Below are 576,716 nucleotides of genomic sequence, written 5' to 3' on the forward strand. Positions count from 1 at the left end.
TGTGGTTTAACCCACAGCGCCACCCACGTCTTTTTCCTGTAAGACCAATTGCAGTCGTTAACAGTCGTCAACAGGTTTACCATACCTATCAGCCAATCACCCATTCCCACCACCCTTCTGAGTAATACCCCTCCCCACCCTCTCACTATATATAAGGGTCTGGTGACTTCTGTTTCAGTGTTTCTGAAGAAGTGTGCGTGCACACGGAAGTTCATACCGATAACAAACTTAGTTGGTCTCTAAGGTGCCACTGGAAGGATTTTTTTTTATTTTGTTTCGACTTCTTTTGAGTGACTGTTTGCTGTTGGAATACTGGATAAATCTGATTGCATAGCTATTAAGGTATTATGGACACACAGCAAGCAAAAAATGGTCCTGCTCCTGTTTCTACGGTCATTTTAAACTAGGCAGTTTCTTGCACCAACTTCACTAGCCTATGGTAGGGAATACATTTATGAAATGGGATGTCTTTGTCACACTTAGTATTGCAGTATTTGCCACGGTGGGTGGTGTTCAAGTGAAGAGTCATTTTCAGAAAAAGGGACATTATTCTTTCACTTGTTGCTAAACAGTCAGTGGTGGAACTGTGTACTCTAATTCAGGAAATGATACGCTCCTTTGAAATCTAGGCACAGAATCTTGCTTTGTCACAAAACCCGTGATTTTCTCATCAACAAGAAGAACGGATTGGTGAGTATTCATATTTCTATTATTATGTGTTATCGATACACAGCTCATAAATAAACTTTATTTGGAGTCAAAAACTTACTTGGACTAGGAGGAGACTTGACTATTTTATTTTATTTTTAAATCACAATTCCATGCCCTGCTCTGGAAAGTACCGATATTATCTATGTCTCAAAGAGAGCATGTATAGAATCAGTAAGAAGCGACCTCAGCATAGTTCGCAGAAAATGAGCTTATTGATTAGGTCCTTATATAATGCAACTTATATTTTAAACCAATACAGTTCTGGTGGAGTAAGTTGGGCTTCATTTGCTTTGTATATATAAAACAGTATTATGCCACTTTAAAGAGTCACGGCTACCCCCAAAGTACGCTGGAAACTGTAGTTTGTTAAAGGTGCCGACGGTTGTCAGGAGGCTCCTGTTCTCCTGACAGTGCTATAGTTTCCAGAGATCCCGCTCTTCCCAGGGTTTTCTGGAACCTATAGCACTGTCAGGGAAACAGGGGGTCTGTCAGCATCCTTAAAAAACTACCATTCCCAGGATTCCTATTGTTGTTGTTGCTGCTGCTGCTATAGTACCCTACATCTGAAGATCACAGGGTGGTTTATGCCATAAAGTATTTAAAGTAGTACGATACTTCTTTAAATGTATAGTGCAGAAGCGGCCTTGCTTTAAATTTATCACATTTTATAGCCATTCGGTGACTTTGAAGGCAGTATTATAAGATCAAGTGCATATTAAAACCCCAGTTCTAAACACAGTTACTTGTTGGAAGCTGTTAATTTCATGCTGTTAAAGTGTCACAGAAATTCATCTTCATTCTCAACTTCTCCACATCCCCTAATTTTGTTGCGCTGTGAGCTCTCCCACTCAGCACAAAGAGAGAGATCTGGTGATCTGGAGAAGGAAGGCACCTACAGTGAAGGTTTTTGACAATGGTCCTTCCTTTGCTTGCCAAGATTAGGATGCTGTGGAGATGGCTCCAGGGCAGAAGTTGGTGGCGGTGAAAAAAGAAATTGGAGGTTGCTGAACTGGGAGACACAAGCAAGGGTGTTCAAGGGTTAGGCAAGGTTAGGTCCCAAGTGCTCTATGAAAAAGGGTGTTCAAGGGTTAGGCAAGGGTTAGGTCCCAAGTGCCGTATGAAATAGAGAAGCAGTGAGGAACTTCCCATCTTCAGCGGCAGCTACTTGCACCAACTGGCTGGGCCCCTTCCCCCTGTGAGGAAGACTAGGAGGAACATCAGTCCTAGGGGTGATGGTATCAACTGTGAGAAAAAGTTTGCCAGTTCCAGCTAGCTCCCAGAAGACCACACCCTGTAAGACTAATAGCTTCTGGCTTTGTTACTGCCACTTCCTGGAAGGTTGGGTTGCCACACAATTTCTCAGGGACCAAGAAGCCCTGTCCTGTTTTTCTGAAAACCCATTTATATCCAAGCTGATCATTCCAAGAATCTTGTAACATCAAGAATTCGGTTTCTGAATCTGCCTGTTTTCTTATTCCTTTCCCATCCCCTTTTCCTTTCATGTTGTGCCTTCTTAGATTTTAAGCTTGAAGGCAGAACAGTGTATTTTTATTCACCCATAAGCTACACTGGGATCCTATCTGGCTCAAAACAGGGGTATAAGTCTTCTCAATCAATCAGTATACCCTCTGTGTCCCGCCTACAACACTTCACCACCCTTGACTAGTTCATCATAATGAGTTATTAAGACAACAGATTGCATTGAACCAGCATGTTGAGTCTTTGTTGGTGAGACTGCAACCTCCAGAGCAGTTTCTCTTACCCATTTTTGGAACTGTAGGTACAATTCACTACATTTCTGCAACAGTTTGAATTGGTTTTTTTAAAGTTCTCACTAAAATTATCAAACACCTTAGTCCTTCTTTCTTTCATTACACACGTTCTGCATGCAGTTTGACCTAATATACACATATCTGCAAGGAATTTTGCTTAATATGATGCATTTTGTGTATTGTTGTCAATAATATCTGGATTTCTATGCCCACTGTCTCCTAACATGTGCATTTTGTTCTTGACTGAAGAACTGCATTGCAAAATGTGGAACAGTGTTCATTTTGAAGGAGACCTGTGTTTCAGTTCATGCATTATTTTGAGAAGTCTGAATCAAGGCGGTTTGCAAACCAATTCCCATACCCACCCCCACTGTGTCTGGTGGGTGGCAAACCTCAGGGTCTTGTGTTTTCCATCAATTTTGGAACCTGGAATACAAACTATTACAGCTTGGAATCTAGCATGCTACAAGCATAGCCAAAATATCTCGGACAAACACAAGCAGGTTTAAATCTCATCAAGTTTGCAGAAGTTGCAGATTGAAGAAATCTTTGATAATATTATCGGCTGGTTAGAGTCAACTGCTTGTGGCTCTTATTGCTGGGAGGAAAGCCCCAGACCTTCATCCTGAAATGCAAATATTTGTTAACTTAAGATAAAAACAGAAAGGAAGGCCTATTTTTAAGTTCTTTTTGCATGAACATTTGAATGGAAAGGGTGTCGTCTGTTATGTACCCTTTTGCCTCACTGGAAAGGGGGTATTGTTGTTGTTTGCTATAGCTAGCCAAGGACTAATAGGGTGAGTGCTTCACTCGTATGTGTAGGGGATCTGAATTCAAAGTCCTGTTGAACCAGAAATACTATTGTAATGGTTATATGGGGTTGCTCGTGCGTAAGTTGTCGCCACTCTTGGCGAGGTTGCCTGGTTGAACCTTTTCCTGGCTGGACAGCCCTTCACTTCGTGGCTGTTTCAGTCGCTAGCAGAATCCGTCAGTGGGCGTTTCTTGAACTTCTTCCAGCAAAGAAGTTCTTTGACGCCAAGTCTCCGCCTACTTTCCCTGCGCGGAAGTCTTCTGCGCAGGGTGGGTGTGGGTAGCGGAGGACCTGTGCTCTCCCCGCTGGTCTCCGGCGAAGAGTCCTGGAGCCCCCTCTCTGATTCCCCCATCCGCCCCCCTTTATCCCTGGTGTTATGCTGATTTCCTTCCCCAGCCGATCTCTCCCTGCTGGGCCCTTCTCTGGCATCGCTTGGGAGCCTTGCCTCCACTTCTGGCTCCGATGTCAGTTCCCTGACAACTATTTTCTGGGCTAAGAGTGGATTTTAAGACTGGAACCGTAGATTGCGCTGCAAGCATGGAACTCCCAGATGTGTGTTTGCTGCCAGGTGTTGATTTGAAAATGTGGGAGAAGTACAGAGGAAAAGGAAGGAATTGACCGATGGATGTGCGCCATCAACACATTCAGATCACACATACACTCACCACATGTGCATATTCACCACACACGGAGCACACACAAACAAGCAGAGAACTCACATATTGTCACACAGGCATAGACAGACACGAACACACACAAAAACAAAACAAAACAGGAAGAAACCCTTTCCATTCCAGTGATGGGGTGATGCTGATATTGCTTTTTTTTCTTTGCACAAATCTTTCACTTTGGGAGATAAAGAATCTTGTGCATTAAAGATAATCTGTGCTCATTACAGTATCGCTATACGCGATCTTGCTTTAAATCCTGTTTGCTCTTGCGAAACCTTTGGGGCGTTCATACAGCTTCATTTCCTATCAGTGCAGATCCTATACCTTTAGGCTGAGAACCTGCAACTTGTCGTCCCGCAGATGTTCAGGGTGGAGGGAGCTGCCCCACGTTGGTGGTGCTATAGAACAAGTGCCCTTTCAGACAGCAGTAATAGGGTAACATTGGGGAAGCATCAGGGAGAAAAATGAATGAAGTACACTGATGTGTTGACAGCCCACCATGAATGCACTATTATTGTGCCAATGACACGTTGCAGAATTCATCCACAAAACCACCAGTCTGGACCTGCCCAACGCTGTGAGGGTTAGCAGGCCACTTTGTCTGGCTCAGCGGGCTGGATCTGGCTTGCCGAACACAGTCTACGCGTTCATGTCCTATACCCAGACTTGGACCAAAGTCTCCCCTTCCCTGCCATTCCACAGAAACTGCTGGATGTACATGAAGGACTTGCAGCCAGCCTGTTTTTAGAACTCCTGCTCCTCCTATAGACACCCAACTTTTTATCATTTCTTACAGCTGGCGGCCCAGAAAACAGAATCAGCAGCATTGAGCATTTCCCAAACAGCTGCTCTAAGATTTGCACAGCTCACGACAGTGATTTGGAATTGCAAGGGAAATAAACTGACTGTTTCAATAGTCAGGAGAGGTTTGGGTAATCAAAGTCCTTGAATTCTCACCTCCTGTGCTGGATTTTACCAATTGCAGGGTAAGTGACACTAACATTTTACTTAGAAGCTACATGCCTTGTCTACCACAAAAGCCAGATACCACAATACAGAACTCTGAATGAATGAAGGAAACGGGTCCCAATTCTATAGACACTTTTCCAGGAGAAAGCCCAGCATTGAATTCAATGGGACTTATGGACACATATTGGTTTACCCAGTCCTATAGACACCCAACTTTTTATCATTTCTTACAGTTGGTGGCCGAGAAAACAGAACGATACTAACATTTTACCTATATCGTGTTTTTAATATTCTGTTGGGAGCCGCCCAGAGTGGGGTATAAATAAATAAATTAGTAGTAGTAGTAGTTACATGCCTTGGCTACCACAAAAGCCAGATACCACTATACAGAACTCCGAGTGAATGAAGGAAACAGGTCCCAACCCTATAGATATTTATCCAGGAGAAAGCCCAGAACTGAATTCAAATTTCCAGTGTTATATCTCCCATGCCATATGGCAGAAATGAAGCTCCGTAGTAGGCCATTTGCTTTAGAGGCAGAAGTTCCCTGTTTCCATCCCTGAATACTTCAGATAGAAAAGACTCCTGCCTGAATCCTTTGAGAGCTCTTACGGTTGGATAGACCAATGATCTAATTCAGTATAGGGCAGTTTCCTGGCTAACAGTGAAGACATTCAGGGGGAGAAGCTGGTCAGACAGACATTTAGAGGATTTTATGCCAATATCTTAACATGAGTTTATTCTCCATATTTTGCCACTGCTTTGCTCTTTATTGTTTGCATTTAGCCTGCCGGACAATACAGTGGTACCTCGGGTTACATACACTTCAGGTTACAGACTCCGCTAACCCAGAAATAGTACCTCAGGTTAAGAACTTTGCTTCAGAATGAGAACAGAAATCGCACGGCGGCAGTGCAGCAGCAGGAGGCCCCATTAGCTAAAGTGGTGCTTCAGGTTAAGAGCAGTTTCAGGTTAAGAACAGACCTCTGGAACGAATTAAGTAAGTAACCAGAGGTACCACTGTATACTGATCCTCATCAACAGACTATATATTTTGCATTATAACTGATTAAAATACTTGGTTTAATTGTCATTGTTGTTTCTTATTTCATGTATATAGATTCTTCATATTCAGTGACAGAGAAGATGGATGATTATTCCACGATGCCAGATTATGGGATAACAACAACTTTTGACTATGCAATTATAGAACAGCCAGTCACTGACAAAAATGTGAAAGGATTCACCTCTTACTTTGTGCCACCGCTTTACTCTTTGGTGTTCATATTTGGCCTGCTGGGCAACTCACTGGTGGTGCTGATCCTCATCAGATATAAGAAGCTCAAGAGCATGACCGATATCTACCTGCTCAATTTAGCCATCTCGGACTTGCTTTTCATCATCTCACTCCCATTTTGGGCTCATTATGCAACCCATGAGTGGTTTGTATTTGGAGATACAATGTGCAAAATTCTCTCTGGGGTCTATTGTGTAGGCTTTTACAGCGGAAGTTTTTTTATCATCCTTTTGACTATCGATAGATACCTGGCCATCGTCCACGCAGTGTTTGCATTAAAAGCCAGGACGATCACCTATGGCACCGTCACAAGCGTCATTACTTGGGTGGTGGTCTTATTAGCCTCTGTGCCAGAATTTGTATTTCACCATGTTCAAAAGGCGAATGAGACATACGAATGTATCATTCATTATCCCTCAGAAAATGAAAAAGTATGGAAGCAATTCCTAACTTTAATGAAGTTCATTTTGGGCCTAGCCATTCCTACAGTCATTATTATCTTCTGTTACCTGCGGATTATCATGATTTTGATTAAGGGTAGAAATCAGAGAAAGCAGAAGGCTTTCAAGCTTATTGCTGTGATCATGGTTGTTTTTTTCCTCTTCTGGATGCCATACAACATTGCCCTCTTGCTGCGGACCTTTCAAGATTCATTTTTTTCATTTAACTCAGAGAATAATATTGAGGGCAAGGTAGCTTTCGGTGTTGAAGTCACAAGAGTAATTGCTCTGATTCACTGTTGCATCAACCCTGTGATTTATGCCTTTCTGGGTGAAAAATTTCGGAAATATACCTCTATATTTTTCCAAAAGTGCTTGTTAGCTCCTCTCTGTAGGCTCTGCCCAGGTCGCAATTATCCTATTTTGGAACGGTCTACTTCCTCCTATATAAGTTCAACAGAACATGAAATTTCTATTGGTTTGTGAAGTGGTTTCCTGTTGTCTTTGGCCATCTTTTCTTTCTAAACACTTGGTTAGGGTTGCCATATGTCCAGGATTTCCAGGACATTGCCAGAAGATAATAATAATAATAAATTTTATTTTTATCCCGCCCTCCCCAGCCGAAGCCGGGCTCAGGGCTGCTAACAACAATAAAATAATACAACATTCTAAAATCATTTCATTATAAAATTAATTCAAATCAAATTGATGGCAACCATTGGGCTAGAGTTCTGTGAAGACTGCCAAAGGAGGGAGTCAGGCTGTGCCCTGGCCAAAGGCCTGGTGGAACAGCTCTGTCTTGCAGCCCCTGCGGAAAGATGTCAAGTCCCACAAGGCCCTAGTCTCTTGTGACAGAGCGTTCCACCAGATTGGAGCCACAGCCAAAAAAGCCCTGGCTCTAGTTGAGGCCAGCCTAACCTCTCTGTGGCCTGGGACCTTCAAGATGTTTTTGTTTGAAGACCGTAAGTTCCTCTGTGGGACATACCAGGAGAGGCGGTCCAGTAGGTACGAGGGTCCTAGGCCGTATAGATAGCAGTGTCCAGGAAGAAATCGCTTAAATGTCCAGGCAAATCCATACGTATGGCAATTCATGTCGGAAGTCTAGTTTGGGGCAAGTTTTCTTAAAGCTGCTTCTTCGTTTTTGAGATTTTGCAAAAGCTCAACAACTCTTGCGTCCGGATTTTCACTTTTTGAAATATGCCAATCCTATGTTGGTATATCTGACCCAAGTATGTCAGACTGCTAAGGGGAAGATGAAAACGATGTGTTAGGATACCCTATGACCTTTGGAGGGAAACCGTTCTCGCGCCCTTCCCCCTTGGGGCTCCCGTGGGAGCAGGCAGATCTGGTGAGACATATTTTGATGTACTACAATTCCTGTTATGATAGGTGGTGAAAAACTGCTCACGCAAATTGTTGAAAAATACTGAGCTTGTAGAAATAAATGCTGAACGCTCGCTTTGGAAGTCAGTTGTATCAGGAAAGTGAAGACAATTCTCTCAATAGGAGATGCATAAATGGATCACGAAGCCCAGGATGTTAATGAGTTATGTCTGCCATTATCTGGTCTTCCAATATAAGTAAAGGTAAAGGGACCCCTGACCATTAGGTCCAGTCGTGGCCGACTCTGGGGTTGCAGCGCTCATCTCGCTTTATTGGCCAAGGGAGCCGGCGTACAGCTTCCGGGTCATGTGGCTAGCATGAGTTAGCCGCTTCTGGCGAACCAAAGCAGTGCACGGAAACACCGTTTACCTTCCCGCCGGAGTGGTACCTATTTATCTACTTGAACTTTGACGTGCTTTTGAACTGCTAGGTTAGCAGGAGCAGGGACCAAGCAACGGGAGCTCACCCTATCGCGGGGATTCGAACCGCCGACCTTCTGATTGGCAAGTCCTATGCTCTGTGGTTTAACCCACAGCGCCACCTGTGTCCCTCTTCCAATATAGGGAGACATTAAGTCCTGGACAGGTTCATATGGACATCTGAAGCAGCCTTAAGTGGACCAGAACATTGGTCCATTATTAACCCAATATCTGGATAGGCTGCAGCTGATCCAGGGCTTCAGACTGAGTTTTTCTCAAGTCCTGCTACCAGAAGGCCCTATAAGGGAAGATGTCAAGGACTGAAGTTAGAACATTTAAGCACCACCAAATTCAATGGAACCTACTCTCAGTTCACTCTGTATATAACTGCAGTCATGCTGATTGTAATAAATTCTGTATTATGCCACCTTTGGGAGAGTGTATATTATTTTATAATAAATCAGCACAGGAGCTGTTTGTCATCCTGGGGTTTTGGGAAAGGTCATAATGGGCTCCTGTACTACCTACACCTCTGTCAGGTGCTGCTCATATTCCTAAACTTTTGGCTTCTTTGGAGAAGAGATCTTAAGCCATTAAGGTATATCAAACCATGATTAGTGTTTTCTTGTTTGACAAAGGGAACGGCAAGGTCAAAACTCTGAGCAAGGCTTATTCTCATGAACCTGCCCTGCAATCCAACCAGGAGAGAATGTAGTTGAGGATAGATGGAGCAGAAAAAGTAGTTGGAAGGGGAAAGGCAAAGAATCCTGCTGCCTCTCTCTCCACCCATCAGAAGCTCCTCCATTCACAACTGCATCTTCCCAAAACTTTAGTTGGGTTTTTTTTTAATGTGACTGCTGTAACTCACTTACACATGTGGTTTCCCTGTGAGATAATGACACGGTAAGATAAATACAGGATTCTATTATTATTATTATCTTTAAGTCCTATCCATATTAAAACTGTATTTTACTGGGGGAATGGCAAATCAGAGTTATATCCAGTTTAATAGGTGCTATAGTTGGAAATATCCACATCCCTGCAGATTTCCAGGACGTCACCCATCATTTGTAAAGGACATATAGATGCAATTTTGGTCACTGAGGTCAAGGCAGAAAACAACCCTGTCAACATGCTGTACTTGACATTATTCAATTTCTGTTGAAAGATGACTAAGGGCACCACCCAGGAAAGACTTTTGCGGAAGCCTATTGGACTCAGATAGTCCTTCTCTCAGAACTTGCTCCAAGTACTGTGATGCCCAGGATGATCAATAGTTCCTCTGTTACCTGATCTTCTACCAGAGGGAGACATTAAGCCCTGGATAGGTGCATATGAACATTTGAAGCTACCATTGGCAGTGTTAGATTCTGGGTACATTAACCCAGTATTGTCTACTTGGATAAGTAGCAATTGATCCTGGACTTCAGGCTGAGTTTTTCTCAAGTCCTGCTACCAGAAGGCCCTATAAGGGAAGATGTCAAGGACTGAAGTTGGAACCTTCTGCATGTAAAACACCATTGAGTTCAATGGAACTTACTCCTCCTTTACTCTGTATACAACTGCAGCCATGCTGACCCTAATAAATTGTGTACTGTGCTATCTTTGGGAGAGTCTGCATTATTTCACAATGTATTAATACAGCTGTTTGCCTTTTTACACCTTTAGAAGACACCTAGAGAAGTTTTTTTAAAAATAATAATGTGTTATTTTTTTTTATATAGTTTGGAAGATGCCTAGAGTGGCTTGGGCAACCCAGTCAGATGGGTGGGGTATAAACAGTAAAATTATTATTATTATTATTATTATTATTATTATTATTATTATGGAATTGGACATCCCTATTTTCATCAGATAGATGTTGGAGAGTATGATGGCCTATGAAGAAATGTTGCAGCATTTGGGGATTTTTAGTTTAGAGCAGTGATTCCCAACCTTTTTTTGGCCATGGCCCACCTAAGCATCTGTCAGGAGTCCAGGTTCCCAGCTTGATAACACAGTAAGCGTAGCTAATAAAAAGGAGGATTTATTGCAAAAACAAACAGATAGCTCTGGACAGCTCTGACAAAGCCGCCGGCATCATTATTCAAGATGACCCCTCTGAAGACCCCTTCTGAGTTTTGCAAAAGATATTGAACTTGCGTATCTTACATCTTTTGTTTTGCTTCTTGTCTAACAGCCCTCCCCTTAGCCGACTCTTAGGAGGGACTGGATCCAATCTCTTCCTGTTCTGACAGACTACTTCCTTCTCTGTTCCCGCCTGTTGGAACTTCCCGAGAACTTTGGCTGGGTTCCCTCCCCCTCTCAGTCATTCCCTTATCATCCAGCATTCCAAGGGGTGGGGGAGTTGGCACTAGCCAATGCTCAGCCTGCATAAGAGTTAACTCTCTCTGTACCTGGCTGCTTTCTTCAGTTGGCTGCAAACCTTCACTGGGAGCTGTCTCATTCATGACGGCATCTCTAAAATCCTGGTGTGCCCCTCCCCGGTGACATATAATTCTTATTATTCAAAAAGTGAACTCCTATTCATGTGGAGGAAGCCTAAAAGACCATTAGTTGTTAATAACTCATTCTTGAATTGCTCCCCTTAAAAATCAAATTGCCCCCCTGTGCATCGTGTGCCCCATGTTGGGAACCAAAGGTTTAGAGGAAGGCAAGTAAGATAGAAGAGGAGACATGACTGTCAGAGACATGGCCGGCAGAGAGGACTCAGCAGAGGGGGAGGAAGAGGCAGAGGAAAACAGGAACTTGGTTCATTCACACCACGAAAGTGAGATAAGCCCTTCTCACTCTGGATTGCTGCCTGTAAGTTTTCGCAGCAGCACAGAGATGAAGGAGCAGGATGCAGGTGGTCGTAGGGGGTTGGATTCAACTCCAGAGGAGGAGGAATTGGCTGCACCTGAGTCTCCAAGAAGTAGGAGGGAGGTGTGACCAATTTGGGTGGTCCATCCCTGCCACTTAATGGATCCTCCCTGCAAGCGATTAGAACAAAGTAAGACCAGCAGGAAGTGGGGGCGGGCTTGGTGTATATCTGGCCTTGGGAAGGGCCAGAAGCCAATCGAGTCAACTGACTCTGGCGGTGAGGTATGAGTTGTGGGAAGCTCGGATTGCTGAAAGCCCGTTGTTGATAAATAAACCTCAACTAGTCAAACTGCCGGTGTGTCGTGTCTTGTGTGGGAGAAGTGCTAAACCTGACATGAAGACAAGTAGAAAGAGAAAGGTTTCTCTCCGTTTCTCATAGTAATAGAACTCGTGGATGTCAAATGGAGCAGAATGTTTGAAGATTCGGGACAGATGAAATAAAGCACTTCTTCGTGAGGTGTGTAGTTAAATCATGGAACTCATTCCTGCAGGAGGCAGTGATGGCCACCAAATTCATGGAGAGGGCTATTGAAGGCTACTAGCCATGTGGCTATGCTCTGTCTCCACAGTTAGAGGAAGCAATGTTTCTCAATACGAGTTTCAGGGAACGGCAAGGGGTGAGGAGAGTGCTTTGGTGCTCATGTCCTGCTTGCTGCTTTTCCACAGGCACCTGATTGGCCACTGTGAGAACGGGATGCTTGACAGCATGTACCAATAGCTTGATCCACATAGCTGTCAACTTTCCCCCTTTCTTGCGAGGAATCCTATTTGGAATAAGGGGATTTCCCCTAAAAAAAGGAAAACATTGACAGCTAAGCTGATCCAGCAGGATCCTCTTATGAGTTTCATTTAATAGTCTTATTTAAAACAGTTCCTTAACATCAGCCAATTCATCAGTTTGTATTTACTGAATATCTGGACCCTGTTCGCACATACAACTTGTGGGTAGCACGTGGACCTCATCTCCACAGTTATGTCCTCCGTTGCAGCATTATGCACATAAATACAAGAACCACGCGAGTGGGGTGAAAACCAGCTGTGTTGATCCTTCTCACTATTTGGAAAGGAGAGAGGGCACAATTTATGAATGGAAAGGAATTGGCCATATTCCTCAGGTTTTGTCAAAGCTTCGGGAAAACTATTCCTCCCCCGGTTGTAGCCAGAGCAGAGAAAACAAGGTAGAGTCCTTTTTAATGGGTTTATTCAGATATAATAGTGAGAGACAACACAACGCCATAATGCTGCATTCCTTTTCTCCTTCAATGTCAGAAGAATGGGGGGGGGGGCAGTGCCAGATTTACGGATAAGCTAAAGAAGATATAGCTTAAGGCCCCACTCTCTTGTGGGGCCGCAAAAAAATTTAAAGAAAAAAAAACTGGATGTACATTTCCAAAATATAAGATAAAAAGCAAATAAAATAAAACCTACATCTAGCAACAGTGTTTTGTTTTGTGTAGGCTCCTATGATGTAAATAATTGGCCCCCCTGCTAGCCTGCTCCCTAAAATATGACAGGTTTGCTCATTTCTATATCAATAGCTTTGATAAAATACATATTATGTGCAAAAGGCTTTAGATACTTATTAGGTCCATAAATTACCATATAGCATATATTCAACACAAAAAACAATGACAATTTGTTGCTGACAAAGGACAGCTGGACATATAAAGGGCCCCATTCCCTTCAGTAGCTTAGGGCCTCATCAAACCTAAATCTGGCCCGGGGGGGGGGGCGTGATCTCCACCATTCCTCTTCCCTCTTGTCCCCTTGAGTCTGATCCCTGACAGGTTTTGATATCCGGGAGCTTTCGGCAATGTCATTGAATCTTGCCAAAGCCCAACAGTTTCCTTGCTGCAAAAGGCATGTATGAATGGGGGCCAAGTTTCCACCTCATATGTAGTAACTGGGCTTGCATTCTGAGAATTTTTGCAGCACAGCTGTGATGCACTTATACATGAGGACCTATTGAAAGAATCACCCCAAATTTGCTACTCACAGATAGTTATATAGCTGAAGCTTGGGCAACCAGGAAGTACAGCACTTGTCGGACAACCTTGAAGCAGTATTGAGACTCTTGTGTGAAGGCGTTGGGGCAGGAAGTTATGAAGACTGCCTGAGAAATAATAATAATAATAATAATAATAATAATAATAATAATAATAATAATATTTGTACCCCGCCCATCTGGCTGGGTCTTCCCAGCCACTCTGGGTGGCTTCCAACAAAGATTAAAAATACATTAAAATGTCACACATTAAAAACTTCCCTAAACAGGGCTGCCTTCAGATGTCTTCTAAATGTCAGGTAGTTGTTTATCTCTTTGACATCTGATGGGAGGGCGTTCCACAGGGCGGGCACCACTACCAAGAAGGCCCTCTGCCTGGTTCCCTGTAAGCTTTGCTTCTCACAGTGAGGGGACCGTCAGAAGGCCCTTGGAGCTGGACCTCAGTTTCACTTTTACTTAGTGTCAGATCACCCACGTCACTAAAGGTGAACACCAGGTCTAAGGCATGTCCATGACTATGAGTTGGGCCAAACTTATTCAGGGACTGCCCCATGGAGGCCATGCTTTCCACAAAGTCCCAAGCAGCCTCTTGTAGGGTTGTGTCAGCATGGATGTTAAAATCCCCTAGGACAGCCAAACTAGGTGTCTCCAGGAGAACATCCGCCATGACCTGAAGCAGCTCGGGCAGGGAATCCTGGTGCAGCGGGGAGATGGGTACATCAAAAGGAATCCTGTACTGCCCCTATTGCCCAACTTCCAGAACATGCACTCAGAGAACTGGGTCTTCCCAGTCGGACGCCTGATGCAAGCTAGTGACTTCCTAAAAATCACTGCAATCCTCCTCTCTGCCCACATGACCTGGGTTGCTGTGAGTAAGAGAAACCTGGTGGACAAGCAGCAGTTAGGACAGGACCATCTGCTTCATCCAACCAAGTCTCTGTTACACATGCCAGGTCAAGTCCTCCATCCACGATCAAGTCATGGATGGCAGTGGTCTTATTGACCTAGCATTGCACAGCAACACATTCAGGTCACGTGGGTTTCCCTTGTTGATTCCAGTATCCATCCGGTCAAGACTAGACCCGGAGGCAGGGATAGTCTTCAAACAACGACTAAGCCTGCCTCCTCAGTAATGACATGGTCTGGTCTTAGCGTAACTCCTCCTCCTGCCCATGATCACTGAGATCGGATGTCCCAGTGCATTCCCCCCTGTGGAACTTGCGCCAGCCATTCTATTGGCTGGAGCCCACTCCCAGGCAGCCCTGATCCCGCCTCTTAAAAACAAAATGCAAACTATACAACAACTAATAAAACAATAAAAAAACAGCAGTTATGCTAAAACTAATCCCCAACCAGATATCCATCCCACCCACCCCAAAAGAGCAAAAAGAGGGGAAAATAAGAAAAAACTTAAAGTGCCACCGACTGCTTAAGGACATTTTAAAACACATAAAATCCCATATAAATAGTCCTGTGATACTTCATTTGATTGCTTTTGGTATTTTTGCGATTCAGCCTAAACAGCAACTCAAAATTGTGCAACGAAAGTCTAGTAAGATACTTTGCAGTTTTCAAAATCCTCTGCAGGGGTACGGAAACAGATGTTGCTGACCAGACAAATCATTACTGTTAGAATAAGGGAACTATTTCTGGATTTTAAGGAGTCACGTTTGTCCACTAGAAATTTGCAGAACCAACTTTTCTACCCACAGGAAAGGGCTGTTTGTTTCTGGTTTCCACAACGTGCCTGTTCCAAATAATCCAGCTTTCACCATCATATCTTAAAGGCAAGCACCTTTGTAAATTGGTGAGTTAATCTGAGTAATGCAGGGAGGGGGGGTTGCATTGGTGTGAATTTTGTGCCTGACTTTGTACGTTTCCTCCTTCCTTCCCCACCCTTTCTTCGCTTTGTGTTTTGTCGTTTTCAATTGTAAGCTTGAGGATTGTGATGGTGTTATTTTTACTCACCTGTAAGCCATCTTCGGAGCCTCTGTAGTTGAAGGGGTGGGGGTAGAAATCTTCTGAATCAATCAGTACATCCTCTGTGTCCCCACCCAAGCATTTCATGACTCTTGGCTAGTTCATAATAATGAGTGACTAAGATAACAAATTGCATTGAACCAGCATGTTGAATCTTTGCAGCTAAGACTGCAACCTCCAGAGCAGTTTCTCCTACTCATTTTTGGTACTGTAAGTACAATTCACTACATTTCTGCATCAGCTTGTGATTTTTTTCAAACACATTCTCATTAAAATTCTCAAACACCTCCGTCCTTCTTTCTTTTACGCGTTCTGCATGCATGACCTAACTTCCTGACATTAGCAAGCAATTTTAGCTTAATATTATGCATTTTGTATATTATTGTCACAAATATATTAATTTCCACACACATAGTCTCCGAACATGGGACGCGGGCGGCGCTGTGGGTTAAACCACAGAACCTAGGACTTGCCGATCAGAAGGTTGGTGGTTCGAATCCCCGCGATGGGGTGAGCTCCCATTGCTCGGTCCCTGCTCCTGCCAACCTAGCAGTTTGAAAGCACGTCAAAGTGCAAGTAGATAAATAGGTACTGCTTCAGCGGGAAGGTAAACGGCATTTTCGTGCGCTGCTCTGATTCGCCAGAAGCGGCTTAGTCATGCTGGCCACATGACTCGGAAGCTGTACACCAGCTCCCTAGGCCAGTAAAGCGAGATAAAGCATCACAACCCCAGAGTCGGTCACGACTGGACCTAATGGTCAGGGGTCCCTTTACCTTTACCTTTACCTTTAGTCTCCTAACATATGCCTTTTGCCCACGTTTTTTGATTAGAGAACTGCATTGCAAACTTTGGAAAAGTGTGAATTTTGAAGGAGACCTGCATTTCAGCTCATGCATTATTTTGGGAAGTCTGAATCACAATGGTTTGCAAACTCAACCAATTTTCTCCCCCATCTCTTTTGCGAGTGGTGGGTGGCAAACCTCAGCACCTTGTGCTTTTCATCAGTTTGGGAATCTGGAATATATAATATTACAGTTTGGAACATCAAAATATCAAAAATATTGAAAATAGCCAAAATATCACTGACAAACAGGTTTAAATCTCATCAGTTTTGCAGAAGATCTAGATGGGGGAAATGTATTGATATGAATGTCTGCTAGCTAGAGTCAACTGGAATTGTTTGTGGCTCTTATTGTTGGAAGGAAAACCCTAGACCTTCGTCCTGAAATGCAGATATTTGTTAACTGAACAGAGAAGGACAGAAAGGAAGACCTATTTTTAAGTTACTTTTGCATGATCTTTTGAAAGGAGGGGCAGGAAAAGGAAATTAACACTGTGGTACAGTCTCCTGAGCAGCCATCTGCCACACTGGAAAAGGGGCACATTTTAGCCTGCCCTGCAATCAAGACTCCAATTGATCAGTCAAGCAAGCAATCAGTTTGGCAGATGTTCTGTTGGTATTGTTTTCTATAACTAATAGGGTGAGTGCTTCAAAGTACCATGGTTTTATTTGAATTGACTTCCTTCATCTCATTCAGTCCTTTATCGCGCGTAGGGGGTGAAAGAATCTGTCGGTTTTGGTTTCTCAGTTATTCAGTCCTAGTTGCAGTTCTTCTTTGTGATTAAAAACAAAAGCAATCCTCGTGAAAATTCTTCAGAATTTTAGTGCGAATTCCTCCTAACAAACCATTATTTTTTTTTACAATCAGTTTTGAATAACGTACACATTTTTGCAAGCATGTAACTAGTTCAACAAATGTGTTTGTTTTTATAGGCACTTTCCCCTAATTTATGCATTTTTATTAGCGTTGTTTGGCCGGAGAACAGCATCACAAAAATTCAAATGTGTGGATTTTGAAGGCTGCAAGATTTTCAGTTCTCGTAATGTTTTGGAAAGTGTGAATTTGATCATTTCTGCTTTAAATGGAAACCAAATAAAATTTATCCTTCATCCCTAATTGCGATGAAGCCCAATTTGGGATGCCTAGTGGTATTACATATGGCTGCATGTGGATGTAACTTGACCTATCTATCTCATGGGATAGTTGCACAAATAAAAGAAACAAGAATGGTGGATCATACTACTTAACCAAGAGGATGGGAACTCTGTCAACCTCCTAAATTAGCTTTGAGTGTGGGAATCAATATCCTTGAGAGGTAAATCTGGTTAGTGTTAGAATGATGCCTTTCTCAGTTGTGGTTCCAATGAAATAAGCTAAATAAGCTCAGGAAAGCAATGAAATCTTAACAGGCAGCCCTGTTTGGGAAAGTTTTTAATGCTTGATGTTTTACTATGTTTTTACATATGCTGTAAGCTGCTCAGAGCAGTGGCGTAGCGTGGGTTGTCAGCACCCGGGGCAAGGCAAGTAATTTGCGCCCCCTAACCCGTGGATTTGCGCCCCCTAACCCATGGATTTGCCCTAACCCCAGATGTTGCGCCCGGTGCGGCCAGCCCCCCCTGCACCCCCCACGCTACGCCACTGGCTCAGAGTGGCTGGGGAAACCCAGCCAGATGGGCGGGGTATAAATAATAAAATTATTATTAAAAATTATTAGTAGTGATTTTGCCAAGTCCTTGAGCCCTAGTCTGCTGGGGCTGCAATGACTTTTGGCCAGGGATGGGGAAACTGGCCTCCCATTTCCCCTGGCATTTGGCCAAGTTGGCTGGGGCAGGTGGAAGTTGGCATTCAATAACATCTGGAGAGCTAACCAGCCGCTCCAGTTTTGGAGATTTCCTCCCACTTTTGTTATGATGATGCTTTGTCGATGCCATTCCCAGCATTGTATTTTTGCTGTGCATCCCTCCTTCATGACTTCCTTAGTGAAATGCAGAATGAACATCGCAACGTAAATCAATACCGTATGATAAAGCTGTGGCTGCAAACCTCAGTGTGACAGCAGAAAACCCCTGGGAATTTCTTCTTCTTTGCTAGAACTCCGCATCTCTAATTCTAGACTGAGCGAAGCTTTTTTAGTTCAGCTGCAATGGCAGGCAGCGATAATATAGTAGCATTGGGGAAGCATCAGGGAACAGCTGATAAAAGACACTGATATGTTGACAGTCCACCACGAATGCACTATTATTGTGCCAATGACATGTTGCAGAATTCATCCACAAAACCACCAGTCTGCAGCTGGCCAAAGCTGCGAGGGCGACTTTGTCTGGTTTGGTGGGCTGGATCTGGCTTGCCGAACACAGTCTATACATTCCTGTCCTACACCCAGACTTGGACCAAAGTCTCCCCTTCCCTGCCATTCCACGGAAACTGCTGGATGTACATGAAGGACTTGCGGCCAGCCTGTTTTTAGAACTCCTGCTCCTCCTATAGACACCCAACTTTTTATCATTTCTTACAGCTGGCGGCTGAGAAAACAGAATCAGCAGCATTGAGCATTTCCCGAACAGCTGCTCTAAGATTTGCACAGCTCACTACAGTGATTTGAAATTGCAAGGGAAATAAACTGCTTCAATAGTCAGGAGAGGTTTGGGGAATCAAAGTCCTTGAATTCTCACCTCCTGTGCTGGATTTTACCAATTGCAGGGTAAGTGATACTAACATTTTACTTAGAAGCTACATGCCTTGGCTACCACAAAAGCCAGATACCACTATACAGAACTCTGAATGAATGAAGGAAACAGGTCCCAATTCTATAGACACTTTTCCAGGAGAAAGCCCAGCATTGAATTCAATGGGACTTATGGACACATATTGGTTTACCCAGTTATATGGTAAAGCGTGTTCTCCCTCATGGAGTGCGCGTGTTGTGGTGGGGTCCACCAGGCCACCCCTCTGATGCCAGGCAGGATTACTAAGGAAGCCTGCGGCAACGATTGGATGGTTGGGTTGCTGGGGTAAATCCTATATTGCAATTTGGTGTGAGGGATCGGATGTTTTAAATCCTGTGAACGCAGCTTGGAGCTTTCTCTTTTGCTACGTGCAACGGAGCACCCGCCCTAATATTATGGGTTTTGTGTTGACCTTGCTATGCCTGTCATGGGGTCATCTGCGATTGGGGCAGGGGCCTGGTAGGAATTTTGTCCATCCGGCTGATTGGCTGGGCCATTTGGTTTTTGCCTACTGCATAGCAAATCGTCACAACTTGTAAGGTTGCAGTTAGGCATTGGTTATCAATTGGTTGGAGGAGGGGTTAGGACTGGCTGGGCCTGCCCCTCCAAGGTTGCTGCGGAAAGGGAATTCCATTAAAGGAATCCAGGGGCTTGCCATGATTTTGTCCGAATCCCTGGAATGGGGCTAGGGCCGGCAAGCCCTGGTGAGCATGCGGGGAGAGGTGAGGATCTGTGCCTCAGCTCCATTTCTCCCCAATATTGTTTTCGCTTACTGGCTTTTGGTGGTGCCCGGAAGTCAGTTCTGTCCCCAGGTGGGCGGACAGATAGTCTTAACCAATGCCTAAACAACCATTCACATTTCTGTATTTCAATAAAGTTGTGGCCAAATTTATGTGTGTGTTGTGAGTTATTTGAGGGGTGGCTTGGGGACCTCGACACGCAACCAGTTACAGTGGTACCTCGGGTTACATACGCTTCAGGTTACAGATTCTGCTAACCCAGAAATAGTGCTTCAGGTTAAGAACTTTGCTTCAGGAGGAGAACAGAAATTGTGCAGCGGGAGGCCCCATTAGCTGAAGTGGTGCTTCAGGTTTAGAACAGTTTCAGGTTAAGAACGGACCTCCGGAACGAATTAAGTACTTAACCTGAGGTACCACTGTATATGGTAACATTTAAAGTTATCACAAAGTTCTGCTTTTCATTACCCAAATGCCACTTTTCAGTGCTGTTAATGTGCACAGGAAACTTAGGTTCTTATAGATACAGTGGTACCTCGGGTTACATACGCTTCAGGTTACAGATGCTTCAGGTTACAGACTCTGCTAACCCAAAAATAGTACCTCGGGTTAAGAACTTTGCTTCAGGATGAGAACAGAAATCGTGCTCCGACGGCGAGGCGGCAGCAGGAGACCCCATTAGCTAAAGTGGTGCTTCAGATTAAGAACAGTTTCGGGTTAAGAACGGACCTCCAGAACAAATTAAGTACTTAACCCGAGGTACCACTGTACTGACCAAGGGCTAAGCACCCCCCTCCAATTTCCAATGGTATATCTCCCATGTATTATTCCATATGGCAGAAATGAACCTCAGTCATTTGCTTTGGAGGCAAAAGGTCCCTGTTTCAATCCCTGAGGACCTCAAATAGACTCCTGTCTGAACCCTTTGTGAGTTCTTGCAGCCCCCCTTAGGAGCTTTGTGGACTCTCCTTCCTTGGAGGTTTTTATCCTGTCCTGGATTCTTTAGCTGAGTTTCCTGCATTGCAGGGGGTTCGACTAGATGACCGTTGAGGTCCCTTCCAACTCTGCAATTCTATGATTCCTGCTGCTGGTTATTGTAGATAATACCAGTGTTCTAATTCAGTATAAGAAATTTTCCTGGATACCATTGAATTGATTCTAGGGGATTTGCTGCTCAGACAGCCATTTAGAAAGTTTTATGCCAGTATCTTCACATGAGTTTATTCCCCATCTTTTGTCACTGATTTAATATTTATCATTTATATTTAGTCCGCTGGACGATACACTAATCCACAGCAATAGACCACATATTTAGCATTATCACAGATTAAAGTACATGGTTTAATTCTTAACATCATTGCATTCCCCATTTTCTGTCGCTGCTTTAATCTTTGTTGTTTATATTTGGCTATATACTGATCCTCATCAGCAGACTAAATATTCAGTATTATCATTGATTAAAAATACATTATTTTGCTGTTTTATTTAATTGTTGTTTCTTATATCATCTACATAGATTCTTCATATTCTGTGACAAGCAAGATGGACAATTTTTCCATGATGCCAGATGATGAAACAACTTTTGACTATGGTCCGGATACGGCCCCAGTTCACAGCGAGAAGGGGAAAACATTTGCGTCTAATTTTGTGCCACCGCTTTACTCTCTGGTGTTCATATTTGGCCTGCTGGGCAACGCACTGGTGGTACTGATCCTCATCAGATATAAGAAGCTCAAGAACATGACTGATATCTACCTGCTCAATTTAGCCATCTCGGACTTGCTTTTTATCTTCTCGCTCCCATTTTGGGCTCATTATGCAGCCCGCGAGTGGGTATTTGGAGATGCAATGTGCAAAATTCTCTCTGGGGTCTATTGTGTAGGCTTCTACAGCGGAAGTTTTTTTATCATCCTTTTGACAATTGATAGATACCTAGCCATCGTCCACGCAGTGTTCGCATTAAAAGCCAGGACGATCACCTATGGCACTGTCACAAGTGTCGTCACTTGGGTGGTGGCCTTATTCGCCTCTGTGCCAGAATTTGTATTTCACCATGTTCAAAAGGAATCTGAGACCCACAAATGTACCATTCATTATCCTTCAAAACATGAAAACGATTGGAAGCAATTTTTAACTTTAATGAGGGTTGTCTTGGGCCTAGCTCTTCCCGCAGTCATCATTGTCTTCTGTTACATGCAGATTATAAAGATTTTGATTAAGGGTAGAAATGAGAGAAAGCAGAAGGCTGTCAAGCTTATTTCTGTCATCATGATTGTTTACTTCCTTTTATGGATGCCATACAACATCACACTTTTGTTACAGACCTATCAAGATTCAATTTTCTCATGTGGCTTAAAAAATGATTGTGAGAGCAAGTTATCTGTAGCCATTGCTGTGACAGAAGCAATTGCTATGATCCACTGTTGCATCAACCCTGTGATCTATGCCTTTGTGGGGGAGAAATTTAGGAAATATCTCTCTATTTTTTCCCAGAGGTGTATGTTAGCTCTTCTCTGCACAGGTCGTGGTCACCCTCATTTAGACCGGTCTACTTCGTCCTATACCATTTCAACAGAACATGACCTTTCTGTTGGTTTGTGAAGTGATTTCCAGTTTTATTTGCAAATAGTTTAGTTGGTATGTCTGGGAGAAGTATGCCAGACTGCTAAGGGGGAGAGAGAAATGATAGCCTTTGATCTTTAGAAGGACACCATTTCATCACCCCTTCCCACTTAGAAATCTCATGGGGGAAGGAAGCAGGCAGATTTGGTGAGACACATTCTGGTGAACTAACCCGCTATTATAGGTGTTGCATAACCACTCACACAAATGACTGAAAAGATTGTGCATGTATAAACAGAAACCAGTTGTGTTTGGAAGGTGAAGACACTTCATATAGGACTTCTTTCAATATGAGATACAGAATCTGATCCAAGGACCATGAAGCACAGGATGTTAATGAAATACCTCCATCAACATTTGGTCTTCCTTGGTAGGTTCATATGAGCATTTGAAGCTGTCTTAGGTGATCCATTAACCCATTACTTTCTACTTAGATAGGCAGCAGTTGATCCAGGGCTTCAGGTTGTGTTTTTCTGCTACCATAGGATCATTTAACTGAAGTGAAGCTGGTACTTCCTCCATGTTAAGCACCACCAAATTCAATGGAACCTACTCCCAGTGAACTCTGTATACAACTGCAGTCATGCTGATCCTAATAAATTTTGTATTATGCCACCTTTGGGAGAGTGTATATTATTTTATAATAGATCAACACTGTTGCTTGCCTGTTTGGAATCCTCCTTGGGAGTGGGATTACAGGGAACGTCATGATGAGATCCTGTACTTCCTACACCACTGTCTGTCACTACTCGTACACCTAAACTTTTGGCTCCTTTGGAGAACAGATCTTAAGCCATTAAGGTACATCAAACCATTATTTACTTCTTCTTGTCTGACAAAGGGTATGAGAAGGTCAGTATCCTGCACAAAATGTAAACAGAGAATCCTTTGCATTGGTCCAGGAACAAGCTCCAATCCTACTTGCTAGATGTATGCCTTCTGCATGCTGTTCAAGTAGTGGATGGAGGGGAATATTCTTCCACCAGTTCTACTGAAGGAATGGGTTTCTGTGCAGTCAGTCTGAAACGGGACCCAAAATCCACATTTTTCCTTCTCCAAGGGAGCATTTCTAAAATGCATTAACTTAAGCTCTTGAGTCAATGTATAAACAGAAAGCCAGCTGTATAAGCAAGTACTCAAAGCCCTCTCCTTTATCAGTCCATGATGGCAATGGATGGCCTTGCCAGTTCCGAGTAGAGCAGGGATGGCACGTCTGGGTCTTATCTTACATCCTGACCACAAAGACGCACAGACTTTGTCAGGTCTGATAAGAGACCCGGGAACGGTGCCAGGTATGCTCTTAGAGTTGGTGACCTCCTGCCCCAAGATAAGAGTATAGGAACAGGAACAACCTTTTATGGTCAAGAGTGCCGGAACAGGAACACCTGTTTATGGTCATGGATGTCAACTTACGTGTATAAGCTGACGTGGTTGGATTCCTGGGGAAGGGGGGAGAGGGTGCCTGGAAGATTGAGACCTGTTCCACTTTTCTCTGCTTTCACATATGCAGATACAGTACCTACTCGTAGACCATGTAGTTCAGCATCCTGTTCTCATAGAATCATGGAATTGGAAGGGAACCTGAGGATCATCTAGACCAACCCGCTGCAATGCAGCAATATCCCCCTTATAGGGATTGAACCTGAGACTTTGGCCTTATCAGCACCATGCCTTACCCAACTGAGCTATCCAGCAAATTATGCAGTTGAGTTTCCTGCATTTGGAAAAATCACAGGGGTCAGCATACCCGGAGTGCGATGGATGAGCCTTACCCTGGAAGAACCACCATCATGTGCAAACTGTCTGCATGAAATGTTTAGTTTCCTTGTTTAAAACATTTCCGTAGCATCCTTCAATTAAATAGTTTTTAAATATTTAATTTAGATCCTGCCCCTAGTCATGAAGGAACGCATAAATCCAAGAACCATGCGGGTGGGATGAAAGCCAGTTGTTGTGTGGATCCTGTGTGGTATTATTACTCAGGTTTTGATATTTGGGAGCTTTCACCCGTGACATGGGATCCCCTGCTGGTTAGAGAGGCATAGATGAATTGGGCCCAAGTCATCACCTCATACGTGGTAACTACAGAGCCGGCCCAAGACATTTTGCCACCTGAGGCGAACCACAAAATGGTACACACACCCTGCCAGGGAAGAAGGAACAAGGGGAATTAAAGATCTACCTTGGGTTCAAGAGTGGAAGGAGACCACCAGTGCCCCCTGCTATAGAGGCAGCAGAGGTGGTCTCTAAGGTGCATTCTGCAGCCGTTGCTACCCCTGTGGCGGCAGCAGTGGGGTGTGCATTTCTTGGGAGGTCAGATCTGCAGCCCCTGTGGATCCCGCCACCTGAGGCAGCCACCCCACCTTGCTTCATAGGTGGGCTGGCCCTGGGTAACTGAGCTTCTCTTCTGAAGATCTCTGCTGCCTAACGGTGATGCTTTTATACAGGGTGAGTCTTTTAAAAGAGACCCCATGGAACATGTGTACTCTGTATCTACGGGGCCTCTTTTAAAGGACCCACCCTGTACATGAGGATCTCCTAGTGAAGGGCCATTAGAATATTGTTCTCTATATGATCCCAAAAACTGTTTGAGGCATTTTCTCCTCTCTCAGTGTGAGCTGTAGTGGTTAAGAGCGGTAGGTTAAGAGTGGCTAAGAGCCAGTGTGCTGTAGTGGTTAAGAGCTGTAGTCTCGTAATCTGGTGAACCGGGTTTGCGTCTCCGCTCCTCCACATGCAGCTGCTGGGTGACCTTGGGCTAGTCACACTTCTCTGAAGTCTCTCAGCCCCACTCACCTCACAGAGTGTTTGTTGTGGGGGAGGAAGGGAAAGGAGATTGTTAGCCGCTTTGAGACTCCTGAAGGGGAGTGAAAGGCGGGATATCAAATCCAAACTCTTCTTCTTCTTCTTCTTCTTCATATGTTATGCCCAAACCCCTTCCTTAAAGGGATGAAATAGAGTCGCAAAGTGATTTCATGCTCTTTATTCAGCTCATAGTGGTGAGGAGGAATGAATGAATGAAAGTCCCCTCAAAGTATCTGCTTTATATACATTATTTACACAATGGGCTGCACATGATTGGCTAATTCCGGAATTCTACTGTAAGCCAATCAAGTTGTGGATTCACTTCTATCTGGAGCATGATTGGGTGGTTCCTGCCAACCAATCATACTGCTGCATTGTTCTAGGACCAATCAGACTGCTGCATTCTGAATCCTATTGTTCTAGGACCAATCAGACTGCTGCCTTTTGGATCCTATTCGACTCAGTACATAACAAGGGAGGAGGGAGGTTTTTACACCAGCCAGAAGAACAAGGCTTTTTTCTTCTTGCTTAGATATTACAGTAAAAATGGGCCTCTCTCTCTGGAATGTCTGGCTTAGGCAGGTAGAAGATAAGAGCAAAGTTGAATGGGTGTTATTGTAACCCCAGACAGGGGGAGGCTGAAAAGGAGGAGGCAAACTGAAAAGGAGGAGGGTAACACAAGAAACAAAGCCCCATCTTATTGCTATTAGTGTAAATCACATGTTTTACATGTGAACACATGTCTATGCATTCTAAGGGGTATAAAAAGTGGGCGCACCCTTACTGGGCTGTGCAGCTTGCGAGCTTATCGCTCTGTACCTTTGTTCTGCATATTCAGCGGCGTAGCGTGGATTGTCAGCACCCGGGGCAAGGCAAGTAATTTGCGCCCCCCTAACCCGGGGCAAGGCAAGTAATTTGCGCCCCCTAACCCCTAACCTGCCACCGCTGCCAGCTTCTTCTTGCTGCTGCCTGGTCTGGTCTGGTGTGGTTCTCTCCCGCGCTCAGCGCTGCGCTGGGCAGCCGCTGCACTGTCCCTCCCCCAGATAGTCCCTCGCCCTCTCTCCGCACCGCACGCCTGGCACCCACCCCCTCCACAGTGGGCGGCGACCCGGCAGCTTGGATCGGATTCGCACAGCCAGCACTGCAGTGAGTGAGAGAGAGTGAGTGAGCCAGGTAGGGGCAGAGAGCTGCGAGTGCGAGTGCGCCCCCCCAGATGTTGCGCCCGGTGCGGCCGGCCCCCCCTGCACCCCCCACGCTACGCCACTGTGCATATATGCATTTCAAATAAAACCCTGTTAATAACCTGCAAGGACGTTTTGCCGCTTTGTGTGAATCTGTGCTCCGGGGACCCAATAGCAGATATGGAACAGGTCCAACACTAGATTTAGGCTTATTAATTTTTTTAAGACAAGCAACTCACTGAAAGACTATGTCGAAAGAATCATACTCAATCTGGGCGACCCAGAGATGTTGCTCTACTGCTGAAGTTTGGGGCCTCTGGTTTAGTGAGCACTTCTTGCATATTAAGCTTATACTTCATGGATTACTGAGACTCATATGAAGACACTGGGCCAGACGACACTGGGGGTGGTTGTTTTTTTAAGTGGGTTAAATGAACAACCACATGTTCATGTTCACTTCTGGTTCAGAAGTGATATCCTTATCAGAATCAGCTGAGTGAGAAACCTTTTAACAGAACCCCTTACAGTGAGCACTTGTCAGACAACCTTTCAAGGCAGGCAGTTTTGAAGACCGCCTCAGAAATACTTTGTGAACAGTCCTGTGAGTTGATGGGAATGGATTTTTGGTAATTATTTGATTTGGCAACATAAACTGTAACTCAAAATTGTGCAATGAAAGTCTAGCAAGATACTGTACTTCAGTTTTCAAAACCATCTGTAGTAGTACAGAAATAGCTTTTGCTGACCAAATGATTTCTGTTAGAAGGGAACTAGTCTTGATTTTGAGCAGCAATGTTTGGTGGCTAGAAATTTGCAGAACAATTCCTTCTTCACAGAGAAAAGGGCTATTTCTTACTTTCTGCTTTTTACAATGTTCCTGTTCCAAAGAATCTAGCTGTCGCCACCATCTTTTAAAAGCAAGCAACTTTGTAGATTGGTAAGTTAATTTAAGGGGGGAGCACTTGCCTTTATGTGAATAAACATTGAAAAAGTCAACTTAGATAGGAATGCTGCACGAATTTCTAAGCCTGTAAATTGAACAAGATGTAAAATATGTGACTATTGATATTAATGAACCAGTTAACACTTTCCTGTTATGTTCATATTGTTCAGAACATTGGAATTCCATAGTCAGTTTTTGTAATCAAAGTCCTTTAATTTTCACTTCCATTGCTGGATTTTACCAATGGTGCTAACATTTAAACTAATATGCATGCCTTAGCTGCTTTTAATTGACCCCCAAAATTGGGTCAATTAAAAACCTGGTTTTAATTGACCCAAATATCACTTTCCAGTACTCTTGAATGTGCAGATGAAACTAAAGCTCCAATCCTATAGCCAGTTACCCATGAGTAAGCCCCACTGAATTCAATGTATATGTACAGGATTGCCCAGTGAATGTACAACTTGCCCCAGTTGGAGCTGATCCATTTACACAATTTCAGTGATGTGAAAGCAGAGTTTTGAAATTAGTATCAGCCTAGATCTTAAAACACTATCCGGAGGAAATGAATATGCAGGCGGAGCATTTTGAAAGTCGATCAGAGTTTTGTTTGTTTTGTTTTTAAAGTAAAGTAATATTCTGGATAGGTTAGCCAAAGTCTAATGAAAGCAGGACTTCTGCACTTTAATAGTTGTGTAGATGACCCTGAATATTAATTTATTACTTAATAAAATGTATACATCACTTGGTTGCAAAAAAACCCACACCAAAACCCTCAAAGTGGTGTTGTATTATTAATATGAGGTTTTATAATACAAAAAGAGTAAAGGACCCTGGACGGTTAAGTCCAGTCAAAGGCAACTTTAAAAGTTTCTGAAATGTGGTGTCCAATATTTGTGGTTTAGCAGCTGTGCCAGCATTGTTTTTTACAGAAAAGCCCTTGATAAAGACAATCATGTTGAAACGTGCCGGGCATACAGTATCTATAATAAAACATGCCCTTGTTTTTAAATCTTTGAGACGTATTTCTCCTTTTTGTTCTGCACTTCTAGATACTTCCTTTTTCATGTTGTTTTCTCATTTCTGTAGTATCGTTTGTTGCCAAAGGCAACTGACATGCTGTAAAATGGCTGTTTTAACCATGTCTACTCAGAAGTAAATCCCACTGAATTCAGTGAGGCTTTCTTCCTGGTAAGTAGGGTTAGGATTTCAACCTTAACCTACTTCCTATTGTGAATTTTTAACTCATTATTGTTCCTTTCACTTGGTTAGAAGTGATCACTTTGCTATCTGCGTGTTTTGTTACTATTCCTTAAAGTTGTCTATTTTCCCCCAAAGTGGGAAGAACCAGCTGGATTCGACTGCCTATTTTTGACCACCCAAAGTCTTCATGTTAAATTAAATTTTAAATCCCTCCCCTCCTCTCCACATTAAACCATTCCTTTCCGCTGCCTAGCTCAGTTTTTGCAGCATCTCTGATGTATTTCAGGCAGGATTCTCTCTCAACCCTGCCTGGAGACACCAGCGACTGAACCTGGGACCTTCTCCATGCAAAACCGATGCTGTAACACTGAGTTTTGGCCCTTCCACAACTTTATACTGAACTGCAATCCTAACCCCATTTATCTGGGAGTAAAGACGGGTGGCGCTGTGGGTTAAACCACAGAGCCTAGGACTTGCCGATCAGAAGGTCAGCGGTTCGAATCCCCGTGACGGGGTGAGCTCCCGTTGCTCGGTCCCTGCTCCTGCCAACCTAGCAGTTCGAAAGCACGTCAAAGTGCAAGTAGATAAATAGGTACTGCTCCAGCGGGAAGGTAAACGGCGTTTCCATGCGCTGCTCTGGTTCGTCAGAAGCAGCTTAGTCATGCTGGCCACATGACCTGGAAGCTGTACGCTGGCTACCTCGGCCAATTTTGTTTTTAAGGTGTTGTAAGACTCTTCTGTTTGTGTAGAAGACTAACTGAGTGATCTGTTTCTTTATGCTGGAAGGGAACCCAAAGGAATGCAGTTAATTTGCAAATATCTGTTGGTGACTGAGATTTTGGTGTCTATTGTGTGCTACGCAAAAGAGAACATATATTTCTGCATTAACAAAAGACAAAATGGCACACAGACTTGTGCAATTGGAGTTTAACAGAAAATACCAGTTGAAAGTGGGAATGAATGGCAGAATGGATTGAGGTGTGTTTGAACATCGCTAACCAATAAAGACATTCAGTGGGAGAAGGTGGTCAGAAATACAATCAGAGCATTATAGGCAAATATGTTAACATCTGCAGAGTTCTGTCTCGGGTTTGCTGTTGTTCAACATCATTATAAATGTTATGTACTGAGTTGAATAGGATCCAAACTGCAGCAGTCTGATTGGTCCTAGAACAATAGGATTCAGAATGCAGCAGTCTGATTGGTCCTAGAACAATGCAGCAGTATGATTGGTTGGCAGGAACCACCCAATCATGCTCCAGATAGAAGTGAATCCACAACCTGATAGGCTTACAGTAGAATTCCGGAATTAGCCAATCATGTGCAGCCCATTGTGTAAATAATGTATATAAAGCAGATACCTTGAGGGGACTTTCATTCATTCCTCCGCACCACTATGAGCTGAATAAAGAGCATGAAATCACTTTGCGCCTCTGAGTATATTTCAATAAACAACTTGGATGATGGTGTTCAGGGGATTCTTATCAAATTTGCAGATGACACCAAACTGGAAGGGGTAGGCAATGCCGCAGAAGATAGAAGTATATTTCAAGCTGGCCTAAGCAGATTGGAGAACTGGGCTAAAACTAACAAAACAAATATCAAGAGGATCAAATGTATGGTTCTACTCTTAGGCAGAAAGAACCAGCTGCACAAATATAAGATGGGAGACACCTGGCTTGCCAGAAGTACATATGAAAAGGATCTAGGGGTCTTAGTAGATCACAAGCTTAACACGAGTGAACAGTGTGATGCAGCAGCAAAAAAAAGCTAATGCTATTCTAGGCTGCATCAAAAGAAGTCTAAAGTCCCAATCAAGGAATATAATAGGGATAGCCACCTTCAAATATCTAAAGCGTTGTCACATGGAAGATAGAACTTGTCTTCTCCTGCTCCAGAGGCTAGGAACCAAACCAATGCATTCAAGTTAAAAGGACAGGACGTTTCAACTAAACACCAGAGAGTTTACTGACAGCATGAGCTGTTTACAGTGGAACAGACTCTGAGAGATAGTGGTCTCTCCTTCTGTGGAGGTTTTCAAGTTGAGATTCCTGCATTGCAGAGGGTCTGACTATATTACTCTATGATTCTATGACCCATTTTCCCCTCCATCTTTTTTGTGTGTTTCTTTACTCTTATTCTTTATCCTTTGTTCTTAATATTTAGACTGTCCACCAATATCTTGATCCTCGTAAGCAGACTGAATATTCAACATTAGCAATAGTTTTTTTAAATAAATTAATAAATTAATTATATGTTACAATAAAGTTTCATGCTGATATCTTATATGATGCATGTGAATTCTTTATTCTCAGGGAAGAAGATGGATGATTATACTGATTGGCCAGAAGATTATAGTCTAACCACATCTTATTACTATGATACAGGCGTAGCCCCAGTCCGCATCGTGGCGGGGGAATCATTTGCGTCTTATGTTGTGCCACCGCTTTACTCTCTGGTGTTCATATTTGGCCTGTTGGGCAACTCACTGGTGGTGCTGATTCTCATCAGATACAAGAAGCTCAAGAACATGACCGATATCTACCTGCTCAATTTAGCCATCTCGGACTTGCTTTTTATCTTCTCGCTCCCATTTTGGGCTTATTACGCAGCCCACCAGTGGGTATTTGGAGACGCAATGTGCAAAATTCTCTCTGGGATCTATTACGTAGGCTTCTACAGCGGAAGTTTTTTTATCATCCTTTTGACAATTGATAGATACCTGGCCATCGTCCACGCAGTGTTCGCATTAAAAGCCAGGACGATCACCTATGGCACTGTCACAAGCGTCGTCACTTGGGTTGTGGCCTTATTAGCCTCTGTGCCAGAATTTGTATTTCACCATGTTCAAACGGAATCTGAGACCCACAAATGTACCATTCATTATCCTTCAAAACATGAAAACGATTGGAAGCAATTTTTAACTTTAATGAGGGTTGTCTTGGGCCTAGCTCTTCCCGCAGTCATCATTGTCTTCTGTTACATGCAGATTATAAAGATTTTGATTAAGGGTAGAAATGAGAGAAAGCAGAAGGCTGTCAAGCTTATTTCTGTCATTATGATTGTTTACTTCCTTTTATGGATGCCATACAACATCACTCTTTTGTTGCAGACCTATCAAGATTCAATTTTCTCATGTGGCTTAAAAAATGATTGTGAGGGAAAGTTATCTGTAGCCATTGGGGTGACAGAGATAATTGCCATGATCCACTGTTGCATCAACCCTGTGATCTATGCCTTTGTGGGGGAAAAATTTAGGAAATATATCTCTATCTTTTTCCAGAAGTGTACATTAGTTCCTCTCTGTCCAGGTCGCGATCACCCTAGTTTAGACCGGTCTACTTCCTCCTACATGAGTACAACAGAACATGACATTTCTATTGGTTTGTAAAGTGATTTCCAGTTGTGTGCTCTTTTTGTTTGTGTGCCTCTGTTTAGTTGTTATGCCTAAGGAGCAGGGGACTATCATGATGAACTCCTGCACATTAAAATTTCTAAGTATACTACTGCCAGGCTAGGCATGGTCAAATCTGTCAGTTTTCAATTTCAGCAAGTTTCTGATTTTTCCATTATTATGTTTTGTTCTCTACATTTCCACAGCAGTTTGTGATTTTTTTAAAAAAGTGTCATCATATAAATTCACCAGCATTTCCACTAATATATTTTCTATGCAATTTCTCCTAACATACACATTTTTGCAAATTGATTTGCTGTAATATAATGCACTTTCATATGCCATTTTCACTAACGTGTGCATCCTAATGGACATTTTATATCCTAGCATATGCATTTTTGTACACATTGGCCGAAGAACTGAACTGCAAAATTTGGAGAAATGCACCTTTTCAAGGGTCTTGGTTCTTGCATTGCATTTGAAAGAACAAATTAAGTAGCCTTGTCCGTAAATGCGAACTGAATCTAATTTCTCCCCAATCCTTACAGATAGCACAGATCTGGGGAAATGTTTTGTTAGATTAGAAGAAATTAAAATTAAAATGCTGGTGGATTTTCTGGAGAACTTAAAATATATGCTGCGGGGAAGACTGTCTCACAAACCTGCAGATCGTCCGTGATCTGTCAGCTTGCATCAAGGTGCGAGTGGCAGGGATGCTGGGTCTAAGGGCGCAGCGCAACTGGCACTCTCCAGAGCCACTCCTACATGCAAGAGACACCTGTTTTTCATAATTATAAGATTGGGGGTGGGGGGAACCAGGCATGTTCCAGGTGGAGGAGAAAAAAGAAGAAAAAACCCTGCTAAATTATACAGTCGTTGGATGTTGAATTTTGGACTTTAAACGGACTCTCATCTTAAAACGTGGATTAAGGAGGTAAGCAACCACTATCTTTCCATACCTGCTATATTACATCATGATTTGGCGAAGCTCAGCCAGAAAGAATTTAATTACTTAAACAAAACACAAGAGGCGAAAATTATAACTGAATGCATGATATACAGCCCTCAAAAACTCTAAGAGAAGTTGGCAAAACCAGATTAGCTCAGGCTGAAGATGGAAACAAAATGGTGATCATTATTGCGCAGTTACAAAAAAAGGGGATTATTATGGAAAAGAGCTCCTTTGGACAGGGTGTACTGTATTTCGTTCTAAAATATATCTGCTTGTGTGGATTATTTTTATACATTCTTGTGGACAGAAAGACAGAGAGTGCTGGATCCCTGCCAGCTCTTCTAGGGCCCGGAGGAGCTTGGGGGGGGGTGTCTTGTTGGAGGAATTCAAGTAATTTTCATATAATATACAGCTGGGAAGCACGTCCCACAATACAGCAATATATACAGACATATACGGACATCAGCTCATTAAAAGACATTGGGGAGAAATTGTTGATTGGCCATTTATAAACTTTACTTTTGGAATCAAGCCCTGTGTCTTTAATGAGAACTTGACGAACAAGAGAGATAAGAGGACTGAATACCAAATAACTGAACAGAGAATAAGATGATTTAAAAAATGCCTCTTGTGGGTTAACAACACGGATAATATTAGTTTTGGATAATATTAGTTTTGAATTTGAAAAATACTGAAAATGCACAGACATGATGATTATCTCTAGACATCTGGAACATGGGAAGTCCCAATAAAGTTTTGATAATTGGAATATATATTTGGTGTATTGTTATTATTGTAATTTGGATTGATTTGCTTTAATTTGTCATTAACTGGAAGATTATTATTGAAAATGAATAATAAAAAAAATAAAAAATATGCTGCGAACTGATGTAGAAATGTGGACAGATGAGAAATGAGAAAATGGGGAAAATTTTGCACTTACCTTTTAAAGTGGTATCCTGCAAAGCAGCAGAAGTTTAGGATCAGAGCTTTTTGCCTAACCTCTTCTACTCTCCTATACTTCCAAATAGTTGGAATTCTGGAATACTAGGCTTCCTGTATTGCCCTCACTCCCACAAAAGGGCTATCTCAGCATACATCCTCGTGACTAACATCTACTGGCTAGAGGAACATGAGGGTACATAAGGGATGTGACCATAGCAGCAAAACTTTTCTCAAATTGGGCACCACCCACCATTAATGTGGAAGTGGGGAAAAACACTGCTCTCTAGGAAGAGCAACAAATGACCATCAGTGCAGAGAATCGGCTCCAAAATCACTCTTTAAAAGGTGGGATCAAACAGCAACTGTGCCAGTATGCATGGTAAGGGTGGAAAGCCCTGAGAGAACCTAAACCGCCAGATTCACCCTTCTCTAGCTACTTGGAGATGCAGTCATACTTATGAAGCTTGGGGCATCTGGTCAAGTGAGTACTTGCTGTGCATTAAGGCAAGGGCGGAGGAAGGGGGTGCAGTGGGTGCTGTCCGCCCCGGGTGTCACCACTGAGGGGGGTGACAAAATGCCGGGTGACACTCACCACGGGGCCTGCAGCTCGCCACACGTCCAAGCGGTCCGCCCTCTGCCTCCGCCCCAGCTGTAGGGCGGCTGAGTGGAAGGAGGCAGGCAGACTTCAGAGGCCCCGCGGTGCGCCCTGCCCCTCTGGGCGGCTCGCCCCGCCCCTGGGTGCACCACTCCAGGTGCCCGAGCAACCTTCCTCCGCCGCTGCATTAAGGCCAGCCTTCAAGGATTTCTGAGACTCTTGCATGAACATTGGGCAAGGCAGCTCTGAAGACCGCCTCGGAAATCTTATATAAGCAGCTCTGCAAGTTCTTTGGAGTGTGTTCAATGAACAACCAGATGCTGATACCATTATCAGTAATCCACAGAGTGAAAAACCCTTAAATGGAACCCATTTCCTATGTGAAAAAAATATGTGGTTTCATGAAGACATTGAACAGCAAAATTGGTAGATGAAGATTTTTCTTCGTTGTATTTTTGTGTTTTACAGCATGGGCTGTAATCCAAGTTTGTGCAATTGAAGTCCACGGAGGAGTAAGATGCACTGCAGTTTTTAAAATCCTCTGCTGAGTTTTGCTAGCCTGCTAAACAATTATTTTTAGAAGGAGGGAACTGTTTCTTTTTCTTTTTTTTTTTTAAGAAAGGAGAAACTTTTGTTCACTATAAATTTGCAGAACAAGTATTTCTTCACACAGGAAGGTGTTTTTTTTTTTTACAACGTGCCTGATCACCAGCATCACTGAAAAGCAAGCAATTGTAAATTGGTAAGTAAATTTAAGTTGGGGGGGTTTGCATTTATATATATATTAATTAACAGCAAAAAAAGAGTTAACAATGATTAGGAATGATGCATGAAAGTAACCTACCTGGATGTAAAAAAGGCAGTTATTACAAACCCTGAAAACTGATGATTAATATTGATGACCCTTTCTTTACGTTCATATTGTTCAGAAAAAAAGCCATAAAGACCGAATTGGGTTTTTCTGCCATTTTTAAAAATTATCTTTGGCTAGATGCAGTTAATAGTTTTTCAGTAGCTTGAATGCGATATGAAAGAGCTATTGTTTCTTGTTTCTTCTCTGCAGTGAGATATCCAATCAGATAGTTGTCCCAAATTTTGACAAGAGAATACGCAAGGCCATGGGCGGTTGTTCCCCAGGCAAAAATAGCAAAATTCTTTCCTCTTTAAATCTTGGGTGTCATTTATTCACGTGCATATGCGGACTGAGGGCCATTTCACAAGGAAAACAAAATTTAAAAATTCCTTCCAGTAGCACCTTAGAGACCAACTAAGTTTGTTATGCACTGAAACAGAAGTGTATCTGAAGAGGTGTGCATGCACACGAAAGCTCATACCAATAACAAACTTAGTTGGGTCTCAAAGGTGCTACTGGAAGGAACTTTTTTATTTTGTTTTGACTACGGCAGACCAACACAGCTACCTACCTGTAACTACTCCTATGTGAGTAATACTGCAAAAAATGTGCATCTAATAGTGTAAAACATGCTTGGTTATCATGACATGCTGCCGCAGGTACATGCCTTTCACATGACTGTGTAAATATGGACCACGTGCTATTTTCTGATATTTTGTTAATAGTTTGCTGTTTAACCGTGTGTCATTTTAAATGCGTGGTATGATAACGATTTTGAATGACAAAGAGGAGGCTTACTATTGGATCAGCAAAATGCCCATCCCTTTGGGCACTGGAGGAGAGACCTGAATATTGCAGGGAACCCTGTGGACATCTGTGCGCTCTGCTTGTGGGCACATCTCCCCATGGAATTCCTGCTGGGGAGGGCAGGCTATTCGGCGAGCAGATTCTGCCCTCGCTCCAACAACGTCCCCTAAAACGTTGCCGAGTTTTCCCATAGGAATGAATGGCTACTATCTGTTTAAGTGGAATAAATTAAAGAGAAGCCATAGCTATCTGCTCCCTGCACCTGGGCATCCTAGCATTCAGGGGAAATGACTGTAGCTCAGAGAGAGAGTGTCTGTTTTCCGTGTAAAAGGTCCCAGGTCTGATCTCTGGCATCTCTGGTTGGTGATGGAAATACCCCTTTATGAAAACCCTGTCAGTGTAGTACTGAACTAGATAGTATTTGTTTGTGTAGTACTGAACTAGATAGTATTAATGGTCTGATTTGGCATTAGGAAGCTTCCTTTTTTAATTCAAAATTATAACAAGACATATTATCCAAAAACATATCATCCTTGTTCCCCCCCCCCCGCATTTTTCCTCCCTCCCCCCCACAAACCCCCCACCCCCCGACTTCCCTCAGTTCCAGTCTTTGGTTTCTCTGAGACTGCTGTTTTCTGCATGTTACAAAGTTGTATAGATCCTCAAACTATTTAGCTGATATTATCAATAAAAGGTTTGTGAATGTTTATTCAAAACCTGCCAAGCAGTCCAGTTCGCTTTGTTGCGTCTTCAGATACTTTGTAAAGGGTTCCCATTCATCCTTAAAGTCACAGTTATCCTTGTCCCGTAGCTTATATGTCAGTTTTGCCAGTTCTGCATAGTCCATCAATTTTTCTTGCCATGATTCTTTAGTTGGGGTTTCTTCAGTCTTCCATCCTTGTGCTACCAGAACTCTCGCAGCAGTTGTCGCATACATTAAGATGTTTTTCAACTTTTTTGGCAGGTCTTTCCCTACAATCCCCAACAAAAATGCCTCAGGTTTTTTAACAAATGTTAAATGGAACATTTTCTTCAATTCATTGTATATCCTTTCCCAAAATTTTTTAATTACCTTACAATCCCACAACATATGATAAAATGTCCCCTCCTTTTCCTTACACTTCCAACATATATTTGAACTAGTTTTGTACATTTTCCCTAACTGCACTGGAACATTAAGAAGCTTCCTATACTCTCATCAAAGCCTTCATTTACCCAGGCTTCATGGCTCCATCCTGGGTTTTCCAATCATGCTTTGGTTCCGGCCAGTGCTGTTTTCCTAGAAAAGGAGGTGCCAGAACTCACCACGAACTTCTCCCGTGTTCTCTTAGAATGGCAATGGCACCCATCTGAGAGGTGCCGGAGCTGAGATCCGATGACCTGGCTGAAAAAAGAAAAGCCCCGGTTCTAGCATTGGTTATTTAGAATGAGCGTGAGCTAGGAGCCACTGTCTTCCCAGTCACGCCCCAACTTTAAAGTTGCTACATGTCTATCAAGCATAACGCTAACTCAGTGTTCAAAGACAGAGGCGAGAAAGTGGGATGATTTAGTTGCAAACCAGGCATAGCTGTCAACGTTTCCCTTTTCTTGCGAGGAATCCTATTCAGAATAAGGGAATTTCCCTTAAAAAAGGGAAAAGTTGACAGCTATGAATCCAGTTCACCTTTGGCTCCATTCACCTCAGTGCTTGAGGTGGGAAGAAAAAGAGGGTGTGCTAGTATTTTGGTCTGCTTTTCATTTCGTTCTGTTTTTGATCTGTTTGGAAAGAAGCAGGATGGCATCCCACTCGGGGCCAACCAACTGTGAGCACTGCATTTAAGGAAACGGGTCAGGAGTGCCTCACCGATTATATTTCAAATGCAATGCACTTGTTGCTATTCTCTTTCTAGCCAACTCTATGGTTATGAACTCTATGGTCCATAACACGATGATGACAATCACTGGGCCAAGCGTACTAGAGTGTAAGCCCCAGAAGGAAGCCCCACTGAGTTCAAACATGTATTAGAACTGGTCTGCTTCTGACTGTTCTTAGAAACAGTTTACTAGGTCTGTGTACTAAGTAAAGTAAAGGTAAAGGGACCCCTGACCATTAGGTCCAGTCGCGGATAACTCTGGGGTTACGGCGCTCATCTCGCTTTACTGGCCGAGGGAGCCGGCGTACAGCTTCTGGGTCATGTGGTCAGCATGACTAAGCCGCTTCTGGCGAACCAGAGCAGCGCACGGAAACACCATTTACCTTTCCGCCGGAGCAGCACCTATTTATCTACTTGCACTTTGACATGCTTTCGAACTGCCAGGTTGGCAGGAGCAGGACCGAGCAACGGGAGCTCACCCCGTCGCGGGGATTTGAACCGCCGACCTTCTGATCGGCAAGTCCTAGGCTCTGTGGTTTAACCCACAGCGCCACCCGCGTCCCACTATGTACTAAGTATGCATGGTCAAATCAGCAGCCTCTTTGCTAAAAAAGAAAGGGGTGGGTGACATATTTTATATCATTGCTGTAACCATTATAAAGTGAAAACAAACACAACATGGTTAGACCGTGGTGCTGATAATGCCAAGGTTGCAGGTTCAATCCTCATATTGGACAGCTGCATATTGCTGCACTGCAGGGGGTTAGACTAGATGATCCTCAGGATCCCTTCCAACTCTACAATTCTATGCTTCTAACAAATGCTTGTTTTGCAATTGCAATTGGAAATATTCGAAAACAAGCCTCTCAGCCTTACTGAAAATGTTGCCTTCCTCCCTACGGAAATCTGAAATATCATCCTTGCAAAAGCACCATTATCTTTGAGTCACAGCTTCTCTAGCCAACCCCACCCTGTACACTGTGATATGGAGATAACAACTTATCTTACACAGTTGTGAGGAGGATTACTTTTGTGTGTGTGTGTGTGTGTGTAACACTTTTCATACCCTCACTTGCTATAACTGCAATATCTATTGAATATTTAATTGCTATATACTTTGCCCTGGTTACTTCGGGTTGAAAAGTCCACATTGTGTACCCTCTAGTTACACTGTTGAGATTCTCCTAGATGAAAGGTGGCCAGCATATACCTTCAGTTTTGAAGGTGTACAAAGCCAAACTAGTTACCAAGATTATGTACAGACTTCTACTTTGGATACTGGGGATTAAGGAATCCCTGGTGAGAAAGATCTTTTGCATCCCATATGTGCATTTGTTCTTTGGAAACAATGGTACAGTCTCTTTCAATGGGTTACTGGAACCACCAATATCTATCCCCCTTAGATTTCGGCTATGAATCCCTGGCTTTGCTTTATAATTATGACTCCTCCTGGCTCAAGCTGGTTAACAGCCATGTTAACACTACTGGCTGTTGATCACCCCATCTTCTGCCTCTTTGGTTAGAAAAACCAGCTGCCTGCATTAAACAGAGACTTTTGGATCTTAGCTTGCAAAATTCATTTGCTCTGGCAAATGAGGTTTCCCCACCTCTATACATCAAACCTAGGCAGCATCTTAAAAAGCAGAGACATCACCTTGCCAACAAAGGCCCGTATAGTTAAAGCTATGGTTTTCCCAGTAGTGATGTATGGAAGTGAGAGCTGGACCCTAAAGAAGGCTGATCGCCGAAGAATTGATGCTTTTGAATTATGGTGCTGGAGGAGACCTCTTGAGAGTCCCATGGACTGCAAGAAGATCAAACCTATCCATTCTTAAGGAAATCAGCCCTGAGTGCTCACTGGAAGGACAGCTCCTGAAGCTGAGGCTCCAATACTTTGGCCACCTCATGAGAAGAGAAGACTCCCTGGAAAAGACCCTGATGTTGGGAAAGATTGAGGGCACAAGGAGAAGGGGATGACAGAGGACGAGATGGTTGGACAGTGTTCTCGAAGCTACCAGCATGAGTTTGACCAAACTGCGGAAGGCAGTGGAAGACAGGAGTGCCTGGCGTGCTCTGGTCCATGGGGTCACGAAGAGTCGGACACGACTAAACGACTAAACAACAACAACATACATCGAATGCAAGCTAGCATTAATTATTTGCATGACTGGTGTTTAGCAACATTAAATATTCCTAGAGAGAGTCTAGTCAGTGGCTATGCTCAATGTTTTGTCTTCAGCATTTATAGAAGGTTGATGCGGTTGTCTATCTTGGCACATGAGTTTGCAAAAGCGGATCAGTCAAAATTTAAGCATGTGTTATTAATTAATTAACAGGAAACTCTGGTAACTGCAGTTCTGGAAGTAGGGATGGAATGGTGTGTGTGAGTGTACCTAACTTATAATTCTTTGCATACTCATTAAACTACTGTTCCCATGAATTTTTGCAGAACACCATCACAATTAAACTGGTATAGAGGCCATTATCAGGAGGCATTTTGCTGATCATTTCCTTGGGAAAATGTATGTGCACAGACACGAAGGCAATTTAAACTATTATGTTCAATCCATTCCTGACACAGAAAGACATATTCCCCATAGAAAGCATATGCATTTTAAGAGTGGAAATGTAGCCATTGGAACAGTTGCTCCATGGCTGTTTATGTGGCTAGGATTGCACCATAAATCTTCAGTTAAATTATTGCAACAGGGCCTTCTTTCTGATTTTGTTTGTTCATTTCTGTAGCCCCACTATGTCTTCTTTTCACAAGAATTCATTATTCATGCTCATGTAGGATGCCCTGCACAAACATCTCTTCTTGAAAGCTATAAAGGTACAGTCTACCAACCAAGAACGAAACTTCCAATAATAATAATAATAATAATAATAATAATAATAATAATAATAATAATTATTATTATTATTATTATTATTATTATTATTATTATTTATACCCCGCCCATCTGGCTGGGTTTCCCCAGCCACTCTGGGCGGCTTCCAACAGAATATTAAAATACAATAGTATATTAAACATTAAAAGCTTCCCTAAACAGGGCTGCCTTCAGATGTCTTCTAAAAGCCTGGTAGTTGTTTTTCTCTTTGACATCTGGTGGGGGGGGGGCGTTCCACAGGGCAGGTGCCACTACCGAGAAGGCCCTCTGCCTGGTTCCCTGTAACTTGGCTTCTCGCAGTGAGGGAACCGCCAGAAGGCCCTCGGTGCTGGACCTCAGTGCCCGGGCAGAATGATGGGGGTAGAGACGTTCCTTCTGGTATACTGGACCAAGGCCATTTGGGGCTTTAAAGGTCAGCACCAACACTTTGAATTGTGCTCGGAAACATACTGGGAGCCAATGCAGATCTCTCAGAACCGGTGTTATGTGGTCTCGGCGGCCACTCCCAGTCACCAGTCTAGCTGCCGCATTCTAGATTAGTTGTAGTTTCTGGGTCAACTTCAAAGGTAGCCCCATGTAGAGCGCATTGCAGTAGTCCAAGCGGGAGATAACTAGAGCATGCACCACTCTGGCAAGACAGTCTGCGGGCAGGTAGGCTCTCAGTCTGCGTACCACATGGAGCTGATAAACAGCTGCCCTGGACACAGAATTGACCTAAGCCTGCATGGACAGCTGTGAGTCCAGAATGACTCCCAGGCTGCGCACCTGGTCCTTCAGGGGCACAGTTACCCCATTCAGGACCAGGGAGTCCTCTACACTTGCCCGCCTCCTGTCCCCCCAAAACAGTACTTCTGTCTTGTCAGGATTCAACCTCAATCTGTTAGCTGTCATCCATCCTCCGACTGCCTCCACTCACACAGGACCTTCACCGCCTTCACTGGTTCTGATTTGAAAGAGAGGTAGAGCTGGGTATTATCTGCATACTGATGAACACCCAGCTTCCAAGAGTTTTAGGGCTGATTCAGAAATCATCTAGGTAACAAATGAGCATGTCCTGATGAGTATGTTCTACTGCAGGGATGATAAACCTATGGTCCACATTTGCACCTAGCAAATGCGCCTGTCCTGATATGAGGACACTCTGTAACAGAGATGGTGAATCTCTGACCCTCCAGATGTTGTTGTACTGCAGCACCCAACCCTTCATCATGCCAGCTGAAGATGATGAGTCAACAACCTCTGGAGGCACAGAGGTTTCCTGTTATGTACTGAAGTTCTCACCCTGGGCCAGCAGGGGGATACTGTAGATAGTTATGCAAATGAAGGATCAAAAGTGACATTCAGTGATTGGCTAGTTACAGAAAATGGTTACTGTTGCATTCTAGTGGAGCTCTATATAAGCAGGCTGACTGAGCTCCTCAGTTCAGTTCTGTTCCACCTTACAAATAAAGAGCTGCTTTGGAAGAATCGCTGTGTCGTCTGATATGTTCGCCCACAACTTAACATTTCCCATCTGCGTGGTATAGGAAGCCATGACCAATTGTTTATTTCTGTGCCATGGAGTTGCAGGAAACACTTATTTCCAAACACAAATAGCAGGGCAAAGAACTGCAAAAAGTATTTCGGGAGTCCTAAGGAGGTTGAGATTTGGCTTCCATCAGCAGCCCTTTGTGCAACGTGGCAAACTGCTCTTGAAACCAAGTCAGTTCTTTCTCTTGCTGCTGATTTTTATCTAAAGCAGCCTCGGGAAACTTGTTAAGTTTGAATTAAGGGGCACCTTGATTTGTTTAACTCAAAATTCACACACACCAGCTCCCCCCCCCCCCCCGGTGAGCAAAAAACAACCACCCAACATTCTTGTGTGTAGGGCAGGAAAGTAAAAACTAAAAAGTAAGTGGAAATGTGTGTGCATCTTATGGAGTGAATGCAGGTTGCACAGCTATCCCAGAAGCCAGAACAGCAGCACTCCCTCTCGCTGTTCTAGCTTCTGGTTTAGCCGTGCGAAGCCTCCTCAGGGCAGCGGGAGCCTTCATCCTGCTGCCCTGAGGCTTCACGCGGCTATCCCAAGAACCCAGAACAGCCTTCATCCCGGGCTGCCCTTCTTCCTCCTCAGGGAAAAGCCTGCAAGCGCCGCACACACACTCCACGCGGCTCGTGAAAGGGAGCACTGAGCAGAGGCTGGGATGCATACAGGCTCTGCTCAGCACTCCCTTTAAAGAATATTTTTTTCTTGCATTCCCCCTCTAAAAACTAGGTGCGTCTTATGATCAGGAGCGAAAAATATGGTAGTTGGGTGGGGAACAACTTATTTATTCATTTAATAACATTGATTTACTGGCTTGGTTGTAGAAGGGTTAAGCAGCCCCTATCTCTACCATTCTCTACTCAAACCAGCTGTAAGGCAGCATGGAGTTCAGGCTCTGCTCTAGGAACGAACACAAGAGTTCTAAAGCTGCTTTAGCAAGGAACTAGCAGAAACTGAGCCCTTGTATAGTGGCTGATGGCCCCTATGCTGCAAGATGCTGCTTGACTTCTAGGGGTCCAGCCTTCTCCAGTAATCTCCTACTGTGATGGACTTCTTCTGCAGTGGATTCCTCCCAGGTGGGTAGGGAAGCAATGGCTCTGCACATTCATCTGGTGCAGTGGTTCTCGGGCTGCTCCTGTGTGCTGCCACCCTGCTTTCAGGGTTGGAGTGCTCACTTTCATCACGCAATGAACAGGTACCTGACTCTTGCTTCCTGACACACACTAGCTGTGCCAAGGCATTTTGGTCAGACCAATGCCGGCAGCAGCAACTGCTTGCATGCTAAGGAGGCATGGAGACAGAGAAATGGGTGGAGGGACAGAGGGGAAAGGCCTGAGGTGTTGTTGGGAGGAAATCTGAAAGTGTGACAAACTGTTAATCTGTGACCAACATAACATTTGTAAGCTTTTTCAAAAAATATTTTGCGTTTTAGCTAATATTATCTGAACTCCAATTAACGTTAAACTATTTGTGTGTTCCCTATAGAAACAGTATTTTTTTTAAATGCCACAGGTAGTTTAAATGCTTTATTTTTCTTGTGTGACCAATGTAACAGTTTTGCAAAATGGATAATTTATCTGTAACTTGGCTCATTGTTTTCTCTAAACCTATGAATGAAACAATTCACCTGCAGCAATAAGAGCGTATGCTTCATTACTTACGGTAATGTTTATTGGAAATCGTAGGAAAAAGGGTTTCCTGGCAAATGACCTGCAGCCATCAGAACAGGACAATTCACTGCTAGGCACCCACAAATAAATGCCTCCAAATAAATTGCACAGGACATTTAGCTATGTATTCACAAGTTGAAGCTGGAATCAAGTCCAAATTGGAAGCTGTAGCGCTAATGGGAATTTACACTTAACCATAGACATCACCCTTATGAGTTTTGTTTCAAGCCAGCATCATTTGCAGGGCAGGCAAAAGTCCCTTTTTAAGCAGAGGATTTTATACTAATCAACATCATAGCATATCACCTGGCGAACAATTTTTATTTTCCATTTCCCAGTCTCAAACTCTGCACAGTTCCCAGGTGACACCAGAACTTCAGTGTCCATTTCTGCTTCTTTCAGGGTGATCACATTGCCCATTGGGACATTATTCCCTGTGTTTGTACTGTTTTGCTTTAAATGATGTTAAGAAGTAATTTACACCTTGTGTTCAAGACTGCCTTCAACTTTTTGCAGGGTTGTAACTGTTCCCAGAGGCAAGGCGAGAAACCTTCAGCTCGAGGTGAGTTCTTGTATTTCTAGGTCAATAGTGTCGAACTTCTGCCCTTTGGGCCAAACTGGGCCTACCAGGCTTCCCCATTTGATCTGTCAGGCCATCTGGGGCAAGCCAGAGCCACCTGCACTACACCTGATGTCATAAAAGGTAAAGGGACCCCTGACCATTAGGCCCAGTCGTGGCCAACTCTGGGGTTGTGGTGCTCATCTCGCTTTATTGGCCGAGGGAGCCGGCGTACAGCTTCCGGGTCATGTGGCCAGCATGACTAAGCCGCTTCTGGCGAACCAGAGCAGCGCATGGAAACGCCGTTTAGCTTCCCGCCAGAGCAGTAGCTATTTATCTACTTGCACTTTGACGTGCTTTCGAACTGCTACGTTGGCAGGAGCAGGAACCGAGCAACGGGAGCTCACCCCGTCGCGGGGATTTGAACTGCTGACCTTCGGATCGACAAGTCCTAGGCTCTGTGGTTTAACCCACAGTGCCACCCCTTACCTGATGTCATACAGGTAAGGAAAAAGCTTGACCAGAAGGGCACAGCTTGCCCAAAGCCACTATGGGCCGCTCCCAACAACCAGCTGAGCCTTTGGGGACCCTGCGCTAAGCACATTTGCTCTCCCTGGAGGACTTAGGACTTTCAAATTTCAGTGGTGCCCTGTGCAATGCCAAAATTCGGTGCCCCCTGCCTCTCACCTTCCATTCTAAGTCATTGTTGTGCCCCCCTTCCAGCTCGGTGCTCATTGTGGGCAAACTGGTTGTACTCCCTTATATTCACCTCTGGGAGATGGATGCTAACGAGGTCATGGGCAGCAGCACAGAGGAGGAGTTAAGAAACGGGGAAATGGAGTAAGCAAAAAAGGGTGATGCGGCAAACACATGTTACAAGTCATGTAAGCGATTAAAAAAACACTTTTTGCATCACCATCGATTACTTGATTTTAGTTCCAGAAAAACAACATATCACCTAGTCACAGTAGAAATGCTGTGTGATTCCTACCCAAAAAATGAAGGAAGGAGCAAACCACAAGGCAAAGCTTGAGATAGTATGTGGTTAAGCCCTCTGTCCTTCAACCACATTCAAGCTTGAAAAATGTAACTATAGCTCCTCCAAATGGCAGAAAAGTAGTTGCAATGTAGACTCTTCCGTTTCTACACGGCTGACTACTAAAGAAATCCTCAGCGAAATTTTGCCCAGTGACATACTGTACACATTTACTAGCACTCTTTTGTCAGGGAGTGGGGTTGGAGGAGACAACACTTTTCACAAGATAACCATTTCATGTTGATTTTTCTGAGCTGCATTACAGCTACTGGGCACCCAACAGTTTCTTCAGGTTTTGTTAAGATACATTTCTGGGCTGTACAAAATTTTGGTCAACATCCAAGGGTGATTTCATATGGCCATCTTTTTGGGGTGACTTTAATGAAAATGAAACTACTGTATACTAACAATGGTGAAGAGGCTTTCATTCACCTTTTTCATTTTGGATACCGTACGACACTTTTTTCAACAGAGGATGCTCATTTGTTAAACTGTAAGTGATCGATGTAGAGTGATGCGATGGGTTTCCAAGGTTTACATTAGACTACCTGTAATTTCTCTCTCACTTCACGATTGTAATTATGTACAAAATATATGTATCGTACAATGTGGGATTCAGAACGTGCTGAAACAGTGCTGGGGCACCAAGCAAACTATAATGGAAAGAATGGCATTTTGGCAATAGGCTCACTGATTATAATCACTCCTATGCAACTGCTTCTGCACAGATACACAATGTTGTTATTATTGAGTTGCATAAGTGCATATGAGTAGATTGGTGAAGTCCCAGCAGTTGTTGATCTTTAATAAGCGCATGCTTAGCCTAAACATGAAAACATCTGCATGAACAAAATCTATTGTTTTCTGTATTTTGATTTCTCCCCTCCTGTGGTGAAAGTTCAGTATATTCTCCTATGTACGGAAACCAGCATTTTATGATTACTGTGCATGCAGTGTGGATGCGTAAATATAAATGAGCATATCTTCTACAATTGCAGGGAACAAGATGCCTACTGCTAAGAGCACAGCAGAGTACTATGAAGATGTAACAACCACAGAATACGTTTATGATGAAACAGCAGAACCATGTCAAAGTGCCAGTGTTAATGAATTTGCTTCCCAGTTCCTGCCACCGCTTTACTCTTTGGTGCTCATATTTGGCTTGCTGGGCAACTCACTGGTGGTGCTGATCCTCATCAGATACAAGAAGCTCAAGAGCATGACTGATATCTACCTGCTCAATTTAGCCATCTCGGACCTGCTTTTCATCTTCACACTCCCATTTTGGGCTTATTACGCAGCGCACGAGTGGGTATTTGGAGATGCAATGTGCAAACTTCTTTCTGGAATCTATTACGTAGGCTTCTACAGCGGAAGTTTTTTCATCATCCTTTTGACCATCGATCGATACCTAGCCATCGTCCATGCCGTGTTTGCATTAAAAGCCCGGACAGTTACCTATGGCATCCTCACAAGCGTTGTCATGTGGGGCGTGGCACTCCTAGCCTCTGTGCCGGTAATGGTCTTTAACAGGTTACAAAAGGAAGACAATCGCTCAGTGTGCACTCCTCATTTTTCTTATGAAAATCAGATTATCTGGAACCAGTTCTTTACACTGAAAATGAACCTTATAGGCCTGATCTTCCCAATGATCGTCATGACCTTCTGCTATGCACAGATCATAAACACTCTAATGAAATGCAGGAATGACAAGAAGAGCAAAGCGGTCCGGCTGATTTTTATCATCATGATAGTTTACTTCATTTTTTGGGCCCCATACAACATTGTTCTTCTGCTACAGACATTCCAAGATGCATTTGATCTCAGCAATTGTGCCTCCATTAGTAATTTGGCTATAGCAGCACAAGCGACAGAAACAATAGCAATGGCTCACTGCTGCATCAATCCTGTGATCTACGCTTTTGCTGGCGAGAAGTTCAGAAAATATGTTTGCAGCCTTTTCCGAAAGCATGTGGCTCTCCACCTTCCAAAAACATGCCTCTCTCTGTATACGGAGCCCCTGGAACGTGTCAGTTCCACATACTCCCAGTCTACTGGGGAGCATGACATGTCGGCGGTGTTGTAGTGGCTTTCCAGAGAGAAAAAGTAAAACTTACTTCTGCCGGTGCAACTTAACAGATCCATTTGAGCTTTGCAGTCTAAACTCAGTTTAAAAGGGCTGAGTTGCTTCTGACAAAAGCTGCTTTTATGGCAAGAGAGAAGATCTGGGTCGGCTATATACTGTAATTGCTTGGCTTACGTCACCTCACAAGCTGAGTGATAAAACAAATGTTACATGCAAGGACACCGGAGATGTTATGAACATCACCAGGGGTTTAATATCAAGCACATCTTATACGCTGCTCCCTGTTGCCTTTGAAATGCATGTGTGTCTTTTTTAATGCAAATGTATGCCAAATCTAATCTTATATGAATGTCTGCACAAATTAGCATGCTATAGTTCCTTGCACAAGTGAGCCTATTGCTCTGTCCTTAAGGACACTAAACACCCTGCTCCCACACCCAGTTTGTTTTCTGCAAGGTCATGCATTAACAGACAAAAACCATGTCTTCATTTCACCACCTGCAGCTAGAATGTTGGAAGGGAGCAATGGCTATCTAGCGCCTTCCTGCTTAACATGACCATCCACTTTCCTGTCCCCGACAGACCAAACTATGCATCCAAACTATGTTGCATCTGAAGCAAAGGGAAGGTAGGTGCACTGGGAAAGCTGATTGCAGAGTAAATAGCAGTGCAATTTTCTTCCCAGTTCCAACCATGGCAAACTGAGCCATTGGCACGCAGACAACCTACCCGCCAACTCTTCCCAAGGAAATTATACTGGGTGCAAGATCATTGCACTTAACGTCTGGTCTAATGTTGGTTCGAGGGCTTGTACTGTTATGATGCCACAAGCCTGAATGGAAGTAGTTTTCCTCGACAGCTTCTGCAGAGAGAGAGAGAGAGACACACACACACACACACACACACAGAGAGAGAGAGAGAGAGAGAGAGAGATGGATTATCATTTGGGGAATGTACAGTTGTACCTTGGTTTTTATATAGCTGAGTTCTCGAACGTTTTGGCTCCCAAATGCTGCAAACTTGGAAGTGAGTGTTCTGGTTTACGAACTGTTTTTGGAAGCCAAACTTCCGATGGGGCTTCCGTGTCTTCCAAATGGCTGCAGGAGCTTCCTGAAGCCGATCAGAAGCCACACTTTGGTTTTGGAAGTCGAACGGACTTCCGGAACGGATTCCGTTCGACTTCCAAGGTACGACTGTATTAGGCTGGGCCTGGAACAGGTATACAGTGGTACCTCAGGTTACATATGCTTCAGGTTACAGACTCCGCTAACCCAAAAATAGTACTTCAGGTTAAGAACTTTGCTTCAGGATGAGAACAGAAATCGTGCTCCAGCGGCGGAGTGGCAGCAGGAGGCCCCATTAGCTAAAGTGGTGCTTCAGGTTAAGCACAGTTTCAGGTTAAGAGCAGACCTCCGGAACGAATTAAGTACTTAACCCGAGGTACCACTGTATTCATTCTGATTGATCTGGGTTATAGCACATTGACAGGCTGGAGTTCCTAGTCAGCTGAGAGTCAACTGTCAGGGAAAGGAAGTTAGATTTTTGCGGAGAAGTGAGTGGATGAGAGAGGTTTGAGGGGAAAGGTCAGAGAAAAAGGCTAATGAGAATAGCTAAAGTCTGGATAACAATGTCAGCTTGTTAATACCTGTCTGATGAAGATCAGGAGAAAAGAGTCAGCGGCGGAGGTGATCTGAAAACCTGCCCTGTGCAAAGGTCTCGCCAGAGGAAGGTTACACAAATGGGTTTTTTAAGTTGGCCTAATTGTCCAAGCAGCCAGAACTACAACCAGAGGAGCTTTGGGGTACAGAGGCTGGATTGAGTTGTCACGAGTATTTTGACTGGGGTGGAGATTCAGGGAATTCAGCCTGAGATAAAAGCTACTTAGAGGCTGGTGTCAGCAACAGGACCTTTAAAGTCTTCAGAAACCATAATCGAGCACCTTTAAGACCCCAATGCAAATATAAGTATTCCCTTATGTACATAGTACCTTTTAATAAACCAACAAGCTTAAAGTTCAACCTATCTCTCGTGTTGGCATCCACCTCCTGCCTAAACTTTTTATATCAGCTACCAGGCTTTGAAACTGGTGGCCGCGGAATATTAAAGAACAGCTATACAAATGCGGGTTTTAGTAAGTGAGAAAGAGGGAACTGGTATCCCTGACACAAGCCAATAAGGTGAGCGTAATAAATGGAGAACATAGTGCTGTTTATTAAGCTGAACTGCTTATTCAGCTGCGAAAAGTGGGATAAATGTTCAAGTAAATGTGCTCAGGATTGACTTGTTATAAATCCAACAATAAAAGCTTGTTTTGTACTACAATATACAAGTGTAGTCATTAAATTTTGCTTCCTCGTGTTTTGGAGTTCTGAAAATTATAGGTTTTGCCTGTAGTTTAATGGGATGATGGCAACTAAACTGGATAATAGGAGAGTTTACTCCTTTATGCGACGGAAGCTCGTATCAATATACGGTACAGTGGTACCTCGGGTTACAGACACTTCGGGTTACAGATGCTTCAGGTTACAGACTCCACTAACCCAGAAATAGTACCTCGGGTTAAGAACTTCGCTTCAGGATGAGAACAGATATCGCGCGGTGGCAGCGGGAGGCCCCATTAGCTAAAGTGGTGCTTCAGGTTAAGAACAGTTTCAGGTTAAGAACGGACCTCTGGAACGAATTAAGTTCTTAACCTGAGGTACCACTGTATACATAAAATCCGCCTCAAACTCCTATGGGGAAAATAATGAAGTGCGGTTGCTGTGACCCCCCCCCCATATTTCCCATTCACTACTTCAGCATCAAATTGCTGTATATTAAAGTCCTATATGATGTAGATTAAATCCTTCGTCTCCCGATAATGGTGTTTGCCATCTTTTTATTTCCCCAACATGTTTTTCTGGAGTCACCTCTGTCACAGAGCTAGAAACTTAACCAAGACTGCATGGGGGGTGGGGTGGAAGTAAAAATGCAGGTTGCCAAACATACCCTGCTCATCATAATGTTCTTTTCCCAGAATATATAATATAGTCAGTACCTAATAGCTCTTTTCTTTTGTTTTCCTCAGGGACCAACACTCATTGTGTGGGAAATGATTATTATTTATTAAATGTATATCCCACCCTTCTTCCCCAAAGGAGCCCGGGGAGGCAAACACCCAAACCAATTAAATATCTGCAAACAATTGCAATGCGGATGCAGACTGGGAAAGATCTGTACAGTGGTACCTTAGTTCTCGAACTTAGTATGTTCTGGGTGTCAGTTCGACTCCTGAAACCGTTTGAAAACCAAGGTGCGGTTTCCGATTGGCTGCAGGAGCTTCCTGCACTCAAGCAGAAGCCGCGTCGGATGTTCGGCTTCTGAAAAACGTTCACAAACCAGAGCACTTCCGGGTTTTTGGTTTCAGGAGTCAATTTGTTTGGGAGCCAAGCCGTTCGAGTACCAAGGTGGCGCTCTACTTAAAAATCCTTTTGGAAAATGAAGGTCTTCAGTAGGTGCCACAGAACAACAGAGACAGCGCCTGTCTAATATTTAAGGGGAGGGAATTCTGAAGTGCAGGTGAAACAACCTTAAGGCCTGGATCATATAATGTGGAGAACAGTCCTCCTGATAAGATGGTATCTTCAGGAGGCCCTCACCTGCAGTGATTAGTCGGGTGAGACGATCTTTCAGGTATCCTTGTCCCAAGCTGTATAGCAGGCATAGGCAAACTCGGCCCTCCAAATGTTTTGGGACAACTCCCATGATCCCTAGCTAACAGGACCAGTGAGGGATGATGGGAAATGTAGTCCTAAAACATCTGGAGGGCCGAGTTTGCCTATGTCTATAGGGCTTTCTACAGATCAGTATAGAGCTTTCTACACTTTCCAGATGGGTAACTGGATAACCCAACATGTTTGTTTTCACTTCAGAACAGCAGAGCTGTTTTACTAAACCAAGACAGCTTTGAGAACATCCTGTCAGGCCAGTGGCCCATCCAGTCCAGCATGCCGGTCTTACCATGGCCAACCAGATGTTTATGGGAAGACCATAAGCAGGAGATGAGCTTGATAGCACTTACTCCTGCAATTGGCATTCAAAAGTATTACTGCCTCCAGCTGCGGAGACAGATCAGTAAAGAAGCAGCTAGTTGCCCTTTTCAAATACTTCTGCCAATTATCCCGATTATGCCTCACCAACACTATAACTGAAGACTTTTGTTAAAGACTCTCTGGTTCAACTCTGACTGACCTAAGAACCACAGGCCTGTTCTTTGCTGCCCTTTTGCCATCTTCCTCTGGCTCTCCCACCAGATAGCAGAGCCTACCGTTCTCCTAGCTTCCTTGGTCTACCATAGGGTTACCAGATGTCCCCAGTTCCCGGGGACAGCCCTTGGATTTGCAAATCTGTCCCTGGACAAATTCCGTCCCTGGAATGTCCCCAGATTTGCAAATCTGTCCCCGGGAAATGTGGCAGCAGCAGCCTGGAGCCAGCCTGGTAGTGCAGTTGGCTCTGGCTGGCTTCAGGAGATGCTCACTGCCATGGCGGCCGACATTTTTCCTCGCCCGGAGTTCCCATATGATGTGTTGCACACAAGACACATCATATGGGGACTTCCAGTGAGCAGCTCCTGAAGCCAGCCAAAGCCAACTGCACTACCAGGCTGACTCCGGGCTGCTGAGGCTGCCACTGCGGCCGCCACTGCCGAAGGGGAACCGGGGATGTCTGGCGGTACAGATCTCCTGCCCCCTTCCGTCTTTGTTTTGACTGATCGTGAGCAGCCGTTGCCCAGTTTTTTAAAAACTGTGCATTACGTTTCACAATGTGGGAAAGAAGCGCTTTGCACCTTGCCTGACAGAGAAACCGCACGCCTTGAGCCCCTCCTGGGCAACGGCCACCCACCTGCCACTCCCGAGCCTCTCCCGATCTGTCAAAACAAAGGGGGAAGGGGGCAGGAGATTGGGGAAGGCTCAGGAGTCACAGGCGGGTGGCGTGCCATTGCACAGTTTTTTAAAAACTCTGCGCATTTATGTTTCACAAGGTGAAAAAGAAGGGCTTTGCACCTTCATACAATATGCATGTGTGCTTGGGCTCAGGGTCTTATTGTCTCACAATCCCTACTACTGACTCCGTTGTTACTCAGCTTCCCCCCCCCCAAAAAAAAATTTTCCCCGGATTCATTGAAAAAAAATCTGGTAACCATAGTCTAGCACCAGCCAATCACACTGTCCAATCAAACACTCTAAACCTGCAACCACCAATTGGAATATGGATGCTTCTTTTGCATACGGAGAGTCCTAGACAGAAGACACCCCCTCCCACATCAAATTCATCACAATACAAATGGCAGAATGTTAAAACCAGTGGTTCTCAAAGGGTTTGGCAGGAGATATTCCTGCATTGCAGGGGGTTGGAATACATGATCCTTGCGTTCCCTTCCAACTCTACAATTCTATGATTCCATGATTTAACATTTCAGCATGGTATGGTATAGTATCAAAATATTTTTTTATTTGCAGAATATGGATAGGTATCTTTTCAAAATGAGATGCAAGTGCATCGAGTGATACCGAGGACAATCCTAGTTGTGTTTTCCAATGTTATTTCTTATCAATAAAAAAAAAATGGTGTGCTGCGGCCTAAGCAAATTTTTATTGTGAAAGTGTGGCTCAGAGAAAAAAAGTTTGAGAACCACTGTGTTGGACAATACCCATTAAACCACTGTTTGAACAAACAAGGCTTCTTCACACAACCTCACAAAGAGCTTCTTGAGCTGATTTCTCAACCATTGATGCTTAGCAATCTTACCTGTTCAAAACCCTTAAAACCGGCAAATGCGCAGCTCCCGATCCTCCCATCCGTCCTCTTAGCTGGGAGCTGGGCTGCCCACAATGCCCCCCACCCCACGCTCCCAATATTTGTTATTTTCACAATAATTCCTTTTGGTACAGTTGCTTTTTTATAGATCTTCTCAGTAGCTACTCATATACGTATAGGCTTTATTAATTATTATTATTAGCTCCCTTCGCTCGGCGCCCTTCACTGGGAAACCACCAACACCGCCCTAAAATAAAACCAGGATCCTATGATTCTAAGAAAATATGCCCAGCAAAACGGCATGGTCAAGTGACAACTAAAGGACCACGGGCTTGTGCTCCACGCTTCCTTCCACGAATAAAACAAAATATTATTATTATTATTATTATTATTATTATTATTATTTATACCACGCCCATCTGGATGGGTTTTCCCAGCTATTCTGGGCAGCTGCCAACAGAACACGAACACGGCGTGGAGCTCGGCCGCGCATTCACACGTGAACAAAACACGTGAACACCACTCCTCCCTTAGCGACGTACTTCACAAGCCTCCTAGGCAAGAGGGGATTGCCCGGCGGCTGCCGCTCCCACGCTGAGCTTTTGAACCCGGCGCTTCCCTTTCCGCGACGTCGAAAACCAGCGGCGTATTTTTAAAAGGGGCCGCACTCTCTCTTTCTTTCTCTCGCGCGGCTTTCCGGCTCTCGTCCCTAAAGGGAGGCGCCGCGAGAAGCAGCGAAGGAGTTAACAACAACAATAAAAAGGCGGGACGGGGAGAGGGCGCGCGCTCGCTCGCTCGCGAGAGAAGCGCGGAGGCGTCATTCACGCATGCGCACTTTAGGCTCCTCGTCTTTTCCCACCAGCCTTCGGGAGGTTATGATTCTGGGTCCCTCTGAGGGGAGGAAGGAAGCAGCGGCGGAGAGCTGAGGCGACGGGGTAAGCGGAAGGGGAGCGTCGCCTCGGCCTTTTTTCGCCCCTGCAGTAGGCGGGCACCCCCACCCCGTCACACTTCTTCGCCCTCCCAGCCCAGTTTGCCTCAGTCGCGGTCGGGGCTTTCGGTTATGAGCCGTTCGAGGCAAGGAGAGGCTGAGGGGGGAGCGGAGGCCTCCCAGGGCTCCCAACCCCCATCGCAAGGAAGAGCTTTCTGAGGTGTTCGGTGGGGGCTCCTTTCCCCGGATGGCCGCGCCTGTCGTGGATGCTTTGGCTGAGATTCCCGGGTTGGGCTAGATGACCCTTGGGGGTCCCCCTCCCGCTCTCCAGTTCTATGATTCACGCACCCAAACCAAGCAGGATGGAACTTCGCTGTGCGGCACAATGCCTGCCTTGTCCCTTTACCTGCCATGTGATGTGTGGGGCAGGTGGCCGTGGGTTCGTCCCCCTGTATCCCCACAACCTGGCTGCCTGGTGCACTTGAGGGCAATGCACCTTTCCTTGCAAAAGGCGGTGCAGGATGCTAGACTAAGATGGGCCTTTGACCCCGACCCAGCAGGGCTCTTCCTTGGTTCTTAAACAAGGGGTCAACAAACTTTTTCAGTAGGGGGCCGGTCCACTGTCCCTCAGACCTTGGGGGGGGGGCGGACTACAGTCATATCTTGGGTTGACGTCGCTTCAGGTTAAGCCTTTTTGGGTTGCGCTCCATGGCGACCCAGAAGTAACGGAGCGCGTTACTTCCGGGTTTCGCCGCATGCGCAGACGCTCAAAATGACGCCATGCACATGCGTGGAAGTGGCGGATCGCGACCCACGCACGCATGGATGCGGGTTGCGTTCGCTTCAGGATGCGAATGGGGCTCCCGAACGGATCCCGTTCGCATCCAGAGGTACCACTGTATATTTTGAAAAAATTATAATGAACAAATTTCTGTGCCCCATAAATAACCCAGAGATGCATTTTAAATAAAAGCACACATTCTACTCATGTAAAAACACGATGATTCCTGGACCGTCCGCAGCCCGGATTTAGAAAGCGATTGGGCTGGATCTGGCACCCAGGCCTTAGTTTGCCTACCCATGTTCTTATCTGTGCTTAGCTTGGAACCAGCCGGTGCCTAGACCAGTGGTTCCCCACCGTTTTTTGGCCATGCCCCACCTAAGCATCTCTAAAATCCTGATGCCCCTGCTCCTGTGACATATAATACTTACTACAGTATTCAAGGGGGATGCGGGTGGCGCTTTGGGTTAAACCACAGAGCCTAGGACTTGCCGATCAGAAGGTCAGCGGTTCGAATCCCCGCGACGGGGTGAGCTCCCGTTGCTCGGTCCCTGCTCCTGCCAACCTAGCAGTTCGAAAGCAAGTAGATAAAGAGGTACCGCTCCGGCGGGAAGGTAAACGGCGTTTCCATGCGCTGCTCTGGTTTGCCAGAAGTGGCTTAGTCATGCTGGCCACATGACCCGGAAGCTGTACGCCGGCTCCCTCGGCCTATAGAGCAAGATGAGCGCCGCAACCCCAGAGTCGGTCACGATGACCTAATGGTCAGGTGTCCCTTTACTTTTTTTTTTACAGTATTCAAAAAGTGAGCTCCTATTCACGTGGAGGGAAGCCTAAAAGGCCATTAACTTGGTCTAAACAACCTACCAAATTGCCCCCTGCCCCCATGGGAACCATGGGCCTCGACATAAGATTATGCCTAAGATACACCTGGCCATTGTTTGTTCTTGCCTATGGGGTTTGGAGCCAACAGCAGCCTCCCATTTTCCTTAATGTATGGCAGAGGAAGTGGACAGGTGTCGTCAGGCACCTGGCCTTCAGCAGCAGTCCTACCTGAAGGGGGATTGTTGGGAAGTTGCAACATCCTTGCCTTGCCTGCCACATCAGTCTACATTGGGGCGCAAGCCTGGGCAATGTGTGCGCCTCCATCCTGAACTGCCCAGACAACAAACATAAATGCAGGCTGTATATTCTCATAAAGTCTTTAAGAATAACTGATAGGAATATAAATGAAGAGAACTAATCAGGAGTAATCATCGTTAGTAAAGAGGACATTGGGATTTTCGTCAAATGGGTTGTTATTGTATTTTAAAGTAAGCAGAAAACAGGTGCTTCCTAACAGCCAACATAGTTTGGTAAAAATTGGTCTGTGCCATAGTATCCGCATGCATAGGTTTCCACTAGCAACTGATTTTTCCACTAATCTGTTCACAATAGTTTTCCTTTCTAAATAAAGCTAAATCTGCTTTCCTATTTCTTCATTAGTTGAACAATGAAAAATAGCAAGGAACCATATTTTGTGAAGTTTATAAAGTCTGCAGAAAACTCCGAATTTTTCCTTCAGGCCCTTGAGGTAAGCTTATTTAGTATGTGGAGTTGATCTGTGAATGTAATGTGATCAATGAATACCTTTTTATATGTATTTTAAATATTAGGTTTTGTGTATTGAAAAAATAAACAGCAAATTTATGGTTCATCTCACTGTAAACAAAGCACAAATTGTAGCCAGGTTTTGCTTTATGACTTGTCTCTTGTAGTTTGTCTGGAGAACGTAAACAACAAGCCCTGGTTCAGATGTAATTCTAAGCTAAACTATGGTTTAGTGCAGCAGCTGCAATCTTCTCTCTGAGAACCTAGATGTTTGTAGTAGGCTATGGTTTGCCTTACAGTTATTTGTGAACTGGCCCAATATTTTGAATTGAATGTGAAGATGTTTTTAGTAAGTATCACCAAGTACAGGCATATGTCAGTGCAACCACCGTTTATATTCAAAGAAACTGTTTGCAAATCTACAGAATACTTGCCTACTGCTTTTGTTATATTTTGCAGTCCATCAAAGAATTTCAGTCAGAAGAATCTCTCCAGATTCTTGAAAATACAGCTGCACTGAGGATACAAGAGAATGACAAATCCCTTTATATTTGTGATCAGTTCAATGGCATTGTTTTTAATCACCTTCAGAAGGTTTGTGTTTTATTTACATGGTGACTTTGTTAATGCAGTATCTTGATAAATTCTAAAAGAATTAAAATCTGTTCATGTAATTAACACACATTCACTAATGTTATCGGGTGGGGAGGGAAGTGGATGTAGATGTATCTCACCTCTGTTTTTAATTATTTCACAGAGAGCAGATTTATGTGAATATTTCTGTATGTTCCTGTGGGAATCAAGTGTAGGCTAGCACGGTGTTCTGCAAGATGCTGTTTGATTCCAGCTCCCATCATCCTCCGCCAGCTTAGCCAATGGTCAGGGATGATGGGAGTTGGAGTCCAACAACATCTGAGGACCCAACATTGAAGAAGACTGGACTAGCAGAACCTAATCTGGATACTGGGACTATAAATGGGATGAAGAAATAGATGGTTTATATGTCATTATTTGCCTTCTGAAATAATCCAGTGTCATCTGATTGAGCAGTTGTCCACGTGTGTATTGTTAGTATTGCAACAATAGTATTGTTAGTATCATAGATTTGTAGAGTTGGAAGTGACCCTAAGGATCATCTAGTCCAAACCCCTACAATGCAGGAATATGCAGCTGTCTCATTTGGGGATCAAACCTGCAACCTTGGCAGCAAACTTGTCTATTTGCTTTTTTTTTTTAAGGCGTGCCATGTGTATTGGAAGTGTGGGAGAACAGTTTTTCTAAGGAAAAAGTTCCTATTTACCATCTTGTTTTGTCTTATCTCTTGTTTCAGCTTGGTTGCAGAATTGTTGGACCACAAGTAGTTGTCTACTGTATGCAGAACCAGCGATGTGTGCCAAGGGCCGACCATCCAGTATTTAATATGACAATGGCTGATGTAACTGTATCCTGTACAAGCCTTCAAAAAGAAACTAGGGTAATTCTTTTTTATTGGTGTGTTTTGAAGAGTTGGGTGTTCATCTTATTGTAAGCATCTAGTCATAACTAGGAGTCAAATTGTCTTTTGATATCTCACCATTTCAGCTAAATAGATAGATTTGCCATAGATGCTTTGAAATTAAGATCAGAAGGGCCAAAACTCTTCAGTGCAGCAAGAACATTACCTTGCTTAAAACATAATTGACAAATGTCTAATTTTGTAAACCACTAACCAAATCAATTTTATACCTTAAGAAAATATATTCCATTGCCCTTCTCTTTGATTTAGGAACGCTTTAGTAATATGTAACACAGATCTGTTCTTTGCTAATTTATATATATTAATAGTACTTGTCCTTTTCTTTTAACAAGGGGGAAAGGTTGTCAGACATTTCAAGATTATCATGCATCTTCCCAGTCTTTTTTCCGCAGTCTGAAAATACCTACTTTGAATCTGCTATTTTATGTATTTATTGAAACATTTATGTACCACCTTTCATCCAATCTGGATTTAAGGATGTTTTACAACAAAAATGGTGCATCACAGGCATGTTTTTTATTTTTATTTTTGCTTTTCCTTGAATCTTAAGTCTGCCAGTATTGTCTACTAAATGTGCTGTGCACACCTGGACACTATTTCAGCTGTACGTCTGTTAGCTTTATGATACCATATTATTGTTTTTGTTTACAGTGTTTTGCTAATCCTCATTTGATCTGCTTTGTCTTGGTTTATTTTCATTTGCTGCTGTTTTTTCTCTTTCATAGGAAGAGGTCCACAAGTATGTGCAGATGATGGGCGGTCGTGTATATAGAGATCTTAATGTGTCAGTAACACATCTTATAGCTGGAGAAGTTGGAAGCAAGAAATATTTAGTTGCCGCTAACTTAAAAAAACCGATTTTGCTTCCCTCTTGGGTAAAAGCATTGTGGGATAAATCCCAACATAGGTAAGACTACATTCATGCAATTAGAAAAGTACCTGTAATACTACTTGCAGTGTTTGAAACTCCCATTGTTCTAGGTGCATTTTGCGACAGGGGATTTCATTAGCGCAAGCCGTTTCTGAGCTCTGGGCGCATAAGATTTCATATGAAAACTGCAGAGTGGAAGGAAAGGAGGACCTTTTTATGCCTCCCCACTTCCAGCTATTCTCTGAAGACTGGAGTAGAAACCCTCTTAAGAATATTAGAGGGGTGGGCAGGAGAAGGACTAGACCATGTGAAAAATGAACATAATATTTTAGCTGCATTTATTCATTTTCAGCTTTGTATTCTTGTTATAAAAAAAAGTGCACCTAGACATTCTGTTGTTGCACCCATAACCTAGGTTTCAGGTTCTATTTAGCCCCTAGCTTTCATATTTTGGTTTCTAACACTGACTACTTGAAAAATTCTGAGCTACAGTACGGTATTCTCCAAATAGTAATTTATATCTTAGTAATCATGTTGCAAAGTGCAAGTTTCACACCACTGACATAAAAAAGACATACTGTTCTTTACTTGGATTTATAGGAGAAGGTATAAACACCTAAGAATGATGATATATCCTTGACTCTGTTTCATAGCCATTAAATTCTGTACTGGCTTTACTTACTCATGCACAACTCTATTTTTCCGCTAATGAAGAGAAATGGCAAGACATACTTTTATTGCTCTTGTTCCCAACAGGATGCTTAGATATACAGACATCAATATGGGAGACTACCTATGCCCTTTGTTTCTTGGTTGTACAATCTGTGTGACTGGTTTAAGCAGTGCAGACCGAAAAGCAGTCCAGCGTATCACTATCGAGAATGGTGGTCAGTATACAGGGCAACTTAAGATGAATGAATGTACCCATCTTATTGTTCAAGAACCAAAAGGTAATTTTTTTAAAAAAATTAAAAGGTATTTGTTGAGTTCAGGAGGATCCTTGTATTTGTGTAAAATAATTTGGTTTCACAACTTGAATGCAGACAGGACTTCTACTGTAGTTTTAATTTGACATGCTGCAAAACATGTCAAGTAGCAAGATATTTATGCTGCCATCTATGGTGTGCTGTCTGACAAATCAATGAACAGAGTCCTCATGGCAACAAAAATGCCACGCAATCTATTGTTCACAAGCACTTCCAGCATTCCTTTCCCTCCCTTCTCCTTCCTCTGCATGGAGACTGGGAGTGAGCCTCTTCTGTTTTTACTCCGTATAGAGAAGAATTTTCAGTATCAAGGGTTAGGGAATATCTCACATAAATGGAAGGAAATTGCTTCTCTTTTCCCAAAGGAAGGACACTAAAAAACCCCCACTGAACTACTTCATTACTTTGGAAAAATGGAAAATACTTTTTCAAGTACTCTCACAAGCAACCATTTTCTTCCCTCTGCACTCTGTGTTAGGGGTAGATACCTCTTTTGAAGTTGAGGACCACATTATCTTGGAGGGAAAACAGTTGTGGGCACATACTGCTGGTGCATGAGCCTAGAGCTGGCAGTGAGTAGGACCAAACCTGGAAAGGAGACGGAGCACAACTTCACTCTCTTTACCATATCTCTCATCTCCTTCATGTGTTCATTTTCTCTCTCCCCACTCTATACACAAGCATGCAACCTCATTCATCGTCCATTCATTTCACCACCATTATTGGCAAGTACGTAGAGGGATGCCAGAGGGCAAACAGGTAAGAAGGGCCTTATTGCCCATGGACTGAAGGCTGCCCACCTATCTTATCACTAACAGGACTGCATTTGGCCAAATTTAGAACAGCTTTTTCCAGAAAAATATGTAAAATCTGCATATGGTTTGGCCAGAGAGTGTACAGTGGTACCTCAGGTTACAGACGCTTCAGGTTACAGACTCCGCTAACCCAGAAATAGTACCTTGGGTTAAGAAATTTGCTTCAGGATGAGAACAGAAATCATGCGGCGGCAGTGGGAGGCCCCGTTAGCTAAAGTAGTGCTTCAGGTTAAGAACAGTTTCAGGTTAAGAACGGACCTCCAGAACGAATTAAGTTCTTAACCCGAGGTACCACTGTAATGGAATCAGGCATATGTATATCTTTGGGTAACAGCAGCGTGCTAGATTGAAAACAATAAACTAAGGCTGCCATGTATTTGCACGTTTGGACATAGGTTCTATTGAAACTGAGAAATATCATCTGGATGCAAATTGACTGTGTTAAAATCACAGTTGCTCATTAAAAAAAAAGAGTTGTTTTCTGCTAGCTGTGTTTTATTTCCTGCATAGCCCAAATGGTTAACCAACATTTAAATAGTTGTGGTTTGACTGCAATGTTTTGTTTCTTCAGGTTTTCTCTTGAGGATGTATTTAAATCTTGGGTGCTGTATCACCCCAAACAGAAATTAAGAAACAAAAGTTTGCTATTTTTAAAAAAATGCTAGAATATCTGTCCCTATATATTTATCTGAGGAATTTATTTTAATATTAACTTGAGCTGTATTTGTTTTTGTACTTGGGAAAGGGCAGAAATATGAATGCGCAAGAAGGTGGAATGTCCACTGCATTTCAGTCCAGTGGTTTTTTGACAGCATTGAGAAGGGATTTTGCCAGGATGAATCCATGTATACAGTTGACCTTAAAGCAAAGCAAGAAAGTGCACCAAGCACATCAACCCCTACTAGCCTAACTTGCAAGCCCGATAGTAAGTATTAAGTTCTGTAATGTGTTAACTTCTCTATGAACAGAAAAATTAGAGATCTTTATATTATTATGATTTGATTTATCACTCTTAATGTCTATTTTTGCAGACTTTTTGGCTCATAAACTTTGACAACCTTTTACTAGTCTAGGGTGTTTTTTTTGGGGGGGGGGATGTTTGGAGCCCAAGGCAAGAGCATCCTTGTTGAGTTTTTCAAGTAGACAAGTAGGGCTTGCAAAAAAATGTTGTTTAAGGTTCCAGCCATGGCTTCCCTGAACCTGCTCTCTGCTGTGTATGGATGGTGTTGTTTGGGCTTTATAATAATCCACACTTTGAGAATGAGCTTGCTGTTAGTATGCAGGATGACTACAGTATCCTGCGATAGTCTTGCCATAGTTCCATGGGGAAAACAAGGCCTGTGGTTGTTAGTAAACTGAGAATTAAATGCATGCAGAGTACTGATTCAGTAGTTAAAATCCCTTGTATTGTGTTCATTGGGCTATACTTGCTAGAAAGTGTGCTAGGATTGCAACCTTAAGTATTCTCTATAGTTAAAATAATTCTTCCATATATTTTTTTGTTCCATATTTAAATCTCTGTATGAAATACTGTATGAAATCCTTAAATCCTTAAAATATATTTAGAATAATAGAATCGTGGAGTTGTAGAGTTGGAAGGGACCACAAGGGTCATCTAGTCCAACCCCCTGCAATGCTGGAATCTTTTGCCCCACGTGGGACTTGAACCCACAGCCCTGAGTTTGAGAGTCTCATGCTCTTCCAACTGAGCTATCCTAGCTTGAAAAACAAGAATTCCCTTAAATTTCTTGTCACTTCTTTCTTTGGTCCACATTCCCTCCTTAAGGACAGAAGAAAATTCATAACTTGGGGAATAATTATTTTGAGTAATGGGCACTCTGTCTTCTTGGAGGGACCCTGAATAAGCATTAGGAAGCAGAAAGTGAGTTCTGTCTGTATATGATAGCAGACCACTATATTCAGTGTGATAGAACTGAGCTAGTAGTTAATAAATTCTAAAATAAATAATAACCTTGGCATTTTACCCTTTTTTCTTATACCAAAATAAAAAGGTAGTAGATATAACATTTTCCCGAAATAACTCTTTAACTTTTGTCTCTATCTGTATTTTATTCAAAGGTCGAACACTCTCAGATGTCAGCCACATTTCAAATATTAATTTAAGCGGTGTTAATGAAACCTCTTGTAATTCTACTATGAACAGCAGGCTGGATCCCTCTTCAGATGACCTGAACAGCTTGGATACAAGTTCTTTGCAAGCACCTGAAGATTTACTAGATGGATGCAGAGTATGTCTAAATGTGCATGTGCATATTACCCAAGTAATAAATGTTGTTGATGATGAGAATACAGATATTTTGGACACCTCAAACTATATAGTTTGTGAGTTTTGCTGAGCAGAAGTAGGTATTAAATTCATGAGTGACTTGCTTGGGAGCATTGCTGTCCTAAAGTCAGGACAGGCAGCTAAAGGTATTAAGTTGATCTCCTAGGACACCACTCACATAGTTTAGCTGCTTCCTTTGTGGTTTTCCTTGTAATGGAATTAAACACAGTCAAGATTAGTTGTCTTCATGCACTTGGTTACTGATAATTGTAAAAGTTGACAATCAAGAGGAGACATAGGTGCAGGAAGTGATGTGTACTGAACAGTGACTTACAGATTTAGTAGTGGAAGCTGCTGGAGAGAATTTAAAATAAAGCTGTGACTGAATTTGGAGTCTCTCAGTGTGCCAGTAAACCACGATTTTTCTTTACCCTTTCTTGTAGATTTACCTTTGTGGCTTTAGTGGCAGAAAATTAGATAAGATGAGAAAGCTTATTAACTCCGGAGGTGGTGTTCGTTTTAATCAACTCAATGAAGATGTGACACATGTCATTGTGGGTGACTATGATGATGAAGAACTTAAACTGTTTTTGAAGAAGACCACACAGAGGTACTGATAATAACATGTCTTGTAGTGCAATCCTAAAGGGACGCGGGTAGTGCTGTGGTCTAAACCACTGAGCCTCTTGGGTTTTATAATCCAAAGGTTGGCGGTTTTAAACCATGCAAAAGGGTGAGCTCCCATTGCTCTTTCCCAGCTTCTGTCAACCTAACAGTTCGAAAGCACGCCAGTGAGAGTAGATAAATAGGTACTGCTGTGGCAGAAAGGTAAATTGCTTTTCTGTGCGCTCTGGCAGTCGTCAGTGTTCCATTGTGCCAGAAGCAGTTTAGTCATGCTGGCCACATGACCCAGAAAGCTGTCTGTGGACAAACGCTGCCTCCATCAGCCTGAAGCGAGATGAACATCCATAGTCACCATTGACTGGACCAGGGATCCTTTACCTTTACCTTTTTTTAGTGTAATCCTATACATATCTATAGGGACGCGGGTGGCGCTGTGGTCTAAACCACTGAGCCTCTTGGGCTTGCCGATCAGAAGGTCAGCAGTTCGAAACCCCGTGATGGGGTGAGCTCCCGTTGCTCGGTGCCAGCTCCTGTCAACCTAGCAGTTCGAAAGCACACCAAAATGTGCAAGTAGATAAATAGGTACCGCTCTGGAGGAAAGGTAAATGGCGTTTCCATGCGCTGCTCTGGTTTCGGTGTTCCGTTGTGCCAGAAGCGGCTTAGTCACGCTGGCAACATGACCCGGAAAAAACTGTCTGCGGACAAACGCTGGCTCCTTTGGCTTGTAAAGCAAGATGAGTGCCGCAACCCCAGAATCGTCTGCAACTGGACTTAACTGTCAGGGGTCCTTTACCTTTACCTTTTATACATATCTACTCAGAAGTAAGTCCTGTTGTATTCACTGGAATATACTCCTGGGTAATGGGTATAGGATGGGAGCCTTAACTTCTGCCAGCATATGGCCCTTATATTAAAGTATTTATAGCAATAAATTGTCTCCCCATTGCATATCCTTTTGTGTGCAGCGATACACATTTTGAAGTGTATATTTCAGTGTAAGTTACTGAAAAGTTTTTAGAGAGTTAAATGAAAGCGATTGTATTACAGGCTTTATTCTCTGTAACAGTGCTCCTGTCCAAGAAGTAAATGTAAGCCCTCTGATTTCACTTAAACATACAGGGACAGAAACATGGATTGTGACTGCAGATCATGTATTACACATCTTTTCCCAAGATAACAATTCTTTATTCTTACAGTATCAAAGGGTGTGTTTGTCTGTGTGTCATTTCTTTATATTTTAAAAATTCTCCTTGCCTGTGCTTCATTGCAGCAATATAATATATGGTTGCTCCTTTATGGAAGCCTATAGCCTCCTGCCCATAGTAACTTAATTTTTTGTTTTATAGGCCATATATTGTGACAGCAAAATGGTTGTTGGAATGCTTTAGAAAAGGTTATTTACTACCTGAGGATCAGTACACTTCGGCAAACTACCAGCCACTTGACGGTCCAGTTTTAGAGCAGTCTATCTTTCCAAAAAGAAGCAGTCTTTCAAAGAAAGAAGTTGTGAGAACAGTGCAGGCTCCAGAAGCAGACGAAGCTCTACTGTCTCAGTATTCAGCTAATGAGTCCACAGTAGGTAAGATTGCTACGCAATGTAGCCTCTTCTCTTTGTTCCACTGTTGCCTCTTCTCCTTGTTCCAGTATCCCCACCTATCTACAGCTCCATTATGTTGTGCTCTCTCACTATTCCACCAGAACCTCACAATTTATCTTATCCTTAGAATCTGTGTAAAATTTCCCAGATTTTCCATGTCTAGTTGGCCTGTTTCTTTTCCTTTGCCACTGCATTCCTTTGGCCTTCTGCCACCTCTGTTAATTGTTCTCTGAGGACTTTCTTTTCAATCATCTCCCTATTTTGCCTCCCTTCCCCCAGTCACCCTGATTCTTAGGGAAACTAAGGGGCAAATATAGCCTATCTTGTGGAACCTCTTCATATTTTTCATTTAAAAATGTGCATTTTGCTTCTAAAATGTGGGGCATTATTTACTTGGTGCTACTTTGGCTGCTACATAATCACGTGTTTGTTTTTTTTAAAAAACTGGGACTTACTAAAGAGTTCAGCATTTCCTCTTTTAAAAAATTAGTTTTTATTAAAGATTTTCTTGTGTTACAAAACAGACAAATAAGCAGAGGAAAGTACAGTTGGGGGGAAAGAGGAGGGAGGGAGAGAGATGGGGGGCTGCTGTTCTTTGATTCTACACAAGTGTTAGTATAGGGGCTATATCAGCATCACGTGGCTAGGTCCTTTGTTTATATATATTGGCATTGCAAGAGGTTAGGGGGGGTCCAGAACTTGGTTGGTTGTGTTCAGTGTGGCTTGCTTGTATGTTGGAGAGGTGTAAGTCTTGAGTTCAATATTTGCTGAAATGAAAGACAGTTGTGTGGAAGAAGTGCTTGGTGGATTGCAATAATTAAAGAGGGTAACCTCTTTAATGTGTAAAGAAGTGATAGGACTCCAACTCAACATCTCTTCAGCCTAGTAACTTTAACTTGGAGAACGTTTTCTCATTTTCACGGTCAACATATCTTCACTTTAATATTTGTTTTGAAGCAACATTTTCCCCTCTTCCAGTTGATGTCAATAACTACAGTGATATTGATCACACTGCCTTTCGAGAAGAAAAAGCGTTCAGTGCCAGCCATAGTTCCTTGGCAGACACTTCTACAGTCACTGAAGGAGCCTTGTTCAACAGAAAGAGGTTCATCCTTCTGGGTTTTGGTAAAGAGGATGAATCCTGCATGAGGCCTCTGATTGAAGAGAATGGTGGGAAGGTTCTGTCTCAACAAAGTAAAGCTATTGCTGACTATGCTGTGGTTCCTCTACTTGGCTACAACGTGGAATCAACTGTAGGAGATGTGGTTACAAATACATGGTTGGTAAGTGTAAGTCATAGGAGAATACATGGAATGTGCGAAAAGAAAAGTTGTCAGTAAAGAAAAATGTTGCTGTTAACTTTAAATTTTCATTGAGGGATGGCATATGCCAAAATAATGTGTGTGTGTGCTCTCTCTCTCTCTCTCTCTCTCACACACACACACACAGAACCTCGCTAAATTAGGAATCTTAAATATGTATTTTATGTGTTTGTTCTATTTATCCCTGTTCCAATCACAAAAATCCTGTGCTGCAGATATTCGATCTGTCCACATTCATAAACTGAACCCAGAGACTCACTGGAAGACGGTTAACAAATGTCATCCAGCAATTGCTACCGTTTAATTGCTTGATACATCTGAATAAAGCAGATGAATTGTGGTGCCAAATATTATGACAATTACAAAACAATAAATGGTAGCTTTATGTACTGAACCATAGTTTAATTTCCCAGTTGCATTAAACAACTAGACAGTTAACAAATGAATACGTGTAACAGCATTACTACAGTCCCAGAAAGTTGGATATAGAGTGTATTGCACTGTCTCCCAAGACAGATGGATGCCAGCAACATTGTATATAGAGTACAGTGGTTTGTTGTCTCAGAACGTCTGTATTGTAGTTGAAAGAATGTCTAGGTTATTGGTTAATCTTTATTTTCTCATCTTTAGGTGACGTGTGTGGAGCAGCAGTCCCTATTAGATCCCCAATCGAGTCCACTTTTCACACCCGTGCCAGTGAAGGAAGGAAACACTCCGTTACAACAATGTGTATTGTCTTTCAGTCAGTTTAATGGGGCAGAAAGAGATTCTTTAATATATTTGGCACATTTGCTTGGGGCAAGGTATGTAGTATGTCTTTATTTTTTGTTAATTTTGTACAATCAAGTTGTAATGTTTCACCTCCAAAATATCAAAAGGGTAAGAATCTGTTGCTCAGAGCCATGGCCCACCACAATTTTATACATCTATAAATACAGAATACGTACAAAAATACAGAACAGTTTAACATATTTCATCAAACAACACACCTAAAAAGGAACAAAAAAGCAAGACTTTCCCTCTGATACAAAAGGGACACAACCCTCCCCATAAATTAATTCATAGATTTTGGAGAGAGGAGAAAACGTGTAAGCTTTTTTAAAAAATAAATCAATTCAGCGATGGAAATTGCTGTTGAAATGTACTTACTGTGATTTATCACTTTAAATCACTGTGTTTGTCTTAAGGAGGCAAGCATATTGCGAGCATATATGAAGTAGCGTTCAGATCTTATTGTAAGGTTAATGTTGTAGTGTGGCTTGGTATGGAAATGTCACCTGGCTTTGATTGCAGAGTGCAAGAATTCTTTGTGAGAAAAGCCAACCCAAGGAAAGGCATGCTAGTCAGCACCCACCTGGTGGTGAAAGAGCCGGAAGGTTCAAAGTATGAAGCTGCCAAGAAGTGGAACCTTCCTGCTGTTACCATGGCTTGGCTGCTGGAGTCTGCAAGGACAGGAAAGAAGCCTGACGACAGCAAGTTCCTGATTGACAATGTAGACACTGAAGGTTGGTTCATTTGAAGCTTTGTAGGTGTGTTCAGTAGCATGATTGCGTAAGGCAGACGTATTCTGTGCTTACTAATCCTGAGCATCTACTGGCAGCATATTGATATGTTAAATGCTATGAGTGATCCAACATTAGCCATTCTTGGGAGCAGAGCCATTGAAATCAATGGACCTAAGTTATTTATGTTGCCCTAGACTCCATTCTTGGAGCTGTTCAGTATTGAGACCGTAAGATTTTAAGAGAGATTTTTTAGGAGCTTAGAACTTTTACATGGTGCTTCCTAATCTATGCAATATGGATTCCTTGTTTCAATAAATAAAATATTTAAAATGATGAATATGAGTTGCAATTTGACTCTGCTCACCTGGATAAATTATCTCTGCGCCTCCCCCTCATCCCCCCTCAAACCCCTGGCTAACCGGGGCAAACATATAAGTGGCCACTCATCACCCTAATTTCCACACAACCCTCACTATAAGCGGAATTCCTTTCCCCTCCCTCCACCCCCCCCCCAAGTCTTGGTAGCATAGTCGTTCACAGTTATAAGTCACAACCAGAAAAGGCCTAGAATGTTCACTTCCATCTGTGAAAGGAGAAAAGCAGTCTTAGCATTGGTCGTCTGCTGGTAGGTCAGGACCCTCTATTGGTTCAGATCTTTACCAAAGGTGGGTTGTAGCATCATCCCTAGCACCATACAAAAGCTGAAAAATTTGTTAGCTAAAATAACCTAATTAGATGCTCTGTTACAAAAACTGTATTCAAAAGAAATAAGTAAAAAAATAATGATGGTGCTTTAATTTTAATATTTCTTTTTTTACTCAACAAAAATAAGAGTGCTTCACAAATCATCCAGTTGAGGCAGAGACGGATTCTGCATCTCCAAGTACACGTGACCATCCCAGCAGTCTCCTTGAAATTGGGAGAAGAACAGCTGTGACACCTCTGGACATGAATCGGTTCCAGAGTAAAGCTTTCCAGAGGGTTGTCTCACATCATATTGGGAACAAGCCAAGCCCTTCACAAGCGGAGAAACCAGTACAGAAGGAACCATCCCTGCATCTTGACACACCATCTAAATTTTTATCTAAAGACAAGCTGTTCAAACCTTCTTTTGATGTAAAGGTAAATACCTTGCAAATCTTCTTTGGCCTATAACAGCCTCCCTCTTTTATCCCCTTCCTTTCTATTCCCAGTTTATTTATTAGATGATGACTATGATTATCATTGAATTAGAATACATGTGTAAACTACCTTTAATAACTTGTAAAACATTTTTATCACTTGAAAATCTCTTTGAGCAGAGAACCTATTCACAGTTAAATGAGTGCATTTGAATTGCTTTTCAGGATGCACTAGCAGCTTTGGAAACTCCAGGGAGCTCTAATCCACAAAAAAGAAAACTGAGTACTCCTCTTTCAGAAGTCATTGGCAGGAACTTAAAAGTGGCTTTGGCAAACAGCACTCGGCAAGCAGCTGCTCTCACTGCAAGCCCTCAGTTGAAAGTTGCAACTCAACAAGTGGTAGGCTTGGGTTTTAGATTGATTGGGCATATATAGCATAAATTGGGTGCTGCTTGTTTGTACAGAAAGATTGGTTAAATGCAGCAGAATTCAAATTGCATTTGGAAGTAAGCATGGCTCAGCGGGGAGAGGAGGGATGTGACCATGGTTGTGTGTCAACTGGAAGAAGTGAAATTACACACTTTGGTTGTAATCCGCAAACCAGCCATGGGCTCCGCCTGTACTTCCTGAACATGTAGATGACCAGTGTTGTCTCATTTGACATTGCCAATCACTTGTTATCAATAGGCAGTGGAAGGGGTCACCTCAATTCACTCCCACCCACCCCACCCCACCCCACCCCAATCCTTTAACCCCCTCACATGTCCTTTTAAGATCAGTGGAAACAGTTGGTCTTGGCAAGTATCAACCACCCTCCATTCCAGCCTGATAATTGCCCCCTGCCCAGGTTTTAACTTGTCTGAATTAATTTTAAGATGTATTTTAATTGATGTCTGTTTTTATGCATATTGTGTTGTTTTTATGATGTTAGCTGCTCTGAGCTTGGCCTTGGCTGGAGAGGGCGGGATACAAAAAAAGTATATTATTATTATAATTATTAACAAATAATCAGTGCTGTCATAACTGGCACTACATTTCTAGAGATACCTTCATGTACTGCTGAACTATGGCATTGAAGGAGAAAGGAAGGAGAATAACTTTTCTTTCATTACATTACAAACAAAGTGAATTCACCCTTGAAAATGTGACCCTGAACTACATTTCTGCTAATTCTACTTTGAACAGGAAGAGGAGCCAAAGCCTCTAGCTGATGTTGTCATATGTGTGAGTAAGAAGCTCAGTAAAAAGCAGAGCGAGCTGAATGCCATTGCTGCTTCCCTTGGAGCAGATTACAGGTACGTGCAGTTAACAGAATTCTTCACTGATAAGACTTTGACATCTAGCTCTTGAAATTATTATAGTGATTCAAGTGCCTAAAATTTTCTAGTTGCTATACAAAGATAAAAAGCAGTAATGGTCCTGCCCTCAGGTTTACAGTCTAGTACACATAATTCAAAAAGGAAAATGGAGGGAGGAATTCGAGGGTAAGGTAATTTATTTCACTGGTCTGGTTCACAAGTCACACTGAACCATAGGTAAAATAAATTGTGGTTTTATGTGAATGAACAGTATGCTGGTGCATATTCCTCACCCCTGCTGCACTGGTGGAAAAACAGCCATTATCTGGCTTGTGTCATCTGAACCTTGGACTCATGGTTTGTTTCTAAACAAACCATGAGCAGAAGCTAAGGAAGAATGAAACCTATAACTAGATCTAGGTTGAATAGAGATCTCAGATTTACTGTATCTGAATGAAAGTGGAGTATGATTTGGAACTCCGTAAAGAACTCTTCACTGAGCCTATCAATACAGAAAGCTCAGTATATACTATTATGGTGATATCTGATACTTGCTAGACTTAATAAAATTCACGTAGATGCATGTTTCTGGTGTTGGAAGCCTTCAGCTATAAATGCCAATTTCTTACATATGTAGTGGGAATGCCAGATGACGTGATTTTTAGAGACAAATAATTGGTGTTATATGGCTATGATTGGGATTAAGCTCTATGCTGATTTAATGGATAGGGCCTGATGTGTCAAAGAATATGAAATCTCTAATAACAAATTTATTATTCTCAAAAAAAAGTGGGTGTATAAGTGGAAAAACCCACAAGCTCCAACTAGATGGGAATGATAGTGCAGAGATGGACAAATTAATAGATATGATGCATATGAGAAGCATTCAGCATTCAGAATACTATATTTGTTGATAAGTGGCTGTGTCTTGTAAGTTATTGGAATAAATGCAATGGAAATCCATGCCAAACTTCTGAGCATCGGAATTTCCCTAGCGGACTCCTTAAAGATGAACTTACGCTCAGCCAAAAGCCTTATTGAGCAAAGATTAGCGGACATTGAAAATCAACACAACCTCGCCAGGGGTGGGGGTGTCTGCTCCCCCAGGTATCACGGAATAACCCCACCACTTGGCCTTCCATCATACATGTCATCTCTTTCATCAGTACCACACCGACTTGCATTCATTCGTGCAAGGTTCAATGTCCTTCCATCGAACCTGCTGAACCATAGATTTTCCAAGGGTTTGGTGTCTCCGCTATGTGTGTGTGACGGGGAAACTGTTGAATCTCTTTCACATATAATGTTCAACTGTCCCCTATATAGCATAGCCAGGGCTAAATTCCTGGGTCCTGCTTTATTGCGCTTGGTTGGCAGGCCTGTTGAGTCACACGCCGCACTGCTTTTGCAGGATACAGATCCTTCTGTAACTCTGCAGGTGGCGAGATTTCTGAATGTGGTTATCTCACACTCAAAAACCACAAAAAAACAACAACAACATCAAAACTAATTGGACTGTTATGATGAGTGTGCATGTCGGAGTTCGTCTTCAGTAATCCTTTTCTGTGATCCGTCCCTTGGAGCTCTCCTGGCCCCAAGCTGTCACTTGGCTCTGCTCAATGACCCACCCTTGCATCGTGGTGTTCACCTTCTGCTGTCGGATATATCCGTTTTTATGTCTCTGTGTTTTTATGTTTGTACATATTTTATGGGCTAATAGCCGTAAATAAATAAATAAATGACTTTCATAAGGCAATGGAAGCTTGAGACTTTCTGTGATTGTTTTGTGTAACTTGCAGACCATAAATCTATCCTGTAACTCATTTGAGAACCTATTTTCTAAAAGATTGAATAAATTAATTAATTAAATTTGTTCCAGTTTTTGAATGTAACACAGTGAATAACCATGGGAAGGGCCATTGTTCACTGGCACAGCATCTACTTTGCATACAGAAGGTCCCAGGTTCAGGCTCTGGCATTGGCTGGAAATATCTTCTGCCTGAACCCTGGAGTGCCGTAAAATGTGACTTTTCAGGTTGAATTACCAGATGGACATTTATTTTATGTTCCTAAAAAATATATCATGGTCTCGAAGGACGGTTTTAAATCACCATATTTGTTGACTGATTGATTCTTTAAAAAAAATTATTGGCATATTTGCCATAGAAAATGATCAGCACCCCTGGTCTTCTCAGGGTGAGGCATGTGGACCCTCCTGCATGCAATGATGGTGGATGTTGTTTCTAAGAGCTGTTCCAGTTTGGGGTGTGTGCAGGAGTTAGGAATGTTGAGTTGGCATCATGATAACCACAAGTCACCCCCCCCCAATTCCCAGAACTGGAAATCACTTAACGTGGAGTTTTACATGTCTTTCATATCTTTTAGGTGGTGCTTTGATGAAACTGTAACTCATTTCATCTACCAGGGAAGGCAAAATGATAGTAACCGGGAATACAAATCTGCTAAAGAAAGGGGCATACATGTAGTGTCGGAACACTGGCTTTTGGAGGTATGGAGAAACAGGTTTTTCCTAACACAAGGATGGGGAAAGGGGAAGGTTGCACAACATGTCATTACTGACTTCTTTTTTTAATGTGAATTGAATCTGTTTTAAAAATCGGGCATATATGGGGCGACAGCCTACATTAATCACATTAAGGCTAAAGTCAATTGATTTCAGTGAGCCTACTCTGAGTTTAATTGGATATCATTCATAAGCAGTGTTCTGGGCATGCCAGTCCACATGCAATATAAGGGTTCAGCAAATGAAGTGCCATGTGTGCTACTTCTGTTTCATATATCTATAAATGTAGCTTGGCAATATTTGTGCACTTACACTGCAGTTCTTCTAAGGTCCACCTGTATTTCAAAAGCTTGATTGTGTTTCAGCAAGACTTGTCACTTGCTGCTTGTCTGCTACCAAGTATGTCGCTGAAGCACTGCGCTAAAAGAGAATGAGGTGAAAGTGCTATTAAGTGAGAAACGCAGCCTCTGAGTCAGCGGTTGCCAATATGGCGGCCACCATATTTTGTTGGATTCAAAGTATCATTGTCCCTTACTATTGGATACGCTAGCTAGGGGCTGAGGACAGTTGGGAGCCCAGCATCTAGAGAGCACCACATTGGCAACTTGTACTCTTGAGTAATATACAGTGGAACCTCGTGTTACGTACTGTCCTCCTTACGAATGCTTCGGGTAACGAACTCCACTAACCTGGAAGTAGATGCTCCTAGTTGCAAACTTTGCCCCAGGATGCGAGCGGTAGTCGTGCACTGGCGGCGTGGCAGCAGCAGGAGGGCCCATTAGCGAAAGCACGCCTCATGTTAAGAACGGTTTCTGCTCTGGAACGAATTAAGTTCGTAACCGGAGGTCCCACTGTATTTGTGATTCTAAGGGCAGTGCTGTTTCCGTTGGTGTGGCAGTACTAAGAAGCCCGTGATTGGCGTGGGACCAAAAAGGAAATAATAGAAGACCCTGCAAAGTAGCAGCCAGAAATACATACACTGTAAACAGCACATTTTCCTGGATATCTATTCCTCTACTATTCAGCCCTTCAGTTCATTTCCCGTCTTTCTTTCAGCTCTCCAAAGTGTATTTGTCTTCCAACTCAGGTGTCTCTCATCTCTCTTGTCTTCTGTCCTTAGTTACTTGTGTGGTTCCCAGTTCGTGTTTCCCCACTCATCTAGCCTCTTGCTCCATTGCCCTGGATAGGCTTTTCCTTTTATTGTAAAGCCTCTGTTTATCACTTAATTACTATCATTTTTAAGTGGTGTGCAGGCAACTCACAATTTACACTAGGGTTACATTTCACACTTCTGTGCATGTAACTGAAATTGCTTATATTGGGAGCACACTGGTGAGTCCTCCTGGCTCGCGAGGAGACCTTCCCCAGAGCCCAAAGAGGACATCCTCTTTGGGCTTTGGAGAGGGTTTTCTTGCAACCCAGAGGCATAGTGGGCCTTTGCTGAGGCCTCCCGCCGGACAGCTGATGTGCAAGGTAGGGCAGCCGCCGCCGCTGCTTCCCCATATGTCAACTGTGCAAGCCGCGCTGTCCCTGCAACTCGTGTGACTTGCGCAGCTGAGGTGTGGGGAAGCAGTGGCTGTTGATGCTTTTCTACCCCACATGTCAGCTGTTAGGTGGGAGGCCTTCGCAAAGCCTCACTGTGTCTTTGCCTTGCGAAGAGACCCTCCCCAGAGGGTCCCACCTCCCCCCCCCCAAAAAAAAATCTCTGGTAACAGAGAATAAACATTTCTAAACAGTTTCTAGTTCATGAAAGCTTATGCCGCAGCAAAATTGTTAATTTTAAAGGTGCCACAGGATTGTTTGTTTTACCAACAAAGTAACATTTTTGAGGAACATATTTATTGTTGGCTGGGCAGAAAAAGAAATGTTTCCGTAATAAAACTAAAATAAAATTGCTCATTTCCTTGCTCTAAGTTTGTAGCATTAATTCCTCTTCCTACTAACTCTTTCCAGAGTGCACAAGAATATAAACGGCTGCCTGAATCTCTCTATCCTTACACATATAACCCTAAAATGAGTTTGAATATTAGTGGTATTCAAGATGACAGATTCTCAGATCGGCTAGATTCGTCTGAAAAAACAGGGAAGGATGATGAGGTATGGTAGATGCAATTTGTGTGTGTATGTGTGTTTTAAAATCATTATGGTAACCTTAACCTGGATGAATAAATAACAGAACAGTGAATGGCTTCCTGCAATTATTTTCACTTAGATTATGCTAATTCTGTAATCTAATAAATGCCAAAAGTTTCAATTTATTGTAGATATGGCAGTTAGTGTTCACAACATTATGAAAGTAAAAGGACTAAACTAATTGACTGCTATATGACCACATTCAGCTACTTGGAGGAAAGGCCAGAGCTTAATGGTAGAATATCTGTGGTGCATGTAGGTCAGCCCCAGAAACTCCAGGTAGGCTTGGGAAAGATCCCTGGAGATCTCTCTGTCAGTGTAGACCACAAGTGGGGACCCTCCATATGTTGTTTGCCTTCACCTTCACCTTTCCCCAGAATGGCCAGTGTTCAGGGGACATAGAAATTGCAGCCCAGACACATTTGGGGGGCCATCGGTTCCCCATTCCTAGTGTAGACAATACAGTGGTACCTCGGGTTACAGACGCTTCAGGTTACAAATCCCGCTAACCCAGAAATAGTATCTCAGGTTAAGAACTTTACTTCAAGATGAGAACAGAAATCACACGGCGGCAGCAGGAGGCCCCATTAGCTAAAGTGGAACCTCAGGTTAAGAACAGTTTCAGGTTAAGAACGGCCCTCCAGAACGAATTACGTTCATAACCCGAGGTACCACTGTACTGAACGAGATGAGCCATTGGTCTGACTTGGTATAAGGCAACTTCCTGTGTTAATGTCATAGTGACAACCTGGAAGTAGATTTACTTTTGTTGGACTGTTGATTATTTTTGTTGGGTTTATTAGTAAAGTTTGTATACAGTTCTCCTTGCATCAATAATGAACATGGGACAAATTGCCATACTTTTTCTGTTCTGAGATATGACTTGTGTAAGACCTGAACATCAACTGTTTCAGAAAATGTCGTTGGATACTAATGATATAGAAGATGTTGCTATGGATCAAGCGACTGAGGCAGTTTCTGTCGAAAAAGAGAATGCATCAAAAGGAGGTAACACTTTGTGTGCATTATTTTATGGTTTGGCATCTACCATCCATTTTTGCCATATGCTGAAAATCCACTTCTTTACGCAGACCTTTTGGAACCCACCCTGTTCTTGTGATTGTAATCTGTTTTTAATGTTGTATTTTTAATTTGTGTGACCCACCCCTGGGACCTTAGGATGAGGGGCAGAATTTTCAGTGAGTTCTTGAAATGTACGGAATATGGAAGGGCCAAGTATGCGTAACTAATCAGCAGTGAAGAAGGGGCCCACATGTCTTTTATTACATGGCATTTGACATATTTTAAGTAGAAAGAGCTGTTATTTATTTACATTTCTTTTGAACTCCAGTTTTAACACAGACACTGGAAATGAGAGAGAACTTTCAAAGGCAGCTACAGGAAATCATGACTGCAACATCACTAGCAAAGTTTCAAGGACAAAGAAAATCTTTGTCTAGGAACGGCTTTGACAATTCTCCGGCAACTCCAGATGGCCCTCGTTCTGTTCGTAACGGCCGTAGCCGAGTCTTGGAAGCCCTAAGGTATTATGTGACATCTTGAATTTCTGGGCTACCATCCTACGAAGCTACGCATAGGCAGCCAGAGGTGTCGTCTTAGGTTTTTACTACAGCTGCTTGTGTGACTGAATGACAAATTTCTAAACAGAAAAGTTACTTGTCTGATCAGCTGCGCAAGTGTCTGCAACAGAAACTTTAAATGCCAAGCTGTGAATGCAGTTCTCCCATGCTAGTGCACAGGAGGCTAAATTATCCCATTGACTGCATTATAACCTAAGTCCAGCTAACCTAAGCTTGTTCTAACCCAATATGTTTCATTACTGTTGCACAAGGTTAGGGACCTTACAGATATTGCTGGACTTCAAACTGCCAACAACTCCAGAAAAGCATAGCTGAAAACCAGGGCCAGAGGTTTTCCAACTCTGCTGTACAGAGAACTCTGTATACTTATTAAAGCAGTGCACATCCTCATTGTTCATTTTGGTCCTTAGGCAGTCACACCAGGTAGCAATGGATGTCAACACAGAGCCATCACAGAGTGAACAGATTATTTGGGATGACCCCACTGCAAGAGAAGAGAGGGCAAGGCTTGCTAGTAACCTTCAGTGGCCCAGCAGCCCCTCACAGTGTTCTGAACAAATTCAACCTGTTGCAGTAAATGCTGGAGACCTCTCGCTTACAAAATCCTTTACCGATACGGAAATTGCTGAAATGGGTAAGAAGAGAAAACAGTGTGATTGAGTTGAAATAGCTGGTTTTCATGTTAAAAAAAATTCCCTGGATTTTGCTCACTTAAGACTGTAGATGTGTAGTTGTATTATTGAAAGTTTCCCTGTTTTTGTTTTGTTTTTAAATGCTGCATGTCTGGGGGGAGTCTAAGTTAGAATTAAGCTCAGGCATATTTTCTATATATAATGAAGATTTCCTTTGTATAGTGGAGTCCTCAGTCGTGTGAGTCCCCACCACTGGTACAATGATAAGAATTCATAAACAGTTTTACCATCTGATGTACAATTATTATTATTTTTTGCTAGGCCCAATCTAATCGTTATGCAGTTTTGTTGCTACCAAGAATTGTGTATTCCAGTGTAGTTTGTTGTCAATTAACTATATACTTGCTTTGTGTCAGAGGATACCAATGATGATCCGTTTAAAAAACAACTCCTTGCCTTTTTATTCATGTATATTTGAAACACCTTCCTCACTCCAAATATTTAGGGGTAGGAAGGAGTTGATAAATTGGCCTTAAGGATGTGTCTGGAACAGAATATGGAGGCAAAGGAAAGGTTGAAGCTGTCTTAAGTATCCAGGGATAGAAGGAGGACTTGATCAACCAAATGTTCACTTGATAGAATTATGAATAAGAGATTTTTTATACTTTGTATGGTTTATGTGGCACTTCAAAAGCATTAAGGATACATGATAATTTTGTTCTACAGTTAGTTTCTTCTCACGTGTAGGCAAACACAGGCGACTCCCGATTTAGGCTCATCCAAATGATGTGTGATCACGCACACTTGCATTGCACTGAACCAGAAAGTAGCCCCAAAACATCACAAAAAGGGGTGGAGCGGGCTTACATGTGCTCTACCGACACGCATGGGGGTCTGGAACCGAACCCCTGTGTAAAACAAGGATTTCCTGTAAGTTTAGGCTGCAGTCTTGATCATTTATAGGCTATTTAAACCAACAGGGTTACATGTTTTGGAGGTTCTGATTTAAATAATACATTATTTTTTCTCTCCTTTTCATTTTCTGCTTGGCTTCCTTTGAGAACTGTTCAGTTTTATATTTGCCTGCTTTAGTGATTTGATGGTTTTTTTTTTGCTTTGTAGAAATTGATGAACCTGCAAAAACAGATTGGGTTGAGGTCCCAAAGCTTCCAGGCTGCAGAAATCCAGAAATCCCTGTGAAAGAAGATAATCTGATCCCAACTCCGCTGGCTCCTGCCATTGCCTTTCCTTTGGCAAATCCTCCTGTGGCTCCTCAGCCAAAAACAAATGTATGCCTTATGACAGTATGCTGATTCATATATTAATATTTGCATTGAGAAGTTGTACTCCAGTGTTCGTTTGAACTTTCATTTGAAGTTGTTAGTAGTTTAATATTAACATACAGATAATAGATTGCAGCGGACAGTAAATATTTTATCCCCGTGGCTTCTTGGCAATTAATTTAAATCCCATATGCAACCTGCTTTTTCCTGCCAGTTCAAGAATAATGGAGAGGTTGAAGGAAATAGGAAGTACCTGTGATTTGTTCTGTTAAAATAATTTCATTATGGGGACTAGGAGTTCAGGAATGATTTTTGCAAAGATTTCAAGGGTCTGACATATTGGCTGAAATATCTGGAGGTATTTAATTTCATGTAGTGCTCATTGACTTTGTGCTACCTGCTAAATTACTGTATAATGCATATTTCATATAGATAGACTTCAGCTCTGATACATTCAGCTATACTTGATCAGAATAAATAGCTTCTACTGTATACCTTGCCATTTAGTAGAGACTTGGGCAAAGATATCAAAGTGATTTTTTAAAATAACAAATGTGTAACTTAAGTCTCTCTAGGGGCTTATCATATATCTTTTATGAAAATGCGACTGAATTAATTGTATATGTGGACATGGATAATGGGACAGCTTCTGGGAATCAGTGACATCTTTTGTGCTTTCCTCTTTTCCCCAAACTTACCTTTTCAGGTCATTAGAGTAGACCAAATGACTACTGAAGAACCAAAAAAAGAGTACAGATTCCAGCTGTCTTCTGTTCGCCCTCAGGCACGGATTGATTATTACCATATGATTGAAGAGCTGGGTAAGAAATCGGTGACCAGAGCATACTGGAGCTCCATCTGGTGGTGGTGTGTGGCTTAGAAAACACCTCATCACTTTCTATGTCTGACCTTCCTCTAGTAGGAATTGCTTGTAAAAATAACTATATTTAAAATCCATTCTTTAGGTGGAGTGGTGCTTGAGAAGCAGTGCTTTGACCCTAGGTGTACCCACACAATAGTGGGGCACCCTATTGGCAATGAGAAATTCTTGGCATCGATGGCAGCTGGAAAGTGGGTACTCCATTGCTCCTACCTGGATGCATGCAAAACAGTACAATGCTTTCTACCGGTACGGCATACTTTTAAGTAAATTTTAGTCTGTTTTAAAAACTCTTTTACTGTTGTATTTGTTTTTAAATGTGTGCCCTGCTTTTCCCCACATCTGTGTCACAAAGCAGCTTACAAAATGAAAACATACAATATACAAAATTCAAAACTTAAATATCAGATTAAAACATCAGAACACCATTGATGGTGCAAAGGCATAAATGAAGGTGATATAATTTACAAAAGCAGCATGTGGTCGGAAAGCAAATGATGTGGTCTGGGTCTGGGCAGTGTCTAGATGGGAAATTGTACATATTCTGCCTTGAGTTCCATGGAATAAAGGCAGGGATATACATGAAGGGAAAACAATGAACCAAAATCTTGCCTCACTGCAATGTCTTAAATGACTGAATCCCACTTTAATTAGCTACTCCATGGATTTAAGCTGAGAATTCATTATTTAGGTTGAGTGGTGCTTGAACTTGGGTAATTTAAAAGCATACTTTCCCTTTAAAAAAATATCTCAAAGGCCACCCAGTATAAATGTTACATGTATTTTATTTGTTTATAAACTATAGGTTGCTTGTTTTTGGGATTTTTCTTGTTTCATGTTGTTGACTGAATTGCAATGAATAAGAGACTTTCCACCCATTAGGAGGAAGATTTTGAATGGGGAAGTAATTCCATACTCAGTGCTGCATCTGAAATAACTGAATCCCAGAAGAATTTAGCAGTTGCAGCAATGAGGTGGAGGAAAATAATACAAAGACGGCGAGAGGAAGCTGGCATTACTGAGGTATTTTTCCTGAGGAGTAGTGGGGTTTTTGAAAGTAGCTCTCAGCTTTTGATTGATTGATTGATTGATTGATTGATTGACACTTTGTGGCTGTAAAGAGAGATGCAATTCATTTTTATCTAATTTTTTAAAATTGAAAATATTCCTTTCCTGAACAAAATAAAGTGAATAAAGAAATAAAAAGGTATGTTCTATCACTATATAGTCAAGAGATGTACTTCAGTATAGTAAAACAGCATTCTGACTTACTAACGTTAAGCATTCTAACTTGTTAGACTACTTTTAGAAAATGTGTTGCTAAACTTACTTTGTAGCATTTTATACGTATGTGTTCATGTGTATTAATATTAATAGCTCTATCTTTGTAGGGGGCATTTCGGGGTTGGAAAGTTATTTTGAATGTTGACCCAGCCAAGGAAGCAGGCTTCAAACGTCTTCTAGAGTCAGGTGGAGCAAAGGTATGTATTCTGTTCATTTGCCAGTATTGATGCCAGTGGGTGTTGAATTGCTGCTTTCTGCATAAGAACATAGTATCTTAAGATTTCGTATTCGATCAGAATGATGAATTGTTACAAAGCAAGGAACTGGTTGTGTCACCAGAAACTTTTTGTCCTGTGATGCAACACACATCCATTAAGTGTACTCCAATGTTATTTTTCCATTAATTTCAGTTAAAAGTATTGTAGTGTCTATTGTTCCAGATCCACTTGGGGGCGGGAGGAGAAATCAATCAGTATTTTTGTTTTACAAATAAGTATTATGTAAAAATTGAGCAAATAATTTAGGCAGGTGCGGGGAACCTTCGGCCTTCCTTATTGTTCAGTAACATCTGGAGGGTTAAAGGGTTATTCACACCTCTCTCCAGCTACTTAAACACAAACGTGTGTGTGTGGAGTTATCTATAACGACAATGGTTATTTTACCAACCTTTTTTCTATTTCAATCTCTCCAAGTTCATGTAACTAACAAAATGGCAAGAGATCTTTAAAAAAGTATTTGAAATAATAATAAACCAAGACTTAAAGCTAATATACTCATGATGGGGGGAAATGGAGGTTTGTTTGTGCCAAATTTGCAATTGTATTATATGTACAAACTCATATATGTATATGAGGGAGGAAATGGAAGAAACCATTGCAGAAAATGAGGTGGGGGAATAGAGCTAATAAAAATAATAATAATTTTCTGGTACTCAGTTGGCTAAATGTGTGGGATTGATATGTCTGGTAAGCCCAAATATATTTCCTCCATAATTGCTATTAGATGAGTTGCATCCTGATTACTGCTTTAAATTGGAGAAATTGGATTTAATAAGAAGGTACGATTGAATTCTCAATTGTTGGAAATACCTGGTATTCTGGAAAGCTGAATATTTTCAAGTAATGGTTGAACACCCTCTTAACAGAACAGGTAGATTTTTCTCTGTATAATTCAGACTAGGGTAGCCACTTGCTAGGTTCTCTGTGGCAAGTAATTTACTCACAGACCCCTCAATTCCCCATTCTCTCCTTAGCCATTGGCTCTTTGAGACTGGATACAAGACAGTGTGTGCACAGGCTCAAAAATAGTTTCGGAAGCTGCATGTGACATGGAGGACTACCACCCTTTGCACTGTGCTGTAATATTGTGCAGTATCAATGGCACTTGTCCAGCCAATTTCCTTCCTAGTATTCTGGGAGAGTGGAAAATATGTTTAGAGATAGGATAAGGTGTCAGAGGAACAGTCTCGTGGGGCCTTAGCCACGTGGAGATGTTGCACAACCACTGCACCCTATTTTGACAACGTAACAGTTAATATGTTCTCGATTTTGCATGCCACTTCCAGGACCATTCTGGAAGCTGCAAGCAGGGCTGGCGGTTCACCTTCTGAAATTCTGCTGGCAAGGCTAGTTTAAATGTTAATAGTACGCATGTACCATATATATAAGTAATTCAGTGTCTCTGTGTGTTTGAAATTACAGGTGCTGCCTGCTCATTCTGTCTCTGTGTTTAGAGAAGCCACCCATCTTTTTGCTGATTTTAACAAACTGAAGCCAGAGGATTTAAGAGTTAATTTAGGAGAGGCTTCTGCTCATGGAGTGAACTGCCTGAAGCCAGAATACATTGCTGACTATCTTATACAGGTCTGCATGCCAGTAGCACAATGTGACTTTTGTTACTTTTAAGAAAACTTGCCGCATCTCAAAAATCAAAGCTGTTGCAGCAACTATGTGCAGAATTTTGTGTGCCTAGGGCAAGGATTAGGAAACCTGGGCAGTAGTCAGCATGGCCAATGGTCGGAGATGATGTGAGTTATAAATCAGGAACACTGGGAGGACCACAGGTTTCCCATAAGGCCTTTCCCTTTGTATGACCAATGGGAAAGCTGTGTGTGTGGTGGTAGAAAAAGATAGAAAACCTGTTGCCTACCCAAGGCTATGGATTGCGCCTCAGGTGCAGAGATTGTGATGATTACATTGCTCTTGACCCATTTTCTTCAGCTTAAAACATGGTATTTCAAGACAGGTGGATGTTGTCTTTTTCTTTGCCAGAGCTGGTTAGAACAAAAAACAAAAAGGGCTAGGTCTGTAGACAGGGCAGACTTTAGCCAGTATTCCTGCTGAAATGCTAGGGTAATAAGTAAGGAAAGAGAATGTCTGATAATGAATTCAAGGGTGTGAAAATTGAGAGGAAAACTTAAAAGCCAGAAGCATGTGTTCCTATTGTGGGTTGGAATGCATGTGTTGGTAACGGGCCTTGAGAATGTCCTAGGTAAGAGAAATGTGGGACTAGTGATGGTTTGGATCTTTAAAAAACTAAAATCTTGTTTTGAAGGAGCAACCACCTCAAATGGACGGTTATCGTTTGCTGGTATGAAGATAGACAGCAGCTTCTGGCAGAGAACATGAAACCGGCTTATCTTAGAAGCAGATATCTCCTGAAGAAACTCGCCTGATAAAGCAAGTCTGAGTATGTTGATACCTTAAAAATATTTTTTTCAAATTTCTATTTATACTTGTTTTCTTTCCACATAAAAAGGTCATTAAATGTTTTTGTAATATTTTGTGTATATTGCTTTTAAAATGAAATTTGGTTGCTCAGAAACTAGACTCCACTGATTTTTGCTGCCAGGGTAAACTGGGTTGTTTGAATATTTTAAATTTATTCTTTTATTTTCTTAGTAGATTTATGTCCTTTTGTGTGGAGCCCAGTCAAGCTTCCCCATAGCATATTTTCATCCCTTTTCGGCTGCTTTTACATTTACTTCTAGAATAAAGGATGCTGGACTTAGTGTGAAGGTTGCTTCTGCTCAGCTGGAGGTCAGTGATGGAGGATTCCTCCATTTCTGGAGGCTGGACTTTCAGAACCTTCTACGTGTAGGAGCTCCCTCAGTTCTGGAATTTACAGCATTCCTAATAAATTCTAGAAGCCAGGCACTTCAGTATATTGAATGAAATACAGTATGTTTAATAAGAAGCATAGGAGGGCATTTACTCTCAGTGCAGAACTTTTCTTAGCCCCTGCCCTATTCAGTTATTATTTGCATTCTGAGGCAACAAGAGACTGCTGGCCTTTAGCCCCTGCCCTCATACTTAATAATAATTTTATTTATACCCCACTCATCTGGCTGGGTTTCCCCAGCCACTCTGGGCAGCTTACAGCATATATATATATTTTAAAAAAACATCAGACATTAAACGTTTCCTGATTCTTGTGTTCTTCTGGCTTCCCATGGGCTAAGGGCAATAATCGACAGCAGCAAAACTGCTGTACTTTAGGCTGCCCATGTAGGTATCTCATTGCTGATTGCAGTAAACAGACGGAAAGCCAGGAGCCATTTGACAATGAGAGCAGAGCTAAAGGTGTGCCCTGGAAACTGCTTGCTACTCGCAGAGTAATGATTGAAAAAGGCTCAGCTAGTGCAACATGACACAGGTTTTGAGGGGAGGAAATAGCGTATTGTATCCCACTTTCCAAATGTTGCTGGGTAGAATGCTTCTGTTCAGGATTTCAGCTGTTCCATTCTACCACCACCCCTTCCTTAATTGTGCTCAGTCATCTTGGGTTTATTGGTAGTGAAATCAGCTTTCCCCCCTTAATATATTGATTTTCCATTGATTTCTTTTGGCAGCACTCTCTTCTGTCACCAGGGACATTTCCCCCCCTAACCCCCCCTTTTTTGCTATTCTGCGGGAGAGGAATTGACCTGTTCATACTTTTAAGGTTCTTTCTACAAAATTTAAGATCTGTAAGCCACTCTCCCTCCTTCCTATGCAACCATCCAGATTCATTCTGCCAAGCAGCTCCTCTCAACATTCCATACCATTTATCCTAACTGGACTGTGTTGGAGGGACTCCCCCCACCCCATAGACTACCTAACCACTGTGAGAACAAGATACTGCATTAGATGGATCTTTGGCCTGATCAACAGGGCTCTTACGTTCTTAAAGGAAAGTAGTGTCTCATGGTTCACAAGTCGCTATGTAGTTAGTATGACCAAGGGGTGTTAAGACACATGTTAACAATGGACAGTTCCTTATTTTAAACCAGAGATGGGGGACCTGTGACCTTACCCCCAATGTTGTTGGGATTCTAATTCTCATAAACACTAGAATGATCAACCAGCAAGGGATAGTAGGTGTGTGCCCCAGGAATATCTTGAGGACCACATGTTCCCCCATTCTGGATTTAAACACACACTTAAAAACAGTAGATCATACAAGAGGGATAACAAACAGTGTGAACATAAGTTTATTTCATTCAGGGAGTTTACAAAAAAAATATGATAATTGATCTTAAGTAATTTCCATGCAAAACCCAAAAACCTTGTTAATACAATTAGAGCTGCACAGTTAATCACATGAAACCAGAAAGGGGATGCATAAAGATTGAAAACTCAACCATGCCTTCTTGCAAACTCCATTGTTACATGATCCATACATTTAAATAATGTTTTGTAAAGAAGCCTTCTATAGTAGTAGCAAAATACTGTAATGAAAAAGTTGAATAAGGTGACAGAATCAGCCATCAGATGTTGGCCGATTAGTTATATGTTGTGCACTTCTATAGCACCTTCCATCAGGAAAACTCAAAAGCATTTTACAATGAAGTCAGCCTCACAACACCCCTGTGAGGTAGGGAAGCATTATCTTTACAGCCTAGAAAACAGAGGCACAACAAGACTTCCATCCACTCCTATGCCATACTTGCAGCAGACTTTGCTTTCATCCTTGCAATGGTTTGGGATCAGATTCTTTTCATTGATGTTCATGGACTTGCCTTTGGCAAGTATGTTAACATTTTAAATCGAAGCGAGTGGTCTATATACCAGCAACTTTTATGGTAATTCATATTCTAATAGAAATGTCAAACTTTTTTTTAGTTCTTTAAGTTACTTTATATATATTTAGAAGTAACTAATCTTCCATTTTAGTAACCCCCATTTACCTAATCACAGCTTGAAGGCTCTGGAGGTTCATATTTGCAGAGATAATACACCATCCTAAAGTATTTCTTCCTATTGTTACTTTCCTCTGAGAACTATTCTACAGATTTGGCAGAATAGAAATGACAGAATTCTAAAGGTCTTATTACAGGTAGGGTGCACTTTTCAAATACTCTCTATATGAAGCTTCATATAGGGCCTGACAACAGCCTATATATTTTTGTTTTCTACTTACGGGGAGTTTGTGGAGGATCATTAAAAATACAAGCCACCCACCCCTGCACATAGAGCTGGTATGATTTATTCTTCAGAATTTTCTGAATCCTCTATGAGCAATTCAAGTATTTTTATGCAGTTCCTTTTTAGTATCTGTGTTGTTTCAGACACATTAAATAAAAATGCAGTTTTGTAGCTGCATCAGTGCTTTGGGACAAGATTACCTCAAGGATGAAGTGAATCAATTCCTGGGCACTTTTATGTAGGTATTATGTAAAATAAGGATATTGCTTTCCAGGATAGAATTCTTTTAAATTTTGCACCTTTTAGTCTTACTCCCCAGGAAAGTTTCATTTAATGCTTACTATCACCTTTTCTTTACGTGGGCTCTTTTGAGCTAGTAAAACTATACAAAGAAGCCTACTCAATATGGCATATATTTTTGCACTTGGATTTTTGCCTACCTTGCTTTAAAAACAGCTTCATGAAAACTATCAGTTCTGACTCTATAGTTATCTAGGCCTAGGCACAGTTCATCCAAAATAATGCAGATTTTGTTTCACTCTTCTAACATTACTTGCAGCAGTCCACACTTTCAGCTATAACATGGATTATCAGGGATACAGCAGTCTAAGGCCTCATCACTAAACTTTTCCACATACAGGTCCCACTGAAGTCAAGTATTAAGAGTATATAGAAGACACTGTCTATGCAGACATGGCTTTAACAGTACAGCCTGACAGGTGGTGGTGGGAAGCTGAGGAATGACCCTGCTCACCTGATGCTAACATACTGGATCTCATATCTGAATGGGAGCCTATGCATGTAGAACCCAATACCTCCAAGTCCTTGGAGTAAAAATTGTGCTGTTTCGGCCTATGCAGGTTGGGCAATATGCACATAGTCTCCTATTCAAATGAGACTCCAAATATACAGGTATCAAGCAGATGCACCAGCAGTGCAAGGGCACTCATGACCCCCTAAAGTTTGTGAGCGCTGCTGTTAGAGCCACATCTGCATAAAGCTTGCATTGCAACCACACCATTATAGCATTTGTACAGAAGCCTCTGAAAGTGACGCAAAGGCTCTCAGGCACTCCTAACGCTTCATAGGATCTCTTCACCATGCATCACAGATGCATTAAAAATGATCCAACCATGTTTGGAATAAAAAGCTCTACCATCAACACACATTTATTGTTATGCTATCAAAAGTCCAGATTAAAACCCTATTTTATTTAAGCCTGGCTTATTTGACCCTCACATTCCTTTCTTTGCATGAAGTTGGCTTTCAAGTGCTTTACTGAATAGGTTACAACTATTACGCCTGCTTTGAACAAGATGATGTCATGAACATTATAAAGTGTCAATAATGCAGTAATACAACTAAATATTTTTATGACCAATTACAAATATGGTGCATGTTCTGCCAAAAGTCAGTCTTACGTCCATTCACAGAATAGCTACCGGAACACAAATAGAAAATGGATTGCACGAGACCAGGTTTGATTTCAGGGATAGAAATGTTCCTATTGTGCTTGCTTCGGCAGCACATATACTAGAAATGTTCCTGTTGGGGCGTTTCTGAAATTTAGTGTGTGGCTGCTAGAAATAAAAAGCAGAGCCAGATTCTTCATGCTAATAACTAAAACTTCACCGTGAAAGTTTACCAATAACGAACTGGCAACAGATGTCAAGAAAGAACCATTACTCACTTCCAATCTCGATATGCCTTAATCTTCCTTTCCATTTAGCCTATGGATCATAAACTGTAAAGCAGTTCTATGACAGGATGTATCCCATCATATAGGTAAAATAGGCATACATAAGGATCCAGCAACTTCATACAGCATTAAAGGTTAGTCACAGACTGCCTCTATGCATATCGGCCTACCAAGGAAGTAGGACTATACTTTGTCCTAAAAGCAATTCAGCAGTATGAAAAGAACTATATGCCATGTTTCTTTGAGCTGTATCTTGGGTTTTGGAAAATATTTGTGACTTAAAGAGACAATTCAGGGGCCTAGTGCTTCAATGGCCTGATTTACACGTCATGTTAAACCTTAGTTAAAACTGGTTTATTGTGAATATGCTTTCTTTCCCCTTACATCTGCTGCTGCCAGGAAACAAACCAGGCCCTTGACTTTTCAAGATGCTTGAACCAATGACTGGGGTTCGTTTCCCCAGAAATGCACTCTAAGCAGTAAGTTAAGAATCTTGGTTACTGCTCATTGTTTGCAGAGAAACAGGTAAGAACCCTAGGTGGTGACATCACAACAAACCAGACTGTGGCTTTCCCAGCAGCAGGAGTGGAGCTTTTCATAATTTTTCAGCATTGTGCACCAGTGTGCTGTACACTCACATTAAACCAGGGCTTGTTTTTAACAGTAGTTGAATGTGAGATGTGTACTGGGCCAATGGAATCAAGTTCTTCTATGTGAAATATTTCTCTTTGAGGCTTCAGACTCTTAAGGAATGGGCAGCCAACATGGTACCTCAAGATGCTGCCCCAGCTCCCATCAGTCCCAGCCAGCATGTCCAATGGCTACCCCAGATCTAGGACTTCAGAAGGCTGTCCAACTGGGATTAGTGATTGTAATCAGCGGCCCTGATTACAAACCTCAGCACTTCTAGTTCCTCACCATAGCAAGCAATCAGCTTACTTGCTACTTCCCATTAGTTTGTGGTTTTTGTTAATAGTAGTATATGGGTGAGGTAGATAGTAACCAGACAAAGCTAAATGAAGATCACTCTTCATTAGCAACAGCTGCTTTGAAGTCCCAATTCTGTGCACATCTACTCAGAAGTAAGCCACGCTGAGTTCAATGGAACTTACTCCCATGTCATGTATAAAAAATTGCAGCCTCAGGTTTCAACTTCATGATCATTTATCAGCTTTGCCATGCTCAGTTTAAATGACATAGCATCATAACTAAATGTACAGATTCATTAGACTCCAGAAGCCATGTACATTGCCATGTATTATATTTATTAATGTTACAATGTTATCTTGCTTTGTCGACCATGCCCAAGAACTCAAGTGAAGGTACAAAGGACAGCTTCATCCTACTCTAACATACAGTATATTAAAACTTGATTCATGTGTAGTAACAACCTTCATAAAATGCCAAAGTTGCGATTTTAAGTTTTTGCTATGTCATTAAGTGACATACATATACACATAATCTTTAGCTTTAATACCCTGCCAATGTTTTGTTGGCGAAGAAATACACTTTGAGGAAGATACACAACTCAATGGTGTCAACTGTAGATTTACTTCAGTGATATGGACATCTAGTGGCCTAGCTTTACATCTATACAAAAGGCAACTATTTAGTAGCGTTTTCTTTCAATTATGCCAAGCAATTCTTTGATCACAAAGCCAATGCAATTCTAGGCAGAGGGGGAAAGTTCGTTACCCAGAATATTAATCATTTCACATCATAGCCAGTCGTCAATTGCAAAGTCACCCCATGTTTATAACTAAAGCTGTTTCCTATGAATGTATTTTACCTACCCATCTCACAAAGCTGTATGCTCTGAGGATGTCTGAATTCCTGCTCAAGAGTCAAGAAAGCAACATGACTCTTGAAAAGACACAGTAGCAGCAGCAGCAGCCACATCAAGATTTAGTTGAGAAGAAAATTTAGGGAGTATTACCTTCTGTACCTCAGGTATCTCTTTGGGAGTTGGTTTGAATTCTATTCACGATCAGTGTCATACTGTACAGTAAAGCACAAATCTTAGCATATGAGTGTTATTGTACTAGTATCTCTCCAAATGTCACACAGCTGGTCAGAAGACTGATCTTTGACTGAAGTTTTCACTAAATCTTTGGGCAACAGACAAAAAACTCATAAGTGCAACACATTTCCAGAATATTTCCATGTTTCAACCAGTAAGAAACCACAACAAATGACATTTTTCACTAGACATATAATTACTTCCATCCTGCAAATACAATAGTGTGTGCGACCAACAGCTGATACTTGCCATAATACATTGTTAAGGTTAAGTATACGGCTTGAATTTTTCAAAAATGAGCTCCACAGACTAGGGGCGCATGGACATTTGTTGGCCATTGAATGCAAATCTACAGAAATCCTAGTCACTTGAAAATAAAGAAAAAATAATGTATGGATAGTCTGCATAATCCATACTGCTACTTGACTATGCTGCAATTTCTCAAGCCAAAAAAGGCATTTTTTAAAAAAATAAAAGAGTTTACATAGATGAAACCAGTTAATATACGCAGACTAGTGTCCCTACCTAAGTTTTCTATCTGGATGAATATTTTCTGGAAACCTAAATTGAAACAAAACCCAAACAAACAGCTCAACACTACACTGCATATTTTTCAAAGTGGTATATGCTAGAGGTTCCTAGTAAGTTATGGCTACATATGAAAGGATGGAATAATAAATGGGGGCACAGGACAAATTGCTCATTTAAGGTCACTTAAATTTGTCATTTAGAATAAATCAGAACCCAGATGGCTGACTTCTGCAGGATTTCTGAGAGGAATCCAGTAGAGCTGGTTTCGAGTTTCAGATGGCCACTAAAGAGTTGTAACCTTTTCCAGAAGTTGTGATCCACATGGTGTCCACAATGAGTGCAGCAAGTCTGAGGTAGTCAACCCTTACGAAGGCTCAGTATCTGAACATAAAAAAATTTGAAATAACCACTGGCTGCCGATAGCTTTTGCAGAGTAATCAAAACACTGGGGACTCTTGTTCGACCAGTTACATTAATTTCCCTCATATCCAAAAGCAGTGTCAGATGTACCAATTAAGCATACTTCCATAGAGCAAATCACTTACGTCAAAGAGGTCTGCACTTGTTGCAGTAGATCCAGCAGATATAAGACGGCATGTTCATAACAGGTGGTTTAGTTACCTTAGACTGGAAAGGTATCAAATAACCATTCCTTAATTGTAATGTGTGTACAGCTTTACTGATCCCCAAGCACAGCATATTGGTTGTCTAGCTGAAGTTTAGTTGCCTGGGATTTTGAAACCTCATCCCTACCTCTAGTTTTGTGTTTTACTACTTCAAAGCTCTTCTCCATTTCTTTATCCCTAAGGGAAAATAAATGTAATCAGTAACTGTCTTACACACACTTGCCCCTTAGTAATATTATTTCAATAACACTAGTTTTGGTTGCAAAGTTCCATGGCTAGGGCCACTGACAGAATGGATATATGGCCCAGAACCCAGGGGGCTATTGCAGGCAGAGTCAAGAGCTTCTGCATGTTAAGTGGGATATTTCTTTGAACACAAAACCTCAATGGCATTAACACAAACTGCTTTCAAAACACCACCAGCAGATTATCTTCTGTTCAAAGCTATGCTGGAGTGTGTGTTAGTGGTAGAGTTTGCTGAACTGTGGCCATAAACAAACATGCTACTTCACACTCCCAGAGGTTTGAACACTGCAATACCATAACAATTGTAAATATTTTAATGTCCCAGTGAATGTGGCACCCAGTAACTGTTCCAAAGCATTGGCCTAGATTTTAAAAAAACCGCATAACTAGTTCTGCATGCCCAAGAGAGGTTTGAAGGAAAGCCTCTTTTGAAATGGGGTGCTCAGGTTTCATAAACAGTTTGTGATATGGCATTGGGTGTATGTGTGTGTCTGACAGTCAAAGAAAAGCCTTCCACAAAGCACGCCCAAGGCCTTGGGAGCCCTTAAAGTAGCTCTCAGGATCACAGTCACAATCACAATCTCAGGGTTAGTGAGAGATTGTGATGAATGTCCTGCAAATGCCATCTTTGTTAACATACTTTGTTCCACAGGCAGACAAAATTGCAACAGGGCTTAACCTGTAGTTTAGCCGAGCAAGTCAACTCTGAGGCATAACATTATTTCTTCTGCTGAGATAAGAAAAGCACTGAAGTCCTGCAAATGGCACACTGAATTTAAGATCTACACAGGACTGTGATTTGTTATGTGGAATTGGCACACATCATGCCTTTCAACATTCTACCATCCAACCCCTCGGAACACTTTCCTGTAAAACAAATAAAAGCCTCTTGACCAAACTTATGCAGGCAGTGCTCCTAGAATAACATATCTGCAATTAAAATCCACTTGCTTCTTCTGGTGCAAATAACACCACAAACTTGTTTATGGTCTCAGTGGACAGGTTTATGAAGCTTTGAACCAATGATTAGGGGGGAAAGAGATTTTAAAGCAGATGTGCAGAGTCCTATTACTATACTTACTTTCTAGTATCTACATGCTTGGCAGTGGCCTGCAACGATGGGAATTGTGTATCACTATAAATCTCTGGGGGTCCTTGTGGCACTTTCCTTGTTCTAGTTTCTCTTGCTCCGGGTGGCCTATATACTCCACTGGACTGGACTGGCTCTGGGGTTTCTGCAAATAAGACAGAAAGAGCATTAGAAATAGTCATGTGTAATTAGATTAATATGAATGACTCTGCTGTTTTTTAACCATCTTGGTATACTTCGATTATTAGATGAACCTGTTATAATATTCCAGTTTAATATATTCAGTCTGGATTTAAACAATCATCTGGTGTAGAGGAGTGCTGCTAGCAGGCAACATATAATCAAAGCTAATTTTAAAAAATATCCCAACTGCTTTTTTCAGGAGTAATGATAAATCATGGTTTGTTGTTACATCAATGTTCTCTCTCCTTCAAGAGATGGGTGGAACCTGAAACTTCTATTTTCAGTTCAGAGCAAACTATTGTCTCCCTGCTTTTGCCAAATATGGAAACTGATACCTTACAGAAATTAGCTCACAAACTGGGATATCAGACACAGTGAGAAATGTGGTTTATTCCAAACTACAAATGGAAACTTCAAATTTCCTCTTTTTTGAGTGAAAAAAGGAAGGCAAGGGGGAAGTACGCGAATCCACCTTAAATGTTGTGTGGTGCTGTGTGTGGCAAGCCGCTTCCTGTTCTTTTTCTTTTTTTTTAATTAGCCACATCAAGAAAATATTTATTAGTATACATCAGCATTCAAAAACAGCTCAGCGCCAGTCACTTTTTGTGACTGGCAACCGGCCTTTTTCGACTGGAGAAGCCACACTGCCAAGCAAATCACCTGGTGTGCAGGGTAGCGTGGCAGCAAAAAAGAAAGTGCTCAAACCCCAGGTCCCAGGAGCTACATGGCACCTAGCTTTCCTATCCCAGTTTCTAACACTGGACATAAGGGCACCTTGTCTATGCATGAGAAAAACAAATTTTTGCACATCCTTTTTAAGCAGAGGCAAATACAACTATGTATACTACCAAGGTAAGCAACAGTAATCTTATGGACTGCTTTCACTATCTCCCTGTAATACTATGATTTTCCTCTCAAATGAAGAAATGTTTAACAAATAGTAACTGTTAGGAATTCTGGCACCTAGGGAGCTTGAATTTTTCTTTTAGCTCTTGGTATTAATACTGTACAGCAGGAACAACACCCTACCCCTATTGAGCGATGGCTATACTGCATCACACACACTTACTACTTACCCTTGCATTGGTAAACAATGCTTTAATTTTAACAAACCAGATTACTTTCCCTCTCCTTAGTTCTGTCAACTTGTTTCACTTTTTCCATAGAAGACCAACCTTATTAATTTGTATGAATCATGCTACATAACACTGAGATGTTTGTATCCTGCAATTAAATTTTGAGAAGCAGTGGGAAGCTCAAATAACAGAAAGCCCAATACAAGCCATTTCAATCAATATACCTTTAAAATAAACAGCGAAAAAACCAACAACTCACCAATAATTTCAGCAACAGGTGTCTGTGTAGGAGCAGATCTATTCCAAGGACCTGACAACTTATCCATACCGCCACCTGGTTCTTCACTGTTATCCCTTGGCTCTTCCCTCTTTTCACCATCTTCATCATCTTTTTCACTGAAATAAAAACGAAGGTGAAATACATGTTCATCATTTTCGTAAAGCAAGAATGTATGACACCATGCACATTTTGCATATTATGACATTAAGTACAGTTCTCCACCCTGTGTGAATATACAAAAGTATCAACAGTCTGGCAATTTAAAAAATGGGCCTGTAGTTAGGAAAGGAGGGACAAAGATTTAGAATTACACAACTCAAGGGATAGCAAAGGCAAATAATTCCAATATAATTCTGCCCATATCTGTTTTAAGAGACATGCTTAAACAGCATATTACCCAGCAAAAGGAAGTGCAGTAGACAACCACAGTTTAGTTCTTTAGGTTTGACAATTACTGAGAAGTGACAGAACACCCATAAACATGTTTAAAGTATTCAAGTGCTTTCTAAGCCATACAAAGCAGCAGAACTTCAAGGAAACATTTTATAAAAGTGGCTAAGATGCACAGATAGATTGTGCTGATCGCTTCAAGCCATTCTGTGGCAAGTCTAGGGATATGACTTTTGTTAGTGCCTTTTCTTCAGCTATTAAGCTGTTGTATGTTAGGCTGAAATAACTCATGAGGCTGCAAGTAATATCTCTATCAGTGAGGCACATTCAGAAAGTTGATGAGTACAATTATATTTTAACAAGTGTGTCTTTTTAAGACAGTAATACCTAATTTGCATGGACTGAACTCTGAGACCACTGTAGTCAATTACTTCTTCTTGCTCAAATTCCTTCCACTCATCCTCCTCCTGTAAGAGAGACAAACATTATGTAGACTCATTATCTGCTCTTAACAGAAGGCAACCAGCACAATAAGCTCTAAAATTATTGTGTAATATAAAAAACAAAAAAATATTAAATTGTACAATAGTAAAAAAAAACCCTCACAGAATGCAAATATTTCTATTTCTTTGCAATGAAGTAAACACTGCCTACTTTAGGAGCACATAATACATTTCAAGTTTCCAGAGAATTTCACATACATTTCTTATTTCTAATTAATATACATGATTACCTCAATTCTAACATATTAGCTTAAGCTAGTAAAGAAGAGTGCATATAACTTGTGTTTCTGCCTAAGCATTTTGTTTTTATTATCCAACCTGGCCCTATTGGAATAGACTTTAATAACACTTTGCACTTATTTCCTAATATATTCAAGCCTCTTCATGGCAGGCATGATTACAGTGTACGATGTGTGCAAGTGTGGGTTCATACACTAGTGAAGTTTCCCCATGATGCAGTGGAATCCTTGAGTCTACAGGAAATAGTTTGGATCCAAAGACCCCACAGTTTAGCTTGAGCAAGAGGTGGTGGGAAAATAGGCTCTTCTTGGCTCTCTAGAGTTAGCTTTTTGAGGACTAGAGATCGTGGAGAGAAAATTGGCAACAACACCCTCTCATGCAAGTGGAAGGGCTTTCCACTTTGGATCCATGCCACTGTCTTCCTTTAAATTTCTGCCATCTATTAAGCAGAGGATTAAATTTCAGCTGGAAAGTTATTATCTACGGCCAGCAGATCTTACCCAAGAAGAAAATACTGCTCTGAAAAGTATTTGCTAACAGGAAATCTACACTCCTATCTTCCAAAAAAATGAGACACAGATGGACAGCATTCTAGACTGGTAACTTGTAGTCCATCAAAGCAACACTCTTTCAGTAGATGGGTCCATCTTTTATTACCTATACAATGGTACCTCGTGTTAAGTAATTAATTCGTTCTGGAGGTCCGTTCTTAACCTGAAACTGTTCTTAACCTGAAGCACCACTTTAGCTAATGGGGCCTCCTGCGGCCACCGGAGCACGATTTCTGTTCTCATACTGAAGCAAAGTTCTTAACCCAAGGTAATATTTCTGGGTTAGCGGAGTCTGTAACCTGAAGCGTATGTAACCCGAGTCACCACCGTATACTCATACCAATTATTCTTACAGTGCTCGTGCTTATGTAGCCAAAGCACCACCACCAAAGCACATTGGCAGATCAGAGTAACTTTGATGTATGGGTATGTACCAAAAAATCTATAGGGAAAAACAGGTGGACCCCTAAGAAGCACCCTGAGTTGCACAGAACATTGTGAGAGAAGGGAAAGAACCTAACAGCACCTCCCCATTAGAAAATTTTGCAACTTTTTTTTGGGGGGGGGTTAGCCTAGACAAAAGGCACATGAGGTGACATGGTGTAAATCTGAAAAACTGCATGGCATAGACAATTTCTCACTCTCTGAAAACTCGTGGACATCCAATGAAGCTGAATTAGGGACAGATAAAGTATTCCTTCATGCAGTGTATAGTATAAACTAACTTGTTCCCACAGGAGGCAAGTGATGGCCACCAACTTAGATAGCTTAAATAAGGATTGGACCAATTAAAAGAGAATAAGGCTAGCAATGGCTACTAGCTGTGATTGCTCTGCCTCCATTCTTGGAGGCAAGAATGCTTCTGAACACCAGTTGCTGGAAGCCACGGGAGGAGAGAAAGTGCTCTTGTGCTTGGATCCTGCTTGCTGGTTTCCTATGGGAACCTGGTTGGCCAGTTTGAGAACAGTATGCTGGACGAGGTGGGTCTTTGTCCTGATTTAGCAGGCTCTTCTAAAGAGGTGGATATAGGATAGAGTGGCTTGAACAGGAGACAAGACACACACACATATATATTAAAGGACAGAAAGAAGCATCTGATTGCTTGGACAGGCCTCCTGGTTCACACGGAAAATCTGTTTTTCAGTGTCCCCAGGGACAGAAGACAGCTGCTCAGTGTTGGGGGAGAAGGGATTGAAAGAGACCAAAAAAACATTCCATACCACAGCATTTTGTTGCAGCCCCACCTATGGCTCCCTAATGTGGATTTCTCACCAAACTTATTCCCTCATCTTCAAAAATCATTGCAATGTTGTCCAAACATTTGATCTAGAATCACTGCATTAGGTTAAGAACAGCCTGCTGAGTCAGGCGAATGGGCTGTCTAGTCCAGCATCCTATTCTCATAGTGGCCACCCAACCACAAGAAGGTGAGCCTCAATGTGACAATGGCCAAACGTAGAATATTAGAGATATATTAAAAAAAACACCACCTCTGCCCTGTCCTTGAGGAGCTTTATGAAAACTGCAGCGTCTCAAATATTGAAAGCTACTGACCAGATAAAACAAGGATGCAGCATTGTGTGTAAAAACCTCATGTGCCAGTGAGAGCTGTTTAATCCATGTTACACAGCTCCAATGCAACTGAATGAAGTACTTCGGGAACCATTTTTGGAAGGCAATGAAAAGCCCCGGAAGAAGTTGCATTACCATGTTACTTCTTCTACGGCTGAAGGTAAGCACTCAGTGGCACGACTGGACGATTACACAGGGAAAAAAATTATCCCTTGCCTGCCAGCATGAAGGCACAGCTCAAGGGAGAGAGCCACGGCCTCAGTTACCACGGACATGCCTCAAATGAACAGAGGCTGCTGGGAACAAAGCAGTTTATGCAAACTCCGGCGCCGTTACAAAAGAGCTAGAACATGCCGGGGGTTGCGTGGGTGGGGGCGCAAGACGACTATTTCAAGCCCATTGATTTGGGTTCCACATCGGGCATCTACTTATCGCTAAATACGAGAGTCCTAAACTCTGCCCTCGATCCCACCCGCCACCCCATCCGCCGGGAGGGTTAAGGAGTGACCGATGGGTGCGACTTCCACGCGCCCCACGCCAAGGCCACGGCGGCCGGGCTGACCCCGCAGAGGCGCCCTCTGCTGACAGGAAGTCACCAACGCCCACAGGAAGCAGATAATTCCCTACTTCTCTCTCTCTCTCACCGCCATCCCCCCCCCGCCGCCCCATGACTGGTCATGCTGGAACCCACCCGGCTCAGACCCGCACCCGCCTGCTCACCTTAATCCCCCCCTTCGTCGCGGCGGCGTTGGCATTGGAGGCCGTCCCGGAGCCGCCCTCGCCCTGCCGGCTCCCCCCGCCCCCACCCCCGCCAGAAGCGTTGGCAGGGGCGTTGTGCGAGGCAGCCGAGGAGGCGGCCGTTGCCGCGGCGGCCCCCCGGCTGCTCTTCTCTTTCCGCTTCTTCTTGTCCCGCTTCGCGAAAAAGTCGTCCAAGCTCCTTTCCTCAGTCTCGGCCATGGCGGCGGCGGCGGCTCCTCGCGCTCCGGTTCAAACCGGTTGCGGCTGACGGGACGTGTCTTCCTCGCGCCTGACGGCGGTTGGGCGCCTACCAAGCCGACGCGCTGCGCCGGGGGAGTGAGGGAGGGAAGGCGAGCGAGCGACCCCCTCACAGGTGCCCACCAACAGCAGCCCTCACGTGCGCCTCAACGGGGGTGGCAGTCGCTCGCCCCTTCCGCGGGAGGCGAATGGTACAGTCCTCAAACCGCCAGCTGCCCGCGCGCCGGACGCCTCTCTCTCCCTCCTCAGCTCACGCGGCGGCGGCGGCGGCGGCGGCTTCCGCTCTCCACGTTGGTGGCCGCCGCTTGACACAGCCAAAGGAAAAGTGGGGGCGAGGGAAGATCGGAGGGGGAGGCGGAGCCAAGCGGCAAGAGCTTTTTCTAACGTGGCACCTTATTGGGCATGGCGGCGCAGAGGCGGGAGGCCGCGCGCGCCTCCTTCCGCCGGGGCCAACCCGCCCAAAGGGAACAAACGGCCCGGGAGCCAATGAGAGGCAAAGGAGGCCTGGGTGACGAGCTTTGGGTGCGGCAGAAGCGTCAACAGCCCCGTTTGTGATTGGCCCGGCGGCCCGGAATGTGGGAGGAGAGAGAAGGCGGAGGGAGTGCGCTTGCGCGAAGTCGACGCCTTTGGGCGCTCCGGGAGTGACGAGGCAGTACAGCGCGAGCAGATGTTCGTTAGGGGCCAGCCTTTGATCTCTGTTGTTTCTGCTCTCCCTCAGCGCAGAGATAGCGGGCCTTGGTTCTGCGCGCGCTTTTTTTACTCGCCGTCCTTCTGAGGGGGGCGCGTTGAGTCCTCGAGATGCTGCCGCCCTTCTGACGGGATTCGGCAGCTGCGCCCGACAGGCAGAAACGCAACCGGTGTAGCTGCGCCCCTTGCCTCTTGTGAGGGAGAAAAACCTCACCTGCGGAGTTGGCTTATTTAGGGTATTTATATCCTGCTCCTCAGCCAAAAAGACTCCCGCAGCGACTTATGAGGAATTAAAGCAATACGCTCCCTTACAATCTTAAAATGAAAAAGGAATACAACGCCCAAGAGGACAGGGGAAAATAAATCTCAAAAGTTTAAGCACCAATTTCTAGAGACAGCTGTTCCTGTGCTGACCAGCTGGCATAGTTAAGAGGCAGAAGGTGCCAGCAGAGCTGGGCCTCCTGCAAAGTGGATGCAATGAACCAACTTCCTCTCTTGCCCTGAGACAGGATGATGGAATGCCTCTACCCAGATGACAGTTGAGGGTGAGGAGGCCTGATGGAATGAGTTGCCATAAGATTGGAGAATTGTAGAGTTGGAAGGGGTCCCAAGGGTCATCTGGTTCAACTCCACTGAAGTTTTTTTAATAGAGGTTGAATGGCCATTGGTCATGGATGCATTGCAAGCAGTTGTACCAGATTATATTAGATATTTGAAGATGGCCATCATATCTCCTCTCAGTCTCCGCTTTGCCAGGCTGAACGTATCCAACTTCCTCAACCATTCCTCATAAGGCTTGATTTCCAGACCCTTGATCATCTTGGCCACCCTCTGCACACACTCTAGATCCTTAAATTATGGCGCCAAGAATAGGACACAGTACTCCAGGTGTTGTCTGACCAAGGTACTATGACTTCACACCATACATTGTTGATGTAGCCTACAATAGCATTAGCTATTTTTACTACTGCATCACACTGTTGACTCACATTAAACTTGTGGTCTACTTAGACTCCTAGATCCTTTTCATAGGTACTTCTGGCAAGCCAGACACTATTGTGTGAAGGACTCAATAGCCGCAAAAAACCTGTTGGTTAATTAAATGTAGACTTGTTTAGTCTCAGTTCCAATTTAAGTGTGTCCTTGAAGTGTTTCCTGAAGTATAGATTTTTATCTAGGTAAAGGAAAAGCCCTGGACAAACAGTGAACCCATTACCAGTCCCAGCACCTAAGTTGAGTAAAGCTCCTGTGAGCAGGTGTGTAATATGCTATCTAAAGTGGCAGGTGAGGGCCAACTATGAATAAATTTACTTGCAATTAACACAGTGATCTTCTGACATTTGCAAGTAAATTTACTGTTAATCCTTGTACTTTTTGTTCTGTTATGTAAGCAACACAAGGACAAAGCAGGACCCCAAAAGCAGGTCATAATGAAGCAAAAAGCAACAAGCTTAGCTGCAAAAAGTAGATTTTCACAAAATGGATTCACCTGTGTTTGGTGTGGCTTCTGCTAGTTAATGTGCATACAACTGTAGTCTAAATAGGCAAATTTAGTAAGCTGCTGTCCTGATACCAGGGCTCCCCCCCCCCCAGCCGAGCTCAACAACTCAGTTCCAGCACCTCTCAAGTGGGCACCATTGCCATTATAAGAGAACAAAGGAGGAGTTCATGGTGAGTTATGGCATCTCTTTTTCTAGAAAAATAGCACTGCCTGATACTGTTGGTCAATTAGCAAAATTCTACACCGCTGTTCCCTTAGGATTCAGAGAATGCCTCTGCCCAACTTGTTCAGTAACGAATGTGGCTTTAGCAATTAAAACTAATCCATAAGATAAGGTTGTAAGATACAGTAAGTAGCACTAGCAGTGACTTTGATAGGCTGCAATTTCTTTAAGCATTTTTCTAACTGATGTTTTTTCTAAAATCAACTTTTTGAAATCTCTTAAGTCGTGTTTGGGTTGTTGTTTTTTAGCCTTTTCTGCACCAACTTTATGTGCAACAGATTGTGATTTCTTTTATAGTATGGACATGGCTCCTATTTGCTAGTTTGTTTAGAAATGCATTTGAAGACAGTGCTTTTTGTGGAGACCTTACTGCTTAAAAGCAACAGGGAAAGCTAATAAGGTTCATGAGAAAGACATTCTTTAATTGGGCCCATAAGCTCATGCCTTTTGTGAAATTACTTTGGGGCTTTATAGTCAAAGCAGGTCTGCAGAATAGTTTGGAGGAATGTATATACCTGTGTTAAGGCCACAACATTGAACTCAGCAGGTCTTACTGCTGACTAGACATGTAGAATTGTGCTGTGTAGGGTGTAGGGTAAGTCTGCATTCTCCATCTTCCAAGCCTTAAAACTGACTAAATACTGTACAGCCTTGTGGTGTCAATATCAAGAAAACTCTTCTCCCACTTTTTGGGTGTGCTGCTTAGCATCCAGCCCAAAGTAGAGTTCTGAAGAACTAGAAAGCTTGCTTATAATTTTGTGACATTTTGGTTGGTCCTAGTTAAGGTATTTTCCAACTGTGGATTTCGAAGTCTTTAGAATGGATCACAACTTTCCATGCTTTTTAGTGTCTAGTTTTGCTAGTGACCCTGGGTGTTAGGCTAAAGCAAGGGCTAAGGGCTCTTCAGAGAATTCCAGGAAAATTATAGTATGGTTTAAACGATTTTCATCCAGTATCCTGCCCTCCCTCCTTTGGCCATATTAATATATCTTCACAATTATATAGCTTGCCCCTACTATTTATGCTCTCCTTTTTGTGAAAACACTTGCATACTTTCAGTAAAGTGAAAGACCTACTGCCAGGGTATTGGCGTCAAAGCATTAATTGTTTGGGTATAGAACTGTTGCTTTTTCTACACCTGGCCTGAATTTAGATAAACTAAAGGAATAAATCCCACACATCCGCAGAGTGAACCTATTGTGTGCATGTTCCTCAGAGATCCAAATTAAGCCTTTTTCTTGTATGGGAAAAATAATTTAAATATTAAGGCATTGTTGTAAACTGTGATGTGGTTGTGAATGTCTGCACAGGAGCTTTGTGCACCATGATGAGAGATGGACAGATGGGAAGCAGCTGAGAAGTATTACTGGTACTGGGTGACTCAGTGTGAGTTGTGTGACAAGCACCAAAATTGAGAGGATTAGTGTTGTGGCTTAGAATGTATTGTGGGATCAAGGTGACTGAGCTTCCATCTAGTGCTGTTGACGATACTCTTGTCTGTTACAAAACTGCTTATGTTATTTAATTCTATCAGTTTTCTCTTTTAGATTGACATGTTCAAATCAAACTTGGTTAGACTCAAAATGTTTCCAGTGATCAGACAAAAAGTATTCCCGTTGTCATTTAGTAGTATAGTGCAGCCCTCCCCAACCTGGTGCCCTGCAGTTGTTTTGGACTACAACTCTCACCAGGAATGATGGGAGTTGTAGTTCAAAACAGCTGGAGGGCACCAAGCTGGGGGAAACTAGTGTAGTGAGACAGTACTAGGGCAGTGTGTGTCTGTTTACAGTGTTCTAAAAGAATATCTGGGATCCAAGCCACTGTATCTGTTATTTCCTATTATTTTGTAGTAGTTGTGCTGTACTTACTGTTTGAATGTTGTGAGCCACTTTAAGCACAATTTTGTGGGAAAGTAGCATAGAAATAAACACATGTTGTTGATGATGGTGATGATGGCCCTCTCTGAATCTAGACATTATTTTGAGATTTCATAGCTCCAATAAACCCTTTCTAAAGGTCAAAATAGGTGAGATGTGGGAAACCTGGGATCAGATCTTCAGGTATCTTTTTCAAACTTCCAAAGTAACCATCACATCAGGGGAGTTGAAGTGGATCAGAGGCATGTCACTGGGGGGGGGGCGGGAAGAATTAAGGTATACTGCTGCTTCCCATCCCCCGCAAACATACAAAGCTTTTCTCTACTGTTTTCTCAATAGAAATCTCTTTTTCTTTTCCATGCCCTGCCCCCCCCCCCGGTTGCTATTTGCTTCAGTAGTGAAAGCAGATGGGTCTATACTGTAACTGTGTGTTTCCTCAGTGGGGTAACAGCAACTTGAAGAAGGGAGAATTTAGATCAGGAAATGGGAACATGGGCAGGTAAGGGGATAAACTACTCCAAGTCCTGTGCCATACTGGCTGGGACTGGTGCAAATTGGAGTCCATCTTATGGATGGCCACAGGTTCTTCAGCTTTGTTCTATAATTTAACAAATATATCAGAGATCCAGTCGTGTCTCATGTAGTTTGGCTAGGTTCATGTTCTAGAACACACCCTCAGTTAAATCAGGGGACTGGCTAGACTTAAAGGCCCCCTCCCTCACCATTGCTCCATATGAACTGAGAGTGTAGCCTAGTAAACACTCAATGCTCTTTTGCAGCCATGCATTGCAGAATGCGATCAGGTATGGTGGACAAATGGAACTCCAGATAACCTTCTAAGGAACTTCAGGAGTGTCCAGAATACAATTTGCAAGTCTCCTCCGGTAAAACAGGGGACTTTAGAAAGTATTACTCTTGTGGCCTGATCTTTTGTGCCTTTGCTTTTTTAAAAAAAGTCAAACTGAGATCAGTGAGATATATTCTCAAGTGAGTGTTGACAAGAATGCAGGATCAGTCTAGTTTTTCCCCAGCAGTTTTTTATATTAAAAAAGAGCCATCAAGTTGAACTGATATTTTATTCTATAATCATATAGGAAGTTTTGAAACCTGTAAGCGAAGCAATCATACGTGGGGATGCCTAGTGCAGTCGGTCAAGCTGTGGCCTACTGTAGTTGACGAATCAAGTTGGAGTAGGCTGCATTGGCTTTCATCATTTCCATGGACACTTTTGCCAGTGAGATCATCCTGTGCTTTGAGCAACAATAATTGTCTTCTGAAGACAACAAATTTGAAAATCAGCTGAAAAGTTAAACAAAAACAACACTATCATTATTTGACCATTATTTCACCAAACTGGGAGGCAATGGAAGACAGTAGTGCCTGGCGTGCTCTGGTTCATGGGGTCACGAAGAGTCGGACACGACTAAACAACAAAATCATTATTTCTCCAAAGATAAGCAGACCCTTAACAGTACTAATTGATTTGATGCAGTTTTGGCAAGATGAGCAACAAAATGACGCACACAAACACACACACACTTTGTATAAGTCAGCTTTGTGGTTGCAAGTAGAAAGGTTATCACATGCATGATTAAATAGATGCACATATGCAGTGAATATGTGGGCTTCAAGGTCTGGGATGACTATTCTAATCCAAGTTGTCCTTTGTGTTTTTATCAAAGTAGTGGATTCAGAGTTTTTTTGTGGGGGCGAAAATATGTTCTTCCTAATGAAGAGAGTGGATGTTAAATCCAGCCAAGACTTCCAAGACTGATAGGAAAAATTCAGACCAGGTCTTCATGAGTCAGTTGTCAGAAAAGAAATACACTTGTTTGGAAATCAAATTTTCCAGTGAAAAGGGCAGCTTTTTCTGGCGTATTACAGATGAGAATTCCATTTATGGTAAACCAAAAGCTAACTGTTCTGCGTAATGTTTCCCATGGAAGACATAATTATTATTTTTAACAGGGAAAACTTTGTTGTTCTTGGTTTGTGTTTGAAACAGTATCCTGAACTATATGTTAAAAGTCGTTTTTGCTCTGCAGCCAAATCCTCATACATTGCTGTTTAGTGTGCTTTATTTAACCACTTTTTGTTGGTAGTTTGGGCTCCACTACAGACACTGAGCTAGTATGAATCAATGCTTTCAATTAAGGCTTCAGTTGTTATGAATTCCCACTAAAGATGAAAATCTAAGTCCTGTATTTTGTGTTGAATTAGAATGGGCTAGCTTTTAAAAATGGAATGTGTTAGTAAATCAAGAGACTAAGAATTAACACAAATAGATGTTTGATTTGATAAATAATATATATCTCATTTACTTTGCTGAACTGGGACTGATGCTTCCTTTCTGCAAAGAAGAGAATACTTGGTTCCATGTATTGTTAATTTTTAAAGCTAGAAAATCTGAAGCAATGCCAGTTCTTCAGAAGAGTTAAAGGTTTTTCTGATGCTGCATTGTCAGTCTTAACTAGTGTCAGCATCCCAAGGTTGCAGTATATGTAAATCTTGCTCTTTGACTTACCGTGGCTTTCATTGAGGTGGTAAAACTGCACTCATGCATAATACATGCAAACAAAGTGCGTTATATCTCCACCCACTATTTTGTATCTATGATCTTCTGAAGATTGGGACCAGGGCAGGACCTATACCACTGAGCTCTGCTGCTTGTTTAGTCTTGCAGTGTTCCTATAAACTAATAGCAAACATCTGAGTGTGCACCCTTATGTAGCTAAAAGGGTACAGTCTCATACCCTCAAACATTTCTCTGATGAAAATAGGGACATTCCTTTCCATAATTATAATTTTACTATTTATGCCCCACATATCTTACTGGGTTGCCCCAGCCACTTCGGGCATCTTCCAACTTACCGTATTTTTTGCACCATAGGACGCACCGGACAATAGGACGCACCTTGTTTTAGAGGGGGGGGGAACAAGAAAAAAAAATTCTCCCCCTCTCTGCCCAGCGCCCTTTCAGTGAAGCGGCAGGAGGCGCTGCGCAGAGAGGGGGAGAATTTCCCCCCTCTTGTTTTCCCGCTCTAAAACAAGGTGCCGTTTAAGGTGCGTTCAGGCGACTACCTTGGAAGCCTGGAGAGCGAGAGGGGTCGGTGCGCACCGACCCCTCTCGCTCTCCAGGCTTCAGGTTCCTTTCGACCTGCTCTTTGGGGCTGGCGGGGGGAAGCCCACCACCAGCCCCAAAGAGCAGGTCAGGGAGCAGCGGAAAGGCACAGCGGAGAGGCTGCTGCCATAGTCGCGCGTCACCTCTCCAGCCGGGAGAGAGTAAGCGGGGCTATGGCTTCTTTAGCCCCACACGCGCTCTCCCGGCTGGAGAGGCGGTGCGCAGCTAAAGAGGCTCCTGCCATAGCCACGCGTCACCTCTCCAGCTGGGAGAGGGTCGCGGGGCCATGGCTTCTTTAGCCCCGCGCACGCTCTCCCGGCTGGAGAGGTGACGCGCGGCTATAGAGGCTCCTGCCACAGCCGTGCGTCACCTCTCCAGCAGGGAGAGAGTCGCGGGGGGCTGCTTTAGCCCCGCGCGCGCTCTCCCGGCTGGAGAGGTGACGCGCGGCTATAGAGGCTCCTGCCATAGCCGCACGTCACCTCTCCAGCGGGGAGAGGGTCGCACGGGGCTTCTTTCCCCCCGCGCTCGCTCTCCCGGCTGGAGAGGTGACGCGCGGCTATAGAGGCTCCTGCCATGGCCACGCGTCACCTCTCCTGCCGGGAGAGGGTCGCGGGGGGCTGCTTTAGCCCCGCACGTGCTCTCCCGGCTGGAGAGGTGACGCGCGGCTATAGAGGCTCCTGCCATAGCCGCGCGTTACCTCTCCAGCCGGGAGAGGGTCGCGGGGCTATGGCGTCTTCACTCCATAGGATGCACACACATTTCCCCTTCATTTTTGAAAGGGAAAAAGTGTGTCCTATAGAGCGAAAAATATGGTATATACAAACATAAGGAAACATTAAACATTAAAAAACCCCCAAACTTCCTTCATTAAAAAAAACATGTAAAAAACTATTGCCTTCAGGTGTCTCGGGGCGGATATTTCTCCAATGAAAATAGGAACGCCCTAAGGAAAAGCGGGACATTCCAGGGTCAAATCAGAAATTGGGAAAGCTTCTCTAAATCTGGAAAATAGGGACACTTGGAGGGTCTGCAGTCTATACTCAAGAGGGAAATAATTAAATCATCACAAATATAAGGATGGGAAGTTGCCAAGATAGATAGATTCTGATGTAAATTGTGTGTCATATGATCTTAATGTAAATAAATGTAAAATAGTAAACTTTTTTTTTTAAAAAAGAAAGCTTTGGGGAACCCCATTGCTTGCAAAAATGCACAAAAAGTTTAAGAAAAAATCCGGAGGAACCCACTTCTCAAAATAGCACAGTGAGGACTACTGTAATCATATTTACCGTAACGGTCATGGAATGCTGACTGTTTGGGGGCAGGGGTGTGGAAAACTGGGGTGGGGGAGAGGGGAATGGCATGTTAATTTTATTTATATTTTGGTATATTAATGAACATTTAATACATTAATGTGAGCTGAGATACTTTTGATTAAGTAGTAAATGGAGTATATCCTGGAAAAGTGCATGGCTGACTGGCTGGAACTCTGGACAGGAGCATTTTAAGCTGCAGCTTTTGTTTCAGGTCCACTTGCAGCACTCTTTGCAGAGACCACAAGGAGCAGCCAAAATCAAAGAGGCCCATTCTTTTTGGCAAGTGTGTCGCCTGTTGTGAAAATGGTGCAGCTCTAGGAAACTTTAAGCCATGATGTGGTTTTGACTGGCCTTCTGAGCCAAGCAACAGGCAATGGTACTGTTTGAGCTTCACTGCTGCCAGTTGGGGAGAACTTTGCCATCAAGACTTGAGCCTCTTCCACCCACCCCTTCCTTCAGAGGCCTAAAATTTAAATCTGAAGAGAGGCAGTACTGGAATGACTGGATTGTGCCTGCTGTTTCTGGGGAAGGTGGCGAGTGAGTGGAGAATCTGGTCTGGCCTTACCTCGTAAGTCACATGTGACTTACGAATGGAGTATATCTATGAGTTCAGTCAACTAGTAGCCGTATTTCCAAATCTGTAACTGAGGCATCAGTTGCACAACAGAATGAAGTTGTTGGCAATGTAATATTATAATGTTAATATTTGCTAGATCCTGCTTGATTTATCCTTTTGTGTCCACTCTGATTAATTCTCCTCTGGGCACAGAGAAGCGATTATGCAGGCAAGACACAATTCACCATACAAAGAAATACCTGCTCTCTTCTTTGTCTAGAAGGCAGTGATACGCAGTGATATCTTTCTCCAGCTGTGTTTTAATGGACAGCAGAGTTTCGCGATCCCTCTGCTGCTGCTCAGTCTCTGCTCGGATTTCTCCTACTTCTGCTTCCAGCTTGGTGATGACAGAACCTAAATTCTGAAGCTCTATGTCATGCCAGTGCTTGGCATCATAGAGGGAGTTCTCCAAACCTCTCTTCTGCAAGGACAATAAAATCCTGTTGTAATGTAATTATATATAGGTAATAAAAATACTAATACATATTTTTGGCCTGCCCAACTTGTGCTCTACCAAGGTAAACACAGCAGCCATGTAGTGTGGCCTCATATGATAAGACAGTGGAGAGTTGCATTTGGTAGTTATGAGCTGGGGAGGTCCGCTGTAGGTTTTCATAGGTGAGAATGCTGAAGTTTGTAACCTTGGCATGTGGAGTGGGACACCTGAACCTTGTCATCTTTCTTGACAATAGCTCCACACACTAGTTGGCCAGTAATTTTGGAAACTTGAGAGAGGTTAACAAGTGGTGTCTAGAACATTGAGAGGAGCTGTTGGCAATGAGGAGCATGTGTACAAATACTTGAATCCATGTTATAGAGGCTCTGCAGAATGCAACCATTCTGACAGAGGCCTTGTTTGCATGCAAAACTAAGCCAAATCGTAGCTTAGGGAGAACAAGTAAGCATGCAGGTATCCAGATAGGTATTCTCCTGGTCCTACTATTGCTATGCTACCCAAAGGTAAGCCATGGTTTGGCTTAGCATTTTGTGTGAACCCCGCCTTGTGGGTTTTCCCCAAACAAACCACAAGCAGTAAACTGAGCACAAATTGGTTCAGCTCATGGTTCATTGAGAGCAAGACAATCACATGTAATTAATAATAATAATAATGTGATAAAACATCAAACATTAAAAACTTTCCTAAACAGGGCTGCCTTCAGATGACTTCTAAAAGTCAGATAGTTGTTTATTTCCTTGACATCTGATGGCAGGGCTTTCCACTACCGAGAAGGCCCTCTACTTGGTTCCCTGTAGTTTCACTTCTTGCAGTGAGGGAACCGCCAGAAGACCCTCAGAGCTGGACCTCGGTGTCCGGGCTGAACGACGGGGATGGAGATGCTCCTTCAGGTATACTGGGCCGAGGCAGTTTAGGTCAGCACCAACACTTTGAATTGTGCTCGGAAATGTACTGAGATGTCTAAATGCAGTTGTTTTTTCTGGGGGTACACAGGTACGCATACCCCTAAACATTTTGTGAATCTAAGTTTGGCCTCATTGAGGGGTAGTATTTCAATATTAGTAAGAAAATGAGAGTACCCTAAACATTTTTTAAGAAAAAAAGCATTGTCTCTAAACGTAACACTAAGCCACACTGTGGCTTTGCTTCAAGTGGTGTGGCAGAAGCAGGACTGGTGGAGGAGTGAAGCAGCCACAGTTTTTGCTTTGAGTACCCGCACACTCGCTCTGTCTCTTTGGCCATTGTGTTTGTCCTTGCATGCAAACTAGGCCACAATCCTGAAAAGAACCAAAGGGGCATTACTGATTTCAGTGGAAGAAATTTAAACACTTGCTTAATGCTCCTACTGGAATCACTGGTAAACAGTTATAAGTCACCTTTCCAGCTTGTACCCTAAGTTTTATAGCTATAAAAACTGTTTTGAAAAGTGGAGTTTTCAAGCCTTGGTGCCCACAAGAAGCGTGTGGTTGCAATTATAATGGATGAACAATGGTTTGTTGAACACATTTAAAAATATCTGCTGCAATCCTATGCACATTTAGGTAAAGGTAAAGGGACCCCTGACCATTAGGTCCAGTCGTGATCGACTCTGGGGTTGTGGCGCTCATCTCGCTTTATTGGCCGAGGGAGCCGGCGTACAGCTTCCGGGTCATGTGGCCAGCAGGACTAAGCTGCTTCTGGCGAACCAGAGCAGCGCACGGAAACGCCGTTTACCTTCCCGCTGGAGCGGTACCTATTTATCTTCTTGCACTCTGGTGTGCTTTCAAACTGCAAGGTTGGCAGGAGCAGGGACCGAGCAATGGGAGCTCACCCCGTCACGGGGATTCGAACAGCCAACCTTCTGATCGGCAAGTCCTAGGCTCTGTGATTTAACCCACAGCGCCACCCGCACATTTACTGGGGAATAATTTCCATTGAAATCAGTGGCTTACTTCTGAGAAATCATACAGAAGGATTGCACTGATTCTCTTATAGCATAAGGTGTCAAACCCATATACAAATAGGAATCTGTTCATCCTGGAAACAATAGCCTTGCACCTATAAACAGATCTCATTTCTGACTCACCAGAGTTCTCAGTGATTCAGTCTCTGCTTGCAGGCTTTGGATTTTGCAAGCTGTTTCATGAAACTCTACCCTCAGGGATTCAACCAGTTCCTCCTCTTGTGTCCGTACAGATGGTGCTGTTTCTGTGGCTTGCTGACAACATTTAACAAACGGGGAAAAAATGCAGATTCTTGTTTGCTGTTCTGTTATACCAGGCATCCCTAAACTCTGCCCTCCAAGTGTTTTGGGACTACAATTTCCATCATCCCTCATTATAACAGGACCAGTGGTCAGGGATGATGGGAATTGTAGTCCCAAAACATCTGGAGGGGCCGAGTTTGGGGATGCCTGTGTTACACAAATATATCATATACAATTCAGAAGAAAAACTGCTGGGATTTTAAATCCATCACTTTCTCCGTTTACAGTATATACTGGTATATAAATATTACTCTTGGTTGACAGTGCTGATTGGAAAAAATGGAGGGGAGCGTTATTTCATGGAGTAATTTGGGCAGTATTATTTTTAAGCTTTCCACACACATAATGCTTGGTAAGCTTGGCTTTATTGGAGAGGTGCTCCATCTCCCTAATCATTTTACTTTGAAAGCCTATGCATGTCTACTAAAACACAAAGCCCATTGAGATAAATGGGACTTACTCCCAGACAAATGTATATAAGATTGCAGTCTTCTTAGTTACTCTTACCTTGTTTTGTTCTTACCTTGGTGTGGAGCAAGGCGCCAGTCTCAGTTCGGTTCCTTTCAATATCTTTCTCCCAATGAATCCGGATTTTTTCCAGTATGTCATCCAGGCCTGTTCCAATGGGAGTATCTAGTTCTTCCAGTGGTGAGACAGCAAGCTGCTTGTAAAGCATCTTGACATCCTGAAAACCACCCACATAAATAAATGGGCAGCACCCATTGAGATTCTAGCAAAAGGAACAATTTCCATTGATGCAACTGGGTAGACGTCATTCGTGGCCACTGCAGCCTTACTTGATTTCTTGTTGTTTGTTTTCTACAAATAGTAACTCAAATGTAAATGCAGTACAGTCAAACCTTGGTTCCCGAACACCTCCGTTATTGTACATTTCGGTTCCCGAACGCTGAAAACCTGAAAGTAAATGCTCTGGTTTTTCAAACATTTTTCAGAACCCGAACGTCTGACGCGGCTTCCGCTTGAGTGCAAGAAGCTCTTGCAACCAATCAGAAGCTGCGCCTCAGTTGTCGAATGTTTCAGAAGTTGAACAGTCTTCCGGAATGGATTACCCTCGACAACCGAGGTTTGACTGTACATGGGAAATTGCAGTCAAACATAACTAGTAACCATAGGACTAGTTAATGCATGAAGGGGTTAAGATCATAGAACTCAATTAGGAACTCAGAGGTGACGGGGGAAGTCTCTTCCTTTCCTCACTCTTTTCGTGCCATGTAACTGACCAGGAAGGATGTGTCTGAGCTTGCTCCAAGCTCAGACTGCATGCTTGAAACTGTATTTTGTACCCAAGAGTATTCCATTTGTGTTCTCCTTGCTGCTGAAACAGTGCATGAATCAGACCTTTGGATTTTGTAAGTAAAGCTTTTAAAGTGTGTGGTCTGTTCATTGCCATACGGTAGTGAGATAGGATCAAGTGCTGTTTGCAAACTAAATGGGATATATAAAAGGCTCTAGCAGCCTATATTCCCCACGCTGTACTATTGCTTAACTCTGTGATTGTTTTAAACTTTGCTGGGGCGCTCTCCCCCTAGATCAGATCTGTTTCCCCCCACAAAATGCTCGTATTCTGATTGGAATTACTGATGGTGTTACTGTTCACAAATAGCTATTTCTATAGCAAAAGCTGTTTGGTGACAGAGAGAGCTCACTTTTCAGGAGGAACTTTGTTTAGAATTGCTGGAAATGAAATTATTTTCCTCCTATCCTGTGATAGACATGGCTAGTTGATGTAGAAAGTGTTTCTCATGGGAAGTCTGGGGTTTTTTTTTTTTTTTGTTTTTTTTTAGTGTATCTGGGTCATTTCACGGGACCATTTTAATTCCATCAACCTTGATGACTGTGTTGATGATGAAATAGTTACCTAGGTGCTCTGCCATAGACCCAGATTCTAAAGTGCAGTGCAGTACTGTTCATATATTATCAAAAGTAACATTCAGTTCATTGCGGCAGCCTTAGCATGCCATTGCCACTGGCTTTTTTTGTATCCTTTGTCATGGCCTACTAAATTGAGGGAGTCTGCCATGGCTGCTGCGTTGTGTTGGGGTGTGTTTTATATATTGTATTCATGATGTTTTTACCAAATTTTGTGATTTGCCTTGGGAGGGTTTTGCTGTGAAAGATGACATATAAGTAGGGTTGTTGGAGAATATCAGGAATAGAAGCAGGAATGGAAATTGCCACGCCACAGTTTGCATGTTTTTGGAGGTAAGGAATGGAAATCACACAAATAAACACCAGCGGTATTCATTGCCATATTTTTTCAGTCCACAGTTTTTATATAAAAATTACGTTATTTTTTGCATTCTTGACATTTTTCTTCCATAGAAATTATGTAATTTCGATGAATGCAGGACAGGCTGGAAATCACAGCCTCCTTGCATTATGTAGAGTTCTTTAGATATTTCAGCTGGCATGAATAGGAGATAAAGAATTCTTTTTTTTAAAAAAATAATTTTTATTAAATTTTCCATTATACAAATTCGCCATATCAAACAATTTTCACAAATTTCAACTTTTTGGACTTCCATCAGCTTCTCTGCCAATCATCCATTTTTTCCCATTTTTACACATTTTCTGAATTTAATATTGCATTTTAATATTACTCTTACTATCCTATTTCTGTTTAACAGTACTCCTCTAACTTTCACAAAGCCTTTTTAAATCCCACTAGCGTTGTTTGTTCGTCACATATACTTTGCAGGATCCATTTCTTCTGTTTCCAGTCTGCTTGGTAGAAGGCCTTTAAATTTATTTGTTTAAACTAGAAGCTAGTAGTCTGGGTTTCTATGCTGGCCATGGAGAAGTGTACCCATACAGAAACACAGGGTACTAGCCCCCGGAATAGTAGTAAAAAAATAGTAGTAAAAAAATAGTAGTAAAAAAAATAGTAGTAAAAAAATAAAGTTCAGGCTAATGACTTTTGTGGGGAAATTTACAGGGCTGTTTTTAGCCCCTATGGTTTTATGAACAAGAGGCAACCTTGCCTACATAAAAACCTACATTTCTGTAGAGATAGCACCCCACGATCAAGGTGTTTCCAAGGCAGCAGGTAAAAGTTAAGCTTATCAGTGCACAAAAAGCTTAACCCCTTGGGGAGAGCAGAGGCTTCCTAACCTGAATGTAGCCAAAGTGTTTTTTTCCAAATATTTGGCTATAAGGTTATATGAATGTGGACTTTCATGTATGTTTAAATGGCACTGTGTCACACAGAAGTGAAAATAGCAAAGTATGTCAGAGCCTGCTTATTGTTTTGAGATATAGGCATTAAGTTAAGCTTATGCAAAAAACAAATACAAAAAACCACCAATTAAGAGCCCTGCACTGTGACATTAATCGCAAAGTTCAACAATAAACACTATTTTTGGCAGAAGTTAGCCTTTGTTTGGATAGATGCCAGTGAGTCGCCTAAAAAGATAAGCTCTAGCCATATGCTGTTCTCAGCTCCAACTTACCTCTTCATGATTCTTTGACAGTAAAGTTAATTCTTCTTTCATGTTTTCGATCTGGCTCTCCAGATCCACCTTGGTCAAATTAGCATCATCAATCACTTTATAGAGAGAATTAATTTCATCTTCCACTGCCTTTCGGAACGGTTGCTCATTTTCATACCTGCAGAAGAAATGGACAGCATGTTGGGACACTGCAGCCCAGAGCTCAGTCTTCTGGCAGATGCATTTGTTACAGGAATAGGAAACCTGTCACCTTTCAGATGTTATTAGACTCCAACTCCCACCCTCCCCACCTGGCATATCCAGTGGCGATGGGTGTCTGGGGGGTGTTAGCCTGGGAAGAGGGCAAATCCTCTGAAGCAGCCACCAAGTTGTGAAACTCCCTCCTCACAGAGGCATATCTGGTTCATTTGCTATACAGTCAAACCTCGGTTGTCGAACGTAATCCGTTCCGGAAGACCGTTCAACTTCTGAAATGTTCGACAACCGAGGCATGGCTTCTGATTGGTTGCAAGAGCTGCTTGCACTCAAGCGGAAGCTGCATCAGACGTTCAAGTTCCAAAAAAAAGTTTGAAAAGCATTTACTTCCGGGTTTTTGGCGTTCGTGAGCTAAAATGTACGATAACGGAGGTATTTGGGAACCGAGGTTTGAGTATAGCTTTCGGCAAATGCCGAGGACGTATCTCTCTACCCTGGCCTTTGTCATCTGAGATGTGTGTTTTAAGGGACTATCCTGTTCCTGTGACTGTAATCAGTTTTCACTGTTCTTAGTACTTAATCTTAAATTGTTGTAACGGCTGGTGGAGAGCAAGTAATGATGATTATGATAATATTACTAATGTATCACAGTCAAAAGCTCTGTCCCACTGATAGATGGCCTATGAATTGATCCCTTTCATTAGGATTAACCCCTCTACTATTATTCCCAGTCCGAATCTTTCCCTCTCTTCTCTCTCATATCAATAGAGGAAGAGAAAATTGACCTACGAGAGATTACCTGTCCTTAACATCTTCGGCACAGGCTTGAATATTTTCTGTCTGTAACATAAGCCGGGCATTTTCCATGACTGCATCGCCGACCTAGAACAGTTGAAGCATTCATATATAAATAACAAATACAATCTGTATCCAGAACCGGGTCCTTCATTGGACCAGACTGAATTTAATCAGCTCTGGACACCTTGGTGTTAATACTCAGTAGATTTCTTGTTGATTGATATGTGTTAACCAATGGCTTCATGGGAGTCTGTGAAAGCGCTGTGGCAGTGTAGAAAAAAATCATTGGATTGTCATGGTGAGCTATTGGGGAAAGTGGCTTGCTGCATGACACAGTTGCCAGAAGGAGTAGCTTAAAACAACCTGGAGCTGGATAAAATTGCTATAAATTGTTGTGGTGATTTGGAGGTTTAATCTGAAATCAAGCTGGATTTGAGTTTGTTGGTGTCTTTGGTAACTTCTCTCTCTTATATCCTGGTTGTTGGCAAATTGGATTCTAGATTCACAAGGGAAACTAGTTTAACGCTTAGAAACTTGGCAAAGTTTTTTTATTTTATGGATTATTATATTATGGATGTATGTTCTGTACAATTTTATTAATATTATTGCTTAATACAAGTTTGTCATGGCCTTTGGCTAGAATGATAAGCTTGTGGACTGAAATATGTTGATGATTATTTGCTGGCATTGTTTCTACTTGTACGTGGCTATGGGAGCAAATGCTTAAAGGGAGGGTATCATATATTTATTACAATATACTGTGAATAAATTTGCATATAGGAATGCAGTGGGTACCATCTTGAGAGTGATATAAAGGGCAGTTGGGCTGTATGTTGCAGTTTTTCTTCCTCTAACATAGTACTAGTTGGAGTGATAACATTTGGGGAGGGCAGTGGAATGGCATGGTGTAGGAATTATTACTTTTTACTGTTGATAGTTATGGGTAAGAATTTTGACTATTTGCATTTAAAGGCGAACCTACCTAGTTCTCAGTTTCAGAAACAATACGCAAACTGAAACAACCACCCTGCAAATTTTTCTCTGAATTTCGCAGTGCAGTTCTCCAGCCAAGTAATGCGTACAAAAAGACATATACCAGTGTGAAGTGTGCCTAAAAATGCACATAATAGTGAAGAAATAATAGTGAAAATAACATGGAATTATACATTATATTAGCAGGGATTGTTTTGTAAAATGGAGTCTATTAGGCAAAATTGCATTAAAAAAGTTTGTTCTGCTCTGCTGTTAGTGCTCCAACAGCAGTAATACAAAAAAGAGGAATTCCAGATAGATGCTTCTCAGGGTCCCTCCTAACTCTACAATTCTATTCTTCTATGGTTCTGCAACATCCAAAGCCCCACCCCCAGCATGTCCCCATAATAGTGGGGGAAATTGCACCAGCCTGGAGCTAGTGTAATTATTTCTCCAGCCACCACTGGTCTTTCAGCCTGACCAGATCTAGAGCAGGCAGGATTTTGAATTTGGTTCCTCCGCCTCGTATTCTCCTTTCCCCTTCCTTTTAGCATTGCCCTGACAATGTGGTGCTTGCCATCTGCAATTTTTATAAGTACTTGATTTGGAAACGGTAGTTAAAAAAATAATAATTCTGCTGCCCAAACAATTTGTGTCCTTTAAAACATTTTCATCTATCAAATCCTGCAGCCTTATTTTAAATCCAGTCTTCCCACCTGGGATCCCCAGGGTTTGGAAATATGACTGTGTCAGGATTTTTTAAAGGGGAATTAAAAATATGCATTTTCACACTTTACGGCTAACAAAAATAACACTTACATTTCCCTTGTGTAATACTAACTGCTTCAGCAGTAAACCTCTCTTGGGAGGGGGGACTGGAATTAGATGGAGATTTTCGTTAATTATTTTTCTCAGCTCACTTTCTTCTAAACTAGAAGGAAGGCTGCAATTTGTAACACCTTGTTTTCAGGTTCAGAGAGAAGTGCCATCTTTTAATTTGGTGCATTGACTACACAGCTGTCCTGCTGACTCTTGGGAATATTTTTTATCAAAAAGCTCTCTTTGGACTATTTAATAATGCAACCAGAATTCAAATCTCATGGGCCAATTCTCTCTCTCTCTCTCCCTCTCTCTCCCTCTCTCTCTCTCTTTTGCATGCGTGCATATACACACACACACACACACACACACACACGAGATTTGTAGCAGCTTCCCACAGCATCTAACTATGGTGGAATAGCCCTACAAGTTTTCAGCAGCTGCAAACCACTCGCTCACAAGATTCATGCTGTTTCCTGCATGCAGATTTGGCCTTCTGCACAGCTAAGATTGCCAATTTCCTTTGTCTGCATGGACTTAGGAGGTTGCTTGGGGACACATCCACACCATACATTTAAAGCACTATGATGCCGCCTTAGTCATGGCTTCCCCCAAAGAATTCTGGGAGGTGTCATTAAGAGTTTGTTGAAGGTGCTGGAAGTTGTTAGGCAGCCCATATTCCCCTCCCCGAGCTACAATTCCTAGAGTGGTTTAACCATCCCTCTTCACAGGGAACTCTGGAGATTTGAGAAGGTGAATAGGGGTCTCTGCTCCCTTAACAAACTGCAGCTCCCAGGATTCTTTGGGGCAACCCATGTCTGCTTAAAGTGGTACCACGCTTTAAATTTATGGTGTGAATGTGGCCTGGGTCAGGGGACAAAACTGAGTGGTTTCTGCCTGTTTTGCCTGTAAAACCTGGTGCAAATTCTGCCTGTTAACCTAAGGGAGTGATGGGGAACCTGTGACCCTGCAGATGATGTTCCAGCAGCCCCAGCCAGGATGGCCAATGGTCATTAATAATGATGATGAATATGTTATTCTTTGTACCCCACCCATATGACTGGGCTGCCCCAGCCACTCTAGGCAGCTTCCAACATATATAAAAACATAAAGGTAAAGGTACCCCTGACCGTTAGGTCTAGTCACGGACGACTCTGGGGTTGCGGCGCTCATCTCGCTTTACTGGCCAAGGGAGCCGGCGTACAGCTTCTGGGTGATGTGGCCAGCATGTCTAAGCCGCTTCTGGCGAACCAGAGCAGCGCACGGAAACGCCGGAGCGGTACCTATTTATCTACTTGCACTTTGACGTGCTTTTGAACTGCTAGGTTGGCAGGAGCAGGGACCGAGCAACGGGAGCTAACCCCGTTGCGGGGATTCGAACCGCCAACCTTCTGATCGGCAAGCCCTAGGCTCTGTGGTTTAACCAACAGCGCCACCCGCGTCCCTTATATAAAACCATAATAAACCATTAAACCTTAAAAAGCTTCTCTATTTGCTGATGGGAGTTGCAACATCTGGAGGGCTACAGGTTCATTTTACAGAATACCCTTTAAAGAAGAAAGCCCCCTCCTTGCCCCTGCAGGAAGAAAGCCACCAAACTAAACTGGTTTGTTGAATTGCTTTATTAGAAAATAAAATATATATACACAGCCTGACTGTTATGCCTCCCTCTTTTCATGTGCCTGTTCCATTGGCACTTTAATCTATTTGTGATAGCTACTATTTACACTGAGTTCTGCTGGTGATTTTGACTAGCTTAAAATCAACAAATTGTGGCTTGCTATTTAATACTTCATTATAGTGCTGTTTGTACTAATAAAATGAATTGTCAGGAATTTAGTATGGTTGTACTGATTGTTGAAACAGTTTGTTCTGTGATTTTGTTAGCTTTGTTTGAATAGCTGCTCTTTTTAGTTGAACTTGACTGCTGTGCAATGTTGTTAGGAGTGTTCATGCACTTATTTATACCTCGAGTCCCTTTCAGTGCAGCATATGCTGCAATAAGGCTTGTAAATCAGCCTTACTTGACTGGTAATGTGTGCCTCTAGAACAGTTTCTCCCTCACTCCATCCCACAACTTCTGGAAGCAGAGAGGCTTCACTCAGAATGTTTTCAGAATATGTAAAGACAGCAGTCCCAGCCTCTGAAGATTTTACAGAACTTCATTTCTGTCTGGGCATATTGGAAGGCGGTGGACCCAGAGCAGTGACTCAGGCAGAGACGCAACAGGCACCCACCTCTCAGGGCCAGTAATGTTGCTATAACTCTGCATTGGGGCACAGTGGTGCACAGCAGAGACTGGTCCATTAGGGTGCATCGGGCACTCCCTCACCAATCTCAGTCTGTCTGAGGTTCAGGGGGATGCAGTAACAGCCACCTTCCTCTTCATCAGCCATCCTCCTTTTGTGGCATGGGTATTCCTTTTGCATTCAGGGTGCACAACATCGTTGGCAACAAAACGCCAGCCTTAGCTCCACCCCCACCCCGTCTTCCAATTGAATCTAAATTTACCCCTTTCTATGGAAAATCAAGTAAGTTTTAAAAAGCATTGCCAGTAATAACCCATTTGTGATATCTATGCAGCCCATTTACAGTACAAAGCACTCTTACCTCCCTCCCCGTATTATTATTATTAATTTATATACTACCCTATAACCGCACGTCTCAGGGCAGTTTACAGGACTGCTTATAGGACTGAAGCCTTTTAAAATAATAGCAATAATATTGAACATTAACATTTTATATGTGAACAGGACTGTGTTGAGAAGATGAGTGTACAATGATTTAACATAATTTACAGATAATTGACATCAAATCATCTAGGAAATGCACCTGACAGTGAGATACTATGGAAGTCTATTCAGAAGCAAGTTCAATTGGATTTATTCTTGGGTTAGTTTAGCGTGTATAGGTTTGCAGGCTAAATGCAGAGTTATGACTCAAGTATTTTACTGCTTGTGTGGAAAGTGGTGCTCTTAGTCCCAGCTGAATTAATCCAGAACAATTGAGGACTTTCCTATTTCTGTCTCGTGGGGGTGGAGTGGAGTGGAAAGAAGTGACCGGAGGGTGTGGTGCCCACATCACACTTTGAGCATTCCAAATGTGTCCATGGGCCCTAAAAGGTCTGTTTCTCTGACCCCTTAGCCTGTTCACCAAAACATTCCCAAGAAATTGTATTAGAGTAGAGCAGAAGTTTTCAACCTTTTTGAGTCCATGGCTCCCTTGACCAACTGCATTCTTTCCACGGCACCCCCGTGGGGGTCAGGAGCCCAGTTGTGTCACCCCTAGCCTGCACAGCTGGCAGCCCCTCACCCCTTTATGAACACCCTCCCTTGTGGAGTGTTCCATCAGCCTCATCTCCTCTCCCCTCTCCTGGGGAGTCCTCTGGGCAACTGCAGTGGCCACCCCTGGTCTCTGAGCTGCCCCCCCACCCCAAAGAGACGGGCCTCCTCACACTGCCCCACAGGGGCCTGGGAAGCACCCCAGACCCAGAGGCACCATTCGCCTGGGGAGCTTGTAGCCAGGGCTGCTGCAACTAACAGCTGTGCAAGCCTTTGGGAGGCAGAGATGTAAGAGGGCATCAGAGGAAGGGAGGGAAGGAAAGAGGGGCAGAGGCCAGTGTTGCCCATGGCACCCCTATCATCCAGGGCACCTCAGGATGCCATGGCACACTGGTTGAAAATCACTGGAGTAGAGGCATCCAGGACTTCAGTCGCTCCGCAAGATCTACAAGGTGACCGTAGTGCTACAGCAATGCTGAGTCAATATAGGCACACAAGTGTGCCTTCCTAGTGCTTGTAGGGTCATAATTTTTTATTTATTTTGCCCTTTTGCCTCTTGCACTATGTAGGATCATGCTTTAATTTCATAAGATATTTGGGTTGTGTTGGGAGTTTGTTTTTTTTTAAGGCAGTTTTATAAAATGGGTAAAAATGTCCACAAATTTTAGATGAAAAAACGTCTTTCTTTGTTTGCAAAGACCTTGACTGAAACGTTCCCCTCCATGCTAAACGTTGCGTAAGGGGTGGAAGAAACGCCTTGCCATAAAAAAAAAATAGACCTTGCTTTTGGAGAATAAGATGAATGAAAGAAGCAAATACCGCTCAGATGGTATTTCCTCATTACAAACAGCATCAAGCTGGCAATGAGATAACACCAAGAGGATAAACTCGCTGTTTTGGCAGCGTTTCTTTCGTAGTTTTGCTCCTAAATGTAACGACTGCTCTGAGGAGAATTGGCTGACTATGCCAAAGAGGGGAGAGAGAGCTTTCCATTCTTCCCCTCTTGTGCATGAACCTCCTCAGGGCAATTCCCATACATAATGCATTCCCTACACACACACACACACACACACACACACACACACAGTGAAATGATGTTAATTACCATGAAGATAAAAATTAAAGTGTGCCAGGCAGGGTAGCTCTACCCTAGCACGAGGCTGCGTTCTTATCACTGGCATCAGAAACCCTTTGTTCTGGTTAACAATTCGTTGGTCTTTGTCTTTCTTGCCAGTTTTCATACTCACTTGGTGGTAGATGCTCTCCCAGCTCTCTCTCAGGGCTCCCCAGTTGTTGGCGCTGGAAGATTTCTTGTTCAGGTAAACACGGATGCGGTCTTCGAGCTCCTGGTTGACCTGCTCTAAAGCTCTCACCTTTTCAATGTAGTCCACCAGGCACCCATTCAGGCTCTCGTAAGATAGGCCCCGTCCTCTTTCCAGCCCCTGGGGCAATGGGACAGTAGAGCAAGAGCTACGGAGGCCTTGTAAGAAGACGCTGCTTATACCCAGAGCTCTGCGGGACACCCGGGTGCCCAGGCTGCTGACACCTCCTGTTGGCACAATTCCCACATAAACCCCCGACGGCCTGGACAGGCTGCCTGCCCCACCGATGCTAACCCTACGGCTGGCGGTGCCTGCGCTCTCCGCTGCAGACGTAGAGGGCTGCTGCCCCAGAAAGGAAGCCCTGCGTCTTGTGAAGGGCATGCTGCACCTCGGACTGCCTGCACTAAATGAGCAGCCTCTTCCCTACGTGCTCCTCTGCTGCTGCTGCTGCAGCCAGCGGGTCGAGATCTGCAGAGCGAAGCAGGATTTGGAGGGGGGCTCATTATCTGTGCTCTGTCCCGAGAGCTTCTGGGACATTTCTCATTGTCTTTGGCTGCGTACCACAGGCGTGTTTGTTGGAAACAATTGTTCGGGCCTTTCCCCTCAGTCAGCAATCTATTTCATGAGAATGATCTGTCTGTTGCAAGAGCAGCACATGGAAAGGACAATGTGGTCCAGAGCCTCAATTTGGGCTGGGTAGGGGGCGAGGAGAGATAATTTCTTCCATGTTTAAATGCTGCCTTTCTCTGGGCTTCCAAATGCAGGGTTTACATGTACTGGCATGAGTCCAGCTCACAGAGATGCCTCTTATATGCCAGGAGCAGCTCTAGCTGAATTTAAGCAAGCAGCACTGCTTGTACCGTCCCATCTGATCCTGAGCATCAAAAGGCCTCCTGGCTGTTGACACATGAATGATCATTTTTGAAAAGTAGTGTAGAAGCTTGAAGCAAACTGGCCTGCTGCCACGTTGTGTGTGTGTGTGTTGCTATTGTTTCTATGATTGACAGGGGCGACCCACCAGCCTAACACTTTCACAGTGATAAGAAAGCAATAAGTAAGTGAAAACTGGCCAATTCTTCATTAAGTCTCTTGTCACTTATTTTGGGGTTCCTTCATATTTTTGCTGGTGACAGAGGTACAAAATACATTCCCACCCACAGAGATACATTGATCATGTGTGATGAAGGGAACAGGCAGGAGTTGGACTAGGCTCCAAATTCAGCCCTGGTCATATTTTATGGATGCCTCACTATCTCTAGGCCTTAGCTCCACATCTCTAAAATGGGAATAACAATCTCCCTCATTTGGTTGTTGTAAGATCAGATACAATGAAAACTGAAAGTGTAGCCTTTGTAAATAAAAATTATAAATAGTACAGGAACAACCTCGCTTGACGAGTCCTGAACCCTCTTAGTTTTGCAGACCAGAGTGCTCAAAAGAAAGCAAGTTGCTTAGCAGTGTTTGGGACTGGCAGGAAGGGTATATGTCCCCTAATCCACTCTAAAGAACATGATAAAATTAGCTTAAAATCTGTAACGACACAAAACGTCAAGCAAGATGTAACTAAAAGCTGATTTAGAATCAGAGCCAAATAAAAATTGGATTTTGGAAGCTGTTGGGAAGGCTGGCATAACAATTCCATCGAGCCACGCTGTTAGAGGCTCACCAAGTGGAATGCCACAAATATTCTCTGAGCCTGGCTGCCTATTTGCCTATATGGCAGAGCGTAGAGTCTTGCCTGGCTTGTCAGCCCAATCCCTTAATGCTCAGAGAATGCTCTGTCAGCACGCAGTTTAGTCACAGCACAATGTTTTTGTGGAAGAGGGATAGCTGTCTTTTTTGTTCCATGGCTCAACCCAAAAGAATGCCAGGCTATAGCCTAGTATATCAGCAAAGGCTCCTGCGCTTGCTCAATCTTGTGAAAGGGAGGAGAGAAGGGAACAGAGAATGATGTGCTAAAAAAAACCCCCCTCGCTTGGTTACATGCAAGTGGAGTACAAATTAAAAGCATCTAGCAAGGGCGACAAAAGGAACTGGTTCAGCAGGCGTTTTTGCTTAGAAATCACTTTTATTTTATAAAGCTGGAGTTTGGTCTGTAAAGTTTTTAATCACACTTATAAAAAAGAGGTCGATAATTCTTGTGGGGTGGGGGGAAGCTCAAAAGGTTGCTCATAATTCAAGGTTACACAAAGGTTATATTTATAATATATATATTTATATATATATATATATAGATTTATATATAGATTTTGGAGACAGTGGAGATTGGACTGCAGGTACAAGTCATATTTCGGACACTTGCTCATGTCCTGCAAATAGCGTTTCTTGACAGAAAGGGTTAACAAGGACCATGCCGGTGTCCCTGTAATCACCATTAGCTGGGGAGCGCGGCTCAGACAGGTGGTCCTACAGGGAAAAAGGGGTCAGGGGAGAGAAAGGGAAGAAAATATTAAGCTTCAGAAATACAATAAGGGACAGTCAACATGGTAGAATTTGCACTGGCAGGACAAAGTCTTGAAAAATATCCAGTATCCAGTCAACCAATGGTTCAGTATGGCCAAAGCAAAGCTTTAAAAAATGTAATACTTAGGATTCACTGGTCTGAGCTAAAAGCAGTAGGGTGAGACAGAAATGTCAGTATCCCCTTAGAGAAAGGTGGTTCCTTTATACTAAGAATTGGAGGTCTGTGACTTTCCAGATGTTGCAGTTCTCCAGCTTACATTAGCCCATGGAACTTGGCCAAAGGTCAGGGATGATGGGAGTTGTAGTACAGAAAAGATCTGGTGTGCTACAGGTTCCCCATTCCAGCTTTGTTCATTTGAAAAATGTGGAATTGTACAGTTGGTTAGGTGGATCGTCCATGCTAGGTGATGGAATCAACTGTGACTGCTGACTTTCATGTCATGTCCTTTTCGTGAACATTCTAGCAGCTGAAAAATCTCTCAACAGCACATTGTTCATAAATAGCCCAGCTTCTAGGAAGAAAGTGTGGAAACCCTCACACAGAGATTGGGATAGCAGGGGCTGGGTAGGGAAGCCTGGTGGGAAGGAGGCAGGAAAGCTTAATGGCAGGATAGTGGCTGAAACAAACAAAAAAAGACCGAGCAGGTTATCAACTGAGAAACAACCTGAGGGAAGTGTGGAGAAACTGGAAACCAAAAGAAAAGAGGAGGGAGGGGACAGATATATAGACCAAGGATTGGGAACCTGTGGTGCTCTAACAACAACTTGAGGACCACGGGTTCTCCATCCCTGTATAAAGAGAGATGGGGCTGTGGGGAAAATCTGACAGAGAAGGTGGTTTGGACAGTGTGGAGAAGATAAGAATGAAACTGGGTAAACTGAGATGGCTAACGGAATTGGGACAGAGAACTCCCTTGTTTTTGCTATTGGATGCTGAGTGTTGTTTAAGTAATACTATTATATGGGTAGCATTGAAATGTGTTTTTCTGGTATGCTATTATATTTGCCATTGTTTTACTCTGCCATTATTTAATTTTTTGTGGCATTTGCTTGGGATGCACACCTGTTTCTTTGTAGCATGCCGCTCTGAGCATATATATTTTTCTTGTGGAAAAGTGGCGTACAAATTGAATGAATGAATGACTGAGTGAGATGCAAATTTAGAAGCAATTACTATCATTTGAATAGAAATACAATTCTTCTCAATATAGTGAGAAAGATGTGACTAGGTGTACCAGCTCAGACTGTTGTCCAGTGCTACAGATGGGTCACTTCAAGGCCCCTGGTCTCCATTTGTTCTTTACTCTTAAAAGGATCTGGACTGGACAGCTCTTTGAGTCGAGTACTCTCCTCTGTAAAGTAGGACACAAGGCCACCCTGTCTTGGTCCAGAAGGAGTCTATATGCTGGTAACAGGAGGGGCATCAACAGAAATAGGAAGCCAAGAAGGCATGTTTGCAAAGAGGGGGTCCATGTGCGTCTCAGGACTGCTTAAAAGGGAAAGTTCTCCCAGTTACCTCTCCTATCATTAGGGCCCTGTGAGTTCACAGCGCTATGTGAGAGCCAAGCAGAGTGGCTAAAATCCGCTTGTTGATATGAACTACCTGGGAGGTTCACTGCCAGCAGAGTTCAGATCTTACCTCTGAGGTTTCAAGGGACTGTATCTCTCTGGGTAATTCTACAGCATGCCTGTTGAAGTAGTCCATAGTGATAGCATTGTTCCAATAGCTCAGGTTGGTTTCTGGGTTTGATGTCTTCTTCTTTCTCCGCATGCAGCAGATGGTGAGCAGGACAGCTGTGAACACAAACATGTTTGAGAGTGTGCTTGTGCAACAATGGGAAATTAGTTGGGGGTGGCTTGCGTAATAGACTGTATATTGTAATAGATTACCCCCCCACTGTCTGTGGGTTGCATGCACAGATCTATGAAAAGTTCACATTGTGGTTCATGTACCACTGGAAGATGTGACATTTGATGAATTAAGAACACCATGCAAGACCACCTAATGTTTTCACGTTCTGAATCAAAGAGATGTAAGAATATAAGAAGTCAGAGCAATCTAGGCCACCACACCCTGCTTCTCACAGTGACCCAACTAGATGCCTTTGGGAAGCTCACAGGAAGGACAAAAGCACAGTTCTCTGATTCAGGACAGAAAAAAATGAAGTGCTTCTTCATGCAGCACTTAGTGGAATTCCATCCCAGAACAGGTAGTTAGACACCAACTTGGATGGCTTTAGAAGAGGCAGATTCATGGAAGACAATGCTATGTCCTACTTCCCCTGTTGGAGGCAGTATGCTTCTGAATGCCAGTTACGGAGTACACAGGTGAGAAGACTGCTGTTGTGCTCAGGTCCTCCTTTTGGGCTTCCCATAGGCAGCTGGTTGGCCACTGGGAGAAGAGGATGCTGGACTGGTTGGGCCAGACCAAAACACACAATTGCTTGTTCCCTTCCTGCCTTTTGAATCCTGCCAGTGGCTTTGGAAACATACAGTGGAGTATTTATCCAAGGCACTGAAGTCTGTAGGTGTGTTGTTTGTAATGAAGCAAACTGCTGACAATGCTCGACACTGTTCCTGTAGTTCAAAGTGACCAGTGTGTACTGCTCTTGTTCCAGCTTATTTCCAGGAAATACACACAAAAACAGAGTAATAGTGTTTTTCAAACTTGGGTCCCCAGCTGTTGTTGGACTACAGCTCCCATCATCCCTGATCACTGGTCATGTTAGCTAGGGATGATGGGTGTTTTAGTCCAACAATAGCTGGGGACCCAAGTTTGAGAAACACCAGTATAATATGTAGAATTTATATTACAACTTTAATGGTGGAAGGAGGGAAAAGATTACTTAAAGCCTTTCTCCTCCAGCCATTTTTCTGTTTGAAATTCAGTGCAGCTGTTTTTCCAGCTGTGGGAAGAAAATACGTAACTCTCCCCACCCACTGGTGGAAAAGCAGCTGGGAAGGGGGGATGCAAGTGGGGAATGGGCAGAAGGAAAGGGGTTAAGCTGCCTCTCTTCCCTCCTCACCATTCCTTTCCATAGCTGCTTTTCATTCGAAATCTGTTGGGCTGCTTCATGTACCTGCTGTGTAATGCTTGGCCCAAATACCGCTCTCAGTCTTAGTAGTATCAGAGGTCACGTGTTCCATTCTAATTTCATAAGCATCTACGATTCTCTGGATAACACAGCACACAGCCAAGGCTAAGCCTTGAGTGAATATTACCAGCAGGGCCACTATAATCAGGTCTCACAGCAGGCTCCATCCTTAACACAAAATACTGAGAGAGAGTGCAGGCATAATCGTATCTGTTTTGATTTGGATCAAGGGATGCCTTATCTTCTTATTACCACTGAAAAAGCTTCAAAATCTGGGCAATTTCATCTAAGCCAGTCATAATCACTTCGCTAGGCTAGTCATCCTCTTTTGCATTGCGTAGCTGTGGAAAATCATATGGGTAGGAACTGCATGTTAGCTGCACAATATTAAATCTCTGCCCTGCCTACTGTCTTCCTGTGATGTTCATCAGGTGTCATGCCTTTAGTGTGGCAGCACCTGTGCTTTGGAACTCCCTAGGCAAGTGCCATCATTGGATTCTTTGAAACGCCTGGTGATAATGTTGCTGTTTCGGCAGGCCAAGTCAGACACACAATCGGTTGCATGTTTGATTGTGCTTCACTGTTTTTAGATGTTGTGTTGACAGCTTTTAAATGTTTCAAATAGGTTTTTATTTTATTTTTCATTGTATTGTTTATTATAGATATGTTTGCTGCCCAGGGCTCCTTTGGGCAGAAATTTGATAAATAAATCAACGCTAGCATACTAGCACGGGCACAGGAAGCAGCTATTGCTGCTAAAAGTCTCGAGGCTTGTTTCCTGTTGGGCGATACTGGCAAGACATTTCTGCATCTAGTGAAGTTTAAACACCACTGTGAGCTTCTCCTTTGTTACTGGTTATAACAATCAGTGGGCCTCTAGGCACACATGCAAATAGGAGAAGCTGTCGTGGGCACCACGTCACACCCACACCATACATTTAAAGTCAAATTAATGCCCATGTAAAGCACAGGGTTGGGACGCGGGTGGCACTGTGGGTTAAACCACAGAGTCTAGGACTTGCCAATCAGAAGGTTGGCAGTTCAATTCCCCGTGATGGGGTGAGCTCCCGTTGCTCGGTCCCTGTTCCTGCCAACCTAGCAGTTCGAAAGCACGTCAAAGTGCAAGTAGATAAATAGGTACCGTTGTGGCGGGAAGGTAAATGGCGTTTCCGTGCGCTGCTCTGGTTCGCCAGAAGCAGCTTAGTCCTGCTGGCCACATGACCCAGAAGCTGTACGCCGGCTCCCTCTGTCAATAAAGTGAGATGAGCGCTGCAATCCCAGAGTCGTCCACGACTGGACCTAATGGTCAGGGGTCTCTTTACCTTTAAAGCACAGGGTTTCCCTGCAAAGAATCCTGGGAGCTACAGTTTATCCCTCGAAGAGCTACAATTCCTTTCGCCCTTAAACTACAGCCCCCAGGGTTCTTTGCGGGGAAAGCCATGCGCTTTAAATGTATGGTGTGAATGTGACCCTATGTCTAATGGCTGCAAGAGAATGCTTTTTACAAGCCTGATTTCAGTTGGACCCTGTGGGTGCCAGTGATGGCCTCTGGGCGCATGAGCACCCACAGGTGCCAAGTTGGTGACCCCTACGTTACTCTAGTTTCCCACTTATGCAGCCAAATTGCAGGGTCTCTATTAGCCTGGGAAATAATGGGTTGAATTCTGGGAGGAGAGCCTTCAAACAGAAGTGCTTACTCCAGGGAAACTTCTGAACCATAACTCTGCATTGTTCTGTACACCAATTATCTAAAATAGTGATTATGAAAGCTTTTTATTTACATTTATATTCTGTCTTTCCTTCAAGAAGCTCAAAGTAGCATTCATGATTTTCCCACCTCCTTTTACCTTCCCAACAGCCCAGTGAAGTAGGTTAGGCTCAGAGACAGTGACTGGCCCAAAATTTCTCAGTGAGCTTCAAGGCTGAAGGTAAAGTTGAACCCAAGTACCGCCCCCCCCGCCCCCCGCTCGGCTTAGCCCAATGCTCTCACCATTATACCACAGACTTGCTCTTTCAAAGAAAAGATGTGGTAAAAAAACCAGCTTTAGGGACGGGTCCACAGAATATAAAACACATCTATTCTTGATGCAATATCCAACAGCTAAGCTGTTAGTTACATGGGCAGACTAAACAGACCCTGTGAAAAAGGCACATTCCTTTCTCTCTAGGAGCTTCTTAGTCCAAGGAAAACAATTCAAGAACTACCCAAGAGCCATACTTTTTATCTTAGATTTGTAAATTTTATAATGAAATGATTTTATAATGAAATGATTTTATAATGAAATGATTTTATAATGTTGTATCATTTTACTGTTGTTAGCCTCTCTGAGCCCGGGTTCGGCGGGATATAAATAAAATTATTATTTTTTAATTATTATTATTATATGAAAAATATTGGCTGGTGAGGTGGGGGGAAGCAAATGCTGGTAGGCCAAAGACCCTTTGAATAGTTTGACAACTAAAGCCACTGTAAATAAGTCTTGTTGCACACTAGGTTCCGCTTGTGACCTTCCCATAGGCATTTAGTTGGCCACTGTGAAAACAGGATGCTGGACTACATGTGCTAGGAGGTTTCTTTGTATCTATGCATAGCATTTTTAGCCCACCTTTCTCACAAGGAGCTACCCATTTTATCCTCGCAAACAACCCTCTGAGGTAGGCTAGGCTGAGAAGTGACAATTGGCCAAAGGCCACCTCATGAACTTTGTAGCTGAGTTGGGATTTGAATTCCGGGCTCCCAGGTCTTAGTCTGGGACTAATAACCACTATACCCCACTGCTCATCAGGGATTCAAATGAACGTTTCCCACCTCACAATATAAATTATATGGACGTTTTACCAGTGCATAGGGGGTCAGAGTTCTGTTTAAAGTAACAGGGAGCACTGGGGGGGGGGGGAGGCTGTTAATCAGAACAGTTGATTTAGTTCCTGCTTTATTCAAAGGAAAAGGTGTGTGTCTGCTACAAATCTCTTTGTTGAATTAATAGAAATATAGTTATTACTCCTGTCACATTCAAAATTGCAGGCTATTATACGCCTACCACAAAGCTTAAGACGGGCTCTTTGCTTCCATTTATCCGGTGCCATTCATTTAATTCCTACTGTACAAATCTTAGTCCCCAAGCAAACAAACAGATGTGTAGGCAAGAAGTCCCACGGTGGCAATGAAAAGCACTTGGTACGTAAGTGCCCACTTAGAGAAGAATTCATCCCCTAGAATTGATCTTCTTTCAGGGCTTATTTATGCGGTTGCTGTTGAGTCAGGATCAACAATATTTGGAATGACAGCCCAGGGTTCTTAGGAAATGCCCTTTTAACTACATCTTGCCTTTGCTCCAAGGAGATCAAGGCAGCTTACATGGGTCTCCCCTTCCCCATGTTATTCTAGCAGTCATCATGTGGGGCAGGTTATACCGAGAGAGAGAATGACTGGCCGGAGGTCAGGCCCCATCTTCATAAACCACTGTGCTAAGTCACACCCATCTGCTCAAGTCACATACCGTGCATTGCACGGGGTTGGACTAAATGACCCTCATGTCCCTTCAAACTCTTATGTGTGCCAATAGTGCACAGCCATAGCTTGTCTTTTGTAGATGGTGCAGTTTTCGGTTCTTAAGCAACAGCACTCAGAGAATTCAGACCACTATTAGTATAGATTATTTGTGTGCCTTCTGCCCTCAAAGAATCCTTATATTAGGCAGATGTGGAGGGTTTGAAGGGGGGAAGGGCATCTGAAAGTACTTTCACCTAGACAGACCATTCTGAATGGCTTAGATACTTAATTACAGGGCTTGTGTTACGGTGGATGAAGATTTTGCAGCTAAATCTCTGCGTAAACCTTTGGAAAATGTTAGGTTTGATGTTCGTCAAATTATGTTGCCAGTTTGCCTCCAGTGGTGGGCTGGAAAGACAGATTTGTTGCATCTAAACCACAATGATTGCTTTGTTTTTTATTCTCAAGTGGAATGGCAGTAAGCATGAACCCCAAACTTAAAAGTATGAAAGTTGCATGTGTGGGGTGCATATTGGTTAGTTGGGGTTAGATGACCAGTAATTTACCACACAGGGTTTCCAAATGGAAAGTGATTTTAATGTAAATGGTACAGAGCTGCATAATATTACAGGCTTGGATGTTTCAAACTAATGGAAATTCCCAATATAGGCTCCAGTCTTTCACAGGAGAGACCACAGCTCAGTGGCAGACCACATACTTTGAACCATGGCTAAGAATGTAATTCTGGACTTCTCCAATTACAGATTTAAAGTGGCAGGGCTGAGAAAGACTTCGGCTTGGTGGTCCCCAAGAAATCACTGGAGAGACACCAGGAATTGGTTCACTCCTGAAGAGCTGAATCCACTTAGCTCGATGGCTCTGGGTCTTCCTACATCAGCGTTTCTAGGACAGCCAGGTAAGTTGCACAGCAATCTGCAGAATGTCAAGGTAGCTGACTTACACTTCCTCCGTTGATATGGATCATGCTGGCTGATATGAAAGCAGCTGCTGCAGACCTCTCCTATAGGAAGTGCTAATGTGGTGTGGAGAATTAAAAAGGTAAAGGTACCCTTGCCCGTACGGGCCAGTCGTGTCCGACTCTAGGGTTGTGCGCCCATCTCACTTAAGAGGCCGGGGGCCAGCGCTGTCCGGAGACACTTCCGGGTCACGTGGCCAGCGTGACGAAGCTGCTCTGGCGAGCCAGCACCAGCGCAGCGCACGGAAACGCCGTTTACCTTCCCGCTATAAAGCGGTACCTATTTATCTACTTGCACTTAGGCGTGCTTTCGAACTGCTAGGTGGGCAGGAGCTGGGACCGAACGACGGGAGCTCAGCCCGCCGCGGGGATTCGAACCGCCGACCATACGATCAGCAAGTCCTAGGCACTGAGGTTTTACCCACAGCGCCACCCGCGTCCAGAGAATCAGATAAGTGTAAAAGCTGCTTCCAGGTTCTGCGGCAATACACTTCAATTTGAGGCAGCCTGACTTCCACTGCAGTGTCAAAGCACATCTAAACTGCATACGCCACTTAAAAGGAGCACTGCTGACCTGTGAGCCAAAGTGCAAATGCGCGCTAAGTGAGTGTGAGCGTCAAATAAGGTTAAACATGTCTTGCTGGGGGGGGGGGAGAGAGATAAACAGGGCCATGTGTCTAAGTTATAATCCTAAGCAAACTTACTAGGGAGTAAGCCCCACTGAGCAAAATGGATCTATCTCTGAATAAATAGGCTTGCAAAGTGAGTTGGATAGAGAAAGTGCAGGGTTGTGTAGAGGGCAATCCATGCAAAGACACCATACTAAAGCTGTACTGTAATGGTGATCTTCACCTGCAGCCTATCTCTGTGGCAAGGCTCATCCTTCAGATGTTAAGAAGGGCCAGACGCTTCTCCTGAATTTCAGTGGTGGTGGTGAGGAATCCGAAACCCAATCATAATGTAACCAATTGCTGATATACTGAGTTAATAAAAGCAGAAGGAGCGCTCAAGTGTTCAGAGGATGTGAAATACAGTGGAACCTTGTGTTACGTACCATCCCCCTTGTGAACGCTGCGGGTTACGAGCTCCGCTAACCTGGAAGTAGATGCTCCCAGTTGTGACCTTTGCCCTGGGATGCAAACGGAAGTTGTGTGCCGGCAGCAGTGGGAGGCTCCATTACCGAAACCGCGCCTCATGTTACGAGCGGTTTCGGGTTACAAATGGACCTCTGGAACGGATTAAGTTCATAACCAGAGGTACCACTGTATGAGCTAGAACAGGATCCAAAGGAACACGCCACATGCATCTTTGGTATTCTACTGATACTTCCACACCCCAAGCTGGCCTCCATTTCACATGAACAGTAATGGCTAAATTAATTCACAGTCATGAATTGAAGCTTTCCCATCCTCCTCTTTTTCATCACATCAGCCTTTAATTGCAGCAATAGGTTTCTTTTCTTTTTTCCTTAAAAGGTCTGGATTCCAAGAGCTTGGAGAAGTTTTTCAAAGTGATTTTGCTACTTCATGTTACAAATTCTCCCTCTTCCCCAAATGATTCAAGGCAGCAAGAAGGACATAAGACCCCCTGGAATTGTGACAAGATGAAAATGCATTTTTATGGTTAAGAACTGAATGCCACTTAGCACTTCTCTGCTGAGCATGTACAGTAAGTACTAGTTAAATAGAGGACATATTTTCCAGGGTTTCTCTGTACTTCCTAATGCATTGGTCAAAACCACACAGATTTTGGGAACTACTGCTTCATTCCCTGGCTGGCCAAACCAACTGGCCTGAGCAGACAATAATGGGCTGAACATGTGCTTTGCGTGATGTGGTCTCTCACAATTTGGCTGCTCTCATGATTTGGCTGGGACTCTGTAGATTTTGCTCTGAAAAGAGAGAATTCCTGTGGATGCTTGTACCTCCCCCTGTGCTGTTTTAACCCTGGAAAATGCTTCTTCTGAAACTCCATTATTTGGTTACATTTATGGATATGGGGACTTATGCTGAACACTGTGCAAAAAACTCCACCTTCCTGATTTCTATATACTTTATTCCCCTTTGCCTAGAATTGCGCAGGCAAAAGGACACTGATACAGAATTTCACTGTTCAGTTAATCCCACACTCCCCACCACTTCCTTGTGATGGGAAGATTAGCCACATTTCTTTTCAAGTGGAAATATGGCTGCCACGACCCTTTAATTTGATTAGAGAATGGCCATGTGGTATTATTCTCAATTGTGTGAGCTTTTAAAAAGGCACCAGGACAAGAAGCAGAACATGAACAGAGGCACCTGGATAAACTATTGTAGGAGCGAGATCCAGTTGGATAGCTAGCAAAATGCTAAACCCAACCAAGCTATGGAAATTCTAAGGCTACCAGTCAGTAAAATGTTGACTTTCCATATCTGGGCAGGCATGTTTCCTAGGAAATTTTATCTTGCAGTCTTAAAATATCAACACAATGAGGGACTCCATTTGAATCGCAACCACTGGCATCACCAGGGCAGGAATTTGAGACAAGTCAGTGTGGTGTAGTGCTGAGAGTGTTGGACCTGAGAGACCTGAGTTCAAACCTTTGCTTAGCTGTGAATCAGGCACACCAACTAGTGGGGGCCGGGAGGGGAAACCAAAATTTTCAAGGGGGTGGTTGGGCCCTTTCATAATTCCCTGGTGGCCATGTGCACATGTTGTGGGGCATGCTAGCCGTGAGGCGTGTACGAGTGATGTCAGCCCACCCTGGGCGTGCCCACATGCCACAGGGTGTGATGTTGTGCAAGGTGGAACGCTTGCACTGGATTGTCTTAGGCACACTGTTACCCCATAGGGTTATAGTCAAGGAAAAATGGAAAGAGGAAGAAGCTCCCTGGAAGAGAGGTGGGATATAAACATGAGGATGTAACACTGAATCAGTCGAGGGCCCTGCACAGCAGAATGAGCAAGAAAGTCCCCAGATACAGCAGGGCTGTCTTATCAGTTTGAAGTACACAAAGTACTAACACATTGATATCTAAATGCCCTTCTTCCGATAATTAAGTTCAGGGTCTAAGAATCCCTTAACTGCACAGTCGCACAGCTGTGTACCACTTGTGCACCTATATGTCTATTTTTCATTGTGGTTGTCACAATAATCCTGTACTGTACTGTATTTGATGTACTGCCTGCCAGTCAAATAAACTGAAGTTTACTGTGTCATGTTTTGCTTCCTGTGCCATTAACGTGCTGACTGGTAGCTACCACGTAGACTTTAAAAATAAAAAATGTGCGCAACAATAAACCTGCAAATTGGTCAGACAAAAGGTTGACTCTATTTGCCTTGTGTCCTGAAGGTGGCAGCAACCTCCCTACTTACATGACCCATTTGTCAGGTGATCTGCCTTGGAGCCTAGTTGCAGCTGTGCTGCGATGCTGAATATGAAATTGCACTCTTTTGGCAAGAACATATTTTCAGGAAAACCAAAGCATTCTGCCTTGGGATCATGTACAAGGGAGCTGCAACTGGTCTGTCCATCAGGGGGAGCAAGTAATTTATTTCACATTACCATGACAAGAAAAGTGACTTGTCGGGGTGGGCATTTGTACCACATCTGGTATGTAATGCATGCCTTTCAACTTCGGAGATGATGGGGAAGCAGCCTGCAGAGTTAGCAGAGCCAAGGAAAGATTATACTATGATTATTGTCATTATCTTATTATCCTGATGCGGCACCATGCATGGCACCTGCCTTGCGAAGCGTTCCATCCCCTGAATTACAATTGGACAGGAAGGGTGTAGCTCGGGAGAGAACGAACTGTTCAGGGAAACAAAGTCAAATAGAACAGTCCAGCTGCTGACTTGAGAAATATGTTAATACAGCAACATCTGGCCCAAAAAGCCATTTACAGGCTGGAGACAGAAAAGAGCTTTTAAAAAAGTTGAACTGACACAAAAAACATTGCTGTCCGTGACGTATTCTTTTGTCCCATTGTTATCTGGACAAGAGAGGTTGGGAAGCATTTGAAGCGCTACCCAAACCCTTCAAGGACTATGAATGGGCCAGAAGCCAAAGAGCAGCTTAGGCTCGTGCAAAGAGAATTGTTGACTTTTAAATTTTTGAGTTAATACTTCTGGACCATTCAGCTGTTGGCATTATATTAAGACTGTTTTGTGATCTGACATGGTTGCCTCTTGATCCAAAAGTGAACTAAGCATGGCACATATTTGTCTAGACTACTACCACCTCTTAAGAATTTTCTGCCACTAGGATTTCCTCTCACATAAAGTGAGCAGGATGTGGCTGCCTCATCAGCTACACAGAATGAGACAAACAGGTAGAGCTTACTGTGCTCTGCCACTTATCTATGTTTCCATCCCTGTTATGAAGCTATGCCGCAGAAGAGGTAGATCACTGTTTCAGTCCATCCTGGCAACCTCTCAGTCTTGCAGAAGATACAAACTAATTGTATCTGCAAGGCCAGACATCACTACATGTTCCATCTCCAGCCCGGATCACACTCCATGATGTTATGATTTGGGAGGTAATGACAATTGATACTAAAATCCCAGCAGCCATTTATAGGGAATTCCACAGCCTGCTATTCAGCTTGGTGTGGGAGAACTGAAATTGCAGTGCTTCAAGTATCTCCACAACCAAATCCCTTAATCTCCCCTGATGGACTAGTACTAGCTATAATTAACTCCCATGAAGTAATATTCATCAAGTAGAAGAGAAAAATTAATTAGACCCAACAGTGTTTGCATGACCAACTGGGAAAAGTAATCCAGCCAGTGCTCTTTCCCTTCTTAATGCTATATGTGATATAGGTCATTGGGAGCGCTAGACTTGTAAGTCCCAGATCACCAGTTTTCATTCTAAAAGAGTACCTTTCTAGCATTTGTAGAACCTGAGATAGGAGGCAAAACACACAGGCACTATTCTTCTCATAAGAGTACCAGTCAGCTGTATAAGGTACGGTTTACCAACAAGCCCAATTATGTAGAAATGCCTTGCTTTTGGAAAAAAAGCTACTATCCAATTCCTAGCATCCAGCTTTCAAGCACCTGAAGATTCAAGGCTCTTCCGTTACTCCATCCTTGTGTTATGTATAGCTAATGTATCACAAACATCTACCACAGAAAGTATGACAAAAAAAGAAGTCAACTTACAGCATGAGGATATGGGCACACTGATGGCCAAAATGATCCATGCTATATCCACTTTGCTGAGACAAATGGTTGCCCTGTGCTGGGGCTTGTTTCCCTCTGAGGCGTGAGAAATGTTCCCTGGCATACCAGGCTTCCGGGTCCCAGCGGGTACCAATCTGTTTAGGAAGTTTCCTGTTGCTGTTGAAGTGGAACTCGGCATCCACGTGGAGGGCTCTGCACTTGGCAAGTTGGCACGCCCAGAGGGATTCAGTGCAGTAGATGTTTCATTTGGGTTCCTTGTTGTATGCGAGGAAGAAACATCAGCATCAATGCCCGTTTGACCAGAGGGACCAAATGCTGCTACTGTTGCAGTCCCAGGGCTGGCAAAAAAAGGTCCCTGGTTTGTAGTTTGGCTCGAGGGTACCCAAGAGTCATTTTTGCCCAGAATATCCCATATGCCATACCGCTGGGGTTTAGAAGGCACTGTCACCATTTCAGGAGCAGCTGATGGGGCATTTGCTGGGGTGGTGAGACCTGTTTCCTGCGTAACCAGTTCGGATGAGCTCCCCTTCCCTGTCGTGTTAAGGCCTCCCAAGGTATCACTGTGGAAAGATGCAAGTGAGTCTGTTGTGGTTACCAGCATGGTGCCATTACTACGACTGTGGGCTGTGGACTGAGACTGAAAGGGATGATCTGGAGACCAGTTCCTCACGGTCGGGGGAGAGTGCTGTCCCGTCTTTCGATAAGGCTCTGTAAATTCTGTGGAATTGCCGTTGACAACCTGAGAGACATTCACTTGGGGGAGAGTCTTTCCGGAAAACAAAGCACTCTGGTTGTTTAAGTGATATGGTTCTTTGTTGCCAATGGGATGGCTGCTGGTTGATTCCTTCTGGCCAATAGAAGGAGTGTAAGTCTCCACTGAGCTAGCGGGATGAAAGTTTGCAAGGGATGCTGTGGGCAAGAGTTTGGTGGTGTGACGGCCTTTGTGTCCAGGAGTCATCCCCATAGCTGAGATATTGCTATTGTCTGTCAGGAGGCCCCAAGATGATGCCAAGCTGGGAAACGGTGCCTGAACTGCAAACACGAGTTCTTCTGTCAGTGCCAAAATCAGTAGAACGCCTGCAAGGAGAGAGATTGCAGTGAAGAAAACCCAAAGCATAGCAAGCTGGCATAAAATCAGAATGGCAGGTTTGGGACTGAGGTGACGGCAACAGAAGCTCACTCCCTGCATTGCAGCTGGGTCATTTGTACACAAGGTTGTATGCTTGCCAAACATATATTCCAGTACAGAATATGAAACCCAGAGAATTTCAGCTTTGATTAAAAAAATTCTACATGTATAAAGTATTAATGGCAGTGCAGAAATGCCATTTCTTACCCTTATTCTCTCTCTCTCTCTCTCTCTCTCTCTCTCTCTGTGTGTGTGTGTGTGTGTGTGTGTGTGTGTAAGTGTGTAAAGTTTCATTTATTTTAAACAATTATGGCCCAGTCTTCAACTACACAGGTTAGGACAGAGCATGTGAGGGTATCCTGCTTCATCCTCACAAAAGGTAGGTTTTGCGGAGAGAGAGACACAGACAGACACAGAGTGGGGAGGCAAGGCCACCTGGTGAGTTTCATGTGAGCAGGTATTTGAACCCAGATCTTATTAGGCCAAGTCTAACACTCAAAGTACTTTACAACAGTTACTCACCACACTGTGCAGAAAACACACAACCTTGCAAATCTCAAAAGGCTAATTTCTGTTGACCAGAGCCAGGATGGCCAGCAGGTTGGATCTGGGCCTATAGCAATTATACTGGGCACCTGACAATTCAAACCCACCCTTTCACTCATAAGGCAATACAGCACAACACTAGCAGGTTGTAAGGAACGGAGATAGTCTACACTTTATCATGATACCTCTCTTTTTTTTATTTATTTTGAAGCAGGGCTATGTTTGAGCACACACAATTTATAACTGTGAAACGGTTAGAAGGCACCACTGTTATATTGGCATTGCTCTACCTAGAAAGAGGTCAGCTTGTTGTATATCAAAATACATTTATGGTGCCCAGAACACTGTCTGTAGAACGAAGTAGAACGAATGTAGAAATCGGCCAGGACTGCCCCTGTTTACAAGTCCAGTTTAAAGATACAGAACCATACAAAGAGAGGAGCCTGGGATTCACTTGCCAACACCTAGATAGCAGATTGAGTAAGCTACACACGCCACCTGGTTTGAGTCTTCCTGCCTGCTCAACCAGAATGAGATGTATTGCAATTCTATTTAAATTACAGTAATTGTTTTAAATTTCCATCTATGCCTAGCATTTAGCATGTGCACTTTTTATGCAAATGTGTTCCAGTTTCTCCTCTTTTTTAAAAGGGATGCATTTCCCTCTTGTGTATGTGTGTGTGATATGCAAGTAGCCACCCTACTCCTGGTTCCAGATAATGCCATATAACATATGGAGAAGAGAAGCCAGAGGTAAATGTAGGACAAGGAATACCTTTAGTTAAAGCGCATCCAGATGGCTCAAGTAAATGAGATGTGTCATGCATGACAGTAGAAAGCAAAAGGAGAATGAACCATACGGTCAAGCTAGAGGGAAAATTCCGTCACAGTGTGGCAATCAGTTATCATCTGAGCATGAAAGCAAAACATAGCTGCTGAACTTTCTCCAGCAGAAATCTTTCTGAGCTCTGTAGCACAGGTCCACACCTACCAAAATTGTGTCTCCATTTAATGCTAACTCTGAGACTTCAGAGGAAGAACAGGTACCCTCAAAATCTTAGGCAAACATTTACTTTGTGACCCCCAATAATGCAGTAAGTATCTGACCGCCACTGAGGACACTGGATGCTTCTAGACAGCATCTGTGGAGCAATTTGGCATTCTGTCTCAAGGTCATTTTAGGACACATTTCTCTTCAGATCACTGGTTTAATACAACACAGCAGCTCCTCCACAGTTATGAGGGCTTAAGGGGGGCAGCTGTCCAACCTGATCTCACAGAAGCTTCAAACTTGTGCTTCAGAGAATATTCATCCCTTGTATATTATGAATAAGCACAGGGAAATTAAGAACAGAATCTGAGAAGCATTGTTTGATTACTTATCTCAATGGGTTGTTTACTCTTATATTCAAGATATCACACCTTCCAGACAATGGAAGGACCAGGAGGACATCTGTATTTCCCACATCAATGCATTGATGTTTATTTACTTAGAAGTACAACGAACCATTTCCCTAAAACTGTGTACATGCTATGCCTTTAAAGTACATTCAAAACACACGGTTTCCCTCAAAGAGTTCTGAGCACTGTAATTTGTTGAGGGTTGCTGGAAATTGTAACTCTGGGAGAGGTAAACTATAGGGCCCAGAATTCTTTGAGGGGAAAATGTGCTTCACATGCACTTTAAAGGTATAGTGTGTGTGCAGCCTTCATTTGTTCTAATACTGTGGCATTAACAAAACCCCCAAATTTCTGCCAACAATGTTGGGAACTGCACTCTGCCATGAACCTTTTCCAACTCAGGGGGACAAAGCGGGGGGTGGGGGTGGATTTTCCAGCTTTGTCTTCCATGGTTCTGCCCATACTTCCAGAATCCAAAGCTTCATCTGCCAAACCCCATTACTGGGCCTACATGAAAGCTCCTCACCATTTGCTTGGTACTGGAGCAAATTTTGCTACTGCTCCTTAGCAATGCTATTCCCGATCTCCTGTGTCACCAACCATAATCAAAGAAGAGTTCACTGTCACAGAAGGGGAGTCAATGCAAGCTCATTTCCTTAGAACAGGTGTGGGCAATCTGACTTCAATGTTGTTGGAGTAAAACACCCAGCGTTCCTGATTCTTGGCCATGCAGGCAGAGGTTGATGGGATTTGAGAGTCTCTAGTTTAAAATATTTCTTCTTATAAACTAAAAAGTGTATTTTGGCAGCAGCATAGCGTGGTTTGCCGACGACCAGGGCACGGAGGGTGAATGGAACCCCTGCGCCAGCTCAGTCCTTGATGCTGACGCTGCCAGAGCGCCCCCTATAAAGCCAAGTGGGGCCACATTATGCCACTTGCGGGGGGTTAGCTAGCCAATGTGGCCCTTGGCAGGTGAAACCTGTGGAGAGGAGGGCAGGGCTGGGAGTCGCCCCTTCCCCACCTTCATCCTAGTCCGCTCACTGTCTGGGGAGCATGTCAAGTGAGCAAGCGCTGGCCAGGCAGCCATTCAGCAAGGGGGCCAGGGATGCGGTGGGAAGGCCAGGCTGGGCTCCAGGGCCCAGAGACACCACTCAGCAGCAGGCAGGGAAGGATGGGGAACTTGGGGTGAGCCCTGCCAGGACATTCCTGGGTGGGATGGGGATCCCCGCAAAAGCCAAACCTTTGTGGGGGCACCTTGTTTGTGCCCCCTCAAAATTGCATGCCCGTGGCCACAGCCCCCTTGCCCCACCCACGCCCTGATTTTAGGGCCTTGCTAGACTGAATATTGCAGCCAAGGTTCTTCTCAGTTTTATGGATGAAGCACCCAGGGCTGTGCTTTTAACACCCAAAGGCATGTGTGAGGGAAAGAAAACCTTCCCCACCCCCTCCAACTGAATAATGGACCATTGCAAAGTCAAGTAGGGAAGGGGGACAATTACCTGCATCCCCCTTTTATGTTTAATTTTTAACACACACACACACCCCGATTTATGCAGGAATGGGGCAAATAAACATTTCTACCATGGCTGGCCCAAAATATTTTTGGTGCCTAAGACAGCAGTAGATAACATCCTCCTCCCAATTAAGGTACATAGTACCTAAGGCTGGCTATATTTTGGTACTTGAAGCAGGAAAAAACTACCTCCTTTGCAGTAAAGATACTACCACAACACATTAAATTTCTTGACAGTAAAAACTGTCTGTCTGAGAGCCGGCACTCTCTTGCCAAATGATAGGACCAGTCCAATGATCATTTTATAGTGCTCCTTAAGGCTGGTTGATTTAGACTGATGCTGGCTGTGTGCAGCCACTAACAAAAAGTCCTCACAAGTTTATTAACACTCCCCAGCCAGGCAGCAGCATGAGTTTATATGGGAGGTTATGAAAGTTCATAGCATCAGGTTGACTTGTCAAGTAGAGGGCTTTTTTCTGCTTTTGTTTCAGTTGTATATCAAAGTACTTGGGCACTTCCCAACAAGTCCTATGACTTTGGACCAAGTCCGAATTGTCAAAAACCCATTGGAAACATTTACTGCTTGTGCAGGCATTTTTCCACAGTGAACAATTACGCACAAAGAGTTCAGCCTTGCATTCCAAAGCCAAGAGTCTCTTCAACCCCCACCCACCTCAGTCTCATCCTCTGATCTCAGACATGACGATGACAGGATAAACACAGCCTCCTTGATCAGTGGGGCTTCAAAAGCATCGTTGCTCTGGGAAGTCAAGAGCAGATCTTTTTTGTGCTCACATACCTCACCCGTGGCATTCAATTAGGGAAGAAAAGCTACCTGCCTGGAGCAAATAAAATTTTTGTCTTTGTACTGTAGACTGGCTTTGCATGCGCTCAGATCCTGCTCTCCACCATCCATCCAGGCAGGCAAGAGGCATCATCTAAATTCAAGGACACATTCCAGCGAGGCCAAAAACACTCATGGAGGGTGTGAAGTAGCTCTGTTGAGTGTGGCCTGCGAAGAGGGGGTGTAACTCAGGAGAAGAGTCCCATTTATCCTCTGGGCCTGAGGTTCCCCAACGTTGCCTAAATGCTGTCTCACCTTGAAGTAAGCCCCATTGAACCTAACAGGATTTACTTCTGGGTAGACATAGACAGGATTGTGCCAGGAGTGCACTGAGTGGAATTTTAGACATTTTCCTTCAGTGCCATTTGCAAGAGATCAGAATGAGGTGGCCTTCTAGCCCTCGTGAACAAACAATCCCATTGTTTGGTTTTGGGACCAATCTACATGTTTGCTTCTGAGGTGATACAGTGCATGGAATGCAGCTTTGCCGCCTGACGTTGATATGGGGCATCGTTTGTCTGAAATGAACCATACGTGAAAATTACCTAAGCAGACAAAACCTTTCAAAATCAGTGGGTTCCCCTAAATACCCCTGATGTAATTCTGGAGATTTTCACTTGGGACTATTTCAACAACCTAATGGACAACCTGGGGCCCTTCAGAGCTTGTTGGACAACAGTCCCCATCATTCCTGATCTCTGGACACACTGGATGGGTCTGATGGGAGTTGCAGCCCAACAAGAAGATCTGGAGGGCCCCAGGTTGGCCAACCTTCAGATAGGAGTTCCCTGACATAAAGCACCAATGTGTATTTCTCAGCTAATGACATACTAAGAAGAAAAGTTATTTGTCCTCCCAGTGCCCTGCCTAGACCCGGGTTAGGGCACTTTTTTGTTATTTGTCCATGGGACCAAGAATGGGCGTATCCCAGTTAATATTTCATAGGTGTCAATCTAGGAATGCGATAGCCATGATCTTCATTTATATCTTATGCTCCTCAGGGCAGTTCACAACATAAGCAATGCCAATTCCATAAAACAATTACAAACACACACAGGGTTAGTACTTAAAATAATCACCGTTGATTCAAATGGCTGCAACCTGGGAATAAACTACTTTGTTTCTGAGTAAACATACATAGGATTGGGCTGATCAAATCTGATAAAGCCCATCTCATAGTAACAGGTAAACTGAGAGGGGGCTAGCTGGGGGGGGAGGACAAAAGAAAGCCATTCACCCTACAGCATGAACAAAATCTTGCTTTCTCAAAAGTATGGGAAATCAAAATATTTCCAAAATATATACAGCTCATCATAGGAAACAAGCACTATTCAGCTCAAGCACAGCACTCTCTTGACAAAGCAACCGAGTGTCCAGCTCTTTCAACAATTAAACCCATTAGAGGAGTCATCAGCCCTGTTGCTAAGAAGGTGAATTTTTAGCCAAGCTTTAAGGCGAGTCAGTTCATAAACCAAGAAATTCAGTTCCCTCTCAGACTGTCAAGCAATAGGAACAATAGAGATTACAAACAGAACATTAACATGAAGAGGCAGGCAGGCAGTCTCCCCATTCATTCTCACGGTAAGCTGAAAGAAAGCAAGATTCTGTGGAAATAACAGAGGGTTCAGAAACGCCTATTGAGAAAAACATTCAGACAACTGGATAGCTGACCCTTCAGAAAATGATCACGGGGAATTAAATCGCCTTGTAATTACTGAACGGAGGAGGTCAAATAGGGGAAAAGTGAGATGAGACTGATCAGATTGCGCTAGGTAATAAAATTACTCACCTGAAAATATCATTTGGACTTGTCAGCAGACATTCTCACCTACTCACATCATGTAGGCTAGGAAGCTTCATATTTTAGTAATTAAAAAATAAATAAAGGACGTGGCTTGTGCCTGCTCAGCCACTACTTCGCCGGAGGAGAGTTTTGCTGCTAATGCTGGGATGGCTTGGGAGCAAAGACGACAGGCACACAGTATGCAGGCGTGTCTTGCAGGAATGCGAGGCTTAGTGCCTGCTCCTTTGTGCAATACTTTTGCAAAAGGCAAGGAAGGCTTATTAGTTACTGAGCCTTATTTGCTCCCCTGCTGAGCTGCTTTGTATTCCAGCTTGGGTTTTTTCCACTCCGACATACACACTTGCAGTGCCAGACTCAGATGCTGCTACACAAAAGATCCCCCGACTGCTCTGGTTTGCTGGGAAGGAAGCATTAGCCTCTCAGTGGCACATCCTGATGGCTTGGACTAATTTCCTATTTTAAGGTGGAATACTGCTCATACTCTGACATGTAATTTGGCTACACACGAAGCTGGATTTTACACACTGAGAGATTGTTTTCTATATCTGTTCTCTTTAGATATTTGAAATCTGGGTGGTTGTTTTTTTAAAAAAAGTGAAATGAAACTCTGAATTGCCTTCTGACATGATCTTTCTCTCTCTGGTTCCAATCCTGAACAGTATTTCCTTCATAGTGAAGAATGTTCCAACATTCTGCTTTGAGGATTGTGTGGAATCAACCTATATCCTAGAGATTATTGTTCTCACTGATGGTGTAGTCAGTCCAGTTATCTCCAACCTTGGGTTCTCAATGCTGTTAGACTACAATTCCTGTCATCCTTGACCATTAGATAAGCTACTAGGATGACAGGAATTGCAGTCCAACAACATCTGGAGACTCAAGGTTTGAAGAACACTGGTGGAGGTCAGGGATGGGGAACCAGTGGTTGTCTAGATGTTGTTAGCCTTTAGGTCCCATCCTTGATCACTGGCCATGTATGTTCCTGGAGCTCCTTGGTATTTTTAAATATATAACTTGGTATTTTAAATTATATAACCATCTGATCAACATAAGTTACCCCTCTCATTCTCCTTCTGTGTTATTTCTTCAGTAAAAATAAACCAGATCTTTAGTGTATGAAGAGATGATGAAGATGAATTCAATTTTTAACCACCCTTCACCATGTGGTCTGAGGATAGGTTCCAGTAAATTAAACATACAATATTAAAACGGTAGAAAGCAAATTACAGTCACAAGAATAGGGCAAGTTCTAAAAAACTATTTCTCAAGTGTCGAAGGCCAGGTAAAGAAGTGCACCTTCAGCATACAATGGAAACTCAATAGTGAAGGCACCAAACATACCTCTGGGGAGGGAATTCCGTAACATGGGGGTTGACACAAAGAACGCCTTCTCCTGGGGCAACCCCTCAAACTTCTGTGGGCAGTGGAACTACTAAGTGGGCACCCACTCTTCTGAACTGATCATGTGCACTGGGCAAGAAAGAATATTTCAATATGCAATTTTGATTCTCTGAAGGTATCTCATGTTTTGTATAGCTTTGAAATTTTCATGCTGTTAGATCGATACTTGAGGAATTAGAAGTTGAATCTGTTAATTACCCAGTTGCGTACAGACTAATTAGAGACCAAGGAGTGTGGGGAAACCGAAAAAAGTAGCTTCAGGTTGCATTCCTTTAGCTACTAACCTCCCAAGGAGACATATATAGGATTGGCCGAGTCAGGCGCATATACAGTATAATCCAGGGGTCAGCAAGGCTTATCAGGCATGGGCCAGATCACTCCCACGGACATCCTCCGTGGGTCGGACCAAAATCCTGGAAATTGCGCCTGCGCATGCCCAGATGCTGAAAATCATGCCTGCACAGAAGCAATTTCCGGCACCACAGACATGAGCAGACGCGATTACCGGCATCTGGACATGCGCAGAAGCAATTTCCAGAGCCGTGGAAGAGTCCCCGTGTCACGCTGTGCCAGTTTAGTGCAGCACGCGGGGACTCACCAAGTGGGCGGTTCGGTTTGGGGGCAGCTCGGGGGCCGGTTATACAGCCTCAGTGGGCTGCTTCCGGCCCATGGGCCTTAGGTTGCTGACACCTGCAGTAATCCTTCGTATGTCTACTCAGAAGTAAACTGCATTGCATTCAACAGGTCTTATTCACAGGTAAATGCACAGTGGATTACAGCCTTAATCCCATTGATTTCTGTGGTTTTAAATCTGTAATCATCACAGGTTTAATCCTATAGAGATCAATGGGATTAAGGTAGAAATGTAATGGATGTAATGCAATGGTCTTAACACTGTGATGTATTTGTAATGGATCAGGGCCAAGGTAGGCTGCCTATATCAGTGGAAGCTGAGTATTCTGCCCCCCCCCCCGCACGTTTTGTTAAAATAAGAGCAGCATACACCCTCCTTCTTCCAAACTGGGGAAGGAGGTGTAGGCAAGAGAAGCCCGGAAACCTAAGAAAACACTGTCAAATGAGAGAAGTTGTGAAACTTCCTACTGAGAAAGCTCTGGCCAATTATTTGGCTGGAACAAGTGCCCCAGTCATTTCTCATTCGCCTTAATGACTCAAGAACCATTTCCCCCCTCCTACATCATTAGAAAATTAAGTCATCTGGTTGCAATGGGGCTAAGGGAAAAGGACAGTGAAGTAAACGGAGAAAAGCAATGTCTTGACGACCTTGTCTATGGTGTAATTTTCTATATACATGTATGATGGACACCTGAGACACAACCTATAAAGGTACAAGCCTGGTGTAGAAAGAGTTGGTGTGGATTTTAATTCTCCAATTCAACTCTCACTTCCACTAGGACAGATAGTGGCCTCTGGCCATCTAAATATTGTTGGACTCCAACTCCCACCAGCCCCAACTAGCACAGCTAATGACCTGGGATGATGGGAGATGTAGTTCTTGTATAGTCCCAGGGATATGGGAGCTGTAGTTCTCCACCCCTGTACTAGGAATCCACTGGCTGGCCACAGACAAGCCACTGCCTTTTAGCCTCAGGCCTCTCCTGTGTTTGGCGGATAATGAATCTTGCCTACCTTATAGCACTGCTAGGAGGATTACATAGATCATTCTCCTCCAACCTGGTGTCTTCCAGATGCTTTGAACTATAATCCCTGGCCACTGGTCAAGCTGGCTGCTGATGGGAACTGCAGTCCAAAACATCTGGAGGGCACCAAGTTAGGAAAACAGACACACGTGTGAAGTGCTCTGAATACACAAGTACTTTATTAATGCCAAGTTTTATGACGATTCTGTAAGAATATTCCAAACTGAGCAAGGCTAGTCATAGCTGCAATGCGGCTATTCAGAGGCAAAAATATCCACATTTGATGGAAATATGCACATGCACAGGGTGAAAGGGCATCTGAGTGATGCATGTTTGTGTGTGAATAGGGGGGAAATGGGTATGTCATTTCCAGTTTCTCTGAGGTTCTCATTTTCCAGTCTAAAGTTCAGTTCTCCACATTTCCGCATCAGTTTGCATTTTTAAAAAATCTTCATGATAATTCAACAGTATTTTAACGTGAATTTCTCCCAATATACACATTTTTGATGTTATTTTCACTAATATATCCAGTTTTGCACACGTATCTCAAGAGCTGCATTGCAAAATTCAGTGGTGTAAATCTTGTGCTTTGGTTCACATACTCTTTTGGAATGTGCACACTAGGTAGATTCACCTTTAAATATGAACCGCATTGGACTTCTCCCCCATTCCTCTCTGAGTGAATCATCCCTACCTCTTCTTTGTTCAAATAACACCTGCCCTTTCTAGTTTTCTACTCTGTAAAACCCATTCTCCTTTTTAGCCATTACATGGCAGCATTTCGGTTGTCAGGATGCTGTTGCCAAGGGAGATAGAATAGATGTGCAGCTGTTTTTTCTTCTACCACCACTTAGATTTGCTATTTACCTGACAGTGTGGCCTTTGGCTGTTGAGCGCATCACAGTTAACGCTCTAAGGCATTTCGGAGGAATCGTGGCAATGGCATAATGGCTCCCCAGCATGAAGTACAGCTTGCACAGGACCCTATTGGGTGAAGGGTTTTGTTTTATGTCACAAAGGCTGACTCAGAATGTCGAAAGTAGTGGCAGTATGAGGGTAGGAAAGAATCAAAGAGAAAGTAAAAGTGGGTTCGGTTGCCTTATCTTTAACCCATTTCGGACATCTAAATATGACTGTTTACATGCATCTGAAATGTGTGAATCTGGGGTGGGAAACGTCAGTTCCAGGGCCTGGTGACAAGGTGTAGAGACAAGACACTTGCAAAAATCTCCAGTCTAGAAGGGTCCCATGTGTGCGTGTACGTACACACACACACACACAGTCTTCCAATGTCTCCCCAAGGAAATTTGACCTTTTAGGGGAAAGTTTCCCCCCTCCAGATTAGGATGTTTGCTTGCTGGTTGGTTTTCCTTCTAGCCTGCCCAGCCTCTTGTGAGACCACAAAAAACCTGTGTGCACCCACTCAGTCTGTTGTCTAGGTGCTAACCACAGATGGGCAAATTCTGGGCCCCATCGTATGAGTCTTTCTCTTTAAACCAGATTTGGATTGGAGAGCCCCTCAAAAAGAGGACTGTCCTTTGTCACAAGGGACACATGAACACCAAGGTAAAATTGCAGAACTTCTACAGGAGCCTACTCATTGTCTGGGCCTCAGTGATTTTATATCTCCTGAAGACTTTCAACTAAAGGAAGAAATTCACTGGAGCAGCATTCACAGAGGGGAGAAATCACAAAGGCAACATGCTACAGCAGCATTTGAAAAGGGACTTGAGAATTTGGCCTCCTAATAGTATGTGTCACTGCAGGTGTTACTAATACAGGGGCGATCACACCTCATTCTTCTGAAGGTCAGATGACCACTACAGGTATCATAAGTTATTCCTCTCCCACTTGATAAAGAGGACAACACAAGTGGTAAAGGAACAGATAGATTTTTGCCTTCCTCTGAAGACAGATACTGAACTAGAATAACGGATTGCCTAAGCTGATGCAGTAAATTGTGTGCTTTTACATAGAGCAGCCTCAGAGAGAACACTGGAACTGCTTCTGCTAATGAGGGCTAAAGCGCTTGGCATTTTAATAGAGAACCTTTATGATCCATTACTTGATTAATTAGATTTGGTAGTTGAGGGCTGAGAATACTGAAATAGCATCTGAAGTACCTCCACAATATCTGCTCTGCTGATTCCATGTGGCTGATAAACTAAAAATTCTTGATTCAATATGCAACCAAGCTGTGATTTATTTGGCAATATATTCGGTTTGACTGGTGGTTTATGTTTCCAGTGAGAAATGAATTCTCTTTTTGTAATTCGTTTAACTGTCCTTCACTACCACGGCACATTTCCTTTAGATACCAGAGTGCCTTGTGTGAATATTCATTAGCTAGGAGATGCTAAGGGCACGATCCAGTCAAACTTAAGCACTTTTAATTCTAACAGATTTCAGTAGGTGATATATACATTTGCTTAACTTGAGCTGAAATCTGTGGAGATTTTTATTTTCTAGATGCTCTTTTTTTTATTAAACTTTAAAAAAAAAATGGATGGATTCCAGTTGGCGCCTCTGCACTAACGGAAGGGCTATTGATTCATTTATAGCATCTGCTAATGGAAGAGGAGAGGAAATGCTTTTTTGCCCATTCCTTCTTCCACCTAACCTGTCCTGCACATCCCCTCCCACCCTATTCTGGAGGATCCAACCATTCTCTGGAGCTGATTTTCAGGGGAAGGGGGTAGATGCTACAAGGGGAGAGAACACAGGAAGATGTCTTCTATTGAATTAGACTATTGCTCCATCTAACCCAGTATTGTCTACACTGACTAGCAGTGATTTCAGGCAGGGGACATCTTCCTACCTGAAGTTGAACCTGGGACAAGTAAGCAAGACAAGTGCTCTGACACTTGAGCTATGACACTTACCCCCAAATTGCCTCCCCTTTTCTTTCATTGCTGGGTCCTTCTGAGAAATCAGAAGCTCTTCCCTGAGTGCAAAGGTGCTCACTGGATTCCACCCAACTATTTTACTGCCATCTCAGGGACCATTGTATTATGGAGAAATGCTGCAGAGCAGTAACAAATCAATCTGGCTTACAAAATGAATATGTAGGATACACAAACAATCTTCTTAACTATAAGTCATAAAACAAAAAATAGACTAACAATTAAACTTAAATTTTCAGTGTTGAAGAATGCATTTGTTTCTATAATGTTTTATGTTGTGAACTGCCCTGTGATCTTCAGACAGAGAGTGGTATACAAATTTAATAAATACTATTAAGGTAAAGGTAATGACCTCTGGATGGTTAAGTCCAGTTAAAGGTGACTATGGGGTTGCGGCACTCATCTCACTTTCAGGCCGAGGGAATTGGTGTTTGCCCACAGACAGCTTTCCGGGTCATGTGGCCAGCATGACTAAACCGCTTCTGGTGCAATGCGACACCGTGACGGAAGCCAGAGCATACGGAAACACCATTTACCTTCCTGCCACAGCAATACCTATTTATCAACTTGCACTGGTGTACTTCTGAACTGCTAGGTTGGCAGAAGCTGGGACAGAGCAACGGGAGCTCATCCCATCGCATGGAATCAAACCACTGACCTTCCAATTAGCAAGCCCAAGATGTTCAGTGGTTTAGACCACAGCGTCACATGCAGGGAAATAGTAGGGAAATACTACTACTACAACTAATACTACTGATATTAACAATAATACCACATAATCTAGCTCGAAAGAATCCCTCTATGCAAACTTAAGAGATCATGACCATGTCAGGCAGCCAGATAAATTATGTTTTATTGGTAAGAAGTCTTATACTGGACTCTGATTCTTCCTCCTTCAGTTTGGAAGGTTTTGCTTCTCTTTTAGATGAACCACAGCTTGCTGTGCCATTTGAACTTGATAAATTGGCTACTCCATGGATGGGAAACTTCAGGCTTGGAAGCCCAATGCGGCCCTCCATACCTCTCAATCTGGCCCTTGGGACTCTCACTGGGCCCCTCCAAAGGCAACAACACACACTGGCTGTGATCTGCACTCTCCTCAAGGGTTTCTGTCTAATGTGTCCTTGAACTGTGACAGTGCCCCTTGCTTGCTTGCCTGGATGGAGGATGGAAAGATGTGAGTGTGAAGAAACCTTGTATTTTTGCGTAGGTGGAACACAGCCTATTAAACAAAGGTTTATTTAATTATTCTACCCCTTTTTGCTTCTGGTCCTGCTATTGGCATGTGGCCCTTGGAAGGCTTTCCAGGTGGGAATGCAACCATCAGGCTGAAAAAAGTTCCCACTCCAGCTCTACTCCATATCATGACCCTTTACAACCAGTGTGGGGAACCTTTGCCCCTCCAGATGCTTCTGAACCACAACTCCATCATCCCTGGCCATTGGCCATGCTTGCTACAGCTGAAGGGAGCTATAGTTCAGCAACATCTGGAAGGTCAAAGGTTCCCTACCCCTGCTTTACAATAAGGAATATTGGATTTAGACTTTTTCTTTTTTACTAATAGCATGGTAAACATAGTATCATCTGAAATCTTGTTTGGTTAATTTGTTTAGTACTGTTTCGCAGGGGACGGCATCAAAAACTCCACAAAATATTAAAACACCAGCCTTCAGTTAACCACAACTTTCCATGATGGAATGCTCTCCAAACAAAACATTAAGGTGTCTTTGCACAACCCGTTTTTGCCGCTTTGATCCCCGCTCTTGGTTTTTTTACTGCCCTCATGCTGCACACTATTGATTTTTCATTGAAATCCTGGAAACATTAGCCATGTACTTGGAACATTCTGCTTCTCTTAGTTCTGAAAGGCTGCCTGTGGACTAGAAATAAAAACAGCTAAAGCCAAATGGGTATCAGAGGAGGGATTCATAAATATGAGGAACTCAGGACTCAGCTACATGTACAAGAGAAATGTGTAGCACAGCCTTCTGGGACTGGAGCACTTCAGGATGCAGGTGACCAACTGCATGACTGAGTGGTGCCTCCAAGTCAACCATGGGTTCTTGGGCAGACTGTTCTGTGATAATGGATGAGGGAGAAATGCAATTCAGTTTGCATTTAAAGGCGAACCTACCTAATTTGCACGAAACAATATATGAACCAAAACACAGCCATCTTTCAAAATCCACATTTCTCCAGCAAAGCAGTGTGCACAGAAATGGGTAAAGTGTGCATAAAAATGTATAGATTCATGGAAATAACATAACAATACACCAGGGAAAATTGCTTTGCAAAAATGTGCATTATTACACAAGATTAAATGCAATGTATGCATTAGGAGAAATTCAAAATAAAATGCTGATGAATTTCCTTGACGGTTATTTCTGCAGTTAACAACCTATTATAAAACACTGAATAGGACATGACCAAATACCAAAATTAAAACATTACAAATGAAAATCAAATACAAACTACAATAAAGATAACTGCATACTGATAAAACATTAGCAATAAAAATCAAACAGAAAACTGTAATAAAGGTTCCACATATCATTAGCAACAATTTATTTATTTTTGAATGCATATCCTGCCCTTCCTCCCTAATGAGTCTTCTGAGATAGAAGCTGCATTCTCTCCCTGCAGTACCATTTCCCAATCGTCCGCTTTACTCTCAAGCATGCCCACTAACCGTAACACAGCAAATCCCCAGCCAACTATTGGTCACAAAGCAAACATCTGGGGTTAGATCCCGACTAAGTTAGTTGTGCTTAATTCCTGTTGAAAGAGATGGGGTTCAAGTTACATCATGGTTAACCTGCCCTATTGATTTCAATGGGGCCTGAGATCAGTCGGCAGGCTGCTTATTCAATGTTTGCTCACACGTTGAGCACAATGATATTTACTTTGGGGTAAATGTGCATGAGATTTCACTGAGCCTCTGGAGCCAACTCAGAGGGCCCCAGGAGACTGCAATGTGTGATCCTTCTGAATGTCTGGCTCTGCTTTCAAATGAGACCACCCCCCCTCTTATTCTCTGTTAGCACCAAGGAATCTTCAAAAGCTGTATTGATTTTAGGGAATAGATACTAATGTCTCCATTTGCAAAGGACTGTTTCATCCATTAATCAATTAATCAAAAATGACTTTATTTCTGTATTGATCTACTGCTACCACCCTTGTTACAGGCCTCCCTGAATTATTACTATGCAATAATAAGAGCTGTGCAATTAAGAGTGGAGCAAACCTAATGACAAATTATAAACTGGGGATTTCAGTGGTTTGAACCAATTGCAATTAACACTGCTGCTGCAGAGTGGATATGCAGGCATTTCCTGCCCCCCCCATTAACTACACAAAATGTACCAAGCATAAAGTGGTTTGTGTGAAGAACTGAAACAAACAGGGGAGTCATGTCAGGCAGATGCTCCATTCATCCCCTTGCCTGAACTGAAGTGTCCAGATCCGATCATTATATTGGGGCTGTGTGCCACAAGCAAAACAGTGAAGCGTGCTCATGCCCCAGGGACATCAATGCAGCACAGCTGCATCCCACTGATGTCAACAGCAGTTGACACATGTGCGATCATCACATTCAAGAGATCAAGCCCAACAGGTGGAGGTTTCATATAATCTGAATTGCCTCAGCCACTTTCCCTTTCTTGTCTTTAAAGATTTTAACTGAGGTAATTTACGCTACACCCACAAATCTAAAAGTGAAGTTGATAGCTATTTTCCCACTGTAGCTTTCCTAAAACAGGCAAATAAACAACAAGCACATTTCCCTCTCTCTTTTTAAAATTTATTCACCTCTCTGACAAAGGCTGCGTAACAGCATTTGCAGTTTCAGTATGAAAAACGGAAAACATTCTGCAGCATGTGAGTGAATGATTTCCCCCAGAGGCTCCCAGATTTGGTTCGCTTGAAAAATTAAAACTCAGAAACAGCAGAAGACCCATATTCAGGTCTGAGATGCAGTTATACTTTTCAGTAGAGACCTAGTCCTTCCCCTTGGTTGCAAGCCATTGAGTGGTGGGAGCGATGTGAAAGGGTTTAAATGCTCATGTGGAACCAGTCCTAAATGTGCTTAGCTTTCTCTGAACTGTGCTCAAATGCAGTGGTCCAATGGAGGGCACTAGCATTGTTGAATCCCTGGGCTTCCCGACAGCATGCATCGCTGCCAATCGCTGAGAGGGGAAGGGGCAAGACGGTGGGGAATTCAGCACATCATGGGAACAGCAGTAGGGGCATCAGGTTGGCTCCGCTGCTGCATCTTCACTGTGCCAAGCTCCCCGCTGCCTTGCCCCTTGCTCTCCCCTGCCCTTGGTAACACTGGGAAGCCAGGTGAGCTGCCCTGACCTTGCTGCTCCTCTGGCAACTACTGGTGGAGGGGCAACTGGGGAGGAAGGCAGCTCCAGGCCCCTTTTTGGAGGAAGGGCAATAGCATTACCTGCTGGAGCACCAGGATAACCAATGGTCTCTCCTTGCTCTGGCAGCTGTATGAAGTTATAATGAGGCTTTTACGTTTTACTATTGTTTATGGCAGTTCAGCATACGAGAAGTCAGAGAATGAGGCCTGTGTCTTAGTATATTGGCTGATCCTAATTAACAGGGTGTTATGCTATGTATTAGGGATGTGGGTGGCGCTGTGGGTTAAACCACAGAGCCTAGGACTTGCTGATCAGAAGGTCAGCGGTTTTAATCCCTGCGACGGGGTGAGCTCCCATTGCTCGGTCCCTGCTCCTGCCCACCTAGCAGTTCAAAAGCACGTCAAAGTGCAAGTAGATAAATAGGTACCGCTCCAGCGGGAAGGTAAACGGCGTTTCCATGCGCTGCTCTGGTTCGCCAGAAGCGGCTTAGTCATGCTGGCCACATGACCCAGAAGCTGTATGCTGGCTCCCTTGGCCAATAAAGCGAGATGAGCACCGCAACCCCAGAGTTGGTAACGACTGGACCTAATGGTCAGGGGTCTCCCTTTACCTTTATGCTATGTATTGTTGCGCGCGCTCGCTCTCTCTCTCTCTCTCTCTCTCTCTCTCTCTCTCTGTGTGTGTGTGTGTGTAATGAAACAACACTTGCCTGCATTTTGGACCCTCCTGCACATCAGACTCCACCCCTGAACCAAGCCCAAATGTATTCTTAATTATGTGCTAGTTGTGGGTGGAAGGAAGGGAGTGAGGAAGTTAGGGATCAGGGGTGTCTTTTGCAATTGCTTCCTTGCTTGGCTACGGAGAACATTTAACAGTACAAAAATGCAGTGCTATCTTTTCCCAGCTAACATGCGCCTGGTGTTACAGGCTATTTATTGTACCTTTATTCAAAAAGTATCCCTGCTGGGAGCTGTCTATGAACATTTGCTCGCTGCCAATTTCTCTGCCAGAAGCACGTAGATGGACCTTACGACTATTTCCTCAAGGTAACCTTGGCCACAATATATTTATCAGCAAGGGTAATAAATGTAAAACAGAAAAGGGGAGGGAGAACAAACAGCCAGTTGTCTAACCCTCACAGTTTATGTGTGTAAATTATCAGTTAATAAGCAGGCTTGCCAAGCTGATCTAATCCAGTCTTCACCAACCTGGTGCCCTCCAGTATTGGACAACAACTTCCACCAGTGAGGCTGTATAGTCCAAAATTTCTGGAGGGCACGAAGTGCATAATGAAAGTAGCACGGCATAAGACACATTTTAAAGTTAGGTCTGTTATATATATATATATATACATATATATACATATATATATATATATATATATATATATATATATACACACATACACACACACACACACACACACACACACACACACACACACAATGGACCAATAGCTATTATGCTAACAAAGAAAAGAGCAAGGATCATTTGAAAGCAAAATATCTAGGCTTGAATGTACATGTGGCAAGCCTAGGCAGTGGCAGCATTCTGAGGCCACAGCTTCACCAAACATTCAAAGATCCTGGGAACTGTAGTTTGTTAAGGGTGTTGAGAGTTAGGAGACCCCTATTCCTCTCACAGAGCTTTAATTTCCAGAGTTCCTTGGGAAGAAGGCTCAATTGTTAAACTACTTCAGGAATTGTGGCTTTGAGGGGGTCTCCTAACACCTCTCAGCATTCTTAATAAACTAATGATAATAATAATAAATTTTATTTATACCCCACCCTCCCCAGCCAAGACCAGGCTCAGGGCGGCTAACACCAAATATAAAAAGAATTGATTGAAATACAGCTTAAAAAACAATATTAAAATACAACATTAAAACATTAAAATGCAGCCTCAATCAAAACCTTTTTGGGGGGATGAAAACGTCAAGTCTTCACCAAGGCCAACTATCCAGACTGGTCCTACATGGGCCAGAAAAAAGCCAGGGAAGTCCCCAAATAGGAGTTCCAACACAGAAGGAGAAAGGAAAAAAGAAAGAGGGGGAGGGAATCAAATTGGCTCCAAGCCAAAGGCCAGGCGGAACAACTCTGTCTTACAGGCCCTGCGGAAAGAAATCAGATCCTGCAGGGCCCTGGTCTCATGAGACAGAGCGTTCCACCAGGCCGGAGCCAGTGTTGAAAAGGCCCTGGCACTGGTTGAAGCTAATCTAACTTCCTTAGGGCCTGGGACCACTAGGGTGTTGATTTATGGACCTTGAGGTCCTCCGTGGGGCATATCGGGAGAGACGGTCCCATAGGTATGAGGGTCCTAGGCTGTGAAGGACTACAGTTCCCATAATTCTTTGGGGCAAGCATGAAGTGGTATCATAGTGCTTTAAATGCATGGTGTGGATGCAGCCTGAGGTGAGCCAGGGCATTCCTGCATCTGCACAGTCCAGACCTCACTGCCACCCAGCCTCACCCCTGCCCCATCCAGGTAAGCTACGACGATGGTGGGAGGGCAGCTCTGCGGTTCTGCCCCACCATACTGACCACTGCTGCTTTAAAACAAAATGCACTGATTTGAGGGTATCTTGATTACAATCTCTCTCTCCCCCTGCCCCCAGGATGGAAGCTTACCAGGAAGATCTATCCCTCACATTTGTATTCCAGCCTGAGGCTGCATACCCACATGGAGATATTTTGCTTGATCTTCACAACAACCTTCTGTGGTAGGTTAGACTGAGAGGTAGTAAGTGATTCGCCAAAGGCCACCCAGTGATCAGGATTTGAATCCAAGTCTGCCTACCCCAAGTCAAACACTCTTTCCTATGAGCTTGTTGATTCTTTCTAATTTGATTGCTTTTAGATCATAATGGGTGCAAGACGTATTTATTTTCTCATTAATTGCAAAACCACATGGATCAGGTTCCATCTGACCCTGAGTGGAATCTCCCCTCTCCCCACCCGCTCCAATATACATACAGTATACATATACATATACATATACATATACATATACATACACACACACACTTATTTTCTCTGCTTTCAGAAACTCTTAGTGCATTAGCTTTTCCTTTGTCAGGGTTGTATCTCTGACAGCAAATTGTCAAGCAAACAAAACCTTCTCGCCAGCGCTGCAGCTCTTATCTCTTACAGTCAGTCTCACAGTCCAGACTGCAGCTGAAACTGACAGAAAAACTCTTGGCCCAAGCAAGCCAAATACTCTCAATTGTTATTATAATAATTATGTCACATGAATTTTGCAGCAGACCACAGATGTCTTAGCCATGCAGATCAGCCAGGCAACTGGGGAAAAGATGTTGCGCAGACAAGTGCTCTTTCATTGCTGTTGCTGAAAGCCAAACTGGACCATGTGTATATTATTCTGTTTTGGACATGTGAGCGTGGGTAGCTTTTTAATTTGTTCTATCCATAGAGTTTTGGTAGGTGAGCAGCAATCTATTAATAACACATTTTTAATTACCAATTACCAATCAAAATGAAGCAAGCAGATAAGCCTCAGCTATATACTGTAGTGTAGATGAAACGGATGTGGGCTGTAGCAAATGTTGCAATGTGTAGGGCTCCTGATTCTAGCCACCCAGGGACACTGCCTTTCCATATATTGTACTTTATTCTATTCTACACACCCTTCAATTCTCATTGAAAGGCAAGCCTACCCAATTTGCATATTCTGAAACAAGATGTGGTCTGAAACACGCCTATCCTTTGCAATTTGCATTTCTCCACGTTTTCCAATGAGGTTCCTCCTGCCAAGCAATTTGTACAATATGCAGATACTAGGGGAAGTGTGCATTAAAAAATGCATATACAAGTGCAAATAACAGTCTCAAATCTTCCATTCTTGGGCAAGGTGATTGAGTGAGTGGTTGCTGAACAACTCCAGGCACGCCTGGAAGAAGCAGACCATTTGGATCCCTTCCAGTCGGGATTCAGGCCTCATCATGGGACTGAAACTGCCTTGGTTGCACTGGTCGATGATCTTCGGTGGGCTAGGGATAAAGGTGAGAGCTGTTTCCTAGTTCTGCTGGATCTCTCAGTAGCTTTTGACACCATCGACCATAACATCCTTCTGGACCTTCTAGAGGGGCTGGGAGCTGGGGGCACAGTCATACAGTGGTTCCGCTCCTTCCTCCTGAGCTCTAGTTATCTCTCGCTTGGACTATTGCAATGCGCTCTATGTGGGGCTACCTTTGAAGATGACCTGGAAACTACAACTAATCCAGAATGTGGCAGCTAGACTGGTGACTGGGAGCGGCCACCGAGACCATATAACACCGGTCTTGAAAGACCTACACTGGCTCCTAGTACGTTTCTGAGCACAATTCAAAGTGTTGGTGCTAACCTTTAAAGCCCTAAACGGCCTCGGTCCAGTATACCTGAAGGAGCGTCTCCACCCTCATCGTTCTGCCCGGACACTGAGGTCCAGCGCCGAGGGCCTTTTGGCGGTTCCCTCGCTGCAAGAAGCCAAGTTACAGGGAACCAGGCAGAGGGCCTTCTCGGTAATGGCACCCGCCCTGTGGAACGCCCTCCCACCAGATGTCAAAGAGAAAAATAACTACCAAACATTTAGAAGACATCTGAAGGCAGCCCTGTTTAGGGAAGCTTTTAATGTTTAATAGGTTATTGTATTTTAGTGTTTTGTTGGAAGCTGCCCAGAGTGGCTGGGAACACCCAGCCAGATGGGCGGGGTATAAATAAATTTATTATTATTATTATTATTTAGTATTATTATTATTTCAAAAATGCATTACATTAGTTTGCAGAAATGTGTGTGTTAGGAAAAACTGCATATATTAGGAGAAATTTGCATTAAAATGCTGATGAGGATTTAAAAAATAAATAAATCTCAAACTAATGTAGAGAAATGAATTGAAGACTGGAAAAATGAGACACAGAGAGAAATGAAATTGACAGATTCACCCATCTGCACCCATCTGCACCTGCACCTCAATAGTCAGTCAGTATTCCACACCCACTGAGCATGCTCAGTCCTCTCTGGTCTACTTTGGGTGGTGCAATCACCTCCTCCAGCAAACGTGTGGAATGCAGCCATTAATATTTCTCACCCTGTACACCCTCCTTTTTTAATGTAAGTCACATTAGGTTACTGTGTGTCACAAGCTGAAATAATAATAATAATAATAATAATAATAATAATAATAATAATAAATTAAAAATGTGATTTTATCCTTTCTGCCTGCAACTGTTTTATTGATTGCTTGTGTTTTGAGATAGCTTATATATTATATTTTGAGCACTGCTTTAGGGAAAAGACAGGGTATACATTCCCTAAATAAACAGAAATGTTGGGCTCAAGCTATCGGAAGCTTTCTTGGTAATAAACAAACACCTTACATTTTGTTACGAAAGCAGGAGGCTAATGCCGATATCGCTGGCACTTATGCTCCCACCCCTGTCAAAAACTGTGCGTCCATTTAAGCTTCCAAGTAGTCATCAAGGGCAGTCCCAGGTAGAGGAGCAACACTGACAGGCTGACTGCATGCATATTTATGGCCCGCTGCTCCCTCAGGTGCAGCACAGCAGCTCCCATTTAAGCTAATAGGGCCAGCACAAGAATAATGGCAGGCAGGTAGACAAATTAAAAAAGGAGATTTAGCACTGCAGGCTCTTAGTGGGTGGGCAGTGCTTTCATTTAAAAATAAATATAATATTATTTATAAAGCACACAGCCCCACAGCCTGCAGGGTGAGGCAGAATAATTCCATTATAAAAACATTAGAAACATTCGAAGTGTAGAATACCAAAGAAACGAGGAACAAAAGGAATCCAAGTCCAGGAGAAGGCCGAAGTGGATGCCAGTAAGAGAGGAAACCTATTACAAAGTACATTCAGGTTATTTTATTAAAAATCAGCATGAATGGTTTTCTCTTTTAAGAGAGAGAGAATAGACTTTGTGTGCATTCATGACAGGCTATTTTGTTGGAAATTCAAGTTTTCATCATGCTGAAAAGAAAGAAATAACCCACGTAGGTGAACTGTGGTCCTGGAATGATGGGATGCTGAAGTCTTGATTAGGACTGGGCCTCTGAAGCACATTAAGCCTCTCAAGAGGTCAGCCTTCGAGGTTAATTGCAAAATGCTACATATTCCACAAGGATGCAGTTGTTTGGCACTGGTAAACATGTGCCAAATGTTCAGTCCCTTCTCAAAAATGCACTAAAGGGATGAAGTACACTGTTCCTGCTCACGTTAATTTTAGGAATCACAGGGACCTCATTTAGGCTTTATACTTGTCAAGTAGCTTATGGACCTAGGTGAACCAGGGTTGTGTTTCTGCATGAAACACAATTGGCTGCAATTGGTACTTTGGATTACAGTAAGCAATATTCTCAAATACCAGATGCTATAATAAGAACCAGCTATCGATTTAAATTAGCTGAACTTTAAAAGAAGTGTTATAACGCATACTGAATCAGGGATCATTTTTGATCATGTTCTCATGTGGAAGGCAAGTTGGCCTAACATTATGTCTTCTTACACAATGAGCCGGAAACCAGTTATACGCTCAGCTGACTATGGGCGATTATAAGGGCTGTTTACCAAGTGGTGACTAACCAGAGTGTCAAGGCCAGCCCAATACATTTTGCTGCCCGTGTTGAAAGGCAACGCCCTCCCCATTGCACAAAAGAAGTCAGAACTATTTTCAACACGGGTGATCTGCAGTTTCCTTAAGGCAGCGAGCTGTCCTCGCAACACCTCACTGCCACCCACTCCACCAACCATCTGCCACCTGCTTAATGGTAGGGCCGGCCCTGCATAATTTTATGTTAATTGTGCACCATATCCGAAATAAGAACAGCCTACTGGATCAGGCAAATGACCCATACAGTCCAGCATCCTGTTCTCACAGTGGCCAACCAAGCAGCCCGCAGAAGATGAACACCAGAGCACCTTCTCCTCCCATGGTTTCCAGCAATTGGTATTCGGAAGCATTGCTGCCTCCAACTGTGGAGGCAAAGCATGGCATCATGGCTAGTAAAAAAGGTAAAGGTAAAGGACCCTGGATGGTTAAGTGCAGTCAAAGTTGACTATGGGGTTGCGGCACTCATCTCGCTTTCAGGCCATAATGTAATATGTTACCAACTACCCTTACAGCTCTGAATAGCTTAAGTACCTTACAGACCACTTCTTCTTGTACCATCCTCCCTGCTCCCTAACATCTGGTGCAGATACTCTTCTTTGTGTCCCAGCTAAGATGGGGGCTTGGCTGATAGGGACAAGGGCCTTTTCCAATGGTTGTGTTCTTTGCCCTGAAATGCTTGATTGACAGCCCTCTTCTCCTGCTGCATCTCACTGGATGGTAAAAACATTTTTTTATTCCGGCAGGCCTCTGTTTTAATGAGTAGATAATTTCCTGTCTTATGCTTTTGCTTTATCTGTTGAACATCTCTTCACCTTATCCTATTGTTATCTTAGCGTGATTGTCATTGTATTTTATAGTTGGTTTTAACTGTTGTAAACCCTGCTGGGTGGCATGTAAGCATTGGAAGGGCAGGACAGAAATCCGTATATCAATCAATCAATCAATCAATCAATCAAACAAACAAACAAACACATAAGTAAGTAAGTAAGTAAGTAAGTAAGTGAGTAAGTAAGTAAATAAATAAATAAATAAAGTAAGTTGGCTGGCAAGAAACTGATGTAAATGGGAACGCATGAGAATGTGTGTCTGGATGTGGGCATCTGACTCTCCAGCAATTTGCAGAACAGTAGTACATTTTAGCATCACACACAGTCATCATGATTGCACATTCAGTGTATTTTTCTATATATCTAATCTATAAAGTCAACATCTGATCTGGATGTATGATTTAGCATCTAGGCAAATAATGGCTAACGTAGTATCCTGAGGATAAGCGAGTTGGCCCATGCTTATCTTTAAGGCAGAAAATGATAGCAGTTTCATAAACAGACACCCACCCACCCCGCTTCCTTAACTGCTTCACTCCCTGCTAAAAGCCAGGTCAAAAGTGGCCCTTTAATATGTAAAATCCAAGCCTGAGTGTAAAATGTAGAGCCATCCACTGACTGTAATATAATGTGTCATAAGAAGTAAGTAGCCTTCTGGCTTGAAGGAAGGCTGATAGGCAGTACAAGGCTATTTTACACATGTCAGAGGTAATAAATCTATAGGTTGCCTGCAGGCCTTGGATCCTGATAGAAACACATTACGTGATGTTAAATGTCTCTGTGTTTTAATGCTATTGACTCTTTTCAAGAAGGTCTTTGCTATCAAGCTGGAAGAATTCCTGTTTATGCTGGTTTGTGTTCCAGCTTTATTATGCACAGAATGATTGCATTAATCAGTTTTCAATTAGGAACAGCTAAGGGGAATAGATCGCCATACCAGCTTTGCTTATGACTCTTCAATTTAAAAAGATCATCCTCAGGAGGAGGAGGAGAGGGTAGAGAGAGACTTTAATTGACTCCCCCAGCTCCTGAATAGAATGCATAAGTCATTTTTTAGGATATGTGCAAGTCTGCATTCATCAGGCTGCAGCTCAGTGGTGGAATATCTGGCTTGAATGCCAAATTGCCCAGAATTCAATCCCTGGCATCTCCAGGTAGGGCTGGCATGGATTCCTGCCTGAAACCTTGGGAGAGCTCCCACCAGTCAGTGTAGACAATCCTGAGCTACATGGACCAATGGTCTGACTGGGTATACGGCTGCTTCCTATGGTTCCTAATGATATTGTTATGGCCTGATCCTGTAAGCCACCATGCTCTGTTAAGACTGGGCACTATGTCTGTTGTGCCTGGGAAGTGCCATGAACTCTGTGATATTGTCCTGAATAGGCAAGCCAACTCAATGCATCACAGGGGCACAACAGGATACTTTGTGCGGTTAATCCCCATCAGTGGGCTGGTTTAGGCTAGTACGGTATAGTGGGGAGCTAGGAGGAGGGAGCTCTTTTTGGAAGCTTAACATTCCTGGAATCTTAGGACCTTGTGTAAGGTAAACTGAACTTACGTGTATGTCTGGTTAACCAGGAAGTGGGTAGGAACTGAGTTCATGTACATATTGCATTATTTGCTATATTTGTATTCTGACTGCAGGGCTTTGTCCTTTGAGTTTTGGATAATAAATTCACCAGTTGTCTTCTTGCCTTGGGACTGAAGCACCCAGCACTTGGAACTTTTGGACTGGCTGACTACAAAATTGCAAGCCATATTGTCTATTTTTCCTCTCTATAGACTCAGAAGGATTATTGTATTGTTTGTGTTTTAAACAAATGACCTATGTGCTTAGCTCTTTGTGGGCAATTGCCGCATTGGCTTGAATAATTATGGTTCCAATGAAAGAATTCTTTTCACCTTAAATACTGGCAAGTTTTATTCCACCCAAGCCTCCAAGGACCCACAGAGGAAAGGATCACACTGTTGCATGGCAACACTGGCCTACCATCTCCCATATCGAGCCCTTTGTTTACTGCAATTGTCATCTGAGACTATTATTCTCCTTATCTTAACGGGAAGATGCCATGGGTTATTACTGTGGCGTTGAAAGTGCAGGGTATAAATGCAAGAAATTAACTTAAGCACAAAAACCCTTGTAGTAAGGTGCAGCAAATTGGGAGTTGCAGTGACTCCATTATGCAAGACTCCATTAAGCCAGCACAGAACTAGGCTGGTGTGTGGCAGAGGACAGCTTTGCTATGCAGCACAGCTAGGGATGGGGAAGACACTTGATGCATTTAGCATTTAAAGGAGAATCTACCTACTCTGTATTTTCCAAAACAATATGCAATGCAGAACACAGGCAACCTTCAAAATTAGTGCTTCTCCAGATTTTGCAATGACATTTTCCAGTGTGGCGTAGTGGTTAGAGTGACAGACTAGGACCTGAGAGACCACAGTTCAAATTCCCACCCAGCCATGAAGCTGACCTTGGGCCAGTCACTGATTCTCAGCCTAACCCAACCCCACAGGGTTGTTGTAGGATTAAATGAGGAGGGGGAGAACCATGTCTGCCACCTTGAGCTCCTTGGAGAAAAAGGTGGGCTATAAATGCAATAAATCAATAATAAGTGGTCTGAAGAAAAAACAGCAACAACCCAAAAAGCCACACACTAAGGTAATGTGGGTATAGAAATGCATACTTAGTGAAAATTGCATTAAAATGTGTTATACTGGGGAACACACGCTTTGCAAAAATGTGGATATTAGGCAAATTGTAAACAGTAACATATTAGGAGAATTCCACACTAAAACTCTTATGAATTTTCATGAGGACTTAAAACAGACACACACATACACTGCAAACTGATATGGAAATGTGGAGAACTTAAGGATAGGAAACAGAAATTGACAGATTTTCCCATCCTTGAAAAAGTTATTCCAGTACCACAGAACTACCATTGCTGATGCAATGACATCAAACCAATAAATGATGGCAAGAGATGTCTCAGCACCTTCTGAACTGAATTTCTCCCACATCCCTAACTTGTGGCAGTAAAATTTATTTGATACCTGCACATCCTTGACTCACCAGTTACCTGCTGCATTTGTCACAACAAAATCCTCCTCCTACCAAGAATGGGAGCTGAGGGCTCCACTATAGCTCAGTATGTGAGATTAACCACCACACCCTGAAACAGTTGTCTTTATGGCCCAAGACTATGTTAAGCTGGTGCAGCAATGAATTGTTCCCTCTGCAGGTCAGTCCCAAGATGCTAGCCTGCCACACAACCATTTCCTCTTGTTTTGGTTTCTGCTGATGTGTTTCCTTTCTGTCCCATTGCTGAATCAAGTCTGTGCAGTGAATAACAAATACAGCTTCCTTTTCTATTAAAGCCTTCCCAGGCATTAACCCTCACACTCGCAGTGTTATCTTTATCAGATCTTTAGCATATGGTCTGGTGGGCTTTGTGGGTGGCTGGCTATTTTGTATGTGTACTTTTGCATTAGTTTCCAAGAAACGAATGCTATACAGTGGTACCCCGGGTTAAGTACTTAATTTGTTCTGGAGGTCCGTTCTTAACCTGAAACTGTTCTTAACCTGAAGCACCACTTTAGCTAATGGGGCCTCCTGCTGCCGCCGGAGCATGATTTCTGTTCTCATCCTGAAGCAAAGCTCTTAACCCGAGGTACTATTTCTGGGTTAGTGGTGTCTGTAACCTGAAGCGTATGTAATCTGAAGTGTATGTAACCCGAGGTACCACTGTATTTCGCCTTCCCACTTGGCCATTTTGAAAATCTGCACCTTCTCCCAAAGCCCACAAATTATGCATTGCCAAAAAATAAGGTTTGCATAGAAATCACATATGTTAATTTTTGTGTGCAGAGGCACGTTTTTAAATAATTACTTTCATTTACACAAGACTTCAAACACAATACATCTTATAACTGTGGAAAAAAACTTACTTGTCTTCTTTCTGCATGGTGGGCAACTTCAAGGCCCTTGCTGTTTCTGAATTTACATTGATATTTTCAGTATTAATTTCTAATATTGCTGGTTGTTTTCCTAATTGTACAGCATAAATGTGCGTATGCTATGATTTAAAATGCAGCAACAATAATAAATGTTTGATTAGAAATCATTTCTATTTCTATTCCAATTAAAAAAATTCGCATCACGAGCTCTCTTAACATCTAAACCGGGATGACCTTTAGGGGGAAATTACTTGCTATGTTTAACTCAGAACCCACCCACCCACCTCCCTCCCAGTCTCCCATTAAATACAAATTCCTCTGTGGCCATGTTGGAGCCTTTTCTATGAGACCAGCGCACATTGCAGATTGGTCATGCCTTTCGAGAGCGTTTTAGGCTCGCTTTTATTTTATTTTTTTTGGCACCACTTTTTCACTCAGCGGAAAAAAAGACAAGAGGAATGTGTGCTGTGATGCTGAACTTTGAAAAACAACCTGACCTTTACAGCTGAGTTGGTGCTCTTTCCCTTGCTTGGTTCCCCCCTGCACACCTGAGTGGAGCTAAGAAGCAAAACAATTCCGGAATTCAGAAGGCCAAGGAGTGGGTCTTCTAAAGATAATGGGAGTGGAATGAAACACAGATGCTAAGAGAACCACATCTCATTTCATCTCTAATAAATAAGAGTTAATGGGAAGGTTTACACTACTGGGACAGAGCAACCCTATGCCCAAATTACACTAGGGCAGGAGACACGCCACTGCAATGCTGGTAGCAGGACTGCTGTATCCAGTACATGCTCACCCTGGAGAGGGAGGGAAGGAGAAAATATAAGAAGGGGTGGAAAAATGCAGACCCCTCCCTCAGTGTCCTTGGAAACTAGGCCACATACCCAGTAGGATCTAGCCTCGTGGCACTGGCATCACCATCACTTACTGCAATGATGCAGGGTTGGTGCAGGGCAGCAGCAATAAAATAAAATAAAATAATAATAATAATAATAATAATAATAATAATAATAATAATAATAATAATTTATACCCCGCCCATCTGGCTGGGTTTCCCCAGCCAATCTGGGCAGCTTCCAACAAAAGATTAAATTTACATTAAAACATCAGTCATTAAAAACTTCCCTAAACAGGGCTGCCTTCAGATGTCTTCTAAACGTCAGATAGTTGTTTATTTCTTACTATTCAAAAAGAAAAAAGATACAAAACTATGCAAAACATACAACCATGCAATTAAAAGATACAAAACTATACAACAACTATACAGCAAGGTTGGGGTAGTGCAGGAGCACTGGTGAAAACACCAGATTGGCTCCATCCATGTGCCTACCTTGCTTTCTCCTCACACCATTCAAGAATGGAGCAGGGTCATGTCTATGGTGCCAGCCTTTTCCACACTGCCTCCTCCTGCACATACCACCACTCAAAGCCTATGCTGGTACTGTTGCCTATACGACATTCATATCCAGATGCAGCCAATGAAATGATGATGATGGTCCATGGCCTCAGGACACAAACAGACCACACAATTCATACAAACCCCCTTCCCTGTCTCTCACATACAGATCACACAAACATCTCTTCTTCTCTCGCGCATTCCAGGGTAAAACACCGGAAGAATGGAGCAGGCCAATTTCCCCCAAAGAATGAGAAAAATTGTGTCTGTACATTTTGCCTCATATGTCCAGTTCCCAAAATTGCTAGAAATAGTTTTTGAATGGAAGCTGGGGATCTGGGGACTGTGGTTCACCCCAGGGGCACCAAAGAAAGCCTTGGCACTGCCATGGTGCCCAAGATGATGGCACCTTTAAGGCAAGGAAAATGGCTGCATGAGGCTCTCAGGCACATATGTGGGCTGTGATTTAATGCCTAATGAAGAAGGCATATTTGCCTCCTTCAGATATTTTTTTAAAATAAGAATTTTTTGTTTTGGTTTTTTAATACCAACGTTGTTTTGAATTTGCAAATTCCTCTGCTACTCAACTCCAGTGGGGGACTTAGGGAGTGTGCATCTAGTAGGATGTCTAAAGAGCAGCAAATTGATCTTCCCCATGCCCACCTCTGGTGCTGAAAGTCTCTTAGGGATCAATGTGATGCAACACATTGCTGGAGTGACAACAGATAAAATGCATTTGGGACACACTTTGGATAATTTTTATGGGAAAGTCTAAGATTTTACTTTCTTGGGCTCCATGATCACTGCAGATGGTGACAGCAGCCACAAAATTAAGAGACGCCTGCTTCTTGGGAGGAAAGCAATGACCAACCTAGACAGCATCTTAAAAAGTAGAGACATCACCTTGCCAACAAAGGTCCGTATAGTAAAAGCTATGGTTTTCCCAGTAGTGATGTATGGAAGTGAGAGCTGGACCATAAAGAAGGCTGATCGTCGAAGAATTGATGCTTTTGAATTATGGTGCTGGAGGAGACTCTTGAGAGTCTCATGGACTGCAAGAAGATCAAACCTATCCATTCTTAAGGAAATCAGCCCTGAGTGCTCACTGGAAGGACAGATCGTGAAGCTGAGGCTCCAATACTTTGGCCACCTCATGAGAAGAGAAGACTCCCTGGAAAAGACCCTGATGTTGGGAAAGATGGAGGGCACAAGGAGAAGGGGACGACAGAGGACGAGGTGGTTGGATAGTGTCTTCGAAGCTACAAACATGAGTCTGACCAAACTGCGGGAGGCAGTGGAAGACAGAAGTGCCTGGTGTGCTCTGGTCCATGGGGTCACGAAGAGTCGGACACGACTAAACGACTAAACAACAACAATCTTTCCCCAGGCACTCAAGGGGAAAGCAGACACAGTGCAGTGGGTTAGTTAACAGCATTACTCCAAACTCATCTAATTAAAGGTCTGTCTAGAACTCTATGCACGGAAGAGAAAATACATATAAATGACAATGATATATTGGAGAGCTGTGGAACACGACAATGTTTTCAGAGAGCAGACTATAGTTCGGGGAGAGTAGTTGCCAATCCCAATCGGCTATTTGTTCAGACTTTCGCCTGATCTATCCCAGGTGTTCAGAGCAGGTTACAATATATCTCATTTTATCCTCATAGCAACTGTGCGAGGAAGATTGGACAAACAAGCAAAGAGATGTTGGCTCCCCAGAGCCACCCATTTACCTGGATGGGTAAACAAGGATTTGTACTTCAGTCTATGTTCATCCCAAGAGCTCTGAGAGATAGAAGTGGGGCGGGGGAGAGACCCCTTGGCAGTTCTTTGCATAGATGTGCAAAGAAAGGTATCTTGCAGAAGGGATGCAACTGTGTGAAAATAAGGTTTCTTTTGAATATTGAAGGGACTGAACAGCTAAGGAGTCAAGAAGGTACACAGAGCAAAAAATAACACACACCAGTTGCCAGGGGAGGGTGTTGGGGGCTAAGAGAGCACATTGCCAGTACAAGACCTGGTTACTAAGTAAGGTAAAGGGGACCCCTGACCATTAGGTCCAGTTGTGACCGACTCTGGGGTTGCGGCGCTCATCTCGCTTTATTCGCTGAGGGAGCCGGCGTACAGCTTCTGGATCATGTGGCCAGCATGACTAAGCTGCTTCTAGCGAACCAGAGCAGCGCATGGAAACGCTGCTTACCTTCCCACCAGAGCGGTACCTATTTATCAACTTGCACTTTGACATGCTTTCGAACTGCTAGGTTGGCAGGAGCAGGGACCGAACAACGGGAGCTCACCCCGCTATGAGGATTCGAACCGCCGACCTTCTGATCGGCAAGTCCTAGGCTCTGTGGTTTAACCCACAGCGCCACCCACTAAGTATCTCCCCATAAATTACCCTATCCAAACTTGGGGGATATATGGCTGAAACTGGAGGGCAGTTTTTGCATAGTGCTAAATAGCTCAGCTTCTCCCTGATCTTTCTTTTACTACAACATATAGAACCGAGATATCTGAGCCAGCCCTGTCTGGCAACTTCCGTGCTCTTTCCCTTTTTTTCATGTTTTATGTTTCCACACACATTTGTGCATGCAGAGTAACTGAATGATTCATAACATAACAAGAGTCATAACATATCCGTAGCTTGGCTAACACTTGGAAGAGTTAGCAAGTTATGACTAAGCAATTTGGCTGGTCAACAAAGAACAAAAATAAAAGTGCTGCGTTTTTGTTTTGTTTTTGATAGTATGTTTCTCTGTCTCACTTCCAGTTCAGAAGCAAAGCTTATAGGTGTATCATGTCTAAGATGGGTTTAATTTAATTTCCTCCCACCCCCCAACACTCCTTTTTTAAATACAGATTTATAGTACATTAAACACTTGGAAGCCAAACTTGATTTTGCTTTTAACTTAACTTGGCATTTTTCATCTTTTCTGAAGCCAATGTTCTTTCTGCTAGCTGAGGTTTAAAATTAGCATACTGCCACTGAAGGCATTTAAAATGTTGATTCCTTATTCTTGGAGAAATTTAACTTCTGTTTATACAACTTGCTCCCCATGTACATTCTGTTTCAAATCTGCCATTTGCTAAACCATCTGGACTGGCATTTGGGCCCATTTTGGTAGCATCCCCTTCTTTAGGAAATGTATGAAGTGCATGTACAGTGATGAAATTGACTGTCACGGCTTGGTGTAGCAATTGCACAGAATTTAAAGCTGATGTTCTTGAGCCACCATGACTATCACACTCTTGGGTGCCTTTGATCAGCAGTGAGAATCACTGGTAACCAGGGTTCATGCCAGTGCCTAGCAAAGAGTTCCTGCACCACTTGATCACATATTTATAGCCAGACACATGGAAATACCCGGCGAAGGCAAGAACCTCTAACAGGTGTGAAAATGGTACACCATTTAACATAAGGCCAATCAGGACTGGCTCAAGAAACTTTGCTGACTGAGGTGGACAAGCAAAGGGTGCTCCTGCTCCACAAATCAAGGTACATAATACCCAAGGCTAGCTAAGTCATTTTGGCCCCTGAGCCAGAACATCTCACAAGCACCCCTTCCATGGAGTAAAAATGCAATAATGAATAGAAATCAATTTGTTGCCCTTTCTTATCACCCTAAATAAGCTGTCTGGGGCTGCTTTCTCATTCTGCCCAATAGCAGGGCCTGCCCGGTTTCTGACCACAGCACAACCTTCTCTCCTCATACCCTAACAAGCAAAACAATAATCGAATTGTAGGAAGGTATATGGAAATTTGGCTGTATGTCAACACCCAAATTATAGACCTTGGACATTTTCTGGGGCCTTCCACTTCCTGCCTTTAAATAATGCAGTTTCTAAATGGAAAGATGAAAGGTGATGGACCTTTTAATTTGTCTACATCTTTAATTAGGGTATGTACTATTGAAGCAGCTAGTACAATTATTTCCATTAAATGAAAGTCAGGACACTGGTGGGAAGTGCTGGATTTCATGGATGTTTTCATTCCCAGTTGTTCTGATCTCCTTTAATATTCTCTTGAAGTAATTCTCACTCCTATGCATATTCACGCCATTACTTTTAATCTTGGGCCATTCATTTGCCTTGACATAAAAAGTAATTTGAAAACCCCCTTAACAAAGAGTGTGTTCTTTCCATTTATCTCATAATTCGCTGAGGATAAAGGCAACTTTCTAACAGATCAAATTGTGAAGAACCTTCTGCTGGATATATTATAAATAGATCATAGCAAAGAGGTTTATCTTTTATCAGCTCAAAAACTGACAGACTAGTGCTTTGCTGTTTTCCTTCAAGCTGGCTTAGCAAATTTCCTTAATTCAAACCTAGAGGAGCTGTTAAAAATGGTTCAAACAGATCCCTTATGCTACCTACAAATGAGTATTTCCTTGGAGTAATTCTTTCTAAATCTTTCTGTAAATAAAGAAAACTGACTGACCCCACCAGAAAGCCAATTTACATATTATGCAGAACAGAGCAGACTGAGGACCAAACTATATACGGTACATCAGAGACCTATGAATGTTTCTATGATGTGTTTGTTGTTAAAAGCATCTATTGGGGTGGGGGGAAGAGAATTGGGTCATGAGCACAAGGTATGTGTGGGGAGGAGCTCCTGCAGCTCCTTTTCACACTGCCCCCTGGGCATCTGTTAGGGCTGGGCAAATCAATTGTCAATTTTGGTTTCTCTGCTTCTCATTTTTCCAGTCTTAAATTTGGTTCTCCACATTTACAAGTCAGTTTGTGCTAATTCATCCATATTTTAGTGTGACGATTTCCAAACATACATTTTCCTATGCAATTTCACCAATATAATGCATTTTTGTATGTAATTTTCACCAATATATTCATTTTACGCACACTTTATCCTAGCATATGCAGCTTTATACCCATTACTTGGTTGGAGAACTGCATTGGAAAGTGTGAATTAGTGATTAATATTTAAATGTGAACTGAAACAAACTTCTCCCTTCTTATCTGTTACATTAGCTAAGGAGGTGAAAACATGTATGCACAAGGTTAAGCCTCCTCTGCTCTATGCCATGGTCCCAATCCAAATCCCCTCACAGCATTTTTTAACAGGGGGCCGGGCCTTGAAAGATAAGAGAGATAAAGTCATGCATCTGCAATGTCACACCTACTTGGCCCTGAGGTGGCAGAATTCTTGGCCAGTTCCACTTCAGACTATAAAAGTGTGTGTGTGCTTGTATTTTTGAAAGTTTCTCCACATTATATAAAAATTATGCTTGCATGCAGTAGCAAATCAAAGAGAAAAGTTCCAGATTCATGAGTCTACTACAGATTTTTGGTTTGCCGTTTTCACACGGAGGAGCGTTCAAACATATGACACATACTTCACGTCCCACCCGTTCCAAACCGTTGCTACCTCATCCTGAGAAAAATACGTAAATTGGCTCTAAGAATATGTAAAACCGTTGAGCATAATTGAGAAAGAGAACCCAGCTTCCTGAAATATATATAAAAAAGGGGGGGGGAATACACTGATGACTCTGATGCTGCCTCTTCCTTACACTGATTAGCAAATCAGTTTCTGACTGGAGATAATTTATAAGATCCTTCAACATTTCATATGATGTGCTGGGAGGGGAAGAGGTCACATCTTTCCTGGAGTAAATCTCAGTTGGCAGTTACAGAATGTTCAAGCTTGTGAAAAGGCCAATTAAGGCATTATTGGCTGATGGGCCTCAGCACTTTGGATGGCTTTTAAGGGGCCTTGGAAAATTAGCTCTGCCGTCGTTCAATGCACATGGGATTTCTTCAGGGAGGTCCACAAATGGATCCTCTTTCTGAAAAACTCTGCTTCCATGATTGAAACTGCAAAGCCTGGGATATTTTCCTAATTATGAGTTCAGGGAACTGATCTGTCTGCAATAACTGCAACCCATGCTTCACTCAATGCTTCACTCTTGTTAACATGGTGTGTAAAACAATTGAAGTGGGCAAGAATTCACATGATTAAGGAACATAGGAAACTGTCTTATAGCAAGTCAGAACATTGGCCCATCCAGCTCTACACAGTTTGGCACTAGTTATCCAGGATTTCAGACAAGGTTCTCTTTCAGCACTTCTTGGAAATGATGAGGATTGAACCCAAAACCTTCTGTGTGCAAAGCAGATGCTCTACCATGAAGCTACAGCCCTCCCCCAAAGCACACTTAGATTTGTGTTGGGATGTGGCCAAATTGTTTGATCATCTGGGTTATTTCAGGAACAGTCTCAGTCTCTCTCTCTCTTCTCACATGCTTGCACACACAGACAAACAAAGCAGATGCTGTCAGTGGACTCTTTGGGCCAGTGTATACACATGCCTACACATCACTCGGTCCTCAATCCTTGATTTCTCATCAAGGTGAACTGCCTCTGTTGAGTACAGTTAGGTGTTTTTTGTTTGTGCTCACCTCATACAAATCACTATCAGGAAAGCTTGGTTGTGCTGAGTCAGACATTGTTTCCATGAGTTTTTTAGCCAGATGTGAAAAGTACTGTGTCTGAGAGGTGGCCGAAGCACACACCTGTGATGTCTGACCTGCAGCGACCCTTTCATATGTGGAAGTCATCCCTTGATGCAGCAGTGCTCATTATGTCTCTCTTGGACTAGTATTTGTGCATGTATGTTACATCCAACCCTGAAATTAAAGGCAATGTGAGTGTGCCTAGGTGAATCACAAAGGCCATAATCCAACAAGGAAATGGAATCCTGTGCATGTTTGCATGGAGGTACGTATCACTGGCTTCAGTGGGGCATACATGGAAGCACAGGAATGCAGCCGGAGTTAAGAAAGCTTAAGCCCTCTGATTCTGATGGATTTAAACATAGGAAAAAAGGGAGCTACTTTATACTGAGTCAGACCAATGGCTCATCTAACTCAAAACTGTGTACACTGACAGGCAGCAGATCTCCAGGGTTTTAGGCAGGGGTCCCTCCCAGCCCTACCTGAAGCTGCTGGAGAGTGAATCTGGGACCTTCTGCATGCAATGCAGATGCTCTTCCACTGAGCTAAGCACACCTAACTTTGCGTTGTAATGTGGCCTATTTGCTCATTTGGATTATTTCATGAGCAATCTCTCATGTCTGCATGCACAGACAGAACACCTATATTTGTGTGTAGATATACTGAGAGAGGAATACTTACTGGTAACATGCACATATACACAGATATGTGTACATATAATATACATTTGTGTGCATAAATATAGCCCCGGACCCACAGGTATAGGGCGGTTTGGAATTCAATAAATAATAATAAATTCTGATAATTTTAATTATGAAATCATTTTGTCCACAATTTCCATTAAGAAATATATATATATATATATATATATATATATATATATATATAACCCCAATTCATCAGAGTGTTACAAGAAATCAAAATGGCGAGAGTGCAATTGGTGAAGACTAAACAATGCAAGCAAACAAACCAAGCAAAAGCCCAACCACACTCTGCATTTTAATACATGCAGGATGCAAAAGGAGAAACAAAAGCAGATTCTGAAAGGTATTCAGCATTGTTTTCTTCCAAGCCTCTACAGGCTGGACTTCCTAACGCAGAAATTACTCCTATGCTTGTTAGGTCATAATAAGAGAAAATGCTTTTTCTTTGTCTAGTTGGGCTCTCTGCCTAGTTAGAGAATTGGAGCCAGTCACTTTCATTTCTCTCCATTGTTCAGCCAGTGAATGAAAAGAATTCAGTACCTGAATATAAAAATACTGTAAACCCTTTGGAACAGGGAAAGCCAAGCTGGTGCCCAATGGATGTGGCTTGTCTGCAACTCCCATTAGCCCTTTCTAGCATGACCATGGATCAGAGATGGACACTGCAATCCAGCAACATCTAGAGGGCTCCACAATGGCTTCCCCTGCTTCACAGTGATATGGATGTTGCCCTGTTTTTAAAAGCATAACCCATTCAAATATATCTATATCCCAACTCCAGTCATTTCATGGGTTTTGAATGGGGGGTGGGGGTGGGAGGGAAGCTGACCAGTTTCTACTGAAAGTTAAGCCCTAAGGCCACCTGCTGAATTAATGACTGAAGTGAGATCTGAATAGGGGATGTTCATAACTGATGTTCACTATACAACACTAGTTCTTAAAGGACTATAATTGAATGATTCAGGGGCTGAGACCAGCAGTCCTTCAGATTTGAAATGGACACAATTAAAATGTGATAGCAGATGAGACCAGGTGTGTTCGCCCTCCTGACAGCGTGCGGAACAAATGGCATTGTTATTATATGGTGAAGGATGAGGTTGTGGTTGAACAGAGCAAGTCCATCCTTCATTTTGCAAGGTGTGGGCTACAGGGAATACGACAGATTGCGTCAGCCTGCAGTGTACAGCTGGCAGCCCCCGTCTTCTCATTCAGCTATCAATATAAATAATGAGAGATTAAAAGTAGGGTGATACTCTATTATTGAACAATCTGCAGTTGCTGAAAGTGTATGGAAACTCTGAAGTGGCAGAAATGTAGGCAGAATGGGAGGCGAGATCATCCCTAACATTTGACAGGGCAAAAATGTTTCACGCAGATCACTAAAATAGCCTCGTCACATTTTCAAGTCCCATTGTTTTCAGTGCACCATTCTCTCCCATTTAAATCAGCAGCTAACTTTGGCCGGGTTGCTGTCAAAGTCTTTAGTACTAGCCCAAGAAGGGAGAATATGGTTGCACTCAAGACCCACTTGTGGGCTTCCAATCAACACCTGTGTGGCCACTGTGAGAACGGAATGCAAGATTAGGTATGTCTTTGGCCTGATTCAGAATTGGTATTCATATGTTCTTATATTGGTACATTAAACAGTGGTTTGCAACAACATCCCTCAATCTGATGCCCTACATATATGGTTAGACTCCCATCAGCTCCAGCCAGCATGGCGATTGGTCAGGGAGATGAGCTGTAGTCCAATGACATCCCGAGGGTCACAGGTTCTCCATCCTTGCAATGTAGGGACCCCAAAGAACTACAAATGCTTGTAATGGTTCAAGAAGCAAGAAATCTTTGTTTTTCACAATTAGCAAGGTTATGTACTTTCACACTTGAGCACATCATTTAAAGGAGTTGTAAAATGGGGATTCAACAGGAAAGGTTCACTGGTCATTGGCACACAATATATCTTGTTTTCTAGTGTTTCCTCCCCCTCTCAAACAGAAATGTGCAAGAAATGGCATATGGTTCCTGTAATCCTCATAAATTCAAAATTACCCCAATTATGAAACATGGACATCATTAAAAAGAAATGACCGTGCAATTATCTTCCGAATGCCACTGTCACTGTGCTGACAATTTAATTAAAGCTACTGTGCCTTAAGTTATAATTAGCTTCTACCAATACAGGAGAAGCAGACTTTAAAATTCTCAAGTGGCACTAATCAAAACATATCTGTGTATTGTTAAATAGGGGTAGAACTGATTATCACGTTTTATCAATCCTAAAGATATGCCAATTATCATCTTTAACTTTATTTGTAAAGTAACAAAAAACCAAACTTCCACGATAAAAACAGAGCATGGCCCCAATAAATTACAGGGAATATTAAAACTTGTTTAATCATCCCAACTGTTTAGCTGTGATTATTTGTGTTTGCTGGTGTTTTAAGAATTCTTATTTTTAGTTTAAATAATTTATTTTATTAAATTATTTATCTTGTACTAGAGATGTTGGAGAATTCCACCAAAATGGGAGCAGAAATTGCCAAAGCTCATTAATTCCATGTCTGGAATGGAAAACAATCTAGTGAATACGACTGAGTAGTTGCTGCTGCTGTTAGCTTCCAAGTGCTATTTCCCCCTGCCCCACTTTGCAATGAAATGAATGGGGCAAAATAATGTAATTTGGGCAATATATATGTACTGTAATTAATTACAGAAGTTATGTGATTTTGACAAAGTGGATAATGAAACAAACAACGTAGCTTTTGGCAGAAGATGAACAACAGTGGAATGGAAACAGCGCTGCTTGTGATGAATACAGGGCAGAACAGAAAACGTTGCCTTCTTACATCCCTGTGTTATATATCCCACAGTGGTATTGATAGCAATGAAGGACAGGCTATAAAACAAACAAACAAGGTTCTAGAGGAACATACCTAGGACAAATGGGTATCCTTTGGAGCAGGGCTAGGGAAACCCTGGCCCTCTAGATGTAGCTGCACACCAATTGCCATTAATCCATGAGCAGCATGGCAAATGGTTCACAACTCCCACCCTGCCTGACCAAGAAGGTCTGAAGAACCATAGATCCCCCAATCCTGCTTTAGAGAATTCTTGCCACCACTACCTTTGCTACCACTGTTTTCTCCTACCTCCTGCCCCAAGGGAGTTTGGGAAGCCTGGTGGTGGTAGCGGGAAGGGGAGAAAGCTGCAAGGGCTATGGTGGGGCTGATGGCTTGGGCTGAGTATGGCTCTCCTCCTCAGGCTAAAACCTCTCTCAAACCATTACTTTGAGGGCGAGAGGCAAAAGAGAGCGAAATAGAGTAGAGCCAGTACAGTGAGCAGCACTGGAGAGAAATCAGGGAGGGAGTGGAGAAGGAGACAAAGGGGGAGAGCAGACAAATCAGGGTGATCTTCTGTAGAATGGGACTTCCTGCATTGTTTAATATCTAGAAATGAACTCTTGTCTAAACTTTTCATGGTAATAATTGGAGCTGCCTGTGTATATGGACAACTGCAGAAAAATGCAGGCTGTGGTAGTGGGTGTATAATCCTAAGAATCCCCACACTCATGCTTTTTTAAAAAACAAAACAAAACCAAGTTTCTAGACCCTGTGATTGTGAGGATATGCTTGAACGTGTGTGGTAATTCCTCATGACTCTAGGGTTGCAAAGTACTTTTTGCTGTAGTTTGAGGGCAAGGATTCATGGCCCTGCATAGATTTTTGTCCCTCTGTTAATCTGTAGAAGCACAGAACTAATGCAACAGAGTAATTAAATTTTGTTTGCATGTTGCAATGTACGTGAGTCACAAATTTAATATTTTATGGGTGCAGAATGTAGGTTACCATGGCATAGATTCCCCCTCCCACCCCCTGTCCTTTCCTGTCCCACTGCAGTAAAGAGCAGCAAGTCTTCCAATTCTCCTTAGCCAAACTCTTGGCCATGATGACTGAATTGAAATACAAACGACTAACAATGTCAAACCTTTATAAAGTGCCACTTTATAAATTTACAGATTACAACCAGTCCCACCGTTCTTTGATGGAAGTGGCTGCTGCTTCAGCAAAACCAAGGCCAATTTGGCAGCGGCCGAAGAGCCACTTCACAAGCAAGAGAAAGTGAAGAGGCAGAGCAAAGTGAACACAGGCAGCTTTTGACCTTCTGCTCCGCTCTTTTACTGCCTTCCTCTGAGGAAGCGAGTGATTCCAACATAACCTTGGCCTGCCTTTCATAGGCACACCTGAACTGCACTGCTTAGCAGACAACAGAGAAACCACGAAAGTGAGACGGGCTCACAATTCAAGCAAAGAGTCTGGCAGCCTTTTAGGAGCTTTTCCAAGTCACTGTCTTTGCTAACCCGCCCTTCTCAGAAGCATGATTAGGGCAATGTCTAAGGTGTTCCTAATCTTAATGAGCCACTTTCATGGCAGATGTGCAAGAGGTAACACCTTTAGTTTTCCATCTCGGAACAAACTTTGTTTTTCAACAGAGTGCTTTGAAAGTGGCACACTGAAGAAGCAGGTACATCGATAGTCTTAACCTGGGGGCAACCAACAATGTTCCTGGTCTACAATTGCCATAAGTCCTAGCCATCACTGCCAATGGTTGGGGACGATTAGAACTGAGCAACAATGTGCAGAGTGGGAGGCCAGCCAACCAGAATTGACTCTGAGGTGTACTTGCCTGGAGGCAGAGTCAGCATTTGAAGTCAGGTCCAGTCCTAGGGCTGGGCAAACAGCAATCCGTGTGTTCAGGGAATCCAATGATCATGCGGTCAAGGGTCAAGAGGAACAGGAAGCAGCAAGATTGAGACAGGAACTGCAAGCATTGTTATCAGTATCTGACTGCTGCTGGAAGCTCAGCTTAAGAAGGCTGAAGCCAGCTGGTTCTCATCAGCGCCTTCACCTCTGAGTCCTTGAAGGCTGAGCAGCTGCAGGTGAAATCATTCCCCCTTCTCACCCTTCAGGCTGCTGTCCAGCAGGCAAAGCTGACTCCTAGCCCATGACACTTACACCTTAAGTTCTCTTGGTAAGTACAGAAAATCCCAAGTGTGGAACATTTGGAGCAGGAACATGGGGATTACTGAGGATTTAAACACTCCACATCTGCTGATAACATCAAATGAACTTCCAGGTGCACTGAATTTTCACCTGTCTCGTGTTTTTAACATATCATGTCCTTGGATGTATGTGACCATTTGGTTGTATTTTCTATATTCCTTGTCATGCTTAAAGATGCTGCATAGTATTGCTTAAGGATTCTGGACATTGACAAGAATTTAGAGCGTTCAGACCACACCTGGAGTAATTGTGGGCACCACATTTTCAGACCAAGATGATCAAGGGTCTGGAAACCAAGCCTTAAGATGAAAGGTTGAGGGAACTGGGGATGTTTAGCCTGGTGAAGAGGTGATTGAAAGGAGATATAATAACCATCTTCAAATATCTAAAGGACTGTCACATGGAGGATAGAGCAAGCTTGTTTTCTCCTGCTCTGGAGGCTGGGACCAAAACAAATGAATTCAAGTTACAAGAAAGGAGATTCCCAACTAAACATCAGGAAGGACTTTCTGATGGTAAAAGCTTTTTGACAGTGGAACAGATTACTTGGAAGGTGTTGGCCTCTCTTTCTTTGGAGGTTTTAAAGCAGGGGTTGGACGGCCACCTGCCATGGATGCATTACTTGAGATTACAGCAATGCAGGGGGTACCTTCAAAGTCCACAATTCTATGAAAATGTAGTAGCAATTCACGAACTGACACAATTGTACTTCTGCCCAAAGACCGCATGGCTACATAAGCGATTGTTGTTTGCAATTGCCATGTATTGACAATCAAATCAAACTAATTCATACACATACAAAATGGACATTGGTTAATATCTGTTGATCTGAATTCATAACAGTGGGGGTCAAAAGTCTGCTATGCTGGGGAAAGTTTAAGGACCGCCCACTCCCAGATTCTGCTAGCGACTGAGCAGATGTAGACTTGAGACGCTCTGCACTGTAAATGTTTTGTACAGATATTAAAGCCTTGAAAAGACCAGTGGGAGTCTTGCCTGTTCGCTCTCGAGCAACCACGCCGGCACACACACATAACAGGTATCATTATGTCAACGGCATATTTACGGGTGTCAATTTCACAAAGAGCGTACACCAACCAACTGCCAAAACAGCCACTATCTTTTCTGATCACCTAGTTGGAAGAATGTAGACAGGTACAAAACAAGCAGATAAGCTCCCAATAGCCACAATTTAAATGGCAAGCAGATAAGTTTGGGGGCCAAAGGAACTCATCTTCAAATATATTTGCATACTGCATGCAAGATATATTAGTGCAGCAGGTCAGATATTCTGGAACTTTAATGACACCAATATCCAGCCACAGAAAGTCCTGTGATGACATGGACTAGAAAAAAATGCTGCTGCAGTTGTGGAAATCCCTGCTGGATGCAGCTGCAGTTCTGTCTAGGGGAGCTGCTTGTGTGATGGGAACCTGCCATAAATTCACATATCCAGCTCCAAGTGATTATGATTTAAATCTCCACATAGTAGTCAGTGTGAAAGGCAACCTCATCTTGCACCCTGTTACTAAGAGAAGGTGCTTAAGCAACCGAGATTCCTGCAGGGCATCAGCTTTGGCAGATGTCTCCATAAAAGTCCCTAAGCCAGAGATTCTCACTGGCAGACAGCAACATTAGTCAAGACTAAATTCTGCAAGGAGCCCCATTCAAAGAGTTCTTGGTAGGAGATCTGCAGTCACTGTCACATTTATTGCCTTAAAGGGGGGCGGGGCAGCCAGCTACCTCTTCCGACTACACTGATTATCTTTTTCTGCTCTTATACTGGCTGCATGCCAATGAATACAAAAGAAGGATGTAAGGACAGGAAGGAGTAAGCTGTGGTGCTGTCCTTTGGCTGACATGCTGTTTTAAAGATTACATGCAGCTTTCTGCAATCACAAGGATTCGGTAAGCACAGATATTTCATACAATGCAAGCACCAGATCACCTGTTGTTTGAGTAACCTTAAGGTCACTGAGCATTCACAGCAGGAGAACAGCATGGCTTGGGATCATTTGTTTTATCAGCTTCCCTCCCATGCTGTCCCACAACTCCCGGGTATCTGTTGAAATCATCAGGATTTCTTTCTTTTGATTTGTTTGTCTGCAACCTCATTTGTTCAGTTGCTGTGTCATCTGTGGGTTCCTTTGCATCTTCATCCATCCATCTAGTTATTTGACACTTGCACTGGGATCTGGGAAGAACGCCCCACAAAGGGGGCTCCCAATTCTTCTTTTCCAGTGCATCTTCAACTCTTCCATTTCAGCCAATCATAGCATTTGGTACTTCTTGTATCTGGTACTTTCTTGGTGACAGAAAAAGGTACCAAGTACAAAAAGCACTGAATTATAGCTAGAAAGGAAGAATCAGGATTGCTATTTCAATTCAAGCCATGGCTGCAATGGAACAATTCTTCCCGATTCCTCCTTTGAAGTTGAGTCACAAGATGCCGTATGATATGAGGTGATTGACAGGTGACTTACCACTCACATGTCAAAGTGACCTGTGGAGCGTGGGGCAGTTCAGGATCTGGCAGCCAGTTTGGTCAGTGGCCAGGAATTATTAGAGCTGTGGTTGAAAACATTGGCTACCTCATCACTAACATATCAATTATATAGCTCCTTTCACAAGAACTACCTCCAATCATTTGCACTGAATAAGAGGAAAAAGCAGTGATGAGAACAGAGGGAATCATCTCAACAAAATGTAATAGTGTAGTCAGATATTATAGATGTTCTGGGGGCTTGGGATTGACCACATCTAACCTTACGAAGTGAGCACCCTATAATTTATGGTGCTATTTTAATTTGTAGCAGCCAATATTCCCAAACCGAAAGTTCTTTAATCATCCCACTTATCTCATAGCTACGAATTTTCACTCCTTGGGGATAGCAAAGGCCACAAGTCAATTGAAGAGCAAGAATGTGTAACTAAATGAAACCACAAATTGTAATAAGTGTAAATGATTTCAAGCCTGCTTCTATACATTTGCTGCCACAAGATTCTTTGTTAACATTTACTAGAGCTGGAGGGTAATTTTGTTCAGTCTGCATTGTAAAGAAAACCAATCTAATTCACTGCTCCTAGATCAGGATCTCAGAACAGAGTTATCAGTTGGATTACACTTTTTTTTTCTTTTTTCCTATTTTTGGTGCAATTTTGGTTGTTTTTTTAAAATGCACAAAATATATACAACAGTGTATTTTAGAGGAAGGGTAAGTACAAAATCCATGCAATTTAAATTTGATTCCCCCCCGTGTGTTTTTTAAAGTTCATAAATAACAAGACAAAACAAACCCATGATTGGGTACCTGTAAAACTGATACAGAAGAAAAATAGGCTGACATCTGCTCTATATTTTGGAAAGTTGTTCGTTATGCATTTGGACACCTCTTTAAAATATGATCACCAAACTTTGTATAATCATTCTTGAGATAAAGGAGCAGTTTGTTGTCTATGTTTGGACACAATCAGACACCATTTTGAATAAAAATGGAGGACTTAATATTCCAAAACTGCACTGATTTTTTGGTTTCTTATAACTCCTGAGCAATGCTGGGAATGAGGCTTGTTTGTTTTTAAAATCTCTGTTTTGCAATTTCCCCAATATTTACCATCTCCATAAATGTTCATTTACATAAACAATGTGGTTAACTGTGCAACTGTAGGCAGAAAATAAGCTTGACTTTAACCCACTTTAGAAAAATTGGGGATATGGCTTTTCTTACACCTTTTCTTAATGCATTGATGCTGCAGGGTTGGCAAGGTGAAGCATTCAACATGCTTGATTAATTGTTATTAATGTGATTTTATTCTTTATTGGCTAAACATGAGGGAAATGTTGATTGGCTGGGGGAAAGGAAAGTTAAATACAATTTGTCTTCCTCTATATTCCCATTGATCTAGTCACACCATGTTATCCATTTCCCATTAACATTCTATCTGGACTGCACCTCATTTTAGAGGTAGACTTGGCAAATCAATTTGTGGTTCTTAAACAGGGCCTTCTATTTGCACACTGAGAAGATGAATTAATAATGCAAGTTTGTTGTTTTGTCTTCAGCTGTGACATGACATGCCTAAGGTATGTTACGTCACAGACAAAGTGCCACGTACACTGGATTGGATCCCAATAAAGTCAGTCACGTGAAATCATTGGGCAGTTAGTCATGACTAATTTACATCCCACTCATTTCAATGGCCCCAAAGCATAGATCCATCCTACTGCAATTTAGAGTCTTGATGTAAGGGGTTAGTGAAATCACTTTTGTGACTAGCAACTTCAGTACTTCTGTAAAGGTAAAGGGACCCCTGACCATTATGTCCAGTCGTGACCGACTCTGGGGTTGTGGCACACATCTCACTTTATTGGTCGAGGGAGCCGGCGTACAGCTTCCGGGTCATGTGGCCAGCATGACTAAGCTGTTTCTGGCGAACCAGAGCAATGCACGGAAACGCCATTTACGTTCCCGCCGGAGTGGTACCTATTTATCTACTTGCACTTTGACGTGCTTTCTAACTGCTAGGTTGGCAGGAACTACCGTATTTACTCAAATCTAATGCTCACCTTTTTTGGCCAAATTACGTTGCAAAAATTAAGGTGCACGTTAGATTTGATGGCATGGAATATTTACGTTTGCCAGAAAATACTTTTTTTGGTCTCAAGGTTCTGAAAACTGAGGTGTGCATTAGATTCGATGGCACATTAGACTTGAGTAAATGCAGTATTTCAAATATATCTACACATTAGAACTCATTCACACAATGTTAACTTGAATGGAACAAATCCAAAACCACTTTTAAAGTTTGTACTATTGTACACTTGCTTTTTATTACATGCACAATGTTAATATGGATTTGGTTATTCAGAAATCCTAATAAACATGAAGGATGTAGGGACGATGGCTATTCTTTATCAGAAGCATGTGGGATTCAGCATCTTGCAGAATGGTGTCTTCAGCCAATAAAAAGAGTGCAATCATCACTTCTCCCTTGTCAAAATCTCCCTTGTCAAGACATGAATGAGTATTTGCCTCAAATGTGCAGGTTTTTCTCAACTGCAAATTCTATCAGGTGGGGGAGCCGATAACTAATGGAATCAATTGAGAAGGAATTTAACCCTTTCCTTCCTCTGAGGAAGGAAAATCTCTTCCCCTGAAGCAGGTATTTGCTGGAGTAGTGGTGAAATAGCTCACTGGCACCAAGAGGTGACTCCCCCCCCCCCAAAGCAAACACCAACTGCATAGTAGGAATTTTCCTCAGGATCACAGCAGGGAACAAGAGAATTTATTTCCCTCTCTATGCCAGATCTGATTCTGCTCAACTGATGTCATTTGCAATTTATTTACTGGGGAAACCGCCCTGCACATTAGATTTAAAGTCACAATTAACATCATGTATACATTGGCCTTCAATCCACCCCCACCCCCGCCTTTAACATTCCTCACTCAAAGCAAGTTTCATTTCACAGATACTTTATTTTAAATCTGGTCAAATTAAGCTAAGATTATCTCACATCACAGGTAAGGATTTTCTAGAAAAACATTTCAAGGGAGCCTAAGAAGATGGAGCATTGGTGGTTTGGCTTTTTCAACCAGTTCTGCTGAAATAATTACACCTGACAATGGGCTTTTTGTAATCCAATAGCACTCAAAAATGGAGAAGTAAGCAGCTTGAGGCAAAGCTATATAGGGAGAATTTCTCATCTGTTCTTTGTACTTATGAATGTCAAATGTGCAGCATGCCGGCCTCAGCATTAGTCATCTATAAAGATGTTGTGTCCAGTCAGCCCTCACAAAGGCAAAATTACATACAACTCCAGGATGTATCTACAAGTACACACATTTAGATAACATGTTTGTAGGGAAAAATTCAAAGCGTTACACACAATTTCAGTCATGTGCTCCCACTAAGTTCCATGACAATCATCTGGCTAAAGTCCTATTGTGTTTTTTTAAGTGCTTGATTATTTTTCTCTCTTTAAGAAAGAATTTATATCTCTTAAGATGCTCAAGGGGGGAAAGACAGCAGCAATCTAAAAGTTTCAAAGATGGTATTTAGTCGAATTTTTGCAATTAAAAAAATGCATCCCCCTTGCTTTTTGCATGTGCCTGAGCCCATATATCATATTCCATGGTATTTAAAGCAATATGTACATGCATTTGGCTGGAGAAAGATAATACCAATGGAAAAAGGGAAATTGCTACATAACCACCTCATAAATAAGTGAAATTTCTCAACTGGACTTATTCCTGGGGGCAAAATCCATATCATATATGCCTATTTCTAATTCAGGCAGGAGCCAATCATTGCCATCTATGGCCAGAAGGGAGTTGTCAATGAATTTAATCTAATGAAATATGTTAAGCTTATATGGAAAGTCCTGCTCAAGTGAAATGCCAGTAAGCATCTTCAGGGAAATCAAAAGCAATAAGATGAGTGATATTTCAGAGAGGAGATTTCTGTACATTCCAGCTTGTAACTGGCACCTAAGCCGAGATGCTGTATATGGAAAGGATCAACACAAATCCTGCAGTTTAGGGAAGGCATACTTTTATCCAGCTCAGATCAGTGTAAATAAAAGTTGGGGAAGCTTTTTTTCAACCTGAGGGACACGTTCCTTCATAGACAATGTTATTGGTCACATAGTTGTTGGCAGGGGCAGAGTCAACAGAAGGTGTTGCCAGTGGCAAAAGTGGCCGAGCAATGGTTGTGGATCTTCCATTTGTACTGTACGCTTTCAGCGTACTTTCCAGCATACTTCCATTTGTACTTTGCAGCCACACAAAAGCCAGCATTTTCTCCACACACCTCCACTCACATATCTCTGGGTCTGGGCTAGCCAGAGTCATTGTTGTTGCTGTTTAGTCGTTTAGTCGTGTCCGACTCTTCATGACTCCATGGACCAGAGCACGCCAGGCACTTCTGTCTTCCACTGCCTCCCGCAATTTAGTCAAACTCATGCTGGTAGCTTCAAGAACACTATCCAACCATCTCGTCCTCTGTCGTCTCCTTCTCCTTGTGCCCTCCATCTTTCCCAACATCAGGGTGTTTTCCAGGGAGTCTTCTCCTCTCATGAGGTGGCCAAAGTATTGGAGTCTCAGCTTCAGGATCTGTCCTTCCAGTGAGCACTCAGGGCTGATTTCCTTAAGAATGGATACGTTTGGTCTTCTTGCAGTCCATGGGACTCTCAAGAGTCTCCTCCAGCACCATAATTCAAAAGCATCAATTCTTCGGCGATCAGCCTTCTTTGTGTCAAAAACATGTTCCAGCTAAGCAAAGACACCTGAGGAGAGCATGGAGCAGGGTTTGGCTTGGGGAGAATTCTGACCTGCACAAAGAGGCCTGGAGGGCTGCATATGACCCTGGGCCTCAGGTTCCGCATCCCCACTACAAAATGATTGGAAATCACTCTGAGTCACTTAGCCCAATTGTGTATCCCAAAGTGAGAAGTATCCACCCACCAGCTCTCAACGGATTAACATGTGCAATCCAAGCCACAGTACGTTATGGACAGGAAGGAGGAACAGCATAGAGTGCCACTGGAAAACAGATTCCTCATGATGATTCGTGTAAGAGAGCCAATGGATAGAGCCATATAGTTGCATGTTACTTGAAGGCCTATTTATTGCATGTCATAAAATGTAGCGGTTGCAGCAAATCATCGTAAGGACAATGCAATGTATATAAGAATACAAATCAGGAAATATGGTGTAGCTACCCCCAAGGCTGATTTACATGAGATTAATTAAAATGTAGAATAATGCATGAACAGCAGAAGAAGTTTAAAGGTTCATACAATATCCTAATGCGCTCAGCAGTCCGACAGCTAATTTAGGATTTCTGCCATGGATTAGTCCCCAGCCAATCCAAGTTCACCTTTCCAGTAAACCACACTCTTAATCAGATCACTAATGTCATAGTTTGAGATGAATTCCTTCCCTATATGGAGGAACTTATTTGGGTTCCAGACCTTAAATGGCCAGATTACAGTGATCCTTTGTTACACAGGCTTGGATTTGAAAGGTTTGATTAATCTGATGCACTGGCTAGCCGGAAAAGAAAACCTCCAGACACTTCGGCTTAGGAACTAACCAGCGTGGTGAGCTTTAATTAGTTCTGACGTGTCTGGTTGTCAGACAGACATCAGAAGGTAAGCGTGCTGGGTATTTTCTTTAAAAATGATTAAATTAACAGGGTTTGATGATCTACCCAGTGCTACACTGATTTTTAAAATCAATAATGTATATATCAAGTCTAATCCTTAATCGCAGTTGGAGAGGGAAGACCCTACTTCAAATCTCACTTTGGTCTGAATGTTATGGTAGATGACCCTAGACACACAGTTTCAGATTCAGCCCTTCACCCACCGTATAGTAATAACGCCACTCAGTCCTACTGAGCTATTATGAGCATGATATGATGCGAAGTGCTTTGAACACCTCCCCCAAAGCAGTATACAAGTGCATCGCCATCTTTATTCATTTGGAGAACCAGGATTAGTCCAAGGTATTTTGCTACCTGTAACAAAGGTGTTCTTCACCTACCCACCCCATATTCTCATGTAGAGAAGATGACCAGACTGGCAATGTAGTATTACTAAAACTCTGGCAGCAGGACTGTGTTCCCCACCACACCTGACGGCTGCAGACTACTTTAGGGGGTTCAGGGCAGGTTGTGTGGCATGTACAACTCCACGTTCCAACAGAGCTGGAATGACCAGGGAGCCCAAAAGGAACAGCTGGGGTGCTGCTGCTGCCATCCCAACCATACACAACATCTGCTGCTTGAGGCAACTGCTTCACTGCGCCTAATGAGACAGTCTTCTGAATCAGGCCAAATCTCCAATTATCTTAGATTCAAGTTTTGCATCATATTTAATCCCACCCGGCTGTCAGATTAATCCTTGTTACATGTGAACAGTAGCACGCATATACAATTTGCAATGCATTCCATGTACGGAGATGCTGCTGTGTGCACTCAGGAGCCAAAACAAAAAGATGAGTTACAGTTAATAAGCAATGCTATCAGGGACTGGCAGGAGGGTGAAGGGAACTGGAGTCTGACTCGGGAGAGGGGGGCAGTGGATACCTGTACAGTGGTACCTCGGGTTAAGTATTTAATTCGTTCCAGAGGTCCGTTCTTAACCTGAAACTGTTCTTAACCTGAAGCACCAGTTTAGCTAATGGGGCCTCCTGCTACTGCCGCGCCACCGGAGCACGATTTCTGTTCTCATCCTGAAGCAAAGTTCTTAACACAAGGTACTATTTCTGGGTTAGCGGAGTCTGTAACCTGAAGCGTATGTAACCTGAAGCATATGTAACCCGAGGTACCACTGTACCAGCCTGGAGGCAACAACGAGAGGCAGGGGAAGCTTCAGAGCTGGAGGAAGAGGAAGAAGACGCAGGCAAGGCCAGGCAAGTGAAGGGCCGGGTGTTTCCCCACTCTCCCCTATGACACTGTCTCCCAGAACCAGGCGAGATTTGTAGTGAGAAGAGCAAAATCAGCTTCCATGCAGGTGTAGTCTCCAGCTGTGTGCGTGCAGCCCATTGAGGGATGCTACATAAACAGATGGAGGGGGAGCAGTCCCCAGTTGATGCAGCTGCTCCACACAGGGCGGACCTGGGAATAGCTGCCTAGTCACGTAGGCCTCCAGAGCTGCAGGAGTGAGTGTGCTGCCTTTGACAATGAGGAGTTAACTCTCTGCCATGTGCATTCCTTTGGGTTGAAAAGCGCTACTGACACTTACCACCACAACCCCGTTTTCCTGCCATATAGAGATAATGGTGCATTGGCGAATATGTGCACCATGTGTGAAGTGGCTCTGAGGGAGAGGCTTATACTTTTCCAAAACGCAAAATACACACGCCTGCCCCTGACGCAATGGCCCTTCAGTTAATCAGCTTCTTTGAGCCTGAGGGAACATGAAGCTTTTTCTCCACAGTTATGCAGTAATTGGTTTAGCAATAATTACAGATCCCAAACAGGATGCAGAAGGTATGCTTGTCAATGAAGCGTGTGCTGCTGCTGTTAGTAGCAAGAAACCTATTGTAGTGTATTCATTAGATCTCCAAATGGTGATTGTGGGTGTTTTTGTGATGATAGCCACCAACTTAGATGGCTTTAAAAGGGAATTGGGCAAATTCAGGCAGGAAAAGGATGTTGTGAGGTAAGGGCCAGGTAAAGCAGAGTTTGGTGGTGCGGTGCAGGCGGAATTCAACCAGAGTGATGCTGAGCTGGAGCTTCACTCTGATTGGCTGTGGGTACAGCTAGCCAAAAGGGGTGTGGAGACAGCACTTTTGAGAGGGAAAAAGAAAAGGAGTTTTGGTTCTTGGCATTCAGCTGGATAACCGTATAATCTCTGAGCTGTGTAAAACTCGCCCTGAGGGAATATTTACAGCCAGAGAAGGCAGTCTCTGAGCTGGAGGGTTTGACTGAAAGACAGTGGTTATTGTGTTTTAAGGGTATACAGACAGACACACGAGAACTGGGAAGCTGAATTTTGGGAGTTGTAGGGGGATGCTGTACTTAAACCCCAATTCAATAGGAATGGGATATGTATTCTAGTGAGAGAAGAATAACCCCAAACCAGTTAGAAGGTGTGATATAATGAGTCTACTAGAGGAGCCTTGGGTGTGAGATTTCTAAAGATGGGGAATCTGAAAGGCAATAGCACAGAAAGTACCAGCCTGTTTCAGAACTCACAAGTTACTGAAACCTAAGCTGGAACACCTCTGTGTTAAGTGTAAGTGACCGAAGTAAATCTAAGCTGTATATTTACCATCTTACCATCCAATTGAGCAGCTGCGACAACTACTGGATTATATATAGAGAGTTTTTAATGATTCTTTGAAGGTTTCCAACTCCCAAAATATTTCTGTTTACCATTCTTGAAATAAATCCTTTTTTCTGTTCAACTTCAATAAGTTTCATTTTAAAAATTATATAGCCAGAAGTACAGTGGGCATGCTACAGATGCCAATGGCTACTACATCATGATGGCTATATGCTGCCTCCAGGATCTGAATAGGAGTCGCTGGTGAACAGCACTGAAAGGAGGTTATTACCTTTGTGTCCTGTTTCCTAGGGGCATTTGTTGTGTAAAAAATGATACTGGATTAGAATGGCCTTTGGTCTGGTCTGGCAGGGCTCTCCTGATGTTCTTATATTCATGTTGAGATCCAGTTGTAAAAAACATCCAAATGAGTGAACTTCCAAATGAGTGAAGAATGTGCTTTTGGCACCTTTGCTTTGATGCCTCAAGTATAGCCTGCCATCTTGACAAACGGGTGATGTAGCAGCAGGAGAAGCTACATCTACTCCTGTTCTCCCTTTCACATCCTTGTTAAACACACAGGATCTCTGCCCTGTAGGCAATCTAACAATCCTGTGCTATCTTCAGGTGCCCTCCAGGTATCATCTTGATTTGTTCATGATGATTTGTGCTCAACATGTTACCAGGGTGATCACATACAATTTCATTTCCAATAGCTTTTGCACCTGCAAAAGTTTTGGGATGGTCACACTTCTTCACTTCCAGTCAGTGCATATCTGGTAACTCCTTGCTGAAATCCAGTAACTCTTCATAACACAAATTCTGCTTTTTTCTGCTCACCTGCACTGTGGCCCCTGTGAAGTGCATTAATGTGCTAGCACTGGGGAAGCACTGCAGAACAACTAATAAAGCAGAATAAATCCACCACTATTGTTGTGTCAAGAAGATGCTGCAGAATACACATGCAATAAAACACTAGTCTGGAGGGGACTGCATTCTCTATAGTTGTCTTCTTCTACCCCTTTATAGCATCAGCAGCACAGGGGCTGATCTAAATCACCCATATTCTCATTAGACAATGACTGCTGACTGATTAAGGGCTCTTTTGTGCATGCATATACATCACCTGATGCCTCACATACTCAGCAATACTGTATATTATCACTTGATGTCTAAATGTGCACACAGCACCATCAGAATGTATTGTGTATGAAATAATGAAAGCCTTTCCCCATGGACCTCTGAGCAGCACACAAGGTTCTGTTCTTCCTCCATCTTGTTCTCACAATAATTCTACACGGTTGGTTAGGCTGAGAGAGAAAAAGAGAGGGATCGGCTCCAGTTCATCCAGTGTGTTTCATGGTTGAGTGGGGATTTGAACCTGAGTCCTCCTGATCCAAGCCTGACAATCTAACCATGACCTCACATGAATGAAGAGCATGCAAGTAAATCATCCTTAACACAGTGTCTGAGACCGTTTCTGTACGAGGAAGGAGTCTGGAAAAACATTTCATGGAAAGGAGATCTTGCAGAAGGAAATAACTGAGGCAAGAATGAGCTCTCATGGGTGGGGAAATAAACTGCATGTGAGTAAGAAAAGTTATTTTATTTCATTGTATCAGCAACAGATAACACACCTTATTGCTCCTGAAGTCCTATTAAACATTTCATAGATCCAAATTGGCCCATGCCAATTTTCCAGCAGTACCACTCCCTATGTTAAGCATTTAAACCTTTTATTGGCTTGGAAAGCAGCTTGCCTTTAAAGTCACAGAAGTGTTATGTATTTGAACAATACTGTTATAAGAGTGTGCCTAAAGAGAAGATTTTGACCCTGTCAACCACCATGACAGTACAGTTGGGCTTCTACAACAACAGAAAATCAATGTAGGGGTATTTCTTTCCACCAAAGATAATTCAATTTGTCTACTGCAGGGTCATACAATGAACTGAGTCTCCATTTACAGTGGTACCTCTGGTTGCGAACGGGATCCATTCCGGAGGCCTGTTCGCAACCTGAAAAGCTCGCAACCTGAAGCGCCGTATCTGCGCAGGTGAGCGGCGCGATTTGGCGCCTGTGCATATGTGCGAAGTGCGATTTAGTGCTTCTGTGCATGCGTGAGCGGCGAAACCCGGAAGTAACCCTTTCCGGTGCTTCTGGGTCACCGCGGGACGCAACTTGAAAAAACGTAACATGAAGCAAACATAACATGAGGTATGACTGTATATACATTGTCAGAGGGCTGGCGTCCCAGTGTTTCGAAACTGGACTCCAGTATTCGTCAGAAAATAACCTGTAACTTCCTTGTGTGGATGTCATTACTATGAGAACCATTTGCCTTTTTAATTCTCTTTCTAAACTAGTCTTCAGCAGAAAAGCTAAACAACAGCGAGACTCTTAGGGTGGGGCTTGAATCTCTTAGTAAATATCTGTTCTGGGTGGCACAATTCAGCTTGCTTAGGAGTAGTAGAAATGATTTGCATTAAGTAAAAATGCCTTCTCAATGTTTATATAGTGCTGTGAGTTGTTCTGCAGGCTCACTTGAGCCAACTGACCAAGATTTCCACTATTTTTTCAATTACTAGGGGGAAAAGCAAGTACAAAGAACCATATATTTCTTATACTCCATATTAAGATCACCCTCACTCTTCACAGAGCACATGGAATGTTTGTGTGAACCCATGTCACACATTTCTTAGTAGTTGTGTAGAACTCAACTTAGTCATTTGTATTATCAAATTAAAGCACAAGTTCTGTGATCTGGGTTTCCTTTTTGTTTGAATTTCAGAAGATGTGTGAAAAAGCAGCCATTGTAATATAGAAGTTACAGTAGCTGCAAAGGCTGCAGATATCTGTGGGGTGACAAATAAAAAATGATTCCAGGTCCTTCTTGTATAGTCAAATTACCTTGCTTCAAACCCTTTCCTCACAGCATTGTGGCAGCCTAAGGAAAACTGGGGGTAAGGGATATTGTATGGTACCCGGAACTCACTGGAGAAAGAACAGAATTAATGTGACACATGATGCTGATGATGTGCAACAGTACATCTGAAATGAGTAAGAGTTTATTTGATTTGATATTTACGCAGCACAGCCCTCTACATTATTTTATAGCGGCCCAGAATGCCCAGGGGCAACCATTTAGTTGAAAGTGCTCCCCTATTAAAATCTTACCCATGAACAGTTAATACATAAGGGGAAAGGCAAGCTTCCAGAGACAAGCAGCCCATTTCTTCCTTTTTCCATTTGATTTTTTTTCATGTTTATGTAAACAAGCACAAAGCAAAGCAAAAATGCAAGCAGAGCAAAGACAAACAACCAAATATTTTAGGCATTTAAATGAGAACACTTGTCAAAAGAGTACATTAACTCCAAGAGCATTCATCCCCTACTGTTTCCCATCTCTGCAGAGATACCAAAGAAAAGCATGCCTCTCTCTCAGGTAAACATGTTGAAGGAAAATGGGGTCCGTGAGAAGACTGCACTCAATGCCTGCCTAAATTCAACCTCCAAGGATCTGTTCAGACAACTGCACTGTACCGTCAGCCTCTGCTGATTTGCAGCAGCATTGGAACCCTGCGCTCTGTTTAATAAGTACAAAGAACGATGTAAAAAATGAAGGGGTGGGGAAGAGAAACAATGAAGCAGAATTCTCAAAATGCCACCACTTATAGAGTCAGGATATTTTAATTTAAATCTATGTATCTGTCTTCTTGCTAGCATTCATGCAATCACAAAACTGACAATCCAGAATCAGCCTAGCCTTGTGTCGCACTGGAAAATTGATTAAGATAGGATATTTAATGAAAGCTTTTAATTAGGATGAACTCTAAAGTGCCTTCATCGTGCCTAGCCAGTTGCTTTGTGGCACGCTCAACAAGGGGATGGAGGAACAAATACGATTGCGTGTGTGTGTGATCTCAGATGATATAGATATACACAGAGAGTAGATAAGTGGTGGGTGTGTACGTGCAAAGCTAGGTAACTCATTGGTTACATGCATCTATTTTTAGATTCTGTCACAGTAAAAGATCATTAAACGTGACTTTAGCTATTCTACATCCATCTAGCTTAGCAAGAAGTCCCCAACCCTGTCCAAAGCATTCATTCTTTTTCTGTTTTGCTGGATTCTGGTGATTATACAGAGTGCCTTCATAGCAATGAAACCCCTTCAGTCATACTCAGGTCTCTTTAGGGTTCAGTTTTTCTTTTTCCTGCTATGCTAGGTGCAGCCCACTGCCCTGGTGCCTGCTTATCTTGCCACCCTCCACCAGGACCACTGACCAGGACCTCCAGCACTTGTGCAAGTTGACTGGTGGCCACCCCACCATACTGTTTCCCCCACACAATGCCCTTGCACATAAGTTGCTCACATGGAGCCCTCCAAGTGTTGTTGGACTTACAATGCCTATCATTCCTGACAGCTGGCTATATTGGGTAAGGCTGATGGGAGTTGTAGTCCAACAATATCTGGAGAGCACCACACTGGCTATTCCTGCCATCTAGTTCAATGTGGGAACTGCTGCAGTATGAGGTAATCTCCCCCTGGCAAAATTTAGGGGGGCAGCCATATGAAAGGAGCGCTACTGATTTTGGCAGGCTCTACTTCACTGGAGGTTTTTAAGCAGAGGTTGGATGGCTACCTGTTACGGATGCTTTAGTTGAGATTCCTGCATTGCAGGGGGTTGGACTAGATGATCCTTGGAACCCCTTCCCATGCTACAGTTCTATGAGTCTATGATTACAGTTTAATGGGGGGGGGGTTAAGCTTGGGGCTGGCCTTGCCTTGCTCAACATAGGTGGTTCCAGACCTCTCTGAAATAGATTATTTTGCCATGCAATCAAACGTAATTCAAAATTAAAGGAGCACAAACCACCAGGAACTCCTCTGTTACCAATCGTAGTGCCTTTTCTTTCTTTCTAAGGTGTCACAATTTGAACACAAATTACAAATAGCCTCAGGGCAGTGTACTGAAGCTGATCAGAATAAAACTCAGCAAAAATAAACCCTTTGCCTGTTAGGAGCCATTGGGAGCATCATCCATATTAAACTGAACTGCTGATTTTCCACCCGTGCTTTACCAATATCCTCTCTGCCAGAGTGACCTTTTCAAGGTTTCTGTTATGCTATGTGATATTCTCCCAATATTACCAATGTATACAGAAGAGCTGCCCATCAAAATCAGTCAACTGGGGCTTTATCAAAGCATTATCTAGAGAGGGACAGAAACAGGCTGAGCAACATTTATCAAATAGAGTAATACAACCTTTAAAGTAAGCCTCCAATGGGTGGTTGCTACATGAGTAGAATACAAATGCAGTTTCCTTTGCATGTCATTTGAGTTAGGAGAATTTGCCAGGAAATTCCCTCTATTCAAATTTATTTCAGGTCCAATAAATAGATGCCAGTGCAACACACACCAGCTATTCACAACATCATTATGAAGGTATGAGGTACTTTATACTGAGTTGAAGAAATAATCTATTGAGCTCACAGAATCACAGAACTGTAGAGTTGGAAGGGACCATAAGGGTCATCTAGTCCAACCCCCTGCAATGTAGGAATCTTTCACCCAAAGTGGGGCTCAAACCCACAACCCTGAGATTAAGAATCTCATGCTCAGCTCAGTTTTGTCAGTTCTGACTGGCAGAAAATTTCAAACCCACTTCCCAGGGTCTCAGGGAAGTGAGGTACTAGGGACTGAATCTGAAGCCTCAAGTCCATCACAAAGGTGTGTCCTATGGGTTACAGTCTGGGCTTTGTCTGAGAGAGCTAAATCGTAAGTCCAGATTTGGGAGACATGTTAAGCCAAACCACTAAGCCAGCGTGGTTTAGTGGTTAAGAGCGGTAGACTTGTAATCTGGTGAACCGGGTTCACGTCTCTGCTCCTCCACATGCAGCTGCTGGGTGACCTTGGGCTAATCAAACTTCTGTGAAGTCTCTCAGCCCCACTCACCTCACAGAGTGTTTGTTGTGGGGGAGGAAGAGAAAGGAGAATGTTAGCCACTTTGAGACTCCTTCAGGTAGTGATAAAGTGGGATATCAAATCGCTTCTTCTTCTTCTTGGCTTTGCTTAGTGCAAAGCAGCCACTATCTCCTCTTTAGAAGCCTACACTTTTGCTCATTTGTGTTTCGGTTAGAACTATGTGCAAATGAGGACAATGTGTTCTACTACAAATGTACACAGAGGGCCAGACCAGGACATTGTGCTGCCTGAGGCAGAATAACAAATGGTGCCCCTCTTCCAAAGTCAAAAATATATAGCACCCAAAAATGGCCAAGTTATTTGGCACCTAAGACAGAAAACTCCACAAGTGCCTTGCCCCGAGAAACACGGTTTTGACTGAAACTAGAACTTTATGTCCTCCTCTCGGAGACACTTAGCTCTTGGTATGGACAAATTTATCTTGGACTTCCAATTTGACATGGAACTTGTGTCTTCTTTCAACAATTAAACTGATGGCATTTACTAAGTTAGGTGTGTGTGTGTGTGTGTGTGTGTGTGTGTGTGTGTGTGTGTAAAATGAGGGAGACAGCTTCACCTTACCACTAAGGGCGCTCCATAATGAGGGATCCACCACTGAGAACGTCCTGTTGTGTGTTAGCATGAACATAGCAGCAATATTTGTTCGTGTAAGTATTATTACTATTACTTTGTGATGTTCTGTGTGAGTTTGCGGTTGAGGATGAGAGACAAAGACTTGGAAATTATTTACCCATGTATGCCAGGCATAAGATTAATGGTATTGTTTGAAATGTGGTGTGTGTGTGCGCGTGCGTGCAATTAACCAAATACTCACAGGCACGCGCGCGCGCACACATGATCTACTTAAATGTTCTTCAATAATTGCTGGCACAGTTCAATAATAATTATGGCTAATTTCAGTGAATATACTTTGCTACTGGGGGTGGGAGCAGATACATTTTGGCTAAAGCAACCTCAATCAGTTTATGGTTAATTCTTCATATTTTCATTTCCCGCCCCTCCCATCATTTGAACTATCCTGCCATGTTACTATGGTAACAACTATTGCCAAGATTTCCCGTAAATGAAAGGGAGGGAAGTGAGAGGGAGGAGAGGCAAAGTAGCCATAAAACTGACGCAGTTCATATGAATACTTGCCCTCGAGGAAGTATTATCTATAAGGCCTGACACACAAACTGCTTCATAAGAGAAAGGCGGATTCATGGCAGGCATGCTAAAATATCTGTATGCTAGACTCTGAACAATTGGATTAAATATTTGATTACAAAAATATTTGAGGGCATTTCACAATGAATAAGTTGTGACAGATGTAATCATTTTTTCCTGCTTTATTTGTATCACATGATTTAATTCCTCCATTAAAAACAAAACAAAACAAAACCTCCATATAAAAATCTAGATGAAAGCCATCTAGTCTGCTCTGTGGAGGGAATGGTTTTGCATGATTAGGTATGCAACCATGTGAGCTTCCACCTGCCATTTGAAATGGTACAGCCCACACATAGACTGGCCACCTTAGTGAGGACTGAGCCATAGAGCCAAGGGGGAAGCAGCAATCATATGAGAACTGTAACTTAGACAGAACAGCTTGTAAGGCTAGGTTTTCCAATCTTACAGTTATGGAAAGACGCCCCAAGCTGTCTGATAGAAATAAGAAATTGATTATTGAGAAACTGATTGCAATCAAGTTTAACAGAAGTACCGAGGTAATTGCTTGAAAAACATTCTCATTATATGATTGGCTGGCCAACTATTTTAGCAAAAAAACAACAACCAACAACTTGTTTGTGATGGAAGCCATAATGGAAATGGATCTTTGAAAACATGGGCTTGACCTTTATGAACAAAAGGTAAAAAAAAAATCTCCTTGTTTTCCCAGATGGAAGGAAAAAGCTAACATCTGTAGCTTCTAGCACAAAGAGCTGAGCTGTTTTCTACCCACTAATTGCTGCAATTGGTTTGAAGTGCAAGAGGGGACAAGGAAGGAGGAAGGAGATTATATGTAGCCCATCTGCAGCCAACATCTGCCAAGGGGGAATAAGACTGTAGTAAAAAGAATTTTGGATTGATACAGCTAAATACAGAGAGGTGGGGCTGCTTGATTCAAGGCGGCTAATTAAATGTGACTATTTTAAGCAGCAGCTCTCAGTACATTTACCTGAAGTCTGTTCCCGTGGAATCATTGAGGTCCAATCAAGAATCTTTCCTTCTTGTACACAGGTAATAAAACTGAAATAAACAACTCCATTCTCTGCCAGTTGCACCCATGACACACTCTCTGCGTGCATGGACTGCATCACCAAGCTGAGGCTGACGGCTGAGCAGGAGGGGCATGGATATAGACTTGCCATGCCGCAGCCACCAGTGGCCTCCACCTCATGCATGGTCTTTGGGGCTGCAGGGCTGGGGACGTAGACCTAATTTTTGCTCCTGGTATGAATAGGCTGCACAGAAGGCCTAGAGGAGGATCGGGGTCACTGGAGATGAGTAGACAGGAGTTGGACTGATGTGTGATGGCTTGCCATACTAGGATATGCCTTAGGAGGTGTCTGTGGTTTTACACACAGAATCACAGAACTGTAAAGTTGGAAGGGAACATGAGGGTCATCAAGTCCAACCTCCTTCAATGCAGGAATCTTTTGCTCAACGTGAGGCTCAAACCCATGACCCTGAGGTTATAAGTGTTTCAATGCTCTGCCGACTGAGCTATCCCAGATGAAGACATGCACACACCCTCCTGGGAAGTGTATCCCATTCATTACTATTGATAAGTGGGTCAGATAATTGCCACAGCCGAGCCCTGCTGTCTGTGCATACCCAGGACCCTTACTGTGTCCATATGCAAGGAGCCACTGTGTTAGTGAGTTCATGCTATTATTTCCATGAAATTGCACCCAGGATTCTCAATTAATGCATTTAGACTAGGAATGGGTGAATCTGGCAATTCTGGGTTTTCTCTGTTTCTAATTTTTCCAATCTTAAATTCAGTTCTCCACATTTCCAGGTCAGTTCTTTGGGTGCAGTTGGTTTTTTTTAATCCCATAAAAATTCATCAGCATGTTAGTGTGCATTTCTCCTAATGTACTCACATTTTTCTATGTAACTTTGCCTAATATAAAGGTAAAGGGACCCCTGACCATTAGGTCCAGTCGTGGTTGCAGCGCTCATTTCGCTTTATTGGCTGAGGGAGCCGGCGTACAGCTTCCGGGTCATGTGGCCAGCATGACTAAGCCACTTCTGGCGAACCAGAGCAGCGCACGGAAACACCGTTTACCTCCCCGCCGGAGCAGTACCTACTTGCACTTTGATGTGCTTTTGAACTGCTAGGTGAGCAGGAGCAGGGACCAAGCAACGGGAGCTCACCCCGTTGCTGGGATTCGAACCGCTGACCTTCTGATCGGCAAGTCCTAGGCTTTGTGGTTTAACCCACAGCGCCACCCGCATCCCACATATTTTTTTTGCAAAGGCACATTCCCTAATGCATTTTTTATGACCATTATACCTCAGTATATGCATTTCTGTACACATCACTTGGCTGGAATTTCTGCCCCGTCCCCAATGTAGACAAAGCTCTTCCAAGGAATAGCCCAATTTACTGGAAGCTGGTGGGCTCCAGAAACCAAAAAAGGAAGAAGAGACTCTCACCCATTTTTCTTTCCTTCGAAATAGGCTTTTGATGAAACATTTGCATCAAGCAGCATGGACACCTCTTTACATCATTCCTTTCAAGGGAAGGATAATTCTGAGAGTTTCCTGTCCCATGTTGCTGAGTACGCTCATTGGTGGAAAGCTGATTGACTGCTGTTATGAAACTTCACCAGCTTTAAAGTCTTTTTTTAAGACTCTTCTCTGTCACCTCTGATTTATTAAAGTTTCATTACAGGAGGAAAAGAATCCTATTGATTTACAGCAGTTTTTAGAGTTATGATTGGAGTGTTCAAATTCACGAACAAGAGAAATGTTCAAGCTGTGCAAAATTATATTGCTTTCCAGAGAAATATTAATAATACATCTGTTGCTGCTGAGATCTTTTATACTTTCGAGAGTGGGGATATAGTTGTAATATGTTTACAAGGATAGCTGATAAAAATCACCTGAGGTGTTTTGTTTTGTTTTAATCATGCTGTAACTTTTAATGTCTGAAGTTCTTTGAGAAGTCCAAAAGGTCTGATAATCATTCAGTTATTTCAGCATATTATCTATGCACCACTCCTCCCCACAGTCGCACAAGAGGTCTACAGCCATGTTTTTCAAAATGTGTTCAGGAAAAGCTATTTATTGGATCATATTGTATTTAGAGAGCTGATATTCCGCTTTCCAAGAGATTTACAAATGGAGATTAAAATGAAATTATTGCAACACAAAACCATTTTGCCAAAAAAAAAAAAAAGACAAATGAAAGAAAACAGCATAAAACAAAGCATAAAGCAGGATGAATCCACGAGAAAAATTAAAAGCACCAAGGGGGAAAAATTAACATCAGAATATTATAAGATGAAAAAGGCAGCAGGGTGAAGTGGGTGTCAATCTATTCCAAACATAAAATTATACTATACTGCTACTTGTATCAAATGGCTTTCTTCAGAATAGATAACTGACATTCAAAGGTATCTAAACGTGGGATGAATTTGGTGAAGGTCGTACTACATAAAATACTACGGGAAGAGAGGAATTTTCAAGGAAGCAAACAAAACAAAATTCCTTGATTCTGAACGGCTGAGAAATTGGAAACAACATAAAAGTCCAACCAGCCCAAATGGCTCACCATCAATATGAAATGATACAGAGAAAAGTTGGAAGGTTTGAGATTTGGAGGTAATACGTTGTTTAGATATATGGACTTAACCAACCATGGACTGCTGATGGAGGATTAAAACATTAAAGGATGTTTACATCAGGAAAATTCCCAATGGTGTGAATATTTTAAAGTAAAATCTTCAGCAAATAATTATCTGAGAATCCATCAGCAGCTAAGAGACCAATGGATTTTGACAAAATACTGATGAATGATAAAGATTACTTGTTGTCAAGGCTATACACCCTGTAAATATGGTACTGAACCTACTGACAATTCAGAATCACTCTGAATTCTCATCTGCAAAAAATAATTTCTCTCTGGAACATGAGTTTCTTGGTTTCAAATAGCTCAAATAACCTTTGCTCAACCAGTTTGCAGATTTGAGGGTCCCTGTCCTCTCTTTCTTTGACTTTTTATGAATTCTTTTGCAAACCATGTTCTAAGGAGCGAAAGGGTCTCATCTCCATTCTTACTAAGATCCTCTTGGATCTTAAATTTGAAACTGGTTACTCTGCACTTAAAGCTTGGGAGACGGATTGCAATATTACAATCATTGATACTTAGTGGTAACATCGATGGTCTTGTTCCAATTCGAAAGTGACATAAAGGTATGCTGAAACTGATTTATCACTGGCACTTAACACCAGTAAAGCTCAGCTATATTCATAACTCACTATCCCTATTTTGCTGGAGAGGCTGAGGACCTCAGGGGTCATATTTGCCTGTGGTGGGCATGTGAAAGAGTAGAGAGCTTTAGGGCTTAATTTTTTTATATCATTGGATAGGTTATCAGCCAAACACTTATTCCTGACTTAGCTCTCCTCTCCATTGAAAAAACAACTGCATTCAGTAAAGAATTGTATGAGGAACAGATCTCATGTATGTTAATGGCAGCAAGATTATTATATGGTAGGAAGTGGAGGACACAAATGGTGCCAACAACAAATGGATGGATTGACTAATGCTGGGCTTTTACTTTAGTGGCCAAAATGACCCATTTCATAAAGACAAAAGAGACAAGGTAGTTCTGAGGGGGGGAATAAAAGGTAAAGGTACCCCTGCCCGTACGGGCCAGTCGTGTCCGACTCTAGGGTTGTGCGCCCATCTCACTTAAGAGGCCGGGGGCCAGCGCTGTACGCAGACACTTCCGGGTCACGTGGCCAGCGTGACGAAGCTGCTCTGGCGAACCGGCACCAGAGCAGCAAACGGAAACGCCGTTTACCTTCCCGCTATAAAGCGGTACCTATTTATCTACTTGTACTTAAGAGTGCTTTCGAACTGCTAGGTGGGCAGGAGCTGGGACCGAACAACAGGAGCTCACCCCGCCGCAAGGATTCGAACTGCCGACCATGCGATCAGCAAGTCCTAGGCGCTGGGGTTTTACCCACAGCGCCACCCGTGTCCCAAGGGGGGGAATAGAAGTCATTTATTGATCATTGCAAGCTAAAAATTGTTACTTCCACAACTAAGGGGAATTTTAGGTTACGCTAAATGGACTATTTTGCTATTCTTCAACTTCCTCTTATTATTCAATATCTTAATAATGGTTCATGAATTCTTGATGCCTTCAGCAATGGGGAACTCTTGAGTTTTATCACTGTGCAACTGCACTCACTACATAATATTGCCCTCTGCCCCTGCCCAGACAGAAAACGAATCAAAACTTGGAAGAGTGAGGAGAGCCTCACAAATTGGCTAATAGAGGGATGAAAAGCCCCAGGATTTAAAAGGGAGACATAACTTTTCTATAAATCATCTGAGTTGCATGCAATTTATTGGAGACCGGCAGCTTCTAATATTCTATGAACTCTTTCTGAAAGTACAAATAAGATGTGACATGAAGACTTTTGGGAGTGTGCGAATTTCCAACTTCTCTCAAGCACTTCTGCAATGATTCATAGCTCCAAAGGACTCCCGGTATCATGCTGTTTAGTCCTATATTCTTCCAGGCTGAGAAATGCAGTTGAACACTTGTTAGCAGCATGGGAGACCTCCAGGCTGAAAGTGGCAGTGAGATTCAAGTCTATTGAGCTATCTATTAAGAACTGTCACAGCAGATTGCTACAAAGTTTTGCCTGTAATTGCAGTGCATGCTTAAGGCCAGATGTGTTCAGAACTGTATGGAGAAACTTCCAGCTAGGTACCATGGAAAAGTTAGAACTCTAGAGGAATACCAAATTGTGCACATCAATGCAACCTGTGCAGATAAACTTATTCCGTGTGGATTGACTGAATCACCATACTAATTGAGGTTTTTGGTGGGAAGGAGTGGTGAATATGAGCTGAAGGGGGTGAAGAAATGCAGGATGGCTACATTTTGCAGTGACAACATATATGGGTACCGTAGGACGACAGAAGCTTGCCACAATCTCTGATTAGTTATGCATTGAAATCTGCCTCCTATTATGCTTCCTGATAATGGAGAGGCTTATAAGAGCACTTTCACTGCCATCAAGCCATTTCATAGAAAGTAGCTCTCATTCCTCTGCGTACATCACATTTTGTCTACAGAAAAGAGGCACTTCCTATGAACCGTTTCTTATACCCAATAAAAGCTTGGTGCTGGCTACCTGTGTGCTACTGGGCTTGATTAAAGGGGTTGGTAATAGTTTATAGGGGGACGCGGGTGGCGCTGTGGGTTAAACCACAGAGCCTAGGACTTGCCGATCAGAAGGTCAGCGGTTCGAATCTCCACAACGGGATGAGCTTCCGTTGCTCGGTCCCTGCTCCTGCCAACCTAGCAGTTTGAAACCACGTCAAAGTGCAAGTAGATAAATAGGTACAGCTCTGACGGGAAGGTAAACGGCGTTTCCGTGCGCTGCTCTGGTTTGCCAGAAGTGGCTTAGTCATGCTGGCCACATGACCCGGAAGCTGTGCACCGGCTCCCTTGGCCAATAAAGCGAGATGAGCGCTGCAACCCCAGAGTCGGTCCCGACTGGACCTAATGGTCAGGGGTCTCTTTACCTTTACCTTTAATAGTTTATAAACCCCAAATGAGTCAGGGTCCAAATATCTGAAGGAGCACATACTCCAGTGCCAGCCAATTCAATTCTTAAGATTGGAGGGTAAGTGGCTGGGCTTTGCTTGTGGTCACTGCCAGGATTCATGGAGCTGGGAAGTTCAGAAAGGTCCATGTGGTGGGGCCTCAGCTTTGGAATTATCTCCCCCCCCCCCAGGTGTGTCTGTCTTTCACACTGCTGCTTTTCAGACGTCAACTGAATATATTTTTATTTACCCAGGGTTTTACAGTTTGATACTGTGATAAGGAGGGGTTCAAGCTACAGCAGCAATGCATGACTTGATGCTGTAGTGATTTATTATTTAATTTTTTAGCTTGGATGTGCATTTATAGATATTTGATATATTTGGCTTTCGTGCTTGTTGTATATCATCCATTGCTCCTTTAGAGAAAGGGCAGTTCACAAGCACCCTAAATAAATACTCTAAATAAAAGCCAGGTGCCACAGATGTCAGTGGCTAATGGCATATTTACAATGATGCTTAAATCCATTTCCCCCCATTTCCTACATACATTATTCAGTAATCACATAGGCTGGAATATACATTCATTTTAAAAATAGCTCTCCTTCACTTCTGATTCTGAGCTGACAGCATTCACACATGCAGTGGGAGAGAGGTTGAAAGACACTTTTAGTATCATGTACGAAAATAGGCTACTGCATATGTAAATCTTCTATTAGATGATGAACTTGTACTAATATGTCTGGCATAAGATGAACTCATTGTACTGCTTTGGTTCCCAGCATAAGGAATCTGCATTGGCAAATTGCAAGTGTATGGAGGATATGCATTAAAGAAAGCTACCCTTTCTCATTAATCTTGAAAGAGCTTTCCTTTGGCTCTTTTTATAAACATGTCAGAATGAGCATAAAAGTGAATATGCCTTCTGTCAAGATACTATCCTGCTGAGAACTGTGGGCAAATGCAGGGATTTGCCTGTCTGCTCACAAGATCAGCCAATGCCATCATGTAGGAGTCAATCAGCTTTTAATGCTAAATTTAATGACATGGTTTTAAAACATGGTATACAAATCTATACTCTCAGCCCCTTTTTAATAGCCTACGCCTGTGCATATTTTGGCTAGGTTGAAAAACTTCCCAAATGTATCTGTGGTTTTAGAGTGACATTGAATACAATTCACCCCCATTAATTCTTTTTGCCACTGCTTGCTGCACCGTAAGTCAGGTTTGATGGTTTGGGGTACAATACAGAGTCAGGGAAGTCTCTGCTGTGCAGAGCAAAACAAATATAAATTGTAAAGGCCTGCCTATATGTATTTATGCAACCTCTCGCCTGCTCATTTTGCACACACATGGATATGATACCCTTAATGTTACATCCCATTCTGGATGAATATGATAGAATAACGCCAGTTCAAAGTTGGAATCAGCACAACATCTTTGCTCTGTCTGCATCTGCTTTGGAATTGTTTTTAAAATGTTTTTGATGTATTGTCACTTCTTTTTTTTGCCACCCTGGGCAGCTTTGAGATACAAATTTAATAACCAAACCAACCAACGGCACATGTGATACAGAGAAAGGCATCAGCCAGACTGAAGTTGTGTCAATATCGTGGTATTAGGGTGCATGTGGGTCACACAGATCCATTCCTTTCTGTGTCTGCATTTGTATACTTTTGTCTATACAAAAGCACTTTACATTTATTTTGTCTCTGATACCTATACACTGACATTTCCCACTGGGTAGTGTTTGCTGGGAAGTTACCACATGGTTGTGTGTTGCCCCTCTCTTCTCAATCACTAGTTTCACACTCTCAGTTACCCTCCATTAACTTTTCCCTTATGGGGCATGCACACAAGTATTTCCTTGTTGACAATCTGGGGGTGTGATGCAGGGTTGGGGAAATAGCTGCTGAGCAAAACAAAAAAACAAACACATGAGGAGACATGTGGAAGCTACAATATGACCAGCATAGATCCCTTATGTTCCTCTTTTTTTTTTTTTTTTAAATAATCTTTTTATTGTTATTTTGGAAACGACATCAAACAATACAAAAAAGAAAAAAGACTGAAAAGAAAAAAAAGCAAGCAAACAAACAAACAAACAACAACAACAAACAACGCCTATAAACATAAAACAGACAAACCAACATAACATCACTCAATTGGCTTCCTTCCATCTCGGTTTAGGCAAAATAAACTCATCGCTTATCTGCAGATTGTATTATATCAGCTCTTTACATCGCAGGTTTTAGATTCCGCCCACTGTGATTTTGGTAATACCTAGATTGATTTCAATGTAACTTAGAAATTTATTCCAGTCGTTCGTAAACTTAACGATTTTTTGATGCCTAATTTTTTGTGACATTCTAGCTAATTCTATATACTCATATAATTTCATTTGCCATTCTCTAATGGTGGGGATATTGGAAGTTTTCCAGTTTTGCGCTAACAAAATCCTGGCGGCCACCATTGCATATTGAAAGAATGTTTGGTCTTCATTTTTGATCTCCTCTCCGATCATACCTAAAAGGAACGCTTCAGGTTTTTTGGGGAAGGTGTATTTCAGTATTCTTTTTAATTCATCGTAAATTTGTCCCCAAAATCTTTTCACTTCGTCACAGGTCCACCACATGTGAAAGAAATTACCCTCTTTAGTTTTACATTTCCAGCATGTGCTGTCTCCGGTCTTATACATCTTCCCCAGTTTTGCCGGGGTGATGTACCAACGATACATCATTTTCTCCATGTTTTCTCGGAGAGCAGCACATGCTGTGAACTTCATACCTTTCTTCCAAAGTTTTACCCATCTGTCAAACTCCAGATTATATCCAAGGTCTCTGGCCCATTTGACCATGACTCCTTTCACCTCTTCATCTTTAGTATCCCAGTCTAACAGTTGGTTATACATTTTGGATAAAAGTTTAGTATTACTTTATAAGATTTCCACCTGGTACCTGGACTTTTTTTCACTCATTCCTATTTTTTTATGATCGTACCATAACGCATTAATTTGGTGAAATTGTATCCATCCAGTTAATTTATCCTTTAGCTCTTCGTACGGTCTAATTTTCCACCCTCTTTCTGATTTAACTAGGAGATCTTCGTATGTCCATCGTTCACATTCCAGATTTAACTTTTTTATTGTTAAGATATCAATTGGTGAAAGCCACCAAGGGGTGTCTCTTTCAATCAGCTTTTTGTTCCTGTTCCAAACTTCTAATAACGAGCCTCTAATGATATGATTAGAGAAGCCTCTATGGATCTTTCCTTTATCATGCCACAAATAAGCATGCCAGCCGAATCTAATGTCAAATCCCTCTAGATCCAACAAATCCGTGTTTTTTAAAATGGCCCATTCTTTTATCCAACAAAGACAAGCGGCCTCATAATAAAGTTTTAAGTTCGGAACTGCAAAACCCCCTCTTTCTCTTAGATCCGTGAGGAGTTTGAATTTAATTCTTGCCCTTTTCCCTTGCCATATAAATTTAGCTAAAGTTCTTTGCCAATTCTTAAAACATGCCGTACCTCTAATTACCGGGATATTCTGGAATAAAAACAGTAGTCTCGGAAGAATGCTCATCTTAATCGCGGCCATCCTTCCTGTCCAGGACAATTTTAACCTATTCCAAGTATCTAAGTCTTTCTTAATTTCTCTCCAGACCTTAGTGTAGTTATCCTCCACTAAATTTATATTTTTCGGGGAGATCCATATTCCCAGGTATTTTACCTTTTTCACCACTTTAATACCTGTTTTTAGTTCTAGCTGGTTTTTTACATCTTCGGCCAAATTTTTTGTTAAGATCTTAGTTTTTATTTTATTTAACTTAAACCCAGACAATTTACCGAATTCCTCTAATAACTCCAGGGCATTACTGGCACTTTCTATTGGGTCCTCTAAAGACAATACCAAATCATCGGCGTAAGCCTTTAATTTATATTCTTTTTCTCCAATTCTTATACCTCTTATTTTTGGTGTTTTCCTTATTTTATTTGCGATTATTTCCAAAACCATAATAAATAGAAGGGGAGACAACGGGCACCCCTGTCTCGTGCCCTTCGCAATTGTAAAAGAATTAGTGAGATTATTGTTAATTATCAGTTTGGCCCTTTGGCTTGAGTATATTGCTTTAATACCTTCCAAAAATGGTCCTTCTATTCCTACTGTTTTCATACATTGTATTAAAAACCTCCAAGAAACATTATCGAAAGCCTTTTCGGCATCGATAAAAATCATCGCCGCAGGAATGTCGGTCCTAAGATCCAAATACTCAATAATGTCCAGTATATGCCGAACATTATCTTTTAATTGCCTGTTAGGGAGGAATCCCGCTTGATCTTTATGAATAGATTTTGTTAAGTATTTCCTGAGTCTGTTCGCCAAAATATCTGCGAAGATTTTGTAATCGCAGTTAAGTAACGATATCGGCCTGTAGTTACTTACGTCCATTTTTTCAGCATCCGCTTTTGGTATTAATGTGATGTGTGCCTCCCTCCATGAATCTGGAATCTTCCCTCCTTGTAGAACATCATTAATCACTTCACTAAGCACCGGAGCAAGATATTCCCTTAAAACCTTATAATACTTTGCTGACAGTCCATCCGGTCCGGGTGCTTTTCCGGGTTTCATCTTCTTAATAGCCTCGTTAATCTCTTCCATTGTAATCTTCTTGTTTAATTGAGCTCTTTCTTCATCAGTTAAATATTCCCCTCTATACTCTTCCAAGTATTTTCCTATTTCTACATTATCTTCCTCTCCTTTTTCATACAACTTTTCATAGAATTGGAGAAACTTTTTTTTTATTTCATCTGGATCTTCTATTATCATATCTCCCGATTTTATTCTATTAATCACATTTTGCTTTTTCCTTTTTCTTAATTGCCACGCCAGTAATCTCCCCGTTTTATTTGCTGATTCAAAGTATTTTTGCTTCATGGATTTAATTCTCCATTCTACTTCTTGGTTTAGTAATGCTGAATATTGTGATTGTAGCACTTTAACTATTTGTTTAGTCCTTTCATCTCCCGAGTTTATTGTTAATTTTTTCTCACAGTCTCTCAGTTGGGTAATAATTTCTTCTTTCTTTTGTTCTCTAAGTTTCCTTCTGTAATTGTTTTGTTGTATTAAAAACCCCCTTAACACTGCCTTACTCGCATCCCAAACTATATTAATTGGGGTTTCTTTATTCAGATTTAAGTCAAAATAATTTTTCAGAGTACTTTTAGCCTTTTCGTTCACCTCGTCAATTTCGAATAGATATTCATTCATTCTCCACCTGTACACTCCCGATATTTCACGTTTTATTTCCAAGACTATTGGACAATGATCAGAAAGGGTTCTAGGCTGGATCTCACATTTTGTTATTCTTGTCGATAATGCACGTGACACCCAAATCTGATCAATTCTACCCCAACTCTGGTGGGGTTCTGAAAAATGTGTGAACTGCTTCGTTATTGGGTTTTTATGCCTCCATATATCTATTAAATCTAAATTTTCCTCAAGGTTACTAAATGATCTTGGGAGCTTCCCTTGATTCGATTTCCCCTTTTTTCCACTTCTGTCAAGTTCTGGTATTGGTACACCGTTCATGTCTCCAAGTAAAATTAATTTGTAATTTTCCAAATCTAGTAATATTTGTTCCAATTTTTCAAAAAACTCTGCTTTGTTTGTATTTGGGGCATAAACTGTTACCACATTGATTTTTTCCCCTTGATGATTAAGTTGTATTCCCAGTATACTGGGAATACTGGGGATCCCTTATGTTCCTCAATTTGGAAACAACAACCAGATAATATCCACACATTTGAACAAACAGAGTTCAACCATGTATTTATGGCAGTAAAATTAATGGCGGGGGTGGGACGGGACCTTTTGCCAAGAAAGGGAAGAAATGGTACTCAAAATGGAAACATTTATGGGAAATGAAACATGCTTGATTCATATATGAATTATCTCCTTCTCCAGAGGCAAAGAACTTTGAGACAATGTCCTTCAGATGAACAACTGCTGTCTTCTTTGTCCCTGAAGAAGGTGATACACCAAAATGCACTGGGCATTTTGCATTTCCTGTAAATGTTTCCACTTTGAACATTCTTTCAAGGCTTTGTCTCCTTCTAGGGTCTTTCAGCCCTCTTGGTGCTGCCACCTCCTTTTTCTTCTCAGAAAATCTGTTTAACACTGCAGTGCGTTAAATGGGGATGAATATTCCAATTACAGTTTCCTTCAGTTTCTCCTTTCTCCCAAACTAAATTCAGTTCTCCACACTTTTTTTCAGCTATTTGCATTATTTAAAAGTCCTCATGAAAAGTCATCAGCATTTTATTAATAATTTCTCCAAATATACACATTTTTGTACGCAGTTTTATGCATTTCTGCAAGAAATTTATGCAAATATAATGCATTTTGGCATGCTGTTTTAAAAATGTATGGCGAGGGTTGCACTCTATCCCCTAATATATGCTAACACATTGTTTGGTTGAAGAACTGCATCACAAATTTGGGGAAAGTATAAATTTAGAAAGATAACTGTGACTGGTTCACATGTGCGTTCAAAATGTGTGGATAAAGCAGCTTCTCATTAAAATTCAAACAAAATAAAATTTATCCCCATCCTAGTTACAAAGAGCAAGCTTTGAAGTCAGTCATATGTGCAATTATCCAAACTCCAAATATTATGCTCATTGGTTTTGAGGAATAGAAAACTGTTATGCATTACACATGCCTGCTTGAAATTCAAAGAATTGGTGTCTTAAGAAATGTATACTTTTGACAAGAGGAGGCATGCCCAGTTTCACTGAAGTCTAACGGTTACATTCTGCTATCAATTATGTATGCGCAAATCGCACTGACTTTAGCAAGGCTTATGCATGTGTCACTAAGCGCAGGAATGCAGCCTTCTGCATTACTTAAAAACACTATTTGACATGATCAAAGAAATCTGAAAACGCAACTGGATTTCTGCTATGGAACTGGTTCATGCATAGGAAGAATATGAAAGCAATGCTGATTGGGAGAAAAACATCAACAAACAACTTTTCCAGATAGGAAGAGGAACATCCTGCTGTTTTCTATGAGCGGACTGTCACCAAGTCATATAACTCATTCCTTATTGTTTCCTTCTAAGCTAGCTAGATCCAAAGGAGCTTTGGATGTGGAATGCAGCACTCCCAGAGGCAGATTCAAATTTAAAGTAAAGCAGACAGAATAAATAGTGAAGATGTCACCACTCATGATGTTTTTTGCCTAGCGTTATATTTTCCTCTCAAACAGAAAGCGACATCCTTTGCTTTTTGAATATCAAAAACTCCAAAAATATATCAAACAGCAGCCTAAATGTGTTGCCGAATGGTCTACATTTATTACTGCTCTGATTGTGTATTCTAAATATAGAAAAACTAAGGAGCTTTCAGCTTGGCCTACAAGAAAAACTAAATTCAGTGAACAGCTCATATTATGGAAATACATTATCCATGTAACAGCTAATAATAATTGCTCCCTCCCTAGTGGCTTTTCTCTACAGAAGAAAATATACTGTTGCGCACCATCCCAATCTTTGAGTGATGCAAGATTTCAGGGGGTCCAGGTACTTACCCACGGTTTGGGTTTCCTTTGAGAATGAGGCACAGCGGAGACTGTGGTGTCTTCATGATATATGGTTTATTTACACATACAGTGGTACCTCAGTTTAAGAACAGCCCTGTTTACGAACGATTCAGTTTAGGAACTCCACAAAACTGGAAGTAGTGTCCTGGTTTGCGAACTTTACCTCGGTCTAAGAACGGAAGCCGAACGGTGGAAGGGCACTGGCAGTGGGAGACCACATTAGGGAAAGCGTGCCTCGGTTTAAGAACGATTTCGGTTTAAGAACAGACTTCCAGAACGGATTAAGTTCGTAAACCAAGGTACCACTGTATATACAACCTGAGCCTATGGTGGAGTCGTTAACAGCATTAACACCCCAAAGGGTATTGTTTCTCCCATAGCCACAGCCTTGGATTCAAACAGATATCAAATATTGTTCTGTCTCTCTGTTTTCTCCCAGATTACTGCTTTACATCTAGGTGCCATGGCTGCAAAACTCTACTCCAAACGCTGGCTTTGTCTGTTGAGGCTCTTGCACTGAGCCCCTTAATCCCCCACCATATCACCAGGAACCTAGTTGGACTATTTTCAGGAATAAGAAGACTTGATTAGCTTTTAGCACTTGCTCCAGGGATTAGAAGGGTCTGGCATATAGCTTAACACCCCAAACTCATAACAATAAAGACCCACAGGGCGGTGGGGGGGGGGGAGCAATTTCACAGAGGTAATGCTTAATTGTTAAACTTCAAGAGGAGAAAGGTTTAAGCAGCCCCTTCCCCTGTGTGCAATCATGGCCTCCTTGGCTATATGTTGTTTTGTTTTTTAAAGCAAGTGAAACACTGGATTGGAGTGAGACACTGAACTGGATTGGTTATTAGTATGAAGGGGGAATCACATGATTACTGGTGCCATTGCTGGTGTTGGACATGCTGTGTGGGACTGCCTTCAGTCATTCACATATTACTACAGTGGTGCCCCGCAAGACGAACGCCTCGCAAGACGAAAAACCCGCTAGACGAAAGGGTTTTCCGTTTTGGAGGCGCTTCGCAAAACGAATTTCCCTATGGGCTTCCTTCGCAAGACGAAAGCCCATAGGGAAATCTCCAGGACAGCGGGGAAGCGCAGCGCGTCTTCCCCACTGTCCTCGGACCTCCTCCGAAGGCTGGCGGTGGGGCGGAGAGACCTCCTCCCGCCGCCAGCCTTCGGAAGGCTCCTCCAAAGGCTGGCGGTGGGGCGGAGAGACCTCCTCCCGCCGCCAGCCTTCGGAAGGCTCCTCCAAAGGCTGGCGGCGGGAGGAGGTCTCTCCGCCCCACCGGCAGCCTTCGGAAGGCTGCTCCGAAGGCTGGCGGTGGGAGGAGGTCTCTCCGCCCCACCGGCAGCCTTCGGAAGGCTGCTCCGAAGGCTGGCGGTGGGGCGGAGAGACCTTCTCCCCGCGCCAGCCTTCGGATGGCTGTCCTGAAGACTTGCGGTGGGAGGAGGGTTTTCCTTCCCACCGCCAACATTCAGAATGCTGTTCTGAATGTTGGCGGTGGGGAGGAAAAACCCTCCTCCCACCGCAAGCCCCGGGAACAGAGGAGAAGCGCTGCGCGCCTTCCCCTCTGTTCCTGTACCTGTCCTGAAGGCTTGCGGTGGGGAGAAAAGCCCTTCTCCGCACCGCCAGCCTGGCAAGCGGTCTCCATAGGAACGCATTAATTGATTTTCAATGCATTCCTATGGGAAACCGTGCTTCGCAAGACGAAAAACTCGCAAGAAGAAAAAACTTGCGGAACGAATTAATTTCGTCTTGCGAGGCACCACTGTATAGTCATCCGCAGTGAAGAAGCTTGCATGCAATCAATGTGGACATCTAAGCGAGGCCACTCTTCCCTTCAGTAATCGTGTGATGCCTCCTTCATGCAACTAACATATGGATTCAGAGATGAGAGAATGTTTTCACTGTTTTAAGAATATTTTAACTATAACTGTTTTAGATGCTTTCAACTATGTTTTCACTGTTTTTAGATTTTTAAAATTGTTTTTATGAGGGTATATTTGCCATCCTGGGGTCCTTCGGTAGGAAAAGCAGGATGTAAGTTCAATAAATAATAATAATGAAGAACTTTGTTGAACTTAATTCTCATTTAAATTAATGGAATGTAAGTCATGACTAGCTTTTCCCATTGATTTCAATAGGAGCTAAGTCAGCTATCCTAGGCTGCAATCCTATATACTTTTTCTGAAAATAAGTCTAACAGAAACCTAGTGGGGCTTACTTCTGAGTAGACATGTATAGGCTTGTGCTGTTAAGTCTGGATGCAACCCACTATGCGAAGCTTTGCCCACAAACACCTCACACTGCACAACTGTTTAGTCCTGCTTAACTCCAAAGAACCTGGATGGGAGCTGAATTTCACAGTCACTTAAAGTCCCCCCCCCCCAAAAAAAATATATTCACTATTATACATTCAGTTTCAGCCACCCATGGAGAAAGAAAGCACAACAAACATCTATACTGAATTACTATGGTTCAAGCTGCAGGGCTTAATCACCATATTAGGGGTGTGTTGTTTTTTAAACTCTCCTTACAAAGCCAGCCGCTTAATGAAAGTAGCAAATGTAGCATAATATGTGTCTGGTGGCAAATGAAGGAAAGCTGTAGACACATGTTCACTTTAATTGACGCTTATCAACAAAAGCCCTTGTAGTGGTTTCAAGATGTTAATCAACGTACCTATTTTGAAATTTTGGTTTCCCTCTCCCCATTCTTCTTATTTATGCATAGAAGGTATATCCACCAGAGAAATGTTGAAAATACAATGTACAGCTTCTATTCTGTGCATGCTTACTTGAGGATTAAGAATAATTACCTAACTCCCCATAAGAGTTCATAGATGCATTCTTTTTAAATGATCATAATAATTTAAAATTAAGTTACCATTAGATAGCTACAACAGATCCCTGCCACCCTAGCTACTGGTAGGCTTCAAACTAGAAATGTGCATGGCTGGGAGGGCACTGGACGCAGGGCAACCCCAACCATTAGGCAAAGTGAGGAATCCACCTCATGTGGCCGGTGCTGGGGGGCAACAGCTGCAACGCCTAACTGTTCCTCCTGAATGCCCCACCATTCCTCTCTCTTGTGACATCGTCTTTTATGTGGTGAAAGATGCTCTCCTTTCACTAATGTTGAATTAAGATTTGGTTGCCAGTTCAGCTGGCTACTGTATATGGAATGGTAGAGGGACATGTGTCTCCTTCCCTTCTCCTGATCGAGAGCAGAGGGGTCAATTGTAGGGTGTCCCTTTGCAAGCAGGTTCTCCGCAGGGAAGCCACTTGCAAAGGAGCAACCTGAAGGTGTGATGGCTCCACAGCTGGTGCACACAGGCATCAATCCTGTGTGAGGTACCTGTTCAGGGATGGAATGCCAGGAAGGAGGGAGTACAGGTGGTTGTGGGCTTCTACCTTCTCCCAGGAAGACACAGTCTGAGCCTCTACATGCAGTTTTTCCAAACACTGCCTGCTTTTCCTTCCTGCCTGATGCCCCACCCCCAGAGCCTTGGGTCCTTATGGGCCATGCATCCTGACCAACAGAGATCCATGAGTGTCTCTACCCAACTTGGCCAATGCCCAAATCCCTGTGAATAGGTCCAATTTTAAGCTAGGGGCATGGACCTGGAGTGAATCTGGTGCAAAGCGATATTGGATGGGGTTATAGGAAGACTGTATAGATGTCCTGTTGTGGCCCATTGTAATGCTTGCATGAACCCATGTGTATTCCTGCAGATGAGTGGGAGGGGAGGGAGGGAGGTGGTAAATTTATGAGAATCTTTCATGGAAGAATGCTGTGACACCATCCTGAAACTTGCTCTCACTCAGCAAAAAAATCAAGCCTACATTTCTCACTGAAATTTCTCCTCCACTCTGATAGCATTTTCGCTGGGACTCTGGCATCGTTTAACATTACATGTTGATCCAATGGGCCTCGGTTTCCCTATAAATGTGGCCAAGATCATGGACTAGGGTGATATCTTTATAGCTGCTATTTTATGTGAACTAATAACCAGTTTCAGAAAACCCAGTAAACATTTTTACTACGAGAGAGAGAGAGAGAGAGAGAGAGAGAGAGACTGTGTTTCACAGAGCAACATTAAGCCAGCTTCCATGAGGATTAAAGTTCCAGAATAAAAACCTTCTAACCCTATTCATGTCTAATATGTTCTTACTCTTTATGAATGGTAACTGGAGTGTGTGAAAAGCAATTGGAACAAGCCCATTAAAGTTAGAAAGTCTGCCTAGCAGGCATAAACAAACTAGTTTATTGGAAATTAAACAGACATATAGATCATCTCTTTGCTGTAAGGGACAAAGAGCACTTTTACAATCGCTCCAAACAAATATACTGCACAGATTCTTCTCCCCGCCCCCGACTAGCTTTAGTGATAGAATGAAACAATTCTGCTCCATTGTACAGATAGTACAAAAAAATTAGCTTGTTCATTCACTCAACCTGTGCTGAAATTCACATTTTTGAAAAAGTTGTATTTTAATAACAAGTTGCGCCACTTTCACTGTTTATATGACAACACATCAGTACTTTTTTTTGTCACTGAAATCCCTGAGAGGATCTCTGTATTTTTTATCTCTTTTCTGTTCTTGAAAAGCTTATACAATAAAAGCCCAAAGCAAATCTTGCAATCAGGGACATTGACAGAAAGGGCTGACACATCTTTTATATTCTGCTTCCAATACTTTTTAGAAACCTAGAAGCTTGTTCTCAAAAGCCATGCAAAAATCAATGAATGTTTCAGTCTGTGACTTACATCTGCATAATACACATCATGTGCAATATGCACCACCACATGATAACAACCTGCTTCTATCTGGTTGACAGTTTTGCAGGCTCACCCACCAAAAAGCAAAGAAAGCTGAAAGGGACTGCCAGAATTGAGGAGCTGCTGGGTGATCCATTGTTTATCTCTGCTTTTTGATCTCCTACCAGTGCAACCCCTACCATGTCTACTCAGAGTGAGTCCTACTGAATTCATTGGGGCTTTCTCCCAGGTAAATGGCACTACAATTGCAGCACTATATTGCTATCCCTGCCCTAACCTGCCAACTGCATGCATGCATGCATCAGCTGAAGTAGATTCTGGCTTATGAATGCAAAGACTAAGATTTATTAATGTTTGTTTTTTGTAGCCTATGTATCTGAATTACACTTGGGAAAAGGCTGAACCTCAGTGGTAGAGCTTTGGAAGTAGACTGTCCCAGTTTCAATTCCTGGCATCTCCAGGAATGTCTCCTATTTGAAGTCAAGGAAGAAGCCTCTGCTAGTCAGGTAATACTGAGCAAGGTGAACCAATAAAGCAGCTTGCTATGCTCAGATGAAGTGAATTACATCAGTAATGATAATATACTAATCACTTATGTGCAGATGAAGTAAATTTTAGGTGCATTATAGAAAGTACTGCATTCACCAGTGCTTGCATTAGCATTAGCTGGGGATGTAATATTTTAATTAGCTCAAACTCTATTAAATTATCTTGTGGTGATGAATATAACAGTAAATAGAAAAACATCTTAATCTGTGCTGCTTTCATAAATGGGTTGGGAATGACCCTCGTAAACTAACTTGAAATCCTCTTTTCGGAAATTATTTTCAACCTCTCTTGCAAACAGATGAGTACATCCTATGTATCTATTCAGACTGTGTGAATTATGAACATGTGAAAATAACTTTCAGCCATACCATAGCTCCATAAATACATAATCCCTAAATAGATTACTGCTGACTAGAAACATTCCATCACTATGTAAAAAATGAACACAAAAGAATTCCTAATAACCATAGCAGTTAAAACACCTAATAACTTTTAATGGAATTAGATAGCATGGCATGTAGCTTGCGGAAAGTAATTTGATGACATGAATCAAGGTTTGGATATAAAACATTTATCAACAGATAAAACCTACTAAACTAAACTAAAGGAACTGAGTACATATTTATCCCCTTTAATTTTACTTTATTTAGCAGCTCTAAAGCTAAACAAACTCTTGATTTGCAAACATGCAAAGTACAGCTACTATGACAACAATAAAACTAGTAGATTATATCTGAGAGTTCAGGGTCAAAAACAAGTCCTGCATGGAACAAAGAGACACCTTAAAATTAGAAATGTCAAAGAAGTTAATATTATTATAAATATGAATTTGGAGAACTGCTAAATAGGTGATATAATGAAATTCAGTTAGAGGGGATTCGAGGAAGTCAGTTATCAATGTAATGAAATTAGGATTTGGAAGTAATAATTCTGTTTTTCTTTGTTTTTGTGTATTGTAATGTTTTTTTTTTCTCCTGTATCATTTTTATGTGATAAGTGTGAAAACCAATAAAAAAATTTTTGAAAAATAAAAATAAAATTAGAAATGTGACCTGATGTACAGCTGCTACAAAAAGTAAGAAATACACATCTGGCTCTGTTCTCCCCCACCATAACATCTGGTAGAATTTACCTGCATCCTATTGTGTTTTCAGGCCCCATTCCCATCTTCCTCGGAGGAAAACTCATGGGAGGTGGTGACAACTTTTGGGGAAGTTGCTGTTCTCAGCTCTCAGACCCAAGCTGGAGCATGTAGTACGTACTGCCATCTTCCTCAGACTCAAGACAATGCTCTCAATAAAGCCCCCATCACTTCCGTGCTGCAGGAACCAATGACTGCGCCACCATTCTGCTGAATCAACAGTTCTATACAGCACAGAAGGAAATGCTCAAGCCAGAATCTTAGACACTCCTCTGTCCAGGATCTGGATGTGACTCCGCCTTTCCTGATGACACCTTGTTTGTAAGTGCCTGTGCCAAAGACCACTCACCGCCTCAACCTCAACCCCTGCTGGGACCGGACACCTATGCCTGGCATTATACTGCTTCTCCTCTTTATCACTGAGAACAGGGGGGGGGGGGGGAGAGAACATCAGCGCACAGTTATGTTCTAAACACTATGGAGGAGCTGGGAATTATGATTTGCAGCCACAGTTTTATTTATTTTATATATACCCCTTAATCATCAAAACCTCTAAGCGGTTATCAGAGGCAATCATGCATTTGGCAGCATCCAGGCATTTAGCAACATGGCTAGGTTGTCCCTAGTAGTTCAGACAACTGCTGTAAGAGAAATTGGCAGAGATCCAACTCTGAGACACATGGGCCCATCCATTTGCTATCACCACTAGCTTGCCCTTAAAAGAAAACAATTTAACAACTTAACCCCTAGCACAAGAAAGGGGAAGAAATGGATAAGGTGGGTTGTGTGAGATGAACAATGGAAGGAAAATTACAATAAATTTTGATGAACATTAAGAGGGGGGAGAAGGGGGGTGGCAAGAGTAGTATTACTCATATCCAAAGTAAGTACACCTAAAATAGAGAGAAAATGTCAAAGTATTCAGATGATTGTCTACTTACTAAGCAGTTGGCAATGGAGGACTTGTAAACTTCTCTTCATGGTATCATCTGCTCCAGGTTGTCCTGCAGTTTATTCATGATTCTGTCTAGGAGATGATGAAGAAGAACAGTATATGAATAAGTTTGTTTGTTGTTTGTTTGTTTGTTTGTTTGTTTGTTTGTTAAGGAGCTATCCTGGTCTATGTGGCCTCTTTGGCCTTACAAGCAGCTAAAAAGAAACATAATCAGAAATTGTCGAAATAGGTTGCAGAGTCCCTGTGTCGTACTTGGTTGACCAAGTTGCCAACCGTGAGTTTTTTAAAAATAAGGTATGTGAATGAAAATGAAGCAGACAACTGAGTATTTCTGCTGCTGGGTCTCTTTATAATACAGATTGGGAGCCATTCATCAAGGGTGTTTATTGTGAGATGGGTGCTCCTCATGCATGCTCATTTTTTTGGCAATGCTGGTATAAAAATGCCAGCCCACATCTGCAAGACCACATATCCCCCACCCCTGCACAGTTGTCATAACCATCTGTCTGATGTTTCTTACAGAGAATTAGTATCACCACTCCTCCCACCCACCTGGTAATTTTGGTAGTTGGCATGCACCCAACCAATTCATAATGATCTCTGAGCAGTTCCAGAAGGCACCCAATAAATATATAACAAAGCTTATAGGTGACTGTTGTGTTTGGATCCTTAGCACCAAAACACATGGATCCAAAGAAGCATTACATTAGTTTCATGAAGCCACGGGGGTTTTAAGACTTATTTTTATTGGGGGGAAACCTGCTTCTGAAACCTAAGGAAATTTGAAAAACAGTTTGGAGGCAGCTAAATAAAGAAGGGGGGCGGTGTTTTTGTGTGTCAAACATTTCACTGGAATCTGTGTAAGCCTATGCAGGTCTTTGAATCCTAGCCATTATCTTTTGTCATTGCAACCAGATCCAGAAAGCCTCCACCAGCATCTATCAAAGAGCTTTACTGCAGAGCCTGCCACTTCAGGCTGAAGAGCCAACTCTTGAAAAAAAAAGTTAACAATCTTTAGGCACTTGATGCCTTTTATTTCTCATAAGAACTTCTCTCCCTGTCTTCCAACTCAAGGCGTTTGCAAGCTATTCCAATGCACTCCACTACAATTCTTTCGGAGCTTATTTAAGAGATGATCTTGAAGGCATCTGCACTACAAGCCAAACCAATAAACAGCACTCTGCCACTGATTAAATGCCAGGAGTTTATGAAAGCAGGAGGACCAAATTTGATTTGTAGATGGAAGTCTCCTAGGATTGCCACTTTTATTAGCTCCATTTGCCTGTGGAAGAGGCGAGACATTCACTTATGCTATCACTTTACAGCTATTTATACACATGGTGACAAAGAATACTCGCATTTGGATATCTCCCTTCTCTCTTCCTGCTCTCAATTTCATTTTAAAACTGGTTGTGAATGTGAAAATGGTTCAATATTTCCTTAAGGGAAGACATAATTTTCACTTAAATAAAATAATATTTACTTATGTTCCATTGATCTTGTGCATAAAGCGAGTTATCCTGAAGGTAAATAGTTTCAAAGAAGGGCTTTTAAATATTAAGAGAGCAACCCAAAGTTCCTGAGGAGGTCTGCTGAGGAGCAGTTAGACATTGTAGACCTTCCCCTCCATTAGCAGAAAGGGAAGTCCACAGATGTAAGTGGTCCATCTGAGTCCTTTTCGCAGAGGAGGAAACCTCTGCCATCGTTCCCACCACCTCATAGATGTATTTCAATATGAATTTCAATATGAATTTTCATTCAGATTTTTTTAAAAAAATGCAAATGAATGCAAAACCAGGACGTAACAGGCTTATGAACATGTGAAGCTGACACAGACTGGAAGTAGACTGATCAATGCATCAGATCCATCCTCACTCAGATTTTATGTGTACTGGGGTGCATATGCATAGTCCCTGTGCAGGAATTCCTATTAATGTACAGAAAGAAGGGGCAGGGCTCACCCCCCCCATATATATTTCTTCACAAGCAGCCCCGTTTAAGGAAGTTTTTAATGTTTGATGTTTTATTCTGTTTTTAATCTGTTGGGAGCCATCCAGAGTGGATGGGAGGCCCAGCTGGATGGGTGGGGTATAAACAATAAATAAATTATTATTATTATGTCATCTAAGAGATTTATTCCACCACTGATGTGGTCTGTCCACATCAAGCTGGCTTTAAAAGCAGGAGTGGGAGGCATTTTTCAGCCTGAGGGCCACCATTTCCTTCTAGGGTACCTTCTGGGGGTGGCCTGTGGGGCAGACCAATGAATATAAAATTTACCTTTGTACAGCAGACTAGATGGTTCACACACACACACATGCCTCTCTGCCCTCCATCGAGGCAGTTTAAACGCATGAGCAAGGTCCAAGTTTTACCCAGGTAAAACACTCAACAAGGATACGAAGACGACCCAGTGGAGTAGGCTTACCATATTTCAAAAAGTAAAAATCCAGACATCCCCAAAATTGTTGATTTTTTTAAAGGGGAAAGTTAACCCTTATGTGTAATAACGCAGGTAGCTACCATAACTAGTGCACCTCTGGCCACTGATGCCCTGCTTTCTGTGGCTCCCCTTCAAACCTGCTCTCCCTTCCCACCGCTGCCTACAAGGAGCCTGCCTAGCCTCCTGCAACCATAGCGTCACCTCCATTAACCTCTGCAGAGGTTAATGGATTTAAGGTAGGAACTAAGGAACACAAAATTAAAGCTTTTGCAAATGACATTGTATTAACATTAGAAAATCCAAAGCATAGTGTAAAAGAAGCCCTACAAAAATTTGAAGAGTTTGGTGCTGTGTCAGGCCTTAAGGTTAATAAGAATAAGACTAAAATGCTGACTAAAAACTTAACTAAAGAAGATATCGCATATCTAGAACAAAAGACGGGAATTATGACAGCAAAGAAGGTGAAGTACCTCGGAGTGTGGATTACGGCTAAAAATATTAACTTATATAAGGATAACTATGAGGTCACTTGGAAGAACATTAAGAAAGATCTAGAAATTTGGGAGAGAATGAGATTATCTTTTTTGGGGAGGATAGCAGTTATCAAATTGAACGTTCTGCCTAGGATGCTATTTTTATTTCAAACCATCCCGGTACTTAAAGGTCTAAAGCAGTGTAAAGAATGGCAAAGAGCCTTGGCGAGATTCATCTGGCAGGGAAAAAGACCACGAATAAAAATGAAAATATTGGTAGATAGAAAAGAAAGAGGGGGCTTCTCCCTACCGGATCTAAGTTTATACTATGAGGCAGCGTGTCTATTGTGGTTGAAAGATTGGATAAGGTTAGAAAATAGAGACATTTTGGATTTGGAAGGCTTCGACAACAGGTACGGGTGGCACTCGTACCTGTGGTATGAAAAGGTGAAAATACATAGAGGCTTTCTAAATCATATTTTTAGAGGACCAATATTCCAAGTATGGGAAAGAAATAAAAATTTACTGGAAAGGAAGACACCCTGGTGGATTTCACCAATAGAGGTGTTAACGGTCAAAAAAACTAATATGGAAGGGAAGAATGCCACTTATGAAGAACTTACAAGGAAAACGGATCAAGGCATAAAACTTAGACCATATGAAGAGATTAAAAGCTTATTTACTGGGTGGTTGCAATACCACCAGGTAAATGATTTGTTGAAAGAAGATAAAAAGAAATCAGGATTTGCAGATAAAAAATCTAAATTCAATGTGGAAGTTGTGGAAGGTAAGAACAAAATATTGTCTAGAATTTATGATATTTTATTGGAGTGGTACACAAAAGATGAGGAGGTGAAGGAGGTCATGACTAAATAGACATTAGTTATAACATCGAATTTGAGAGGTGGCTGGAATTATGGAATACTAACATGAAGTTCACAGCGTGTATGGCATTAAGGGAAAACATGTGGAAAATGATATATAGGTGGTACCACACTCCAGTGAAACTGGCTAAGATCTACAGGTTAAAGAATAAAAGATGTTAGAAATGTGGAGAGGTAGATGGTGATTTCTACCATATGTGGTGGTTATGCAGTAAAGTGAAAGGATTCTGGGAATCGATTTACAACGAACTTAAAAAAAATTTTTAATACACTTTTCCCAAAAAACCTGAAGCTTTTCTGCTAGGAATGATGGGTAAAGAAATTTAAAAAGAAGATAAGGTACTATTCCTATACGCCACAACAGCCGCAAGAATCATGTTAGCACAAAACTGGAAAACGGAGGCTATACCTAATATAAGTGACTGGCAGGTTAAATTGACAAATTATGCCGAGCTCGCTAGAATAACAGGAAGATTAAGAGATCAAGATGAACAGAAATTTCAAGACAATTGGGTTAAATACTGGATGTATATTGGAACCAAATTATAAAAGACACTGGCGGGACTGGAATAACTCTAACAGTTATGGGTTACCATTCAAAAGAGATAAAATACGTGCCTATAGAGTTTATTTGATACTTACCAAAGCAGTGGAGGGAAGTCCAAGGCTCGGCAGAGCCTAAAATAAATGTACTTATGATTTATGGAATGGATATATTATGTGTAACTTATGTATTGGATTTTGTATACGTCTATATGTATATATGTATAATATCAATAAAAATTTATTGGCAAAAAAAAACACCATAGCGTCACCTCCAGCCAAGAGTGGGGGGTAGGGGGAGCCTATTCCGCTAGGGCTAGAGGCCACCCAACCTCCCTTGATCACAGAGTTCATGGAGAGTGAAAGCGTTCCTTTCGCTTCCGATTTCCGGAATAACACACACACGCTTCCACACAAGCCCATGTTGCCTCCCTTTTACCCGCAGGAGATGGTGGGAGTTGTTGCGCAGGAATGCTCACACCTTGTAGCCAGGAGGGCAGGCTCGAAGATGTAAACAGTGAGTCTAGGCTCCTCGGAAAGGCGTGCCAGGTGCTGGCACTGCGGCTGTGGCAAGAGCCCACCACGCTCAGGACACTGTGCTGGGACAACTGCGCCTTGGAGAAGCGGTTTCTAGATGGGGTGGCTGTGCACAGCCAAGCAAGGGAGGCAGCAGCCAATGCCAACAGCAGCAGCGCCATGGGTGGCTGGAGCTCTCGCCATGCGCCCCACCAAAAAAAAAAACCTGGAGAAAAACCCTGGGGGGGACGGACAACCCTGGACACTATTTTAGGCATCCGATTTCCATACATGTCTGGAATTTTCCAGACGTATGGCAAGCCTACAGTGGAGGGCTGTGGCCAGGGAAGAAATGGTGTGGCTTGAAGACAGTCCTGGGGGCCAGAAAGTTGAGGTTCCCCATCCTTGCTTTAAATGTGCAAAAAGGAGGATTGTACTAATATACTGTGAATAAACATTCTAAAGCCTTAGACATGAATTTACTATCTAGGTAGCTTCACTCTGAGGAGAGACAGGGTACTGTATAGTTACAGCAGGCTTATTTCCCCGTTTATTCTTGCCACAGATGCCTTGTGGTGACCATCAAAATACAGCCAGCTATTAACATGCACTATTCTTATTGCATAATATACATCCGGGATCACTGTCCTACGTTGTTCTTCACTTACTACTTTGGCACCATGAATGCCTAAAAAAAGTTTTACCGCTTAGCCCACAGGATAGCATCTATTACAGTGGTACCTCGCAAGACGAAATTAATTCATTCTGCGAGTTTTTTCGTCTTGCGAAGCACGGAACTGCACCTCTTCAAGCAATGCACCCGGTTTTAAGAAAAAGGAAACAAACTCGCAAGACGTTTTCGTCTTGCGAAGCAAGCCCATAGGGAAATTCGTCTTGCGAAGCAACTCAAAAAACGTAAAACTCTTTCGTCTTGCGAGGCATTCGTCTTACGAGGCATTCGTCTTGCGAGGTACCACTGTACTTTGTTTCAACCATAGACTTACTGTATTATACTTCTATGGACTTTCAAAGATTGACAGACATGTGTTCATTCGCTTTCAAATATATTAGAGAATTTACAAGTGTACACATTTTGTTTTTGTTGTACTAAATCATGTATAGTATGCAATAAGAATTGCAGTGCTATCTAGTAAACTGGTCTTCGTGTTGCTTGTACAGTCATACCTCGGGTTAAATGTGCTTCAGGTTGAGCACTTTCGGGTTGTGCTCCGTGGTGACCCGGAAGTAATGGAACGCATTACTTCCGGGTTTCGTCGCTCGCGCAAGCACAGACAGTCAAAATGACGTCAAGCGCATGCGCAGAAGTGGTGAATTGCAACCCGCGCATGCGCACACGCGCAGTCACAGGTTGTGTTCGCTTCTGGACGCAAATGGAGCTCCCGAATGGATCTCGTTCGTATCCAGAGGTACCACTGTATTGTTTGTTGTGCTAAGTTTGCAACACGGGTTTGTTGTTTTGTATTAACATGCACTAACCTGTAGTGCTGCTTAGCTTTTGCCTCCAAAAGATAGACTAATTTTTTAATACATGTGAACAACCCAGCATACCATTCTATATTAATCACTATTATGAATACAGTATTTATATCTAAGAGCCCACTGCCATTTATTTGCGTATATTTACTATTCCCAATGCATGACTGCCTCTTGCATTTAAGCAACTACTGTCGATTGCACTATGTAATAATGTATAAGTTGTTGTGCTAGTTTTTGCTGTATTTAAATAGGAGTTGGATAATTTATTGATTTCTGAGAGGGAAGAACAGGCTTGTGCACAAATAAAAACCATGAGACATTTGGGTTGGAAATGGCAGTTTTTCTTCTGCCAACAGCTGAAAAAAACAGACCACTTAATGGTCATGAACCTTACTTAAAACTCCATGAAATAAATTTAGTAAGATCCTTTGGGTCAAATCCTACTCTGGCTTTATAGCTTATAAATATAAGTGAAGTCATTCAGTTGAGCAGACATGGATCCTTTTGGGTAAAATATTAAAAGTGAAGTTACTTTTGAAAGCAATACAGAACGGGATGAAGAAAGAAAACAAAGCAGATTGGAAGGGAAGAAAAGGCTTGCAAGGCTACACCAAAATTGATCAAATGCTAGTACAGCAACATAAGCATGGCTTTTCTAAGGCTGCAAACCTATAACTGGGATTAAGAATGGGCAAATCTGTCAATCTGGGTTTCTCTCAGTTTCTCATTTGTCCAGTCTTAAATTTAGTTCTCCCCAGTTCTGATTCAGTTTGCATTTTTATTTTTACTAAATTAGCAGTTTAGTGTTAATTTCTCCTAATATGCATATATTTGTATGCAGTTTTGCCTTACACATAGTTTTGAAAATATTATTTTTCCACAATATACTGCATTTTTGTATGTTATTTTTCACCAACACATGCTTTTATGAACACTTGATCCTAGTATATGCATATTTGTGCAAATCACTTGGCTGGAGAATTGCATTGTGAAATTTGGAGAATTGCAAATGCTGAAGGCTGGCTGCATTCCAATTTGCATTCTGTTTCAGAAAGAGAAAATTAGGGGGATTCACCTTTAAATTTTAATCAAATTTCTTCCCCATCCCTTCCTGTGAGTAAATTGCACTGAACTAAATAGGGCTTACTTATGAGCAGCCATCTTTAGGGTCCTGAATATCTGTGAAAGCAGAAATGATGGTTATTTCCCACATATACCCCCCCCCAGCTTTCAGCTTTCTCATACTGTGACATTTTTCTCATGCAAATGGCACAATTTTGCTGAAAACAGAAAGCCAGAAATGGAAATACAGGAAATAAAGAATGACATTAATTAGTTTTAATGCTTTGCACACAAAAAGGAAGGAAAAGCCAGGTGCAACAATTTTGAAATCATAAATATTTCAGCATTTGGAATCTGTCCTCTTGGGTGGGTAAACTTGAAAAAAATTAAGCTACCAGTTTTTTGGAACAGCAAACACAATACAAAAATACAGTTCTCAAGAAGAAGGGGGGGGGGACTATCTCCATTAACGGCAAACAAAAGAAAAAAAGAGTATCATTATGCATTTCAGCTCGTAACTGCATTTCCAACAGATAAAATCCGAGATTACAGAAATCTTCATGTGAACAAGATTAAGAGAGGGAATAGTTTCTATGAGCTACAGAAGCAAATACACTGCAATTCGCCTCAACTAATGCAAGGGTGACTGTGGACAAATGAGGGCTTCAGTCAACTGGTTTTGACTTCCCAGATCAAATGGATTGTGTACATATTTGGAAGAAGGAGTAAAAATGTGGAAATCAATTTGCATTTTAATCTCTGTTTTTGTGTAAATGGGATCTGTTCATCTGGTTGTACGACCCAGCTTTCTGAACGTGGGGTGAAGGGTACTTTCTCTGACTAAGCAGCTCAAAGGTTGGACTATCCACATGTACAACAGGGAAGTGCTTTGTTCCTCAAAGCTAATGTCAGAGACAATTAGAGACCTCTTTTTGATGTTATGTGTGGGACCGAAGGAGACAGAGGTATTAAAATAATAATAATAGCTGCTTAATGTAAAGGTAAGCAACTTGTGGCCCTGCAGATTTGTTACACTCCAACTCCCACAAGTCCCAGCCAGCACAGCCAACAGTCAGGAATTCTGGGAGCAGTTGTTCAGCAACATCAGAAGGGCATTGCCTATGCTGGCCTTAAAATACCGTATTTTTTGCTCCATAAGACACACTTTTTTCTTCCTAAAAAGTAAGGGGAAATGTCCTTGTGTCTTATGGAGCGAATGTGTGGAGCTGAATTGCCCAGGGGAGAAAAGCAGATCATGCTTCTTCTTCTTCTTCTTTTTCTTTTTTAAAGAGGGAAGTGGGTGTTGAAACAAAGCCGCTGATCAGCAAGCGATCGGGAGCAAGATAAGGGACGCTGGCAATAAAGGAGGCTGCCTCGGAGCGGAGAGGTAAAGACAGCAAACTTGCAAGGAGAGGAGACAGGAAGACTAAAGTAATGAGGAGAGAAACTAGAAGAAAAGGAGGGGCAAAAAACTGCTCCAGCTAAGGAAAAGACACTAAGGCAAACAAGAGGGAAGGGGGTTGAAAGGAAGCAGCTGATCAGTCAGCGATTGGGAGGGAGATAAGGGACGCTAGCGATAAAGGAGACTGCCTGGAAGGGGGGAGGTAAAAGCCCATGGATCCTCAGGGATTTTTGCATTGGGTCACCCCAAATTCACCATCAGATCACATAGCATGTCCATGGCTACAGCCTGCACCAAAAAAATCACACACCCACTGTTTCGTTCAAAATATTTCTTTCCTTGTTTTTCTCCTCTAAAAACTAGGTGCGTATTATGGAGCGAAACGGTCTATACCATAGATAAGCTATTAATCGCTGAATGAGCTATAGGAATCATTACCTTAAATGTTCTTTCTAATCCTAACAGCTGCATCTACTGTGTATAAATATGCACATGATAATAAATGGATGTGTGAAATCTCCATGCAGAGCCAAGGTATTGTCTTCTGCAACGAGTGATTTCCATCCTGTGCCCCACACTGAACTCTGGCTAAATTAAAGAGGACAGCTAAGACATAATGATGAATAGAAAACAAAAGAGTCCAGTGGAGCTGACAGGTCCCCAACACTGCATCGTTCATTATGTCTGAAGGAGGAAGATGCCAACAGTGTCCTAGATCAAAGGAAAACAGATGAAAACAAAAAGTCACTGGGCATTACAAACTAGGTATTATGGCTGAGCTAGAACATTCTCCTTCAAATCTAGCTCTACAGATTATTTTTTGAAAATCTTTAAATAAAAACTATTAAAAAATATATGCAAGAGCATTCAGTTGTGTGAGCCTTGCAACCAGCATCTCAAGCCTACATCATTCAGGGCCCTGACAAACAGAAATCAGCAGAATTGTGGAAAAGATTACTGAGACCTGCAACAAAATGTTGCAGTGTGGAGAATGTCTGCTTAAGACCCTCAATGTCCCTCCCATTTTTCCATTCCTTGCAACAGTCCATTAGCATTATTCACATACTAAGCATACACAGTCCTCATTGGACTGTTTATGGGGTTTTTTTGGTGGGGTGTCTCCCCTTTATTTCTGGTGGCGGTCCTGAATTTTTTTGATCTAATAAATTGCTGCACAATCTTGAATAAAATTCTAGAATAAAAATTCTTCCCAAGGTGGTTCACATTATAGTACAAGAAAACAATAAACAACATTTAAGCATCTTAACAAAACAAACCCATATTATTAAAACTAGCAATACAGCCACCAAGACCAGACCACACAATCAGAGCCACAGCAACTATTAGTTTATGTAAGCCAAGGTAACATGGTTTTTAAGGCTTGTATAAAAATATCCAGGGATGAGGACTCCCTAATATAACATGAGACAGTATTCCAAGATTGTGGGGCCACCACCCAAAAAGCCCTGGCTCATGTGCTTGCCAGCCTAACTTCCTTTGTAACGTGCATGTTTATAATTACTTGGTTCAGTATACAAGTATGTCCTGCTTGAAATGCTTAGCTGCATTACAAATTGATCAACACCCCCCATCTCCAAATTTCTTCCCCATATTGGAATGTTAAATCAGATCCTGCACATGAGTAGTCATTGTTCAGCAGACCATGTGTACATAAACATCTGCTTCATAAACACCTATGAAAAAGCTATTCTGTGCTTGTTAACTGCTTATTCTTGATGAAGTTTTCACTGGTTGCTCAGCTCACCCTATCCAGTAGTCTTTTCTTGGGTGAGTATTTTCTCTATTCCCTGGTTGGTTTCTTGCCAACCTTTTAGTTGGCTGCCAAAATACGATATCCCGCTTAATATTTACAGTGCCCCAAATTGTAAATCCCGCAGGGGGTTGCGAAGCCCTGTGGGCCAGCCTGCCACACCCCACTGTCCAGGTGTTTAGCAGGTGTGAGGGGCTCTACAAATGTACCAGTGTATACCTACCATGGTGAATTGTATGTCTGGAGCAGGGCATGCCTGGCACGCACATTGTGACCTAAACACACACCCCCTTGTTTTTCCTGGGAATTGGCAGCTACCCCTTTTAAGTCCGTAGTGTAGGCAAGCCCCAATAATGTCAAGTTTTAATTTGTTCTGATTTCAGGGGTGGGGGCCCCTAAAACAAATTTGCAGCCATCAAGATTTTTTCTGCACTACTTGCTACCTATCACACCAAATGCTCTGATCTCTGATTTAAGATCAAACCTCCCTTCAGCTCTACGTTCACATTCGGGCTCATAAACAAAGCATCAGAGCTGGCCTTGCAAATAAGGGGCCCATGACCCGACACAAGATTCAAAGTCTCTGTGAGATTAAATCTAATATATTCAATGTGCGATAAAACGCTCTGACTTCAGATGTGACAAACGTGCTCAGGAGCCTTTCATCACGTTCACTTTAAAGGAGTACCGTATCACCCAGCAGATGTAAAATGTCTCCTTTATGTAAATAATTCCCTTTTATGCTTCAAAACCCATCTTTATGATTTTGTTTCTTTCTTTATGACAAAAAAACTAAAGCTGCAAATGCACCATTGTAAAAAGGAGGTGATGGGAGGAGGCAACTTGCAGTTGAGGTTAAAAACCGACAGGTTGCAACCTGAAGGTGTTTCCGCCCCCTCCTGCACATTTCCCCTTTAAATTCACTACTAGATCTGGAGGCGAGGAAGGAATTGTTTCTCTCCCACCTTTTCTACTCTCAATCTGGGGGCCTTTGAAAACTGCTCAAGTAGAAAAGGAACAAAAAGAGAATGGCAGGGAAGTGTGGATGAAAAGGTTCTGCCTGCAGCCTTCTCTGGCCTTCAAAATGAGGACGGGTGACCTACTCACAGCTCTTTCTGGTAGGTCTGAGACTCCTAACCTTTCCCCCCAACCCCTGAAAAGCTGCCAGTCAATCAAAATCACCAAAGTGACCAGTCAGTTAAAAAAGAAACCCTTGATGTGATACTGCTACCCCCCTTCCCATCCTTTCCAATATGCTTCACAGTATTGAATTCCATCCCCCACCTCAATTGACTCAACAAGTACTGGGCATTATTGATTATTTATTTTGCTCTTAATTATTCACCATTAGCAAATCTGTTTGAACCAGTTCCCAGTGGGAGTTGCATCTGAACATCAATTGCAGTTAAGGGCTGCAGTTCTACTGCAGCAACCCCCACCCCTGTCTATGGGGGCTTCTGTTTGTCTGGCAGTTTGCAGAATGAAAGATGAAGGATGATTCCCCATCTGTATCTGAAGGTTTCTCCCTTTCATCAGGGCCCCTGATGGGACTATCAGAAGAAGCTGAGAAGCTCATAAGCAGATCTGCCTATATTATGCAGATTGTCTACAGATGAAATAAGCCATTAACTTGTATTAGAGGAAGGGGAGGAACTACTATGTTATGGCTGTGTAAATCCTATTTTATGGGTTGGATCACCCAACAAATTCAGGGTACACATACAAACTAAGAGAGACTTTTGTTATGTTTTCACAGGCCAGGATAGATAGACTATAGGTTGCTGAAGACAATAGACATATTTGTACCTCTGAATACGCTCTGTCACGACTGCTTCTATGTTTAAGATGCAGGTTTATTTTGTGGGTAGTTAGCACTGTGGTTTAAACCATTGTGCTGCTTGGGCTTGCCGATCGGAAGGTTGGCGGTTCGAGGCCTCGCGACGGGGTGAGCTCCCGTTGCTCGGTCCCAGCTCCTGCCAACCTAGCAGTTCGAAAGCATGCAGTGCAAGTAGATAAATAGGTACCGCTCCAGCGGGAAGGTAAACGGTGTTTCCATGCGCTGCTCTGGCTTCGCCAGAAGCGGCTTAGTCATGCTGGCCACATGACCCGGAAATACTGTCTGCAGAAGCGGACAAACGCCGTCTCCCACGGCCAGTAAAGCGAGATGAGCGCGCAATCCCAGAGTCATTTGTGACTGGACTTAACTGTCAGGGGTCCCTTTACCTTTTACTAGCATGCTGTGCTGACAAGGCATTGTTGTGAAATGTTGCGTTGGTATTGTCTTGTTTTGTTTTTAAATAATATTTATTAAAAGTTTAAAGATTACAGAAAAAAAGAATGAAAAAATGAAAAATTAAATACATAAGAAAGAAAGAAAGTAAAAAACAATACAGTAAAACAAAAAAAGAAAAAGAAATACATTTAAAAACACATCCAATATTTCCATATCTTTATCTTTCATTTACTTGTTTCATCGACCTCCTCACACCTCCCTTTTTTTGTATTCTAGTTCAATTAGCTGTTTCAGCAAATCCTTTCCATCTTACTCAATTTTTGTTCCATAATTTATCTTAACCCAAACTAACCTTAAATTTTCCACTTTGACCCATTAACAATCTATTTTTACTTAATTCTTTATAACCTTTCTGCTAAAGCCATGTAACTTCATTCCAGCATCCTTCTAACATTCCTTAATTTTACAGTATTTCTGTAAATAAACTTTAATTTTTTTCCAATCTTCTTCCACCAACTCTTCTCCCTGGTCTCGGATTCTGCCAGTCATTTCCGCCAGTTCCATGTAGTCCATCAACTTCATCTCCCATTCTTCCCGGGTGGGTAAATCTTGTGTCTTCCAATGCTTTGCGATAAGTATTCTTGCTGCTGTTGTAGCATACATAAAGAAAGTTCTATCCTTCTTTGACACCAATTGGCCGACTATGCCCAGGAGAAAGGCCTCTGGTTTCTTCAAGAAGGTATATTTAAATACCTTTTTCATCTCATTATAAATCATCTCCCAGAAAGTCTTAATCCTTGAGCATGTCCACCAAAGGTGAAAGAATGTACCTTCAGTCTCATTACATTTCCAGCATTTATTATCGGGCAAATGATAGATTTTTGCAAGCTTGACTGGTGTTATGTACCACCTGTAGATCATTTTCATTAGATTCTCTTTTAAAGCATTACATGCTGTAAACTTCATACCTGTGGTCCATAACTGTTCCCAGTCAGCCATCATAATGTTGTGTCCAACATCTTGTGCCCATTTAATCATAGCAGATTTCACTGTTTCATCCTGCGTATTCCATTTCAACAGCAAGTTATACATTCTTGACAAATTCTTAACTTTGGGATCTAACAATTCTGTTTTTAATTTTGATTTTTCCACCTGGAAGCCTAGTTTTTTGTCCAAATTATATGCCTCTGTATGCGTTGGTATTGTCTTGTTGTGGATGAAAGCTTGGATGAAGAGATGGGGCAGAAATCCAGTTCAATTCAGTTCACATTTAAAGGCCGCTTTACTGAATTCACACCAAAATAATACACAAGGCAAAACACAACCATCCCTTGAAATTTGCCCTTCCTTGAATTTTTGCAGTTCAAAAGCCAAGTCATTTTTGCAATTCAAAAGCCAAGTCATGTATACGCTAGGCAAAATTGCATACAATACTGTTTATATTCAAAGAAATTTGCATAACAATACAAAATAAAAACACAAAATACGTAACAAAAACACAAACAAAACAAAACAAAACACTAATACACAGCTCCCAACAAAGACATTTAAAAGGACACAGAATGTTCATTAGGCAAAAGCTGGATTGAAGAAGAAGGTTTTCACCTGGCAAGGTACCAGGCAAGCCTCCCTGGGGAGAGGGTTCCACAAACGGGGAGCTACTGCAGAAAAGGCCCGTTCTCATGTTGTCACCCGCCAGACGTCTCGTGGAGGAGGCCCACAAAGAAGGGCCTCTGATGATGTTCACAGGATCCAGGCCGGTTCATTAGACACACTATTTTGTGATTTTGAAACACATTGGGACCTTACAGACATTCCATTTGGGATTAATGAACCCTTGGTTCCTTACTGTACAGGATGGATGCGTGCACACGCAGGCTTGTTTGTGATATTCAGATAAACTTACATAGCTCAGACTGGAGCCTTCTGACATGACACTGCTCCCCCCCCCCACTTGTTTACATAAAGGGAGACTTTAACGTGAAAGCCATCTAATAATGCAATCAATAAGTATGAAGTGGTGTAGAATCATGAAATCTGCAATAAATCTTTCATCCTCACTAGGATTTCAGTTGAACAGCCAGATTTGCTTCTTCAAGGTAACCGAAATGGATATTAAAAAAAAAAGTTTTCCTTTGAATTATTCTTTCCATAACAGCTATTTACTCTTGGAAAGAACATCAGTCACGTTGAAGACTGAGAGCATTTCTAGGCAATTGTTTTATTGCGTGATGGATGTGTAGTTATTACTCACCTGTTGTGGGGGGATACAAATGTTTCTCCCTGCAGTTGCTCTCCTGAGATGGCAAAATTGTATCTTCTTTGCATTCAAGCAGCATTTTTTATTTCTGGGGAAATGTGATTCTCTTCCACCCAGTCAGCTCTTGCCTCATTTTCGGTTTCATTGCAATGCTGTGTGGACTGCTGATGTTTGAGTATCAACATAAGTATCTATTGACCAGTGCCTATGACATCATGCACCACAAGCAGCCAGTACAGTGGTACCTTGGTTCTCAAACTTAATCCGTTCTGGAAGTCTGTTCCAAAACCAAAGCACTCCAAAACCAAGACGCGCTTTCCCATAGAAAGTAATGCAAAATGGATTAATCCGTTCCAGACTTTTAAAAACAACCCCTAAAACAGCAATTTAACACAAATTTTTACTATCTAACCAGACCATTGGGCCATAAAATGAAAGCAATAAACTGCAGTCACACAATCAATCAATCAATAGCTGAACTGGGTTCCACACAGTCACAAAAACAAAAAAGAGAGTTGCAAAAACGGAAAATAAATAGCAAAAACAGACAGACCTCAGCGTAATACTCAAAACGGAAGCGTAACACACAAAATGGAGCATGTTCGGCATCTGAAAAAAGTTCGCAAACCGGAACACTTACTTCCGCGTTTGCAGTGTTTGGGTTCAAGTAGTTTGAATACCAAGGCGTTTGAGAACCAAGGTACCACTGTATAGCATACTAACCCTGCCTGACTGCACAATTTTATAAATGCTTTACAATATTTATTTTTAAAAATATTTATCTTTATACATGCCTTATGCTTCAGACATTTGAATGCTAAGCAGCTCTTATTGTGTCATTCCAGTGCATGAATTACTAATGAAGCCTTAGAAAACAAAATCACTCCCAAATTGCCACCTAACTAGGAACCACAGAAAAAAATCACACCAATATTCTGCTGTTTTATAATCTCCTTTACAAAGACAAATAACTTTTGTTGTATGATCCTATCTCCAATCCTAGTTGGGGGGGGGGGAATGGCAGAGACTACAGGGCTATTTTCTGGAGCAGGAACAGTGGACTTTTTCTTTTTAATCTTTTTGTGTCATCTGGAATGGAAAATCTCTGATTCCAACCTCCCACACCACTATCCTGTGAAATGATTACAACCTGTGCTCCGACTGCAAGCAAGATGGATGGATAGATGAATTCACATATACAACAGTTGTGTCATGGAGATTAAGGTTGTGCCTTGACCTCTGTCTCGCAGGTTAAGCCTCTTTTTAATGGAAGCACTTTACTGCCTTTCTTATAATCATGCACTCAATATAGCCAGAAGAGGCGGGGAAATAAAGTGAACTCAAAATATGACTTATTCTGCCTTGGAGGGCTGTGTGACCAACATATAGAGAAAAGGAGGGTATTGTACTGGTGTGTCTTTCTGACATTTCATAAAAAAGGTTTATTATGGCCTCCCCTACATTGGGAATGCCCTTTATTTATCTCAACCTTGAGCTCCAGGGTTAATGTCAAAGGAAGCTATTCCCTTCTAAAAAACAACGGATCATAAGTGAATGGCCTGGTCATAAATAATTCCTATTTTATACAGCACAATAGTTTGTACACCATTAGAAATACAACGAGAGGAAATGAGATGCTGCAGCTAAAAATGGGAAGGTATAATTTCCATGAATTGATTCATTCTCAAATTATAAATGTATGCTCTATTTTAGTTATTGTACCTCAAATGCTGTAGTTCATTTTGAAAATATATGTGGGTTTCCCCCCAGATCAATCCGGCGAATCCCAAATAAATGTAAATATCAGACCAACTTATCTCCTTGGCTTTTACTGAGTATTATTCACTTGCTGTGCAATGTTGAATAATCCTGGTTCTCTCTATGTCAACATGACAAATTAGCTTTAGATACTTGGACAAGGGATGAATAAGTAAAGAGAAGTGTTTGTGTGCAAGACCATTTTAATAAAACTTAGCAAGTTTAGGTTTAGTTCTAAATAATAAGATTTGTGGAACTGCAATGTGGATTTAGTCCCATGACTGTTGTGTGATTCCCTACCTCCCTTTCCACCCTGTTGCTTTGTCCATTTAGCAAGGCCTGCTTTTTACTGGGAAAGTGGCTCTGTTTTCTTTCTGTAGGCACTGACACATGTCAAAAGTACAGCTAAGCCTGACAAAATTGCATCTGGAAAGGAATAAAAACTTTTCAAACAGCAATCTTTGCTGCATACTTTACTTTTGTGACTTTAAATCTCTGCTGGGGTTCTCACCAAAGAGTATTTGCCCCAAAAGTGGATCTTGGCATCCAGTAATTCTCCCTTCTATATTTTCTTCTTGCACCAACATGTTTGCCTTTGAAAATTAAAGCTGTGGCTCCAAGCAGTGACTTTAGTGAGAGATTGGAAGTAATCTGGGCAACCAGCTAAGGGAGCAGGAACATGTCACCCCCCCACTCCCTGCAAATATGGGCTACAGATGTCCAAACCTTTGCCTCCGAGCGCAACCCTAATGGCACCATTGTGTTCTGTCTCTAAAACAGAAGACACAACTTGTTCAGGAACAGATATTGGAACTTTGTTTGCAATCATTTTTCTCAGTTCAGCTGACGTTGCATAATGTGATTATGTCAAAGCACATGGAAGATGCTGCCCAAACTGGGTGGAACTCCCCTCTGCTAGAACTGTCCACAAGCTGCACAAATTGCAAGCATGGAAGCACGCATGAGGGATACTGGAAAAGGGTTGAACCGGGGGGGGGGGGAGGTTACATGTCATCTTTCATGAATGTATTCAGACCTTGCACTAATGCATTCAACTGTATTAGTGTCTAATGCAGGAGCATGTTCTTTTATTATTTATCTTTTGCTTATGCCTGCAGAAAAGCCCATCCTTGGAAAGTCTTTGATGAAGCAACACGCCTTCATACACCGTTAACAAATTTTACTATAGTCATTATCAGGCATACCAAAAAAAAAAAAAAAAATGCACAGAACCACCAAATGAATGACATACAAAAGAGGAAGAAAGAAAATCCTTTTAAGAGGAAGATTACTTAAAAAGAAATTAGTTAAAACATATGTTTAATGATTTATGCTAAGACTTTTGGAACAAATGCAATAATTACATGTAAACCCGCACTAAGCCTTTATTACTGCTCCTTTGGGGAGCAATTATTAATCCATTCCTTTAATTGCAAAAAGTGATTTGCCAAAAAGAAGTGAAAAGGAACCTGTACAATTTGTGGTCCTAATATTAAGATGGCATTGTGTGATGATGAAAGAAGATAATGAAGTAAAAAAAATAAATAAACCCTTCATTTGTTTCTAAGTACAGCTGTTATGGTTTTTTTCTATTGTTGTGTAACTAAACTAATCACAATCCTTTGTTAGGGGCAATTGTGTTTTTACTCATCTGGGCTAATCAAAGAGGCCATCTGTTATTTCACAGGTAATTGGCACTCTTAAGCCCCAAAGGCCCGTGAAGTATCTTGAGGAAACGAAAAGTTGACACATCTGCTCCTACCAGGTACAGCAAGGACCTGGCCATGATCTAAAGAGTAGTGCTTTTGAGCTTGGCATTCATTTCATTTATTTATTTAACAAAATGCACAGGCTGCTTAATAATAATACTGAAGTTTTAGTACTACATGTCCAGAAGACTGCATGAAATGCGGAACAGAAGCACTGTAACTAGACTTATACAGCAGGATGCTGAGAGGTAAATTGACAAAACCTGCCCTGCTTTGGGGAAAACCCAAGTTCAGCCTTGTGGGCTGTGAGCGTTTCTAGGAAATCCGCTTGTGAGGCAGTCTTGGGCTGTTTGATGTCTTCATTTCTAAACCAAAATGAGTGCATAGCACTCATGGGGAACCTATGGTCCTGCAGATGTTGCTGAACTCCAACTTCCATCAGCCCCAGACAGCACAGCCAATGGTTTATGGGATTATGGGATCTGTAGTCCAGCAAAATCTGGAGGTCCATAGGTTGCCCACCCCTGACAGAGCAGGTTAGAGCCACCTACAACAAACTCTGTGGCCCATTAATAGATTATTCTCATTTCTGAAGTTGAAAGCTCAGCTGGTGCCTACCGACTGAGGTCAATTCTGTGTTATCTGAGCTAAGGGACACAGTTAATGCTACATGTGAATGATTTTTTTCTGTTTAGAAAGTCAATTGGTGGATTGCACTTGTGTTTGCAGAACAGAATGGATTATGGAGAATAACTAGCTACAGAATGAGAGGTATAAAGAGGAACTGTGGGGGTAGTGTACTATAGAAAGGCACGTGATTGAAGGGGTAAAGCTGGTGGGAAGAAACCTCATGGTAAGGGCATCTCTTAGGGTTGCCAACATTGTTTCTGGATACCTCTGATGCCTATAACACCAGAATAACAGACATAAAAACCACAAGGTAAAGCCTTCCTAAATTCTGCATTTCCATGACAAGATGATGTTCAATTTTCATCTGCCCTAAAGATATAGGACAGTGACCAGGAACCATAGGTCCTCCAGTTGTTGTTGAACTACAACTACCCTCAGTCCCTTACAATCATAGTCAATTGTAAGAGATGGTGGGAGTTGTTGTCTATCAATAAGCGGAGGTCTGCAGGCTCCCCATCCTTGATGTAGGGGACTGCAGATATTAAAAAACTATGGGACTGCTTTGTTCCTACTTCACCTACAAAACTACAACTCCTTGACTAAGATCTGTTTAAATTAGATTGAGTAAGATACAGATGCCAACTACTCTAAGTATGACTAACGTTGGATAATACCCGGAACATTTATCAAGGGGGAAATGTCACCAGATACCACAAAAATCTCATGTAAAAACAAAGAAACAAACAACACACACAAAGGACACAATCCACTAATATGTTCTCTCCATTAGCCCCATTAACATGAATGGGAGCTGGTCAAGAGCATGGAAGATTGACTGGTGGGTTGCGTCCATTCAGCAATAACCATTCAGGGCTGAATTTCCTTTATCTGTAGAGAACCAAAAGTACTGTACCATAAAGGCACCCTAAAAAGCTAGTTAAATCTTGAGGCTTGACCTTATAGCCTTAAAATAAGTTATATTATTTGAGTTCCTGATTAACTAGAGATGTGTACGTCAAATGATTTTAAAGTTTTCTAGGTGGGAAGGAAAAACAATACAAAGGAAGAAGATTGGCAAAAAAGATAACACAATTTCTTCGGGGAGATGAACTGAGATGCTGCCAATCAGATTTTGACAATATATCATTTTGAAGAGTCTAGATATTAATCCCCTCAAGAGATTCTGAATTAGAGTATTAGTAGACACAACCATATTATGTATGTATCAGCCAGCTGCTCCCATTGCATTAGCAGTATAGTGTAAGGATTTGAAGTGTGTAAGTGTGTGAGAGAGAGGGGGAGGAGGAGATACACTTTGGTTTTTAACTGAGTTTATTTTAAAAGAATTAAAAACCAATCTACCAAGCTCCAAATTCACCACGACATTTTCTTGGCTTGTTTGTTGTGCTTAAGATTGATGTACAGCTCTGTCCATTTGTGTTATCTGGGGACGACTGAGCTGAGAGAAACCATGTAGAAATGCCCGACTGCTTAACATAACAACATATCTGGCTGGTGGTAGAGGAGGAGGGGAATTGAACAGCTACAGACAAAGCAAAATTTCCCCTTCAGGGAGAAATAAGGACAACAGTCCATGATTTTGAGAGACCTGATATAATAGATGACAAAGAAATTAAACATTGCAATTGTGATGAGAGAATGGTTACAAATGAGCTTATGTAATAGGCTCTTGCACTATTTGAAAACAGTGATGTTTTTCTGGTAGGGATGGAATTTTCTGAAAATCTCAAAGTTGATCTTATCTGCATGCATTCTTTCCAATTCCCATCTTGCCCTCTGATCTCACAAATAATTTTTTAAATTTTTTATCAGTTCCACTAAAACCACTAACAATTATGCATCTTATGCACACTATAAATATCCTATTATATGCATACTTTACACATATGCATTCCAGGTTTCCTAAAGTAACTAGCATACAACATTTACAGTTACATACAACAATGCATATAAATAAATGGGGCAGTTATAAGACCCCTACTGAAAAGCCCTCTCTGAATCCCACCTTACTGGATAATTATCGTCCAGCCTCCAACATTTAATTTCTGGGCAAGGTACTAGAATGTGTAGTGGCATCTCAGCTCCCAGGGTTTCTGAATTTTTATATTGTGAACCACCCTGTGATCTTCAGATGAAGGGTGGTATACAAGATAGATAGATAGATAGATAGATTAGATAGATAGATGATAGATAGATAGATAGATGATAGATAGATAGATAGATAGATAGATAGATAGATAGATAGATGATAGATAGGTAGATAGATAGACAGATGGATTATCTAGATCCAGTTCAATCCTGTTTCAGCCTGGTTGTGGGGCAGGGATGGCTTTGACCACCTTGGTGGATGACTTACATTGCGAAATGGACAGGGAGACTGTGTCCCTGCTAGTTATGCTGGACCTTTCTAGAGAACCCAGACTGGCTTCCTTCTTCTCATGCTTCTGTCAGCAGCTGAAGACTGTTTCATTCCAATGGGCTTTTGAGAAATGACTTTTGTTTTAAGAAAAGGACTTTTAATAGTGCTGTGCTGTTTTTACAACCTGCATATTAACAGATTTGTTTTTACATTGGTTTAATACTCTTACTGTAATTAAACTATCACCTTTTATTTGTTTTTAGCTTTATGCCTTTCATCTGTTGTTTTACTTTGTGTAGGCCACCTTGGGTCCCAGTTGGGGGAAAAGGTGGGATATTAACAAGAACAACAACAACAACGTATTAATTGGGGCTGTGCACCAGATTTGGCTGAGTCCCAAGCCAAACTGGGTGTATTTGAAGGGATTAAAGGGTTGAGGTGGGTTGAGGGACAGCCACTGATTGCTGTAGGACAGACTGTATGGCCCAGGATGATTTGGGGGTGTCAGGGGGCAGGGAATAGGCAGGAAGAAAAGGCAGGCATTAAGCAGGAAAACCCATGCCAAGACGCAACCTGACTGCCACTTTTGTCTTCCCAGGAGACTTTACCAACTCTTCTTCTTGCCTGACACGCCATTCCTGAAGCAGCACATCACAGGATTGATGCCTCCTTGCACCGTATAGGATTGATGCCTCCATGCAACAGCTGTTGTGAAACTGTCAATTCCAGCACACCCCTGCAGACACCCCTAGCAGCCCTCTGGATTCCGTCCCGTGATTTGGAGGGTTTGGAGTAAAGCTAAAGCGTCTATGAAATACTGCATTTGTTTTATTCCATTATGAAAAGCTGTTGACAAACGACGGGAAGCTCAAAGGCAAATAGGATCAAGAGGATGGAAGACTGGGTTTAGGAAGGAAGATAAGGAGAGGCAAGCTGCCAAGGTTGCCAAATTGAGGGCTAAGTTGTGAAGAAAGAAGGGCAAATATTGGATGGAGAGGTAGTGGGATTTAGAGACAAAATTAAGTCAAAGAGAGCACACAGTGAAATTCCAAAGAAAGAAAACTTTTTATTGGGCATTGATTGCTGTGGAACCAATGCTAAGAAAGGGTAAGGTGAGGTGGCTTAGTGATGCTTAAACTAAGTAGGATAAAATGACGGTAAATGTGAGTACAAAATGTTGTAAATTAAGAATGAACTTTAGCTTCAACAAGATGCATTGAGGATGAAGGACTACTTCCCATGTTGCAGTCTAAAGGTCCTCTGCAAGTCACTGCTGTGTCTGAAAATATCTTGTTGGTATAATGAATACTTGAAACTAGCTCTACAGTAGTGTGTACTACATTTACTCAAGCATCTCAGAACTAATAATATGTGCTAGGCTGCAATCCTACAGTGCGCTCACTAGCTGCCTCTGTGTGGAGACAACACATGAGTCATCACTGGGGATTGAAGGATCTGTCAATTTCAATACTTTTGGTTTCTCCTTTTTCCAGTCTTAAATTCAGTTCTCCATATTTCTGCACATTTTAAAAAAATCCTCATGAAAATTCTTCAGTACTTTAATGTGAATTTCTATTAATAAACACATTCTTGAATGCACTTAGACTAACATACCCATGTCTGCAAGCAACTTCTTCACCACCAGCATAGTCCCTAATTGGTGGGCTGTAGAAATTAAATCACTAACTTTCATAGTTTGAACATTCACGGTAATTTAGCTCCATGATCCAGAGTCAGACACATCTAGCAGTAAAAATAAAACAAAAAGAGCCCAATTAGCATTTGTTCAATGTCTTATTTATTACCTTTCCTTTCTGTGGTCTTTGCGATACCCTTTAGTGTCAGGTTGACTTATAGCAGAATTAGCTATGGAAATGCTATTTCAGGTAACCATTCCGTTGTACTAGAATCGCTGTGCTTAAAAGATTGATCCTGCTAACCATCCCCAAATGGTAACAAGCAAGACAAAAATGGAAACATGCAGAATTGCCAACCTTTGATTGCAGATGAAAGACGTCTTCATTCAAGTCATTAATGCTTGAACAATATCGTACCATAAAAGCCAGTAATGAACGAGATAACTTAAAAGCACTATAGATGTGGGGAAGGCTACAAAAAGAACTGTTATCCCACATAAGTTAAAATGTCGTTTTCTTCCCCACACTTCTAGCTTCATTGCACAAAGAGTTTACTTTGCATTATGCAAGTAAACAAAAACCAACCCAATTATAAAGCACAGTTAATTCTGCCTCCATATTTAGTTATCCATGGCTATAATATACCTATGAGATGCCAAGTGAGGAAATGCTGCTAATTGGTTGTTGTTATGTAGTTGACCTTTTACCATGAAAAATATATAATAGGGATGAGAATCCTATTTCACCAGGGAAATGCGTGCTCAGCCATCCAACATCACAATTAACTGTCGAAGGAATCTAAGCTGTTTTGGTGGTTGCTACCAGGCCCAGACGGGGGGTGGGGGCCATATGGGCCACTTGGCCCGGGCCTCAGATTCCAAAGGGGGCCTTGGTCAGCATATTCACAATCGCAGGGGATTCACTGGGGTGAACATGGAGGCGCAAAGGCAGCGGTGGCAGATTCCCTGGGGCCATGGATGGCAGCGCAAGAGAAAAGCTTCCCTGGTGTCCGGGGCAGGGCCTGCGATTGGCTCCGCAGAGGAACGCGGAACGGGCGCTGGGTGGGTGGAGGCGACCAAGGCTCCAGCAGCCAGCGCGCCACGAACGTGATGGTGGACCATGTTTCTCATGCTGCTAAAAGTTGGTTAGTTTTTGTTTGAAATCTTGTTTGCCAAAAATTAAAACCACACGTACCTTAAAGATAAATGTGTTGGCTTTCTTATCGCTATTTTTTTTTTTTTAAAAATGATGAAAAATTGATGAAGATGTGGCCATTTGTTTAAAATTTTGTTGACTAGGCCAGGAATATTACTTACACCCGAGGAGTACATATAGCTCAATGAGGATAATATTTGGTGTAAACCATGTTTTTTAAAGAAATAGTGGCTTATGAGCAATAGTGGCTTTCTCACAAGCATACATCTTTTTTAAGAGTAGAATAAGAAGACAGAGAAGTTATAATTTAATTATAATAGTCAAATTTGTCTACTTAAAAATAGATTTTTAAATACATTATTGAACTATTAAAAATAGTATAATACATTTTAAAATGAATAAAGTATTTATTGTAAAATGTATTTAAAATTATAATACATTATAAAAAAAATCACGTTATATATTTTTACAGATCAGTTCCGTAGTCTTGAAATAAAATTATTTGTCAGCATAACTTTAGTGAAAATTATTTATATACTTACTTATTTATAAGACTTCAGTTATCCCCAGGGTAAAAAAAGGGGGGGCACATTATCTACCTGGCCCAGGCCTCTGCCTGGTTCTGCAAGGCCCTGGTTGCTACTAAATAAATGAAGTTAGTGTAGCCCATACAGAGCTAGATGGACCAGTGGTATAAGCCAGCTTCCTTGTATCTAACATGGCGCTCTGTGTTTGTGAGTGAAAGGTTGAATCAGATGTACTTGGTGTGCTATAGCCCTTGTGTGGTCATTGCCAAGAAAGAAAGCCCTAGAAGCCAAGGAGGAGGAGGAGGAGGAGATGGGGAGGCATCTGCACTGTGCTGACCTCCCTACTGCCTCCACCACCCTCTCTCCCTCCCAGTAAGCAGCAGCAACCCATCTGCCAGGAAGCTGGTATAGTGCCCCACCCAGTGAGCTGCTGCTGGGCTTTGGATGGAGCACAGCCCCTGGCAGCAGTTGGTGCTGCCAGGTAAGTGGGGAAAGAAGGGGAAGGGAACGGGGTGACAAAGAAGGGCTCACAGTATGGTTGGTATCAGAGAGATCTCTGGACCCCTCATACTCCTGATGACATCAATCAACTTCTATGGCAACAAAAATAATTTATTTGAGATGGGCCAATTCTAAACAGAGCAGTGAAGCAGAGTTTGCTCATCACTAGCTCCCCCATCTTAAAGACAGCATCTTAAAAATTGAAGAATTGATGCTTTTGAATTATGGTGCTGGAGGAGACTCTTGAGAGTACCATGGACTGCAAGAAGATCAAACCTGTCCATTCTTAAGGAAATCAGCCCTGAGTGCTCGCTGGAAGGACAGATCCTGAAGCTGAGACTCCAATACTTTGGCCACCTCATGAGAAGAGAAGACTCCCTGGAAAAGACCCTGATGTTGGGAAAGATGGAGGGCACAAGGAGAAGGGGACGACAGAGGACGAGGTGGTTGGACAGTGTTCTTGAAGCTACCAGCATGAGTTTGACTAAATTGCGGGAGGCAGTGGAAGACAGAAGTGCCTGGTGTGCTCTGGTCCATGGGGTCACGAAGAGTCGGACACGACTAAACGACTAAACAACAAGCTCCCCCATAGCTCAGGAACCAATTTACCCATCTGGCTTCTTATGTGGAAAGGAACCTAGAGAGTTTGCTTTCTTGGCAGAAGCACATCACCTTTATCAGATGTGAATTGCTGGAGCTGGGGTGGGGCAGGGAGAAGAAATATATGTAAAGGAAAGAGTATTGATTTTTCTGCATATCGAGCTATTATTCCTTTCTCACATCAAAGGGAAAGTAAAAAGTGGTGCAACTGTAAAGGAAGGTTAATTACTGAGAAGATTTAATTCCAGTCTCTTAATTAAAATGGCTGACATACATATCATGGACTCAAGCCCCTGGCAGAGAATATGTCCATTAGAGAAATTATTCCTTGCAGTAGCTGTCCTGCAAAAACAAAGGCAACAGCAATGGTGCCAGACAGGATGTCAGGATGCATCTCAGTTCTTCCCACTGCTTCATGCCAGTTGGCTGGATTTTACTACAAAACCTTGCTTAGTAGCCAATGTCGGTGTTACAAACCGATATATGAAAGCTAGGAGCTAAATGGCACCTTTAACCTAGGTTATGGGCACAACAGAATGTCTAGGCGTGATTTTTTTTAATAACAAGAATACAAAGCTGAAAATGAATGAACTGCAGCTAAAATATTGTGTTCATTTTTCATATGGCCTAGTCCTTCCCCTGCCCACTCCCCCTAATATTCTTAAGAGGGTCTCTTCTCCAGTCTTCAGAGAGTAACTGGAAGTGGGGAGGCAGAAAAAAGTCCTCCTTTCCTTCCACTCTGCAGTTTTAATCTGAAATCTTAGGCGCAGTACTGTGCCCAGAGCTCAGAAACTGCTCATGCTAATGAAATCCCCTGTTGCAAAATGTGCCTAGAACAATGGGAGTTTCAAACACTGGCTAGGGTAACGTTTAATTGTTGCTTTATTGTTAGGTATCAACAGGCATACAAGAAATAAACAATAGTCTGACCATAGTGCTCTGATATTTTTCTTACTGGTGCATTGCTCATTAATAAGCAATTCAAATGAGCCATCGAGGTCAGCTCACAACTACCTGGTGCCAGCCTGATGCTAAGACCAACATTTGCTCTCTTTTTACATGTGTGTAGGGAGAGAGGGAGAGAGAGTTTTGAATGTCACCAGTGAAAGATAAAGAACTTGAGCATTTGGAACTAATTAGAAGGAAGCAGGCTTGAAGAGCTGCAAAAGTATGTTGCTATTGTGCTAGGAAATATGTGACCTTCCTATATATTCATCCTGTACATTTGTGGATGACTCCAAAACAGCGTGGGATTTAAGGCAGTGAGGGCGGTCCCCCGGCAAAGGGCGCTCAGCCAAGGGGTACAAATTCTTCTTCTTCTTCTTCTTCTTCTTCTTCTTCTTCTTCTTCTTCTTCTTCTTCTTCCATAAACCTATATTTATATGGGTACCTATTAAAAGTTGGTGGGGGTGCCAAATTTTGTCCTCACTCAGGACACCATATTACCACAGTCCACCCCGTCTCCAGTCTGATAGTGGTCTTGACATGGTTAGCCAGATAAAGTTGCCTTATCCTGTTATATGTATATATCAACTTCCTTCCTGTGGTAGCCAAAATTCTTCTTTGATTTGTTCCTACATCGAAGACACACTTCTGTATTTTTGAGATTAGTCTGTCATTACAGAATTAAAGATGTATATTCATTCTGCAGTTCAACTCTAGGAACACATACAGCTAGTTTTAAAAACCATGTTTTTAAAATTAGCATATAATGCAAGAGCACAGTGGGGTGGTGGCAGTTCAGAGATTAACTGATTTATCCGGCATGAGGTCTTTCTTAGATGGCACACATGTAATGGACTGAGAAAATTGAAGGTATGCACATGGATGAAATTAATGAACAGCTGGGAGGAGGAATATGTTCCTGCTGCAGCATCTCCAGTGCAACAAAAATAACTGAACCACAGGATCCCCCTTCCAAATTGCAACTGTGTACTGTTGTCTCCATGGCAACAACAGGAATAACCCCAAGTAGATGCCTACCATTTATCAGAAAGGATCGTACAAAAACATTATCAAAGATGATCAAGAAATTATCCTAGGATCATGCGACCTGCTTTCAGCAAGTTGTATGCGCACAAAAACCCTCCTCAGATATCCCAGGAGAACTACTGTGAAAAAGCAAAAAGTTAAACCAAAGCTAGGGGGGGGGTGAATCTACAAATTTCTGACCCTTTCCAGTAATGTAATTAATTTTCGTATGCTACTTTCACTTACATATGCATTTCTGTGCACACCTTACCCTAGTATACACATTTTCATGCACATTACCTGGCAGGGGAACTGCACTGCAAAATTCAGAGAAGTGTGAATTTCAAAGGATGGTTGTGTTTCAGTTTGCATATTGTTTCATAAAGTGCAAACTATATAGGTTCACCTTTAAATGTGAACTGAACTGAATTCCTAATAAAATCAGAAGTTTATAGTCTTCCATAAATGTGATGGAGTCAAACCAATTACATGGCCCTAGTTGTCCTACACTACTCTAATTTCAGATCATCCTTTAGCATCACTTCTAATGGTCATGTTTTACTTAGAAAGTTCTGCATACCATCCACATATCTTCAGTGGATGAAGTTGTGCTAAACAAAAACTTCAAAATGTGACCTCTACAAATCCATGCTCACATAAAATTCATGAATGTAGTATTACTTTTAAAATGACTGAAAGTAGAATTAAACTATTTTCTTTGTGAAATCTGTTTGGATTAAATCAGTCTTCTTCAGCAGCAGCATCTCACATCCATCTTTAGACGCCTCTTCAAATTGTCTCCATCATTCTCTTTTTGTGTAAGTGGCCATCCCCTTGGTCTGTATAGCTTCAGAACTGCATTGCCCCAATCTAGTCTTGCTTGGTTGTTTAGAACCCAAAGCTTGCTAATATAAGACTCTCTCAGCATTACTTAAACTCTGACCTCATAGACCTGGATTTTTTAAAAAGCTCCTGGTTAATTCACTCCTTGCTTTTACAGGTGACCCTTCCAGCAATGTCATCTACAGCCAATTATAATAATAAATTTCATGCTATTGACAACTGCTCACTAAGCTGTGCCCAGCTGTTTCTGTATCAATTCATGTGTCTAGAGCACAAGTAGATTTTCAACCTTCAGGAGGGTTTCAGATTTAACATCTTATTCCAGGCCCCAGGGGTGGGCGAGGAATGGTCTCCTTTCTTCTTAAAATGTCTTCCTTCCCACCCTCCCCTCTCTGAGACAGCATGTGATGTTTACTGTCCCTTATGTGAACTGAACAAGGCCAAAAGACACATTTTTTTCCACTAGAAATTAAATAATTTTAAGCTACAATTGGAAGTATATGTTCCTGGGAATAGGGCTACAACCCTATATCTAGTTATCTAAAAGTAAACTCAGTGTTACTTACTTCTGAATACAGTGGTACCTCGGGTTACATACGCTTCTGGTTACATACACTTCAGGTTACAGACTCCGCTAACCCAGAAACAGTACCTTGGGTTAAGAACTTTGCTTCAGGATGAGAACAGAAATTGTGTTCCAACGGCGTGGCAGCAGCGGGAGGCCCCATTAGCTAAAGTGGTGCTTCAGGTTAAGAACAGTTTCAGGTTAAGAATGGACCACCGGAACGAATTAAGTATGTAACCAAAGGTACCACTGTAAACACATATAGGTTTGGACTGGTAGGGTCCATTGAAAACAGTGGGCCTTACGTCCATGTTAGTTCTCGTTTCATTATGTGGGCAGAAATGTCCTTGATCAAGTAAACAGAGGATTTATCTACCTCGCCGAACACCAATCGTGACAACAATAATAATGATAACTCACCCTGAGGCTATGTCATGGACTAGCTGGACGCAGAGGAGGCAACCCTTAGGGGAACCCCCAAGGCAGCCCCCAGGGGAAGAAGGCTCAGAGCCAGGGGATTGGTGGTGAGACAATGATGAGTAGTCAGAGGGAGCAGACTGGGAGGAGGAGCTGTTGGAATGCTGGTAACAGCAAATACCATATTAGGACTGGTGTTACCCAAACCCTGTCATTAGCATCCAGGCTAGTTCTGGGGAGCTACCATTTATATTTCCCGCAATGTCATGGAGTGAAGCTATATTAGCACATTGTGGGAAATTAAAATGCCTGCCACCTCTGTCAGCTGCAGCTGCTGTCTCGCTTCCAATATTGCAAGTCTACTGTGAGTACAACCTCCACATCACAGAGACTACTGTGGCGCACCAGTCTGTAACACAAATGCTAACAGCCACAAACAAAGAGAACAAGTACAAAAGGTGCTCTTATAACCCATGCTGTACACTCCCTGTCTTGGTTAGTATTGCCACAGACTACATTTGGTCTGCTTTTATTCCTGTGTTAACAAATGCCAGCCATACGCTTGGCACTTAGAGGCATACAGTGAAAAACATGTGCCTCTTTCTTTGGTGCAGCTGTGTGAGGAAAGAAGGAGGCCAAGTGTCTAGAATCCCGAACAGCACATTTGTAAGGAAATTTGAAAATAATTTGAGTGTTCCACAATTGCTTTGCTGAGACAACAGGAAAAAATGGCAACTAAAGCTCACAGGAGACCCATTTGTTTCATTTGTGTTTACAACTGTTCATTCAGAGTGCTCCACAGCCAAGCCGCGATATTGGAACATAAATTAATTTACTACAATTCTGATGTGAGATGGAAAGATTAATGTAATGTGTATCCAAAGGGAATTCCCACTACATGCTGTTTGCCAGAATCCATAGAAACCAGCCCTTTTCATGCTGTAACACATTGCTGTATTGTGGCTGCTGCGATTCCTTAGCAACAGAGCTACTTTTCTGTACAACCCAGCACATATAATGCATTCCAGACATAAGTAGTAGGGCTTGTAATTTTTGAGTGGGGGAAGAACAAAAACTGGAGGTCTTTGTTGTATCTTAAATTGTATCCTTCCCCTGAGTATATTGGAGGTGGAGACTTACACAGTACCAAAAAGGTGGAGGTGGAGACTTACACAGTACCAAAAAAGAAGACACAGATTTGAGGGGGTGGAAGCATATTCTAATTTAGAAATAACTGTTATAATTTAAACAGAAATACAGTGCATAGCTGTGAAGGCTGTAAACAAGTGATCTGTATACCAGCTCAGCCTGTTGATGGGCAACTTCCAAACCCCTTCTCTCCCTTCTTATCATTAGGCAAAGTGAGGCAACCACCTCAGGCAGCAGGTGTTGGGAAGGGGTTAGCATCCTCCTCTATTTGAGGACTGAGATTTGTGGGCCATGCAGCCTGTCTTGTACCCAGTTCTCCAAACTACCCTGCTTCCCTCAGTTTCTGTGGAGGACGCTATTTCGTTGCCCACATTGACTTTTGCTGGGGAATGGGACCACCATCTTGTCTTCTGCATCAGGCAGCAGAACATCCTGGGCTGACCCTGCTTCTTCCAGTTTTGTTTTGTTTTAACTGGTCTTGGACCAGACAGTCATTCAAACAGAGGATCCCTTCAATGAGAGGGGTCACTTCTGGAAAGTAGACCTATGGTCGCTGTACTCATGCTTAGAAAGAAAGGCGGGTCATAAAGGCATTTAATGAATAAAAGTAATTCAAAAAATAAATACCTATTAAAAACCACAGCTACTTTGGAAGGACAAACACTGCACAACAACACTGTTCTCATCTGTCTCTTGAAAGTGTACAATGCATTCTTCAGAACTGGGCTGCCACTACTGAGGAAAAAAAATTAATCAGAGGAGGGGAAACTATGCCAGCCAGCATGACAAAGGTCAGGAATGATGATAATCAAAGTGCAACAACATTTGGAGGGTCACAGGTTCCCAGTCCCTCTTCTGCTACTACCACATGCCAACAGGAGCTGATGGAAGTAATGGGAAAGCAACATTATTCTATATTAGCAATTTAACATTTGGTGTGTACAAAGTTTCAAAGGAATAAACCTATTCAGTAACTTGGCGTCTTTTCTTAACTGCCTCTTCTCATTTACTAAAAGTTATTAATGAGCCATCTCAAAACCCAGGTAAAATGTGCCACTGGGGAATTCTCTAATTAGAAAAAAAGCATTCAGTCTTCTCCACCAATGTGTTTTTTTACAGCATAAGCTGAGGAATGAATGATACTACCATGTGCTACCCATACATTCTATGTGACATACCTTTTATCACTTGACCGCCACAGCAGTTTACTAAATCCCAGTCCCCTGTAAAAGGGTTGACTTTTCAGTGGAATAATAGCTGGCTATATAAGAGGGAATATACTTTGCTGAACCATGCAGTCTAATTTCAGAAAGCAGTAAACATTTGAAACCCAGACCTCAAAATCCTTTAATCTGACAGCTGTGAGTCACACATGTTTATAAAGAATATTTAGGTGCTGAGATTGCTCTATTCAAACAACAATAATATAAAACTGCTGTTTAAGTAAATCATTAAAACAATGTGAAATACAGGCACACAAATATGCATGCAACGGCAAAGCTATAAAGGAAGAGAATATTAAACCAGCAATTGTTCTGGTGCAATATTCCTTTATAACATTTCCTTCCCCAGACAATTCATGCTATGTCAAGCCAGGATTGCAGTAACTATCAGTAAAATAAGACCTGACAAACCCATCCAAAAGCCAGGTTTCAAATGGCTCTTTGCCACAGAAAGATGGCCTTACAGTGAGTGAGCATGCTGTGTGAATCCATCTTACTCAAGAGAGACTCAATGGAACAGGGTGCCTCTGTTTTCCCAATACACTGCAAATATCATATCCATAACAGTGATCTATTCAAAGGCTGATCCTTATTTAGTCAAAACAGCACAATCCATACACAAGAGGAAGATGTCAGCATGTTCTGGGGGAACCCAAACTTCGTAAATGTACAAAAAATAAGAGCCTTTCATTAAAAAAAACAAAAAACTAATTGGAGGGAATCCCCAAAACATCCAAATGATGACTGAACATGCTCAGTGGGCACAGAATGCTGACTATTGTGAGAATAGAATATTCTTCTGAACAGGTGCATTTTAATACTGCCACATTTTGCATTGTTTGTACAACCCCTATACATATAACACTTGTACAGAAGCACAAATATGGATTTGTCAGTCTTTTACACTGTTATCTTTTAGATGCCAATTTAAAACTTTCCTATGTATCCAAACTTTGGGTGAACTGATACGCAGCTGATACTACTATCTGTATTAGTCTTTATCAATTATTTTGCTTACATTATAAACCATCCTGGAGGCCTATTCTTGGCACTGCGGTGGCTTATACACAGTATGTAAGTATATGTAGCAGCAAGTCTACATACACTTACCTGAAAGTCTCATTGAATCCAGTTACTTCTAGGATTGCCCTGTAAACAAATTAGTGATTGCTACCAACTCTCTCAATATGTTTTCTGATAGGACAATTAGTCATTGCTGACAAACAAGCTTCAGCTTCTTTTCGATGTCTCAAAGTACGTATAAAAGATAGTTACACACATACACAAGCAAATTCATTCCGAACTGAAAACAAAGGCTATTTGAACCTAAAGACAATTTCACACTCTATTTTTTTTTTCATCCCAGGGCTACCAACTATAATGTAGCCATCCAAACCACTTCCAGGATCCTCTATCCTGAAACCACAATCTTTTCAAGGGCGGCTTTGATCTAACTGTGGCTGGCTAAGTAGTTTCACGTATTAAAGAATTAACAATGATGCTGTTCATCTTCCTCCCTTCTAAGTCTGCACTCCTGAGCATCAAACGTTATCTCCTTGACAAGTGGCACCATGGTTATTCAGGGCATCATAATAGAACAGACTGCCATTAATTCAGGAGGTAAGGCTGCAGTACAAATCCTACCAGCAAACAGAAAAGCCAGCCAATAGCCATCAAGCTAGCTCTCTGACTTGTCAGGGGAAATAAGAGCCATCACTAAATTTCCAAGCAAGCAGACAAGATGTTGCTTAGTATTAGGCTGAGACAGAATTAAACGCTTTAAGAGATAGAAAATCTGAATGAAACCCATCATCTGTTTATAACTGTACCATTTCTAAGTTGCATTACCTCATAGTGCTAAGTGGAATTACTAGAACTCCAACTAAACGTCTTTTCATTTGCAACAAAATACAATAGCAGCATAGGGCTAGTTCCCTACATGTGATCCCTGGGAGCTGAATGTGTGAACTGACTCCATGGGAAAGAGTTAAACTTGAGGTGAAAGTTCTAGCTAAGGTTTGATATCCACAATGGCTCATTCACATTGGTTGCAGTCATCATGTCATTAATTTGCATGTGCACCCACAGTCCATTCTTAGAGGCTTTCTTTACATTTAGAGACAGAGGGTGACATCTGGTTAACTCCAACTGTTTGTGCAATGGAAATCCACACGTGTTACAGGATTTTCAGTTTATTTTATTTTTTCCTCCAGTCCCCCTCTGCACTCCCCCAAATGTGCTCCAAAGAGTCCCACAACTCTCTGCAAAAAATCTTTGGGGTGCAGGCTTCTGTAGAGAAGAGGGGAGGGAGGAGTAACCCCACTGCATGAGTGAACTCCTGCTTGTGCTATGTTGCATCTCATCCTGTAGATATAAAAGGATTCCCCAGATATCCTTGCCTTTTAAGCCAGAATTTCAAGCCTGCAAACGCTGTCTTTCCAACAACCATTGTAATGTATTTTGAGTAGAGGTAGCCTATGCAGGTCAATCAGCCAGAAGAAATACTCCATGGCGATTGTATTGGACCTTGGAAAACAAAATTAATTGATGAAAGCCAGGAATAGGAAAACTGGTGTCCTGTAGTCCAGGCAATTCTGTCCCTTGATATGCCGTCACTCCCATGGACTCATGTAATTCTTCTGGCTGGCTGACCTGTACAGGCTACCTCTACCCAAAATATATTAGATTTTTCATTTCTCTCACCTTCTGTCCAATGAGCTCAACACTACACACATGGTTCTCTCCCCCACTCCCATTTTTTTCCTCAAAACAACCATGTGAGGTGGGTTAGACTAAGACAGTGACTTCCCCAGGGTTACACAGGGAGATTTGTGGATGAGTGAGGAGTTGGGCATGGGTCTCCCCAGTCCTAGTCCATATCACACTGGCCCCTGTTAATTAAAAATGAAGTAACTTGTGACAAGACTAAAACGATTAAACTCTGTATTGATTGGCTAAAAGATCTAACTGGGATCAAGCATATTTCTACAAAGAAAACAAAACAATCTTCTCATTTTTACAGTTGCTCAAAATTGCCCTGGTACATGACAGCATCATTTGTTGTACAGAGCTGCAGCAGGAAAATCAGAAGGATTTAAAAAAACACAAAAGCAAAACTAGGCCATTCTTTGCTCAAGGCATGCTCTAAAAAAAAACAACTAGTACATGTTTTGCGTGGAAAATTCTGTTTTAAAAACATTTCATGGCAGGGTTTCATCCCTTTTACTTGCTTCACTTTTCAGCATTAAGGTAGAAAATGGGGGTTATTTTTGACAGCATGCCCATTAATCAAAGGGTCTGTGAAGCCCGGAACATATTTTAGCTGATCATTACCAGAATGTCTTTGCTAGCCGAGGATCAAATTAGAGCCTAAACCATTTTTTCCATCCTGGATGTCAGCAGTGAAAAGTCCATGCTCTTTCAGATTAGTACAGCTATATCCAATAGCACCAGTTTGACACGGAACATAAGACCCACTTCAGTCTCGGTTCAGGCCTGGTTTGGGGACTGAATCAGCCTTGGTTACCCTGAGAGATTTTATTAAGAGAGGGACCATCTCAGTGGCTTTTGATGCTATTGACTATATAGTCCTAGATCAAATGTGTGGGATAGGTATTGTATGCACCATATTATGGTGGCATAACTCTTACCTGCATGGCTGAGTAAAGGACCCCTGGATGGTTAAGTCCAGTCAAAGGCAACTATGGGGTGCGGCGCTCATCCCACTTCAGGCCGAGGGAGCCGGTGTTTGTCCACCTACAACTTTCTGGCTCATGTGGCCAGCATGACTCAACAGCTACTGGCGCACGGAGGACCGTGACAAGTGCCAGAGTGCATGGAAATACAGGACACTATTTTGTCCCCATTACTATTTAACATCTGCATGAAGCCACTGGGAGCAATCATAAGGAGCTCCAGAGCACAGTATCATCAGTACAGACTTGACATGCAGCTTTGCTTCCCCATAAGATCTAATCAGGTGTGGATGTGCAAGAGCTGGACCAGAATAGACTGCTGATGAGGCAGGTGGTTGTCAGAACAGGACAGCTCTGCTAAAATGTCTGTATTGGCTACCCACATGCTACCAGGCCACATTAAGGTTCTTGTATTACTACCCCTTACATCCCAGTCTGATCATGGAGATCATCTGGAGGAGCATCATTGGTTGTTCCCCATGTTTCACAAGCCTGACTGGCTTCAGCTAGAAGTGGGACATTTTGTGTCACCAGCCCCATGCTGGGGAACACTTTTACAGCAGAGATTCAGAAGGCATCCTTGGTACTGACATCTCTAGAAGACCTTTTTCTTTTATGCTGACAGGGTTCTGCTTTTCCCCCCTCTCTCCAACATGAGCCAATCATTTTTATAATCATTTTGCATAGTTTTATGTATCTTCTGTTTTACTGCATTTGTAGAAACTGTTTTACATCGCATTGATATTTTATGAGTGGGCTGTGTGTGTGTGTGTGTGTGTGTGTGTGAAAATAGGATGCTGCCACATACTGAGTAAGATAATCAGGCAATCTCTTTCAGCATTGTCTACACGGACTGGCAGTGGCTCTCCAGGGTTTCAGGCAGGAGTCTTTGACCCAGACCTATCTGGAGGTTCTGGGGATTGAACATGGGATCTTTTGCCTGCAAAATAGATGCTCGATCACTGAGTTACGGTCTGCAGGAGTAGGCATTGCAAAAAGCAAAAAGAAAAGAAAAACACATTTTAATAGGAATGGGATGGCAGAGGATACACACAACAGCAGTACAAAGGACAAATTCCATGTATGCCAGCAGCTAAGGTGCACAGTGAGGTAGCACAATTGGAGAGCATATATAGTGTCATCATGTCACATCTGAACTGGTTTGATTGCCAGGTTGCTAGAAGCTGGTGTTGGGGAAAATGCAGCAGAACAGTCTAAAAGGATTTCTTTTCCAAGCCAGTGACTGGAAATGACAGATGGATCACTGAAGAAATACAAACATTCCCTCGATGGCTCCCTTTACTAAAAATTAGGATGCAGCTTGAAGCAGTTACAGGAGGGAGCATGATAGTCTCACCGGAAAAACTGAGAAGGGCACAGTTTTATTATTATTATTCAGACCTTAGAGCATCATTATAGAGAACTGCTTTTGCATATCCAACTAAACAATGATACACAGAACAGGAAATAAAAGGAATTCAATGACTGTCAGCATATTCCTATCCCTTTTTACTTAGAAGCGTGTCCCACTGAGTTAATTAGGACTTACACCCTCATACATATAGTAAGGTCTGCCACCTCTGCATATTAATATTCAGTTAAAGTTAACTAACCCCAAATGGCTTGCCAGCCATTTGGTATTTAATACGGTGCCCCAATTGGGGTCTTAACGGTCCCAGAAGACAACCAGCATATATCACATACTGTAAGAAATCAACGACACAAATGCTGCTGCTTCTGTTCATGAGGACTGTACTGTCTGAAAGCCACAGTAAAAGTTATGGAGTTGGACAAGGAAGGGACGGGGTGTTCCACGTTAAAATCCCTACACAGCCACAAAGATCACTAGGTAACTGTTAAAAAGGAACGTATTGGCTACCAGGTGCCTAAAGGTGTATGATGAAGGCGCCAGGCGAACTTCCCTGGAGAGAGCATTTGACAGAGAGGGAGCCAGTCATCAAGGGTGCCCTGATCACCCACAGTCAGAACATGAAACCAGGTTGCCCCGTTTTCTTCTTGATCTTGGAGTCTCCAAGGCAAAAGTCGCAGTAATTGTTGGGCAAGGCCAAACCATCCAGACCTTTCTTCGATTTCTTCTCCTCAGACTTCTGTGACACAGGTGTAGAGGGCTCTAAGTCTTACTTGTCTCCCCCCTCTTCCTCAGTAGGTGGGAGTGCACATAGTGGTAACTTAGCCCAGGACGGTTCTTGTAACACTTCCCATAGATATCAGAGGCATACGGTTGTCTCCCAAAATGGCTACATCCAGCTTTTTCCGGGCGCTCCCAACTCCCTGACCTTGGCTTTGCCTTTGCCTTGGCATTTTGGCATGTCTTCTTCATAGTCCTCACCATTAATCAGGTTCCAGGTTCCTTTTCCTTGTGTGGCTATTGGCAACAGGAATCTCGCCAAGGCTGTCTTTGTCAGTATGAGGGTCGGGCAGACTGCGCTCAAGAGAGTCCATCCTCAAAAGGGCCTCCAGGCTGCTGCCGTCCTGAGAGATCACACCCTCTTTCTTTAGGGTCTGCTCAGTGTCTGGTTTAGTGGAATGGAAAGGAAGCCTTGGATCCTCAGGAGGGTGAGCGTGACATTTTTTCTGCCCGCGCCAAGCTGGGTAGGAATAGAGCTGGCCAGATGCCAAACCTGGCCCCCCGTGCTGCTTCTCCATCCAGATGTAGCAGTTACTCTGTGCCACTCCAGTCTGCGAGTCCAGAAATGGCGATCAAATACTTCTCTCAGCGCACAGTCTGGCACTGTAGTTGTGGCACTGCTCCATTGTGTCCTTATAATATTGTTCGCCAAGGAGCTTCACCACATTCTGTACCACCGCTGCCATTTTCCCCTCACCTTTTTCTTTGCCCTGCTCCCAAGGGCAAGACAACCAGATGCTGGGTAGACTTCAGACATAGGGCAAGATACTCTGTTCCTTTAGGGAAGATCTACATTGGGAAGCTTGCCTTTGCTGACACTGCAAAGGACTTTATTCAGGCATATTTGTATGCTGCCTTGAAGGTCTGTGGTGAAAAGTGAGGTATAAATGTTAAGTAACTATCAAATAATGAGTGCAAGGACAAATGAATGAATGAATATTACTGCCTTTGTAGATAATTAAGCTTTCAAAATGGTGACTGTGGTAGCTCTTTCTGGACTGGTGACTGTGAGACACAGTCTCTTGAATCTGATTCTAGCCTTTACTGATTGTTCCCCAGCCTCCCTCTAATGAATGGACAGAACCACTAATTCCTGTTTCTTCCTAATTTTAATCTGTCTCCATCAGTTGCCATGAACCAACAAGAAAATTCACGTACAGCTTGCAAAACCATGATTAATTGATTATGCGAAGTAAGTGTTCCTTCTGTCGTTGGCAGATATAGCAGGGCTTGTCTCAGAATACAGAAGCCATTAAGGGAGAAGTTTTATTGAAGCTGTCACACTGCAATATTCCAGAGGGTCTTTCCTAAACTGCCATACAAAGCAAACAATAATAAAAACCAAAAAGATTGAGAGAGAGCTCAAATATCACTGAACAAGGATTTTGCCTATTTTGTTTTCCATTGCAATTCACATAGAACACAAAGGAAGGTGCTTGGAGAAAGGCAAACAGTCTCTCTCTCTCTCTCTCTCTCTCTCTCTCTCTCTGTGTGTGTGTGTGTGTGTGCGCGCGTGTCCATCCCCTCTTGGTAGTTGATGGACTGGTCCCTTGGAACCACATGTGGCAGTCAAGTGAAAAATACAGCAGCAATGAAGCAGCTTTAGTTTACACTAAGGATTTTATTAGCAGCTTAGCAGCCCCAGAGCTAAGCTCTGATGGAACAGACAATCTGTCTTCCTTGATGTTTCTTGGGAGCAAAGGAAACAGCAGGGGAACACATAAATCTAAGCAAGATTCATAAATAACTGGAGCCTCAGCCATAGGTCAAAGGGAGGGGTCATCAAAAGAATCTTTTCTAAAGTAAAAACCAAGCCCAGGTGTTAATCCTAATTACACTAAATTAGACTGTCACAATCTGAGCATATGCTTGTAAACCTTTTGGGAATGGGGAAATGTCTCCTATTTTGTGGTTGCTATTCACCCTGAGCCCTTGAGACCAGGCTGACTCAAAATCAAGACCAGCCAATACAGTTCTGTATATATGGAATTTAGGCCTGGGTGGGCCACTCTATTTCTAGTCTATATCAGTTTCTCAAGTGTTCAATAATAGGTCTGTTTGGGTTGGGGGCTTTCCAACGAGCAGTATAGAACAATATGGAGTCTTGGTGAACTGTTTAATTCCCCCCCCCCCAGCTACAATTGCAATTCCAGAGAATTCAAATTACAATACAGTAACATACAACTTTAAAAACAAGCAAAAAAATAAAGTTAATAATCAGTATGAATACTCATTGCAATGGATGTGCCATCTTCAACCACAAATCCACAGACAGGCCGCGGACCACGTGAATGAAGGTTGTGGGCCACTGGGAACCCCTGATACAGAGGCATAAATCCTCAGCTCTTCCTTACCCAGGACTTTTCATTACCATTTGATGGTATGAAAAATCTAAAGCTCGGTAACAAAAATAAGCATGAATCTGAGGGGTATGTTGTTGAGACCATCGTGGAACTTAAGAAGACTTCCTAAACTTCACAGTGAGCTTGAAAATTAACTGAGTCAGATCTGCCAGAGGATATAATAGTGAAAATAATGTTTAAAAAAGCAGTATAAAGTGGTACTTCAGTTTTTGAACGTAATCCGTTCCGGAAGACCGTTGGAGTTCTGAAACATTCAAAAACCAAAAACTCAATGCGGAAAACTCAATACGGAAGCTACGTTTCATGTTCAACTTCCAAGGCATGTTCAAAAACCGAAGCATTTACTTTCAGGTTTACGGTGTTCAAAAACTGAAATGTTCATCAACGGAGACGTTCGAAAACCGAGGTACCACTGTATTAGGGGAAATCATGCAGGTTAGGCAAAACTGCATTGAAATATGCCTATTAGGATAGATTTGCACTAAGGTGCTGATGAATTTTCATGAGGACTATGTTTTTAATGCAAACCGATTAGGAAATGTGGAAAACTGAACCTAAGATTGGAAAAATGAGAAACCGAGAGAAAATATGGGGTTGAATTGCCTGGTACAAGATAAGCAAAGAGGCTGGAATTGTCTCTTCAACCACTACCTTTCCACATACAATGGAAAATGAGGGGAAGATAATGTGCAGGCCAGGTTATTGCCATGTGGTGAAGAGTAGAGAAGAGATTTCTGATGTTTCTAGCAAGGGAGAGAAGTCAATCAGGGCTCCATTCCTTCCTCTGTGGTCTGAGGTTTTCAGCAGTTGGGATGGTTGTCACTATTTTCCCTTTCCCCCTTGCTAGAAATTTCAGCAAAATGTTTTATTACTTGCCATAAGCAAAATAAGATATCTAGTGCTTCTGCTAAGAGGGGAGCATAGGCTGTGTCTGCTGGTAAATAAACATGCTTCATGAGCCTTTGTGTGTTTTCTTCTTGTGCATCTTCTTGGCATCCAGAAATCTATTTTAATCATCAGTGTGTTCCAGCACACACCAGTATATCTAAGCATTGGTGGCTGGCAGATACATTGCATTGTATTGGTCTTTCCTTCCTTCAATAATTTTATTAGCACATAAACAAAACCATTATGAAAATATTGGTCGTTCAAGTATGATTATACACTCCCTTAAGACGCTCTCTGGCAAGGTAGTGTAGCGTCTATGCTCTGAGTGAATTCAGTGGGAATTGAATATGCTTCTTATTAGGCTGCTGTTAAGAAACAAACTACTCAGAGAATCACTTGGTTAATTAACTTAAGCACTGGGGATAATAAAAAGCTTCATTCAACCATTTTGAATGTACTCTTTCATGCACATTGCAACACTCTCCTCTTATTAGGGCTAAAGTTGAAGGAGGCAAAAAATCAATAAGTAATGGGCTGGGGATGGGGAGGGAAATGGGAGCAACATGTATGATCCTTGATGGTGCAAAGAGAGTCATGTGTTGCACAGAAGCTCTTGTGAATGTGGCACATGCTAGAAAAGAGAATGGTGGCAACTGCACAGTCCAGTAGCACAAGGGAAAGGAAGGGAACTGTTGTACACAAACTGCACATGTAAGCAAGACGTTTGGCAAGGCTCCTCCAAGATTATTTGGAAGGCCTAACTAGACGATACTTGGTTCAAACAGGGATTGATGCTTTAAGTAACTTTCATTGGGAATGAAACCCCAGATTTGTTCCAACCCTATGATTATAAAGTCCTTGTACAGCAAGCCCTCTTAATCCATGTGCAGCTTTACACATCACTTCACGCTAGAGCTAGCACACAAAATAAAAGATCTCCTGAACAGGTTGCCCCATCCTTGTACCAGAAACCTTAATCCATTCTTACCAGTCGGTGCAGCCATAATTAAATCTGCCAGCTTTGTACTTGCCTTTGTTATGGAAAATTGCCAGGGAGATTACAATAGCCACAACACAACAACAGCAAAATTAAATTATCCATTGTTTGGGTCTCCTTTGAGCACACCCGTGCTATACTTGCCCAGACTGCAATGCAGAGAAAGAGCTTTTAGTACGATAACTTACTCCAGCGTGATGAAAGGCACTGAAGTTTCATTACACACAAACAAGCAAATCCCTGCTTAGGATTCTGTACAGTGCATTGTTCTTTGCTGCTGTCACTACTTTCCGCCCCGGTGGGGTGCAGCTCCTGGCAGCTCTAAGAAGCAGACACTATAATTATTACATGTGAGTGAATAAGCAGCATTAACTGTTGAAGCATTGCCCTCAAGAGCAATGCAGGATGGCTGAACGGGTCTGGAAAAAGACGTGAAATGGTTTATTTACAGGCTTGTTGAAGTTAAGAATTTACAGCAACTCAGTGCCAAGTTGGTTGATTTAACCTGCATCAGACAGATTGAAAACATCTGAGAACTGGTGTAGGAATGATTCAAATTGCTTTGGAAGGGGCACAATTTATCTCAGTAACCTCTGCACTTGAGCATAAAGGATGGCTGCATGTTGGACTGTCCTAGCTCAGGATAAACAAATCTGTCTATTTACCCATGATTCTATTCTTTAAAAACAAAAAAACAAAAAACCTTCTCCAAATAGCCTATTTTGATAAATTAAAACTGCGTCCCAACATTTGGTGAACTGCAAAATCTGATTGATGGCTAGGTTCTGATCCACACATTAGTCGGAGAGGTACAGATCAGGTCATTCTGTAGAAGAGTTCACATAGGTGAAATTCCTCAAGCTCCCCTGGTGCTAGCCTGCCCTTTCCTTTTCTCTCGCTTCCCCTCCGCTGTGTTTGTCCATTCCAACTGGCACAATGATTTATTTTGGTAAGCGTTATTCCCAGCTGGGTGATTTCTCATGCAAATCCAAAGGCTGACACAGTGGTCTTGTACTGTATTTTGTGATTATAATTTCTTTTAGAGATTAAAAGGACGATCTGCGCTACATTAAAAAACAACAGCCTAATCTGTACACAGTGTGAATATTTCAGGAGCGCACAGCCCTGTTTCTTCCATATTGGGTTTGTTCGTATATACAGCTACCCTTGCTCAAGCCACCATGATCATGCAAAGCAGAGCAGTGCCACCCCTCAAGTGAAGGCTCCAAAGGCCACAAATGGAAATTCTGGGTCAGTGCCACCAGCAAGCTCTGTGTGCTGCCCAAATGCTTATACAGGGACCGGGTTCATCTGAATTCGATTTATAGGGGTGGCAGAAAGCCAGTGTAGTTTTATTTCTCCAGCAACCAAAAAGGCAGAGAAAGAAAGCCATGCTGACAAAGCTCTGGGACAGCCTTTTTAGCAAAGAATAGCTTGCTGCTATGTCAGTGCACGGTTTATTTCTAATCTAGCAATAGTTTAAAGACATTTAGGGTCAGGTAGAAAGCAATGGAAACTCTTCAAAACAAGAGCATAAAGCTGCAGCAAGCTGTACGTGGACAAGGTTCTAGCAACATGGTCACTCAGTGAACAACTGTGGTATAGATAGCATGGGAATCTGAATTAATCCCTTGTGGGTCTTCCAAACTGATGGCAATAAATCATCCATCCATCTACAGTGTGTGAATACTAAAACACAATTAAGGGGAAGGGAAGGAAAGAGATTGTACTCACTCAGGGCCTTCTATAGTAACACCTGCTGACTCACAGCAGGCGTGCCAATTTTGCAGGGCCACGGGAGCCGAGCCCCTCCCCCCAATTTTCACTGAGGGAGCTGGGCACCCTCAATATTCTGCAGCCAGTTGGGCCCTCCCACAGCTGCAACTTGGGCCCATCAGGCCTTTCGGAGAGTGCAACAGCCCCATCAGGCCTTATCCCATCGCATGATTTCACACACACACATTGCCCCTCCCAATGTCGGGCAGAACGCAGCACGCCTGCACAGGAGAATAACTGGGAGATGAATTGCCCAACAAGCAAGTGAACTGGCTTAATACCCAACCAATCTGTTATGTTATTTCTAACAAAGATTCTGGAGGAAGCAAGCAGAGGATCTCATGCCATTGGAGGCCTCGGTTTTGGCCAAGGAAGATGAATTGAGGGCTTTGGTTTCAAAGATATTAACAAAAGATGTCACAGGAAAGATTGCCATCCTTAGGGCAGTTTGGGAAAGAGATGCAGGGAAGGAAATTCAATTTCCTAGTCAAAGAGTGAAACTGCTAGAAAGTGAAATTGCTGCAATCTGTCTCCATATACCAGAGAAAATAGCTTAAAAGCAATCCACATATGGTATTATATATACCCCAGTGAGATTAACATATATGCTAGTGTTGGAGGGGTTGTGGTCAGGAGATCGCTTATATTTAACTGCAGTTACACAGGCAGTGAGGTTTGGAGATAAGCAACTCAAGGAAATGAGCACTGTAAATGGGCAAACAACTGTTGAAAACTGGTATTACATTCATGGTTTTACTTAAAGCGGGATGGTAGAGTATTTAAGGACTCAATTAGATTCATGATAGTTGATGCCAGACCTGTGGTAACACAACTGAGGAAGAGAAAATAGGACTCCTACTTTAAATGTCTGGAACAGTAAACTTTGGGAAATCACCACTGTAGAGAAGCTTACATATCAAGCCCATGGTCAAGGGACAAGTGAAACAGAACACATTTTCTCTCCTCAATGGAGTTGTTTTATTTTTCATATTAATAAGTACACTTTGAGCTCTGTATGCCACAATTTGGAAAAAATAATAATGATTCAAGTGCCAGGATAATTGACCTCAGTTGATGTTTTCCATGATGCCTTAAATCCCTTTGTTTAATGAATATGATTATGGTGATTGTTTTCTTCTGCACTGGACCCGTAGTAAGAAAACAACAACATTATGTTACTTCAGCTGTCACAACATTGTAGTTGTCAAGCCTTTTTTTGGGGGGGGGTAATTTGTTTATATCAAAACACTTCTGAAAAAAGGGTATGAAGTATGAAAGCTGTAACAATAAAAATTAAAATATTTGTGTGTTTGTTTTTGTTGCCAAAAGTAACAGGGACAAATTTCAGAAAGAGAGATAGAGTAAACAAAAGCTGCTTGATGGCTCATCATACCAACTTTAAAAGAATTTCCCTGGTTCAGGAAAGCTGAACCATAGGGTCACAACTAGGAAACTTCTCTGCCACTAAGAATAAATAAAAAAATAACAACACAAGGAAATATCCACCTCTTTTGCATCATATAAATGAATCCTTTCTCCCCCTAAAACCCAGATCCATATATGGGATGTTTTGCTGCACATTTTGATGATCACTTGGTGGCTGAGAAGACACAGCTACTCTGCATTCTTATAGAACAAATTTTGCCACTTGCTCCCTATCCGATTGCCAGCTACACAAGCTTATAATACATATATGTTATGCTGTCAAACCATCAGATAGATATGGACTGGACATAAACTCATCACAGTATCACATGCGGCAGTTCAAACAGAATGGGGCTTTTCTGCGGTGAAGTCAGCATGCCCATTACCACCATGCACCCAATAGTCCCTGCTTTTCTGTCATAAAGTAGTTCATTGGCCGTTCTCCAAGAGAAAGCCAAGCCTGCAGATTCAGCTTAGAGAAGTAGATCATGTGTTATAGGCTATGAAAACAGCTGGCAACTAAACATACTTACATAAAGGTAAAGGGACCCCTGACCATTAGGTCCAGTCGTGACTGACTCTGGGGTAGCGGCGCTCATCTCACTTCATTGGCCGAAGGAGCCGGCGTACAACTTCCGGGTCATGTGGCCAGCATGACTAAGCCGCTTCTGGCGAACCAGAGCAGCACACGGAAACGCCGTTTACCTTCCCGCCGGAGTGGTACCTATTTATCTACTTGCACTTTGACGTGCTTTCAAACTGCTAGGTTGGCAGGAAAATCATACTTACATAATGTTTAGTAAAGCAATCTAACATTCTCAAAGGGAAGAACTAGATTTAAAACAACACACCATGAAATTTGGAAAATCAAGACACCAAAGCAGAGGGGCAAACGGATACCAATGTACTATTAAAATAAGCCTGGGTGACGCACGGTTCAAAGTGACAAATTCCTGATGATAATGATAATAATAATAATAATTTATTTGTATGCTGTCCATCTGACTGGGTTGTCCCAGCCACTCTGGGCAGCTTCCAGCATATATAAAAACGTAGTAAAACCTTTAAAAGCTTCCCTATACAGGGCTGCCTTCAGATGTTTCCTAAATGTTATATAATTACTCATCTCCTTAACATCTGATGGGAGGGCATTCCACAGGGTGGGAGCCACTACTGAGAAGGCCCTGTAAAAGGAGGCCGAATTCAAAGCTTAGGGGTCACTATTGTAAAATATGTTTTAGCAGTGGCGGGCAGAAGGCTTTTCAGTAACCACTCTCAAAGAGTAGGAAGGTAGGCAAGGTAGAAGGCACTCTCCCAAGTGTCCCAGACCCAGTTTATAAAGGGTTTTAAATATAGGTACCAGCACCTTGAATTGGGCCTGGGGGTAGGGGTGGGGGGACACAGGCAACTCATGGAGGTCATACAAAATAGTTTTTTTGTGTTATATGCTGCTGAATTCTGAACAGCATTTTCTAAACTACATTCAAGAATAGCACCATGTAGAGTGCTTTATAGTAGTCCAATGGGGAGGTTACCAGGGCATGCACCTGGGCATGAAAAGATCCCTTTTCCCAGGAAGGGCAAGTAGGCAGATCACCCAAAACTAATAATGGTGACAATGTGTTCAAGCCAAATGTGGACAATGGGTTCAAGAGCTAGATGGAAAACTTAAAAGTAATTTTCAACATGATTGAACTCTTATTTCAAATTATAAAGATGAACTTGAGAAAACTGTGGTGGCCGACCCCTAATTATACTGATGCATTTTCTTGCATTAATCTTGAATAATTCTCTTTGAGAAAAAAACAGTTTCAGAATATCTTATTTAAAAGGACTTTAAAAAATCTGTAATGAGATGCCCACACTTGCTTGCACCCAAGGCAGAAACCTTTAATAAAGGTCAATTAAGTGGAATCCTCATATTACATATTTTGTCAATTTAATTACGCTCTATATTCTGGTTGGTTTTTGTAAAAAAAAAAAAAAAACACACACAACCCTTAAACTTTTCTGTGAAAGAAGAGGATAATATTAAGGCTCTATTTCTACTTGACAACAAGAATCCAGTGCTTTTATCCAGATCTTTTCATGATACCTTCATATTCTAGCAATGCTCAATCTGAATGACTCATTTGATATATAAGCAGACAAACAATAGCAGCATCGAGCTTTTGCAGCCTTTCAAGGCAGACAGCTTCAACCCAAGCAAACAGAACGAATGACATAATGGGGGCAAGAATTAAACTTTTCTTTATAGGTTTTCTTATCCTACACATGCTCAGCTTCTATCAACAAGAATTTGATGGCATTATTAAAAAATCGCAGGTGCCTGCAGAAAGCAGGCTATGAATGTCTCAAGACAGTACTTACAGCTTTTGTAGCTGAGCCCAAATGAGCTTCTCGGCGAGGTGGTTGCCTCTCTGAGCAATAAAGCTGGCAGTAGGTTTGATGTAACAAACAACAAGACTGGGAAATCTCCTAGGCAATTCATGCTTAATTTAAGAATTTGGACTGGAGGCCCAACACATCTGCGTCCTTCAATTTAGAACTATAAAGACACTATAAAGAGGCACTCTGAAGAAATGAATAAATATTCTTTCAGGAATGAATAATAGGGCTGCCTGGTGTCCTGTACCCAACATCTTGATTTCTGGGAAATCACTAGATATTGTTAGTGTCACAATAGACAGCAATTGGCAGAGCAGAAGTTTGACAAGGCTTGGAGACAGAAATTGCTACAATAATTAATGCCACCTGCAGTGCTAGATGCAAAGATGTTTTCTGAGCTTCTGAAGGGGCAGGTGCCATTTTCCAGTTGAGAACTAGTAGTATTGGAGAGCTGGTATGGTGTAGTGCCCTCCTGGTGTTGTTTGGGCTCCAACTCCCATGAGTCTTAGGCATTGCTCAGGGTTGACAGGAGTTCTAGTCTAACAGCATCTACAGGTCCAAAGATTCCTGATTCTTCTTGCGGTGGATACATGGCTTGTGGAGGTCTGAGCCCCAATCCCTTCTCTGTGATATTAATTGCCTTAGGCAACTCACTGTCTCTCATGCTGGCCTAGAGGTCCATAACTATCAGTAAAGCATGCCACATTTTAAAGGCCTATTTAAGTATATTCTAATTAATTAATTAAGTTTTCTACATCCCTCCTCCACACACACCTTGATGTACACACACTTGATGGAAAACCCCAATCTATTCTAAGAACTGAATGTCAACAATTCCCAAGCTATCCGGAGCTACTCGTAGGAACAGCAACATAAAAGGTAAAGGGTAAAGGGACCCCTGACCATTAGGTCCAGTCGTGACCGACTCTGGGGTTGCGGCGCTCATCTTGCTTTATTGGCCGAGGGAGCTGGCGTACAGCTTCTGGGTCATGTGGCCAGCATGACTAAGCCGCTTCTGGCGAACCAGAGCAGCACACGGCAATGCCGTTTACCTTCCCGTCGGAGCGGTACCTATTTATCTACTTGCACTTTGAGGTGCTTTCGAACTGCTAGGTTGGCAGGAGCAGGGACCGAGCAACGGGAGCTCACCCCGTCGCGGGGATTCAAACCGCCAACCTTCTGATCGGCAAGTCCTAGGCTCTGTGGTTTAACAGCAGCATACAATGAAGAAATATACCCCTATTGGGGGCCATTTGAATCTCAGATTATCCAAGCAGGAGGCACAGCTGAATCCTTACCACTATCTGCTTATTGCTCACCTAATAATAATAATAATAGGTTCTCCTCTGATTTTATTTCCAGTCACCCTAGCCTCAAAGGATTGTGGATGCTGAATGGTGGGGGATTCGTGACAGACAAAGGGAAATATTTCTTCACACACACCATAATTAAAAAATTGAACATGTTACCACAGAATGTGGTGATGGCCACCAAGTCATCTGGAAGTTTTTTCCACAGCATTGTGGGGAACACACCACCTCCTCAATTTCTGCCTGTCACTTTGCTGTTAAAGGCACAGAATTCCTGGCTGGAAAAAGGTTGCGGTCCTCCACCTATTTGCCTGTAGTCTCTGAACACAACTCCCCTTATGGGAATTTCCTCTCACAAGCTGGCCTGAAGAAAAAGACTGCAAAATGGAACTGCATTGCAAAATATAAATCTTGTCTATAGCCTGACATCTTGCATGAGCTTCATGTGGAGAAAACGTCAACACCAGGGTGCCTTGGCAAGGTTCAGGACAACAGCTGATTAAACTTACTGACACTGGTATACAACCTACTCAGACGAGGGACAAGAGTAGTATGTGGTGCATAATTATTTCATTATTTATGTGAGATTGAAATGGATGTGTTTCCTAGAGTAAGGGAGATTTCTCTATGGCTGCATTAGTTAACTGTAAAGTCACAAAGGACTGTGAGGACACAAAGGACATTTTCATTTCATTTTCATTTTCATATGAATCTACCTGGGAACTGTAACTTGCTAAGGGTGCTAGGAACTGTAGTTCTGAAGTCAGCACCTTAACAATCTTATCAATTACCAGGATTCTCCATGACTGTTAGTAGAAGACTAATGCTTTTACATGTATAGTGTGGGTGTAACCCTTATCTTTCACATGGATTTTTTTTAATAAATGAGCTGTGAGGAAAAAAATTGACCTCATTGATCAAATTTTTGGCTTGGACACTGGAATGGAGGGCAGGCAGATAAAACTGCTTTGCAGGTTGGATTCAGCCTCCAGTGAGACATCCCCTTTCTAAGCTATTCCTGTCTGATGCAGGATGGAAGCAATCTGTGCCTGCTCTAGCTGATGAGCCAACCTGACAGCCAGCCTACAGAAAGATACTTCTCTTAGTTTTCTATATGGAGTCCCTGCTGTAGCCAAGCTCAAGCCTTTTGCCAGCTTTGGGTTTTGAAGGCTTGCAAGGTGACAGACTTAGCCTGAAGACACGCTACTCAAGTCAGCTCCAATAACCGAAGCGGGACTATAAATAGACCATTATGTCCATTGGCAGGTTTCCATGCTAAGATGCAAGAGATGGTTGTGGGCAAATCAATAGGTGGCACTCTTCCTCAGAATATCTTAACTGTGTAGCACCGTGACAAAGGTATTAAGCTACAAGAAGTTAATTCCAGCCTTTGGAAATAGAACTGTTATGTTTGGTCAGGTAACCTTCTGATCAGAACATCCCTGGTTTGATAAAAACATTAATCTACCCAGGCTGATTCATGTGAATGCAGTAACATTATTGACTTGCCACCTACGAAGGGGACATTATATGTTTTCTGTATGAACATCCTCTTTGTGTAGAAAAATGTATGCCTATCGTAAGTGTCTGAAGTGCAGTGCAAGTGTTTTTCACACTACAACTCTATGGGATCAAGTAGATGCATAGTAGTGGTAGAAAGACTACAGTGGTACCTCGGGTTAAGTACTTAATTCGTTCTGGAGGTCCGTTCTTAACCTGAAACTGTTCTTAACCTGAAGCACCACTTTAGCTAATGGGGCCTCCCGCTGCCATCGCGCCGTCGGAGCACAATTTCTGTTCTCATCCTGAAGCAAGTTCTTAACCCGAGGTACTATTTCTGGGTTAGCGGAGTCTGTAACCTGAAGCGTATGTAACCTGAAGCGTATGTAACCCGAGGTACCACAGTACTCAGGCTGCACTTGATGTTACACTGCCAGGCATATCCTACATGAAGAGTGCTTCTGTCTGTGTGAAACAGACCTTATTTACTTTGCCACTTGTGAATTGCCCCAAAAGAGAAAATGCATTGCCCCCCAAAAGAGGGCACATATTTGCAGTATGTTTGCATGTGCTCATTCATATGTATAAATGTGACCCAGTCAGATGGGCGGGATGTAAGTAATATGTTGTTGTTGTTTAGCATTAATTTATTACCTTCACCCTAAGATTCTGGGGCAGCAGAATTTCGGATACATCACTACTTGATTCCCACTAACAGAAGCATATACTTGTTTCCTCTCCAAATCTGGAAAGGTAAATATAGATTAAGAAAAGATGACCACATTTCAAACACCCTTGTTTCTCCACCCATATGAATGATAGTGTGCAAATTACTGCTGTAAACCCTGTATGGGGTTGTATGCCCTGACCTACAGCTAGAATAGCATTTGTTCATTCATCTTCAGATGGTGGCCAACTTAGCAGTACATTACCCAAACGCAGCAAAATCTGCACTGGTTTTCTAATGCCTTGCAAGCATCATTTGAGATTTTAGGTGTTTACAGGTTTTTACCTAGAAATTTGTTTTATTAGCTACATTACATCCTGATCTTTGCCAGGGCCCAATTTAAAGAGCTAGTTTTAACAGATCAAACCCTAATCAGCTTAGGACCAGATTACCTGAAAGATTGCCCCCTTCTGCATATAACTTCCTGAACATTAAGATCTTTTTTAGATGCTCTGTTCTAGGTTCACATGCCAAGCAAAGTTGAGCAGGTGGATATCAAGAAGAGGGCATTTTCGGTGGTGGCACCTCAACTATGGAGAAACCTCCCCGAAGGTTTGCCTGGCACCTTCTATATGGTATTTTCAGTAACAAGTGAAGTCTTTATGCATTTAAGTTTTTTGTTTTAAAACTGGGCTGGCAAGAATTTTGAGTTGTGCTTATTTTGTTTATTTGGGTTGACTACACAACACGCACAATGCCCTGGTCATAACACAGCCTGCTGGAAGAAAAGCAGTATCACCAATCTGGGAGAGCAATATGTTTTCCTCAATAGCCTAAGCATTCATATGCTACTTTTTTCCTCATTTCATCAATCTGTTCATTGCTTGCACAAATGATACTTCAACCAGAAAAAGAAAAAGAAAACCAAAACGAAGGATTCAGTCTAAAAGGAAAAAGGGGTGGGGGGTAAAACAAACAGATATGTATGAAAAACTTCCCTTCAAGTAAAGCAAATAGCTATTTTAGCTCTTAGAAGCATTGTATTACACATTCCATCATAAGCTTGATTCACTGTGCAAAACAATCATTACTCCTTAGAGAAAGGTGCTAGGAGGTTAGCACCCAGTGGAGATAAAACCCAAGGAATGAATTTATTAGAGATTTCTCCGAGCCTGCATACTGCCACTTTATGGCATGCCTAGTGAATTACACAACAGTGCTGCATTGAACTACCAACTACTCTTTGGTGGAATAAGTATACAATGGTGCAGTTGACCCTGGACTTAATGTTTCTGCAGGGTTCTTTGCATAGTAACGCATACTTCACCTAACTCTAAAATGTGATAAGCCAGACCTGGAGAATTTGGGGGAGCCTCCTGCTCCATCTGCTGAGTGGAGCTCTGGACTTTAGGACAAAAGTCCAGGACTGAAAGTACCATTTAAGTATACCAAAAGCATATAGGCAACCTTGTGGCATAATCAAGAATCATAATGAAAAAGCAATGAAGCAATTTTTGTTGATGCTGTTGTCTGCAGGGTAGCCACGTGGCCAATACAGTGCAAACAACGGCAGTATGGCACAGTAGTTTAATGTGAAAAGTCAAAGTTCTAATATTTCTCTAAGTAAGAACACCCTTTTTAGAAAGTTATTCTTTCAGTGTCATTCTACCTACAAGGTAAGGGACCTGTGTTCAGTAAACCACTCAAAGTGTTCACCTATTAAAAATGAGGCCAGTTACAAAGCATTGCCCTCACCCAGAACACTTGCACTGGATTTTTGAAACAACCAGCAAAAAGATCAAGGAAATGAGGGGTGCCTTTTGACACTGCTAAAAACGTTCATGAAATGCACTCCCCTCCCCATTTGGGCTCTGTCTGAATTAATAGTGATTAATGCAGTTTGGGTGAACTGAAGTACTGTAATAATTAATTAATCTAGCTTGTTGACATTTAGAAGTTATTCTGAATCTATCTTTGTTGAAAGTGATGTTAAAGAGCCTTAACCACTGGCTTTTGTTTTTTTAATAGAAACAGATGAAATCTTTGATTTGTCTCTGGAGTGCAATTTGTGAAGAAAAGCAGACACCCAGGGTTAATAACTGTAACTGCGGTGTCTGGTATTTAAAGAATTGATTTTGAACTATTTTTATTTGACAGCAAACTATAAGAGTGTTCTATTTAAGTTACGCAACACAGTACAAAATGAACTTAAGTCAATGCACTGCTCACGTCTAAGACTTTCACATTTAGTGATAAACACGTAGGCCTTGATCCAGAGATCCTTACCCACCCAGTAGCAGACCGAACATATGTTGGTGCATGTCAGCCGTTACGCCTTGCCAAATGGATGGATGTCAACTTTGGGTGAGAAACAGGGAAGTTGCAAACAGTATTCTGCTCCCACCCAGGACTTTCCCAAGAGGCAACTGACAATCTGGGCAACAGATGTGCTTTTGATTCAGCTCTTGTCAAGCTATGAGTGAACATGTCTTCAGGGATGGCTCAGTCGGTACAGCAGGAGAGTCTTCATCTCAGGATCATAGGTTTGAGCCCCACAACGGACAAAAGATTCTTGCATTGCAGGCATAGCTGTCAAGTGTCCCTTATTTGAAGGGACAGTCCCTTATTCCAGCGCCATGTCCCGCTGCTGTCCCTTATTGATAGATGTCCCTTAAATGATGTCCCTTAAATTTCAAAGGAAGCAGCTCCTCTCCTTCCCTCCCTGCCAGCCAGGGAGGAGGGAGGCTCCAACTGTGTTGCTTGGCTGTGTTGCTCACCCAATAAGAAGTCTAAGAACGACTGGGGGGTGGAGCTTGCATGCCTTGTGTGTGGCTAGTTAATGCAAGCTGAGGGGTTTTTTGAATGCTGGACGCCATTTTGTTGCACGTGCTGCTGCAAACTTTGCAGTGCAAAGCCAGGCTGGGGAGCCATCATAAGTTGAGGCTGCATAGGCCTTGTGGTGCATGTGATTCAGATTCTATTCAGTTGAACCTCTGGTTACAAAGTTGGTTGGACAGTGTTCTCGAAGCTACCAGCATGAGTTTGACCAGACTGCAGGAGGACAGGAAGACTGGAGTGCCTGGAACAGGTGAGGCTGCAGGTCCCTTATTTTGGCTGCTGGTCCCTTATTTTCAAGGCTGCTGGTTCCTTATTTTCAATTCTGTAAGTTGACAGCTATGATTAAAGGGGGTTGGACTACATGATCCTTGTGGTGCCTTCCAACTCCACAATTCTATGATTCTCTATCCAAGCCTGGAAGTTGTCTCCCTTCTCCAAGGAACATGTGTTAAAATCCATGCCTCTGAACAATAAGGGGTTCGCACAGAGAGGCTCTTCCCATCCATTCCATGTATGGACTGCACTTTTTGGTTTACAATGGCCATATTTGTATTTAAGTAATTTTTCCACATGGACTGCAAGAAGATCAAACCTATCCATTCTTAAGAAAATCAGCCCTGAGTGCTCACCGGAAGGACAGATCGTGAAGCTGAGGCTCCAGTAATTTGGCCACCTGGAAAAGACCCTGATGTTGGGAAAGATTGAGGGCACAAGGAGAAGGGGACGACAGAGGACGAGATGGTTGGACAGTGTTCTCGAAGATACAAACATGAGTTTGACCAAACTGCGGGAGGCAGTGAAAGACGGGAGGGCCTGGCGTGCTCTGGTCCAGGGGGTCACGAAGAGTCGGACACGACTAAACGACTAAACAACAACAAATGTTTCCACAATCTTCCTTCGAAACTCTGATCTATAGAATTCTGGGCACTATGGTTTACTAAGGGTTGCTGGGAATTATAACTGTGAGGGGTAAACTGCAGTGCCCAGAATTCTTCAAGGGAGGAAATGTGTTTCAAATGTGCTTTAAAGGTATTGTGTGCATACAGCCTAGAAGTACAATAAAAAAGGGAAGTCCTATTGAGGCCTGCTCTTGCTGAACTATCGCCTGGCAGCAGCTGTTCCATCAGACTGCCTCAATGGGAAAGATAGGAAGCAGGACAATCCAGGGGCAAACGACCTCCATCAGGTGCCTCATGCCCCTGGATTGTTTCTATGCCAGCTGGTCATTATAAGAACTCTTTAAGAATCAGAGCTTGAGTTTATTTTCATCCGCTCTTCCCTCTCTGTCTCCTTTTCCTTGTGTTTCATGCTTTTTAGATTGCAAACCTGCAGGCAAGGGTCACCTTGTTTTAATTGATTGTGTGCAAGCTACCCTTGGAGCCTTTTTGGCTGAAGAATGGGGTACAAATGGTTGAAATAAATAAAAAGTAAGCCAAATACTCCCATGTAAGTATCTACAGAATTGCAGCCACAACTGGAATAAGTCAATGGTGCTTTTTCTGAATAGATATATAAAGGATTGCTCCGTTAAAATATCCTATCTGCAATCGGTTAACTCCTGTAATCATTATATCAGTTTTGGAAAGCGCAATTAGTGAAGCATATATAAATAAAAGAAAACAAATTAAGCCATGTAGAGACCAAAGTAAATGTTAAAATCTTCAATGTAGCAGTTTTAGATTTGATTTTCATTTTATATTATGGAAATTATTTTTAGATTATGTGTTAAATAATTTGCTTAAGCCTGTCAGAATCTGTTCAAACCAGTAAATAATTTTCTTTAAGGGAGTTTGATCTTCATAGATTGAGAACAGATCTTTTCATTTAATAGTGTACCCTTGCTAAGGTTTGGATTTTTATTTTTTTAATAAAGTCTGGTATGTAAAATTAACATCTTGGTGGTTTTATTTATTGCTGGTAAAATTAAAGACAAATCTATTTGCAAAACAGGTCACAAAGATACAATCAAACACTACTTACACTATGTTATGGTGCTTCTTTTTCTTCTCCCTCTTTAGATCTGCTCACATACTTTATTACGCCTCTGCTTCTCAAAAATGCAGCAAATTCTTTGCTGGGGATTTAAATCTCAGCTAAACAAACGTAACTGATGCTGAGCTGACTTAGCAACCCTTGGAGCAGATCACAGCTATTCACCAGTTTAAGCTTGGAATGCAAGACATGCAAGGCTGTGTTTTATTTAATTTAAACACTTCTGCTCCTAATCTGGAACAGAACAAAAAAAAATGCTCCCAGTGGAGAGCTCCTCTGCCAAGCCTCATGCAATTCTCTCTTGGGCACATCTGCCTTCAAGGTAGAAAATCAAAGAGTTGGAAGGTAGGAATGGTGGAATAATGCGATTCAGTTTGCGTGTAAACCCTAAACTATCTATTTTGCATGTTCTGAAACAATATAGAGGACTGAAACACAGATCTCCTTCAAAATTCACACTTAAGACAAATTTAACAATGCAGTTCTCTAAACATTTGAAAAAATGCACCTGGAGTGGGAAATGTGAATATAAATGAATATATTCATGAAATAACATACAAAAATTACATTATATTTGGAGAAAATGCTTGCAAAATGTGTATGTTAGTCTGTTCCACCTTCCGCACACGAGTAACACAAAGGAATAAATTTGTTAACATTTCTTTAAAAATAACACAGCAATTTTGTCCTTTGCAAAAGAATAAAGGCGGCTCAGTTGTCACCAGATGTAATTATATAATGATGCAATGCCTGTTCCCCAACTGCTATGAGACTCGGATACTATGCACAGGGACAGGGAACTTAATGAATCTCAGCTAAGCATCACTAGCTGCCATTGAGCAGCCCAACTTGTGCAAATTAATCCTTTAAATGCCCCTGGACAGGCAGCATATGCCCAGCAAATTGTAACTCACAACTATGTAGCCACTGGACAGGCCATTCCAGCTGCTCCTGGTGACAATGTTGAAAAGGGATCAAGTACATGCCAAACGAAGCAGCCCCAGGAAGGCCTACAGAGGGGTTGGTACCACACGACCTCTGACACCTCTTGCATCTCACTTACTGCAGATTCCTGCATCTTCTGCTGCATGTGAAAGAATCTGGTCTATGTTTGGTAATAGTCATACCAAATCAAGAAATAAACTGACCTGTGAATGGGTACAAAAGCTTGTTTCAATCCATGTAAACCTAAAGTTTTTAGAAGTCCATGAGAAAAATGACAAAGAGGAAGAAGGAGAAATGGAAAATGATATCAGTAGTTCAGAAAATTAGATAGAATAAACTGCATGTATATGTTGAGTTGTATGTATATATTCCTTTTTTTAAAAAAGCACTACTCAAAGGGTAGACCTTCTACGGAGCTTAAATATTGAGGTGGACCTTAACTTTATTTGCTGTTGGTGCTAAGGAGCAAATCTGATTATTATTTATGTTGATGGTTTTGTGGGGTCAGAAATGATTATTGATCCTGTTTTTATATAGAATAACCAGCTACGATATATTCACTTCTGTATAAATTGTGCTTGCTAAATGTAATGCTGTCTCTGTTTCCCTGTTGGAGAATCTATCAAGAGTGTTATGCTAAGGAAAGCAGTTTGCAGTCAATCAATCTGGTCTTTTGAAGTTGAATCTCTCCTTTGTCTTCTTATTCAGCTCAATAAAATTGTCTTGGATTCTCTGTTTTTGGCATTTATTGACTTTCTATGGCAAAGACAGTTCAGGGTTTGAAAGCAGACCCAACAGTTTCTTGTTTCTTCTTCTTTTGTTGCTTTTGAGGGAAAGGGGGATGGTTACCTATTTTATTGCAAGCATAATACTTTTTATCTACACTGTGTTTCACGCAATTTGTAAAACTACTCCTCACTGAACTTTTTTTCAATGTTTCCAAAATTTCCATTTTTTTCTGGAAAAAAACAGGAGGAAACGTTTTTTCCTCATAATTTCAACATTTCTGGAAATTTCACATCTCTAGTTGGTAGTCTGGGACATAGCAGGGATGGGCAAATAAAACAGTTTGGTTTCCTCTCAATTCTGGCACATAAGTTCTTATGAAAACCTATCAGCATTTTAGTGTCAATTTCTTTCAATATACATATTTTTGTATGCAATTTTGCCTAAGGCACTTTTTTGCAAAATTTTCCCCTAATGTAATGCATTTTTCCACCAATATGTACACTTTTGTACACAATCCCTTTCTTCAAATGACTTTTAGGGTATGGAAGAGATGGTGTTCACACTTAGCTCTGCCTACATCCCCTTTAATTCCTATATTGAACCACCCATCCTTCTGCCTTACAGATAAATATGTACAATATAAACTATGGAAGGCATAGTTGATATAGTTTTTCTATAGGGCATGGGTGGGCAAACTAAGGCCCGAGGGCGAGATCCGGCCCGGGAATCAGTGTGTTTTTACATGAGTAGAATGTGTGCTTTTATTTAAAATGCAATCTGGGTTATTTGTGGGGCATAGGAATTTGTTCATTATTTTTAAAAAATAGCCCTGCACCCCACAAGGTCTGAGGGACAGTGGACTGGCCCCCTGCTGAAAACCCTGGTGTAGGGTTTTATCTGGGTTTCTTTTTTTCATTCAGATTAAAGCAGCAGGCAATTCAAAAACATTCATAACATCACTTGGGAAACAATATCCCATATCTATATAGAATCTGGACTGCAGTGTCACAAATCAAGGAGAATCAAATGGTTTCCACTACAGTACATGGTGTGTCATCTAGCTTTGCAATTATTCGCCGTAACCCTGGAGCAAGATTCTCAGATACTACAGAAGACCACAAATTTAAAACAGTGAAGCATTGGGACTCCTGATGGGGCTGAACAAGAATGAACAGCACATGTTTTATATCTCTCTGATAGTTTGCATGAGCCTTGCAGTGGCTACATTCTTCCTTCTCTGTGCCAGAGCATCTGATTTGCTTGAAGAAGATCCTGGCTCAATGACTGTAACTTCCAGGTAGGGTTGGACCATCCCCTGTCTGAAACCCTGGAGAGCTGCTACCAGTCACCTTAGATAATACTGAGCTAGATGGATCAATGATAAGTGTGAAGCAGGCAGCTTCTTATGCTCCTATGAGTAATTCCTACTGAACCAAACACAAGTGGCAGGTCCCACCGTAGGAGAATGCTGCTCATCTAACACTTTTTTTTGAGTGAGCTCTTCCAACTGCATTTATTACAAATATTTCATTTTAGTTGTAGCCAAGACTGTGTCCTGCACTGAAAGAAATACTGTTTTCTCTATTTCTTTTTAATGCCATCTCAGCTTACTTTTCACACGGGCAGTTAACTTTCATATAATTCATCGTTAGAACGTGGCCGCAGAAATCTCTGCAGCCCCTAACCATTACAAAAAGAATGGATTATATACTTTCGGGTGTTTTTTCTTTAGCTTTTCCGTTATCTGAAGAACTCTGCCATCTCACTGGCACCATTAAATCTTTAGAAGACATCTGAAGGCAGCCCTGTATTGGGAAGTTTTAAATGTTTGATATTTCATTATATATGTGTTGGAGCTGCCCAGAGTGGCTGGGGCAACCCAGCCAGATGGACGGGTCATAAATAATAAAATGATTATGATGATTAAGCTGACGATGGACTAGAAATGATGTGAAATAAGTTTATTACCACAAATAATCAGTACCCATTAAATGTTAGTCTATTTTATAAAATATGCATATTTAAAGACTAGGGGTACAAAGCTATGCACACTAACCTGGAACATGGAAGGAAACCCCATTGAAAACAACTGGGTTAGTTTTTTTAAAATGTACAGAAATATGCCGCACATTTCAACATGTTCAATGGGGTTTACTTGCAGGTCAGCTTGCGAAGGATTGTAGCCCAGCGGCCACTCCCAATCACTAGTCTAGCTGCCACATTCTGGATTAGTTGTAGTTTCTGAGTCACCTTCAAAAGTAGCTCCATGCAGAACGTATTGCAATAGCCCAAGCAGGAGGTAACCAGCGCGAGTACCACTCTAGCGGGACAGTTTGTGGGCAGGTAGGGTCTCAGCTGGCATACCAGATGGAGTTGGTAGACAGCTGCCCTGGATACAGAATTGACCTGTGCCTCCATGGACAGCTGTGAGTCCAAAATGACTCCCAAGCTACACACCTGGTCCTTCAGGGGCAGTTACCCTATTCAGAACCAGGGGGTCCCCCACACTCACCTACCTTGTCCCCCCAAAACAGTACTTCTGCCTTGTTTGGATTATTAAATCTATTCAATGTGCCCCTTTAATTGACTTTCCAAGTAGCTTTGAGAGGATGGTAACACTGGGTTTACCATGCAGCTTGAGATTGCCTCTACGCATAGTAAGATTTTAAGTAGTTCTCATGTGGTTAGCAGCTGTCTGAATACACCCAAAGCCAATATATACTTTTCATTAACTCCATTGGACTTTGGAGCATGGCCTAAATGACACTCAATTGTAATGATGAGAGATTCCAATTCATTCCCCTTTTCTGTATTCATTGTGCAAAGTGCTTCTGTCAGGACAATTCATTTACAGAAACAATGGGTGGAAATCAACAGCAAACCAACGAGCAAAAAACACTCATTCAATTTTCTTCCTTCAATTCTGCATTTTAAAAGTGAAGTTCTTAAAAAGAATAGATGATTATCTCTACAAAATGTCAGTTTTCTTGCAAGACATGAAAACAGTAATAAAGGATCAACATCCAAATGACTGATGTGTGAATTTTAGAGACTGCAGTAATCACTTGCAACCAACGTAAATTACAGTGGCGGCAATTTATCATCCATTAATATGCACTGCTCTTTGAAATGATATGAGAAAAAGAGCTGAAACATTGGTATCAGTACTACAGCTACTGAGGATCTTTACTGAATTACTTTTAGAAGAGATTGCAACTAAGGATATCTCCAGACTCACTATTTTGCAGGAGGCACTCAAGTACAGCACATACAAAATGTAAGCTCATGCAACTGAGGTGGATTAACCATTTTCTCACCCTAGTCCAACAAATCCACTCATTTTCTTGACTTACTGCAGTGAGGAAAGTAATGAGGAAATGCACTGAAAAGTGTACAATGAATCAATGGGAAGACATGTAAACACTCTGCAACCAAATCAGGATGAATGTTCACTGCAGTTTAACTTCCTTACAAACAAATCAGAGTAAGTGGGGATTAATACCTGGGCCAATGAAACTGTATCTTGCAAGCTTTTATAGTTGCAAAGAGTCCTGTTCTTCAAGATTGAAAGGCCAAACATCACCATTCACTTCTCAGTGGTCAGAAGATCTCACTGCCCTTTCTATGTTTGAGTATGTATATCTTAAATTGCCAATCTCATTTCGATATCTATTTGAGCATATGGACAATTTATATGAATTACCGTATTTTTTGCTCTATAAGACTCACTTTTTCCCTCCTAAAAAGTAAGGGGAAATGTGTGTGCGTCTTATGGAGCGAATGCAGGCTGCGCAGCTATCCCAGAAGCCAGAACAGCTTTTGCTGTGCAGCGATCCCTCTTGATGTTCTGGCTTCTGGGATTCAGAATATTTTTTTTCTTGTTTTCCTCCTCCAAAAACTAGGTGCGTCTTATGGTCTGGTGAGCGAAAAATGCGGTATATACATTAAAGTCAGGCCTGATGGGTTGTCTTTATCGTTAATGTGAGCTGTTTCTTTGTTTTTGTTCTTTTTGCATTAAAAAATTTATTTTTAAAATATAATAACAATATTGCACTTGGCACTACATTTTTTCTAGGTTATAGGAAATGGCTGATTACACTTTTAGAAGATGTCCATTTCCCCGTTGTCTACCTTGGGTCCTTATAAGAGAAAAACAGACCATTGCTAAAGGAAAGAATAATATACCTGGCAGTTCTTCTGTCTGTCCTTGAAATTGTCTTGTGAATCTAAACCCCATGACTAATAGTAGTAATGCTAGGAAAAGAAATCTCTGTCCAGGAACTAAAAAATATAATAAAAGGTAATGGGAATGGTGTTCAAGACTTATTGTCCACTTTTGTTAACAATACTGGCCTTAATAAGTCACTGATGTGATTAATCATCAAGCGGTTCCTTGTATCCGTGTTGTGTACTGTTTGTGATGGAAAGGCCACACAATCACCAACTCCCCCATAATTATTTCTGGCCCTAGGCATTATTGCTCAGTGATCATAAAATGTACTAAAAACTGCCACCCTTGAGAAAGTGAAAGACTCTGGTCAGTGCTTCCTTACCGATAAGAAAGCTCAGTCCTATAGGTCACAAGTCAATAATTCCACAATAAAAGGGCATTCATACAATCAGTTCAAAAAATACAGGTGTTAATGCTGGGCTGAATTTGTTAAGCAACTAGCAAACATGACACTCATGACTATCATGTAGTTTGCACATCTGACCTTATTAAAAAAACATCCAGAACTAACAAATTTTGCAGCTTACGGGAACATGTGCAATAAAACAGGATGTCATCACTGGGGCATCTTGAAATTATGGAATGCTGTTTCCATCATTTCCCACAACTGAATAGATGATGTAAACAGATGTTAAGGTTCAAAGCCAATACTGATTGGGTTTGTAGCAAGAAGCTAAAAATTATTTCTCCTAGGTTTCAGTCAAAGATTAAATTATTCAGATACTTATGCATACTCACATAGTTGATGAGATTCATGCAGTGGCATAGAGAGCAGCAAAAGAAAAACTTTGCCTTTGCATAATATTAACACAAGCAGAATGATAATTCAAGATTGAAGGAACTGAGTGACAAAGAATTATGAATTAAAGCACTGGATGTAAACTTTCACAGTCCAAGCCAGATTTGTATTTTTCTAAGGTGTAACATCTAGAGCTTTGCCTTCCCTCTGCAACAGTTTAAGTTACTATGTATTATTGATTTGAGAGAGAATGGGCAGTAGTTTTGTTCTTGAGAAAGTAGTTGTGAAGTGCTTGCTAGTCACTGCACCACTTATGAGGTTCAGCCTTACACATTCAGCCGATGTTGAAAGCCTAACTGCTCCTGGAAACTGGTGATGTCCAGGAGAGCTTTGCAATAAATCCATCCATCTGGTAGGAAGACTATGGCAGTCTCTGTCACATTCATAACTGTGACTACCATTTATTGCCAAGCTTTAACTAATGCACTATAGATTTCCCATTACAGCCTCATGCATCCTTAGAATATCCCAGTGTAGTCACTACTCCCTTCAGAAAATCAGAATCGCATCAGTCAATAATTCTTAAATGGAAGATGAAAGAAGTCCAAGGGTCCTAAGAAAACGTTTGACTCGATCCCAATGCATCTGGAGTCATTATTCAGTTCACATTTAAAAGTAAACCTCCTGAATCCAAACTTTCTGAAACTATACACAATCAAATAAACAGACATCTTTTGACATCCACACTTTTCCAAATTCTGCAATGCAGCTATCCAGCCAAGTAACGCATACAAAAATGCATATACCACAATAAAATATATATATTACTGACAATAACATGCAAAAATGCATTTAATTAAGGGAAATCATTTTGCAAAAATGTGTACAGGCAACTCCCCATTTACACGGGGGTTACGTTTTGAGGTCCCGCAGTTTAAGTGAAACTGCATATATTTGAAACACCATTGGAAAAGCCGACAAACACCCGCTAAACCTCTGGAGACCCTTGAAAAACACTTTTTAAAAACCAGCAGGGCTCCTGGGATTGCACTTGCAAAGGCTCATGGGATTGCTAGGCACTGTTTTCATGCCTTTTTTGTCCTTTCTGGGCTCTTTTAGGGCCATTTTAAAAGTCACTTCCAGGGTCAGCGCAGTCACATGTAAACTGGACGTGCACAAATTTGTTGCTACCTCTATATTAGGAGAAAGTCATACTAAAATGCTGACGAATTTTCATGAGGATTTCATTTGTAAGAAATGCAAGTTGATACAGAACTGTGAAGAACTGAATTTAAGACTGGATAAACAAGAAAGGGAGAGAAACCCGAATTGACAGATTCAGCCACTCATGCTTAGAAATAGCTGCCACGGCAGTGTGCATAAAACTGTAGCCTTTGACTCTTCCTTAGGGAACTACAAAACATCGATTTTTAAGACATATTATAGACTCTTCCTCAAGGAACTCTTTTAAATCTTTTACAAACATGCTGGATTAAAACAATAAATTATTAACTAGCACCTTTTGGACTTTTGCTCCCCTTTTATTCAAGAGTCATCACAGACAATAACTCACTCCCATCTCTGGTGTTTTCCCCTCTTAAATGTCTTTTAAGGATACTTTGCAGCTTCCATTCTTGGAAGAATTGTAGGCAGCAGTTCAAGCTAACATGCTCATTCTGGTACCAGGTCTGACCATTAGTAATGCTGCACTAGACAGGCTTTTCCTGGTAAAACATGCCCACTACGATCCTGCACTTAGAAACCGCCTTCATTTCCCCCTGCCACTGGATGAGGTGCCCTATCCACTTCCATATAACCCATGAATCAGCTGTTTACTAGCTTGGGCAGGCTATTTGTAGTCAGAAAGAAATGGTGGCAAGCATTACATTATCTTTATGTTGATGTTTTTCAACTCTTCTTGCACCATAAAATGCCTTGGTCATTTAGTTATAGCACTCCATAATAAATCACCCAAGTGTTGCCAGTCTGCATGCACTATTAATTCTTTGGCAAGAGGTAAGCAAACTGAAAATTAAACTGAATTAGGCTGCTGTTTCATTTTTAGAAAATCTAAATCTAAAAACAGCTGTGGGGACTTAATGAACAAATTACATTGATTTTAGAACCGTATACTGTGCCCACATACCGAAAGGAGGGGAGGGAACCCTAACAAGGTTGTAATTTAGGTGGGGGAGGGACACCTATAGAGAGATTATGGGCTCTTCTTTTTTCCATGTCTCATGCTTTCTGTCAGATCCTGGGAAGGTTATCTGGGCATCTGTCAGGGCTAGATTCTAATGACTTTACTGAGCTGGTACAGAAGAAACCTGCCCAGTCGTGCTCACCAACATTAAACAAGACATTAGAAACCATTCATCTGGTCAGGTTGTAAAAAATCTGTCTGTCTACATCAAACTGTAATGCAGGGTAATGTGTCACCAATGGAATAACTAGAGTAGAGTTCAACATGATTAGTTAGGGAAGATGGCTCAGTGGCTAAGGAGTGGATGCAGAAAATACTGGGCACCCCTAGGCTGAAATCCTTGTTCACTACAAAATTTCCTCTTCTCAAACCTTAGGCATGATTACAAAAGGTATACTTGATTATTTTTTAAAAAAATTTAAAAATCCTGTAGTTTAAGATCAAACTTAAAGTATTTCATGTTGGCTTAAGCTCCGCAAAGCCAGAAAATTAGAAGCCAAGGCTGACGTCTTAACATACATGCCCTATGATCAGTCATGTTGTGGAATGTCACAAAGTACGCTTGCTTACAACTTATCCTACATACAACTGCACTGTCCATTGGTCTTTTACATCCCGAATCCTAATGGAGAAGACAGAGTGCCTGAGACCAGCAGAAATGGACCACATTGCCTTGGTCCTCTCCTGCACTCCTCTTGGTTGACCCATGCCATTTGCTGCTTACAACAGGAGCTGGCAGGATGAACTGAAAATTGGGAGGTGTGAACCTCTGATGCAACAGGGGTTAGAGTGGTACTGTGGTGCATAGAATCTTAGCAAGTAGGAAGGGACCCCAAGGGTCATCTAGTCCAACCCCATGCAATGCAGTTTGTAGCTGCGTTTCCTAGCACCACTATGACTGCTGGTGGTGCCAGTAAGGAAAGATGTAAAAGCATCTATTTAATAAAGATTACTTTTTATTAAAACCTTTGAATGTGTTTGAACTGTGTTTGAGTACGTCGAGAATGATTTCACTTGACAGCAATGCCCTTAGATTACAGAATCATGGAAGAGTTAGACGGGACCACGAGTCTAGCCCCTGCAGGAATCTTTTGCTCTACGTGGGGCTCAAAGGACGGCCCTGAGATTAAGGGTCTCGTGCTCTACTCAATGAGCTATACAGATTGATCTAAATAGCAAACACCAATTATTTATTTTTTACAATTTACAGTGGTGTAAAATAAAGAGTGTAGGAAATGAAATGATTGTTGCCTTTTCATTGTTTAAGGATGTTTTGTTAAGACTTTTGATTCAACACACTTATTTCAATATACAGTTGTACCTTGGTTTTCAAACTTAATCCGTTCCGGAAGTCCGTTCTTAAACCAAGACGTGCTTTCCCATAGCAGCAGGGGACTCAATTTACAAATGGAACACACTCAACAGGAAGCGAAACATGTTCTGCATGCAAGGCAAAGTTCACAAACCAAAACACCTACTTCTGGGTTTGCAGAGTTCTTAATCCAAGTTGTTCATAAACAAAGTTGTTCTTAAACCAAGGTACCACTATATAAGCGTCAATAGACTGACCTTTTAAACAGGAAGCTACTCTTTATGTTTCTAAGCAATTTTTTACCTTTCAATTAATTCACCAATTTTATAATGGCTCTTAGTACCATTAAATAATACCTTACAGTGGTACCTTGGTTTACAAACTTAATCCGTTCTGGAGTCTGGTCTTAAACCAAAGTAGTCTTAAACCAAGGCATGCTTTCCCATAGAAAGTAATGGAAAACGGATTAATCCGTTCCAGACGATGAAAAACAACGCCTAAAACAGCAATTTTACATACATTTTACTGTCTAACGAGACCATTGATTCATTCATTATAAAATTGGTGTGACTGTTGAGAGTGGGGAAGATAAGGATCTGGCCCACTGGCCTATCCCAGTTATAACATATAGAAGGTTACCATGAAAGAACTTCATTTTTTTAAACTACTCCCCTTAACTAAAGAGGCATTTCCTTAATAGGAGATCCCTCAGAATCATTTATCATCCAATCACACCCACACACTATGACTTAAAGGCTCCTGGGCTTAAAGTGGTTGATGTACTTTACACAGTTAAGATTTTACTACTGGCAGCTCTCATAACAGGTGACTATTTAAAAGTCAAGTGGAATGTGCAGTCTGGGGCTTGTGGGACCTATTTTTGGTGAAGGGTATGCCAGAATCTTGGGATTCATCTCTGCCCTTCAGCCTTAGGCTCAACCCTACACTCTTGGCTTGGGCTGAGAACCTTGCTTCAAAAAGTGTGTGTGTGTGTATGTGTCTTCTGGTTCTAATCCTGCAAGGTTGAGCATGCGGTACTATCTACATCTACATCCTTGGAACAATATGGGACTGAATGGAGTGGTAATTAATTGTCCCTCCTAAGTCATAACGCAGGGATGTGGGTGGCGCTGTGGGTAAAACCTCAGTGCCTAGGACCTGCCGATCGTATGGTCGGCGGTTCGAATCCCCGCGGTGGGGTGAGCTCCCGTCTTTCAGTCCCAGCTCCTGCCCACCTAGCAGTTCGAAAGCACCCCTAAGTGCAAGTAGAATCATAGATCATAGAATCATAGAGTTGGAAGAGACCACAAGGGCCATCGAGTCCAACCCCCTGCCAAGCAGGAAACACCATCCAAGCACTCCTGACATATGGTTGTCAAGCCTCTGCTTAAAGACCTCCAAAGAAGGAGACTCCACCACACTCCTTGGCAGCAAATTCCACTGTCGAGCAGCTCTTACTGTCAGGAAGTTCTTCCTAATGTTTAGGTGGAATCTTCTTTCTTGTAGTTTGGAGCCATTGCTTCGTGTCCGCTTCTCTGGAGCAGCAGAAAACAACCTTTCTCCCTCCTCTATGTGACATCCTTTTATATATTTGAACATGGCTATCATATCACCCCTTAACCTCCTCTTCTCCAGGCTAAACATGCCCAGCTCCCTTAGCCGTTCCTCATAAGGCATCGTTTCCAGGTCTTTGACCATTTTGGTTGCCCTCCTCTGGACACGTTCCAGTTTGTCAGTGTCCTTCTTGAACTGTGGTGCCCAGAACTGGACACAGTACTCCAGGTGAGGTCTGACCAGAGCAGAATACAGTGGCACTATTACTTCCCTTGATCTAGATGCTATACTCCTATTGATGCAGCCCAGAATTGCATTGGCTTTTTTAGCTGCCGCGTCACACTGTTGGCTCATGTCAAGTTTGTGGTCAACCAAGACTCCTAGATCCTTTTCACATGTACTGCTCTCAAGCCAGGTGTCACCCATCTTGTATTTGTGCCTCTCATTTTTTTTGCCCAAGTGCAATACTTTACATTTCTCCCTGTTAAAATTCATCTTGTTTGTTTTGGCCCAGTTCTCTAATCTGTCAAGGTCGTTTTGAAGTGTGATCCTGTCCTCTGGGGTGTTAGCCACACCCCCCCCAGTTTGGTGTCATCTGCAAATTTGATCAGGATGGCCTTGAGTCCATCATCCAAGTCGTTGATAAAGATGTTGAATAAGACCGGGCCCAAGACAGAACCCTGTGGCACCCCACTAGTCACTCTTCTCCAGGATGAAGAGGAACCATTGATGAGCACCCTTTGGGTTCGGTCAGTCAGCCAGTTACAAATCCACTGAGTGGTAGCATAGTCAAGACCGCATTTTACCAGCTTCTTTACAAGACTATCATGGGGCACCTTGTCAAATGCCTTGCTGATAAATAGGTACCGCTTTATAGTAGATAAATAGTAGATAAATAGGTACCGCTTTATAGCGGGAAGGTAAATGGCGTTTCCGTCTGCTGCGCTGGTGCTGGCTCGCCAGAGCAGCTTCGTCATGCTGGCCACGTGACCCGGAAGTGTCTTCGGACAGCGCTGGCTCCCGGCCTCTTAAGTGAGATGAGCGCACAACCCTAGAGTCGGACACGACTGGCCCATACGACTGGCCTTTACCTTTAAGTCATAACAGCTCATTAGGCTGAAAGTCAAAGTATACCCATTTTATCTGTAGCTGAATATGGCATGAGAACTGGGACATTTGAACTCACAATGTTTTTAGACATTAGCCCTCCTTTATCACAGCCCTCCTCTCTGCCATTCAACCAACATGCGGAGGGGAATGCACTACTGCTGCCTGAACTCCTTCCCCAACTTCCATATGCCCAAACACCACCGTGTATTGAGATAAATGCAAAAATGGACCCAGCAATAAAAGGGCCAGAACTCACAACTGGAAACTCTGGCAAAATCACAGTTCCCCATCATGCATAAAATCCTCATGAGAGCACAGTTCTATATGTGTTCTATATAGTCTTTATATTCTGTTGAGGGCCAGCTTATTTGCAGGCAGTATTTCTGGGCTAAAAACCAACAACCTGATTTTATAAACAGCTGAAAAATATTCAACAGGAAACACATCCCCAATGGAATACAAAAAAAAAGAAGAAGTAAAAGTGCTGAGTATTACATTCTAGCATCAACCAGCACTGAAGAACAATAGCAAATTAGCCTTTTGATGTCAAAGTCTCAGAAGCATATGCAAGATCTTATTAGAAATGGTTACAGCTTTATATAAGTGGCCAAAGGTGGAAATGAATAATGAGAGGTTAAACTAAGGATAAAACTGTTTAAAAAACACACACACCAAGGAAAGAGTTCATGCCATTAGTTCTTTTAACATTTCGGTGAATTATGGTCTCATTATATAAACACTTTTTAATTAGAGTCTGTTATATCCCCAACGGGTTTGTTATCCATGTCAGATTTCAGGATATTAGGTATCAAAATGACTAAGAGCTTATGCGACTTGCATGAAATGTGGAAGTGATGTTCCTGCTTCCTCCCTTTAATGATTTCCCTAAATCTGTTCTCTCCTCTGAGTAGCCGCATCAAGGTTACACTGTTGTGCACTCAAATGGGAAAGCTATCAGTTTTAATTTGTAGCCAGTGTACTGCATCAATTTATGAAGTGGCCTGCTCTTTTTAAAGAAATAAATAAATAGAAGCCGGAGATGGCAGCCAAGAAATGTGATTGAAGGCAGCCCTGCTGGGCATTTGCTGGACTGTCTTCCATAGTACCCAAAATAAAGCAGGTAGCTCTAGGCAGTATTTAATGCAAGCAGTACTCACATTAAACACACTGAAATTAACAGACATGGCTAACTTAGGTCCCTTAATTTCAGTGGGTCTACTCTTGAGTAGAACTTTGTTGGATACAATCCTTTGAAGATACCTCATATACCAATACACAGAGTACATTATCCAAGGACCAGTCTCTGTTGTCAGAAGGATGAGCTGGTAAACTTCTTGTAGCGATGCTATTTCTATTTTATTTTTTTATATCCCACCTTTCTCTCAAGGTGTTTATGCAGTATACATGATTCCTCTTCCTTTATCCTCACAGCAACCTAGGCTATTTTGAGAGAAATTGGCTGGCCCTAGGTCATCCAGCAAGCTTCGTGACTGAGTAGGAATCAGTACCTGGATCTCCCTCATCCTAGTTCAACACTTCAACCATTAAACCACATGGATATGGATAGGGACTGGATTTGGGATTCGTAGTCCTTTGGATCCAAAAATCTGTGGCTCAAATGGAGCCAAAATTGTGTTCCCCAACTTGCCATCAAAAGCAGAGGCCTCCTATAAACCCCAAATCAAAAATTGCCCAACAGCACCACTGTTCTCAAGGACCTCTTGCAAAAAATGTTTCCTCCTGCATGCTGAAGTACTGTCTCTGCTTGCCTCCCTCCCACAACTGATACCATTAACGGGAAAGCTCATGTTACATGTGTATGTGGCAGTTTGGCCCTGAGAGGGTAAAATAATGCTCTGCTGGGTTCTATTAAAAAATGGAAGAGTAGGGGAAAGATGAGCTGTCAGCCTAAGCCACTTATTTGAAAGTATGTTCCACTGAAATGCAGACAGTTTAGGACCACATAAATATGTTTAGAATTGTGGTGCAACACCATGTTCTTTGCCAAGGATATATAGCTGAACAAAATGTGCTGGTTTCTCATCAGTGAGCTGCAGTAAATTTTCATTCTTTTACAGGACACAAGGAGTTCAAAGAGACAGAAGATCCAGATTAAAACAAAGCAGGATAAAGCCACAGCAATCACCAGACAGTGAAGCCTAATTAGCCAGAGAGACTGCAAGAGAATAATTTTGCCATCCCTAAAAGAAAATGAAAAACAGGTGCCAAACACTAGCTGAGAAAACACAATAGTGATAAATGCAAGTGAAGGAGTGAGGGAGTGGAAGGTTTTTAAGGAAAGAAATTACTCAAATCTGGTTTGGCTTCTTCTGAGAGAGAAATGGAATGAGAGCAGTTGAGAACCTTCTTTGCAATCTCCCCAGAAATACATCAATATCATTCTGAAACCTACAGCACTGTTACAATTACACTACTGAGAAAAAAGAGAGCAAGTATGACAGTATGCAGACTGGAGGTGGACAAATGTTGTCCCCATCTTCAAAAATGTGTGACAAGAAGACCCAGGTAACTACCGACCAGTCAGCTTGATGTCTATACCAGGAAAGATCCTAGAACACATAATTAAACAGTTGGTCTGTGTGCACTTAAAAAAGGATGCTGTGATTATAAAGACCCAGCATGTGTTTCTCAAAAACAAGTCATGCCATTTCTTTCTTTTTTAAAAAATGCGAGATACAAGCTTGATGGATCAGAGGAATACTGTGGACACAGTATATCTTGATTTCAGTAAGGCTTTTGACAAGGTCCTTTGGGGACAAGTTGGTAAAATGTGGGTTGGAAGAGGTAACTGTAAGGTGGATTTGTAGCTAGTTGACTCACTAATGATTCACTAATGTTCACTAATGGTTCCTCATCATCCTGGAACAAGTAGGGTGCTGCAGATTCTGCCCTGGGCCCATTGTTGTTCAACATCTTTATAAGCAACTTGAATGAAGGAATTGAGAGGATTCTCATCCAATTTGCAGATGACACCGAACTGGGAGGAACAGCTAACACCACAGAAGACAGAATCAGAATTCAAGATGACCTTAACAGATCGGAGAACTGGGCCCAAACTAACAAAATTAATTTCATTAGGACAAATGTATGGTTCTACACTGAGGCAGGAAGAACCATCTGCACAAATATAAGATGGGGACACATGTGAAAAGGATCTAGGGGTCTTCGTAGACCACAAGAGTAATATGAGTTAATAGTGTGATGAAGCAGCAAAAAAAATCTAATGCTATTCTAGGTTGCATCAATAGAAGTATAGTATCCAGATCAAGGTTGTACCACACTTGGAATACTGAGTCCAGTTCCGGGCACCACAATTTAAGAAGTATATTGACAAGCTAGAATCTGTGAAGGCAACCAAGACGATCAAGGAAACCAAGCCTTATGAGGAACAGTTGAGGGAGTTGGGGATGTTTAGTCTTAAAAAGAGGAGACAGAGATGATATGATAGCCATCTTCAGATATCTCAAGGGCTGTCACATGGAAGATGGAGCAAGCTTGTTTTCTCCTGCTATGCAGGGTGACAAGGAAGAAGATTCCTACTAAACATCAGGAAGAACTTTCTGACAGTAAAATCTGTTTGGCAGTGGAACAGACTCTTTCGGAAGATAGTGGTCTCTCCTTCCTTGGAGGTTTTTAAACAGGGATTGGATGGCCATCTGTCATGGATGCTTTAGTTGAAATTCCTGCATTGTAGGGGGTTGGACTAGATGACGCTTTGGGACCCTTCCCACTCTATAATTCTATGATTCTATGTTTTACTGGATTATACCCTGCAAAGTGAATGAGAGTTAGTAACTGCTGATCTAGATTCTGTATCCAGCCTCGCTAAGGGTGTGGTTTGTTTTCTCATTGTTAAGTCAATTTTCTCCCCACTGTTAAAGCCATTTTCTTAAAAGTGAGATTCTGTTGTTTACAGTGGGGTAAACTCTCCATCCTCTCTCATTCACAATTATCTGTTCCTTGCCTAGGAGATTGAAGGAAGAAAGATAAAAACTAGTTTAGTTAGACAAGAGAAGGGAGATCCAATTTATATCCTATTGCTCACTGTTATCCCCTCTTACCCATACCAGACAGAATTACACACAGGAAAGAGAGTTGAGGAGAGCAGCAACTTGAGTGATAGTAGGTAATCTGCTTTTGACTTGTCTCCTCAAGAGCCATCCCACCCACCCAGACTCAAAAGTTGCCTACTATGGATGTAGAAGCTTAACTTCCTAATGGAAGGGCCAAGGGCCACAACAGAATGTGAGGTGGAGGGATCGAATCTGTAGCTGCTTATAAGCCACATTGTTTATAAGTCGTTTATATCACAAGCAGTACAAAGGCAAGTGGAGAGACAAAGGTCAGTCAATGAGAACTTTCCACTTCAACAAGATGCCTACTGTGTGTTTCAATCAGAAAATACAATGGACAAAATTAGAGAGGTGAACAGTACAAGGTGACTGACTGACTCTATAGTTATTCTTAGCTTGGCTTAAAAATAAATAAATCTCCACACAACACTCTCTCTTGAAAACTTGCAGGATGGAAAAGGTAATGCAGTGAAAAGCTAAACCCATAAAAAACAAATATAGACCATTTAAGTGTGTGTGTGTGTGTGTGTGTACACATGTGCTATAGGTGGTGGAGAAATCTGGTTTGGTCTGCATCCCCTACATAACTCCAACTTCCCAAAAACAATGCATGAACTGAAACACAGGTATCCTACAAATTTGGCAGCTGCTGCAAAAAGATGGAAGGCAGCCAGGCCAGGAACAGAATGGGCTTAACATAGCCCTTCTGGTTCCACCCCCACAAAGCATCTTTGTGGCAGCATGCCCTGCTTCTTTCCTGGTCCAGGTACAACATCACCACACACCTAAACCCTGCCAGATGTGGGTGGGTATATTAACTTCTGAAAGTGATGATGTAAACCTGCAGACTTACTTGGCCAGCAGGCCTAATAAAGTACAACAGGTCACATACCGTATTTTTCGCCCTATAGGACGCACCGGCCCATAGGACGCACCTAGGGTTTTTTTTGGGGGGGGGAATAAAGAAAAAAAATTATTCCCCCCCCCCAGCCGCGGCTTCAGCGCACCCCGCGCTCCGGGCAGCAGGCTGCTATCCGCAGCCTAGGGAGCCCTGCGGGAACTCCTGCGGGCTCCCCAGGCTTGCTGATAGCTTCCTGAAGCCTGGAGAGCGAGAGGGGTCGGTGCGCACCGACCCCTCTCGCTCTCCAAGCTTCAGCGAAAGCCTGCATTCGCCCCATAGGATGCACACAGATTTCCCCTTCATTTTTGGAGATGAAAAAGTGCGTCCTATAGGGTGAAAAATACGGTACTCTCTTCCTTCAATGGTGTAACAATCCACACTCATCCTTTTCACCCCAGATATAAGAGAAACAAGAAATGAGCAATTGGTCAAGTCTGATTTGTTCAGAAATAAATGAATGCTGATCTCTACATGGACCACCCATCAGCCTGGTTGCGGGAGGCTTGTTGATGCCCTTATGGTCCTCCAGACCTTCCTGCTCAAAGTGGAAAGGTCAGGGGTGAAGCTTTTTACATGACCAGACATTGATAAATGCCTGAAGAGTCTTCCTGTTTATTAAGGAATGGCTGGTGTAAGACTTTAGAGATCACCATAATACGCAAATTGATATTATATGAAGAAATAGACTTCCTTCATCACTTTCAGTGTTAAGTGGACTTGTTGTTTGTTTTAAACTGGTGGAATATAATGTGAAACTGCACTTCACTTAACAGAAATTTGCTTTTGTAAAATCATTAAACATATATACATATATATATATATATATCTTACGCATGCAGAAAAGGTTCCTCTTTAGACAGAAACACACAGCCAGGCTTGCCCGTTTTATTTCCCTATTCCCAAAGAATTCCTGGACATGAAGGCCTCCCCATTTGCCTTAATGAATTTCCTACATGCAAAGAGAGCATCTCTCCCCCACCCCCCGTGCTACTGGAATAAATGGGGGGGATGATAAATGATCTTTGTGTGCGCACCAGAGCACTAATGCCTACAGCAGATTGCGGGTAAGAATGTAACAATATACCTCGGTGAAATATTAATTATCGCTAATTTCCTGTAACCACGTTTGAGCTCATCAAGATTAACCTAGATAGGATTTATATTACATCTGTCTACAGTTTGCTTAATTCACTGGAGTCCCTAGTTGCAATCTTGCATTAATTAAGAGACAGCATTTTTAAAACATCACAAGGATTGTGGTTGGAACAGTATTTGCCAGATTTTTTTTTTAATTATGTGAATAAATTGTACTTTTTGGTTAACTAGTGAAAAATTCCATTTACTAGATTACAGTATCACTTTTGAGAGCTAAAGGAAAATGCTTAAATCACAATCTGGTCAAAAGGTAAATGCCTTTTTCTACTGATTCTAGCTGAAGAGCTTTAAGCATGTGCTTACCTTTCCTACTGCAGTCAGCATAACCTCAGATTACTTACGGTAACTCAGGCTAGACTTGTGTCCTTTCATTTATGATAGCAAAAAGACCTCTATTGGTTTTAGGTGTTTATAAAAGGTTACATTTTAGACAGTTATAATTGGAGGCAAAGGTTAACATTTCCACAGCTCACAGGTGTAAGAATAAATTAGAGGGGGGGGGAAAGGCAGAGAGAAATTTTAGATATAAAACATGGATATTTAAAAAATATTAGCTACCATCTCTATAATATCAGGGACATAAGTTTAAAGAATTGTGTATAAAGTTGTACCTCGGGTTACATACGCTTCAGGTTACATGCGCTTCAGGTTACAGACTTCGCTAACCTAGAAATAGTGCTTCAGGTTAAGAACTTTGCTTCAGGATAAGAACAGAAATCATGCTCTGGAGGCGTGGCGGCAGCAGGATGCCCCATTAGCTAAAGTGGTGCTTCAGGTTAAGAACAGTTTCAGGTTAAGAACGGACCTCCGGAATGAATTAAGTACTTCACCCGAGGTACCACTGTAATGCACATGCTTCCCATCAACACTGCCTCTTTAGAACAAGTCTTGCTGATAATAAAAAGAAGGTCATGGTGACATTGTTCTAGCTATAGCTCACCTTTATAGGCAGATAGAAAAGTAGACAAGCTCTTTCTGAGTGTTGCATTGTAACAAGATAAACTTTTCTCCTACTGTCACTCACCCTGGTATTATCCTGGCCCGCATTTCTTTAATTGCTTGGAGATTTAAACTTTTCTCTTCAGGCAGAGTATTCTGGGTGTTTCTTGCTGACTGTCCTAGGTCATTCACTGGTGCTTGTAACTGAAGTTTTGCCAATGGAGAGAACACCAACTGTTCTGCTGTTTACATCAGGGATAGACAACAAGATATCCTCCAGATGTCACTGGGCTGTCATCATCCCTGACCGCTGGCCATACTGGCTGAACCTTATTTATTTATTATTTAATTTATATACCGCCCTATACCTGGAGGTCTCAGGGTGGTTCACAGAATGGGAACTGGATGTCCAACAATATCTGGAAGGTGCTGTTTTGGCTGCCCCTGGTGTATATCATCACTGTATATATGGATTAAGAAACATACATCAAAAATCTCTGGTTTTCTAAGTAGCTTAAAGCCTGGTCCTATACGTCTCTACTTGCAAGTAAGTCCCTTCTAATTTTAGTGTTCCATTCTTCACAGAAACAAACTTGCCTTTGTCTACAGGACCCAAAATTAAAGCAGAGCAGTTCAGAGACAGAGCAAATCCCAAACAAGGTTTACCCATAGGTCTTCCGTATATGAAAACCCAGTGATTAAATTCTCAAGGCTCTGAGCTTTATCTGTAGCTTTTTCCCTTTCATCAGTTTCTTGAGGCCAATATGCCTTATATTAGTAAAATAGCTACATGAGAGTTAAAGCACAAAACATTTCATATCACACACTGGCTTTGTTGATAAATCCGTACAGTAACATCTGCTTTGGGAACATTGGAACTTCCGAAATGAAGCCCTTCATGATTTGTCTTATGAAGGATTAATGACTTCTTCCAACTTATCCTCATGAGACAAGAGGGAAGTGAGAGGTGTGCATGCACATATGTAGTGGAGAAAAGAGAGAAAACATCTTAGTTGCTATCTCAATCACTTCACTTCAGGCATCACGTTCTGCAAAAAAGCCAAACTTACCACTAGGGATGCAGGAGTGAAGAGGCTAAATTATGAAAGACACTCTGGCTGCTACTGTTTAAAGAAGAAAGATTATGGCGAGACCACTTCCAATTACGCAAGATATACATCAAGACAAATGACATAATGTGAGCCACACTCTGCATTGACGCTCTGGGGCCTATTGGTTGGTATTTTTTAATGAAGGGTGGCCAATGGTCAGGAAACAGCTGGAGCTCTCTTTAGTGTTGTGGATCGGAGAAGAACAGGAGCATTTTTAAAATGAGGTGAGGATGAGGGACAGAGATATGAAGGGAAAGGGGCTCCCTTAGGGGTGCTGGGGTGGCTCCTCAGGGATCTGACATGGGGATTTGCTGATGGTAGGAATGCTACGCTCAACTTGCACATTTGCAAATAAACTAAAATATTGAAAAACACTGTAAGAGGTTTCTCCTTCCAACGGAAGTCAGACTTCACTAAGCCCTGCCCAGAGCTGGTGACAAGAGCTTGCATGGTCAAGCATCTGCTGAGGGACCCCCACCCCAACACTGGCAAGAGACTCCTGGAACTGCTGCAGCGAGAAAGTAGATTTACTGACAGAGGGTGCTCACTGACAGTATCTTGCCCAAGGGGAGGGGGGAGCTCAAAAACCTGCAGCTTACACAGCCCTTGGACCTTCTCACCATGCAGGAAAGAATTTTTCTGATAATTCATTTAATTATTTATGTGTATAGCTCCTGCAATATACATGACACTTGATAGAATAACATACGGAAGAAAATGCGGGTGGGCGGAGGAGACAAGTTCCTGTCTGGATAGGCTCACAAGCTAAATTTTAGGGGAGGGTGATACAGAATAGGGAAGGGCAAGCTAGGAAAGGGAGGGGGGAGAGAGATGCAAAAGGGGAACAGGGTGGTTATAGCCAACTGAAATCAAACATCACGCCTAAGTATCATTGAACATATCTTATCACTGCCTTAAAATGCAGCTAGGCCAGGGTGGTCTAATCTGCGGCCAGAGGGCAACCATCCTGTGAATATCTGCAACATATATTTCTACTATTCTTGTATATCTTAACCCTCAGTCAATATGGTGTCAGTGAGACACCATTGATACAGTATTTTATGAAGATTTCCCTTCATGAACAAGAAGCTCTGGAAAGTGCTATACAGAATAGTAAAGTATTGTTTTAAAGTAGACACTGTTCAGTGTTTTCAAAACATACATTTTATATCATCCAATAAACAGTGTCTCAATCTGAGTCCTAAATTATCACTGCAATACATTTTGGGTCTGGTTTTTTTTAATAAAAAAAAAATCTTAAGCACTAACAGTACGAAAGACTATCCTCACCACTTTTCAACAGCTGCACTTCAATGCTGTTAAGTGACTGCATAAAACCCAGAAGAGCCAGGCAATGGAGTAACAGCTATTCTCAATTGTCTCGTACACAGTATCATCTCTTCCACAGTGAACTGAATTTAAAGCACCACCATTTGGCCTGAGTACATGCCAACTTCAGGAAAATGCAAGTACTGTGTTTATTTCTAGACTCTCAGCAAATCTTCCAGAATCAATGGGTAATTCTAAAAAGATGCTGGTGAAAGCATTTTGTACTTATTCCAGCAACATTTCTTTATTATTGTCCTCATTGTGCAAGCCCATAGTCTGGAGATAGGATGCTTTATGTGCCACAAGCTATGCATCTCCATTTATATGAGACCAGGGACACTGGGGGATGTTCGATTCAGGGAGAATGATTCAAGGAGGGCACAAGCAGGGAACCAACTGTGTGCCCTCTTAACCAGGAAGAGTCAGGTCATGAAAAACACAAATTCTCTCACATTGCCCCTGACTTTTCAGGTGCTTCATGGTTGCTGGCCCAAGGCATTACACTGTTGAGTTGGAGGACAAGATGACACCTGTAGAATCCAGCAAGACTCGCAGCTGGAATCTTATATCAACTGGAGACAGTTGGCTAACTTAAGAGACTCAAGGGAATAGGAGCAGGGTGCCTGCCCTCCATTATCTGCCTCTTGAGGCAACTGCTCTGCTTTGCCTAATGGTAGGTCTGGTCTCCTGGCTTGTGGCTATGGTACTAGGGGAGAAAAGCAGCAACGGAAACAGCTTGGGATTTGTCACCATCCAGCTTTCAGCAAAGGCCCCTTCCTTTCTCAACTGCTACCACAGGCACTTACGAACAAGCCATCTTGCCCTTGTAATTGTCTTTCCTGTTTTATTGTGGCCCCATCTGCACTATATATTTAAAGCAGTATCATACCACTTTAAAGAGTCATAGCTTCCGCAATGCATCCTGAGAACTGTAGTCTGTTAGAGGTGCTGAGACGTGAGCAGACCCCTGTTCCCTTTATACAGCTAGAATTCTCAGAGTTCCCTAGGAAAAGGAGTTGGCTACTAAACTACTCTAGCAATTGCAGCTCTATAAGGGGAATAAGGTAAAGGTAAAGGTACCCCTGCCCGTACGGGCCAGTCTTGCCAGACTCTAGGGTTGTGCGCTCATCTCACTCTATAGGCCGGGAGCCAGCGCTGTCCGCAGACACTTCCGGGTCACGTGGCCAGCGTGACAAGCTGCATCTGGCGAGCCAGCGCAGCACACGGAACGCCGTTTACCTTCCCGCTGGTAAGCGGTCCCTATTTATCTACTTGCACCCGGAGGTGCTTTTCGAACTGCTAGGTTGGCAGGCGCTGGGACCGAACGACGGGAGCGCACCCCGCCGCGGGGATTCGAACCGCGGGGAGTAGTGGTCTCCTAAAACTTTAACAAACTACAGTTCCCAGGGGTTTTTTTTGGAAGAAACCATGGCTGTTTATAGTAGTATAATAATGCTTTTAAAATATAGTGCAGATGGGGCCTCTGACATGTTTACTGGTGCTTATTGTTGTAACAATCTAATGAAAACTGCATTGTGAGGCCTACCTCAAAAGCCTTGCATAAATATCATAAGACATAAGTCAAGGATGAGGAACCGGTGGTTTTCCAAAAGTTATTGGACTAAAATTCCCATCATCCCTAATCACTGACTGTGCTGGCCAGAGGTCAAAGAAAATCCAGAGGGATACAAGTCCTCTATCCTAGTCTTAAAAAGCAAGATGCTGTATTTTTCAGTATATTGGGTCATTTGCTGCAAGATGAAATCAGAAGCGAGGTAAGGGTCTCACTACCTATTTCTCCAGAGATTATTTTCCTAACCTTTAACTCACTTATACACAAAGTGCAGCACAGTAAAACAATCATGCCCTGGCTCCTCAGTCAACACAGGGCACTTCCATTTCCAGATGGGTTGCTGCAAGAATGAGGGAGGTTGTGGCTAAACAAGCCAGATGATGTTGATTCAGAACACTCAACTAGAAAATTACTGTTAGCCACCTGTAAAACTTCCGGAAAGAATAGACTAGTAGCCCTGGATGGCTGTGATAGCACCATGGGCATCTACAGGATGGGATCGTGACATGTGACCCAAAGCACCACAAGACCTTTCCCACCTTTTTAATGCTTATTTTTCTCCTTAGAGCTTGAGCATTCACTTCTGCTACACTGAAACATAGGCTTCCTAATTTAAAAAGCAAACAAACAATTCCCTGCCCATAGAAGAGCAGTTTCACATCTTCAGCATGAGTAGTGATGAAGCAACCCACAATGAGCTTGGAATTGGAAAATAAAGACTATTTTTCTCCTAACTTTGAAAATTAGTAGGTTTATTCTAGGACAAACTGCAAGCCAATTTGGACCCTAATGTGCCCCACAATTATGTCATCAGGAACATTACTGATCTGTTGGCCTCCCCAATGTCTCTCCAAGGCCTCATCTCAAGGGTGAGGAACCTTTTTCTGCCCAAGGGCCATATTCCCTTCTGGGCAGCATTCTGGGGGCCACATGCCAGTGATGTGAATTTTACCTTTGTAAAGGCTGGTATCTACACATACTCACATGCCTCTCTGTCTTCCATCCAGTCAATCAAGAGGCATTGTCAGAGTTCAAGGGTGTGCTCTAGCCAATCAAGGATGGTGTGGAGGACCAGTGAGGGTTGTGGCCTGGGGAAGGGTGTAACCTACAAACTTCCTCCCACTTACATGTCTGTTTTGTCCAGAAGCCTCCAGCTGACTCTGGTACTACAGCACATTTCCAAGATTGCCAGAATCAATGGCTATACTGGGTGTAACAGGGATGTTGTTATCATTATATTCAACCAGTATCACACCCCTACCCTCCAAAAACATGCAAACATCCACCTTATTGCTCTCCCTCACGAGCACAAAGAACAGTAATAAAAAATCATGACCATAAACATACCTTGGAGCAAGATGTGTAAAAGCTCTCTGTCACACTTTTATTCTCATCGTCCATTGATTCTACCTTTTCTCATTTGTGGTGATGTTTTATTCTTTGTCTTGCTTTCAAGATTATTGTCAATTGAGACAAGCTGAAAAGTTAAAAGAAAGTGTGATTATGTCCAGTTACTTAGTCACACTGCATTCTGCACAGTGTTCCATCCAAATAGAATCTCCCCAGATAGATCACCTTCCTTTCAATTGGCCACAACAATTCTGTGGGTCATTGATCTTAAATGGGAACCTATAAACTTCTCCGGTGGTTTCCAGAAAATGAAATCCATCCATATTTCAGAACGCACTGTTACACTTCAGGTGTTAGTAGATCTGAAAAGCTAATCCCTCTATGTTCTGAAGGTTTTCTCAGAACTTGCTTTTTATAGCATCTAGAACATATAAAGTGGATGTAAGCAAAGTGCCAACATCAGATAGCTGAGTAATGCTTATAATAGGCCTATTAAGTAGGGTGGCCACATGTCCTACATCACAGCAGACAATCCTATGTTTGAAGAAGTTGTCTATTTGAAGGACTGTCCAGTCAAAGACTGGTTTCACGATAAAAGAGGGTATTCTCCGTGGCAACCCCAGCAGAGCAAACTTTCATGGTGAAGGAAGAGTAAGAAATAATTTACAATTCAATAACTGAACTGAATTTGTTAACAGCCTTAGCAGCAGCATTCTGAACCAAGTCTTATTTCTACTCACACTTCAAATGCAGCCCTTTGTAGAGCCCACTGCAGGAATTCAAGCACTAAGCCTTTTATTTACCTGTCCAAATCTCCAGTCACCAGGAATGAGTGCAGTCAGTGTACCACACTACACAAGACAACAGCCCTCTTGGCCACATATGACATCTGAACATTTAGATAGGGTGGTAGCTAAATGGCAGGGCCTCTGCTTTGCATGCAGAAGGTACCAGGTTCAATCCCCAGCATCTCCAGGTAGCCCTGAACAATCACTGAGTAGACGATAATGAGCTAGATGGACCAATGATCTGACTCAGTGCAAGGCAACTTCCTATGACCATGCAAGGTTCAGAAGAACCCTTTAACTAAGCACTAAAGTGAGCAGTAGGGAGTTGCAAATGGTGACATAAAATGTTCAACTGAGATATTGTCAAATCTGCACTCTGTTCATTATAAGATATGTCAGAGAATGGAATATATCAATGGGGCAACATGCATCGTGGAAGGAGGGGAGGAATCGTCTCAAAGGAGTTTAAACAAGCCAAAGAGTTTGTATAAAGCCATCTGGAACCATATGCTGCCTAGTTGCTCAGTAAAATGAATTAATTACTTTGATGAGGCACATACTTCAATCAGAAGACAATAAAATATCAAATCCTTTGAATCCTGCCTCATAAAGATACCAGATGACATCATGAAATACAGTATTATTGTTGAATGCTTCAGTATTACAGGGCTCCCTAACTGTAACACAGGCGTCTCCCCACTTCCATGCAAAAAGCACCCAATTCCCACTGACACATGCACTGAAAACAGAACCAAAAGGGGCAGGGCAGGGGTGGAACAGTGTGGAATGGAGCTGGGTGGGAGAGAAACAAGGGAATTCCCACTTGTGTGCATTCCGGTGACATGCGCAGTAGCCCAGAATGGAATCCTCATATAAATTGGGGATTCCCCTGTATTTATAGAACAGAGATCTTTTTCAAGCTCACTTTTAATAAATGTGCACAGCACTTGGCCCAACAAAAACTATTTTTCTCAAACAGGGGTGGGGGGTGAAAATGTCTGCATTCTTACAAGCACACAGCTTTAAGGAAAAAAATTGAGAACATGAACAACAGTTTGTAAACTGGAAGGTCAACTCTTTCAAAAAACAAAAGCATTTTAAAATCTCAGTATTTTTAGTCAATTGTGTAAGTTTCAATTGTTTGAAAGATGTACCACATGGCATTGTATATCTGCAGTGCTGTAGCAAGGATATACCAACTATAGCTCTGACTCTACTAGAAGATAACTAAAGGAAACGATTCTTCCTGTGCTTTCCTGGAATTTTCACAAAAAATGATATCTCCTTCCAGCATAATAAATCACAGTGCCTACAGCCTACACAGTAGGAGGATGTTTTGACAAGGATTCCTTATGATGCTATTGCATCTGCCTTGTCAAGACGCTGAGATGCCTTGTGAAACAGAGGGAGCTTCCTTGTCTGGTAACTTCTCCAAAAAGAAAAGGGGGGGCTGGCAAGGTGTTCTAAGATTGAGAGAGAGCTTGCTGTAATGTAGATGCTATTTTGAATGGTGAGGAATCTCAGCCTTGGGAACCTAATGCAGCCCTCCAAGTTTCTCACTGGCCTCACTTCAAACCTTGGGCGTTTTTACCTAGCCGGATTCCTGAAAATTCCTGTTTTTCTGTATGCAAGAGGGTGTGTGAGTGTGTGTCTAAACTAGCCTCTTGTACAAAGGTAACATTGAAATTGATTCTTCTGCCCTCTTTTGCCTTTCGGCATGCCCACCACTTGCAACATTCTCCCACAGAAAGTTACCTAGAGAATAATGTGGCCCTGAGGCTGAAAAGGCCAGTAAACCCATTGCTGTAATGGGGACACTATTTTTTATCACAACACAAGGAACCCTGATAAAATCAAGTCACACAACACTGCAGTGCTACAGGACAAAAGGGCATCAACCAGGTGAGCACTTCAGTATCGCTCAAAGTCTTGCCTAAGCTGAGGGACACTTCTCCATAAAAAAGGAGGGGGAACTTAGCTCCCCTTACTTAGAGAAGTTAGAAACAAACTTTGCAGACCCAACAGTTGACAAATATCCCCTTCCCTTTTGAGGTGGATCAGTTGCCTTTCAAAAGTGAGTGATCTTCCTCCACTGCGGAAAGTGGTAACTCTCTGAACACCACTTGTTACGAATCACAAGTGGAAAGAGTGATGAGGTACTTGGGTCCTGCTCCTGGGCTTCCCACAGGCATCTGGCTGGCCACTGTGAGAACTGGAAGCTGGACTAAAAGGCCTTTGGCCCGATACAGAAAGCTCTTATGTTCTTATGTGTATTCAGTCCAGCTTGATTGTCAACAGACTATGCCTTTCCACATCCTACTTGCAGCAGTGCCCATCTGATACTTCAAGTAATAAATGGCAGTTATTAAAGGCATTCCTCACTGACTCCACTGAACTAGATCAGTCTCAAAACCAGATTTTGTTTTTTAACTTCTACTTTTTTCTGGGGAGATAACACGAAAATTTCTCTAATGGCTCTTCTGCTTGCTAGTGTAGCACCTTTGCCCTAGGTAATATATCACACCCAAGAAAGTACCACAGAAATTAATGGAGCAAAGGGCTGATTGACACATTAAGGTTTCTTCTAGCAGAGATAGCGCGCAGAGCCATCTTCCTCATTTGTGGCAAAATAAACACACACCTCACATATCACAAGTGACTGTGAATATATTGTTTTCTTATATGAAAAACTGCCATATAAGACACTGATCTTGTTTTCATGTAATGCTAAACCAAACTGTGGCTTAGTGTGAATGAGATGCTCCTGGCGAGATCTCCCTTCAGTTATTCTGATGCTGCACTGAAGAAGAAGAAGAAAAAGAAGAAGAAGAAGAAGAAGAAGAAGAAGAGGAGGAGGAGGAGGAGGAGGAGGAGGAGGAGGAGGAGGAGTTTGGATTTGATATCCCGCCTTTCACTCCCCTTCAGGGGTCTCAAAGCGGCTAACATTCTCCTTTCCCTTCCTCCCCCACAACAAACACTCTGTGAGGTGAGTGGGGCTGAGAGACTTCAAAGAAGTGTGACTGGCCCAAGGTCACCCAGCAGCTGCATGTGGAGGAGCGGAGACTAAACTATGGTTTGACTTTGCATATCAATCAACATAGGTTTGTGGTTTAGCTCTCTAAGGCAAACCATAAGCTGTAAACCATAGGACCAACCTTAGTTAGAGCTCATGGGTTTGTCTGCAGAGAGCTAAACCCCGAGTCCAGGTTTGTAGGACACATTACCCTGACTTAGCAGAGCGCAGCAGGAGAATGACTGAAGGAGTAAACTGGTCACAAGCTCCTCTCTGTAAGCCTGCATGTTTGCTCCTAAGCCATGATTTGGCTCAGTGTTATGTGCAAACTGAGCCATTGTCAAATAATTAATTTATAGAACTCCCTGCCATAAAGATATAGTGGTGACCACTGGTTGGTTATAAAACGGGGTTTGAAAAACATTCATGGAAGGCATATCTATCAGTCAAGTCATGATGGTTATATGAAATCTTCATGGTGGGGAGGAGGATTTGTTTTTCAGCATCACTCCCACTTTATTTCCTGTTGATTCCAGATACTGTTTTTTCTCTCTGCAAACAACAACGGTTTTGCACAACAGCCACAGTCCTAACATAAAACATGAAAAAGACGACAAATGAAAGTATGGTGGCATGGCTTCAAAGGCAACTAACTTTAGTTTGGGGAAAAGGGGAAACTGGGAGTGGATGAAATGTGGAAAACAGAATGGGCAGAGTTTAAAGTGTGGATGCAATAATGCAGGAATATTGAGGAAGAACTGATAAAGGAGGATAATGTGCTGCCAGTACTATGCACTATACACATATCAAAGATATGATACTGCATATACCCTTAGTAAAACAGCTATCTAGATGGGCCTTAACTCCTTAGGAAATGTACTTAGGATTGCATCTAAACCACAATTAATTTTCCTTTGATTAAATCCAATGTATCTCATTGGAGATGTGAATTTATTATGACTGTAGCTTAAATTCATTTAGCTCTTGGAGATTGCATCCAAAGCTTCCATTATCATGCATTTATACATTTTGGTACACGTTTCCCTGTGCATTTTTGTTTGTACACATCATATAGGCTGTTATCTCCATTAATGCTTTTGCTCAAGTTCTTCTCAATTCATTGTTTCTTCTTCTCCTATAAAAATATAAATAACTCTTCCTAGTCATTTCTGATATATATACACGCCAAGAACATGAATTTACAAGTGTGAAGTAAGCTCTCAGCTCCTTAACTGGATTAGAAATTTTCTCAGTTGACGAATCCTTTTTAAAAAATCCTGTAGAATCCTTAGCATCTAAAGAATCCCTGAAAATCAGACTTACCAGAAATAAATTTACCATAATTAGCTTAGTGCCTGCGCATTCAAGATAACTTTGTACAAATATTTTCAAACAAGGATGGTCACAGGGGATAATTTATGGTAAGACTTGATGGTACAGAAACAGATGTTGCTGGAAGCCTTGATATTCTCATTGTAGCATGCAATGCTGAAAACAAAATGCTAGAAATGAGAAAACAGAGTATACTTTTTCTGGATCCTATAGAGCATTTGTTCTCAGTAGATAGGAAAATCAGTTAAGGAAAACCAGTTAAAGAACACTGCTGATGAAAAATTCACAGACGTTTTTGAACACAGGATCATTTGGTTCTCTGAATTGGTGTTAAATAGGCAAGGTGCCAACTTTTTCAGAGTTTGCTTAAAAAACAAAACAAAAACAGACAACATGTAACCTGGGGTTGGAAGCGGTGGGAATCAGTTGAAAAATGACAGCATCATTTTCCAGAAACATCCCTACAGAATTATGTCCCGAGGCAAATCAACGGAGTTCCTCTTAAATATTACATGTTTTGTGCAACATGGATCCAATTTCTTTCTTTCTTTATTAATTTAACGGGACACAGGTGGCGCTGTGGTTTAAACCTCTGTGCCGCTTGGACTTGCCAATCCTAAGGTCGGCGGTTCGAGGCCCCGCAACGAGATAAGCTCCCGTTGTTCAGTCCCAGTTTCTGCCAACCTAGCAGTTTGAAAGCCCACAGTGCAAGTAGATAAGTAGGTACCGCTCCAGCGGAAAGGAAATCGGCGTTTCCGTGCACTGCTCTGGCTTCACCAGAAGCGGCTTAGTCATGCTGGCCACATGACCTGGAAAAACTATCTGCGGAAGCAGACGAACACCGGCTCCCTCGGCCTGTAAAGCAAGATGAGCGCCGCAACCACAGAGTTGTTCGCAACTGGACTTAACTGTCAGGGGTCCCTTTACATTTATTTATTATTATTCAACTTATACACCTATACCTGGAGGTCTCAGGGTAGTTCTCATCACAATCCTATCCATGTAGATTCAGAAATGAATCCAACTGTGGGACTGGGGGGTTAATTTATACGATTTACCTGCCTAAGACTTGCAGCCTCTTCAAATAAGCTAATAGCATCCCCATTTTTAAAAAAATAAATGTGAGCATGTTGTATGTGCACAAAAACACACACATGTACACTAATGTTTTCTGATCACAGGATAGAAAACCTTTTCTACATTCCACATTCCTACTGCACAGTTCATTTTATTTGGTTGCTTTTAATAACCTGCTGTTTATTTTGTGCTGCAGAGTATATTGTTCTCTTTTTAAAAAAAAAAATCTGTTGTAAAGTGCTTAGAAACCCATGATTAAAGATGAATTCATAAATATTTTAAATGAATAATAAACAAACAGCCATTGATCCTTGGAGAAATGTCTTCCACAGACACATACTCTGCAGTAATTATTAATACCCCTGAGCTTCAAGGAACCATTTGATTTTGGGTATGGGTGCGATGGCTAATGAAAAGTTAATTTCCCTTAAGATTTGGTCTTGCACTCACTGTATTCCATCTCACCACCCCTAACACACCCACCCGCCTACCTTCACTTCCAGCTCAGCCAGTAGACCACAAGCCTCAAGGCTGTGGGTTCGAGCCCCACATGGGGCAAAAGATTCCCTCATTGCAGGGGTGAACTAGATGACCCCCAAGGTCCCTTCCCAACTCTACAATTCCCATGGAAATCTCTCTGCAGCTTGGCTGCTTCAGAGAGGCGTGCTTCTAACAGGGCTGAAATGTTATGTGCTTTTAACTGGCTGTAGCAAAAAAAACCACAAAACCCAACCCACTTGAAATTCGCCTTACAGAACAACAGGGTCCTTTTAACCCCCGGTTCATTTGGATATCCTGAGAACCCCTTTCCTCTTTCCGAACCCGCCTCTCAGTCGAGAGGCATTTCCCAGGTTTAAATTTAAACTGCCTGCTTAGCAAATAATAATAATGACAATATATATTTCATGCCATCCTTTCTCCTCACCTTTCCTCATTTCCGAACCCGCCTCTCAGTCGAGAGGCATTTCCCAGGTTTAAATTTAAACTGCCTGCTTTGCAAACAATAATAATAAATAATAATAATGACAAGATATATTTCATGCCACCCTTTCTCCTCACATTTCCTCAGTCGAGAGGAATTTCCCAGGTTTAAATTTAAACCGTCTGCTTTGTAAATAATAAAATAATAAAATGATGGTGGTGATGAAGGTGACAAGATATATTTCCTTCCACCCTTCCTCCCCACCCTCAAAACCAGAAGAGCGAGGCGAAAAAGAAAAGAAAACCCAAGTCATATTTCCAACGCCTCAAGGATCTCCCCCCTCTGCCTCTTTTAATTCTCACAAAGAGGGGGAAAAAACCCCACGTAAAACGCGACCCACCCCCCTCAATCCGTCCGCAAGCCCCATCCTCGCCACACAAAATTGGGGTTTCCACACACTTTCTGAGGGAATGACGGAGGACAACATACGGCAGGGTCCCCAAAAAGCAGCCTCAGCAGCCTCCCCCCCCCTTTTCCCCACCACCTCAGATTTTACCTCAGGAGGAGCAGCGCCGCTGCGAAGATCCACCGCGGAGGAACCCGGCGATCTCCCGCCGCCGCCACGCGCGACGCAAGACGATGCTCCCCGGCAGCCCAGGAAGGCCAATAGCACATGTTGCCTCGCGTCCGTCACGTGGCAGGCGCCAGCCAATCCCTCCGCGGGTCCCGCTCCGCCGATTCCCCCCCCCCCCAGCATCCCGCTTAGAATTCCCGGCTGTGGGAACGCATGAAAGAGTCGGGAAATTTCAATAGAATTAGATATCTTAGGGGCACCCTGAGGGTCATCTAGTCCAACCCCGAGGGATAGGCAGCTGTCCGCCTCTAGCGGGGAATCGAACCTGCGACCTCGGCTTTATCAGCACCACGTTCTACCCAGCTGAGCTACCCAGCCACCTAAGGCGTTTGCCCTCTTTGAATTGTTTTACTATAGCTGAGTTTGCGTCCAATGTTACATCAGATAATCAGGTATCTGGGCCAGCTGAATAGGCTGGGGGATTTTTTTGTGCTCGAATCGAATTTAGTTCCCAGAATATAAATGAAGTGTTTTTGTTTTTTGCAACAGCAGGGACAAGTTATTATGGAGATTAGAGGCAGGATTATGCGAGAGCTGTATTGGATTAGCCATAATCGGGCCAAAATGGGAAGGCCCATATTTAGCCGTTGTGGTTTTTAAAAGATTTAAAAAGTTGATGAGGGAAACAGGTGCTGTCAATAAGCAGGAGGCCCTTCGGAAGAATATGTGCTAATTGAGAAGAGCTCAGTTGATGGATCATGAGACTCTGAATCTCAGAGTTGCACGGTGGGCAAAAGGTTCCTACATTGCAGGGGGTTATTATTATTTATTAAATTTGCATCTGAATATCTCAGGACAGTTCATCGCATAAAAACGCAAAATGAAAACATAAAGTGCATGCGTTACTTTGACCCTTGCTGTCTCCAAATCTCACATCCCCTTTTCTATTCATGCTCTACAATAGTGGTTCTCAAAGGGTGCACCACACTGGTCCGGCAGGAGAGAATGGCTAGTGTGGCAGGAAGGTGCAAGGACAATCAAACATCTAAACGTTTCAGTGTAGTACTGTATACGTCTTATAGATGACCCTGGCTGTCCCTTCCAACGCTACAGATTCTGTCAGCTGGCTTGGGAAATGGGTGAAGAAAGGAGCAGGTACATTAGTGGACTGCAGTCAAAACTTCCCATCTTGGCTTCGGTTCTGATCTAGATCAAGTTCTTTAATCCACTTGTGTCATTTAAATACACCATTTGAAGTACTGTATATGCCAGTTACTGCAACACCACAAAAGGTAAAGGGACCCCTGACCATTAGGTCCAGTCGTGGCCAACTTTGGGGTTGTGGCGCTCATCTCGCTTTATTGGCCGAGGGAGCTGGCGTACAGCTTCCGGGTCATGTGGCCAGCATGACTAAGCCGCTTCTGGCGAACCAGAGCAGCGCACGGAAACGCCGTTTACCTTCCCGCCAGAGCTGTACCTATTTATCTACTTGCACTTTGACGTGGTTTCAAACTGCTAGGTTGGCAGGAGCAGGGACCGAGCAACGGGAGCTCACCCCGTTGCGGAGATTTGAACCGCCGACCTTCTGATCAGCAAGTCCTGTGGCCACCAAAAAATGGTTTCCAGATGATAGGGGCTGTATGTGATTGTATCAAGGAGCAACAATTCTCAAACAAAACAAAATTCAAAGGAAGGATCTGAGAACTGCAGTGGTGTGACAGCTGAGCTACCATAATAGCCTTTCTCATTATGAGTCTAATATAGAAGTCAATCAGCATTATCATAATATTCAAACAGAGGACTTAAGGGCATTATGAACAACATCAACTGATGACAATTCCATAGATACTTGAATCATTAACTGTTTCTGCAGATTGTTGTATGCTGGGCTGGGAGTGTCCTTGCAATGCTGCTTTTATTAGCGTGAACAATAAAACTACTCTGTTCTGCAAAAAAGGGGTATTCTGTTTTACTGCCTCCTTGATGACCTTGATTGGGTTTGTAAGCTTCGCTGCAATGGCAATATCCCAAGGTTTACCGTACCAGAGATCTAAAGGAGCAGTCCTAGTGCACTTTCACAGCTGTGTTATCACAAATCTGGCAGCAACTAACATGGATCTAATCAAATCCTTAAATACTGTCTCCTGGTCACCACCCTCTGGCTCAAATAGTAGGGCTGTGCAACCTCTTCATCTGAATTCTGAATACCCAAGTTAGGTGAGAATATTTGGACCAAAGCTGGGGCCCTTCAAAGAGAGCCTGCCTGAAGTGATCCAAAGTTAATACCCACCCCAACCTCCTCCTAAGCCACACGACCTGTCTCCAAAATAGCACCAACTTCTGCTAGTTCTCTGAATAACAAAGAGTTGTTGTCATTTCAATTCAGCTAAGGAGGGAGGATCATCTTTGGGCCATTGGTTTCACCCTTTAAAGCTCAAAAATTCTCTACAAGGGGTGGAGCCTGGTGGAGGCAGTCAGCATACAGAGGCCTCCGTTTGCTTCCAACCCTTGTTGGAGCAAGTTGGTCACTTGGAGATGTCCATAGTGTGCCTGGCCTCGTTCTCTGTGGGATCCTGAATCAGACCAGAATCTTCTTTGGCGATCACTCGTAGCCGAGTAAGATTGTCTTCCATAAACACGGTTTTAACAATGAGTCCGTAAGTGACTGTGGAGGCCAATTCTGGATCCACACGTCCTTCCACAGTGAGGACATAGGTTTCCAGGTGGGAGTTGATCACAGTTCCTCCCTTGCGTCCTGAGTTCAAGTGTCTTCAAAGCCCATGACACCTTTGGTAAAGGCTGTTCTCCAACTGGAGCACTCGCAGGCCAATGTTTCCCAGTTGTCAGTGTTTATACTACATTTTTTTTAGACTTGCCTTGAGACAGTCTTTAAACCTCTTTTGTTGACCACCAGCATTACGCTTTCCATTTTAAAGTTCGGAATAGAGTAGTTGCTTTGGAAGACGATCATCTGGCATCCGAACAACATGACCAGTCCAACAAAGTTGATGTTGAAGAACCATTGCTTCAACCCTGGTGATCTTTGATTCTTCCAGTACACTGATATTAGTTCACCTGTCTTCCCAAGTGATGTGTAAAACTTTTCGGAGACCAGAATATGACAGCCCATGTCAGGGAACTGACATCGGAGCCAGAGGCGGAGGCAAGGCTCCCAAGCGATGCTGGAGAAGGGCCCAGCAGGGAGAGAGGCAGCTCATCAGCTGGGGAAGGAAATCAGCGTAACACCAGGGATAAAGGGGGGCAGATGGGGGAATCGGTGAGAGGGCTCCAGGACTCCTCGCCGGAGACCAGCAGGGAGAGCACGGGTCCTCCGCTACCCACACCCACCCTGCGCAGAAGACTTCCACGCAGGGAAAGTAGGCGTAGACTTGGCGTCAAAGAACTTCTTTGCTGGAAGAAGTTCAAGAAACGCCCACTGACGGATTCTGCTAGTGACTGAACAGCCACGAAGTGAATGGCTGTCCAGACAGAAAAGGTTTAACCAGGCAACCTAGCCCAGAGTGGCGGTAACTTACGCACGAGCAACCCCTAAAACCATTATAGCCCATAAGGAGCATCACTTAGCACCCTGCCCACAGCATTCTGCACCAGTTGGACTAGCTGCAAGGGAAACCCAACACAGGGTGTACAGTATTACAATAGTCTAAAAGAGAGGTAACTATCACATGTGTCACAATAGCCAAGTATTTCCTGTCCAGGGAAGGGCACAGTTGGTTCACCAGCTGAAGTTGGTGGCAGGCACTCTTCCATGGACAAAGATCGTTCCAAGAACTGCCCTAAACTGCCTGTTCCCCTAGAGGGAGTGCAACCCCATCTAAAACAGGCAACCCTCCATTTTTGGACCTGGGAACCGTTCACCAGCATCTGGGTCTTAGCAAGATTCAGCTTCAGTCCACTGTAATGTACACCATATGAACACGTTACAGACTTCTGCAATTGTCGGGGGGGGGTTGTTGAAAGGAAAAGTTGTGCCCCCCAGAGGAACATCCTTAGATCCTAACAATTCCATCTGCATCTGCAGCTTGTCTTTATATTTCAATTTACACACACCCTCCCTTCCACTCCCCAAACGCTCTGGCTGCATTCATTACCTGCTGCTTTCTTGTCCATTACGCAGTACAAAGCAATCTGAAGTTAAACACAGATATTTGCATTTGGAAGGCAACACACTGTTTTAAATTTATCTTTATATATAACACCATGAGCCATTGTTCAGGGAAAACTGGAAATTAATAAATTCAAGTTTTCTCCATTGTTTGGCTGTGTCAGCGCCACACTGGATAACTCCTGGGCTCCAGATACGACTTGCTATGCATCACCAAGGGCTGGTGTTTGATGGAAACAAAGTCTAAAGCACCCTGCACACAGAACTATTTGGTTCTTATTTTATATCGCGTTGCACCACTTGTCCCGGGAGACCTGGGTTCAAATCCATATTCAGTGATAAAGCTCACTAGGATCCATCTCTCTCATCTTAGTCTTCCTCAAAGTGTTTGTGAGTATAACATGGTGTGCATATTTGCTGCTTTGTGTTCCTAGCAGGAAAAGTGGACATAAATGCAATAAATACCTAAAAACAAATAGCATTACACATCCATTGGGAGATACCCTTTCATCCTCAGGTTAGAGGGGAGTGAGTCTTATTTGATAACATCATTCTCTAACAGCTGATTGGGTTGGCCAGTCATGTGATCCTAGGAAAAGTCAGCAACATACGTCAAAGGAGCAAATGAAATACACTTCTTTTCCAGACAACATCTTGGCTCCCTTCCCCAATCTCCTTCCTTTCCTCTTATGCCAGAGCTGGGGAATCTTTGGCTTGGGGCAACATCTGGACATAGCTGTCAACTTACAGATTTGAAAATAAGGGACCAGCAGCCTCGAAAATAAGGGATCAGCAGCCAAAATAAGGGATTTTCAGAGCACAGGTATGTTCAACTTCTGAGCCCCTCCAAGCCAAAGGCAGAAAGCCGAGCCAGCAGCCAAACGAAGCCTCAAGCGGTGGTTCCCACAGCGCAGCAACCCGGCAAAGGGGATGCAGCAAGGAAAACCACCGTCACCTCTCCCCTGGGAAGCGCTGAGCAAAGGCGAGTCCCCAGGCAACACGGCCGATTTGATTGGCACAAGGCATGCAAGCTCCACCCCCCAGTCATTCTTAGACTCCTTATTGGGTTAGCAACGCAGCCAAGCAACACAGCTGGAGCCTCCCTCCTCCCTGGCCGGCAGGGAGGAAGGGAGAGGAGCTGCTTCCTTTGAAACCCGGGAAATTTAAGGGACATCATCAATAAGGGACAGCAGCAGGACACGGCACTGGGATAAGGGAGTTTCCCACCAAATAAGGGACGGTTGACAGCTATGCATCTGGAGGGGCAAAGGTCCCCCAGCCCTACTATATCTCATGATCCCAGCTCATTATCCTTGCACAAACTTGACCAGACCAAACTCTTAGGAGCAACAATCTCTTATGAGACTTTACCACCAGAACTGGTGGCAGTGGGACTGGTATATTTGCAGTTCTTTTGAAATGCCCCATTAATATACTTGGGGGCTGGAAACCGCAATTCGGAAAATGCACCTGCCCTCTTCCCTTTTGGAAAATGCACCCTTACATCACACAGTCTCATTGGAACATCTTCATTTTTTTTTAAATGATATTTATTAGAAGTTTAAAAAATTACAAAGAAAAGAAGAAAAGAAAACAACAAAAAATTTAACAAAACATACATTACAATACATAAAAAAGAGAAAAAAACCATAAAAACCAATACAACAATAACAATAAAAAACACACGTTCAATATTCCATATCTTTATCTTTCATTTACTTGTTTCATCGACCTCCTCACACCTCCCTTTTTGTATTCTAGTTTAGATATTTGTTTCAGCAAATTCTTTCCATCTTTCTCAATTTTTATTAGATAATTTATCTTAACAATCTAACCTATTAATTAACTCAGCAAATCCTTTCCATCTTTCACTATATTCTGTCGTTCAATTTACCTTAATTTATTTTAACCTTATCTTACCATAAAACACCTTAAAGCTTAAAACTTAATACTTATTTGTACATAACTCCCTATATCCTTTCTACTAAAGCCGAATAGTTTCATTCCAACATTTTTCCTAATACTCATTAATTTTACACTAATTCCCAAAATAAATTTTTTAAAAACTTTCTTCCAATCTTCATCCAACGTCTCTTCTTCCTGGTCTCGGGTTATGTCAGTCCTTACTGTCCATTCCATCTAGTCCATCAACCTGGTAATCTTGTGTCCGAGGCTCTTAAGTCTCTTCCATGTCCCTTCTGCAAATCTTCTTCTTGTTTATACCTGCACTTTACCTTATCGTTTGTTGATCTCTTTCTTAATTTCTTTCCTTTCTCATTGAGGAGTAGGTCTCGGGGAGACTCCAACCCAGAAATATCTCCATCTCCCCTAAGCAGATCAGCCCATTCCCCACAGTCCCATTCCCCACAGTCAGCAGTGTAGTCCACAAAGTACTCAAAAGCATGTTTCAAAGTCCCTCCAAAATTAAGAGCCCCCACAACTCCAGACCCCCCCCTGGCCCACTCCAGATTCAATCTTCAAGAACAGCGGCTTATGCTCCTGCAGGGCCTCGGGTCTCTCCATTTGTGTTACTTGAGGTTCAGCAGCAACCTCCTCCATTGTCTTCTGCATTTGCACTTGCCCTGTCAAAACAGGTTCCTGGGTTGGTTCCTGAATGGTTTCTATATGAGTATTCACTGTTTGTCCAAAGTTTTTGACTGCAACAGTCATCAAATCCATCTTCTCATGCATCTGCTCCAACAAAGCGCTTGTCTTGCAAAAAGCAAGCACCAAAGCTTCTTCTAAACACATTTTTATTCAAGGTCAGAGTCTGGTCCCATGATCCTAATCTCCACAGCTGTGAAATCCCCAGATCGACTCCAGCAACCATTTAACAAGCTCCCTCTAGAGGAGACAATTTCTATTTGTATCCATCTTTTGAAAGCAGGTCCAACAAAAGAAAATTACTTTCATTTTTCAAATTTTTTGTTTCTTTTAAATGCAAAAGGCAACACTGGAATCAATTTGTTTCTCTTCTTTAACTATCTGTCAAAAAATGTTCCATTCACAGTCAATGAACTTCCCCCAAAATTTCTGTCTCTGACACCCCATTCCCAGGTTTGAGACGGTGGAAATTTATCTTTCTTTACTCTCTCTCCTGCAGGCTTAAACAATCAAAATTCCCCCTCTTTTCTCCTGCTTCCAAGAGGGGTTTTGGTGGTTAAAACTGAAGGAAGTTTAGACCTTTAAATACGACTTTCCAGACTTTAGCTTGCACAATTTTTGCTTCAGTCTATTTACAAAAGCGGAAGGCGGACTTCCTATTTAGACCCTTCCCACTTCAGTGCCAAATTAAAATGTTTCTTAATCCAATTTTCCGTTCTACTCACGGGTACTTGTTTAGAGTCCAATTGTCCACAGGAAAAAGTCAGCGCTCTCCGGCAACGGCTATGCGGCTTCACTCCGTAAAAATAGCGGTCGATTCAAAACACCGCGCCGCTCACCCCACGTCGCTTCGGATCCCCGAAAAAGGGTTTCCCTGCGAGTAGGGGAGGCGCTCCTGGTGTCAGCCGAATCCCACGTTCCCAGGCTTCCTCCGCCTGGGATTTTTTCAGGGTCTCCGCCTTCGCCGCGGCGGCAAGACCCGATTTTTGTGGAGCGGGTTCCTCTCGGTCAGAGGAACTCCGCCATTGCCGATGGCGCTAACCCGGAAGTCTCATTGGAACATCTTCAGTCAGTGAAGTAGAATGGGACAGGATAGGCACTTACAAACCACAGAGGACACTGATCTACATAATCTAGCTTGGAGTACGGCAATGCATTCTTTGTGGGGCTGCCCTTGAGGTTGACTTGAAAGCTGCAGCCGGTGTAAAACTTGGTGGACTGACTGCTCATTTGAGTATCATATTACACCTTGACTGAAAGAATGGCGCTGACATCCAGTTAGCTACAGTTCAAGGTGCTGGTACCCAGAGCCAGCCCACCCATGGGGCAAAGTGAGGTGACTGCCTCAGGTGGCAGGATTCACAAGGGCAGCAGATCCCAATGTTGCTCTTCCTTCCCCCATGTTCCTGAAGTAGATCTTCAGGGAGGGGGATGTAATTTTGGTGTCCGCCTCAGGTGCCAAATTGTCTTGGGCTGACCCTGCTGATACTGGTAGCCCCATACAGTTTGGGGCCAGGATACCCAAAATATTGCTTTATCCCTGATATACCCAATTAATTGCTGTCTTCTGCAGGAGAGGGCAGCCTGCACATACCATATTACCCACAGGTCAGTTCCACACCATGCCAGAACCAAGCCTTTAGCGTGGCAGCACCAATCAGAAGATCGGCGGTTCGAATCCCCATGGCAGGGTGAGCTCCGTTGTTCGGTCCCAGCTCCTGCCCACCTAGCAGTTCAAAAGCACGTCAAAGTGCAAGTAGATAAATAGGTACCGCTCCAGCGGGAAGGTAAACGGCATTTCTGTGCGCTGCTCTGGTTCGCCAGTAGCGGCTTAGTCATGCTGGCCACATGACCTGGAAGCTGTCTGTGGACAAACGCCGGCTCCCTTCGCCTATAGAGCAAGATGGGCACACAACCCCAGAGTTGTTCGCGACTGGACCTAACGGTCAGGGGTACCTTTACCTTTACTTTTTCCTTATACAGTGGTACCTCGGGTTAAGTACTTAATTTGTTCCGGAGGTCCGAACTTAACCTGAAACTGTTATCAACCTGAAGCACCACTTTAGCTAATGGGGCCTCCTACTGCCACCGCGCCACCGGAGCACAATTTCTGTTCTCATCCTGAAGCAAATTCTTAACCCGAGATACTATTTCTGGGTTAGCGGAGTCTGTAACCTGAAGTGTATGTAACCTGAAGCGTATGTAACCCGAAGTACCACTGTAAATGGATATTTTTATTTCAGTAGGTATCTGTACTAGATTTGAAACTGCTTTTATAAATTTGATTTTTTAATTGTTTCTATGTAGGTAATTGTTTTTTATGACTGCAATTATTCTGCTTTTTTATATGCAAACGATTTCACAGTTCTGAGAAATCAATCTGTTAGTGTGATGGCACCTAAACTTTGGAACTCCCTGCCTATTGATGTCGGGCAAGCGTCTTTTTGGTGCCTGCTTCAAACATTTTTGTTTAGGTGAGTGTGCCCGGACAAAGGGATGTTGACAGACATTACAGACCTGCTCCTGGTTTTGACTCAAGACAGGTTTTTACGGTTTATGGATATCAATCATGGTCCACAATGAAGGGCGAATAGCTCCATTTGAATGACCATACCATGAAAATCCTTTGAGTGAAATCTTTTGACTTTGAATAGGCTGCTTCAGATGCTGTTGCCCATTATTGTCCAGCGGGAAATCTCTCTTGTGTTTAGCGCATTATTCCAAGCCCAATAGCCCATATATGAAAACCATGTTTCACCACAATCTTTTTAGAGAATTCGCAACTCGTTTATGATGGTTTATTAGTGTTTCCTTTGAGGCATCTAACAACTGGTTTCCAGACTCCTCGGGGACAGAGCTGAGAAAGCAGGCATGGAAGTTAGCTAATGTAGCTCATATGGTTTAAATGGCTTGGATCTAGCGATGGGGGTGGAATTCTTCTTTGAGTCACGTTTTAATGTGAACCTACCATGTTCACACTTCCTAAAACAATGCACGAACAAAAACAAAGCTATCCTTTGAAATCTGCACATCCTGCATTTTTTTAAAACACATCCTTAATAATAAAATACATTTTCCCCTGATCCAGAAATCATTGCACACAGCATCAGGCTACAAGCAGGTCTCTTCCTTTTGCTGCTCTAATCCTCCCATTCAGGAGATAGGACAAGAGAATGTCTGTTGTCCCACCTACATCCAAACAGGCGATTGCCCCCATCTGCTTGGCAGTGCACTTGTAACTCTGAATAAACAAACAGCGTGTGCAACTAAGCAGCAGGATGTGGGCTTCTTCCCCTACCCAGTTGGGGTGAGTCATGCCTAGGAGGTTCGTATCCAATGTGACTCACATTGGTTTTATGGGACAATAGTGCTCGCCCCAGTAAAGCCATAGGGTTGGCTCCAACTTGCTTGGAGCAGAGCCACTTAAATTAATGGACCTGATTTAGTCATTAATTTCAATGGATCTACTGAGCATTTTTTAAAAACAACAACAACACACTAATAACTCCTCTATGCCGTTTAATGCGTGAGACCCAAAGAAGTTTGCAAATAATAATAATAATAACAATTTATTTATACCTTGCCCCTCTGGCTGGGTTTCCCCAGCCATTCTGGGCAGCTCTCAACAGAATATTAAAACACTCTAAAACATCAAACATTTAAAACTTCCCTAAACAGGGCTGCCTTCAGATATCTTCTAAAATGCAGGTAGTTGTTTATTTCCTTGACATCTGATGGGATGGTGTTCCACAGGGCAGGTGCCACCACCGAGAAGGCCCTCTGCCTGGTTCCCTGTAGCTTCACTTCTCGCAGGGAGGGAACTGCCAGAAGGCCCTCAGAGCTGGACCTCAGTGTCCAGGCTGAATGATGGGGGTGGAGACGCTTACTCAGGACACAATAAGATCATAAGAAATCTATGCAACAGCACTAGAACACAAAGGAGTACATCAAGAATAGTAATACCCACCAATAAAGCATTAATAAAACAGGGCAGTGCAATGATTCTTATGAGCACAAGTAATTTTGGACACCACCCATAATTCCAGCCAAGGTAACAACTTAAAGAGAAAGAAAACTTCCCACCAGTGTGGCTGGTTTAATTTGCTTTATCCACTGGAGCCTACCTACAGCACCTAACCGTGATATAATTAAAACCTTAAAAGCCCTTGTGAATTATTTCTCTGTTCCATTCCAGTTCCAAAGCATCTCATTGGAAACAACGTCTGCATTTTTATGAACAGCGAAAGTAACAAGTAAAAGCCTCCCAGAGAGCTCTTTATTTTTCCAGACCTCTTCCCCTACGAAGACTGTAATTATTTCCTCCTCTGCTGCTTGCATAGTAGTTAATTCTCATCCTCCCTCGCACTTGATATCTATCCCCCAAGCTTATTAAACACTCTAATAAATGATACTGAAATATTACTAAAACGACTGCAGCTCTATGCAAAAAAGCCAGTCTTATCTACACAAAGCATAAACAATTTTTCCTTTCGTTTTAAAGGTCTTTGGTTTGTAATATTTGTGAGGCACTAAAAGTGGTGTGTATGTGTGTCACAGTCCTTGGTATGGTCACTAAATAACATTTGTAATACAGTGGTACCTCGGGTTAAGTACTTAATTCGTTTCGGAGGTCCGTTCTTAACCTGAAACTGTTCTTAACCTGAAGCACCACTTTAGCTAATGGGACCTCCTGCTGCCGCCATGCCACCGGAGCACGATTTCTGTTCTCATCCTGAAGCAAAGTTCTTAACCTGAGGTACTATTTCTGGGTTAGCGGAGTCTGTAACCTGAAGCATATGTAACATGAAGCGTATGTAACCCGAGGTACCACTGTACTTCCTTTCTTTTCATCTCAAATGTTATCTGTGTAGTCTTTCAGATATTAAGCCAGACTTAGTCCCAACAGGCCTTCAAATAGAGGCCTCTCTTCTGATTGTCATTCAAATAGAGGACTATCCTTGTAGATATGGCCACCCTACTGCCAAACAAATAGGTGGGCAGGTTCACGTGAGAAAAGACAGTCCTGGGGGGCCACCAGGTGGCGCATTGGAAGATGGCCGACAATAACATCTCTCTGACCCATACGAGGTAATTAAGAGGCTGCTATGGGAAGTATGCAGTCTTCCTACGCCCCCCCCCCCAAGGAGATGGGGGGGCTGCCTTGCCAGCGGTGTCCACAATGCACCCCCAGATTCGAGAGATGGGGGTTCCGGACACTTGGCACGAGCCCTTGATGAGGTCAGCTCTTCCTGACGCCTGTTCCAATCAGCGCGTGCTGGCTTGCTTTAGCTCAGAATTATAATTGGAAACATATGATTGGAATGAAGCTAAAGCACATACATCAAGCAACGCTCGGGAGATAAGACTGCTGACTAATGGATCTCTGTGACCGGAGTGACGGATGGATAAGTAAATCATCTGATGAACCACTATTAAGAGACTGTATGTTTGGAATGAAGAGGGGGTGGAGGAAAAAACCTTTCTTTTCTTTGCACTATGTGATATTAATAACCCTCCACCCCAGAAAGAAATAAGATTGTTGCGTTTTACTAACCACAAGCAGGAATTCAAGAACTGTGTGGGGTGGATTATAGCTAAAGAGATGATTGGTAAACAATGAGAAGGGAGGAAAATTTTATGACGCAGTTAAAAATGGCGCCTCGCCAAGACAGGCTTGCCTGAGAAAGAAGGACAGGGGGAGGAGAATCAGGACCATTGGAATGAGAAGGATGGTTGGAATGTGATCTTGGCCTGACAGAGCCTCCTGATATACTTGGCAAGCCTGAGAAAATTAAAGGACAGACCGAAGATTAATTTTTTATGGAAGCATGGAATAGCGGCTGTCCCTGAGCGATATGATCTTTGGAGAGTACAAAACCCACACAGAGGATGCCTGTCTCTAATCCGCTTGTGAAGATTATCAGAGATCGCAAAGAAAGGAATATACGATAACAACAAGAAGATGAAGAAAGTAATAAAGGACTATCTGGATTGAACTGGATAGAATTGTTTAACTAAAGCAGCAATATAAGTGATGTTTGGACTCGTTCGGAGCTTGATGTATGGGTACCCCGAACAAAATTTAAAATTTGGCTGTATAATTTGGAACTAATGTGATTTGGATAATGTGATGGGATTGGCCTGTTAATAAAAATTTTAAAAAAGAGAGAGAAAAGACAGTCCTACAGACAGCCCAGCCCCTTGTCATTTTGAACCACCATCTTCTCCTTGAACCTGCCCATCAGTTAAGATCTCCTAGTCCCAGGCCATGTACAGCTTAAAAGGCCAAAGGCAGTTCCTTTAATTAAGCCTGAAAATTTTGGATTTATTCACAGCTGTCCGTCCCAGTTAACAATCGGACTACCTCATTTCGTACATTTGCGGTATCTCGATGTTTTTCAGGCTGGGCTCCATGTACAACATGCTACATTAGTCTATCCTAGGTGTTGGTTACTGTAAGCAGGTGAATTAACTTCAAGATTATAAAAGTGGGTTGATTGGCAAGTGTGGCAAAACATGATCCTAAAGCAGTGATGGCCAAACTTGGCCCTCCAGCTGTTTTGGGACTACAACTCCCATCATCCCTAGCTAACAGGACCAGTGGTCAGGGATGATGGGAATTGTAGTCCCAAAAACAGCTGGAGGGCCGAGTTTGGCCATCACTGTCCTAAAGCAATAAGAACAGGGTCCTGAAAATATGGAGAACAAGCCTTGCAATCATATGACTGTGTCATGTCTTGCTTGCAAGTTTCCCCAAACGTGTGGCTGGTATTTGGGTGGGGACAGAATACTGCAAGACTGTGTTTATGTTCTGGGACATGGGTGGCGCTGTGGGTTAAACCACAGAGCCTAGGACTTGCCGATCATAAGGTTGGTGGTTCGAATCCCCGCAACGGGGTGAGCTCCCATTGCTCGGTCCCTGCTCCTGCCAATCTAGCAGTTCGAAAGCACGTCAAAGTGCAAGTAGATAAATAGGTACTGCTCCGGCGGGAAGGTAAACGGCATTTCCGTGCGCTGCTCTGGTTTGCCAGAAGCGGCTTAGTCATGCTGGCCACATGACCCAGAAGCTGTACGCCAGCTCCCTCAGCCAATAAAGCGAGATGAGCGCTGCAACCCCAGAGTCGGCCACGACTGGACCTAATGGTCAGGGGTCCCTTTACCTTTATATCTTGCATAATTGAAAATGGCCTCGCTTTCTTCTTTAAAAAGTAGCAGCCAGAGTGTCTTTCATAATTTAGCCTCTTCACTCCTGCATCCCTAGTGGTCCATTTACCTTTACCTATGTTTATGGTCACAGGCATAGCCAAGGGAAAGAGCTCCAGCAGTGCCATACATCATCCCAGGACTGGCCCAATACATTTTGGCACCTGAGGCAAACCACAAAATGGTGCCTCCACCCCGCATCCAGGAAAGAAGGCAGGAGTGAAGATCTACATTGGGAACAAGGATGGGAGGAGGCCAGCAGTGACTCCTATTCACCAAGAGGCCGCTGTCAAGATGGCATATGGTGGGGGCAGCAACAGAGGTGGGCAAGGCATTCCTTGGCAGCTGGATCAGCTGCCCCGTGGATCCTGCCGCTTGAGGCAGTTGCCTGACTTTGCCTCATGGATGGGCTGGCCCTGTCCTGTCCTCTAGCTAAGGATCAGCCCTCACTTTCAGCTGAATGAAGCAAAAGAAATGGATGGCTGGAGTAATTGCACCAATTCTGTTGTATTTGTGCCTGGGGTGAATAGAAAACCAATATGTTCATATTTTTAGGGGTGAGTGGGTGTCAATCCATCTCCCCCCTCTCTCCCAGTTTTGATGATTCCCTAGCAGAATTGCTTTATTAAAAGTATGGGCTCCCAAAGACAGGATGAATTAATGATAGATGTGTGGCAGATACAACTCTAGGCAGCTTAACTCTTTTCATTTCTTTTGCTAAATAGTCCAAAGAAAGCATTTATTGCTGCCACTAGGTTTCAATAAATAATGCCGCTACTCGTGTGGCGGCATTGTAATATAAATCTAGAGAAACTCTCCAGAGATCATCACCCTGACAACAGGAAGATGGCAATTTGTGATATCATCATGATAAACATTATAAGAATGGTGATGTGCCCTCTCTGCTTTGCTTCTTGTTTTGGAACTTTTCCTTCCCTGCACCCAGACTGCCGCTTGTTTTCATTGTTGTGTCATTATAATTAGGACCCTGCAGATTTCTTTATAATTGCTAATTATAAATAGCTTTTGCAAGCTTAATTGATTCTGCTTACAAGGACTAACAGATTACCCAGGATTCCCCATCATTTGTCACAGCAACACATGGAGTGGGGAGAGGGGCTGTTGCTCTCAGATGTCCATGTAGGCTTCCCATGGACATCTGGTTGACCACTGGGAACAGGGTGTTGGGACTAGATGGGCTATTGACTTGATCCAGGAGCCAGACTCTTGCTACGTTATTTTTATTTTCTATGGATTTGTAATGTCCTGGGTGCAATCCCCTTCTCCTAACTTTATTCTTCTTGGCCCGACTGCACTTGCTGCCAATTCATTTCCGGGCCCAATTCAGAGTTCTGGTTCTGACCTACAGAGCCCTAAACGGCTCAGGACTGCAATGCTTCTCTCACCATATGAACCAACCCAGACCTTGCAATCATCATCTGAAGCCCTTCTTCTTGTGCCTCCACCATGAGAGGTCCAGAGGGTGGCAATACGAGAATGGGCCTTCTCTGCAGTGGCTCCCTGTCTGTGGGATGCTCTCCTCATGGAGACTCGCCTGGTACCTTCATTACATACCTTAGGGCAAGGCAAAAATGTTTCTCTTCAACCAGGTGTTTGGCTGATTAACATTCTATGGCTTTTTAAATGTGCTTGTGGGGACGGGGTTATTAATTTGTTTTCATTTTCATTTTATTGTGTGTTTTGTGTTCTCATTTTGCATTTTTCTGTTGTGAACCTACCTGTGATCTTCAGATGAAGGGTGCCACATAAATTTAATTACTAAATTAATAATAGGACTATGGGACGGTTCTAATGTCCAATTAGAAAATGGATAGAATTATGGTTTTTTAAACGATAATTAAATGCAAAGTTGTGCGGGCGACAGGAGAAGGAAATGCTCATGTCCTTTCCTGACCACAGAGCAGGAGGGTTCAATCCTGCAGGGTGCTGCTTTGCAAGCGCCTTCCCTGTGGGGTGAGTACTTACGAAGGAGCATCTTGCTGGGGACTGTAGTCCCACCCAGACAATTCAGTACTGTCTGTACCCAACTCCGTCAAAGCTCAAACCCACTTGAATCAGCTTGCTTCAGTCAAATCCATTGTACAACCTAATCTTTATCATAATACATCATATATACTCATTTATAAATATAATTCTGGTATAGTCTTTGGTCATATTAGGTTGGGTCTCATAGGGATGGACAGATCGGTCTATTTATGGTCCATACCACTTTCACAGGTCTTCAGTCACAAGTCAATCCCATCCAATTCTGCATCAATCTGTATTTTTTCTTTTTAAAAAAGAATGGGAATTTGCTTTATTTTGAACATTTTCCCAATGGAAAATGCCTTTAAAAAACCATTTTCTCCCAAATTACGCATTCCTGCATGCGTATGACACAAAAACATGGATTTTCATCAATGTTTTGGTACATTCTTTGAGCCAATACCTGAAGCTCAAAATCTGAAGAAGTGCAAAGAAACCTGAAGGATAACTGTGTTCCGATCTGTGTTATTAGTCTGGGGAGTGCAAATCGGATTCATTCGCTTAAAAAACAAACAAAAAAAAAACATATCACATGAATTCCTCCAACATTCCTAAGGTTTGAAGTGATGGAACAGGGCAATTGATTGGAATGGCTGTTTTCTTTTTGCAGGCCTTCTGAACGAATATTCATGAGCAGTTTCTGATACAATATACAAAGGAATGAATGAATAGACTCTATTTGCATAGCCAACAGGCCATAGCATCAAAGGACAGACAAAAACAAAAATACATTACGGAAATAGTTATCATAAAATAATCTCAGTACTTAAAACTTGGCAGAGGTAATGATAATAATAATAAGATCCTAGGCGAGGAATCCAGGTGACGGCACTGATGTCATTCAGATAGCAGCTCTCAGTCTCATTGCTCTCTCGATAAATTTGGCAACCTTCTCTGTTGTCGAGCTGTTCTGGTCGGCTAGGAGTGAGAACAATTTGGCTTCACAAGAGCGGCCCGGGATGGCAGATAGTAGCGGCGTGATGGCCTCGTCCCTGAGATCTTTATATAGGGAGCAGGACAAGAGAACGTGTGACACAGTCTCTACGTAACCAGCTCCACAGGGGCAGAGCCGGTTCTCGAATGAAATTTTTTGATATCTACCTTCAAGAACAGCTGATGGTAACATATTTAGTCTGGCCAGTGTAAAGGCCCGCCTAAGTTTTGGAATACTTAAGGTAGACAAATAAGGTGCCCGCAAATCAAAGTGGGAGGGGGGCAGATAAGCGTACCAAGCACTAAATTTCTTAATATAGGCCAGATTATTCTGTTGCTCAATATCCTTCATGCGCTGGTCAATAACGGTTTTTGCCTTGGGTAGACCCATTTTCAGGAGATGCTGTGCTTGGAGGCCACATGTAAGTAGTTTTTGATGCACTACTTTGGACCACCGACTTCTATGAGCATCTTGTGCTACTAGAGATAGTAGTCCAGATGGGTTTAAGTTTAAGCGAAGCCAATAGTTGAATGTTCTTAGCCAGGTCCGGGTTTCGACGGAGAGGAGGCCAGTCTCCAGCCGTAGGGCCGCATTTGGTACGCATGGTGGAACGGCTAGAATCTGTCTTAAAAATTTAGACTGGACCGTTTCAAGTGTGCGGCAATGATTTCCCGTCCAGATTTGGAATATACAAAGGAGTTTTTGAACACACTTGAGCCTGTCTCTATGTGTTTCTTGCTCCACAAGATTAACATCACTTGAAAGAGGAAGCCAAGTCAGCAACCTGACACCTTTCTCACAATCCCTGTCAGCATCCACCAGTTGAAGGGTGTGAGACCCAAAAATGGCGGAGTTCAGACACTGAATTTGAGTGTCCCTAGATCCATTAAAGAAAGATCCCTCCAGAGTTGGGGCCAAACCAAAATGGATCCATCTTGTCCCCTTCCCAGCCCCCTCTGCTCTTTCCCCCTACTACTTTACCTAGACAGGTGAACAGCTTTCATAAGCATCAGTACACCAAAAGGATGAATGCACTGTCCTGTATGGAGCCATGGGACTCTAAAATGTGAAGCCACAAGGAGAATCAGTGGAACTGTGGTATTCTGCAATATTCTAGAATAGGAGGCAATGTTTTTAAACAGGGATGGGAGGCCTTGGCTGCCAGATTTTGTTGGACTACAGTGCCCATAATCCTTGACCACTGGACATGTCAATGAGCTACAGCTGATGGGAATTAGAGTCTAACAACATCTGGAGAGAAACAGGTTCTTATCTCTGGTTTAAAATATATTATCTCCCTTAAACTCGGAGCTATCTAGCAACTCTATGGCAGCACAATTAACTTAAAGAAGTACTTGCTAAAACAGAAAGGCCTAATAAATTTTCTTGAGCACCATGTCAAAGAGCTTGTGGTAGACGTATTAAAATAGGAAGGACATTCTTAATTGATGGGACACTAAGCCAACTCTTACACATCCAGATGAAATGGAAACTTGCTGAAATACATACCTTGTGGAAATGCTAGCGTTTAGACAGTAATTCAAACCATCTTGTATCAGTTATGAAATGGGATATGGCATTGCAGTAAGACCTTGAACTCACTGTGCTGGTGTTTGGTTCACTCATGCGGTACAAATAACTGAGCAAGCTGTAAGCATTAGCAGTCCTTTCCATTGTTCCTCAGCCACCCACATTCCACCCACAAAATGATGAGCAAGATTTTACAACATAACAGATGATGCCAAGTCAGGAAGGCCATAGCTATAGCTCCACTCACTGTATGAAGGTGTGCATTGGCAGAAATCCTGCTCACACTGCATAATGTGATTGCATCCTGCCACACTGGGGGTGGAACTGCAATGAGGAAGGCGCAATATCACAGCCTCAGCTTTCATTCTTGCTCTGCCCCTCTTCCACCTCTAACACCTGAGACTGGCTTTTGCCATTTCATTTATAGCAACCCTCCCCAATCTCAATTGCTAATAATCTCACCACCACCACCAGTAACTTGAGAAGCAGATCTTCGTTTGGAAGGGCAGTTATCTCAGCAAGAAGCATTCTGGTGACTATGTGGGCATTTTCATAAAGGTAAAGGTAAAGGGACCCCTGACCATTAGGTCCAGTCGTGACCGACTCTGGGGTTGCGGTGCTCATCTCGCTTTACTGGCCGAGGGAGCCGGCGTACAGTTTCCGGGTCATGTGGCCAACATGACTAAGCCGCTTCTGGCGAACCAGAGCAGCGCCCGGAAACGCCGTTTATCTTCCCACTGGAGCGATACCTATTTATCTACTTGCACTTCGACATGCTTTCGAACTGCTAGGTTGGCAGGAGCAGGGGCCAAGCAATGGGAGCTCACCCCGTTGCGAGGATTCGAACCGCCGACCTTCTGATCGGAAAGTCCTAGACTCTGTGGTTTAACCCACAGCGCCACCCACGTCCCTTTTCATACATGATGCTAAAAGATGAATTTCAACACCTAATTCATGTTTTTGTTGAATTGCTTATGAATGCAGTAAATCTGAGATGGAGAACCTGTGGCCCACTAGATCTTGCTCAACCAATATTCCCATCATCCCTGACCATTGACCATGCAGACTGGGGTTGATGGACATTGGAGTCCAACAGCAAGTTCTCTCCCTTTGCTGTAAGCACAGGTGAGAATCTGGAAAGATAAGACTGGATGTAAATTGCAGCTTATCTGGGTTTTGCATCCCTTTTAGGGGCGAATCTAAAAACAAAGCTAATTTAAGTCTCGAGAATATAACCATAGTTAACCTTTCATTTGATAGAGGTTTATTCATGACTATGGTCATGATTCAGACAATGTAGATCATGCAATTAAGGACTTTACATTTTCCCCAAATCATGTGTCAGATTTATTTTTGAAGGGCTGTAGGCTAGCTCAGTTGGTAGAGCATGCTCTGCATGTAAAATGTCCCAGTTCCAACCCCCAGCTTCTCCATGCAGGGCTGGGAGGGGAGACATTTTCCTGAAACCCTGGAGAAGAGCTGCCAGTCCGTGAAAGCAGTACTAAGCCAAGTACTAAGTACTAAGATGGACCTGTGATTTGGCTCAGAATTAGGCAGCTTCTAACTGCACCATTTCTCAAGGTCACAAGAAGGAAGTACTCTGTGACATACATACATACATACGCACCCCCTGATCTGAAATGTACCAGAACTCTGTGAAAATAGCTACAGGAAAATTATAATTAGAAAAACAAACCATGTTGCTTTTTTGTGGCAGGCCTGGCCCCAAAGCATTTGTTCAGGTAGTCAGGTAGTCTCTCTGCTGCTTCCCAACACTGCCAGCTTCCTCTTGTTATGCAAATGTCGGAGGTTTCCATCATTACAACTAATCAGCAGAGGCAATAACTTGTAGAGCCAAATGACGGCTTCTCTTTTTTTCCTTTTCAGTCCGCGAGCTCCTTATCTAAATAGTTAAGTCATACCAGCCCCGACAGTAGCATAAGAAAGCAATTATCTAGTTTAAAAAGTGAGCGGGGACAGGCAGCAAGGCTTATTACGTTCTTCTCCCTTAGGACTGAACAATTATTCCAGGGTTTTTTAAAATATGAAAAGGAAGCTTCAGTCGAATGCAATTGAACGCTGGTGAGGGCTCATCATCAAGCCTACCTAGTGGCGGTGAAGGCAGCAAAGAAAGCATACTTCGCTGCCTCCGTTGCATCCTTGTTGTGCCATCCAGAAGAGCTTTTCTGGGTAGTGTGGGGCCTCTTACAGTCTGGCGGCCCAAAGGAGATGGCAGAACTGACAATGACCACTCCCCACATCAAACGGGGGGGGGGTGCCCTTTGCGCGGTTGCACACAGCCCCTGGGACCCTATGTGGCACCATTAGCACAGGCTTGGCTTCGCCTCCCCCCAGGTGGGATACCTGGAGGTCTCTGCCTACCTCAGCCAGTTGCCCAATCCCGCCTGGGGAGGCGTTGCCAAGGTAATCAGGCCAGGTAGGGGGAGGGACCACCCTGCCCACACAATAGGGGGAGGATCTTACCTGGGAATCGTCAGTTGGCTCCAGAGCTTCTCCCACCCTACCCACCCTCAGTTAAGATTTCTTTTGCAGGTTAACCTTTTCTCCACAGGTACACGGACGCTGCTATGTCAGGGTCACTGTTCAAGGGCCGGAAAGGAATTCCCCTGCACTGGCAGGTTTGCCTTTCCCGTAGCAAAATGTCACAACTTTGGCGGTATCAGGCCTTGGGCGGAATCCTTTAGTCTGTTTTCCCTAAATGGGGGTGGGTGTGTAACAGTGACCCACACAACCCCTTCTCCTTGTGGCGGCGATACCAGGGTTCTCCGTTAAAGGGGTTGTTTTGAGGGGAGGCTTTGGCCGTACGCCTAGAGGTTGTCATTGCCCTGCGATGGCGGCGTAACGGGGGCAGGCGCTCTCTGCTTGAACATATGTTCCCCAGAGCCAGCCCATCCCCACACACACTCTGGATAACCCTGATGTTACCCAGATCCGCGGCGGGGGACTGGGAAAGATAAACGCCCAATGCCTGAGCCAAGGTCTGCCCACATCTGAAACATAATAAAGTTGTGGCCAATTTTAATCCCATAGTACCTTGTCTTGAGTCGTTATTCCACACAGGGCTGCCCAGGGGTTGGGGGACTCCGCCTGTCCATGCAATAGCTGGCTGTGACTTGTTTGCAAAGCACTTTGAGGACAAAATCACTGGCATCCACCAAGATCTTAACTCTACTATTCCAGCAAATGACTCTCAAGGGGTGTTGAGAGCAGTGTGTAGTCCAGGGGTCAGCTGGATCACTCCCACAGAGATCGTCCGTGGGGCGAACCGACTCAGAGCGACGCTGGATATCACGTCTGCGCATGTCCGCAGCGCCGGAAATTGCTTCTGCGCATGCCCTGACGCCGAAAATCGCACCAACACAGAAGTGATTTTCAGCATCTGGACATGCACAGAAGCGATTTCCAGTATCTGCGCATGAGCAGACGCAATTTCCGGCGCCGCTCGGCGAGTCCCCTTGGTGTGTTGCGCCTGTTTAGCACAGCGCACGGGGGACTCGCCGAGCGGGCGGCTCGGTTTGCGGGTGGCTCATGGGCCAGTAAAACGATCTTCGTGGGCCGTATCCAGCCCATGGGCCGCACGTTGCCGACCTCTGGTGTAGTCCCTGACCCTCCCAAGTGTCCCCATTTTACAGGGACAGTCCCGGATTTACAGAAACTGTCCCAGTTTCTGATTTGATCCCAGAATGTCCCGCTTTCCCCTAGGACGTCCCTATTTTCATTGGATAAACGTCAGAGGGTATGGATACAAGTAGGTAGCCGTGTTGGTCTGCTGTAGTCAAAACAAAATGAAAAAATTCCTTCCAGTAGCACCTTAGAGACCAACTATGTTTGTTATTGGTATGAGCTTTCATGTGCATGCACACTTCTTCAGATACACTGAAACAGAAGTCACCAGACCCTTATATAGAGGGTATGGAGTTATTCAACGCCCAAGCCAAAGAGATAAGTAACTATACAATCTTTAGAAGACGTCTGAAGGCAGCTCTGTATAGAGAAGATTTTTTTAAATGCTTAATGTTTTATTATGTTTTTATATATGTTGGAAGTTGCCCAGAGTGGCTGGGGCAACCCAGTCAGATGAGCAAAGTATAAATTATTATAAATATTATCTCCAGGCAACGTGGCCAATGTTCAGGGATGCTGGGATTTAGACTCCAAAGCAAATGGAGGGTACCTGTTTGGGGAAAGGTTTATATCAAGTAGGCAGTATGGAGAATTTACTTATAGCAGTGATATCTGTGACACGGGCAAATGTATTTCCTGCCTGTGTTACTTTTGCATGTTTTTACCCACAATTCCGTCCCTTTTCTATGTCACCCTGCAAATTTTTGAAAAGCATTTCTCTAATTTAAATAGCTTTTGTCAAGGGCAGATATTTTAACATCCCCAGAAAGATGGACATTGCGCATGTTCTTTGAATGTGCTGGACACTGTATTCTTTTCTACTGTCCATTGTACAACCAGCTACGCAAACGCATACTATCCCCTTTTTTGAGTAGTCTAACATCATGGCAAAATGAAAATACCGTATTTTTCGCCCCATAGGATGCACCGGCCCATAGGACGCACCAAGTTTATTGGGGGGGAAATAAAGGGGAAAAAATTTATTTCCCCCCCAGGCACTTGTGGGGCCGGCAGCTGGGAGAAGCACTCTTCTCCCCGCCGCCCGCCTTCAGACCAGGTCCAGGGACAGCGGAAAGGCGCGCTGCGCCTCTCCGCTGTCCTCGGAGCTTGCGGGGCTGGCTGCGGGGAGAAGCGCTCTTCTCCCCGCCACCCGCCTTCAGACCAGGTCCGGGGACAGCGGGAAGACGCGCTGCGCCTCCCCGCTGTCCCCGGAGCTGGCGGGGCTGGCGGCGGGGAGAAGCACGCGTCTCCCCGCCGTCAGCCTCCAAACCACATTGGGAGACAGCGGGATGGCGGCGTTCCACCTCCCCGCTGTCCCCCGACCTTGTGGGGCTGGCGCTGGGGCTCTCCTGAAGCCTGGAGAGCGAGAGGGGTCGGTGCGCACCGACCCCTCTCGCTGTCCAGGCTTCAGCGAAAGCCTGCATTCGCCCCATAGGACGCACACACATTTCCCCTTCATTTTTGGAGGGGAAAAAGTGCGTCCTATAGGGCGAAAAATACGGTAATCAGATTCTATCTGATGTAACTGGGTGGCTGGGTTTTTGTAAATAGTATCCCTTAGAGTGGTGAATGGCACTGTTTAGCGGAAGAAATCCCAATGAAAATCCTTGTCATTATATATTTTGCATGGCTGTTTATCTGTATATATTTTACAATTTTATATATGGATGTTTTATGATGGCCTACATTTGTAATGCCTAATAAAGGTTTGGCGAAGTAAGTATTTCCAGCCTGTGTCACTTTTGCATTTTTATTGCATGTATATATTGGGCTTTTATATTTTGATTTTGTTCTGTGAACCGCCCTGAGACCTCCGGGTGTAGGGCGGTATATAAATTTTATATATATATATATATATATATATATATAATTTTACCCACAGTCCCTTCCCTCTGCAATTTTTTTTAAAAAAGCATTCCTCTCACTATGCAAATTTAAATAGGCATTTTAAAATATATTTAAATATGTTTTTTCCCCTCTTTTAAATTGCTGAAAACTGTATCTAAACCAGTGGCCCAACTTTAACACTAAAAAAAACAAAACACAGTTGTAATGTATGTCTGTCATATGAAGGTGACACAGCCTTGACACTTACCAATGGCTGAAGCAGAAAGAAGGTTTCAGCTATGCTCACCAGAGAATTTGAGTCTGCAGAGAGATTTATTTATTTCCTAAAATCTATATACTGCTTGATTGTTTTACCGCGTTATTTTACCCCAACGGACAATTCTGATCTCCCCCCTCTTACTTTTTCTTTCTGTCACAAGTCTGCCCTTAACGTTAATTTCTCCTCAGGATCAAAAGTGTCATGTCCCCCACCTTTTCGTTGTTTCCTTATTCGTAATCAAGCGGGAGACCCGCACATTCAAATGCTGATAATAAATAGGCGATAGATTATTAACAGTAGCAAGCTTGAGGGAAACGAGATGAAAGCTGACAGATGTTTCTCTGAAAAGCAGCAAATGTAACTGACCAGGCCTGTGAGAGAATTGTAGAAGAATAGATTGTGTGAAGAACGTGCCTCACAGAAGCAGGATGGGATATACACATATGTTTTAATGGACAGCTAAATTTAAATTATGTTTGTTACTGTGAGGCCATTTGGAGGATCGGATCTCAGGTCTTTACTGTGAATGGCCTACCCTCCAACATTTCTCTGATGGGGACATTTTGGGATCAAATTTGGGGCGGCTTCTGTAAATCTGGGACCGTCCCTGGAAAATAGGGACACTTGGAGGGTCTGGAATGGCGGAAGGAGCAGTTTCCACGAAACCATTCGTTCTGAAGCCTGAGCCAAGGTGGAGGGGAGAGAGCTTAGCTTTCAAACACAAGTTCAGGCTATGACACAAAAATAAATCTCTGCATAATGACAGCGTCTAATGGAAGAGGTTCCCAGCGCTGTTAATGAGAGCTCGGAGATAGGAGTGAAGCTATAAATATTTTAAAATAATTAAAATATATTGCCATTGCTGGGCCCCGAGGAAGCGTGGGGTTGCTGAACTGTCAGCTGTGGCGCTGAGGGAAATTGTTTTCTGAAGAAATGAATAAATGGAAGCACTTAAGTAATAAGATTTTGTATTTGCCAATCCTCCCACCAAGAGAGCAAGTGGGGGGAAACAAAATCTGTGAAATGATGAAAGGACCATAGGCCATGCAGCTAGCATCAACACTAAGCTCTCTTTGTGGCTGTGCGGAGCCATAACATTTTTTTAATCTAATAACAAGAACACCCAGGGCTTGTTTTCAGCTGGAACTCTCCGGAACTCAGTTCTGGCACCTCTCAGGGGGGCGCCATTGCCATTCCAAGAAGTCTTCATGGTGAATCCCTGCACCACTTTTCCTAGTAAAATAGCACTAAGAGCACCTTATTTTACTGTGCCAGTGTCTTGGCCCTAGATAAAGGGCTCTTAACTCCCAGGCTGGTTTCTGCCAAAGTCTTTAATGCATAATTCAAAGGGATACAAAGGCAATACACAGGTTACGAGGTGGAACAGATACATAAGAGGTATAGACACATGGCTAAGTGTAACATGGCTAGTCCACAACACTGTCCTCTGTGGCCAATGAGATGCCCATGGGAAGCTCGCAAGAAGATCTGGAGCCCAACAGCACTCTCCCCACCTGTGATCCCAGGAACAGGTATTCAGAGACGTGCTTTCTCCAAAGTTGTAAGTAGGGGTCATTCCATGCCAAATCACCTGGTGCCATGTGCTCTCACAACTCAGATTTTCAATAATAATAATAATAATAATAATAATAATAATGTGTAGATACCTATGAGATAATTTGTTTAGATTTTGGGGTCTGAATTTGGGCGCAAGAGAAATTTTTAAAAATTTCAATTTTCACACCATTTAGGCTAATGCAATTTCTGCACCAGTTTCGGGGGGGGGGGAACACCTCCTGATTGACTTATTTTTCAACCAACTGGGCTTATTTTGGTATCAAAATAAACAGACCAAAAAACCTTAAAAAATTAATTTGAGGTTATCTCATAGGTATGTAAAGGTAAAGGACCCACAGATGGTTAAGTCCAGTCAAAGGCAACTATGGGGTTGCGGCGCTCATCTCGCTTTACTGGCCAAGGGAGCTGACATTAGTCTGCAGACAGCTTCCGGGTCATGTGGCCAGCATGACTAAGCTGCTTCTGGCGAAACCAGAGCAGCGCATAGAAATGCCGTTTAACTTCACACCAGAGTGGTACCTATTTATTTACTTGCACTTTGACATGCTTTCAAACTGCTAGGTTGGCAGGAGCTGGGACCGAGCAACAGGAGCTCACCCCGTTGCAGGGATTCGAACTGCCAACCTTCTGATCGGCAAGCCCAAGAGGCTCAGTGGTTTAGACCACAGCGCCCCCCCCCCAAAAAAAATTAAACAAAATCTGATATTTGAGAGCACGGTCAAGTATTAAAATCAGGTGATTTGGTGTGGAATGACTCTTAGAGCATAGTAGCAACTGATAGTCTTATCTCCATGAATATGTCCAATGTTTTAAGGCTATCCTAGTTTTGGGGCAGCACAAAGACATTAAATAGGGTATTTGAGGGACAGGGAGGAGCATTAGAAACCCTGCAAAACCCATGTATCTCAAGGCCTGCTTCTTAGGTATCTCAGCTGCACCAGCTCTGGATTGGGGCAGCAAAATAAAAGAAGAAATGCAGCTCAAGCCTCTGCGCTGATAAAGCCTTGTATGTATTTTACTCCCTGGTTCCCCAGCCCCATTTAGGTTTGCTCTGTTCGGCTGCCGGTTCTTCTTTTATGCTGCTTCGCTTGGATATTTTATCGATTCTGTGTTCCTTTCAGCTGATGGTTGGTAAGTCACCTTGGGGGGAACAGAACATGGGATACAAGTATTTCAGTAACTCAACTAAAAAATCTTTCTTTCTTTCTTTCTTTTTTAAAAAGATATTGTAAAATGGAAAATGTGCCAGAGGTAAGCCTGCATGGCAGAAGAAAAAGCACAGCCTCCATTTACTCCTCTGCCCTGCTTGGTGATAAACGTTTCATGAACACCTCTAACAACCAAGGCAAGCTTTGCTGTTCTCTTGCCAGTATCCATGCTGAGTGAAATCCATAACCCACAGGCACATTCACAGGTTTGTGTGTTAAAAAAAAAGAATTGCGAGAAAGAAAGAACCTCTGGAAATTAGGATAGATGCCCTATTGATAGGTTTGTGCAAACCTGACCATTTCTCAACCTGTGGTCCTGTAGGCACACACACAAAAAAGCAATCTATTGTAGTGATGCGCTATCAAATTCTGAGGGCAGATTAGAGTCAGCTGCTACTTGTGAACAATCCATAAATTGTAGAAGAACATTGCAAATTAGTTGCTTTCTGTTCTTTGCCATAACACTGAATCTAGTGAGGCATCGATTCATTATAGCTAGTAGCCACTGATATCCTTTAGTTTTCCATTGAGGTGAAATTTACAATAGTGCACATATTAGAGGAGAGTCTAAAAGCATCATATTTTTCTGACATGGGGAAGCACTTCTGTGTAGGAAAAAGCATGAAATTAATGTGGAGGTGGCCCCATGTGGCAATCGCACATGCATGTACTTTGCGGCATGAACATCATTTTCGTTGGTGACATCTCATCAAAGGAGGGCTGCCAGTCTCATTTGCCGTTGGTGTCTAGGAACAGGGTGAAAAGGTATTATTAGGAAGGTCATTAAAATTTGAGGGGTTTGAAGCTCCCTCTGTTAGCCAGGATCTTGTATTCCCCCATCCCCCTTTGCTTCTCTGAGCTTCTCTACTAAGGTGTTCCTTGAAATAATTTGAGCCTGGTCCAGAAGCTGAGGTAACAGACTATGGCCTGCATATAACTCCTATGCTTAAAACTCCTATGCATGGGTTGATCAATTGCTTCCAGGCCAAGTTCAAGGGTTGTGCATCAATTTACAAGGGCCTTAACAACTTGGGTCCAGAATACCTTAAAGACTGTTCGATTCCTTATATTCCTGCCTGATTATTAGGGAAGGGGGAGGAATGAACAAGAAACTAGCTAGCCTGCACTCCATGAACCAATACATGCACCAAAACAGAGCTAGCCTTCAAAACTCATACTTCTCTGAATTTTTGATGCGGTTTCCCAATGAAAACAATATGTACAAAAAGCAAATGTTCATGGAAATAACATACCCAAAATACTTCACATTAGGTGAAATCACTTGCAAAAATGGTGTGCAGTAGTCAAAAACTCATACCAAAACAATGTGTTTATTAGGAGATATGCATGCTAAAATGCTGGAGAAATTTCATGAGTATTTTTTTTAAAAAAGGAATTCGCAAATTGCAGCAGAAATTTGGAGAACTGAATTTACAATGGAAAAAAATGAGACTGTTGCAGAATATCCCCCCAAACAAACAAAAAACAAAACAAAAGGAGTGAGAGTAGCTCAATCAGTAGAGCATGAGACTCTTAATTTCAGGGTTGTGGGTTTGAGCCCCACAATGGGCAAAATACACCTGTGTTGCAGGGAATTGAACTAGATGACTCTCATGTCCCTTCCAGCTCTATGATTCTATGAAAACGAAACAAAAACACCAGCCTGGAGAAGTTTGATAACAGATCTGTATCGCTGAACTTTAGAAGACAAGGCTTTCTCTTTGAATAAGTATAATCTTTGCCTGAAAGCACTTATGCAAGTAGATTTTCCCCTCCCTATATTTAACATTCATACCTAGCTGTAGCATAGGAGTTAATGTTTCTTTGCATTCTTACCATTACATGGGGCGAGAGTTCCCCAAGGGCCCTAGGTAAATGGAATAAAATTGTGTGGAGTTGTGTTGTCTTTTTAAAGTGGGTGAATGTTGTTCAAAACATTTCCAGTCTTATTTCTGCATTATAAATACACTCTGCCATGCTTTGATTGTAGGCATATTAACACCAGAATGCAGAGAGCTGCTTGGAGCAGATTGGCCTTGTCTTGGGGGTAGAGCATCTGCTTTGCAGAAGGATCCGGGTTCAATTCCTGGCATCTCCAGGTAGGGCTGGGGATGCCCCTGTCTGATACCCTGGAGAGCTGCTGCCAATCAGTGTAGACAATACTGAGCTAGATAGACCAGTAGTCTGACTTGGTAGCTTCTCGTGTTCCTATTGACTGGAGGTCATAGCTGTCAAGCGTCCCTTATTTGGAGGGACAGTCCCTTATCCCAGCACCATGTCCCGCTGCTGTCCCTTATTGATGGATGTCCCTTAAATTTCCTGGGTTTCAAAGGAAGCAGCTCCTCTCCCTCCCTCCCTGCCGGCCAGAGAGGAGGGAGTCTCCAACTGTGTTGCTTGGCTGCCCAGCCCGCCCCCCTCCGGCCTCCTCTCACCAGCCTCGGCCCCTGGGAACCCCTCCACGCCGGGACTGATGGGAGCCTAGGGTTCTTCCGCCACCATCCTCCTCGCGGCCTCCGAACTGAGCATCTCTGCCTGGGGCCTCCCCTCTGCCCGTCACCCCCGCTCCTGCTCCCGCTAGGCCGTACTGCAGCTGTGCCGCCGAAGGACCCGAATGAGATGGGCAGCCTGGCATGGTCTATGAATTGATGAGGAGCCTTGAGAAGAGAGTGAGGGCAACCATAGAGAAAGCAGTTCAGAGAGAGGAGGAGGAGGCGCGGGCAAGTGTTCCAAGGGCTACAAGGGAAGGACCGCAAGCGCTTCTCCCATAGATTTGTAGTGGTAGACTAGCATAGATGGTCTGATCTGCGGGTTTACTTCAGGCGCTATTTCCCCCCCCCCTCCTGCCCCACCTGATGGAACTGAGAGCTGCAGATGGAGCACGAGAGTAAAGATACAGAACTGCAGCAGCATCTTCGTAGCTTGGACTTCGTTTTGCGCGAAAAGTGGTTGCTGCTTGTAGTTATTTAATTGCAGTGTTTCATCGGCTGGTGTCTTGAGCAGCAACCTCTGGAAACGAAGGGCTAAAAACCGGCGCTGCTCTTCAAAATCATCTGGTCCCTTTCAACTGGTTGACTAAAATCCCTTATTTTGGCTGCTGGTCCCTTATTTTCAAGGCTGCTGGTCCCTTATTTTCAAATCTGTAAGTTGACAGCTATGCTGGAGGTAGTCCTCAGTGCTTTAAAAGGAGGTCCCTATCTCTACGCTTGTCCAGGAAATGGTGTAAAACAGAATTGGGATGGGGAGGGAAGAATGAGGTAAATTCCTCTCACTAAAAGGGGAAAGAGAAGCTTGTCTCTTCTAGTCAAACAAAGGCTCCTTAAAACTTGCCCATGGCTTATAACCACTTTCATATCACGTTCTATTTGTTGCTTCGTGGTGAAAGAACAAATCTGCAATGGCAGCAGCACAGGCAACAGATTCTGTTATGGATTAATATTTAGGTAGCAATGTTACCAAGCACAGTGAATCTGAAGATCACAGTGCTTGTTATTTTGCCTTTTATTTTCTTAGTCTTGTAATTGAGCCTGCCGTAGAAATAATTCTTAGAGTAAAGCAGTTGTCTGTTCACACGAGAGCATTTTGCATCTTACAAGCGCTCTCAACTACTCATGGCTCATTCCAATTGTATTCACTAATGGCTTACTAAATAGTATTGTGCCACTTTTGGGGAGGTTTTCTTTTTGGCTAATACCCTTTTGGATCTCATAGGGCCATGGAGGCTCTTACAACCATACATAAGAAACATGCATAAAAGTTACGGCAATCTCCTTTCTCAAGCCCAATGTAGACTGCAGTCCTGTCCTCGCTTACTGCTGGGGGTAAGCCATACTGAATTTTATGGGGCTTACTTCTGAGCAGACATATAAAGGATTGCATTGCAAATGATATTGATGGTTAACAAGCCAAAATCAAATAGCATTTAGCCACAAAAGTATTTTAAGACTCCACTGGTGTGTGTGTGTGCTTAACATACATTCATTGTCATCTTATTAAAGGTAAAGGGACCCCTGACCGTTAGGTCCAGTCACAGACAACTCTGGGGTTGTGGTGCTCATCTCGCTTTATTGGCCAAGGGAGCCGGCGTACAGCTTCCGGGTCATGTGGCCAGCATGACTAAGCCGCTTCTGGGAAACCAGAGCAGCGCACGGAAACGCCGTTTACCTTCCCGCCGGAGTGGTACCTATTTATCTACTTGCACTTTGACGTGCTTTCGAACTGCTAGGTTGGCAGGAGCAGGGACCGAGCAATGGGAGCTCACCCCGTCGCGGGGATTCGAACCGCCGACCTTCTGATCAGTAAGTCCTAGGCTCTGTGGTTTAACCCACAGCGCCACCCGCGTCCCGGGTGTAAATAAAACCAGAGGTTCAAGATCTCTCTCTCTTTTGTCCTCCCACCTTCGGTCCAGCCCCCCTGTATGAATTTGACTCTTTAAGTTCTCAATTATAATCCTACAAGTTATATTGAAGGTCTTAGCAACTACAGTAGTTTCTCTGCTGGACTTGCATGATAAGATCGCAGGTAACTGGAGAAAGAGCCTGCAATTCATAATGATGTGCTAAAGCAAGGGAAAAACGAGAACATTTTTTCATGTTCAAAGTGAACTCAGGCTTGAAAAAATCCCAAGCAAGCAGCTGTTTCCCCATCTAAGTTTCATACCTTATTCAACTCCAACACCTGTTTTAAAAAATTAGGCATATGGATGTGTCTTAACACTGTGCCCCATAAGTAAAAAAATAATCCTCCAGATACACATCTATATAATGCATCCGGTTTTGTCGCGTTCCCAGTGATCTTGCTCCAAAATAATTATCTTAGGGAGAATAGCATGATTTGGTCTGTTTATTTCCCCAGTAGTTAGTAGTCTGTGGAGTAATAAGCACTCTTTGTTCACTTTCTGAAATAGACCCCATTTAACTGGGAGATTTTAAGAAACTTTTCTTGTGAACAAGCAGAAGCATTGCAAACAGAAACAGTCACAAGGCAATGGTGGAAATACATTAGGGAATGATACAGAGGAAATTAGCCCCCACCCCATGGTGTTCTTGGTAGGGATGGCAGATCGTCATATCCTGTTGCTCCCAGGCGTATTTGCAGCACCTTTTTCAATCCACGTGTCACTCACCACACTTTCTAGCCACTCCGAGCAATGCTTTCTTGTTTATAAAACAGGGGAAATGTTTTAAAAGAAGCAGTCAAGTCACCTTGTAGAACTGTAAATTCACTTTTTAAAAACAGTAATTTCATGAGGATTTGATTAAAAACAAGAAGTACATTAATGTGCAAACGGGATGGAATGGGCTTAAAAATAGAAGGAATTCAAATGCGCTTGAATCCAATTTAGACTGATCTATCCATCCTTACATTAGCTCCCTACAGCAGGGGGCTGACAACTGTGTCGTCTCCTTCAGACTCTGATGGGTTTGCTGTTCAAAACACTCCCGAGAGGATTCTCTGTAGCTAGAAAACATCTTTCAGCAAAGACCTTGCACATCCCCTGGACATTCTGGGCAATGGGCAGAACAATCCCACCAGTGAGTCAGTCAAGGGTTGTGACCGTTGGCAGAGAACCCAAGATACCCGGTGCCCTGCTGGGCTTACAGGGGCAGAGGGGAGAGGAGCGTTCGCTTTTTGCTTTTCCAGATTTTTTTTGGGGGGGGTTAATTTTTATCACACACGCCAGTTCCAGGGCTGGTGTTTCCCCCTTTGTTTCAGGAGCGTGTCAGGAGAATGGAAAAGCTATATAGTGAAACAGGAGCATATCGTAGCAATTTGCTGGTGCTAATCCATGCCATCATAAGAGGAACTGACACCACTACCCTGCCCTTTAGCTCAACAATGATTAATGGAAAAGGGCAGGGCACTGGGTGACTGGGATGGGAAAAGGCTCAGAGGTGATGTGGGCGGAGCACATGATTGGAGGAAATAATAATTTCATGAAACTGTATTTTGATTACCTTGGTGCTCAAATGGAATCCGTTCCGGAAGCCTGTTCGACTTCCGAAAATGTACAAAAACCAAGGCGTGTCTTCTGATAGGCTGCAGGAGCTTCCTGCACTCAATCGGAAGCCATGGTAGCCATGTCAGATGTTCGTCTTCCAAAAAACATTCGCAAACTGGAACACTCACTTCCGGGTTTGCGGCGTTTGGGAGCCAAAATTTCGAGTCACAAGGTGTTCAAGAACCAAGGTACGACTGTGTTTTCTTTTGAGTCTATGGACTAGCTAAATTAAAAGGGCCTGGACCTGCCATTTGCAGTATAGAACTAGTTGCTTTTAGGTACTGTACAGAGTGAATGTCTGTTCCAGAACACTGAAAGGAATAAATCGTTAGAATCAGTGTTGGCCATTGTATGCATGGAAAGAGAATCAACTAGGTATGGCAATTGTGATTAATCTTGAATTGTTTTGTAGGCAGATGAAAAAGGACATTGGAAAACTTTGAATGAATGGGAAAATTAGTCAAAATCTTCATAAAGAAAGACACTGAAAATGCTTATATGTAATCACATGATATTATGATGGGGTTGATCCGAAGAGCCAAACGATTTTGATCGGTTCAGGATGATGACATTGGGTTGCAACTATTAAGATTCCTGTGATCCTTTGATTGGTGAAATGAAATGACGTGTGTAATCCGGAAGTGTATAAAAAACATTGCTTTGGGTGTGGTTCTTTGCAGCCTCCTCATTTTTGAGCCTGTCCTTATATGTGCATTTGTAATATAGGCCTTTATATTTTCATCTGGAGCCTGCATCCATTTCTTTGGGGTTCCTGTGTGGGTGACCTCCAGTCTAGGAAACTTTTTAAAAAAAATTCTCCAAAAGTCCCAGCTTCAATTCTTAGTAGGGTTAGTTTAAGACCCAGTCTGAAACTCTAGGTATCAACTCCTAATCAGTGTGGACTAGACCAGTGTTCCTAAAGCTTGGGTCTCCAGATGCTGCTGGAATACAGCTCCTATCATTCCTGAATTGTTGGTTAAGCTAGTTCTGGGTGATGGGAGTTGTCGTCCATCAGCATATGGGGACTCTAGACTGAAGAACCCTGGACAAGACAACCTCAGTTGTCTGGTCAGGATCAGGCAGCTTCCTAGAGACACATCACACATTCTGATCACCATGGTGCCATCCTCCACACTGCCATACGCATAAGCACCTGCTGTGTTGTATCAGCAGCTACAGTGGTGTTAGTACCGACATGCACAGCCTTACTTCCTTTGCACATAATGCTGTGCTGGTAACTGTGAGCTGTCCTTGTTTTTCCCCCTAATGTGGCATCTGTCATGTAGTCACCATGATCCAAATGGCCTTGATCTGACCTTTTGAGTCCAAGGTTTCTGTTTTTCTTGTTATTAGTGTTACTATAGAATGCCAGTTGTAAGTTAATACTGATGACCCTTAATTCCCCTTGTTCCTAAGGGATGAAATATCTCTCCTCTTTCTATAGAGCACAAGCCATAACCTAGCAGCTCCGTATCCCCCTTTTCAATCCTGCGATCTCACAGGCCTTGCCTCCAGATGGACCGCGCTCTCATTAAGTGCGGGGAGTGTGTTGCACGGGACGTGCACCAAAATAGAAACGTATCTTCTCTAAGAACAAGATACAAGGCAGGTGGCCCCTTGGGAATTTGCAAGCTGCAGCCTTCTGGGGCTTGCTAGAAATAGCCGTAACTATGCCTCGTAAGAGACGGCGCTCTGATTTCTTGGGTTAGTGACAGTAACTCAGAAAGGCACAGAAAGGAACCGTCAGGATCTGAGCTGGAACGGCAAGCTCAGTCCAAAAGCATGTGGTTTTTTGTTTTTTAATAGGCATCTTTATTGAAAGCTTAAAAGTACATAATTATGTGTGCACTAAACATGGTGAGATGTACATAAAAAAGAGAAAAAGAAAAGAGACACAGTACCTGTATAGAAGAGAAAGTAAAAGGGATGCGGGGGGGAACCCAAAACTGTATGTAGTCAAACCTCTTCTTACAGCCACCTCTGCTTGCGTCCATTTTGCCAACGTCCACAGCAAACCCGGAAGTAACCAGCGGGTTTGTCGCTGTTCATGCATGCGCAGAAGCGGGCAATTGCCGCCTGCGCACAACAGCGCCTCTTCCAGCGACCCGTTTCAACCTCCAGACGGACCTCCAGAACAGATTATGGTCGCAGGTAGAGGTTCCACTGTACTTTACAAAGTTGTTATTGTACTTCACCAGATCTTAACCTATTACAGTATTTGAAAGAATGGATTCCAAATATCATTGAATTTGTCCATAGCAAGTCTGCATTTACAGTGGTACCTCAGGTTACATATGCTTCAGGTTGCATACGCTTCAGGTTACATACGCTTCAGGTTACACACTCCGCTAATCCAGAAATATTACCTCAGGTTAAGAACTTTGCTTCAGGATGAGAACAGAAATCATGCAGCGGCGGCACAGCGGCAGCAGGAGGCCCCATTAGCTAAAGTGGTGCTTCAGGTTAAGAACAGTTTCAGGTTAAGGACAGACCTCCAGAGCGAATTAAGTACTTAACTTGAGGTACCACTGTATATGCAAGTTGTTCATATGTTGTGATTTATGTTGTTGTTCAGTGCCTTGAGACCTTGGTGGGGATGTGGAAAGATGTTCTTAAACTTGGTTCAGGGTGGATCTGATTTTATCAGCCTTCTGTACTATGGTAGGAAGCTGGCGTGTTGTTAACATAACCCTTCTGTCAATTCAACCTGTGGTTGACAGGGTTGGTGACCTGCTTGATAGGAATTTAGGACTCCTGCAGTTGGAGCCATGGGGTCTTGCAGGAAACAGCTGCATAGTTTCTCAGATCAACCCAAAGTATTGGGTATTTTATGACCTATTGATCAAACGGAGAGTTGTCAGATACTTTATGATCCAGTGAGACAAATTGCAGTGTAATGTAAAAGCTTGACTTGTGTGGTTTTCCAAAATGATGAGCTATAAGCATCTATAATAAATGACTAGTATTTACTGTATCTTCCTATTCTCCTGGATGAAATCTCAGTAAAACTGAGCATTATCTAGAATATCTAATGTGTCTAGCTTTGTGTTTGTTTTTCCATAGGGACAGAATGCAGTGCTGTGTTGGCAGTCCGATATAATACAGAAACCTTTCCCATTCCTGTGCCCCCCCCCCGATGTTTTGGACCACAATCCCCATTAGCCCCAGCCAGCATGGCAAATGGCCTGGGGTGATGGGAATTGTAGTCCCACCACATCATCCAGAGCTCACCTGATTGGAGAAGGCTTCCCTGAGGCTATTTTCCATCAGGCAGATCTCAGAAATGTTAGAAATGGATCACACATACTGTTGCACAGACAGCAGATCACAAAGCTAATCGACATAGAAATAAATGGAGGCTTTCACATAAGTTGCATTATTTGGTATGGCCGGTATCAGTTTGAAGCAAAACAACTGCATTCAAAATGGTGTCCCTATTGCCAAGACTAGGGTAGCACCTTCTATAGAACACATGGCTTTTCAGCTGGCTTTTCCAGATGGAAACATTTCAACTCTTTCGTGCTAAAATGCGACATGCAAACTGCTGTGGCCAATCCTGTTTACATGGTTTACATTAATAAGTGGTAAGTGGCCACGCAGACTTGGTAATGCGATTTAAGAAATGCGCTTGATCTCAGAGCAACGTGCATCAGTTCGCTGACCTACCAATGTGGTACAGCTGCAAAAAGAGAAAATTAACTTCGAGGCTTTATTAGAAACAGCATTTCGAGGAAGGATAGAGCAGTTATGAGACCTCATATGAAGCACTAGTGTCCCCATTTGTTCTCCCTAATACAGGTAGCACAAAAGCATAACCAACAGCCAGGAATAGAAGGAAGGCATCAGAAAGCAGCCCTGTATCGGGAAGTTTTTAATATTGGACATTTTATTATATTTTTATATGTGTTGGAAGCCGCCCAGAGTGGCTGGGGCAACCCAGCCAGATGGGTGGGATATAATAATAAAATTATTAATATTATTATTTACTGAATTTGCACTACAGCCCCCCTGATCTGTCCCAGGGGACTGATATGTGGCGATACTCCCTGTGATGTCCTGGGTACCACCTGCCCTGGCCTGTATCTATTCCTGCAGAAATTTGAGGGGAAATTTAAAAACCCGATTCAGAGTAGTGCGGATATGAAAGGCTGCTTGCTTTTTGGTCTGCATATTTTTTCAGAAAGTGTAGATTAGGTAAATTCACCTTTAACTGCTAAATGCACCAAATTTCTTCCCCATCCTTACTAGTGAGTCGACTATAAATCTTGCACATTCTGTTAGATAGCCCTGTTGACAACATTGCCTGGTTGCTCTCGTCACCTCTCTGGCCTCTGGTAAACAGACTTCCAAGCTTCCATTATCTTGCAACAGTCCTTTTTTAATTATTCTTACAGGCCATAGATACAGTTCTGCAGGCTGATTGATGAGGTGATTGTGTTTCTACCGCCCTTATAAACCTGTCCTCCTAAACATTAAAGAAGCTAGTAATGTTTCAGCCAATTACGGTCTGTGAGGGACAATTTAATAGCAGCACTGCGAAACATTTCCGTTCCTTGATTTTACGAGGTTGAGCTTTGCTAACTTATCGATTTTATTAGTATTGTCGCACACCACCCCAATCTTTGAGCCGTGAGAGATTCCAGGAGTTCAGTTTCCTCGGCATAAGGGACAACAGAGACTGTGGTGTCTTTAGGATATATGGTTTATTTACACATATATACATCCTGAGCCTACAATGGAAGGGCTCACAGCATTAACACCCCAAGACGGTGTTGTTTCTGCCATAGCAATAGCCTTGGATTCAAGCAGAAATCAATTCTCTCTCTCTCTCTCTCTCTCTCTCTCTCTCTCTCTCTCTCTCTCTCTCCTATTGGCAAAACCTGCTGGTGTTTCGCAACTTTCTGACTTGTTGCAGGACCTTAGCCAGACCTAGCAGAGTATACGCAGAGTCCACGGAAGCAATTGGCAACTTGGCTGCAGACAGGATGGACGAAGCAGGAACCAGGAACTTGTAGTTAGGTGTTTATTATATACAGTGGACTATTTACAGGAACAGAACAGAACACGGATCTTTAACTTGCTCTCTCATACACGGCTCACAACTCCTGAACTCAGCCTCGTACACTAACACATTCCAGTTAGTAGGCCATTAATCATTATTCCCATGAGAGAGCTTGACCAATCATGGAGCTGTCTCCATGCCTCTGTATCACCAGGCAGATTACTCCTTCACATTGCCGTGGCTGTCCGTCCAAACCCTAATTGACTCTGTGTGAGTAGCTGCACATAGATTCAGATTCCCAACATCATCTGCATCTAGCTTCTGGCTCACATACCTCAACTCTGCCCTTTGTCTTTCTAACTAACAGGCAGTTGAGGGAAGAGTACCCCACCATTTGCTCTCTTGCACAGAGCCATTTTCCTTGTTACCTTAATGGCCCATACTTAGGAGGCCATTACCAGGAAACTGGCTTGGCTATACTGGCAATGGAATCCTGCTTGGGACTCAGGCCTGCATACATATATACATACATAAATGTATTTGTATGCTGCCTTTCCACAGTTCAAACCATGCTCAAGGCAGTTTAGAACATGAAGCAAATACATAACTACAGCCAGTGCTACTTTTCTAGAAAGAGATGTGACAGAATTCAGCCATGATTGCATCCCTTGTTCTCTTATGATGGCAATGGCGCCCACCTGAGAAAAGCCCTGACTACAACAAAAGTAGTTATAAACAAAAGTAAAACATTTTAAAAAACACAAAACTAAACTAAACAATTTCCACATAAATCACAAGATCGAAAATAGAGATACAAAGAAAAAGAAAAAACACACACAACAGGAACAACCCCACCAACAAACTCCTTCCCACAAACACCCCGGCCCAAGAATCTCCTCAGCAGTTTCAGCTTTTGTAGCTGGAGGTAGTCAGGACCCTGCCCTCCCAGGCCAGGTAGAAATTAAAACCAAACCTTTTTACTTCCTGTTCTTAAAGATGATTGTGTTCAAAGCGGTTTACGATATACGATATCTTTATTGTCATTGTCCCATATAGAACAATGAAATTGAAAATCTACATAAAACATCCAAAAACCCCTAAAAACTCTGAAACCCCATTTAAAATTTTTAAAATGCAAACCCCATTTTAAAATACAAACCCCATTTTAAAATTTTAAAATACAAACACCATTTTAAAATTTAAAATTTTCTTTTTTAAAAAAAGCTGAAATTTATATAAAATTCAGTACACGTGTTCCCAAATTATGTCATAAGCAGCATAATCATCAAACTAAGCAGGGCTTTTTTCAGCTGGAACTCAGTTCTGGCACCTCTCAGGTGGGCACCATTGTCATTCATGGTGAATTCCAGCACCCCTTTTTCTAGAAAAACAGCACTGACGACAAGTGTTTCTGCAACACATGTACACCTCATAAAATTCAGATTTCTCTTCTGGCCTTTTTCTTCTTTTTAATTTGTTTGGGGGACTCCCCGCTCTCTTCAGACTCGGTCTCTGGCGGACGCGCACTGTTTTTCCTAACATTAGAAACTGGTGTCTCCCCCACCCCGCCTCAGACTCGTAACATTGCTAAACCAGTGGTTGTTTTTTCTTCTCGTTCCAACGGTTGGGCTGCTGTTTTAGATTTCTAGAGCACAGAGAGAGAGATAAAGGAACATATTGAAAAGCTTCAAGCACATGTTTTTTGTTTGAACCGCAGCAGAAACTGGCTGAGTAATATGATCAGAAAAGGCAAACCCAGAAGAAAGGAAAGTGCCAAGGAGCACACAATGGAACAACTCATCTGTCTTCATGTATGCAAATTTAACTATAGCCTTCCAGGAAACAAGTTACCAGCATTTCCTATATATGTATCCACCTCCTGCTTCTCCCTTGTGCAAATATGAATTTATTTATTTACAGCTTTTTATTTATTTCTTTTTCTTCTTAGAGTGTCTTTCTGGGCATAGTCCTCTCAATAAACCAGTTCCTAGGGCTTGACTTGGCCTAGGAGTGAGCTAGATTTCCTAAGGCCCTGGTCATTTTAGGACATTTTATAAGGTTAAGTGGATATTTGCTATGGCATTGTGATGGCTTTAGGGGTTGCTTGTGCGTAAGTTGCCGCCGCTCTGGGCTAGGTTGGCTGGTTAAACCATTTCTCGCTGGACAGCCATCCACTCCGTGGCTGTTCAGTCGCTGGCAGAATCCGTCAGTGGGCGTTTCTTAAACCTTTTCCAACATAAAAGTTGTTTGACGCCCAGTCTCCTCCTACTCTCCCTGCGCGGAAGTCTTCTGCGCAGGGAGGGCGTGGGTAGCGGAGGACCTGTGCTCTCCCCGCTGGTGTCCAGTGAAGAGTCCCGGAGCCTGCTCTCTGCTTCCCCCATTGGCCCCCCTCTATCCCTGGTGTTGCGCTGATTTTCTTCCCCAACAGGAGACCTTCCTCTCTCCCTGCTTGGCCCCTCTCCAGCATCGCTGTGGAGCCTCGCTTCCTCCTCCTCTAGTTCTGATGGCAGTTCCCTGACAGGCATGAAGCCCTCTATGCATTTAAAACTAGAGTTGTGCACAGGCCTGTCCTCTAATACACTCTGTGGCCCCATTCTGTGGTCCCTGGATTGGAAAAAATTCGCCCTTAAGGGCCACCTTAAGGGCCACCTGCCCTGAATCTTTCTCCAAAGCAATTTTTGGGATGGGGTTAAGGGTCTTCTTCTATTATTAAATTGTGGCAACGTCTAACAGTATCATACAGATAATAAACTAATATCACCCTAACCTCAAATATGGTGTTTAGGCAATGCATGCAAAATCACATCCCAGCAGCATAATAAGTTCTTTTCCCAGACTTATCCCATTTGTATAAAAGGTGATAAAACAGTTTATGTTAACCAAAAGGTTTTATACTGCAAGGGAAGTCCTGTTTTCATTTTTAGCCATGTACATAATAAAGATGTACCTAATCTGTTACAAGAAGGGACATGGGTGGCAATGTGGGTTAAACCAGAGAGCCTAGGACCTGCTGATCAGAAGGTTGGCGGTTCGAATCCCCATGACGGGGTGAGCTCCCGTTGCTCAGTCCCTGCTCCTGCCAACCTAGCAGTTTGAAAGCATGTCAAAGTGCAAGTAGATAAATAGGTACCGCTCCGGCGGGAAGCTAAATGGTGTTTCTGTGGGCTGCTCTGGTTTGCCAGAGTCGTGCTGGCCACATGACCCGGAAGCTGTATGCCGGCTCCCTCGGCCAATAAAACGAGATGAGCGCCGCAACCCCAGAGTCGGCCACGACTGGACCTAATGGTCAGGGGTCCCGTTACCTTTTAATCTGTTACAAAAGAGTTTTTGTGCTTCAAACTTTGTCTGTAGTAATTTATCAGAGTTAAGGGTTTTAAAGGAATTTTTAAACCCTGTTTGTTCAACAAACAGTTAAAATAGGGTTTAAAAATATGGTTGAGGGGTGGACCTGAAGGGAAATTGATCTTTGTGGTGCTGCTTGAGGATGCAGGAAAGAGAAGAGGCCTTGTGGGATAGGCATCTACTGTACTCCATCCCCTATCTTCTCTAGTAACAACAACAACAACAACAACAACAACAACAACAACAACAACAACAACAACATTTATGCCCCGCCCATCTGGCTGTGTTTCCCCCGCCACTCTGGACAGCTTACGGCATATAAAAAATTGTAAAAGCATCAGACGTTAAAAATATCCCAATACAGGGCTGCCTGCAAAGATGCAGCTCCCCAGTGGGTCCCTTATCCTTCTCACTCACACCTACTTCTCTTTCCTACCTCTTTTCTACCCTATCAGCCCCACATGTTTCTGAGTCAATCAACCCAACCTGTAGTGATCCAGGGTTGTTTGAACCTATTTGACCAAGGCCCAGATACCTCCAAATGGGCCCAATTTGTTTGCACAGCCCTGTTCACTACAAATGAAATTGGCCACAAAGTTAATCATGTCGAAGTCCCACTGATTGCACTAGAAGACTTGATTATGTCCTTAAATCTCTTCCTTTGAGATCAATGAGACTTCAAAGTGATTAACTTTGGGTGCATCCATGCTGTTGTTTCTTATTTATTAGGTGAAAGTACAGCTTTTCTTCCAGTCTTTTCTACTGCCTCTTTCTGTTTAGCTCATTAGCAACTGTCCCCCTTCCCTTCCTGGGCTAAACATTGTTAAAAAAAACTAATTAATTATCAGATTTTTTTAACAGATTGACTAAAACGATGTTAAACTGAGTACAGAAGTTGCCCATGGCAGATGGTGTGAGTTGCTTGGAGTTTGCAATTGTGGTGCAGCAGTAAAACTGCTAGCACATTTGCAAAGCTAAGCAGGGTCTGGTATGGTTTTGAATTGGATGGGGGACCACATGCTGAGATTCCTGCATAGGGGATTAGATGACCTTTCCAACTCTACAATTCTGTGATTCTATGAATTGTAGATAGAATTGTCTGCATCTGCAAACATTCTCCTGCCTGTGTGGAAGACAGGGACAAGGGGATTGTAATGCCCTAAAAGGGTTTTGGAGGTGCCTTGCTCCTCCCTGATCTTTCTCATTCTCACGCTGTGATGAGCAAAGCCAAGCTTTGGCTTAGCATATCACCCGAACTCGTTTAGTTGTTTAGTCGTGTCCGACTCTTCATGACCCCATGGACCAGAGCACGCCAGGCACTCCTGTCTTGCACTGCCTCCTGCAGTTTGGTCAAACTCATGTTGGTAGCTTCAAGAACACTGTCCAACCCTCTCATCCTCTGTCGTCCCCTTCTCCTTGTGCCCTCAATCTTTCCCAACATCAGGGTCTTTTCCAGGGAGTCTTCTCTTCACATGAGGTGGCCAAAGTATTGGAGTCTCAGATTCAGGATCTGTCCTTCCAGTGAGCGCTCAGGGCTGGTTTCCTTAAGAATGGATAGGTTTGATCTTCTTGCAGTCCATGGGACTCTCAAGAGTCTCCCTAAGAGTCAACCGAACTCAGGATTGTGGTTAAGCTCTCTCCCCTTTAACCAAAAGCTGTACCCAAGCTTTGTCCTTGGCCATAACTCACGGTTAATGAGGAGAGAGTTTGACTATGGCCCGAGGTATGGATGACATGCTAAACTAAACCTTGACATAGCTTGGCACGGGAGTGAAAAGGACCACGGAAGCACAAAGTAGATGTGAACTCCTCTGTAGAAGCCCAAATGCTCACACAGTTCCAGGTTACCTTAACATATTGTGCAAACACAGCCCTTCTATAGCAGTTAGAGTAGCTGTAAGTTGTGGTTTTTGTCTCTCTCTTAGCATTTAAAAAAATGACAAATTCTGTCTGGCTCGGAAAATATGGCAGCTTCCAGCAAGGACATGTTGGACAATGATAATAATGAATTATTATTAAACTCATTACCCGCTCATCACCAGAAGGTCCAAAGTTAACAGCAACATAAAACACAACATGAAAAACAGTGTAAGACAAATTTCAATTAGAACCAGAGTAGGTCCTAAAAGGGACACGGGTGGCGCTGTGGGTTAAACCACAGAGCCTAGGACTTGCAGATCAGAAGGTTGGCTGTTTGAATCCCTGTGACGGGGTGAGCTCCCATTGCTCGGTCCCAGCTCCTGCCAACCTAGCAGTTCAAAAGCACATCAAAGTGCAAGTAGATAAATAGGTACCGCTCCAGCAGGAAGGTAAATGGCGTTTCCGTGCGCTGCTCTGGTTCGCCAGAAGTGGCTTAGTCATGCTGGCCACATGACCCGGAAGCTGTCTGCAGACAAGCGCCGTCGGCCAATAAAGCGAGATGAGCGACGCAACCCCAGATTCGGTCACGACTGGACCTAATGGTCAGGGGTCCCTTTACCTTTACCTTAGATCCTAAAAATGCATATCTCAGGTGTCAAAGACTAGGATATAGAGGTGCGGCTTAAGACTACGGAGGGCAGCCATTTTTGCTCAAAATGGTATTTGTCACAATCAGTGCTGTTTCCGTTCTGCTGCAGTTCAGTTTCTGCCAAATACTGTGTTATTCATCTTCCTGGATGCTATTTAACATAAGCTACATAACTTACATAACTATTTATGTAACTTAGGTTATCTTCAATGTAAAGGCAACATCAAAAGAAAGTAAAAAACCACCACACAGCCGCTATCATGTATGTATCACTTGCATACTTAAAAACAACAATGTGAATGAGTACCAATCATATTCGCTGTTCACAAATAAACTCATGAGCTGCAGTAGTTTCTGCTTTCTTTTTTGTCAGATTTCTCTGACATCCCTACATTTGACTCATGCGGCAAAACCCCGTAGCACAGATAATGCCCATTTCAATTTTTTTTAGCTCTCATAAGCAAAACCCTGGTCACCTCTGAGCAGAATTGAACCATCAAACACAGGAGTAGCCTCATATCAAATTGTTGTATTTTCAATTCGTTTCAGTTTCTGCAATAATTCAATGCTTCATTTTTGTTTTCCTAAATGGAGTGTTTCAACATTTGAAATGTCAATTAACATAAAAATAACAGAGGAGACGCCTTCACCCCCCCCCCGTCGCCAATGCAGAGTAGTAGATAATGGGTCCTTGAAAAACATAGGAAACAATTCATTGGAAATATGCTCTTTGTAGGCTGCTTTGAACTGAGTGGGACATGGATGAGATGTTTTGTTTATCTGTCAATGGAAATCTAAGACAAAGGCTAGGGATGTTTCACAGTAACAAACTGCCCACGTTCCAAAATCGTGCCATATATTCTACTTCCAAATGGTAATAAATTATTCACAATGTGCTTGCACCTCCATCTCTCCAGTGCTTTAGAGGCAATTAAAATATGATCATCACAATAAAGAAATAAATAATCTTAATTAAAACAGTGCGCGGGAACGCAGAATGGAGATGTAGCCATGTAGCCAATGGGGAGCTGCCCACTAACGTGTGATTTTACATAGCTGTCAGCTTTATCTAATGTATGTCTGAAAATAAAATCTGCAGAGACCAAATGTGGATTTTATTTTATTTTTGCTTTCTCTGCAGGACTCTGGGGCTGTGCACAAATGAACAGATGAAAACATCCACGTGTAGTGGTTGTTGTTTTAAAATAAAAATACACTGCAAGATATACTTAATAATTAAGGCAACAATTTTTTCTGTAATTAGTGTCTTACACAATTGGAATGAACCCATCCTGATGTCCGTGCTAATGCAAATCCGTCTTTGATCCTCTCTCCAGATCTTAGATTGATTATTTATCAAATGATAGAATCGTTTAGTAATTGGTGTTGCAAAACGTGGGGACTATATGCCATAAGTACTGTAGCTGTTCTTTTCCAAAGCATGCTTCTGTTTCTTCAAACATGCATGCCTTCTTTTACTGATGCTGTAAAAGGAAGTACTTTGTACTACCTTTGGACTACTGCAATGCGCTCTACGTGGGGCTACCTTTGAAGGTGACTCGGAAACTACAACTAATCCAGAATGCGGCAGCTAGACTGGTGACTGGGGGCGGCCGCCGAGACCACATAACACCGGTCTTGAAAGACCTACATTGGCTCCCAGTACGTTTCCGAGCACAATTCAAAGTGCTGGTGTTGACCTTTAAAGCCCTAAACGGCCTCGGCCCAGTATACCTGAAGGAGCGTCTCCACCCCCATCGTTCTGCCCGGATGCTGAGGTCCAGCGCCGAGGGCCTTCTGGCGGTTCCCTCATTGCGAGAAGCAAAGCTACAGGGAACCAGGCAGAGGGCCTTCTCGGTAGTGGCGCCTGCCCTGTGGAACGCCCTCCCATCAGATGTCAAAGCGATAAATAACTACCTGACATTCAGAAGACATCTTAAGGCAGCCCTGTTCAGGGAAGTTTTTAATCTGTGATATTTTAGTGTATTTTTGGTTTTCTATGGAAGCCGCCCAGAGTGGCTGGGGAAACCCAGCCAGATGGGCGGGGTACAAATAATAAATAATAATAATAATAATAATAATAATAATTATTATTATTATTATTATTATTATTATTATTTGTGGCTATATGCCAGCTCTGGTGCCCCCAAATTAAGAGAAATATGCCACACTTCTCTTCTTAAAACGGGTCTAACTCTGATGCTACCAACGACATTCTCCGCTTTCTCAACAGGACATTCCTTGAGACACGTTTGAATCACAACCTTGCTGAATTTAATCAGGTCTAGCTATGGTCAGTGTCTGCACAGAGACCCATGTAGGCTTTCCTCCATTAGTTATCACTGTCATAAATAAGCGCTAACACTTCAAATGAATGATCCTGATAACAATAGACTTCATGCAAGGGTATCCTGAGGAGCGGATTTTGGCAATATGGCACCCTGAGCGAGGACAAAATTTGGATGCCCCCCACCACTAAATATTTATTATTTTCACAATAGTTCATTTTGGTATAGTTGCTTTTTATGGATCTTCTCAGTGGGTACCTGTATAAATATAGGTTTTATTATTATTACTAGGGCTTTTTTAAAGCCGGAACATAGTTCTGGCACCTCTCAGGTGGCCATTGTCTTTCACATCTGCATGCAGGCGCTGGGAGAGATCATCAGGGGGTTTGGGCTGGGTGTTCATCAGTATGCGGATGATACCCAGCTCCACCTCTCTTTCAAAACAGAACCAGTGAAGGTGGTGAAAATCCTGTGTGAGTGTCTGGAGGTGGTTGGATGATGGATGGCAGCTAACAGATTGAGGTTGAATTCTGACAAGACAGAAGTACTGTTTTGGGGGGACAGGAGGCGGGCAGGTGTGGAGGACTCCCTGGTCCTGAATGGGGTAGCTGTGCCCCTGAAAGACCAGGTGCGCAGCCTGGGAGTCGTTTTGGACTCACAGCTGTCCATGGAGGCGCAGGTCAATTCTGTGTCCAGGGCAGCTGTTTATCAGCTCCATCTGGTACTCAGGCTGAGACCCTACCTGCCCTCAGACTGTGTCGCCAGAGTGGTGCATGCTCTAGTTATCTCTCGCTTGGACTACTGCAATGTGCTCTATGTTGGGCTACCTTTGAAGGTGATCCGGAAACTACAACTAATCCAGAATGCGGCAGCTAGACTGGTGACTTGGAGCGACTGCCGAGACCATATAACAGCGGTCTTGAAAGACCTACACTGGCTCCCAGTACGTTTCCGAGCCCAATTCAAAGTGTTGGTGCTGACATTTAAAGCCCTAAACGGCCTCGGTCCAGTATACCTGAAGGAGTATCTCCACCTCCATAGTTCTGTCCGGACACTGAGGTCCAGCGCCGAGGGCCTTCTGGCGGTTCCCTCACTGCGAGAAGCCAAGTTACAGGGAACCAGGCAGAGGGCCTTCTCGGTAGTGGCACCTGCCCTGCGGAAAGCCCTCCCACCAGATGTCAAAGAGAAAAATAACTACCAAACTTTTAGAAGACATCTGAAGGCAGCCCTGTTTAGGGAAGCTTTTAATGTTTAATACGTATTTTAGTGTTCTGTTGGAAGCTGCCCAGAGTGGCTGGGGAAACTCAGCCAGATGGACGGGGTATAAATAAATAAATTATTATTGTTATTATTATTATTATTATTATTATTATTATTATTATTATTATTATTTCTAAGAGAATAAGGGAGGTGGTCATGATGAGATCCGGCACTTCTTTTTCTAGAAAAATAGCACTGATTATTGATATTATTATTATTATTATTTCGCTCCCCCTTGGCTTGGCACCTTGCAAGGGGGAACTGCCTGCACCACCCTAAACCCAGTGCAAAATGCTCCCCCAACACAGATCTGGGCCCCCTCCCTGCCACTACCATTGTGCTCACACTACTATCTTCACCTGTGGCTGCACCCACGGCAGCGGTGGTACAGGTGGCTGTGGCCAGACTGGCAGCAGGGGGTGGGGCGGGGGTTGGACCTGCCGCCTGAGGCAAATTGCTTTGCCTTGTCTCATGGAAAGGCTGGACTTGACTCCATGCCAGGTGTGAGAGCTTTAAAAAACCACTCACCCACTTTATTAAGCCACATTGATGCAATGTTGTGTCAGGAGATGAGTCGTTTTGGCTACCTCAGGTTACTTCAGGCGAAATGGACCAATGGTCTGACACAATATATGGAGGTCTTCTGGGTTATGTTCACTCTGAAGAAATGGACAACCACAGAGTTGTTTGTCTATGATATTAATATTGTGCAATTTGAAGTGACTGGAAGCTTAAGAACTGACTCCTTTGGAATAGATCATTGTCCAGACCCATTAAAATATTATTCAAACTTTTACTGGCAGAACTCAGAAGAAGAAGAAGAAGAAGAAGAAGAAGAAGAAGAAGAAGAAGAAGAAGAAGAAGAAGAAGAAGTCAACTCCCTTCAAAATGGAGATCTGCAACTCAGTATGACTGTACCAATGAATTCACAAGCTACACTGTTGTAGAATACTTTATACAGGCACGTATTGATTTTTAACAACCGAGGCCTGCAGCGAAACATTGTATGTGTCAAGGGTGGCCTGAAACAAGATGGCGGCATCCTCCATTCCAAGTACAGAAGTTGACCAGACTTCAAGTAAGTTGAACCTTACTTCAACGTTGATCAGTGTCCTCTACCACATCTAGAGGCAGCAGGGAGAAATTTGATTCAATTCACATTCAAATTCTTAACTAATCTGCACTTTACAAAACAATGCACAAAATGAAACAGAGCCATCCTTCAAAATTCAGAGCAATGGATAAAGACAGAAAACCTAACTCTTGATTGATTTGATGTTTTTATTTTTATTCAATAATTGTTGTTTTTTTAAAATGGGATCTTCTTAGAAGCCAACCTAGGATTGTCCTCCAACAGTCTTTTAGATTGTTCATATGTCTCATCATATATTGAACACTGACTAATGGCGTCAAACAATGAGCGCAGCTGCTACAATGAGCAAAGTAGTAGCGATTGTCCACCAGAGCCTTTTTTTCACCTGCAAAAAATAAGAGGTTTAAGCATTTTTATTCACAGTGACCGATTGTCCTTCATTTCTCACAACTGAGTTGATATGAAACATTGCTTTAAATGTTTCTTTTGGAGACAGAAAATAGCCAGATTTGAAACTCTCAGATTCCAAGGCAATTAACTCTGGGTTTAACATGTGCTTTAAAAATTAATTCCATGTAACAGAACATGCTTTGGTGCAAAAATCTGAGTTCTGTGGTTATAGTTTGAAAAATATTAAAGGAATACAGACCCAACATTTTTCATCAGGGTACAAGCCTGTCATTAATTTGGAAACCTGAGTTTGGAGTTTTTAATCTCATTTGTCACTTCAGACAATTTGAATGTATGAACTCAAGTTATTTTTAAATGTTATGATATCTATTTTTTTTGTTTGTTCTGATTTGCAGTACTTCAACATACTCCGTTGAAGTAAATGTTCCGTTCTGCTCCCCATCTTTGTAAATGGGGGTTAGAAATTAAATCCACATAAAAATAAAGTAAATTAACTGCTTCTTAATCTCACTTCATTTTTCCAGGATCAGGAGTTAAGAAAGAAAATTTCAATGGCACAGATTGCCATTACGAAAACATGAATGAATTCCACACACCTGTCTACTGTGAGGTTCGCCATATCGTAGTTTGGCGGCAAAATGTTCACAGTTCATCGTGGCCACATTGTAGTCTATCTCCATCCCAACATATTCATTTGCAGTGCTAATTATTTCGCTTACAGGCCTGACTTTATATTTTCTGTCCTTCTCGTTGTTGACCTTCCAGTAGTCATTTCCTGCCACTTTTGAAAGCTTTTCTTTCTTCACCACTGCCTTTTTTGTGTTGGCAGACAGGGGAATAGAGGGAGAACTTCCTATACCCCCATCTCAAGAACACAGAGAGAAAAGAAACTCAGAAGCAGTGACCATTAGGCCTGGATTCCCTGCATTTCATCAACAACATTGTCTTCAAGAAGTCATCAGTTGCTGTTGTTGCTGTTGTTTTGACAAATACTATTTTTTTTTATTGTTAGTCACTCTTATTTTGCCCAAGGCAACCCAAAAAAACTTACAGGCAACCAGGATGCAATCTCTTGGCTACAAAGCAGTCCTGTAACTGGCTTACAACAATTGCAAGTATCAGGACATAGAACTTCCAGCAACAATTAGTCCCTAAGCCAGTGGTGGGGAACCTCCCCCCCCCTTAAGGGCTGTGTTTCTTCAGTGGTAATCTGCCAATGTTCTCTATCTTATTCTTCCCTCTCATAAAATCACCCTTTCTAGGAAATAATGAGAAGCTCTTACCTGCAGAAGTCAGGTGGACCACATATCCATCGCCTACGTAGATAGCCCAGTGTTGGTAACCAGTTCGATCAATCTCAATCTGGTCTCCACGCTTTGGGCTCTGCAAGAAGAAAGTGAGCCCATGTTTTCCTTGGCTAAACAGCTGTGCAAGTTTACTCAGAAGTAAGTCCCACTAGCTTCAATGAAACATACTCCCAAATACATAGGATCACAGCCACAGAGGCAGCCTTTTCTTTTATACTGTAGCTCAGGGATAGAGAACTTGTGGCCTTCCTGATGTTGCTGGACCACAACTCCCATAGTCCCTGGACATCAGCCATAGTTGCTAGGGTTGATGAGAGTTGGAATCCGACCACGTCTAGAGGACAAATATTTATCCCAGACCTCACTCTGTGGCATCGTAATCTTTTTTATTGTATTTATCATTTTCAATTTTACAAATTTGCACAATAATATTAAGCCAAAATACAAACCATACATTTTCCATTGACTTCCCTTCTCCCCCATCCATGGTTCATTTTATTAAACCTTTACTGCTGTTAGCAGTATCCTGTTTGAAAGCATGCCAGTGCAAGCAGATAAATAGGTACTGCTGTGATGGGAAGGTCCACAAGACAGCTTTCCGGATCATGTGGCCAGCATGACTAAACTGCTTCTGGCACAATGGAACACCATGGCACAAACCAGAGCACATGGAAACGCCATTTACCTTCCTGCTGCAGCAGTGCCTATTTATCTACTTGCCCTGGTGTGCTTTCAAACTGCTAGGTTGGCAGAAACTGGGACAGACCAACGGGAGTTCACAGGGATTTGAACTGCTGACCTTCCAATCAGCAAGCCGAAGAGGCTCAGTGGTTTAGTCCACAGCGCCACCTGCTCCACTATGAGAACAGGATGCTGGACTAGGTAGATGGGCGATTGGCCTGATCTAGGAGGCTATTCTCATGTTCTTTAAGTCTGAGAAAAGCACCACATGACCTCCTGCAAGATGCTGCAAGGCCAGATGGAAACCCCTTCACTGAGGAAATCGCCCTATTCTTAGCTCTTTCCTGCTCTTAAGGTCTACTTTCCTTTCTTCCCAGCTCTAGTGTCCAGCCGTTTACTCTTTTTTAAAGATGAAATGTTTATTGGTTTTATAACGAGCCAGAGGTAGAAACAAAAATCAGTTCAAATATTGCACAATAAAGTAAAGTATAAAATTGAAAGTCAAACAAACTTAAATAAAAATGTTTAAGTCAAGAAAACTTACATAAAATTACAGGCATATAAACAGTACAGAGCCCGGCACTTTACTAAGTTGCTGCTATTATCGTGGATTTAATTCCAAGCTCTCTTTTTGCAAGAAATAAAAACTTAGTATCCATGGCTTGCAGGAGCCTCACTATCTTCCCACGAGCAGATGAATTTGGGACCCTGTGATTATTCATTGCAGTTTTGTAAGTCAGACTTGCAAGGCAGGGGGAAGGAGCTAAAGCAGAGCTTTCCAAACTTTTCTTGCTGGTGACACACTTTTTATACACGCAGCATTTTGTGACACAGTAATTCAGTTTGACTAGCAAACCGGAGGTTAAACTAACCCCTTTCCAGCCCAGGAGGAGCGCAGGGAGTATTCATGTGAAAGCACCGACGCACTGCAGCCGACACACGAATGTGTCGCAACACGCAGTTTGGAAAGCTCTGAGCTAGAGACAAAACTATCCTAAGCGTTCTTACACAGAAGTTAGTCTCACTGTGTTCAACGTACGTTGGCTTGCAGCAGAGATAGCAGTTTAAGGCAAGCAGCAAGTCAAGTGGCAACTCTTACTTTGAAAAAACAGTCAAAGGGAAGACAATCAAAGGGAAGGTATTTTGGCCTGGGTGGGGATCGATAGCCAGTGTCCCCTATGCAAAGAGGTACTTACCTGAGCCATTATGTTTTGCTCTCACCGTCCTCTCCTTTCAATCCTCAGATATTTTTGTTCTTTTTCAGTTTCGTTATCACTTTATATCCTTTAATTATTATTATTTTTTTAAATCATGTTCTCAGGAAGGCAACAGTTGACGTCAATATAACATCTCCTGGCAACACTTCCTTAGTATAGAAAAACAGCAGGAAAAACGTTTTCCCTGCCAGGATAGTTTTCCACATGCCAAAGAGGCCTAGAGCCCCCACCCCAACTCCCCAATATCCCAACATTTTAGAGGTCATTCCTGGTTCTTTTCACTTCTAGAGTAAGGATGCCAGATTTTTTCCCCAGTGAATCTGGGGACACTTTTCAACTTCCTTCTAAAGAGATGGATTTTGTCAGGGGACTGACTTGTAAATCTGGGGACTGTCCCCAGGAAACGGGGATGTCTGGTAACCTTATTCTAGAGGTGTAAGGAAAAGACTTCTACCCAATTACACAACAAAAAGGAAAATAACCAAATCACTTTTTTCCTGTCCTTGTATTTTGCTAGGCTCCTTGTATTTATGTTCTGGCTGTTCTGCAATGGTTTCCTGCCCTACAAGACCCATTCACCACAATCTCTGTCTGAAGCAAGGGTAGCCAACATGCTGCTCTCTACATATTGTTGGACTCCATTGCCCATCACCATGGCCAATGTCTGCAGGGTCACAGGTTCACCACCCCTCAAGCAGGTGATGCTTTTCCTTGGCATGGGCATACAGTTGATTGGGAAGACTTCCCCTTCACAATTGCTGCATCCTAGAAGCTGCAGCTATCTCTGTCTTCCAGACAGTTTCTTTCTGATCCTTGTACTTGCTTTGACGACGAGTGTCTTTCTTTGTTTGTTTGTTTGTCTGCCTGCCTGCCTCTCTCTCTCTCTCTCTCTCTCTCTGTGTGTGTGTCCCAATTCTCCAAGCATTGAGGAGTTCAGGGGCTCAGAATGCCCTCAGGTTCTGCTTCCATTGCAATGAAGTCACTGGAGACTTATTGGCATTTTGTGATATAGGAATTGCATAATTACATGGGTTGACTGTAGGTAAAGATTCACAGCATTAAACACCCTAGAATTCTTCCGAAGAGCTCCCAGGAAGCTCTTGGATCCTCAGACTGATCTTGTTTCCAGAAGTTTAAGAAGTATGGAGAAGCACTTCTCATAAGAATTTACCCCCACCTGAAGAAAATGGTCCTTCCCATTTCCCACCCGCAAATGGGGCAGTCAGGTTGGCAGAACTCAAAGAAGAAGAAGAAGAAGAAGAAGTCAACTCCCTTCAAAATGGAGATGTGCAACTCAGTATGACTGTACCAATGAATTCACAAGCTACACTGTTGTGGAATTCTTTATACAAGCACGTATTGATTTTTAACAATCGAGGCCTGCAGCGAAACATGGTATGTGTCAAGGGTGGCCTGAAACAAGATGGCGGCATCCTCCATTCCAAGTACAGAAGTTGACCAGACTTCAAGTAAGTTGAACCTTACTTCAACGTTGATCAGTGTCCTCTACCACATCTAGAGGCAGCAGGGAGAAATTTGATTCAATTCACATTCAAATTCTTAACTAATCTGCACTTTACAAAACAATGCACAAACTGAAACAGAGCCATCCTCCAAAATTCAGAGCAATGGATAAAGACAGAAAACCTAACTCTTGATTGATTTGATGTTTTTATTTTTATTCAATAATTGTTGTTTTTTTAAAATGGGATCTTCTTAGAAGCCAACCTAGGATTGTCCTCCAACAGTCTTTTAGATTGTTCACACGTCTCATCATATATTGAACACTTGACTAATGGCATTCCTGATGAGCGCAGCTGCTACCAAGCTTCTACGCGGGAGCACAGTAGTAGCGATTGTCCACCAGAGACCGCTTTTCACCTGCAAAAAATAAGAGGTTTAAACATTTTTATTCACAGTGACCGATGGTCCTTCATTTCTCACAACTGAGTTGATATGAAACATTGCTTTAAATGTTTCTTTTGGAGACAGAAAATAGCCAGATTTGAAACTCTCAGATTCCAAGACAATTAACTCTGGGTTTAAAATGTGCTTTAGAAATTAATTCCTTATAAAAGAACATGCTGTGGTGCAAAAATATGTATTCTGTGGCTATATTAAAAGAATACAGACCCAACATTTTTCATCAGGGTACAAGTCTGTCATTAATTTGGAAAGCTGAGTTCTGAGTTTTTAATCTTTTCATTTGTCCCTTCAGACAATTTGAATGTGTGAACTCAAGTTATTTTTTAAAGTTATGATATCTATTTTTTTCCTGTTCTGGTTTGCAGTCCTTCAATATACTCCAAGTAAATGTTCAGTTCTGCTCCTCATCTTTGTAAATCAGGGTTAGAAATTAAATCTACATAAAAATAAAGTAAATTAACTACTTCTTAATCTCACCTCATTTCTCCAGGAGCAAGAGTTTAGAAAGAATTTCAATATCACAGCACAGATTGCCACTACGAAAACGTGAATAAATTCTACACACCTGTTCACTGTCAGGTTGGCCATATCGTAGTATGGCGGCAAAATGTTCACAGTTCATCGTTTCCACATTGTAGTCTATCTCCATCCCAACATATTCATTTGCAGTGCTAATTATTTCGCTTACAGGCCTGGCATTATATTTTCTGTCCTTCTCGTTGTTGACCTTCCAGTTGTAGTTTCCTGCCACTTCTGAAAGCTTTTCTTTCTTCACCACTGCCTTTGTTCTGTCGGCAGGCAGAGAACCAGAGAAAAAACTTCCTGTACCCCCATCTCAAGAATAGAGAGAGAAAAGAAACTCAGAAGCAGTGACCATTAGGCCTGGATTCCCTGCATTTCATCAACAACATTGTCTTCAAGAAGTCATCAGTTGCTGTTGTTTTGACAAATAATATTATTATTTTTTTAATTCTTAGTCACTCTTATTTTGCCCAAGGCAACCCAAAAAACTTACAGGCAACCAGGATGCAATCTCTTGGCTACAAAGCAGTCCTGTAACTGGCTTACAACAATTGCAAGTATCAGGACATAGAACTTCCAGCAACGATTAGTCCCTAAGCCAGTGGTGGGGAACCTCCCCCCCCCTTAAGGGCTGTGTTTCTTCAGGGGTAATCTGCCAATGATCTCTTATCTTATTCTTCCCTCTCATAAAATCACTCTTTCTAGGAAATAATGAGAAGCTCTTACCTGCAGAAGTCAGGTGGACCACATATCCATCGCCTACGTAGATAGCCCAGTGTTGGTAACCAGTTCGATAAATCTCAATCTGGTCTCCACGCTTTGGGCTCTGCAAGAAGAAAGTGAGTCCATGTTTTCCTTGGCTAAACAGCTGTGCAAGTTTACTCAGAAGTAAGTCCCACTAGCTTCAATGAAACATACTCCCAAATACATAGGATCACAGCCACAGAGGCAGCCTTTTCTTTTATACTGTAGCTCAGGGATAGAGAACTTGTGGCCTTCCTGATGTTGCTGGACCACAACTCCCATAGTCCCTGGACATCAGCCATAGTTGCTAGGGTTGATGGGAGTTGGAATCCGACCACGTCTAGAGGACAAATATTTATCCCAGACCTCACTCTGTGGCATCGTAATCTTTTTTATTGTATTTATCATTTTCAATTTTACAAATTTGCACAATAATATTAAGCCAAAATACAAACCATACATTTTCCACTGACTTCCCTTCTCCCCCATCCATGGTTCATTTTATTAAACCTTTACTGCTGTTAGCAGTATCCTGTTTGAAAGCATGCCCGTGCAAGCAGATAAATAGGTACCGCTGTGATGGGAAGGTCCACAAGATAGCTTTCCGGATCATGTGGCCAGCATGACTAAACTGCTTCTGGCACAATGGAACACTATGGCACAAACCAGAGCACATGGAAACGCCATTTACCTTCCTGCTGCAGCAGTGCCTATTTATCTACTTGCCCTGGCGTGCTTTCAAACTGCTAGGTTGGCAGAAACTGGGACAGACCAACGGGAGTTCACAGGGATTTGAACTGCTGACCTTCCAATCAGCAAGCCGAAGAGGCTCAGTGGTTTAGTCCACAGCGCCACCTGCTCCACTATGAGAACAGGATGCTGGACTAGGTAGATGGGCGATTGGCCTGATCTAGGAGGCTATTCTCATGTTCTTTAAGTCTGAGAAAAGCACCACATGACCTCCTGCAAGATGCTGCAAGGCCAGATGGAAACCCCTTCACTGAGGAAATCGCCCTATTCTTAGCTCTTTCCTGCTCTTGAGATCTGCTTTCCTTTCTTCCCAGCTCTAGTGTCCAGCAGTTTACTCTTTTTAAAGACGAAATGTTTATTGGTTTTATAACGAGCCAAAGGCAGAAACAAAAATCAGTTCAAATATTGCACAATAAAGTAAAGTATAAAAATGAAAGTCAAGCAAACTTAAATAAAAATATTAAAGTCAAGAAAACTTACATGCAATTACAAGCGTATAAACAGTACAGAGCCCAGCGCTTTACTGAGTTGCTGCTCTTATCATGGATTTCATTCCAAGCTCTCTTTTTCCAAGAAACCAAAACTTAGTATCCATGGCTTGCAGGAGCCTCACTCTCTTCCCACAAGCAGATGAATTTGGGACCCTGTGATTATTCATTGCAGTTTTTGTAAGTCAGACTTGCAAGGCAGGGGGAAGGAGCTAAAGCAGAGCTTTCCGAACTTTTCATACTGGTGAAACACTTTTTATACACGCAGCATTTTGTGACACAGTAATTCAGTTTGACTAGCAAACCGGAGGTTAAACTAACCCCTTTCCAGCCCAGGAGGAGCGCAGGGAGTATTCATGTGAAAGCACCGATGCACTGCAGCCGACACACGAATGTGTCACAACACCCAGTTTGGAAAGCTCTGAGCTAGAGACAAAACTATCCTAAGCGTTCTTACACAGAAGTTAGTCTCACTGTGTTCAACGTACGTTGGCTTGCAGCAGAGATAGCAGTTTAAGGCAAGCAGCAAGTCAAGTGGCAACTCTTACTTTGAAAAAACAGTCAAAGGGAAGACAATCAAAGGGAAGGTATTTTGGCCTGGGTGGGGATCGATAGCCAGTGTCCCCTATGCAAAGAGGTACTTACCTGAGCCATTATGTTTTGCTCTCACCGTCCTCTCCTTTCAATCCTCAGATATTTTTGTTCTTTTTCAGTTTCGTTATCACTTTATATCCTTTAATTATTATTTTTTTTAAAAAATCATGTTCTCAGGAAGGCAACAGTTGACGTCAATATAACATCTCCTGGCAACACTTCCTTAGTATAGAAAAACAGCAGGAAAAACGTTTTCCCTGCCAGGATAGTTTTCCACATGCCAAAGAGGCCTAGAGCCCCCACCCCAACTCCCCAATATCCCAACATTTTAGAGGTCATTCCTGGTTCTTTTCACTTCTAGAGTAAGGATGCCAGATTTTTTCCCCAGTGAATCTGGGGACACTTTTCAACTTCCTTCTAAAGAGATGGATTTTGTCAGGGGACTGACTTGTAAATCTGGGGACTGTCCCCAGGAAACGGGGATGTCTGGTAACCTTATTCTAGAGGTGTAAGGAAAAGACTTCTACCCAATTACACAACAAAAAGGAAAATAACCAAATCACTTTTTTCCTGTCCTTGTATTTTGCTAGGCTCCTTGTATTTATGTTCTGGCTGTTCTGCAATGGTTTCCTGCCCTACAAGACCCATTCACCACAATCTCTGTCTGAAGCAAGGGTAGCCAACATGCTGCTCTCTACATATTGTTGGACTCCATTGCCCATCACCATGGCCAATGTCTGCAGGGTCACAGGTTCACCACCCCTCAAGCAGGTGATGCTTTTCCTTGGCATGGGCATACAGTTGATTGGGAAGACTTCCCCTTCACAATTGCTGCATCCTAGAAGCTGCAGCTATCTCTGTCTTCCAGACAGTTTCTTTCTGATCCTTGTACTTGCTTTGACGACGAGTGTCTTTCTTTGTTTGTCTGCCTGCCTGCCTGCCTGTCTCTCTCTCTCTCTCTCTGTGTGTGTGTGTCCCAATTCTCCAAGCATTGAGGAGTTCAGGGGCTCAGAATGCCCTCAGGTTCTGCTTCCATTGCAATGAAGTCACTGGAGACTTATTGGCATTTTGTGATATAGGAATTGCATAATTACATGGGTTGACTGTAGGTAAAGATTCACAGCATTAAACACCCTAGAATTATTCCGAAGAGCTCCCAGGAAGCTCTTGGATCCTCAGACTGATCTTGTTTCCAGAAGTTTAAGAAGTATGGAGAAGCACTTCTCATAAGAATTTACCCCCACCTGAAGAAGATGGTCCTTCCCATTTCCCACCCACAAATGGGGCAGTCAGGTTATTTTCAAAATGAAGAAATTCCATGTTCAGATGTCTTGGAGAACAAGGGGGGTGGTGTTCATGATGAGTTCCGGCACTTCTTTTTCTAGAAAAATAGCACTGATTATTGATATTATTATTATTATTATTTCACTCCCCCTTGGCTTGGCACCTTGCAAGGGGGAACTGCCTGCACCACCCTAAACCCAGTGCAAAATGCTCCCCCAACACAGATCTGGGCCCCCTCCCTGCCACTACCATTGTGCTCACACTACTATCTTCACCTGTGGCTGCACCCACGGCAGCGGTGGTACAGGTGGCTGTGGCCAGACTGGCAGCAGGGGGTGGGGCGGGGGTTGGACCTGCCGCCTGAGGCAAATTGCTTTGCCTTGTCTCATGGAAAGGCTGGACTTGACTCCATGCCAGGTGTGAGAGCTTTAAAAAACCACTCACCCACTTTATTAAGCCACATTGATGCAATGTTGTGTCAGGAGATGAGTCGTTTTGGCTACCTCAGGTTACTTCAGGCGAAATGGACCAATGGTCTGACACAATATATGGAGGTCTTCTGGGTTATGTTCACTCTGAAGAAATGGACAACCACAGAGTTGTTTGTCTATGATATTAATATTTTGCAATTTGAAGTGACTGGAAGCTTAAGAACTGACTCCTTTGGAATAGATCATTGTCCAGACCCATTAAAATATTATTCAAACTTTTACTGGCAGAACTCAGAAGAAGAAGAAGAAGAAGAAGAAGAAGAAGAAGAAGAAGAAGAAGTCAACTCCCTTCAAAATGGAGATGTGCAACTCAGTATGACTGTACCAATGAATTCACAAGCTACACTGTTGTGGAATTCTTTATACAGGCACGTACTGATTTTTAACAACCGAGGCCTGCAGCGAAACATGGTATGTGTCAAGGGTGTCCTGAAACAAGATGGCGGCATCCTCCATTCCAAGTACAGAAGTTGACCAGACTTCAAGTAAGTTGAACCTTACCTCAACGTTGATCAGTGTCCTCTACCACATCTAGAGGCAGCAGGGAGAAATTTCATTCAATTCACATTCAAATTCTTAACTAATCTGACTTTACAAAACAATGGACAAACTGAAACAGAGCCATCCTTCAAAATTCAGAGCAATGGATAAAGACAGAAAACCTAATTCTTGATTGATTTGATGTTTTTATTTTTATTCAATAACTGTTGTTCTTTTAAAATGGGATCTTCTTAGAAGCCAGCCTAGGATTGTCCTCCAACAGTCTTTTAGATTGTTCACATGTCTCATCATATATTGAACGCTGACTAATGGTGTTTACCAATGATCTCGACTGCTATCAAGCTTAGACCCAAGAACACAGCTCCTACCGAAGCAGCAAATGTACCCCAGAGACCGACTTCCGCCTGCAAAAAAAAGAGGTTTAAGCATTTTTATTCACAGTGACCGATAGTCCTTCATTTCTCACAACAGAGTTGATATGAAACATTGCTTTAAATGTTTCTTTTGGAGACAGAAAATAGCCAGATTTGACACTCTCAGATTCCAAGACAATTAACTCTGGGTTTAAAATATGCTTTAAAAATTAATTCCAAGTAACAGAACATGCTTTGGTGCAAAAATCTGAGTTCTGTGGTGAAAAATATTAAAGGAATAGAGACCCAACATTTTTCATCAGGGTACAAGCCTGTCATTAATTTGGAAACCTGAGTTCGGAGTTTTTAATCTTCTCATTTGTCACTTCAGACAATTTGAATGTATGAACTGAAGTTATTTTTAAATGTTATGATATCTATTTTTTTGTTGTTCTGGTTTGCAGTACTTCAACATACTCCAAGTAAATGTTCCGTTCTGCTCCCCATCTTTGTAAATGGGGGGTTAGAAATTAAATCCACATAAAAATAAATTAAATTACCTGCTTCTTAATCTCACTTCATTTTTCCAGGATCAGGAATTAAGAATGAATTTCAATATCACAGCACAGATTGCCATTACGAAAACATGAATGAATTCTACACACCTGTCTACTGTCAGGTTGGCCATATCGTAGTATGGCAGCAAAATGTTCACAGTTCTGCATGACCACATTGTAGTTTATCTCCATCCCAACACATTCATTTGCAGTGCTAATTATTTTGTTTACAGGCCTGGCTTTATATTTTCTGTCCTTCTCGTTGTTGACCTTCCAGTAGTCGTTTCCTGCCACTTTTGAAAGCTTTTCTTTCTTCACCACTGCCTTTTTTGTGTTGGCAGACAGGGGAATAGAGGGAGAACTTCCTATACCCCCATCTCAAGAACACAGAGAGAAAAGAAACTCAGAAACAGTGACCATTAGGCATGGATTCCCTGCATTTCATCAACAACATTGTCTTCAAGAAGACATCAGTTGTTGTTGTTTTGACAAATACTATTATTTTTTAAAAAATTGTTAGTCACTCTTCTTTTGCCCAAGGCAACCCAAAAAAACTTACAGGCAACCAGGATGCAATCTCTTGGCTACAAAGCAGTCCTCTAACTGGCTTACAACAATTGCAAGTATCAGGACATAGAACTTCCAGCAACAATTAGTCCCTAAGCCAGTGGTGGGGAACCCCCCCCCAAGGGCTGTGTTTCTTCAGGGGTAATCTGCCAATGATCTCTATCTTATTCTTGTCTCTCATAAAATCACCCTTTCTAGGAAATAATGAGAAGCTCTTACCTGCAGAAGTCAGGTGGACCACATATCCACCGCCTACGTAGATAGCCCAGTGTTGGTAACCAATTCGATAAATCTCAATCTGGTCTCCAGGCTTTGGTCTCTGCAAGAAGAAAGTGAGCCCATGTTTTCCTTGGCTAAACAGCTGTGCAAGTTTACTCAGAAGTAAGTCCCACTAGCTTCAATGAAACACACTCCCAAATACATAGGATCACAGCCACAGAGGCAGGCTTTTCTTTTATACTGTAGCTCAGGGATAGAGAACTTGTGGCCTTCCGGATGTTGCTGGACCACAACTCCCATAACCCCAGGACATTAGTTGCTAGCGTTGATGGGAGTTCGAATCCAACCATGTCTAGAGGACAAATATTTATCCCAGACCTCACTCTGTGGCATCGTTATATTTTTTATTGTATTTATCATTTTCAATTTTACAAATTTGCACATAATATTAAGCCAAAATACAAACCATACATTTTCCATTGACTTCCCTTCTCCCCCGTCCATGGTTCATTTTATGAAACCTTTACTGCTGCTAGCAGTATCCTGTTTGATAGCATGCCAGTGCAAACAGATAAATAAGTACCACTGCAATGGGAAGGTCCAAAAGATAGCTTTCCGGATCATGTGGCCAGCATGACTAAACTGCTTCTGGCACAATGGAACACCATGACACAAACCAGAGCACATGGAAACGCCATTTACTTTACTGCTGCAGCAGTGCCCATTTATCTACTTGCACTGGCGTGCTTTCAAACTGCTAGGTTGGCAGAAACTGGGACAGACCAATGGGAGCTCACAGGGATTTGAACTGCTGTCCTTCCAATCAGCAAGCCAGTGCAAGTAGATGAAATGTTTATTGATTTTATAACGAGCCAAAGGCAGAATCAAAAATTAGTACAAATATAGCATAATAAAATAAAGTATAAAAATGAAAGTCAAGCTAACTTAAATAAAAATATTTAAGTCAAGAAAACTTACATAAAATTACAGGCATATAAGCAGTACAGAGCTCTCTTTTTGCAAGAAACTTAGTATCCATGGCTTGCAGGAGCCTCCCTCTCTTCCCCCACAAGTAGATGAATTTTTCAACCTTTGGACCCTGTGATTATTCACGGTTTTTCTAAGTCAGACTTGCAAGGCAGGGGGAAGGAGCTAAAGCAGAGCTTTCCAAACTTTTCATGCTGGTGAAACACTTTTTATACACGCAGCATTTTGTGACACAGTAATTCAGTTTCACTAGCAAACCGGAGGTTAAACTAACCCCTTTCCAGCCTAGGAGGAGCGCAGGGAGTATTCATGTGAAAGCACCGACACACTGCAGCCGACGCACGAATGTGTCGCAACACGCTGTTTGGAAAGCTCTGATCTAGAGACAAAACTATCCTAAGTATTCTTACTCAGAAGTAAGTCTCACTGTTTTCAGTGACATTTTGCTCCTAAACTGCACGTTGGCTTGCAGCCAGAGATAGCAGTGTATGGCAGACAGCAAGTCAAGTGGCAATTCTTACGTTGAAAAAACAGTCAAAGGGAAAACAATCAAAGGGAAGGTATTTTGGACGGGGTGGGGATTGATAGAAAATGTCCCCTATTCAAAGGGGTTCTTACCTCAGCCATAATGTTCTGCTCTCACCTCCTTTCAATCCTCAGATATTTTTGTTCATTTTCAGTTTCGTTTTAACTTTATATACTAAATAAATAAATAAATAAATAATGTTCTCAGCAGGGCAACAGTTGACGTCAATATAACATCTCCTGGCAACACTTCCTTAGTGTAGAAAAACAGCAGGAAAAATGTTTTCCCTGCCAGGATTTCCATATGCCAAAGAGGCCTAGAGCCCCCACCCAACTCCCCAATATCCCAACATTTTAGAGGTCATTCCAGACAGTTTCTTTGTGATCCTTCTACGTGCTTTGATGATGAGTGTCTTTGTTTGTCTGCCTGCCTGCCTGCCTCTCTCTCTCTCTCTCTCTCTCTCTCTCTCTCTGTGTGTGTGTGTGTGTGTGTCCCAATTCTCCAAGCATTGAGGAGTTCAGGGGCTCAGAATGCCCTCAGGTTCTGCTTCCATTGCAATGAAGTCACTGGAGACTCATTGGCATTTTGTGATATAGGACTTGCATAGTTATATGGGTTGACTGTAGGTAAAGATTCACAGCATTAAACACCCTAGAAATCTTCCGAAGAGCTCCCAGGAATGTCTTGGATCCTCTGCCTGATCTTGTTTCCAGAAGTTTAAGAAGTATGGAGAAGGACTTTACCCCCACCTGAAAATATGGTCCTTCCCATTTCCCACCTGCAAATGGGGCAGTCAGGTTATTTTCAAAATGAAGAAATGCCACGTTCAGATGTCTTGGAGAACGGATATGTGGCTGGTGTTTGTGGCTCCCTGTAATTGTTCCGAAACAGCAGCCCACCTACTGCCCATGAAATTCCGTTACACTCTAATGCTGAGCGAATCCATGTGGAAAGAAGCTTCCTCAGGGTCACTGCGATCCACTTTCAAAGAAGTGTGTTTGTTATTAAGGACCATGTGCTGTTCAGACTGGTCTATTAATAGCTGCTAAGCAACCAACAATTCATTTCAAAATTAAGAGTACTGAACCAGATAAGGCCTAATTAATAGCTCACTACCAGCATTTTGCTCTACCTTTTTAAATGTAGCACTGGAGCCAAGTAACTAATTTGAGCTCAGTTGTATTAACACCATTTCCATATTTCTGAAGCTGCAAATGGGTGGACCAGTATGTGAAACTCTTTCCTCAGTTTCAGTGGCTCCTGTGCTCCTTCAATTTTAGAAGTCCCATTTGTGTGTGTGTGTTTTAAGTATTCAACAAGCATATGTTTTTAGGTAATGGGACGTCTTTATCTGTTGTGGAAGTCTGTTCGACTTCCAAAACATTCAACTTCCGAAGTGTGGCTTTTGATTGGCTGCTGGATGTTCAGCTTCCAAAAGAACATTCGAAAACCAGAACACTCACTTCGAAAACCGGAATGCTTGCAGAAATCTCACTGACATCCATGAAAAATGGGGTTTGTAAATCAGATGTGAATAATCTGTAACCCATCAAGTCAAAAGCAGCGCACTAGCTATGGGTTGTGGGTTTGGCCAGAGCTTCTGTCACTTTTGATCTCAGATGGGATCCAAAACCAGGAAGCAAAAACATATTGAGACAGATGGGACTTGGTTCAACATTACTGAACGGTGAAGACAGTTTTGTTTAAGAAGGCTTTCCCCAAGGCACAACCCAGTCATTTATGACTTGTACCTTGGTAGGAATGGTTTCATTGCCTTTTGAGTGTGTAGGAATGGTCTCACCATTTTTAGAATACCTTTATTTTTTGTATTTTTTAAAATTTTAATCTTGTACTTTGCTTTGATGACCTCAGGCCATCAAATAATAAATGACTATTATTATTCATCAAAACTTGTGTGTGTACTCAATGGTAAAATGTTTCGTAAGAGGAGGGACCTATTTCCCCCTTATATAAATCGGGCATTTTCTGTGGCAGCCCTAAGCAATGTAACCTAGGTGTGCCTGGCACCGTCATTATATAGCTTCTGGCAAATGCACCTCTTTACCCTGACTTTTGATAGTTGAGTAATAAATAAGAATAATTTACAATAAAATATTTTTATACTGTATACCGGTAATAATAATAATAATAATAATAATAATAATAATTATTATTATTATTATTATTATTATTATTATTATTTGCATTTTCCTATGTAGTATCATATTGGGATTAGTGTTTATAGAAATTTCTTAGTAGATGTGATCAGGAATATTCACTTACATTTAAAATAATGTACCACATTATCCCAGGGCAGTGTGACACAAATAAAAGTTTGCTTGAATTCCAACGACTGGGGTCACAAGGGACTGAAGAGACTGACCCTTCACCTCACTGGTATTCCAAAGTGTACCACTTGGTTTTATTTTCTCCCATTTTCATTTCTTTTACCATTCATCCCTATGGGAAAAACTAACGCACTGGACTTGTGAACTTGGTAGTGAATGGGACAACACTTCCTTTCACTGAGGGGGACCGTACAGGGAATGGCCTTACTCAATACTATGCCAAAGGTCCTAGGTTCAGCTACCAACATCTCCAGGGGAAATTCTGACCTCTGTCAGAAGCCCCAGAGAGCTCCAGCCAATCAGTGTGGACATTACTGAGCCACATGGACCAATAGTTGTGAGTCAGTCTAAGACACCACCCTGTGCTCCCACATACCTCCATATACATTATACTCCTTGTCACGATAGGCATTTTTCTAATCAGTCGTAAAAAACAAACAGGTAAACGTCCACCTATATGCCGCCCAACTATTAGAAGCTTGATACATTTCAAAATTAAAAACTAACCTGTTTCCCTTTTTTAGTTGCAGGAGCTGGAAGTTGTTCAACAGAAGATTTTTATTTGCTTCCCAATGCCACACCTATTTGCAGTACAATGGTACCTCGGGTTAAGTACTTAATTCGTTCCGGAGGTCCATTCTTAACCTGAAACTGTTTTTAACCTGAAGCACCACTTTAGCTAATGGGGCCTCCTGCTGCTGCCGCACCACCGGAGCACGATTTCTGTTCTCATCCTGAAGCAAAGTTCTTAACCTGAAGCACTATTTCTTGGTTAGCGGAGTCTGTAACCTGAAGCGTATGTAACCCGAGGTACCACTGTATTGGCTATGCTTTCCTTTTCATTGTCACTTGTCCACAATCAGTGTCCTTTCCTGGATACCACCTGTTTCATTGAATTACAGGTACGTCGCTTTAGAATTGCTTCTGAAAGAGCAAAAAAGAATCAGAGTGTTGAACTTCTACGTTTAAGTTTACACTAAGGACATAGGAATAAGGAAGCAGTTCAATCAATACTGGAAATATAGAATTGTACTATTTGGCTATGGAAAACCTGGCAACCTAAGATTGCACCTATTATTTTTCTATTATTCCCAATATCACATCACTCAGATTCCTCCCCTCCCCCAGCAAGGGAGAGATAAGCAATTTGAACCCTGGGGATCCAAAGGTTTATGCACATTACGAGATTTCTATACCAACAATCAACCTGTATCTATTAACCGTGTACCATATTTTTCCGTATATAACACGCCCCCATGGATAAGACACCCTCTATTTTTGGGGATTCAAACTTAAGAAAATGGAGGGAAATTGCCCAGAGCTGTTGAGCTTTTTTCCCACTTACAATCTCTGGGGAGCAGAAACAAACAAGCCCACATCACCAATATGCACTGACAATGTATAAGATCCCCCCCCTCCATTTTAAAAATTACTTTTCTGGCACAAAAACCTTGTCTAATACACAGAAAAGTATGCTAAATTTAACTTTGTCAAATCTTAATACTAACTGGATTTATTTTAATCAAATGAAGCTCTGAGACCCTTAACACAATTTGAAAAGCTCTAGAAGCACAATGAGTAGGGAAAGGGAGGAATAGTTTCTAAAACAGACTGTGTTGCTTAATGTAACTTACAGATCTATGGAACCTCTTAAAAACATGGTAACTGGATACTAGCACACAAATTCTTCCCAAGGATTGGAATAAAATTTGGGGATCGTGACCCTTAAAATCTCTTTTGGAACGGACTTCCGGAACTGATACTGCTTGACTTCCAAGGTACAACTGTATAGTCTTCATGGGAAAACCGCATGTTAAACCTTCTGCAATATACCTTTCGCCATTTTTCATTTCTGTGTCAATTAAACCCTTTATACTTAACACTGTTGATCTCCATGACCCATCTGGCACTGAGGGGAGACAAGGCCCACAGCAAATACTACAGTACTGTATAGTATGGGTACTTAGGCAAAGTCTGCTTAGGGCAGGGTTCAGCAACGTTTTTCCGCCGTGGGCCGAGCCACCGTCCCTCAGACCTTGTGGTGGGCCAGACTATATTTTGAAAAAAAAAAAAAATGAACGAATTCCTATGCCCCACAAATAACCCAGAGATGCATTTAAAATAAAAGCACGCATTCTACTCATGTAGAAACACGCTGATTCCCAGACCATCTGCGGGCCAGATTGAGAAGGCAATTGGGCCGGATCTGGCCCCCGGGCCTTAGTTTGCTTACCCCTGGCGTAGGGGAACTGTTTGCCACCTTACAAACACATTCTGTACAAAGGCCAAAATGGATGCCATTTACTCCAGGTTCATGCCTATCTCACCTCCCTCCCTCCAGTTACTAAATCTCTCTAATAGGTCTGGTATACCAGTTTAGGAAATCCTACCAAATTGGCTTTTGGGTCTGGCGCTAGACCAAATGCTTGGAGTGTGTCCCACTAAAAAGACGGCCATCCTTTGTTCCCTATAATGTCTCAGATTGCGCCTTTTCAAGCCCCGCTTTAAACCCCCCAAATATTGTACGTTTTTCACATGCTACGCACTGAGCAATCAAACCTTTATTACTCATTTAATTTGGAAGCAATTACTTGCTGCCTGGATTTATCTCACACACTTTTCAAATCTCAAAGCTCTTTTAACAGTCGGTATTTAATGAGCATATGGCAAATGTCCTCGTGATTCCAAATGTAATACCTCCCTTTTAATGAAGGGGGGAATTAGAGCGATGTTTCACAATTCCCAGTTATTTGGGTTGTTAGACGCTCCAGAGGTATCAGCATTAAGGCCCTGAGACTTCATGAGGAGGCCGACGTGTTGACATGGAAGTGGGATGATGTAGACTGTAAATTAAACATGTAAAATAAAAGAGGCAGCCTATTTAATGAGAGGTGGGGAAAGCAGTCTCAAACAAATATAAAAGGCAGCACCATGAACAAACCAATTTAACAGGGTTAATGTTTCCCCTGTATATTTAAGGTTCCTTCACCTACCAACCAAGCCAGCTAGTAAGTAATCCTCTCAAGCCCTTATTCAATCTCCCACTTTGTATTTCTGCTACTGCTGAACGTTACTGTAGTATTGAAGGGGAACAGTTAGGGTTACCCCAAAAAGCCCTAAAACTGTTTGTGAATTCCCCCCCCCCAGCCAGGCCGCTTCAAGCATTTTTAAAACTGCATTTTCCTCTAAGACAAAAAGCATTAGCTAAGCATTCCGCTTGCTGTAACTAAAAAAGATTGCAACAAGGTAGAGAACAGTCCATTGTTTCTCAGGCCTTTCTCATGCCTTCTGGCCTTGCTAAAGAACCACACTGCAACTTGCTTTCTGTCCAGGAACCATGCCAAAGCACAAGAATGAAACAACTGGAGCACACTGAAACCCTCTCACCCCCTTTCTGGGAAAAGTCCAAAAATGGTCCCAAGACAGGAGTTTTCTGTTCATGCTCAGGGGAACTCATGGGCAGAAGGAGGAGAAAAGGGGAGGGAACTGGAAGGGGATATAAACTATGTGCAATGGCTGTGAACTTCGTGCTTGTTTTGTGACTTATCACACTTGCTCCTCTGCCCACCCGGGTTGGCAGAATAAAAACTCTTTCTCTGGATTTTAACCCCTTGGTGTCGTTTGGCTCCTTTTCGTCCCTGCTCGGGTGCAACATTTTCCTACCCATGGATTAAAAAGGCTACAGTATGAGGCTGATTATTTTGTGAATCGGTGGGATAAATGGAAATTCTTATGCTTTTGGAGACAGAAATCCAAGACTAGCCTGAAACTAATAAGGGGCATGTGCATACCAGGTGCTTTTTTCCTCGTTTGGCAAAAAATTATTTCATTTACAAATCCATCTAACATAGATTATCCATACTCATGGGTAGCTCCGTAGATACAAACTTCATAACAAATGCCTGTCAGTGATCGCTTTCTGTAGTTATTTTGGTGTCCTGTTAATTTCTGTTTCCTTTATATTGTCTCCAAGTGATATTTAAAACCTTTCTGCACCAACCCTCTAGGAATCTTTTGTAATATGAGAGGTCTCCCCTGTGGCCAGTACTTGAAAAGTTCAATCTGTCCAAATCAAGGAACTAGTTCCAGATGAAGTTTGTACTTGTACAAAACAAGGTAGTTCAGTTCCAGTTCGTACAAATGAACTTTTCAGTTCATAAAAAGTTCATCTTTAGGTGGGTGAATTTCAGTGTTCAGAACACTATAAGCTGCTGTGCTGAAACATAGGGTCCAAAAATAAATCAGGTGTCACACACAAGTAATCAGATGACAGATAGTCAACAGATGACGCTCTCCCACAAATTGCATTTCAATGTTAGAAAACACCCTGTTTAATTTGTGCCAGCCACACAGCTGTCAAAGGCAAAAGGCATTATTTGCTTTGTTCCTGCATTTGTATTTGTCACTGTGAGCTGCTCCTGTTGGAAGGGGGATGAAATATACTCTGAGTCGAGTGTGAATTTCATGCTCTTTATTCAGCTCATAGTAGCAATGAATAAAACTTTCCCCAAAACATCTAGCTATATATACATTATTTACACAATGGGCCCCGCATGATTGGCTAATTCCGGGCTGCTTCTGTAGGCCAATCAGGTTGTGGATTCACCTCCTCCAGAAGCCTGATTGGCTGCTCCTGCAGGCCAATCAAGTTGCTGATTCATTTCATCCAGGAGCCTGATTGGCTGCTCCTGCAGGCCAATCAGGTCGCTGATTCACTTCCACCTGGAGCTGGATTGGGTGGCTCCTGCAGACCAATCAGACTGCTGCATTCTGGATCCTATTTTTCTAGGATTCAGCTCAGTACATAACAGGGGAGCACTCAGGAGAGGAAAACCTCCTCTCCTTCCTTCACCAAGAGCAGGCAGTTCAATTCTGTAGGGTGCTCTTCACAAGTGGCTTCTCTGCAGGAAAGCCACTTTCAAAGCTGTGCCTGCATCCTGCTGGAGCAATGCCCTCTACTCTCTGATGCTGCAGGATGAGGGGTCAGGTGGAAGATGCAACTGCTCATCTGGTAGGTCTTAGCCTTTGTGCAAGGCTTCACACCTGACTCCTGCTTCCCCTTCCTGCTTGAGGCCTTGCCCCAACCACCACAGATTGCTTTGAGCCATCAAACCTGAACCGTAGTGATCCGTGGCTGTCTCACCTTGATTGATGCCCAATTTACTCCAAATAAGCCCAAGCTGGCCCAGGACTTGGATGAATCTGGTGCACAGCCCTAGTAAGAGAACAGGAACCCAGGAACTCTCCTGCAATATTCAGAGAAGTGCAAAAGATGGCTGCATTTCGGTTCTGCCAAATGAACTAGATTTGCCTATGAATGTCAACAGAATCAAAGCTCTCCAGCATCCCTACCTGCCAGCAGCACCGAGTCTGCATGCAGATGTCACCTGGGCTTCGCAGCTCCAGAACAAAAGGACTGGACTGTGCCCAAAATGGTCACCATGGAAGCCCAGTTCTACACACAGAATAAATCCTGTAAATATAAATGCCTACCTTGTTCTAGCTGCAACACAAGATTGTTATGTTATGCCAGTTCTTTTATATATATGTGTATATATGTATATGTATATGTATATGTGTGTATATATATATAGTGTATATTTATAGACTATATTTATATACATATATATATATATATATATATATATATACACACACACACACACACACACACACACTACACACACACACACACACACACAATGCTTCTTATCTCTGCCCCTTTTGATAACTCTCATGCTGATGAAACCACAGGAGTCTAGAAAAATAAATGATTTCCTTTTACACCTTCTTAGGCTGAAATCCTTTGCATACATCCCTGGGAGGAAGCCCAGTGAGATACAATGGGACTTCCTTCTGAGTAAACATGCTTAGGATTATGCTTCAAACATTCTCTTTACAGATGACAGATAATGAATGACACAAACAAATTGCTTAATGGAAAAGGAGTGGTGCTTATCGCTCTGCAGAGGAAACATATCAGGATGCCAAAGGGATTGCTTTTTATCTTAAGGCATTAATGACTTAATGCAAAGGCAAACCTGATTATGGAAAAGGGGCTTGAGGAAATGATGACAATGTTTATTTTTCTTGGTAATTAAGAATTAAACGCTGCCATTGTAAGAATCAAATCCTCCTTTTTTAAGCTCTCACTCCAAGCATTTGAAACACCTTGGTCCGCTGCGCTTGCCCCACCCACCAAAGACCATGATTGGCTGGTTCAGATAAGGATTTTTGACAGGCAATGCCACAAGGCTGGCTGAGGTAGATTCCAGTGGCCAGCTGCAAGAGAAAATTGTTTTCTCTGTGCCCCGGGGGAGCTGCATCCGGCCACAGCTGCTACCCATCCAGAATTTAGGTGAGGGCCCCTTAATTTCTGCCACATCATCAATAACACTATTCTTTTCAAATATTAGAAAGTGATGTTCTCTCCCCCTCTTTTGCGGAAATAATTCCTGCTGCCATCTTAAATAATCAATCACCCACCCAACCAAATAATTTCCACAAGCAAAGATGATGTCTGACATTTCCAAGCTCAGCTTTGAATTCTTGGTGGTGAATATAGTTTATCTCATATGCTTTTCTTATAGAAAAAGGGAATTTGTCTCTTCTGCAAGTCCTTCAACAAATTTGGGATAAGTAACATCTAACCAAGGGACGCGGGTGGCACTGTGGGTTAGACCACAGAGCCTAGGACTTGCCGATCAGAAGGTCGGCGGTTCGAATCCCCACGACGGGGTGAGCTTCCGTTGCTCGGTCCCTGCTCCTGCCAACCTAGCAGTTTGAAAGCATGTCAAAGCGCAAGTAGATAAATAGGTGGAAAGGTAAACGGCGTTTCCGTGCGCTGCTCTGGTTCGCCAGAAGCGGCTTAGTCATGCTGGCCACATGACCCGGAAGCTGTATGCCGGCTCCCTTGGCCAATAAAGCGAGATGAGCGCCGCAACCCCAGAGTCGGCCACGACTGGACCTAATGGTCAGGGGTCCCTTTACCTTTTTTAACATCTAACCGGTTCAACATTTCACTTGATGTAAAATAAAGCCTTGCTGTTCTTGGTACTCTTTGTGCTTCTGATGGTTTCAGTCACAGGCTTATATTTCTGTATACAGTGGTACCTCTGGTTACATACTTAATTTGTTCTGGAGGTCCGTTCTTAACCTGAAACTGTTCTTAACCTGAAGCACCACTTTAGCTAATGGGGCCTCCTGCTGCCGCTGCTCCGCCGGAGCACAATTTCTGTTCTCATCCTGAAGCAAAGTTCTTAACCCAAGGTACCATTTCTGGGTTAGTGGAGTCTGTAACCTGAAGCGTCTGTAACCTGAAGCATATGTAACCCGAAGTACCACTGTATCTTGCAAGCCATGGGCCTCTTCTTCTCTCATTCCTTATGATGGTACTTTCAACTTACCTGTCTGCATCTCATTATAAATATCCATCTTTATTATTTTTTCTTCTGAATGTAACATCTCATGCCAGCCTTGGTTGGGTTTAGTTTTTATTTGTTTGTCTCATGAGGTTCTATTTTGTCCTTTGGGTTATATGGATAAAATTCAATAAAAATAGATTAAAAAACCCTTATCCTCTTCTTACAGGACCTAAAATGCAAATGTTGCAGAACAGGAGGTTCATGTTGCAAATTCTCCAAAATATAATGAAAAATTGATTGCCGAAAGGACATAAAGAGCAGATGTTACCAAACTTAAAATATTATTGACCTTTGCCTCTACTATTTCAAATGGTTTTTTTTAAAAAAAGAGAAACATATACTGAAATTACTACAACAAATTAAATTTGTATACCACCCTTCATCTCTGTAGATCTCAAGTACATAACATAAAAATACAAGATAAAAACACAAAATACATAATAAAAACAAGAACCAAAAAGAAAACCACAAACTAATACCCCCCTCCCCACCTCATCCTGCTGGAATGTGTCTATAAAAGAAATAGCTGTCTGGCTTTAGCTTATTTTCCTCTCCACCCCAGTAACCTGTAAAGATACCTGTCCTTTTTAAAATGAAGTTTTTCAGTCACTGGAAAGACTTCCACATACTGCTACAGTGGCATTACCCATTTCCATTTTTATTTTTTTATTTTTTTGATTCATTCCTCATTCAGAGGTATGGCTCCCAAGTAAACTTTTGTATCACTGATTGGACAACTGCATTTTGTAGTAGAGTTCCATCCCTTAATCTCCAGTCAAACAGAACTGAACAAAATAATAATGATGATCCCAGTCTGTGTCATTAAGAAATGCAATCAGCTATTAATCTCAGAATTCTCCTCAATTTGTATGAGGATTAAACTTGAGCCCTCCATTTGTAACCCAGACTTCCTAAGCGGGGGCAAAAATAATAATAAAAATCTGACACCAACATATTTTTTTTTTACTCTATATCCTGAGAAATCAGATGGCTGCTTTGCAAAACTATGCAAAAAAAGGTAATCTGTTTCTTGCCAGATGGGATCCCTCCACTGCGTCTTTCCATAGCCTCATTAGGCAAAGCTCTATATTATAGGTTAATCTTGCACTCTAATGGAGCACTGTGTGAAATTATAAACGTAAAGCAGATAAGTATTTTGAGTATCCTCACTTTATTTTATGCAATGATAAGAACTAACCACTATTTACAGATACTTCATAGATAGTGGTTTCCTAGTCTGCTTTTCTATTTTATACCCTTGGAGGTAAGCAGGAAGGCAAGCATGCAGTTCTGTGACATTGTGACCCCTTACTAGATTGCTTCACCTGGTCGGGAGAAGACACCATATGAGAGATGGGAACAAGGCAACTGAGAAATTGGAGGCTTTGTTGTGTGACGAAACTGTGCTATGCCACTGAAATGGAAAAAGAACAAAATGTTAGTCTCCTCACCTTTTTAAAGTCTATCTTGTAGATGCGGAGAGAGCACATCCATCTGTTATCTGTTTTCACATTCTTTTATTTATGAAACCAAATCAGCCAGTGAATTTATATTGAAATGGAGGAACCAAGTCAAAATGGAATCCCTAACCAACTCTTATTCCCTCTCTGATGACTTTCCTACACTACGCAGAGATGATTCCCCCTCCCTATGTATACATAGGGATGCATGGCAACCTAAAAATAGCTCACCAACTTTGCCCAAAAAAGCTCAACAACTATCTGGATTTTCACTGTTTGAAATATGGCAACCCTACTCTGATATGTGTTGTCTGTGTCCTCTTATCTACTTACTTGTTTCCTATTTTGAATTTTTATTGTTTTATTCTTATTAGATTGTAAGCAGCTTTGAGCCTTAAAAAAAATGAAAAAGCTGGCTAGAAAGACTTTAAATAAATAATAATTTGACGAGTTCATAAAAACCTGCAAAACATGGTGCTTAAATATCTTGTTTCCTTGTCTTATACCTTGGAGTTTACCCTTTGGCCAAATATGAATGGGTGGGTTTTGTTCCTCGATGGTCTATTTGTCGTTAAGAAGTGTGGAACCTACAACCAAGTGTTGTGCTGTATAACCTTTATCCTAGTAGGAGGGCTCAGGGTTCCTGCCAGTAAGCAAGCAAAATAAAAAATAAAAATAAAAAAGCAGATCATGAGAAAGTGGTGGGACAGTTGCAATTGCAGTTTATTTTACAGTTGAAAGTAGCGTTTAGACCGGCAAACACAGATAAACAATTTGTACGCATTTCAGTGATTTGGGTTTGCAGTGATTTGTAGTTTTCTTTTTTTTTATGTCAAATATATTTATTATCTTTCTTCCAAGAGCAGCACATGTTTCACACAGGATGAAAATCTGAGGCTTGTGCAAATGCTTAGCCCTCAACATTGAAAAATATATATGCTTATATATGAAGAATACAAATGCTGTAATAAGTTAAGCCTTGATGCAACAACATGAGTTAAAAAAACTCTAAAAATCCTCAATAGTTGATCCTGAAACATTTGTTTTTTGTGCATCTGTATACACAAGCAAAGTGATTTTCATTGTAGTTTTCATTTTTAAATTACCGAACATAGCTAGTTAAACAAAAAAGAAGAAAGACAGAAAATAAAGTACAGAGCAAAAATCATATACACCAAACTGTATTGTAAACCTCAGGATCTATTCTGCCATATGTTTTACTATCTGTTGGCACTCACTACCGGAGTTCGCGAACAGAGGGACTGATGCCGATGTATTTCACCAAGATGAAACATTCATTCATAGGGAAAGCTTCACGAAGCAGCTAAGAGATCACATGAAGGATGAGGCTCGGTTTTAGCACAAATTGAAACCTTCCATTTCAAGATGGAAAGCAAAACCTGAACCTGACAGCAAGACACCCACAGATTGTTATGTTGATAAAATACTTGCTTTCAGAATGTGCCAAGGCACTAAGTAATTAACGAAGAAAAAGACATTGTCGTTCAGGGCAAAGTACAAGGGAAAGAACATACTGTTGAGATGTATGACACTTGCTCTTGATAGTATTTTTCAACTAACCAGAATAAAACTTAGGGAGACAAATAATGTGGCCATCTCATACCCCTCAACTATCCCAGTAAAACCAGGACTTCCTGTTTTTTCTCATTAGAGCATGGTGGTCCGCACCACTATCATGATCTCACAGAATCTTAAGCTTAAACCATCCTAATTGGCTATCTCTACACATACTACACGTTGTTGTTGTTGTTGTTGTTGTTGTTGTTGTTGTTGTTGTTGTTGTTAATAATAATATACCGCCCTATACCTGGAGGTCTCAGGGCGGTTCATATAAAAAGATCACAGTATATAAAATAAAAATTAAAGCAATAACCCAATAAACCCCCCCCCCCAAAAAAGAGCCACATTTTAAAAGGGTATGGGATGTCGATCAGGTCAACCAAAGGCCTGGTTAAAAAGGAATGTTTTTGCCTGGCACCTAAAGGTGTATAATGAAGGCACCAGGCGAACATCCCTGGGGAGAGCATTCCACAGATGGGGAGCCACTGCAGAGAAGGCCTCTTCTCGTGTTGCCACCCTCCAGACCTCTTGAGGGGGAGGCACACAAAGAAGGGCCTCAGAAGATGATCTCAGGGTCTGGTTAGGTTCATACAGAAAGAGGTGGTCCTTGAGGTATTGCAGTCCTGAGCCAGTTAAGGCTTTATAGGTCAAAACCAGCACTTTGAATTGGGCCCGGAATTGCTCCTGTGTACTGAACAAAGCCATAGCAACTGATATATTTAAGCAAAGTTATAAATTTGTCCCATAAAGTAAGAAGCATGTAGAAACGGAGACATTGGGGTCACAAGCCCATTCATTGGCAAAGTACAAGTACATCATAACTTAAAGCAGAGTGGGGTGCAGAGTATAGCTGTGTTGGGTCTACTTTGTATTTTACTAGAACCCCAAGTTCTGGTCATCAGAGCCAGATCTAAAATACATGTCCTTTCAATGAAAGCATATGATGCCTCTGAGCACATTCTGAGCCTAGGAGTTTATTTTCAGTCGAATTAATGATCCTTGCACACAAAGGTCCACTGCTGGTGTTAGCTCTCCTTTCCTTAAAGGGTAAAGGGACCCTGACCATTAGGTCCAGTTGTGACCGACTCTGGGGTTGCGGCACTCATCTCGCTTTATTGGCCAAGGGAGCCGGCGTACAACTTCTGGGTCATGTGGCCAGCATGACTAAGCCGCTTCTGGTGAACCAGAGTAGCGCACGGAAACGCCGTTTACCTTCCCGCTGGAGCGGTACCTATTTATCTACTTGCACTTTGACGTGCTTTCAAACTGCTAGGTTGGCAGGAGCAGGGACCGAACAACGAGAGCTCACCCCGTCCAGGGATTCGAACCGCCGACCTTCTGATCAGCAAGCCCTAGGCTCTCTGGTTTAACCCACAGCGCCACCTGCGTCCCTTAATAACTCGCCTGGCAGACATTTATTTCTTTCTCCACACCCTTCTGACAAGCTTCCAGGTGTCAGAAGGACTTGTGCTTTAGTAGAGTGTCAGATATCATCTCTGGCCGGAGCAAATACCTTAAGGGCATCTCAAGAGCAACTTTACGAACACAGGGGCTGGTACAGTGCCAGTGATGATATATGGACAATTTATACAAATGGGAATGTCCAAGGAGCTCATTAAGTGCAAGTCAGGTGGTCATTCAGTGACTAGTGAGAGCCTGCTTCAGTTTGAGTTTTAAAAGGGGAAATTGAGCTCTCACCACCGCCACCAAAATAAAATATACAAAATACAAATTGCTTGGGTAGCAATATGTTGTTGTAGCTGACACTTTTGAAATAACGGTGGTACAAAGAAATAGCGGAAATTCTTAGAAAAGAACAGTTTAGCTTAGTTGCGTGGGAAGTATAACATCTGATGGGTTTTAAGATGCTGCATCTATTCTTATACTCTGACTTGTTACTCGGTTAGTAACAAGTGTGCTAATATTATGATACCAAAGAGTCCTGTGACAAACAGTGAGTTGTGGCATAAGGATCCACAGATTACAATCCCCTTCATTGGATTCATGAAGTATTATCCTGAGTTGAAAGTTACATATATATGCATGGTTTGTGGGCAGATATTATTATAATGAAGGAAGAGGGAAACTGAACGAGTTTTGCACCAAGGGAGGAAATATGGGGCTATTAAACCCATCAAAGCTAGATGGGTGAATAGGCCCATTCCCAATACCATTTGCATCAGTGTTACGTGCATCCATCACATTTGACTGTAATTATCTCCACATTTGGCTGCAATTATCTGCACAAATTACTAAATGGCAATGCAGATGTAATATGTCTAGAATGCCTCTTAACCCTCCTGGAATTATGGGCAAGTGAATGAAAACTTGGGGAAGACCAAAGGCGGGGTGGAAGAGAGACAAACAGATATCTCAGAATGGAAAATGGAAAAAAGATACCGGCTAACTGAAAATGCTAAGATATACACTGACATAAGAAATGGAGAGTATATTGGAGAATGGAAACCCACTGTTACCGGAGATGCAATTGTTGCAGTGCCATCAATTTTAATTTTGAGTTCTTTTGTGGATAAGAACTGCCTCAACTACGTATTGGAAGTATTGGAAGACACAAGATTTACCCACTCTGGAAGAATGGCAGATGAAAGTGATGGACTATATGGAATTGGCGGAAATGACTGGCAGAATCCGAGACCAGGGAGAAGAGTCGGTGGAAGAAGACTGGAAGAAATTTAAGGACTATTTACAGAAACACTGCAAAATTAATGAATGTTAAAATGATGTCGGATTGAAATGAAGCGGTTTTAGCAACAATGTTAAAAAGGAGTATGTAAAAATGATTTGTTAATAGATGAAAATATAAGGTTATAATATGTTAAGATAAAGAACTAAAAAACAAAGAGGGAAAGGATTTGCTGAATTAACCATTCGAAATGGAATACAAAAAAGGGAGGTGTGAGGAGGTCAGGGAAACAAGCGAATGAAAGGCAAGATATTGAAAGATGGACCTATTTTTTACTGTTTTTTCTTTTTTCTTTTTTTCTACTCTGTATTTTGTATTATTTGCTTTCTTTTTTATTTTCTTAGTATTTTTGTAATCTTTCTTTGAAACTTGAATAAAATATCATTAAAAAAAAAAGAACTGCCTCAACTATTGATTTATATGACACAGGTTTCATGAATAAGGCTGGTGCCAAAATGAGTACTTGGAGAAGCATCCTAGCAACAGAGCAATCATTCGGTTTGTTATTTCAGCAGACTTTGAATTCATTGTTGGAGCTATGCTCATCTTTATTACCAGTTTGCTTGCTTTAGATGTTCTCAGCATATTTTTTCCTCACAGCGATGGAAGAGCAGCAGTGGAGCCGGATCTAAAATATAATTTGCTGATTTGATGACAATTCTGTGGGAGGGAGGCAGGAGAGGATATATTGTTTAATGATATCCTTCCTAACTTGCGCTAGCAAGTTCTATATCTTAGCAGAGTTTAAACATTCCCCTTTAAACCAGGGGTCAGTAAACTTTTTCAGCAGGGGGCCGGTCCACTGTCCCTCAGACCTTGTGGGGGGCCGGACTATACTTTTTGAGGGGATGAACAAATTCCTATGACCCACAAATAACCCAGAGATGCATTTTAAATAAAAGCACACATTCTACTCATGTAAAAACACCAGGCAGGCCTCACAAATAACCCAGAGATGCATTTTAAATAAAAGGACACATTCTACTAATGCAAAAACATGCTGATTCCCGAACCGTCCGTGGGCCAGATTTAGAAGGTGATTGGGCTGCATCTGGCCCCCGGGCCTTAGTTTGCCTACTCATGCTTTAAACGGACAGCGGTTTGCTTGTTGCAAGTTCGTCTGAACCTCTCTATATAAGATTCCTAGTAAGATCCCTTCTTGTTCCTCTTAAAAAGAATATAAACGACAATCTTATCAAAGTGAATATAAAAGGAGTTTACTCACAATCATTCAGTTCACAGTTGGATCCCTGAAGGTGGACTCAGGTTACAAAATTATATACACATGTGGAACTATCCCATAAAGGGGTTAGTTCCTAAGTGACTGCGAACAGCCAGTGCTCCCTTGCCCAGGTTTGGCCTCACACACTCTAGTCACATGCAGAGGAAGTTTTGTCCCGGCTCAGAAGGAAACAGGAAGTTTTCTCCTGGGTGATACAAAGCATTCCCTAGCATGTCCACTCTAGGAATGTTGTACTTGACTGCTATGTGTTTCACATCCCACAAATTCTCCTTTAATTTGCATTTTGGATATAGGAGATGAGATATGGCAGAGTCAGATGATGAAGATGATGATGATGTTGATGGTTTATACCCTGCCCATCTGGCTGGGTGTCCCCAGCCACTCTGGGCAGCTTATAGCATGCTTCTCACATGTTGGGAACAGGGAGAGGAATCTTCCCTTCACCATCGTAAGAGATTGCCTCCTTCCATGAAAGCCTGCTCACACCCTTAGACTTGGCAGAGGGGCCCTTTTATGTCCTATCAATGATGATGGGGATTAATTAGACATTAGTATCTCAAGGAGACATACAACAGTAATGATGGAGGCTCTGATGATGGAGACCAAAGAAAGAGCACACCTAAATCATGGAAAGCCATCCCCTGGGACGCTCAGTTGGTTCCCTCTCTTATGGTATTTCACAATTTGGCAAAAACCTTCTGAAGAAGGTGTTTGTTTAATTTGATAGGTTTTTTCCCATCCAGTGCTGCACTTGTCCCTGTTCTTATTATATTCTACAAAGACTTCTATTTTATTTTATGGTTGGTTATAATTATTGTTAGTCATCATGGATGGTGTTCAGGCACCAGAAATGCAGATCTAGTTTTTATATATATAAATAAGATGCTACGTTTAGTTTATAAATTCTTGGAAGAAGAAAACCACAATTTCTGCTGAACTCTTGTTCAGGTTTAATGCCAATGTTTTTAGCAGCAGGAATCACATAAAGGTATCCCCTCAGTTTTCTTGCTGTACCATTGCACTACAAAATGTTGGCCATTTAGGGATTTAGCTGAGAAGATCTCAAAGGGTCTAGGTTTGTAGTCATGAAAAGTCACAGGCACACCCCCTCATTTAAAGTGTGATAAATTACAGCTTTCTGGACTTGAGTCATGCAAATAAAAAAGTGAAAAACCTTCAGTAATATGCCAATTTGTTTTCCTCAGATTTAACTTTTGGGGCAAAACTTAGAACATCTTTTAAAAACCTGTAAACCTTCCCCTGCATATCACAACATTCATGCATTTATTGTTGATGGAAAGAGAATGGTGTTTTTCTCATTGATAAAAATATGCGGGTGGCACTGTGGGTTAAACCACAGAGCCTAGGACTTGCCGATCAGAAGGTCGGCGGTTCGAATCCCCGCGACGGGGTGAGCTCCCATTGCTCGGTCCCTGCTCCTGCCAACCTAGCAGTTCAAAAGCACCTCAAAGTGCAAGTAGATAAATAGGTACCGCTCCGGCAGGAAGGTAAACGGCGTTTCCGTGCGCTGCTCTGGTTCACCAGAAGCGGCTTAGTCATGCTGGCCACATGACTTGGAAGCTGTATGCCGGCTCCCTCGGCCAATAAAGCGAGATGAGCGCCGCAACCCCAGAGTCGGTCACGACTGGACCTAATGGTCAGGGGTCCCTTTACCTTTACTAAACTGCATTAACTGAACGGCTTTGTCAGACAGGTAAGAAAACGTTTTCTCTATAACGGCCACTCAAGGGCTAATGTTCATCAATTGTTCGGTTACAAACAAAATCCTGGTTCTTTGCGTTTAAGATTTAAGAGTCCTTGTAAAACTGAAGATGTGAGGAAATGTTTCTTTCTGATTTACAGGTTGCGCAGCTTTTGACGGTTCTGAGCTCTGCTTCTTTATGGGTTTCTTTGGCTTGTTCAAGAAAGATGGAATTGCCACTTCGCTGTATTGAAGCTAAGAAAACGGGTCGTGCTGGTAATCCTTTCTCCTTCCCTTTTGAACTGCCTTTTAGAAAAAGAATGGAATGGCTATTTGTGCCTGATTGATGTTTTGGTTGTGAGAAACGTGAAACTTCGGGAAATCATTGCAAGATCCATTTTCCATGTTCCTAGCACTTTTGATAGCCTTTTGTTGATTTTATTTCAGACCAACTTAGAAACATGAGCGGGTGTATTTATACTGCAAAGCGAGCTCTGTCTTCCTTGCAAGGATTGTCAACCTGGTGCCCATGGGCACCAGCACACCCACCAGTAACTCTTATGCTGCCCCTAGTGGTCCTTGAGTTTCATTTAGGTGGTCTGTGGCGTGTTTGTAAAAATACATTTAAAAATCATGCATTTAATACAGCACATTACAATTGCTACAACCGGCAGAAAAGAGATTTTAAGGGTCACGATCCCCAAACTTTATTCCAATCCTTGGGAAAAATTGGTGTACTAGTATCTAGTTATCAGACACCACTAAACGACTAAACAACAACAATCTAATTATCATATTTTTAAGGGGTTCCATAGATCTGTAAGTTACATTAAGCAACACGGAGTACGATTTAGGAACTAATCCTCCCCTCCCCCACTCATTGTGCTTATAGAACTTTTCAAATTGTGTTAAGGGTCTCAGAGCTTCATTTGATTAAAATAAATCCAGTTAGTATTTAGATTTGACAAAGTTAAATTTATGGTTAATAGATACAGGTTGATTGTTGATATAGAAATCTCGTAATGTGTATAAACCTTTGGATCCCCAGGGTTAAAATTGCTTATCTCTCCCTTGCTGGGGGGAAAAATCTGGCTGATGTGATATTGGGATTAATGGAAAAATAATAGGTGCAATCTTAGGTTGCCAGGTTTTCCATAGCCAAATAGTACAATTCTATATTTCCAGTATTGATTGAACTGCTTCCTTATTGCTGTGTCCTTAGTGCAAACTTAAACGTAGAAGTTCAACACCCTGATAATTTTTTGCTCCTTCAGAAGCAATTCTAAAGCGACATACCTGTAATTCAATGAAACAGGCATTATCCAGGAAACACACCGATTGTGGACAAGTGACAATGAAAAGGAAAGCATAGCCAATAACTGCAAATAGAAGGCCACAAAACACAGTGCCTGTGGAGATGGAAACAGCAGCTCCTGCGACTAAAAAGAGGGAAACGGTTAGTTTTTAATTTGGAAATGTATCAAGCTTCTAGTATTTGGGAGGCATATGGGTGGACAATTACCTGTTTGTTTGTTTTGTTAAGTTGTGGGTGAACATATCAGACGACACAGCGATTCTTCAAACAGCTCTTGTTTATTCACAGGCCAGAACAGAACTGAACTGAAGGGTTCAGTCAGCCTGCTTATATAGAGCTCCAGTACAAAATAACTGTAACAATTTTCTAAAACTATCCAATCACTGAACGCCGCTTTCAATTCCTTATTTGCATAACTATCTACAGTATCCCCCTGCTGGCCCAGGGTGAGAACTTCAGTACATAACATGTTTGTTTGTTTGTTTACAACTGATTAGCATAATGCCTGTCATGCCAATGAGGAGAATGTATATGGAGGTACGTGTCTTAGACTGAGTCAGAACTATTGGTCCATGTGGCTCAGTAATGTCCACACCGATTGGCTGGGGCTCTCTGGGGCTTCTGACAGGGGTCAGAATGTACCTCCGTATACATTCTCCTCATTGTCAGAATGTCCCCTGGAGATGTTGGTAGCTGAACCTAGGACCTTTGGCATAGTATTGAATAAGGCCATTCCCTTTTGGTGAAAGGCAGTATTGTCCCATTCACTACCAAGGAGTTCACAAGTCCAGTTTGTTAGTTTCCCCCCAAAAGTATGAATGGTAAAAGAAATTAAAATGGGAGAAAATAAAACAAAGTGGTACACTTAGGAGTACCAATGAGGTGAAGGCTCAATCTGATCTCCGTCCCTGATGACCCCAGCCTTTGGAATTCAAGCCAACTTTTATTTGTTGTGTGGCACTGCCCTGGGATAATGTGGTGCATTAATTTGAAATTTTTAAAAAAGTAAGTGTACATTCCTGAACATATCTACTGAGAGGTTTCTATAAACACTAATCTCAGTATGAAACTACATAGGAAAATGCAAAAAAAAATTATACAGTATATACGGTAAATATTTTGTTGTTAATTATTCTATCAAAATTCAGGGTAAAGAGGTGCATTTGCCAGAAGCTTTATAATGACGGTGCCAGCCACACCTCTGTTACGTTGCTTAGGGCTGCCACAGAAAATGCCCGATTTATAGCATAATGATTAGCATAATGCCTGTCATGTCAATGAGGAGAATGTATATGGAGGTACGTGTCTTAGACCGAGTCAGAACTAGGAAAATGCAAAAGAAAATTATATATAAATATTTTATTGTTAATTATTCTTATTAATTATTCTTATTAATTACTTCTGGCATTTGCCAGAAGCTATATAATGACAGTGCCAGGCACACCTCTGTTACGTTGCTTAGGGCTGCCACAGAAAATGCCCGATTTATATAAGGGGGAAATAGGTCCCTCCTCTTACGAAACATTTTACCATTGAGTGCGCACACAAGTTTTGACAAATAATAATAGTCATTTATTATTTGATGGCCTGAGGTCATCAAAGCAAAGTACAAGATTAAAATTTTTAAAAATACAAAAAAAAAAGGTATTCTAAAAACGGTGAGACCATTCCTACACACTCAAAAGACAATGAAACCATTCCTACCAAGGTACAAGTCATAAATGACTGGGTTGTGCCTTGGGGAAAGCCTTCTTAAACAAAACTGTCTCCAACGTTCAGTAATGTTGAACAGAGTCCCATCTGTCTCAATACGTTTTGTCTTCCTGGTTTTGGTTCCCATCTGAGATCAAAAGTGACAGAAGCTCTGGCCAAACCCAAAACCCATAGCTAGTGCACTGCTTTTGACTTGATGGGTTACAGATTATTCACATCTGATTTACACCCCCCCCCCCATTTTTCATGGATGTCAGTGAGATTTCTGCAAGCATCTTAGTAGCAGTTTTCATAGAGGAATCCAAAGGGAGGGATTGTTTCAATATCTCTTTTGGTGGAAGTCATTTTTCATGGAATGCTTTTACAGTTCTTTCTTTCTTTCTTTCTTTCTTTCTTTCTTTCTTTCTCTCTCTCTCTCTCTCTCTGTTCTGCCATGAATAAAAAAAAGCTAGTTAAGAAAAACTCATGAACAACAATACCATAATTAAAAAATAAATGAGAAGGAAATAAATATATCCAAGACACATCATATTGAAAGAGAATATGCCCTGGTCTTCAAGGATGGCTTTTCAAAGGAGGTGGTAAGGCTGGGAATCCTCATGCATTCATGGTAGGTTAAGCATAGCCCTTTGGCTCCTGGTGTTTGGACTTTGCAAATACAGTCGTACCTTGGCTCCTGAATGCCTTGGGAGTCAAATGTTCTGGTTCCCGAACAGTCAAAACCCAGAAGTGAGTGTTCCAGTTTTCGAATCTTCGTTTGGAAGCTGAATGTCTGACAGGGCTCTCATGGCTTCCGATTAGCTGTAGGAGTTTCCTGCAGCCAATCAGAAGCCGTGCTATGGAAGGTGAACGTTTCGGAAGTCTAATGTACTTCCGGAACGGATTCTGTTCAACTTCTGAGGTACGACTGTACTTGGAAATCAAAGTACAGTGATGAAATAAAGACGTCCCATTAGCTAAAAACAGATCCATGTTGAATATTTATAATAATAATAATAATAATAATTTATTATTTATACCCCACCCATCTGGCTGAGTTTCCCCAGCCACTCTGGGCGGCTCCCAATCAAATGTTAAAAACAGTACAGCACACACTGTAACACAGTGTGCACAGTGCAGCACACACTTTAAAACACACACACACAAATGGGATTTCTAAAATTGAAGGCACACAGGAGCCATTGAAACTTAAGAAAGAGTTTCACATACCGGTCCACCTATTTACAGCTTCAGAAATATGGTAATGGTGTTAATGCAACTGAGCTCAAATTAGTTACTTGGCTCCAGAGCTACATTTAAAAAGGCAGAGCAAAATGCTGGTAGTGAGCTATTAATTAGGCCTTATCTGGTTCAGAACTCTTAATTTTGAAATGAATTGTTGGTTGCTTAGCAGCTATTAATAGACCAGTCTGAACAGCACATGGTCCTTAATAACAAACACACTTCTTTGAAAGTGGATCGCAGTGACCCTCAGGAAGCTTCTTTCCACATGGATTCGCTCAGCATTAGAGTGTAACGGAATTTCATGTGCAGTAGGTGGGCTGCTGTTTCGGAACAATTACAGGGAGCCACAAACACCAGCCACATATCCGTTCTCCAAGACATCTGAACGTGGCATTTCTTCATTTTGAAAATAACCAGACTGCCCCATTTGTGGGTGGGAAATGGGAAGGGCCATTTTTTTCAGGTGGGGGTAAAGTCCTTCTCCATACTTCTGAAACTTCTGGAAACAAGATCAGGCTGAGGATCCAAGAGATTCCTGGGAGCTCTTCGGAAGATTTCTAGGGTGTTTAATGCTGTGAATCTTTACCTACAGTCAACCCATGTAATTATGCAATTCCTATATCACAAAATGCCAATAAGTCTCCAGTGACTTCATTGCAATGGAAGCAGAACCTGAGGGCATTCTGAGCCCCTGAACTCCTCAATGCTTGGAGAATTGGGGCACACACACACACACACACACACAGAGAGAGAGAGAGAGAGAGAGAGAGAGAGAGAGACAGACAGACAGACAGACAGACAGACAAACAAACACACTCATCAAAGCAGGTACAAGGATCAGAAAGAAAAAAAAGCATCACCTGCTTGAGAGGTGGTGAACCTGTGACCCTGCAGACATTGGCCATGCTGATGGTCAATGGAGTCCAACAATATGTAGAGAGCAGCATGTTGGCTACCCCTGCCTCAGACAGAGATTGTTGTGAATGGGTCTTGTAGGGCAGGAAACCATTGCAGAACAGCCAGAACATAAATACAAGGAGCTCAGCGAAATACAAGGACAGGAAAAAAATGATTTGGTTATTTTACTTTTTGTTGCGCAATTGGGTAGAAGTCTTTTCCTTACACTTCTAGAAGTGAAAAGAACCAGGAATGACCTCTAAAATGTTGGGATATTGGGGAGTTGGGGTGGGGGTTTTAGGCCTCTTTGTGGAAATCTATCCTGGCAGGAAAAACGCGTTTCCTGCTGTTTTTCTACACTAAGGAAGTGTTGCCAGGAGATGTTATATTGACGTCAACCGTTGCCTTGCTGAGAACATGATTTTCTAAAAGTTTTTTTTTTTAAGGATATAAAGTGAAAATGAAACTGAAAAAGAATAAAAGTATCTGAGGATTGAAAGGAGAGGACGGTGAGAGCAAAACATAATGGCTCAGGTAAGAACCCCTTTGAACAGTGGCGTAGCGTGGGGGGTGCAGGGGGGGCCGGCCGCACCGGGCGCAACATCTGGGGGTTAGGGATAGGGGGCGCAAATCCATGGGTTAGGGGGTGCAAATTACTTGCCTTGCCCCGGGTGCTGACAACCCACGCTACGCCACTGCCTTTTAATAGGAGACATTTTCTATCAATCCCCACCTAGTCCAAAATACCTTCCCTTTGATTGTTTTCCCTTCGACTTTTTTTTCAAAGTAAGAATTGCCACTTGACTTGCTGTCTGCCATACACTGCTATCTCTGGCTGCAAGCCAACATGCAGTTTAGGAGCAAAGTGTCATTGAAAACAGTGAGACTTACTTCTGAGTATGAATACTTAGGATAGTTTTGTCTCTTGCTCAGAGCTTTCCAAACAGCGTGTTGCGACACATTTCACATGAATGCTGCCTGCGCTCCTCCCGGGCTGGAAAAGGGTTAGTTTAACCTCCGGTTTGTTAGTTTAACCTCCGGTTTGCTAGTGAAACTGTCACAAAATGCTGCGTGTATAGAAAGTGTGTTACCAGCATGAAAAGTTTGGAAAGCTCTGCTTTAGCTCCTTCCCCCTGCCTTGCAAGTCTGACTTACAAAAACTGCGATGAATAATCACAGGGTCCAAAATTCATCTGCTTGTGGGAAGAGAGCGAGGCTCCTGCAAGCCATGGATACTAAGTTTTGGTTTCTTGCAAAAAGAGAGCTTGGAATGAAATCCATGATAAGAGCAGCAACTCAGTAAAGTGCTGGGCTCTGTACTGTTTATATGCCTGTAATTTTATGTAAGTTTTCTGGACTTAAATATTTTTTTTAAAGTTTGCTTTACTTTCATTTTTATACTTTATTTTATTGTGCAACAGTTGAACTGTTTTTGTTTCTACCTCTGGCTTGTTATAAAACCAATAAACGTTTCGTCTTTTAAAAAAGAGCTGGGAAGTGAAACAAACCTCGAGAACAGGAAAGAGCTAAGAATAGGGTGATTTCCTCAGTGAAAGGGGATTTCCATCTGGCCTTGCAGCATCTACAGTGGTACCTCTGGTTACGTATTTAAATCGTTCCGGAGGTCCGTTCTTAACCTGAAACTGTTCTTAACATGAAGCACCAATTTAGCTAATGGGGCCTCCTGCTGCCGCCGCACCGCCAGATTACGATTTCTGTTCTCATCCTGAAGCAAAGTTCTTAACCCGAGGTACTATTTCTGGTACCTGTATGGAAGTGAGAGCTGGACCATAAAGAAGGCTGATTGCCGAAGAATTGATGCTTTTGAATTATGGTGCTGGAGGAGACTCTTGAAAGTCCCATGGACTACAAGAAGAACAAACCTATCCATTCTTAAGGAAATCAGCCCTGAGTGCTCACTGGAAGGACAGATCATGAAGCTGAGGCTCCAATACTTTGGCCACCTCATGAGAAGAGAAGACTCCCTGGAAAAGACCCTGGTGTTGGGAAAGATTAAGGGCACAAGGAGAAGGGGACGACAGAGGACGAGATGGTTGGATAGTGTTCTTGAAGCTACCAACATGAGTTTGACCAAACTGCAGGAAGCAGTGCAAGACAGGAGTGCCTGGCATGCTCTGGTCCATGGGGTCACGAAGAGTCGGACACAACTAAACGACTAAACAACAACAACAACAACACTATTTCTGGGTTAGTGGAGTCTGTAACCTGAAGCATCTGTAACCCGAGGTACCACTGTATTGGATGGGGCAGGAGGTGATGTGGTGCTTTTCTCAGGCTTAAAGAACATGAGAATAGCTTGCATCCTGTTCTCATAGTGCAGTGGTGGCAAACCTATGGCACACATGCCAGAGACGGCACTCAGGCCTCTCTGTGGGCATGTGAGCCATTGCCCCAGCTGGTAGCTTCCGTGCTGGGGGTGGGGGGGAGGAGGAAGAGGAGAGGAGGGCTCGGGTGCAAGCAGGAGTGGAGTGCTTGCATGCAAGTAGGAGCGGGGTCGGCCAGCTCAGCTATGGAGCGCCTGGCTGCCTTCACAGGGTTGCAGGGGGCTCTTTTAAACTTCTCCCCTGAGGAGAGTGCAGCCGCGAACCCCTCAAGGGAAAGTGTGAAGGAGCCTGCACCTCCCCAGCTGAGCAGTCTCGATCCAGCTCTTGTTCCCGTGCAAGCAGCAACGCTGCCTAGTGGGGCAGCCCAATCCCACTCCTACTTGCCTGCAAGCGGGAGCAGGTGGGGCGGGGACATTCTTTGCCTGCTCGCTTGCCACTCAGGCCCGGCCTTCCCTCACTCAGCGCCAGGGCTGCCACAGCTGGAGGAGGGGGTGGTTGCTGTTGTAGCGGCAGTGGCTGGAGCCAGCACTGGAGGGCAGCAGGTGCCTGCTCACTTGTCGCCCGCCCGCCTTCCCTCACTAGGAAAATGGAAGTGTGGCACTCAAAATGGAAGTTATACTCAGAACAGAGCACGTTCGGCTTCTGAAAAAGGTTCCAGAACCAGAACGCTCATTTCCAGGTTTGAAGTATTCAGGTTCCAAGCAGTTCGAGAACTAAGCTGTTCGAAAACTGAGGTGCAACTGTATTTATTTCCCCCAAGTTGAACTGTATTTATTCCCGCCCCCCCCCGTGGTGAACACACACACACACAAATAAATGGCCAGAGTTTCCACTTTGGGGGGAATTTTTTAAAGCTGGATTCAGCAAAAATCAGCCAGGACATGTGGCGGCCCTAGAATTGAAGGAAGGTGAGGACAGGTGACCCCACCTAGGCCCGAAGTCACCCCCCCCCCCAAAGCAGGCTCAAAGCTTCTCAAAATCATTTTCTCAGCAGCTAAGCATCTGCTCATTTGCTCTGCTGTTGCAAGGCAAAACCGTTACTTTTTATCAATACAAGAAGGCTTCAAAAAGCTAATGAAGCAGGCCTGAGAACTGAATCTTATCTCATTCGGTTGCAACATCTTGGACATGCTGAACCACCAGGGCTCCTCAACCCCTTGGCTCTCACTCTCCTTTCCTGCGAAGGGTGCCAAGAGTCCAATAGTCCCAAGACAGCTTTCTGTTCATGCTCAGAGTCCCTCAGGACTCCTGAGGGAGGAGAAAGGGGAGGGAAGGGGAAGGGGAATATATACTCTGTGCACATGACTGTGAACCCGTGCATGCTTTTTGTGAGTTATCACACCTGCTCCTTCTACCAGTTCATGGATGGTAGAAATAAAGCTTTTTCTCTGAAACTATTCCTTGAGTGTCTGTTGACTCCCATTCTCCCTTTCCATAAGAAAAAACTTTTAAAGAAGACTGGGAAAGATTTGTGGAATATTTGGAAAATCATTACAAACATATAAAAATGTTAACAGGATTTCAGCGATATGAAGTATACTGGAACAAAAAGTGAAAAAGAGAGAAAATGAAAAATATAGACTATGCAGTGGTAAAGGTTTAATAAAATGAACCATGGACGGGGGAGAAGGGAAGTCAGTGGAAAATGTATGGTTTGTATTTTGGCTTAATATTATTGTGCAAATTTATAAAATTGAAAATGATGGATACAATAAACAAGATAATGATGCCACAGAGTGAGGTCTGGGATAAATATTTGCCATAAGCTACACAGGTGTAAGAAATCTGTGGTCCTCCAGATGTGGCTGGATTCAAACTCCCATCAACCCTAGCAACTATGGCTAATGTCCTGGGGTTATGGGAGTTGTGGTGCAGCAACATCCGGAAGGCCACAAATTCTCCATCCCTGAGCTACAGTATAAAAGAAAGGGCTGCCTCTGTGGCTGTGATCCCATGTATTTGGGAGTGTGTTTCATTGAACCTAGTGGGACTTACTTCTGAATAAACTTGCACAGCTGTTTTACGACGCAATACATTGGCCCACTTACCTCTGGGAGAGACCAAAGCCTGGAGACCAGATTGAGATTTATCGAACTGGTTACCAACACTGGGCTATCTACGTAGGCGATGGATATGTGGTCCACCTGACTTCTGCAGGTAAGAACTTCTCATTATTTCCTAGAAAGAGTGATTTTATGAGAGGGAAGAATAAGATAAGAGAACATTGGCAGATTACCCCTGAAGAAACACAGCCCTTAAGGGGGGGGAGGTTCCCCACCACTGGCTTAGGGACTAATTGTTGCTGGAAGTTCTATGTCCTGATACTTGCAATTGTTGTAAGCCAGTTACAGGACTGCTTTGTAGCCAAGAGATTGCCTTCTGGTTGGTTGTAAGTTGTTTTGGGTTGCTTGGGCAAAATAAGAGTGACTAACAATTTAAAAAAATAATAATATTATTTGTCAAAACAACAGCAACTGATGACTTCTTGAAGACAATGTTGTTGATGAAATGCAGGGAATCCAGGCCTAATGCTCACTGTTTCTGAGTTTCTTTTCTCTCTCTATTCTTGAGATGGGAGTACAGGAAGTTTTTTCTCTATTCCCCTGTCTGTCGACACAACAAAGGCAGTGGTGAAGAAAGAAAAGCTTTCAAATGTGGCGGGGATAAGCGGCTGGAAGGTCAACAACGAGAAGGACAGAAAATATAATGCCAGGCCTGAAAGTGAAATAATTCGCATTGCAAACCAGTGTGTTGGGTTGGAGATAGACTACGATGTGGAAACGATGAACTGTGAACATTTTGCCGCCATACTACGATATGGCCAACCTGACAGTGAACAGGTGTGTAGAATTTATTCACGTTTTTGTAGTGGCAATCTGTGCTGTGATATTGAAATTCTTTCTAAACTCTTGCTCCTGGAGAAATGAGGTGAGATTAAGAAGCAGTTAATTTACTTTATTTTTATGTAGATTTAATTTCTAACCCTGATTTACAAAGATGAGGAGCAGAACTGAACATTTACTTGGAGTATATTGAAGGACTGCAAACCAGAACAGGAAAAAAATAGATATCATAACTTTAAAAAATAACTTGAGTTCACACATTCAAATTGTCTGAAGGGACAAATGAAAATATTAAAAACTCAGAACTCAGGTTTCCAAATTAATGACAGACTTGTACCCTGATGAAAAATGTTGAGTCTGTATTCTTTTAATATAGCCACAGAATACATATTTTTGCACCACAGCATGTTCTTTTATAAGGAATTAATTTCTAAAGCATATTTTAAACCCAGAGTTAATTGCCTTGGAATCTGAGAATTTCAAATCTGGCTATTTTCTGTCTCCAAAAGAAACATTTAAAGCAAAGTTTTATATCAACTCAGTTGTGAGAAATGAAGGACCATCAGTCGCTGTGAATAAAAATGCTTAAAACTCTTATTTTTTGCAGGCGGAAGTTGCTTCTCTTCTAAGCCGGATAGCAGACATGTTCCGTTCGTAAACACCATTAGTTGGTGTTAAATATATGATGAGACATGTGAACAATCTAAAAGACTGTTGGAGGACAAGCCTAGGTCGGCTTCTAACAAGATCCCATTATAAAAGAACAAGAGTTATTGAATAAAAACAAAAACATCAAATCAATCAAGATTTAGGTTTTCTGTCTTCATCTATTGGTGTGAATTTTGAAGGATGGCTCTGTTTAAGTTTGTGCATTAAGAATTTGAATGTGAATTGAATCAAATTTCTCCCTGCTGCCTCTAGATGTGGTAGAGGACACTGATCAACGTTGAAGTAAGGTTCAGTTGCCAGTCTGGTCAACTTCTGTACTTGGAATAGAGGATGCCGCCATCTTGTTTCAGGCCACCCTTGACACATACAACATTTTGCTGCAGGCCTCGGTTGTTAAAAATCAATACGTGTCTGTATAAAGAATCCCACAACAGTGTAGCTTGTGAATTCATTGGCATTTGGGGTTTCATAGCCCCGTTCAACGGAGGAGGGGAAAGAGTCTTCTTTACTTGTGCGTTTAGCTGAAATCTCAGCCCTCAATCCTTCTTCCTTCACCCCAACTTCCCATTTTCCTCTGGTCACAGTTCATTGCTACATCACTCCTGAAGTAAAATGCCTTGTGGCATGAGTCTGAAATGTAATCACAGACCTTTCCACTTTCAATCTAAAGTTCTCCCTACAGAGTTAATGCAAAAGCCCGCTTCAAATGTTTCAGAGAAAAGTCAGGTGGCCCTTTTGCTGTTGTTACCCTCCTGACTGCCCACTGTGATGTCTAAAAATTGTGTGATAGTTTAAAACTGCTCAGTGTACACTAGCTTCCATTAACTAGGTTTCATGCAGAAGTATTTAACCATGATCTTTTGACTAATCCCATTTAGGCTTTACAAGTAATTGAGGTGTTCAGAATTGTTTCATTTTTAACATCCAGGGGATTCAAGCATCTGGATTGGACAAGTGCTATTTTTCTACAAAAAGAGATGCCAGAACTCACCATGAACTCCCTTGTTTTCTTAGAATGGCAATGGTGCCCAGCTGAGAGGAGCCGGAACTGAGTGCTAGCGAGTTCTGGCTGGGGAAAAAAGCCCTGGTTATTAACCAGTTATACCTGGGGGGGAAACTGAGACAATATTTTAGTTGTTACAGAGACACATCATTCAAATTTTGTACACATTTCACGGCATAAGCTCCATATCAAATTAAAATGCTACAGATGGCATATTGGGGGAGAAAAACATGTTCAAGCGTTTTGTCACAAAGCTAAGTTAGGTGACTCGTAAAGTACGTCCCGCAGGGACCAAGGCTTGACACAAACCACATTTTACTGTGTTAACTTGGCAAATGTAGGTCTGACATGGATAACCTATTACAAGAACATTCACAAGAGGATTTTTGGGAACTGCTTGTTCTAAAAGAGGATATTAAATTCCATTTCTTTAACTGCTTTTAGACTCTTTTTTTTAAAAAGGCTGCAATTTAGTTAATCAATCAATCAATCAATCAATCATATTATTAGTATGAATAGTAGTAGCAAACATTTCATATCTATCTATCATCTATCTAGCTATAATTTTAATTAAATTTTCTGTTTTACACTTTTGAATACTCATTTAAACATCCTTAAAATGTCAGTGACCTCCCTTCCATTATATTCCATTATAACATCAATCAAAACTTATTTACACTGTTGAATTTATTTACACTGTTAAACTTATTTACACTGTTGAATTTATTTACACTGTTAAACTTATTTACACTGTTGCATGCTGCCAACATTTTCAGTTGTACACAATTATTTCCCATATATTCAATAAACTTTGTCCAATCTTCTCTAAATGTGTGTTCTTCTTGTTCTCTTATTCTATATTGTTAAGTCCGCAAGCTGTGCATATTCCATCAGCTTACGTTGTCATTCTTTAGTTGGGACCTCGATTGTTTTCCATTTTGGGGTTAGTAGCAAACATTTCCATCCTGCCCTTAAATGTCAAACAATTATATATATGCACAGTAACATTAAAACAACACAGAAATCTTACCATAGGCTTACGCAGTCTCCTTTTAATATAAACACACCAGGCCTCACTATAGCAGCCCCTCTCCCCACCAAAAGAAACTTGGACAAAGAGGTACCTAAGTCTTTAGGTGGCACAGAAAATCAAGCAATGTAAGCACCAATTCAACTTCAAGGGGGACGGCATCTCACAACCAGGGCAGCTACCACCGAGAAGGCCCTGTCTCAGATTACTGAACTGCATACTTCATCTGGAGGCAGAAGAACGAGATGAGCCTCATTGATGGATCTTAAAGCCAAGGTAGGATAGGTTATGGGCTAAATCATGGGTAGGCAAACTAAGGCCCGGGGGCTGAATTTGGCCCAATCGCCTTCTAAATCTGGCCCCTTGGACGGTCCAGGAATCAGCGTGTTTTTACATGAGTAGAATGTGTCCTTTTATTTAAAATGCACCTCTGGGTTATTTGTGGGGCCTGCCTGATGTTTTTACATGAGAACAATGATTGCTTTTATTTAAAATGCATCTCTGGGTTATTTGTGGGGCATAGGAATTCGTTCATTTTTTTTCTTTCCAAAATATAGTCCGGCCCCCCTCAAGATCTGAGGGACAGTGGGCCGGCCCCCTACTGAAAAAGTTTGCTGACCCCTGTGCTAAATCATATAAGTTTAACTCATTTAATCAACTGAATGAATTTGCATATATTCACACATAGATAAAACAGTATTACTGAAGGGGGGAAAGGCACACTGTTTTTATATGACACTTATGTGTTGTGTGTGGCGGTGGGGAGAAGAAAACACAGGGGCATAGCAAGGGGCCTTATCTCAAGCTGAAAAGCTACCGTTCAGTTCAGGAACATGTGAATACTGCATCCATGTCTTCAAGCTCCCACCTCTCCTCCAATGCCTGCACGAGCATCACTGCCTGCCACCATTCACACTCTGAACCTTCTACATGTTCTGGCACATGCCAAGGGGTCTGTGAAATCACACCATAAGTAATTTGTTTATGGAATCCAGGATGCAATTACTAGAGGGGTTTGGAAGGGATAAGGAGAATGAAAGCATGGTGGATCAATGGCTATTGGCCATGATACTTAAAACAGAATCGCGAGAGACAGCATACCTCTCTTGTGCTGTAGGACCTTTTCCTTGTCTGCTATTGGGTCCCCGGAGCACAGAGTCACATAAAGTGGCAAAACGACCTTGCAGGGTACCACAGGGTTTATTTGAAATGCATATGCATAGCAAAGGTGATGCACAATAAGCTCGCAGTCTGCACACTCAATTCTGAGCAAGCCAGCTTTTTATACATTTGCAGAATACAATACCACCTGATTTCTTGTAAACCACCTGATTTCTGGGAAATTGAAAGTTATATTAACATAACTGTCAAGTGTCCCTTATTTGAAGGGACAGTCCCTTATTCCAGCGCCATGTCCCGCTGCTGTCCCTTAAATGTCCCTTAAATGATGTCCCTTAAATTTCAAAGGAAGCAGCTCCTCTTCCTCCCTCCCTGACAGCCAGGGAGGAGGGAGGCTCCAACTGTGTTGCTTGGCTGTGTTGCTCACCCACTAAGAAGTCTAAGAATGACTGGTGGGTGGAGCTTGCATGCCTTGTGTGTGGCTAGTTAATGCAAGCTGAGGGAGTTTTTGAATGCTGGGCGCCATTTTGTTGCACGTGCTGCTGCAAACTTTGCAGTGCAAAGCCAGGCTGGGGAGCCATCTTAAGTTGAGGCTGCATAGGCCTTGTGGTGCATGTGATTCAGATTCTATTCAGTTGAACCTCTGGTTACAAAGTTGGTTGAACAGTGTTCTCGAAGCTACCAGCATGAGTTTGACCAGACTGCAGGAGGACAGGAAGACTGGAGTGCCTGGAACAGGTGAGGCTGCAGGTCCCTTATTTTGGCTGCTGGTCCCTTATTTTCAAGGCTGCTGGTCCCTTATTTTCAAATCTGTAAGTTGACAACTATGTATATTAAGTTTCTGTTTCCTTACATGGGCATGTTAGCAACGGGCATTCCTGAGTCCTCCTTATCTCTTTACAACCTTGAACAAAATTTTCAGAGGCCCTGCCAGCCTTGCTCTTATCTTCATTTGCTTAAGCAACACATTCTCCACCTTCTCTGTAACATCTAAGAGGGGAGAAAAAGCCTTGCTCTTCTGGCTGGTGTAAAACCTCCAGGCCTTAAAGGAAGGGGGTTTTGGGATAACATATGAGAGAGGAGAAAATGCCTCAAAGAGTTTTTGGGATCATATATAGAACAATATTCCTATGGCCCTTCCGTGCCACTGCAAGAAAAAGAATACTGAATTAAATGGACCTTTCGTCTGACCCAGCATTTTGTCTGACAAAAGCATTTTGTAGCCCTCTGTTCCTTCAGTGGGGGGCTGCAGCTGAGATACAGCCTCTTGCCTAAGGCCAGCCAGGGAATTTATAGCTTAATTTATCAGTGCAAATCAGCAGGTCATGACATTTCAACGGCACCAGGGATGTCCTGCTGATTCCTAAACCCTGATTTGCTTTGCATAAGAGCAAACACCAAATGTATCCTTTTTACGAAAAGCTGGCACAAACTCGGGATGAAACGGTTGCATATTTTCCAGCTCGTTATGCATACAGGGACGTTGAAAGAGATGTTTTCTCTTGCTGCGATTCTGACACACTTTTGGACAGACGGTCCAGCATTCATGAAACAGAGGGGGGTGAGGCAAGGCTGCTACTGAGCTGCATCCAAGACCGAAACCAAGTGTGATTGCTGAGTCACAGGATACAGCGTGAAGACTCAAATTCTTGCTTGGCATTTGGCAGCTGTGAAAATGATAAGCTTGCTTCACGCTATCTGTCTAGAGCGAACAGAAGCACTTCAAACCAAACCTGTTTCTGCACTTGACATCAGTTACAATTAAGGTAAATAAGTGGAATCCCACGAATCTTGACAGGTGGGCAGAGTTCCTGTTTGAATCAGACACTAGGCCTTGAACTCTGCTCCTTAAGAGTGATTGGAAGGGCTTTAGCTCAGCGGTAAGAGAATCTGCTTTGCACCCAAAAGGTCCAAGGTTCAATCCCCAGCCTCTCCACATAGGGCTTTGAAAGTTGCCATCTCTGAGTGCAGCACAGGGTCAGGCAACCTTAGACCTGGGAGCCTCCGACATTTCTATCCAGCTTTGGGGCTCTTCCTGGGTCACACTCTCTCTTCCCAGGTCACACATGTGATGTTGGTTTCTGTGTGTTGCCACTGTGCAGTGCTTGGAGTCACAGGACTCTGTTTACATTCCTGGGATTCCATACTGTTGGAAGTCTCACGGGAGACGGATGTGACGTTACTGGTTTACTGTTCCTTTGTTTGTTTTCGGTTGCTCTCTGCTCTCACAGAGAGAGGATGTATTTTTTTCTGTCTGCGTAAATAAAGCATAACCATGTAGCCATAAATCTCATCACTTCCGCGTGCTGCTTTGATTCTCTGCTGAATGGGATGTGCCTGGAGCCTTATGAGAGGCTCAGGTTGTTAATTATCGTCGGAGGCAATTCCAGAGGACTCAGCTGGAGGAGGATGAGCTTTATCAGCTCAGTTGAGTGGAGATTCAGTGCCCCTGCTCCACTCCTCCTTCGTGTGCTGTTGACTGGCTGGGATGTGTTCCTGAACTGTGGCAATGCCTCTCTTTTGTCCAGCTTGAGAGTTATGTGTGCCTGGCTGGAACGTCACCTATTGCACAAAGATTCACGTCGTTTTGCTGCACCTGCATTTCGCCTCGGGCCCCACCCAGCACAGGCACGTGGCCCCTGGAAAGTTGCTCAGGAGGGAACATGGCCCTCAGATTGCAAAGGAAGGACAGTGTGTTTGGGGATCCGCCTCCTTTTTCTAGGTGCCCCACCTGACAAAGGGCCGCCAGGTGAATTTGTAGATGCACTAGGTGGGCTGTCTCCAGATGCTAGGATAGTAGAGGTCACTTGGTCAGTCAATCCTTGTTCACCTTCCACAGGCTTCAAGAGATGATCTTCAAGAGATGATCTTCTCTCTCTTCTGTCTTTAGCCCAAGCCAGACAGTGAGAAGGAATGGCACTCTCTGCTGTTGCTTTTGTGCCATAATTTGAGCGTGTTTGCAAAATATCCAAAATCTCTTTGGAAAACCTGCCCTTCTACACACAGAGCCACTCCCCATTTATTCCCTAAGTCTTGCTGCCCTCTAGTGATAGATGCTGTTGAATTTCAAGAGCACTGTTGATCTTGTTCTTGTGGAATGAGATTACTCATTATTACCCAGAAGTTTGTTCTGAATTCAGTGGACTAAAGTCATACCAGTGTGCCTAAGATTGCAGTCTAAGGCTGCATCTGCTCCTTAAATTGTGTTGATATCATTGCCCGAAGAACTACTCTTTGAATTCACAATTTACCTGTTTAAAAGAAATAACAAGGTACACCTTTTTAGGTAGCTCACCGGGCTGTCCTGTGTATTTTTATTAGTGCAGCTGTAGGGTAGAAACGAACTCTTATATTGGATTAATTAGGAGTTCTAAATCTTGAAATTGATCAGATCTTCATATTGTTTCCATCCATTTTTAAAAATTGGTTATCCTTATAGACCAGGAGTAGGGGATGTGGGTGGCATTGTGGATTAAACCACAGAGCCTAGGACTTGCCGATCAGAAGATGAGCGGTTTGAATCCCTGCGACGGGGTGAGCTCCCGTTCTTCGGTCCCAGCTCCTGCCAACCTACCAGTTCAAAAGCACGTCAAAGTGCAAGTAGATAAATAGGTACCGCTCCGGCAGGAAAGTAAACAACGTTTCCGTGCGCTGCTCTGGTTCGCCAGAAGCGGCTTAGTCATGCTGGCCACATGACCCGGAAGCTATATGCCAGCTCCCTCGGCCAATAAAGCAACCCCAGAGTCATCCATGACTGGACCTAATGGTCAGGGGTCCCTTTACCTTTACTGGGCAAATACTGGGCAACTTTTGCCCAGATCCCTGGGAGAGAAAACGGATTAACAGGTGACTCAGTTTCATCTTCCTGTGGCCCCTAACACATCCACAAAGAAGCGGGAATGCATCATCAAAACAGAGGACAAAAAAAAGAGCATAGCTTTGCATAAAATTCCCACATGCTAATTTGCATCTATAACTGTATGCAGTGCTTTTTTCTTTAAAAAAAATGTTTAGGGGTACTCTCATTTTGACTCAAGAAAATCACTATTTTATAGTTCAAATCTGAAAAAATAAATACAGTAAATGGACAAAAGTACAGAGGCACAAAATGTTTAGGGGCATGCGTACCCCCCAGAAAAAAGCACTGATTGACTATATGTTTAGACATAATTACTATATTCTAAATAGACGTACAATATATTTCACAATAGTGAGCAAGACTGTATGATTGGATGATTGATATGTGTGCTTGCTCTAGGTGCTAAGTGTTGATGGGCAATTTCAAGACTCCTCCTGCTCTCCCTTTTTAGGGTTTTTGATCTTTAACCTGATCTGGAACAGAGAGACCTTCAAACAGAGGACTGTCCTGTGTATAATAGGACATGGATGCTTGGCAGCTGGAAACAGCATAAATGGAATCAGAGCAAACATAGAATCCCATCAGCGAACCTCTCCCTAGACTGCTCTAAACAGGTTGCTTCAGAAGCCCTCAAGGAAAACCAGCATCAAAAATGTCACTCAGATCTTGTGCTCCCTCAGTCTCACTGGCTGGAAGGAGCTACATGGCTGTGGAGATAGTGGGGAAATAGGAAACCTTTGGGTGCAAGAAGGTTGGCCATTGGGCTTTTGCTGACTGACTTAGCCAGTCTTGACCTACAGCAGGAATGGGGAACCTCCAGACATTGGACTCTCAATATCCATCAGCTCCTGCCGAGGATGATAGGCATTGTGGAGTTCAGCATCATAGGGAGGGCCAATTCTGGCCTACTGCCAGAACCCAGATGGCAGTGGGAGCATCTAGCAAAGAGCTCGTTTCATTAGATGAAAAGGGAAATCTCTCCTGGGTTAGATGTTCAACTTCCTGAGTCTTTGGAGCAGCTCCTCTGATTCCTAATAGGCTCTACAACAGGTGGTTTGATAAATCTCAGTCATCCTTTACACAGAACATGTCCAAATGCTCAAATCACCACTAGATTATTTCAAAAACAGGCATATTCTAGATGGAAAACCCAATCTGTTTTAGTAAAAACAGCAGGTAGGCAGTCCCATGGCACTTAAAAAAACCAATACGTTTATTACAGCATAAGCTTTTTGTAGACAAGAGACAGATGGAGCAGATATAAGTAAAAAGCATAAAGAAAAGAACTTGTTTCATCAGGTTTCCCCTGGCTCTTAATTTTCTGATCACACTGCTTAGTATTTCTGTTTTGAAGTTCTGCTTAATATTTCATTGGATTTTATTTTGTGTTCGCTTTTTGGGTGTGTGTGATTTTAGTATTGTCAGTTGTGTGAACTGCTTTGCTATCAGTTATGCAAATGAATGAATGAATGAATGAATGGGGGGAGGGTATCCTAAGGCACAAAAAGAAGGGAAAACCAGCAAACAGTGGAGCCCAAAGACTGCAAAAAGCAGTAGTCAAACCATTGGCAAATGAACATAGCAAATAAGGAAGCATTTTTTCCCCCTGTAGTGGGAAAGCCATCCATTATCGTGACTGAGTTTGGAAGAAAAAAAAATGCTCAGCTATATATTCCTCACTACCACTAGATCTGGTTCCAGGTTAAGGAGTGTCTGGATAGGGGTCCATCAATTAGTGGATTTAGTTGGCAGTGGTGGCAAGAACTGTGCACCAAATAGCACTGGGTGGGTAAGTCTAGCTACCATTTTAATTGCCATTTCTCCCAAAACAATTTTTTTATTAAGTTTCAACATTCAAAACATAATTTCATTTTTTCTCTCTGTCGACTTCTCACCCCGTTTTCCATGGAGTCGTTGTTTTCCCCCTTTAGCTGCACCCTATCTTCTATCAAATCAAAACTACAATATTACTTCAATTTTTCTTCAGTTGCTCATAGCTCAAATCCTGCTCACGAGTTCATCATACTATATTTCTTTCAGTAGTCCGAAAAAGGCATCCGTTCTTCCATAAAACACTCATCATTAGATTCTCTTAATTTTGATGTTAATTTTGCCAGTTCTGCATAGTCGATTATCTTACTTATCCCTTTTTCTTTGGTAGGAACTTCTTCCTTCCATTTCTGTGCATAAAGAATCCTAGCTGCTGTTGCTATATAAATAAAAAAACCTTTAACATTTTTTCTGCCCCTATAATCCCTAACAGAAACGCTTCATGCTTGTTTGATATACTCATTTTAAACATCTTTTTTAAAAATCTAATCATGTATCATTTCCCAAAATACCCTTGCTTTCCTGCAAGCCACCATTTTAATTTCCTATAAAAGGTAAAGGGACCCCTGACAATTAGGTCCAGTTGTGGCCGACTCTGGGGTTGAGGCGCTCATCTCGCTTTATTGGCGTACAGCTTCCGGGTCATGTGGCCAGCATGACTAAGCCGCTTCTGGCGAACCAGAGCAGCGCACGGAAACGCCGTTTACCTTCCTGCCGGAGTGGTACTTATTGATCTACTTGCACTTTGACATGCTTTCGAAGTGCTAGGTTGGCAGGAGCAGGGACCGAGCAACGGAAGCTCACCCCGTCGCGGGGATTCGAACCGATACCTCCCCCCAATTGTTTGGGGAATTGTGGGAAATGAAATGGTGGCTGGAAACCAACAAACCAGTACTGTTTGGAGTGTTGTTGGCCAGAACTACTTATAAAAAAAGCCTGAGGCAGCAAAGTCACTCCTGTCAGGACAGATGCCAAGAATGCCAGGGCCAAGTATGAGTGGTCTGCTGACCATCACCCACATAATTTGGTTTGTCCCAGTTTGAATTCATATTCAGTTGCATGCAGAATTCATATTCAGTTGCATGCAGCCTTTTTAAAAGGCTGTACTGAGCTGCCTATCTAAAGCAGTTGCTAATAAAACCATTGTAATGGGTTCCCTATTTTCTGGAAAAATTCATAAATAAAATGGTGAAAGGATAGCACTTCGGTGTAAAATGAATCCCTATCATGGAAATTAGGAACCCAGCAGCCCATTCTCTAAAAGTCTACTTTCAGATGCATATTATTTCTTTGTTAATTTCCATACCTCTTTGTAAGAAATTCTTCTGAAATACTAATGCGGCCAGCTGCTGGATTGGTACGCTTTGCAAACCGAACATCTGCTTAATTCTGGGCCCTGGGTAATTTCCTACCAACAAACAGCATCAGGATATGTGTGAATGATCGCAGCAATTTTATTTTCACAATCAAAGCTCTAAATCTACCTTCATTTTGCATGGATGAATAATACATGTGGCATGTTTCCCTGGACGAGGTTGCATTGCACTTCAGAGAACAGCATGTGGAGCCCTATTTGCACAGCAAAATCATCTGCTATGTTATGTTTAGGAAGCAGCCATTTTCTTACGTGCCAGTTTACAATTGTCCTCAATGAAGCCTCTTAAAGTACATAATCTGTAATTAATGGGCTACCTCCTTCGGTTGTTGCAGAAAAAACCCATTGATTTCAGTAAGAAGTGCAAAAAAATTGTGCTTCCACTAAAATCTGAGGCCACGGTCACACCCACACCATCCATTTAAAGCACATGACTTCTCCCAAACCATCATGTGCACCAAAGTTTACCCTTCACCAAGATGATGATGATAATAATAATAATAATAATAATAATAATAATAATAATAATAATTTATTATTTATACCCCGCCCATCTGGCTGGGTTTCCCCAGCCACTCTGGGCGGCTTCCATAGAAACCAAAAATACACTAAAATATCACACATTAAAAACTTCCCTGAACAGGGCTGCCTTAAGATGTCTTCTGAATGTCCGGTAGTTGTTTATCGCTTTGACATCTGATGGGAGGGCGTTCCACAGGGCGGGCGCCACTACCGAGAAGGCCCTCTGCCTGGTTCCCTGTAGCTTTGCTTCTCGCAATGAGGGAACCGCCAGAAGGCCCTCAGAGCTGGACCTCAGCGTCCTGGCAGAACGATGGGGGTGGAGATGCTCCTTCAGGTATACTGGACCGAGGCTGTTTAGGGCTTTAAAGGTCAACACCAGCACTTTGAATTGTGCTCGGAAACGTACTGGGAGCAAATGTAGGTCTTTCAAGACCAGTGTTATTGGTCTCGGCGGCCGCCCCCAGTCACCAGTCTAGCTGCCACATTCTGGATTAGTTGTAGTTTCCGAGTCACCTTCAAAGGTAGCCCCACGTAGAGCACATTGCAGTAGTCCAAGCGGGAGATAACTAGAGCATGCACCACTCTGGCGAGACAGTCTGCGGTCTCAGCCTGCGTACCAGGTGGAGTTGGTAGCTACAATTCCCAGCACCTTTAACCTACAGTTCCCCGGATCTTGGGTGCTGTTGGGGAGCTATGTGCTTTGCCACATGGCTTTAGAGGGTAGGACTTGATTCACAGGGCTGGATTTAGGTTTGATGAGGCCCTAAGCTACTGAAGGCAATGGGGCCCTTTATATGTCCAGCTGTCCTTTGTCAACAACAAATTGTCGCTGTTTTTTGTGTGGAATATATGCTATATGGTAATTTATGGACCTAATAGGTACCTAAAGCCATTTGCACATGCAGAATGTAGGCACCCTATATATAGAAATGAGCAAACCAGTGATATTTTAGGGAGCAGGTTAGCAGGCGGGGCCCATAACTTATATCACAGGAGCCTACACAACACAAAACACTGTTGCTGTATGTAGATTGTTTTTTTTTTTATCTTATATTTTGGAAACATACATCCAGTTTCCCCCCCCCTTAATTTTTTTTTGGGGGGGGCAAGAGAGTGAGGCCCTAAGCTATAGCTTGTTTAGCTTATAGGTAAATCCAGCAATGACTTGATCTGACTAAACCTCTGGCAGAACTTTTTTTAAATTAGTTTTCGTTAAGGGTTTTCTGTGTTACAAAACAGATAAAAGGTACGTCTATCAATTCATAAGAGTCTTTTTTCACAGTTTGTTTACATTGAGCGAGAGACATTTTTTGTGTCACAGACACCTCGCCTCCCTCGGGAGGTTGTGAACTCTCCTTCCCTGGAGGTTTTCTTAAGCAGCGCTTTAGCTGAGATTCCTGCAGGGGAGAGGGACACGGGGTTGGACTAGATGACCCTTGAGGTTCCCTTCCAACTCTGCGGCTCAAGCACACTGAGGCCGCTGACCAGCTGCAAACCCTCCGGATGGGGCTGAGCTGCGAAAGTTAAGAAAAAGAGAAGTAACCGCGCGATGCAAAGAACGAGCGCAGACACCGGCGCTGCGCCTTCTTCCCTCGACGGCGCCTCCGTCCGCTGCCCGAGGCAGAAGCGAGGGAGGGAGAAGCAGCCACGTCACTACCTCCTCCTCCTCCTTCTCCCTCTTTCCCCTTCCCTCCTTCCTTTCTCCCCCTCCGTTGCTGCGGGAAGCAGCGAGGGAGCTGCAAAAAGTCAGTCAGACAGAGGAAGGCGGTCAAGCGCTTGGCCCCTCCTGCCTTCTGCGTCGGGCGCTCTGGGAAACATTGGGCGACTTCTGCCTTTCTAGCAAGAGGGGTGGAGATATTGACCGGACTGGGCAGTCTTGGGTCATCCCTGGGACGGTAGGAGGGTTTCAGCCTTTTAGAAAAGTCACGTCAGAATGCAGCCCGGCCCTGCGCGCGCGTTTACTTGCGAGTCGACGGGACTCGCCCCCTAGTAAGCGTGCATTAATTAGGAGGAGAGCGGGACAGGACGGGGTTTGCGCTGCAAATCCTATACGCGTGTCTGTTCAGCAGGGAGCCCCACTGAGTTCACACGAACTTGCCCTCAGGTAAGCGTGTCTAAGGGCTGCACTGCTGTTCTGTCAGCCGGTGCCGGGGATGAAAGTGGACCGAAAGGAAGACTCACCCAGACTTGTTTCAGGAGACATTTGTCGGTGAGTCAGGGATGGTCAGCTGGCTGGGTAAATTCAGAAGTCGGGTGTGGTAGTACTGATGGCGAGACTCACAAAATCTTTACCATGTGGCTGCATGCTTGGCTGGGTAGTGTAAGAACTGACCAAGAGGAGAATCCTGCGCTTGGTAGTGTGTTGGGGTTTAAGAAAAATAATAAAATAAAATAACTTTTGTCAGGGGGAGTAGGGTTGTCCATTCTTCATCTGTATGTGCTGATTTGCAAATTTTAAAAAGATTTCCCTGTTGAGTATCTAGAAGATGCAGAGCCCTGAAGACTGTGCATTAAAAAACCCTGGCCATGTTGCGAACCTAAAGAGCTGGCTAGCTGAAGCAGCCGGACAATCTTGGAACAGTTCATGGCTAAGTGGAATGGGAGAATGGAGGCCGATCTGTGGCTATAGGGCTGGCACAGAGCTTTAAAGCTGCAGTTGCAGGTCTTGGCAGAAATACTGAGGATGGGTGAATGCCTTGCGTTTTGGTGTAACCTTTGAGTAAGGCAGTAACTTCCATCAAGAAGAGACGGGGTTGAGGAAGGCACTATGGGGACTGCTTCATCGTTGGTGAACCCCATCGGCACGGTCGGGGAGGTGATTGAAGACACCTACGAGGGAGGTGGTGGCGAAGCTTGTGAGATCCCCGTGGAGGTGAAGCCCAAAGCCCGCCTCCTGCGCAGCTCCTTCCGCCGTGTAGGGACGTCGCGGCCTGGAGGCCTCATCGGAGCCAGCTTCAAGTCCACAGCATCTGTACAGGAGCTGGAATGCATGGCAGAGTACGAGCGGCTGAAAAAGGAGTACGAGATCTTCCGCATCAGCAAGAACAACGAGGTGGCCTCTATGATGAAAAAGGAGAACAAGCTGGATAAGGAGAACAAGAGACTTCGGGCAGAGCTACAGGTAACTTGAAAGGCTGGGGCAGCCATCTTGGGCTAGCAAAAAGAGGCATAGGTTTACAAGACCAAACATAATAAAACAACAACAATAACACCGCTTTGGAATTGGAGAGCAGCTTCTTGCAAGCTGCCAATTTTTCTATTCTGACACTTAGACGTTAACAGTCAAAACCATTGCTTAGCTGTAATTTTTCATGCTAGGGAGAACTCTCTCTCTCTCTCAATAACACTGGTCTTTTTTTAGGCACTTCAGAAAACCTATCAAAAGATACTCCGGGAGAAAGAAAGTGCTTTAGAGGCCAAATATCAAGCCATGGAGAGAGCAGCTACATTCGAACACGACCGGGACAAAGTCAAGAGGCAGTTCAAGGTAAATCGCTCCTTCTAGCAGCCAATTCAGGTGCTGAGTGCCGGTAGCTTTTGAAACCAGGACTGCGAAACAAAAAGGAAGTATCAATATGCTTGGGGAATATGCAAGGGGAGACCTCTCTGCAACTCAGTGGGCACTGAACATGTATGCCGAGTGTCTGTTAATGGGAGAAAACACAAAACTAGAGGAAGGAATCAAATGGAGCATTTTGAAGAAGGAAAAGTGGCCGAAACCCTAAACAGGGCCACTCCACACTGCAATATTTTGTTGCAGTTCCCATTTGTGTCTACTTATTTTCCTTCTGTCTTCCACACTGCATCGTGGTGGGGGCTGAGGGTCCTGTCGCTTGTACATCGAACTGTCCCAGCAGGTGTTAGCTTCATGCCAGCATGAAAGGACTCCCACATACTATTAAGTGGTGTTTTATAACAGCTGTAAATTCTGGCTGGTCGTTAGGTTAGGTTAACCTTACTTTTTTATATAGATTTTTAGAGAAACCAAGGAAAACGAAATTCAGGATTTACTGAGGGCTAAGCGGGATCTGGAGGCAAAACTGCAGAGGCTGCAGGCCCAGGGCATCCAGGTCTTTGATCCTGAGGAGTCAGATTCAGATGATAGCTGCACTGAGGTTACCGGTAAGAATTTTAACCTGCTGCTTTTGCCAGTCGTGGGGGGACAATGTATATAAATACAGTGGTACCTCGGGTTAAGTACTTAATTCGTTCCGGAGGTCCATTCTTAACCTGAAACTGTTCTTAACCTGAAGCACCACTTTAGCTAATGGGGCCTCCCACTGCTGCCACGCCGCAGTCGCGCGATTTCTGTTCTTATCCTGAAGCAAAATTCTTAACCCGAGGTACTATCTCTGGGTTAATGGAGTCTTAACCTGAAGCGTCTGTAACCCGAAGCGTATGTAACCCGAGTTACCACTGTATGTAGCATAAGATAGACAAAAAGCTATCAGCTTCTATTCCTGGTGGATTAAAAAAACTACTACATAATATTAACTTTTAAACAATGATAATCTGCTAAATTACTACCTACCCACGCACCCACCCACAAACTCATCACACAAGCCATTTCAAATTGTATCGCTGTACAGTGATCCTCACGTGCACCACTGCTAACAGATGCTATTTGGCCCCAAAATGTTGCACCCCACCCCAAACTCCTAGCGGTGCAAGATTCTGTGGGTCTTAGGGGCTTCCCCAGTGTTCATGTTTCCTTTTGGAAATGAGGCACAGCAGAGACTGCGGTGTCTTTATGATATAAAGTTTTATCTACACATATATACAACAGCCTATGATGGAGGGGTCGCAGCATTAACACCCCAAAAAGGTCTACAGCTGCAGTCTTGGATTCAAACAGAAATCAAACAATTGCTCTCAAATACTGTTCTGACTCTCCAGGTTGCTGATTTAATTCTTGGTCACATCACTGCAACTCAACTCCTAAACTCAGGCTTTGTCCTTCTAATTATTTGTCATCTCACACAGAGTGCCTTTCCTTTGTTTCCCTTAATGGCCAATCACCCAAGATATTACATCAACACCAGAAGCTAGCCTGGGTTATGCAATGATAATAATCTGATTGCGTTTTAAGCTGTTGCCTTACGTTACCACTAATAATAATAATAATAATAATAATAATAATAATTTATTATTTATACCCCGCCCATCTGGCTGGGCTTCCCCAGCCACTCTGGGCAGCTTCCAACAAAATATTAAAATACAGTAATGCATCAAACATTAAAAGCTTCCCTAAACAGGGGTGCCTTTGATAATTCATCATTTGATTTATGTTATGCTGATTAAATTGTTGCATGTCTCCTAAATGACTAGGTAATTGATGACCAGTCTATGTAAACAATAGGTATTCATCAGTAAATGCTTGTTTCATTTTTAAGCCACTGGAGCTCAGACCGAATATTGGACTGGCGGAGCTTTGGGAAGCGAGCCTTCCATGGGCAGCATGATACAGCTTCAACAGTCCTTCCGAGGCCCTGAGTTTGCACATAGCTCCATAGATGTGGAAGGGCCATTTGCAAATGTCAACAGAGGTAAGGGCTTGGTTCTCTCTGAAGCAAGGGTAATTAAAATTTTTAAAGACCCGAGACAAAATCTTGCAGTGTTGTATCACTTCAAGACAAACTGTGGCTGAAATGCGGAGTCGACCTACAGAACAATTCATCTTTTCATCAGTGTTTTAGTTATATGACGTACCGGCACAAATTTGAGCTTCTTTGCAAGTGACCTGTAGTGGCAATTGAGGTTTAAAGATAAAGGTAAAGGTACCCCTGCCCGTACGGGCCAGTCATGTCCGACTCTAGGGTTGCGTGCTCATCTCGCTCTAGAGGCCGTGAGCCGGCGCCGTCCGAGGACACTTCCGGGTCACGTGGCCAGCGTGACGAAGCTGCAGCTGGTGAGCCAGCACCAGCACAGCACACGGAAACACTGTTACCTTCCCGCTAGAAAGCGGTCCCTATTTATCTACTTGCACTTAAGAGTGCTTTCGAACTGCTAGGTGGGCAGGAGCTGGGACCGAACGACGGGAGCTCACCCCGCCGCAGGGATTCGAACCGCCGACCATACGATCGGCAAGTCCTAGGCACTGAGGTTTTACCCACAGCGCCACCCGCGTCCCTAATTGAGGTTTAAACTGGTGAAATATTGATGATTGATTGATTGAATCTTCCCTCCCTATCCTGAAATGGGTGTTGTGTTGTTGTGGTTGTTAGACGCATCACTTTTTAAATTCCAAAGTCACACGTGTGTCTCTTTCTGTGTGAAGCCGCCCAAAGGGACTTCTTTTCTTTTTAAAGAGAGCACTACGGCACACGTACTTGGTAGTACAGGATATTTTCATTCGCTGCTTCGAAACGTGACATTCAGTTTAAATAAATATTGATGAATGAGCAACATTTTGTGGCCCTTAAGTTCCAGGCTGGCAACATTGACAGGGCAGGCCAATTGCATACTGCCCCCTGTGGCTGTCGGAAGAGCATGGTGGGAGGGATGGACTGGCTGGGCTGCATTAAGCTGACTGGTGGTTCTGAATCAGCTAACAATGTGTTTGTGTGTGTTGTCTTTTCTTACTTTTGCAGATGACTGGGATGCAGCTGTCGCTAGTTTGCTGCAAGTCACTCCCTTGTTTTCCCACTCTTTGTGGAGCAATACAGTTAGGGTGTATCTCATCAGTACGGAAGAGACTCAGCAAGAAGTAGACATCTTCATACAGGTGATAAAAATGCGTGCAGGATATACTAGTGATTTTCTACACTTTTCTGCATTCTGTTGTCACAGCACTTTGCAATCTGCTTCACATGGACAATAAACCGTATCCTGATTTCACAGTTTTCGAAACAGGGAACATTGCCCAGTTAGTAGAGCCTGTGTTTTGTATTTATAAGATTTCTAGGTTACTGCTTGCCATTTTCCAGTTTAAAAGTAATTTTGAGTCATATTGCTGAGCGAGGTGTCTGCCTCAAGGTATAGAGAACTGCTACCCACCAGAGCAGACAGTATAAGCCTTAAATATATTACTTGGCTCATAAATAATGTGGCTTTTTTCTGTCATTTGGAGCGGAATTTTCTGAATTTATGACGCCTTGGTGACCTGGTGTGTGACACAATGAATCCCTTCAGTGCAAAGAGTGTATTATTCTGACTGTGTGACACAGCAACTTTATTTTGAATTTTGGTTTGATCAGAATGTAACTTCCATCCACCTGGTTGTAGTCCACACTGTCATTTATTTACCTATCTACCAACAAAATCTCAGTATAATGTACAGCAACTGGATAAGTGTTTTATTATAGTTATGCTTAGCTTGAAATGCCCCTGGGCCTTTGCAAACCTTTTTGAGAAAGGGAAGTTCAAACCCCTCCAAACCAGAAATGCTGCCTTCAATATGAACCTACCTGAGCACTAAAATCAATGTTGAAATCTGGATTCTGCGACCATTCGAGGTGCAGTGGGTGGGAGGTCCAGTGTTGTGGAACACTCTTCCAACAGGGAACTGCCCGACACCATTGCTACCCATGTTTCATGAAGCAATGAAAATACGGCTGTTCTAGTGAGCTTTTGGGTCTTACGTCAACTGATTTGAAACTCTTCTACTTTCAACTGTGCATGAAATTGTGCTGTGATCTTGGATATTATTCTTGTGCTTGTATAATACGTTATTTTGGTCTTTCAGTACTATCTTTGCTCGGTTGTGTGAACCGAGTATCCTTGTATAGAAAAGCGAGTTATAAATTATTGTAAGTAAATAAATCTGAGAAACAAGAGAATGGGACTGTCTCTTGGCATGTCCTTGGCATCATCCAGAGCATCTTGTAGCTAACTGGAGAGAAAGTAAATCGATTTAGGAAGGAAGGTGGTATCCAGCATGTCAAATGACTCTCAGGCTTACAAACCACTACTAGTAATCATTTATGAATGACTGTGGCTGAGAGTAAACTTAATGGTTAACAGTGATTACTGCTAGCCAGAGTTTCTTGTGTTAACCCTGATTAGAGAAACCCAGCGAAACAATGGCTTAGCTTGCTCAATCTTGTTTTTTGTGATGGCAATTTAGCACCCATAACAAAACCCACATTTTCCTCTTAACTTTCAGAAATACTCTCCCAAACTTCGGAAATATTGTGAAACAATGGAATACTTCTTCCAAGCTGTCCATTTCCCAGTAGAAACCGAAAGTACTTTCCAGGCTGTGAGAAAATGGGAAATTGAGAAAAGCTCTTTAGCCATTTTGTTCTTGCATCTAAATTTGCCGAGGTGAGTTAGCAGCTTAGGAAACCGTTAAACAGAAACAGGCAAGTACATCAGTAAAAGTGGGCTATGTCACTAAGATGTTCCTGGGTATATGGAATATATTTTCAATCAGTTTTGTTTTTAAATACTTGAATACAGAACCTGCCTTAAACCAGATTAAAAAACTCAGCTTGTCTCAACACCACAGGTTTTCTAACATATTCCAATTGAAGAACGCTTACTTTATTCAAATGTATACACCAGAATTCTCCCTAGAAAGAATACTAAGAGCGCAATGTCTAATGCCTACTTACTGTGTTTAATGGGGTTTATAGGATTGCAGCCTAAGGTTACTTTTCCTTAAAAGACCCATTTGGTTTTATTTATTTTTGTTTCTTTCTTTACAACTCTGAATCTCAGTACGTTTTTGCCCTCAGTTTTTTAAAGGCACGTTGCTTGTTTTGTGATAAAAAGGCTTGTCCCTTTTTGACTGGAGCCTTTTGTAGAAAAAAGTGCACCCTTGAGGCTGATGTTGATGAAAACTGTGTGGTACAGCAGAATAGTATATAGCACAAAAATGCTGGTTTTTCAATCTAGCTGCCTGCTGGATGAGTGCGAAGAAGCCTTCTTGAAAAACCCTGAAGGGAAGCCCCGGCTTATTTGCCACCGACTGGAAGATGGACAAGTCGGTTCGGATTCTGTGCAGCGATTAGTTGAGCAAGTTCGTTATGTGAACAAAACAAAGGTAATCAGAGTGTGCTGAAGGTTGGTACGTTTATCAGTTTTCTTATTTTGTAACCGTTTGTAGAAGCTGGTGTTAACATAATTTGTATGTGACTCCTTAAATAATATTTTTTTTTTTAAGGATAGTGCATGCAGGAAGATAATGGAATAGCACACATTCAGGCAATTGAATGCAACCTGATCGTGCAATCCCAAATCAATTTTGCTTCCCAGATAGTTGTTTACTGTCACGCTGCAATAGTTGTTTCTGTCTTTAATATAAATATCTAGTGGAAAAAAGGTTGAGGTTTCCAAAAAGAGATATTGCTTCTAAGATTGCTGTGATAGTAATATTTTTCACCTTGAACCCTAATGAGGAAGGATTTTTATTTTTTATTTTTTGGCCTTTAAAATGTGCTTTTGTTTATGTAGTTCAGTTCTGAAAAAAATGTTATGTCCTTAAAATTTGATTCAAAGAATGAAGATATTCGAATTACTCTTCCCTACTAGCATTCATTTTTGTCTTCTGCCCTTTGTACTACTGAGTTTGAAATGGCTAGTATTGGGTGGTTATTGCATAATGGTGCAAATTTTAAATACAGCCCTTCATCCAAATATGCAGCTTGGCCTGATGATCCACACCCTTTGAAAAGCAACAACCCCATTTAATTCTTTTTGTGATATTTAATTTTAAAATGTAAATTAAGTTTGTGTATGTTTGTAACGAAGCAATTTTTAAAAGGAAAAGAGTAGTTCATCTAGGCTTCCTATGGAATCAGGAGATTGAATTATTGTTGCCTAGGAGAGTAGTATGCTGAACTGACTTTCTGTTTTTTTAAAGTGTGCAAATCTTTTCTGAATAAGATGCCCCAGGTCTGTAAAAACAACTTACTTCTATCTGGAGACGTAGTCTTTTCAGAATCATTTCTCTCTCCTCCTACCCCAGATCATCACCCATATGGGAGGAGAAGAGGAAGGAGCCCGTGAAGTCTATAATTATGTGGAAAAGACCATAAAACAGGTATTTCCCCAAAGGCCAGTTGTCTGGTGGAAAGGCAGTGTATAAATGCTGTGATTTTTTTTAAAGGAGTAAATCAACATGGGGTTCTTGACTTTCGTTTGCATAAATAGGGGTTGCTTCACACTTTGCATTATTATATACATATCTAAAGTATATTTTAAAGCATCTTATTTAAAGGCAGAGGGGGAAACCAAAAGCATTTGGCTTCAGCTTTAGAACTAATTGCAGGTTTAGGTAATATCCAAACTTCGGGAAACTGTGGGTTGCTTGAACTGTGGTTGGTGAGAACAAGCAAAGATCTGAAATCATGATTTGTCCCCGGCTTGTTCTCAATAACCACCCTGAAATTGTAAAAAAGAAGAAGAAGAAGAAAGGTAAATGACCCCTGGACTCTTAAGTCTAGTCAAAGGTGACTATGGGGTTGCGGCGCTCATCTCACTTTCAGAGTGAGGGAGCTGGTGTTTGTCCACAGACAACTTTCCAGGTCTTGTGGCCAGCATGACTTAAACTGATTCTGGCACAACGGAACATTGTGACGGAAACCAGAGCACACGGAAACGCCGTTTACCTTCCCACCAGAGCGGTATCTATTTATCTACTTGCACTGGCATGCTTTTGAACTGCTAGGTTGGCAGGAGCTGGGACAGAGCAACGGGAGCTCACTCCTTCACGGGGATTCAAACTGCCAACCTTCTGATCGGCAAGCCCGAAAGGCTCAGTGGTTTAGACCACAGCGCCACCCATGTCCTCCTGAAATAGAACATCAGCAGAATGGTTTGTTTGACATCAGAAGCTTCCAGTCTCTTTCCTTGTATGCTCAGAAGAGGAAAAAACAGAGAAAGCGTGTAAGCCCAAGATTTGCTGTAGTAGGAAAGTAGTAGGAAAACCATGGTTTTATGTTACGTTTGAACTGGACTGATGGCAGGACATCCCTAAAACACATGAACTATATGAAGAAAGGATGATTCCTCCTGAATTTGGTGGTGGAGAAGTCCTTGGGGTAGATTTAAGCCCCAGCACCTCCTTCTTTAGGGACGCGGGTGGCGCTGTGGGTTAAACCACAGAGCCTAGGACTTGCCGATCAGAAGGTCGGCGGTTCGAATCCCCGCGACGGGGTGAGCTCCCGTTGCTCGGTCCCTGCTCCTGCCCACCTAGCAGTTTGAAAGCACGACAAAGTGCAAGTAGATAAATAGGTACTGCTCCATCGGGAAGGTAAACGGTGTTTCCGTGCGCTGCTCTGGTTCGCTAGAAGCAGCTTAGTCATGCTGGCCACATGACCCGGAAGCTGTACGCCGGCTCCCTCGGCCAGTAAAGCGAGATGAGCGCCGCAACCCCAGAGTTGTCTGCAACTGGACCTAATGGTCAGGGGTCCCTTTACCTTTACTTTACCTCCTTGTTTGGGCACTGACCACTTCGTAGACAAGAGTCACTCACTGCTTCTTCATAGGATTTGTTTTTCTGCTAACATAGGATATACTGGGCTGTGAAATTACACAACTGGAAAGGAAGGGCGCAACAGACAGTGCTGAGCCTTCCATTCCCGAAGAGGAAATTTTTGGAGACGTGCTGTGGGATGCTCACGATGAACAAGAACAGATGGAGGCCTTCCAGCAGGCGTCCAGTTCAACTTCTGAGCTTGGATTTGAGAAAGTAAGTTTGTGCCCTATTTTAAGGCAAACAATAAGTGTTTGTGTCTGTTTTTCTTCACTTGCAGCAGGGCTGCCACTCTTGCAGGAGGAGTGGGGTTTGCAAACATCCCCGGAGGCTTTCAGTCCTCAGGCTGAAGGCGGCCATATGTCTCAGGCAGACGATTCGGTTGGTTTTGGGACAATTGCCAAATGTGCCTATACCAAGGAGGAAATGTAATGAACGTATTCCAGCTGGCTGTATGCTTCCTTAACAAGTATAAAAACTTAACCTTAAGTCTAGTCTGCTCCCAGACAGGTTTTCTGAGTGCTTTCCAGCAACGGTGCTCATTCTGCCAGTGCAAATGGCAGATCGGGGGCCAGCACAAGGTGGCTCACAGCTGACAAAAACAAGAGAGCATGTGCAACCTCCTCATTCAGGTTTATTTTAAACCACTTGAAGTTCAGAGCCACAGTGCAAAACCAGTTACGGCGGAAATCTATTGACTTGGCAAGTCTCTGGTACAGTGGTACCTTGGGTTAAGAACTTAATTCGTTCCGGAGGTCCGTTCTTAACCTGAAACTGTTCTTAACCTGAAGCACCACTTTAGCTAATGGGGCCTCCTGCTGCACGATTTCTGTTCTCATCCTGAAGCAAAGTTCTTAACCCAAGGTACTGTTTCTGGGTTAGCAGAGTCTGTAACCTGAAGCGTCTGTAACCTGAAGCATATGTAACCCGAGGTACCACTGTATATGTTAGGTCCCTTTGAACAAGATAATCTTTAAAACAAAAAGCTTGATAACTGTACGAATTTTAACTGAGATCCTGCACCTGCTTACATGCAAACCACTGCTGTTAAAATTAACAGGAACTGCTTCTGAATCTAAAGGCTGAAGGTCCTGTTGACTTTCCTGGCACTTAAAATATGTTTGGGTTTTGCTGCATTGTACGCTATTACTGCAATACACTGGTTTCTTTCATACACAGAAATCTAAACAGAACACTGTTGGCAAGAAGGGCACCAACTCTATGTATACATTCCTTTGCACATGGAGGTGTGCTCCCTCTGTGTTTTAATCAAAGGGGCAGCACATGCACAGGGGAGTTGGGTGTTCAATGGAACATGCACAGGGGCCTGGATTGTGTACACTGGCTTGGCTGCCAAGACTCCAGAAAGCATATTTGAAGGGGGAAATGTACAGTGGTACCTCGGGTTAAGAACTTAATTCGTTCTGGAGGTCCATTCTTAACGTGAAACTGTTCTTAACCTGAGGTACCACTTTAGCTAATGGGCCTCCCGCTGCTGCCGCGCGATTTCTGTTCTCATCCTGAAGCAAAGTTCTTAACCCAAGGTACTATTTCTGGGTTAGCGGAGTCTGTAACCCGAAGCGTCTGTAACCCGAGGTACCATTGTACTCACGTTAGAAATGTAGCTCATGGAATAGTGGTGCTCCTAGAGTTCAAAAAGTCATACATTGGAAGAAATTGTTTCATGCTAAGTGAATTTAAGAGTTTTGCGGATGTATCTTTTCTATCACATTTACATAAATCAATGTTGGAAGGATTGCACCTGTTTCTGGGTATGTTGAATTTCAGTATATTGGCTGTAAGAGGCGATTCTGCATTTTGGTGGGGAGGGGCCTAGGCTAAAAGCAAAGCTGTCCCTCCAGAATTTTGAAGAATCATACTAAATCCTTTAGTTATAAGAGCATGTGCTATGACACTTTTAATGACGTGATGGTGAGAGCCCCCTAATTGAATATCTGACTTTCTTTTTTAAAAAAGGGCAAAGGCATCCAGACATTCAAGTCTACTTGTGAAATATTTATGTGGTTTGCATATGATGGTTAGTGGTTTGCTGTGATCATGCCTTGGAGAGCTCTTTTGCTCCCCCCACTCATGCATAGAGGAAATAAACAATGATCCCTGGCTCAGACATAAGCACAAAGCCAGCGGTCATTACTTGCTTCCTCTGTGCATGAGTCGGGAGCCAAAGAGCCCTCTTATCATGCTAGCCTATTAACCATGTGGTGTGTGAATGGGGCCAGTATTTGAGAAAGTAAACTTAGCTCAGCTCTCCGCTGAGTGATGCTGGCTACTACGTTTGTGAGCTAATCTGTGACCAAGACAGTGTCCTTAAGAATACTAATGTGGACACAAACCAATTAAATTCAGCGTGACTTATGAGTCAATGTGGTTAGAACTGAGCGTTTGGGGGACCCAAGATGCTGTTATATCTTCTTCTTATATCACACAGAGCCTCAAGATCAAGTAGATGCTTAGATTTTTGAATCACTCTGTTTCTTGACTTAACCCCAGAGCTCTTTGTTACGATGCCTGATTTTTGTTTGCAGTATTACGAACGCCTGAATGACTTGGTGGCAGCCCCAGCGCCAATCCCGCCCCTTCTTGTGTCTGGAGGACCAGGCTCAGGAAAATCTCTCCTTTTGTCAAAATGGTATAGTCTTTTAAGTGTTTTCCTTCTTTGTTTTTACTATGGGTCCCCATAAAGATAAAGGGACCCCTGACCATTAGGTCCATTCGTGGCCGACTCTGGGGTTGTGGTGCTCATCTCGCTTTATTGGCTGAGGGAGCCAGTGTACAGCTTCTGGGTCATGTGGCCAACATGACTAACCCGCTTCTGGCGAACCAGAGCAGCGCACAGAAGCGCCATTTACCTTCCCGCTGGAGCGGTACCTATTTATCTATTTGCACTTTGAAGTGTTCTTCTCCCCGCCGCCCACCTGCAGACCAGGTCCAGGGACAGCGGGAAGACGCGCTGCACCTCCCAGCTGTCCCCGGAGCTTGCAGGGCAGGCAGCGGGGAGAAGCGCTCTTCTCCCTGCCGCCCGCCTGCAGAACAGGTCCGGGGACAGCGGGAAGACGCGCTGCGCCTCCCCACTGTCCCCGGAGCTTGCGGGGCTGGCGGCAGGGAGAAGCATGCGTCTCCCCGCCGTCAGCCTCCAAACCACATCGGGAGACAGCGGGATGGCGGCGTTCCGCCTCCCCGCTGTCCCCCGACCTTGTGGGGCTGGCTCTGCGGCTCTCCTGAAGCCTGGAGAGCGAGAGGGGGCGGTGCACACCAACCCCTCTCGCTCTCCAGGCTTCAGTGAAAGCCTGCATTCGCCCCATAGGACGCACACACATTTCCCCTTCATTTTTGGAGGGGAAAAAGTGCGTCCTATAGGGCGAAAAATACGGTAACTGTTTTTATTGAAAGGGACCCCTGACCAATAGGTCCAGTCGTGGCCGACTCTGGGGTTGCAGCGCTCATCTCGCTTTATTGGCTGAGGGAGCCGGCATACAGCTTCTGGGTCATGTGGCCAGCATGACTAACCCGCTTCTGGCGAACCAGAGCAGCACACGGAAGCGCCATTTACCTTCCCGCTGGAGCGGTACCTATTTATCTACTTGCACTTGATGTGCTTTCAAACTGCTAGGTTGGCAGGAGCAGGGACCGAGCAACGGCAGCTCACCCCGTCGCGGGGATTCGAACCACCAACCTTCTGATTGGCAAGTCCTAGGCTCTGTGGTTTAACCCACAGCGCCACCTGCTTGTATCCAATAAAGTTGCAGGATATAACAGAAAGTTCACAAGAGCAGCCTTTCAGAGCTGAACCAGATATGCCAGTCCTAGCATGGCAGCTAAGGTGACGTAATGCGAGAGCAGTTGCCTTGCCTAGTGCAGAGTTAGTGTTTCTTAGGGACTTTCTTTTGCAAAATGGAGTCAAAGCTGGACTCTGGCTCCTGTAGCGGGACAGGGTCTGTTCCTGCTGTGTCTCCTCCTCCTCGGCCTTTCAGTTCTGTGTGGGGTTTTTTTTAACAACCCCACCCCCCAATATTCCATAGCAAAGATGGGGTAGCCGTGATCCTCTGGGTGTTGATTTCCCTGCCTAAATCCCATTGGACGCTGCTGAGTAAGAAGTCCCAGGTCCACAAAATAGCTCTTGGATAGAAATAAACCTGGCAGATAGAAGGTACTTCTCAAATGTTCAAAAGCACAGTCCTTTTGGAAGCCAAGAGAAACTATTTCTCTTGGAAATAGGACCCTTGTACCTACGGGACTGCCTCTCCCGATATGCCCCACGGAGGACCTTAAGGTCCATAAATGGCAACACCTTAGAGGTCCCGGGCCCTAAGGAAGTCAGATTAGCCTCAGCCAGGGCCTTTTCAACACTGGCTCCGGCCTGGTGGAATGCTCTGCCTCATGAGACCAGGGTCCTGCAAGATCTGATTTCTTTCCGCAGGGCCTGTAGGACAGAGTTGTTCCGCCTGGCCTTTGGCTTGGAGCCAATTTGATTCCCTCCCCCTCTTTCTTTTTTCCTTTCTCCTTCTGTGATGGAACTCCTATTTGGGGACTTCCCTGGCTTTTTCTGGCCCATGTAGGACCAGTCTGGATAGTTAGCCTTGGTGAAGACTTGACGTTTTCATCCCCCAAAAAGTTTTTGATTTGAGTTTCCACGGAAATGAGGCTGTATTTTAATGTTTTAATGTTGTGTTTTAATCTTGTTTTTAAGTTGTATTTCAATTAATTGTTTTTAGATCGGGTGTTAGCTGCCCTGAGCCTGGTCCTGGCTGGGGAGGGCGGGGTATAAATAAATTTATTATTATTATTATTAAGCAACAGGTGGACAGCCTGTTGCCTTCCGGCTGTTGCTGAACTACAGTTCCCATCAACCCCAGCCAGCAAGGCCAAAGGTTGGGGATGATGGGATGGTAGTCCAGCAACATTTGGAGGGCAACAGGTTTTCTGTGCTGCTGTTGTGGCCACTCCCAAGTGTTTTGCCTTTCTGTGGGTCGGAAGGAAATCCTACACATGTCTAATAACTGCAGGGTCAAGTTTTTGCCCCCTTTTTAGTGGACTCAAAACAGTTGAAGAGCCAGTCTGAGATGGCTGAGAGGTGATCACATAGACCTTCCTCACCCACTGATTAACTACCTCTGTCCTGTTAAGAGAAATCATTTGGCCGATAAGCCCCATAAACACGAATCCCCTTTGGACAGAGTGGGTTGTCTCCAAATAATATGCTGTACAGACTTTAAGTCCACACAGTTGGCTGCCCCTTCCACTTTCAAAATATGTGTATATACCCACCCTGTTCACTTGCAGCAAGACATAGATGGTCAGAATGGTCAATTTGGCTAATGCCCACTGAAAGCACAGTGCATTTATAAGTGCTGTCAACAAACTCAGTGGCAGGGCACATGTTGTGCATGCAGAAAGGCCCAGCACCTCAGGCCGGGCTGGGAATGAACCCTGCCTGAGAACTAGTACGGTGGTACCTCGGGTTAAGTACTTAATTCGTTCCGGAGGCCCGTTCTTAACCTGAAACTGCCAACCTAGCATTTCGAAAGCACGTCAAAGTGCAAGTAGACAAATAGGTACCGCTCTAGCAAGAAGGTAAAAGGCGTTTCCGTGTGCTGCTCTGGTTAGTCATGCTGGCCACATGACCCGGAAGCTGTACGCCGGCTCCCTCGGCCAGTAAAGCAAGAGGAGCGCCACAACCCCAGAGTCGGCCATGACTGGACCTAACGGTCAGGGGTCCCTTTACCTCTACCTCTGGTTACGTACTTAATTCGTTCCGGAGGTCTGTTCTTAACCTGAAACTGTTCTTAACCTGAAGCACCACTTTAGCTAATGGGGCCTCCCGCTGCTGCCACGCCGCCGGAGCACAATTTCTGTTCTCATCCTGAAGCAAAGTTCTTAACCCGAGGTACTATTTCTGGGTTAGCATAGTCTGTAACCTGAAGCGTATGTAACCTGAAGCATATGTAACCCGAGGTACCACTGTACTGGGCTAAACGGACCAATGGTTTCAACTTGGTGCAAAGCATCTTCCTACATTCCTATACTGGTCGCAATATTTCCCGCATACTGATCATCCTTCTCTGCTCATTTTTTTTTTACATTTAAATACAGCCGTCTCAAAATATTAAAAACAGTAAAAACAGTAAACTAACATTCCAAAAGATCATTGGCACCATTTAGATGCCGTAATGCAACTTTGAAAATGTAGGTTCACGAGAAACCCATCTTCTCCCTTGTTTGTCTCTCCACCTTCTCCCTAGGATTCAGTTGCAACAGAAGCATTCGCCAAATACTCTCATCCTATATCATTTTGTTGGGAAACCTTTGTCTAGCAGTTCAGAGCCTGCGCTGATTCTCAGACGTCTCACTTTAAAGGTATTTCAAAAAAATAAAATAAAGTAAAAATTGGGCAGGGCAGAATCGTCAAAGTCTTTTTAAGGACCTGAATGCCTGTGTGCTAAAGAAAAAGTCAAGAACTATTTTATATTAGCGGGCCTTGAATTTCTGATTTGACAGTAAGCCATCATATGGTGTACTGTGAACGTTCTGATCCCTGGCAAGGAGGTCATTCCCATTTTTTCCCTCCCTGGGCCTTCGGGTCAGCACAGGATTGCGGCGAAGCAAAGGTTTGGCTTAATACCGTATTTTTTGCTCTACAAGACTCACTTTTTCCCTCCTAAAAAGTAAGGTGAAATGCGTGTGCATCTTATGGAGCGAATGCAGGCTGCGCAGCTATCACAGAAGCCAGAACAGCAAGAGGGATTGTTGCTTTCACTGTACAGTGATCCCTCTTGCTGTTCTGGCTTCTGAGATTCAGAATTTTTTTTTCTTGTTTTCCTCCTCCAAAAACTAGGTGCGTCTTATGGTCTGGTGCGTCTTATAGAGCAAAAAATACGGTATTTAGTTGAACCTTGGACCACGATTAAGGCCTCTCCTTATTAACCATGGGGTGTAGCCATGATTTGGCCTATGGTTACAGGTTGTGGTTGAGAAGAAGAGGCCTTAACCATGATCTTGGTTTTGGATGACATGTTAAGCCAAATGCTGGCCTAGTGGGTGTGCTCCATTGACCCCTATAACATGGAGAAGAGCAAGATGGCTGCATTTTCCTTCTTGGGAGCCAGTTAAAGATTGACTTCACGTGATATTCGGACGTGAGCAATATCTGCTTTGTCTCAAATGCCATGAAACTGCAAAAACAATCTCTAGGACACTGAAATATATATATATATCTTAAGAATACCAGTTAGTTCATAAAAAAGAAAAACAAAACCCTGAGAGTTAATGCACTGAGTAATATGTTTTCCTGGCTATTCCCAGCCATCTGGACAAAGAAGAGGAGACAGGTGGTATTTCGTCTGTTTGAGGCTCCAGGCAAACCCAGTCGGCGTTTTTCAGTTGGCAGCACACTGCACTACTGCTGAGCTCGTCTCTCTTGATTTAGATACATGCAGTCATATTTTTAGAATAATACCCTAATTTGTGGACCCGAAAGTAGTGTGAAGGCAAAGTGAATCAGCGTCTACTGTTGAAGCTGGGCTGTTCTGGCCTTGGGTGCTGCCTGGGAAGGGAACCATATGCAAGCCATTCTGTGAAGTATAAGTGTAGCAGTTGTTTAAAGATATGACTGTTCTTTTTAAAAAAAGACGATGGTTCATTATGCTTGGCACTGATTCATACGTGGGTCCTTGGTCCCCTCTCCCTGCCACCCAGGATGTTGTGTGGTTCCTCATATGCTGGGCAATGCCAGGTCAACTACTGGGACAAAAATGGTGATGTAGCACTTATAACGACAGAGATCCCTTCTCCTGAATCTGAGCCAGTAAATCAACATTCTTTACCCATCCACCTATTTTGCATTCTACGGACTATTCAGCCCCACTGGGAAGAAGCAGGTCTACATTCTGCAAAGGTCTACCATCCCATCATATACAGACAAAAGTTTTAATAGGATACCGCTAGGGCTAGGCAAGAGATAGATATATAGATATAGATATAATGTTGTTGTTGTTTAGTCGTTTAGTCATGTCCGACTCTTCGTGACCCCATGGACAAGAGCACGCCAGTCACTCCTGTCTTCCATTGCCTTCCGCAGTTTGGTCAGACTCATGCTGGTGGCTTCGAGAATACTGTCCAGCCACCTTGTCCTCTGTCATCTCCTTCTCCTTGTGCCCTCAATGTTTCCCAACATCAGGGTCTTTTGCAGGGAGTCTTCTCTTTTCTCTCTCTCTCTCTCTCTCTCTTTCTCTCTCTCTCTCTCTCTAAATATATATCCCCAAAACCAGATTGAAGTCCATATTGTGATATCGGTATCATAATTTTTGACCTGGCAGTATATATTGAATCATGGTGTGTGCATGCGTGCATGCGCTATGCAACAATCACAATATGGGGGAAACCGCGAAGCCAGCCAATTCTTCTTACGATCACAAGAGGAGGTGCGGGGAAAATAATGATGCAGGAAAAACCGTGAAGCCAGTCAGCTCCATCATTATTTCAGACATTGTGATATACCGGTATATCACAATGTTTAGCTGATGATTTATCACAATGTTGAAAAGCAGATATTGCCCAGCCCTATGTGCCACAACCTATTATGATGCAAGCAACAATTTGTAGCAAATCTATAGGATCGGGCAGTCAGTGATAGCATAATACTTTATTCTCCTTTCGGGAGAATAAAACCAACCTAATGCTCTTCAATCCTGACACATCATAAAAGACTATATTTAATTCCAGCATCATTCACGTATCTCTGGAAAGAATTGTTTATTTTCTTATTTTGATAAAATCAATTTAAACAGATGGATATTTTAATCTGCTTTTTGGTCCTCTTTACAATGAAAATGCAATTAACAAGAAATAGCATGGGGTCATATATTGCCTTTAATTTACTGTTTCTGTGTGTTCCCTGCTTCATCAACAATTAGGTAAAGCATATTTTACTCACATTTACAATGTTGTAGCTTATGCAGCATTCCTGGTCAGTCTCACCTTTGACACTCGATCCTGTAAAGCTATTAGAAGAATTTCCTCGTTGGCTGGAGAAACTTTCTGCTCACCACCAAGGCGGCATTATAATAATTATTGACTCTATTGATCGGATCCAGGTAACATTTGCAGTATACTTGACTTGATAACAGTACTGAAAAATGAATTTAGAATTGTATTGATTATTGTGCATTAGCTATTTTACCATTCAGCTTTTTTGTTGCTAATGGATGATGCTTATTCAATATTATTGAGGTGGTTTCTGGGGTTTTTTAAGTTTGGGAGTGGTGGGCCTAGAACACAACACTGACTCTTGCAACACATTATGTAGAAGTGGGTGGGGGGAAATCTGCTTATAGATGTTTACTGCAATCCCAGCAGCCACAGATACATAGACTTGGAAAGTGAAAACATATGCACCATTTCAGGGCCAGATTTAGGTTTAATGAGACCCTAATCTACTGAAGGTAATGGAGCCCTTTATATGCCCAGCTGTTCTTTGTCAACAACAAATTGTCGCTGCTTTTTGTGTTGGACACGGGTGGCGCTGTGGGTTAAACCACAGAGCCTAGGACTTGCCGATCAGAAGGTCGGCAGTTCGAATCCCCGCAATGGGGTGAGCTCCCGTTGCTCGGTCCCTGCTCCTGCCAACCTAGCAGTTCGAAAGCACGTCAAAGTGCAAGTAGATAAATAGGTACCACTCCAGCGGGAAGGTAAACGGCATTTCTGTGTGCTGCTCTGGTTCGCCAGAAGCGGCTTAGTCATGCTGGCCACAGGACCCGGAAGCTGTACGCCGGCTCCCTTGGCCAATAAAACGAGATGAGCGCCGCAACCCCAGAGTCAGCCATGACTGGACCCTAATGGTCAGGGGTCCCTTTACCTTTACCTTTAAGCTACTGAAGGTAATGGAGCCCTTTATATGTCCAGCTGTTCTTTGTCAACAACAAATAGTCACTGTTTTTTTGTGTTGAATATATGCTATATGGTAATTTATGGACCTAATAGGTATCTAAAGCCATTTGCTTATGTTGCCATGCAACCAGTCCATGCAGAATGTAGGCACCCTCTATAAAGAAATGAGCAAACCAGTGATATTTTAGGGAGCAGGGGCCCATTACTTACATCATAGGAGCCTACACAACACGAAACACTGTTGCTGTATGTAGGTTTTATTTTATTTGTTTTTTATCTCATATTTTGGAAATGTACATCCAGCTTTTTTTCTTTAATTTTTTTGGGTGGCCCCCCAAGAGATGGGGGTCCTAAGCTATAGCTTGTTTAGCTTATACGTAAATCCAGCACTGCACCATTTTTCTGTTTGGGGCTATAGGAAATCTGTGCATTTGTGACTTATGGGGGCTGCTGAAAGGGAAAAATCAGGGGTGTAACAGTTGTCCTGCAGTGGGGTGAAATCTGTGTTCTATTCAGCATGCTTATGAGTTTGAATTCAACTCTTTGTTTCTCAGCAAGCTGAAAAGCATATGAAATGGCTGATTGACCCCCTGCCAGTGAATGTGAGGGTCGTAGTGTCCGTGAATGTTGAAACTTGTCCCCCAGCATGGAGGTAAGTTTGTTCTGGAGACGCTCAAAATCCATCTGCTTAAACTGTTCAGTTGGCAGGAGTCAGGAGGTGCCTTTAAGTTGCCAACAAATGGTGTTCTGCAAGAGCCTCTTCAGTCACAAACTTGATGCTCAAACGGCGCTTGCAGCATGGCACCCTTTCCCAATACAGTGGTACCTCTAGTTAAGAACTTAATTCGTTCCGGAGGTCCGTTCTTAACCTGAAACTGTTCTTAACCTGAAGCACCACTTTAGCTAATGGGGCCTCCCGCTGCCACCGCAACAATGGAGCACAATTTCTGTTCTCATCCCGAAGCAAAGTTCTTAACCTGAGGTACTCTTTCTGGGTTAGCGGAGTCTGTAACCTGAAGCGTCTGTAACCTGAGGTACCACTGTATAAGGAACGGGGCAAGAGAGAGATGTAGGGGGAGCCACATTGCATTTTCCTGCTTGGGGAGGGAAGGATTAACTGAGCTGAAAGAGGCCTAGGAGAAAAGGCATGTATGGTCCTGGGACTCTAGCACTTCAGAGTGCAGGTGACAGGCGGCTTGTCTACTCGCTCTCATATCAAAAATGCCATGCATTTTAAAGCTGCCTCATGAGGGGAGAAGGCTAGGTTGTGATTCATCCTTGCGTCAAAGCTTTTGTTTATATGCAATGTTGTCCCCACATAAACTGCATTCAAATAGGAACCCCTATGCACCCAACCCTGAATTATGAATCATTGGTAGACCCAGGAACTGGAAGGCTAAATTTTCTTTTGTTGCGTTCAGTGTGCCTTACTTTTAGGAAAGTGTGCATAGAATTGGTAGTCTTAATCTGGGCATTTCCATTTCTCATTTTTTCCAGCAACAGAGCAATACTAGAAGCAGGAGCCAACCCGACTGCTTTTCTTTTGATGGTGATGGTTTTATTATTATATGCCACCCATCCGACTGGGTTGCCCCAGCCACTCTGGGCAACTCCCAACAACATATTTAAACACAAAAAACCTCAAACATTAAAAACCTCCCTGTACAGGGTTGCCTTCAGATGTCTTCTAAAGGTCAGGTAGTTGTTTATCTCATTGACATCTGATGGGAGTATGTTCCACAGGGCGGGCTCCACTACTGAGAAGGCCCTCTGCCTGGTTCCCTGAAACTTCACTTCTTGCAGTGAGGGAACTGCCAGAAGGCCCTTGGAGGTGGATATCAGTGTCTGGGTTGAACGATGGCGGTGGAGACGCTCCTTCAGATATACAGGGCCAAAGCCATTTAGGACTTTAAATGTCAGTACCAATGCCTTGAATTGTGCTTGGAAACATACTGGGAGCCAATGTAGATCCTTTGGGACCATATTATATGGTCCCGTCGTCAGCTCCCAGTCACTGGTGTCTAGCTGCCGCCTTCTTGATTAGTTGTAGTTTCTGAGTCACCTTCAGAGGTAGCCCCACGTAGAGTGCATTGCAGTAACCCAAACAGGAGATAACCAGAGCATGGACCACTGTGGTGAGACAAGGCACAGGCAGGTAGGGTCTCAGCCATCATACCAGATGGAGCTGGTAGACAGTCTCCCTGGACATACAATTGAATTGTGCCTCCAGTCTTGAGGTAGCTGCAAGCACTTCCCTGGCAGTAGGTAATGCACACTCAATAACAATAATTTAAAAGTCTCAGTGGTGGTGATGGTGGAATGAGTCCATAAAATGTGTGGGCTACTTAGGAAGGTGGTGCTTTGTCTCCCTATCATCAGTGATCATTTGGGCACGATGCAGTACAGTGGTACCTCGGGTTAAGTACTTAATTCGTTCCAGAGGTCCGTTCTTAACCTGAAACTGTTCTTAACCTGAAGCACCACTTTAGCTAATGGGGCCTGCCGCTGCCACCATACCACCAGAGCACAATTTCTGTTCTCATCCTGAAGCAAAGTTCTTAACCTGAGGTACTATTTCTGGGTTAGCGGAGTCTGTAACCTGAAGTGTATGTAACCTGAAGCGTATGTAACCCGAGGTACCACTGTACAGTCATACCTCGGGATGAATACGCTTCAGCTTAAATATTTTTGGGTTGCGCTCCAAGGCAACCCGGAAGTAACGGAGTGTGTTACTTCTGGGTTTTGCTGCTCGTGCATGCGCAGACGCTCAAAATGATGTCACGCACATGCGCGGAAGCAGCGAAACGTGACCTGCGCACGCTCAGACGCACAGTCGCGTCTTACGTTCGCTTCAGGATGTGAACGGGGCTCCAGAATGGATCCCGTTCACATCCAGAGGTACCACTGTATATGCAACAGCATTTGTGCAGCCACATTCACTGTAGCGCTGCAAGATGCAGCTGCTGCATAACCTGGAAGAAGAAGGTTGTCCCAGCAAAGTTATACAGCTGGGAAAATGTGGCATCCTTCCAGATCCTGTGCAACAAATGAACAGCCACTGTGATTGTGCTGAATGGTAATCTAATCCCCGGAAAGGTCTCTCACCCATTTTAGGTCTTTGTGCAGCAAGGCTGATAATGGCTGGAATGTACCGAGGAGTAAAGAAGTGTTCAGTTCATTCTCTTCTAAGTTTTCCCTCTTAGAAGAGAATGGTAAGCCTCCTCCGTATTTAGGGCTTTGAAATACAACCATTATCTCAAAAAAGTTTTTATCTCCTGTGCACTAATCTTGGGTGTGTGCATGTAGGGACTTGCAGTACTTTGATATAGTCAGACTGCATAGATCAAAACTATATTATAGTCATCCAGAGCTCAATAGTAAAGGCTTCAAATTGTGCATTAGATTTTTTTAAAAAATACTGTTCTAGTCTTTGAATCTGTTCTTTACAAGGAAGTGATTTCCCACTCTCTCACTGAAAGGTTGTGGCCAACCCTTCATCTTGATCCATTAAATGCGAAGGATGTGAAATCTCTCATTAATGAAGAATGCAGCTGTGCGGACCTGAAACTGACAAAAGAACAGGTATTGATTCTTTATATGTGTGTGAATGCTTTAGCCTGGGAGACGTTATCTACTGTCAAAGTGAGAGTCCTTGACTCAAGAAGAAAACTCCTAAAGCTCTACATGGGTAACTAAATTCTTTGTTAAAATGAAGCAAAACGCTGGAAAATGTGGAAAACCAGTAACTGCACTTCACTCAAAGGGCTCGATCCATCATGCATAAAATCGCTTTGGAATTATTTGGTTATCTGCATATGATTGTGTGCTTGCATTTCTTTCCTCCCTTTTCTCCAAGGATCCCACCCATTTTGTCTTCTTAATAACCATGTGGGGTTGATTACACTGAGCTTTGGCTTTTGTAGTGTTAGATAAATGAACAAGGAGAGAGAATTCTGATCATCTACATATCTATTTGCCAAAAAGAGTTAGCAAAATCTTTTACCTTACCATCACTTAAGCCGTCATTAGCTCAACCCAAATATCTCATCAAATGAAAGGCAGCTAAACTATGGTTTGGTGTGTCTGAATTGGCAGATCATGGTTTGTGATCAGGCAAGCAAACCAGAAACTATAGTTTAAAGTGTTTTTTTGCACACCATGGCCTGGGCTACAGCCAGAGTAATTTTGACAAAAACCTAGTTATAGTAATTGTTGTACCTCAAGAGGCCACAACACTTTAGAAATCAGGGTATTTAGCAGATGGAGAACAAAGTAAGCAAGTCACTGAACCATGGTTTGCTGGTATGGCTTGAAAAAAACATGGTTTGGGTTCTAAACTATTAATGCAAACCATGGTTTGACGCAGTGTCTGAATTGAATCACTGCATTCTTCAAACTAAAACAGTAAAAAAAGATTGCGGAATGAGTTCCCTGTGAGTAAGCATTTCTATGAATGTGACAGTTTATAGACAATACAACATAAATAAGCTCAGCAAGTTACTCTCTAGTCCGTCCTGTGCTTTATCTTTTCCCTACTGCAAAAAAGATTTGAGCATGTTTGGGAATAACCTACTTCACGTCATCTAGAATGATGGCAATTGATACAGCAATGTGCTTACCTTGCATTTTTTTATTTAAAAAGTCATATAATTTACATTGCACCACCCTGAGTTATAATGTGTTGCTGTTCTTGTGCTCTCCTTCATCCTGTATATTTGTGCAGAATTTTCAGATCCTAAGAGAATACTTAACGTTTGTGTTCAAACCTACTCTAGGAGAAGAAGCTTGAGAAACATGGTCATTCTGCTACAACTTGCAATGCCCTGTATGTCACTCTCTTGGGCAGAATGATGGCTGGGTATGTTTGAAATAAATACGGAAACTGTAGTGCTTCGCATGTGTTCTGTAAACAAATACTGTGGATGAAAAGGTAAAAGCTGTGTTTTTTGGAATCGAGATCCACTAAATTCAATGGGACTTCTTCACTGTTTTTAGTGGGATCTAGATTTCACAGTGGTCTGATTCAGATATAATGCTACAATATTGTTTTAGTGCTGCATATGAACTGACCTGGGCTTTAAGATCCTTTGTGGAGGCCTTCGCCAGAGGAATATAAATTTAATAAATATAAAATTTAACAAACAATAAATTTTAAGGAACAAGACTCAGACTTGCTTGTCCTCGTCCTCTTTCTCCTTAAGTGCGGCCGCAAAACAGGAGTTTTGAAACATCCACTTCCTGTTTAAAACTAACCATAGTTTATCATGACATATGAACTGGAGGGAACTCTGTCTAGTTTAAACTATGACCTGATTTAGAATGTAAACTAAAACCATGGTTTAGTGCAAGGACAAAGGAACTACCATGGGTTCATGATGTCTTACATCCTTCTTCTCCTCCTCCCACTAAACTTGGACAAAGTCTAATTTCACTTTCCACAAAACCTGGCTTGTTGCATGTGCACCCAGAGATCATCGGTTAAAACCAACTTTGGCTAGTTAAACAAACCAGCTTCACATCCCATGGTTTGAATTTGGCTTGTTAAAAAACCTGATGTGTTTGTTGGAAATCGCCGCCCCTGGTTTGTATCTTGTGTCATGGACTGGCTGGATGCAGAGGAATTGGTGGGGGGGAGAGAGAGACACCAGCTGGGGAACCCCCCAAGGGAAGAAGACTCAGAGCCAGGGGATTGGTGGTGGGATGACAAGGAGTTGTCCGGAGGGAGAAGAAAAATCTGCAAAGAAAAACAAGCAAAGAAACGGTTGTAATTCTTGACAAGTGTCAGCAGCAAGGCTTATATAGAATCACACCATAAAACATTCATCGCACAGATGTTTATGAACAAGCCTTGTTTTTGTTATACTTAGGACTCAGCTTGAATATAATAAATAATCTGCCTTGCTTTAAGTGTTTTTGTGCTAGTAGCTTTAATCTTTAAAAAAAACAAAATTCAAAACTCTTACTTTATAGGATTTTTTTTTAACCTGAAGGCATTTCGCTTTGTGCCTGATATTTTGATCCCCCCCCCCAACCAAATTTAGAAACATACACCAGCAGATGTTTTTCCAGTTGGGCACAGCAGTGGTGGAAGTCCATAATAAATAGTCATTTTCTGTAGTAATTTAAATACTCTGTTTCAGGTGAAATGTGTGCTTTTTTAAAAAAATCCTTCGTTTCCTCCTCTCCCTTTCCCAGTGCTGGAAGTGCAGAAGACATTGACGTCATCCTTCAGAGGTTTTTGCAATGCCAAGACACAGTGTCGCTGTACAAGCTAGTTCTGAATTCAGTCGAAGAATCCTTGAAAAGTGAAAAAGACAAAAACCTCATGAAAGAGGCAAGTTACGAAGTCTAAAGAAGCTCTCTTTTTTGGGGGGGGAGGTGAAATGTGTATGTACTTTCATGGAAACAGTTTTTCGTTAGTAAAATGAAAAGCATAGGGTGGTGGTAAACTCAATGGCCCCAAGTCCAAATTGTAAAATCCACATTTAGATCTCCACCTTTCGCCACCATGTTCAGTTGGTTATAACAATTGTACCATAGTCTGTTGCACAGAGGGTTAAAGATGCCATATTCTACCACATGGCAATGTTGGCCTCGCTTTTATAGACCTTCCCAGGTTTCAAGGACATGTACTAAACACACAGTTTCTGCAGAACATGGACACATGCACAGCAACATGCATGCTTTATAATTTAGTAGATCAGGCAAGCAGTGCTTCCTTAAAACAAAATTAAGTACTTTACGAGAAGGCTTTGCCTTCAGGCTTGCTATCTAAAAATAAACTTTTCCCTTCCAAAGTCAATGGCCAAATGCACATTCAGTGCAATTTGATTTATCATGGAGTTTTATTTGGTCCGGCAAATAGGAAATTCTGAACAGTTGAAATGCTGACATTTTAAAAGTCACTGCTTGTTTAAAAGATAAATGCGTTCTCTCTTCAGTGCTCTGTTGTAGGTCTGCGGTGGCTAAAATCTTTTGTTACGTCTCTTCAGATAAAATATCTATTTAATTTACACTAATAAGACGAAAGATTTGCAGCAAACACAATTTATGTTGTAGCCAGTTTTCAAAAGCAGTAATTGATAAGTTTGCAGTCATGTTTTCATCTTTCAACTCTTCTGAAAGAGCTAAGATCAAAATCCCTTAGATCTAAAATCTTGTATGTCTGTCAATCATTCTGAAAGCTTCTTATATTGTTTAAAGGTAAAGGTAAAGGGACCCCTGACCAATTGGTCCAGTCATGACCGACTCTGGGGTTGCGGCGCTCATCTCGCTTCATTGGCTGAGGGAGCCGGCGTACAGCTTCCAGGTCATGTGGCCAGCATGACTAAGCCGCTTCTGGCGAACCAGAGCAGGGCATGGAAACACCGTTTACCTTCCCGCTGGAGCGGTACCTATTTATCTACTTGCACTTTGCCGTGCTTTCGAACTGCTAGGTTCGCAGGAGCAGGGACCGAGCAATGGGAGCTCACCCTGTCGTGGGGATTTGAACCGCCGACCTTCTGATCGGCAAGTCCTAGTTTCTGTGGTTTAACCCACAGCGCCACCCGCGTATTATATTGTATTGTATTGTATTGTATTGTATTGTATTGTATTGTATTGTATTGTATTGTATTGTATTGTATTGTTTAGGCACGTTTAAATCTCTGTGCTGAGATTTAAATGAGGTTACTTTTTGTTTTGGGACCCCCCCCCCCTTTTAAGAATGCAGACAGAACTTCCTGGAGAGCTGTCCATCGTCTAGATTCAATGCTAATGCTTATTACGTTAATTGTTTCAATATTTTTTTAGCTTGACCCTGAAGCATCTACTGGTTTAGTTCTGCTGCTGTGCTGTATTATTTATTACTGGTCACACGGCAGACTCAGAAAGCAGTGGACGATACATTTTATTAAAATTATTTGTATGCTTGCGCTGTAGATACTTTGCCTCATCAGTGTTAGTCACAACGGAGTCAGCGAATCAGAACTGATGGAACTATGTCCTGCGCTGTCGTGGGAAGTGCTGGCCTTGTTAGTTTACAGTTTGCACAAGATGTGCTTTTTGACGTACGGCTGTGGCTTGTTAAAGTTTCGACACCTTCAGGTAAGATGTTCTTGCAAAGGTATCTGACACCTACCAGCTTCTTATAGAAGGCAAAATGAAAGAATATATGCATCTCACTCCTCCTCCTTGCATTTTCAAATATTTTCTACAAAAAGAATCTTTTAAGATCCATTCTGTTTCACATATCATGATGTTTGTGCTCAAGGAGAGAAAAATTATAGTTCTAGTCCTGTTGGGAAGTTTTGTCTTCCTCTTTCTCTTGCACACAGACATGCCCCAGGCATGAGGAATTATGTTCTTAATGTAAAATACATTCCAGATTTTTTGATTTCCTTGCCTTACTAGGCTTATATTAAGCAGTTAAATTATGCAATGTACCAGCCTTGGTTTTTCTTCATTGCTTTCTCTGATGAGACTTCGAGATCCTCAGTTCACGATTTACTAATCTGAGAGATTATTGCTGCAGTCCTAAACCTATTTAATTAACTGAACCCCATTGTATGTACTATGGCTTATTTCTGAGTAACACGCATAGGATTGCATTGTAACACACACTTACCTGGGAGTAGGTCTAATTGGACTCTGTGGGGCTTCCTTCTGGAAAGATATGCGTAGAATCGTGCTGCAATTTATACAATGCAACCATTGTCTGCTGTGTGTTTTGTGTGTGTTTTTTAGGCTTGGGAGACTGTCAAGCTGCAATACATGGAAGAAGGTCAGAATGTTTTTGCTACTTTCAGAGAAAAACTCATAGACTACTTCACCATGCAACTAAGGTAGACTTTTCAGGAAATTAGAGAAACAAATAATTCAGTATTTCCTATAGTTGACAGATGGTTTTTATAACTCAGTGGCTAAAAGTCTGAACTGTAGACCAAGAAGTCTTCATCTCAGATTTTGCTTCTGCTATAGACTCAGTGGATGGATTTAGGCAAAGCATTAACTTGGGACCAGGGCAAGATTTTTGTGATTCCCAGGCAAAAATCTGGCAGTAGGGTCTCAACTTGGTTTTATCTGCTTTTTTTCATCTTATGTTAAAGGTGTTTTAATAGTTGCTGTTTTTTCAATATCCTTTGCTTAGCTGCTTTGGGTGCTGTTTTTTTTTTAGAAAGGCAGGATATAAATTGAAACAATGTGTGGTTTTATCCATCTGAGTTCTACTCAGAGGAGACCTATTGAAAGTAATAATCCAAAGTTAGGCATGTCTATTAATTTCAATGGGTCTGCTTTGACTATGACTAGTATTGGATCCAATACATTAGACTCTATGCAGATAAGGCATTTTGCAGATGATGTGTTGTAATACAGCCCAATGTGGATGACTATTTTATCAACCCCTGTATTTTGCTTTCTGTTCTGCCATCAGCGAAGAGAGAGTGACTTGGAGGAGTGCAGATGAACTCCCCTGGTTGTTCCAGCAGCAAGGGGACAGGCAAAAGTTGCAGAAGTGCCTGCTGAATCTCTTTGTGTCTCAGAACCTTTATAAAAGGTAAGAAGAACTATGCCTTGGTTTGCAGGTTCTTACTGCTAGTGTGTCATTTCTAAATAAGCACACAGTCCTAGAAATACATACAGACACGCTTATTCCAGATAGAAATATTGAGTAACATCATGAGTATCTAATTCAAGCACCCCAGCTGCTCAAGAGTTCTTAATTCCCCTTCCTCGGTGCGAATAGCAACAGAGGCTTTGGTTAGATTTTCTTTTTGCGCCTTATTTCCCCCATATTTTTTGGCTCGTGCAAGGGAGCCCTGGGTTCAAAAGAGAGGGAACTGCCAGGACCTTTGATGCTATTGTGTCAGGACTGGGGAGAATGAAAGAGAATCTGATATGTGTAGTAAGCGGGAAGACTCTGCAAAAGATTGTGGTAGTCAGAATTTGGGGGGCAGAACTAAAGAGTGTTTTCCCTCAGCTTTTGTTGGACTGACCAATAAGGCAGAATCAATGGCTGTGTTGACTCATCATGCGGAGCCATAGGTGAGAACGAGCCTTGGGCTCATGTAAAGAAGAGTTCAGAAACCTTATGGAGTTGAGAAGACTCTCTGGTAGCAGATCTGGGAAAGACCTGGCCTTGGAGAACTGCTTTCAACGGGAGTGGACAGTGCTAGGCTAGATAGCTCCTTTTGGTCACACATGTTTATAATTTAACATACTTAAATGGTGCAGCTCTTCTTATATATGGTTTTAGAGGTAGTTGAATTAAGCAGCAAATGACAATTGAGAGAGCCCATGTGTATACTTGCGAAAGAGTTGGCACGTATACTGATTGTGAGGGGTGTGTGTGTCATTGTGCTGCCCTAGAGACCTCTCCCAAAACTTTGACACATTTCGGATAACTGGCTCACCCAGCAGCTCAGCAGAGTGGCTGGGGAGACTTAGCCAGATGGGCGGGGTATAAATAATAAATTATTATTATTATTATTATTATTATTATTAACAAAGCGACACTCAGAAGCCCTCCTATCAATTGCTCACCATGGTGTAGCTTCATAGGTTCCTGACTAGAGGAGGAGGAGGATTAAATTGGATACTGTTATTAAGAGCTTGATTTCCCCCCTGTGGGGTAGTAATTTTGGGGGGATGAGCAGCCCTCAGACCTTGATGGACTGCGTTGGCTGTTTTAGACCCAGCGCGATGAACATAAGGAGTAACATAGGTGTCCACCAAATGTATTTATGGGGCCAGAACCTTTATTAAATGTTCCAGATATAGTTAGGTAGCCATGTTGGTCTGCTGTAGTCGAAACAAAATAAAAAAAATCCTTCCAGTAGCACCTTAGAGGGGTATCATGATAAAGCTATTTTTGGCCATCTCACCCCTTGCTTTTTCCTGTAAGACCAATTGCAGTCGTTAACAGTCGTCAACTGGTTTACCACACCTATCAGCCAATCACCCATTCTTACCACCCTTCTGAGTAATACCCCTCCCCACCCTCTCACTATATATAAGGGTCTGGTGACTTCTAATTCAGTGTATCTGAAGAAGTGTGTGTGCACACAAAAGCTCATACCAATAACAAAACTTAGTTGGTCTCTAAGGTGCTACTGGAAGGAATTTTTTTTATTTTATTGAATGTGTTTAGAATTTACTCCTTGGAACTTCTCCTGCATTGTATTTCCTTCCTTGCAGGGGCCATTTTGCAGAACTGCTGAGTTACTGGCAGCTTCTTGGGAAAGATAAGAGCTCCATGGCAGCAGAGTATTTTAGCTCCCTTAAACTTTACGAGCAAAGCTGCGAGGGGGAAGAAAGCATGATCTCTCTAGCTGATCTTTATGAAACTCTGGGGCGATTTCTTAAAGACCTGGGTCTTCTCAGTCAGGTAAGTGCATTTGGTGGGCAAAAGAGCAAATGAAAATGTTATGTCCCACAGTGACACACCACGGGTATTCCATTTTGTGCAGTGTTGGATACACAGAGAACTGTAGTTTTCATTCATACGGTTCATTATTTTTGCTATTATTTTTTAAAAAGCTTTATCTTTCTTTTTTTATGGAGATAACTATATTCATCCTGGGGAACATTACGGTGGAGGAGAACACCCACAATCATTCTGTTAGGTCTCAAGAGACCAGAGATGGAATCTTCGGCTGACATCAAGCCTTTTAAAAGACAGTGCAGACCAATCTGGAGGTAGTCAGTTGAGGGGTTAGCATAGTTGTGGAAAGTGATTGGGAAAACCTGTATAAGGTGTACACGGCATCTCCCAACACCCAGAGAAAGCAAAGCAGTGTTTTATTTCCTCCTTCACAATGTATGGAACTACCTTTTTGTTGTTTTGTTGTTTAGTCGTTTAGTCGTGATGGACCAGAGCATGCCAGGCACTCCTGTCTTCCACTGCCTCCCGCAGTTTGGTCAAACTCATGCTGGTAGCTTCGAGAACACTGTCCAACCATCTCGTCCTCTGTCGTCCCCTTCTCCTTGTGCCCTCCATCTTTCTCAACATCAGGGTCTTTTCCAAGGAGTCTTCTCTTCTCATGAGGTGGCCTTCATGGATCACTGCCTTGCCGTGGCGAAGGGGTGTGAATAACTCAGAGAAGCTATGAGTTATGCCGTGTAGGGCCACCTAAGATGGATAGATCATAGTGGAAAGTTTTGACCAAACATGATCCACCTGGAGCAGGAACCGGCAAGCCACTCCAGTATCCCTGCCAAGAAAACTCCATGGACAAAGACAATAGGCATATAAAACTACCTTTTTATATGGAGTCAAACAGACAGTTTGATTCACCTAGTGGAAAGTTTTCAGAGTCATAGAATCATAGAGTTGAAGGGAGCCCGAGCATCATCCTGTCCAATGCCACTACAATGCAGCTATCTCAACACATGGTCTCCCATCCGGTTTAAAACCGTGCCAGACCCTGCTTAGCTTTGCAAATGTGCTGGCAGTTTTATTGCAGCACCGCTAGGAAGTGGCAGGTGGAAAGGTGGAGAGCTTTTAATAGAATTTCCTGGGTGCCCCCACATCCCTTTTTTAAAAAATAAAAAATATATATATTCTTTTACAGGCCATTGCTCCTTTGCAGCGCTCGCTGGAGATTCGGGAGACTGCCCTTGATCCAGACCACCCCAGAGTTGCCCAGTCACTCCATCAGTTAGCCGGCGTTTATGTGCAATGGAAGAAGTTTGGTAATGCTGAACAGTTGTATAAACAGGCTCTAGAAATCTCCGAAAATGCTTACGGGACCGAACATCTCAGGGTCGCTCGTGAACTTGATGCTCTCGCAATGTTGTATCAGAAACAGAACAAGTAAGCACAGCCAGTTTTCTCCTTCATCTCTCTCTCTTTTTCTCCTCCCTAAGCTGTTGCTCCAGAGTGGCAGCTGGGCTGCAAAACCTCTGGGGCAAATAAAATTGGTTTTGGGTCACCGGAAGGGTAGTTTGGGGAAGGAGGTTGTGGAAGCTTTTAGGCTGGGGAGAGAGCCTCCCTCTCTTTAGGTGGACTAGTATGGCAAGGGATGTATGCTAATGGTGCTTTTATGTTCAGCATTATTTTATGTCTCCTGAAAAATTATAGAGTGGGACAGGAGATTGGTGTGAGGCAGAGAGTACTGTTAAATTGCCTGGTAGCCTTCTTCTTTTCGGTCATCTGTACCAACTGATTTTGTGGGTCTTTTGAAATCAGGTTTTAAGGAATTGTTTTCGTTGGGCTTCACAGATGCTTGCTTCCATCCATGGGCCAGTTTAGATATTTATGCTCACGTTTTTATAAATAAATATAAATATATATATATATATATATATATATATATATATATATATATATTGATTTTAACATATAAATTATAAAATGTACCACAAAACTAATCACTTATACCATCCACCGTTTTAACCGCTTCTTATGCATTTCTTAACTTTATATTGCCTTTACATCTCTTAACAAATCATTCTTCCCCTTCTCCATTTTTGCAATACTTCCAATAATACTCCTCACAAAACTTCTTGCAAACCTACAAACGTTGTCTGATCTTCACAAATACTTTTCAAGTAGTCCGTAAATTTACTCCAGTCTTCTGTGAATTTATGGTCCAGCCGATTTTGAATCCTTTCTGTTAGTTTATCTAGTTCTGCATAGTCCATTAACTTCTTTCTCCATTCTTCAATTGTCGGTAATTCTTCTTGCTTCCATTTTTGGGCCAGTAATATTCTTGCTGCTGTTATTGCAAATAAAAAGAGCTTACATTCCTTTCTATTTATATCACTCCCCACAATGCCCAGTAAAAATGTTTCTGGTTTCTTTATGAATGTATATTTCAACATTTTTTTCATCTCATTATATATCATCTCCCAGAAGCATTTCACCTTTTTACATTCCCACCACATGTGATAAAATGTTCCCTCTTTATCTTTACACTTCCAACATTTATTACTAACTTTATACATTTTTGCTAACTTGACAGGTGTTATATACCATCTATACATCATTTTCACCACATTTTCTTTTAGGGCATTGCATAGATATTTATGCTCATGTTAATGGGATACAATGGGCGTCGAATTACACCCATGTCCCACACCTCACCTGGGTACCTGCAACTGTGCCTAATTTCTGTAATCCATGCAGCAAGTGGAATGAAAAGAGGAAATGTGCTTCTGTTTATACAGAAACTCAGTCACTGGTGGCTTTTTATAGGCAGTGGCGGCTGCTGTGTTGTCCTCCATATGTAGGCCAATACAATACTGAAACAAACCCTGACAATACTTTCTCATAAAATTGCAGCCCAAGAAGTCAAGATCTCCCACTAGCCTGGTGAGAAAGAAGGGTTATACCCCCCATTAAAAGCACTGTTGAACTCTTAGTAAGTTAGTCAAACAAAATCGTAATTGATTTTATTCATTTTAGGTACGAACAAGCTGAACAGCTAAGGAAGAAATCCTTAAAAATTCAGCAAAAAGCTGTGAGACGTAAAGGAAGCCTGGTAAATGTTTTATTCCTTTGTTATATGGCTTTTGCTATTTCAAGGCTTAAAATATAGAAGGTCAAGGCAGTGAGTTTCTTAATCTCCTTTTTAGTATGGATTTGCTCTTCTTCGCCAACGAGCCCTGCAGCTAGAAGAGCTCACTTTGGGAAAAGATACGTCTGATAATGCTCGGACGCTTAACGAGCTCGGAGTTCTCTACTACCTCCAAAATAATCTTGAGTAAGTACTGATTCTGTAACAACCTACACGGCTTCCTTTCTCTTAGAACCGGCTGGGAGGGTACCATTATTCCTGACAGGAGCAATGCCATACAAGTTTTGTAGCCTGCGTTCCATATGGAAGAAGGAACATCAAATATACAAACTCAGGTTTCAGGTTTGTGTCACTGCTGCATTTCCTACCATTTTGAAGGAAATGGCCAAAAGGATTGCAATTCCAATGTGCAAGTTGTCAGGAGCTCAGCCTACACTCGAGTAGGACCCTGAAAGAGACACACGCCCGACTGGCATGTTCCCTCCCTCCTCGTTGATTGTTCGGGAGCTTCATAAGCTTTCTTCAGCCTGAACATCACAGCGACCGATGCCAACAGACATCGGCACACTTAGGGACAGGCAGAGTCTTCGCAGCTTGCGTAACAGACCTCAGCAACTCAGCTTTTGGCTAATCTACTTTATTTACATATAAACACACACGGAGCACTGCAACATGGCTCCCTCTCTCTCTAGCATAGTCTCCGTCACTTCCCACTCTGTGGAGTCAAAACATATACCATCATGTTAAAGACAACAATCCCGTGACTGCAACCATGGAGCAGGAATTCTAACACAAGTATCTTCCTACATGGACTTTGGGCCACTTCACACCTATCTACACCAGTTTCAAAGTTATAAGGCAGCTTGGTTTTTATCAGCTTGGACCGAAGCATAATTTTGCAGCCAGCATTATCCATATGCAGGTGACATGTGAGGTAGGGGGCCAGAATCTGCTGGACAATCCCAATCCCTCTCTACTTATTTTTCCAGATGTGTTAGGCTTCCTCAAACTCAGCCCTCCAGATGTTTTGAGACTACAGTTCCCATCATCCCTGACCACTGGTCCTGCTAGCTAGGGATCATGGGAGTTGTAGGCCAACAACATCTGGAGGGCCAAGTTTGAGGAAGCCTGTGTTCTAAATGTGTATGCTCAATTTCAACCCTACCCCTAATTTTCATGGTGTCTGTTATGTAGAGAAGGGCTACATTATGCACATAGTGATATCAGATGACTTCAGGACCATCAGGAGAAAGACTGTCGAATGTGGTCCTAAATGCAGCGTCTGTTCTCTTATTGGGGTTTTGAGTTTTCTGCTTTGATTTTTGATAAAATTGGCAGATGCGTATCAGGGCAGGTCCAACAAACATTGAGCAATCACAGGTCCTGGGGTAAGTGGTGGTGCAATTATGGGAATTGCTATGTCCCTGGCTACCTAGATCATCTGTTTCATTTGCATATGCAAGTGCATTTTAAGGACAGAGGGTATTGCTCATGCGTGGAGCAAACTTGTCTTGCATGAACCAGCACTTGCAAACATGGTTAGGCAGAAACCTTTTTCCTTCTTGAAAGGAAAAGTCAAGGGTTGACAAAGCATGCCAAATTCCTAGCAGTAATGCACAATATACTGAAGGGTCGCGATTCTTCATCAGCAGTGGAACACACTGGCTTTGGAGTAGAACTATACCATCCTGCAGCACTGGTAAAACAAAGGATGTACAACTCCTCTGCAAGTTCTGGTATGAGCTAACCACTCCCCGTCTATTGATGGATGCATTGACTATATCACTTACAGTTCTGCGTTTTTAGTCTCGCTGCAGCAGATTAATGGTTTCCCTTAAAACGGACATGCTTCTAGGACAGCAGAGCTTTTCCTCAAACGCTCCTTGGAAATGAGAGAACGTGTTCTTGGGCCTGACCACCCAGATTGTGCCCAGTCTTTGAATAATCTAGCAGCCCTCAGCAACGAGAAGAAGAACTACGACAAGGCAGAGGAGCTGTACGAAAGGGCACTGAACATCAGGAAAAGAGCGCTGGCCCCAGACCACCCGTCTCTGGCTTACACGGTGAAACACCTTGCTGTGCTGTACAAGAAGATGGTAAGAGCAATAGACGTGTGAATGCGCTATTCATTTTAGGTGTCAGAAGCTCTCACCTAGCTTGGGGCTTTACGCAGTAGCTTGCGGTGGAAATAACAGAAGCAGAATAAATTATGCCAAGTAAATTAAGTCCAGAGTAATCGCACAGCGCTGCAAATAGTGACATTTTCATTTGACTTTTCATTTGACCAACGGTTGATGACAGCATGGATTGAATGTGCTGCATTTCTAAAAGGAAAGAAGACTATAGAGATCTGCCTCTCAAGCTCACGCTTGCTTTGTTTCCTAGGGAAAGCTTGACAAAGCTGTTCCTCTGTACGAGTTGGCTGTTGAAATCAGGCAGAAATCTTTTGGTCCAAAGCACCCGAGTGTGGCCACTGCTTTAGTGAACTTAGCAGTTCTTTACTGCCAGATGGTAAGTTTTCTCTGCTCTCTCCTTTTATACACAATATCAGGGATGGTTAATGAATGATATGCACAACATATGCCACAATTCAATGTAGCCAACAAGAAGAGGGGGAAAAACACCAGTTTAAAATCTCTATTGCAGCTCCCTGAAGTAAATATAAAATGCTGGTTTTAAATGGGACTAAAAATGTGTGTTTTCACATTAATTGGAAGCAGACACAGAGGCACAGCGTAGTATTATCATAAGATCTCAGGGTGGTTCACATTTTTGTATAGCTGTATACTACTTTTTGTAAGGGACGTGGGTGGCGCTGTGGGTTAAACCACAGAGCCTAGGACTTGCCGATCAGAAGGTCGACGGTTCAAATTCCCGCAACGGGGTGAGCTCCCGTTGCTCGGTCCCAGCTCCTGCCCACCTAGCAGTTCGAAAGCACGTCAAAGTGCAAGTAGATAAATAGGTACCGCTCCGGTGGGAAGGTAAATGGCATTTCCGTGTGCTGCTCTGTTTCGCCAGAAGTGGCTTAGTCATGCTGGCCACATGACCCGGAAGCTGTCTGAGGACAAACACCGGTTCCCTCGGCCAATAAAGCGAGATGAGTGCCGCAACCCCAGAGTTGGTCACGACTGGACCTAATGGTCAGGGGTCCCTTTACCTTTACTATAGTACTTTTTGAGCACAGCTGCCAATGGCTTTCCCCATTCCACTCGCACAAGTCCTTGCTTGCTAGCAAACCCCCAGAGCATGATGGAACCTGTTAAAAAACCCATAAGCAGGAGCCCACAGGTGTTAGGTTGGCTCGCTTACCACTCATCGCTGCCCTTGCCCAAATCCTCTGGCATGCAGCAAGATTTCTCTCTCACACACAGCAGTTTGGATATGAAACAACAGGGTTATTATTTTCTCAATGTTTTCCTTCACCTTCCTCCCTGACTGCCACACAAGTTAGTTCACAGGAAGGGATGTGTGTGTTCTATTTGTCATAATTCGCATCAGGCAGATCAGGCTCCCTAGCAAAGCCCTTACTCACATGGTTCCTTTGGGAGTTTCACAGAGCACCCTTTCTTACCTGCTTATAGTGCTTATAGTGGAGGACAGAGTAGGCAGAAAACCCCAAGGGACACTTTGCAAATACATTGGAAAATTCTCCTACGCAAACCTCACCTACCATACAGGTTCTGTTTTTTGTGGTTTTGCTTGCAAATGAGGATATCCAAGCGCTCTGTAATAGCTGGCTATCTCTGAAGAAGACTCATGACTTCTTCAAATGTTTTTCTTTTTTGGCAGGCAGGCAGGGAGACAGACAAACTCTGGCTGAAATATTTGGTGTTCATTGCTTACATTGTATTCATTCCTTTGGACTCAGTCTGCATTCGGGCCAACTTATGAGCCTAGCTTTTCTCATCTTCAGAAGTTAAGCCTTGCACAGCCTGTTTTAATTCTTTGGCTTGGTGTCCTGGCTTAATTTATAAAAGTTGCAGCACCCGTTCCTGCCTTCTAGCTCTCAGATTTTTATCATACCTTAGCCAAAATGTGAGAGTAGTTACAAGCTATTCTCCTAGGCTCAAGACACCTTATGGTTTCCAATAGTGGTAATGTAACATTTTAATGAAACGTAAGTGTTCAGCTCAGATCTGAACAAACACTTTTGGCAATACCTGTTATCTTTTGTGCCCTAATACTTCTAGAAAAAGCACTCTGAAGCCTTGCCTCTTTACGAACGTGCGCTGAAAATTTATGAAGACAGCTTTGGGCGGATGCATCCTCGTGTGGGAGAAACATTAAAGAATTTGGCTGTGCTTAGGTAACATTTAATCTAACCAACCTACCTTGTTATTTTAAAAAAGTGTATGTGTGCACTACAGTGGTACCTCAGGTTAAGTATTTAATTCGTTCCGGAGGTCCGTACTTAACCTGAAGCACCACTTTAGCTAATGGGGCCTCCTGCTGCCTCCGTGCCACCGGAGCACAATTTCTGTTCTTATCCTGAAGCAAAGTTCTTAACCTAAAGCACTATTTCTGCGTTAGCGGAGTCTGTAACCTGAAGCGTATGTAACCTGAGGTACCACTGTACTTGCTTACTGAATAATCCTAGGTTCACACACTAGATCTTTGGACCAGAGCCAAAAGCTGCGGTGGGGGGGGGGTGGAGTCAGAAGTACCTGGCAAAGTTTCTTTGAAGCTTTTTAATGTGATACAGAAGTAGTATATTTTGATTTGGGTGGGGGGGATGACTTTAATCTCCAGAAAAGTGGGAAATACGAGTTAATGTTCTATAACTTTTTTCAGTTCTACTACTATTCTGCAAATGTTCTGGAATAGCAATGTGGAATGTTTTTTGTTCCTTTGTTTCCTCTCACTCTCTCCCTCCCTTTCTCCCAGCTATGAAGGAGGAGATTTTGAGAAGGCTGCCGAGCTCTACAAGAGAGCCATGGAAATCAAAGAAGCAGAGACTTTGTTGATTGGCGGCAAGGCAGCGTCCCGTCATTCATCCAGTGGAGACACCCTCAGTTTGAAGAGTGCTTTCTCTCCCAATGTTTTTTTGCAACATGGGCAAAGGTGATGACTAGGTAAAAAGGTAAAGGACCCCTGGGTGGTGAAGTCCAGTCAAAGGCAACTATGGGCAGCAACGCTCCTCTCGCTTTCAGGCCGAGGGAGCCGGCTTTGTCCACAGACAGCTTTCTGGTCATGCGTCCAGCATGACTAAACCACTTCTGGCGCAACGGGACACCGTGACAGAAAACAGCGCACGGAAATGCTGTTTACCTTCCCACCGCAGCGGTACCTATTTATCTACTTGCACTGGCGTACTTTCAAACTGCTAGGTTGGCAGGAGCTGGGACAGAGCAATGGGAGCTCACCCCGTTACGGGGATTCGAACCGCCTACCTTCCAATCGGCAAGCCCAAGAGGCCCAGGGGTTTAGGCCACAGCGCCACCTGCATCAAATGGGTATGTCTGAATAAGAGGAGGATGGCAGTGCCCTGAACACTTTGTTTTCAGTATTGCTGAATGTTTTGTAGACTGTTCCACACAGTTAAAAAGTAGTTTGTTATATTGACACTCTGGTCCTGCATACATTACATGGATTTAAGTCCCATTGATTATAAGGACAGGTACGTATATAATCTATAATACCTTTCTTAGGAGTCTTTCCAGCAGGAGAAAGGAGGCCCCGGTGAAGCAGTAAAGATAGAGGTGCAGAAAGATGGAGGTTCTTGATTTGAGCAAAAGCAGGGAGATGCTTCCTGATTGGGGCAGAAAGCTAAGTTGCATGCCTCCCTTATTAGCAGCCAAGTAGAATTATCCAAGGTGAGTTATCTTCCACAAAAGGAACAGAAGCTTCCCCTTATTTTTAACTCACTGAACTCAAAACTGTCATTTGTCCTGCAGTTTACAGAGGAAAGCCAACTTCAAACTGGGTTTTATGATGTTCATTTGTTTCAATAGACCATAGTTAAGCTTAAGCAGAAATTTTGGTTTGGACACAACACAATTGAAAGTGATGGCTAATGAACTCCTTGTGGCTGCACTAGAGAAGATAGGGAGTACACAAGCCCAAGGCTTATTCGTGTTACATTTTAATCAGGTTATTTTAGTTACAGCGCCTTCTCTCCTTGACCAGGTATAAAGGATTTGTTGGAACTGAGCTGTCATTCCGTAATGTCTTTTCCTACTTCTGTTGGATTTAATGCGACTCTACAGTCAGAGCTTTTGATACGAGGCAGAGGGCCTTCTCGGTGGTGGCACCCGCCCTATGGAACACCCTCCCACCAGATGTAAACGAAATAAGCAACTATCTGACTTTTAAAAGACATCTGAAGGCAGTCCTGTTTAGGGAAGTTTTTAATGTTGGATGTTTTATCATGTTTTTAATATTCTGTTGGGAGCCGCCCAGGGAAACCCAGCCAGATGGGTGGGGTCTAAAGAATAAATTATTATTATTATTATATCTCCAAAGTGTAGAGAAAAAAGAAAAAACATTTGACTATCAATCTTTCTGTAAATTATGAAATTTAAAAGCAGTATTTGTAGCTGTCCAGTTATACTTCCTTTGGGATATACATTAAATTGTGAGGAAGTGAAACTCTTAACTGAATAGCCTGCTTTGTGTTTGCCATATATTCAAAATCTAGAGCCGGGACTCAAAGACCATGTACCATGTACTCTTGAGCTGTGTGGGGTGCTTTTTTTTTGACCTTCAGGAATGGCTTATGTGTGGGACAGACACACAGCTATAGTTCGCGGTTGGGCATGAAGAAATACACCATTTATAAAAAAAATTATACACATTTGAAGGCTTCCTAATTTCCCTTATCATTTTTTGTTCCATCTTACCTGGTTCTATACAGCTTTGCTTTCTCGCAGTTAATATCTTCCCCTTGATACGTGGCACTCCGCACAGGCCCTTTTAAGTGTTTACCCTAGCACAGCAACCATATTCATGCATGCTTATTAGCAACCCCCACTGAAAACAAATCATACTTATGGGTGAATATTGAACAGGGCTGCAGTAAAGTAAGTATTAAATATTCCTTTCTTTGTATTAGGCATCAGGCTGAAGCAGTGGTAGCTTAGAAACAAATGGTTCAATTAGTCTTAACCCTATTTGCTTGCACTCCAATAATAATTTAATTTGAAATGTTTATAAGCAAGAAGCAGGCCTTTGGCAACAAAACTTGTATATGGTATAAACTGCACCAATATAAGTTCTGTTAAAGCTGAATTCTAGACATGCTGGTAGTCTAAATTTCAAAACTCTTTTAACAAATTTAAAAGTTATGAGTTGAGCACTAAATCCTGAGGTAGAAAGCAATCTATAAAAGCACACAAGTAGATAACGCATTGGTTGGTTGATGCTGAGCTTATTTTAGTAGTAAAGTTTATTTCCAAGAAAGTAACTCACAGGAAGGGCACACAAAAACGCTGTTGTAAAAATGCAAAATGGAAACAGAATGGAGTGTGGTTGAACAAGTAGTTGAAGCAATTAATTGTGGGATTGCCTAGAACCATCAAACTTCCAAACCACTTTTTTTTTGCAAATCTGTCTGAATTAATTATGTTAATCACCAGTTAATGACAAAAGCATTTCTCCAGCAGGCTTATCCAACTGACCGTACAACATTCAGTCCAGCAAGCATAAACTGTAGTTTATTGCAGGTGGTTTAAAAATAGTTAGCCATAGGGCCATTGATTCTAAATAGGCTTCTCTTGGATTGCAGCTTCTTTGTTTACTAAATATATACCTGAAATATTACTTAAATAAATACTACTAAGGTGACATTATTATAAAGCAACTGGCAAGAGACCTTGTAAGTGCTGAGCGACTGCAAGTGTCATTAACCCTGCTTAACTTTCAATTTTTGGTTGACCTGCCTGGATTAGAAAGGGAATTAAATGCTTTGGTGGAGGAAGCCCTGGCAACTTCTGCTTCCCAGAGCTTTTTATCCTACACCACTTGAGTGATAATCTACAACTGAACATAATAGACTAGATCATTTGCCAAACTTACTCCTAGTGCAGTTTTCTCTTATCAATTCAAAGCAACTTTCACCTCATTGCTTTATTTTCCTCTTATTTGGAAACTGAGGATTTTAGGCATGATGGCTCAAGAGTATTTCCAAATTCAGTATTCTCCATAATGGTATATCGGTGATAGCAAATTTTAACATTCAATGCTTCCTATTACACACTGCATGGCCAGAGGAACCAGATATTGGCTCGTCCCACATTTTCAGCCCACTAAGTCTTCCAAAAGACTTCTCTTGGGGCTAACAAAAGTATACCAAACAGTGACTTTTCCATGTAACGGTCATATATAATTGGCTAGGGTGTATGACAATGATAATCATTTTTTAAACAAGGCTCTCTCTATATATCGTATAGCTTTTAATTCTTCTAACTATAAGCTTAAGCAGATGAAGTGTTACTATTTTAGACACTTTTCCAATCCAGGCATCCTAAGGAGGAACTGATTACGCTCAACAAATTTACTCTCACCTGAACTGGACTTAAAAGGCAGCGTGGCATTGTGTTATAAATTAAACCTGTCAGCTTGCCTTGGTTTTCACTGGACCCTCATACCTTCTGTAAAGTCTTCACATAATTAACAAAAAGAAAACATGACGACGCACTATTCATGAAAGACTAAATCTGTTACACATCACTGGCTGCTGAAATTACAGTAATCTCGAAGTGTTCTTTGTGCTAGATGCTCTTCATCTTAGCCATAAGTTCTTCTAGACTTTCTTCAGATTCCGGAACCGTTTCCCCAGTAACAGCGTTCTCTTCCTGGTGAGGGGAAAATAGTAGTAAATGCCTTTACACCATTTCTCTATAGCCTCAAATCCAAAAGCCCCAACAAGCTTGGCGTGCTGAACACCACACACATTATAGTAAAATAGGCCGGATACAAACGTAATTAAATACTAACACCTGTCAGTCACCCAACATCACCATCATGTCAGGGGACTCATTCTTCCTTCCTTGCATGGCAAGTACAGAAAATCCAAGCTTAGTCACACAATTACCAATGATCAATGCTGACTTCAAACTCCACCTTCTGCAGCGGTTGGCTACGCTACTGAATCCCTAAGGGGGAAACTCAGAAGTTCATCCCAATGAGCTTTAGTTAAGGCCTATCAGGTGGTATAGCATCCTTCCAAAAGCAGAAGGACACTTCAAGGCGGCAAACTGTGCACTGGCAACTGCATCTCTGCATGCCCTTTGCCTGATATCTGGAGGCCTCACAAGCCAGAGGTTCCCACCCCATTGTAAAGCAAAGGTTGGCAAAGCACGTCAGTGCCAAGTGAGCAGAGGCTCTCTCCGCCAGGGAAGCTACGACAGCCAAGCTTGGAAGGTGCACACGTCAAAGTGTGCAGTGCTGCTGTGGCTATGACAGCAGTTGTGGGCTGTTAGGATCGTCCCACTTTCGTGTAGGACCCTGGTAGAGACACATGCCCGACTGGCATGTTCCCTCCCTCCTGGTCGATCGTTCGGGAGCTTCAAAAGCTTTCTCTAGCCCAGACGTCACAGCGACTGATGCCAAGAGATGCCTCACAGCACACTTGCGATTCTGCAGAGTATTTGCAGTTCGTGTAACAGAACTCAGTAGCACAGCGTTTGGCTAATCTACTTTTATTTACATATAATACACTCAGCATTCTGACTTTGCTGTCTGATGAAAAGAGGAAGGAGCTAAGAGGGGGAAAAAAACAAAGGACAATAGTCCCACTTTCCGGAACACAGTAACACAAAACATCCTGTCTCTGTCACTTCCCACACTGTGGGATGAAAACATACACCGTCATGTGATAGACAACAATCCCATGACTGCAAACACTGAGGAGGAATCCTAACATCAGCTTCATTGACGCACACGATGGAAGTGAAGACTGCAGAACAGCAGCACTGATTGCTCATTCCCACATGCAACTTGACAAGTTAAAGCCAATCCAAATAAAATGTTCTTGATGTTGGCTAAAAAAACTTACCACCTTGTTTGGTATTGTGTATGCCGTTGTGATTCCTTCTGGAAGATCGAGAACTGGACCCGAAGCAGCTTTTAATTCTTCCTCTGAAACTTCCGATACCAACTCTATCCCTGAATAGCCCCAAACACAGCAATGCAAGGGAAAGCATTAGTGCAGATTAATGGTATACACAGTAATTGTCTACAAATACAAAAAAGTTACAGACTGAACTTATGTTTCAGGGCAGATAAAGACATTACAGTGGTACGTCCGGTTACAAACGGGATCCGCTCTGGAGGCCCGGCTGTATCCCGAAAACTTCGTAACTGAAGGCGCCCTTCTGCGTATGCACGGTGAAACCCGGAAGTATACACTTCCGGGTTTGCCGTGGCCGTAACCCGAAGATTCTGTAACCTGGAGGTTACGCAACACGAGGTACCACTGTACTTCTTACAGTCAAAAACCTCTTCGGGCAATTGAAAGGGCAGGGAGTAGGGCTGTTACCCTCCCCCGTGTTGGACAGGCCCAATGGATTTGGGAGCAGTGGTAATGTTTAGGGGTTTTTAAACCCTAATTAAGCATAACATGCCAAAGTGGGTTCATAATGTGGGATACCCTTTCATGACAATAATAGATCACAATAGCTTGTGCTGCTGTCACAACTATGTCCTCACTTACAGCTACCTGCTTTTTGGGGCAGGGGCTCAATTGAAATCATTCACAAGAGTGAAAGCTGCTTAGGTTGATGGGCATTTTACTAGTTCCAAGACTTGTAAGCTAGCAATTCGTATTGTCTTAGTATCTTAACTCACCCCAATCATTCTCTTCATGAACTATTTCTTCTTCCTGTTCAATTACTTCTACTTTAGGATTTTCTGCTGCTTTTTTCTGGAAATACAAACACAGTCACAAGTCGTTTTTGTTCCCACAAATGGGAAAAGTTAAATAATTATATGCTAAAGGCCCATTCAGAATGACCATACTAGGGTAAATATCTCCAAAGAGTTCATGCTACATTTTCTAACTTCTGCTGAACAAGTTATCCACCCCTTTCAAGGAATCGGAAAAGGAGCCTGAGCTCTTTTACCTATTTATTTTACCTTGTACTCTTCCTGCTGGTGTCTACAGTTTCTGTCATCGCACTGTGGATTTGGCTTCATCGTCATGGAGGGAAAGAAATCCTGCATTGCATTATAGCCAAGGTAAAAGCTCACCGTGCCAAAATTCAGTAAATATCTGGGGGGAAATGCAGGAAGGATAAAAGAAGAGAACAGTTTATTGTTTGCATGTGTCTGATGGAAGACACAGCGCTCTGGTTCATTATGGGTGACATCCAATGATGCTTGCCTACTTGCGCAACAGAAATCTTGCACAACTGGAGTTCTCCTTCAGCACCTGTGCACCCCGAAAATCTGCTCTGGAGGGTCCCTAACTATCTGCAGCAAATATAGGAGGGTGTGGAGGGAACAGATGGAGAATGCACAAGGACACAGCTGCTCACACTACTCTGGATCTCACCCAATATGCTTGCTGTAATTCTTTTGCCATGCACCAATTCCCACTTAAACTTTTTTTTAAAATCGAGGCATCTCAGTCACTTACTTCAGGACGTTTTGAACAAGAAGACCGGCGACCACTCCCATCGTGGTGGGAAGGCTGGCGGCACAAACTCCCTCCCGTTTGAGCGTTTTCTCATCTATATTTGCCGCTACAACAAGTGGAGGTGCACACTAGCCAAAAAGGGAAGAGGAGTTTGAGAATCATAAACGGGGCATTTGAAAAACCCACAAACAGGAGAAGGATCCAACAAAAATGACTTTAGATTCCAACAACTTTCACTTCACCTTAGAAGGACAGCACAATGGAACTTAGAAAGCATAACATCACATACCGCAAAACAAGCCGATTCACCAGGGATGATGAGTTGGATATGGCCAGACACAGCGTTTTCGCTCACTCCAGATTCCATCCATATTTGTCCAAGCTCATTACAAGCCTTAAAAAACATAAAACACGTACTATTTATACGTGCATAAGTTGCACTTGCTGCAAATCTAAACTGCTTATGGATATAAGAGTCCTGCTGAATCAAGCTAAAGGCTTATCTCAGGGGAGGGGAACTGACTAGATCTTGAGCTCCCGCCCCCCAACTGACCGGTGGCTACTTTGAAAGATGAGCCAGGACACCTTTGCTGTAAAATCACCTGCCCGTCACCATGACATCAGGTGACCCAAATTCAAAGGCAAGAATCGGTAGCACACTCCTGGTTTCCAGGCCTGAAAATGAACTCATTGTAGGGGAGTTGGTCATCTAAAGAATTTCAATTGAAAATAAGTTCTTAGGAAAGCAAAACTTCATTTGAGTTTTGTGACAGACTTCAGCAATCCCTCAAACTTCTCAAACCAGATCTGGAAAACGGATCCCATTCATGTCCATGTCACAGAAGTCTGTATTCACCCAAGGATGAAACTGAAGTCGCCAACGAAATGCAGTTCAATCTCTAGTATTACTGTTTTTGTGTATCCTGCTTTCATGTAACATACACAGGCTCAAGGCACGATGATACTGCAAATGCACCAAGCACAGCTACTGTGGAACAGCCATATATTTTCAGAAGTGGCTCGCTTGGGAACCCTCTGCCTCCCCCACTGAGATGGTACAGCAGCCATACCTGCTACAATGTACTGGGTACGAGATCCACAGCTTCTAGCAATAGGTGTGCAATGTGTACTTGGGTGATAACAGGAGGCATGTGTGCGTTGCTGTTGCTACACTTACTGTGTTAATTGCCATGCGTGCTTCAAAATTATCCACGCAGCTCAATACAAGATCAACAGGTTTCCCTTCTTCTAAACCTCCATTGCTATAAATGAAAAGGGGAGAAAATGGAAATATTAAGGTTCCTTGCAAGAAGATCAAGGAAACTGTTTTACCATGAAACTCTCCATTCATTATTAGCATGGACTCCTCCTCTGCTCAAGGGTTGCATCTTCTCCTAGGAAATCTTACATGGCCCACATGCCAGCAATGGCTAGAACGACAAATGCCAATTTAACCTTTGTACAATAGGCTAAGGTGATTGGGCTGGATCCGGCCCCTGGGCCCTAGTTTGCCTACCCATGGGCTAGTTGCTTACAGAGACCCCTCTATCCTCCATCCAAGCTAGGGAGAATCATTATAAGAGTTAAAGGATTATTTCCAGCCAGCTAAAAGTCCTCAAGGATGGGGTAAGGCTAGGTCAGACAGCAATGTGGCCTGGGAGAAAGGGTGTGTGGCCTAGAGAGTCCCAAGGCCAAACAGAGAAGCCTGGAGAGCTGCATCTGACCCCCCCCCCCCGGGACGCGGGTGGCGCTGTGGGTAAAACCTCAGCGCCTAGGACTTGCCGATTGCATAGTCGGCGGTTCGAATCCCCGCGGCGGGGTGAGCTCCCGTCGTTCGGTCCCAGCTCCTGTCCACCTAGCAGTTCGAAAGCACAATTAAGTGCAAGTAGATAAATAGGTACCGCTTTATAGCGGGAAGGTAAACGGCATTTCCGTGTGCTGCTCTGGTGCCGGGTCGCCGGAGCAGCTTCGTCACGCTGGCCACGTGACCCGGAAGTGTCTGCGGACAGCGCTGGCTCCCGGCCTCTAGAGTGAGATGAGCGCACAACCCTAGAGTCTGTCAAGACTGGCCCGTACGGGCAGGGGTACCTTTACCTTTACCCAGGCCTGAGGTTACCAACCCCCTGATTTAGAGAAATGTGAATCAGTAGTGTTTTGTTACGACCACCACTACCAGCCCCTGAAAGATATGCTACCTGATCCTGTCCATAAAATGTTGAAAGTTGTCCACAGTTGTGATGTTGTAGTTATGTACTTCGAACTGCACATCAGGGTTGATGTTCCTTAGGGATAAAACAAACACTGCAGCTTTAACATGAACATCTTTAAAAGGAGCCCCACACGTTTGTGTTGCAAATTCTAACATACAATAGTACCTCGGGTTAAGAACTTAATTCGTTCTGGAGGTCTGTTCTTAACCTGAAACTGTTCTTAACCTGAAGCACCACTTTAGCTAATGGGGCCTCCCGCTGCCGCCGGAGCACGATTTTTGTTCTCATCCTGAAGCAAACTTCTTAACCCGAGGTAATATTTCTGGGTTAGCGGAGTCTGTAACCTGAAGCATATGTAACCTGAAGCGTATGTAACCCGAGGTACCACCGTACTAAGGTTGCAATCCCATGCTCCTACTGGACTCAGAAGAACTTCCTTCCGCATAAACGTACGCAGCATGATTTCTTTAAGATTAGTTTCTCATGAAACTTTTTTTTTTTAAAAAAAGTTGGAAGTTCTGCATGTCTGAAGTTGCATTCCATAACTGGATGGCACCTCCCATTTTCACATACCTCAAAGTGTGCTCTGCTGCTTGCACTTTACTCAGTCCAGCTTGGTGGGGTTGGAAAAAGAGCCTGTTCATATTGGCCAGCTCCACCTTATCATAATCAAACAGGAGCAGCTAAAAGAAAGATGACAGTGACACATGAATGGCCTTTGGTCAGGTTCACGTTTAGGACAGACAGGGTCACAGCCCTTGGGCTAACAAATATTATTCCTACGGATTCTAAAGTGGCAAACATATTTATTTCTAAAACACCTGAAATTCAGTTTTAAAAGACTGTGATAGTTTAAGTAAAATGAGATTCAAAATTTAAATTCATCACAGACACCCATCAGCTTTAAATAATAGCTTTTTAAGGGTTACTTCCACAAGAAAGCTCCCATTTGTCTCTCATGTGCTTCTGTGGCAGAGATAAAAGAATCAGAACAACAGTACAGTGGTACCTCGGGTTAAGTACTTAATTCGTTCTGGAGGTCCGTTCTTAACCTGAAATTGTTCTTAACCTGAAGCACCACTTTAGCTAATGGGGCCTCCCTCTTGCACGATTTCTGTTCTCATTCTGAAGCAAAGTTATTAACCCAAGGTACTATTTATGGGTTAGCAGAGTCTGTAAACTGAAGTGTATGTAACCCAAGGTACCACTGTACTGGAGATCGGTGGGGGGGAGGGTTGGATGTAGGAAATAAAGCTTCAACATTGATGTTTGCTCTTTGGCCATGGGCAAGTCATTTCCTCTCTTCCTAACCTACCCTACAGGACTGTTGTTAGAATTAAATGAGATAAATCCATGTATGTTGCTTCAACAATTTTAGAAAAATGAAGTACCAGCATAAGAACCAAAAAGGACATGCAAGGAGAACTGTGTGTCCTAAAATGCACAGTAAACATACTTCCAGAAGCCTCAGCCAATTACAGCTTCCAAACCATCACTAATCATCATGTATGTGACTACCCTTTACCCATTACAGAGGCCACTGTGAATACATTTAAGTTGACAAAGGGAAATTAATCTTTCACCAAAGCACCGCTGATTTTACTCAGGACAGTGTTGTTATAAGGAAGAAACGTATTATTACCTTACCAATGCCACATCTTGTCAGCATCTCAGCGGTTACACTGCCAACTCCACCGACACCCACCACCGCGATGGCAAAGGAGCGGATTTTCTGCAACAAGAAACCAACACCGGTAAGCATTTTGTGCCGTGAGTTTACATCATTAATGCAAACTTCTATAAGAAACATTATCCCACCTCATAGTCTTTCACAATTCCCATTCTTTTCAGCGCCATCAGGCGACTAGAGAGAGGGAAGAAACAAAAACACTTTTGTCAAGTGGGCTTCATTCACATGGCACAGCTATTTCAAGATCAAAAGGAGATTAGCAAATTCCATGGTGCAAAATTGAAGTGCGCTGAAATCCCTGTTTGTCTTGGATATTTCAGCGGCTCCAGATCTCCCACAGTGATTAAATTAAGCATGGATTCATTTGCGACATCCCGGAACATAAACCAACAGCCTCCAGATTGGTGAAAAGGGCTAAACGGAAACACTTTGAAGGTGTGTATACAGCCTGTTCATGCCACTAATTTCTGTGCTGCCACCAGGAATAGCCATTACTTGCCTCTTACTGTTCCATTACAGTAGTTGAAAATGCCACACCACTTCTTGACCAGCTGTTAAGGATTTCCATCTATCCACTGACATAGGGCTGCTATATTTCAAAAAGGTAAAAAACTAGGACACCCCCCAAAAAGTTGTTGAGCTTTTTTACTGCAATGCTTTATACTTTAAACTCCAGCTGGTGCAGAATTCAGCAACCAGGTTGCTCCCTGGGGCAGGCTGGTTTGAGCACACAACACTAACCCTGGCCCAACTGCACTGGCCACCCATGAGCTTCTGGGGCCCAATTCAAAGTGCTGGCTTCGACCTATAAAGTCTTAAATAGCTCAGGACCGCCATACCTCAAGGATCACATCTCCCCATAGGAACCAATGCGGATCCTGCAATCTTGAGGCCCTTCTTTTGTGTGCCTCCAGAGGTTAAGAATGACTAGGCCAGAGTGCTAAACTAGGATCTGGGAGCCCAGGGTCTGCAAATCCCAGCTCAGCCTTTGAAGCTGACTCGGAAACTACAACTAATCCAGAATGTGGCAGCTAGACTGGTGACTGGAAGTGACCACTGAGACCATATAACACCGGTCCTAAAAGACCTACATTGGTTCCCAGTATGTTTCTGAGCACAATTCAAAGTGTTGGTGCTGACCTTTAAAGCCCTGAATGGCCTTGGCCCAGTATACCTAAAGGAGCGTCTCCACTGCCATCATTTTGCCCGGACACTGAGGTCCAGTGCCGAGGGCCTTCTGGTGCTTCCCTCACTGCAAGAAGCGAGGTTACAGGGAACCAGGCAGAGGGCCTTCTCTCTTGTGGCGCCCACCCTGTGGAATGCCCCCCCCCATCAGATGTCAAGGAAATAAACAACTATCTGACATTTAGAAGACATCTGTTTAAGGAAGTTTTTAATGTTTGATGTCTTATCGTGTTTTTTTTAATTTTCTGTTGGGAGCCGCCTAGAGTGGCTGGGGAAACCCAGCCAGATGGGCGTGGAATAAATTATTAATATTATGATTTTACTTTGGAAAACTGTTAAAATGATATATAATGAAATTCAATGAAGGGGATTTGAGGAAGTCACTTAATAATGTTACCAAGATTTAAACAGGATGTATGTATGTCTATTTGTTTTAATTTTTTTTGGAAAATTAATTTTTTTTATATTTTTTTTTATTTTACATGAAGCTCACTTGCCGACCCTGGGCCAGGTAGCCTATAACCTACCTCGCAGGGCTGTTGTGGAGCGGGGGTGTATGTGGGAGAACCTGGAGCTCCTCCTTGGGGGGAAAGGGCGGGATCACAGAATGGTGGAGCTGCGAGGGACCCCCGCCCCACAATGGTCACCTAGCCCAGCCCCCCTGTAATTCACGACCACCCTCCCCTGCCCCAAAGACCCGCTCACCTGTACGGGTTGGAGTCGGTCACCTCCGAGCTCATCTGCTCGATCCTCGCCCGCCGGCCTCCTTCCCCCCGGCCCAGCTCTTCCTCCAGCTCCCGGACGCGGCGCCGCAGCTGCTCCACCAGCTTCTCCGAGGCGGCCATGGCGATCCCTCAGCGGAAACCCCGCGCCGCCGCGGCCAGAGACACGTCTCCCCAACCGGCGCTTCCGGGAGTCACGGCAAAAGGCTTCCCCCCGTGCAACGCAGCGCCGGCGACCACAGTTCCGGCCTTCAGAGTTGTCTCTCCTTTCAGAAAGTCTCTGCGAGTTTCAGAGTCCGGGGGTGGCGGGCGGCCGGCCGGGTGGGTGGGGAGCCTGGTTGCCCCCCTTGCAAGCAAAAGGGCGGCCAAGGAGGGGCGGACGGGCAGGGAGGAGCAACTGCACCCCACAATAAAAAAAAACTGAGGTTCTCTTTCCCCCCCCACCCATAAAGCCTGCCCCACACCAAAACAAAAATCCTGGTTGCCCCCCTTGCAAGCAAAAGGGCGGCCAAGGAGGGGTGGACGGGCAGGGAGGAGCAACTGCCCCCCATAATAAAAAATAACTGAGGTTCTCTACCCCCCCCATAAAGCCTGCTCCCCCACCAAAACCAAAATCCTGGTTGCCCCCCTTGCAAGCAAAAGTGCGGCCAAGGAGAGGTGGGCGGCCAGGGGGGAGCAACTGCCCCCACAATAAAAAAGATAACATAACGGGTTCCCCCCCCATAAAGCCTGCCCCACACCAAAACAAAAATCCCGGCTACGCCCATGAAAAGGACACCATTTTGCTTTGCCCTCACCCCCCGTGTTTTGCATTGCCTTGCGAGTGGGTTTAAGGGTTGCAAGCTGAGCAGCCCCAGTCCACGCAAGACTTGGGAGTGGACCCATTGAAGTCAGTGGACCTGCTCTCTAAAGCAGCGACTGGGTCTGGGCTACGACACCTCCACCCTTGCGGGGGGGGGGGTAAAGCCAAACGCCTTGGGCAGACCTGGTGAAAGAGTTGTTTCAGAGATCTGCTCGGTCTCCAGAAAAGCCGCAGGGGCAGCGTCCCAAACAGCTCTTTCTGCTCTGGGTGAGGAGGAGGAGCGTCTTTGCAAACGCTTTGGAGTAACTTCAGAGGCAGCCCTATAGCTTGGAGGTGCGGCTGCAGCAACCTTTGCGCTGCAATTATTATTTCACCCCACCGCCCTCTTTGCTCTCGCCTCCAGTGTAGCATCAAGTCAGCGAACCGGTTCGAGGCAAGTGGAGAGGAGCCTCTGCAAAATGGCAAGTGAGCCCGATACCACCGAAGTGAGGAAGCCGCACAGATTTGACCAGGGAGCCTTGGAGAGATACCTGTGCCGGCACCTGCCGGGCTTCCCGCAGCACCCACCCGAAGCGCTGAGGGTCAGGCAGTACAGGTAAGGATGGCAGCTTCGCGGAGCAATGGTGCTCGGAAATCAGGGCACTGAATTCAGCGAGATTCCTGCATTGCAGGGGGTTGGGCTAGATGACCCTGGCGGTCCTTTCCAAGACTACAATTCTATGATCCATCCACCCCCCCCCCCGGCACAAGAATCGTGGGAACCGTAGTTATAGGCAGAACTTTTTTTCAGCCAGAACTCTTCTCAACTCCAGATACCTCTCAGGTGGGCGCCATTGCCATTAAAAGAATAAGGAAGGTGTTTAAGCGATGTGGCAACTTTGCCAAGACTCTCAAGGCGGTCTCTCCTGTTGGAATGCCCAATTTTACAACAATCCTAGCCCATTTATGGTTGTAGCTCCACATATAGTACTGACCTGCCTATCCTGGTTGTTTTTGAGCAGTCCCCAAAGGGAGGAACAAAGGACGCAAATAGGCAAGAGAGAGACACTGTTGTTATCTTGGACCGTTGCAACTAATTAACTAGCTTTGAAACTGTGTTCCAGAAACCCATATCCTACCAGCAATACACCTGTTGTTTGTAAGGACCAGCTAACTTTTTTTTTTAGTGAGTTATAGAGTCTAATTATTGCCCTCTGTATATGTGCTGCCGAAGCGAGCACTAATTATTGCCCTCTGAACTCATAGAGCATTCTGCTTTTGTGCTGTTTTTCCCCTCAGCACCAAATCTGGGGTTGTTATGGCTTCGGAGAGAAAACATGCCACGTAATGAGCAGGTGTGCTGTGCATGCTCTGAATGTCGACTTCAGATTTAGTATTTATATTTATTTAGATTACGTTTGTGAATTGCTTCCCATAAAGTATCTTGAAGCAATATCAAGGCAAAAGCATCAACAATAAAAATTGTGTTTCTTACAAAATAAAAATAAAATAAAATAAAAGCAATTTCAGATGTAAAAAAGCAGTTTCGAATCCACTGGTATGCCTCTGCTGAAAAGGCTTGCCCCAAAATGTGTTGCTTTGATTATCAAAGCAATTTCCTTGTGCAAGTGTTTCATGATAAAATTTCACAGGTGTGGTTGTTCTTCCATGCACCCAGACTTTTAACTAGTTAAACCAAAATTATTAGATTTGGTAAGGGTGGACAACCTAGGGTCCTCCAGATGTCACTGAACCAATAAGCACAAAACAACCCCTCTGCAGTGCCACAAATCCAACTCAATGGTGTAACGTTTGAAAATGTTGATCGCTTCTCCTGGCTGGACAGTTATCTTTCCACAAGGGGTGACATTGATGCCAAAATCCAGCATCGCCTGAACTCTGCAAGCATGGCTTTCTCCCAGTTGAAGTGCAGAGTGTTTGAGGACTGGGACATTTGCAGGGAAACCAAAATGCTTGTTTGCAAAGCTATTGTACTACCAACCTTACTGTACGCTTGTGAAACATGGACCACTTATAAGCACCATCTCCAACTCCTTGAAAGATTCCATCAACCGTGTCTCTGAAAAATGTTCCATATCACTTGGGAAGACAAGCGAACTCATGCCAGTGTACTGGAAGAAGCAAAGATCACCAGTGTCAAAGCAATGATTCTTCAACATCAATTTCGTTGGACTGGTCATGTAGTTCAGATGCCTGATTATCGTCTTCCAAAGCAACTACTCTATTCCGAACTTAAAAATGGAAAGCGTAATGCTGGTGGTCAACAAAAGAGGTTTAAAGACTCTCTCAAGGCAAATCTAAAAAAAAATGGAGTATAAACACTGACAACTGGGAAACACTGGCCTGCAAGTGCTCCAGTTGGAGAACAGCCTTTACTAAAGGTGTCATGGGCTTTGAAGACGCTCAAACTCAGGACAAAAGGGAAAAACGTGCTAACAGGAAGGCACGTTTGGCAAACCCTCACCATGATCAACTCCCACCTGGGAACCTAGGTTCCCACTGTGGAAGGACGTGTGGATCCAGAATTGGCCACCACAGTCACTTGTGGACTCACTGTTAAAACTGTGTTTATGGAAGACAATCTTAGTCGGCTACAAGTGATCACCAAAGATTAAGAATAAGACTGGACCAGAACTCCTATCATCCCTGGCCATTGGCCATGCAGGCTAGAGCTGATGGTATATGGAGTCCAACCACATCCAGAGGACCACAGGTTCTCCATCCCTTTTTAACCCCTGGTTTGGTTTCTGTTGCCTTTCAGTTCATTTCACTTTTAATTTGTATACTGCCTTGCTATATTACTATACACAAGGCAGTTTATCGGCTGAACAAACATCAAAACAGACAGCAAAGATCACACAAGTATTAACAAATCTGATCCAATACAAAAAAAAGTCACAATGACTTTTAAATAAGCAACTTATATCCAATAAAGCAATATTCAATAATCCATTGGAATATAATGGTAAACAGTAGAATTAAATATCAGCAAATAATAATGAAATGGTTTGCACTTATCAATTACAATAAATAATTAATAAACTAGAATCAATAAAAAATAGCGGTAAGTCACAATGCATGAAATACCGCAAAACATACAAAACCAGGCAGAAGGATCAAACTGAGAAACAAGGACACACAGCTTATTATTTTATTTTATTTTTAATATCCCTGAATTCCTATTATTTCTTCCCAGCTGTTTCTGCTGTTCTCAAAGTGCTGGTCTCGGGGAAAGTCCTAGGGCTGGAGGGTGGGGCAAAGCAGGTGGAAAAAGCCATTGCTTGATGAACAGCAGAGTCTCTCCCCCCCCCCCCCAGTTCTTCCTCTGGAGCAGCTCTCTTAGGAAGTCTCCTAGGGCTGGAAGGTAGGCCAAGATAGGTCGAAAAAGCCATTGCCTGATGGGCAGCAGAAAGCCTCTTATTCATCACTACATTTCCATGGCCCGAAGAGCTCAGCCTGCTGAATTTTTGTTTGCTGCCCTAGGAACCTCTTTCACTCATACCTTGGTAGAGTGCGAGACTCTTAATCTCAGGGTCGTGAGCAAAATACTCCTGCATCACAAGGAGTTGGTCTGGATTGCTCTTGTGGTTCCTTCCAACTCTACCATTCTATCATTCTATAACCAGCATGTGTTGGGTTGTACTTACGCTTACCTTCTTAAAATGTAACTCACTTGGTGAGCTTTTGTGTGCGTAAAAAGTGACTAACAAGTTTTTAAAATAATAATAATGCATATCTTTGCTCACATAGCTCAGGGCAGTCCAACCCAACTTTTTACTTGGAAAAAGGCCTCAAGACCTACGTACTGAGGAAGAAACCACATGGCTCACTCCTGCCTCAAGCTCATAAGGTAAATTTGCCGTTGTAAAACAATCCGTTAGTGAAATATCTTTGGCTTTCATTTGAAGACATTGATTTGATTAGCAACAGGGTGGAGGAGGAGAATGGCTCCTTCAGTTGACCGTAAGAACTAGGCTCGCAGGTATAAAAAGCAGAACTGCTACCGTCCAGAATTTGTGGATCTTGTGTTACATTTTCTGCTAGATTTGTGTCGAGGGTTTGTCAGTAGTTGGCGTTAACATTTGCTACTAGCAATGTGATGTGGTTGTGTTGTGGGATGGAGTTGGTGCAGTGTGTTATGACTTGGTGGTTGGGGGTTTCAGAGTTTTATAGACCCCCTCCTGTGACGAGGTGTATGTCTGACACCACATGCGTGTCCACCACATGCATGAACTCAGTGTGAAGCTCTGAGAGGGTTGGCATCTTTAGCATGGAGCTATTACATGCATCTGTTAAATAGAAAATGTGATACTGTGTATACCTTTAACCCTCATGCTCAGTAACGAACTTGTCACATCAGGAAGTAGGGCAAAAAATGGTTTATTGCGCAGAAATGAAAAGAGACAGAGCATATGGATGTTTTGCATATGTGAGCAGCAAACACTCATTAGACACGTACACACCTTCATTCTAAGGAATAAAGAGAGTCCCTAACTACCCCAAAAGCTTAAAAGAGTGAGTGCCACAGGCTCACATTAAAAAGAAAGGACTGTAAGAAAGGGAGGGGTGTACACCTGTTCTAGAAGCACACAGAACACAAAGTCAGGGAATTAAGCTTCTCCTTTAAAATCCTAGGTCCACAAGCCGACATCATCTTCTCACCTGTGCCTTTGGTTTTCTAGCAAAGGATAGGATTGATCCTTAAGGAATAAAAGAGGGGGGTCCTGTTTGAGCTGCGAGACAATGAACCATTCAAAATCTGGGGTTTGGGTATAGCCTGAATCTTACGAAACTTGGTAGAGAAAGGGGCTTCCTGAATGACTGAAGAATGAAACGCCCACATCCTCTGAACTGTTGTTTACTCCTGGGATAGCTTCGAAATAAGGAGGGCACAGCCTTAATTTTGAGACCACACATTTATCTATATATGTACCTTGAAAGAGATCCCATTGTCTCTGTAAAGTCTGGCTCCTGCTTACAGGAGGGTGGTGGCCAAATTTTGCTGAAACAAAGATTAGTATTTTGGTACTTCCTGCAGCTATTGGGGTCCAGATGGTAGATATTCATTCCAGGTCACATCTAAGATAGTAGCCTGTATGTTAGTCACATGCATATTTTATATTAAACTTGCGTCAGCTGAACTGATCCATAGAAATAAACCATGTGAAATGGCTAGATTAGCCTGCACTTGTATGCAACTCTTGAGCCACAGAGAGGAAGGGTGTTATTCTGGTTAGTGTGTTTGGTTTTTATTGGCTGTTACATGTGTGAGACTGATGTAAAGCTGTGAAATCAAAAAAGAAATAAAACCCTGGTAAGGTTGCATATTTGGTGTGAGTGGCTAATGAAAGTGATAAATTGCAAGAACTGTTGTATGGGTGGAATGTCTATGTGGGCTTGTTTAACAAATGATACGGTTCTTCGTTTTAGACTTTTGTATTGGCGTGGTTATTCTTATGTGTATGGATATTGTCCTGTGTCGTACATCTGTGCATGTGGACTTTTCTTCTTCTAAAGTTATCGAGATTGTGTTTGCTGTATACTTACGTATTTGGATTTTTTTTAAAAAAAAGTAAATTGCTTCAATATTGTTAATAGGTGTTCTATAAATTACTTAAATGGATAATCAGATAGCACTTACCCAAATGTATGCAAGTGCTAACGATTGTGATTCATTTCTAATGGTTTCATTGCACCTTTAGGGATTTGTGAATGCTGGATAATAGGCTGGAGTATTTGAAGTAAGCTCCACTGAGCTCAGCTGAACTTGCACTCAGGAAATTTGGTAAAGGGTTGTAACCTTAAAATTGCAGTCTTATTCATGCTTGCTCCATTGAACTTAGCTGGGCTTAGCGTTGAATAAACTTCTATGGGATTGTGCTGTAAATCTTGCTGGAACGCATAAGAATTGCCCAATTCTTAAGTTCTACTGATCTGAATAGGGCAAGCGTGTCCGTTTCTGTGGATCACAGCTTTTGTCACTTAAGCTCCTATCGCTCACATTATTGTATATCCTACCATAATCCTGTTCAGGTCGACAGAGAATATCAGGTTCAGAAAGCCTTGTTTGCCGTTGGATTCCCAGTTCCTGAGCCTCTCTTATACTGTAGCGATGCTTCTGTGATTGGAACGGAGTTTTATGTGATGCAACATGTACAGGTTGGTGCTTTGATTGCAACAGCATTTACTGCACAGTTTTCCTGCTCCATGGGCAAATTTAGCCCAGAATGCTTAAAAACATAAGAATGTCCCCACTGAACCAGATCAAAGGCCTATGAAGTCTAACATCTTGTTCTTACAGTGACGAAGTGAAATATACTCAGAGTCGCTAAGTGATTTCATGCTCTTTATTCAGCTCATAGTGGTGAGGAGGAATGAATGAATGTCCCCTCAAAGTATCTGCTTTATATACATTATTTACACAACGGGCTGCACATGATTGGCTAATTCCGGAATTCTACTGTAAGCCAATCAGGTTGTGGATTCACTTCTATCTGGAGCATGATTGGGTGGTTCCTGCCAACCAATCATACTGCTGCATTGTTCTAGGACCAATCAGACTGCTGGATTCTGAATCCTATTGTTCTAGGACCAATCAGACTGCTGCCTTTTGGATCCTATTGTTCTAGGACCAATCAGACTGCTGCAGTTTGGATCCTATTCAACTCAGTACATAACACCAAGATTATTATTATTATTATTACCCATTCTTCCCTTGGTTGGTGGAGGGTGCATTTTGTGGTTCACCTCAGGTGCCAAAATGTCTTGGGCCGGCCCTGCCTGGGACTCCCCATCTGGATCAGGACCCTAGAGTATGGGAAGAGGGGACTCTAAGCCTTTGCCCCTTACTGCAGTTCTGATTTAGATCAGCTCTACGATGCTTGCAATATGCATTGCAAAAATCTTTCTTTTAAAATGGATGGGCTCTATTCCTCCTCTCTTCAATGCATATTTTGTTTGTGGGGGGGTGGGGTGGCAGTGAGGACCACAGCCAGGAGCAAAAGATTAAAGTCACACACACAGCAGCCCCTTCCAGTTTGTGGAAATAAATTCTGCATTCAAGCACAGAACTATGAAGTTATGATCACGTGTTGTTTTCCCCTAAGTATGTTACTAATTCGATCTCTTCAGTTTATCTTCGTTGCTCAACTAAGGCGAAGCAGCATATCTGTGTGTCAGTGCTTCTGAAAACCAGTAAAACAAAGTCATCACTGACTTTGTAATTGATTCTGGGCCTATATATTAGGCTCCATTTGCACTATACATTTAAAACGGTATCGTACCATACCGTAATGGGAACAGTAATAATAATAATAATAATAATTAATAATAATAATAATAATAATAATAATAATAATAATAATTTATTTATTTATTTATACCCCACCCATCTGGCTGGGCTTCCCCAGGCACTCTGGGCGGCTTCCAACAAAATATTAAAATACAGTAATGCATCAAACATTAAAAGCTTCCCTAAACAAACTGTAGCTTGCTAAGGGTTCTGTGAGACCCCTCTTCCCCAAATTTCCCTGGGAAGAGTAATTTGCTGTTAACCCAACGGTAAGAATTGCAACTTTGCAGGGGGCAGGGAGGGATACAGGTCTCCTGATAACACCCAGTACCCTGAACAAACTATGGTTCCCAGGGGGCAGCCACGACTATTTAAAGTGGCATGATACTGCTTTAAATGCACAGTGCAGATGGTCTGGTGCATCTTGTGTTTTAAAGCTGTAATCTTCCCTGTTTGCTTCTCACCCACCTTATATTTGGCTCCTGGTGTCTTTAGGGTCGCATCTTCCGAAACACTGCATTACCTGACATAAGTCCAGTGGAAAGATCTGCTCTATACATAGCTGTAATAGAAACTCTGGCCAAACTACACTCATTCAATGTGAATTCACTGGGACTCCAAGGCTATGGAAAAGGACCAGGTTACTGTAAGAGGCAGGTAAATGATCTACAAAACCTTTCCAATGTTTCAGCCTCATCGTATGACTTTCTTCACCAGTAATGTTCTCTTTGCCATTTACAGAGTGACTGACTTCCCTCCACACACACGTATTTATTTTATTTTATTTTATTTTTTGGTGTCAGACAAGGGATACATATTTCAACTCTTAAACAAGGAAGTTAGCTTTCTGCAAGTCTTGGGCGATATTTAAGTGGCTGGTGCCAGCAACTAATGGAGCACATTTACAGAAGCAGCAGCAGCAATGGCCAGAGATCAATGGTCATTTCCAGTTTGATTTAACTGCAGCTGCTGATCAAGCAAATAGGTTTTCTGCAGGTCTCTTACACTTGCAGTTCTGCTTTACCCAACAGTGTTCACTTTGCCCTTTCTGTGCTCCTCCTCCTCCTCTTACTTCACTGCTGATGTTCCCATTATCAGTTTTCCACAACAGATCACACCACACCTTTACAACACCTGTGCTTCTGACTCTCACTAAAAAAAATACATTTGAATTGTGCTACTCGTCTGCTGTGTGAGGAAGTGTTCCCTTTTGAAAGAAGGAAATAAGGCTATTAATTTTATGGATTAGGATAGTGGTTCCCAAACTCCCCCCCCCCCCACGGAGCACTTGAAAATCGCTGAGCATCTTAGCTGACCACGTTGCAGCAATTGTAATTCACTCTGCTTGATGCTGCATGATTTTTAAAGGTTTTTTGGTTTTGTTTTTTTGCTTCATTGGTTTCTTATAAATTGCATTTTATCCTATAACAAATACAATAAAATACAATACGGGAAATGAAAGAAGCAATAAAAATTCACTAAAAATTGATTATGATGGATGTGCCCTCTTTCGTCTTCAATCACAAGTCCATAGACATACTGCGGACTTCCTGAATGAAGTCCATGAACCGCATTTTGGGAACTCCTAGACTAGGATCCAAAAAATGGTGCAACCATGGCAATCTGCTTTTGAAAGCAATATTGTGATACAATACTAAAAAAGAAATGGAGAAGTCCGCTAGCACAAACCTTTTGTCTGAGCTTAAGCAATTTATTTTTTGATCACAACCATAACATTTTGCCTTCAGTTGGGCCTCAGTCTAACATATATTTTGCCCCATCCCTTACTGATTTTGTTTTCAGGTATCAACTTGGAGAAGACAGTATCAAGCAGCTGCTCATGCAAACATCCCAGCTATGGATGAATTGGCTGAATGGTTAACCAGCAACCTGCCTCCTGGCGATACTGAAGAAAAGTTGGTCCATGGAGATTTTCGATTAGACAACATCATATTTCATCCAACAGAGGTATTGTGCATACGGCTTCAGTTAGGCTTGCAGCATTTCCAGTACTATGTGCATAGAGCCCTGACATAAAAGTTGTCCCTCTTATTTCTGTGTGCTTCATAAAATATTGCATTTTCTGCCTCTGGGGAAGATGTCCAAATACCTTTGTGTGTCATCAGAAACAAGACATGGATGACATTGCTCTATTGGTTAGGTGCAATTTGTTTAAATTTGTCACCAGTGGCCACTCTGAAAAGGGATTGGAATAAATGAAAGAAAGATAAGGCTATGGAATGCTTTGCAAATGATACAAGAATAAAGGAGTCTGTTAGAAGGGACATTTCCACCCAAAGATTGGATGGTGCTGATCGTGACTTGTGCAATTGGTTTCCAATTCTGTAAGAGTATGTCTGCATAATCCTTTTTGTCGTGCCTCAAATTTATTTATTCCATAGGTTTGAGTCAATTTGGTGCCAGTACCCTCATGGATCACTCCTTCACCATATTACATAAAAAAGGGACTTGAAGAATAACCCCTCCCCATATAAACTGTCCCAGACTCTGTGTTCATAATCTGAGGCCCTTATTTGTGTGCCTTCTGCATGCGAGGTCTGAAGGGCCTTCTCTGTAGTGGCTCCCAGTTTGTGGAATGCTCTCCCCAGGGAAGTTTGCCTAGAGCCTAAAATATATATAATGAAAATGTACCTCTTCAACTAGGCCTTTGGCTGATTAATATTCTACAGCCTTTTAAATGTGTCTGAGGGAAGAAGGGGTATTATTTGGCTGTTTTGCTTTACTGATTTACTTGTTTTTATCGTGACAAGTAGACAATTATGAGAAAGGACATTGATAACAATGTTCCTCGCTGAAGGAGGCCTCTTACTGCTCCATTAGGTATACAAATGTATTTAGAATTAGAAAGGAACACTGAATTATATTTTATATTCCTAATAGAATAATAGACTTCAGAGACGTACATAGGGATGTTGTAATACTGAACGGAGCCAGCAGTCATAGGAATCAACCGCCGTGCCTGAGAAGCTTTCCTGACTTCTTCTGAATGACATGTTGTTCCAGAATGTCAGGGGAAAGGACAGTGTGAAATAATATGCTTCAGAATGAGGGGAGAAATTAAAAATCTGGGCAGTTGAGCTGTAAACTCTAGGCATATCCTCCTCATGGTTTGAACCGAGCTGAGAAAACCAGTTGGGCATTAACCCTGTAATTAAATTCACATAGTTACATAACAACCCTGTGGGAGGGATCATTCTAAAAAGAGCCCTCTAAAACTCCCCTCCAGCATCTCTGTGCCACCTCTTTTGTGAGTGAAAGTTGAGCCCTTTTTGCGCAAGCAACAAATGACGCAACACTTTTAGAATAAAGTCCAAATCTCCGCTTCGGTTTCATGACCATAACGACAGCCAGTTTAGGCTTTGCTCTGCAATCGTCCCCTTCAGTGCAAATTCTTTCCACAAAATACTAGTCCAGTAAAGTAGCAGTATGTTATACAGGGCACTGAAACAAAGGTGGTGGGTTTTTTTTTTTTGCAATTCTTGCTTGTTTCAGTGGACTTGGCCCTTGCCTAGTAGGCTGTGCCTCTAGTTCGGAGAGGTTTTCCTCAACCTTCCATTGCAACACAGTAATATCCTTATGGAATGTGATGCAACAACAACAATAATTATTTATTATTTATACCCCGCCCATCTGGCTGGGTTTTTCCAGCCACTCTGGGCGGCTTCCAACAGAATATTAAAATACAGTAGTCTATTAAACATTAAAAGCTTCCCTAAACAGGGCTGCCTTTAGATGTCTTCTAAAAGCCTGGTAGGTGTTTTTCTCTTTGACATCTGGTGGGAGGGCGTTCCACAGGGCGGGTGCCACTACCGAGAAGGCCCTCTGCCTGGTTCCCTGGCTTCTTGCAGCGAGGGAACCGCCAAAAGGCCCTCGGTGCCAGACCTCAGTGTCTGGGCAGAATGATGGAGGTGGAGACGCTCCTTCAGGTATACTGAGCCGAGGCCATTTTGGGCTTTAAAGGTCAGCACCAACACTTTGAATTGTGCTCGGATACGTACAGGGAGCCAATGTAGGACTTTCAAGACCGGTGTTATGTGGTCTCGGTGGCCGCTCCCAGTTACCAATCTAGCTGCCGCATTCTGGATTACGGTAGTTGTAGTTTCCAGGTCACCTTCAAAGGTAGCCCCACATAGAGTGCATTGCAGTAGTCCATTCCAAAGCAATTATTGGACACATGTGGGTGGCGGCTTGATACAATGCCAGAAAATATTGGGTGCAATCAGAATGAGCCCTGTGCTTGCATGCTTTGTGATTCTCTCCCCCCCCCATCACTTCCAATTTAGTGGCAAACCCTCATTTGCTTTTGCCTTGATACTGGGCAAACAGTGGTATATGCAAACTGCAGTTTACAGGCAAACCAAGATTGCAAACCACAGTTTTAACTGCATAATAATTGCATGGTTTTGCCATTTTCTAAATCTCTTAACATCGAGACAAATATTGGGGTGGCTCCCGGCATCATGGAATCATAGTGAGAGACCCATAGAACCAGTCATTATTATTTTTTAAGTGACTCTTTAGAGCTGGTAACACCGAGGTTGAGGGTTCTATCCTCCTAAATTGCAGGGGTTGGATTAGATGATCTTCAGGGTCCCTTCCAACTCTGCAATTCTATGATTCTTTAAAAAAAAAAGACAAGGAGGGTCACAAAAAACCTTCTTGGGGGCAGGATGCAGCCCATGGAACATGGTTAGTTGCTCTTGTTTTACATGATAGATATAAATTCTTGTATGTAAATTCTGCATCAATATTTTAGAGTGGCTGCTGATGTAATAAAAACAAGCTTCTCAGAAGTTGAATGAATGGAAGCAGGGCACTGAAGATGGACTGGTGTTAATGGTCCCTTTATACTCACCTGTGCTCACTTCATTGAGGTTATTCCTCCAGTCCTAGAACAGTCTCTCTGGGATCTCATGCTTATTTCAAGACCAGGGAGAGCCGCATAAGTCCAGCAAATATGTTCGTTGGATTACTGCAACTCGAGGAAGAAAATGTTTGTGTCTAGAGCCTTGTGTGTACGCTGGAGTCAGTGGTTGGGGACTGCTGGCCTAATCCAGCCCTTGCAGAACTGGTGCCCTCCAGATGTTGGTGGACTACAAATCCCATCAGCCCCAGCCAGCTTTGCTGCAATCCAACAACACCTGGAGGGCACCAGGTTGATGAATGTTGATCTAAACCTTTTCACCATTGCCACTGGTTTCCCCCCTTGTATTCCTCTCTTTCCAGGCCTGTGTTGTGGCAGTGCTGGACTGGGAACTTTCAACTATAGGGCATCCTCTGGCAGACTTCGCTTACACTGCTTCTCTCTGGTTTTGGCCCAGATCCTCCAAACATTTGCAAATGGCGAATTTCCAGTATATAAACAATATTGCGGGTATGCACTCATCTTTCTTTATATGTTCTGTGCCTATGTATTGGGGGGTCACCAACCTTTGGGGACCAGTGAGCTGAATGAAGGTCCTCGCTAGAGCGATGAGAGCCACTGGCTACAAATTTTAGGGTTCCTTTATTATATCATTTCCTTCATGGAGAAGAGAAATGGCTTTGGGATGAGGAATTATTATACAGTCATACCTTGGGATTGACCAAACTGCGGAAGGCACTGGAAGACAGAAGTACCTGGCGTGCTCTGGTCCATGGGGTCACAAAGAGTCAGACACGACTAAACGACTAAACAACAACACCACCTTGGGATGAATACGCTTCAGGTTAAGCATTTTTGGGTTGCACTCTGCGGCGACCCGGAAGTAACGGAATGCGTTACTTCCGGTTTTCGCCGCATGCGCAGACGCTCAAAATGATGTCACACGCATGCGCGGAAGCGGTGAAACGCGACCCGCGCATGCGCATACGTGCAGTCGTGACTTACATTCGCTTCAGGATGCGAACGGGGCTCCGGAACGGATCCCGTTCGCATCCAGAGGTACCACTGTAGTAGATATTGTCTTTCCACTGGAGTTCCTGCCCATTTCCATCTTGCAAATTAAGGGTTTGAAAGACTACCATCCTAGTGCAGTGAAACTGAGCTGGTTATCTTTTGTCTGCTCCCTGCCTTCAAATTATCTCCTAACATCATCTTGATGGTCTCCATTCAGGGGGTGGATAGATTGTACTTGGCAACTAAATTCGTGTGTGCTGATTTTTATGCAAGGAAATTTATGTGAGAAACTCAAGGTATGCCTGAATACCTTTCAGGAGCCGAGGCTGGGATCGGACTGGTACCAGGGACACAAAAATTCATGATGGGGTACCTCTTGTCATATTAGGTTACACCACTTACCTTGCATATGCCACGATCTAGTAATAAACCACAGAATAAGTTCATATGGACACACACTCCTTTTCACAACCAGACTTTTTTTGTATTAGAAACTCAATAGGGTAAAGGAAGTTTCTGCTGCCAGCTCCACGTGACTGGCAGGCAACAACACGCAGCCTGAGCAAGTGGGATTATCTCCATTGCTCCTCTCTCTTTTCCCCACCCACCACCCCCACCAAAGTTTTTTTTAAAGAAAGGTTTATCTGTGGGGCAAAGGAATTACTAACTGCCAGCTCCATGTGACTGGTAGGCAACAACAGCTCAGTGTATGCCTATGAGATGTGGGAGCATTCTCACATAAGCACTGCATTGGATACAACCTGTTACGTTATCTCAGTTGGTACAGCATGAGACTCTTAATCTCGGTTGTGGGTTTGAGCCCCATGTTAGGCAGAAGATTCTTGCTTTGCAGGGGCTTGGTCTAGATCAGTGTTTCCCAACCTTGTGCCTCCAGCTGTTTTTGGACTACAATTCCCATCATCCCTTGCCACTGGTCTTGCTAGTCAGGGATGATGGGAGTTGTAGTTCAAAAACAGCTGGAGGCACAAGGTTGGGAAACACTGGTCTAGATGACCCTTGTCGTTCCTTCCAGCTCTATCTCTCTATGGTTCTATGATCTGGTGGCTATATTGCTGCATGAGAAAATAGATGCAGTACAGTGGTACCTCGGGATGCGAACGGGATCCGTTCCGGAGCCCCGTTCGCATCCAGAAGCAAACGTAACTAGCAATGGCACGTCTGCGCATGTGCGCATCGCTTTTCACCGCTTCTGCGCATGCACATGACATCATTTTTAGCGTCTGCGCATGCGCGAGCGACGAAACCGCAATAATGCAGGTAACGCGCTCTGTTACTTCCGGGTTGCCGTGGAGCACAACTCAAATACGCTCAACATGAAGCATATTCAACCTGAGGTATGACTGTACTAGTACAGTGGACGCCCAGGTTGCGAACATGATCCGTGCGGGAAGCACGTTCGCAACCCGCAGCGCTTGCAACCAGCAGCGCCGTGTCTGTGCACATGCGGGTCGCGATTCGATGCTTCTGCGCATGCGCAAAGCGCGATTTAGCGCTTCTGTGCATGCGCCAAAACCTGGAAGTAACTCGTTCTGGTACTTCCAGATTCGGCGCAGTGCACAACCCGAAATTGCGCAACCCCAAGTGTCTGTAACCCAAGGTATGACTGTATATCTATTTATACCCCTGTTGCATACAATTAAGACAACAACAACCGTGTGTAACTGGCACACCAAGCCAAGTTTTCACATTATTCCATATCAATTTCCTAGGAATTCCTTCGGCTGAAGAAGTGATCGCGACGTACTGTCGCTGCAGAGGTATCAGCCCTGCTGTGCCCAACCTGAATTTCTTCCTTGCACTCTCGTATTTTAAAGTGGCTTCAATAATGCAGGTAATAGTTGTGGCTGTAAATATATCTTACCCGTTTTAAACATATTTTAAGTTTCAGGGAGAAATACTGCAAGCCATACTCCTACATAATATTAGTGAAGTTTTTTGAAGTTCAACAAGAAACTGAGCGTTACTTTGATGTGCATATTTCCTAGATATGTCTCAGGCATGTGTCAATCACGCCATTCAAATGCCCCTTAACATTCACATGAACACAAAACTTAATAACTGGGTGGCGGTGGGGAACCAGTCCTCTTTTTGGCTCACCTTAAACACTGGCAGATCCAGCTGTGAGATTTTGCAGGGCTAGTTGAGATTATTACTACTACCACACTTCATATTTAGTTTTCCGCAGCCTACAGGAGCTGGATTTTAGCCGCCCTGCAGTGGGTTTGTGTCAGTGTCCTCAACACCCCAACTTTTTAAAAAAATAAACAGCTCTGGAACATCAACAACATTGTCTTACACTGAACGTAACAAGAGAGAGAGAGACCTTGCAGTTCTTTTGTAATTCAAGAAAACCTTCAATAAAAATTATTTCAAAATAAAATAACAAAGGTCATTATATATTACTTTAGCTAGTAACAAACAACAGCTCTCCAAATTTTATATTTTATCAGTTGTTTCAGAGGCAGAATTGTTTGGCTGTTCAGTACTAAGTGTTGTGCCATTTCACAATTTCTACATGACATATTGTTTTAGCAAGTGGGTTCTTGAATGAAATAAAAAGCCAAATCACACACACTTTTGTTTATATGTTCCTTAGGGCATCTACGCCAGATACCTTCAGGGAAATTCCGTTGCAGAAAACAGCCACAAGTTTGGCAGTATGGTGAAACCTTTGGCAGAAACTGGATTACTGGTATCAAAAAAGTAAGAATGGTTTATGCAGAATATATTTTTTAAAAATGGCAACGAGTTCACTCCAAAGCAGTTGAAGTTGTAGTGCGGGGTATTGCATGAGGAGTCAGGGAGATGAATTTGTTTCTGCTTTAAGGCTATGTAGCTGAAGAAAAATGCCATTACTGTCCCATCTGGGTTTTTCTTCTAGAACATCTTTTGCCACTGAGAGTCAGCCCTGTAGCACAGGAGAATTATTCCACCAGTCTAAAGAGGGCAAAGAAGCGCTTGAAACGGTGAAGGATTTCATGAAGAAATATGTTTTTCCAGCTGAAATGGTGAGACATATGATGTAGCATATACAGAACACTGGTACTAATCAGGCACAGATTGAGAGCCTAATCATTGATTAGGAACAGAAATGTGGCTGAATTTTGCCCTGGTTTATTAAGATTTCTCTAGTATATGATTCAACAGTACAGTGGTACCTCGGGTTAAGTACTTAATTCGTTCCGGAGGTCCGTACTTAACCTGAAACTGTTCTTAACCTGAAGCACCACTTTAGCTAATGGGGCCTTCCGCTGCTGCTGCCGATTTCTGTTCTCATCCTGAAGCAAAGTTCTTAACCCGAGGTAATATTTCTGGGTTAGCAGAGTCTGTAACCTGAAGAGTATGTAACCCGAGGTACCACTGTACTGATTTGTGGTTGTCAAAGTAAGACACAGATATAGTTATTTAGCAGTTATCTAGCAGAGATGGGTAATCTGCTGCTCTCCATCCGTCGTTAGACTTCAGCTTCCATCAAACAACATGGCTATGAGCAGAGATGATGAGAGTTCAAGTCCAGTACAGCTTTGGCCTCCCTGCTATCAGGTCGAGTTCCTCCCTCAGTGCCAGAAGGCAGAGGTGATCCCATTGCGAAGGTTATTAGGACTCCTGTATCATTCATAGTTTTTGTTATGTACTGAAGTTCTCACCCTGGGCCAGCAGGGGGCTACTGTAGATAGTTCAGGTCCGCATATGCAAATAAGGGATCGAAAGTGACGTTCAGTGATTGGATAGTTACAGAAAGTTGTTACAGTTACATTGTACTAGAGCTCTATATAAGCAGGCTGGCTGAACCCTTCAGTCCTGTTCTGTTCTGGCCTGTGAATAAACAAGAGCTGTTTGAAGAATCGCTGTGTCGTCTGATATGTTCACCCACAACTTAACAGTTTTACACAGAGGCATAGGTGCCAGATCCTGGGGGCAGAGGCACTTTCACACACCCCAAATGTTTTTTTATTAGTGGGTGGGCCCCATCAATTTTCAGAGGGCATTTGACTCTGCCCCGTGGTACATCACAATGCCATGCTCGTGACATTGGGATGTTGTGCGACATCGGGTGTGCATGATGTCAAGACGAAACATCAGGCCTCCTCAATCACCTTGAGAAGTTGGTGCCTCTACAGAGAGGGGATTTTAGCTGGTGCAACTTTTTTCATCTCTGGCCGCCAGGACCAGCTGTAAGCCTGAGTTGCCTCATAACAAAATGTGGCCTGGTAACTCACCTCCTGGGTTGGTGTCCTCACCCCAGGGGCATGCAGTAGCAGCAGCAGCATCTGTTTTCTAAATCGGGCAGCTGGGAAATGCCTGCCATTTTAAGCCCACCCCAAACAAAACATTGACCCGTGGCATTGTGGGAAATTTTAATGGTGGATAGCGTTCAGACCCAGCCATCTAGTGCAGGGGCCCCAGGACAGAAAATAGTAGTGGGCCTTTCTAAGGTCCAATGGTACAGTTAGGTAAATTACACTCTAGACATATAGTGGTACCTCAGGTTAAGTACTTAATTCATTCCGGAGGTCCATTCTTAACCTGAAACTGTTCTTTACCTGAAGCACCATTTTAGCTAATGGGGCCTCTTGCTGCTGCCGCACCGCCGGAGCACGATTTCTGTTCTCATCCTGAAGCAAAGTTCTTAACCTGAAGCACTATTTCTGGGTTAGCAGAGTCTGTAACCTGAAGTGTATGTAACCTGAAGCGTATGTAACCTGAGGTATCACTGTAATGGCTTCACAGGAGTCCTTTTATTTTACAGTGGTACCTCGGGTTACATACACTTCAGGTTACAGACTCCGCTAACCCAGAAATAGTGCTTCAGGTTAAGAACTTTGCTTCAGGATGAGAATGGAAATTGTGCGCCGGCAGCACAGCAGCAGCGGGAGGCCCCATTAGCGAAAGCGCGCCTCAGGTTAAGAACAGTTTCGGGTTAAGAACGGACCTCCAGAATGAATTAAGTTCGTAACCCGAGGTACCACTGTATTATTTTATTATTTATATAACACCCATCTGACTGGGCTGTCCCAGCCACTCTGGTTGGCTCACAACAAAATATTAAAAGCACAATAAAACGTCAAACATTTAAAAATTCCCCGTGTGTACTGGGCTGCCTTCAGATGTTTTCTGAAAGTCATATAGTCATTTAGATGTGTGAGGGAAATATTGCTTCGCTATTAATCCAGTCTATTGGACTTCAGGTGCTCACATTCACATTCCAATTACTCACAAACCATATGAAAAGCAGAGTAAGAAGCAATCTAGTGAAATGTACTGACGGGGGGAAATGCACTGATGTGGCTTTATTGGCTGTTATGTGTTCTCTATTGATGTATTTTATTTTCCTAGGAAATGGTGGAGTATTACGCCAGAAATAAAAATTCGCCAGACGTATGGAAAAAGCCTCCCGTGATTGAGAGACTGAAGGTGCTTGCGTTTTTTCACTTCTGTGGTGTTAATAATGGAAGGAATTACCTGATACAGTCCGGTAGCTGTGCAAATGTCACTTGAAGAATAGCTTATCTGATGTTTGGGGATCTTATTCCAATTAAAATGGCAGGTAAAGTTTTGAAGAGAAAGGGTAGTTTATCACCCTGATCCACATGCCTGATAAAACGGCGACGCTTTTGCTTTAAAGCACTTTAGGTCAATTGATTTCAACTGCAGGCAAGCCTAGGCCAAATTTCTTCTGCAGTTTCACAGGCTTACACTCTGGGCCGTTAATCATAGATGTTTTGCTGAATAACACTGTGGAAAGACAGAAATCTCTGCAATGTGTAGTTTTTAGTCTTCTGTTTCTATAACCAAGGAGGAAAAAATAATAATTTCACACTTTAAGAACTGGTGTGTATATGAGACAGAGAGAGAGAAGAAGGAAGGAAAGAAGGAAAGAGAAAGAGAGAGAGAGAGACAGACAGACAGACAGACAGACAGAATAAGTGAAGCTGTTTATGGCATTGCCAGAACCAAGAATTTGGCTTGGTGTTTTCTGAGTGCTGTGATTTCAATCAGATTGGCATTTATTTTATTGGGATTATATTAAAATACGTATATTTCCCCAAATGCTGTAAGCACCCCGGCTCTTAAATTATTTATTTTATTATATTTAAGTATTATATATCTCCCTTCTAGCTAAAATATTAGAATGGTTGTTCAGTGCCACCATGACTTGGCTTGATCCCTCTTCCTTCTGTCATCAGGAAAGGGCCAAGGCAGAGGGTCTCTGGAACCTTTTCCTGCCAGGGGTTAGTGGTCTTGGCCAGCTGGACTATGCCTTAATCGCAGAAGAGACTGGGAAGTGCTTCTTCGCGCCCAACGTGTTCAACTGCCATGCCCCAGGTCAGTGAATTGTTATGACACTCATACCAGGGATCGTAGAATCACAGAACTGTAGAGTTGGAAGGGACCTCAAGTGTTATCTAGTCCAGCCCGCTGCAATGCCCAATTTGGGATTCGAACCCATTACCCTGAGATTAAGAGTCTCATGCTCTAACCAACTGGGCTAACCTAGTACCTGATGGGGAACCTTTCTCAGCTCAAGTGCCATGCTTTCTCTTCAGGGACTGCATGCCAGAGACAAATGTGCATTAGACCTTTGACTGGTTCCTACAGATACCATTTGCACACCCCTCTTCATCCTACATGGGACGAGGGTGGCACTGTGGGTTAAACCACTGAGCCTAGGGCTTGCTGATCAGAAGGTCAGCAGTTCGAATCCCCGTGACAGGGAGAGCTCCCGTTGCTTGGTCCCTGCTCCTGCCCACCTAGCAGTTCGAAAGCACGTCAAAGTGCAAGGAGATAAATAGGTACCGCTCCAGCAGGAAGGTAAACGGCGTTTCCGTGGGCTGCTCTGGTTCGCCAGAAGCGGCTTAGTCATGCTGGCCACATGACCCTGAAGCTGTATGCTGGCTCCCTCGGCCAATAAAGCAAGATGTGCGCCGCAACCCAGAGTCGGTCACGATTGGACCTAATGGTCAGGGGTCCCTTTACCTTTACCTTTACCTTCATCCGACACCTAGGAAGGTAGAAGCATTTTCAGAGTTGAAGGGCACATTCCAGCCAGGCAAAAACCACTCAAGGAGGGTGCAAAGCAGGGCTGGTGACAGACGTGAGCTTGGGAGTTGTCCTCAGGGCTGGATAATGAGTCCTGAGGTGTTGCATATGGTTCCTGGGCCTGAGGTTTCCCATCTTGCCTCTATGCAGTGATCACTGTGTGTCTGATGGAGCGGAAACCGCAACAGCGTCTTTTCTGTTTGTCTCCCCCCAGACACAGGAAACATGGAGGTCCTGCACATGTATGGGACCCAGGAACAAAAGAAACAGTGGCTGGAGCCTCTCCTAGAAGGGAAAATAAGTTCTTGCTTCTGCATGACAGGTAATAGTTTCTTCTTTTCCTCTTAAAACTAAGAATTGTGATACGGTGCTACAAAAATCCTCCAATAGGGCCTGCATGGTGACTTCTTACATTTGTATTACATACAGAGAAATATAATGGTTTTAGTATTGATAGTCCGCAACAGTTCCTCTGTAGTATTTTTCCAGGAATATCTTTTCTTTATCATTTATATCTGCTCCAATTATTATTTTTTGTATGTTTGTCTTATTTTTATACTGTTTTTTAAAATAATTTGAGATGTATATATGTTTTGTTATATAAGTGTGAAATTCAATAACCTGTAAGACACATTGCAATAATAAAACAAATAGAGCTTGAACCAGATTTAAAATATTCCCTGTCCTTCTCATCACCATCTTTCTACATCACATAGAATTGCATGTTGATAAGAATTCTCAACTAATAAATATACGTCTACATATATATTTGAGCTCTTTGACATTCTCCTTAGATTAACTTAGAAACAATCTAAGACAATGGTGGCAAACCTATGGCACCTGTGCCAGAGTGGGCACTCAGAGCCCTCTCTGTGGGCATGTGTGCCATCGGTTCATCTGCACCATTGCTGGGGGTTGGCAAAGTGGGCAGCTGCCCCCCCGACCACTGTGGGCAGGAAAATCTCACTAGAGTTCCCCGGCCCCCCATGCCACTGCGAGCCAGAAACGGGTTATGTTTTGCTTGTGCGAGCCAGAGATTGTCTGCGGCGATTGGGTGGGAGATTATTGCCTCTTGTCAATTGGCTTCCTCTGTATTAGTTTGGTGGCTGCCTCCCTCGAAAAAGCTCAGCAAACCTGGACATTTCCCCCAATGAAAGCTCAACAACAGTGTGCAACCCCCCCGCAAAGAAGTTCAAGAACTCAGGGCACTTTGTGTTGGCACTTTGCGAGAAATAAGTGGGTTTTGGGTTGCAGTTTGGGCACTCGGTCTCTAAAAGGTTTGCCACGGCTGATCTAAGATCTTCAGCAAAATCAATAGTAAGGCCACTTTCCAAACCAATCAAGAGGGACCAGGAAAAATGCCAACCTGTCTGTGTGGTCCCCAGAAGTGCTTTAAAACAACTAGGGGAACATTAAAGGTAAAGGGACCCCTGACCATTAGGTCCAGTCGTGACCGACTCTGGGGTTGTGGCGCTCATCTCGCTTTATTGGCCGAGGGAGCTGGCATACAGCTTCCGGGTCATGTGGCCAGCATGATTAAGCCGCTTCTGGCGAACCAGAGCAGAGCACGGAAACGCCATTTACCTTCCCCCTGGAGCAGTACCTATTTATCTACTTGCACTTTGACGTGCTTTCGAACTGCTAGGTTAGCAGGAGCAGGGACCGAGCAACGGGAGCTCACCCTGTTGCTGGGATTCGAACCGCCAACCTTCTGATCAGCAAGTCCTAGGCTTTCTGGTTTAATCCACAGTGCCACCCGTGTCCCATAGGGGAACATTAAGCAACATAATAAAAAGGTAAAGGGACCCCTGACAATTAAGTCCAGTCACGAATGACTCTGGGGTTGCGGTGCTCATCTTGCTTTACAGGCCGAGGGAGCCGGCGTTTGTCCGCTTCTGCAGACAGTTTTTTCTGGGTCATGTGGCCAGCATGATTAAGCTGCTTTGGGCAGAACCAGAGCAGCACACGGAAATGCTGTTTACCTTCCCACCGGAGCAACATAATAAAACCACATAAATGGTCACATCATCTGCTGAGGGTGGTGGGGACAGACGCACTGCCTTTTCTCCTTGCGGACCACTGATGCTGCTTCTATCACCTCTGCTTGGTGATAAAATGGACTAAGTTAAATTCTGTTTTCAATTACTCCAGCTGCAGTAAGCCATGATTGGTATTTTGTTTGAACAGAACCTGGCGTCGCTTCGAGTGATGCCACCAATATGGAATGCAGCCTCGAGAGAGATGGAGACAGCTACGTGATCAACGGCCAAAAGTGGTGGAGCAGCGGTGAGTAAAACAAAGTTTTCCTGGAATGTTGAGGTCAATTCTATCTCAGAATTCTGTCCTCCCTCCCATGTTTCTGTATTGGCTGCATGAGGACTAAGAAAGATGACTTTTATTTTTTTCCTAGCGTCATGCTTGAACAGGCCTTTGCATTTGCATGCTAGATATTCCATTATATTTTATCTAGGGATTAAGTCACATGGGACTCCAGCATTAAGGTTTGCTCCTGCACATAGGTGAACTGAATCCTAGGGCCTTCTCAAACTGAGTGTTCTATAAATAGTGGAGAATACACATTAATCCTGCTGAGTCTCTACCCTGTGCTGCATACATGTAAACCAGTGTTTCCCAAACTTGGGCCTCAAACTGGTTTTGGACTACAATTCCTATCATCCCTGATCACTCGTCCTGCTAACTAGGGATGATGGGAGTTGTAGTCCAACAACACCTGAAGTCTGGGAACCCCTGATGTAAACCAATGACTCCTTTGGAATATATTTTACACGCAAGTTGTTTAACAGTGTGTGAAGCTACAGACATAATCAATCTTTTGAATCGGAATAGTATGGGATGCTAATTAGTTGATATCCCAAAACTTCTGCAAGGCAATAAGGGGCCCTCCTGAATTTTGAGTTTGAAAGATTCCCCTATAAAAAACCAAAAACATAGTAGTTCAGGGATTGTTTTATACACATGGTTCCTTTCTCTTCCATTGAAGCTCTTTTATTGTATACAAAAATGAAGCATAATATATATTAATATAATACAATAGGAATAACAAAACATAAGATTGTGTTGTGTGTGACTTAATGGAAATACTGTAGGTGTCGTTATGCGACAGTTCTAATCGTATTAGGAAATTCTACCCATTAAGTTCTGCACTTCAAATTCCATTACATGAAGGAATAAGGTTCCCCCCCCCTCCACCGAAAAATTACTATACAAATATTTGTGTAAATAAGTGTTTAGGTGTATTCTTGTCCATATAGGAATCCAGATGCATTCTTGAGCAGAACCTGAACATGGCATCCCCATGTCTAGTATTCCTTCTTTCAGGAACACAAGGCAACATGTACCCCATGTACTGATGCCATTATCCTATGCGTTTTCTGGATTCCTGTTCCATGTAAATTATCTGGGTGGAGAAAACTTAGCACAATGGCACCAGGATTTATAGCAGGGCTTGGGGGGAAGCATTGATCCATTGGGGTTGCTGGACTCTGGCTCCCATCAGCCCCCATCAGTATGGCCAGTGGCAGGGCCATCTTAAGCATATCCTGCGCCGTGGTGCAGACATCCCGCCGGCAACCACCCCCCTTCCCAGAATTGACCTTTTTTTAGGGCTGGAGGAGGCGGGCAGCGGCTGGAGGGCAGATTCTCCAGTGGGGAAGAGGCAGAGGCTGGACGTGGCACCTCCTGGCTCAGCTGGCCGCTTTGTGCCGCGGTGGCCACGGCAGGCAGCACACCGAGTGAGCGGGCCTGCGCCGAGGGAGCGAGGGCACATGCGCCGCTCCTGCCAAGCGTCAGGTTGGTTTTTTCCCTTTTAGCCTTCTGGCGCCCCACAGAATTTTGCGCCTGCGGGCTAAAAGGGAAAAAACCGAGCCGATGCTCAGCGGGAGCAGTGCACACATGCACCCTCGCTCACTCAGCGTGCTCGTTCGGTGTTCCCCGGACTCTTGCCCGGCGCCCTCCAGAACTTGGCGCCCTGGCACCCTGTGCCACTAGCCTCGATGGGTAAGACGGGCCTGGTCAGGGATAATGGAAGCTGAAGCCCAACAACAGCTTTCATTATCCCTGACCATTGGCCGTACTGATGGGGGTGGAGTCCAGTGCTTCCCCACCTCTGCTTATAGGATGATTTTATTTTCTATAATAGAATAGGCTTGCCACCCTCTTTCCTGAGCCGTGCTTCTCAAGGAAAAAAACAGCCTTTAGGAAAATAGCTATTGAGTGGATCACCGCAGATGGTGACAGCAGCCACGAAATTAAAAGACGCCTGCTTCTTGGGAGAAAAGCAATGACAAACCTAGACAGCATCTTAAAAAGCAGAGACATCACCTTGCCAACAAAGGTCCGTATAGTTAGAGCTATGGTTTTGCCAGTAGTGATGTATGGAAGTGAAAGCTGGGCCATAAAGAAGGCTGATCGCCGAAGAATTGATGCTTTTGAATTATGGTGCTGGAGGAGACTCTTGAGAGTCCCATGGACTGCAAGATGATCAAACCTCTCCATTCTGAAGGAAATCAGCCCTGAGTGCTCACTGGAAGGACAGATCGTGAAGCTGAGGCTCCAATACTTTGGCCACCTCATGAGAAGAGAAGACTCCCTGGAAAAGTCCCTGATGTTGGGAAAGATGGAGGGCACAAGGAGAAGGAGACGACAGAGGACGAGATGGTTGGACAGTGTTCTCAAAGCTACCAGCATGAGTTTGACTAAATTGCGGGAGGCAGTGGAAGACAGGAGTGCCTGGCGTGCTCTGGTCCATGGGGTCACGAAGAGTCGGACATGACTAAACGACTAAACAACAACAACTCCATCTCCTTGCTACTAAGCAGGCTTATTTCCACTTGAACATTTCATTATTATGTATTATTTGATGTTAGAAATAATGTGCAACATTTCCTGTATGCATAGATCAGCCCATTTAAATTAGGTTATATTGTCAGCAGAGAGCAGGTACGCTAGGTCCAGCTATCTGCTCGATTGGAACAGCTTCATCCTACCACGTGAAGCAATCGCAGTCGATATTCAGTTCTTTTATCAAGGATCTCTCTGTGTCAACCCAGCACAGCCAGGCATTGAATGGCTTAAGCAAAAACAGATTGCTTTGCTTCTCCCCATTTTCTAAATAGTGAAGCTACTGGTTTCTTGCCCAGAATCTTCATAGTCCACAGGAATTTCTTCATTCGCTGCGCTCTGCTGCCTTCTCCAGTAGCCGCAACGCTTTGCCATTTTGACCATGTGCATTTTGAAAGAGGCTCCCATAAAAAAATAAAGGATGGGGTTCAGGCAGCAGTGGAACAAAGCAACGCTGTTGGTCACCTGGAATATGATATCGATGGTTTTGCTCGTGTTGCAGTCTGTAATCAGCGGGTAGATAATGTCAATGGCTTTCCAAAGCTTGACGATGTTATAAGGCAGTTGCGTGACGATAAAGACCGACACCACTGCGACAAGAACTTTCAGAGGCTGACATTTTTTAACACTGGGGCTCGAAATGAGAGTTCTGGCCACAGCCGAGTAGCAAACCAGCATGATGAGGAAAGGCAGCGCAAAACTCAGCAACATTTCCGCTATTTCGATGGTTACGTTAATTACGTTCCCCATGCTCTGAGGAAATGCGGGAAAACATGAAAGTCTGTTGTTGAACTCCACGACTGTGTTAAAGACGAGTTCAGGAATGCAAAGGAACATGGCGGCTGCCCAGACAAGGAAAGACGTTTTGACGCATTGGTTGATGGCGCCTGGTTTAGCTTGGGATTTGACAATGGCTTTGTATCTATCAACGCTGATGCAGGCCAGAAATTGCATGCTAGCACTGAAGGTCATTGTGTAGACAGCGGACGTGATCTTGCATAAAGGGATACCTAGGACCCACCCGTGAGCGGCACTCGCAGCCCAAAAGGGAAGAGTGCAGAGCAGTAACAAATCGGCAATGGCCAAGTTCATGATGTATACATCCACCCTGGTCTTTAGTTTTCTGATGTAGGCGAAGAATGCCACCACTAGGGAATTCCCAGCGAGCCCAACGAAGAAAACGACAGAGTAGAATGCCGGTAGGAACGAGGTGATGAATGCTCTGACCTCACCTTTGTAGCAAAGCATTTCGAAGGAAGCGTAGTCGAAAGTAGTGTTCAGTTCATAATCATCGTAGTGGTACCCTTCTGTAGAGAGCTCCATGGAAGAATCTGAAAGACAGGGTGGGGTGGAGGGAAGTTAATTGTACCCAGTGGATGTTAGTTTTCCAGGAAATTTTGGATTGGGGGAGTTTCCTGTACAAATTAGGATGATTTCCAGCTGGCCTCAGAAGATTTCTTGATGCCTTACAATGTGCTTCAAGGATGATGATGATGATGATGATTATATATTATTTCTACCCCGCCCATCTGGCTGGGTTTCCCCAGCCACTATGGGCGGCTTTCAACACAGAATAAAACTTCAAACATTAAAAACTTCCCTAAACAGGGCTGCCTTCAGATGTCTTCTAAAAGTCAGATAGTTGTTTATTTCCTTGACCTCTGATGGGAGAGCGTTCCACAGGGCGGGCACCACCACCGAGAAGGCCCTCTGCCTGGTTCCCTGTAACCTCACTTTTCGCAGGGAGGGAACAGCCAGAAGGCCCACCTCAGTGTCCGGGCTGAACGATGGGGATGGAGACGCTCCTTCAGGTATACTGGACCGAGGCCGTTTAGGGCTTTAAAGGTTAGCATCCAACACTTTGAATTGTGCTCAGAAACGTACTAGGAGCCAGTGTAGGTCTTTCAAGACCGGTGTTATATGGTCTTGGCGGCCGCTCCCAGTCACCAGTCTAGCTGCCGCATTCTGGATTAGTTGCAGAAGGAAGTGTGTTCGTTTCACTTTTGTTTAGTAAAGGGAGATAAATACCTTTTGTTACATCAGAAAATGTACTGATGTCCTAGAGAGTGATCTCATTTTGCATGTTTATTTTACTTTTATTTCATAAAGAAAGCTAAAGCAATTGAAAGTGTCACGCTTGTTTAACATTATATCTTTGCAGCTGGCATCCATTCATTCTTATGAATTAAACATGTGGGGAGGGGATTTTGTTCCACATCATTGGTGGCATTTGGAAATAGATTTTAAATACTTGAATCAAAGGCTCCAGACAAACACTATAATCTTCAAGGGCTCTTACCTGCATGCAGGTCTAAACTAGGCATTACAATAAATAAACACATGGTTGTGGGTAAACATAGCACCTCCTCTCCCCCATTCCTTCCTTACTATTACAACAGCCTCTAACCATTAGCACCCAACTCCTAGGGGGCCGAGTGGTCTTTGCCCCCGCCTAAAATATTTGAGGGGGCTGGATCCCTCCAAAGTTAGTGGCGTCTGTGCTCCACATCATGTGATCGTTTGTGCAGGGTAGGGGTTTATTTGCCCTCCCCCCCATATTTTATTCAAGTTGGCACCCCTGGGAGCCAACGATGTGAAGTGGGACCATGTCATCAGAAAAGCGGTCTCTCAATTTAGATGATATTAATTTGTTCCAGTGAGCAAAGACCCAGAATCATGCCAAAAGAAAATACATTAGAAAACTTATTAAAAGTAAATGGTAAAAATTGCTAATATGTACGATGAAGGCAATGTAAACGATGCATTTATAAACAATGATACAAAATAAACAGTGAGCTATATAAAAAATGATTGCAGCATAATAATATAAACTTACAGTGAGACTAGTCCAGGCAGTAAAGCCCTGCAGCTTTCAAAATTAAGATAAGGCAGGAATGCCAAACCTGCGGCTTTCTTTCAACGGTTTGCCCTTGAAGCTCTTCATCCAAGTACCGGTAATTAATTTCAGCTGAGTTGGCGGAGAACCCACTCCGGGGCTGTCCTTTTTGTTTTCCTGAAGCTGCAAATGAGCAGATGGATACAGGAAGTTCTTTTCTTAGATGTTGGTGGCTAGATTCCTGAGAGTCTCAAATTGTTCCTTTGTGTGCCTGTGTGAAATCTTCCAACATCTAACTAATTGTAGCCGGTGGGATTTCTTTCGCTGATCGACAAAGATCCCAAGTTTTTTTTTTTTTAAAGTCGAAAAGTTTTCTCTTGATCTACCATGTGTGCCTGGGGATATTCCAGCCTCCCACTTTCCTCCATAAACAGCTAGGTGACTGCTGTGGCTGGTTGGAAAGGCTGATTTCCAAGACTCTATAATACTTTTAACAGTGGTGGGCTTTGTTATTCCCCCCCTGGCTGTTTTAAATTTGGATTCCTGCATTGCAGGCAGTTGGACTAGACAACCCTTGTCCCTTCCAACTCTACAATTCTATGATGATCTGCCTGCCCCCTAGTAACCCCATCCTTTTATCTGTGTGCGTTTTATCCCCCTTGGCTTCTGTCTTTCGGCGGCACTAGTGCCATGGGATGTTTGAGAGCAGGATTTTATCTGTACAAATAAGAGGTTAGAGCAGCACGAGGGCTGCACCCTTCCAGTAGCAGGCAGAGCAATGGGTACAAATTTAACAATCAGTACAGTAGTATTGCGTCCTTTTTGGGCGCCTTCCAGCCTGTGTCCCCTCCCAAAACTGAAGCTGGGGCAACAGCCCCCCTCCCAGCCCTTCCATGCTACGCCTCTGGGATCCCGCAAGGAAAAAGGACTGTAAGCCTAGTAGTAGCAGCAGCAGAGCACATGTTTCAGTCCCAGGTTTAATTCCCAGCATCTCTCTCTTGTAAACATCGGAGAGCCATGGCTAGGTCACATCTGTCCTGCACATCTAGAGCACTCTGATGCCACCCTAGCAGTCATGACTCCCCTCCCCCCCCCAAGAATCCTGGGAGTTGTAGTTCGTTAAGTGAAATATACTCAGAGTCGCAAAGTGATTTCATGCTCTTTATTCAGCTCATAGTGGTGGGGAGGAATGAATGAAAGTCCCCTCAAAGTATCTGCTTTATATACATTATTTACACAATGGGCTGCACATGATTGGCTAATTCCGGAATTCTACTGTAAGCCAATCAGGTTGTGGATTCACTTCTATCTGGAGCATGATTGGGTGGTTCCTGCCAACCAATCATACTTCTGCATTGTTCTAGGACCAATCAGACTGCTGCATTCTGAATCCTATTGTTCTAGGACCAATCAGACTGCTGCCTTTTGGATCCTATTGTTCTAGGACCAATCAGACTGCTGCAGTTTGGATCGTATTCAACTCAGTACATAACATTAAGGGTAGTTCGTTAAGGGTGCTGGGAACGGTAGCTCCACGAGAGTTCTTCCAACAGCTCTCAGCACCCTTCGCAAACTGCAGTATCCGGGAAGCCACTTGAGGGAACACACACACACACACACACACACACACACACACACACACACACAGCAAAAGGTCACTACAGACTGTTTTCTAATCGCTTACAAAAATGATAAAATGAAATTGCTGACCTGTTTTCCTCTTTTCAGGATCTGCTTCATTGAACTCCTCCTGTGCAATGCTGTTTTGGTTTCTGACTCACAATTATTCTCCAGAACCACCACGCCTTTCATTTCCATCCTCTTTCCTCCGCCCACCCTCATTTGCCAGCAACACTTGTGCTTTCCTGGAAAACATCTGTTTCAGTTGAGCCAAAGGGCAGCTCCCTTTGCTGGCTCAGCTTTGCCTTTTAACCTGAAAGACAGAAAAAACTTTGTTGAAAACCCAGTTATTGGTGTGGAGTTTTGACGATGGGAATAGGATTGAGGTAGAAGTTTGGTCAGAGTTGCTAAGCGTATTTTAGCTCAGATAAGGGCTGCGTATGCACCATACCTTTAAAGCACATCTCTCTCCCCCAAGAATCCTGGGCACTGAAGTTTGCTGATTCAGGGCTGATCAGTGGCAGTATGGCCTATAGGGCAGGTATCTGGCTTTAAATGGAGGGTGCTCCATTCCCCTGCTGCAGCACAACTGTCAGGTTATACTCAACACAGTCTGCTAAAAATTGTTTGCATGCCTCAAATCGGTATTTCAAAAATACTACGTTTCATGCATCCTAACAACCAGGCCAACAAGTCAGTTAAGCCAGTTTAAATCTGGCTGGTTTGTGGATCATTTCAGGCAGCGGAATCATGGGATTTCCACCTTAAGCTGCCCTTTCCCGAATCTGTTGGTCCATAAAGTCCAGTACAGTCATAACTTGGTTTTTGAACAGCCTAGTTCTCAAACACCTTGATTCCGAAACGATCAAAACCTGGAAATGGGCGTTCTTTTGGAAGCCGAACATCCAACAAGGCTTCCGCAGCTTTTGATTGGTTGCAGCAGCTTCCTGCAGCCAATCAGAAGTCGCGCTTTGGTTCTCAAACATTTTAGAAATCAAACGGACTTCTGGAACTGATTCCGTTCGACTTCCAAGGTATGACTGTACTGTCTGCTCTGACTGGTGGTTGGGTCTCCAGGTTTTCTTTTTCCATCAGCTGCTCTTTTTAACTGGGGACAGAATTTGCTTTCAAGTACATAGGAATGTCATTTCTTGCTAAATGAGACGGGATTATCATCACAGCCTTTTAGCCCAATCCTAAAACTGTTCACTGGGAACTTGCCCATTTTTTAGGAGCTGGAAATCCAGACTGCAAGTTTGCTATTGTGATGGCCAGAGATAAAAACACATCTGCATCCAGGTAAGAAGAAAACCATGGTAAAATGTTCAGCCAAATCTGAAAACTGGTCCATCTAACTTGTGGATTTGTGGTTGAAGATGGGAGATGGCACATCCATCACATTAAATATCCATATCGAGTTTGAATTGTATTTGTATTGCTACTTCCTTATATTCTATTTTTATACAAAGTATGCAAAGCATACCTAACCTATGGGCCTTCTATGGCAGGGTTGGGAAGGCATAGCTACTGACTGGTCCAGGTTCATCCAGTGTGAGCACGGATGCTGGGGACAAGGCTATGCAAGGTATTGTGCAATTGCATGCATGCACTTGCATAGGACTGACTTGGGCACCTTCTGCCCCAGCATGCCGGCCAGGAAGGACACAAGGTGGTCTTCCCCCTTGGTCACTTTGCAGTGGTGACAGCCTCTTCTTGCATGCCATAGCCCTTCTGGAGCTTCCTCTGTTCATAAGAACATCTGTCTTGCATTTGGAGATATTGCACGAGCCTTGTCCCCGGCATCCGTGCTCACACTGGCTGAACCTGGACCAGTCAGTAGTTATGGCACTGAACAAGACACCTCATTGCCTTCCCAACCCTGCCATAGAAGGCACATAGTTTAGGTATGCTTTGCATACTTTGCAAGCCAAGAGGTTTGATCCTTGCATCTCAGGGAACAGCTGGCAAAGACCCCTGCTGGAAATCCTGTCGAGCTTTTGCCCATCAGGCGCTGTGGGTTAAACCACAGAGCCTAGGACTTGCCGATCAGAAGGTTGGCGGTTCAAATCCCCTCGACAGGGTGAGCTCCTGTTGCTCGGTCCCTGCTCCTGCCAACCTGCCAGTTTGAAAGCACGTGAAAGTGCAAGTAGATAAATAGGTACCGCTCCGGCAGGAAGGTAAACGTCGTTTCCGTGCGCTGCTCTGGTTCGCCAGAAGCGGCTTAGTCATGCTGGCCACATGACCCAGAAGCTGTATGCCAGCTCCCTCGGCCAATAAAGCGAGATGAGCGCCACAACCCCAGAGTCGGCCATGACTGGACCTAATGGTCAGGGGTCCCTTTACAGACCAGAGAGGGGGAACCTTTTTAAGTCTGAGGAACATATATCCTTCTGGGCCACCCTCAGAAGGGGGCCACACAGTGGTAGAGGCGAAAGCAGGCAGAGCAACAAATGTGCGTGTTACCTTTGTGCAGCAGGCAGCACATTCCCATGTCCCTCTATCCTTGCCAGAGTTCAAGGACACATTCCAGCTAGGCAAAAATAGTGCAAAGCGGGGTCGGTGAGTGGCAGCGCCTCAGAAAAGTTCCAAGGGCCAGATTAAAAAGTCTGAAGGGCCAGATTGAGCCTCCAGGTCTGAGCTTCCCTATTCCTGGTGTAGACAATACTGGACCTATGGCAGCTTTCTGTGTCCATTAATACTCAGCAGTTTCTGTGTTCATTAATACTCAGCTGCTGCTCAAGAGGTAGAGGTAATAAAAGTTTAGTTGCCAGATTTCTAGTTTCAGCGCCTCTCTCTCAGGGCTGGATTTAGGTTTGATGAGGCCCTAAGCTACTGAAGGTAATTGAACCCTTTATATTTCCAGCTGTCCGTTGTCAACAACAAATTGTCCCTTTATTGTGTGTTGAATATATGATATATGGTAATTTATGGACCTAATAGGTATCTAAACCCATTTGCACATAACAATGTATGTATTTTATCAAAGTACATCCACTTTTTTCCCCTTTAAAATTTTTGGGGCCCCCAAGAGAGTGGGGCCCTAAGCTATAGCTTGTTTAGCTTATACATAAATCAGGTACTGCGCTCTCCATCTCTCTCTCATATCTGTTTTTTTTTAAACTCACAGTTAATTCCCAGCACCACTTTTTTAATTTTTTTAGATATAAACAGCACAGTATGATCATTGTGCCAATGGATACACCGGGTGTCAAACTTATAAGGCCTCTTTCAGTCTTTGGATACTGGGGTAAGTTGGTTTGCCAGGTACTTACGATCATCACTGTCATCATCAAGCACCTTCCAAGCGCTTGGATTTGGCTCCTAGCTCTTGGTGCCCTAACTGGTCTGAGCTATTGCTTTAATTCAGGCATAGGCAAACTTGGCCCTCCAGATGTTTTGAGACTACAGTTCCCATAATCCCTGACCACTGGTCCTGCTAGCTAGGGATCATGGGAGTTGTAGGCCAAAAACATCTGGAGGGCCGAGTTTGCCTATGCCTGCTTTAATTTAAACCACTAAATAAATGGGTGTCCCTTACTCTCTCGCCCTGATGCTCTGTCGCTGGATTGGAGACACTTAAGACTCACAGAATTGTAGAGTTTGAAGGGACCACAAAGGTCATCAATCCCCTGCAATGCAGGGCTATTTTGCACAGTGTGGGACTCGAACCCATGACCTTTAATTAAGTTCTACTGACTGAGCTATCCCATAGGCCAGGGCTCCCCGTAGCTCATGGAGCTGCTGCTGTTGGGCTGCTATACTGTGCGTACTGGATATAGAAAGGACTGGCACAGATCCTGCAGTTTTAAAATATGTACATACTGTACATACTGGTTGGCGGTTCGAATCCCCACAACGGGGTGAGCTCCCGTTGCTCAGTCCCTGCTCCTGCCCACCTAGCAGTTCGAAAACACATCAAAGTGCAAGTAGATAAATAGGTACCGCTCTGGCGGGAAGGTAAACAGCATTTCCGTGCACTGCTCTGGTTCACCAGAAGCAGCTTGGTCATGCTCGCCACATGACCCGCTGTACGCCGGCTCCCTCGGCCAATAAAGCGAGATGAGCGCTGCAACCCCAGAGTTGGCCACCTCTGGACCTAATGGTCAGGGGTCCCTTTACCTTTACATACTGACACTAGCGATTTCCCTCAGTTGACACTTGCCTTTGTTCTTTTCACAACTTTATAGATTATTTCCATGGTGGACATTTTGAGGTGCATTTTAACAACGTCCGGGTACCTGCCTCTCATTTAATCCTTGGTGAGTCTCAACATTTCTTTGCTAGAGAAGTTTGTTTTTTTATGTTTGATGTTTTATATATGCTGTAAGCCGCCCAGAGTTGGTGGGAAAAACGCAGCCAGATGGGTGGGGTATAAATAATAAAAAGTATTTTTATTTATTATTGCAGAGTTCTGCAAAACTCTGCTGCAACCTCTTCCCACCTGGTGCCCTGCATATGTTTTGGGCTCCAACTCTGATCGGCCCCAGCTAGCCTGGGATTGGTGGGAGTTCTCATTCAAAACATCTGGACAAACTGACCTCGTCTAAGGTCATTTTTAATTGTTCCCATGTATCCCCACTGAAACTTCAGCAATCTCTCCACTGTTACGTGCTAGCTATGGAACAACACCACATTAGTGGTGCAGATGCAATCTCGTTCCCAGAAAGGCAAAGAACCTTTCTGTCTCTCTCTCTCTCTCTCTGAACCCAGGAGAAGGAAGAGGATTTGAAATCGCGCAAGGAAGACTTGGGCCAGGCCGCATACATCATTGCATGCGGTCCATAGGGGCAGCTGAAACTGCTCTGCAGATCCTGTGCAAGCGCTCAGCCCAGAGGGTGGCATTTGGGAAGAAGCTTTACCATCATGTGAGTTGAGTCTCTGCTTCTGTAGGTGTAACTCTTTCCTTAGCTCAAAGGTGTGTCAGATCCAGTGGCAGGAGGTGTAGCTAAGGCTTCAGTAGCACGCTAGGAAGCAGAATGTTTATGTGCTAGATAAGAGACAATTTTGAACTAGATGGACCAATGGTCTGATGTTGCGCAAGGCGGGTCCCTGTGTTCTTGTGCTGTTCAAAATATCTCATGAAAGGAACCACTGGGCAGCAGTGATTGGGAAAGAATAAAATATAATTGAGAATACAGGCTTCCTCTCATTTACACAGGGGTCATGGTGCATGTCAGCAGAGCATGTATAACACCCTGTTCTGCCCCTGCCTTGCCCTCTTCTGGTGCTGAACATGGCATTCCAGTTGCGATTGCACATGCATTGAATGTGCACAAAATGGGAGTTGCTTGTAAAGTCTTTCAAAGTTGTTTAGCTCTTATAGTTTCTATCACCATTAGCAAAAATTGCTAGTTTTAGCATGCATCGGTGTACTGAGGTTCACAAGCATGATTCTTCAAATCAGTGACCCAGTGTGATGTAGTGGTTAAGAGCGGTAGACTCGTAATCTGGTGAACCGGGTTCGCTCCTCCACATGCAGCTGCTGGGTGACCTTGGGCCAGTCACACTTCTCTGAAGTCTCTCAGCCCCAGTCACCTCACAGAGTGTTTGTTGAGGGGGAGGAAGGGAAAGGAGATTGTTAGTCGCTTTGAGACTCCTTCGGGTAGTGATAAAGCGGGATATCAAATCCAAACTCTTCTTCTTCTTCTTCAAATCATCTTCCAACTGGAGGTATGCATTCTGATACTGTCCAAAACTGCAGATCTACATTAAGTATCCACGTTCAAGTAAGACCGCTAGTAGAAGGTGCAGTGAGATTGGTTGCGTTACTTAAGCGGGGTGCTAATTTTCACTTTTCTTTGGTTATCCTTACGACTGCAGGAAGTTGTCGCTCACTGGATTGCTGAATGCCGCATTGCTATCGAACAGGCAAGACTGCTGACGTTGAAAGCAGCCAGCAAAATAGATGCCATGGGCAACAAAGCAGCCAGAAAAGAGGTAACAGGGCAAGTGCTGCAAGCTGGAGAAAATAGCATTTTGTTAGCAGATGTGTCTTAAGTCAAGGGTAACTGGGGTGGGGTCCTCCAGAGGTTGTGGACTACAGCTCCCATCATCTTTGACCTCTGACTATGCTGGCTTGGGGCTCGTGGGAGAACACTGTCTTGGCTTTCCTGACCTAGGAAATAGAATTTCACCATCTCTGCCAATAGCAAAAAAATCCATTATTTCATACCTGGACAATCCCACCTGTGTGTTCAGTTGTACCTTGAATCCTTAACGCCTTGCAAGTTGAACGTTTTGGCTCCTGAACGCCGCAAACCCGGAAGTGAGTGTTCTGGTTTGCGAATGTTCTTTGGAACACGAATGTCTGCCGCGGCTTCTGATTGGCTGCAGGAACTTCTTGCAGCCAATCAGAAGCCACCCCTTGGTTTCCAAATGTTTTGGAAGTTGAATGGATTTCCCCAACGGATTCCATTTGACTTCCCAGCTACGACTGTATTTTGGCAAATACAGCAACCGTGTAACTTTTCTTTTTGAACACGTTGTGAATTTAGTGCAAGGAGCCTTGGCTCAGGGGCAGAGCATCTATTTTGGATGCAGAAGGTCACCCTGCCTGGAAAGCCCCTGCCAGTCAGTGCAGGAGGACCAATGGTATGACTTGTTCCTACACATGGCAGACCATTCCAATAAGACTTATAGCAATCACCACAGTCTTCCAGCTTTCAAGAAAGCAAACAGAATTTGATCAGGAACTGCATTTTTTGTTTCAATTCAATGCTGTTTCATTACCTTTGTGCCCTTATCTCCGGGGAGCATCCAGTGGGCTTCATGGCCGAGTAGATATTTCAGCTTGGGTCTCCTGATCCGAGTCTGACCCTCTAGCTATGTGCTACAAAGATCACTGTGGCTATTCTTATTCAACTGTGGCTATTGACAAGTTCAACTGGAAGACCACCAAATTCTCAACAATCCGTGATCTTGCTTGAGCTGGCTGGATTAGATTGGCTCTGTATGATTGTGCCTGATCTGGATTTTCTCAGAAACAACTTTTAGTAAGCACTCTAGAAATTACAACCTCCCACTACACCATCAAGCATGCTGCCTTTGTCTATGCTGTCATGCACCCAGAGTCATCCTGGCTTTTAGGCAAGTTGCAAAACAGCAAACACAAACGCTCACAAATGTGTCCAGTGGCATGGGGGTGCTTCGCATCTTTTCTGAACTGCAAGCCTGCTTGTCGTCATAGGGTTTCGCTTGTTTGTTCATGAGCAAATCTTTTTTTAAAAAGCATTTCCTCATCTTTACAGGTTGCAATGATCAAAGTGGTGGCCCCCCGGGCAGTCCTTAAAGTGATTGACTGCGCCATTCAAGTTTGTGGAGGTGCCGGAGTCTCCCAAGACTTCCCATTGGCTGAAATGTAAGTGAAAGTTATTCTTAGGAGAGGCTAATATTGTAAGCCAAACACATCCCACGAGCTGTGTGTGGTGGCTCAGTAGAGGCTCAAAGCTCCTCCTTTAGCTGCCAACACACAGGCGTCGCGTCAAGCTCCTGCACATATAGCTCCTGCACAAGCTCCTGTTTGCACATAAAGCTGAGCCATAGTTTACTTTAACCATGGTTTGTTCAACAAACCACAAGTTGTCTCGCAGATGAGATAACAAGCCTTGTTTCTCCAAAGTTTGCTCTTGCTTTGAGTCTCAGTTGCTTGGAAGCACATGGGGTAATGTGGAAGAGGTGATCCAACAAACCATGCTTAATCTAAACTGTTGGGACTGAATTAAAAAATTTCCTTTGCTCACATTCTAATCTAAAGAATTTATAATTTTTTAAAAAAGAGGTATAGTAGCTGAGCTTAGTTTTATTTAAAGAATGTATCTAGTGCTCTCTTATTCAACGGTCGCTGTGAGAGTAATAAAAAATTAAAATTCACAGTACAAGCTTTTGAGCCATAAGCGTTATATGTGTTTATAGTCATTTAATCCTGGGAATTTTGTCCTAGCAGAAATCCATGTACAGTACTGTATCTCACAACTTTTGCATGGTGGGGTTGGTTGGATTTGACCTATAAAGTCCTTTCCAAAGCCGAATCTGTATATGGCATTATTCTTATAAACTGCTTGGAGGTGTTTTTGTTTTACAGTCAAGCAGTGTAAAAGTGTTTTCTAAATAAAAAAAAAACCACGATTCTGCTGAAGATGCACATTTTAAAAGCCCCACTGACTGCGCTGAAAGAGCCAAGATGCTCATGAAACTTACAGCGGTCTCCAACTTGTTTGCCTCCAGATGTTCCTGACTACAACTCCCATCAGTTTTGGCCAGCATAGTCAGTGGTGAGGGGAGTTGTAGTCTTGCAACATCTGGAGGGCACCAGCTTGGGCTAGAGTATGAAGTCTGTATCATCGAAAGCCGTCCTTGGTATGTTAAGATAAGGTGGAGAGTGATAGAGCATGAGACTTTTGATCTCAGGGTTCATGGGTGTGAGCCTCACAATTCCCTTCTAACTCTACAATTCTATATAATTAGAGGTAGAGACCTAAGGTATAAACTAGCAAGCCTTCCTGCTGTGGTGCTGCCATGGCCAGACCATCTGCAACTGCTTTGTCCTCCTGCAGGTTTGCCTACATCCGGACGTTACGCATAGCAGACGGGCCCGATGAAGTTCACCTCTCCGTAATTGCAAGACAAGAGCTGCAGGACCAAGCCAAACACCTGAGTGCACATCTGTAATATTTTGCTTGCTTGAAGTCGTGATGGTACCACAATCATTTTAAACCATTTTCTTTCTTTTAGTTAGGCTGAAATCTTATAGGGCAGGGGACTGTAGATTTGACACTTGTTCTCAATTATGGATATTTCTTAAGTAAACTCACTCTTACTAATTCTACCAGCAACAATTCCTTTACTGATCTTTCACTTGCAGACAAAATGGCTTCACTCAGAAGCTTACGTGTTGGGCCATCTAAACCCAAGGGGGAAGGTCTAGAATAGGCCTGCCATCAGAATTTTGATATCTTTCTATACAGTTGGTGAGTTGCATACAATGTAAGATTCCTACTCAATTGCACATTAGGTTTTGCCTAAAGCTCCTTCTGTTGTTTTTTTTTAAAGCAGGGGTGGGACATTTATTCAGCTCCAAGAGATGCATTCCCAGCAGTGTTTCTCAAACTGGAGTCCCCAGCTGCTGTTGGACTACAACTCCCATCATCCCTAGCTAGCAGGACCAGTGGTCAGGGATGATGGGAATTGTAGTCAAGTAACATCTTGTGGGCCATCTAAGATGCAGGTTTGGTTCTCTTGCCCTCAAAATAAATTTCAGGTATCTCATCCCAGAACCCTCATTTTCTTTCCAGCTTTACAAAGGAATAGAACAGCAGAAGTACAAGTCTGTCACATTAACAGTTCAGTTCCCTTTATTTTTTAAAATTTTATGTACATACGAATGATCTGTATAATGTACATTCAATATAGAAAGTTTTATATACTGGATAATGTATAGAACATATCACAATTACACTATGCTTTTTAACATGTTAACGTCATTTTTAAATAGGTTTTTTTTTTTTTGCTGCATTTTAATTTTTCAATTTGGTAAAGCCAGTTATACATACAAATATCTTGTTAGGTCTGGTGAAGGAAATGTTAATGATTGAGGAGAGAGGCAAACACCACGTCTGTCAGGTTTTGGGAGGATTATCTTGTCCAACTTGGAGAGGAGTAGGAGGATCAAGTGATTTAGCCCAATTTCTTCGAGACTGCAGTTCAACTTCAGTCATGCTTAGCTCATAAAATACAAAAAACTAGGAAAAAGTGTTTCGATTCACAGTCTTGTAAACAAAAATATAAAGGAACAAAAAATGTGCTTACGTACAGCAAGAAACAAAAAACTTCTTGCGTACCCCTTTAGGCTGATCCCCAAAGTACTTTCTTCTTATGTTACAGTGTGATAGAATCGTGGAACCTTGTCTTTCCCCCCTAAAAAAAATATATTCATAGAAAAAGGAATAACACTGTCATGAAACTGGAAAGGCAGGCAGAAATCTGTTTCAGTGGACAGGCCAAGGAATGGGGCCTTCCTCACCCCCCGCCAGTCTGTTTCGGAGTCTCTTGCATTTCATGTCCTTTAGCTGTGGTCTCCAGCTTCGTGGTCTACTGGAGGGGGGACGCTGGGCAGAACCGACGAAGACCTCCCTGCAGTAAGATAGCCAGCAACTCCAGGACCTGCACCAGGGGGAAAAGATGGGAAGGAACAAACAGTTTTCTTTAAAACGCTTTATCGTAAACTTGAGTGTTTTCAAAGCTGTTAGTTCTGCTCAGACAAACCAGAGTGATCTGTCTTACCCATGACATTTGTGTCCAGCTTACATTTCTCTAGATTGATACACGTTACCGGAGATCAGATTTCCATGTCACCAGTCACTATGTTATCTAGGATTTATGTTTTAACCCAACTGCAATAATATACCCACAAAAATACACATATACATACACACACATACATACATACATGTACCAGAGGTTTTCAAACTATGGTCCGTCCGCAGAAAAGTTGCAAAACAGACAAGATTATCTGAACTTCACCCTAAACTTGATTTGTTTTTTAGGCTGTTTGGACCAGGGCAGGATGATTAAACTGGCCAATGAGACAGTGGGTCAATTGTTTTCATAATAAGCCTACTAGCTTTGTCGATTAGAGGTACCTCTCATTTTTGCAACATGGCCTTTGCTCCAACAATGCTAATGTGGAAGCAAAAAATGTTGCTTGCTTTCATAGTTCTAATATCCATCATATTAGAAAGGCAAGACTAGGCAAGTGTGGATTTTTTGAGCCATAGAAGAAAACACTAAATGGCCCGTTGAGACTCCTTGCAAATTTTCAAGTGGTCCGTGTGGGGGGAAGAGTTTGAGAACCACTGATACGTACCCTCAGGCACCTACCATTTGGAACCCTGATGTCACAGGCGCAGGGGAATAAAAATCACGAGTTCCAAAACGTGGCATTGTGCAATGTTCTACAACAGTCACATGTCTGCTACAACTGTATTGCCATGCACCTAAGGAAGCACTTCGTTCTAGGAACTGCGCAGATGCAGCATGCATTGAGCAAAGTGGTATCTACCTGCTTTTAGAGAGTGCTAGAGAGAGGTTTAGCAAGCTGCCTGCCAAAGTAGATCTAAAGCCCACTTCTGAGATGAAGAGGACTGCTACCAGATAGAAGGGAAGGAGAGGAGATACCTGGGGGAGAAAGAAACCAGACGCAAGGGAAGTACAGACAGCAAAGCACTTGGAAGCAAAAGTGAAGCATCACTCCGTAGTGTCCCGAGGAGGTTTTGTAATGGACACATTAATCATTTGCCCCCTTCAAATTTCTACCCTGGATATGTCCAGAATTAAAGCTGAAGTCCAATTGGAGCATCCATTGATCCCTGTGGCCTCTTTTCCAACCTTACCATTCTATGATCAAATTAAGGGGACTGAATTAAGGTGTTATCCCAGAATAAACAAGCCATATGATACACAAAAGAAGGGAAACACAACAGGAAAAGCCTAAATTAGAATGTTTACTGACCAGTGAGGTATCCTGCTGTTTGAGTCTCAGAAATGAACAAGTCATGTTTCTGATCTTTGAAGGCACTCCACACAGAGGAACGAGACAGTATTTCATTCACCTGGAAGAACAACAAAGCCCAGGAAACATTTGTTATCTATAACTGGCTGCTGTCATTATGAAGTTGACCCTGCCATTAGCAGCAGCTTTTGTAATTGCACAAATCTGGAGCATTTTTTTGGGGGGGGGAGGGTGTCCAAAAATACAAAATGCAGATACTGAAAGGAATTCAGGGTGCTTTACCTGCTCTCCATACTGTAGACTGCGAGACATAGATTTCAAAGCTTTAACGATCTGAGCTTTCGTGGCCGAGGGGCTTTCCAGATTCTCAAGACCGACGCCTTCAAGCAATCGCAGAAGGTATGGAACCAACTCTACTTTCAAAGCCTGCAAAACAAGATTACAGTGGTACCTCGGGTTACATACGCTTCAGGTTACATATGCTTCAGGTTACAGACTCCGCTAGCCCAGAAATAGTACCTCAGGTTAAGAACTTTGCTTCAGGATGAGAACAGAAATCGTGCTCCAGCGGCACAGCAGCAGCGGGAGGCCCCATTAGCTAAAGTGGTGCTTCAGGTTAAGAACAGACCTCCTGAATGAATTAAGTACTTAACTTGAGGTACCACTGTACAGGGTACTTAATGATAGTCCAAGGGCATTCCAAAGCAAGAAGTGCTCCTATCCGCCAGGCAGGTGACGAGCCTGCCTCCTAAAATTCTTTGCTCTCCTGCCTAACTCAACAACTCAGGTCATCTCAAATATGGCCACCCAGAACCACTGCAAAAAGACTAAAGGATGAATTCGCCACCTTCCCCAACGTTCCAGCAGTAATTCCACATGATTTTATGGTAAAGACAACTCTAGCTCTAATAGACAGATAGGTACAGTCGTACCTTGGCTCCCGAACGCTGCAAACCCAGAATCGATTGTTCTGGTTTGCGAACGTTCTTTTGGAAGCCGAACGTCCGACGAGGCTTCCATGGCTTCTGATTGGCTGCAGGAGTTTCCTGCAGCCAATCAGAAGCCGCGATTTGGTTTTCAAACGTTTTGGAAGTTGAACGGACCCCTGGAGCGGATTCTGTTCGACTTCCAAGGTACGACTGTATTACCAAAATCTTCATCAATGACTGAGGAGGTAATGAGTGGCATGTATCATTGGAGTTAGGCTTGCCCTAAGATGCAGGATTATTGCTGTACACAAATGCCTTTTTCTATACCAGATTCCTTTTCTGCACAAGCATGTGCCTCTGTTTGGCCATTCAATACACACTGCTCCTACTGGTAAGGTACTCCAAACAGCAAATGTTAGGAACTCTGCATTTAGTGTTGCACACAGAACTCTGCCAATAACTCAGGGAGATATTTATGGTGTATTACGGATATCAGTATGCATGGCAACATCCCTGTGGTGTGGTCACTCTTAGAAAATACGGATACATGTGTGAGCGAATGAGCAAGGATGCATGTTAATGCAAGGACATTCCACCCGCAGCTTTGCAAAGCGAGCCTCACTTTTTCTTGTTGCCCTAAGCAACCCACACACAAGCTGCCACAGGGGAATTCCACACCGCTCCACACAACACCACGAAGCTAGCGTAACAAATTGAATGGACACATATTTAGATTGCTATACAAATGCCTTTAAAGGGCACGGTTCCGGCTTGCTTACTTGGACTACGAGATCATTTTGTTCCTTTTGAAACATTCGATTAAGTGCCTCGCAGGCTACTCCAATCGTATCTGGCCGTTTCTTCATTCCATTCATCACGGGTCCAATGGTCTCTAGCGCTGCCATTGAGCGAACACAAAGCTGTGGAGGGGAAAAGCAGTTTGATTTAGGCTGTTGAAGATTCTCATTTAAAAGATGAGGTTACAAGACCCCAAGAAATGTCTAGCACAGGGGTAGGCAACCTAAGGTCCTGGGGCCGGATGCGGCCTAATCGCCTTCAAAATCCGGCCTGTGGACGGTCTGGGAATCAGCGTGTTTTTACATGAGCAGAATGTGTCCTTTTATTTAAAATGCATCTCTGGGTTATTTGTGGGGCATAGGAATTCATTCATTTCTCTCCCCCCCCCCAATATAGTCCGGCCCCCCACAAGGTCTGAGGGACAGAGGACCGGCCCATGGCTAAAAAAGGTTGCTGACCCCTGGTCTAGCATACCAACTCGAGTTAACACCCATTTTCCAACCTGGGCTGCAGAAGTAGTAGGCAACATTCCTTAAGGCTAATTGCTGCTAATTTTCCATACCCTGGATTAATTCAAACTATTGGTTGATAGAGAGTTCAAACAACTAGGCAACCAACATATTTTAGGGCACCACATCAGGATAGTGTTGGGGTTGCTACATACTGAGAGACTGGAAGCAACCGTTTGCATGCATGGACCTGATCTCTTCAACTGACTGAGTTGACAGTTTTATATACTATGGTCCCAGCTGGAGACAATCTAATCTGGGGTGTAATATGAGTTAAATTGAACCCTGCTTTATACTGTGCCTAGCTAGATTTACCATCCCTGGTACTGGTTTCAGGGGGGGAAACATTTGAAATCCAATCTACATCATTAGGAACATACAACAAGCACCTGAGATGAAAGTTCTTCCAGCAAACAATAACACAATAAATCCATATCCTCATACCTCATTATCAGACAGCATGTGTATGACACGCATTGCGCTTTTCGGAATGGCGTTGTTCTTGTGATTCAGGGCCTGGAGAATCTTGGGAAGATGACCAAGAGGGGGAACTTGGTCTGCCAGCTGAGGCTGAGCACTAAAGAGGCACACCGTCGCTGTTGTTAAAGTTTCTAAAGTTTCCCCCTGTTTCGGAACACAAAGCACAGAGCAAGTCAATGAAATTTCCTGCTCCACTATTGAAGTCAGTCAACAAGCGGCCAGTTTACAATCAACCGTTTAATGACACTCAGGAGTCGCATGTATGAACATCTTGATTAATTTGTGGGAACGCAGGCTTATCTTAAAGCTTATCTGTGGTCTAAACCACAGAACCTAGGGCTTGCCGATCAGAAGGTCGGCGGTTCGAATCCCCACGACAGGGTGAGCTCTCGTTGCTCGGTCCCTGCTCCTGCCAACCTAGCAGTTCGAAAGCATGTCAAGTGCAAGTAGATAAATAGGTACCGCTCCGGCGGGAAGGTGAACAGCGTTTCCGTGCGCTGCTCTGGTTCACCAGAAGCAGCTTAGTCATGCTGGCCACATGACCCGGAAGCTGTCTGCAGACAAATTCCCTCGGCCAGTAAAGCCAGATGAGCGCCACAACCCCAGAGTCATCCGCAACTGGACCTAATAGTCAGGGGTACTTTTACCTTTACCTTTAGGCTTATCTTGTTAAGAAGCAGAGAATGACAGCCATAACCTGAATAAGAATAAGAACCTCTTCAACGTACGGAGCAGTTATCGTTTCTTCGGTCAGAATCCTGTATGGGGAAAACCCAAACTGCACGCACAGATCTAATGCGTGTGCGTAAGCTGTTTCGAACAGCTGCCTGATCACTTATGCAACTGCTTGCTGCACAACAGCCTGTGCTAGGATGCATTCATTTAGTGGCCATTCATTCGTTGTTCTTCAAACTAAACGAATTGCTCTCCTACTGCCTTTAACCACCATGGGTTTGGTGCTGTTATGTGCCAATTATTTCACAGCACAAGCCTAGGCAGGTTTACAGAGCAAGAAGCAGAACTAACCGCATCCTTAAAGGGCTTTATTGTAAACTGCTCAGGGCAAGCTATTCATAAATGAAACAAACAGTGGTAGGAAGTAGTAACAATAATAGCAGCAGCAGCAGCACCTTTCAGTGGACCGGAGCTCGCTTTCACAAATGCAGTTGCACAAAGCTAACACGCAACCTATCAACTCCACTTACATGGGGGTTGTTTTTCTCCAGGAGTTCGGTGAATTTTTCTAACAGTGCAATGAGAAATTCCCTAGGTTTTCGCAGCACCCAGGCCGGCTGGGCAATAAAGATTCTTAGGAAGACCCCTCCTACAGAAAGTTCACCCTCTGCTTCACCGTACACCACAGCAAAGTCCTCAGGCAGCTGGATCAACAAGAGAAAAAAATGTCACTGAGTTCGTGCATTAGGAAAGTTACATTTGGTTTATTAGAAAGGGAGGGGGACTAACAACACAGGTGTGACCCCAACTACGATTATAAGGGTCTGTAGCAATGCAGAATACTTTGCAGCAGGGCTGTTGAAGCTGCAGCCATCCAGTGGATGCTGGGCTCCTGCTCCCATAGGACCAAAAGTAGCATGACGTGGTCAGAGCGGATGGGAGTTTTAGTGCAGGAACATCCAGAGTTTCATAGCCCCCCCCCCCCCCGGGTCTCTGTCCTACCGTGCAGTTTCATGCTATTAGTCATGGTACAGCGAGATAAGACTGAGCAGTAGCGAAAAAGAGAAAATGCAAAAGGATACGAAGGAAAATCACACCCATGCTTTGTCTTAATTTCCCCCTTAACGTTTAAATTTTGCTTACCTTCCAGTTAATATCAGGGTTGTCTCTCTGTAGTTTAAAGTGCCTTAAAAAAAAAGTCAGAAAACCCATTAACAAATTCTTCTGCAAGCAAGGGCTAAAAATGAATTAAATTCTAAACGCTTCCCTCGCCTGAGGTTAAAATCAAACTGGCTTATTTGCACTCTAATCGCTTTTAGCAATTTTGATCAATACAGAATATCTGGTTATATTTTTTGCATTATGCCGCCTGGAATAGACCCTGCACTACAATCCCAGAGGATTCCAAACTGAATCTAATCGTTGGCTTTACAGTTCTGCTACGTCTTATCATGAAACTGACTACAAAAGTACAACCATTATTCACCACAACTGTAACATACTCTAGCATCATTTCTCGAACAGTTGTAGACACTTTCTCTCTGGAGTTGTCATTCCATATCAACTCTGGATTTTCATGCGTTCCTTCAAAAATGTGAACAGCAGCTTCGGGGTTATCTCTCATGGCATCCATAAAGACACCAGGTAGAAACTTCATTAGGGTAATTCTAACCTAGAAAAGAACACACCAGATTGCAGAGTCTGTCACCGCTAACCAAGGTTTCCAGTTAATCAAATGAGCAGCTTGTAATACTGACATCTAGCAAAGGACGGGGAAAATGTTTTTGAAAGGAATTTGCCTTATCAACAGATAGCAATTCTTAAACCTGTGAGGGGAATGTCTTTGTATGGCTGACTATTGTTTGGATAATGACCTGTCTTGTGAAGAGTCCTTGAGTTACACCCCCTGCCTCGGAATGACCTAAACTGAACTTGATGGATGGGCATTGTGAATCCCCATTGTTCAGCCCAGACAGAGATCCAGCTCTGACAGCCTTCTGACTCTTTCCTCGCTGCGAGGTGACAGGGAACCAGGCAGAGGGCCTTCTTGGTAGCTGCACCCACCCTGTGGAATGCTCTCCCTTCAGATGTCAAGGAAATAAGCAACTATCTGACTTTTAGAAGACATCTGAACGCAGCTCTGTATAGGGATGCTTTTAATGCTTGATGTCTTACTGTATTTAATATTTTAATTTGTTGGAAGCCTCCCAGAGTGGCTGCGGCAACCCAATCAGATGGGTGGCATACAAATAATAAATTACTACTATTATATTATTATAGGTTTCACAATTCATGAAGACTAAGGCTATCAATAAGGGGACGCGGGTGGCGCTGTAGTCTAAAGCCTAGGGCTTGCCAATCAGAAGGTTGGCGGTTCAAATCCCCACAACAGGGTGAGCTCCCGTTGCTCAGTCCCTGCTGCTGCCAACCTAGCAGTTCGAAAGCACATCAAAGCGCAAGTAGATAAATAGGTACAGCTCCAGCGGGAAGGTAAACGGTGTTTCTGTGTGCTGCTCTGGTTCGCCAGAAGCGGCTTAGTCATGCTGGCCACATGACTGTACGCCGACTCCCTCGGCCAGTAAAGCAAGATGAGCGCTGCAACCCCAGAGTCGTCCGCGACTGGACCTAACGGTCAGGGGTTCCTTTACCTTTACCTAAGGCTATCAATGGCTACTATATCCACTGTTGGAGGCAGCATCTCTCAGGGAACCCTTTGCTGGAATTCACATTTGGGGAGAATGCTGCTATACTCCTGGTTATGACTTCCCACAGGCATGTGGTTGGCCATTGCGAGTATTATATGCTGGGCCAAATGGGCCGCTGGCTTGATCCAGAATGGCTCTTCTTATGCTCCCATGTTTTCCAACCAGCATGTCGCTCTATAAGACTAGTAGCTTGCAGAGAGTGAAATGTAAAGCTTGCACCACGTGAGGGCTGTTTATTTGAAGCGATGCACATTGGCTGCATCCGGACAATTAGATCTTGGATTGAGAAGCCAAGCTACTTGGCTCTCCCCACCCTTCACGTTAAGTGGAAAAACCAAGGCAGGAAGACGTCGCCAATTCCTCTTGCGTCCAAACCAGGAAAACTATGACTAATGGCTTCCAAATAAGGAATGACAGTAAGTCATATTTCAAAGCTGGCTTATGTATCCTGGTTTGCTGGGAAGCTATTAATCATCTTTTGCTAGCTTAGGTGTAATGGGAAGCCATGGAAACAGCAGCTTCGTGGCCTGTTTCCCAGCCCATATGAAGGGATGATAAAGATGAATACGTCCTGTGTAATGTTAACTCCTAGTACAGGGTTGGACAGCATTTTTTACAAGCATGTTGCAAATCAAGTCTAACAGACATTGTGCTATTTAGTCTTAAAAGCATGCTTTTAAAAGGGCCAGTTACAATGCCCAAAAATGAAGCAAAACACACTCACCTTTGGGCCAACCAGTTTGTCGGCTGTCATTTTAGCAAAAAGCTCTGCAGTCTGAGATCGAACCTGGGGATGTGTTGAGTTGCAGAACATATCAAGTAAGTAGATTAAAGCACCTAGGAAGGGACAGAGAAACAGAGGGCCTTATGGCAGCCTATGAATATTCTGATAGATAAAAATAACTGAACTGTTGCCTCTTCCAATCACAGAAAGTCTGGAACATTACTTTTGGATTCTACAAGCAACAAAGAACAACATCGTTCACTGTACCTTTTGCCATGGCCTCTTTAACTATTTTGGTACTGGATGTCAAAGCATACAGAGTTTCCAGAACAAGCTGCCGACCTGCCAAGAGGAAAAACCATGAGCGAAACCCAGCTTTTGTGTGTCTCTATTTAGCAAAGATGAAGTAAAAACACAACAGGGCTTGTTTAGAGTTGGGACAATGGGGCCTGCACTATTGCCTAGTTTAGCTGGCCCCTCAGGAAAGAGCTGTTTATGAGGCGAAACAAAAGCCTTCCATGGATTGAGTTCCAAAGTCAGCAAAGGTACTTAAAAAAAATATCCTATGAAAGATCAGCCTAAGTCAAAGAACTAAGCACTAGTAGAATTAAAATATATGCAAATTATATATGCATATAAAAAAATCACATACATATACAATACAATAAAAACATCACAGATCTAGCCTTTCCCTTAAAAGCAAGTTCCTAATAATAGAGAAAGAAGTTCCAAAGGGCTGATTGTGGCAAGATGCCTTCATTCACAAAATGGGTTTATCCTGAAAACATACGTTCACTGAGGGTTCTTCTCTAGATCTATTTTGAATGCCAAAGACAACACCCCAACACAGGCGATTTTACTTCATTAGTGATTTCCTATAATTTTCCCACCAGTTCTGAAGTCAGAGGGCAAGATCTCCAGTTTAGAGAATATTTGTCTCTACACAGTCCTGAGACCTCAATGCCCTTCCCAAGTTGGAGCCACAATTCTATATGCACGCTGGTAAGGGGGGGAAGTTTTTCTTTTTCTTTTGGTATCTAAAGAGTTTTCTAAACATGTATTTTTGTCACTGAATAAGTAAACTCGCGCTCTACGTACTTGAAGGTAGTGAATGTAGGAGGGCTAGTAAGTTGGAAAGAACCATTGCTTCTGCAATATTATTTACACATTCTTGGTTACTAGTCACTATGTTCACCACCTGTGAAAGAAATAAATAAAATACAATAAAAACTGCTAGACTGGTATGGAAGCAGCTAGTTGTTAATCTTGATTCCTTGATTTTCTACATATTGATTGGATACATAAGTTCAAGCTTTGCTTCCAGAAAGGCCGCTCTGAATTTTCTGTGAATATTTATAGCAGAAAATGTCTTTCAAAATATTGGACCAAATGCTGTTTTCAAACAATAGGAGTTTAATTTTGCAACAGAAGGAGCACCATCAGGTAAAAGCCGTGACCCTAGTTCTCTATCTCTTCCCAACCCCGCATCGCTGTCCCTACCCATTCAGAGCGAGGTCAATGCAAAGGCTTCATTTGCCCTTGGCGAGGTAGCCAAATCTGATTTGTGTAATAACAGATATATGACCTGTGATTATCTGGGATCATGTGGGCTGAAAAAAGACTCCCTGTCCCAAAAAATCTGCCTCTTAGCCAGCTTCTTAGGACAGGCAAATAGGTGTGGAAATGTAAGCCAGGGGGAAGTGGATATTGGTGTATAGGGGTGGGCGAGGGAATAACCCTTTTTTAATACTCTGGATAACAGTGGCGGTGCAAAGAGACCAGTCACTTTTGCCAAGGCAACTCGGGCCATTGCTTCTGCCCAATGATGCCCCTTCTGGTGAGAAATTAGGACTGCCACTGTCGGCTTCGGAAATAACATTTGGAGAAATACTTCAAAAGTCATTGTGTTCTACTGCCTGCTAAATGAACATTCCTTAGTACTATTTGCATAGCCTGTGAACTGAAGATTTAAAGTCATGTACGGTAGCTATTTTGATGCTCTGCACTCCATTCTCGAGCCACAAAGCCCAAAACCAGAATTGTTACTGGCTGAGTGTAAAATAACGTCCTTACATTTGTCATAAAAGTGAACATCGCTTTGATTAATCTACACAATATATTACGAAGTAAAGAACTTTCTCCTATGGCAAGAAACTTTTATCGCTTTGTTTTTTACCTCCAGAGCCAGCTGTTGGACTTGACCAGCTCCGTGGACACGCAGAAGGGAGAAGATTAACTTAAAGTGACCTATGCATTCACATTCTGAACCTGCGTGGAGAAAGACAGCTGCTATGGTTAAAGTGGACTAAACGAAAGCACTTTCAAGCAAAGGTATCTTAAAACTTTTTTAAAATAAAAAACCCCCACCTTAATCTGCTTAAACAGCCATTTTAGTTTGGTGATAAGCTGTACGGCTAAGCATTCATCTAAAACATCCAAAATCTAAAGTGAGGTTTCGTTCGACAGGAATGTTTAAGGTGTCCAACGTGCCTCGCTTACCTGGGTTGTGTTTTATTACATTTCTCAGAGCCTCCAAGGCCATCTCAACCCTTCTGAGCCTCTCTCCATGTTGGTTTGACTCCACTTTCCCTGTGTGAGTCATGGCCATTAATGTATGAAGGTACTGGGCTTGTGAGCCTATGTAATCCAAGAGGCTTGCAGCAAATGATTTCGGAAGCTGTAGGGTAACAAGCAAGAAGGAAAATTAAAAAGATAGATAGGAAATAAACATTTTGTTGTGGCTGCTTAACACAGTGTATCCATATTTTACAAACTATTTACAATTACGGGATGCACAATCAAATGCTCTATCAGGATACATCACCAGTAGTGTTTCAGCTTCATGTAGCAAGGCTTCCTCACAAGATTATAACAAAGGAAGGGTAAGACTGCTATATAAAAGTCTGGGAAGTTCTATAGTATAGGGTTACTCCATTCTGAAAATATTTCTTTCCCAATGTTTGAATTTTTTAACAAAGGAAGAGCTATAACAAACATGTAACAAAATTCAGAGGGAACGGATATAGAACCTCTGAACGTATCTGCTGTGTTGATGATTTACTGAGAACAAATTAGTACATCCTATATTTTGACAAGGAAAGGAGCTTCAATATCTAACATGTTTCGTATTGGTACGCAAAAAAGAAGAAATGAAAAAAAAAGGGATTAACCAATTTAAAACCAACAGACTTTACCAAATAACTAGAAGTAGAATCTTACCTCCAGTTGGAATGTGGGGACTTCATTGTAAACTCTAACAAAAATCTCTCCTACAATAAGCTCTTTTGCATGATCGCTGAAGATGAATTCAGATCCATAGCTTTTATCACAGTCACCCTTTAGAAAGTAAAAATCAATTGAATATATTTGCAGCTTCCCATAGTAAAAACATTAAGCCAAATGGCCGCAAAAGCAGTACAATTCCCCAATATGAATTGTCTACTTTAAGCTTGGAGACATGAAACGGGGACAGAATTTGATTTCAGTTCTCATTTACTTTGCAAGAAAAGGCTAGAAATGTAAGCAGGTGAAGGTAGGAGGAGAGTTGGCCAGCGCTTGGGAAGATATCTATTACTTCTGTCCTTTCCCATGGCTCTCGCTAATTCCTGCACAGGTTGCACTTTAACCATCAATGATCTTTTAACATGTGTGGTGTTACAACAGGAATCCTGCAACCAAAAGCAGGTTGGTTTGAAATTGTTCTTTTACCCCCAGCTGCAGAACTTGAATACGTATGACAATTGTACTTGACTACAAGTGATTGCCAAAGAAGAAGAAGATGATGCTAAGCAAGACCTGAGCTGTACTACTGGCAAAGACAGAGCTCTCAATCACTCAATTGAAGGCAAATATCTAGGGAAAAGAAGTCACCCCTCAGCCCCTTGTACTGCTTCAACATCTTCTTCATCCAGAGCAACATGAGATGCAACAAAGGGGATAAAGGAATCAGGAAAAACTGTCTCCTCCACCTCTGCCAACAAGAGCCTCTCCTGGTTTTAGGTCATGTCTGAACTGAAGGGCCTTTCTGTTCACTGATGGCGAATTAGGATCAGAGTTATTTACATATGCTTTTGTGAAAGGATGCTGTTTACAACATGAGACCATAAATGGAGAAATGAGGGGATGAAATCTATAAATCCCATGGGAGGACACAAAACTTTTGTGGCCTGGTACATTAAAAGAAGCTGGCCGTGTGGCTTTTGTACACCTCGGTTTAATGATTCTGACAAATGCAGCGACAAGAATTACTTGCTGCTTCTTTCGGTTCCCTGCCTCAGAAACTCCCAACTAGCCAGCCCGACAATTTGAAAAAGTGCCTCACTCTTTTAATCATGCTTTCCTGCTGAGATTCCAAGAACTCAAGGAGTTCAGCTCTTGTCCGATTGTTCCAAATAAGGTACGGGCTTTCTGTGTTGCTGTTCAGCATTTTCAGAATCTAGGTTAAGAAACAGTTATGGCAAAACAGATTTGAATGCAGGACGAATATTTCATTTTTTTCTACACCATCTACATCCAACCAGCTTAATACCACTACAAGACCACTGTAACCCTTCTAGCTTTCTCAATGTGCAAGTTATTTCCTCTTATTTATTCTTTAACATAAGTCTATTTAGAGTTTGCTCTTAAAAACTCCAGCTCTGGCTAGATGCACACTTTACAATTTCAAGCGCTACAGAAGTAATCTGAAACAGTCTCTATTCTGCAACTATTGAGTGCAGCAAGCACTGTTTCTCTCTTCTGTTTGTGCTCACACACACACAAATATTCCTGGTTTGCCATATGCAGTAGTCACTCAAACATACTGTAGCAGCAATATCATGCGAAATAGCCCTTAGTATCTGGCAAGAAAGACACGACAAGTTAGAAATAGTAGGATGATTACTGTACAAATCCACACATCTCTATTAACACTCCACTATCTTAAACAAAAATCCGCTGGCTGCAACACAGAGAGCTGAAGGTGCTCGCAGGTGCCTCAATCAAGACTCCTTTTCTAAGACACTAAAGGCTGTATAATTTTCTTTGTTGCCATTGCTAAATTTTCATGCTCAGCATGCTTGTCAAGAAAAGTGGAAAAACATTAACGTGGGTATTAAAATGTTCCTGTACCTCGGCAGGATTGACCACAGCAAGTTTTCTTGCAATATATGGCGTCAACATGCCTGCAAGACTTTTTCTGATGGTTGGGTTTTCAGGCGTAGCTTGTTCTCCGGGAAGATATCCACCAAGACGGCTCAAAGCAAGGAGGCTAAGCTTGGCAAGGGTATTGGCTACTTCCTGTTAGCAGAAAATAGGGAATCAATCTCATGCATAGATTTTCTGAGTAGGTGAAGAAACCAGACCACCCCTCCTTCACAAGCAATACCGCAAAATAAAATGGACACAACTTGCAAAAATGTCATTGCCCAATTTGGGGCAACTGTCACTTGCCATTATGTCTCCTTATACCCCAACTGTGCACTATTCAGGAGGGTACTCTAACTCTCTAGAGGGGCTTTGTGGGTGCTGCAGAGGGGTGTGTTGTTGTTTTTTAACAATATAAAAAAGTTCCCTTCTTCAAACTTCCTTCTCTCTTTGGATCAAAGCTTGGCACAAGCAAGCACAACTGATCTTGAGAATGTCATTTGAACCGCACAAAAAAGGCTACAACACACATGCAAAATTTTACCTAAAAGCACAGCACATTAAGCAATGTGTTTGCTTTTAAGATAGTGACTGTAAGTTCCTACAGCCATCTTAGAAATGCTGCTCAGGGTATATTTAAAGTGCAGCAGTCTATTCACAGTTCCTTATTATCATTACCTGCTGATTGGAATCTTCACTCTTCTGAATCCCACTCTCTTCTAGTGTGTAATCATAGTTGAAGATGTAGCCGAGCAAATACCACAGAACTCCAGCTTGAAACAGATGCGTCTGTAGCCAGTAGTCCACAGCAAAGGAGCTGACACACTCGACCCCTAGGGAAGCCACGCGGGGAATGTTCTGAGTAGGAAAGAAAACATTTGCTTTGGGTGAGAAATGCTTCAGTTCAGCAGGGACGAGACAAGCGGTGTTTCTGACGTAAAAATGACAAAATGCAATAGTGGCACGTTCTTCACACTTTTTGTTTCTTGCTTCTGCAGTGTAGCGCTTTAATCACATTACATAATAGGGGAAACAGAATAAATAAGAATATAATAGGGTAAACAGAAGGACTGTGTCTGTACATTCCATTGGACAATGTGCAAACAAAACTGTCTACATGCCTCAAGAAGCCTTATGTGAACTGGGGCTCTGAAAGGAAATTCTACAGCTTTCAAAAGGAAGGCAATAGGCCCAAATGATTGCATCCACTTAATGGACACTCCTGAGGTTCTACAGAAATGGGAGGCTAGAAAAGAAAGATAGGAGTCATACAAGAGCTTACCTTGCCATAATACAGTACTCTGCAGAGATCCTTGATGATATTTGGCATTTCAGTTATTTTCTCTCTGCAATCTTCAAATTGGGCTGCCACACTGTAACATTTACTTACATGCCCACACACCTATTAAGTGAAAAATGCGAAGTCATATGGCGTTGGGACAGTGCATAATAAGATGCACTACAAATATACACACTTCAGAAGTTGAAAAGGAATGATAAAGAGCTCCCTGGAAGGCAGACACAGCACTGTAATTTGCCAAGTGATTACTTATTTTAGTCTTGTGAGGCATTGTTACTTCTTTTCAATTTATGAAGTGTCTACTGTTGGCACCTGGGACGTGGGTGGCGCTGTGGGTTAAACCACAGAGCCTAGGGCTTGCCGATCGGAAGATCGAATCCCCATGATGGGGTGAGCTCCTGTTGCTTAGTCCCTGCTCCTGCCAACCTAGCAGTTCGAAAGCACGTCAAAGTGCAAGTAGATAAATAGGTACCGCTCCGGCGGGAAGGTAAACGGCATTTCTGTGCCCTGCTCTGGTTCGCCAGAAGCGGCTTAGTCATGCTGGCCACATGACCCGGAAGCTGTACGCCAGCTCCCTCGGCCAGTAAAGCGAGATGAGCGCCACAACCCCAGAGTCGGCCACGACTGGCCCTAATGGTCAGAAGTCCTTTTACTCTTTACCTTTAATGTTGGTACCAGAAATGGGCTGTGACAAAATGGGAGAATAGTAAGGTACACATTTTGCATGTGGAAGTTCTCAGGTTCAGTCTTTGGTATCTCCACTGTTAAAAGAAACTATGCTTTAATGAGAATAAGCAGATTGCTGGTACACACCACTGAAATTGCAGCTGTTTCCTTCCTTCCCTGTTGCTGCTGTACCACCAAAAACAAGCCATAGCTTCTTGTGTTATCCGAGCCTGGAATGGTGGTTTGTTTCTCTCCAAACCAACCACAAGCAGGTAGCCAAGGTTTGTTCTTATTCACATTAAACCATAGTTTATTTTATCTACAGTTTTAATATGTTGTGAGAACCATGTTAGTGTAAATAGTTAGAACAGTTGCCCGAATCTGGTCTCCTATGGCCAGTTCACATTTTAGTTCACATTCACACATATGCTAAAACTTCCATTACTGGATTATTTTGAACACTTACCTGAACTGACATATCATCTGGCTTACTAAAGTGTGTCAGGACAGCAACACAGCGATTAAAAGCCTCTTGCAGAATCTGTGGGGATAGACAGACATGTTTTCCCCCTGAACACTATCAGCAGCAAAAGTTGAAACGATTGTTTTCATATAGCAAATATTTCTCTACAAATTTTTGGATGCCATTTTAAAGCCACAATGTAAAATTTAATACTTCAAATGCCTACTTGTTAGAGAAAGAGAAGTTCAAGTATTCTAAGCCAAACCAATAATCTGAAATTATCTGGAGTAATATTAACAATATTTCTTAGAAGCCCAGTTATTGTTTCTTTTGCTTGATATAAGTTAGAAATTAATATTTGTGTTTTTAAAATAACAATCTACTTGCTTATTCTTAGGCAAATTAAGCCAAATACATGAAATATTCAGCACTGGTTATGCAAGCTTACAGAATAGTCAGCAACAGCAGTTCTGAGATGTACTTACAGATAGCTAGAAAATATGAGGAAAAGCTGGCTTTGCAGACAACACCCAGCCAAAAAGGGTTATTAAAATGCATTTTGCAAACCAGAGCTTAATAGAAAGGAAGAATAAAACTCACTCTCTGCAAAACATAACCCACAGGAGGATTTTGAGCCTACCTCAATACCATTCTCTCTTCTTAGTTCTTCTGCATTAAGTGCTGAGCAGTTGACAGTGTAGAAAGCTAACTCAGTAGCAGCAGGCAACAGGGGAGATTCTTTGGAGAACAAGAGGTCGTCTGAAGTTTCTATTGTGATTGTCTTAATCAACATGGGGTAGCCTGCGTATTTATAAGGCTTCAAATCTTGAAAAGAAAAGAATGCCAAGAATTAACATTCACATGTGAATCAGTCTCATGGTGACACTTATTCTATACCAAACAAATTATTTTTATGGTTTCTTACTTCAAAGGCCAACAACACAGGAGAAAGGAGAAGTGTAACACAGAATGCACTAAACAAATTAGTTCCTAACAAGTAGGAGAGGTTGAATTCCCCAAGATTCTGGGCAGCTCCTCGGGAAGTATACAGGTGAATCTCAGCAGCTTTTGGAAAATGGGATCTCAAGGCTCTGTTTTGAATGCAGACACTCTGCCTTAGAACAAGCCCTAGGTTTTCTACCAACAAAAGTCCACCTATTAATCAGTGGAGACGGATTGATTTTAAATTGCTGGAAAAAGTGTATTAACTGCATTCAAAGAAATGTCCATTTTGGACTGGACTGTAGCCTCCAGAAGTACAGGGGCCTCCCCTCCTTCAGAAATCCACTCTCCAACGAAACCAAGGTGATGCACCTGAAAAGGTAGAGCTTGATAGTTTGCCACATTATTTGTATCAGTTGCAGCCAGTGAGTTGCCAAATAGGCCCAAAGTTTTCAATAACACATAAATGAGATTTAGTATTTTACAAAACAAAATTATGTCTTCAGATGCTAAGTATAATTACCATCTTTGTGTCTGTTGAAAAGGATGCTTTGAGCTTTCAAAATTAGAATTATGTTCTCAGGATCTGGACCATCCACCACTTTGGCTGACTTTGTACACAAAAACTCATACGCTTTATTCACCTTTTCAAACATATCCTGCAAATACAATGCACATAAGGAAGCAGATATGAATCCAATCTCAAAATGAATCAGCTGATGTTGCAAAAGGAACAGGCCAGGATTTTGAGACTCTCTTCTACTACATACTCTTCAAAGACACGGTTCTAATTTTGAGCTATTTTAATGTTTTTCTGACTTTTATACCAAACCCTTCTCTGAAAAGTCCTGTACATACACACACAGTAGGACAACAGAGTTAACAAGAAACTTAAGTACAACCTATTCAGAACAGCCACGTGTACAGACAGCATCGTACATAGTATTCCAGTATTTGGCTAAGGATTACTTAATGTAAAGCAGGGATGAGACCTGCAGTCAGATTTCAGAGTCCCCTCCCAACCGTAAGTTGTACAGCAGGAAGGGAAAGGGTCTTTGAAGTTGTGCAAATTGTGCAATTACGACTTCTTCCCTCACAATCAGATCAAAGCCGAGGGAGAAATTAACAGACCTGTATTCCTGGCAGATATGCTAAAAGTAGTCCATACAATTTTGGGCATGCAATTACATTATGAAGTTTGGGGCTCAAACCAGTTGCGGTTAATGGTTTCCAGTTCAGCGATGTGCTGACTTCATTTACATTCTTCTGCCGGGATTACAGAGATTTGCCACATTCACACAGGAAGGACAGATAAAAAGGGCATTGGGAGAGCTATTTCCCCCCACAAGAAAATGGAAGGTGAAACTTGAATGGAGTTACTAAAAATGAAATATATGCCTCTGTTACCATGGGAAAAAGGTGTGTGTGTGTGTGTGTGTGTGTGAGAGAGAGAGAGAGAGAGAGAGAGAGAGAGAGAGAGAGAGAGGGGGAGAGAATGACTGTGTGTGGGTCTGGCAACGTCCACTACTGGAATGTAATGGGGTCCATAACTCAAAACTGTTTCCCCTTTCTGATGTACATATATACATATTTAAGAGCTTTAGCAAACAAACAGTTGTACTTCTATTATGCAGGAATTTGTGCACGAATGGGCTGTCCTGGCTACATAAAAGGAGTGACTCTGCACATTTGAACACTTGAACCTGCTCCCCCCACTGCAGTAACTGGGGTAGATCCATGTATACAGTAGAGAGCCTGTGATCAGACACCAGATCAGACCCAATACACCCTATAGGCATAATATATATTTAATGCATAGCACTTACTCGACCTTCTGGATTCTTGTCAGGGTGGTATTTCTGGGCCAGTCTGAAATAAGCCTTCCTGATTTTGCTCTCATCGTGCCTGTCAAATACATAAAGAATTTGTTTACCTAGGACTCAATATGCTGTCATTCAGTCAGGGGGGGGGGGAAATATAACATAGATTTCAAACTAAACTCTGGCAGGTTATTTTGAACGACAGATTTTAGGTCACTTTCCAAAGCATGTTTTATGAGTTAGCTACAAACGTTATCCATAAGATCTAGGCCAGTCTGTCTCCTATTTAATGCTGAGTAGGGGTGGCAGCGCTAATGGTGCATTTTCAGTGACTTCTCAGGACTGCTGATGGGACAATAGCAAGACCTGTGTAAACTATTACGGCAATCCGGTCTTGTTAACTGGATTTCCCCCCCATCCTCTCTGCACACTGCTATGTGGGCTCCTGCGCTTTAGTTAATCGATATGCCTCCAAATCAATAGGTCAGGCTGGTCTGAAATAGAGGTGCTCCAATGCTGAACCATTATACTATCGTTCCTGTACAAAACTTCAGCCATACTAGCTGTTCTTCCGGTTCTAGAACTTAATCAGAGGGCAACTAAGTTTTAATGATGCAAGGTACACGAGCTAAGAGTCATTTATATTAAAATGTCAGTGGAACCGAAGAGCACATAACTTACTGTCCTTGTCCCTTTGGGAGATGGAGAACTTCATAAGCATCATCTATTGACATTGTGGGCGCCTTCTTATCCACCTCCTTCTTCCAAGCATCTAGGGTATCTTTTAAGAGTTTAACCTGGCCGGGGTGGTTGGGAGACAGAAAATTCCAAATGAGTTCTTCTAATGTAACTTCCAGATCTTCCCGGGGTGGGGGGAGGAGAGGAAGGGGGAGATAAGTGCTATTACTCAGCCACCTGGGCCCTCCCTATTAGGCCCTGCAATATAGGAGTTTTATCTCTTATATTTGAAAATTTGATCACACTCCTTTATTTATTTTAATTTCACTGATGTTTTAACAGTAAATTGGTACATCCATTTCACAATAATCTTCATTATCCTCGGTTTTATTCTGATTATATATGCTGTGATCTTTTCTGTGAACCACCCTGAGACTTCCAGGTACAGGGCGGTATGTATACTCAATAAATAAAATAAATAATAATAATAATTAATTATTCGACTTTCCCACCCCAGCCCTCCCATGTGTTCCCTTTTACTCTTAGCTGTGATACGCATCTTTCTGTACCTTCTAATTGATTTAGCTGCTGTTCGTTGATCTAGTCCTACTTGGGAGATTTATGAAACTGTTATAATTCTTTAAACAATATCCAAAGTTTTCCCACTCCTCTCTTATGTTCATACCATAAGAGAGGAGTGGGAAAACTTTGGAGATTGTTTAAAGAATTATAACAGTTTCATAAATCTCCCAAGTTTCTTATCTTTGCAGTCAACATCACTAACTCCACATATTCTATTAACTTATTCTGCCAATACTCTTTTGTTGGACTGTTTCTGTCCTTTCACATTTGTGCATAGGCTATTCTGGCCACAGCAGTTGCCTAAAGAGCAAGATTTAATGCATTCTTAGGTATCTCACCCTCTATCATACCCAAAAAGAACATTTCGGGGTTTTTTTGGGGGGGGGGGATGTCAACCTTAGCATCTTTTTTATTTCTGTGTATATCATCTCCCAATATCCGTTAGCTTTCTTACATCCCCACCACATTGAACACACTCCTTGTTTAAACTTAACTGGCTTTGAAACTGTATACTTTAAAACAGAACTGTTAAGATCATGGCACACTCAAGATGCCAGTAAAGCAGTCATGGCTCTCGCAGTTCTTTGACTTATTTCCCCTTTTTATTTTTCAATTCTGCTTTGCTGCAGATTGAGGAAGAGTGCAAGACATGTGACTTACAGGGTCTTTAATTGGCCAGTCAGGAAACCGAAGTTTATCACAAAGATGTCTGAGGTAATAGATGTTACAAAACAGCTCGTTCTCCAGCTGAGGGTAGTTAATTAGCGGTATGGGGCAGTACTGGTAAAGCGCTCTTGTGTTACTTTGAAGACGAGGGGTGAAGTCCGCAAGATGAGCAGCAATCTTCTCTATCATAAGGCGCCTGTGAATTGCAAAAGGCATTTTGAAGCAAACAATTGCTAACTTTCTTCCAGATCACTAAACCATTAAACCTTGTTATCCGTGGCAAGTCACAAAGATATCAGGTGAATTTAATTACAGTCAGCAAACTGAAAAAAGGGGGACAGAATACTGATGGGGGGGGGGGAACCCACTTCTTTTGCTGGAAGCGTATAAATCAAATTACCTCATTTCACTGCTCCAAATAGCTTCTGGAGTGTCGAATTCGCCCAAAAAAATTTCAGAAAATTTTTCTGGTTCATAGTTTTCCAAGTAACACACCATAGCTTCCGGCAGGATGTGTCCAAGAATGCTTCTCTGAACTATATCTTGCCCTTTCATCTAAAAAGAAGATGGATGTAAATGGGAAAATGAAATGAACATGCTTGTGCACGTATTTACTGGTTGCTTTTGTGATAATGGAGGTATTAATTTTCACAAGCCACTATGTGCAGCACAACTTACAGAATTACAGAGTTGGCAGTGGGACCTTGAGGGCCATCTAGTCCAACCCCCTTGCAATACATCAAGAGTTAGGAGCCTCAGGCGCAGAGTCCAAAGGCGGCCCTTCATGCCTCTTTATTCCACCCTCTCCATTGTAAGTAAGTAAATTTTTATTTACACCACGCCCTCCCTGGCCAAGACTGGGCTCAGGGCGGCTAACATCAAAAATCAAATACATTAAAACACAATCAAACAACTGATTAAAATACAGCTTAAAAATTAGAATCAGGATAAAATTAAATGACTGCCCATGAATTACAACTATAGGAGTTGGGAAACTCAAGTATTCATCAGGGCCAGCTATCCATGTTGGTCCCACATGAGCCGACAAAAGGGCCAAAGGGGTAATTTACGGGGTCCCATAGAGCGGAGTCAAACTGGGCCCAGACCGAAGGCCAGGTAGAACAGCTCCGTCTTGCAGGCCCTGTGAAAGGATTTCAAGTCCTGCAGGGTGCTGGTCTCCTGCGATAGAGCGTTCCACCAGGCTGGGGCCAAAGATGGCCCTGGTTGAGGCCAGTTTAACCTCGAGTCCCAGGACCTCCAAGATATTATTTGTGGACCGTAAGGTCCTCCGCGGGGCATACCAGGAGGCAATCCCGTAAGTATGAGGGTCCTAGGCCGTATAGGCTGCACCAAGCACTGTCTTGGTCTAAAACCCCTACACCCCTGACCCCCAGTACTCATCCCGGCTGGAATATGTCACTGAACCATGAGAATGCCTTTATAGGAGAGGGAGAAGCCTCTGACTTTTGCATGGATGGGATACAGTCTGCTATAAAAGCCAAATTCTCTGCATCTGGTGCTACTCACCCCCCTGGGGTATGTGGGCCCTGCAAGGATGCCCAGAAGCAAATGGAACGAGCCCAAAGGTTTATTGCCCTTGCCATACACGTGTACCCAGCAGTGAGCGAGTACAGCATTGCTGTCTTGGTCTCAAGGAATTTCAACTCCTACAACTACAAACTGCTCTGCAGCTTGCCTCCACAATCACATTGCAGCACAACTACCAACGCATTTAACGCTTAAGAGTTGTCTCCACACTCATCCCTTCCAAAACTTCCTAACGCTAAATTCAGCTACATATTTCCAACTGTTTGGTTAAACATTGTTTAGCTAACAGCGCAACAAACTTTTGTCAGTTTGCCTTTTAAAAGGATCCAGCACATTCTGAAGAGAGAGAGTTGTTTCAGATAGCAACAATACCCCCCAAACAGACATTTTTGATGTTTAAATGCTTATACTTAGAGCATACTTGGAATTGACTTGTTTTGTTGGAGCATTGCCAGTTTCTTTTGTAATATTAATTGCTGCTTACCTCTTCAGACTTGAAGGCCTGCTTTGAATGTGTATACTTCAAAAACCTAGAAAATAATTCATATATACTTTTAGCTCAATGGCATGAGCTCAGCATGCAGGTTAATGGGACTATAAAACTTGCGCCTGCCCTCTAACCCATCGGATCCCTGGGCTCTCACTGGCCATCTAGCACTAAATACAGTCCCTAGGGACTCTCTCTTCATCAAACGCCCCCTCACTATCACCATTATACAATGTAGCCTGGTTTCTTTAAAGTCGTCCAGAGAGGAAAAGTGTAAAACAATTTTATCACTTAAAAACTTTCAGAAACGAACGCAATATCCTTTGCATTTACACTTAGCTGGTGTGAAACTCCATGTTTAAGTAAACATGCAACAGATGCTAAACATTATTGCTTTCACCTTGCAACGGGGAGCACGTTGGAACCGGTATACATCATGATGAAGAAGAATACTCCACTGAGGTAAAGGCGAGGTAACTGTGGGTTGTCTTGCATGATGTAGAAAAGCAATATGGCCACTTTCTCAACAAGAATGGGATCAAAGGTCAGCAGCAGCTGCAATGCAAAAAACAACAACTTAACATGGTTTTAAACTGTGCATTTCAGATTAGGGCTACTGCTCCCAATCAAAGTTCCAAGATTTTTTCTCTTTTCAAAAAGCAAAATATGCTGAAAAGCAAGCCATCTAAATCTTGACGATCAGACTGCAGATCAGCTTACCTGAATGATGTGAGGAAGGCAAGTGCTGTCTGAAAGGAGCCTCTTCACTCTGGGCAAAGGCCTTATAATGGCATTATCCTGGTCTCTGAAAGGGAAGAAGTTTCCCTAATCAGCGTTTGAAGTGCACAATGGCCAGCTGGTACAGTGGTACCTCAGGTTAAGTACTTAATTCGTTCCAGAGGTCCGTACTTAACCTGAAACTGTTCTTAACCTGAGGCACCACTTTAGCTAATGGGGCATCCTGCTGCTGCTGCACCACTGGAGCACGATTTCGGTTCTCATCCTGAAGCAAAGTTCTTAACCCGAGGTACTATTTCTGAGTTAGCAGAGTCTGTAACCTGAAGCATATGTAACCCAAGGTACCACTGTACCGTAAAACAGGGTTACCCTCAAAGTGGTTGATACGGACCTCCTCAGGTTGATGGAACTGTGTAGGGAGTGAATAAAGGCTACGGGTGTTTGTGTGAAGAGTTGGTAAGGACCCCAAGGATCATCTAGTCCAACCCCCTACCTTCCCAACTCCCCACCTACCCAAATTCATTGTTTACACCTTACCTACTGGGGAAATAGCTACACATTGTGACAAGCATGTTGAGGATAAGTGTAGCAAGGTCCGTCTCATTCAACACAGCTTGCCCAGTGGCAAGTAGACACCATTTCAGCTGAGGGATAACTTGCAGCGGACGCCATCCATCCATGCCCTGGGCCCAGCACCTGGTTTTGGAAGTCAATACCCCTTTGGTCCACAGTTCCTGCATCTATGTTAGGAATGGATTGCCACAGAGAAAACAGAAGGCCATAATGCAGTTGTCTTTTTTAAACTATGTCTTTAGAAGTTGTGCTGAAGGCACTTTCATTCCGACACTACCATAACCTTTAAACAACCTTTCCCTGGATATCGTATCAAGGCACCACAGAATTTTAGCAAACCTAAGAGCTTCTGACCCAACCAAAATGGGCAATCAAACAGGTTATGGATCCGCTGAGGCCACAAATGGAAGACATTTGCAATGCAAATAGTGCCAAATGACTAAGAGGACTAAGTTTTTAAAAAGCAGTTGCTAGCAAATGCGCAGTACAAAAACAAAAGACACCAGTCAGGATGAAATTGTAACATCCATTTAGTGAACGGGGAAAAAAAATCAACTGAGCACACCCTGACAGCCATTCTTTCTCAAATTCTCCCAGTTCTGCAGGCCCAAATGAAGGGATTAATGGGAGGTACTGCACCTCTTAGGGATGCGGGTGGCGCTGTGGGTTAAACCACAGAGCCTGGGACTTGCCGATCAGAAGGTCGGTGGTTTGAATCCCCATGACGGGGTGAGCTACTGTTGCTCGGTCCCTGCTCCTGCCAACCTAGCAGTTTGAAAGCATGTCAAAGTGCAAGTAGATAAATAGGTAAATGGCATTTCCGTGCGCTGCTCTGGTTCACCAGAAGCGGCTTAGTCATGATGGTCACATGACCTGGAAACTGCCTGCGGACAAATGACGGCTCCCTCGGCCAGTAAAGCGAGATGAGCGCCGCAACCCCAGAGTCGTTCGCGACTGGACCTAATAGTCAGGGGTCCTTTACCTTCACCTTTTTATTTACTGCACCTCTAGGGAATTATCAACCAAGAAGTCGGGCGTCTTCACTCCAAAGCCAACCATACAAACCACACAGCATGTGCTGACTTTGAAATTATACCTGTTATTCGTGAAAGCTGAAATTTCCAAGAACAACGATGGTTGAATGAGATATTATCTATAAGCACATCCTTTCCTCAAGTGTTACAGGGGCATGTTGTGCCCCCCTTACATGCTGCTCTGAAACTCCCTGATCATTGGCCATTTTGGCTGGGGCTGATGGAGCGAGAGCTCCAAATATTTGAGGGGGGCCAGAGTGAGGAAGGTTGCTCGAACAACGTTGTGCTTTTTGTGTTCGTTACCTTTGACTCAAAAGGCGCAACCGCCACTTGAAAAGTTACCTCGTTAAAGCTGTAAGGACCACTCCTCTCTTTGTCTGCATTGCCAAAGTACCACTCTTTTTCACTCTCTCTCTTCATATCAGGTGATGCTTCAATTACATTGCTCTTATAAACGAAAAACAACAACAACAACCCCATTTAGAGCCAGAAACAACACACACATGAACTACTTTCACAGCACTAAATGCTTCGATTTGAAGCTTATTTCATAGAAACTACAATATGGCTAAGCAGCTTTTTAATAACCCACTCCTAAATTATATACATGGAAAGAAAAGAAATTAAAGATGTCCTACTTGCAACGGCACGGTTGCCCTACTTGTGTGCAGATGGGCGAGGGTAAGGAGGTCCACGAGGATCCGAATGCCATTTGAATCCATGAGCTCCTTGACATTTTTCTGCAAGAAAGGGAAAACAACGGTCACGTGTGTTCAATTATAACATAAGATAACAAGATTATGTGATTTAGTTAAGCGTAATCCATTAACTTCGTGCTACACAGTTACCCAGACAGGCTACTTAATGACACTAATACACACAAATACATAAACTGATGTACAAACAAATACGTCAGAACCTTTAAAATTAGCACACACTTATAAAAATCACAGATATATTCTAAGAGCCATATCTATCAATTTTAATGGGGGAGGGGGAAACCCTTGATGTCTATTTTTATCTTATTCCTTAATACAAGAATAGAATTTTTTTATGGATTTGGGACTTTTAACTGAGCCTATCTCTAAAAGATCAGGACAGGTAAAATAAAAAACACACATATGAACTGTGTTTGTCCATGAAACATCTAAAATACTTTCTTAAAGCCAGTGGACTGACAGCTGGGGTAGCGCAGTCGGTAGACCATGAGATTTTTAATTTCTGGGTCATGGGTTGGAGCCCCACATTGGGCAAACGATTCCTGCATTGCAGAGGGGTGGACTAATAGCAAATACCAAATAAATAATTGGTGAGACTTTTATAGGCCTTTCTGTTCAATATTAGTGATTCAAAGGGTAACAAACTAGAGTGGCTTATGATTTTCCAACCAAAAATATCGTATCCTTTGTGAGATAAGGAAAATGTTGGGTGGAAGTGAAGTTACAGGGAACCAGGCAGAGGGCCTTCTCAACAGTGGCACCCTCCCATCAGATGTCAAGGAGATAAAGAACTACACAACTTTTAGAAGATATCTGAAGGAAGCCCTGTATCGGGAAGTTTTTATTTTATTTTTTACATTTTGCTGGATGCCACACAGAGTGGCTGCGGAAACCCAGCCGAATGTGCGGGGTATAAATGAAAAAATCATTCTTATTATTATCTCCTTGTAAGACATGCAATATTCTCTCAGCAATTCAACATATCTAATGACATGGTTATTGATCAAAATTGTAATACCTCCTCCAATTCCATAACACAAATGAAAGAGAGCGGCAAGATGTGTGGAGAAGGAGGCATTTATGAGCACCCCAAGCTACAATAAATACTGCAATAAAATATAAATTATTTTAAATTTATTAAAAATGGCACAATTTATGCAGAAATGGGAGGTTGCTCACCTTGTTGAGAATCAGCTTGTTTAGGAACACTATCAATCGGTCCCGCTCAAGTCTATCAGTGCACTAGAGAAAAATACAAAACATTTTTAAATAGGAAAAAGTCTGAGAAATGTGCTACAATGTTATTTATTTATTTATTTATTTATTTAAGATTAAATATGCTGTTATGTTGAAGGCGCAATCATCCTCTTATCTCCAAAATCTGTAAGCAAAACTAAACACTCATCTATTGTTATACTATCAGTGCTAGAAAGTGATCTATTGTACTAAAATGTGGATGCACAAAAGCAAAGCAGATCTACAGCTGAAACCAGAACTGAAGCAGCCGTAGGGATTGCTCTCCAAAATGCACCATTCTAGCTCCTTTATTTTACTGTTCTAAAGTGTAACAGTCAAAAAAGGATCAACACAGATATGTCGCTTGACCAGGCAGAACACGAAAAGCTTGTTGTCATTTTTTTATACTTAAAAGTTTACACCGTTTGTTTAGCTTCCTTAAAAGTTGAAGGTGCAAATGCTACAGTTAATCACATCCACTCTAAAGTAACTCAGAAAGGTTCAGTAAATTATAAAATTCTCAAAATAAGTATTTATTTTTTAAAAACTTTGTTCAAATACAAGTCTGAAGGACAAACCATAGGTCACTGACCATGTTCAGAAGTAGCATTATTGTGAACAAACCTACCTTTCTCCCAGACTCTCCCACAAGAATCTTTTGCTGAAGTTTGGCTTCAACACTAACTATGGTTTTAAAGCATAGCGTTATAGCACAAACCCCAATTCAGACCAAAAATAGAGAGTCAGAGTTCAGCAGGAGCTTCTGAAAGTCCCCCAAGCCATGTAGGAGGGGGGAAAAACAGGCCAATCTCAGAGGAGGCTAGAATTAAACCATGACATCTCACCAGAGCAATCAGTGCCGTGCGGTGAACTTTTTCGTAGGGGAACAGTTAGGGGAAGAAACACTAGTTTGTAACGGCGATTTTTCAGGGGCGTGGAGCTGATGTCACGCCTGTGAGCATCGCACCTCCCTCCCTCCCCTCATTTGGGAATGAGGCACCATGGGAACAATTAGGGGACTAGTCTAGTCCTCTTAGTCCAATGGCCACATGGCATTGTTAACTGAAATTCCAAAAAACAAACTTCAATATGCCTGCTCTGCTCTCCCAAATTGTATGCAGTAATTTTAAAAATGCTTACCCTCTCCAACATCCCTATAATATATTTAGTGTCGCTAAACGGGCCAATCTCCTCGTGGCATCTTCCATAAACAATGGCCAAGGCTTGCAAACAGAGGCATTTCATACTTATTTTAGGAGTGAGCAGAAAACGGTGATACAACTCATTGAAAAATTCATACCTGTAGGAAGAAAAAGGTAGAACAAAAGGTTTATTATGCGGAAAATTAAGATTTCAGAGGGAATATTAAGATAACAGTAACTCACGATTTCTTTATCGCTCCACTGTCTTCACTTTCATCTTCTTCCAACAGCAATCTCAAGTAATAATCCCCAATTTTGATTTCATCCGACAGGCATTCATACTTCACCTTTTGAAGAATAAGATACAGGAAGTGAGCAAAAGTTTCTGACATAATTGCTAAGGAATCAAGGTGTGTGGTGGGAACATAGCTTTTGAATGAAGTTCCAGAATCAACAAACCAGTCAGTTATAATAGTTTTACATTTTAGTTTGTAAGCTAAAACGTACAATGAAGAAAAACCCAGTGTGTAAGTAGCACCATACATAAATGAACCTCATCAGCAGAGAGAGAGAATGAATTGTGTTTGTATGTGCCAGAAGATTAGCTTAAAATACTCAGTTTAAGATATTCAAGATAAGCTTTTCTAAAACACCTACGTTTCAGGCACTTTTTCTACACCTGGTAATAAATATGAAGTGTTCTTTGACTAAAATAGTCTGATTGATTTAAAACGTTGCTTTCAAAAAGGACCCCAATTAACTGCATAAAAAAATATTACCGTATTTTTCGCTCTATAACACGCACCCGACCATAACACGCATGTAGTTTTTAGAGGAGGAAAACAAGAAAAAAAATATTCTACACGAAACAGTGGATGTATTATTTTTGTGGTTCATGCTGTGGCCACAGACATGTGATCTGACAGTGAGTTTGGAGTAGCCCAATGCAAAAATCCTGAGGATCCATGTGGATCCGTGCTTTGTAACCACGTTTTAAGTGGGAGGGGAGGAAAAGCACTCAAGGGACAAGGAGCACGCGTGGGGTGTGTGGAGAAGGATGCTGCTAATGATGCAGGCGAGGGGTTTAAGGGGAGAAGAAGCATGCGTGGGGTGGGTGGAGAAAGACGCTGCTAATAATGAAGAAGAGGGGTATAAGGGGAGAAGGCTCCTCTCCTTTCCCGCTTTGCTCCTTTAAAGCAAGCACGCTCTGCTTTTCTCCCTCCTCCCCGCTCATCCCCGGCTTAGCGAGCTGAAACACTTTGCTGCTATGTAGCGAGCTGAGTGGGGAGGAGAGAGGGACAGAGAGCCTGCTTGCTTTAAAGGAACCAACTTCTCCCGCTTTGCTCCTTTAAAGAAGCAGGCTCTCTGTCCCTCTCTCCTCCCCACTCAGCGACTCTTCTCCCGCTTTGCTGTTTCAAAGCGAGCCACGAAGGGAAGGAAGGAGAACCATGGATCCTCTGCTCACGACTGCAGCAGATCCCCCCGCCATCCGTAGGCATTCCCTCCATAACATGCACAGACATTTCCCCTTACTTTCTAGGAGGAAAAAAGTGAGTGTTATGGTGCAAAAAATACAGTATTTGTAAATAAAGAGTATAGATGGCAAACACCATCTTAGAAGTAGTGCATCGCTCGTACGCAAAAAGGGAAGGGGAAGAGCTGTTATATCAGGGTGCTTGCTATGACACAGCCACAACATCTAAGAGCAAAGTGTATGTTTTCTTCCTTTAGAACTGTTGCTCTTTTTGTCAGTTTAAATGAAATCATTCAAAGACTAGGGTTGAAATCCTGTCTGGGAGTAAAGGTAAAGAACCCCTGGACAGTTAAGTCCAGTTGAATTCGACTATGGGGTGTGGCGCTCATCTCGCTTTCAGGCCGAGGGAGCTGGCGTTTGTCGGCAGACAGATTTTCATGTCATGTGGCCAGCATGATTAAATTGCTCCTGGTGCAATGGGACACCGTGACGGAAGCCAGGGCGCATGGAAACACTGCTTACCTTCCGGCTGCAGTAATAATAATAATAATAATAATAATAATAATAATAATAATAATACCGTATTTTTTGCTCTATAAGACTCACTTTTTTCCTCCTAAAAAGTAAGGGGAAATGTGTGTGCATCTTATGGAGCGAATGCAGGCTGCGCAGCTATCCCAGGAGCCAGAACAGCAAAAGGGACTGCTGCTTTCGCTGCGCAGCAATCCCTCTTGCTGTTCTGGCTTCTAAGATTCAGAATATTTTATTTCTTGTTTTCCTCCTCCAAAAACTAGGTGCGTCTTATGGTCTGGTGCATCTTATAGAGCGAAAAATATGGTACTTTATTATTTATACCCCGCCCATCTGGCTGGGTTTCCCCAGCCACTCCCAACAGAATATTAAAAGCACAATAAAACACCAAAAATTAAAAACTTCCCTAAACAGGGCTGCCTTCAGATGTTTTCTAAAAGTAAGATAGTTGTTTTATTTCCTTGACATCTGATGGGAGGGCGTCCCACAGGGACTGGTTCCCGCGGCCTGGTTCCCTGTAACCTCACTTCTTGCAGTGAGGGAACCACCAGAAGGCCCTCGGAGCTGGACCTCAGTGTCCGGGCAGAACAATGGGGGTGGAGACACTCCTTCAGGTATACTGGGCTGAGGCTGTGGTACTAATTTATCTGCTTGTGCTGGCAAGCTTTCGAACTGCAGCTGGGACAAAGCAATGAGAGCTCACCCCATTGCGTGGATTCAAACTGCCGACCTTACAATTGGCAAGCCCAAGAGGCTTGGTGGTTTAGACCGCAGCGCCACCTGCATCCTTATCTGGGAGTAAGCTCCACTGAACTTATTTCAGATTAGAAATGCTCAAATAAAATTAGAGCAATGACAAAATAAAATCAGTAAGATGAACTGATTAAATTTCTTTGCTATAATGACAGTCCCAGTAATTATTGTAAGCAGGAACTGCGCAGATATAAAATTTTCATTATGTAAAGGTCACTGAACTGTATAAAGCCATTTCTTTTTTTCTTTCATATAATTTTTATAAAATTTTCTGTTTTACAACTTAAAATACTCATTTTACATCCTTAAGGTATCAGTGACTTCTCTTCTTCTCTTTCCATGGTTCATTTTACATATCATAAATCCCTGGATATTTTACAAAAACTGTACCATTCAGGATTCCATTATTGCATCCATCCAAACTTCTTTACACTGCTGAATTTATCTTAATGCTGCCAGCGTTTTCAGCTGTACACAATTATTTCCCATATATTCAATCAATGTTTTTTAATCTTCTTTAAACATATGTTCTTCTTGTTCTCTTAGTCTACATGTTAGTCTGCAAGTTGAGCGAGGTCCCAACCAAAGAAGAATGGCAACTTAAGTTGACAGAATATGCAGACTATATAAAGCTATTTCAAACTGAAGCTTGCTTTTTATACTAGCATCTGTTAGTAACAGTACACATATCCAGGTATCAATACAGGGGTGTTCAAAATCAATGATGACTTTACATGAAACACAAGCGCTGTGTAAAGGCGTACCTCAAATTCATGGTGATTCCAGGATATGACATTAGCACTGCCAAGTTCTCTGTCGATCTGAAATGCCCGCATCTCAGACTCCAGGGTATCTCTTAGTTCTTCCCGCGTTTTGAAATTCCAAATCAAATTGGATCTAGCATGATCTTGGAGAAATCTTAATACAGAAACACATGGGAAGGAGATTGTGTGTAGCATTTAACTACATGTTATGGGGGGGGATTAAGTTTCTGAATAAAGTTTAAAGCACCCACCCACTGGTAACAGTACTGGAAAGTATCAAACTGGCAGCCGTGACCCACCAAGGACTAAACTAATATGTACTATGTAGTATATTCTGCTACATGTATTTACAGATCTGAAAACTGCTCAGCAAATTAGCATTCAAGCTAGCCAGATGCCACTCTATACCAGCTACAGTGGTACCTCCGTATACGTCTGCCCCGTCCAGCATCCATTTCGGTGGACATCCGCGGCAAACAAGGAAGGGCTTACTTCCGGGTCCGCCGCTCGCGCATGCGGAGAAGCGCTAAATTGCGCTTCGCACATGCGCAGAAACACAAACCGCTCCACGTGTGTGCGCAGAGCGGCGCTTTGTTGAGCGCACTTTTCGTTGAGCGTCTGGGGTTCTAGAATGGATCCTGGACTCAAAACAAGGTACCACTGTATAGTTTTAAAGCCAACTTAAATCAATAACTTGAATGTTTGAACAAATGTAAAATAATTTAAAACTTTTTGTAAAATGTTGTATTGCCCGCTTTTGGTGTTGTAAGGCAAGATATACCGCATTTTTTTGCACCATAACACTACTTTTTTCCTCCTAGAAAGTAAGGGGAAATGTCTGTGCGTGTTATGGAGGGAATGCCTGCGGGTGGCATGCCTACGGATTTTCCTCCTCTAAAAACTACGTGCGTGTTATGGTCAGGTGCGTGTTATAGAGCGAAAAATACGGTATATTAAAAAAGAAACATAAAGTATGTTTTCAAACTTGTAATCCACACGCTAACTAGCTCAGGATAGCAAGTAAATAATGCTGACAGTCAGTTCAGGCAGTTTCAGTCCTTTTTATTGTATGTGTAGCTTTGGTGTAGTGGTTAAGAGCGGTAGATTCGTAATCTGGGGAACCGGGTTCCCATGTCCGCTCCTACACATGCAGCTGCTGGGTGACCTTGGGCTAGTCACACTTCTTTGAAGTCTCTCAGCCCCACTCACAGCCCCTCAAAGAGTGTTTATTGTGGGGGAGGAAGGGAAAGGCTTTGAGACTCCTTCGGGTAGTGATAAAGCGGGATATCAAATCCAAACTCTTCTTAAAGTTACAAACTATGTGCTTAAAGTAATGCATGTTTAGGTGATGCACATTTAATAGGAATTAAGGGCAACAATCCCCAGAACCACTTAATGATATTCCCCCTGCTGTGTTTTTAAAATGGCTTTGCATTCTCCTTCTATAAAAGCGAGCATCTCTTTGAAACTTGGGGAAACCTCAAAATGTTACTTGCAACAAACCTCAGCAGCAGCTATTTAAAAAAGCAGAGTGCGCATCCCACTGGCGCATGAGCATTCCTACCAAGGTTTCTCTAAATCTTCCTAAAGCACACTTCATTTCTGCAACACGCAGTTCACACAAACGTGGCACTGCTCCAATTTCGATCTGACATGCAGTTCTAATCTATACCAAAACAGGGGCGAGGGCCTGATCATTGCCCTCTTGGAAACCTTCCAGGAGCCATACATGCTTGGGGGGCGTGGAGTGGAGGCAGTGCTGGAGACAAAAGTGGGCAGCACAATGAATGCAGATTTTACCTTTGTACCTCGTTTTGACACACATTCAAACATCCCTCTCTATCCTCCATTCTGGCAAGCACAAGTCACTATCTGAGTTCCAGGCCACATTCCAGCCAGGCAATGGAGAAGCAAGGCCAGTGAAGATTTGTGACCGAGGGAGGGTTCAAAGGGCCAAAGAGAGGTTGCCCATCCCTGGGATAAAGCAAAAGAATTGTACCTGTAATAGAAGAGATCCCAGTTTGCTTGTATTTTTATCCTTTGCCTTCGTTTCCTCAGTATGACTGGCTTTTGATTAACGTTCTGCAAAGGAAGATTTGTGAATCCAAAACTGTCAACACGCTGTGAGATGAGATCGCATAGATTCCAATAAACTGAACAAAAAGTTAAATGTTTAATGTTCTAATCCAAGACAGGTCTGTCTCGATGCTAAAGAGAGACACATTTTTCCTATCTTGTTAGAAAACAAGAATAAACAACAGTGGCGTAGCGTGGGTTGTCAGCACCCGGGGCAAGGCAAGTAATTTGTGCCCCTAACCCATGGATTTGCGCCCCCTAACCTGTGGATTTGCGCCCCCTAACCCTAACCCTCAGATGTTGCGCCCGGTGCGGCCGGCCCCCCCTGCACCCCCCACGCTACGCCACTGATAAACAACTTTACCAGCATATACCAATCATATAAAAATTAAGAGAGCAAGGGCCACTTGACTGTGACCTGGATATCTCTTTGATTACACTTTACTGCCAATGAGTCCAACCTCATTGGATCAGGTACTGCGGGAACAATGCAATAAGACCACAACTGTGTTACAGAATAAATGTGCATGCAGGAAAGCCACATCTTTAGAGTGTTACCAAAATGAATGGGAATGACAAGACAATCATGCCTGTTAAATCTGGAATGGTGTAACTAGAACTGGACGGATGGGGTTTAAATTAGCGAGCAGAGGATTACTTCCTTGCAGAATGGAGACATAAAGGAGCAGCTCAGAAGAATGCAAGCCAAACTTGAACAAGAAATAGTTCAAACTAATGTATACAGACAGACAGGTCACTACATGCCAGGTATAATTCAAGGCCATCTACACTCTACAGAAGGGAGTAAGGACTCAAGACTCACCATATTATTTCTGTCCTGGTAGTATTTGGGAAGTAGAAAGAAAAACAAAAGTTGAATTTTTAACAAAAGCTCCTCTCACATGTTTGAATACGTAGAATAATCATCTACAAGAAACCTTCCAAGGTAACTTCATCACAGAATAGAATCCTCAAATTCACCCCCAGATTCTACAGCCCATAAGTAGATAAACTCAGGACTATTTGGCAGTTAACAGTAAGGCAATGTAATGTAGCTCTGGAAAATCTAGCTACAGTCCCCATATCATGTGTTATCTACTAAGCAACTCAACAGAAAGACCACCTTTAAACCAAAACAGAAGCCATGCCCCATTGCTCTGTCACAAAGTTTTGATTTAACGGCTATATAATTTGATGTGAAGCTAAGTAGTTTTTTTGGTCTTCATTTATTTCAGGTCAAGTGCTTTGGACAAAGTACTTGCATACGATGCCCTGCAAAAGATGTATCATCCCTTATTCCCTGCCAAGTCAACAGCAAGTCAAATGACAAGCCCTCACACAACAAAATGAAAGCACATTTGACAAACAGGCCATTGTGATTTAGACTTCCGTTTTCCAAGATGCCAAAGTGCAGAATGCCAGAAGAACCACAAGTAAACAAAATTCACAAAAGAATACTAAATAAGAGCATGGGAAAGCAGGATCCAGATGATAAGCCTGAAAAGAGGAATCTAAGAGCGAGCAGGGATCTAAATCACACCATTGCCCCTCCACACTTATCTAACCACCATTCATCAAGCACCATTAACAGTACATTTGGCATCAAGGAAGAGTAACAAATTTTACCACCACTCAACAGGCACAGAAGGCTGTGAAACTTCACAATTACTACAAGAAGGAAGGTAGGAAAGAGGTAAAATGAATGGACAGCTTTGGTCCAATGTTACTGAAAGTATTAGGAAAGGAAGAACCAGGTCATGCATTCTACAAGGAGCGTACCAGTTGCCCAAGCTCAAAAGGTGAAAGTATGGCAGGAGCACCGCAGAACTCACACTATTTTGACCTTCTTTTTTGAGACCACAAAGAACACTGATGTTCACTATGCAAGTCCAGTCATCACATTTAACGGAGAAATCCTCTCCCCCACCCCTGCATATTTCTCTTTGGATAAAAATGTATTTGGAACTTAATTAAATGCACAAAGATACCAATAAAATCAAAGCTAAGTCTTCTTCGTTAACGTTTCGGGTGGTACTATAAAAAAAGGCAGCATTGGTGCTCAAAGTACAAAGGCAGAGGATTAAGCGTATTACCTCTTTCTGAGCTATCCCCATTTTGTCTCTCCAGTGCATCAATACCAAATCCACCTTCTCTTTGGCAAATTTTTCAACTTCTTTAGCAGCTTTTCCTGCAAGCCTTTGCCACTCTGGAACTTTATTAAATTTTCCGTATTGATCCTGCAGAACAAAGCTCATCGTTAATCCAAATTAATTTCACGGGAAATGTGAGATGAAACACTGAAATATGTTACAATGATTATATCCAAGGGTGCCTCGTCCTCAGATCATGCACCATGTAGGGCACTAAGCAACAACAATGCAAAGGAAGGGAAATCAAGCCTCTTAAAGGTGGAGTATGTCATACTTACATTTGCAATTTTTAAGTTATCCCTAATATGCATCCGATCAGCATCTTTTTCAGGAACAGGGTCACTACTGTCCAGGTATAAGAGCAGGCCTGAGGGCTAAAACCACAAAAAAGCTTCAAGTTTCTTGAGTCGAAGAACATGTTTATTAACCAAAACGAGAGTGGTGCATGCTCTACTTATCTCCCGCTTGGACTCCTGCAATGCACTCTATGTGGGGCTACCTTTGAAGGTGACCCGGAAACTACAATTAATCCAGAATGCGGCAGCTAGACTGGTGACTGGGAGCGGCCGCCGAGACCACATAACACCAGTCTTGAAAGACCGACATTGGCTCCCAGTACGTTTCCGAGCACAATTCAAAGTGTTGGTGCTGACCTTTAAAGCCCTAAACGGCCTTGGCCCGGTATACCTGAAGGAGCGCCACCATGAAATCTTCCGTCAATATGTGTACATCCAAGTATAACATTTATTCAACACTGGTTTCTATACAGCCTACTTAAAGCATTTGCTGATTAGACAGAGCTGAGTCAACTACAGAACAGCACAAGCAAAATTAAGAATGACCTTTAATGTAGACTCTTACCAAAATACGCTTCAACAAGTTTAACGCCGTTGCATTTTCAGCTGTCCAGAGGCCCACTAGATGCCTGCTCAGCTGCCTGAGAAATAGAGATTGAGAAATGTGCTACTTATTTGCCAGAAAATGATTAAACATCAGACCATGTAATACGTTTCATTGTTTTGCAGCTGCTGTTAAATATATGGAGTCTAACTCCCAAATTAACTGTATTTCTGCTATGCAGCCTACACTTCCTGAAGTCTTAGGGTAGACTACAAATAATTGTACTTAGATTGCAGACTTCTTCATGCCAATTGTAAGCACTGGTTATCTGTGGTTATTTTTCAAATTGCCATTACCACAGAACAATGGTTTTCAGCATGTTCTCTCCAATAATTTTGCCTATTGATTTCTAACCTGCTACCTTCAATTCAGGTGGTCTAGTCAGTGGTAGGGTGGGATGGGACAAAATGTTAATGAGACAGGTACTGTCTGTGCAGTGATCAGTTCGGAAGGGGCAGGTTATACAAACAAGAGGAATGATAGCAAGCAAGCGACATAGACTTACCTATTCGTAAGCATCCTTTGATCTGTGCTTATTGTAAACATAGCAGTGTGCAAATGACGAGGTAAGGCACCTTCGCTGAGGGCAAGATCTTGCATTTTGGTTGCTATTTCTTTGTCTCCCTCCTTTGGAAAGACAGCAAGAGGATAACCATGAAAGAATCTTAGTTAAGTTGTTCTGCCTTTAGCTTGCAATGCCAAACAACGGAGTGTTTGGAATCAGAGATAATATACTGCTTTCACAGTGTAGACGGTATTTAAAATGAAGGTACTTTATAAAACTATGTGCTTTTTTTTTTTACCTCTGCTACGTCCCTTGGCTACAGGGAGAACTGAAGAGTAGTTGGCTTTCATATTTTTCAAATAGAGAACGCGGCCATGATTTTTTATTCTGTTTTAATATTCTGTTGGGAGCTGCCCAGAGAGGCTGGGGAAACCCAGCCAGATGGGCAGGGTATAAATAATAAATTATTGTTATTATTACTCCTTTCTTCCAGGCTATTTCGGCACAAACTAATGTGCATTTGTTGGTGGCTGGGTAGGTTTTAGTTTTATGATAATATCTCCCTTTTGGAGTTAAATGATTTGCCTGTGGTTGCCATTTCTAAGGATGTTAGGTATTTAGGGTTGTTTAGGATTCAAAATTGAATTTTACTGAATTCATTGTATTTCATTCTAAATGTTTAGTACAGTGCTCTTTCTCTAAGTTTCAGTAGTTTGGCTGATGTTCTTGCTGTTTTTCCAATTACAGTGGTACCTTGGTTTGCAAATGTTTTGGATTACAAACACATCAAACCCGGAAGTGTGTCCTGGTTTGCAAACATTTTTGGATTACAAACAAATGTTTTTCTGGAGGCCCCATTAGCAAAAGTGCGCCTTGGGTTACAACCTGTTTTGGTTTACAAACGGACCTCCAGAATGGATTATGGTTGCAAACCAAGGCACCACTGTACTATTTTCCTTATTTGAGCTGAGTTATATAGCCTGCCTGTTCCTGTAGCTTGTCAGTCAAGAGATTGAAGTGATGGGTGTGTGTCTAATGGACAAAGAACAGTCTACGATTCCTGTCTGCAGCCACAAGAGAGCAGCATCGTCCACCATGTTGTGCACTCAACACCTCTGAGAAAACACCCTTAAGATCTGAGCCAACTGCTCCTTCCAAGCAGCTGAATGCAACTGTGCAATAAGTGGTAACAGAAAAAAAAGGCTTTGGATGCATGTCTGAGTAACTAAGCCATTCTCATTCCTATTTATAAAGAAGTAAAATATTACAAGATTGCATAGATGCATTACCTCTATTATTGCCTTCATAACCAATCCAGCTCCTTTCACAATGGCCATGGAAGGATGCTGCAAAACAAGTAATAAAAAGGAGTGTATGGATAGCAAAGTTGGTTAGAGCATGGTGCTGATAATGCCAAGATTGCAGGTTCGATTCCCATGAGGGACAGCTGAATCTTCCTGCACTGAGGGGTTGGACTAGATGATCCTCAGGGTCCCTTCCAACTCTATGATCTATCATTATTATTTCCCACCACAGCATTAAGTGACCTGTTACAATAAAGAATTTACAGTACTGGGACAGATTTAATACACAGATCTAGAACCACAGCTGTCATTCTGGCTCTTGCTACTTGTTGAGGGTTTTAATGGGTTTTCCAATCAAAAGCCTCTCTGCTCCAAAGCTGGACCTGTTCCCATACAACAAAGTTCTTAGCCTACTAAAATGGGAGTTAGTAAAATAACGTGGGACAGCTTGCATTATATGTTATGGCAAATTACCATCATATGGTGTTAATTTCCCTCAAGAGTAATAGCTCAGTTCAACTAGCAGCAGAAACAAGGTGGAATCTTTACGGTCTCCTTTCTTAACATTAAACTCACCTGAAAGAGCTTGAAGAGGGTTCTCCCATTAGATGCAACCATCTCTAGTAACATATCAAACTGCTGCCCTTCCGTCGTCTCACTATACGGAGCACAGAGGGCAAAAGTAAGGAAGTCCAAAAGTGAACTGATAACCAGGGCACCTGTTCCATGTTCCTGAAATCGAAAAAGGAAGATCAGATATGTCAGATAAAGCAGCATGCAAAAATAGATGAATATGCTTTTTTAAAAACTCTCGCTAAAATTGTCTTTGGCTTATGAGCCACAAAGTGGCACGCCCTTGCTACGTCTCACTGCTTCCACTTAAGTTTTCAAATACAACTGTGTATTCAACGGAGAGACATGATCAGACCAAAACCAAGGCGCAAAACTGAACATTCTTACAAATCTCTAAATTATCTAAACTGTAGGACCTCTGTCCCACATATCCACCCCACCCCCCACAAAACATAGAACCCTTTATTATATGACTGATGTGAAATATTTACCACATGGGAATTAAATTTCTCCAACAAGTTTTCCAAGAACTTCTTTGAAGAAAGAAGAGATGCTTTATTTAGTTGTTCTTGCCTCAGGTCATAATCATCATGCATAGGCTATGGATAAAAGACAGCATTTCATCAGAATGTAGGTCTCAAACACTCTTAAGGCTCCAGCTAAATGGAAACACGTGCTAGCAGGAAATGCATGATAAAAATTAAAGAGTTCATAGTTTGCCTTATTTGTCCCAAAATAACATAGATAGGGGATGTGAGTGGCGCTGTGGGTTAAACCACAGAGCCTAGGACTTGCCGATCAGAAGGTCGGCGGTTTGAATCCCCGCGACGGGGTGAGCTCCCGTTGCTCGGTCCCTGCTCCTGCCAACCTAGCAGTTCAAAAGCACGTCAAAGTGCAAGTAGATAAATAGGTACCACTCCAGCGGGAAGGTAAATGGTGTTTCCGTGTGCTGCTCTGGTTCGCCAGAAGCGGCTTAGTCATGCTGGCCACATGACCCGGAAGCTGTACACCGGCTCCCTCGGCCAATAAAGCGAGATGAGCGCCGCAACCCCAGAGTCGGTCACGACTGGACCTAATGGTCAGGGGTCCCTTTACCTTTACCATAGATATGCTGTGCACGTGGGAGGTCATATATCAAGACAACATCCATTCTTTAAACGAGATACATTGCAATATCCTTCTTGCTAAAACGATGGTTCTTATAATGTCAGAAAATCTACATAAGCTAAAACAAGTCGCTCAAGCTTCCTTGTGTAACTAAGGCTCTCCGCCCTTTACTCCTCCCCTGCTCCACCATCAAGGATCACATAATCCCCACACCCGTAAAGGAAGAGAGAGAAAGCTTCTTGCTCCTCTAACATTGTCCCCATCATTGATTGATTAGGTATATAGTATTTAGCCTTGGGCAGAGCTGAATAGGCAGTTACCTGTTTATCACTCAAAACCTGTACTGATGGGGTTCAGATAAAGCTATACAACTCCACATAGTGCTGCTTCTTCCTATGGAGGCTATGAAATTGTAGGAATTATAACCCATCAAACCAAGAAAATAAATATCCTATTTTAGCTTACTCGTATTAAGAGTACTCACACACATGAGGGCACATAGCATATCAATGGAAGCGTGAGTTACTCCATCATTGTTCCTTTTAAGAGCTTTCACGACCTTCACTCCCAGGCGCTCTCGAAACCTTTCAAAACATAGCAAAGCATCAGACTGAATACTGAAATAGTAGCATTATTTTGACAAATATCAAAAGCCCTAACTTAAAATGTGTGTAAATAAGCACTCAAGCATAACCGACAGCAGGATATTTGGGGAACAGTAAACTTGAACTTTACTAAAAGTTCAGTCAATTACTTTTCTTTTTAGATTTTTCAAAATTATTCATGTAAGCTCAATGGTATGGCCTAGCAGTTGTGGACAGTATAACTGCCAGTAAAAAGAAAAGCTTCTAATAAGCTACAGCTAAATAATTGCTGCCAAGAATAGCAGGGGAAAAACAAGCGCATCGAGACCTTGTCTGTCACGGGAAATGAATTACATGGCTAAGTGCAACTGAGCTGCCAAACTGTGTTTGAAGAGCAAAGTTTAAGAACAGTAAAAGCTGGGGATCAATGGCTGGAACCTGGGAACACAAAAGCTGTAGCATTACTGAGCCTAATGCATTTGGTCAGCAATCTGGATGGGAGGCCACTGAGAGGCCCATAAAAGATCGGGTGGTACTTTTTATTTAACTAACAGAACTAAAGTCATCAGGTGTCCCAAAACCCCCAAGCACAATAAAAGTAAATAGATGTGCAGAAGCCAAAAGGAAAAAAAAATCATTTCCAGCACTAAACCTCCAATACATTTATAGATTTGATCCAGTGATTATTAGAAAGGGTAACAGTTCTTCCACCTGCTTCTGCACCTTTTAATAGATACACATAACTGTGTGCATGCTTGCAGCACTAGGTACATAAACTTCACTCTTAAGATCTTTGTAATTACTGCTGTACAGAGCTATAATCAAACTTGTAGTTTAAAATGAGTGAAAAACGTGAGGGCTATTTCCAAGACACAATCCTCCTTTAAATAACCCAGCACTGTCCATACATTGTTGGCATCCGCCAGTCTTGGGAGACAATGGAGGAGTGCGTCGTTGGGAATGAAATCAAATCGTTGGCAAGTAACAGTGCCTGCTGGGGCTGTAGAGACTGATATGGGAGAGACATGTTTTGTTGCAACTGGGGCAGATAAAGGCATTTGGTTGTGCTGCTTTCATTCCGTGGACATAACCAAGCCAGCATAGATGTCGCTGAGACAAGAGTTTGAAAATACTGGGAATGTGGGCTTGGGAGAGTGCATCTGTTTGAGACTCCTGCCACGTGATGCCCCAAATCTCCGACACAGTGCATGTGGAAGGCATTGAGATGTCGCTCTGTGTGGTTGTTTAGTTGTCCACAATTCGCTTCCATAAAGCAGCGTGCTCAACATGCAATCTTCATCTTAGTACTGGTCATTAGGATCACGTTCTCCCAGACCGCTTTGGAGAGGTGAGCGATTGTCATAGCTGCCTTGCCAGTACACCTGTCCAGCTCAGTGTTGATGGAGATCTTGCCGGTTATGGTGGAAACCAGGTAGACAAAACTGCCTATCCCCTCAAGAGTGTGATCACCAATGCTGATGCATGGGGTGCTGGTGATGTCCTGACACAGGATGTTGATGGTAAGGCTGAGCTCTCTGCAGGCTTGGGCAAAACTGTCTATACATACATCACTGATAATACGTACCACTGAGATCAGCTAACAATAGTGAAGAGCAAAGCAAGGGAGATGGACAGTTACAGCAGTATTGATGTTGCTTTGCAGAAACCATTGTGGAAGACTCAAACTTCAGAATTGGGCTCAGAACATAAATAACTCACAGACTATTCCAGGATTGCTGCTGAAAGCTAAGTACCTACCTTGGAAGTTGAGTGAAAGCAAGGAATCCAGCTTTGGATGCAACTAATCTTCTAACAGCTTGGAATTGGCTTTCAAGCTCTGCAGTTGATGCTGTCATGTCACCCTCTTGCGAGAGCAACGCTGTTATGGCATTGTTGATTAGCTTCTCTTTGTTTTCTGAAAATAAGCCCTGAAGGAAGGCGGAAAGGTGTTAACCCTTTGGACAGGAGCAGAAGAGAAAATGTATAGAAGAATGACTTTTTAACTTACATCTTGCGTCACTGCATGCAGAACTCCGCTATAGGAAATGTTGGAGTTGAACCTAAAAACAGCATCTGCAAAGTTGCCATCTGCAACAGGACAGGCATGGATATAAGTGTCAGGCAGACTGATATTGCAGCGTGTCGGCACAGCTTGCTTTGCAAAAAGCTTGCAATGCACTCATTTCAAATATTAGAAACCGAAAGCAGAAGACTTACTTGGAGGTGCTGCCAAGAACCTGAGATGAAGGCTTTCAACTTCCTCTTCCACAGGCATACTCAACAAGCCCCACCGCTGCCCCTTGTCCGTTGGTGTCATTTTCACACAGACATCCCTATTTCCAGAGGCTCTTACTCCATCCAGCAAACTGGCTAGCAATGAGTCCCTAGGAAAATTGTCCCAACAATTAGCTTTTCCAGACAACGATGCTAAGCATGCTTATAAGAATACAAGAACACACACATTTCATTCTGCTAAAAATTATACAGAGCAAGTGCTGCAAACACAGAATTTACTTTAATTTGTTGACTGCCCTTCATCCAAAGATCACACGGCAGTTCACAAGGTAAGAATGCCTCGTAATAGGAAGTTTTAACTGGATAGTCTTTTCAATACACCCTAACCTGTATCATGGCCCTGCAGGGGGTGACTTGAGGGAAAGGAAAGTGACTAAGGCAACATGTTGACATATGGAGACCTGATAACCAGCTTGTGATTAAGTGAGAGGGAAACTGTGGTTTAATGAATAGCTTTCTGCAAGGTAATAGGAGAGACAACAATACATTTCCCATATCATCATCATCTGCACTCATCTGCAGAGATGGGGAATAAAACTGATAGGTTTAGGTGAGACATTTTCCAGTGAGTCCTTTAAGTATTTTTAAAACTCAGAAAGGACAAAAGCCTACCTGCATATCACATTTTTACTGGTAATTCACCCCTGCCATTCATTGCTTTGTGTATCTGATTTTTCTATTTTTCCTTCTGGGATAGAACTGGATTCTTTAAAAATACAAACAAACCCTAATGGCTATTCCTACCTACCTATACCTATCTGTTGGGAAACTTATTTCAGAATCCTATTTGAATCCTCTGTAGTTTTTGCAAGGCTTGATGTCAAGAAGCTACTGTATTCCCTCCCAGAGGTGGCATAAGCTTAGAATGAATCAAATGTAAATGCAGCATTGCGACCTGGTTGTAGGAGTGAAATTAACTATGTAAGCACTGCGTGGTTTACCCAAGACATGCCAGTAAAGAACAACCGTTCAAGAACTGTTTAAAAATACCTCTCTGTTGAAGAATATTTTCGGATTTGTCCCTTGATAAACTCTATGGTAAAAAGCTGTGGATTTTCAGAATCGCACACAAGCGCAAATACCTTTAAAGAAAGAGTGTATCAAACAGGTTGTCATTATTCTGCACACTGTATTTAAATGACACACTCAAAGTTTCAGTATTGTAAACGACATACTCTTTGTTTTTTCTACATCCCACTATGGTTGCATTTGAGCTGGTTACAAATCTTGTTGTGTAAACTTCAGATTTTAATATACGTACAACAGTAGATTTAGATAGCTTAAAGGTTACTATTCCCTCCCACCCCATCCAAAGCTCTAAACAAGTTTCCGCCCTACCTCTCCTAAGGGTTTCAGTGTTGCAATATTGTAGGTTGCTGGGTCCCGTTCCACTAAGCATGTTTCTGTAAGAGCCAATATCCTTTTCACTGGTTCCTTTTAAACAAAAAACAAAAATAAAGGGAAGAGGCTTAAATTCAAATTGCTATAGTCACAGACACCAAATAAGATTGGGTCACCATGTTCCAAAGTTCAAAATCCCAGACAAACCCGCCCCCATCACACACATTTGGGACACACACACACAAACACCATCCCACATCTCTGTCGCCCGCCTTACTTTTGCTATCTTTGGCTTCCTGCTCACAAACAATGCAAGGTGTGAGGGCGCTGGGCTTGTCCCTAGTCTCTGCTTGTCCCTAGTCCGAAGAAGCATGCCCAATGCCTCACTGGAGATGCCACTGCCACCAAAGGCCGCCTGGCGAGTCCACTGCCTGAACCAGATCGCAGAGGCCCTCCGCGATCTGTTGCGAGCACTGGGCCTGCTTCTTCTCGCACATCCCTAGTCTGCTCGGAAGCCAGCGCGAGCTGAGATGAAGCAGCCACAGCGCCTCGCTGGAGGAGCCGCCAAGGGCCACCTGGTGAGTCACCAGCTGGGGTTGCCTTATGTCTGGTTTTTCCCAGACATTTGACTGATTTGTGGAAATTCTGCCCGGAAGTTACTGCCACCCGCCGAATCCCAGATATGTCTGGGAAAAACCGGATGTATGGCAACGCTAAAGTAAGAGATTTCACATTTGGGGGCAATTTTCTTCTGGTAGCAAGTAATGTCGATTGCTATGATTTGGATCCAGACTCGGCCATAACTAACTGCAGGCTTTCAAGTGTTTTGGACTATCAATCCCATTAGTCCTGGCCAACACAGCTGATGAGCATTGTAATCCAATATATCTACAGGGCATCAGGATGGAGAAAGCCTGTTAGTTTCTATGGGTTTGTTCTAAGTATGACCAAGCCTTGATTCAACCCAATGGCCATGATCCTATTGCTTACCCCCTCTCCCCATATGAACGTACCCAGACCCTGAGATCATCTTCTGAGGCCCTGTTCTTACATCTCCTCCATGGGAGAGGTCCAGAGGGTGGCAACATGCGCATGGGACTTTTCTATAGTGGATTCCCATTTGTGGAATGCTTTCTCCAGGGACGCTTGCCTCACACCTTCATTATACATCTTTAGGTGCCAGGCGAAAAAGTTCCTCTTCAACCAGGCCTTTTGGCTGATTAACATTCTATGCCCCTTTCATAAATGTGTTTGTGGGAGGGCGGGGGTTATTGGTCTGTTTGGTTCTTGTTCTTAATATGCATTTTGTGCTTTCGTTTTGCATTTTTACGCTGTGAACTGCCCTCCGGATAAAGGGTAGTATACAAATTAATTATGTAATTTTAAAAAGTGGGTACAAATCCCCAGAAAGGGTAATATTTTAATCTCGACAGTACCACCAACGTTCATTATGTGACTCAGAAAAAAATATATCCTAGAATGAATGGCAATTGCCAATCTACCTTAAAATATATAAAAAAGAAGGAAGCTCTTCCATTTGGGAAAAAAACACATAATCAAAGTCTAAGTGTAACTGATCTTTTAATTAACAATTTTGATAGAATTTCTAAATTTTTGTTCAGTCGTTCATTTAATTTGTATACTGCCCTTCATCCGTAGATCTCTGGGTGGCTCACAGCATAAAAATACAAGCTAAGAACAAAAACAAACTGAACCAATAATATTAAATCTAAGTAGATGCATGATAAGCAATAGTTACAGGCAATGCATAGAACAACTGCATCATCGTACTATGTCTGCTGCCCCCATATTTTACTATTTGATGTTAAAAAGCAACAGCTCCTTAGTTAATGCAAGGGGCATGGCCTAACCTAATGCAACTTTCACTTTTCCCCTTGAAACTTGAAATACCACGGCACACCACCATCTTCTGTGGAAACAATTCTCAAATGTAGTGGGACATGGATGGATGGCTGCCATCCACAAAAGAGCACGTAAAGCCCCATGGACTTACTTAACTAGTTTTCTCTTCTTCGTATCCTAGCCATTTGTTGTGTCAAAACTTTATTTTAAAAAAATAATAATTTTAAGGGTAACACAAGGTTGCATACTAATAGTTGTGCTTTATAGAAGTCATACATATTCACACAAAGAAACACACAATTCAAGTTCCAGAAGGGATTCCCCCCACCCCCCAAGTTCAGGACTCAAATAACGTATTCACATTTTTAAGCCTTACCGAATGCCTAGGAGATATCTTTTGGACCACAAACTCGGCTAAAGAAGTAATAGATTCATCATTGCTGTATTTTCCAAAGCGAAGCGTCAAATACTGCTCAAATTCCAAAGGTTCCTTCCTTATCCTCAAGGAAATGCCAACATAGTTGCCAGCATGTTCTATTGCACTTTTAATAATTTCTTCCCTTTGCTCAGAAGCAAACAAATGCTGAAAAATTCAAGAGACTTCAGTAAGTTCCTAAGAGCTACAAAAGTGAATACAACAGAATTTGTAGAACTGAACACAGTGAATAGCGATTAGTATGAAATAATTCACAGCTTCTCTCAACTGTCCGGTCACCAGCTGAACAAAAGAATCAAAATATCCAAGAGCCATCAGTGCATAACTGTGTTTTGCTAAGGATCAGTTGTATTTTCTAGCTCAAACACCTGGGCAATTATGCACAATGCAACCACACTTAGAATACACCTCAAAAACACCTCTACAGCTGGAAAACATGCAGAAAAGAGCAACCAAAATGACTGAGAGGATGTGACAACTCTCTTATGAGAAAAGGCTACAAAATTTGGGGCTTTTTAGTTTAGAAAAAAATGTGAATAAGGAAGGACATGAAGGAGGTGCATACGATTATTCACAGGGTGGAGAAGAGGTTTTTCTTTATCAAGATACCAGGACACAGGGCCATTCAATAAAGCTGAATGTTGAAAGATACAGGATAGGAAAATGGAGGTGATTCTCTGCACAGCCCACAGTTACAATTTCTGGCCTTGTCAAATGAACCAAATCTACGGAATTCAAGGTTATTGGTGTCTTGATTTAGGTATAGGTGAAGTTGTAATGTTAGGATACTTACTAGTCTACTAAATCCACCATAAAGTATACAAAAGCCTCCAGCATAATCAGACAGATCAACAAATCCTTCAATATTTCTGTAGTCATAAGAACATAGGACTTTGTTTGTTGCAGGATCAATCTGGTCAATGCCTCCAGGAGTGACTTCTAGAATTACAGGTTTTCTTGTGTCACTCCAGTGATGCTTATAACAGTTGTATCTCTGTGAAAAGGAAGTGGTAGGTAAGGACACGGAAGGGATAGACACACACACACACACAAATACAGTATCACAACTTAGGGGAGCAGTTGCTTAATATGAAAGCAGAAGAACAGAAGTCTAAAAATATTTTCTGAGCACAGCTAGCCATACGGTTAACTATATTTTCAGTGCTGCAAATCCAACAAGCCCATCAGACTCTCTTCATATACTGCATTCCTGCCACAAACATTACAGGTGTGTAAGAAGCAACATTCAATACATATATAGATTGCTGCATGATGGAGCCACACGGCTCATCATTTGATTCTACGTATATGCAATATGCATAATATATCGAAAAACTGGCATTAACAGTGGTTTCTGTGAACATGTAAAGGTAAAGGTAAAGGGACCCCTGACCGTTAGGTCCAGTCGCAGACGACTCTGGGGTTGCGGTGCTCATCTCGCTTTACTGGCCAAGGGAGCCGGCGTACAGCTTCCGGGTCATGTGGCCAGCATGACTAAGCCGCTTCTGGCGAACCAGAGAAGCACACGGAAACGCCGTTTACCTTCCCGCCGGAGTGGTACCTATTTATCTACTTGCACTTTACGTGCTTTCAAACTGCTAGGTTGGCAGGAGCAGGGACGGAGCAACTGGAGCTCACCCTGTTGCGGGGATTCGAACCGCCAACCTTCTGATCGGCAAGCCCTAGGCTCTGTGGTTTAGACCACAGCGCCACCCGCGTCCCGTGAACATGCACAAGCTGTGAAATACTATTAATGCACGACATTGTCACATACAACAAGCTACATGAAAATTTCCCATTTCCCACACAAATGCTTTTTTTTTTTGTTTTGTTATGTTTTAGTTGGCCATATACAGTGGTGCCTCGCAAGACGAAATTAATTCATTCCGCAAGTTTTTTCTTCTTGCGAGTTTTTCGTCTTGCGAAGCACGGTTTCCCATAGGAATGCATTGAAAATCAATTAATGCGTTCCTATGGAGACCGCTTGCCAGGCTGGCGGTGCAGAGAAGGGCTTTTCTCCCCACCGCAAGCCTTCAGGACAGGTACGGGAACAGAGGGGAAGGCGCGCAGCGCTTCTCCTCTGTTCCCGGGGCTTGCGGTGGGAGGAGGGTTTTTCCTCCCCACCGCCAACATTCAGAACAGCATTCTGAATGTTGGCGGTGGGAAGGAAAACCCTCCTCCCACCGCAAGTCTTCAGGACAGCCATCCGAAGGCTGGCGCAGGGAGAAGGTCTCTCCGCCCCACCGCCAGCCTTCGGAGGAGCCTTCCGAAGGCTGGCGGCGGGAGGAGGTCTCTCCGCCCCACCGCCAGCCTTCGGAGCAGCCTTCCGAAGGCTGGCGGCGGGAGGAGGTCTCTCCGCCCCACCGCCAGCCTTCGGAGGAGGTCCGAGGACAGTGGAGAAGACGCGCTGCGCTTCCCTGCTGTCCTGGAGATTTCCCTATGGGCTTTCATCTTGCGAAGGAAGCCCATAGGGAAATTCGTTTTGCGAAGCGCCTCCAAAACGGAAAACCCTTTGGTCTAGTGGGTTTTTCGCCTTGCGAGGCGTTCGTCTTGCGGGGCACCACTGTAAAGGTATTGCCTAAATATACATTTTGGATTGCCCCCTCCACCACCCCCATGGGCCAACACACCTAACTTACTTTTAAAATGTTTTGTGACCAAGGAAAAATTAACATATGAAAGACTGCTCTTACTAACATGAATTAATGATGTTCTATTCCAAGAAAGATGAGCAATTTAAGGCTTATTTCAATACTGTGAAACATGACAATGAGTTGCATTGACCATGAAGGAAATGCAATCTTAAATTGCTTCATAAAATTAAACAGAAAAATAGAAAGTTCCTTTTCTCACACATAAACTAAGTAAAAATGGCAGGAAGTAAAAGAAACTCTTATGCTGTTCATAATTTTGAAAGAAACACATGGTGTACGCAACTGTAAAATCAATTGACATCTGTAGAAAATAGTTACAAAGAAAGTCAGATATTTCTGACTTCAGCCTTATGCTACACTTACCAAGGCAACACTGTGAAAACCACACACTATTCAAGCATGCACTTTAAGAAGGCTACTAATGTTCACAAATCTACAGGTGGTCATTTTTATTTAAAATTTCATTCAGTGCATAGATTTGACAAGAGTACCAAAATCTGTCAAGTCACAAGGCAGGAAGGATGTCAGTCTGAGGTAATTTCATATGTTGAAACTTGAACGACTCTAACTCAAAACATTTCTAGCAGATTATTCCTATTACAATTAATTCAAGAAATGAGTAGATCATGAAAAGAAGACACAATGCCCATAAAGGTAAAGAGTCATTTTAAAAGTCATTTTAATATTTCTATTCCAACTTCTGATCATATGATCCTGAATGCCTTTAACGCAATTTAAAAGTTACCCAGTTCCCTCAAGTCTTCCAATGGGTGGCAATGGACAAAATTACCATACTTTCCCGTGGATAAGACTAGTTTTTTTTACTGAAAAATAATGTTAAAAAAGGGGGTGTAGTCTTATACACAGGGGCAATCGCTCCCATTTTCATAATTCTGAGTCCCCAAAAATAGGGGGAGTCTTATACATGGGGGCGTCTTATAGACGGAAAAATACGGTACTTTCCCCCTCACTACGGCAATCCCAAATCAGCTGGAAGTTGAGAGAAGAGTTATTTCTAGCAGACAGGCAGGCAGGCCTGCAATTGCTCCTTCCTTCGCCAAAGGCTGGAGCCAGTCTAGTCTCCGCCTTACCATGATGCACTTCCTGGCCCTTGAACATCCAAATGGCGCCTGTTTTTCTGGCTGGCAGCAAAGGCCAAAGTCGCATCACCCTCCCTTCCACAGTCCCAGGGCACCAAGTTACGCGCAGTGTATAGAAACACACACAAAGCACATTTACTAGCCAATTTGGAAATGGGGGGAAAGTATTTCCTCACTCCACTTAAAAGACCTGTAAATGCCTCAGCCTTCAAGGGAAGCAAAATTTTAATAAAAACAAGGTTTGTTTGTTTTTAACCAAAAAATGTGACAAAAGATACTTGCCCTTCCTGTGATTTTTCCTTCAGCAAAATCAGTTCTAAATCTCTGGGGCAGAAAAGAGGGAGGGGAGAAAAAAAATAGAATGAGTGGTAAGCACACCAAACAAGTTTCCGTAAACTATTTTGCAGATAATTCAAGTTCAAGCACATCAAACTGGACCCCTCAGCTCACAGAAGGGCTATTTCATACTTCATACTAGATAATGGGTTTTATCCAATGAATTCATCTGGTTTGTGCAAGAAATTCTGCCTTTACACCAGAGGTTCCTATCCCTCTTCTTCCCTGTGTGCCCCCAAATCCTCTCTGGGGATTCCCCATACACTCCATAACAGATTGGGGGTCATGGCATGAAGCAGAGGTTGGCAACCTAAGGCCCATGGGCCGGTAGCGGTTCACGGGGTTCATCTATCCAGCCCATGGCAACCCCTGCCGCCCCCAACTCTTACCAGTGCGGTATAGTGCGGCGTGGCATGGGGACAGACTTACGGGTTGATGGCGCCTGTGCACTCCTCCGGCCTGGAAGAGAGCACGTGCGCACACGCTCCGGCCCATCCTCCAACACATGGAGCGTGGACTGGCCCATCATTCGGTAAGCTTGCTGACCCCTGGCGTGAAGAGATGTTCCACTGCACAAATGGCAGGGTTTCATTGGATGCAACCAAATGTTTTGTATGTGAAAGAACTTGCAGAAGCAGAAGCATAAATACTGTTATTCAGCCCATCTATTACATAGCATTGCAAACTTGTAAGAGCACTAGGTGGCTATTTTCCTTTTGATCACTGTTGTTTTAGCCCAACCCTGTAGCTTGGCTTCAAAGTATAGCTGGTGGAGGTGTAATTGCTGTCCTGAGAGTTATCAGTAATTAAAAAATGGCAAGCATGTGTTGCATATTGCACTAAAATCATGCATCCAGCAGAAACTGAATGTTCCTCATTACGTTACAGTTAGCAATAAAGAGTGAAAGGTAGCCAGGAATTCAGATTTTTAGAACTAGAAGCTTCCTACCAGGGCTTCTGTGAGGAGTTCTGTTCTGTGTTCTGTAGAAAACTTAAGTGTTTCAGACTTTTTTCCACTTCCCTTACGAAATGTGAGGCTGAATTCTGTTCCTTGTCCTTTGCCAACAGGGCTGATGCTACAGATATCTCCATAAGGCCACTAAACCAAAAGATCAGAGTTGGAGAATGCTCTATTTTATCACCATAGTATCATAAATTCATATATCAACATAAATGACTCAAACGTATACAGAGATTTTTGTCACATGGTACATTGAAAATAAAAAGAGAAAAACAAGTAATAATAATATTTAGAAACAAAACAAAAAAACCATTGCCAACTGACTTCAAACAGGAAGTATTCCATCCTTCCTGATTTAAATTAGTATAGGGAGTCATATTTAGGTATCCATACAACATTTAATGCATTCAAATGCAGAAAGGGAAGTGAGATTTTTGAACCACTGGGTGAGAGCTGTTTGTCTTCCAACCTTAGGAACTATAAGGCTCTTAGCCACTAGGTACATTAATTGTTTGGTTACCCATAAACCATAGCTTGAATCCCATCCTATTAACCTACAAGTGACCCCCAAGAGATGTTAAGGTGCTCCAAGTTTAGAAGTTCTTATACTGGAAGAGTGAAAACAGGAGATCATTTATGCCTCTGAAAACACCAGTAGCAGAACTTCAAGCGCAGAACATCCAACAGCCCAGGTAGGGAGACCATTAGTCAGTGGCACTGTGATAAAGAACTACCACTGTCCCATACTCCTAGGATCAGGCACAGAAACCTATTCTAAAGTTCATCGCCTTTAATTAGCCAACTCTACAATTGCAAGATGCACAAAGATAAAAAAACTGACATCTCCAGTGTGTCCCCTAGCGTCAGAAATCACAACAATCTGCATGTTTAATGAGAATGTGATAGTTCAGCCCCAGGCTACCCAAGGCAGACTGCCAACTCTAAATTTAAAATGTATTCTATTTTCGCTTTTATTCATATTAAAACTTTTTGATACCAACAGTCCTAGGTATTGCATATTCAGCATTTCTGTACTCAGTCGTGGTACCAAGGGGAAAAAAAAATCCATAATGAGAAGGCATTAAAAGATCCAGGTGAAATGACACACATTTCACATTTTGATTAAGACTATAGTCCTTCAGGTTTCTGTCTTCTCAACAACAATCATTGCCAAGCAGGGATATCAAGCAATCTGATATAAGACGAGAAAACGAAAGAATTACGCTTGGTAATTTTAAAATTCTATTACTCCCTCATATCAAATATCTGATCAACCCCACAAAGCATTTGGAGAGTGTACAAACTTAAGGCAACTAAATATAACATTTCATTTAATCAAGGTCAACAACTATTCTTCATTATCTGATACCAGACACCAAAAATATACTCCTGGGTTCCAAATAAAAGCACTACTAGATTCCACATTAATATTAACATTCACTAATACGGATGGAAATCCATATATCGTTGAGAAATGTGCAATGAAAGGATGGGAAAAATATACCTTTATTATCCCAACCAGTTGTCTTACTGCGAGTTTGAAGGATACCATGAGGTAATTAATCTGAGCACATACCAAGTGACATAAGTTAGCCAAATGATTAATGTTGGCATTAACTCATGCAACTCCCTCCGAACATCCTTCCTCTCTCAATAGGACTGGCATATAAACCAACTCAATCCAGTTTCGGAGATAATACATTTTCATGAAGTTACTATGTATTTGGCATTACCTGATTTGTAACTTCTAATGTGTTAGGATTGTATGTTGTGATGGCATGACTTCCGACTGAAAAGACTCGCTTATACCTAAAAAACAAACCAACAAGAAACAAGACATTAACGGAAACTGCAGAATTAGGAGAGATATTGCAGCAAAAATCGCTTTTGTTTTATAAATAAGCCATAAACATTCATGAAGCTTCTTTCAGGTGAGTCATCAACATGACTCACCAATATCTGGGGCAAGGAAAATTATCCCCTGCCCACTTTGGCATGTTTCTAAGAGATAGAAGTTAGGCATTCATTATGGAACTTGAGATCCCACCCTAGAATATACTCTGATGGCAAGCAGGAGTTTGAAATGGGATGCATAAAAGCTGCTTCGCCACTGCTGTATCGCAACACGGATTACGCAGGCATTGCAAGAAGCAGCGTCAGAGCAAATACGTGGGATTACAGTTGTGTGAGACCTGCAACAGTATGTTGCAGTTTGAAGCACTTCTATCCAGAGTTCCAGTCACCAACTCATGCTTTCTTTCAATGCATTTTTTCCTATTTCCCCTTCCCACCCTATCCCACCCAGCCTTCTGTGCCTACTGAGCATGCTCAGTCCTCACTGAGCTGTTTGGGGTTTCCCCCCGTTCTCTTAAGTGTACCCTCCCAGCCACTAAATAGGTTTTGCTGTTCTGCAAACGTTGGAGTTTCCCCAAAACTGCTGATACCTCCCTCTTGTGCATGGATTATGCCATATAGGCTACAATATGTATTAATACTCAAAGGGAGTCTAATATTAGTATATTGGATAGTTACTTCTCTATAATATTGTTCTTAAGATACTAAATGCTGTACTGATTAGTTTATCATATGACTTTTGCTGTAATTGTGATGTTTAGCTTATTTTTAATTGCTGTTTTGTTAGCAGTTTTATAAATTGTAATTGCTTCATTGATGATTTGTTAATTTTACGATTTACAGTGGTACCTCCGGTTACAGATGCTTCAGGTTACAGACTCTGCTAATCCAGAAATAGTACCTCGGGTTAAGAACTTTGCTTCAGGATGAGAACAGAAATTGCGCAGCGGCGCCTTGGCGGCAGCGGGAGCCCCCATTAGCTAAAGTGGTACCTCAGGTTAAGAAGTTTCAGGTTAAGAATGGGACTCCAGAACGAATTAAGTTCTTAACCCGAGGTACCACTGTATGTTGCATTTGTGATATTCTATTCTATTATGTTATTATTTGAGATTTATTTGAATGAAAAGTGGCATAGAAATGCAATAATCAATCTCTAGTTCATAAATTGTATAGGAAGCAGTTAATAAACTGACCACTCAACAACTGATTGTGTGAAAATGTCCTGAAACTAATAAATTGTTGAAACATAAGCTTACATAAAAATAAGCTATTTAGGAGATCAGTGCTATTTATGATTAATCACAAAGAGATTATTAGATTATTAGCATATTCCAATTCAAATAAATTTTAGCAGACCAGTTTGAAAACTCACAGCTGGATAGCAGAAAAGCTATTGTATGTCATTACCACCTCAAAACTGTAGAATAAAATAAACTAGGCTACTTACTTTCCCCTCCATGAATGTTTAGTTGTGTAGAAACAGGCCAAATCTTTATTTTCCCTAATTATATTCATTTTGTGCCAGAACCTGTAACAAAATATGCTTGGGATTAATAAAAGCAATTTGCCACAGAACAGAAATACATTTTCTACTGAATACACAATACAGTTTGCTGAAGGGGTTGCTAGTTACTCAAAACGTTGCATAACTATTAGGCAAGAGACCCCGACTGACAATAGTTCAGGAGTTCTCTCACATCTCTTTACTAAGCAGCTTCACATAGACTACACAATTAGGTGATAAAAGGGATTGTACAACTTCAAGGTACTGTACAGCTGCAGCAAACCACTTTTGAATACCTCCTCATGTACAAAAGAACTCCCTGCAAAGATAAATGTAGTATTTCAAGGGCAACCATTGTAGTGCAGCCTTTTGTCTGCTGTACTGAGCAGTCAAAATTTGATCACCTATCTGCATTCAGTGATACAGGGTGGAAAATCTTCCAGCTCTCTTTTTTCCAAGTTCTTTAAGTTCGTTAGTTACAATGAATGGGTGCCAACTGCAAATATTAGGCAAGCTCGACTTTTTCAAAGTTTTTAGGCTTTTTCACTAAATAAACCACAGAGCCTAGGGCTTGCCGATCAGAAGGTTGGCGATTCGAATCCCCGTGACGGGGTGAGCTCCCGTTGTTTGGTCCCAGCTCCTGCCCACCTAGCAGTTCGAAAGCACGTCAAGTGCAAGTAGATAAATATGTATGGCTCCAGCGGGAAGGTAAACGGTGTTTCCATGCGCTGCTCTGGTTTGCCAGAAGCAGTTTAGTCATGCTGGCCACATGACCCAGAAGCTGTCTGAGGACAAACGCCGGCTCCCTTGGCCTACAGAGTGAGATGAGCGCGCAACCCCAGAGTTGTCTGCGACTGGACCTAACGGTCAGGGGTACCTTTACCTTTACTAAATACAAGGGAAACATGCTGCGCTGCCACTCCCATCACCATTAGTCAGTAGGAAAAATGGTAAAGAGATTATCGGAGTTGTAGCTCTGCCATAACTGAGTCACAGGTTAGCCACCCAAGCTAAAGATTGTTTTTAATGCAAACTGTAGATTTTTGCAATGCAATGCAATGCAAATTTCAATCCCCGCCCCCCGCCCCAGAAATCCGGCATGTGTTACTGCAACCTGAAGTTGCTCTTTCCTTTCTATCACCTCATTCTGCTGGGTGTGTAAGTGCATGAAAAGTCAAGTACTACCACAATTTTTTACTGACCGCAAAATATAAGCGTTAAGTCTCAAATACTGCAAAGAGACAAAACAGTTTCATTCAGCCTTTTCATACTCAAAGCTTATCTATTTAGAGACTTTGCTCCCATAAATCTGGAGAAATGGATCCAATTCTTTGGCAGTTACAATCAGCAGCATTGTACATGATGTACTTATTATGCAATAACTTAGAGAAGAAGGGGAGGAAAGAGGGAACAAGCATACAGTACTACTAAGGTAAACAGAGGCTGTAAGGAATATATTTGATACAGGTACAAGTTACTAGGTTACAATTACTTTTTGCCACTATAGCTACAGGCAAGTGTCAGCTTTTCCATGCCACTGGGCAAAATTATCACAAGCTTTCATTGTTCAAAGAATGTCATTTGCAAAGAGCCAGTCAGGCTTTGTAGTATCATATAACCATTTTATCAGATTTGTAGAATATAGTAATTTTCATCATTTCCATCCTAACGTTATTAACTCAGAGGGTCACTCAAAAATAATATTCAACAATATGTGCAATTAATATTCCTTTTTAGAGTTTTAAAATTAGAATACACTCACTAACACACATCTCTACCCAACAATGATCTTAGTTCTGATCTCTTCTCTATTACTGTGTGCAATTTAGAGCTCCATATTTTAAGCCTAAAAAAATGTCACTTATATGGATAATGGTGAACTGCTACTCATTTTCCAATGGCTAGCTTTAGAAGACATTAAAAGATCAGCTGCCACGTGAAGTCAAGAAATGAAGGCTGTTTTAAGTCTTCATTATGCTTTAGCTTGTATATAGATTGAAGTTGAATTATAAACATTTCCACCCCACCTTTTAATGTCCAGAAGGGCAACAGATAACAGCACAATGAAATACATAAAAATACAAAAAACAGAACAATACACATTGAAATCCATTTAAATGCTGTGATGCCAGTGATCACAAATAAAATCGATCTCAACAGTCCTGATGAAATAATGATTTTACCAGCTAGCAAAGGGAAACAAGGGAGGTGGCCCAAATTTGGTAGATACCAGGACAGTATCGTTATGTATACTATAAGAACTGGCATCTGTGAGTGTCTGGCACAGTAACAGTCACAGGGAGAAGAAAAGGAAGGCACCAGCACAGCTAAGGAGTCTCAAATAGTGCACTTAATAAAATGTTAAGGCCCAAAGCATGTTGAGTCAGATGACTCAGGAACAACTGAATCAGGCAAGACAGCTGAACCAATTAGGTATGCTCCGTTAAAAACAACCTGCTCAATAAACACCAGTGGAAGTTTAGAGAGTCCTGAGTTGAGAATGAAAGCACACACATAAACAAATTTCTTTCTATCCAAAAATTCTATTAGTTTGTACAGCTTCTCTCACTAAGCAACTTGGTTGCAATGTTCCACTAACAGACCTGGTCTACCAAATTATTCTCCAGTTCAATTTCATTGTTAGCAGCTGCCACAGCCAGCATGCAATTAATGCATTCTCACTTTGAAGAAAAGTAATGCTATTCTCTCCCTCCCTCCAACATGACTTTCAAGATATCTGAGACAGCTGATTTCTCTTTCAAGTAAAGCAGAACACCCATTGTCTATTATACTAATTCCACACACATCCTTCAACCTCTCAGGTTATACATTTGTAATGTAACTTATTATGACTTCAAAGTGAAACTGAATTCCACCAAATCTTTCATTAGATGCAAGTTTCTAATGAGTGGCTACATGTTTTTGACAGCTATTTTAACTAATCTGAAGATGTGCAGTAAAGTTGGAAGTATCATACACAGCATAATATTTGCTGCTTAAGTGCATCAACCATTCTAACAAAATGAAACAAATCCGCTGCAGAGGTTGTTTGAAGGGAAAAGGTTTCAGGAAAGAAAAAAAGAAGAGCAGAAAGGTGGAGCGTTGATGAATGGCTTTTCCATTGACTCAGTCAGTTTGAAAATCAATAATGAATTATTGCTATTCGTGTAGTATAGCATTTGTCTCAAAACAAAACAAAAAAACAACCCCGAAGCTAAAAAATCACGGACAAAGGTCTATAATATTACCTCATATCAATTGTGTTGTACTAGTTATAGGTCAGAGACAACTAACCTTTGGATCGTTGGATGTTGCTGAACTATTATTATTTATTAAATTTGTATACCACACTTCTGAAGATCACAGGGTGGTTCACAACATAAAAATGAGAACACAAAATACATAATACAAAAACAAAGGCAAACCAATAATCCTCTTCCCAAAAATACATTTACAGGGCCATAAAATGATAATCAGCCAAAGGCCTGGTTGAAGAGAAATGTTTTCGCCTGGGACCTAAACACATGTAATGAAGGCACTAGCTAAGCCTCCCTGGAGAGAGCATTCCATGAATGGGGAGCCATCACAACACAATTCCCATCACCCCTGACTACTGGCCATACTGACCAAGGATGAGGGAAATGGTCATCCAGCACACAGAACCCATTATAAAGGAATAAATGTTTAAGATTGTAGTTCCAAACATTCTTACCCAATAGTTAAGGCCCACTGAACTCAATGGGGCTTACTTCTGAGTAGACATATATAGGATTGCCCTGTACACTACAAACCCAAACCCACCAAAGCTTCCAATAAGATGCTAAAACAGGGGTCCCCAAACTAAGGCCCGCAGGCCAGATAAGGCCCAAGGGACTCGTTTATCTGGCCCACAGCGACCCCCACTGCCTGCTTTTACCGGTGCAGCGCTGCTGCCCGCTTCCAGGTTGGAGGAGCACCAGAAATAGATTGTACGCATGCGCAAGCGTTATTGCTGGTGCACATCCAGGTCGGAGGAGGCCCGTGCACATGTGCACAAGCTATTTCCAGTGCTCCTCCGACCCAGAAGTACGCCGGAAATAGCGTGTGTGCATGCTTATGGGCACGCGCTCCCCCGGCCCACCGCACGATCAGCGCTGGAGACCCCGGCCCGAAGAGTGGTAAGTTTGTTGACTCCTGTGCTAAAACTTGGGAAATCCAAGGTCTACCACTAGTAGCATCAAGACAAATAGTTAAACATTTTTACCAAGTTGTATCTATTTTCCTGTCTTTGAACTCAACATTGACACTACAAGGCTGATAACCAGGCCTTGGGCTGATTAATATTCTATGTCATTTCAAATGTGTTTGTGAGTGGCATGTTACTGGTTTGTTTTTGTTCTTGTTTTTATTATGTATTTTGGGTTCTCTTGTATTTTTGTTGTTGTGAACCATCCTGCGATCTTCAGATAAAGGGCGGGATATAAATTTAATAATAAACCACTGTAACTGACTACAAGCTGATTAAAAAAGAGCATACATATAGTTCAGAAGAAAGACTGATTTGCCTTATGTAGATCCAGTTTCCAGAATATACTGTGGTTATGCATTTTACACATTAACTTGCATACCTTCCTAGGAAAATAACCACATGGGCTCCTGAAATCATCAAATTATGTATGGAATTAAAAGATACTGCCACTCCCTTGCCAGATGGCCCAATTGCCACAGTTATTTCATTCGCCAATCTACCACAAAAGTTAGCTGGGTTGTGGGCTTTCTGGGAAAATGCAGCAGATAAAGAATTACAAGGACAAAAAAACAAAAAGCAGCTTACTTCTGGGTGTTAATGATTAAATGATGGTAAGTGGAAAAACATTTACTCAGATACTCATGCATGTGAACATGCATTCAAATTACTCAGAAGGTGGGGGACATTCCAGAATTGCTTTCAAATTATTTGTATCAATTCCTGGATGCCAAAGACAGCCCATACATTAACATCTTGTTTAAAGTCTATTATATATATATATTGATTGTTTCTTTTTCCATTCTGGCTCTCAGCGTGAGAAAAGCAGCTCTCAAGTAGTCTCTTAAAAGCCACGGCTTGCAGTGCACAAGTGTAAGTGCCGTTTCCTTGAAGAATTACTACTCCCTACTTTGTGGTGAATTATATAAAACACCCTTGCTAACCCTACAATACAAGCCCAAGATTCAAAACACATATTGGATGTGGAACTTCCATTTGGATTGGAACTGAAGATGCAATTCTCAATCACAGCATCATGCAATTCAGGAGCTATTGTGCACAAATTCTGTCCACCTCCCAATAATTCATCTACCTTGCCACATTTCTAAAGAAAACTCCAAGGCAGGTGGAAATTAAACGCATATTGACTATACCATTTTTATGTCAGTCAATGAATTTTCTTCCCAAAAGACTGGATGGAGCATGCAAGGAAGCAACAAGCCGTGGGAAAGATGAACTCTAGCCAGCACATGAAAGTTTCTGGCAGGGGTTTCAACCCACCACCTTTGCAGCACAGGGGCAGCCAGGCAAAGGGGGGGCCCCCAAACCATGGGAACCATTCTGAACACATTGACAGATACAATTGTGGAAGCATGAAGGCTTTTGTGCTTGGAAACACAACTGTTAACATGCTATAATAGTGCACAGCCCTCTTCTCCCCTGTTGCTTTGGCCACAGGGAAAGAAAAAAAGGGGGATTCTAGCAAGCTGGGTGCCAGCCTCCCTGGAGCAAATGCGGAAATGAGGGCTAGACACCTGTTTTAATCCCCACCCCAACCTGTTTGCCACCATTTACCGAGGATAAATAGGGAGGGGGTGCTTACTGAATTGGGGGTGGGGAGAAAAGAGAAGTCACTGGCTCGGATGAATAAGGGTGGAAGTCCGTGTTTCCCTTCCCTCCCCGCCCCCCACTGCATGCAAAGCCCTCGGCGGTTCCCTTCAGTCTCTTTTTTGTGCCCTCAAGGGGGGGCACCCATTTATTTACCTGGCCGGGAAGCGGCGCCGTCCAGTCCCGCACCCCCGAAGCCTCGCCCTGACAAGAGACGCGGCGAGCCAGCAGCCCCCGCAGCTGCTTCAGTTGCCGCCGAGAGGGCTTCTCCTCTTCCTCCTCCTCCTGGGCTGCAGCCGCTACCCCTCCGAAGCGCTGCCGCCTCCCCTCAGAGCCTTGCTCTGGAGGCCGCCATCTTCGCTCGGGCAGGGGAGCCACCCTCCGCGCGCACGCGCAGTCCAGGCCCAGGCCGCCGCCGCCGCCTGCCCGGCCCGGTCACGCGACGAGCTCAGCTGACCCGCTCAGTTAATCGGCCGCCTTCCCCTCACCTCGCTTCCCATTGCCGGAGGGAAGTGGGCATGCGCAGAGAGCGCAGCTGGAGGGAGGGAGAGAGGGGCGGAGCGAAGGGAGGGAACGCCCCACGCTCTGGCCGGGGACGGAGAGGTGAGGTAGAGTTCTCCTGGGAATGGAGGTTCTCTCTGTCCATTCCCAGGACAATATTTATAAAGGTTTTTATTTATTCTTTTCAAATTTATACTTTTCATTAATTTTGCAATCATTTTAACATTTCAAAGTTTGACTTCCTCCTCTTTCTGTGGGTCCTTAAATTAATTTTTAAAAAATCTGCTGCATATCTAAATTCATTTAATTTGCTCATTTAATTATCTACTTTAAATATGGGTACCCCTGCCCGTACGGGCCAGTTGTGTCCGACTCTAGGGTTGTGCGCCCATCTCACTTAAGAGGCCGGGGGCCAGCGTGACGAAGCTGCTCTGGCAAGCCGGCACCAGCGCAGCACACGGAAACACCGTTAAAGCGGTACCTATTTATCTACTTGCACTTAAGGGTGCTTTCGAACTGCTAGGTGGGCAGGAGCTGGGACCAAAAGACGGGATTCGAACCGCCGACCATACGATCAGCAAGTCCTAGGCGCTGAGGTTTTACCCACAGCGCCACCCGCGTCCCACTTTAAATATAAACTCTTATAAAACTGCAGGTCTCTCTCAGGTCTATAGGCTTCGTTTCCGATCACTTTTCGGGGAAGAAGGCACAGCCCCTGGGGGGGATGGGATGTATACAGCCCTTCACCCAAAGATCACAGGGCTGTTCACAATATTGAAAATTCAAAGTGGGAGCACAAAATGTATTGGCATCCGCCTGTCTCGGGAGACAATGGGAGAGCGCACATTTCAGGGTGGGACCTCAAGCCATTGCAGAGTTACAGCGCCTGCTGTGCTATAAAGACTTAATACCAGAGAGACATGTTGCAGAATCATAAAATGGGAAAAGGTCACAAGGGTCATCTAGTCCAATCCCCTGCAATGCAGGAATGTTTTGCCCAGTGCTTTAAAATAAAAATAAAAATTATGCCCCATGGGGTGGGGAAGAATTTATTTATTTTTGTTGGATTGTGCTTTAAACTCTGTGCCAGTATCCATGGGCTCAGTTTTGTAAACGATGCCCCCCTGCTCCAAATATTATCACTGTTGGCTGAGCTCATTCATGTATTTATTTATTTACATTTATATCCTGCCTTTTCTCCCAGGAGCTCAGGGTAGTGTTCATCTACCACGTGGGTAGGCAAACCAAGGCCCGGGGGCCGGATCCGGCCCAATCGCCTTCTAAATCTGGCCCACAGACTGTCTGGACTGTGTTTTTACATGAGTAGAATGTGTGCTTTTATGTAAAACGCATCTCTGGGTTATTTGTGGGGCGTAGGAATTCGTTCAGTCCCCCCCAAAAAAAATATAGTTGGCCCCCCACAAGGTCTGAGGGACAGTGGACCGGCCCCCTGCTGAAAAAGGTTGCTGACCCCTGATCTACCCATTAATTAGTGTTCTCTCCCCATTTTCTTGTCACAACAACCCTGTGAGGTAGGTTAGACTGAGGGACTCACTGGCCCAGGGTCAGCCAGTGAGCTTCATGGCTGAAGTGGGGTGGGGGGTGGGATTTGAACCCTGGTCATCCATGTCCAGCACTCTTAATTACTACACCATGTTGGCTCAGGTGATCAGGAATCAAGTAGTTTGGCCAGTAGGACATCCCTACCACCCCAATGGGTGGCTCAGGAAAGGATAGGGAGGCCAGGACAGTCCCAAACCTACAACTGAACAGCTTTGCCTCTCTTTTTTTACTGCCTGTTTTTGAGAGCTCTTCCTAAAAACTTAAAGGGTAGTAATGCTTCACTGTCACGTAGCTCCTTCCTTTGAAATTGTTACTCATAGGCACTCATTAGCTCTCATTCTAGGAAGATATGATACGTAATTCTCCATAAACTGACCTGTAAATGTGCATGGCAGGGGCAATGCTGTCTCTGCTCCTGGAGGTAGCATTTAGCTACCTAGGTCTTTTTTCAGCTGGAACTCACCGGAACTGAGTTCCAGCACCTCTCAGGTGGGTGCCATTGTCGTCATAAGAGAACAAGAGAGGCATTCATGGTGAGTCCCAGCACCCTTTTTTCTAGAAAAATAGCACTCATCATTAGTAACTATTAGATGAATTTGTCTAATCCCATTTTAAATCCTTATTTTTCGCTCAATAAGCCGCACCGGACCATAAGGCGCACCTAGTTTTTAGAGGGGGAAATCAAGAAAAAAAATATTCTCCCAGAGCTTCTCGGGGCTGCCAGGGGAAGCCCAGGCTTCTCCCCCCAGCCCCAACAAGCAAAGAAGCCAAGACAGTGAGCAAGATCCATCCCGCTCGCTGTCGTGGCTTCATTAGCCATGCGCAGCCTCTCCGGCCAGGTAGAGGTTGCACGCGGCTATGGTAATTCCCCCACCTCCCGCAAAAGCCCACAGGAGCCGCGCACCCTTTAAGGAGCACGCGGCTCCTGCGGGCTTTTCTACGAGGAGGGAGAAGGGACTGACTGGTCGCGTCAGTCCCTTCTCCTTTCTGGGGAAAAGCCTGCAAGAGCCGCGCGGAGCTTGTGTGCGGCTCTTGGGGGCTTTTCCTTCCTGCCTGCCTCCCCCCTGCATTCGCTCCATAAGACGCACACACATTTCCCCTTACTTTTTAGGAGGGAAAAAGTGCGTCTTATGGAGCGAAAAATACGGTACATCTTCTAGTTTTAACCATGCGCTGTGATGCTCTCCTCATCTGTGGAAGGCTGTCCCCAACAGGGAAATTCTTGAGCATTTCATGCTTTAGCCATCCAAGCCAGCAGTGTCAGTTGAAGAGTCTTGCCTGCATTTCTGCCTTTCCCATTTCGTCATCTAAAAAACTGAATTCCGTCCTGGTCTCATCTCTTAACTCTTGTAATTCGAACCCAGAGAATGTTCCATTTACCTTTGATGCCGGTGGGAAGGAAAGGTAGCGTTGGTGCTGTCAGAAGAAGCTTGCATTTCTCAGCCCAACTTGAGGATCAATTCAGCATCCTGTATCAATTACTTTTACTGCTATGCAAACACAGTTTTCTGCATGAATTCCACTGCCCTTGAAAACAGGTGGTGTGGCGTGTTGCACGTTCAAACTCTCTCACACTAATATCCAAACTCCCTGGACACGCATGTTACTTTTCTGGATGCAAGCAGGAAAAAACTGAAAACCACCAACTACACACTCTCTAGCCTTGATATGGGATTAATAGCTGACCTTTGTGTATTGTTATGACATTTCACACCTGATCTCTTGGTTGGTAGCAGAAATGCAGAATGCAACGACCAGCTTAACCTTTTTTCCCTTTTATTTCAGAGCTTTCCAAACACATTAGTGTGTCGGCTGCAGTGTGTAGGTGTGTCATAAAAACACTCCCTGTGCTTCTCCCAGGGCTGGAAAGGGGTTGGGTTTAACCTGCGGTATGCTAGTAAAACTGAATTACTGTGTCATGAAATGATGCATGGCTAAAAAGCGTGTCACCAACATGAAACGTTTGGAAAGCTCTGTTTTATTTTCTTCCGATAGTCATTTTAATCATGGTTTGTTTGTTTTTTTACTGGATTTGTTGTGATGAAAAGGGAGTAGAGTCATTTATAGTTTCCAGAACCGCTATTGCAATTTTGAACAAGGAAAAATAGAATTACCCACATCTTTGAATCATGCTGTAGACAATTCATTCACTATTAAAAAAAAGTAAGAATTGTCCACTAGGATCAGGTGTTTAGGACTGCTCTTCTTCTGGCACCATAGTTACTGTTTGCATACTTGCCCCTCACTTTACTTAGAATCACAGAATTGCAAGGGACCTCAAGGGTCAACCCCTTGCAATGCAGGATTCCTCTTGCCCGATGAGGGGCACAAACTCACAACTCTGAGATCGAGAGTCTCATGCTTTACCGACTGAGCGATCCTCCATGCCATTGTTGGAAAAAAGGTTGCTGTCTGGGAAAGCTCTTGTGAATGTCAGACATCCTCTGACACCCTAGGGGTAGAATGGGAAATCCATGACCCTCCAGATGTTATTGAACTTCAATTCTCATCATCCCCAGCCAGCATGGCCAGTGGTCAGGGATGACAGCAGTTGGGGTCTAACATCACTGGCTCCCCATCCCTGCCCTTCAGAATAAGTCCTACTAAACCAATGTAAACCTTTGGGTGGGGTTGATACGCCATTGCCAGTATATGGATAAAATTTTCACAGGATGGCATTTGTCCTTCCGCCATCTACAGAAAGGACTGTGTTATGGACTGAGTTGAATAGGATCCAAAATGCAGCAGTCTGATTGGTCCTAGAACAATAGGATTCAGAATGCAGCAGTCTGATTGGTCCGCAGGAGCCACCCAATCCAACTCCAGGTGGAAGTGAATCCGCAACCTGATTGGCCCACAGGAGAATCCCAGAATTAGCCAATCACGTGGGGCCCATTGTGTAAAAAATGTATATAAAGCAGACATTTCGGGGGAACTTCCATTCCTCACTACTCTGAGCTGAATAAAGAGCATGAAATCCATACTCGACTCCGAGTATATTTCAGACTTTTTAAATTGTATGATAAAAGCAGTGATCAAAGGGATAGAAAAGGAAGCATGCAGTGGAAGGGAAGCAGAAGACTAGCCGCTGGGAAGGTGAGAGGGAGGGCAACTGGGTGCCTGTTCAGAGTGAGGGCGTGTGTACGTCTCAAGGATGAATAAAGCAAACATTGCTGATCTACATGGACTTAGATACTGCAAAATGATTGTTTACGGTGCCTGAGTTCAGCACGGTTGCTGTAAACATAGCCTTGCCCCAAATGAAGCATAAATGTAGAAGTATTATCGGGTGCAACAAGAAACAGGAAGGAAGCAGGGATAAAATGCTGGCAGCAGTATACTGTTTCTTCAAGCAACAATAAGATTTGTCACTGTATTAGCGAGTCATCAGTATATTTATATGGAGTGGATACGCCTCAGCTGTTTGAAGCTTTCAGGATAACAGGAAGAAGACAGACAGTGCCTATCAACCTTCTCAAATATTAAATAGATTTTTAGAAGTAGACCAAGAGTAGTTGTGTGTGTAGTTTTTTTTGGGGGGGGAGGGGGAATTACAGTGGTACCTCGGGTTAAGTACTTAATTTGTTCAGGAGGTCTGTTCTTAACCTGAAACTGTTCTTCACCTGAGGTACCACTTTAGCTAATGGGGCCTCCCGCTGCCACCACGCGATTTCTGTTCTCATCCTGAAGCAAAGTTCTTAACCCAAGGTACTATTTCTGGGTTAGCGGAGTCTGTAACCTGAAGCGTATGTAACCTGAAGTGTATGTAACCCGAGGTACCACTGTATTTACCTAGCATAAATGGTTAAAGGCCTACAAGGGCTTGGCCAAATAACTGAAATTGTAAAACAGGTCATTAACATCTTACCTCTACAAAAGAGATAAGAAAACTGAATGGAACTTTATTTGTATTCTACAGCTATACTGTTCTGAGGGCTATTTCAGCAGGAGCTTTCTTTTGAATAATAAACAGGGTCTTTTTAAATGTTTCTCTTTTTTCTGGTCAGGTTGAAGTGGGAGGTTTTAAAGTCAAGCTCTGAGCTATCACTGTAGGTTTTCTCTCCCCCCCCCCTTATGCAATCATTGTTAGCAGTTTGCTGCTGTTGGTTTAAAGCTATGAAAGCAAGATGTTACAGGGACTCAGAATGATGACTCAGCAGACAAGGACCAAAAGCTCTCCACTTCAGCTGCCGGCATACAAATGGCAAAATACCGGCTCTTCTGGTTAGACACTAAACAAACTAAACAGAGCTTGCCAAAGGTCTAAGTTCAAATGAAATGATTTTAGCTCTGCTTCCTTTGACACACAGCGGCCTGTTAAATAGCTGTTAAACAAGGTTGTGCCAAGCACATGACTTCCCCTCATAATTGAAAAGCTGGCATGCTTTTTCGCCAAAGGTAGGGTAGTACTCCTAGTCTTGAGGCATAAAACACAATATTTCCACTTAAAAACATGAGTACTGTAAAGAATTCCTGCTAATTGGGAGCAAGATGGAGATTAGAAACACACATACACCCCGACTCGACAACTAGGATCAGATGATAGATGTTCCAATCTAGTTTACAGATGTTCCCGCTATCATTGCATGTCACATTTGGCCAATGCACAATATATTTAGCATATCAAGTACACAGTGTCCAGTATTTCAAATAGAGGACTGCCCTCTGCAGACGTTGGAAACCAAGAACTGTTCTCTGCAAAGGGGAACACATGGCCACTTGCTAGCCACCCTCCCTGGTGAAAATGTGAGGAAAATATGCCTTTAAACATTTTCATTTGCTGAATTTGTATCACTAACCAAGCCCTTAAGGTAACTCAAACCCGAATAATACCAGTTTAATTGCAAGTTACAGCAGAAAATTATACTTTACCTTCCCAGATTGTCTGTTTTGTTTTACTATATAGGCTTGAGGCTATGCATTTCAGCTGTTAACACCACTGAGCCATTTTTTAAAAGAACCTCAGTAATTTGAGGTTCTTCTACAACAGGACTTTTTAACTGCTGCAAGAAGATTTGAGAGGGCAGTTTTCTTTTGGAAGGCAGAATTTCTCTGCCAATGGAGTGTTACGACTGAAGGCGTTGATTTCCATTTCTCCCTGTATTAGTTGCATGCTGCGCAGCTACTGTTCTGCTGCAGTTCGGCTTCCAGCAAAAGCTGTGTTATTAGATTTTACATAAAACCATAGCTATTTAGAGTTGCTTTTGTGAGTAAAGCAACTAATGTAGATAATTATTATTCTGCACTATCTAATTCAAAGGAGACCTCACCTCAATGTAAATGGGGGGAAAACAATATCAATTGCATATTGTTATGCATCACTTTCCGATTGAAAACAACAGTGAATACCACATGCATTTTATTTTTCATTTCAGTAGTCCATTTTGCTTAAGCCCTTGCAGAGGATGATCCACCTGGCCACAAGCTTTGCTTGTGCAGCAGACATTACATAAACAATTCTTGCCAGCTCTACAGTTTCAGGCTGCAAGAAAAAAACCTCCGTTTTCAATATACAAGCAAATGGATTTATCCACGTATCTAGAAGAAGCAGCTCAGTAGGACAAGCACCACGATTGCAGCTGCTGTGGTTTGGATTCGTTCCAGGACAGTCCCCTTCTGTGATGCAGTGCCTAAAAGGAGTTTAAGAAGTATTAAAACCAAGAGCTCCATCTCCCATGGTTCGCTACCCAACCCCTTTAGTAAACGGTGCCATGCATTCATTATGTCCATTACCTTGCAGGGACAACTTTGTTATCTCCACAGCGGGTGCCAGTTCACCCAAGCTTTCATCTGTAGCAGAGGTTAGCTTGGCCTCAACAACATTTTCAGATTTGGTGTGTGGTGCATCATCTACAGTCAAGGGAATAGGAGCGTTAAGGCATTGGCTTGTCAAAGAGTTTGTCAAGAACAGCAACTTTGGAGGCTCAGACACAAAGCCACCATTTTGCTTTTAAAAAAAGTCTTACAGGGCTTTAAAAAGGAGGAGGAGGAGGGGAAAAGAAGGAAGTTACAATTCCTGTTGCTTTTAACTGCATCTTGATTTGTTCTGCGTTAGCTACAATTAGCCATTCATTACAATTCTGATCTTCACCTCTCTACCATGGTATCTTGGAACTCAAATGGAATCCATTCCGGAAGTCCATTCGAATTCCAAAATGTTCGGAAACCAAGGCGCGGCTTCCGATTGGCTGCAGGAAGCTCCTGCAGCCAATCAGAAGCTACGTCGGACGTTCGGGTTCCAAAGAACATTCATAAACCGGAACGCCCACTTCCGGGTTTGCGGCGTTCGGGAGCCAAACAGTTCGACTCGCAAGGCATTCGGAATCCAAGGTATAACTAACTGTCTTTCCAATCCATGTAGCCTAAACAGCACCACCCACCCACAACTTTAGAGAGATTCCCTCCAAAAAAACAGTCAAATGAGGATTGTTTTTGCTCCGGAGTTGACTGACTGGTGGTTTTTGAATCCTAAATAGCAGCATTATACACTGCAACATTTTGTTTCAGGTCCCATTTGTCTATCCCATTCTGGCCTCAGGACTTATTTGGGTAGACACCCTCTCTAACACTTCTCAAGATCCCAGTATATTGGTTTAGGAAAGAAAATCACCATAGCTGTAGTAATTATTGGAGCAGATTTCTTAGAGCAAAATTGCAAAAGGTGGAACAGAAGCCATGACTACAGTTACTGAGAGGCAAGAGCCTTTGGGGAAATCTATGGATTCTCTTATATTGAGCCATCTATTTATTTTACTACATTTATATGCCACTTTTATCTTCCAAGGATATCAAGGTAGTGTACATAGTTCTCCTCATTTCATCCTCACAACTAGACTAAGAGATGGTGAGTGACTGTGGCCCAAGGTCACCCAGTGAGCTTAAAGGCAGGGTGAGGATTCGAACCCTGCTCTCCCAGGTCTTAGTCCATTACACCACACTGGCTCTCTAAAAGGACCTTACCAGTTGCTGTCACAGCCTTATCGGAATCCAGGAGCCATCCGAGTCCTTCGTCTGCTTTGAGGATAAACTGACGTCCAACTGTAGAGTCAGCCTCGGCTTCTATCACATGAGATTCACCTTTAAGAAAGGAATCACAACAAGACAGATATAAACTGAACTTTCTGGCCTTGCAGTATAGTTAAGTATTTAATAAGTTTCCTATGTACTCATGAACCACCAGAAGGCCCTCGGCACTGGACCTCAGTGTCCGGGCAGAACGATGGGGGTGGAAACGCTCCTTCAGGTATCCTGGACTGAGGCCGTTTAGGGCTTTAAAGGCCAACACCAACACTTTGAATTGTGCTCGGAAACTGAAATATACTCAGAGTCGCAAAGTGATTTCATGCTCTTTATTCAGCTCATAGTGGTGAGGAGTAATGAATGAATGTCCCCTCAAAGTATCTGCTTTATATACATTATTTACACAATGGGCTGCACATGATTGGCTAATTCTGGAATTCTACTGTAAGCCAATCAGGTTGTGGATTCACTTCTATCTGGAGCATGATTGGGTGGTTCCTGCCAACCAATCATACTGCTGCATTGCTCTAGGACCAATCAGACTGCTGCATTCTGAATCCTATTGTTCTAGGACCAATCAGACTGCTGCAATTTGGATCCTATTGTTCTAGGACCAATCAGACTGCTGCAGTTTGGATCCTATTCAACTCAGTACATAACAGAAACGTACTGGGAGCCAGTGTAGGTCTTTCAAGACCGGTGTTATATGGTCTCGGCGGCCACTCCCAGTCACCAGTCTAGCTGCCGCATTCTGGATAAGTTGTAGTTTCTGGGTCACCTTCAAAGGTAGCCCCACATAGAGCGCATTGAAGTAGTCCAAGCGAGAGATAACTAGAGCATGCACCACTCTGGCAACACAGTCTGCGGGCAGGTAGGGTCTCAGCCTGCATACCAGATGGAGCTGATAAACAGCTCCCCTGGCCACAGAATTGACCTATGCCTCCATGGACAGCTGTGAGTCCAGAATGACTCCCAGGCTGTGTACCTGGTCCTTCAGGGGCACAGTTATCCCATTCAGGACCAGGGATTCCTCCACACCCGCCCGCTTCCTGTCCCCCAAAAACAGTACTTCTGTCTTGTCAGGATTCAACCTCAATCTGTTAGCCGCCATCCATCCTCCAGAACATAGAACTAGCAAGGGTTTTATATGTTGTAGCCTGTAGACAAGTACATTTCATGCAAATAGCAAGTTCTCAGCCTCCAGGCCATTTGTCATCAATAGCCCTTCCTTCAAGAAAGATCATTCCACCAATACGAAAGTAAATATGTTTCACAAAAACTTGAAGAAAACTGATCATTTCTTCCCATCGCGAGGCTTATATGAGAGGCTTCCATTGGTAAATGGCTTTAAGCTCTCTAGGAATGCCACATAAACATGAAGACAAGGAGGGTGATGAAATTTGCTACCTGGCTTTCACCAGCAAGTCCTGGGGTGTGTGTGGCAACAATTCAAAATTCAGTATTTTAAAAAGTTAAAACAAGTTACAGTCACAAGAATAGGGTGGGTCCTGAAAACCTACACCTCAGGTGTCAAGCAGAACCTCCTCTTCTCTGTTGGGGGGGGGGCTGCACACCTGTTGTGTGTGGGGCCAGCCCCCCCAATTTCTCTCTGCACCTCCACTTCTCCATTCAGTCCACCTCAGGAGGTTGCCTGGGAAGGAACTGATCATTCTCGCCAGAAGTCTGAACTGAATAGTTGCAGAAGGAGTCATGGCTTCATCTGTTTTGACCACCTCCCCCGCAATTTTCCCCTTCTTGTCCCCTTCTAGGATTTCCCCACTTGCAGGAAGTTAGGTGGAGGGCCACAGATCCCCACCCCTACTTTATCATAGCACGAGCCTTTGATTTAGCCATTTCCTTTCTTACCTTGGGCCCCCATGTCTGCTGTTTCCACTTCCCCTCTCTGGAGGTCCCAAGGAGCATCGAGGATAAAGAGAGGTCCCACCAGAAGGTCTGCTTCAGCTTCCCCTTCCGAGATGTCAATGATAGCTAGAAGCGAACAACAGAACGAGTTGTTTTAGAGCCTTAAAACAAGCTTATCCCCGGTGTTAAAGGCAAGAGTTGGTCCCACAAGCTTTCTGTGCAATGTGGAAAACAATACTGTACATTTTTTGAAACTCCATGTGCACGGCTTTTACCTTTGAAATATGGAAAATGTATAGCATTGCTCTTAGCATCACTTATGACAACATGCAAGCATTCTGTTATGTACTGAGTTGAATAGGATCCAAACTGCAGCAGTCTGATTGGTCCTAGAACAATAGGATTCAGAATGCAGCAGTCTGATTGGTCCTAGAACAATGCAGCAGTATGATTGGTTGGCAGGAACCACCCAATCATGCTCCAGATAGAAGTGAATCCACAACTTGATTGGCTTACAGTAGAATTCCGGAATTAGCCAATCATGTGCAGCCCATTGTGTAAATAATGTATATAAAGCAGATACTTTGAGGGGACATTCATTCATTCCTCCTCACCACTATGAGCTGAATAAAGAGCATGAAATCACTTTGAGTATATTTCACATTCCCACTCAGTTTAGAGATGCAGAAGGTTCCAGAATATCCAGCTAGTGTG

The 576,716-nt window shown here is 42.8% G+C and overlaps 17 protein-coding genes, 4 long non-coding RNA genes and 1 pseudogene across 60 annotated transcripts in view; 10 read left to right on the forward strand and 12 right to left on the reverse strand.

Annotated features, from left to right (window-relative positions):
* The first annotated feature begins 200 nt into the window (after positions 1–200).
* On the forward strand, positions 201–22,863 carry LOC310745497 (C-C chemokine receptor type 5-like). 7 transcript variants are annotated; one of them, XM_083578201.1, is made up of 4 exons: positions 201–690; positions 4,762–4,951; positions 5,721–5,934; positions 6,055–10,075. In XM_083578201.1, exon 4 carries the CDS (start codon positions 6,081–6,083, stop codon positions 7,155–7,157), a length of 1,077 nt encoding a protein of 358 aa, XP_083434327.1. In that variant the 5' UTR covers positions 201–690; positions 4,762–4,951; positions 5,721–5,934; positions 6,055–6,080; the 3' UTR covers positions 7,158–10,075. The 7 variants fall into 7 exon arrangements, with proteins under 7 accessions (XP_083434327.1, XP_083434325.1, XP_083434326.1 ...); XM_083578199.1 differs by lacking the exon at positions 5,721–5,934 and having other exon boundaries at positions 205–690; XM_083578200.1 differs by lacking the exon at positions 5,721–5,934 and having other exon boundaries at positions 206–690; positions 6,076–10,075.
* A 3,875-nt stretch (positions 22,864–26,738) lies between these two features.
* Positions 26,739–31,883, forward strand: LOC310745499 (C-C chemokine receptor type 5-like). Of its 5 annotated transcripts, none has more exons than XM_083578211.1 (3): positions 26,739–26,857; positions 28,264–28,365; positions 30,693–31,883. In XM_083578211.1, exon 3 carries the CDS (start codon positions 30,701–30,703, stop codon positions 31,766–31,768), a length of 1,068 nt encoding a protein of 355 aa, XP_083434337.1. In that variant the 5' UTR covers positions 26,739–26,857; positions 28,264–28,365; positions 30,693–30,700; the 3' UTR covers positions 31,769–31,883. The 5 variants fall into 5 exon arrangements, with proteins under 5 accessions (XP_083434337.1, XP_083434333.1, XP_083434335.1 ...); XM_083578210.1 differs by lacking the exon at positions 28,264–28,365 and adding an exon at positions 27,120–27,168 and having other exon boundaries at positions 26,815–26,832; XM_083578208.1 differs by lacking the exon at positions 26,739–26,857 and adding an exon at positions 26,870–27,168.
* A 2,394-nt stretch (positions 31,884–34,277) lies between these two features.
* On the forward strand, positions 34,278–49,865 carry LOC310745490 (C-C chemokine receptor type 5-like). 3 transcript variants are annotated; one of them, XM_083578182.1, is made up of 3 exons: positions 34,330–35,005; positions 44,379–44,424; positions 46,456–49,865. In XM_083578182.1, the coding sequence occupies exon 3, from the start codon at positions 46,464–46,466 to the stop codon at positions 47,541–47,543; it is 1,080 nt and encodes a 359-aa protein (XP_083434308.1). In that variant the 5' UTR covers positions 34,330–35,005; positions 44,379–44,424; positions 46,456–46,463; the 3' UTR covers positions 47,544–49,865. The 3 variants fall into 3 exon arrangements, with proteins under 3 accessions (XP_083434309.1, XP_083434308.1, XP_083434307.1); XM_083578183.1 differs by lacking the exon at positions 44,379–44,424 and having other exon boundaries at positions 34,278–35,005; XM_083578181.1 differs by lacking the exon at positions 34,330–35,005 and having other exon boundaries at positions 43,513–44,424.
* A 4,269-nt stretch (positions 49,866–54,134) lies between these two features.
* Positions 54,135–83,737, forward strand: TOPBP1 (DNA topoisomerase II binding protein 1). 2 transcript variants are annotated; one of them, XM_083577622.1, is made up of 28 exons: positions 54,135–54,274; positions 56,531–56,618; positions 57,095–57,229; positions 57,966–58,109; positions 58,877–59,058; positions 59,779–59,972; positions 61,569–61,748; positions 62,903–63,072; positions 63,554–63,720; positions 65,081–65,313; positions 66,310–66,614; positions 67,284–67,456; positions 67,947–68,158; positions 68,991–69,280; positions 69,505–69,678; positions 70,465–70,574; positions 72,963–73,086; positions 75,055–75,198; positions 76,149–76,242; positions 76,586–76,778; positions 77,246–77,469; positions 78,590–78,756; positions 79,457–79,571; positions 79,716–79,879; positions 80,513–80,653; positions 81,022–81,111; positions 82,615–82,776; positions 83,468–83,737. In XM_083577622.1, the coding sequence occupies exons 2-28, from the start codon at positions 56,538–56,540 to the stop codon at positions 83,507–83,509; spliced, it is 4,410 nt and encodes a 1,469-aa protein (XP_083433748.1). In that variant the 5' UTR covers positions 54,135–54,274; positions 56,531–56,537; the 3' UTR covers positions 83,510–83,737. The 2 variants fall into 2 exon arrangements, with proteins under 2 accessions (XP_083433748.1, XP_083433749.1); XM_083577623.1 differs by lacking the exon at positions 54,135–54,274 and adding an exon at positions 54,301–54,319.
* Positions 83,738–85,362: 1,625 nt separating this feature from the next.
* Positions 85,363–98,805, reverse strand: CDV3 (CDV3 homolog). 2 transcript variants are annotated; one of them, XM_083578294.1, is made up of 5 exons: positions 98,047–98,805; positions 94,848–94,927; positions 94,050–94,186; positions 92,523–92,676; positions 85,363–90,950 (listed from the first exon to the last, which is right to left on the reverse strand). In XM_083578294.1, exons 1-5 carry the CDS (start codon positions 98,281–98,283, stop codon positions 90,944–90,946), a joined length of 615 nt encoding a protein of 204 aa, XP_083434420.1. In that variant the 5' UTR covers positions 98,284–98,805; the 3' UTR covers positions 85,363–90,943. The 2 variants fall into 2 exon arrangements, with proteins under 2 accessions (XP_083434420.1, XP_083434419.1); XM_083578293.1 differs by having other exon boundaries at positions 85,363–91,372.
* A 60-nt stretch (positions 98,806–98,865) lies between these two features.
* On the forward strand, positions 98,866–134,551 carry LOC310745580. 6 transcript variants are annotated; one of them, XR_014540173.1, is made up of 5 exons: positions 98,943–99,913; positions 100,603–100,684; positions 128,590–128,708; positions 131,038–131,189; positions 132,725–134,551. It is a non-coding gene; the product is annotated as an uncharacterized lncRNA (long non-coding RNA). The 6 variants fall into 6 exon arrangements; XR_014540174.1 differs by lacking the exon at positions 128,590–128,708 and adding an exon at positions 121,135–121,219 and having other exon boundaries at positions 100,603–100,680; XR_014540171.1 differs by lacking the exon at positions 128,590–128,708 and having other exon boundaries at positions 98,866–99,554; positions 100,603–100,680; positions 132,725–134,447.
* On the reverse strand, positions 103,673–122,390 carry BFSP2 (beaded filament structural protein 2). The gene is made up of 7 exons (XM_083578169.1): positions 121,148–122,390; positions 114,830–114,912; positions 113,836–113,992; positions 110,889–111,050; positions 110,186–110,317; positions 107,864–108,084; positions 103,673–103,909 (listed from the first exon to the last, which is right to left on the reverse strand). The coding sequence occupies exons 1-7, from the start codon at positions 121,601–121,603 to the stop codon at positions 103,906–103,908; spliced, it is 1,215 nt and encodes a 404-aa protein (XP_083434295.1). The 5' UTR covers positions 121,604–122,390; the 3' UTR covers positions 103,673–103,905.
* Positions 123,271–307,843, reverse strand: TMEM108 (transmembrane protein 108). Of its 5 annotated transcripts, XM_083578128.1 has the most exons (6): positions 307,720–307,843; positions 300,029–300,158; positions 218,605–218,690; positions 136,399–137,496; positions 125,325–125,479; positions 123,271–123,628 (listed from the first exon to the last, which is right to left on the reverse strand). In XM_083578128.1, the coding sequence occupies exons 3-6, from the start codon at positions 218,642–218,644 to the stop codon at positions 123,506–123,508; spliced, it is 1,416 nt and encodes a 471-aa protein (XP_083434254.1). In that variant the 5' UTR covers positions 218,645–218,690; positions 300,029–300,158; positions 307,720–307,843; the 3' UTR covers positions 123,271–123,505. The 5 variants fall into 5 exon arrangements, with proteins under 5 accessions (XP_083434254.1, XP_083434258.1, XP_083434256.1 ...); XM_083578132.1 differs by lacking the exon at positions 136,399–137,496; XM_083578130.1 differs by lacking the exons at positions 218,605–218,690; positions 300,029–300,158; positions 307,720–307,843 and adding exons at positions 165,388–165,433; positions 165,894–165,951.
* Positions 227,130–228,294, forward strand: LOC310746400. Its single transcript, XR_014540703.1, has 2 exons — positions 227,130–227,218; positions 227,904–228,294. It is a non-coding gene; the product is annotated as an uncharacterized lncRNA (long non-coding RNA).
* Positions 256,435–257,445, reverse strand: LOC310746409 (zinc finger protein ubi-d4-like; annotated as a pseudogene). Its single transcript has one exon. The product of its transcript is annotated as a zinc finger protein ubi-d4-like (transcript).
* Positions 307,844–323,726: 15,883 nt separating the features above from the next.
* On the reverse strand, positions 323,727–332,955 carry LOC310745636. Its single transcript, XR_014540258.1, has 3 exons — positions 332,145–332,955; positions 331,921–331,973; positions 323,727–323,960 (listed from the first exon to the last, which is right to left on the reverse strand). It is a non-coding gene; the product is annotated as an uncharacterized lncRNA (long non-coding RNA).
* A 24,214-nt stretch (positions 332,956–357,169) lies between these two features.
* Positions 357,170–359,893, reverse strand: LOC310746410 (phospholipase A and acyltransferase 2-like; the record flags this gene model as incomplete). The annotated part of the gene is made up of 3 exons (XM_083580124.1): positions 359,806–359,893; positions 357,905–358,004; positions 357,170–357,486 (listed from the first exon to the last, which is right to left on the reverse strand). Exons 1-3 carry the CDS (start codon positions 359,812–359,814, stop codon positions 357,170–357,172), a joined length of 426 nt encoding a protein of 141 aa, XP_083436250.1. The 5' UTR covers positions 359,815–359,893.
* Positions 359,894–361,484: 1,591 nt separating this feature from the next.
* On the reverse strand, positions 361,485–370,667 carry LOC310745554 (phospholipase A and acyltransferase 3-like). Of its 6 annotated transcripts, none has more exons than XM_083578360.1 (4): positions 370,428–370,659; positions 368,823–368,964; positions 368,268–368,413; positions 361,485–361,707 (listed from the first exon to the last, which is right to left on the reverse strand). In XM_083578360.1, the coding sequence occupies exons 1-4, from the start codon at positions 370,434–370,436 to the stop codon at positions 361,600–361,602; spliced, it is 405 nt and encodes a 134-aa protein (XP_083434486.1). In that variant the 5' UTR covers positions 370,437–370,659; the 3' UTR covers positions 361,485–361,599. The 6 variants fall into 6 exon arrangements, with proteins under 6 accessions (XP_083434486.1, XP_083434485.1, XP_083434484.1 ...); XM_083578359.1 differs by lacking the exon at positions 361,485–361,707 and adding an exon at positions 364,963–364,989 and having other exon boundaries at positions 368,145–368,413; positions 370,428–370,529; XM_083578358.1 differs by lacking the exon at positions 361,485–361,707 and adding an exon at positions 367,292–367,530 and having other exon boundaries at positions 368,145–368,413; positions 368,823–368,922; positions 370,428–370,667.
* On the reverse strand, positions 362,216–364,947 carry LOC310745558 (phospholipase A and acyltransferase 2-like). The gene is made up of 3 exons (XM_083578368.1): positions 364,902–364,947; positions 363,001–363,100; positions 362,216–362,586 (listed from the first exon to the last, which is right to left on the reverse strand). The coding sequence occupies exons 1-3, from the start codon at positions 364,908–364,910 to the stop codon at positions 362,231–362,233; spliced, it is 465 nt and encodes a 154-aa protein (XP_083434494.1). The 5' UTR covers positions 364,911–364,947; the 3' UTR covers positions 362,216–362,230.
* A 2,534-nt stretch (positions 370,668–373,201) lies between the features above and the next one.
* Positions 373,202–390,327, forward strand: LOC310745629. 2 transcript variants are annotated; one of them, XR_014540246.1, is made up of 5 exons: positions 373,202–373,585; positions 374,320–374,461; positions 381,423–381,544; positions 388,959–389,073; positions 390,072–390,327. It is a non-coding gene; the product is annotated as an uncharacterized lncRNA (long non-coding RNA). The 2 variants fall into 2 exon arrangements; XR_014540247.1 differs by lacking the exon at positions 373,202–373,585 and having other exon boundaries at positions 374,277–374,461.
* A 4,004-nt stretch (positions 390,328–394,331) lies between these two features.
* Positions 394,332–399,935, forward strand: LOC310745557 (phospholipase A and acyltransferase 2-like). Its single transcript, XM_083578367.1, has 4 exons — positions 394,332–394,480; positions 398,307–398,448; positions 398,863–399,131; positions 399,742–399,935. Exons 1-4 carry the CDS (start codon positions 394,472–394,474, stop codon positions 399,790–399,792), a joined length of 471 nt encoding a protein of 156 aa, XP_083434493.1. The 5' UTR covers positions 394,332–394,471; the 3' UTR covers positions 399,793–399,935.
* Positions 399,936–411,817: 11,882 nt separating this feature from the next.
* Positions 411,818–452,952, forward strand: NPHP3 (nephrocystin 3). Of its 4 annotated transcripts, none has more exons than XM_083577631.1 (28): positions 411,818–412,750; positions 413,025–413,662; positions 413,903–414,028; positions 414,513–414,663; positions 415,935–416,087; positions 417,132–417,265; positions 418,646–418,806; positions 419,380–419,527; positions 420,452–420,526; positions 421,997–422,176; positions 424,507–424,610; positions 428,221–428,335; positions 430,927–431,070; positions 432,418–432,515; positions 435,343–435,445; positions 436,639–436,721; positions 438,059–438,197; positions 439,784–439,948; positions 440,588–440,685; positions 441,276–441,398; positions 443,039–443,228; positions 444,415–444,656; positions 446,250–446,325; positions 446,420–446,547; positions 448,217–448,457; positions 448,747–448,872; positions 450,552–450,667; positions 451,246–452,952. In XM_083577631.1, exons 2-28 carry the CDS (start codon positions 413,309–413,311, stop codon positions 451,424–451,426), a joined length of 3,954 nt encoding a protein of 1,317 aa, XP_083433757.1. In that variant the 5' UTR covers positions 411,818–412,750; positions 413,025–413,308; the 3' UTR covers positions 451,427–452,952. The 4 variants fall into 4 exon arrangements, with proteins under 4 accessions (XP_083433757.1, XP_083433758.1, XP_083433759.1 ...); XM_083577632.1 differs by having other exon boundaries at positions 411,818–412,645; positions 413,018–413,662; XM_083577633.1 differs by having other exon boundaries at positions 411,818–412,645.
* Positions 452,953–453,711: 759 nt separating this feature from the next.
* On the reverse strand, positions 453,712–463,934 carry UBA5 (ubiquitin like modifier activating enzyme 5). Of its 2 annotated transcripts, none has more exons than XM_083578171.1 (12): positions 463,727–463,934; positions 461,965–462,010; positions 461,789–461,878; positions 460,720–460,829; positions 460,132–460,218; positions 459,114–459,198; positions 458,226–458,330; positions 457,937–458,064; positions 457,435–457,570; positions 457,147–457,222; positions 456,359–456,465; positions 453,712–455,153 (listed from the first exon to the last, which is right to left on the reverse strand). In XM_083578171.1, exons 1-12 carry the CDS (start codon positions 463,864–463,866, stop codon positions 455,070–455,072), a joined length of 1,194 nt encoding a protein of 397 aa, XP_083434297.1. In that variant the 5' UTR covers positions 463,867–463,934; the 3' UTR covers positions 453,712–455,069. The 2 variants fall into 2 exon arrangements, with proteins under 2 accessions (XP_083434297.1, XP_083434296.1); XM_083578170.1 differs by having other exon boundaries at positions 456,356–456,465; positions 463,727–463,890.
* A 1,069-nt stretch (positions 463,935–465,003) lies between these two features.
* Positions 465,004–502,932, forward strand: ACAD11 (acyl-CoA dehydrogenase family member 11; the record flags this gene model as incomplete). The annotated part of the gene is made up of 20 exons (XM_083577938.1): positions 465,004–465,140; positions 468,296–468,395; positions 470,579–470,704; positions 472,332–472,493; positions 473,640–473,804; positions 477,084–477,231; positions 479,466–479,587; positions 480,353–480,459; positions 480,638–480,764; positions 483,094–483,171; positions 483,945–484,083; positions 485,012–485,119; positions 486,985–487,083; positions 495,346–495,412; positions 497,275–497,360; positions 498,301–498,372; positions 498,824–498,978; positions 499,934–500,050; positions 501,361–501,470; positions 502,666–502,932. 20 exons carry the CDS (start codon positions 465,004–465,006, stop codon positions 502,778–502,780), a joined length of 2,340 nt encoding a protein of 779 aa, XP_083434064.1. The 3' UTR covers positions 502,781–502,932.
* Positions 487,778–495,339, reverse strand: ACKR4 (atypical chemokine receptor 4). Of its 4 annotated transcripts, none has more exons than XM_083578215.1 (3): positions 494,204–495,339; positions 492,494–492,676; positions 487,778–490,988 (listed from the first exon to the last, which is right to left on the reverse strand). In XM_083578215.1, the coding sequence occupies exon 3, from the start codon at positions 490,978–490,980 to the stop codon at positions 489,925–489,927; it is 1,056 nt and encodes a 351-aa protein (XP_083434341.1). In that variant the 5' UTR covers positions 490,981–490,988; positions 492,494–492,676; positions 494,204–495,339; the 3' UTR covers positions 487,778–489,924. The 4 variants fall into 4 exon arrangements, with proteins under 4 accessions (XP_083434341.1, XP_083434343.1, XP_083434340.1 ...); XM_083578217.1 differs by having other exon boundaries at positions 492,561–492,817; XM_083578214.1 differs by having other exon boundaries at positions 492,494–492,817.
* Positions 502,933–503,445: 513 nt separating the features above from the next.
* Positions 503,446–565,559, reverse strand: DNAJC13 (DnaJ heat shock protein family (Hsp40) member C13). 3 transcript variants are annotated; one of them, XR_014540089.1, is made up of 58 exons: positions 565,212–565,559; positions 559,166–559,246; positions 557,598–557,673; positions 555,853–556,002; positions 554,850–554,891; positions 551,607–551,807; positions 550,754–550,960; positions 548,512–548,607; positions 548,164–548,255; positions 547,096–547,262; positions 546,887–546,966; positions 546,637–546,806; positions 544,779–544,878; positions 543,679–543,786; positions 543,191–543,346; positions 542,600–542,656; positions 541,311–541,432; positions 540,767–540,842; positions 540,184–540,279; positions 539,849–539,992; positions 538,579–538,593; positions 537,679–537,761; positions 535,680–535,833; positions 532,401–532,504; positions 532,156–532,315; positions 530,959–531,021; positions 529,699–529,800; positions 529,403–529,507; positions 527,991–528,193; positions 527,436–527,520; positions 527,116–527,270; positions 526,713–526,758; positions 525,081–525,235; positions 524,675–524,876; positions 523,436–523,551; positions 522,761–522,839; positions 521,458–521,593; positions 520,633–520,817; positions 519,996–520,070; positions 518,846–518,965; positions 518,242–518,421; positions 517,549–517,716; positions 516,761–516,874; positions 515,659–515,775; positions 514,939–515,116; positions 514,616–514,707; positions 513,538–513,637; positions 512,707–512,781; positions 512,440–512,552; positions 510,513–510,682; positions 510,154–510,196; positions 509,541–509,714; positions 508,300–508,479; positions 507,328–507,468; positions 505,902–506,045; positions 505,620–505,719; positions 505,170–505,285; positions 503,446–504,271 (listed from the first exon to the last, which is right to left on the reverse strand). XR_014540089.1 is itself a non-coding variant. In XM_083577540.1 (57 exons), the coding sequence occupies exons 2-57, from the start codon at positions 559,231–559,233 to the stop codon at positions 504,174–504,176; spliced, it is 6,738 nt and encodes a 2,245-aa protein (XP_083433666.1). In that variant the 5' UTR covers positions 559,234–559,246; positions 565,212–565,559; the 3' UTR covers positions 503,446–504,173. The 3 variants fall into 3 exon arrangements, 2 of the variants coding, with proteins under 2 accessions (XP_083433666.1, XP_083433667.1); XM_083577540.1 differs by lacking the exon at positions 505,170–505,285; XM_083577541.1 differs by lacking the exons at positions 505,170–505,285; positions 538,579–538,593.
* Positions 565,560–572,221: 6,662 nt separating this feature from the next.
* Positions 572,222–576,716, reverse strand: part of LOC310745290 (zona pellucida sperm-binding protein 3-like) — an 8,866-nt gene continuing 4,371 nt past the window's right edge. The window contains exons 8-11 of the mRNA XM_083577481.1: positions 576,006–576,128; positions 574,080–574,196; positions 572,853–572,969; positions 572,222–572,749 (exon numbers count right to left, since the gene is read on the reverse strand). Of these exons, the coding sequence (XP_083433607.1) occupies positions 572,658–572,749; positions 572,853–572,969; positions 574,080–574,196; positions 576,006–576,128 (449 nt within the window). The 3' untranslated portion in view covers positions 572,222–572,657. The remainder of the gene's footprint in view (positions 572,750–572,852; positions 572,970–574,079; positions 574,197–576,005; positions 576,129–576,716) is intronic.

The sequence above is a fragment of the Podarcis filfolensis genome (assembly GCF_964270895.1).
Source record: "Podarcis filfolensis genome assembly, chromosome: 12".
Classification (NCBI taxonomy): domain Eukaryota; kingdom Metazoa; phylum Chordata; class Lepidosauria; order Squamata; family Lacertidae; genus Podarcis; species Podarcis filfolensis.

Bases quoted from the DNA above. Each gene is read 5' to 3' on its own strand.
- LOC310745497 (XM_083578201.1), top strand. From the start codon at position 6,081: ATGGATGATTATTCCACGATGCCAGATTATGGGATAACAACAACTTTT.
- LOC310745499 (XM_083578211.1), top strand. From the start codon at position 30,701: ATGGATGATTATACTGATTGGCCAGAAGATTATAGTCTAACCACATCT.
- LOC310745490 (XM_083578181.1), top strand. From the start codon at position 44,322: ATGATGTTAAGAAGTAATTTACACCTTGTGTTCAAGACTGCCTTCAAC. The intron at 44,425-46,455 runs GTGAGTTCTTGT...CTACAATTGCAG, and splicing joins CGAGAAACCTTCAGCTCGAG to GGAACAAGATGCCTACTGCT.
- TOPBP1 (XM_083577622.1), top strand. From the start codon at position 56,538: ATGAAAAATAGCAAGGAACCATATTTTGTGAAGTTTATAAAGTCTGCA. The intron at 66,615-67,283 runs GTAAGTGTAAGT...TCTCATCTTTAG, and splicing joins TGGTTACAAATACATGGTTG to GTGACGTGTGTGGAGCAGCA. The intron at 80,654-81,021 runs GTATTTTTCCTG...CTATCTTTGTAG, and splicing joins AGGAAGCTGGCATTACTGAG to GGGGCATTTCGGGGTTGGAA.
- CDV3 (XM_083578293.1), bottom strand. From the start codon at position 98,283: ATGGCCGAGACTGAGGAAAGGAGCTTGGACGACTTTTTCGCGAAGCGG. The intron at 92,677-94,049 runs GTGAGTTGTTGG...TCTTATTTGCAG, and splicing joins ACCTGTTGCTGAAATTATTG to AAACCCCAGAGCCAGTCCAG. The intron at 91,373-92,522 runs GTAAGTATAGTA...ATTTTCCCTTAG, and splicing joins AAGCATGTAGATACTAGAAA to GGATAAAGAAATGGAGAAGA.
- BFSP2 (XM_083578169.1), bottom strand. From the start codon at position 121,603: ATGCCCTTCACAAGACGCAGGGCTTCCTTTCTGGGGCAGCAGCCCTCT. The intron at 113,993-114,829 runs GTAATCTCTCGT...TTTCTTCTGCAG, and splicing joins GCCGAAGATGTTAAGGACAG to GTATGAAAATGAGCAACCGT. The intron at 111,051-113,835 runs GTAAGTTGGAGC...GGTGGTTTTCAG, and splicing joins TGTCAAAGAATCATGAAGAG to GATGTCAAGATGCTTTACAA.
- TMEM108 (XM_083578128.1), bottom strand. From the start codon at position 218,644: ATGAAGAGAAGTTTACAAGTCCTCCATTGCCAACTGCTTA. The intron at 125,480-136,398 runs GTAAGTTGACTT...TTGTGTTCACAG, and splicing joins TGTGCCCATATCCTCATGCT to CTGTCCTGCTCACCATCTGC. The intron at 123,629-125,324 runs GTAAGATCTGAA...TTTTCCCTGTAG, and splicing joins AGTCCCTTGAAACCTCAGAG to GACCACCTGTCTGAGCCGCG.
- LOC310745558 (XM_083578368.1), bottom strand. The intron at 362,587-363,000 runs GTAAGAGCTTCT...TCTATTCTTGAG, and splicing joins GGTCCACCTGACTTCTGCAG to ATGGGGGTACAGGAAGTTTT.
- LOC310745554 (XM_083578356.1), bottom strand. The intron at 368,414-368,822 runs GTAAGAGCTTCT...TGTGTTCTTGAG, and splicing joins GGTCCACCTGACTTCTGCAG to ATGGGGGTATAGGAAGTTCT. The intron at 367,531-368,144 runs GTGTGTAGAATT...TTTTTTTTGCAG, and splicing joins GCCAACCTGACAGTAGACAG to GCGGAAGTCGGTCTCTGGGG.
- LOC310745557 (XM_083578367.1), top strand. The intron at 398,449-398,862 runs GTAAGAACTTCT...TCTATTCTTGAG, and splicing joins GGTCCACCTGACTTCTGCAG to ATGGGAGTACAGGAAGTTTT. The intron at 399,132-399,741 runs GTGTGTAGAATT...TATTTTTTGCAG, and splicing joins GCCAACCTGACAGTGAACAG to GCGGAAGTTGCTTCTCTTCT.
- NPHP3 (XM_083577630.1), top strand. From the start codon at position 413,309: ATGGGGACTGCTTCATCGTTGGTGAACCCCATCGGCACGGTCGGGGAG. The intron at 424,611-428,220 runs GTATAGTCTTTT...CCTTCTCCCTAG, and splicing joins TCTCTCCTTTTGTCAAAATG to GATTCAGTTGCAACAGAAGC. The intron at 446,548-448,216 runs GTAAGTACTGAT...ACATGCTTCTAG, and splicing joins TACCTCCAAAATAATCTTGA to GACAGCAGAGCTTTTCCTCA.
- UBA5 (XM_083578170.1), bottom strand. From the start codon at position 463,866: ATGGCCGCCTCGGAGAAGCTGGTGGAGCAGCTGCGGCGCCGCGTCCGG. The intron at 461,879-461,964 runs GTGGGATAATGT...TTCTTGTTGCAG, and splicing joins GAATTGTGAAAGACTATGAG to AAAATCCGCTCCTTTGCCAT. The intron at 458,331-459,113 runs GTAAGTGTAGCA...ATGTTTTTTAAG, and splicing joins CACGCATGGCAATTAACACA to GCTTGTAATGAGCTTGGACA.
- ACKR4 (XM_083578216.1), bottom strand. From the start codon at position 490,980: ATGGAGCTCTCTACAGAAGGGTACCACTACGATGATTATGAACTGAAC.
- DNAJC13 (XM_083577540.1), bottom strand. From the start codon at position 559,233: ATGAATATAATTAGGGAAAATAAAGATTTGGCCTGTTTCTACACAACT. The intron at 527,521-527,990 runs GTAAGGTGTAAA...CTTCCCTTTCAG, and splicing joins TGTAGCTATTTCCCCAGTAG to AGACCAGGATAATGCCATTA. The intron at 517,717-518,241 runs GTAATGATAATA...TTCTGCTAACAG, and splicing joins GTGAAGATTCCAATCAGCAG to GAAGTAGCCAATACCCTTGC.